Source organism: Rattus norvegicus, chromosome 2 (genome assembly GCF_036323735.1).
Source record: "Rattus norvegicus strain BN/NHsdMcwi chromosome 2, GRCr8, whole genome shotgun sequence".
Lineage (NCBI taxonomy): Eukaryota > Metazoa > Chordata > Mammalia > Rodentia > Muridae > Rattus > Rattus norvegicus.
In genome coordinates this window covers 227099660-227676375 of record NC_086020.1, presented here as the reverse complement: position 1 = coordinate 227676375, position 576716 = coordinate 227099660, and the positions used below count along the sequence as shown (strand labels likewise).

At 39.2% G+C, this 576716-nt stretch overlaps 2 protein-coding genes across 6 annotated transcripts; one reads left to right on the top strand and one right to left on the bottom strand.

Annotated features, from left to right (window-relative positions):
• Positions 1 to 187427: 187427 nt before the first annotated feature.
• Rpl29l8 (ribosomal protein L29 like 8) lies at positions 187428 to 187736 on the bottom strand. The gene has a single exon (XM_039103948.1). The coding sequence runs from the start codon at positions 187734 to 187736 to the stop codon at positions 187428 to 187430; it is 309 nt and encodes a 102-aa protein (XP_038959876.1).
• Positions 187737 to 202367: 14631 nt separating this feature from the next.
• Bank1 (B-cell scaffold protein with ankyrin repeats 1) lies at positions 202368 to 472378 on the top strand. 5 transcript variants are annotated; one of them, XM_017591004.3, is made up of 17 exons: positions 202368 to 202730; positions 241659 to 242057; positions 271056 to 271207; positions 278391 to 278529; positions 284333 to 284472; positions 292839 to 292944; positions 312881 to 313077; positions 419962 to 420040; positions 422966 to 423274; positions 428283 to 428588; positions 437632 to 437703; positions 457965 to 458143; positions 460281 to 460344; positions 466264 to 466293; positions 469846 to 469898; positions 471270 to 471334; positions 471615 to 472378. In XM_017591004.3, exons 1-16 carry the CDS (start codon positions 202661 to 202663, stop codon positions 471327 to 471329), a joined length of 2355 nt encoding a protein of 784 aa, XP_017446493.1. In that variant the 5' UTR covers positions 202368 to 202660; the 3' UTR covers positions 471330 to 471334; positions 471615 to 472378. The 5 variants fall into 5 exon arrangements, with proteins under 5 accessions (XP_017446493.1, XP_038958732.1, XP_038958734.1 ...); XM_039102804.2 differs by having other exon boundaries at positions 428280 to 428588; XM_039102806.2 differs by having other exon boundaries at positions 202449 to 202730; positions 422969 to 423274; positions 428280 to 428588.
• Positions 472379 to 576716: the final 104338 nt, after the last annotated feature.

Below are 576716 nucleotides of genomic sequence, written 5' to 3'. Positions count from 1 at the left end.
TCTCTTATGAGCCAATGATCTTTATGACAGGTTAGCTGGAATGTTGGTCAGGAAAGGTATACAGGACAATTGTGCTGCAAAACGTCTTTTGACAAATTAAGTGATCTTACAAAGAAGGAATCTGTGTCTTATTGCACTTTGTATTTCTTGTTCCTGCCAGCTGACATATCACCCCAGATGACCACACAGTACCTGGCACGATGGCAGGAATTGATCTCTTCCCGTCCTGGAGGCTGCAAAGTTCAGGATAAAGGAGCTCTCACCTGCCACACTCCTCTGTTGACTTCTATAGCTACCTCCCAGCTATGGTTTCACAGGGTGGATGGAGACAGGGAGTCTACTGGTCTCTTTCTACACATGACAGCAATCTCCCCAGGAGACTTTCCAACCTGCTAAATTCATGGATTACCTCCCAAAGTCTTCCTGTCCCACTGCTTCACTCTATAGGTCAGGAGTTTCATATGAATTTCAGGGGTCATTAGTAGTCCCTGAAGTGGACATTTTCACATTCATTTCTTAGGTCAGGAAAGTAAGGCTTAAAGAAATTGAACTATTGCTTCACAGCTTAATGTATCACTGTTTTCCCTTTTGCGGCTAAGTTTCACCTGGTTACTGCTCAGTGTTTAATCGCTTCTCTGAGGAGATAATGTTTCCTTCCATGCTTATTCAATACGGACAGCCATGTAGAGTGTACAGATATGCCTGTGCTTGTGCATGATCGCATGGGACTGTGGGAGAACTCTACTTGCAAGTGACAAAGTAACTAGATCACGAGGAAATAGTAAGATTGGCAAGCAGAAGGGCAGGTTTGCCCAGAATGCAGTGTTGCTCCAGAAACTTTGGTAGAGGCATCAGTCTTTGCTCTGGGGACCTTGGCAGGAGAGGCTCCTTAATTTCTCATTAGACTTGTAATCCTTTCTACTTCCTTTGGAAGTTTCATTTCCGATAATAAGATAGTTTTGAGGGTCTCAGTCATTTTCCATGAAGATCACACAGGTGACAGCAGGCTGAAGAGCTAGTGTGAGCGACACTGGGAAGGCAAATGAGAGGAGTATATAATTTTTTTTGGCTGATTTGAGCAAAGAAAGAGATATAGACTCAGAGAAAAGGAAACCTGGAATTCTCTCTGCAGTTTGCAGGCAGCTGGGCACATTGTAGTTCCTTATCTTTCCAGTTATTGTTTACTATGACCTGGGTTGGGGGTCTTTGTGATTCTTCTAAGTTTCAGCTTTCAGCATTCCCAGACATGGGATGCTTGCTTATTTACTGAGTCTCCCCTGGGGACAGAATATTTCACATTAGAGGAAACTACCACATATTACTTCTTTGTGTATATATGTAATGATGTATGATCATAACTGTACAGATATAACTTTACATACATAATCATATAATAGATTTTAAAAAATGATAAAAGACTTCATTGTCATGATTTGCTTTTTTTTTTCTTACTTCAGATCTCGGAGAAACAACTGATCATAGCTTCTAGAAAAGAAGAGAGAAGCAGAATGTATACTGTGAAGACCAACTAGCCACATGGCAGGAAAGACCACATTTAATGATCTCACCACCATTCCCCAAAGTGCTGAAGTGGCCATTTCTTTTGTTGTATGTAGGAATTGTATGAACCAATGAAAAAAATCAAAGCAAAAAGGAAAAAGAAAAGAAAACGAATTTTCTCCAAAAGCAAATCATGAGTTGACAGCAAGAAAGGAGTGAGATGCCGTTAATGTTAATGTTCATTAGCTTTCCCTGGGTTCGGGTAGGAGATGGGATCCTGGGATCTTATGGAGGGATCTTCCTTATCTCCTAGGGACTATCACTGCTCATTTGAGATCTGAGAAGAGAAATGACAAATAATTGATTTTTCTTTGTATTCCTGCATGTGTTTGTGTCTTTCTGTCTGTCTGTCTGTAGTGTATGCATGTCAGTATAGGTTTCATGGATATTTTCAAGGAAATTCTAAAAAGAAAGTAAGTAAGCATTATGATGAATCGATTTCATGTTAATAGCCAGATATTGTGATATACAGCTGCAATCCTAGACCTTGGAATGAAGTGGTAGGAGAATCATGAATCGAGGGACAATGGAGCTCTGAAATTCAGGTCCAATCTTAGCTGCAAAGTGAGACCCTGACTCAAAAATATCATGTTAAGAAAACAAAGACAGATTTTTGTGAATAAGAAAATTTTACCCAGAATACTAGCAAATGCCTAGACCTTACCCAAAAGTTTTCTGACTAGATCTCTCTTCTCTTTCTTGTACTTCCAATACTGGGAAATCACAAGAGAGGAGGAGGCCAAGCACAGGGTAGCAAGTCTTGTAGGTGCCTACTTCCTAGAGGTTCACTTGAATTTCTAGCAAGTGTTTTTGATAAAAAAAGCTTTTATATTTTCTGAGTCTATTAAGAAGTAAAATTACTAGTCAATACTAACTTTGATGTTCAAACTTAATTTTCAATTGATTTCTGAGAGTCCTGTGGGTTGCATGGATCTGTGTATGGAGGATAAGAGAGGAGGTGGGTAATTTCTTTAGATAAGTTTCATGTCATTACGTGGGAGTTGCTAGAATTGTCAAAGTCGGTGACAGCAGCTATCTGTAAACTGTGTTTTGAGTAGGCGAAGACTTATCTGTTTCCATGAAGAAAAATGGAGGAACAGATCTATATCATTCTGTCTCAGTAGAAACTGAAAAATATTCAGAAATCCAGGGACTTTCCACTTGATGTACTCGTGCCAAGAATGTTGGTCCAGGACGATGCTACCTTCCCAGGCAATATTCTCATTAGGATTGCTGCTCTTGCAAATGACTTAGCATCCTGTTTCAGCAAGTATATACCAGATAGGTCTCCATTCTATGCAGGTTACACACATGTATTCTTCCAGATGGATATGACATCTTATATAAAGCCCCAATATAAAAATAATGAATTTATGCTGGCTCTTCAGATGTTAAGGATCAGGGTAAAATAGTGTTAGACTCAGAAGAACATTTGTTTCTTGAGAAATGGGTTTTCTGCTCTGAAGAATGGAGGGTATCTCTCAATGTGTTATTATGTAGTTACGTTAAAGTAGGGGAGAAATGATATAAATGAATCCAAAACAGATGAGACAACTATGCCAATACACATAGGAGAATATATATGTTAAAATTTCATGAATTTCTTCTAATAAAGACTGGGCTACTCTTTACTAACGAGCTGTGCAAACTTAGCCAATTATTTAAATCTTAGTTTTGCATACATAAAGATTACCAGCACTGTGTGTCCCAAACTTCTGAAAATCTGATATAAATAAAACAGCCATATGTCTAGTTTACAGTGATGTTAGCTAGATTATTATTGTATATTAAATCTAATACACTACTATATTCGTTAGCTTTATTATACCCAAACATATTATTTTTATGTGTACTAAACAACACTATCATTTCTATTGTTTAAATGAGCTGTTTTACCACAATCACCATTTATTCAGCTACAGTACAAAATTTTCTCTGGTTTCAATTGAGCATATAATAAGAATGTTTTATGAATTAGCTTCCAGTCCTATTGATTTCTGTCTTAGAAATCATGGATCATTGTTTGGCGGAGACAAAAATCTATACGAAAATTGATTTGCTACTGACACTGTTGTTAATTTTAAAACTCTAGATATATATTGTGGGTCATGCTAGCTCTTTGTGAAGCCCCAGCATATTGAATATTACAACTTCTCATAAAGGAAAGGAGGACAATTGCTATCTCTGTAAGAGTAGTAGTGGTAGTTAACAGAGTTGTTAACAAAATAAGAATGGAAAACCAAATTACTAATATTAAGCCCTCAGCATAAGTAGATTTTTTTCATACCCTAAGGACATGGTCACCCCTTGGTCAGTTAGTTCTCTGTCACTGTGACAAAATACTTTATATGAACAACTTAAAGGAGGGAGGACTTATTTTGGTTCATAGTTTCAAAGACATCACTCCATAGTCCTTTGCTCTGCTGATTCTTGGTTCATGGCATGGCAGAACATTTAGGTCAGGAAACTGTCACTAACGCTACTCACCACATGGCAAAGATTAAGAATAGAAAGTGACATCGAGGCTTCAGTAACAAAACAGGATCCTCAAAGTTGTTGCCTGTAGTTACCTGATACATATAGCTTGACTATACCAAAGGTTTTCAGAATCTTTCAAAAATAGTTCCACCAACTTGGAACCTTTTCAAGGCTTATATACAAATTACAGCATTCTGCTCTTAATCCCCAAAGGTTCATATTCATTTCCTAATGCAAAATCTCTCTCCCATGCATAGAAGTTTCCAGAACTTTAACAGTTCAAGAACTATTCATCCTGTCACATTTAATGACTCTTCTACAATTCACATTAAACTCTTAGTTGTGAGTCCTTAGGAAACAAAAGGAAATCACACACTCTGAAGATACAGTGTTGCAACATAAATATCCCAAACCTCGAATAAGTTAGAATAAAGACAGAAGGGAGGAGCTGGACCCAAGCAAGATCTAAACTCAGAAGAAAAAGTGTTAAATCCTTGTAGCTCTCTCTGACATTTGAGCCATGCAGCAGTATAATAGGAGTGAGAAAGAACATAGGGTTATTTATGGATTCTAGATATATTTTTCTGTTAGATGGATCACTGACAAAAATTTTTAGCCCTTTTGTAGGCTGTCTCTTCATTCTCTTTGTTTCCATTGATATGTGTGTGTGTGCATATATATATATACATATATATATATCATATTTTATGAAGTCTTGCTTAATGTTGTTTTTATTTCCTCAGTTATTAGAGTTGAGGGAATCATTGCCTGTCCCAATAGATTGACGTATGTCCCTTACATTTTGCTCTATAGTTTCAGTTTGGCTTCTTACACAAAGACCTTTGATCAGTTTTGAGTTGGCATTTGTCTAAAGTGGGAACCAAATATCATTCATCTGTACTTTGATATCTAGTTTTCTCAGAATCATTGGTTGAAGATATTGTCCTTTGGCTAACAGTGTTTAGTATCATGTGGCTATAATTGTGGGCTTATGTTGTGGTTTGCCCTGGAGTTATCTGTATTTTGATGCTAATTCCACTGACCCAAGGAAGGCTGCCTAGTCATGTACTCAGGACTCAAGTGACTTCGCCAGAGCCTTCTCCCCATTTAAATTGTAAAATACAGGTGAGGGCTGGTACAAGATAGAATGAGGCCTGTCATTGGACTAGAAGGAAGGATGGGTGGGAGAAAAGATTGAGGGAAGGGGAAGAGACTAGGGCAGAAAGGACAGGACGACAGAGGGGAGGAGAGTAGTCACAGGACAATGTGGAAGCTGACTTTAAGATTCTGTGCTGTACCTTTACAGGTTATGATGAATGTTCTTAAGGGATGGATGTGTATAGGGCTTTATATGTTTAGGTGGGCAATTAAATCTTATCAATTGGATCAGAGGTTATTGTGTGTTCTTTCATGTAGTGATTAAAGTGTAAGAAAGTGTGCAGTGGCTAGAGACACTGGGCTGCCACAGAATTGGGATGTGTACTTCTAGCAAGATATCTGGCAGATATCTTAGGGCACTGCAGTGCCAGGTCCTAGCAGGGTAAAAGAAAGCCACTTAATATAATTTTACAACAACAGGTTTAGTTTGTTTACTATACTCTCTCTAGGTGGTCTATGTGTCTGTTTTGTACCATGCTGGTTTTGTTACTATAGCTCTGTAGTATAATTTGAGCTCAGATATTGTCGTGTCTCTATCATTGCTCTTTCTGCTCAAGAAAACTTTGGCTATTTGGGCTTCTGTACTTCTATAAAATTTTAGGATGTTCCCTCTATTTTTTATTGGATATTTTATTTATTTACATTTCAAATGTTACCCTCTTTCCCAGTTTTCCCTCCAGAAATCCCTAATTCCACCCGCCTACCCCCCTGCTTTTTGAGTGTGCTGCCTTCCACCCACCCACTCCTGCCTCTCGGCCCTTGTATTCCCCTACACTGGGGCATTGAGCCTTTCCAGGACAAAGGGCCTCTCCTCCTATTCATGTCAAACAAGGCCATCTTCTGCCATGTATTGGCTGGAGCCATGGGTCCCTCCATGTGTACTCTTTGGTTGGTGGTTTAGTCCCTGGGAGCTCTGGGTGGTCTGGTTGGTTGATAATTGTTTTTTTCCTATGTGTTGTAAACCCATTTAGCTTCTTCAGTCCCTTCTCTAACTCCTTCTTTGGGGACCCTGTGATGGGTCCAATGTTGGTTGTAAGCATCTGCCTCTGTATTTGCCAGGCTCTAGCAGAGCCTCTCGAGAGACAGCTATATCAGGCTCCTATCAACAAGCACTTAGCATCAGCAATAGTGTCAGGGTGTAGTGTCTGAATATGAGATGAATACCTGTGTCGTGCAGTCTCTGGATGGCATTTCCTTCAGTCTCAGTTCCACACATTGACTCCCTATTTTCTCCCTTGAATATTTTGCTTCCCCTTCTAAAAAGAACGGAAGCATCTACATTTTGGTCTTACTTCTTCTTGATTTTCATATAGTCTATGAATTGTATCTTGGCTATTCCGAGATTTTGGGCTAATATCCACTTATCAGTAAGTACATACCATATGTGTTCTTTTATGACTGGGTTACCACACTCAGGATGACATTTTCTAGCTCTATCCACTTGCCTAAGAATTTCATGAAGTCATTATTTTTAATAGTTGAATAGTAAGTACTCCATTGTGTAAATGTGCCACATTTTCTGAATCTTCCTTTCCAGTTTGTATCACTTTGACTGCCTTTTGCTGTATAATTACTCTGGCTAGGACTTTGGGTACTATACTGAATAGGTAGAGAGAGTGGACAGCCTTAGACAAGGCTGATTTAAGTGGGATTGCTTCAAGTTTCTCAATATTTAGTTGATGTTGGTTATTAATTTGCTGTATATTTCTCTTACTATGTTTAGGTATGGGCTTTGAGTTCCTTATCTTTCCAAGACTTTTATCCTGAAGGGATATTGAATTTTGTCAAATGCTTTCTCAGCATCTAATGAGATAATCATGTGTTTTTTCTTTGAGTTTGTTTATATAGTGGATTATTTTGATGGATTTCCTTATATTGAACATCCCTGCATCACTGAGATGAAACCTACTTGATCATGATGGATAATTGTTTTGATGTGTCCTTGAATTTGGTTTGTGAGAATTTTATTGAGTATTTTTGCCTCCATATTCATAAGAGAAATTGTTGTGAAGTTCTTTTTCTTTGTTGGATCTTTGTGTGGTTTATGTATAAGCATAATTGTGGCTTCATAGAAATTGGTAGTGTTACCTCTGTTTCTATTTTGTGGATTAGTTTGAAGACTATTGGTATAAGGTTTTCTTTGAAGTTCTGATAGAATTCTGCACTAAACCCATCTGGTCTTAGGCTCTCTTTTTTTTTGGTTGGGAGACTGCTTCTTTTTTTAGGGGTTATGGGGCTGTTTAGATGGTGTATCTGATTCTGTTTTAACTTTGGTACATGGTATCTGTCTAGAAAAATTGTCAATTTCATCCAGATTTTAAAGTTTGGTTGAATATAGGCTTTTGTAGTTGGATTTGATGATTTTTTTTGAATTTCCTCAGTTTCTGTTGTTATGTCTCCTTTTTCATTTCTGATTTTGCTAATTTGGATACCTTCTCTGTGCCCTCTGGTTAGTCTGGCTAAGGGTTTATCTATCTTGTTGATGTTCTCAAAGACCCAGCTCCTGGTTTTGTCGATTCTTTGTATAGTTCTTTTTGTTTCTATTTGCTTCCTTTTTTTTTTTTTTTAGAGCTTTCAGGTGTGCTATTGAGCTGCTAGTGTATGCACTTTGCAGTTTCTTTTTGAAGGCACTCAGAACTACTGGGTTTCCTCTTAGAACTTCTTCCATTGTGTCCCATAAGTTTGCGTATGCTAGGATTTTATTTTCCTTAATTTCTTTTTTTTTCTTTTTTTCAGAGCTGGGGACCGAACCCAGGGCCTTGCGTTTGCTAGTCAAGCGCTCTACCACTGACTAAATCCCCAACCCCTCATTAATTTCTTAAAAGTCTTTAATTTCCTTATTTCTTCTTTGACCAAGTTATCATTTAATAGAGCATTGTTCAGCTTCCATATGTATGTGGACTTTCTGTTGTTTTTGTTGTTATTGAAGACCAACCTTGGTCCATGGTGATCTGATAGGATGCATGGGATTATTTCAATCTTCTTGTATCTGTTGAGGCCTGTTTTGTGACCGACTATATGGTCAATTTTGGAGAAGGTACCATGAGGTGCTGAGAAGAAGGTATAGTCTTTTGTTTTAGGATGAAATGTTCTATAGATATCTGTTAAATCCATTTGGTTCATAACTTCTGTTGGTTTCACTGTGACTCTGTTTAGTTTCCATTTCTATGATCTGTGCATTGATGAGAGTGGGTGTCAAAGTCTCCCACTATTATTGTGTGGGGGCAATGTGTGCTTTGAGCTTTAATAAAGTTTCTTTTATGAAATGGGTGCCCTTTCATCTGGAGAATAGATGTTCAGAATTGAGAGTTCATCTTGGTAGATTTTTTTTTCTTTGATGAGTATGAAGTGTACTTGCTTTTCTTTTTTGATAACTTTTAATTGAAAATCAATTTTATTCAATATTAGTATGGCTACTTCAATTTGTTTCTTGGAACCACTTGTTTGGAAAATTTTTCCAGCCTTTTACTTTGAAGTAGTGTCTGTCATTTTCACTGAGGTAAATTTCCTATATCCAGCAAAATGCTGGGTCCTGTGTACATATCCAGTCAGTTAGTCTATGTCTTTTTATTGGGGGGAACTGAGTCCATTGATATTAAGAGATATTAAGGAAAGTCATTGTTGCTTCCTGTTACTTTTGCTGTTAGAGGTGGAATTATGTCTGCTTGGCTGTCTTCTTTTGGGTTTGTTGAAAAAGATTACTTCCTTCCTCTTCCAGGGTCTAGCTTCCCTCATTTTGTCTATTATCTTTTGTAGGGCTGGATTTGTGGAAAGATGATGTTGAGACCTGCTTTTGTCATGGAATATCTTGATTTCTCCATCTATAGCAATTGAGAGTTTTACTGGGTATTATAGCCTGGACTGGCATTTGTATTCTCTTAGAGTCTGTACGACATCTGCCTCAGATCTTCTGGGGTTTAGAGTCTCTGGTTAGAAGTCTGGTGTAATTCTGAGAAGTCTGCCTTTATATGTTACTTGATCTTTTCCCTTACCGTTTTTTTTTAATATTCTTTCTTTGTTTTATGCATTTGGTGTTTGACTATTATGTGATGGGAGAAATTCTTTTTCTGGTTCAATCTATTTGGAGTTCTATAGGCTTCTTGTATGTTTATGGTCATCGTTTTCTTTAGGTTAGTGAAGTTTTCTTCTATAATTTTGTTGAAGATATTTACTGGTTATTTACCTTGGGAATCTTCTCTCTCTTCTATACCGATTATCCTTAAGTTTGGTCTTCTTGGTGTTTCCTGGATTTCCTGGATGTTTTGCCTTAGGAGGTTTTTGCATTTTGCATTTTCTTTGACTGTTGTGTCAATGTTTTCTATGTTATCTTCTGCCCCTGAGATTCTCTCTTCTATCTTTTGTATTCTGTTGGTGATATGGCATTTATGACTCCAGATCTCTTTCCTAGGTTTTCTATATCAAGGGTTGTGTCCCTTTGTGATTTCCTTATTGTTTCTATTTCTGTTTTTAGATCCTTTGTGGTTTTCTCCAATTCTTTCACCTGTTTTGTTGTGTTTTCCTGTAATTCTTTAAGGCATTTTTGTATTTCCTCTTTAGGGGCTTCTACGTGTTTACCTGTGTTTTCCCATATTTCTTTAAGGGAGTTATTTATGTCCTTATTAAAGTCCTCAATCATCATCATGAGATGTGATTTTAAATCTGAATCTTGCTTTTCTAGTGTGTTCATGTAGCCAGGACTTTCTGTGGTGAGAGAACTGGATTCTGATGATGCGAAGTAGCCTTGGTTTCTGTTGCTTAAGTTCTTGCTCTTTCCTCTTTTCATCAGGTTATCCCTGGTGTTAGTTGGTCTTGCTGTCTCTGACTGGAGCCTGTGCCTCCTGTGAGCCTGTGAGCCTGTGAATTTAGGAGTGACAGAGCTTCTGGGAAACCAGCTTATTCTGGCCGGGATTTGAATCTCCACAACCATGTCAGAGGGTTAACTCTGGAGCACAGATGGAGACTTGAAATCTTCTCTCTATTTTTTGTGAAATATGCTATTTTTTATAGAGCTTGCATTAAATATGTATATTCTTTTTGTAGTTTTACCATTTTTATAATACTAATTTTTCTCACCTCATAAAAATAAGATATCTTTGTATAAATCTCTTCTTTTAGTGTTATGTAATTTTTTTTATTGTAGCAGATTTTCAATTACTTGATTAGGTATTTCCCTAGGATTCCTTCTTTTTTTATGTTTTTAGACTATGAGGTTGTTTTCTTAAACTCTTTCTCAACAACTTCATTACTAGCATATAGAACGTTTCTGATATTTTTTTATATGCTGAATTTGTATCCATTTATTTTACTTCTTTTATCAACTTTGAAATACAATATCTTAAAATTATATATGTGTATACATACACAGTGAAATAATATTAGATAACTCTGTATCCTCATATAGGTCTCCATGCACTCTCAAAAACCCTCTCTCCTAACTTAGTGTCTTCTTTCTGTCTTTGATATCCAAGTAAGTTTTGTAATCCTTTTAGATACAGGAGTCCATCAACTGCAAACAGTTCATTTGACTTCATACTTTCTGACCTGTACTTCTCTTTCTTTTTGCCATCTGACTGTGAAGACATTAACCAGTATATTGAAAAGGGGCAATGAGCATGAACACTCTTGTTTCACTTTTGATTTTAGAGAAAATGGTTTTAGTTTTCTCCATTGGAAAAATGTTGTTAATGTATGTAACTACAATAATATGAAAACATTAATCTTTAGTACTTACAATCATCAGAATTTTTATCCTAAAGGCATGTTCCCTTTTATTTAAGACTTTTTTCCTGCACCTGTTGAAATGACTGTATTATTTTTACCCTTGTTTATATTTTTGTGCTATCAAACATTTATTAATGTGTATTTGTTGAACCATAATCCATCCCTAAATAAAACCATGTTGTGTGCATTATACTACATTTTCAGTGTGTTATTAACTTTGGTTTGTCATTAGTTTATTGAATATTTTCTCATCGGGCATAGTGTCCTATAGTTTTCTTTTCTACATTTTAGTGTGTTCTTATCAAGTTTTGGCATCTTGGTAATACTGGCTTTGTAGAGTGAGCTTGGAAAGAATACTTTCCTTTCTATTCCACGGAGTATGTTGAAGAAAATTGATGTGAGTTCTTTTAAAGTAAAAAAATTCAGCTCTGAATTCATTGAGAGTCAGGCTATCTACTGTTGGGAAACAACTTTTTATTACCATCCCAATCTTATTCTGATTCTATATCCTATTGTTAAATTTTGTAAACAGTGTTTCATTTGTGTGTGTATATTGTGTCATTTAAAGTGTTTTATAGTATTTTTTCAATGTCATTAACGATTTTCAGTATCTCAAGGTATCTGTTTTTGCATTTAACTTTCCATCTCTTATCTTATGATCTCCCTAGGATCTCTTCCTCCCTGTCCTCCTGTGTGTGTGTGTGTGTGTGTGTGTTTGTAGGGGTTAGTTTAGCTAAAAATTTGTTAATTTTGCTTATCATTTCAATTTACTCTTTCATCAATCTTTTTGGCCTTGGATTGAATTTTTTACTGTTCTTTCGCCAGTTGGGTTGATTTTGTTTGTTTTCCTTTGTTAAGCCCTTGAGTTGTGTTATCAGGTAATTACCAAGGATTGCGCTGGGTCTGAGATGGAGCACTCACATTAAATGTAGCACTTACAGATCAGCACATTACCCTTACGGCTACTTTCATCATTCTCACCGTGTGCTCTTGTGTGTTATATCTCCATCTTATTACGAGAACTTTTATATCTCTCCTCATCAGAAAAGAAATAATTTATATTGCTCGGTTACATTTTCTATATCAGATCAGAACGTATCTTTGTCTAAACTCACACCATAAATCAATAAAGAAAATATAATCCTAAAGAAAAGAAAAGAGCTACCTAGAGAGGAAACAGGCAGAACTATTCACGTAATCTTATCTATGGAGCCTGAGGCATATGGGTTCATGTAGGAGAGTAAAGTTGAAGTGATAAACATATTAAAAGAGTAAATTAATACCAGAAATATGTACTTGTGTAGTTAGGGATGCAATAAAATTGTTAAATTGCATTTGCTTGCTTTTTCGTTTCCATAACGGATAGAAATTAGAATGTGGTGGGATTTGTGGGACATGATTAGGAATTGTTTGAACAGTAAGGTAATGGCCCGTGACCATAATAACCAATTTCAACAGAGAAATAATGTAAGTGATTACTTTTTTGGATTCGTATCAGCTAATAACTGCCTGGCCATGCTGATAGCAGCCTACCATTGTTAAAAGAGAAGTCATTGGCTTGCTATTTGCATGCAGAAGACACATGGTGGTACACTGTCAAGAGCACCACATAGGAACTCCTGGAGAGAATGCATGTTAATAAATTTATATTTCAGACAAGACTTCAATTATAAGTAACAATGTTGTATGTTAATTGGATTTTAAACACCATAACAAAGACACAAGGTCATCAACTTTCAAAGAGAGAATGTTTTTATTCATTCACTGCTTTAGAGGTTTTGGATGCTGGGTCCCATTTCCAAGCTTGGCTCAGGCTGCCCATCAGAGCAGGAGCAGTTAGGAAAACAGATCTCCATGTGACAGAGAAGAATCAAAATAGGTAGAAGGTTCTGCAAGTACCTTTGCCAGCAATGCTCTCCCCTTGCCTCAATAACTTAAAACCCTCATGTTGAGCCCCAGCTCTTGAGGTTTCTCTCTCCTTTCAAAATCACAAGGCTTAGAAATGAGCCCTTTAATACACAGGACTTTGGAGGACACTTATCATTGTGATTGTTGCAAATATTATTTTAATGGAAAAATATAATTCTATCGACCCTAGAGAATTGTAGTCTATTTTTTGGAGAATTTTTCCAGATACTAATTACTAACACCTATGATTTGTTTTATCTAAGGTTTGACAAACTCATTCTTTCATTTGTTTAAACCAAAAGGAGCCATCATCAAGTTCTATTTTGTCTTTTTCCTGAGTCCCTCATAATCATAATCTATATTCCAGTACTGTAAAATCTTTTTGATATCAAACTTTGAAACTACTGTGGAGCCTGGTTGCTTCTCTCTAGCACTGAGGCTCTAGTCACTAATTCTTTGTGGAATCTTGTGGATTCTTGAGTCTATTTTCCTGTTCTTTCACTGATCTAAGAATTCTAAAAAGATCAGGTTCTTTTTGTTCAATATTTTGTAATGTTTCCTCATTTTGCCTTTGGGAAAATCTCAAATCCTTAACTCTGACTAGGGTGACGACGATTGCTCATATCACCAAGTTTCCTTCTTACTCATCTCCTGGCCCACTCATATTTCTAAACACATTATCTATCCGCACTTCCCTGTTCCTGTACCAGGTAGACAAGACCCCAAACCACTCCTTACACTCTTTTCTTTCAATGCTCTTTAAGAAACTCTCTCAATCTCAATCTCTCTCTCTCTCTCTCTCTCTCTCTGCCCCCACCGTGTGTGTGTGTGTGTGTGTGTGTGTGTGTGTGTGTGTGTGTGTGTGTTTGTATACATTTTGGTGTAGGTATCAGGTCTGTCTATGTACTACATGTGATCTTGGTACCCTCAAGGCCAGAAAAGCATTTTCCTGTAGAATTACAGACTTCTATGAGCTGTGACATACAAAGGTGCTGGGAATGGAACTCATGCCCTTTAAAAGAACAGCCAATGATCTTGAGTCCCATTCAGTGTTCTCTTTCTTTTTTTGATGTTGTTTAAAAGGGAGACATAACAACAGATTCAGAGGAAATTCAAAAAAGCATCAGATCTTACTACAAAAACCTATATTCAACAAAACTTGAAAATCTTCAGGAAATGGACAATTTCCTAGACAGATACCAGGTACCGAAGTTAAATCAGGAACAGATAAACCAGTTAAACAACCCCATAACTCCTAAGGAAATAGAAGCAGTCATTAAAGGTCTCCCAACCAAAAAGAGCCCAGGTCCAGACGGGTTTAGTGCAGAATTCTATCAAACCTTCATAGAAGACCTCATACCAATATTATCCAAACTATTCCACAAAATTGAAACAAATGGATCACTACCGAATACCTTCTACGAAGCCACAATTACTCTTATACCTAAACCACACAAAGACACAACAAAGAAAGAGAACTTCAGACCAATTTCCCTTATGAATATCGACGCAAAAATACTCAACAAAATTCTGGCAAACCGAATCCAAGAGCACATCAAAACAATCATCCACCATGATCAAGTAGGCTTCATCCCAGGCATGCAGGGATGGTTTAATATACGGAAAACCATCAACGTGATCCATTATATAAACAAACTGAAAGAACAAAACCACATGATTATTTCATTAGATGCTGAGAAAGCATTTGACAAAATTCAACACCCCTTCATGATAAAAGTCCTGGAAAGAATAGGAATTCAAGGCCCATACCTGAACATGGTAAAAGCCATATACAGCAAACCAGTTGCTAACATTAAACTAAACGGAGAGAAACTTGAAGCAATCCCACTAAAATCAGGGACTAGACAAGGCTGCCCACTCTCTCCCTACTTATTCAATATAGTTCTTGAAGTTCTAGCCAGAGCAATCAGACAACAAAAGGATGTCAAGGGGATACAGATCGGAAAAGAAGAAGTCAAAATATCACTATTTGCAGATGATATGATAGTATATTTAAGTGATCCCAAAAGTTCCACCAGAGAACTACTAAAGCTGATAAACAACTTCAGCAAAGTGGCTGGGTATAAAATTAACTCAAATAAATCAGTTGCCTTCCTCTATACAAAAGAGAAACAAGCCGAGAAAGAAATTAGGGAAATGACACCCTTCATAATAGACCCAAATAATATAAAGTAGCTCGGAGTGACTTTAACAAAGCAAGTAAAAGATCTGTACAATAAGAACTTCAAGACACTGAAGAAGGAAATTGAAGAAGACCTCAGAAGATGGAAAGATCTCCCATGCTCATGGATTGGCAGGATTAATATAGTAAAAATGGCCATTTTACCAAAAGCAATCTACAGATTCAATGCAATCCCCATCAAAATACCAATCCAATTCTTCAAAGAGTTAGACAGAACAATTTGCAAATTCATCTGGAATAACAAAAAACCCAGGATAGCTAAAGCTATCCTCAACAATGAAAGGACTTCAGGGGGAATCACTATCCCTGAACTCAAGCAGTATTACAGAGCAATAGTGATAAAAACTGCATGGTATTGGTACAGAGACAGACAGATAGACCAATGGAATAGAATTGAAGACCCAGAAATGAACCCACACACATATGGTCACTTGATTTTTGACAAAGGAGCCAAAACCATCCAATGGAAAAAAGATAGCATTTTCAGCAAATGGTGCTGGTTCAACTGGAGGTCAACATGTAGAAGAATGCAGATCGATCCATGCTTATCACCCTGTACAAAGCTTAAGTCCAAGTGGATCAAGGACCTCCACATCAAAGCAGACACACTCAAACTAATAGAAGAAAAACTAGGGAAGCATCTGGAACACATGGGCACTGGAAAAAATTTCCTGAACAAAACACCAATGGCTTACGCTCTAAGATCAAGAATTGACAAATGGGATCTCATAAAACTGCAAAGCTTCTGTAAGGCAAAGGACACTGTGGTTAGGACAAAATGGCAACCAACAGATTGGGAAAAGATCTTTACCAATCCTACAACAGATAGAGGCCTTATATCCAAAATATACAAAGAACTCAAGAAGTTAGACCACAGGGAAACAAATAACCCTATTAAAAAATGGGGCTCAGAGCTAAACAAAGAATTCACAGCTGAGGAATGCCGAATGGCTGAGAAACACCTAAAGAAATGTTCAACATCTTTAGTCATAAGGGAAATGCAAATCAAAACAACCCTGAGATTTCACCTCACACCAGTGAGAATGGCTAAGATCAAAAACTCAGGGGACAACAGATGCTGGCGAGGATGTGGAGAAAGAGGAACACTCCTCCATTGTTGGTGGGATTGCAAACTGGTACAACCATTCTGGAAATCAGTCTGGAGGATCCTCAGAAAATTGGACATTGAACTGCCTGAGGATCCACCTATACCTCTCTTGGGCATATACCCAAAAGATGCCCCAACATATAAAAAAGACACGTGCTCCACTATGTTCATTGCAGCCTTATTTATAATAGCCAGAAGCTGGAAAGAACCCAGATGCCCTTCAACAGAGGAATGGATACAGAAAATGTGGTACATCTACACAATGGAATATTACTCAGCTATCAAAAACGACTTTATGAAATTCGTAGGCAAATGGCTGGAACTGGAAAATATCATCCTGAGTGAGCTAACCCAATCACAGAAAGACATACATGGTATGCACTCATTGATAAGTGGCTATTAGCCCAAATGCTTGAATTACCCTAAATGCCTAGAACAAATGAAACTCAAGACAGATGATCAAAATGTGAATGGTTCACTCCTTCTTTAAAAGGGGAACAAGAATACCCTTGGCAGGGAAGAGAGAGGCAAAGATTAAAACAGAGACTGAAGGAACACCCATTCAGAGTCTGCCCCACATGTGGCCCATGCATATACAGCCATCCAATTAGACAAGATGGATGAAGCAAAGAAGTGCAGACCGACAGGAGCCGGATGTAGATCGCTCCTGAGAGACACAGCCAGAATACAGCAAATACAGAGGCGAATACCAGCAGCAAACCACTGAACTGAGAATAGGACCCCCGTTGAAGGAATCAGAGAAAGAACTGGAAGAGCTTGAAGGGGCTCGAGACCCCATATGTACAACAATGCCAAGCAACCAGAGCTTCCAGGGACTAAGCCACTACCTAAAGACTATACATGGACTGACCCTGGACTCTGACCTCATAGGTAGCAATGAATATCCTAGTAAGAGCACCAGTGGAAGGGGAAGCCCTGGGTCCTGCTAAGACTGAACCCACAGTGAACTAGACTGTTGGGGGGAGGGGGACAGTGGGGGGAGGGTGGGGAGGGGAACACCGATAAGAAAGGGGAGGGGGGAGGGGGATGTTTGCCCGGAAACTGGGAAAGGGAATAACACTCGAAATGTATATAAGAAATACTCAAGTTAATAATAATAAAAAAAAAGAACTCAAAAAAAAAAGGAATGAACAAAGAATAAAGATGGCATCCAAAAATAATCTTGAGAGAGACAGGGGATGGGGCAGGGGGTGGGATGGGGGTAGTACAGGGTCTTACCCCACGGGAAGGCATTGCAAGTGATAGACATGTCACATTGGACTCTAATGGAACTGGTTCCAGATCCTAAGCCTACTGAAACAGGAAAGATGAAACAAGCTGTCTGCAATGAGAGGGATGACTTGGCACACACAGGGAAACATACAGCTGTTTCCAACAAGGCCCCCACAGAAGGTACCAAAATATATAGCCTATTATGTCTCATTAAAAGCAATGAGTCAGAAGAAAATTCTCAACCTCCCCCCATTTTTGTATCATTTTTGATTGCCTCAGAGGGTTATCTATTAATATTCATCAAACACAATAAAGGAATTGTAATATATAGTTCATCTGTATCTGGTGTAATTTGCAAATTTACATGAGAACAGAAAGTACTATAGCATGTCTTTCCATAGGCCAGTGATGTTTTGCTTAAATCAGGCTTCTGGATTTTTTATTTATTTTATCAATTAATTTTCTGAGAGAAAAATAACAGATAAAGTTTTCTGTTAGCTGATATATTGTATATTCTTTCATATGGTGGATTAATGAAACTTCCCCTGTGTCTTTTGAGTTACATATAGAATGACTGGCATTTTATGAGGGTGTATTATTAATAAGACAATACCTGTAATGGGGGGAAAAGTCACCAAAACAGCATGGTCTCAGCTTCTAAATATGTATGTGCTGTATACATATATGTAGAAATGTATCTATGAGTATGTTTTGATTTCTTTTTTTTAAGTAAGGTGTTGTGTGGCTCAGTGTAGAGCATTTGTCAATTTTGTATAATGCTCTGGTTTTTTGTTTGTATAATGCTCTGGTTTTAATCAATGTAACTATAAAAAATAAAATTGACAAACAAAAAAAAAAACAAAACAAAAAAAAGAATTTTATATACAACATACGTTCTATATCTATATAATTTTTCCCTTTTTCTCCCCACTTTACCTCCCATACTCTCCAACTCTCTTCATAACATATTCTTCCTTCTGTCATTATTATTGTTTCTCTCTCTCTTTCTCTCTCTCTCTCTCTCTCTCTCTCTCTCTCTCTCTCACCAACCCCTCCTCAAAAAACAATCTTAAAAAAAGCAAAACCTACTGAGTCCACTGAATGCTACTTTTACATACTTATATTTAGCACTGCCCACTTGAGACTAAATAACCTATCAGAGGGCTCATCTATGAGAGAGATGGAATCTCCGCCTCCCATCTGCAATTGTTTGCCCGTGGCCCTTTATCTAGGCATGGTGACCAGTGAACTTATGCACAGCTGCATTTCAACTGCTGGTCCTATCATGCAGGTCATGTTTAGGCAAACATATTGTAAAGATTTTGTGGGTACAGCATCTCTGTTATGCTTAGAGGATAGGATCTTGCAGCAGATGTCCTGGTCCTCTGGCTCTTAAAATAGTCTCACCTATCTTATTTGATAGTCACTGACTGCCAGGTGTAGGGATTGAATTGTAGATGTACAAATTGGGACTGGGGACTAGGCACTGCTCATGTATCTCATGTTGACCCGTTGTAACTCTCTATAGCAGCCTCTATCTGCTGGAAAAGAAAGCTTCTTTGATAAGTGGTGAAAATTACACCTGTCTTCAATTATGAATGTTTATAATACAGTGAGATATTTTATTGGTTTAGGACAATAGTAAGGGTAGGTTTTCCATTAGGGTTTATGGCATCTCCAGCCATATGTAAAACCAAACACAACACCCAGCCACTATCAAGTGAAATATTCCAGTCTGGCCTTCTTACTGTATGACAAACCTACTATGTGCATTTTAGGTTTTTTTCCCCTCACATTCAAGCACACACTTATAAATACTAACTTTATAAAATTCTAAATGTTCTTATTCATTGTTTTAACCTTTCTCTGCCTGCTAGATATTTACCTTGGCCTCTTGTGTTCATCACTGTGTAACAAACAGTTACAGCCTTGCCTGATAAAGCAGACATTCAACAGAGGAAGTAAGGTTTTTACTAGAGTATCGCCTCTCCAATCGGAGATCAGGAAAGGCAGGTACTGTAGTAGATCCTACAAGTGGGAACATTACTTTATAAATAAGGAATTAAGACATTTCCATAATGAGCATCCACAGCATCACTTCCATACCATCAACTCCCTTTGGCAGAGCCCTCCAGGAGTAGAAGTTGGAAACTTAAGTCTTCAAATTTCAATGCCACTAGCTATTATCCCAATGACCTGGGGGAGGTAAGCCTTTTAAAATTATTTCCTCTTCTCTGAAATGGATATGACATTAATTCAGTTCTCCTCATAAAGTGGTTGTAGAAAATAAATGTGGAAATAAATGTGACTTGCTGAATGCTGGACAACGTGTTTATACATAAATGCAGTTAGGAAACTTTCTAGGATAGGCACCAGGAAGGGACATAATTTTCTATTACTATATTTATAGTTTTATAGCTCAGTAAGGTTTTCCAGGTAAAGCAAAGATAATATTGATAACATGTCTCACTTACCAAGACATTTCAAACACCAACGTATACATTTGTATTAAGAACTCTTAGACATCAAACCCACATTCAAGAGAAAGTATGAAATACACAATCAAGTATAAAGGATATAAATTCACTATTTTTTCCACTGCTACTGACAATCAAGAAAGCACAACCTCCTCATATCTCTAAGTCAATTTCTTTCTTTAAATTGATTTTTTTCTTTAAACTGATTTCAAGTGTATGATGAGCTATTTTATGGCTTTATCTTTCAAACCAGACTTTATTATTTCAGAACATTTTAAAAGTTTTTTAACCAAGAGTTTCTCTTTCAAAGACCATCTGGGCTCTCTCAGTTTAATTTTAAAAATTTGGTATTTCCAATTAGCTTTAATTTGTCAGTTACACATCAGAATTAAATGGTTGCATTAGATTTTAATCACTTTGGGGAACAAATATTTGCATAATTGATTATCAGCTCTTGAGACTGTAGTTATTTCTTCAAGAACATTCTTTCATTAAATGTGGAGCTTTAACCCAATTGAAAATGATCTTTTTTCGTTACATAAATCTGGCTTTCAATTTTTGAACCCATTACCTTAATGTTCAATGGCATTTCCCATCTTGAAAACTCATTTTGTGTGCAAGTATTGGAAATGATCAGAGATATTACCAAGAAAATGACCAACAAGCCATAAAGCTGCTCAACTCATTTTTAGTACCATTTATTTGTTACTGGGAAAGTCTGGTTCCAAATAATTCTGGAAGGCACTATGAACCCATAAGTGGCAGTTCTCTGGATAGAAGGATATGCTTTCCTACATGTTTTATTTACAATTTGTTCTCTAGCTATTAAACACCCATGGAATGAAAACCATTGTGGCTTTAAAAATGTTCTAGGAGAATATGAACTTTAAATGGAATCAGAAAGAGAAGTGTGCCCCAAAGATAAGTCCTCTCCAGATTTCATTGGAAGTCAACTAGATGAAGATATTTCAATTTTGACCATCTTCACCAGCATATGGAGCACTGTGGGGAAATACCAAACTGCCTTCTACAAAATGGTGTCTTCAAACTGGATACCTATTAAATCTATACCATGTCTCAGAAGTTAGTTATGAACAGGAGCTGGAGAATGGTTAAGAGCACCTATTACTCTTTGAGAGGATTCAGTTTAGATCAAAGCAACCATATATAGGCCAACAACCTATATAACTCCAGTTCCAGAGCATCTCCTGAGGGCAGTGCTCTCCTGTTGGTCATCAACATACATGCAAGCATAATACACATAGGCATTAAATCTAACAAATGTCTTTAAATGGACGTTATGCTGAATTGGTGCAATTTAAATATGAACTTGAATTTTCTTCATTCTTCAATACTTAGGTTATCAGTTATATAAACTGTAGCTAAAATTTTCTTTATGAATCATTTTTCTCAACTTGTTAAAGGCAACCCAGATTCAAGAGACCGTGGTGGCCTGCAACTCTCACATTGCTGAAGCAGAAGGCACAGGAAAGTTGCCTCTATGTCCCTAGAAGTCTCTAGATAAACACTTGGACAGGCTCAGGCCTACTTCAAAACCCCTTTACTTTTTGCCTCTGTTGAAAGTGGAGTGATGGCCTGGCCTATTTTTCTTTGGCTTTCAGTGGGATTAAGAGCTCTTCTTGAAGGTTTCAGTGGTGCTTTTGAGAAGCTTATCAGATAAATAAGAATATACCAATGCTTACTTAGTTGTCTTTTCTAAGCACTAAAAGCTCCCTGGACTAAAGGGGCACTTGATCGAAAATGTTTTCAGTTGTTAAGATGGAGAGTGTGTTCCCAGCTCAAGAGTTCTTAGTTTTTAAATCAGGGCATTACTACTGTTTACAGTGAGTAGAGCAAAGGGCAAAAATTTATGAGGAACAGACACTCTCAAAGGTTTGGAGATGGAAACAATGGGGCATTGAATAATCTGATCCTAAATTACTGATAGTCCCTCCTCTGTGCCCATAAGACCATGTACTATGCACTATTGGACATCATGTGTGAAAAGCTGTTAAAGAATTCAAGGGTAAAGCTCTCAACTAATGAATCCCATCTCAAAGAAGGCATGGAAGTAGTCTATCTCCATCTTCATACTGTTACGGAGCAAGTAGAAACACATCTAGGTGTCTCTCCATAGAATTAGTTTGAACCTTTAACCTCAATTGGTAAATTTTCTTCCTGATAAAGTTGATAGGATACACTCCTTTTCTTCATGGAAAAGTATATTCAAGTATATATAATAAGAAATAAGACATCTAGTAATTTAGGGCTTGATGGTAGAGAGCCTGTCTAGCATGTGTAAGGCCTTGGCTCCCTTACCCAGTAATACAACAGAAGGAAGACAGAATGTCAAGATCACAGAGAAGAGAAACACAGAAGTTTAACACCACTGCAGAAAGCCAGAGAAAGAACATTTTTCCAAAGCTGGTGTCAGATTTGCTTGGAAACATATATGATATGAGGGTCTAGAGTTAAGAAGAAAGAGTTTGTAGAAACAACAGACATATGTCACTGTGGTAACTTGTAGATTTTGGCAGTAAACTGTTATGTCCTATCTATAAATTAGGATATTAGGCTGATAAACTAACTCAGAAACATGTAAGGGAAGTCAGGAGGGTAACACACACAGAGCTTAAGCAATGACAGGCATGTAAGTGCCCATCTTTGTGTTCCTGGCATCACTGATGAGTTGTGAGCAGTGAGCAAGCATGTGTGGAATCCCAAAGCTGACGTTTTGTGAGGAATTGACATGCAAGCACCAATGGAAAAGAGAACCACAGTAAACAAGAGGATTATCAGACTCAGGAAGAAAAACAACACAGAGGATTTGGGAGGTTAAACGTTGTTGGGGCTGGAGAGGTGGTTCAGTGGTTAAGATCACGCACTACTCTTCCAGAGGACCGGTCCTGTTCCAGCATGCATATTGGGTGACTCAACAATCCCTGTGACTCTAGTTCCAGAGGAGCTGATGTGTCTGGCTTTCTGGGGCACTTGTACTCATGCACATGTACTAACATACAGACACAGATGCAGGTGATTTGAAAAATAGTAAAAGTCAAAATTAAGATTAAATATAATTTTCTTCAAAATCAATATAGGATTAATATTGGATATTTAAACATACACAGTGGATTGCAGATAGTTCTTATTTTATTTCAAAGTAACTTTTAGTTTATTTTTAGTCCTTATTTTTTCATTTGTTTAGAAATAATTAGACGTTCTTATCTGTAAGCTTGTGCCTAGCTTTTTAATCTGTTTATTAGATTTGGGTTGGAAGAAAAGAAGAGGTAAAAAGAACTATTCCTTTGTAGGAATCCTGCCTTCTAAACCCTTCCTTTGTTCTGCAAAGTTAGCTTTATGTGCATGCATTTGTATTGGACTGATTGTGCTATCTTAAATATGGCTAAATGTTATTGTAAGCTCTCTCATAAGCATTCATTCAACATCCTGGTCTCCCTGGAAACAAAAGGAAAACATTCCCTTTTGTGCACAGCTCTCTTCTAATCAGAACAAGTGGAAAAAGATATGCTGGGTTTGTTTCCTTTAGACCACTTTTTGGCTAAAGAACTATCTTTAATGGAGGCAACTTTCTTGGATCAGTCAGGTTTGGCAGGGAAAGGGGAAGCCACCTTAGGTATATTTGGTGGAAAATATTGATATGAAGAATGTGAGGCTTATATATCCATCGGAAAAACTGCAAAAGCAAAGATCAGAAAGGCCTCTTGCAGGAAATTTGGAGGTGCAAGTATTTCACGGCAGCCAGAAGGATTTCACAGAACCAGCTAGTTGCCAGCAGAGTAGAAACAAGAGGAAAAGAAAAACTCTTTGAAGTGAACCTCGTCTCTTTCTTTCCAAACTTGCCTTTATTCTCCATTTCCCTGTCTTCTGGTCATGGACACTCACCATCTGGTTTGCATTGTTGGTCTACCCTAGTCTATAGCTTCTATCCAATTCTGTCCGCTGAGGAGTCTCCATAGGATATGAGGGGCAAGAGAAGCAGGGTAGTTCTGCCTCTCCTTTTCCCTCTTCACGGTTACCTCAGGAAGACTGTCCTGGGATTGCAGGCATTCAAGTCAGTCATTTCTCGCACATGAGTATGTGCACATGTATGTAGACATATGTAGGGGCCAGAGGTGAAAAATGTGTGCTGCTGCCACGCATTTACATGACTTCTGAAGATCTGAACTCAGCTAATTATTTTTACACAGCAGATACTTTTACCAGCTGGGTGTTCTCCCTGGCCATTCTTTCCAGATTTGAAGAGCTGGCCCTAACCCATCATCTTCTCAGAGCTGAGGGGACATAACTGCTGACACTAGGTCTGGCAGTGTCCATTACACTGTCCCAGCACATCCTGTACCATCTTGTAAATACTACTTAGTGTGCATGTACCCCTTTAGTCATTCTACCACGGCATGCTTACTGTCCTATGGTGAAGCTCTGTTGGCAATAGTCCAGCTAAGTGGGATATGCGATTATTTTCTGAGTCCTAGGAGACATACGTCAAAGCTAGTAGAATTCCTGATCCACGGGATGAGGGTTAAATAGCAGCAAAAACCAAGCATCAGTCACTCAAATGATTCTGGCAGTGGAAATAATAAAATGAAACTACGACTTCTATTCTTCATGGAACTGCAGAGACTGATGTCGTCATCAAATATCTGAGAGAGAATGGTGGTGATTCCTACAGTGTCCTTATTTAAACTTAGTCATCTGGCTAGTCAAATCAGATGGGCCAATAAAGTGACAGCTAATTACCCCAAACTTCCTCAGTGATGATGCTGATTGCAGCTGCAGCTCCAGATGTGCCACTCACACTGGGGCAAACAGACACAGCGCAGTGCAGTGATTGATCGGCAACCCTTTCTTGCTCATTCCAATCGGAGAGGGCAATCATATGCAATTTGCATTTCATAGAAGGAGGAGCAGCATATGTGTCCCGCGTGCAGCACTCCCACTCTGTGCCAGACTATGTCAACCCTTCTGCTCTCCTCCACACAACATCTTCAAGAAGCTCCATCATTTGATAATAGGACGTCTTGCTGATCTATGACACTGGTGACAGGTAACTAACTGACTTTGCTGAGGAGAAAAGAGCGAGGCTTTAAACATCTTAGATAGATCTGGGCCAGAATGGGAAAGAAATATCAAAGGCTCATCACATTGGTGGAGTCTTTGAGAGTCTATATCTAGGGTCATGTTGAGTTAGTTTTTTGTCTATTGTGTTTTGATGCTAATTAAAAAAGGGACGTCTTGGTGAGATTCAATTTAGAAGAGACAACTCATGTATATTCTTCAACTTACAAAGTCTGAGCTGTTATTTTGTTTTTCAAGTCTATAAGATACAGAGAATGAGGAGATCTATTCCTTGGGCATGCAGCCAGTAAAAAGGCAACTGTCTCTGTGCTTGGATCTCCCTTAGCTCTGCCACAAATAGATTAATATATATATGTAAATTCATATATATATGTAAATTTATATATATGCAAATATATATTTACATATATATGTATAGCGATAGATAGATACATAAAGATATCTATATCTATATCTATGGATTTTCTTACTTACAAAAAGGTTTTCATCAGCACAATTTTTCCTTATCTCAATCTAACTAACCTATAATATTACCTCCAATCAGGAAGAGCCATTTAAAGGAAGGGTATTACCTCAATTAGGGTTTCTATTGCTGTAATAAAACATCATGCCCAAAGGCAACCTGGGAGGTAAGGCGGTATTTCGTCTTGTACTTCTAGGTAACAGTCTATCACGGAGGACACCAGAGTGGGTTCTTTCTTCTTTCGTTCTTTCACTGGGCCCATTGTAGCTGAGACTCACTTCATTTTTAGAGCAATGCTCCTGCCCCACTTTACTAAATCCTGGTACTACATTAATGGAGCAACACACAGGGCTACAGTCTGTCTTGGACTTGATAACTAAGACACATCCCTCTTTTCCAAGTACTGTAGCAGTGACTTCGCAGTAACTGCTAAAACTAGCTGATTTTGTTTTAAGGTATTCAGCAGCTTAATGTCAGCAGTCCATGTCACAAACACTCATTACACACTCTTTACTTAGTTAGAGCCTTTCAATACCTTCTCAGTAGCAGCCAAACTCTGGAGCAGAGTTAACTGTCCACCTCATCAATAATTGCTTTCTCAGGCCGCTCACCCTCATTCTATCCTGGAAGAATGTCAAAATCAGTTACATTAGATAAGGGAGTTACTGTGCCCTGCATAACACTTTTAGTCAGGGTCCCTGGCATAAGTGTCACTTCCTTTGTCATTGTAGACCTTCATTTTGTGTATTTATATTTACTTTGAACATTTTATTGTTTTTAAAATTGTGTGTGTGTGCTTACATGTATGTTTGTACATGTGCGGCACGTGTGTGTGCATGTGTCTGTGCACACACATGTGTGTGTGTATGCCTATCAATCATGAGTGTATGTGCCTGAGACCAGATAATAGAGTTGGATGCCAGAAGTTGGAGGAACAGACATTGTGAGACACGACTTTAGGTTCTGAGCGTCAAACTCGGATTCTTTTTTGCATGACCTGCGGGCACTTGTAACTGCTGAGCCATCTCTTCCTCTGGATGTTAGTTCTGAATAATAAAATATGAATGATTGCAAGTCGGCGACTCAATTGTTGCATAGATGCATCGATAAAACTTAAGTTCTTTATATAATTAAATCAACTCTGAAGGCAAGAATTCTCTATTGCATAGAGCAGTTGAATGAGAAAAAACAAAAGACCAGAACATTTATTGTGATAGGAGATACATGATATGGAGTTAGCGAGTCCATGGCTTTGAAACGCTTAGAATACAGAAAGTTTCTGGCCACCTTAAGCTTCTTAGATAATTGACAAAAAAATGAAATAACTTGATCCTCCATGCTGTTACCTAAGGAACTGCCACACAGAACTGGACTTTTACCCAAAGTATTTCATACTAACCACAGTTACAGAAGTAAAGCAGCCAAACCAACTTAGTGGAATTTTTCATGGGCTTCTTTTGGATATTTCCAGGTCATAGGCTACCTATCAGAAACACAATTTTGTAAGCCTATAAAAATAAGAAATGAAGAGGAATGTCAATCCCAAAATACTCATTTTACTACCATCAAATTAGATATGGGTAAGATCTATTCTTTGGAATTCTTTGGATAGTTTTTGGCTTTGTCTTGATGGAAAGCTTTGATTATGCAGTGTACAAAAATACAATTCTTCTTATAAAAAATGTTCCCATCTTAGGCGATTCCAATCTCCTTGTCTAGTAATAGGGACACTAATTTCTCCATTGCTACTTTTTAAAGGAATTTATCAATAGTGAAGATTTGAAATCCTATCTTTTTTTAACCCCAAACTTTAGGAGGATAAAAGGAACTATAGAAATTCTGAAACTCTGACAATCTGAGGATCCTCAAGTTATCAATATCCAAAAGTAAGTTTTGATGACAGTATAACCAATACTTTCTGCCGTCCACACACTATTTCTTTTAATCCAGTTATTCACTGGCATCTCTTCCGTCCTTGAGAATTACTTCCAGTCCTAGATTCTACTCTATGAAACACCGATATTAGTTACCACAGGCAGATCAAACAGTACTGTCTTAGAGAGGTTCCTTATGGTTGCAAACAAGTGACTGACGGCCAGTGACTTCAGAGAGAAAAGTTTTCTTTTTGGCTTACAGTTTGAAGAGAACAGGGCGTCATGTCAGGAAGTCGCAGCTGCAAGAGTGCGAGGTCACATCGTTACACCTGCAGTCGGGAAACAGAGAGAGATGAATGCTGGTGCTCAGCTCTCATTTGTATGGGATCTAAGACCCTGGCAAGGGAAGTAGGGCCACATCTATTCAGGTTTGGCCTTCCTGTTCAGTGAAACCTTTCTGAACACACCTGGTTGCCATACCTAGAGATGTGTTTCTATTGTGATCTAATTCTAGTGAGGTTGACAGTAAAGATTAACTTTCATAGCTGCTTCTAGCTTACCAACTGGTAGCAGTTAGACAGTCCAATGCCTGCCTAGGTGACTTTTATGTGACCTAAATTTAGGCTATTGATCTCTGAGAATTTATCAGAAAAGAATATTTTATAATCATAAAAAACCTGATGAGGTACTCTTAATAGCTGGCAATTCACACCAAGGTATGAATCTTTGAATTCATGTTTCCCTAATTAAAACACAAGTACAATTCTCGAGAAGTAGACAAGTTCTGTGCAACACAATGGGTACCCCTGACTTCAAGAGTACATAGGTTTTGCACACAAAGAGGGAGCATGGCTACTTTTCTGGCCTTTCAGCATGGTTTCCCTTTTGATCATGAACCTTGTCTACTTACTGTTAATTTCTTCTGCCTACTCTATGATGTAATTATAGGATCTCAATTCAGTCTCCCTTATTCTCACCCTTACATTTGAGTTCTTTTCTGGTACTTATATATGCTTTATATGTTATTAGCCATTCTGGTAAAAATAAGGCTTTTACTTCATGTCAAAGAAAATGTTTCTGCTTAGTTGTTATGGTCTTCTCAGTGAAAGCAACTTTCTTGGTGGTGGGATGTAAGTGAGGAGCATCCCTTCCTCACAGTTTGTTCTCTGAGACTCATTATGATGTGTCTGGCAGGATCTTTTCATCCTTTCTCAAGGAGCAATACCTGTTTTACATGCTATGTTAAATGGGATCTGTATTCCCATTAAGTGGGAACACCTCTGAATTGTTGCAGCTTGTACAACATCATGATCAGCCCTCCCCACTACCCACAAATATATCCTGTGTTTGTGATATAACTGTTAGACATTATCAAATACTTAAACTATTGACTTCTAGGAGATCAGAAAGAAAAAAATGTAAGTTTCCCTCAAGAAGCAAACACAACCTTCTTAAGAAGACTCTCTTTGTGCCTAGACTAGGACAGTATGATTGGAAGAGGTATTCTGGTTATGGAAAAACATTACAAACAGCACAAATTCTGTCTGGATGCCTAAAAGACCATTTTAAATTTAATTTTATTACTTAGAATTATGATTAATCACATAGGCCTATGAGCCAAGGGACAGTGTCTGACAGCAATCGCCTCCCTGGAGCCTGTTACAGAGCAGGTCGATAGTATAATGCAAGACTAGCTGAAAAAAAATCCACCTAATGCCTCTTAAAACTGATCCAGCTGGAGTTTGAGACACAGTTTCATGTTTTATATTCTGGTTTCTATAATTTTTCCCTTATACTGATGTTTCTTCTACAAGAAGAAGTATTAGATTTTCTTTTTCTTTTCAGAAGAAATTAATGTACCTGTAACTGGCTGCATAAGCCATACCTAATCCAACTTTGTTAAGAAACAAAGAACTGCTGATCAGTAGAGTTTAGTAAATATTTATAGATAAATAGTACTGATGCTCAGTGACACTGGTTTGAAAAGTTATTGGACACACTCAGGAATACCATAAAAACTTAAACCCAGAAACCATAATATATATGCAAAGGACTTATAGAGATAAAAGTGAAAAAGAAAAGAAGAAATAAAAGCTAGATACATAGTATAAAATTAATAAAAAGAAAATTAAAAGCCATGCATGACACGACAGTATAAAAAAAGCAATCTCCAAAGATACCATTGTGCTTGTTTTGGACTAGGATCTACTGCTAGGCACAAGCCCTGTCCCCAAGTCCCCAAGAGTTGTCTGTATCCCAGGTGAGACTCCCTTGGAGAAAATTAAATTTTCATTTGCAAGTGGTTATCAACTGGAGATCTGGTTCTGGATTAGGGATGTGTGGTGTTGATTTGAATTTAAGAGCTAGTTGCCAGAAATCAATGATCCCGCCTAGGGAGAATTCCAGACAGCAAAGTAATGATTTTATTCAAGATTATTGGAATATGACAGAGAGATTTGACCAGGAGGGAGGACAGTGTTTAAGAGCCGAAGCAAGGGCTGGAAATGGATCTCAGCAGTAGAGCGCATGCATAGAATGGGAGCTCCTGGGGATAGGGGTGGGACGTCCTGTAGGAAGAACTAGTAGGAAATAACAGGATGATGGAGGGACATTGGCAAGCGGAGAGGGTGAGTACAAGGAGCTTTTCTGAGTTTGCAAATGTTTCCTTTGTGGTCTGCAATCTATGTTTGCTGATTGGCAACAAGTTTGGAGACTGTCTTCCGCTGGGTGATACTGGAAAACGAGGACCTAAGAGTAATGACTGTATTTCAAGAGAATTGTTGTTCTAAGGCCTTTGAGGGTTGTAAAAGTGGAAAGGGGCTAAGAGTTTATGCAAATTTCAAAGAGTTTATGCAAATTTTAAAGTAAGAAGATACAATGTCACTGAAGATTTCTAAATTAAATTATCAGAACTGGAAGCACAGAAGCTTATGGTCAAGAAGTGTCTCTAAAGCTCACTCAATTTGAGAAGCAGTCTAAGGGCATTTTGGTTAGACCTAAGATTAGGAAATGTTGGTTTGAAAGTACTTATTATAGAAGGTCCAGAGTGCTAAAACCAAAGGCCACGAGTTTTAGCTCTGGCTTTTCTATAGCTAGTCAGCTCCTAAGCAGATCACACATGACCAGAACTTTTAGAATAAAGATTTAAATTACAATTTTGGAGGCTATCTGTTAGATTTATCTTCAGCCACAAAGAATTAAAAAGGTATCAGAATAGAGGGTTATGATGAATCATATGCTATAATAGAAAGGGTCAAACAATTTATTTTCTCATCAGAATATAGGAAGCACCATTATCCCAAATCTTATGCTGATTTATAATACAATTATGGTAGTATTAGTCACAGTGTGATTTACTCTTTTACAGTGTCTTTATATAACAAAAAAAGCACTTGATTACTTTACAAAGAGTTTCATCTCTCTGTCTTTTTTTTTTTTTTTCTTTTTCTTGGAGCTGGGGACCGAACCCAGGGCCTTGCGCTTACTAGGCAAGCGCTCTACCACTGAGCTAAATCCCCAACCCCCTCTCTGTCTTTTTGTCTCTGTCCTTGACTGTCTCTGTCTTTCTCTTACACACACACACACACACACACAGAGAGAGAGAGAGAGAGAGAGAGAGAGAGAGAGAGAGAGAAAGAGAGAGAGGGGGGGGCGGAGAGGGAGAAAAAGAGAGGGAGAGAGGGAGAGAGAGAGGTAGAGGTAGAGGGAGAAAGGGAGAGAGGGAGAGAGGGAGAGAGAGAGGTAGAGGGAGAGAGGGAGAGAGGGAGAGAGGGAGAGAGAGAGGTAGAGATAGAGGGAGAGGGAGAGGGAGAGGGATCTTTTCTCAGCCTCTTGAAGGTTTTACAACCTAAACAAATGGCCATTGCAATTTAAACAATTCTATCCTCAAATAATTTTATATGCTTCTGCATATTTTTTCAGACATGTGCCTATATGGGGATAAATTATTAGAAATTGATTTAGCAACAGATAATGACCAAAAATCCCATTAAAAGAGTTAATCTTACAACCCTAACAATCTCTTATGCTTGTCAGGAAATTTATGTTGCTTCTCTGTGAGTTAATGATGTGGGGAATTTTAAAGTATGGATGAAGCACAGTAGCAGATCATTTCTAATCTAATTAAAATAAGGATTTGGACACAACCTCTGTATTTTTCCTGGCCTTCCTCGACTCTTCTAAAGTCAAGCATCTTCATTTGTTGCTTACTACAAAGAACTCAGGTTATAGTGACTCTGGAAGACCCAGATTTGAATTTGACCAGAATAAGAATTTAAGGATCATATTTGAGGCTGTGATTGCTCCCCTGTTTTTTTTTTTCTGAAAAAACCATAAAGGCACTTCTGAGAAACTTCCAGAAAAAATGACCGCAAGAGGGTAGATGACTAGAACTCCTTTCAATATTCTGGAAATACAGGATTAAGTTTCTCCTGGTTTTGCAGGTATCTGCTTTTTATTCTGGTTGGGGCAAAGAAGACATTACCTATGCCAAGATCTCTGGTAGAAGAAGTGAAGGTTAAATCCCAACACAATACTTCTAGCTAAGGACAAACAGAAAAACAAGAACAACAACGTGACATCCAAACCATCACATGGGTCCTTCAGCCTGAGTCAACAGAAAGAGGTCCTACCTATGTATCCACAAATCCATGCTATGGTGTGCACTCCACATTCAAGGAAGATATTTTGTTCTTGGTCTTTTTGTCATCACCCTTTAAAAATTATGTATGGGGGAGGTTGTACCTGATATGTTAGCTGGGTTCACTGTAAGGAATTTTTCTAACCTGTTTTTAGATTTGCTATCTCCTGTTTTCAGATTTGTCCACATATCCTCCCCCTTTGTGACTGTCACTGTCTTTAGTAGTAAGTTTATTTGTGACTGGGACAAGTGCTCACTGAGCATATGGAATGCTACTTTCAGTACCTTATTGGTTGTCCTTTCCTTGAAGCCTGTGTCAGAGAAGCTCATCTCTATAATCCTCAAACTCATTCCTTAGTAAAAGATATGTTCAGAGGCACGATGTTGAGCTTTGGATGGACTTAAAGTCATTACAATTCTATTTTGCTATGTTTTTATGTTCTACATTTTCATGTGAGGGAGGACCTTTAAAACTTTGCCTACAGACAGGACATGGATAATGAATATAAAGAATCCCTTTCTCAGCCATCCTATTTAGACTTTAATATTCTTTACCTACTTATATCCAAACCTCTTTTTAGTTGGGAAATAATATTATTGTTCTTAATAAAAGATAAAACATTACCTTGTTGCCGAGTTAATTTCACCTCTTGTTCCTTCCTTCTCAAGATCTGGGATGACAAGTGCTTCAATTTTCACAGTAAAAAGATTTTTTTTAAATCTCTCTTTTTCCTCTCTAGTGACAAGAATAGCAAAAGGATGATAAAAGTGGCTTTTAGTCTAAGATGTGAGGGGTTGTCATCTGTAAAGGGAACGAGGCACTGGGAAAGCTTAGTGGTTTGTATCATGTGACACACTTCTTAAGACATTGGTTCCCTATCACTCCCAGGGGTTACCTTTGGCAACAGTGGGCTCAGGTCAAGAGAGCACCTGATGCCACATTTCTCCTTTTCTCATTATGTATTCTCTCCCCACCTCTCTGACTCTGTCACCTACACCTTCCATGGTATCCTAGCCTTTGGAGGTGATAGAAAAGAAAACTAAGAGAAAAAAATAACAAATAACAACTTCATTTAGTGGGTCCATAAAATTCTATTTCCATAAAAGTTATTCTACCATGCCGGGCAAGGTTTAATTCAGAGTTTTTATTCAATGAATATAACCCCCCCACATATTATTATGAGAAAATTTTAAAGCAGCAAAGTTATCGTCATGCTAAAAGTGACAAAATGCCCCACGACAAACTAGCAGTGTAATTAGCTCTTCTTCTAGGGCTGTTTTCTGTCTGAGTGACCCCAGGAACTAGAACCATTTTTTTCAAATTATGTGATTTAAAAGATTACTCATTGTAAATTATACTGAACTTTTGTTCAAATAACTCAGTGTCTTAGCTAGATATTTTGGATTATTTTTTAGACACAACTGCTGAATCCAAAAATTGCTAGACCAGTAGCAGCAAAATGTCTGTGGAAGTCAAGTATTTGCCATTACTCTATGCTTTTGTGTGCATTTAAGTGTGTACCATCATCTTACAAATTTATTGCTTTTTAAAATTATAATTTTGTTCAATTTATTCAATTTCATGCATGTATTCAATGCATTCTGGTTCCTCTCAACATATCCCCACCTGCTCCTGTTTCCCTGTCACTCCCGTCAAACTTTCTTCTTCCCTGAAAGTCCCCTTTTCACATTGATGACAGTTTTTTTTTTTTTAAAAATGACTCCCTGAGTTTAACTAGGGCTGCCTGTGTGAACATGGTTTTGAAGCTGCCCATTGTAGCTCATAGCTGGAGATAATTATAGCCCTTACACAGAATGCACAATAGTTCACGGGGGAGACCACTCTTCTATAACCTCCTCCCCAGTCTATGATTGTTCAATGGCAGTCCTAGTCGTGTGCAAACTCAGTGGAGGCCACCTCAGTTGCTATGAGGTCCTGATTGCAAAAGCAGTGTTGTGCCCAGAACAACATATTTTCAGCCCTTCTCCCTAACTTATGGCTCCTGTGTTCTCTCAGTCTTCTCTTCTGTGGTGGTCCCCGAGTCTTAGGGTGGGCACTGGAAACATCTTGTCCAGGGAAGAGTACTCAGCTATGGTTTATTCTCAATACCGGAGCAGCCACAAGTCTCTACATTCAACTGACAGACTTTGCAAAGGACTTTTTTCTGATTACGGCCATGTGGAACGTTTTGTCTCTGGATATATTATTTATGAGACAGTTTAGGGCCATGCCAATTTAGCTACCTAATAATAGCAAGATCACTTCTAGGCCCCAAGATCTCCTCAGACATTTTGTTTGTTTGCTATTGCTCTCCCAGGCACAAATTCATTGTGTAATGGGTCTCAAAACAAATCAGAGATCAACTGGCTACTCCAGTGTGAGTCACGTTACTCTTATACTAATGGCAATATCTTGCTAATAGATTGGCATTGTAGTTTGGGAGTTCAGGATCTTTAAGATCACTGATAACTTTGCTCCCCCAGCAGGCTTCATGGTACCTTTCAACATTATGAAAACTATCTAGCAGGTAGGAAGATTAATTAATTCTACCTTGATTTCTTTTATTGTAACCTATGGTTTCTTTATCAATGGGGTTTTATCACAAAACATAGTTTTTATGAGAAAATAAGAGAAATTGAAAGAACATGTATTGTTTGGGGGGATGGTCTCTGGTACCTTCCTAACCAACAACTCATAAGTAGATACCCCTTATACCCAATACTGTTTGCTTCTTTAATGATCTTTGAGTTATAAAAATAGCATTATCTGTCCATGGAAGCTATCTTTTCTCCCCTCCTCTCACACTCTACCTGCCTGCCCCCCTCCCCCCTTCCCTCCCTCCCTGTGTATGTGTATGTATGTATTTCTCTTTGAATATATGTATTTGACGAAGTGCATGGCACACATTTAGGGGTGCTTCAGAAGCTGGAAGATGGTGTTAAAACTCCTAGAGTTGATGTTACAGATGGCTGTGAGCTGGCCAATTTAGTGATATTGAGAACTGAACTTGTGCCCTCTGTAAAAGCAGCCAGAGCTTTCTTTTAACTAAGGGCTCATCTCTTCAGGCCCTTCTAGTATTTTAAATTTGTATTCTTTTAATTGATCCATGAAGTCATAGGTTTCACATAGGATTTTCAACAGCATTTTGCTTTATTATTCTCTGGCTATGAGCCATTTTAGGAAAGAGGCCATGTCTGTCCTGTTTGTTACTATATGCCTGTGTTCCAGAATGGCTGGTTAAATTCTGGTAAATGATAAAGTTCAACACATACATATCCAAATATATACTCACACACCCCCTCATCATATGTACACATTCATTTACCCACACAATAACACACTCACTTGAACATTATTTACATTCATATACTGTAATTTCACATTTAAATTTTCCTTTGAGAGAAGCATATTTATGTCTTAATGAGAGAATATAAATGTCATATTTAAATCTGAAGATATGAAATAGGTCAAGGATCTCTATTGCATGTTCAGAGAATATGCATGCATATTCTACAATCTTACTGTAAGAAGTAATTTATTATATTTTAAATTTTATGTCTTTGTTTGGAAAATTGGCAAAAGGAGGCAGCCATTCTTTCCCTGGTTCAGGAAAAAGAAAGGAGACAGCTGACTTGCTTCTTTAGGCCTAAATCCGATGACAGCATCCTTGACAGTATAGAAACCTGTGATGAGAGAGAGCCTGCTTAGGCATTGACGGTTAGTTTAGAATCAAAAACATAGATGTCAAATGCATTTTAAGACAACAGCCAAAATTATTAACATTAATAAATACCATAAAAAATCAAGTCAGAATCCTGAAGTCGTGTAGTATATGTAGCTATGAGGTAAAACACTTGTAACATTTATTCATAAATAAGGAACCACAGTTTATATGATTGTGACCTTTCTGGGGTGGATTTTCTTGTCTGTCTTTATGAAAGTGTTTTGGATTTTGTTGAAGTCGGCAGTCTAGTTGCTTACACATTTAGTAAGATTTTTCTCATAAACAGAGGCTTGATGGACTGTGTGTTCCTTGGATGTCCCCCTGTGAAAAGAGTAAAATCTGACAAAGTTTAATATTCATACTTAAAGGAACATTGCATAAATGTGCACTATAAATAATGCAATCGTATTTCTTGTTGCTTATATGTGACCCTCTTTGATACTAATAACATTCTTGGGAATCAGTATAGTCTGTGGAGAAATTGACCACAGGCTGTAGGCAGGTAAATAAAGCTAATGACATGGAAATAAACAAAACTAATCAAGGTCTTTGTGGACTGATTTTATGTCAATTTGACAAAAGCCTAAGTCATCTGAGGGGATGCAACCTCAACTGAAAAATATTCCTTCATAGTATCAGGTTGTAGGCATGTCTGTGAGGTTTTTTTTCCTAATTAGTGATTGATGGTAGAATGTCCAGTCCATTATGGGTGGTACTAGTCCTGGGCTCTATTAGAAAGTGGGCTGAGGAAGCTGTAAGAGCAAGCAAGTGAGCGGCATTCCTCCATGGCCTCTGCGTCAGTTCCTGCTTCCAGTTTCCTGCTTGGTTTTGTTTCCTACTTTGTCTTCATTCGGTGATCTGTTACCCCATTGAACCAAATAAGTCCATTCTTAACCAAGTTGTTTGGTTATGGTATTTCAGCACAATAATAATAACCCTAACTAAGATAGGATCCATGTTAGAAGTCGATATACTTATACAGATATTTGGTTACACAATGGAATCTAATTTGCATGAGGTAAAGCATAGTATAGTGATGGCTGACTCAGCTCAAAATTTACCATCACTGAAGTTGTTTTGAGTGTTTTGTTCTTGTTTTTTTTTAAAAGGCATTGTATTCAAAAAGGAAATGTTATCTTTCCTTTGTTTTTCATCTTGGAATACGAAACTGAAATCATAAAAAAAAGAAAAGAAAATTGGAAAATAGCTGTCTAATTATCCCCATTTTCTCTTAGAGGTGAAGACAACTCATTTACCTGTAACAAAAAAGAAGAGAGGAACAAGCGTTCATAGCATACACAGATTATCCTTCCCTCTCCCACACACTAGCCAGGTGGAAAAGAAAACGAACAGGCTTAGGAGGCAGACCCAGATAGAGACTGTCTAGAATATACGTTCTATCTGACAACTCGGATCTAATAAGTCTTAACTTTAGCTTCTTTACCAGATGATGATATCCATCCCCAGGGATGTGGAGGGATTAAGTAGGTTGCAGGAAAGGCAACAAGCATGATTCATCCCGTACGGTGAAAAGTCGATAATTATTCCCTTTGTCTTTGTCATCCTTATTAAGGAGGAAGTAGCTTTAAGATAGATTTAGTTACATTGTTCATAATTCCTGATGGGTCTTTGAAAATAGAGGGTCTCTATATTTAGCTACTATCTAGTATCCTCATTGAAGATTCTGTATTGGAACGGTCCACTTAAGGACTGATTAGTGGTCTCCAGTGTCCAGAGCCACTCTGTATCCCAGCACCGCTGTGCTTTGCAATTAATGACTATTCACTAAATACTTTTTAAACAAAGGCATTATTGAAGAGAATGTGGAGGCTGTAAATGCTCTGAGACACATCCTCAGGAAATTACCTCGCTTCCTACACAGAGTTTACCATACTTACCTGTATGCCACAATGACCTGGGGGAAGTTCTGAAGACTAGAAGGATCACAATACCTGCAGTTAACAAAACTGGCAGAATATCAACTTCAGAGACATGGAGCCAAAGGATTTGTACTCATAACAATGTCCTGATAATTCTAATATCTCTCAGGCTTCAAAAGTGTCATTCAGTGACTGGCATTATCAGAAGACGATCTTTATAATGACTAAATGCCCTGAAACCATTGGAGCAGACACAGAGTGCTTTGTGAGGCACAGATTTCCCAAGAAGAGACCCACCATCTCTAGGACAAGCTCCCAGCTTAGCATTGTCTTTCTAATATCTAAAGCACACAAGCACACAAGCACACAAAGAAACCTATGCACCTGAATAATCAGAAAAGCTCAGAACTCCTCAAAATTGAGAACTAGAAGTAAGCCATGATTAGTATTTCGCTGGGTGAGAAATATATTGAGAAGTTTTTTTTTTTTTAATAACCATCACTTCCTGAATTTTGTTTATATGCTCAACAGATATCCATCCCTAACCTGCCCTGTTCCTCCTTAGGAGCCAGTTGCTTTGAGAAACTCAATAGTCACTGGGAATAGCATATGACATGTTCTTTTGAAGGTTTGGTCTTTCCACTAATAGTTCATTTGCTAAAGAATTATTTTTTTTATATTCAGCTTTTAACTGGTATGAAATGGTATGAATCAATAGTAAAAATTCTGTTAACTAACATTTTGCACCATCGAAATAGACTTTTCAATAAGGAGCTGCACAAAGGATATCTCCACTGATTGATTCAAGAAGGATTTACACTATATACACACACACATACACACACACACACACACACACACACACACACACACACACACACACACACACACACTCTCTACTGGATTCTTTCTGTTGTTCTTGTGTATTCTGTTAGCGAGGAATGTGCTGGCTGGCTTTGCCATGGAAAGTGTCCAAACTGCAATGGAGCAACCGTACATGCTGGGCACTGACTTACTACACCAGGAAAGAGACGCTTCTGTTTCCCAATTGTTCTCCGACGCTGACACTTCTATCTCCCGCTTTCACTGGCAAAGACTCTTGTGATTATGTGGGCCTCTGAAATAACCTGGGGGTAATCTTGTTCTTTCAACATTCTTAATGATATCACAACGACAAAATCTCAGTGACAGGGCCATATAATCTAATATCTTGTGCAGATATTCAGGGAAGGGGCATCATTCTGGTTATTCTGTAATGGAACTTTTGTGAGTCTGGTATTAGTTTTTCTAGTATCTTCTTTCTATTTAATTTTATTTTTCTTGAATAGTTTATGTATTTACATTTCAAATGTGACCTCATTTCTCCCCTCTCTCATACTCCCTCCCCATCCCCCTGCTTCTATGAGGGTGCTCCCACTCCCACTCCCACTCACGCACTCCCACCTCAACACCCCTACATTGGAGAAACGAGCCATCACAGGACCAAGGGTTTTTCCTCCTATTGATGCTGGACAATGCCATCCTCTGCTACATGTGTGGCTGGAGCCCCTCCATGTGTAGGTGGTTTCATACCTGGCAGATCTGGTGGGGTCTGGTTGAATGATACTGATGTTCTTCTTATGGTGTTGCAAACCCCTTCAGCTTCTTCAGTCTTTTCTCTAACTCCCCCCATTGCTGTCCCCTTCTTCACTTCAATGGTTAGCTGCAACCATCTTCAACTGTATCAGTAGGGCTCTGGCAGAGTCTCTCAGAGGACACCCATATCTGGCTCCTGTCAGCGAACACTTCTTGATATCAGGAATAGTGATTGGGTTTAGTGGCTGCATATGGGATGGATACCTAGGTGGGGCAGTCTCTCGATGACATTTTCTTCAGTGCCTGCTCCACTCTTTGTCCCTGTTTTTCCTCTCATGTGTATTTTGTTCTTCCTTCTAAGAAGGAATAAAACATTGAAATTTTAGTCTTCCTTCTTCTTGAGCTTCATAAATCTGTGAATTTTTTCTTAGGTATTCCAAGCCTTTGGGCTAATTAATATCCACTTATCAGTGAGTACATACCATGTGTATTCTTTTGTGATTGGGTTACCTCATTCAGGTTGATATTTCTAGTTCCATCCATTTGTCTAAGAATTTCATGTAGTCATTGTTTATAATAGCTGAGTAGTGCTCCATTTGTGTAAATGTCCCACATTTTCTGTATCCATTCCTTTGTTGAAGGACATCTAGGTCCTTTCCAGCTTCTGGCTATTATAAATAAGGTTGGTATGAACATAGTGGAACATGTGTCCTTGTAAAATGTTGGAGCATCTTTTAGATGTATGTCCAGGAATGGTATAGCTGGGTCCTCAGGTAGTACTGTGTTCAATTTTCTTAGAGAACACCAGGCTGATCTCCAGAGTGTTTATAACAAATTGAAATCCCACCAACAATGGAGGAGTGTTCCTATTTCTCCACACCTTGCCAGCATCTGCTGTCACCTTAGTTTTAGATCTTATCCATTCTGACTGGTGTGAGGTGGAATCTCAGGGTTGTTTTGATGTGCATTTCCCTGATGTCTAACCGTATTGAGAATTTCTTTAGGTGCTTCTCAGCCATTTAATATTCCTCAGTTGAGAATTCTTTGTTTAACTCTGTACCCCATTTTTAATAGGATTATTTGATTCTCTGGAGACTACCTTCTTGAGTTCTTTGTATATATTAGATATTAACCCTCTATTGGATATAGGGTTGGTAAAGACCTTGTCCCAGTCTGTTGGTTGCCATTTTGTCCTATTGACAGTGTCCTTTGGCTTACAGAAGCTTTGCAATTTTATGAGGCCATCTAGTATTTTCTATGGCTTTTCATTTCCATTTCTTTGCTAATGGCACACTTTCTTCCTTAGGATAAGTGTGTAAGCTTTAACATTTGATAAATATCTTTTCCTATATTATTCTTACATTTCTCTTTGAATTAATCATTTCAGTGAAAAGGCAACCAAGGAAATAATAAGAAAAGTGTTTATGAACTATACATTTTACGTAGGGTTAGTGTCTGGAATATACAAAGAATTCAAACAACCATCAAGAAACTAAGAACCTACACAGAATACAGAGCTTGCCAGAGAATTCTCAAAAGATGAAGTACAAATACTTGAGAAATATTTTTTTTTAAATGTTCAACATCCTTTGCCATCAGGAAAATGCAAAGGAAAACTACTTTGAAATTATGTCTTACCTCAATCAGAATGGCTAGGATTAAAAAATTTAAAAAACAAGGCAAAGTAAAACAAGTGACTACAAATGCTAGCATGGGTGTTGGTAAATGGAATACTTTTTGTTCTGTTTTGTGAATAAAAACTGCTTTAGAAACAAGTGTGGCGAGTCCTCAAAGGATGGAGATGTGCCTACTGGAAGATTCAGCTGCACCACTCTTGGGCAAATTTCCCAAAGACTCCATACATTACAGTGATGACTACCCCTTGTCCATTGCTGCTCTAGTCACAGTATCTAGGAAGTGCAGATGGCCTAGATGTTCTTCCGCAGATAAATGAATAAAGTATATTTGTACAATAGAATCTTTATTCAGCTATTAAGAAAAATGATACTATAAAATCCACAGATAAATAAATGGAGCTTGAAACAATTATTTTGAGTGTGGTAACCCAGGCCCAGAAAGATAAATGTCACCAACCCACTTCATTTTGGATGATAGCTTTGGAAAAAATATATAGATTTTTTTTACTTACCTTTAAAAATATGTATTTTTCTATGGTGTTTGTGTGTAAGTATGTACATGTGAACACAGTTGCCTACCAGATTCCCAGGCAGTTTGAAGCTGCCTAACATAGGACCTGGTAACCACACAAGTTCTCCTGAAGAGCAGAATGTACTCTTAACCACTGATTTATCTCTCCAGCATTATGGCTTTGAGTCTTTACATATGTGTATTTCATTTGGAATGCTCACAAAGGTCAGGAAATTAATAAGGGCTTATGGGAAGCGTGCATAAGGAGAGTGGATAGAACACAGTAATACAAAGAGGGTAGTAAGAATAATGGAACGGGAGGAGTTTAATCAGGTGGTGGAAATGAGGATGCAATGGGGTGGGGGGTAGATAACAGATATTAAAGAACCTGTGTAAAAAGCAATAAAAGAATGAACAAACATAGAAAATTCCTAAAATATAAATATATGCATAGCTTAAAAAAACTTAAATGGAATTCACCTATAACAGAAATGCAATGTCCATATACGATACCATAGATGATCAAATCTTAAGATCAATGCAAGAAATTAGTTGGTTTACTGGGCTTCTTGTCCAGGAATTACCATGTACTACCTCCCCCTAAAATATTCCAGTTATTGTCATTGCTTTTGCTTATTCCTCACAACTTGATAGTATAATATTATGGATGCAGATGTCCCATATTTCCGTCATAGAACACAGAGAAATCAAACTGGCACTGAAGTAGAGTGTTTATTCCTTGTGGCTTCACAGTGGGAGGAGTCGCTATGCACAGTCCTAGAGAGGAAAAGAAACTGTCAGTCTTATTCAATGAAGAATATGGTAAACTATAATGACTATATACATAGTATATATATATATATATATATATCACACACACACACACACACACACACACACATGCAACAATAATGAAATAAAAAGAGCCCACCAACTTGATAGGGGTTTAAGAGGGACTTACAGGAGGACAGCTTGGAAGGCTGGAGGGAAAAGAGAGAAGGGGAAGTGATATAATTTTATTTTAAATAAATCATTTTGCTGAGTTAATGATAGAAATTGTATAAAATTTGTATCAACCTCTAGAGGTACTGACATCTTTACACTGGAGATTAAAAGCCATGAACTGTGTGTTTTTCTCTATTTTAAATCATTTTTATTTCATTACATCAGCATCTCACAGATTAGCATTCAAGAGCTTATGTGTTTTCTTAGGCTTATGCTAAACTAATACATTCTTTTGAGCAACTATAAATGTTATTTTTTTAAATTCTTGATTCTTGTGTATACACTACTGTATAGAAATAGGAATCATGTGCTCATGTATCCCATGACCTTGTAAGACATGTTTGCCAGCTTCAGAAGTTATTGTCCTCTTCAGACAGGAACTTTCGTTTTAAAACTTATAAATTCTTCATTTCTTTTTCTTGGATTTTTGCATCAGGCACTCCAGCTGGTTACAGCATGAAGGCGAATTTCCCTGCCATCATGATTTTAAGGACTATAATCTCCCCTTTTCACAATTTTATGAATTTTAAAAAAATTGCATGTCACACTTTCATCCTGAGTCATAGACAAGTTTTATCACTTATTATGAATTTTGTAAAATCCATTTTCTGAATCACACGATATGAGTGGTAATTTGTCTTCCCTAGCCATTAATATGATGAAGGACAGTAAGGTTGAGTTTTCTAACTGTTGTATTCATGTAGAGTTAAGAATTATCTCTTTCATCTAGATAGGAGTGTGTGCGTGTGTGTGTGTATGTGTGTGTTTGTGTGTGTGTATGTGTTTGTGTGTGTGTATGTGTTTGTGTGTGTGTGTGCGTGTGTGTGCGTGTGTGTGTGTTTGTGTGTGTGTATGTGTGTGTATGTGTATGTGTTTGTGTGTGTTTGTGTGTGTGTATGTGTGTGTTTGTGTGTGTGTATGTGTGTGTTTGTGTGTGTATGTGTGCATATGTGTGTATGTGTGTGTGTTTGTGTGTGTGTATGTGTGTATGTGTGTATGTGTGTGTATGTGTGTTTGTGTGTGTGTGTTTGTGTGTGTGTATGTGTGTGTATGTGTGTATGTGTGTGCGTGTGTGTTTGTGCGTGTGTGTTTGTGTGTTTGTTTGTGTGTGTGTGTTTGTGTGTGTATGTGTGTGTGTGTGCGTGTGTGTGTGTGCGTGTGTGTGTGCGTGTGTGTGCGTGTGTGTGTGTGGTTGCTTTCAGTATTCTTCTATATTCTCACTTCACAGAGCTACTAGTGATGCTGGGTTCCTCTGCTGTAAGCATCCTTTCAGAGTCACTGAAATATGGTTAAGGTGAAAATTGTCAGATTCACATCACGGGAGCACTTAGTAATGAGGAAATAAAAGGTCACTTTAGCTTATTTTTGGTCTAGACCATCAGATATGACAATTTTCCTAAATAAATCTTGACAGCTAGAAGCACATTTTAGAGACTTACTAGACGACATTTACGTCCTTTATGTAAAAAAAATAGATTTATTCTGTCACATATACATCTGCTTTTCTGCCTTTTATTTCAAATATCCCAAATAAATCAATTCAATGTTTTGTTGCAAAAGTCACAGTTCTTCATACTAAAGATGGGTATATAGTTAGTATTAAAATAATTCATAATAGCAATGTATTTTAGATTCTATAAGAAATTCCATTTCATAGCAAGTCATAGGCTGACACGATTTTATATTCTGTCAAATTTCTTATCAATTACAATATAAAATAACAAGATTATTACCAGATTTCTTATTACCATTTATAACTATCCATAGTCTTTCCTAAGGTAAGGCAGTTCCTTAGTGGTGAAAAGAATATACACTCTCATTCTATGCCAGGAAAGTTGAAATTCTTTTAGCTTTGTACGTTCCCATTTGCATGAATGTTTTGGGATAAAAGATGCCAGATATTAGGGTTCCCAGCCTCTAGTGATACACCTATAAGGGCATCATAAACCAATTAGGAAAATGTAATCATTTTTTTTAGACAGGGTCTCATTTAGCCCAGGTTATCCTCAAAGTTCACCATGAACTTCTGGCTCTCTTGCCTCCAGATTTTGAGTGTTGGTGTTACAGGCTTGCACCACCAAATGCTATTATGCAGTTTTTGGGATGGAAAGCATGCAGGACAAGTGCATGACCAATACATGTTAAATATATGTAAATAAATATATGACAAACATGTTAAATATAATCTTTTAGGCAATGTAACAGGCGATGAAGCTCCCTAGCTTTGTGTATTATGGGTATTGTATGAGAAAAATTATTATAAAATAAAATAAGTACATAGTAGCCAACTGAGACTTATAGCTGGTCATCCAGAGGAAACATTTTAAAAGTTAATGGAAATAGGATATTATATTAAAATGTATGCATTCAAAATTATGTAGTAGTCTGAAAACAGAGAAATTTTGTAACAGCTATTAAGTTTATAGCTGCACAACATGAGTCAGCATTCTACTACTGTGGCTAAAATCCTAAGATATTCTACTTAAGTAAGAGAAAAGTTTGACTCCTGGCTCTGGAGATTTTGGTCCATAGTTAAACAGACACATTGTTTTTTAAGGGAGAATCTTTATGATGGGGACTACATGGTAGCGCAAACTGTCCACTTCATGGCCCAGACATGCAAGGAAGAACGTGACTAGCTCCTACAGAATGTCTCCGGTGATCTGAACCCCTACCACATCCCACACCTTAAACGCGTCTGTGACCTTTCAGCAGTATGAAGCTGAGGAACAAGCTGTTAACATATAGGCATTTGTAGGTATTACCGATAACAGCCACAATACCGACTGTACAGAAATATGTCAAAAGTCGGGTATTGCCAATTCCCAAATTATGTGTTTCTCCATGTTTCAAAAATTGATTTTCTTCCCTCCCTAAACTATATAAATAATGTAATACATTTTTGTAATTAAATTCCAAGAAGCTGTATTATTTAATAGGCTAGTGTGGCATCCATCTCATTTACTGACTCCACACATAATAACTGCCGGCTCCTGTTCTCCGCTATGAGTGGGGCTAAAGGAGAAAAGAAAGCTCTTGTTCTGTTTCCATGGAGGAAGATCCCAGACCAGCAGCCAGCAGGAAACCTGTGTGCAATCCTTTCACATGGCCTTGTGGAGCTGCCTGAAGAAGGATGGCTTTCTAGAAAAAAAAAATCTGGTGACCAATCTAGTGCCTGCTCAGGGCTGTATCTACACATTTTCTTTTTCTTTTTTTCCATCTTTATTAACTTGAGTATTTCTTATTTACATTTCGATTGTTATTCCCCTTTCCCGGTTTCCGGGCCAACATCCCCCTAACCCCTCCCCTTCCCATTCTCTATGGGTATTCCCCTTCCCAGCCTCGCCCCATTACCTCCCTCCCCCCAATAATCCCGTTCAAGGGCTTCCCCTTCCACTGGTGCTCTTACTATTGCTACCTATGAGGTTGGAGCCCAGGGTCAGTCCATGTATAGTCTTTGGGTAGTGGCTTAGTCCCTGGAAGCTCTGGTTGCTTGGCATTGTTGTTCATATGGGGTCTCGAGCCCCTTCAAGCTCTTCCAGTTCTTTCTCTGATTCCTTCAACGGGTGTCCGGTTCTCAGTTCAGTGGTTTGCTGCTGGCATTCGCCTATGTATTTGCCATATTCTGGCTGTGTCTCTCAGGAGAGATCCACACCCAGTTCCTGTCAGCCTGCACTTTTTTGCTCAACATTTGCTTTTGAAAAGATAGGTGAACAGTACAAAGAAGCACATTTTGTGAAAGCTGGTAATGAGTCCTCTATGCAAACAGAGATGGACATGTAGTTCATAGACTTGAAAGCAAAATAAAAACATGACAGCCCCCACCCCGTCTAAAACAAAAAGAATAAAAAGAGGAGGGAGGAGGAGGGGGCCGAAGAGGAGAAGGAGGAGGAGGATGGGGAGAAAGGAGAATTCAGTGCCACTGAAATGTCTAGTGTTCGCCTTTTATTCTAAGATCTTGATTTGTCATGATTTTTCCCATTTCCAATTTAATACTGTCAGATAATAAGCAAATTAAAACTTCAAGCTGCCAGCATGAATGTGCTATTCATTTGTATATGCATTAGAGGTTTAGATGCAAAAATGAAAACCTGTAAATATGATACTATCAAGATTAGGCAGTGTTTTCTCACATAGTTGTATATAGGTGTGTGGATACATATTCCAGTCTTAGCAGTCACTAGAAAGATGGTCCAGGTGTCTTTACTCTCCTGCCATGTGTATTAGCCAACAATATTTTCATGGCTTTAACCCTCTCTTTTTACCTTCCTTCCTCCTTTGGAATTTCAGTTTTTGAGACGGTTTTACAAAGCCCACACTAGCTTTAAACTCACTCTTTTCCTGCCACAGTATTTCAAGGACTGATACCCCAGGCATGGATCATCCACATTCACTTACTGATGTTTCTTTTAAGAACAAATTGCCTTTTTCCCTGTGTTTAAAGAAAGGCCTTTTTTTTTAACAGAAATGCTATTTCTTGGGGGGTGCCAGTACCCCTGCGACTCAGCTCTAGGTGTCACATGCTCACCTTGAACTCATACTGGGTCATGCTCAACTCCCACAGACCAGAGGCTCACCGCAGCCCTGTGCTCATGGATAATCGCAATGCCTGTGAATGGAACTGACAGAAGCCTTCACGCATGTCTTCTGCTCATTGTGTGATCTGCCATCACATCGGAATTGATTTCCAAAACTCAGTCAGAACGATAAGGAAATTAAATGATGTGGAGAGGTCACAGGTTAGGATAATGGGATGGGGAAATGTGAGCATGGTACATGTGTGTGTGAGAGTCAAACTGAAAATCATTACTTCATTCAACAACTCATGATCACAGAAAAGATGATAAATGTGCAAAACTGACAGTTGAACTTCAAAAGGAAAATAAATCAATTGGCATAGTATTTATCAAACAATAAAGTACTATTATTATAGCAAATAAAAGAGGTTTTCAAAATGGTAGCAAAAACCCATGAAATCTAGCCCAGCCCTGGAGAGCCAGGCTCTCCCATGTGGTCAGTTGGATCTCACCTGTATAAAATTGGTTCAATAGGTGGTTCAAGGTCTTTTGTAAGGTCTTTGAGACTTGGTACTTTTAAGAGTGAGAAGGGAGACCCCTGAAGGTTGAGGCCTTGGGAAAGAAATGGCAGCATGTGGATCAGAAGAAAGAAAAAAGAGAGAAAGAAGTCTTTGTGCCTCAGGGGAAGAGCTCAGCTTTGTATTTGAACTTTGGTGGAAAATTGTTACAGCTCATCTATATCACCTATAGCCATAATAGAATGAGCTGAATGATTCGCTTTTTACAATCCTGGCCTGCGAAATGCTGTGGTGCAGATTTCCTTTGGCCAAATGTCAGCTAGCAATTCACTTCTGCTCTAACGATATTAAGAAGTGAAGCTTCCTGTCAAATCCTATGGGGGTAACCAAGAACATTGGCAACAGCCTGTAATGTTTGAGGATCTATAAGATCTCAGTGGTCAACAACTCCAAAGGAAGTAACCCATTCGTGACACTCCAAACTTGAGTCATAGAACATGGACAAATCAAGCTAGATGCTTCACCCCTAATGGTTGCCATGCTTTAAGACTGCGGCATGTGGGAAGAACTGTGCATGGTATAAGAGAAAAGTGATCATGAATCTTGCAGGACTACAAAGATACAGTAAGGACAAACATATCCAGACGTGTTCACTGAAGCAATAGAGCACAAGTATTGTAGGAGTTAAACATCAGTATCTGTTTGGACTTAAGGTGCACTATACACATACAAGATTTTCATGGTTATCAGGGCTAAGAAGCCGTGCTTAGATGGGTCATAGGCCCCCAGGGGAGAACCTAACACTGTTATTCCCCTAAATGTACATAGTATTTAACCGACTTCTTTTTTCTCTCTTTTTAAAAATTGGATATTTTTATTAACATTTCAAGTGTTATCCTTTTTCCTGGTTTCCCCTCCAGAAACACACTATCTTCCCCTGCTTTTACAAGGGTACTCCCGCACCCGTCCATTCCCTCCCACCTCCCCACTCTGACATTTCCCTACACTGGGGGGTCTAGACTTGGCAGAACCAAGGGTCTTTCCTCCCAGTGATGCCCACAAGGCATCCTCTGCTATATATTCGGATAAAGCCATAGGTCCAACCTGGGATGGTGGTTTAGCCCCTGGAGCTCGGGGCAGGGGATCTGGTTGGTTAATATTTTTGTTCTTCTTATGGGGTTGCAAACTCCTTCATCTCCTTCAGTCCCTTCTCTAACTCCTCAACTGGGGACCCCATTTTCAGTTCAGTGGTTGGCTGTGAGCTCTGGCAGAGCCTATCAGGAGACAGCTGTATCAGGCTCCTGTCACTTGAATCTCCTATATTAATCTGGCAAACATGCCATGGATGAGCTCTCAAAGGTCCTTCCCCTTTGTCACTGATATACCACATACCCCACCTCTTGCCTTTTCAAAGACAAACTAGTATGTATCCCAGACTGGATTCAACTAGCGACTCTGTTGCTCCCTCCCCAAAATGCTGTCATTATAGTCCTGAGCCACCATATCTGAACTTTCCCCTTTTGGATCTGCTTTTCACAACACATTTAACTGGCTAAATACCACTTGTTCCATATGGTTTAGAAGGAGGGCACAGTCAGAACAACATTACCCTGTCTCCATTACTAGCACCTTGAACTCTGGTTACTGACACTTCGCATCGATTTGCTCAGGACAGCCAGGATTCATGGGGATGAACAGGGCAGAACTATGTAACGTGTCATACTGTGCACCATTTCTGATAGTCTTCATATTGGAAATTTACTTTGCTACCAGGAAAGAAGAAGTAAAGGAATGAAGAAGTGGGGGTGTCCTGTCCGACAATGGTTGTTCTTGAGTGTCTCTTTCACTCCAGAACTTCCCAAACCCTGTTTTAAAATCTGTAGCATCTATGTAAGATATATGGCTCATATTCTCATTTTAAAGATTACAGTAAGATCATACAGTCAGTAAATTTTATATTTGGGAATCAAATTGGCATGATAAAGTTTACCCTCTTTCTTTTTTAAAGTGTGGGATTTCCACACCAAGCTTTAGTATGTGAAGGCTTTCTCTTCACACCCTAAATATCCGTTTGCTTTAGGTTTCTTACTAGATCATTAGACTGTTGCATTCATAAAATGATTAATATGCACATAGGACGATGAAGGCATAAGAATGTCAGCTGACAAGACCATTGTCATGTAGTAAAAGCAATTAGCTATGCAATAAACTAAGTAGTTTAACAATGTTACATGTAAATTATTTGGTAAAGTTTGCAATTTGCCTTAGGTAGCCAGTAGTGAGATGTTTAATAGATCTAAGGGTGGGTGGAAGGTTCAATTCTATGTTGCAGGCTGGGTGTGGTGGCACATATGTACTTCTATCTCTTGAGAGGCTGGTGTAGAAGGATCATGATTCAAGGGCAGTCGAGGGTACATAGGAAAGCCTAGTCTTAAACTAAGTCTCCCAAACCAGACACAAAGTTCATATTGCATAGTGCAAATGAATACAGATACACACAACCAATTACAGTTGAATTTGAATTGTGGTGTGCCTTCTATTCAGCATAACCACATCTTGGAATAAATGCAATTTGGCCTCATTATCTAGGAACAGTCACCAGAGTCTAATCTTATTATATTTGTTTTCAAATACAGTCAAATATCAGAAATTTCAGATTGCACATGCAAAAGGTCTTTTCTTTTTTGACATAAAACCCAAAAATCACCATAAAAGCCTGCTATAAGACTTGCTACACCAACATGACAGGTAAGTCAGGAGGCTTCAGCAAAGCAGACAGAGATGTGGGTTTCCTCCAGAACTTCTGAGAGCAGGGTTAAGAAGTCACATGGATGAGGGCATTCCCATGAAGCTACATCTTGACCTACAAAAGAACATATTTATTTCGTGGAGAGAAGTTAAAAATTATCATTCCCTCCATTTAAATATCGCCACAGATATTTGAGACCTGGATAATTTGTTAGCACTGCTCTAATTCTTTGTAAGCTTTGGCTATATGCCATACAGGTAGTGAACTACTTGGTTAGACAATTAAGGAGCAGCATCAATATTTTGCAGCATCATGAAATGTACCCAGAGACAAAGTAGCCAGAAGCAGCAAAATGATAATGCAGCTTATGTAAAAGACACCAATAATTTGTCCAGCTCTTAATTGGGAAAATCTACTTTAACAGGAATGATAGTGTTTTACACAGAATGCCAGACAGGGATGGAACATCCTGTCACGGCGCCTGGTCTCCATGCCAAGGGAACTGTAGAGGACTGAAGGGCTTTACCATTGGAAGAGAAAAACGAGCTATGCTCTTCGGTGAATATATATTGTGTACAGTAGATATACCATTCCACAAAGAGACATATAACTGACACACCCGAGACTTCCACTAAAATCTCCAAATACACAATTAACCAACAAGTTTACCTCCATAATCTGCACGCTCATAGCTGTGATGAGTCCAATGGGGAACAAGCATGGTTTGTGGATGCTTTCTATCTTCGAGTAGCATCCCCCGCAGTCACAAATAAAACATGCTGCAATGGGATGCTATAGGCTTTCGGATGATGCCGATGATCGGTAATGTTTCTCCACAGGAGAACAAATGTGACTTTAAGAGCGACGTTGCAGTCAGCTGCGCCCAAAGTAGCCATTTTGGAAAGTGCTTTGACAGATGTCTAGAGAACATTTTGTAGATGTGATTGGGCAAACACTTGAGTTCTCTCAGCTTTGCACATGTCAAATGCAGATAACAGCAGCTCTTGTCGGGAGCTTTAGAAAAAGCTGCATGTGAAAATTTAGATTTTTATTCTCAAGAAGCAGTCATTGTAGTTATTTGTATCACAGGCCCCCTTTTTTTGTAGAAATGTTGATAGCCAGTTGACATGCAATAAACATTTTCCTCAGTTTATTGTAGCAGAATTTGTTCTGAAGGAAGATTGTGACTGTTTTCATAATTTAACAGAAAGTATCGTTCCTGGCCTTGAATTTTTATCTACCTTCAATTTTTCTTAAAATCTTTCCCTATTTTCATACAATTCAGCCCAACAATCACTGGACATGAGAATATGCCAGTCAGGGTGGTAATTATGGATGCATGAGGGGAATAGGGAAATTAAAATCTAGACTATGTTAGAAGATTTTAGAGACTACTAAGGGATTCTAACAAGTAAAGACATTCACAAAAATGTGGTTATCACTGATCTGGGTGCTATGGGAACAGACCGGCAGGAGGCTGGTCCTTCTGGGAGTCCATGGGCAGCATCTGATCTTCCTTCTGGGAGGACTGCATGTCTATACTGAACTTCCAAAGACAGAGGCTGCAAGAGTAAAGCAAGGCAAGGAGGCTTGCACACACACACACACACACACACACACTGTATTCTGAGGGAACTGGAAGTGGTTCTAAGTGTCTAATGTCTGTATGGGTGATCTGGAAGGAGCTGTCGCACATTTCAATAGGATCTGGTCCTGAAGAGCTTTGATAAGACTAGAAAGGGCTAGTCTGGATTTGATGATCAGTGAGAAGTAGTACTCAGAACTGAAATGCTTTCCTTCAGTCACCGCCTCAGCAGCAAATTGGTCATGTCAAGAGCACATGATAAAGTGGCGGCATTTGGTCACACATGAAACCACACTCTGCTGTCAGTGAGGAGTCTACAGAAACAAACAAAAACCAAATGGCATCCACCGGGGAAACTGTGGAAGATGTAAGCCTCAAGTCCATAGAGAAACAGCCCAAGGATTCCTTCATGTCCGTGAAAAGCAGTGCGGCCTGAAGCACAATTGTGTTCCTGGGGGATTTATTCTTTTTTAATGAGTTTTTAAAAATATATTTTTAGATTTGTGTATGTCTGTATGTCTGTATGTCTGCCTGTCTAACCACTGAACCATTTCTTTTTTTTTTTTTTTGGTTCTTTTTTTCGGAGCTGGGAACCGAACCCAGGGCCTTGCGCTTCCTAGGTAAGCGCTCTACCACTGAGCTAAATCCCCAGCCCCAACCATTTCTTCAATCCCCCTTTTTGCTGTTAATGAATTCTGAGGGATTGAGAAAGTCTGGTGTTTCCCTTTATAAAGAGAAAATGATAGATTCCCCTTCATCATAGGGTAGTCAAAACACTAGTAATTCAGCGTTAGAGAACAAAAGAAAGGGGTATTAGAATATTAGGATAAACACTTCTCCAGAGACTGTGGTATAAGCGTGATTTGCTTTTTTGGACCTGTCTTAATATGGATCTTCCAATTTTCCCTATGCAAGCATCTCTCTGATCTTCCACCCTTGTCTTTTGTGTGGGTCCAACAAACGCCTGTGTCCCAACACAAATTACTTGTCTATGAGAAAGGAAGGAGATAGAACTTCTGAACTGGCCATTCACATCTCTATATCATACACTTAATTAAAATGGTGTTCTCAACACCCATGTCTGTAAAACCAAATGATTAGAAAATCACTTAAAGTAGTGATTAACTGAAAAATGTTGAGGTATTGTTTCTTAATGGCATGGCATATCAAAACAATTTAGCCCAAACTAAACTATTTATGTAAAAATTAATAAGCTCATCCATCTCATTACTTTGATTTGCTCTCATCTTCAGTCAAAATATATGAATACCAAAGAATTGGTTTAAAAATAAAAGTTCTTATGGTTTACTATCAGTTAATGTTTAGCTCATATGCCTAGTTATGTCCCTTATGTCTTGAATCACAAAGGGTTGTAAGTTTAAAAGCCCTAATCTAAGGCAGACATTGTTCCCCAACCTTTCTTACTTTCTCAGTGCCTTGTGTATGATGGACTCTGTAGTGTTGTTGTATGACTATGGCACACTTGTCATAGGGAATCACTATACTGGGTAACAGAAGTTATTGCCGAAAGACATACATACATACATACATACATACATACATACATACATACATACAGATAGAAAGACAGACAGACAGGCAGGCAGACAGGCAGGCAGGCAGACAAAAAGAAAATAAGACAATAGTATTTCACTAACCCAAAGAATAGGAGGTTTAGACATCTGGGAAAGAATAGGTTAGTGAATGGCTCAAATTCGCTAAGGACTGAGACTTAGATCCCGATATGGTAGCACACATCAGAACTTGCAAGGTTGATGCAGGAGGGTCACAAGCTCATGCCCAGCCTGGGCTACCGAGGAAAAGCCCAGTCTCAAAACAAAGGAAGGGCTAGACCCGTATGAAAAACCTTCAGGGAAGGTTAGGAGTACATGTGAAGAAAAAGAGAATGGACAGATAGACTCTGTTTGAAATTTTACTTTAATTGCATAACTAATAAGTTAAAGTGTGATAAATTTGGCACACACACACACACACACACACACACATATATATATATAATGTATTCAAATCAGAGTGCCAGCATTTCCATCTCATTAAATATATGAAATATTACTTAGCATATCATAACTCTGCATATCCAGGGACACAATATGATATTTTAATGCAGGTACTCAAGCATCTCAATAAAATCTGAATCCTCCTTCTATCTTGCTATGGTCTCTCTACAGACTTTTCTGATTGCATTGTGTCATAGAATATCTGTGGAGGTGAGAGGGAAGCTTGCAGGTGTCACTGTCTCTTTCTATTATGTGGATTCTGAGAATCAAACTCAGGTCATCAGGGGTTGTGCTAGGTCTTTTTCCCCACTAAGTCATCTCTCTGGCCTCTCTGCCCAAACTTCACTGGGCTACATACAGGAGAGGAACGATCTTTTTATGAAGCAGTTGGCTCCAGTGGAGGGGCTTTTACTGTGGAAAAGTCTTTGGATTAGATTACACCAGGTTCAAAGTCTGGAAAAATTTCCCTGACCCCGTCCTAGAGGAGCTCTGATACAGCCTGGAAAGGTAGTTGTCTCAGGCTTCTCATCTCCAGTGTCAGCTGAGACAGTTAGGAGGTATAGTTGTTCTAATCAGCCATTTTCTCTAAAATCACAAGGCTCAGACCTTCTCCTGAGGAAGGGATGACATTATTTTTCTTGTGACAATTCAAATCGTAACAAGGAGGCAGATTTGCCACTGGCTTAACTGAGCTGCTTTCATTTTTGTTAGGACAGCATTGGTCCTCAGTTTATTAAGTAGTGCTTTCAAACGGATTATGTGAGAACGATAACAAAACAAACAAACAAAAAACTCCCTTTCAGTTTGTGTGTATGCATTGTCTATGTGTGAGTGTGTGCAGATGCCTGCAGAAGCCAGAGAGAGTATCAGATCTGTTCTTTGCAAAACTATCAAGAACTCTTAGCTCCTGAGCCATCTCTCCAGCTTAAGAGTCTTTAAGATAAAACAGTGATTAGGATTCTTCTTATCCATAAGGCCTCAGGAGGCAAACTTGGTTAATCAAGACGTCATTGTTACCACAGAATTTTTAGACTAGAAATGCTGCATTTTTAACACTGGGAACCTTCACCCTCCCTTGGTCTTTTCCGTTGCCTATCTTTAAGTAAATATCCATTAGCACACTTTGCTAGTTTAATCGTTTGACAAGCATCAGCCGGAACAGGGTCTAGAAAGGGACCACCTCCACCCACCTTCATGGTTACTGTTATCATTGAGTTAAGCCATGTCATACCCTCTCAATACTTCAAAAGTCTCAGCTGCTCTCCTTTCCCTACACTGGTCCTTTCTGCTGTTCCCTTCTCCATGTTACAGATATAATAATAGTAACAACAAAACAATAATATCATTGATATAATTGATTAAATGTAATTAATAGTTATTATCATTGTCGTTGTTGTCGTCATCATCATCGTCATCATCACCACCACCACCACCACCACCACCACCACCATCTTTATCCATGGCCCTATCTTTGCACTCTTACTCTGAAAACTGCTTTCCATTTTTGTAATCAGCGGATTTGCATAAATTTGTTTGCCACTAATATTTACTACTATAGCATGCCTGGAATTTAATAATAGTTTACAATGCATATTTTTTGTGAATGGATGTTTAATATAGTCTGCATGCCCATACTAAAAGATTCAAGTTTTGCACAGTAATATTTAAAAAGAAGGAGTACATGGCCCTTACTTATCACAGTAGTTAGAACAAGAGAATTGCCAAGAAAGACAGAAGTCATGTACGATTTTCTTTTTTTTTTTTTTTTTTTTGCTCTGTGACAAATTACCTTTCTTCCCTTTGGTCTCTAATGAGATGGACCATATAAACTGACAATGCTTAGGCCATCTATAGCAGACTGACAATGGCTACATTATCTGTAGGAAGAACACTTAGAGCCACACCTCTGGTAACTGTCCCAGAAACCAAAACCCTCATCTAGTCTGACTAACTCGGGGAAAGCAACCCGCTGTGAGTCACACTTGCAGAAAGTCAGATTGCTATCTCAGATGATGACCAGGTGGCTAAACAGTGACTCCTACGGTGATGACAGTTCTGTCCCCCCCCCCCCGCTTCCAAATTAGGACTGACCAGGAAAAGCCACAAGTGTACCTGAGTCATATTCAGGATGCCTCACTCTATTTGTCTTACAGCTGTAAGTTCCTAGGCCAAAAGCATCCAGCAGGATCTGCCAGCGGCTTCTCCTGTGTCCTCTATGGAGTCTTACTACTACAGCGCCCACCTTTCTGTCTCATTCAAGACAAACCCACCTCTATCCCAAGCTCTGAACAAAGGCTTTGTCTCGCCTATCGCTGGGTTTATATCTTCAGTATGGTATACAGAACATTCAGAACAAGACATAGCACATAGTAGGTACCCACTAAACAGTGATTGAAAGAATAAATGCATGGAGAGCTACCACCAAGGATCATTTTAGTTAATGAGATGGCATTTGAAACATTTGCCTTAAAAGGAAATTATAAATCTCTGCTCCTAAGTACTTCTTTACTAAGGTTATTCAAGGCCAACTCTTTTCTATCTCTGAGAAAGACAAGAATTGGTAACAGAAAATGAAGACACCTTGATGTACCTTGATAAAGGGTGGTAAAAGACGTCGTGTGTACAAGTCTTTCTTTGTATTTTGCACATGGATTTCTTGTTAGTATTTTGAACTTGAAAGATCCCATGCAGTGTTTATGGTTGAAAAGGAACCTCTCTATCCCTTATCCCACCTCTGAGGAGTCTTCACAGTGCATCCGTGGTCTCTATCAGCTCTCCACAAGGAGGAATTAGAGCCCTAATTGTAGTTAGTAATGAAGTATGGTTAGTGGCATGATCTTACTACCAACCACAAAAGGATGTAGGAAGGCTGTTTGTGGCCACAGAGTGTGGCTGGTACGAAGTTCAAAGACTTGGCTGAATTGGGGTTTGTTTCCTTTTGGTTTTGCTTTGCTCTGATAGCTGCTGTTCTTAATAAGAGTCATGCACGTAAGTTTAAGGCTTTATAGAAAGATGGTGTTGAATGGATGTTGTGAACTGGTAAATTACCTGGCCAGTATATCCCGATTGTTTCAAAGGGAGTTTAATATCACTGCTGTTTTAGGGTTCACGGAATCCAGTTCTTTGGAGATAGTACAGCACAATGATATTTTAGGAAGCATGATCTTGTAGTCTGAGTATCTGCTTTACACTCATAAACATATTGTGAAATTAAATAGAATAAGGGGTGTGGCCTCAGTTTAATTGATCTCAACTACCATGTAACTGATTTGGATTAAAAGTAGGTAGAGAATCTTCTGATTTTAAAGAAGAAAGATGTGACTGTTATTTTCAGCAATGATGGTCTCCTGAGGCATCGGAGGTCTAGCCTGCTCTATGCTGCAGTACAGAGAGCATTTTGGTAACATATCCTCACCAGAAAGCAAAGAGGGATGGGCTTTCATGTAATGCACAAAGTGGTAGGTGCTGTGTGTGTGCACATGTGCATGTGCGTGTGGGTATAAGAGATGGACAGAAAGCGAAAGAGGGAGACAGAGACAAAGACAGGGAGAGAGACACAGAGAGACAGAGACAGAAACAAAGAGAGACAGATGAGTTTCAGATTTGAGAAAAAAATCATACCAATCCTATCCTTTTTATGAAATTTAATAAATGCATGTTGAGGCCTTAATATTAAGACACCTGCTACTGTCAAGGGACAAAGAACTTCCTAAGTGACTTAAATATCCATTTGCATTGAACTTGGAGTTGACCAGAAAGATGACTTTCTTCTCATAGATGGTGATTAACAGCTCTACTTACCAGCACACCAGACACCTTCTTGATGGTTCTTTTTGGAGACACTGTTGAAAGGAGGACTATTAATTAACTGTAGTTGAGATTTCTCTAGTGAATTGCAACGTTGAACTTTTGGACTCCTCAGAATCAAAGCAGGAAACAAATAACAGCTTTCTCAGTCTGAAAAACCAGCAGCTTTTCTTTGGTGAGAAGGGAACTGAGGAGTCATTTCTCATCACACATGGTCAGCCTCAAGCATGGGTATTAGTGATGTCCATATTTACAGTATTGTATGAGTCTCCTGGGAAAGGTGTCACATCAGCATTCCCACTGGAAGAGATATTGTTGTTCTATCATCTGTTTTATTTTTACTTCAGAATTGATGCTACTTATCTCTGAGAACTTTGTCATCCAAAGAAATTAGTAAAATGCAAGCCACCTTGTACAGCTGCTGGTGACCAAGATGCCGTCATCTCTGCGTTCTGAGGCGTTTGTCCCTCCAGTCTGCCACAGTGCTGGGCTTAAAGTGAGACAATGCTTTGAAGTTTTCATGTAGCGCCTGGTACTAACACACTATTAGCAAACACTGAATGAGTATAGAAAAGCTGTACAGAGATTGCATCAGAAAAATCAGATCTCGTGTTGTAAAATCTAATGGACTGCATATTCTCTTACGTCATAACTGCATTTGCTGAGGCCACATAGGAATCACAAGGTGGAGTTCATAATGTCTGATATTCTTGGGTTCAAATTCATCAACAGTTCTACCAAATGATTAGACAATAAATAATCTTTTAATGGAAAACTAAATTATGTTTTCTGAAATATTTGGTTAAATTCTTTTTGTCACAGCCTAGATCAACAGGGTTATGTATACGGAATTTTCAAATTGGATAAAACCTTAAAAATAAAGAGAGGCATCAGTTAGATAATTGAAGAGAATAGAAAATATTTTGTATTAGCATTGATATTCTTAATATACCTTTGCAAATGTCAAAGCCACAGATATGGATTGGTATGAGTCAGTTAGGTATTATATCAGTAATATTGTGCGCCTCGCAGTAGATTAAAGAGTAGATACAGATTGTCATGTTCATATGTCAATATGCAGCCGCAAGTTGTTTGAGTGACGTAAATCATCAGATATGGGACTTGGGTGGTAAAACCTAGGCTCCGTGACGCAAAGGTTTGTGCTCTGGGGTAAAGATTGAAGGCGCCTAGATCAGACAGTAGATTACTGGAGTGTCCAAAAACGTATGCAGCCTGGAGTGAACATTTTAAGCCTTTGTTCAACTCTTCTGCATTAATCGACAGCATATCCAAAGCTAACGCCTGGTAAAGAGGAGCCACACTTCACCAGTCAAGCAACTGCTATAGCATGTGTGTGAAATTGCATTTCAGCTGAGCAGTGAAGGGTTGGCACCGAGGGTTGTTGTCACCCACACATAACCTTTTTGCTTGCAGGGTGAATACCAGATGATTCACAGGTTACTCCCACGTAAGTATTGCTTGTGACAGATGTTTGCGACTTTACTTAAGAATGGAGACTCATATTATTGGTTGAGACTCATGTTAAGTCCAGCAGTTACAAAGAAATATAGGTGTGTATGGAGGTTAAAAGACTTGGCTATTGCTAGAAGGGGGAAAGAGAAGGTAAGGAAAATGTGTGCTAATGTGTAAAGGACAGTGACCTGTGACAGAATGAGTCCCTAGAGTAAGTTTAGACCTTCTTCAGGTGATAGGAGCTGTGTGTGTGTGTGTGTGTGTGTGTGTGTGTGTGTGTGTGTGTGTGTGTATGTGTGTGTGTGTGTAGTCTGCGCATGCCTGTGTTTTTGTGTGTGTGTGTAATGTGTGTATATAGTGTGTGTATAGTGTACATGTGCATGTGTGTGTGTGTATATAGTGTGTGTGTGTGTGCGCCTGTGTGTGTGTATAGCCATGAATGCAGGTATGCATACAATATCTACAGTAGTGGCTTTGGAAATGGAAATGAATTTAATTTTAAGAAAGTTGACTCAGTGTTGACAAGCCTGTGTTTGAGGGAGTTTGGGCTTTTCCTGATGCTGTGAAGTGGCTTCTCTCCTCCTAGGGATTCCCCTGTCACTTATATTACTCACCCACTCTTATTGACTGTCTTAATCCTGGCTATATCTTCACAAACATTTCTCTCATTTATTTCCGTACAGTTTAAACCCTATTGAGGGTAACATCTGTTTCCTGCTGGGACTGTGAGTGATTCATAATTATCTCTTTATTCGTTTTGGTTTCACATTGGTACCTTTTAGTGTTTTCGTGTGACTTTGTACCTGTACCTGTGGTTTAGTCTGGGAAGGAACCCTTGACGTGGTCCCTTAAGGTGTCTTCTTTTCAAACATAAGAAGATTTATATTTTCAGTCATTTTTCTAGAACACATGGCTATGTCTTAGAAAGCTTTCTAATCTAGATACTCATTCATGGAGCAGAAATAAACTATACTTTTTCATGTATAAGCAAATGAAATTTGCCTACTTACCTTATAATTTATGCCTTTTAATTAGTTAGTTTTAGGTGTGAGTGTGTGTATAAGTGTATGTATGTGTGAGTGTGTCTGTGAATGTATGTGTGTATATGTGTGTGTGTATGTATGTGTGTGTGTGAGACTGTGTGTCTGTTTCTGAGCGTGTGTATATATGTGCATGAATGTATGTGTGTGAGTGTGTGTCAATGCATGTGTGTGGGTGTATATTTGTGTATATAGGTGAGGGTGTGTTTTTGTGTATGTATGTGAGTGTGTGTTTCTGTGTATGTGTGTTCCTCTGTGTGAGTAACTGTGTGTAAGTATTTATGTGTGTGACTGTGTTTGTGTAAGTGTATGTGTGTGTGAATGTACATGCGTGAGTGTGTGAGTGCATGCATATGTGTTTCTGTGTATGTGTGTATCTCTGCATATGTGTATATATGTGTTTCTGTGTATGTGTGTGTTCCTGTGTATGTGAATGGAGGTAGAAGTAAGAGGACAACTCTTTGGAGTTGGATGGAAGGATGAGACTCACCATGTTAGGACTATACACAATCTCCTCTCCTTGCTGAAGTATCCTATAATGTCTCAATAAATGTTTGCTATTGAACTCTTATCTGTTTCCCAGTGCTCTAATCCAAGCTTTGTGTGGAAAGGTAGTCCATGGAGATATTCTGAGCCATAGGAAAAGAGATAGCTGCTGTTTGTGTTCATAGCCTCGGGCATTTGGGCAGCGGCTCCCAGATGCAAAGCCAATATTTTGGCTTTAGTGTATATGATGAAAAGAAATAGATCTAATTTTGGGGGGAGTTGTTTTGATTGACATTCAATGTGCCTTTTAGAGACTGGAAAAAAAGGAATCCTTAAGGCAACAGAAATGTTCTCAAAAATTATTCCTATCTGCTGTTCCAAAACTTGAAGAGCTAATGCAATGGCTATTTTACACATTAAAAGTGAATGTGGTCATATGCAGACAAATTGTTCTAATGCAAGATGAACACATCATTTAGCTTTTCCCTCCATGTGTTCTTTGTAGACCAGTGTCTGCCTTTACCAAGTATGTCGTGTCACGTGTTAAAGCTTTACCGAGGAGCACTAGTTTCAAACCTCACATTTTACAGTTTTTATTAGAAGGAGAATTCTCTCCCAGGGATGAGGTTAAATATGAGGGTGTTGGATTTCCAATGCAGCGTGATCAGCCTTGAAACTGGGTACGCATAAACAACAAAAGTAGATCCGGAGGTTTGAATTTGTGAACATACAGGCCAACGAATACAATACATGAAAAAGAAGCTCACAATCTCAGTGTAGGGAGAACTTGGGGAGCAGCTGGGAGCAGCAAGAAGAATAAAAGAGTAGACGAAAGTGATGTAATTGGGTTTTTTTTTTGGTGAAAAGTTTAAACACGTGCGTGTGTGTGTGTGTGTGTGTGTGTGTGTGTGTGTGTGTGTGTGTGTAAACATCTAAAGAAAAGGAATCCCCCGTGTAATGATGATCTCCCGCTCTTCCTTATCTTGTACTGCACAGAAGCCAGGAACAAGTAACTTGACTTTCATTTTAGCTTCAGTTCATCTTTTACTTTGAATTTCCAACAGTCTCCCACCTACCACAGGCCTCATACATGCTATATAGTCCAGGATGAGCAGAGACTTCTAATCCTCCTGACTTTATTTCACAAAGGCATAGACTACAGACAAGCATCAATATTTCCTTCATGTTGTGCCAGGAATTAAACGAGGGCATTATCAACTGAGCTTTGCTACAAACGCTGATTTCTTTTCTCCCCTCTCAATCTCTTCCTTCCCTCCACCTCCCTTGTTCTCCCCTTCCCCCTTCCTCTCCATGTTTATTCTTACCTCCTTCTTCACTCACTCTGTGTTTTTTAGATAGGGCTCGCTCTGTTACCATAGCTGAATCAGTATGTCCCGTGCACACAACAAATTGCCTGTTGAAAAGAGGAACGTGATAGAAATAATTAGTACTATTTTTGCTATTATTAGTGATATTTGAATGATATCATTAAAACAATAAGAGTAAGGGTGTTAAGGAATGTTGTTCAGAAACATTCATAACCTACCTGACTCCAGACATACTTAGGAAACAAAATAATGCATTTTGCCCGAGTATAGGTAGACTTGGTTTTAAGGATTTACTATGTAAGTTTAAAAGAGAGTTTGTCCAGAGAAAACCACAAGTTTGTGAATTGTAGGTCCCAAAGTGCCCAAGGGCTAGCTTGTGGTAGAATGTGAAAGGGAAAGGAATTTTATGTAGATAATGTGCATTGTGCTTATTTTCCTAGTGCTTGGGATAACAGAAGTTCAATATTTATCTATCTCATAAAGACACTGACCAAATAAATTAGTTTTCCTTTCTGCAAATGTATATTGAAAATACAAACTCTTAAGATAATTTAATAAGAAAAAATTCAACCTCTTTTTCTAGAAACAGAATCAGAAAGGTTTCCCTGAGTTCCCTGACAGTGATTTGAAGGTTTTCATGAATTTTGAAAGCTTATGAATAAAGAAAAGTGTGCAATACCAGAAGTGAGTGGGGAGTGGATGATGAAGGCTGACATATGGATGGGTGTCAGCGAGTATCAGGAACATTCAGGCAGCGATAAGGGGCGGCATCATGTGGGAGGAGCTGCTTCAGCTGTCAGGGTACCAGAGCCGGAGCCTCCTAAGAGAGAGGCTGCTCTCTGCGTGCCTACATGCACTTGTCATATAGTAACCGTGATCAAAATTCCCATCGGAATTTTAATTTAGAAATACTTTTTAATCTTCTAAATTGAATTTTCCCCTTCAGGTGGATTTCAATAGCGTTCTAGATAATTACACAGGAACAAACAACAACCAAAATTAACAACCCCAACTGCTGCAGGCCCTGACATCCTGTGCCAGGCCCTAGCCATTTCACAGAGTACACTAGCAGCCTAGAAGAAGGGTGTTATCATTCAACTCATCCATGTGTGAAAATGGAGACTTGTGGAAGCTATCCAGTCTGCTATTGTCAAAGAGGAAGGAGAGAGATAGGATTCCAGTCTGGATGTGCTTCCTTTTAAATATAATTTTTTTCATGCTACAATTCCTATGTTGTAGAGTGATAGGTTCATTAGAACTTTGCTGGTTTAGCCTGTTAGAATATTGTTTGGTACACTACAAGCATAAAAGTTGGCAGGGAGTTTATTCCTGAGGTGAAGAATAAAACTTGAGTCAGTACTGCCTTTGCAGGTACTGGGTCAAAACCTCCAGAGTTCACTGACCTCAGGATTTACTTTTCTTACACATTTACACATAGGAAAACTTTTGGAATGTGTTTCCAGATGACAATAATCACAACAAAGCCTGAGGTATAACTCATAGAAACTCCCCAGCAAGGTAGAAAAGCACCTATGATGTTTACAGGCTGGATAGATGGCTCAGTGGTTAAGAGCACTGATTGCTCTTCCAGAGGTCCTGGGTTCAAATCCCACCAACCACATGGTGGCTCACAACCATCTGTAATGAGATCTGATGCCCTCTTCTGGTGTGTCTGAAGACAGCAACAGTGTTCTTATATATAATAAATAAATAAGTCTTAAAAATTGGGTTCTATTGGCTGATGTGATGTTTTGCATATGCTCAGCCCAAGAAGTGGCACTATTAGAAGGTATGGCCTTGTTGGAGAAAGTGTGTCACTGTAGGATGAGCTTGGAGTCCCTCCTCCTAGCTGCCTGAAGATGTTCAGTCTGTTCCTGGCTTCCTTCAGATGAAGATGTAGAACTCTCAGCTCCTCCTGCACCATGCCTGCCTGGATGCCGCCATGCTCCTGCCTTGATGATACTGGACTGAACCTCTGAACGTGTAAGCCAGCCCCAATTAAATGTTGGCCTTTATAGAACTTGCCTTGGTCATGGTGTCTGTTCATAGCAGTAAAACCCTTAGTAAGACAGAGCTCTGGTAAGCAGAGCTCGGGGTTAGGATCCAGAGGAAGTATCAGTGATAAGCATAGGATAGATTTGGTTAGTAGAGGATGCAAAGCTCATGGGGCCTTTTCTATTATAGTTGGGTTCTATTTGCTGAGAAACAAAACCCAGCATCAGAGCCTAAACAATGCCCTGGATACTGGAGGATTCAGGTGGAGGCTGGCTCCTAACAGAATAGCAAAGGGCCGCCATGTTGTTTGACAGCCCTCACTCTGTCCTTCCACGTAACTGGATGCTGTTCATTTCCTTACAGTAAGGAGACTAGGCTCGCATGATTGACACTCCTGATGTCTCCAATGCTTACTCTAAGCTGTGGTCCCTACACAAAGTGTTCCACAAAAATCCACCAACCAAGCCACATTGTAAAGGAAGTAATTCATACACTGCATATTGTAACCTAAAGTGATTACAAAGAATTCTCTTATGTATACCCAGGCTGTGGTGACACAAGCCATTAATCCCTGGACTCTGGAGGCAGAGGCAAGGAGATCTCTGAGTTCAAGACCAGCTTGGTCTATAGAGCGAGTTTTAGTACAGCTAGGGCTACACAGAGAAACCCTGTCCTGAAAAACAAGAAACAAAACAAGACCAAAACCAAAATAACAACAATAAATTTTCTTTCATAGTAAAAAAAATCCAAGCTCTTTAGACAGTGCATTGTATAAACATCTTTATAAAATCTTTATTTTTAATCTTTTCCAAACTGATACTGAAATCCTTGTACCATTAAATACAAGGTAGACCAGATGCCAACATGACATACATAGGCTAAATTAATGACTTTTCTTTTTTATTCTTTTCTGGCTTCTTTTCCTTGTAGTCTCAAAAAAGGCTTGCTTTTACTTTCTGGTTTAGACATTTGCTTTCTAAAATACTTGGAACTGGGACATCATTTGGGAAAAGGGAGGCTGGGGGAGGCGAGACACTTAGTTCAGAGCCTTGAATATGGCAAGTATGTACAAAAGGCGTAACTGTGGTGAGCGAGAGGGTTCCATAAATATTTATGGTGGAAGAGGCCTCAGCCTCAGAAATCCTTCCTAGTTGAGTGAACAGCTAAACTGCAGAAAGAATTAAGACTTACACTCAGGGAGCTGCGAGAGCCTCTCGCTGAGATCAGTTCATCCTTAACTGAAACTTTACATCAGAGAGAGGATAATTTTGGCTCATACATTTTAATTTTATTCATTAATATTCAATATTAGCATGATGCCCATAACTAGGCTGTATAGTAACTTGTCTTATAAAGAACTGTTCATAAAAGTATTCAAGCAATTGTTTTATATAAAATTTCTTCCCAAGTCTCTAGAGAGTTTGTTTCTTACCCCTGGATATTTGGTTTCTACTAAAAAAAGAAAATGAGTCATCTAAAGGAAGTTTAACAAGTTTCTCGCTTTTATTTTATTATTGAGCTATTGTATGAAACTGCCTCCATCTGCAAGCAAAATAGATCATACACTGAAACGTCAATCACATGATAGGCTGCCCTTCAAATGGGTTTTACAGCATTGAATCACATGAGTAACATGGGTTTTTGTGGTTCTGGCAATGATAAACTCCTACCAGGTAGCAAACAAGTGTGGGTTAAACCATAATGCAACTCATATTGTGCTTGTCGGCATCCATAGAGAAGCTGAGATCCTCGCTGAGCACACCCATTCCAAAAAAAATGCCTTGTTTTAATGAGCATTTTCCTTCCAGATCATTTTCTATTAAAAATCCACAGGTATACACAAGAACATCAATTTTAATGCCAAGTCTAGTTAGTGGTTGCCCAGTCACATAAGGGAAAGAGAAATGTGGCATGAGATAATTTAGGGGACAATGGAGCCTTATTATGGTGACAGTTTATGGACATGTGTCTCAAATATTATCTTTAAATCTAGGTGGAATATTTGTATACAGATTATTTCAATAAAGTAGTAAAGCAAACACAAAATAAGCAAACATATTCACTCTTAACTAAAGTAATAGAAAAGGTAGAGGTTAAATATTCTTGATTCCAGCCTGGGTCAGAAAAGTCTTTAAATACATTTTTATACTGAGTATTCTGGTTTGACTAGGGAAGACACCAGAAGCCTCATGCTTTGAGCAATCCATCTCCAGCTTGGGGTGCTTTAAAAGGCAGAGGCTGGCTGGTAGTGATGGGTTACTAAGATTAAGGTGTCTGAAGGTGATACCTACCTCAAATTAAGGCCACTTTCTCCTCTCTGTCCTGGTACATGTGAAACCAGGGCGTCATGTTAGTATCAACTTGTCTTCCAAGTTCTGTGTTCCATGAACTAAAATTTCATTATGAACGGATAGTCTAAATAAAGTCTCCTGTTTGTGTCACGTATGTGAGCTAGTGATACAGAAACGACAAATGCACAGGAGTTCGGAGGGCTAGTGGCCAGCAGCAGTGGTCAGCTTGATAGAACAGCACTGTAACTGGTTATCCTTTGTCCTTGACCCCTTTGTTACTACCTTCTGTTTCTGTTTTTCTGGGGAGTAAACTACGAATACATGAGCCTTTGTATGAAGGGTGTGCTCACTGCTGGGTACCCAGGGTAAAAAGCCAATCTTCCCTCAAAACCTCTCTACACTCTAAATATAGCTGGTACTATAAATGGCGAAGGTCTGCTAAAGATCTTTTGGTATAGAAGATATTTTTGACGATGCCTTCAGGAAAGGAATATTAGTCTTCTGCAGATTTTTGCATGCATTCAATTGAATTATTCATCTGAAACTTTTTATGTCCCTGACTTTATTTTATGTAAATCTATCATGATGTTACAAGAAATATTCCAAGCCTATCGGAGTGAAAGTACTCACTTGAGGTCCTGGGTTGAATAAGATTTTGCAAACTTGCAACCTACTTTAGCGGCAAGTGAAATGGAGATGTGTTTTGTGTGATTCATTTAGGATATTAGCTTGCACTTTTATTTCCCCAAGGCCAAAACAAATGGGTACTGTGTATCTTTTCATCCAAATAGGAAAATGTTCCTGTGCAAAGCTTTGGTTTGGTTTGATATTAAGGGATCGTTTGAAAGCCATAAAGGATGCTTTCCAAGTCGTTTGAAAACAAACCCTAGATCTAGAAAATAGAGTCAGAAGTGTTCTGTAGCCCATTCGCACCAATTCTCAAGAGCCAAAGACGCATCTTGCTTCAGAACTTTGTATTTAATAACATCAAATTGAATATGGCAACGGTTAAAGTATCTGCACCATGGGAACTGGCAAATATTGCAAGTCATGGCTTCTTTCCTGCTGAATTTCCCAGGGAAACGCTGCCGGGCTGTAACCAGTCCCAGGTTATTTCCTCCAAATGGCCAATCCCTGTGATGCTTACAGATAGTAAACATAATTTAGTGATAGGAGAAAACGGAGACTGCACTTACAATTTTCCCACCTTGCAAATGAGAAAATGAGTATCTGGAGAGGTTAAATGGTTTTCTTAACAGCACACAATTATTTGAAAGGCTTAGGTAATAATCTTCCCACTTAAGCCTTACCATAACTACTTGGTGAGAAAGCAATTTTCCATTAATGGTAAGTCAACACTAACATGGGACTTAATGTGATCTTGAGATCCTGTTTTACACTGGTGCATTCTGAAGTGGATTTTGTGTATCAGTACACCGGTTGGTGTATAGTTGCTTTATTTACCAAATCTTTGTCACTCCGTTTTCATCCTTGGTGTTATTATAAATTGCTTGTATTTGTCTGAGTTCTCCAGAGCAACAGAACTTGTAGGATTGATCCATACTTATGTATAGAAAAGATGCATTATACAAGGCTGGTGCAGAGAAATGTAAGTATTCAGAAGTTCTGCTGTCCCCTCTATGTCAGCCAGCATCCCAGGAACACCAATGGTCTCATTCCAACCCAAACTATAGTTCCATGAGTGAGCGACTACACAGTCTAAACCTTGGTTGAAATCTGAACCTTAAGAACTGAGATCTCTGATAAACAAGAATGAAGGAGTTAGGTGTGTGTCCCAGAACAGAGAACAGACTGTCTTCTTTTACATTTGTCTTCTTATGGGACCTTTGATAGATTCAGTGATGCCTATTCACTGGGTAGATCTTTACCCAGTCTAATTTCTTCTGGAAACATCACAAACATATTTAGAAATAGTGTTTCCTTCCTATTTGGGCATCCTCTCATCTAGACAAGTTGACACAAGATTAACCACCATGTTGTTCAAAATTCTCTATAGAACATTTATATCTCCCATCTGCAGCTGACTTTGGCAAAAAAAAAAATAGATACACAACTAAAGACGGGAGGCATCTGTTGTATGTAAGGATAAAATGGCCTGTACGTTTTCGTAACCAGTCTGTGAAATAAATAGAGATCTTTCTTGAAGTGGCCCGTTTTCCTTTGACTACTGAGACTTCCATTCTGTGTTTTACGAGTGAGATGCGTGTCCACAGCTTTCCAACATTCATTCAAAGGCTTCTGTCTGCACACAAAAAATAAGTAAAACACACATTTCAGCTTGGCATGACGTTTTCATCAGTTGCGCTGATGAGGAAGCAGGTGGTAACAGTAAAGCAAAGCCTGACTGTGATTGTGGCAGGCCTGACTCAACTGTGAAATACCAGGGAGCGATGTCTGAATGGCAGGGAAGGACAGGAAGGATGGAATAATTTCATATCTCAACAGAAAAGATGTCCGAGGAGTCTTTCCTATTCAAAAGAGGAAACATGACCTTATGTCTGGGCTCATAAAGAAATCTGCTCAACATTTTTTTCATTGTGTAGATTCTTTTCTACACTGACAAACACATATACCAGGGGCTCAGCAGAAACCACAATGTTCAGACCTGACAATATCTTAATCTCTCACCAACATGTCCGAAAGAACTGGAGGTCTTATGACTGCACTCCTGGTACTGAAGACTTTTCCACGAGCATGCAGAAAAGCATCTGGTGATTTCAGAAAAAACATATGTGTGCTGAGTGAGATATGAGAGCAGACATGAGTGTGTCACATGTCTGTAAGACAAAGGGTAGACATAGATACACGTGATGGATTTGGGCCTCATCTCAGAAGGTGAGCGTACTAAATACTTTGTGATTCTTAAGTGCCTTCTTGATGAACCTACTCTGTAGGAAAAGATTTGGTTCTGTGACCTTTACATTAATTTAATTAATCCAGAGATTCACTACATGTTATCATCAGTACGAAGGAATTTCTTGTATGGTAAGGCATTAACCCGTGTTTGGAGTGAGAAATGGCTGAGGTAAAATGTAGTTTTGCAGCTCGCTAGATGTGAAATTTTGGCTGAGTTCAGTATCTTGGAAGTTGTGTATATGTGTGTCCTAGTTTTCTCCTGGATAAGATTAGAACTGGAACATCAGTTGCCTTTTAAAGTTACTTTATAGGACCATGATAACTGACGAATGGAAAGTTCTTAGTATAAGATCTCATATCTAGTAGCAATCTGCGATTCAGTGTTTGCCACTGTGGCCTGTTGGCGGCAGGAATTGTCACACTGGGGACTGTCCTAGCTTTGCCAGCATCACTGCCAAGTTGTCAAGGCAGTTTACCCCCTGGACTTCAAGAATCTCATTTACACAGTGAAAAGCTTAATTGGCTATAGCTCATACTATACATAATAAGAGGCCTTTAATAAATTGTAGAATAATAACTTACATATTTTGAATACTGTTTAAAAACAACTATACCAAACTCATTTAATTTTTACAAAATCTACTACCAAATAAGGGCCAATCTAAGGTTCATTTGAAAATGAGCAGACTAAGACAGAGCAGTGATATTGTAACAGTGCTCTTCTTTCTCTATGTACATTAAATTATCTCACCATTACTTATAATACATGATACTAGTAAATGCTATCTATGTAAATGGTTGCTATATTATATTATTTAGGTGTTAGCTAAATGAATCTATGCATTTTCAGTATAGTTGAAACACTTCCCCTAATACATTGTATTCAAAGATGGTGTTTTAATTCACAGATATTGAGGACCACTTGTACATCCTTTGGGTTCGTTTGTTTTGCTTACATTTCAAAACTGTCTATAGGATAAAGGCAGTTCAACAAGAAACTAAAAATATACTATGCCCAAACTTTTAGATTACAGTAGGTGAATTCATTGGTTCTTCCTGAGAATGATGTAAGATTTTAGCCTATCCAGGAAGCAGAGTGGCAGATCTCTTCAGTACAAAGATGTCCTTACCCCCAACATCTGTCTCTGGGAGACTCTGGGGACAAAGGTTTCTATGGTGTGTCACTGGTCACCTACACTACTGGGGTCAGAACTGCTATCATGGAACAATTGGGACTCTCGTGACATCATTAGAAGCTAATGCTAGTCTTTCTCTGTGTGGGTTTCCAGTGTGACAGAAAGTGACTAGAGTGGTGGGTATAGACAGTTCCCATGGTGCATTTATAGGAGTCAGAATTTGGAACACAACTTCTTTCCCTCCCTGTGAATAGCAAAGTATACTGTTGAGATTTAAGATCCCAAAGACATTTTGAAGAATGGTTGTAATGCAGGGCAAGATCCATAGCATAGAAGGAAAGAGAGAAGACTCAGATATACTATGTCCTTTCTCTTGACTCAAACGTGGGGTGCCAAAGGTCAGAGATGAAATCCTCGTCAGCAATGTCATTGAAAGGATGGAATGAGTGTGTGCCTGGCAAGACAGGTTTGCTTCAGATTCTAGGGAGTGGACAACAGAGAGAAGCGTTTGATAAATGCTCTGGTAATAATAAACCGTAGCAGAACAAACCCGGCTAACTTTGACTTGGGCTTTGATAAGTGATTCATGCACATTTTGTAGGAAAATACTGAGCTCACGTTCAACTCTCCTGTCCTTTCAGCTCTGAGGACAGCTCTGTGCCCAAGTGGTTGAACAGAGCAGTTGGGAGAGGGAGGGGAGGAAGGGCAAAGGAAGCAGTGCCAGAGACGGGGCAGGGAGAGTACAGGGAGAGGACAGGGTGAGAGACAGGGAGAGGGAGAGAAAGAATCATAACACCCCAATCCTGCCAGAGTTCAGGGAGAATACATTTGATGCTATTTAAATAGAGGTTAGGGAGTCAATGGACAATTAAAGAAATGTAGACTTGCTCTGTGGTTGTATCACTGGTTTCATAACAGATCCAGATCCCAATGCTAGAACATCAGGGTTGTTGCAGTTTCAGTGTGGAATGTACTCCACCCCATGTGCTTAAGCGCTCGCTTCCCAGATGACAGAGCAGTTCAGAGACTATGGAATCTTTAGCAGCTGAGGCCTACCTGGAAGACTGGATCCCTGCGGTTGGTTCTTAGACCACTACCCTGATCCTGGCTCCATCCTTTACTGAAATGTGAGGTGTTCCAGCCGCCTGTTTGCTTTGCCATGAACCCTAACGTACTCTTCCTGCCTCAATGGGTGTCATAAGAAACCTAAGTTGCATCTTCTCGGGTATTTGCTCATGGGAAAGGGAAAAACAAAAGTAAAAGTTGCATAATCACCCTGAGGTCACTACTGCTGGTTGCTAGCAACTCTTTGGCACTGCCTAATTGAGGACACAATTTGAAAAAATAATAATGTTTTTGAAAGAAACTTTACATATTTTATTTTATTTTTAATTTTTTTCCTTTTTACCAAAAATATATTCTTTTCTCATACACTATATTTTAATTACAGTTTTCTCTTCATGTGCTCCTCCCAGTTTCTCCAAACCTGCCCTCCCATCCAAATTTACTCCCTTTCCCTTGTTAGAATAAAGCAAGTCCCTACCACCTGATTCCAATCAGTTGCAGAATTCCATTGATTCTCATAGCTATCTGGCCATCTCTCTTATCCCTCCCCATATCTCACCCTGATTCTCTTTGTTCTCCTCCCCATCACCTCTCCCACCCAGTTCCTTCTCTCAATCTGTCTCTTCTGACTATTTTATTCCCCCTTCAAAGTGAGATTCAAGCATCTTTGCTTGTGCCCTCCTTTTTGTTTAGCGTCTTTGGGTGTGTGGAGTATAGCTTGGGCATCCTGTATTTTATGGCTAATATCAACTTGTTAGTGACTAAGTACCATGCATATGCTTTTTGGTCTGGGTTACCTCAGTCAGAATGATATTCTCAAATTTTATCCATTTGCCTTCAAAATCCATGATGTCTTTGTTTTGACTAGCTGGATAGTATTGTATTGTGTAGAGGAAACATATTTTCTTTATCCAGACTTCAGTCGATGTGCATCTAGGTTGTTTCTAGTTTCTTTATTCTGAATAAAGCTGCTATGAACAGAGTTGAGCTAGTGTCCTTGTGAAATAGTGGAATATCTTTTGGATAGATGCCCAGAGTAGTATAGCTGTGTTTTGAGGTAGAAGTACTCCCAGTTTTCTGAGAAACTGCCAAGTTGATTGCCAAGGTGGTTGTATAAGTTTGCACTTCACCAGCAAGGAAGGAGTATTCCCCTTGTACCACATCCAGCATGTGCTGTCACTTGGGTTTTTTATCTTAGCCATTGTGATGGGTGTAAGTTGGAACCTTATAATTGTTTTTGATTTGCATTTCCCTGATGACTAAGGACTTTGAACATTTCTTTAAAACTTCTTGGTGTTTTGAGATTCCTCAGCTGAGTATTCTGTTTAGCTTTGTACACCATTTCTCAAATTGGGTTATTTGGCTGTTGGTGTCTAACTTATTGAGTTCTTTATAAATTTTGGATATTTGCTCTCTGTCAGATGTAGGGGTGATGAAGATCCTTTCCAATCCGTAGGCTGCCATTTTTGTCCTATTGACAGTGTGTGCTTTGCCTTATAGAAGCTTTTCAGTTTCATTGAGTTCCATTTGTCAATTGTTGATCTTAGAGTCTAAGCTTGCATCTCCAAGATGTGACAGAGACAAGGGATAAGGTAGGTACCCAAAAAGCTATGGGCGTGACCTTAGCTGGGACTCACAGAATTAGGGATGTGGAACCTGAAGAGGTTACCTGTAGACAGGAAAGAACCTCAGTGGAGCAATAAGGACACCAAACTTTTGACACCAAAACTTTTGATCCAACTTTCATCTTGTCTAAAAGAAATGTGGGGACAGGGGATGGAGAAAAGACTGAAGGAATGGCCAACCAATAACTGACCCAACATGAGACCTATCCCATCAGCAAGCACCAATTACTGACACTATTAATAATAAAAACTCTGTTAGCTTACAAACAGAGGTCTACCATGCTGTCCTCTGAGAGGATCTACTCAGCTGCTGACTCAGACAGACAGATGAAACACCAACAGCCTAACAGTAGATAGAGTTTGGGGATTCTTATGGAAGAATAGGGGGAAGGATTTTAGCCATGAAGGGGATAGAAATTCCATAGGAAAAGCAACAGAGTCAACTAGCACAGACCTTGGGGGCTCTTAGAGACTAAATCACCAACCAAAGAGCATACTCCAGCTGGACCTAGGCTTCTCAGCACACATGTAGCAGATGTGCAGCTTGGTCTTCAAGTGGGTCCCAAACAACTGGAGCAGGGACTAGCCCAAAAGCTGTTGCCTGTCTTTGGCATATGTTCTTCTACCCGGGCTGCTTTGTTTGGCCTCAGTGGGAAAAAATGTGCCTAGCCCTGCAGAGACTTGATGTGCCAGGGTCGGGAGATACCCAGGGTAGGGCCCAATCTACTCAGAGGAGAAGGGTAAGAGGAATGGGGCAAGGATTGTAAGAGGGGTGAGCAGGAGGAAGGCAATAAACAGGATGTGAAGTGAATTAAAAAACTTCCAATAACCATTTAAACAGAGAGAGAGAGAGAGAGAGAGAGAGAGAGAGAGAGAGAGAGAGAGGAGAGAGGAGAGAAAGAAACAAAAAAGGAACAACTTTCTAAGAGATAATAACAAAAATAATAATATATAATATATATTTCAGGTTACTCTTCTGATTGTATAAATCTTTTGATTTTTAGTTTTTGGAAACTTTAATGGAATATTTCTATCATTCATTTACTCTAACTTATAACCACATGGGATATTAAAGATTTAAAAGAATCTGCTAAGCGGAGGCTACAAGGAGACAAGGGTAGCAAGAGGCTAGGGAGCTGGGGACAGAAGGAGAAGCACGAAGCACATTTGTTCAAAAAGGTCATGTGTTCTAACATCATATATGTTGATTGGACTCAGGATTTTGGTTTTGTTCATTTTTGTTTGTTTTGTTGTTGTTTTATGAGACAGGTTCCTATGTGTGACCCTGGCTGTCTTAGAACTCTCTGCGTAGGTCGGACTGGCCCCTAGCTCTGACGTCCACCTGCATCTGTCTCCCGAGTTCCGGAATTAAATATGTGCACTACTACCACCTGGGCTGGACTCAAAAGATTTAAAAATAAGAATAAAAGGAGGGACATGTGGCTGAGAGGAAGATGAGGTAGAAACACTAGGCAGAGCTGGACAGAGGTAGTGGTAGAAGGATATGATGAAGATACATTGTTAAAATATATGGAAACTGCAAAGAATAAATTAAGACTATTTTTAAAAGACCAGGTAAAACAGATAATATGAACTGTCAAAATTATTTATTTTTATTGCCTGTATGTTAAAAAATCAGTTTTATCTAATAAAATATAAGAGAAAAATGACATGAGTATATCATAAAAGATGGAGAAAGGTATCTTTTCTTCATTATAAATAATTTTACTGCTCCCTGTTTTTAGTGTGTGCAATTGCTTTCTGTCTGACTAGTGAAAGAGAGACTTTAGCCAGCTTTCACAATGGAAGACACTCGAAGTCTCGGCCGTTCTCAGGCACCTGTTATTGGCTGAAGATGATTGTGGTTTTCTTCAAAGAAACTGAGAAATTCACAGATTAAAACCGATGTCCCAGACGGGATGTTACACAGTTGGTGCACAAAGTAAGATTAATGAAACCATGTAGTTGGTGATGACAGGGTCATGCTGAGCAGTCACTGGAGATTAGATCGTCACCATCTGCTTTCCATGTGATGTCTTAATAAACACCACCATCTACACAGAGGTGTTACTCCTGGATGTGTGGAGGTCAGAGCACTCCTGTACAAGAATGGGACTGTTTATTCCTGGGTTAGCACATGGGATGTTTATGGTCTACCTTGGGAAAGTGACCCCGCTTTTAGGCTTTCTGTTTCTTCTTTCTCTTTGGGGTTATGAGGGACATTTGGAGAAACAACTACAGTCTTGACAAAGTCTGACTGGGGAATTAAGAGGGGAGGAGAGTTCAGAAAAAGTAGCAAACAGAAGAAAAGATACTTTCAGTCTTTGTCAAGAAGGAAGAAAGTAGAATATGTTCCAGGACTACATCAGGCAAGCAACAGGAGAGAAGTTTTGATTACCCTTTATGAAAGCTCCCTACATAGGCTAAGAGTGTGTGTGTGTATTTACACATATAAAGTCAGTGTGATGTGCATTTATAGCACAAATATTCACAGGTACCTTCTGCAATGTCCACCCAGTAAAATACTTTCTTCTATTAAAATATGTCTGATCTATCTATTGATCTTGGGATGTAGCTCAGTGGACAGGTGCTTGCCTCCCATGCATGAGCCCCTGGGTTTAATATCCGGGTACTATACAAAACCACATACAACAGTATAGGGATATGATCCTAGAAGTTGGGAAGTAGATACAGAATGATCAGAAGAATAAGATTATTCTTGGCTACACAGCAAGTTCAAGGCCAGCCTGTGCTATAAGAGACCTCATCTCAAACAGCAGCTGTCCAGATCATAGATCTATTCTTGATTTTTAAAGAATTCTGCACAGTGATTTCCATAGTGGCTGTACCAAGAGTGAATGAGCATACTGTTTTCTTCTCAGCATTTGTTGGTACTTGTTTTGTTGGTCTTGGCTGTTCTGACTGGTATGACAGGAGTTTTAATTTATGTTTCCCTGTTTTCTTAGATGTTGAGTAAATTTAAAGATATTTTTTAGCCATCTTCATATCTTCTGTCATGACATGTAAGATGCATAACCTACTCCCTAAGTGGGCTGGGGTTTCTGGTTTGGTTTTGATTTTTTGTTTGTTTGTTTTTTGTTTTGTTTTGTTTTGTTTTTGTTTCTTGAGTTCTTTGTATTTTCTGAATATGAATCCTTTATCAGATACATGACTGGCAAAAAAGTTCTTTCCCTGCACAGGCTTCCTGTTTACCTCATTATTTCTTTGCTCACATAATCTTCTCAGTTATGAGGTTCATTTGTCAATTGTTGACCTTAATTGCTAAACAAATGGGGTCAACTTTGGGAAGCCCGTTCCAACACCTCTATCTTACCCACAGCATGCTACTACCACATTTCTTCTGTCACTTTCAGTGTTTTGGGTTTTACTTTGAGATCTCTGGTCTATGTTGACTTTTGTGGATGGTGACCGATATGAGTCTAATTAAATCCATATCCACTACTTACACCACTAACTGACACATACTCAAAGAGCTTAATATGCTACTACTGAGAGATACTTCCTCAGCCAACACCCCCTCAGATTAGAACAAAACAAAAAACTACAGGGCCTATTAAAATCTTCTATAACCAAATCTCACCAAAATGTCACATGGACTCTCAACTTCCCCTGCTCCTGCCCAAATCCTTACACCACAGGACTCCATTACAAAGGTGGACGTACCATCACAACAGGTTGTGGTCTCTTCTACCCGGTTCCCCTCGCCTTTGTAGCACAGGATGCCTTTACCAACCCAGGGGAATCACCAAGCCAACTCATGGCTTATCCCTGCCCTCCTTCCTCTGCCAAAGTGGAGAGAGAGCTCCCTGCTTTTCTTTCCTCTGACCCACATAGCTACCCTTTCTAAGAACTTGCCAAGAAAATAGAGGAAGAGCCTCATACCCTACTGGCCTCCTCCACCCAGGCAAGAGCAGATAGGTCATCTGTTGGTCCCTTAACTAGCTCTGTCTTCTTCCCCATCTGCTTATGATTCCTAGACATTTTCAGTTGATGATCATCACACCAGGGCTGGATCCTCACAAAGTCAAATTGCCATTTTAAATAGTTTTCTTTCCACAAACCAGTCTGCAAGATGCTTTAGCCAAGCACTGTGCTGGCTTTGGGGCTTTGGACTTGGGACAGAGTTGCCCTGCCCTCAGGCTAACAAGTCATACCCCACTTGTACACCCCGTCACCCACCTGGACAGTGGAGTGCTACCTCGTCCCTCTCCATTTCTACTTTTCAGGGGTCAAAGGGACAGGGTTGCACCCTTCCTTCTGCCACCTGCCAAACTATGGTGGTGCATGACCAATAGACAATGCCCAACCAATATGCACACGTGCACATGTAGGGAAGAGGACCTGGCTGGCAGGCACCTGCACCACTGCAGCTGGAACAGGTGGTTGGCCAGAAGCACAGCAAACTCTTCTTCCAGTCCCAGTGTTTAAACAGAAAGGAACCCAGGGACCCATCAGACAAACCAAACTGTTGGCCTAGTCAGAAGCACACTGCCAAGTTGAATCCTCAGGGCTGACTACATGTGCTAGCCATCACAGAGTTACAAGACCCAAATTACAGGAATGACAAGCAGCATTTCACTGTTACAATTTGAGATGACATGGCTAGGTTTTTGGGTTGTGGCCCACCCAAACCATAAAATGTCTGTGCTTCTTTGTCTAAGTTTTGTTTAAATGCTTGTTCCTCCCTAATAACAGGAATACCTAAGAGGATATTCATGTTTTTAACCCAAAATTGTTTACAGATTACAATGATAATACTGACATATCTAAAATTTATCTTTTTGTAAACTTGAAAATTCTTTTTATTTATTTATTGATTGGTTCATTCATTTATTCTTTAATGTTTTTTACAGTCCAGACTTTGTCCCTCTCCTGGTCCACCCTCTGACTGTTGCACATCTGAAACCTCCTCCCCCAGTTTCCAGGAGGTTATTCCCACCCCTCCACCTCCACCCCACCAGATCTCCTCACTCCCTGGGGCCTCAAGTCTCTTGAGGGTTAGGTGCATCTCTGACTGAAACCAGACCTGGCAGTCTTCTGCTGTACATGTGTTGGGGACCTCATATCAGCTGATATATGCTGCCTGGTGGGTGGCCTAGATCTAAGAGATCTTGGGTGTCCAGGTTAGTTGAGACTGCTGATCCTTCTACAGGCTCACCCTCCTCCTCAGCTTCTTCCAGCTTTTTGACCACAAGGGTCAGCAGCTTCTGTCCACTGGTTGGCTATGAATATCTGCATCTGACTCTTTCAGCTGCTTGTTAGGCCTTTCGGAGGGCAATCATGATAGACCCCTGTTTGTAAGCACACCATAGCATCAGTAGTAGTGTCAGGCTTTGGGGCCTCCCCTTGAGTTAGATGCCTATTTGGGCCAGTCACTGAACCTCCTTTTTCTCAAGCTCTTCTCCTTTTCCATCCCTATAGTTCTTTCAAATAGGAACAAATATGGGTCAGAGATGTTGATTGTGGAAGTCCATCCCTTCACTTGATGCCCTGCCTTTCTATTGGAGGAGTACTCTACAAGTACCCTCTCCCCACTGTAGGGCATTTTATCTAAGGTCCCTCCCTTTGAGTTCTGGTAAATTCTCCAGGTCTCTGGTACATTCTAGAGGGTCCCCCAACCTCTTACCTCCTGAGGTTGCCTGTTTCTCTTTCTGCAGGTCCCCAGGGCTTTAGTCCTGTTCCCCCCAACCTGATCATGTTCCCTTCTTCCCATTCCTGTCCCTTTTCCCCTTCAGAGAATCATCCTGCTTCAGAGAATCATCTGGATCTTTCTCCCACAGGTAAAAAGATGTTAACAACTATTATTTAGTATTTAATTAATTAAAATAAGACCATCTACTTCACCCAGTTTATTTTTCACAGGCTGTTATTTCCTATTCCAAATATATATATATATATATATATATATATATATATATATATATATAGGCATTTCCTAAAATTGCTTTCCTTACTGTAACACAAGTCCAAATTACCTGACTTCCCACTTAAAGAATGCCAACCCAGGATTAAGATTACTTTAACAATTACTCCCTTGCCTTTTTCCTGGGCTTATACCAACAGACCACTGATGTGCTGCCAATCAAAGTATTATAGGCTTAATGTATATATCACCCTCACACTTCTTTTGGTATAAGGAAAATAAAATAACCTCCTGGGCAGACATCCACCTGCCAGGATTTTGCATTCCTGTTGTGACTAGTCTATAGGTTTGTCTTTATGAGGGAAGGAAGGCAGAGCTTCTGCTGTAGTCCAGATGAAGACAAGAGATATTCCTTCCTTTACTGGAAGGAATAGCACCCACCATCTTCCTTGGATCTCCTGGATCCATGACAACTCCCTTCATCCAAACACACCAGCTTACTGGAGACTGCCAGGGCAAACTTGATCAGACAATGGCTTCCAATGCAGACAGTTTCAAGTCCTTTCAACTACAGAAAAACTCCCTAGCATGGGTTGCTCTCCCAAACCAAAGAGGTCTGTAGTTGATGACTTGCATTATGTTGGGGAAGGAATGCAGTAAACGAATCTGGGCTGGTGGAAGAAGACATACAAAGCTCAAAGATCTCTACCAGGATCTCCACTGGGATCTCTGAGCATGCTGTGTGCCTGATACCCCAACCCCATGGTACTCAAACCTCTTGTGGCTTGGCTTCTTCCTCTTCTTAGCCCTGTACTAGCTATTAGAACCCCATTCCTCCTGGCACCCTGCCTCATCCAGATTTTAAGGCTGCCGATAAGTAACACTGCAAAAATTAATGTCTGGTGATTTGAATATGCTTGACCTATGGGAAGTGGCACTATTAAGAGGCATTGCTTTGTTGGAATAGGTGTGGCCTTGTTGGAGAAATTGTGTCACAGTGTAGATAAGCTTTGAGGGCTCCTAATGCTCAAGCTCCACACAGTACAGAAGACAGCCTCTTCCTTGCTGCCTGCAGAAGAGTCTCCTAGCTGCCCTCCAATCAAGATGTAGAACTCTCGGTTCTTTCTCCAGCACTGTGTCTTCCTGGATGCTGTCATGCTTTCTGCCATGATGATAACGGGTCAAGACTCTGAACCTGTAAGCCAGCCCCAATTAAATGTTGTCCTTTATAAGCGTTACCTTGGTCATAGTGTCTCTTTGCAGCAAAGAAACCTTAACTAAGGCATACAACCAATCAGGTTCTAGATCAATACCGAACCATTCCCAACATAGAGGCTGAGTACTTTTGATGAGACCTCTCTGTTAGAAAAATAAAACAGGCAAAGATGTTTCACCTTGATACTTAGGTTGTAGTCTACCATATCTGAATAGCTCCTTTGAACTTGGCACATAATGGAGGACTCCCTTTTCTTAACTGGGCTTTTTCTTCTCTGCCTGATCTGGGGAGCACAACCCACAAGTTCAACTGTCTCTTTCCAAATAAGAATCTCCAGCCAATGAAACTTCACCCTAAGAAGAACCCCTTTACATTCTCCATGGTTCATATATAGGCTTGGTTCACCCAGATTAAAGTATAAGGATACAAGTCCATGCCAAATAAAGGTTTGTGCATAAGATAAGATCACTGAAGAGAGCTATTCCATTGAAATTCTTGGAGATCTTCTTCTCCCTCAATGAAATAGAGGACATGGAACCACAGGAGGAACTCCAGCACACATACAAGAGTTGGCGCCCAATATGGGGCCAGAGCTAGAGCAAGTGCACACATGGACCATAGCTGATGCCCATATGGATACAACAGGACCTCTAGTTGAAGCAAAAGAAAAGTGGGGTTTGGGGGTTGAGAATGGCCCCAAGTAGCCATGCCCTGACTTTTGGCATCAGCCCAAAGTTCCTAGCCTCCACACTCTGAGAGCAGACAACTCATTTCTTTCTTTCTTTGTTTTCAGTAGGAGCCATTGCATGGATTCAGATATGTTGAAAGGACATCTGACACCTTCTGTTCAGAGGACTCTGTTGTTGGCATAAGGTCCTAAACCTCTGACTGAAACCTGACATCCCACACAAGTGTTGACAAAGACCTCTTAGAAACAAAAGTAAAAACCATTCATGGACTGGCCTTTAAATACCATTTAGGATAGTTGCTGGGACTCTTAAAAAAAAAACTTAATCATTTTATACACCTACATTTCAAATGTTATCCCCTTTCCTGGTCTATATTCCTTGAACCCCCCATTCCATCCCCTCCCCTTTGTCTCTAAGTGTGTGCTTCATCACCTACCCTTCCCTTCCTACCTTACCCCTCTAGCATCCTCCTTCTCTGGGGAGTCAAGCCTCCACAGTATCAAGCACTTCCCCTGCCACTGATGCCAGATAAGGCAGTCCTCTACTACACAAAAAGGAGGAGTCATGAACCCACCTGTGTATGCTCTTTGGTTGGGGTTTAGTCCCTGGGAGCTCTGAGGCATCCAATTAGTTAATACTGTTGTTCTTCCGATGGGGTTGCAATCTCCAGCTCCTTCAGTCCTTCCCCTAACTCTTCCACCGGAGTTCCCAGGCTCAGTTCAATGGTTCACTGTATCTGTATCTGTCTTAGTCAGGTGCTGGCATAGCCTCTCAAGGGCAGCCATAGTAGGTTTCTGACTGTAAGTACATTTTGGTATCAGCAATAATGTCTGGGTTTGGTGTCTGCGGATGAAAGGGATCACACAGTGTGGCAGACTCTGGATGACCTTTCCTTCAGTCTCTGATCCATTTCTGCACCTGCACTTCCTTTAGACAGGACAAATCTGGGTTAAAATTTTTGATATGGGTGGGTGGCCCCATCCCTCCACTAGGGGCCATGCCTATCTATGGGAGCTGGTCTCTTCAGCTTCCACCTCTCTGCCGTTGGGTATTTCAGTTGGAATTCTTAAAATTTGTGGGGAGGCTTATTATTTCAGACCTCTGTGGAATCCCCTGGAGCCTAAAAGCTGAAGGAACACCCCCATTGGACAAGGCAAAAACACCACCACAACAAAAGAATCTCCATACATATATAAGTATGTGCATAATTAGATATATATACATACATACATATATATACATATATATATATATTGTTCTAGCTTTGATGAGAAGCAAATTGAAAGAGGAGTAAGTAAAATTTGAGAGGCATCTGACCAATGACAGAGAGAAATATTACTAACATGTCACAATAAATGAAAGCATATCAATGTGGTCCATTTAATTCAGTCATAATAACCTTACTCACCTCAGCAGCACCAAAGGTAATCTTAGTTTTCTGATACTATATCATGATTGATATTTTAAGCATTGAATTTTAGTCATGCACTAAGGGAACAATCATTTTAGAAATATCTTCAAGTAAAATTTAGAAGAAAATTAAAAGTTTACTCAAAATTATTGATGAAATTTACTCATTAAAAAATATTGGACTGGAAAGGACATGGATTTGGTTCTCCTCATTCCAGATCACAACTACCTATAATCATGGGCATACCAACCCTCCGGCCTCCATGGAGACACACACACACACACACACACACACACAGACTACAGAGTTATCTTTCTCTCCCAAGCACACACACACCACAGAGTTATCTCTCTCTCACAAGCACACACACACACACACACACACACACACACACACACACCACACACCACACACCATACACCACACTAGAAAGAAATTAAAATTAACAAAGTACTCTTTAAAAAATCTAAAATTATCATTAATCTGTACAAATTAAGTGAGTTTTTCCTGTGCAATAACCATTAACAATAAACTAACCCTGAACGTGTGTGTGTGTGTGTGTGTGTGTGTGTGTGTGTGTGTGCGTGTGTGTGTGTGTGACTTGTTTTCAGCCATCCAGATTTGGTGGCTTTGAAGCATCTCAGGTTCAGATGTGCTCCTGGCACACAACTTTCATATGGAGTAAACAGGATGTATCTCCTCACAGAGGCGGTAGGAAGCCATCACGTGGTTGTGAGGTCCTGAGTCTCAGCAGTGAAAACCTCACACCAGCTGAGCATCAGCAATGACCACAGCAGATCCACAAACCCATTCGAAATAGAGGCAACAAGAGCAAGTGAGAGAAGCAGAGATGTTCTTGTTTCATGACCCAGAGTTACAAAGGTCCTATTAGCTCTTGGAAATCATCCTACCCTTTGACACCTTATGTTTGTACTCTGCCTTGTTATTTTCCTGACCAATTTAATTGATTTGGCTCTTGTTCTGACCAAATTCTATGTTCTTATAAATACTCTAAGTACACTGTCTTCAAGACCACGGGGTTTTCTATCCAAATTTAAAAAAATGCTGTTTCTTTTGCCTTTTGGTGCCATGCCTTAAATTTTTTTTATAGGCAACAATGAGGCCTTAGATCATGCAGTTTACTTAGGGGACAGAGAACAAGATTTCTGCTGAACTGTTGACTAATTATGACTCATCACACGTGGAAGGAAATGGCCACTGTTTAAACCTTTGCAGACTCTAAAGAATCTCTCTATCTGAAAAACATCTCAGCCAAATTTCAGGAAAGCACCACTTCGATTTGATAGAACTGTGATGAATGTAAACATCGAATGACAGACACAAAATGGAACCAAGCAAATTTAAGTGGAAAATCAGTTGCTTTCTGGAGACACAGGTAAGCTAATGAAAGCCCACAAGCAATGCATGCTATAGAAAAGAAAAGAAAATCAGGAAATTTCAAACTCCTGAGTTTCTTTTTTTTTAATATTCAATTTACATTCCTGGTTGATGAGAGGAATGAAATTTCGTGCATGTGCTGTTCTTCAGTGCATACCCCCTCTGCCTCTTTTTTGCATATATTTCTTTCAGGAACCTGGAAGTAAAGTAGTTTGTTTTCTGTTAGTGTTGCACATGACTGCTTTCATTGGGAGGAAAGTCATGGTTTCTAGTGGGAAGGGATCTAGTCATGCTACTGACGTTTATAAAGAGGTCTCTGTGAAGGCCTGAGTAGCAGGCCTCCATCTTTGCTAAGATTCTGACTCTGGTCATTATTCTCACCCTATTCTGCTTGAGTACAATTCTGATACTTATAGAACAAAATGAGAATACAATCATATGACACTTCCTGTAAAGAAAGGGACCTAATCTTTCAAAAAGTTTTCTCTAAGTCAGAACATGACATGTTATTTACCATAATTTGTATGGATTTATTTTAATTAAGTTAATATAAATTAAATTAAATCATTAAAAATTTTTAAGAGAAGGCTAAAAAGTCTGGATTGCTTAGACATTTTATGAAATAAAGAAGTGGAAGCCACAATTCTATATTGCATTTAAAGGTTTTAAATATACAGGAGAAAAGATAACATCATCAACAAATGGAACTGAGAAAATTCTCCAAAGTTTACAGATATGAACCTACAATCTGTACTAACTCCAGACATCTGGAAAGTTAAATGGCGCCATGTAAGTGCCAGGCGAGGGGGTTATAGAAGGTAATGGGGCCCATGAGTGCTATGACTGGAGAAAGGAGAAAGGGGGAGAGGTTTAAACTGGAAAGGAGAACAGGATGTCAATTCAGAAGGAGAGGAAGAAGAAGGAAAAAAACATACTGAGGATTTGGAAAAGCCATGTGAATCAGACTTTTACTTTTGGCTAATGCTATATATAATACATACAAGTGCCTATATGTATATGCTTACATATAGAGCTTAAATGCTGTTATGTCATTTAGGCTGATAACCATCCCCCAAGAGTCATAGAGTAACTAAAAAACCATTCCAGTACCAGACATGAGAATTGCCCCTTCTAGTTGCTGATTACTGGGCCTAAGAGACTCCCAAAACAATGCTGTCTTTTGCTGTTGCCTTTGTTTGCCTCTCGGGAGTTGAAGATAAGTCCTTATTGCTGAAAGCACCATGTAGTTCAGACACAGGACCTAGAGGATGCAAGCTGGACTTGACTTAAAACCCCCTGGAGGACTAGATTTCATAGTACTGAAAGGTGCTATGAAGGCTGCTAGGGGAAGGAAACACATGATAATCCTCCTAAGCTCTGAATCATCTACAGCAATGACTAGCATGGCGAGATACCCCTAAGAGTCCAGTAGTGACACTCCTCTCTTAGCAGTAATCAATAGCTGTCTGATTAGTTATAAGGCATGGTCCACAGGAGGAAAAGTATAACTAGTACTGGAAACCTAACCAAATATCTGTGGCTAGTGACATCGTGGATCAAAGAACTGAGTGTGAGCACTTTACTAAACCAGAGCAATCCTGAAGTGCATTCTAAATACATATCAGATGAATGCAGCTCTCAACCTTAATAAACAACAACACACCTTCTCCTTTCTAAAGACACATCCTTACAGAAAACTATAACTGCTTAAAATGTAGAGAACAGCTAATGGTGGGGGTCTTAGCCCCAGTTGGTGCATTTACAACACATCACACCTGTTCCTAAGTTTTAAGGTATATTTTAGAAGAGCACAGGAAGATCATCAGAGTCAGAGGAGCAGGGAATCTGTTCTGAGGTTGTTTCTTCTAAAAAATGTTAGGAAAGGGGAAGTGAACTGATATCATCCCACAGTTCCCTACACCCAAATCCCTTGGGGAAGGGAGTGGACCACCAAGGAGTGCAGACATCCTGGGGCCACAGGACAGACTACCACCTCTGCACACCTCGGCCCACATCTCTGGTCCAACTGCATGGTGCCTCTGGACACAGGCATATAGGAACAGACAGCTGCCGGTACCCATGGTTCTGGTCTGCGCCTAGGACCAAACTGATCTGGCCAAACAACTCCGTGCACTCAAATCCCATGGGGGAGAGAGCTGGAACCTCAGAAGTGTGGATACTCTTGAGAAGTCAGAGGAGAATACCCTCTGCCCACAGTCCAGACCCAAGAGGAAATTGCACAGTGCCAACTGTGCCTGATGGGTGCAAGGATCTACATGAGCAATCAGGGGGAGGACCCTTTGATTTTTGCCTGGGCCTAGAGCTGGAAGACAGTCTCCAGGAGTGCCACCACAGCTCAGAGCAGAGCACCTGTTCTCAGGAAAGGCTGAAAGAAAACAGGAAGACAGATCTACAGGGGTGCTGACACAGAGGCCTACAGCAGGGTCAAGTCACTCCAGAAACAGCAAGACAAGCAAAGACCAGAGACAACCCAATGGCTAGAGCCAAGCACAGGAACCTAATCAACAGAAGCCAAGACTACTTGGCATGATCAGTACCCAGTTCTCCCACCAAAGAAAATCATGGATATCCAAATATACCAGAAAGACAAGATTTAGATTTGAAATCACGTTTTTTATAATGATGGAGGACTTTAAGAAAGACATAAAGAACTCCCTTAAAGAAATGCAGGAAAACACAAGTAAACAAGTGGAAGCCCTTAGAGAGAAAAGACAAAAATTCCTGAAAGAATTATAGGAAAACACAACTAAACAGGTGAAGGAATTAAAAATGGAAATAGAAACAATAAAGAAAAAACAAAGGGAGACAACTCTGGATATAGAAAACCAAAGGAAGAGACAAGGAGCCATAGACACAAGCATCACCAACATAATACAAGAGATAGAAGAGAGAATCTCAGGGGCAGAAGATACCATAGAAATCATTGACATAGAGTTGACCATGACAAAACCAAATTTATGCAATATCTTTCTACAAATCCAGCCCTACAAAGGATAATAGATGGAAAATTCCAACACAAGGAGAGGAACTATACCGTACAGAAAGCAAGAACATAATTTCCTTGCAATGAAACCAAAAGAGAGACAAACAAAAATAATCCCACCTCTAACAATGAAAATAACAGGAAGCAACAATCACTATTCTTTAGTATCTGTCAACATCAAAGGACTCAATCTCCCAATTAAAAAACATAGACTAACAGACTGGATATGTAAAGAGGATCCATAATTTTGCTGCATGCAGGAAACATACCTCAGAGACAAAGACAGACACTACGTCAGAGTAAATGGCTGGAAACCAACTTTCCCAGCAAATGGCCCGAAGAAACAAACTGGAGTTGCCTTTCTAATATCAAATAAAATTGACTTTCAACCAAAAGTCATTAAAAAAGATAAGGAAGGACACTTCATATTCATCAATGGAAAGATCCACCAAGATGAACTTTCAATCCTAAATATCTATGCTCCAAATGCAAGGGCTCCTACATACATAAAAGAAACCTTATTAAAGCTCAAAGCACACATTGCACCTCACATGATAATAGTAGGAGATTTCACTCTCATCACTGGACAGATCAGGGAAAAAGAAATTAAACAGAGACATAGAGAAACTAACAGAAGTTATGAACCAAGTGGATTTAACAGATATTTATAGAACGTTCCATCCTAAAACAAAAGGATATACCTTCTCAGCACCTCATGGAACTTTGTCCAAAATTGACCATATAATTGGTCACAAAACAGGCCTCAACAGATACAGTAAGATAGAAATAATCCTGTGCATCCTATCAGATCACCATGCACTAAGACTGGTCTTCAATAAGAACAATAATGACAGAAAGCCCACATATACATGGAAGTTGAACAATGCTCTACTCAATGACAACTTGGTCAAGGAAGAAATAAAGAAAGAAATTAAAGACATTCCCAAACTTCTGGGGCACAATAGAAGCGGTACTAAGAGGAAAACTCATAGCTCTGAGTGCCTGCAAAAAGAAACAGGAGAGAGCATATGTCAGCAGCTTGACAGCATACCTTAAAGCTCTAGAACAAAAGGAAAAAAATAAACCCAAGAGAAGAAGGTGGCAGGAAATAATCAAACTCAGAGCTGAAATCAACCAAGTAGAAACAAAACGGACTATACACAGAATCAAGAAAACCAGGAGCTGATTCTTTGAGAAAACGAACAAAATAGATAAACCCTTAGTCAGACTAACCAGAGGTCACAAAGTGTTTATCCAAATTAAGAAAATCAGAAATGAAAAGTGAGACATAACAACAGAATCTGAAGAAACTAAAAAAATCAACAGATCCTACTACAAAAGTCTATATTCAACAAAACTGGAAAATCTGTAGGAAATGAACAATTTTCTATACAGATACCAGGTACCAAAATTAAATCAGGAACAAATAAACCATCTAAACAACCCCATAACCCCTAAGGAAATAGAAGCACTCATTAAAGGTCTCCCAACCAAAAAGAGCCCAGGTCCAGATGGGTTCAGTGCAGAATTCTATCAGACCTTCATAGAAGACCTCATACCAATACAATCCAAACTATTCCACAAAATTGAAACAGATGGAGCACTACCGAATTCCTTCTATGAAGCCACAAATACTCTTATACCAAAACCACACAAAGACCCAACAAAGAAAGAGAACTTCAGACCAATTTCCCTTATGAATATTGATGCAAAAATGCTCAATAAAAGTCTTGCTAACTGAATCCAAGAACACATCAGAATGATCATCCATCATGATCAAGTAGGCTTCATCCGAGGGATGCAGGGATGGTTTAATATACGAAAATCCATCAATGTAATCCACTATATAAACAAACTCAAAGATAAGAACCACATGGTCATTTCATTAGATGCTGAGAAAGCATTTGACAAAATTCACCACCCCTTCATGATAAAAGTCCGGGAAAGATCAGGAATTCAAGGCCCATATCTAAATGCAGTAAAAGCAATAAACAGCAAACCAGTAGTTAACATCAAACTAAATGGAGAGAAACTTGAAGCAATCCCACTAATATCAGGGACTAGACAAGGCTGCCCACTCTCTCCCTACTTATTCAATATAGTTCTCAAAGTCCTAGCCAGAGCAATCAGACAGTGAAAGGAGGTCAAAGGGATACAAATTGGAAGGGAAGAAATCAAAATATCACTATTTGCAGATGATATGATAGTGTACTTAAGTGATCCCAAAAGTTCCACCAGAGAACTACTTAACCTGATAAACAACTTCAGCAAAGTGTTGGGGTATAAAATTACTCAAATCAGTAGCTTCCTCTACTCAAAGGATAAACAGGCTGAGAAAGAAATTAAAGAAATGACACCCTTCACAATAGTCCCAAATAACATAAAATATCTTGGTGTGACTTTAACCAAGCAAGTGAAAGATCTGTATGATAAGTACTTCAAATTTCTGAAGAAAGAAACTGAGGAAGATCTCAGAAGATGGAAAGATCTTCCATGTTCATGGATTGGCAGGATTAATATAGTAAAGATGGCCATTTTGCCAAAAGCAATCTACAGATTCAATGCAATCCCCATCAAAATTCCTACTCATTTCTTTATAAAGATAGAAAGAGAAATTTGCAAATTCATTTGGAATAATGAACAACCCAGGATAGCAAAAACTATACTCAACAATAAAAGAACTTCTAGGGGGAATCACCATCCCTGACTTCAAGAAGTATTACAGAGCAATAGTGATAAAAGCTGTATGGTATTGGTACAGAGACAGGCAGGTAGATCAATGGAATAGAACTGAAGACCCAGAAATGAACCCACACACCTATAACCACTTGATCTTTGACAAAGGAGCTAAAACCATCCAGTGGATGAAAGATAGCATTTTCAGCAACTGGTGCTGGTTCAACTGGAGGTCAGCATGTAGAAGAATGCAAATCAACCCATTCTTATCACCCTGTACAAAGCTTAAGTCCAAGTAGATCAAGGACACCCACATCAAACCAGATACACTCAAACTAATAGAAGAAAAGGTGGGGAAGAGTCTCAAACACAGGGGTACTGGGGGAAATTTCTTGAACAAAAAACCAATGGCTTATGCTCTAAGATCAAGAATCGACAAATGGGATCTCATAAAACTGCAATACTTTTGTAAGGCAAAGGACACTGTCCTTAGGACAAAATGGCAACCAACAGATTGGGAAAAGATCTTTACCAATCCTACAACAGATAGAGCACTAGTATCCATATATACAAAGAACTCAGGAAGTTAGACTCCAGAGAGCCAAATCACCCTATTAAAAAATGGGGTACAGAGCTAAACAAAACATTCTCAGCTGAGGATTATTAAATGGCCAAAATTCACCTAAAGAAATGTTCAACATCCTTAGTTATCAGGGAAATGAAAATCAAAACAACCCTGAGATTCCATCTCACACCAGTGAGAATGGCTAAGATCAAAAACTCAGGTGACAGCAGATGCTGGCGAGGATGTGGGGAAAGAGGAAGACTTCTCCATTGTTGGTGGGATTGCAAACTGGTACAATCCCTCTGGAAATCAGTCTGGAGGTTCCTCAGAAAATTGGACATTGCACTACCTGAGGACCCAGCTATACTACTCCTGGGCATATACCCAAAAGATGCTTCAACATACAACAAACACACAGGCTGCACTATGTTCACAGTACCCTTATTTATATAGCCAGAAGCTGGAAAGAACCCAGATGCCTTTCAACAGAGCAATGAATTAAAAAATGTGGTACATCTGCACAATAGAGTACTACTCAGCTATCCAAAACAACGACTTCATGACATTCATAGGCAAATGGAATGAACTAGAAAATATCATCCTGAGTGAGGTTACTCAGTCACAGAAAAACACATTTGGTATGAACTCACTGATAAGTGGCTATTAGCCAAAAAAGCTCAAATTACCCAAGATGCAAACCACAGACCACAGGAAGCTCAAGAAGAAGGATGACCAAAATGCAAATGCTCCCACTTCTTCTTAAAAGGGGGAAAATATCCATAGGAGGGGATATGGAAGCAAAGTTTAGAGCAGCGACCCAAGGAATGGCCATTCAGAGCCTGATCCACATGGTGGTCCATATATATACAGCCACCAAACTAGATAAGATTGACGAAGCTCAAAAATGTATGCTGAAAGGTACTGGATATAGAACTCTTCTGAGAGACACATCCAGAGCATGTCCAATACAGAGGTCAATGCTAGCAGCAAACCACTGAACTGAGAACAGGACCCCCTTAGGAGGAATTAGAGGAAGTATTGAAAGAGTTGAAGGAGCTTGCAACCCCATTAAAAACAACAATGCCAACCAACCAGAGCTTTCAGGGACTAAACCACTACTGAAAGACTATATATGGACTGACCCAGGGCTCTAACTGCATATGTAGCAGAGAATAGTCTTGTTGGGGCATCAGTGGAAAGGAAGTCCCTTGGTCTTGCCAAAGTTGGACCCCCCAGTGCAGGGGAATATGAGCGTGGGGAATGAAGGGGATGTATAGGGGGAATATCCGTATGGGGGAGGGGCAGAAATGGGGGCTTATGGACAGGAAACCTGGAAGGGGAATAACCTTTGACATGTAAGTAAAGAATTACATCTAATAAAATTTTTTTTTAAAAATGTTAGGAAAGCTTCACCCATGATATGTCAAAAATATTGATGCTTAAACAAGACCAGAACAGGTACAATAGCTAAAGACATGTAACACAAAATGGGGAAATCTCACAAGGCCCTACTAAGAGGATCTTACTATGTAGCTGAGGTTGGTTTTGTGTTCCCAGTCTTCCTGCTTAAGCCTTGCCAGTGGCAGGACAATAGGTCTGTGCCACTGCAGTCTCCTCTAGTTTCAGTATGTGCTAGTGAGATGGCCAAATGGGTAAAGATGCTTGCTACCAAGCCCATCAACCTTAATTGAATCCCTACACTTCGCATGGTAATAGATGAGAATAGATTCTGATCTCCACACACGGGTCATGACATTCACACATATATTCTGGGACACACACACACACACACCATACCACCACCACCACCACCACCACCACCACCACCACCACCACCAACACATCATATACATAAATGTAAAAAATTTAAATGTTCTGAACTTCAGCAAGGTTCATTTTATTGGTTTGTAATCTGAGAATTTGGTAAGAAATATTAATGCCATTGACCCAATGGATAATTATTTGTCTAAATGTTTTCAAGGCTGATTGACCCCAGAATTGAAATGTTTGCCCCTTTCTTATACTGTTCAACAAAAAAAGCCAGTCAGTTTTTAATTTTTGTATTGAAATAGTAAAAATGCATATCTGTTTGTTGAGTTAACTCATAAGGGCATTTAAGGGAGAGTGTATTTATAGGAATTTAAATAAAATGTAAGTTAAAAGAAGATAACTAGGTTAGTTACAAAATGATTAATGCTATCCAGGAACTTCATAATTAATCATATTTGTATTTGTTGGTAAATAGCAAATTAATAAAGGTGTATTAAGCCTAGATAAATAATATCTTTTCTTAGAGTCTAAAAAATGTCCCAGGATGACATAGAGAGGGCATGTTGCCTGATATTTGGCTTTTTTAATTTTAGTGAGCTTAAAAATAACTGATGTGTCATTGCAAAATAAACCAACCCCTTCACTTATTATCATCTCCAGAGAGTCAAAGGCTAATCTTAGTTATGGAGTCACACAAGGTACATGCTCAAGAGATTCCTACTGAATTGCCTTTCTCTCACCCAGCAACTGATGGAAGCAGATGCAGAAACCCACAGCCAATGTCAGGCAAAGCTTGGGAAACCCCAAGGAACAGGAGAACGAAGGACTGTGGGAGCCAGAGGGGTCAAGGGCAAGAAGAAGGACAAGAAGAGAACATAGCCTACAAAATCGACTAAGCAGGGTTCATAGTAGCTCACAGATAAAGAAGTGACAATCACAGAGCCTGCCTGGGTCTATGCTAAGTCCTTGACATACATGCTGTGGTTGTTTAGCTTGGAGCAAGTGTTCGAGGGACTCCTAATAGTAGGAAAGGGGATGTTTCTGACTCTTTTGCACGCACTTGGGACCCTTTTCCTCCCACTGGATTGCCTGGTCCAGCCTTAATATGAGGGGAGGTGCCTAATCTCACAGTAGCTTGTTATGCTCAGTTATGTTATGTTTGGTAGATATGCCTGGGAGGACTGATCTCTTCTGAGGGAAAAGGGAGGAGGAGGAGTGGATCTGGGAAGAGGGGAGGAAGGGGAACTGGGAGAAGTATGTGTGGGGACTGATGTCAGAATGTATTGTATGAAAAGAGAATTAAAAAAATGTCTAACTGCAGGCTCTTAAGTTCCACAGTGTTATGTACGTGAAGCCCCGTAGACTCTGTAATTTATTATTTTAGATATTTCCTATCAATTGTCCCATTTTAGGTTTTGCTTGTGTTTATTCCCTGTTATTTTGTTATAACTCAGTGCTTTAGCATGAACAAGTCCCAAATAGAGATGAATAAGTGTTTAAACACAGTCATTTTCAGAAAATAAATTTTAATAACTAAAGTAAAAAAATTTAAATAGTGAATCTGGCAAATAATGTGACTAGTGATGTTTTAACTGGGAAGGAAAATCCACAGTCCTATTACTTGGAGGAATTTAACCCTGGTCTGGATACCAGAGTGTACGGTTACACTTAGCAGCTCTTAGAATGTGCTGAGATTGAAACAATGGAGGCAAAATGGTTTTAGAAGGAAACATTTTAACATCCCAAGGTATAATTTCAGTATAATTAAAACATTCATGAAAACTTGAAAACAACGACAACATAGAGCCTGGGATGTTTGCATTCATGGGTGATGGCTGGGGAATTGTAAACAAAAGTTAAAGAAGCAGTAAGTAAACAACAAGAGAAAAAAATTGCTTCAAAATGATCGAATTTGGAGATGTGCCTAAAGCCAGTTTTTTTGTAAACTCTAAGTCTCTAAGTCAGAATAAGAAATTTTATTTTATTTTTTTTAAGCGTTGGAAGTCTGTTGTGTATCAAACAGTGTTCAGTCAGGATGTAGATGAAAGAGGGTCCTGAAGCCAGGACAATAATTCTGAGAGGAAGCTGAGAGTATGGATAAAAATGGAAGGACCTGTCTTAGATATTTCAATAGATATATTTACTAGATATCTAATTGTATTCAAGAAATGAAAGGAAGTTAAGAAGCAAAGATCAACTTAAGATGTTTAGAAGCAGCCCCTAAAGTAAGAAACTAAACATAGAGATCACAGTGAGGCTTGTGTCTGTATCGCCCGTGAAGAAGTAGAAGCACATTCATCTGAGGAAAGTTGCCCTTAGTCTAAAAAGTCTTTCATGTGAATATCTCAACTACAGATTGTGTTTTGACAGACTAAGATTGAGGTTCTTCTCCAGTGTGTACAAGCCACATGACTTTATATGAACTACTCAAACTCAGAGAGCTTCAACTGGACAGATCTCTGTCAGGGATTTTCTTGCAACCAATTCGGGTAGAAGACACACCTCCATTCCTGGCTCACTGTGCTAAAGCCATAGATGTCATAACTCCTGTGGTAGTTACCCCTGATTCTAATGCCATCCAAATTGTCTCCTTTTCTAAATTTATATATTATTGATAACTTATAAATTTGGCAATTAGATAATAACGCAATGATTTACGGTTGAGATATCACAATGCGCCACATCTGATTTTGTACAACAGATCAGCACTAGAGGAATTTATGTATAATCAACTTGAGATGAGTCTTCATGAATCCTCATCAAAAGATCGTTCTTTGCCAGTTTGTGCATGTGCAGCTTAGGGTATTTTTTATTTTTTATCCATTGGCCGATGCGAGGACTTGTGACTTGATGTTGCAACCATTATTGAGAAGGGAAACGGAGCGGAGGAACTAAGTTCCCAGTGCAGTGAAAGCTTGTGTGTACGCAGGATGTTGCTTGTCCACACACATCAGTTCAAATGCATCTTAATCAAAGGTTGAGTCAATCTGTGAGGGGTGGAACCAGGAGTTCTCGTTTCTACTTCGTTTGACTGAGCACAGCACATTGATAGTATTTAATTCAGGATTGTTATAGACACAGTATCTCTAATGTCTGTAAATTTCTGAAAGTGGAAATCTCATTTTACAATGGTAGAAGCTAGAGCCTCGAAAAATTAAACACTACACTGAAATATAAATGAACAGAGATTTAACTTAGACAATTTAGAAACTTGGACCTGATCTATTTCAAAGTATAATTCTCTCTAGTTAATTATACTTTCTCTTTGGAATTTATATCCTATCAATCTGTATTCTATCAAGGCCTGTTCTACATCCTTTCTTTTGCCTAGACTATTAAATTGACCTAAAATACCTAATGACTTTTGATTATATTAATTGAATATTATCTACATAGTTGGTTGTCCATTTATTTCTAATTTCTATAGGCAGTGAGATTTAGAAACTTGTCTGCAATGAATCTCCCCCCCCCCCCCCGGAGATTTTGTACATGTATTTATTTACTTATTTATTTATTTATTTATGTACTTATTTATTTATTTATTAACTTGAGTATTTCTTATTTACATGTCAAATGTTATTCCCTTTCCCGGTTTCTGGGCAAACATCCCCCTAGCCCCTCCCCCCCCTCTATATGGGTGTTCCCCTCCCCATCCTCCCCCCATTACCGCCCTCCCCCCAACAATTACATTCCCTCGGGGTTCAGTCTTGGCAGGACCCAGGGCTTCCCCTTCCACTGGTGCTCTTACTAGGATATTCATTACTACCTATGAGGTCAGAGTCCAGGGTCAGTCCATGTATAGTCTTTAGGTAGTGGCTTAGTCCCTGGAAGCTCTGGTTGCTTGGCATTGTTGTACATATGGGGTCTTGAGCCCCTTCAAGCTCTTCCAGTTCTTTCTCTGATTCCTTCAACGGGGGTCCTATTCTCAGTTCAGTGGTTTGCTGCTGGCATTCGCCTCTGTATTTGCTGTATTCTTGCTGCGTCTCTCAGGAGAGATCTACATCCGGCTCCTGTCGGCCTGCACTTCTTTGCTTCATCCATCTTGTCTAATTGGATGGCTGTATATGTATGGGCCACATGTGGGACAGGTCCTGAATGGGTGTTCCTTCTGCCTCTGTTTTAATCTTTGCCTCCCTATTCCCTGCCAAGGGTATTCTTGTTTCCCTTCTAAAGAAGGAGTGAAGCATTCGCATTTTGATCATCCGTCTTGAGTTTCATGTGTTCTAGGCATCTAGGGTAATTCAAGCATTTGGGCTAATAGCCACTTATCAATAAGTGCATACCATGTGTGTCTTTCTGTGATTGGGTTACCTCACTCAGGATGATATTTTCCAGTTCCCTCCATTTGCCTATGAATTACATAAAGTCATTGTTTTTGATAGCTGAGTAATATTCCATTGTGTAGATGTACCACATTTTCTGTATCCATTCCTCTGTTGAAGGGCATCTGGGTTCTTTCCAGTTTCTGGCTATTATAAATAAGGCTGCTATGAACATAGTGGATCACGTGTCTTTTTTATATGTTGGAGCATCTTTTGGGTATATGCCTAAGAGAGGTATAGCTGGGTCCTCAGGTAGTTCAATGTCCAATTTTCTGAGGAAACTCCAGACTGATTTCCAGAATGGTTGAACCAGTCTGCAATCCCACTAACAATGGAGGAGTGTTCCTCTTTCTCCACATCCTCGCCAGCATTTGCTGTCAGTCTGCAATGAATCTTAGTTGGAGGCGGCTCACATACATGGGACAAGTTTCCTTCTTTCCCATTTTCATTAGCATTTATTAATTTACAAAATAATGTTTCCATATGGCACTGTATGAATATATATAGTATACTTTGGTCACCTTCATTACCGTATTACCATACCCTGCCCCAACCTCTCTTCTTTCTTCACCTCCAAGGCCCCTTCTACTTTCATGTATTGTCTGTATTGCATTTCTTTCTTCATCTATCTTTCTTTCCTTCCCTTTCCTTCCCTTTCCTTCCCTTTCCTCCCTTTTCCTCCCCTTTCCTTTCCTTTCCCTTCCTTTCCTTTCCTTTCCTTTCCTTTCCTTTCCTTTCCTTTCCTTTCCTTTCCTTTTGAGGAACTTATTCTGTAGACCAGACTGGCCTTAATATCACAAAGATCCCCCTGCCTTTGCCTCCTGAGTGCTGGGAGTAAAGGCCTGTGCCATCACCACCTGACTGGCTATTTTTTTCCTTCCTTTCTTTTTTTAAAGCTATAATTACTATTGTTATATGTGTTCATAAATGTAAATATGTAAATTCAACCTGTTGTGTTCATTTAATGTTGGTTCTATGTATATGTTTTTAGAGCTGACCACTTCATGTTGGATGACCAATAAAGGAGCTTGTCCCGAGGGAAGACTGAGTCCCCCTCTCTCACAGTCATTAATTTCCTGCAGTTCTTCATCTAGACATGGGCCCTTGTGAGATTTTCCCATCCCTATTGACATTTCAGTTTGTAAATCCTTGTTCAGGTCTTGCTTGCTTGGATAATCATATTGTTGAGATTTTATTCGTGAAGATTCCCTGTCCTCGATTGACAACACCGTCTCTCACCACCTGCTCTGATTCTCTGGCTCATATAATCTTTCTACATGGGGAAAATTTTTAATAGGTGTTCATAGACCTAACAGAACATTAGTCTGATTTCTAAATATAAGTTTCAGGAAGAAAAGTATGTTAAAAATAATGTTGAGTGACTTTCCTTAATTTCACAGAGAACACATTTTTTGATGTCTTATAGAAAATGAATAAAAGATAACTGTACAGATTTGAGGAAGTATTTTGAAAACCTGATAAGAAATCTGTTCATGTGGGGTTGGGGATTTAGCTCAGTGGTAGAGCGCTTGCCTAGCAAGTGCCAGGTCCCAGGTTCGATCCTCTGATCTTGGGGGAAAAAAGAAATCTGTTCATTTTCTTACCCTTTCTCTCATAAAGTTTGCTAATTCTAAGCTTTGCTATCACGTGTAGTTGTGGGGGTGGGCAGTAGTCTTGAATAGCTATTAAAACAAACTTGCACTGTAAACACAGTTTTGAATGAAATGAGAATGGGTGTATCATTTCTTTTAAAAAACGCAATTGATCTTGAACCAGGTAACTTGAGCATGCACATAGGTGGTCAGGGACTAGGGGCTGGAGAGAAGCTTGAAGAGACAGGACATGGTGTAAATCAAGTGTCAGCTATCCCTGTGGGACTTCAGATAAATTCCTTCTACCTGCCGAAGGATGTTCTTTATCTGTAGAGTGAGCACATCATTTTCATATTTATGAAATGTCAAGATGAACCTTGAAGACATATGCTTCTTTTCTATTGCTGTATTCTTTTCTATGACTAGAAAAAAAGCAACCCAAGGTGAGAGGGTTTGTTTGCTTCATATTTCCTGTTGAGGGTACATCACTTGGAGACCTCATGCGACTGGAACTAGAAACAACTGATCTCACTACATCCACAGTTAAGAAGTTGAGAGTGATGAATGCAGCTTCTCTCCTCTCTTTTCTAACCCATTCAGATTTTTCACCTCACAGAATAATGCTACTCTCACGTAGGGAGCGTTTTCCATATAAATTCCTAAAATCTAAGGTTTCCCTCATGAGAATGTCAGAGGGTTGTTTTTACGCTGATTGCAAAGCCCATCAAGTTGACAATGGGGGTTAACCATCATAGCATCTTAGTGTGATAGACTGGTCTGCAAAGCACTTCTGATTATTGTATAGTAGTGATTATCATCTATTAGTATGTCATTCAGAGCTGTATTGAAAACTGTATTATAATTTATCAAGATTATACAGAAATTGAGAAATTCAAGTACCTTTCAAAATATATACTTCTTGGCATTGTTATTTGCAAATCTTGATTAGAAATTTCTTTTACTAACCACTCTGTGTGTGCATGTGCATGTATGTACGTTTGTGTGTATGTGTGTGTGTGTGTGTGTGTGTGTGTGTGTGTGTGTGTATGTTCCTTCCTCGTGGTGAATTATTTTTGTTTGAATAGACCTTACATCTTTTCTCTTCTTTATCAAGTACCAAGAAGCCCCACTGAACTTCATGATACTTATTTAAAAAATGCCAGATCCTGATTCCTCATGCCAATCTCTTGGCTCCTTTTCCTTGGAAAGTAAATGTCAGTCATCGAGTGTTCTCACCTTAGCTTCAACTTCTTTGGTTAGAGATTTGCATATGATAGGGAAATTCACTGCCACTAGTTCATTTTGTCAAATCCCTTCATTGTGGGGATAGAAATGAAAAGCTAAGCCTGAGAGGTGCTGTCTAGCTCCCTGGATCAGTTGGTGGCAGAGCTGAGGTACAGAGTAGGCTTTCAGACTGTCAATGAAGCACAGTTCCTGTTAGCCTCCTGCCTACTCTCTGCTGGTTTTGCTGGACTTGCCCTGTTCCGGATTCAGTCTTGGTACAGTTTTATATTAAAATGAAATAGGCCAAAGCCTAAGTATTTGTTTCATTCATGCGAAATAATCCTCCCGTATTTCCCTCTTCCTGTATCCCTGTCTCTGACTAAAAAAGAACATGCGTTGAGATGTGAGTCTTGAACTACAAGAAGTTAATTTTCTGAAACCTGTGAACAGATTTAAAGATAAAAATGCCCAGACTTGATGGCCCCAAAGATGTAGGTCATTGGCTAAGCTCTTTTCCGTTTCTGGTGGCAATGTTTAGAGTGTTTAGCTGTTCCTTTTCTTTAAAAGAAACTTTATTATCTTTATTCAGGACAGACTTCCAAGCTTACCAATTAGTTAAAGAAAATCGATATTTGTATATTTAGAATAAATGGGAAGTGTTGACATTCAAAATTTATTATTGGTCTTTGTATCAAAGTATATATCTGTATACATTTGAACATACAATCAGATATGAAAAGAGAAAAAGAGTGAGAGATGGGAGAGAGAGAGAGAGAGAGAGAGAGAGAGAGAGAGAGAGAGAGTCACTATCTAGCTATATTACTGTGATGGGCTCTCAGCTCTCCTGCTTCTGCCTCCCAAGTGCTGGAATGTCAGCCGTGAGCCATCAATCTTGGCCAAGACATATTTTTGAAAGGATTTAAGTTGTCATAGAATTAACTTGTTTTTTGTGAGAACTTTTAAAAGAAATTTCAGTTCTCTACATTTGTGGTGTGTGTATGCATACCTGCGCACGTGCTATGTGTATGTAGAAATTTCTTAGGGAAACCAAATTGCTCAATGCAACTAAAACACTGAAGCCACCTTTGAAATGTTGGTCTGGGCCCTTGAAATTTTCTAAGTCAAATATCTGCATGAAGGGAATCATTTCCCAGTCCTGGTTTATGAAATGTTAATAATGTTCTCCATCATAGGTGAGCTACCCAAATGGGAAGAAGAACGGAGAATGGAAAAGAAGACTAGATGATTCATTACCACAGACCCACAGCAGAATAATCCCTTCACACAGCTCTGGTTTTCTGGGCTGCCATCTTCTGATGAGTCACTGCTGTGTACTGTTTGGGGAGGCTTACATTTCATTACCTCGAGAAAGAAATCTTGTCTCAAAGTTGGTTTCTTGAGGGAGAAAGCCAATGTGCTCTGCGACACACTCTGGTTGAAAACCTCTTCTAGCAGACAACACTGCATTCACTTTCTAGGTTTGCCAAGGCCAACCTTCTCTTTGGGGAAGTGTTCATTCCAGAAGGGTCTTCTTAGGGTAACCTAAGAATGCCAAGCAAATCATGCTGACTAACACTGGCTGACTCATATGTTAGTGGTTTGTACATAAGGGAGATGCACTGCTTTGAATAGAGTCCCTTGAGAATGTCAGTTATGCTTTCACTTTCCAAAAAGTTCCAGGCTAAAAGTCATCTCTTTCCCTAGTTAGCATTGGGTTGCCCATCCAGGCTTCTGACATTGATTCTAAAACTAGCCAAATAAAATAAAAGCCATCTTAACCCTTGAGATATCATATGTAGCCTAGAAATGTTTTGTTCAGAAATGCCTCGCCTCATTGTTTTGTCCCTTATGGTTGTATGACAAGCCATTTAAAGCTTCATGCCAGGTCTATTAAAGTCTCTCTACCTTAAAGTGTCATGAAAGTAACACACACTTCATAGGTTCCTGGTAATTTACACCACAACTGCCTCACTAGATCTTTCTAGGAAGGGGCCAACTTAGCATCATTTGGACATTTGACTATTATCCCTGCTTGACTTACGATAGCACTGATTCCTCTCCTTTATGCGATGGTACTTGAGAGGAGGATACAGTGTCTTCTGAAGCATTGCTGGCAGAGTGGATAGCAGTATGAATCAGAGGTTAAAGTGTTTCCTGGGTAATCATAGGTAAGGTAGTTTGGATTCCTAGCACCAGTGCAGAAGCTCACGTGTCCTAGTGGCCCACATGTCTGGTTACGTTTCTGCAACACAGGCTCTGGGGAGACAGGTGGATTCAGTTACAACTGAGCTGAAATGTCAAGCTCCAGGTTGCTGAGAGACCCTATCTCAAAACGTAAGATGTGGAGTAGGAGAGGAAAATAACAAATGCTTACCTCTGGCCAATCCTCCTGCATTCATAGGCGGATATGACCAAATGCAAGTCAATAGAAAGATACAAAACATATGAATGCACACACAGCACTTCTTGAAAATATAAAATAGCACAGATGGCATGCTTCTCAGATGATGGCGGAGCAGCTGTGTCACCCCAGAATCCTGGCTTCTTCACTCACACAACCAGCAGAAAAAACTCCCTCAGAGAGAGGCACCACCAATTTGGATATGAAAAAGGGGATACAATACAATGAAATTGTTGGAGAGGAAGCAGAAGCTCAAAGAGTCTTTTTTAGGTTAAGGACATTCGTTTTATGAACAAGTGGAGAATGGGTACTAGACATATTGTTTTAGCTATTATGACGATGTTACTTAAAACCCACTTTGGATACTATTGTATTTCAAGAGAGCTAGAATGGAAATCAATTAACTCACCATAGAGGTAAAACTAAAGTTCATGAATGAGCATCTGGTAGGATTTTATCATTTCCTGAAATATTCAGAGCATTATAAAACTTCTACTATGCCTACCTCTTCTGAGGACTGGGATATGATGCTTATGGGGCTACATTTTTAGGAAAATGGTCTTGCAAAACAGATGTTGTCAGAATGCATTCGTATGAAAGATACCAATGTCACCAACACTTGGTAGCTAACACATAGTCCATTATGGTGACAGAATATATTCTTCATTCATATTTCTTGGAGTGGCCCATTATTTCAGAGAGCAGTGGTAGAAATAGCAGAAAAGATTGAATTATTGACTTGTTACCATGGAGCTATTGTGCTCTAGTTTATTCCTATGGACTGGTGCTTCAGGCTGGATTTTTATAGTTCTTGTTCATGGGGAACCAGCAATAGAACAGTGGATTATCTCAAATTTCTATAGCTTCTTAAGCCATTCACTCATCATATGGTCTGTTAGGAACTGATATGAAAAAAATATTTAAAGTTATTTATTATTCTAATATGTATGAAAAGTCAGCTGCACTGTGTCTGTGGTTTACTTCGGGACAATATGTGCTGCTTGTGTAGTGTGGGTCTGACTTTTAAATGAATTTAATAGATCATAGAATAGAATAGAATAGAAATAGATTTTTAACAAATGAAATTCTGCCCTGTGCTCATTCATGAGCTTTAGTTTTACCTCTGCAGTGAGTTAATGTACTGCTGAACACATGGCCTGTGTCTGCTGATTTATGAACATTTGTGAATCTCCATGTTCCTTATGAACTTATTAGAGGACTGAAGCAAGTGATGAGAGAGGCTTTGGGGTCTTCAGAATTGATGAGTTTGTGGAGGTTGTAGTAGCTCAAACCGTTTCTGAAATATGTTTCTCAACCAATGAGCATTTTAATTTTTAGAGCAAGAAATACTTCTTTTGTGTCTGAGTTCCATGTTTCTTTGCAAGTGGGGAGAGCACACTGTATCGTGGCGTGTGACCACACCTGGTATATAAAGCGACCAGTAGTAGTGGACAGAGACATGCTCTATGGAAGACATCTATTCATGTTATTTCTCTAATGTTCTTAGGAGGACCACAGTCATCTAAAAATACTGAAATTTTCAAGGATATCCTCAAAGTTTTGATTTTCCTGAAAGTCTTTTGGCTTATTGAGTCACATTATAAATGATCCATGGGAGCAGAAAGGACCTTGGGTTTAGCCCAAATCCTTACAAAACAAAGGAAGGTGGCCATTTCCAGAATTCTTTTGGATACACGTTTGTAAAACAAGAATATCCTGGTAAGCAGATGAAATGCTTGGAGCTGAGCTTCTCTTGGTGACTCTGAAGCAGCCATACTGCTACCAAATGGCCAAGTACAAAGTCATTGCCACTTGTCCCTAAAGAATAATGCTTCGTTTTTTCATTTTAGAACCACTTACTGTATTAATACTAGCTTCCAAGCATTATTCTGAGTGTTTAAAGTACTGGCGGACAGAGACAACTGTAAAAATCCCTGTCTTTCATGGAACTTACAAAGCTGCAGTGCAGTCAGTTAAAAGCCTAAGAGTTCTGTGCAGAAGAAGCACTTGTTAAGTAGAGGAGTTAATCTGGAATGGGAGTGAGAGACGGGGCTGTGACATTGAATGATTGTCAGCGAGGTAAGCATCAGCTACTATGTCTCCTTTGAGCCAATGTTGAAGCAGAAAAGGGAGTCCCCAGGGTTGAAGACAGAGAGTAAAGCAAGATGAGAACAAAGGAAGAGGTTGGGAGAGAAAGTGGAGCCCATAGGACTTTACAGAGCATCATAATGACATTTATTCCCATTTATACATTGCATTGGAAGGTAGAGTTGATGAGCTCTACCTTATTATGCTCTAATATTGGGTTGTCTTCCTCTTGCACAATGGTACAAGAATAATTTTGAGAGGAATTCCTACTGGAATTAAGAGAAAAGTATGGAAATCTCTATATGAAATTACTTCCACAGAAGAAATTGCCATTCAACAGAGCCAGACTAGCTTACTAGACTATCACAGGCCCAGCACCCTACAAATCCCATGTCAGGGGTATCCAATATGTTGGAACTAGAGAATTATGCATAAGAAACATTGAAGATTAAAGTTAGATTCTTGGGATCCATTCTGTCAGGAATCTTGAAGGAAGACGCTGAGCAGCTAGGGAAGTCCAGCTTCCAGTGGCTGAAGTGACTTCAGAGAGCAGAGCAATAGTCTTCTGAAATAAGAGCAGGGTCCCTGGAAGGGGGTGGGAGTGGCTACCTAAAGGCTGGGAAAAGAAATATGGCTGTGCCCTTGGGTTGTTTGGAAGACAGCGCTGAACATCAGGAAGCTTAGCTTAGTGTCGAACTTGGTTGCGTGTGTGTGGATGCCTTAGAGTAAATGGGAAGGGATTCTGGCAAGAGAATGTTTTCTAACATTGATAAGTAATTCCAGTTTCTGTACTGGGTCGATTGTATTGATTGATTTAGTAGTATTGATTGATTTAGTGAAGAATCGATATTATATTATCAGTTCAGTAAAGGCATGTTACACAGATGTTCAGAATTTCAAATCCCTCCACTCAGAAGAATTCACTGGAAGTGACATTGTTCTATTGGCTTTCTGATGACACAAGGCTTCAGGTGTGCCACATGGAGGACAAAAGCAAGCAGGAAAGGTCTTGGCTGTGGGAATCTGAGAAAGGGAGATCCTGGCCCTAGTCAAGGCCACCTGGGATGCAGCCCAGCCCAGAGCCCTGGGAAATTTTGGTGTATGTGGTAGCAGAGAGTTTGTGAGCTTCTTTTGGTACATAAAGCCCAAAAGGATGAGACTCCTGAGGGGAAAGTCTCGAGTGGGTTGTGTAAGCAAGTATGTCTGAGAGAAAGTTCTCCACATTAGAGCACAAAACTGTGGCAGAATGTGTCTGCTGCCAAGATGGGAAGACATGCTGAGGCAGAGACAGACAAAGGTAAGAGAGACAGACTCCACGAGAGGCTGGGCAGAGTGGCCTGCTAAGGGCTATTAGCCTGACTAGGTCTCTCATATGGGGCTGACTTAGGAATGTTCATGCAATGCAAGGGAGAGAGTCACTGAGGTCAATGAAAGCTAGGGGGCAAAACAAAATGTGGAAATTAATGGTCTGATGCCTCCCTAACTATTTAACTACCCCTAGTCTTACAATCAGCACCTCCCCTATGCACAAATTAATTGTGTGTGTGTGTGTGTGTGTGTGTGTGTGTGTGGTGTGTGTGTTGTTTTCTTTCTATTCTTAGATTAAAGGGCTTGACCTAGATCCTCTTTTTGAGGGTATAATTTATGTTTGAATTAATATTTGAGTTTTGAAATATATTTGTGTAGCCCTCTGACATTTTAATCCTCAGGTTTAATAACTAGGAAAATGGGACGTTTCCTTTCTGGGTGGTTTGTACCTACTCCACAGAAGCCTGGACACATCACACTACTAAGAAGAACCAAACAACAAACTTGTGGGCTGCTTTGGGCAGAAATTTCTTACTATAATTAGGGCCTGCATATTTCTTTTTTTTTCTTTTTTTTCTTTTCCCAGCTGGGCAAAAATGTTTACCCCATGGAAAGAAAGTGTGTCTGTGTTAAACGTAAGGAGCACACATGCATGGGAAGATTGGGGGCTGCACTGAGGAAGCATGAAGCCAGGGCGCTGAGTGTTCTGAAGAGGGAGGTGCTGGCCTAGCAAGAATTAGATCTGGTGGAGTGAGGAGAGTAAGTGAGGGGCTTTATGACAAATGTACCCTCTGTCTTAGGTACAGTAGGAATCAAGTGTTATACTGAGACTTTGGTAGAATAGAGAGAAGTGATTCCAGGGGAGGGGGAGAAGGCTGTGAGGAAGGCTGGAGTCTCCACAATTGTCAACATAAGGAGTTGTGCCATCAGGAGGAGGGAAGACTTTACCAACCGGCAGTTGAAAGCTGAAAGTCTATAGCATGAATTTATAACACGTTGGGGGGATGCTGCTCTTCTTATCACTTCACTCATCTCTTGTTTCTCAAACTGCAATTTAACCCCTTCTCTGCTCCACGCAGGAACTCTTGGTTGACTTGATTTTGCTTTCCAAATACAATGTTCTTGTCCTGAAGATCTTAAATAACACATTACTGGCTCTCATTTGTTAAAAGAGCACAGAGTAAGTCTTAGGCACTTCTCATGTTTTGAGGAAAGTTTTCATGTATAACATATAAGCGGGGGTCAGTTTCATTCTTTACAAAACCATTTGGCATGTTATCCAAGGGAATGAATCCATCTATGGATGTGGATCTATCTGTGGAAACGGATCTGAGAAAGCTGGAGAGTAGACAGAAAGAAGAGCTTTTAGAGTTGAGAAGATGTGATCCTATCAGTCACACTCTTTCAATAAAGAGTTATTATTACTATTTGGGGGGTTATTTTTGAAACAGGGTTTCTCTGTATAATCCTTGCTGACCTGGAGGTTCGTCTCAAACTTTGAGATCCGTGTGCCTCTGCCTCCCAATTACTGGGATTAAAGATGTGTGCCACCACCATGTGGGCATTGTTACTATTTTCTTTTTCAGTTCAACAAGGGCTTGGTTCTTAGATGCGTTCTTGCGTAGGAGAAGTTGATACTAAGATGACCCCTGGGGAGAAGGGGTTCTATTCTGGGTGGCCTAGGTACCTTCCTGACATGTCAGAACTGGTCACATATTATAAAAGGTAAATGCAGAAGCAATAGTCACAGAGTGGGGACAGAATGGCCGCTGAGTGCTCAGATCGATAGCAGGTATAATAATGAAAATGGAATTTCTGGTTCATGGGCTTTTCTCACAAGGAAAGTTTTTGTTAAAAGAAAGATCGAACTGGAAGAGCTTGAAGGGGCTCGAGACCCCATATGTACAACAATGCCAAGCAACCAGAGCTTCCAGGGACTAAGCCACTACCTAAAGACTATACATGGACTGACCCTGGGCTCCAACCTCATAGGTAGCAATGAATAGCCTAGTAAGAGCACCAGTGGAAGGGGAAGCCCTGGGTTCTGCTAAGACTGAACCCCCAGTGAACTAGATTGTTGGGGGGAGGGCGGCAATGGGGGGAGAGTGGGGAGGGGAACACCCATAAAGAAGGGGAGGGGGGAGGGGGATGTTTGCCCGGAAACCGGGAAAGGGAATAACATTCGAAGTGTAAATAAGAAATACTCAAGTTAATAATAAAAAAAAAAGAAAAAAAAAAGAAAGATCGAATGAGAGAAAAACAGCGGGTGAAGCTCCTTCTTGCTTCCTGCGTTCTTTTTTCTCCTACTTCTACCTTTTCTCTGCTATATTCACATGGTCCACATGTACCACAGATTTCAATGCTTCATCTTCTTTCCAAGTGCACTCATGTGTATGTTCTTGTGTGTGTGCATGCATCTGTATGTGGGTGCACATGTGTGCAGAAGCCAGAGAACAACCTAGGCTCTCGTTCCTTAGGCACTGTCCACATTGGTTTATGAGACAGTGTCTCTTGCTCACGGGGACTCTCCAGTTTGGCTAGGCTGGCTAGCCAGCCAACCTAAAGGTTTTATCTGTCTCTGTTTCCCACGCACTGGAATTACAAGCTCATAGTATCACACCAAGATTCTTCTGTGGACTTGGGAGATCAAACTCTGGCAAGGCACTTACTTGCTCTGTCCTAGCCACATCCACACTTGTTAATGATGGTCTATTGATGATATGAAAATCCCCAATTTTTGTGTTGTAACAATGTATTTTTGGAGAGTTCTTGCTAGCAGGTTAAACTGGTTTTCTGTCTTGTCCTGGCATGTAGCTCTTTGGTCTTCTCTGAATCATCATTTAGAAAAAATTAGCTTATCTTATCCATAGTTTTAAGAACTGAAAAAGAAAGCTTTAATATCAACGAGAGCACCCTTCTCAAATTTCATTGATAGGAAGTTCCTAGAAAGAGTTTTTTGCTTCTTTTCTCTGTTTTTTCTTGCCTCTCTGCACACTTCCCTGGGATCCCAAGTTTTAGATACGTAGCCTTTTATTACAGGCAAATAGATACTACAGCCTTTAATAACTCACACAGAAGAGACCTTTGGCCTAGGAAACCCATTACTCTGCATAAAAACCCACCAAAACCTCATCATGGAAGATTGTTAGCTGCTAAGAGGTTGACTGGGAACAAATTTTCACTACAGCCTTTGCCAGTTTTTGAAGAGAAGTTGAAAAAATACAGGAGCACACCCTAATGTCTAAGAGGTGAATAAATGATCAAGAGTCAGTTCTCCACAAGGGCTCTTAGCTTCTCTGGGATTCAATAAAAGCTGCATCATTCTTTTTCTGGGCAGAAGAATGATCTGCCCTGGAAAATCTCCAGGTAAAATGGTTTGCGATTGTGGGAAAGGCTCTTGTAGCATTGATACTGACTCTCATTAAACTCAGGATAGGTTTATTTCCCGATGCCTTTAATTGGCTACTTTAGCTTTCGTCTAGAAATATGTTTAATTCATTTATCTAACTAAAACATTTGTGATATGGTAGGTAAAAGGAAAATAAATTATAATTAATGCCAGATCACAACTATTCAAAATCCATCATGACTTAGACAATTATTCGGAGGAGGCTCGCCAAGTGCCCTGGTTGCAGAAGGCTTTCACTGAGCACTGATGAGGTAGCTCTTAATGTAATGAGAAAAAAATCAAATAATGTATTATCAGTGTGATAGAGCTGATAAAATTGGACAATTTCCCTGTGATATTATGTTTATAAAATAAATTCTTAAAAAAACAATTAGCTGTGTGAAGTTATTATTGAAATCCTTTTTATAACGTCACCCATTTTCAGCACATAATTTCCTGTTTCTCTTGTTATTCAGTGAAGCCACAGTCACAAGTTTTATTACATACGTTGATTCTACACTGGTCAGTAGAAAGCCAAATGAAGACATTATGTGAAAATATTTCAAAGAATTTTGGTTTTGAAAATGAAAAAATGAACACTGATATTTCCTGGAGGTGGAAGGAAGACTGGAGCACAGGAGGGACAACCAGTTGCTGCTTGTCAGGTTCTGCCAAGAGTGGGTTTAATAACTGACTTTTAAATGAGCTTCTGGAAGCTTAATTCAAAAATGTGATCAGGGAGTTCTTCTCTCCCTCCCCACCCCACCACACAAATATTCCAACTGTTCAAGTTGCTCTTATATGATAGTAGATTAGACACATCTATAAACTATAATGGAACCATTATTGTGTTTTAAATAACATGTGCTAATCAAAATCTTAAGAAATGCTTAGAGTCCCTGCTAAGAGTGACTCTTTTAAAGCCTTCCAACATGGCCTTTTCAATGGGGAAGAGCAGATAATGTAGTGTCATTTTCTGCATCCCTTTGGAAGCACCTCCTTTACTCTATCCCTTTGCTTGGTTCACTTGGTAAGATCATCTCCTCATGAAGCTGTCTAAGTTATTCTCGCCAAGAACTTCCTTAAGGTCCCTCATCTTAAAAATACTCCTGGGATAAACAGGTTAGCAATGCCTTGTTCCCACCTTGCCAAAGGCTATAACTTATCACATGCCAGCCGAAGCCTTATTTTGTCCTAGCATGCACCTGGCAAAGGAGATAAGAAAGTACGTTTGTGAGTGGGTTTATTTTTTAATGGTAGTAATTATCCAAAGCCTCATCAGTTTGCAGCAATAAATACTGACTGTGTTGTATTGTCTGAGGTCAGGAACCCCAGGCATCCTTGGCTGTGCGCTTGTGGTTGAGGTCCCTTTTGGTCAGCTTGGCTACTGTCTCTGGAACAGGACAGGAGGATCTGCCTGAAGTATCTCTGAGTGCCTATTTGCCTGCTATGGGACCTCTCCAGAGTGCTGCCGATGCACTAATTTTCTGGAGTAAGTAGTCCAAGAAAAATAGGAAAAGTACAGAAGACAATTGCCAGGAAGAAAGCCGGTCCACTTTCTACAGGAACCTCACATTTGAGATACTACCTCTGCCTTCTTCAGTGGTCCGCACAGGCCAATCCTGTTACAGCAGAGGATCGGACTAAATAGCATTGTTACTACCAGCAAGAGAAGCCTTGTTGCTTCCAACTTAAGTGTGGGCGTGAGCTCAACTGTTGAAGCTTCCTCCTCAGCCCATGGAGCTCGTGGAGAGTGCTGGGGCCTTTAGGATGTGAGGCAGACTAGAAGCTTGGTCACCGAGTGTGCCAGTGAAAACATGACAAGAACCTTGGCACAATGCCACACATTTCTCACCATGATGGTTGCTTGTTTATTTGACACAGGGTCTTAATACGTAAACCAGGCTAGCTTCAAAGTCATCATCCTCCTGCTTCATGTTCCAGATTTCTAGGATTACAGAGGTACGCCCACATGCCTGGCTTCCCCTATGTTGTTTTGCCATGTGCCATGAGCAGACAGAGCATTGTTCCTAAAGTGTGGACCAAAGTAAGTCCTCATTCCTTTAAATTATAGGGAACATCAAAGAGAAATGATAAGAGGGTCTCGCAGGGTGATGAAGTGACTACATTCTGTATGGCACATAATATGAACAGAATCTTTTTTTTTTTTTTTGGTTCTTTTTTTCGGAGCTGGGGACCGAACCCAGGACCTTGCGATTCCTAGGCAAGCGCTCTACCACTGAGCTAAATCCCCAACCCCGAACAGAATCTTTTTAAAAAGTGTTATCAATCACCCCATTTAGGGACATCTTGTTTTTTTCCAAATGTTGGCAAATACAAACAATGTTGCTCTCAGCACTGCACATAAATCGTATATGAACACAGGCTGTTAATCGCGAGGGTAAACAGAAACTATTAATCGTGAGGGCAAACAGAAACACGCAGAATGGTGACTTTGGAACCACACAGAGTATGTTTACCTCAGACGTTTTGTCACTTTGAAAGACGTGTGACTAGCATGAGAAGCTGAAGAACAGGCACAGTGTCTGGCTGCTTCAGACAGGTAGGTGATACCCTTAACATCAACCTATTAATAGTGTGCATGAGATTAGTTACTCATACTCAGAGACTCTTTAAAGTCCTAATTGAAACAGCAGTTGCCAGAACAGTTGGCGCAACACCCTATGCTCTGAGGTATCACCATGAAGGCATGGTGTGGAAGGTATGTGACAGAACCCTGCACTGCCTTCTTGTGAAACATGGAGCTGGAGAAAATATGGTTATACCACACAGCCCCAGAAATGTAAAAGTTCTGAATCAGAACCTGAAACTCTTTGTTACCCTGTGGTACTTAGTCACCTAATAAATAACCTGAGTGGATTGGGAGAGAAAGTATTTTAATTCCCTACCTTCTTGGGATGCCTGTCATTTCTCTTTAATCAAATAGCTCTAGTGGCAGAGGATTGTCCCCTACAGTTTTGGAGACGCTCTGGCACCTCCCAGAAGGCTGGAGAGGTAATTAGGCTGCCCTAGTTATTCTTTTGGATGATGAGTTCTTTTGGATCATGAAAGTGGAAATTAAGAATTAAAGGAATAAGAAAATCGAGTCCCATTACTTTCAAACAAGAGAACTTGAATTTCAAAATACCAATGAAGAAAAGATCTAAAAATATTTTATTCATCAGAAATAAGTTATTTATTTATTAGACATACATAAATGAATTTAGTAAAACCTTGAGTTTAGCACTTACTTTATTTCTACCTATAGTTTTCATAAGAAATACTAGCTGTAAAGGATTTTTAACATTATATAATATATATTACATAGTATATATGAGTGTGTTTATAATAGTTCTAGAATTATAGAATCTAGAAATTTTTTTTTTTTAGAAAATTTTTTGTTAGTGCTCAAAAATGATTTTTGGTTCTGCTCCATACGACATTGGAAGACTGGCGACTTCCCTGTGGTTGGTAGCTACTCTCAGGCTGTATGAAGCCTATTCTAAGCCCTGCCTCAGCATGACCAGCATCACTGCTGCAGCCACCATTCGTGGAGAGGGCTCACTGTCTATCTACAGCTGTTCTATCTTCTAGCCAGGCTCATTAACCTTTTATGGTTTTCAACAAACCAGACACATATTGACATACTATTTTATTATTTTGTGCTATAACTAGAGTAGGAGCTACTGCCCTAAGACTTTATTAATCCAAGTAAAATTATGACAAGCGGGCACATTAGTTAGTGGTAATCAAATTTACATGGGCATTGTTTATACGTTTTAAATAACCTCTTTTAATAGTCATGACAGATATAAGTGAAGGACTTTTAATTGTTAGTTCTATTAGGGACTGAAGGCCCAGGTAGAACACTCGTTCAACTCCACAAAATAAATTTCTGGCCATTTGCTTCATCAGTTTGACTTCAGCTTTGCCTCCTCAATAGTAGAAACCAGTTGTGTTAGCTACGCTTTCTTTTGATAAAACAGCTGGACTCAAAGTAACTTGGAAGGAAATGATTTATTTTATCTCAGAGCTTCTAGTCCATGGTACAGGGAAGTTAGGTCAGGAACTCAAGGCAGAAACCTGGTGGCAAGAACTGATACAGAGACCATGGAGGAGTGATGCTTACTGGCTTGCTCCCTTGGCTTCTGCCTACTTTCTTTGAGTATTCATACCCAGCAGTCCAAAGGTGGCACCGCCCACCGTGAGCTGGGCCTTCCCACATCAATTATCGATCAGGAAAATGCCCCACATGCTTGCCCACAGGACAATCTAATGAGGGCATTTTCTTAATTGAGATTCCCTCTTACCAAATGACTCTAGCTTGAGTTAAGTATACACAAAACCAGCACACCAGAATTTAGCCAAATTTACCATTAACCAGAAATCCTGCAGCGACAGGGGCTTCTGTAATTATTGCCATTTTCATGTTACTTTTAGAAAATGTTTCTTCAGTTTTAAGAATTACTAATTACACCATAACATCCATGAAGATAATAACACCAGCTACAGGCACAGGTACCACTGAACAGCATTAATTACAGCTGTACTTTTACTCTTAGCTTATCTAATACTAGGACCTAGCTAGCGTCATCATGCTGTACACAACAATACTCTTAACATCTCTTTCTTCAATCCAGCGTGAGAAAATCCCACTGCTAGATCAATCATGATTCTTATCTTTTGGGATCCAGAAACACACGTTATCATCTGATCCTGACTAGGAATGATCTTGCATAGTGTGACAACTATTCTTGATCCAAAGAGTCAATGGTTACATGGGGTATCTGAGCCAGGATAGCGGTTGGTTTGTATGGCTTTCCTGCATGGGTCTACCATATTTTCGCAGTGGCACATTCCCATTATCCTCATTCATAGGCATGATCTTCTCCATTGTAGATTTCTTTCACTGATTTCCACTCTTTTGAGGTGATGCTCTATGAAAACTAAACAAAAAATCATTTTACAATTAAATTTGTAGGTGTTATCCGTTTAAATTTTCTGGCTAATCAATAATTTCACATTCTCTTGCTATTCTTAACAGTCATAGCCCATAAAATCTCAACTCATTGACAAATTCATTTATTAAACTAACAGTAGTAGTGCTAACTCTGTTAGTAGTGCTAATTCTTCATAACTTTCAGTGTTTATGCTTTAAAATAGGAAGTCTCAGCAGAACATTCAACCACAAATCTTAAATGATTTTATTTCTAGCCACCAGACATTCAAAGAACTTTCTCACGGAAAAACTTAAATGAGAAACAAGATTAAACCCCTATAGGCTTCAAGTCAGTCCCATAAGCATCGTTATTTATCCATAAGTTATGCATTAGAAATAGTATTATGTTACTTGGTCAGCATTAATTATAGTTATAAATCATTTTAGTCTTCTTGGATATATCCATTCCAATTAGAATTTTAAGATTTCATATCATCTAGTAAAAAATTTCCCAGGCTTGCATGAGAACATATTAATAAATGTAATTTAATAACTCTCTAGTCTGTTATGTTATTCTGTTGGTACCAATAACAAAATCAACTTACAAAGTACTACAGATATCTAATAGAGATAATTTTTTACTATTATTATTTCTAGAATATTTTATTTAAACGTTATGCATATATACAGTGTATTTTGATCATATTAATCCCCAAACGTCTTCCCTTACCTCATCCGTGATCTATCACCTTTCTTTATTGCTTCCTAACTTGTGTTTCCCTTTCAATTAGAGCCAACAGGTTCAAATCTGTGCTGCCTATTTGTTTCTGAGTGTGGAGCCACCCATGGAAGCATGGCGTCTACTGTATTCCACCCCCTTAAAGAAATTGATATTCCTTCCCCTAGTAGTCATCAATTCTGTGTTCCTTACATAGCAGCAGAAGATCATAAACCTCCTCCCCTTTCTTGCTAAAATGTTGACTGGTTTGATCTTGTGAAGGTATTTTATAGGCACGAGCAGCTACTTTGTGTCTATGAGTGTAGCTCTTTTATCATTTGCAGCAGATATTATTTGTCCACTCTCTTCCTTGACCTCTAGTTTCTACAGTCTTTCCTCTTCTGTAGTGGTAACTGCAAATGCCATGGGTATGATATAGATGACCACTGATGTTGATACATAGCTGCACTTTTTTCAGTTATGAGTTTTGCCTTGACAGTTACCCACCAAACAAAGAAAATTCTCTAAGAGGTTTTACAGTTGCACTGATCTATGAGTAGAGAGATTCCTAAACTTAGGAGGCAGTTTGATACTAGTCTATTTAACAAAATAATGGTAACAAGTTTACCTTTGAGGTGCATGAGTTACTCAGCCATGGGTTCTTAGCCTGAATGGCAATACCAGGCATTTGTTTTCTCCTGTAGAGAGGGCTTTAATTCAATCAGAAATAGATTGGTTATTCTTTTAACATTTATGCCATTGCTGCATTCATGGACATGTCATTTCTCATCACACTGTTTTTTATGGTTGAGCACAGAATTCACAAAAAATGATTGATTGCCTTCCAAAACTTGATGGTTAGACTCTTTTGAAATTAGCTTTACCTTTTTAAATTATTTTTACACTCCTGATTTTATTCCCCTCCAGGCCCACCCCCTGACTACTCCACATCCCATAGCTCCTCCCCACTACCTACTTCCAGTCACCATAAAGATTCTTAATTGATTCTTTTCTGTAAATGCTATACATGATGTATGAAATTAATAATTCTTTAATAAACTAAAAACTTCAAGCTATCTATAGTACTAAAGTCATGAATATATAGAATATTGACCTATCTATTTATTTCTATGTAATTCCTATAATTGAACTTAACTCAGAAAAGCTAGAGCTGCTAAAAATGAAGAATTACGTAATAAAACCTATATAGATCTTCATATATTTATCTTATAAGTGTCTCTCCAGAGCTTTCATCTTTGGGCCTACTAAAAGCAAGTATAATTCCAGGACAGATGCAACTCTAATATCCACAAGACTAGATATGTGATGCCAACAATAATCAGAAATTTAAGGATGTAACTACAGCCTTATATAGGTTATACTTAAATTAATTCCAATTAAGTAGCTTGAGATTGAATTAGTATCAATAGTACAATGTTATTCTAAGTTTAACACCATTGACCTTTAAGTAATAATGAGTAAAATATTTCATAATTTCAATCTGATCTATTAGTACTATTGTAATATCTGTAGCACTATTTCTCTTATTCAATTAACAATCCCAAAGTATATTTATTCTAATTTTTCATCAAAGAATATCAGAGCATCAGAACACAAGTCTCAATGAGAAAAAAGATGGCTGAAATTTTCTTTAGCTATAGCACAATCTCAGTGATAAAAGTACTAACTACAGTTGTTTTAATCACCTCATTTTCTACCTCTTTTCACCTAAACAAAAATTAATTAACCTTTATTCAATGATTATGCCATTAATGCTAAAACAAATAGCAACAATAAAGGCCAGACTTCATTTCTAATATTAACTTCCTTCCTCTTATTAGGTAAGCAAACTCACTATGATTATTACCATATTCACTTATGTCAACTTTCCAATTATCAATAAACTAGGTGTGGCTCCTCCAGTTGAGCGGAAATAGTCATTATTAGCTTCTGACTGAAATGAGAGCCCCATCAGACCATTTTCTGCTACAAGAAACACTCATTCCATTTCTCCCCATGTCACTAACTATTCCTGTTTAATCCACATCCCTGTCTGTATGATTATCAGGCAATACTGTGGCAGGCCACAAACTGTTCATCCTTCATTGGCAGAGTCACATTAGTTTTAGCATCCATTAATTATTTGCAGGCCTTCATCAAATGGATTATCTCAATATTACCTTTCTTTTCAATTTGCTTTCATGCTTAGCCTTTTACCTACAGGATAGTACTTCAAGGCCTCCCTGAATGACACCTATTATATTGTAGTCAATTCTTGTCCCCAAACACTTACAGAACCATTCCCAGCCAGCAAGGTTCACGACATCCAGTTTTGATAATATGATTCCACTTTTACTCCATTGTTTTTAGTAAAACAATACTAAACTAATAATGTTTAGTATTGATGCCTAGCAGAATCTTAACAATATATCAGTTAGGTTGGGATGCAACCCAGGAAGCTATATTTCAAGACCGAAAGTAGATTGGTCATTAAACAAACCAAGGAGGAGAAAAACCCTCTGTCCTAGTTTAATTTCTATTGCTGCGATAAAAACCATGGGCAAAAGCAAAGTGGGGAGGAAAGGGTTTTGCTTACCCAGCCCATCATTGTGGGTAGTCAGGGCAAAAACTCAAGCAGGAGCAGAGGCAGGAACCACTGAGAAATACTATTATTGGCTTCTTCTGGGCTTCTTCAGTTTGCTTTCTTATGCAACCCAGGACCACCTGCCCAAGGTTGGGCAGTGGGTGGGGCCTTCCCACATCAATCAGCAATGGAGAAATTTTCTCAAAGATGTCCATATAGGCAACATAAAAGTGGCATTTTTCTCAACCAACGTTTTCTCTTTCCAGATAATCCTACCTTTTGTGAAGCTGACAAAAATCTAACTACCCTCTAGAAATGAATGTTATAATTATCTTTATTTTATTAACAAGTTTCCTCTTTCAGGCCTCATCTGAACCTTTTCTCATTGAAGCCTAGCTCTAAATCAAGAATTAGGCGGCTGCTGAACCGCAAAGTATTAGTATCCCTGGTGTCAGGAGTACCAATATCTGTGTCCACTATAATGAAGTAGAGGCAATAGCAAACATATGCGGACTTTTCATTACAGTCTTATTATATGCTTCTATAATTGCAATGAATCTAGTTTTCCTATATTAGTCAGGATAACTCACTTCTAGTCAGCTTTGCTGCTCGGTTTAAAAGAAAAAATAATTAACTCCATACCGACAATGGATGTTTCTGCTGCCACCGCTTACCATCATTGCTTCCTGTTATATTTATGAGAAAAAGGGGCCATCGAATATGAATTTTATACCATAGGATCTGTCCACCTGCCATTTTCCATAAACGTTTCCATAATGCCTAACATATTCTTGCTATTTAATTTAAAAGAATCAGGGGCTGGAAAGATGACTCAGTGGGATTCAATTCCCAGCACCCAATGGTGGCTCTCTTTCACATGGAATTTATCCCAAGTCACTCTACACCCTCTTCTGGCCTAGATTGGCAGAACTCCTGTATTCATAACAAATTAATTAATTTGCTGAACAAGTCATGGGGGAGCAGGCCAGGAAGTCGTGTTCTTCTCCAACCACTGCGGTGAGCATCTCAAATTAATGCTCACTCTAGCAACAATTTTAATCTTTATTTTACTATATATGGTGACTGGATTTAATTAAAACAGACATCGCTCTGGCTGGCAGTGCTGCTATTTAAATTCTAAGGTGAGACACTTTTGCCCTCCCTGTGAGAGTGCCACCATTCTTTGCTTTGCAAAGTTAGTGGGGTTAAGCAGGCATTCAGGAGCCCATACTTGAAGCTGAGCTCTAAGGAAAAAACAGAGTCACTTTTGCCTTTGCTCATCAAAGAAAACAGACCAAGAGCCCTGCTGGGTATGAGAATGGCTAGGGGAGGAATCTCCCTCCAACACCCCCCACCATTCAATAATAACCACTGAGATTCTCTTTGGAAAATCTTAGTGATGAAATCTCTACTCTGTTTTCCTAAGGCGAGTCTTGGAGAAACAACTGTCTTCTCTACCTAAATAAAAAAAAGATAAAGTGAATGATTCCAACTCATTAGATTTTAATATTTAATAACTCCCAATGTGTATTTGGTTTGTTTTAACAATATTCTAGCTTATATAACATGCTTAATAGGACAATATCAGTCACACCTATTAAGTTCACTACATTTAGAAGGCATAATATTGCTTATTGGAGGAATGTTTATGCTTTTAAATACCTATTTTAACTTATTCACCTCAATACCAGTCCTTTTATTAGTTTTATAGCCTGCAAGGCTTTCAACTATAATAATGGTATCTAGTACACATGTCCTGGACTATGTGCACCATGTAAACTTTCTCAAATATTATTAAACTAGTATCTGCAAGAAGACACTGTTAAAATTCATTCAAACAACTATATGGTGTTCTACAAAAGTATGTCTGGAAGATGCAGAAAAAGATGTAGATTATAAAACAACTTAGAGCAAGCAAAGACAAATAATTTATTGAAATATACTGCTCTCTTCTAATACTGAAGCCCTGATTACTTTCCTTAATAATCACAACAAGTCAGTGCCCTTTTCCAAAGATTCAAATACACAAAAATACTGATACGTGTCAGTATTAACTGTCCAGATTCATAATGATTGCATTTTCCTTCATATAGAAAATGCTATTTTATCTTTTTATTCAAAAAAAACCCTACCAATCTCAGCTTTAATTATTACCTAATGAGGTATTCAAACAGAATGATTAAAAGCAGGATTTCCTATTCTATGTACTGAGTGGCCATTATATCTCCTGTAGCAGTTAGTTATATCATGTATACTACTGGCTCACTACACTCTTAACGATGTTCAACTAAATTAAAATACTGTCATATTCCCAGTCAAACAGGATGAAGAATCCACATTAAGATGTCTCTTACTGGGGTTGGGGATTTAGCTCAGTGGTAGAGTGCTTGCCTAGGAAGCGCAAGGCCCTGGGTTCGGTCTCCAGCTCCAAAAAAAAAAAAAAAAAAAAAAAAAAAGAACCAAAAAAAAAAAAAAAGATGTCTCTTACTGCCTCTACCAAACCACAAGTAGGAATGAGTTGTCCTTGCAGTCACAGTGTAAACCTGGATGTGATGTAATTTTAAATCTACTCACAGGACATACAATGTACTCATCGTCTATTGGCCCCATTAAGAATACTTGCGACAAAGATTAAAACAGAGACTGAAGGAACACCCATTCAGAGCCTGCCCCACATGTGGCCCATACATATACAGCCACCCAATTAGACAAGATGGATGAAGCAAAGAAGTGCAGACAGACAGGAGCCGGATGTAGATCGCTCCTGAGAGACACAGCCAGAATACAGCAAACACAGAGGCGTATGCCAGCAGCAAACCACTGAACTGAGAATAGGACCCCCATTGAAGGAATCAGAGAAAGAACTGGAAGAGCTTGAAGGGGCTTGAGACCCCATATGTACAACAATGCCAAGCAACCAGAGCTTCCAGGGACTAAGCCACTACCTAAAGACTATACATGGACTGACCCTGGACTCTGACCTCATAGGTAGCAATGAATATCCTAGTAAGAGCACCAGTGGAAGGGGAAGCCCTGGGTCCTGCTAAGACTGAACCCCCAGTGAACTAGACTGTTGGGGGGAGGGCGGCAATGGGGGAGGGTTGGGAGGGGAACACCCATAAGGAAGGGGAGGGGGGAGGGGGATGTTTGCCCGGAAACCGGGAAAGGCAATAACACTCGAAATGTATATAAGAAATACTCAAGTTAATAAAAAAAAAAGACACAGAATAAAAAAAAAAGAATACTTGCGACAAATCATTTACAGAAGACAGAGACAAACAGTTAGGAAATGCCAGGAATCTATGAGTTCTACTTGAACACCACGGAGTCCCACAGGCTCGCAGCCCTGATGAGTGCCCATGGTCTCAAGGTATAAACAGCTGTCTGCCTTACAGTCTCCAACTAAACCTGAATTCATATCCAACTACGTTGTTACCTTGCAGGTAACAACCATTACTGTCTTCGATAACGTGCTAAGTGTGGGCTAGCAATCTAGCCTTTACTGTCAGATACCACCTTCTTAGGGAATATTTGTGTTTACAACTCGTTTTCATGATTTAGTTTTACCCTCATTATGGCAGGATTTACCAGACCAATTAAAACCGTCTACTAGCTCTGCAGAATCATCGCAAGGCAATGAGGAAAACTTATATTCCACATTAACAGTACCAACCTCTTCTGCATTTGGAAAAATGACTCTTCTCTTCCCACTCTGTGGTTCTATCACAGTACCTCAGTTTTGTGTTGGCACGTGTGTGTGTGTGTGTGTGTGTGTGTGTGTGTGTGTGTGTATGATGTATGTATGTGTGTATAATATATTTTATGTTAACCATTACATTGTTTCTAATAACAGAAAATTACAGCTTGTTCCCTGAGACATGTGAAAGACATACTGATTCACAGCCCCCCATGTGTGACAATCTTAAGTTTGAACAGGTAAAAGTAATTTACTACTTTGAAGGGCAAAACTTTGGTCTGACTCCAAATAGAAGTAATTAATTTGCTACCTCTATCATATTTTTTTATACTGAATGTTAATTTCCCCAGTCACTGTAATTATTACTAAAGTGACAGTAACATCCTACTTTGTAAAATTCTTTTTTCACATGTTATGTTGCCATCATCTCACCCACACACACACAGATGTGTGTGTGTGTGTGTGTATACACACATTGTATTTATGTATATGATGTATATACACAAGTATATGTATATATATATCTGCTACTGGTATAAATATTATTGAGTGTATACATAGGTTATTACTATATGTTATATATTATACATCATATTATACTATGACATATATTATAAATATTATGTAATATAGATATATTAAACTCAATAATACTTATACCAGTGGCATTTCCCATCTGTGACCAATCACTGAATTTCAAAAATACTGTAAATACTCCAATAGAAACACTACTTGATATTCAGAACTGCCCTAGAATTAACTATAGCCAATCATTTCTTCCACCTGTTTTCAGGTGTGGTGCAGTGGTAATATCATTTGTCTCTGGATGATGGTGTTGATAAACGTAAATATAGTTCCTTATATTTAAATATAAATAAATATAATTTTAGGAGTTTTTATATCTATATATAGATGTCTTCCAGAAAATTTTATTTAATTATATTAGAGACCTTGTATATGTATTAAGATTTTATAATTTCTTTCCTTTTACTATTTTAATTTTTTATTTTTGAGATATATATTTACCCCCTTCTCTTTCTTCCTTCCCATGTACCCACTCCTCTATTTTTTCAAATTTATGCCCTTGTTTCTTTAATTGTTTACTATTAGAATAGATTTGACTAGACACTCCTTCTGAAACAATTCTCATTGCTGACAGCTTATCTCCAAAAAGGACTTCTGGAATTATATTGCATCTTTCCAGCCAGCTCCCTTCCAGCTAACTTCACTAAAACAAACTCTTGCCCCTCAAAAAGTATCCAGGTTGATAAAAGCCAGCAATATTCTCCATCCACATCCAGAACACCATCCAATAACCCACATTACAAATCATAAATAATGATGTCAGTAAGGCTAATTAAAAAATTCTAGAACCTTGGTGTATTCCTCAGTAGCTGTTTAATGTGAAATATCTGTCTACTACCGGGTGTCCCCTTGACAGATTAAGGTCACTATGAAAGCTAAAGAAGAAGAGAAGAATCAGCATCAAGGGATGCTATGAATGATGAGGAAGAGCCACCACAATTAACTAACATTCCATAGCTAACAGCAGTAAGCGGTAAGATAATGTACACAGGGGTTTGAAGAACATCCTACCAAACCTACTTAATGTAAGAGTATTTCATAATTTCCACATAGACTGTAACTGGGAATAATGACACAAAACATCACCACTGTGTACTTTGCCTGTTAGAATATGAACAACCGATACTCCAAAATTCCACTTTTTAACAAAAATTAACAATCATTTGTTCATTGATCTACCAGACTGGTAAAACATTTCCGCATGATGAGAGCCTGGATCTGTGGTGGGGAATCTGCCAGGCTCTCATCATAGCCCAGGACTATCCATCACATATAATAATGGCACTCTCTTACCCAAATTTGTCAAGTTGCATCAGCTGTTTCTATGTGAATAGAACACAAACATTCTTTACCTGCCTGTTAATCCATGAAAGTTGAAGGTCATGTGAATTGCATGTTTTTCTATAAATCTGGTTAAAAACACTAGGATTTGCTTATTACTCCCTGATAGCTACAGCATATCTGGCCCATATGTTATTGTAAGGACAAATGGCTTTCTGAGTTCCAACAGTAGTCACAAACTCACTGGCAATGATTCCACATATCATTTCACTAATTTTATAGAGTGTTCTGTGGTGGGCATGAGATGACAGAATGCCTCACTTGTTTTCTCATCATAAAATTTATTTTTTTATTCATCCCTAGTTATTCTGGTCCCCTGTCTCTCTGTGAGACAAGATACAGGAATCCACAGAGTCTCATTTGACTGGGGCAAAATCCTGGATCATTTTTGGTGTATAATTAAGCTATCTGGGATGTCTTCTAGGTTTGCTTGTAGTACCCAGTGCTATTCTCCTCCAACTTCTTATGATACAGAGACAATCCCATACCAGACAACCCACTTGATATCTTATCTCAATCAAGTCAAATAGAAACTTTGTCTGCCTATGCAAACTTGGCCCCACAGTTTTAATCTTAACTACAGCTGAGTAGTTCCTGTAGCTAAAAATGAAGCACAGTATTCTGACCCTTTGACCCTTCCACTGACTTATTTTAAATCCTAGTAGCTGACCCTCATGCTCATATGAATCTGAATTTTAAGAGTAGTAACTTTTATTAATTTTATAAATATTATCCATCCTGTATATTCCCATGCTAATGCAATTTTTAAGCTTAATGGGGGAGCTTCCTAAGTGAAGAATTCTTGGAGCATATTAAACTACTTTGGCTTTGGAAACCCCAAAATGGAGAACAGTTCTCTCTAGAGTACTCAATCAAGATGCCATTTCTTCCATCACTACCCAACACTGAAATTTTATATGGAATAATTTGTATTTTTTTCTAACAGACAGAAAACAGACCTTTTAAAAGTACTAGGTCCAAATTTCCACTTACCAGTGAGTACATACCATGTGTGTTCATTTGTGACTGTGTTAACTCCCTCGGGATATTTTCTAGTTCCATCCATTTGCCTGAGAATTTCATGAAGTAATTTTTTTAATGGCTGAGTAGTACTCCATTGTGTAGATGTACCACATTTTCTGCATCCATTCCTTCGTTGAGGGACATCTGGGATCTTTCCAGCTTCTGGCTATTATAAATAAGGCTGCTATGAACATAGTAGAGCATGTGTCCTTGTTGTATGTTGGAGCATCTTTGGGTGTATGCCCAGGAGATGTATAGATTGGTCCTCAGTTCATACTATGTTCAATTTTCTGAGGAATCATCAGACTGATTTCCAGAATGGTTGTACCAGTCTGCAATCCCACAAACAATGGGGGAGTGTTCCTCTTTCTCCACATCCTCGCCAGCATCTGCTGTCACCTGAGTTTTTGATCATAGCTATTCTGACTGGTGTGAGGTGGAATCCCAGGGTTGTTTAGATTTGCATTTTCCTGATGACTAAAGATGTTGAACATTTCTTTAGGTGCTTCTCGGCCATGAGAAATTCATCAGTTGGAATTCTTTGTTTAGTTTTGTATCCCATTTTTAATAGGGTTATTTGTGTGCTCACTGGTAAATGGGTATTAAGACAAAAGCTCAGAACACCCATGATACAACTTACAGACCATGTGACGCTCAAGAAGAAGGAAGACCAAGCTGTGGATGCTTCAGTCCTACTTAGAAGGGAGAACAAAATAATCACAGGAAGTAGAGGGTTGAAGGGACTTACAGGATCAGGTGTGGGAGGAGAGACAGAGGTGAGGGTTAGAAAATTGAGCAAAGCTATGTAGCAAGGGAGGATGGGAAACTGGGAGTAGCCAACAGAACGTCCCAGATACCAGGAATGCAAGAGGCTCCTAGGACCCAACAGGGGTGACGTTAGCTGAAATATCCAACAAAGTGGAGAGAAAACATCTAAAGACTATATCCAGAGGGTAGGCATAGCTCCTAAGGGATGGGGACACCCACCCTTCTCAAATTTTTAACCTAGAATTGACCTATCTAAAGGAAATACAGGGACAAATAGTGAAGCAAAGACTGAAAGAAAGACCATCCAGAGACTGCCCCAACTGGGATCCATCCCATATGCAGCCACCAAACCCAGACACTATTGCTGATGCCAAGAAGTGATTGCTAACAGGAGCCTAATATAGATGTCTCCTGAGAGGCTCTGCAAGAGTCTGACACATACAGATGCAGATGCTTGAAGTCAACCCTGTGACTGAGCACAGGGACCCCAGTGGAGGAGGTAGGGGAAGGACTGAAGGAGCTGAAGGGGTTGGCAATCCCATAGGAAGAACAACAATATCAACCAACCAGATCGCCCAGAGCACTCAGGGACTAAATCACCAACCAAAGAGTGCATCTGGAGGAATCCATGGCTCCTGCTGCATATGTAGCAGAGGATGGCATTGTTGGGCATCAGTGGGAGGAGAAGCCCTTTGTCCTGTGAAGACATGATGCCCCAGTGTGGAAGAATACTGGTGTGGTGAGGTGGGAATAGGAGGATGAGTGGGAAAGCACCCTCATAGAAGCAGAGGGGTGGGGTAGGGGGTTTTCAGAGGGGAAAACAGGAAGGGGGATAACATTTGAAATGTAAACAAATAAAATAACCAATAAAAACTGTTTTAAACTCCACAGGATTTTGAAGGTACTTATTATAACCAAGTTTTCTTTTCCCATTCCCAAAAGAGTTTGATCCAGGGTGTATTCAAACATATGGTCCAGTAGAAGACTCTGTACACTATTGTAGTGAGCAGTTCCAATCATAGTGTGGGATTATAAAGGTTTTCTTTAATATAAAAAACTGTTTTAAAAATGTACTATGTCAGTACTAAGAAAGGAGTAAACTCTGATGTACATTGGCCTCCATGTGCCTTTCCCATTTATAATGTATGAGGATTGTGTAGGTTTGATTGAGCATGTGTATAAATTTTAAATTGTGCAGTCAATATAATCCCAATGAATAAAGGCATACATTAAATCATATGAAGTATATAACACATTGATTGCTTACCCATTTAAATGACCCAATCATACAAATATCCAAAACATTCAATCTTTCCTCCAACATAGGCTGTACAGTTATCAATCATACACACTGTGTTAACTCAAGCAGTCCTCTAAAGCATGCTAATAACCATCAATAGAGTTTCTTATCTATGAAGCTTTGAGAAATTAATAACTTTCTTGTAAGGTTTATTAACCATGGATCAATGAAATTTAGGGAGTTCTATAGTAGCATTTGCTCTTTCCAGGTAAGGATTTAAAATTGCTCACTGTTTTTTTTTCTCTTAAATAAGATGCCTTGATTGATTGACCAATTTGCCTGTGAGAACTCTTAACTATGATATTATGTACTTGGCAGATTTTTAAAAAGGAACTCTGACATTCAACATGGTCAAAAGACCATCACACAATTGTGCACATTGTAGCTGAACCAGTTAAAGTCATGGAAGATATAGGCTGCAAGACCTTCTGTGTCATTCCCCCAAAGCACCCAGGAGATACCTTATGCAGTATGGAGTTTCGTGGTCATTGCTCAGGGGAGGTGGTGGGATAGAAGCTATTGAAGAAGTTATGTTCTATCACAGAGTAGAGAAAACATCATAAAACAGTAAAAGATTCTAAAAGGATTCCTGACTCTCTACCACACTTCCAACAATGTTGTTTGGCCAACTTTCTGCATCCATTGATTCCTTTTGCTTGTGTCTCACTATTGATTTTGTGTTCTACTAGACTCTCCATCCACTTTCGAATCTTGGAACCCATTTTCCTTTTCTTTTATATGTGCTCTCCTTTAGAACAACTCATTGGAGGTTTCTCTTATAACCAAAGCATCACTAAAATATTGTCCTAAAGAATTGCCAATTCTTTAATCATGAGCTATATCATTTCACACTATCTGAAATTCACCATAGCCATTCTCACAGAACAACATCTTTTCATATCCAGATGCAAGAGAGAAGATGTGAAACTATGATTAAAAATATTAAGATTGCCTATTATTTAAATCTCTATTATCTCTGACATTGTTACCTAAATAGTATAAATTTTAATCAGTTACGATGCTTTTAAACCACTCATGTTCTATGGAGGTATACATCCTTTGGCTATGTTACCAGTCTTACTTGACAGAAATAAGCTTTTCCAACAATTGATAACAAATAAAATTACAGGTACCTGATAATGTATTCCCACTTTGAATAATCATGTGTTATTACCTTAAGTTGGGTATAAAAGCATATAAAAGGAGGCAATTGGGAATGAAATGGTACATCTTTCTGTTTGTTAAAATAATTCTCTTAAATGTGCAGTCTTCGCTAATCTGTAGCATTTATTTCATACATTTCATTTTCAATATACTTCATCCATATGCAATAACGAATCTTCAAAAGCACTGCGGGAAGTAAATGATAAACCTTTGTCATACGATCCAAGTGGGAAGATGAGACAGAGAAACTGTTGTCTAACATTGTATGGAGCATTAGCTAAATGATATGAGCAGAATGTCCTAGTGCTATCCGAGAGACTGAGGTGGGGATGCTCGAGAGGACAAGATTTTCTTTCTAAATAAGAGATACTGAGTCAGGAAAGTAGGGACTTTCAGAGACAATAATGAAAACATTTTGGACTCTATTTTTTTTATCTTTTTGCTGTATCAGTCATCACTTTAATTGCCTTTACTAAGAGTGGGACAGTTTTGTAGACTCATGTTAAGATATTTGAAGAAAAACACTAAAAATGCTGTTCCAATGTTTTAATCTCCTTCCTTCCCTTCTTATTCCTTTTCTTTTCTTTCTTTTCTTCCTTCCTTCCTTTATAGACTCCTTAAATCTCTTCCTCCCTCTCTCCCTCCCTCTCTCCTACTTTCCTTTTTAGACATGGTCATATGCATTTTCTAGCTGCCCTCAAAATTACTATATTGATATGAATGATTTTCAACTCTTGATCCTTCTGCCTCTGCCCCCTAAGAGCTTAGACTACAGGTATGTACCACCACACTCACTGTACTGGGGCTCCAACCCAGGGTCTTGTGGATGTGCGGCATCATTCAACCAATTAAGGTATAAGCCCTGCCTCATCTTCCAGTGTTAAACATTGAAAAGCATGGTAGGAAATTTCTCATACATCGTGGTGAAGTCATCAAATAAGAAAGTCCTAATCAGATTTAGGAATTCTGTTGAACATGACTGTAGCCATCTGCAATTGTATCCACCATGATGATTCCTGAATATCCCTGGTCGGTTTCCTTGGCTTAGTTTCCCCAGGGAATATACATTAACAAGTTTATTAGGATAAAACATGGAGCTTTATGAACCCGAGCTTGGTTCTATCAGCACCTGGAATGTACCTAAAACCTTCCGTGTTAGCCAGGTATAGTATGGCTTGCACAGAGCCATCATTGTCCTGAACATTTATAAAAAATTTATGGCTGATCCAAATTACCAGGGTACACCTTGTTTTGTTACTTCCTAGGAAGATCTGTCAGTAAATCCCAAAGAGAATGGTTCAACAAAACCTGAGCTTTTTCAGGTCTATTTCTTTGGTTTCATGGCGTCCTGGAGCCAGTTCTTATGTACTGGATCCAGTTCATCCAGAACATCAGGTGATGTTGAGGTCTAGCCTTTCATTGATATCTGGTAGAACTTACTTTCCATCATTTGAATGCTCTCTTCATTTTAATTTTGGTCTTTCTACAACTACCAAAACTGAATTTTCATTGTACAAGTGACCAGTTGGCAGGAATGGCTATTAACCTTTGGCTCAGGTAACTCCCAGTTGAGGATTGCTTTGAACATTTGTAATAGTTTTCGCATTTAATCAGGGTCATCTTCTTAAGAAGTGCTAGAACTTTACAAAGAAAGAGCTGTGCACTTATCCCGGCTTATAATGAACTGGACAGCTCTGACCTTGACTCTTTTATAGCAGTCTCTCAGGTTACTTCATCCTGCTGCAAAAACGGGGAGGGCATCACTCATTTGATGTGGTTTGAATGTGAAGTCTTCAGAGGGCTCACATATATGAATACTTGGTCCCAAGCTCATGGTGCTACTTGAGAAGGTTGTGGAACTTTTAAGAAATGGATCCTCAATGGAGGGAATGTGTTACTGGAGTCAGGCCTTAAAGTGTAATAGCTGGCCTCACTTTCTGATCATTCTTGGCTTCCTGGGTGGCTATGTAATATCACCAGTAGCCTGTTTTTCTGCTACAATGTCTCCCTTGCCTGAATTCTTGTGGTTCTTCTGGAACTATAATCCAAAAATAAATTACTGCTTCCTTATGCTATTTTTATTGGACTTTTTAATATACATCCCCTTTCCCCACCCAAACACTGACCCCTTCTTGACTTCCCGCCCTGACATTCCCCTACATGGGGAGGAGGTGTCCAACCTTGGCAGGACCAAGGGCTTCTCCTCCCATTGGCGCCCAAACAAGGCCATCCTCTGCGACATATACAGCTGGAGCCATGGGTCTGTCCATGTGTACTCTTTGGATGGTGGTTTAGTCCCTTGGAGAACTGGTTGATTGGCATTGTTCTTATTGGGTTGCAAGCCCCTTCCGCTCCTTCAATTCTTTCTCTCACTCTTCCAATGAGGACCCTGTTCTCAGTTTAATGACTGGCTGTGAGTGTTTGCCTCTGTATTCATCATTCTATGGCAGACATTATATCAGGCTCCTGTCAGCATGCACTTCTTGGCATCAGCAATATTTTCTGGGTTTCGTGGCTGTATGCATATGGACTGGATCCCCAGGTAGGGCAGGCTCTGAATGGCCATTCCTTCAGTGCCTGCTCCAAACTTTGTCTCCATATCTCCTCCTATGGATATTTTTGTTTCCCCTTCTAAGAAGGAGGAAGCATCTGCACTTTGGTTGTCCTTCTTGAGCTACTTTTAAGAAATTGTAATGAAGACACCCTTCTAGTTCTCCTTTAGGGTCTGTGTAGTTGTTTCTATGTTGATTGTCCAGAAACTGTCTGGTTTGGGAGTGCTGTAAAAAATCTCAAAACTCATCTTGCATTTTTTAAAAAAGTCTTGTTCCTTGACACAAAGTGCTAAGAATGTCACACTCCCACTAAGTGCTAAGAATGTCACTGTGTTTTGATATCTGACTGTAAGGGTATGGACTCCTACTGTGTACATGCACTTTCCTCTTTATCTCATCATATTATGTCCTGGGAGTAGAAAACTCAAGAGTGGCATTCCACAGAATATCGCTACAAGATCAGATAGCCAGTCTTCACCTGGGGTGAAGGTAATGATCCCCATCATTATTGAGGGCTTTGACTGGATTTCTAGTTAATCTTCACAGTGAAAATGCAAAGTTCATCAGATCTTTTTCCAATGTCTATTTCTTTTCTTTTGAGGTACTTTTCACATATTATTTACATAGTGAGCACATAACAATCAGAGGTTCTTCTGCTGTTCTTCCCTGATCTAACATCTGTAATAAAAATCCGATTTCCTTTAAAAAATGCTTTTACCCAAGGGACTTACGGAGATAAATTTTATGTATGATTACAAATCCAAGTGTTCCTAGGTGAAACAGTTTGGAACAGTGTTAAGACACTTGAATAAGGAGTTAATCAGAATGTTTGCCTCTAGATGTAAGCTTGTGTTCTGTCAATATGCTGGCATAAATTTATCATGTCCCGAAAATGTGAATTTAATGTGATAAAAATAGGACTATCAATTACCACAGTGTTCTAACTACACAACACATGGTCCGTGGGCAAATGAGTAGCACAGGCACTTGTAAAAGTCAAGGATGTGATAGCAATGGATCTTTTCTCTTCCCCTGAGTCTCTAGGGATGCCTTAGTGAAAACACTCCAAGTAGCGTAATGTGTCCTGCCCTTTCCTTGAAAAGGCTGCTATTACAGACCCATTAGTGCCACCGGCACTTATCCTCTGCTTTCAAAGATGGCTCAGGAGAGGTGTGCCAGGAGTTCCATGAGTGCAGTTCAACCAGGCAGTATCTTCCAGCATGTTTGAGGCTGTCAGTTGTGATGTGACAGATTTAATATCCAGCAAAGTTGAAGTCCTTCCTCATCAATGAGGCCTTCTGAAGCATGGTCAGATTTCATATGGAGTTAGATTCTAAGGTTTGCACCCTGAGAATGAGAAGGAAACACCAATGACGCCAATCAGCAGTTGAAGAAGTTACTACTAACCCATCTACCACAAAAAAGTCTTCTTGGCTGTTGCTTTTCCATTGGCATTTTAATTATATTGTGGACATGAAAGTTACCTGGAATGAGGAAGATGCATTCAGATAGCTGGAGCCCATTGTTGCTGTTCCCGAGGAATGTAAACATGGAAATATGTTTTCTATTGGGTCAGGCAAAAAGTTATTGGGTCAGGCAAAAATTATACCATGAATCTATGTTCTATAATTCATAGGTTACAAACAAAACAAAATTGCCTGAGTTGACAGAGAATAGTATTTGCAAAGACGGTAATGGTCACCACATTCTTCCTTTTTGTTCCTAACAGGAAAACCTGATATCCTTTAATAAATATTTTGTTTAGTAATACTGCCTAGTTATACTTTGTAAAGATACTTGCTTCATCAAGCAAAATGAAACAGATACAACAATGAAGTTAACACCAGATGCTTAAAGTCTGACAAGATTTCTGCCACTGCAAAACATAAGAAGGTATCGCTCTGGCTGAGTGCTAGCTCTAAGTCACGAGGTCTGTCTTGGAGCTCAGACTGTGCCATTATGGAGTCCACAGAGAAGAGATGACAGGATATTACCATCTAGGGAGCTGAACTGGAGCAGTTTGTCCACAGTTTCAATGGGAGAGAATGAGTAAGGATGAGTTGGTGCACACCAGATTAGAGTCCAGAAATATGACAGAGAAGAATAGCAGAGCAAAGAGTTCAGGAAAACTGTAGGCATGCTCTGTGTTAACTTCTTATAACTTAAGAGGTATGCTCATGAAGGCAAAAAGTTGGTGTAAACACACAGAACTTGGTTTATACTACACACACACACACACACGCACACACACACACACACACCACCACCACCACCAGATCACAACACATCATATCACAAGATAAATTAAATAATAAACAATAAAGTACCCTTTTAATCAAAGATCCACTATAGTTGATGAATTAAATACTTTTTATATATGTAGCATAGATCTTTTCCTTTTTATTAGAGCACGTGATAAAACTACTCTGAAATAAATGTTTCTCTAATGTTGACAGTCTTTCAATTCTGGAATAAATAATTTTATCAGAACACTTTCTATATTTTATATAAAGTTCTGAGTTGGTTTTACTCATACGATTATAATATTATTCTATAACTTTTCTTATACTGTCCTCCAGTGTGCGTATCTCCACTCTTGTGGATCATTGGCCAATACAGTCCATGAGGGCAGAGGGAGTAGAGACTTCAAACAGGGTGTTCAGAAGCCCTTTGAATACCTACAGGGAAAGAGCACACAGGGGCCAGCTGTCAGTAAGCAGATCAACTTTACCAGGGTGGTTGAAGACCTATTTTGTTTTGGAGGCTGAGGGTTGAGATATCCAGGATGGACAAGGGTCATTGGTTGGGAGCTTAGGGTACCTGGAATGCTTCCTTAGCATGGGGAATGATGTCAGGAATCCCAGGTGCTAGCTGAACAGGCTTTGTGAGGAGAAAGGAAATTGACCCTATAGATTGAGTCTATATGTCATTCCTCAGGTAGAGTTAAATATGGGGGCTTAAAACTCCCTGGACAAGTCAGAGAAGAAATTCTGCTAATGAACAGAGTCCTCTATTACACTCAGAGCTCCAAAAGGCTATCCGATCAATGACAGATGTCAAGCTTAATTACCAGAGTTTCCCCACACTCCAGGGATTTTATTTTTGTTTATGTTTATAGCGTGTGTAAGTACTTATGTTTACGTGCATGTAATTCAGGCCCACATGCATATGAGTGGGAAGACCATTTGACTCATGTCAAATGTCTTTCTCTATCACTCTCCACTTTGGAGTTTTAGATAAGCTCTTTCTCTGAATCCAGAAATCACAGATTAGCTTGAGTGACTGACTACACCTCTCTGTACCCCAGCCCTGGGTTTAGAGTTGTGTGAGCCTCTGTGCCTGGCAGTTTTTTTTTACATGGGTGCTAGGGCTCCCAACTTTAGTCCTCATACTTATGTGTCAGGTACCTCGCTGATTGAGCCATCTTCTTAATCCTTGTGTTATAGCCTTTGAATAACATGCTTGTTTGCCTAAATAAATAATGCAATGACTTCCTTTCCTTAAAATTTTAAGAAAAACTTGAAACTATAATTTTCTTGAATGTGTGAGAGAATATATGTGTAAAGGCCATTTGAACCCACTGTTTCTTTTACAAAAAAAATTCTAAAATACTGATTCAGAATCTTTGAAGGTTATTCAGGTTTTCTCTCTACTTTTTGCTACTTTATACCAAACCATTTTTCTAGGTATCTGTCTACATTTTGCTTGTTTTCAAATCACCTCACTATAATATTTTTATTTTTAATCTTTAGTGCATTTGTAACATCTTTAGTTTGTTTGCATGTTAGTATCACTAACGTCAACCTCCAAAATACTTACTAATGTCTTTTCCTGTGAAATGTGAGGTTTCATCTATGTGGAAGCACTTTATGCTTTACTTCAGTACATACAAAATGTCAGTGTCGCTATCTGATTGGATGTACAAATGGCTGCAGGGTTGCTCCATTTCCTTCTTTTTCAAGAATAAGTCCACGTTAGCTAAGAACATTTATGAGGAGGGTTCCATTCCCTGTATATACTCTTTACACCTTTGAGAAAAATTGTGCATGCATAGGTTAACCTTTGTTAAATGTGTTTATGGAGCTGTTTTAAGTGGTGGGACCGTACTGCTTTAATTCCTATAATTTGGGCATGCAGTTTGAAACCAAGCAATGTGATGATTCTAACTTTATTATTTTGCTTGCAGCCAGCTTGACTACTATTTTACCCTCTCATTGGTTCCACATGGATTTTCGAATTGTCTTTTATATTTCTATGAATACATTCCTGTAGGAAATAAAACTGGGATCTGAATAAGAGTTTTACTGAATCTATGAATTGCTTTAAGGAATCCATTGATTTCTATCTTTACATTCTTTTATCACTCTTTGATGATATTTAATATATAGAACTACTTCCTTAGCTAATTTATTCCTAAATATGTTGTTTTCTATTGCTATGGCAAATAGAAGATTTGCATTATTCAACTTGTACATTGTTAGCATATTTAAATATTAACTAATTTTCTATGTTGAAATTTCGTCCTGCGGCTTTACTGTATGCATCAGTTATTAATAGTATTTGGTACTAATTACTCTGCCAGTAAGGAGAAGTAATTTAACTTCTTCCTATTCCCTACTTTTACCTTTATCTTGCCTAATCCCTCTGATAAGAATACTCAATATTGATTTGAGTGTGGGACTCTTCATCCATATTATAAAGGAAAACCTTGAAATATTCCTTGAAGTATTTTACAATTGGATCAAAAAACGGACACAAGCCACTCATATGTAGTCTTTCCTGTGCATTGCTTCTATACCCAATGAATAAAAAAAACCAGCCAGGCTTTTTTAATGAGAGAATGTTGAATTTTTAAAAATACTTTTCTGCATCTCATGGGTTGACAAGATGGCCTTACTTCTTTATTTTGTTAATGTGAGGACCTACATTTCCTTATTTGCCCATATTGAAGCACGCTTTTGACTCAGTAATAAAACTTGCATGATCACGGGGAGTGGACTTTTCAATCTGTTGCTGACTGAAGCTTTTTTTAAGTATTATGTTGAAGAGTTTTATGTATATGCTCATCAAGAATGTTCATGTGTATTTTCTTTCCTGGTAATGCATTTGTCTGCCTTTGTTATTAGAGAATCCCAGTCTTATTAAAATCATATGAATCATTTTCCTTATACATGATATCAATTGATATTAGTTATTTGAATGGTTAGTGTGGCCCCATCTCTGCATTATTGAATCCTGGCCTTCTCTTTGAAGGGAGACATTCTTTCATTTCATATTCAATATTGTTTCTTGTTATTGATCTATTTAGATTTTCTTTTCCTTCATGATTCAGTTTTGGTTTTCTGGGAATTTGGAAGGTTTGGATTAAGTGTATGATAACTACAGAGACTATTGTGTTTAATATTTACATGCTACTTAGAATGCTTTGTACATTTGGGACACCTTGTCATATTTCTTTGAAGTAGGTCATGGAGGTATTATAATTTCAGATCTACAATTACTACACGACAACTAACTTCCATGTTAAAAAGTAAAGAACTCTTCAACCACTGTATTCCATCATCTTGTACAAAAGAGGTCAATATCTACAGATAAATTTCTTCTGAGTTTCCGTGACAGTCAATTTTTTTCTAAGGTAAGCATGTGCGAGGAATAGATTGTATGTATGTGTACCATGTTGATGTGGTTTGGCAAGGCCTCCCTGGAACTTGCACTGCAGACAGCTGAGAATCTCCCAATGAAGGGGCTGGGAATGGAACCAGGTGCTCTGCAAAGCAGCCAGTGCACTTCGCTGCTGAGCGTCTCCCCGTCCTCCCTAACTACTTTCCTTTGCCTTCTTTTTTTTTTTTTTTTCGGAGCTGAGGACCGAACCCAGGGCCTTGCGTATGCTAGTCAAGCGCTCTACCACTGAGCTAAATCCCCAACCCCCTTTGCCTTCTTATTATGTCACAGAGATGGCAATTTTGGAGCCTCTAGAGTTTATGGGTAGGTCCTCAACAAAGTACCCCTCCACTTTATTCCATATATCTATGTTAGAGCTTACTTCCTCTCCAGACTGATGGTTCTCTTTGATATTTTGCCATTGAGAAGAACATAAGTGTGTGTGAGTGTGTGTGTGTGTGTGTCTGCAATTGTGCATGCTTATGTGCATATGCATATATATTGAATATACATATATAACTATACACATAAATACATATATTCATATACATATATGTGTAAGTTTGTTTTTAGATGACAATATATGTAAATATCCATGCAATTTAAACCTAGGTTTGTGCATTTTTTCCTATATTGAAACCGACGCACTTCATAATTCAAATATGTAAACTGAATAACTACTGAGAATACTGCATAATAATTTGGGAGAATGTTCATTACTTCTTCTTCCTAAACTCTCATGTACCAAGTTATTGTTTCTTTCTACAACACCCACATACACATGCACATTTACATGTGCATACATACATACTTGCACATACGTGTGTAGACACATACAAACAAACCCACACATATACACACAGATGTATGCTCTCTCGTTATGCTTTGAGTGAGAGTACTTAGTTCTCCTATTACAATTGTACAGCTATGCATATATTGCACAAGCGTGATGTTTTGACATCCCCAAATTTTTGTTTGCTTAGGTTGTAGTTTGTCGATAGGATGTTTACCTTGCATGTGTTCATTTCTTGATTCAATCTTCATTATGACAGGGAAAACTGCAAAGTCTCAGTTTTAATATTAGCATTGGAAAGCATTATGGTAGGAGTAGATGGCACTCCCTACTGAACTAAAACCAGTCACTTGCTGTACATGCTTAAAACCATCTTAAATTCTGCTCTGCTATACTTCACTGTCTCTTTCGATCTCGATTTGTTCCGTAGATTTTGATGTCTTCTGGAGGCCATCTGTGGGTTTCTGTTTTAAAAGCAACAGCACTGAAGGGGCTCGAGACCCCAAAAGTACAACAATGCCAAGCAACCAGAGCTTCCAGGGACTAAGCCACTACCTAAATACTATACATGGACTGACCCTGGACTCTGACCCCATAGGTAGCAATGAATATCCTAGTAAGAGCACCAGTGGAAGGGGAAGCCCTGGGTCCTGCTAAGACTGAACCCCCAGTGAACTAGTCTATGGGGGGAGGGCGGCAATGGGGGGAGGGTTGGGAGGGGTACACCCATAAGGAAGGGGAGGGGGGAGGGGGAGGTTTGCCCGGAAACCGGGAAAGGGAATAACACTTGAAATGTATATAAGAAATACTCAAGTTAATAAAAAAAAAAAAAGCAACAGCACAAGATAGAAACCTATTGGAGGCAAAGCGATGTTACCTAATATAGAAATAATTCAATAAATGTGTTCAAGACTTATAAAATATTTTAAGAATAGCACAGACAATATTTTCAACGCGAAGAAGTAATATCCTTTAAAATCTGGATTTTGTATATTTTTAGAAATGCCAGCACACTAACTGACTACTTGGTACTTGTGGGTGTTACAGACAGTCAGCAGTGTTGATCTCTTGTCTCTCTCCTGGCACTGCTAAACTTTACTTCCTGTTATGATGGTTAATTTCCAATGTCAACTTGATTCAATTCAGAAATGCCCAGCGTAATCAACAAGACACATTTGGGGTTTTTGTATTATGGTATTTTCAGAGAGGATTAATTAAGGAAAGAAACCCTGCCTTAAATGTGAATGACACTATGCCCTGGGCTTCTTGACTAAATAAAAAGGGGGCAAGGAGACAGCCAGATGGGCATTGGCTTGACTCATTCTCTGTTGTTTGGTCAAGATCTGCACAAAGCTGCACCCACCACTAGGCCTACTCTGCAATGGAAGGCTGCACTCTCCTAAACTGTGAGCCAAAGTAAATATTTCCCCTTTAAGTGGCAGTTTTGTATGGTGCTTGGTCACAGCAAAGACAAAAATAACTAATATATTTATTTTTTAAATGTAGATAAGTCAGTGCAACTTGGCTTTTGCAAGCAAAATTTGAACAGTAAGAGAGTGTTTCCTGGTGGAACCATTTGAGTGCTAATGTCCTTTGCCCCTCCTCTCTCTCCCTATAGCAGGGATCAAGAAGGACGGGATCATTAATAATGCCAGGGTACATGGGATGGGTCTCAAGTTGAACTAGTCATTGGTTGGCCATGCCTCTGCTCCACCTCTGTCCCTGCACATCTTGTAGCTAGGACACATTTCAGGTCCTTAACTCTCCACTGGGAATCCAGCCTAGATACGGAGGTATCCACTTCAAACTCCACATCCTTCAGTGCTAGGAGTCTCAGCTATTCTCAGCCTCATAGAATCCCTAGAGCCTCTCCCCATCCCGGGTCTCTGCCATATTCTAGAGTTGTCCCCTACACACACACACACACACACACACACACACACACACATACACACTACCTGCTGCCAATTTCCCTGTACCTGATTCCTCCACCCTGTACCCCTCCTTTTCCCCTCTCCCATGCAGTTCCCTCCTTCCATCCACCTCTGATGAATAATTTATTTACCTTTCTGAGTAAGAGTTAAGCATCCTCTCTTGTGCCCTCCTTGTTATTTGACTTCTTTTGTTCTATGGGTTGTAGCATGGTTATTCTATACTTTATGGTTAATACCCTTGGCACTATTAATAATCCTCTATTATGCTTGCAGACAGGTGCCTAGCATGGTTGTCATCTAAGAGCTCCCTCCAGCAGCCAACAGAAATAGACGCAAAGACTCATAGCCAAACATTAGAGGGCCCTCAGGGAGTCTTGTAGAACACTTGGGGGAAAGATTAAGAGACCCAAAGGGGATAGGAATGCCACAAGAAGACCAACAGAGTCAACTAAACTGAACCCATAGGGGCTCCCAGAGACAGAACCACTAACCAAAAAAATCAAGTCCACGCTAGACTTTACTCCCCACCCTCCCCATATGTTGCATATGTGCATCTTGGTCTTCATGCTGGTCCTCCAACAACTGGAGTGGGGGCTGTTCCTGAATCTGATGCCTGCCTGTAGAGTCAGTTCAATCCCCTAATTTTTTCTGGCCTTCGTGGGAGAGGATATGCCTAGTCCTGGCGTGACTTGATATGAAAGGATGAAGGTGATACAGGGAGCTCCCCCTTCTCAGAGAGGGGTAGGGGAGGGTCTGAGTGAGGGGAAACTGGAAGAGGGACAGTGATTGGGATGTTAAGTAAATAAATAATTAAACTAATAAAAAACAGAACAACATCAATAACAAGAAAAACCACATGTCCTCAGCATGAGCACATGAGAATCGTGCTTAGGAAAGGTATTTACTATGGACTGAATTTTCCTGAATGGAAAGATGTAGCAAGGTTAGATGTCTTTTGTGGTTGTTGTGATTTTTTTAGGTCTTTGCTATGTCTACATTGTCTTTTCTTCATTAATAAATAGTATAATTATTTGGCTGTTTTCCTTGTCATTTATAAAGAAGACCCAAGCATGAATATCTATAAAGTCTTCATAAACAATGTTTGGAGTGAAGATAAGTAAATAAAATGATTAAATTAATCAGAAAATAAAGACAAAAAAGAAGGGGCATAGTGATACTATGGGCCTTTTAGGAGTCAATAGAATATGGACCCAGTGTAGATGGATAGTTACTGAGATTTGATTCTCTACAGAAAATCATGGAATTAATTTCTTAACATGAGCACTTATAATTGATGTTACAATTATAGCATGACTTAGATTAATTTGACTAAAACCAGGTGGAAGATATAAATTACTTTACACAATGCAAAATGAACAATTCAGGAATGCAAGTAAGGAGAGAACAATTGAAACATTTTGTTTCTAATCATCATTCATATTTTAAAACAATCCAAGATGTCAGATGAGCAGGTTGCTCACATGTCTCTTAAGGCCAATTAAAATTTAATTTATCCTATTTGTTCAATTCAATAAATTTAACTTTTTATATATTGTAATGTTTTGTTCTGAGTTAAGCTACATGGATGTGTAGAAAGGTTATTGTATGTTAAAATTCTCTGCTAGTCATAATAATTAATCATCTAATACAATAACTCTGATCTGCTACTTTGTCGTGTCCTTCTCATCCCAAGATTTACTTTAGAATAAACTTCACTATGCAGAGCTCTTTAGAGGGACAGAATGGAAGGAAGTGTGTGTGTGTGTGTGTGTGTGTGTGTGTGTGTGTTCAAAGGAGAGTCTTAGATCGCCTTATAAAATGAGATAGATTGTCAGACAACAGCTGTCTACATGCTAGAAAGGCTATGAAGTCTGTAACTGCTCAGTGTTTAAAGTTGGATGACTCAGTTGTCCAAATGTTGTGCAGAAGATCTCGAAGATTCCTGAAAAGTTGCTGGTTTTCAATGTATATGGGAAGACCTAAGAAGTCAGAGACTGATGTCAGTGGAAAATGACATCAGGAACAAGAGGCACAGCAAGAGGAGGAGGGGGAGGGGGAGGAGGAGGAGGGAGGGGGAGGAGGAGGGGGAGGAGGAGGGGGAGGAGGAGGGGGAGGAGGAGGGGGAGGAGGGGGAGGAGGAGGGGGAGGAGGGGGAGGAGGAGGGGGAGGAGGAGGAAGGTGACAACAATGAAGAGCAGTAGTAGTACTAACAAAAGCAAAAGCAGCAAGCATGCTTATCTGAGAGAAGGAAAGCTTGGTAGATAGACGACATTGCTTTTCCTTTATCCCACTTCATATTTTTGTAGCCCTGCCCGCTCAGAAAGATGTGGTCTGTTAATCCTTTGTAGAAATTACTCTACAGACCCACTCACAGGCAGGTCCATTAGTTAATTCCTGTTAAGTTCATAATCAAAACTAATCATCCCAAGAGCTACATGGGTAACAGGAAGACTTTATTATAATGGACGTTTTGTTTCACTTTGCTTTGATTGGGCCATCCATAGTTCCTTGACTGCTCACCATCTGAATTCCTAATTCATGGTGGGACCTTCCTCGCCCTCCCTGTTTTGCCTGAAGTAACTCCTTTCAGGTTTGACACAGGGACATCTAATGACTGGCAGCTGACATTGGAGCAAGAGACCTGTCTGCAAACCACAGGCACTGTTCTTCACCTTTCTCTCTTACCTTCTGTTTGCCACATGATCTTTCAGTCTTGTTCTCTAGCCAAGAAAACAGATTTTGAAAGTCGCTTTGCCAATAATTCCCAATAATTCATCTTATCCTTAAATTGATCTGTCATTTTCTGTCTCTATGAACATTCTCTGATCTAATCTGCCACTCAGAATCTCTGTCAATTCCACACTGGTATTTTACTGAGAGTTTGGAGTTTGTCATACTGGTACTGAGCAAATAGAGCTTTGGCTTGTAGACTTCTGTGTCTGGTAGCACATATGCTATACTCCTGTGTTTTAGTTTATCATATGGATGCTGTATTAGTCAGGCCTTTCTACAATAACAGAATTTATAGAAGGTACATATATATGCGGGTGTGAATGCTAATATATTTTATAATACTAGTATATATTATAACATGTTTATATTTTCTATTATATATAAATATATAAAATATTTATATAAAATATAATGTAATATATAATATACTGTTGCATGTAGTTTTAAAGGCATGCTTCCTCTTTATGCCTGGCTCTGTGACCCATGCTCTGGGCTCTCCCTGGTCCCTTTTGTTCCTCCCAGCTTAGCTCCAGGATCAGCGATGCCATCACTGACCTGACTTCTTTTTCCTACCTGTCTTTGCTCCTGGAGGGGTCACATTACCAGTCCACTCCTGAGATCATTGAATCTGCAGATAAAATCTATACACACATGCCTCAGTTACCTCTAAGCATACACACTCCTTGCCTCTAGGCACAATTGCTGGGCGCTGATACATCCTACCTGGAAATGCATACCCTTATTAATTTATTATCTTCATCTCTCCCTCTGCCCTAAATTTAGAGGCTTGTATAAGTTAGCCCCCACCAACATCCTCTCATAGCAGAGGCTATAGATTCTAGCCCCAAGAACTTACATGACTGCTGCTTTCTCTTAATCCCAAAGACAGAAAAGCCCCTCTCTTCTTCCCTGTGTCTCCTTTTCCTCTTGGGGTCCAAAAGTTCTACCTGTACCTTCTGTCCAGTAATTGGGCCTGGTTTTCTTTATTGACAAGTCAAGAACCAATTGGGGAACATCACCTTAGTGACAGACCCTCCCCTTACATAATACTATATATAATAATGTAATATATATATATATTCTAATAAACTTCATTTTTGTTAGAATGACTTACAGACTGTGCTCCAGCTAATCCAATAATGGCTATCTATGTACAGAAGATCCAAAATCCAGTAAATGCTATGTTCATGAGGCTATATGTCTCAGCTGACCTTTAGAATACACCAGAATCCTGAAGAAATAGGCTATAATACCAGTGAAGAAGACATAATAGCAAAGGTGGGAGGAAACAGGAAAAATAAGCAAACTTCCTTCTTCCATGTCCTTTATATAGGCTTCTAACAAAAGGTATGGCACAAATTAGAGGTGTATCTTCCCACCTCAGAAGTCTGGAATAGAGGTGCATCTTCCCACCTCGAATATCCAGATTAGAGGTGCATCTTCCCACCTCAGAAGTCTGGAATAGAGGTGCATCTTTCCACATCAAATATCCAGATTAGAGGTGCATCTTCCCACCTCAAATGATCCAATTATGCAAAAAGTCCCTACCAGGTGGGCCCAGTCATTTTTGAGTTTTAGTTAATTCCAGACGTGGTCAAGATGACAACCAAGAATAGTCATCACAGATGTCTAATATCACACACTCAGACATAAATACAAGCATACATGCACACACGCACAGAGACCTGTGAAGGATGCATGGATAGTGAATGGAGCAAATTCTCTATATTTTTCACATGTATATAGGTATATTTAGTATATGTTCTTCAATGTTAAAATTGTATAGTATCTCTATTAAATGACTATGTATGTGGAACTTCATATAAATCTCTTAGAAAATAGCTAAGATTGGAAGACAACAGAAACATTGAATCAGATTATGGTCTATTTATGAAAGTTAGTATGAATATTAACAGAGTAGAGCTTTGGGATTTTACATCGATTTGAGTTTTGAATTCATGTTACAAGGACAATAAAAGTGTAGAAAAATCACCATGTGTAAAAGGATGCAATTTCATTGCAGAAACATTTAGTGTTATCCATTGCACAGAAGGCACTCTTCTCGGCACTTTGTTAATGAGAAGGAAGCAATCCCTGTCCTCCAACAATATGATGTTCAATTGCATAAGCCATTGGCCTTGCATGAGCCAAGTACAACTTAGTGGAAATACAAATAAGCCCAGAGTAGCGCTGCTCTCATCATTCAATCTAAACAGCATCCTCTGTATGCGCAACTTAGAGCTTTGCTTGCAGAAGGAAATTCCTAACTTTTATCCTAGCTATAAACGAGTCTCATGGACCGATCATTAAAGCAGTGATAAAACACAACTTTTAAAGATGTAACTTGAGATCTTACATACCTGTGCTGGCTAGGATTATGCGAACTTGATAAACAAATTAGAGGTATCTGAAAGAAGAGATTCTTCATTGGAAAAAAAATGTCTTCATAAGATCTGGCTTTAGGGTATCTTCTTCATTTGTTACTGAAATGGGGAGGGCACAGCCCATGGTGAGTGGTACCATCCCTGGGCTGGTAGCTCTTGGTTCTGTAAGAAAGTAAGTTGAGCAAGCCATAAGAAGCAAGCCAATAGGTAACACTCCTTTGTGGCTTCCGCATCGGTTTCTGCCTCCAGGATAATGCCTTGTTTGAGTTTCTGTCCTGATTCACTTCAATGATGGATGCTCTTATGGAAGTTATACACTGGATAAACCTTTTTATACTCAATTTGCTTTTTGACCATGGTCTTGTGTTGTAGTCATAGATACCCTCAGCAGAACCCATTTAAAGAAACCTGTAACGTTCCCTTGAGAAACCCACACTTGCCCTCTTTGGTATGCTTCACGCTTGTGGAGAGCCTTTCTTTCTCCTTTTAGTAAATCCAATTTTACTTCATACTGGTTCTCCCTGAAATTCATTTCTTCATCATAGCCATAAATCCCAGTTTTGCCTGGTGGGGATCCCCAAGGACAAAAGGAAATTTTTAGAGCTTTGGAGTCAAGATAGAACTCTAATTCTGGGTCTGTTGGTGGTGACACACTGAAAATGTTTTCCTTCTCTTCTTGTACCTGGTAAATTTCTTGTTATCTCTCATATAGCAGTGAGAGAAAACCTTCCCACCAGTTCAGTATATCCTGTAAACTTTGCCCATAGCATTCACACTCTCCCTCTCATCTTGTAGCCTATTTTCCCTGTTCATACATAGTCTTGCATGTCATTATATGCTCCCTACACAACAATGTTGTTCAGTTTTCGGTGTTCAAATATTTTTGATCAGGGAATGAAGGCAATAGATATGGGGTAATGAATACTGCATTTGGAGTAAGTCCTGGGAGCTGTGAACTCACATACTCAGGTCATATAAACCTAGAGGCTAGAGTATGTCAACACAGGTTCAAGCTATATTTAACCCAATGGGGCAATGGGGACTTCAAGAAAGGACATGGCAGTTCTAGTAAAGGAAAGCATTCTGAAAGTCCAGAAAGATACTCAGAACTTCTAAATATGGCACAAACCCACCATATCCTGTCATCTAAAGGTCTGGCTTTGAGCACAAACTCATAAAGAGCAGCCGAAGATGTCCCTATCCATCACAGAGACACATTCAGTCCTGGAATGGCATAACAAAATTGCACAACAGCCCCAGAAAAGTACCTGTGGCTGCTTGTGATTGTAGGGGTTTTTTTCCTTACTCCTCTCTTTATCCTACATGAAGGCTGAGCTGTGACCAAAAGTGCAACTTGTCTAGTCCTCTACCTAGTGAGAGAGCCTTGCAATTGCTTCTTTTGCTTTGGAAGACATGATAGCAAATACCTCACAGTTTTGATCCTTCAGCTTTCCCTTGTTTTCATGGTCAGTTATGAAGCCTCATATTTATACCACACATGAACAATGGTTGCTCTTGGACACCTGTCACTTTTTACTGCTGATGGGAATTCTGGGATTCTTCAGTTTAGTTTATTTTATGTTATGAATCGCAGCATTACTTCTGGGTTCTAGGGTTACAGGCGTACACTACTGGGCCCTGCTTATGCATTGCTGGAGAATAAGCCCAGGGCTTACTATGTGAGTCAAGCATTCTACTAACCTCTATCAGTGCTTATGGGTCGAATTTTAATTTTCATCTTTTATGTCATATGCAATTTAGTATATGAGATATGTGGTACTTAGAGTTTGGTTTTTATTTGAATATGCACTTCAGATATCAGCGTGTTAACCATAACCCATGTCTCTGTGGCTTGTCGGTGAACATATCACGGTCTCAGGCTGTGCTGGCAGTGATTCAGTCAAGAAAAAAGGCAGCTGGACATTCAGTGTGGGTAAGCAAGGTCTTTACTTACTTGGTTCTGAAGTTCAGCAGTGTGTGTTCTATGTATACATTGACTATTTTGTCTTATTCTGCATGCAGCAGGCACCATTTGGGGGATAGCCTGAGTGTCAAAGAGACCTGAAATTTTACTATTGATATAACCTTTGCAAAAGCTGAGCAACTAGGAATTTCAATTGCTATGCCTGCACAAGAAACTATCAAGCCTGAACGTGGGTGTTGTAAGCATTCAATGATATTAATTTAAAGCCCTGCATCCTATGCATAGAGGGCGTAGAATTAACTTGGTGCTTTATTTATCTTAGTTATTATTAACATATCGATTAATTTACATACAGAGTTTACTAACATGCACATTAATTTATGTCAGAAACTTTGATAAGTTCACTGTGCAATACATTTCCAGACTTTCTCATGTGGTCGTAAAGTTTCTTAGGCTTACATAGACACTCATAGTTTAAAAATAGGTCGAGACCCAGTTTCCATGCTGCTGAAGTTCTGCTGCATTAAATATTATAGGTAGACTTACATTTAGATATTATATGTAGACTTACATTCTTGCTCTTCATGTGGACACAGTTTCTAGAAACCACTCCCAGATCTTTAGAAATAAAATTCCCAGAGATGAAGTATATATGTCTATTTCACATTTAACATAATTTCTTTAAGTCTGATTCTTTTTGGCAAATACACATGATAGTTAGAAGGCACCATCTCCTCAAGGAAGGAAACATCACTCTTATTACTTTTTTTTTAAACAAGTGAGAGCACATGCAGGACGTTTGAGGTTAGAAGACCTGAGCTTGGGATCCACCTTTCTTTATTGTCTCTAGATCCATGGACACAGCTCTATCCTTCTCTGCAGAGTTAGTACCCACACTTTTTAAAAAAATTTATTTTTTTATTCACTTTACATTTCAATATCAGCCCCCTCCTCTTAGTACTCCTTCACACAGATTCTTCCCCATTTCTCTTTAATTTTCACCTTTGAGAAGGGAGAGTCGCATTGTGTGTCACCCCACCCTTTCACATCAAATCAAGACAAGATTGGGTGCATTCTCTTCCACTGAGGCCAGACCAGGCTGCCAAGGTAGGGAAACAGGATGCACAGGCAGGCAGGTGACAGATTCCGGGACAGCCCCCACGTCAGGTGATAGGGGACCCACACGAAGACCACGCTGATACATGTGTGCAGGGGCCTGGGTGTGACTGGGCTCTTTGGTGGGTGCTTAAGTCTCTGGGAGCCACCATAGGTCCATAATACCTGACTCCATTGGTTTCCCTGTAGAGTCCCTGTCTTCTTTAAGTCCCTCAATTCTTCCCTCCACACCATTTAAAAAAATAATTTCTATCCCAACTTTAAATCTGGAAATAACTGCCTAAATGTAATGATTCTTAAAAGAATTATGTTGGGCAAAATGAAAGAAGGGGAAAAAGCTAGCTGGTTAGTTTCTAATAAAAATAATTAACAGCTAGAATTCAAAGTCAACCCCACTAAGACACTTATAATTAAATTGGCATTTTCTTTATTTCTATTTTATTTAACTTTAATAAAATCTAGATACTCTTTTACCTGGAAACAAAGACATTCTCACAACCTCTAGAAGGAAGATCAAGTTTGTGACTACTACCTTCAATGATAAATTCTTTATAGCTTTATCTGTCTGTCAATGCCTATAGATGTACACCTATAGGTATAACTTTGACATTCAGAAGTGGTCCTTCTGTCATTTATTTTGACAAAAAAAAATAAAGTTCCTTCCTCGCCCCATATCCAATCAAAAGTTTTATTTCTACTGACACTGAAGAGCCATGCTAGTCTTTTAGTCCATTTGAAACAGAGAAGGGGGCATACCATTTTCCAAAGCATAGGACAGGCATCAATATTGCAAAGCATGATTAAAATCTGTTAACATCATTATTAGCGTCAATGATGGGCTCTTTAAGTTCCTATTGTACATTCATTTTAATTAAATTTTTGATAAAGAAACAAAGATGTTTATGGAAGGGGAATTTGGCTCCTGAGAAAGCAACGGTAGGACTCTCTTTTGCTGCTCTGCTTTATAGAGACAAAGGACCATTGGTCAAACAGCCCGTGGGAAACCCTCATGCCGGCATGAGCATGTTTCGAGCAGTCCAGAGACTCTTTAAGGAAACCATACAGCTATCACAGCTGCTGTTTCCGTCTTCTGAAGGCATAACTTCAGTCGCAACTACTTGAAACTGTTTAGTCTTTTTGCTCTCCTGTGCCTCTGTGAACTATAGATGAACCCAATGCCACATAAACTGAAGGGGAGCATTTCACTAGATGGGAGGACTTCACTGAATAGCAAGGCAAAGGGACAGCTGTGTCTGATGCTAAAGAACAGAGCTTCTGATTGGTGTATTCACAAGCATCCATGGCTACAACTGTTGCTGAAGAGTAGAGGCTGTGACTGGGCTATCACCTCTTTTCTCTGGCTACATTTAACAGGCTACTCAGGCTCCCAGAATTCAGCTGGCAGACACTCTCCTATACTGCATCCCATGGCACTGAAGCATTAGACCCAGTAAGAAATATTTCTCCATATTCTGTTTCTTGTCTACTTGCTCATTTCTTCTTAGAAATATAGACTGTGCTGATAATAAAGAGAAAAGAGAAGTTGAGATGACAGTGTAGCGGCCAAGGAAGAGACAACGAGACACCAGCTGTAGCAACATCTGAACACGTAGCAGGATGGCTATGAAACACAAGAGAGCCTGACAGGCAAGGCAACGGCAGAGGTTGAATGGTTTTAGAGTAGTCAGGGCAGAAGAAAGAAGACAGGAAAAGTAGAGATATAAAAGGACTTGAATTTCCTGGTCCACAGAAGAGTTTCAGAAAACCATCAAGTCTACAGGGCCTACATATTCAGCCTGCAGCCTAAGAACTTTAATGCTGACTGCTGTTAAGAGCTATGGAATCCCAAAGTCCTAGTCATTCACAAAAGCTATATCAGGCTACAAAATCTAGATCTCTAGGCCCATCTGCATGCAGTAACACTAGTTGCATCAGAGATCCCTAAAGCTTATGTGATGAAGGATTCAATTCATAGGGCTTGCACGGAGTTGTAACATAGGTGTAACACTTACTGTGTCTGTGATTTGGATTCTTCCGTACCCCTTTGCTGTGGCCAATTTAAAACATTAGGGCAAAACAAAGGACCTTGCCAAGGACCAGGATTTCAAGGCTTCTTTATGCCTACACACAGCTTCTATGAAGCTAGAACAAAAATGACTACAACTTCTCTTGAACCTTCCCTCCTTTCATATCTCCTCACTAATTTCCCTGAATTGATACCCAAACACCCAAAAGTACAAATGTAGCATAGCACAAATTCTACTAGTTTTTGTTCTTGTTGCTGATTCTTAGTAAAGACATAAAATTATGTGGGTAGGAAAGAGAGGAGGATTTGGGAGCAGTCAGGATAGATGTAAATACGATCAAAATTTGTGATAGGAAATTCTCAAGAAATTACTTAAAAAGAAGTGTTCTCTTATAAGAACAAAGAATGCTTGGAAAGGAAATAGTTTAATATATTTGGAGAAATATTTTTATCATCTATAGGGTGTTTTATAAGATCTCAAGAAGTTTATGGTATATAAACCTTTCTTTAATGATGTGAGTGTAAAAGAAGACTCCAGGGGCCAGAGAGGTGGCTCAGCATATAATAGTGGTTGGTGTTTATCTAGAGGTCCGGAGATTAGTTTCCAATAACTATGTTGTTGGGCTCAGAACTGCCCGTTACTCCTGGTCCAGGCATTGGATCCATTGTCAATCTTCTGACCTTCATCTTCTAGCCTCCATCTTCTGACCTCCATCTTCTGAGCTCCATGGACACCCATACTCATATGTGTATATACAGACATACATAAATAAATCTTTGAAAGATGATATCAAGACTGTCTTCAACATTGATCATCTGGGGTATATTCATTAGTTAGGCCATTTAACAGAAATGTCTTCATTAGTAGTGCCTAGTAGAACACTAACGTAAATCACTCCTGAATATTGGAGTTAATGGACACTTGTTGCAGAAAAAAAAAAAGGCAGGACCGGTTCCAGCATGAACTGCTCTGTGCTTCTCTCCAGGGCTCTCTCTGACCCTGGTGGTCGCTCTCCAGCTAGTTCCGGCTCCATCGGGCCATAGGAACTAATGAGCTAATTTATCTCAGTGGCTCTACTCTAGCCCCCAGGTACTCTCTGATTCAGGCAGTCCAGGGGGCTCTTCCAGCATGGCACCTTGCCACTTTGGGCCCTGGAGTTAGTTCTGGAACCCGTGGGGCCATATGGAACTAACCATTATTCATCTCTCTTTAGTGTCTCGCCCAGCAGGCCTCTGATAGCCTGGAACTCTCTGGTTCCAGCTACCTGGTAAAATCAGGGCTCTAGAAGTCCAGCATGGGCTGGCCTATCATGGCCACAGACTCTGCTCACAGCCCCAACAACCCAGTGAAATCATGACTCAATAAACTGTAATTTATCAATCAGATTTATATGTTAAATTCTCAATCCACAATATATCCACACAATAAGCTCACAACCAAGTGATAAGGATATAAACCGCTCACCTAGATAAGATAAATTTGCCCACAGAAATCCATTCCTTAAGAAACATACCGGGATCTGGGTCATCCTTCCCATCTCCATCTTCATTCTCCCTCTTTTCTTCCCTTTCTCTCCCACCTTACAAAAGCTTTGACCCTGCCTTATTTGTTTACCAAAACGGAGGCTAATCTCAGAAATATGAGAACTGTGAACTGTTCATGTCACGTTAGAGAGTGGTGGCTGTTATTTAGAGAAGTATCATGCTGACACACAGCAAAGTAGAGGTTACTTCTTTACAGAGGACTCCAGACAATAATGTGGGCAGGTATTTTGAAACAACAAGAATTTACATAGGGTAATTGGTTGAGAAAGTTTAGTATGCACAGAGAGGTGAGTAAAGCAAAATACAGAAAATATCAATTGAATAGTGAGATACATTTTATTTTACATGACAAGCATAAAGTGGGAAAATCCAAATAAGATAAGCCAGCACTTACAGGGGTCAGATTGTAAAGACCCTTAAACATCAGACGATGATCCGCAGGAGTACAGTAAAATAATACAGAGCCCTGGACAGAGGCATAGCTGATCTCGATTCTGCTTTATTCTTTTACTACTTGAGAGTGGATCAAACGACTAAACAAAACCTAATAGTAAAAATGTGGACCAATACTTCTGAGCAAAAATCCAATTCTAAATTGATAAATTTAGGCAAATAGGAAAGAGATAACTAGTATTGGCATCTGAAATACAAAGGCTAATGCTATATCTTAATTTGTAGGTACTGTTTTCTCAATTGTCACTAATTATATTAGTTTTGATAGTAATTAAGAGATAGTCAGACTAAAGGTGCAATTTCCAATATCCCCCACCCAGAACTTTCTGTAGAACCTTTTATATGTATAACTGAGATCCTCTCATGCCTGAAGCGTTCTTAAAGTTACAGTAGGATTTATTTACTGGCATGCCTGTGAAGGTTCAGATGATGGGTTGCTGTCCTCAGTTTGATGCATCATACATAAACATTTTCTAAGTTCTGGAAGAGCAACTTAGGCAACCCTGAGTATCATGACCCACATTTCATAGGGTTACCCGGAGTAGAGATAAGAGTAGTCTATCTGATCACTTACTCATGTGACCTTGAAAATGAATGACTTCCTAGTTTGCTAAAGCAACAGCAACACCTCACCTTATGGCGGTTTGGATGAGTGTACCCCTACAGGCTAATAAATTTGAGTGTTTGGTTCCAAGCTGGTAGAATGGTTTGAAGTAGATTAGAGGGTATGGCCTGTTGGATGAACTATGTCACTGAAGCTGGTTTTGCGGTTCCAATGCATGTATCATGCTAAGTTAGTGCTCCCCCAACCCACACCTCATGCTTTGGATCAGACGTGAACTTTCAGCTGTTACTCTGCCTTCCTTCTCAGCACAATGTCTGCCTTGCTGAAGCTATGCATCCTGGCATGGTGGTCATTGGCTCACCCTCTCAAACTATAAGAAAGCCCGAGTAAGCTCTTTCTTCCATAACTTTCCTTGGTCATGAATCTCTTCACAAAAATGGAAAAGTAACTAAGACACCTTCCGGGATTTGTCAAGGATCCTTCCACACCCATGCTCACACCAGGTTTCATCGTGGGATTGTCCATCTTCAGCTCTTCTAGTCTCGTAATGTTTCCAAGCAGGGTGCTAGGACCATGTTAGGCTGAAAAGGCTGTGTTTTCAGGAACTAGGCATCAAGAGTTTTCACAGGCTTCTTCACTTATTTTAAGAATAAAACTTGGTTTCCTGTTTATTTTCCTTTAAGGAGCTCTCATATATGTGGTTATAGTCCCAATTTTTACCTTTTATACAAAGCAATTACAGATTGTGTGAGCCAAAAATTCCTAAGAGACAGAGACCAAAAGGAAGCCAGTCTCTGAATGCATTTCAGGGGATCCTGGTTCTTCTCCATCATTCCTAATGTTCTTACTTTCCCATTCCTTTACAGTGTAGGATCTGGCTAACTTCTTTACAATGGCTTCTGTAAAACACAGAGACCAACTACTAACTCATTTTTGCTTCTTTGAAATATTCTTCCTGGCACTCTAAATTTTCTTTTCTGATACTTATACCTAGCTCTATTCCCTTAACAAAAGCTAAATAATTCACTTCATCTCGATTTCAACCTTGTTAAAACATCTATAAAATATAACCTGCTATTCAAATCCCAGTTTTCTCAACTTCTAACCACACTGTGCATTTAGGGACTTCAATCTTCTCTTATATCTCTGATCATGTTTTATCCATGACCTTGTTGCTGGTACTACCTGCAGTACGGAAAGCCCTCTCCAAATTGAAATGCTTTTGAGCCACTGTTGCCAAGGCGATTACTTCTATTCTATCTTGGTTTTAGTTAAAATGTGCAGTCCACTATGAAATGCGTTTTATGATATTTTGTTATTCTTTGAAAATTCTACAATGTAGACAGTCTATCTTGATTATATCCACCCTTCACTCTCAAATTCACCCCCATAAACAACTGTCCCTTCTCCCTTCCAACTTCATTTCTTCCCTTTTAAATTATTTGCTTGCTTGTTTAACACATGGAGTCTAACTAGTGCTTCCCATGTGCACATGGATATGAGGTCATCCACTGGGACATGAGTAACCTACCAGTAGACACATTCCCCAAACCAATGACTGTCGTACTCCCTCTGCCATTGATGACAACAATAACTTGTCATCTAAGAATGAGATGTTGGAGCCCCTACCCTGGTCATACTGGATCTTTTATCTAGCTTAACATGTGAGTTAATGTATACAACAGGCTGTTCACATACTTAGGACAGCATTTTCTCATATACCTCACCATCCCCCTCTAGCTGGCCCCTATTCTGCAACTTTCCCTCAGTCTTGGGAGGGAGGTGATTGATGTACCACTTGTATAGAGTACTCTTAGTCACTTCCCATCAGTATTTTGTACAGTATTGAGTCTCTGCTTCAACCATTACACAGAGATAAGGAGTTTCTCTGACCAACGTTGCGTGGAGCACAGATTTCTGTATATAATCAGAAATATTTAGAAGGCAGTTTGATAACATGACCATTTTAAGAAAACATACCAAACCGTGTCTTCTAGGGCCTATGACTTCCCTGGTCTTGGGTTTTGACTATGCTTACAGGACCAGGGATGAATTTCCTTCTTTATTTCTTTTTTTTTCTTTTTTCTTTTTTTCGGAGCTGGGGACCAAACCCAGGGCCTTGTGCTTTCTAGGCAAGCGCTCTACCACTGAGCTAAATCCCCAACCCCGATGAATTTCTTTTTATAAGCTAGTGAAAAATATAGTTTAAAATGGGAGTTTGAGTAGATGTATTATTCGCATATTACTGAACAATTATGTTCCCAAAAGACATGGTATTAAATAAAAGTATCAGGGAGAAGGCATGGATTATGTCCCGTGACTTATTGATCTGGGAGGCCTCAGTTGTACCCCAAACAAGACAGACTATTACCATTGCTCTTGGTTGCCTTCCATAAGGATTTGAATAGACTATATTGCTGTAGATGCCACATGATTTGCTGTTAGAACTCAGAGAAAACTGTCTGAAATTGACAAGGGACCTCCCTGCTGGCTAGCTTTCATAGTCCTAGAAGGTGCTGTGAAGATGCCTCTGTGAATGTGGGAGAGAGGGCCATCCATGATATTGTCTAACACAGAACCCCAACCTTCCAGTAAATATGTACCTATTGGTAATTTACATAATTATATTTTATAAACTAGCAGTGGTTAGAAAGACATTCTGTGATAGCTGATGTTAATTTCTGAATTATTGAATTATTTAAAAAAAATTTAACCTTACAAACAGCATTGAACTTTTACTTTATGATATAGCCTCTCTCATCAAACGATGTTCTGCAAGGAAAACTCTTTCTTTGTTAGCAAAGAAAAAAATCTCAAGAATTCATGTTTGCCATTGCTGGATATCAGAAACATTTATCCAAAACTACAGAAATGTTTTACAACTATATCTTTGCATATTTATCTTTAGATAAACCACTTGTCCATTTAAAGTGTTTTATAACACTGAGTTTGGAATCAATTCAGTGATCTGATCAAATGATATCCATAGTTCCATCAAATCCACAGACCAATATTTGAGAAATCCACAATGGATTAACCATCTGAAGGGGATAAATAGCTGTGGATGCAGTGTCTTCAGAGGACCTTGCTACTATCTTTAGCCTGTAGCTAGCTTTTTAGCATATCTATCTGTCTCAAACTGCCAGAGGCAGACAGATTAAACACAAATAAGACAAACCTTCTCTAGTTATCATCACTACGCTGGAATAGCCAGCTATTCCCCACGGACAGGTGACGTCTCTCTAGGGGAAATATGGCTCCCACGTTCCCATCATACTTCCCACCTGGGAAGTGTTGTTCTTGTTAACAGGTGCATGTGCACCACCTGCGAGAGTATATTTTTGCTCTTAGCGTCTATTTTTCTTCGGTACAGATGCTTATTTCAGTAAACCAGCAGGTCCTTGAGGAAGCTGTGAAAGAGCTGCTCCAGTCCATTTCGTTCCTGCTTTGACTCACACGTGATGCGTCCACCCACCTTCTTAAAACACCGGCTTCGCTACCACCCCACCTGCCCCAGTCAAGAGGAGGCAGCTAGTTTTCTTGTCAGATGCTCACAACACACAATCAAAGCTCCCCAGGGAATTCACCCGAATTTAAACATTTACTTTGCGGTTGCAGAGAACTCCATTTTCACGAAGTGCTTTCTTAGGACTGTACCATGGATTCTCTTGCGTCATTAACATACCAGTGAGGCAAAAAGATGGTTTATCTGTCTTTTTAGAAGATAGACACCGATATAAATATTTTCCCTCCCTACCCTCCCTCCTTGAATGTATAATTACTTTGTGAGAGTACGCAGCCTTGGTTTACATTTTTTTCTGCTTTCTGAGGCTACCCTGAGGTGAATAATGTTCCGTTTCTGCTCCTGGTGTAGGGACTACTTGCCAGGCAATTCCCAGCCTCCGATGATGTAATTGTTTGCTGACCATAACCTGTGAGCTGATAACAGCCACAGAAATGCATGCCAGTGTGTGGAAAAAAGGTCCTTTGTTGTTTTTAACATTTTTTTAAAGGAAAAGAAACCTTCTCTTCATAATGATTATATGCTAATTGTACAAAACACTGGGTCTCATTATGACATTTATAATATACTTTGATTATATTCACCCTGCTCTGTAAATGTTTTAATCTTCCTTGCCTTCATTTTCTGATAGGCTCCAGCCCTGCCCTCTGGTATTTCATCTTTATGCAACATACACTCGGAAGGATTTGTTTTGGGCACTGAACTGAGCACCAGCAAGCATTAAGACAAAAAGTAAAAAAGATAGTTTGGTCTGCATCCTTGTGGAACTGATGATACAGTGGGGACGTGACTAGTACGTACCATGTGCTCTGGGGACACAGTGTAAACTGGAAGGTTGCGCTGTGTAACACGAAAGGAGTCGTGGGCCATGAGCTAGAGTGACCCAGGCAAAGGTGCAAGGGACAGGCCCAGAGACGATGAAGATGATACTACGGAGAATGACAAATGCTTGGAATGCGTGACAGAGCAAGCTGGAAGGATGTAAAAGTATCTTCCTAGGACCAAGATTTGGACAACGAGTCCAGAAACGGAGACTTCTGCATGTGTTTTTGATAATCAAATTCAAGGCTGTCTCACCTTGAGAGAATGGCAATGCTGAGATATGAATTGTCATGTGTAATATGCACAGTAGGTGGAAATGTTGGGAAATAAAGCTCTGAAAGAAAAATATTTTATCTACGGTTGATATATTAATGTAATACTATTTAGAATAACTGTTCATATGTTGTTTCTGATTTTAATAGAATATGTACATTAGAAATCATACAGATAGGAAAAGAGTCTCATGATCCAATTTCTCATTTTATAGACAGAAACAAATACGAGGCTCGATGTTTATCAGTGACATTTTCCAGATTGACCTGCAAATCAATCTCTAATGAAATACAATCTCATCCTGCTCGAAATGACCAATACATAAACGCAGACTGGTGAAGGCATGGAGGACAAAGAACTTTTCTAGACTCTTGGGGGAATTGTAAATCAGCACAGCCAGAAGAGATACAGTATATAGATGGTTCGAACAGGAAAACCAAAGCAAAGCAAACCTAAGACAGATCTACCACATAATCCAGCTATCTTGATTATGGGTATATTCACAAAGAAAATGAAGCTAGCATACAGAAACAAACAGACAAAACAAAACAAGACAAAAAGAGGAAGCCTGCATGGCCTATATTGTGGTAGCAGTCACGGTAGATGAGAGTTGGGATTACCTTAGTGCCAATCAACTGACGGATGCAGATGTGCCTGTGTGCACTATGGTAAGTTACTTGGCCACCGAGGAGAAGGAAATCCTGTAATTTGCTAGTTGCAGCAAAATCCATGCAACAGGAGCGCCTTGTGTTAGGAGAAACAGGCAAATGCACACATATATACACATATGCACATGTGTTCACACACACACAAATATGGTGTGCTCTGTTGCATATATGGAAGCAAAAACGCAAACAGACATTTGTAAACTGGGAGTAGTGATTGCCAGAAATTAGAAATAAAAAAAAAAAGGGCAGGCAGATTATCTGATCAGTTTACGGAACATACCTGGATAGACATGTCATTCTGAATCCCATATGTGTGTGCATTTTATACAGTGTTTTCAAACCTTACTTTGCTGATGGTTCTGTGCAATTACAATGACAATTATAAGCTGTACTTTGCCTTTTTTTTTTTTAAGAAGTGAGATATACTCACCCATCTGCCATCCTCATCTGTTTCTTTGATTCACCTGAAGTGTTTGTTCATTACTTTTGCTATAGGAATCATGACTATAGAAATGATCTCGTTTGGTTATGCCCTCCTATTTGAATGTATGGATTTGGAACATTGAAAAATAATATACCAAGTTGTCAGCTTAGCTAGAGATTCTGTGAGGTCAAAATGGATATGTGGAAGCACAGGGCAGAGAACACCCACATAATTCAGTTGCAAGAGCAGTTGGTTGGTGGACAGCTTTGTGGTGATGAAAGCCAGCATTTGGATGAAGCATTATTGCTGGCTGATGTACTGCAGTGTGTTTCAAATAGGACTTGTTCTAATCAAGAATAAGATTAACCATTTATTGAAATACTAAGCACAGCACTGTAGCAAGAGTAAATGGGAGTAAATAGAAACCTCAAGAGAGACCATAAATGGGTATTAGCCCAGCTGGTAGTGCAGTTTAATCCTTCCCCCTTTGCAGTCCCCGGATGCAATTGGTTTTAAGGGGACTCCTAATCTCCTCTGCACCTGTTCTTGGAAGCCTGCGTGAGGTAGAGAGCTCACAGTGGAGCTGTCATCTGGACAGGCTCACAAACACAACTCCAGTGCTACAATTGATCCAACTAATTCTGAAGTTTGATCTTCATTTCCTCCGTTTGTGGAGTTTGTTTTCTTGAGATGTGTGGTGTCAGGAATGAATAGGCTACAGCAGGAACTGCTATGCTTCCAGTCAGCGTTTACTGGAAATCAAGGAAGAGAGACACACCGAGCCTGAGATACAGAACACCTGAATTCAGGATCACTGATTGCCCTGCTGGACTAGCTACAATGTGGAGTCGCAGCATTTTTTTTTTTTTTGAGCTTGTGAAGCCAAGGTGAAAGGTACCAAGACCAGAGCTAACCTAAAACATTCCACTGGAGGACGGGTCCTTAACCTGAACCAATTTAATTTGCCAAAACGCAAGCGTTGACCACATGGTTGCTTCTTTTTGCTTCCTTTAACAGGACACTAAATTCCTTCAAATTGGTTTCTTTGTGTCTCTCCTAAGCTCAAATTTCCCACCCCAACTGTAAAGAAAAGATGGACTAGAAACAGAAAATGCAGAGAAAGGGAGAAGCTCTAAGAAGTGTATGTATAGAAACTGGGACGGAGCCAAGAGGACTTATCTCAAGCCTTCTCTCCTTTCACAGAGCTGCAACTCTCTCTTACAGGGATGACAATTCAAGTAGACAGAAACTAGCACTTGTTCTCACCCAGCCTGACTCACATCTGTAGCCCCGAGCCATGACTGTAGCCGGAGACCCCTTCATTACTCTGCTTTGACGATTATTAGAATTCAAGACAGGGTTAGCCATCTAAGAAGTAATGCTTATCAAATCTCACTTCAGTGTTGTTGCATCATAAGCTAGGTCTGCTTCAAGTCTCTAACACTGGCTAGCATCTGGTGTGGGGGCCTAGGGAGCAATTTTCCCCGCCTACATAGTTCTGAAATTAGAATCGAAGGTTCCCAGTATGTCGTGAGTTGGAAGGAACCCTAGATGGTAGTTTGACTTATTAAACACTGGAGTCCTTTTCTCTCCACTCTTTTAACTTGATCCCTGTTCCTCCCAGGGTATCTCTTGATGAGTTCGTGATTAGAGGAATGATGGAAGGAAGAGTGCTTACTTGTGGCTAGGTAGAAGGCTCTGTGATCAACAGCTACACCATTTAAATTACAGCAGTGCTCTGAGTTACTGTAGTATTTATTGGGGATCTAAGTGCATGTTTCAACTTGCAAAGGAGTAAAAGCATATGTGTTTATATAGGGGATAAAACATTCTTTCTGGACACCCATATTCCTTTTATATATAGAAAAAATTCACATGAATTCAAGACATGCCAAGATTACTTGACATGTTTAAATGAACTATAAAAGTATGTTAAATGATATTAAAGCAATGTGTTCAAATGAGATGATTAATTTTGAGTGTCTGTTTGTGTGTGTTTGTGTTTGTGTGTGTATATGTGTGTGTATGTGTGAGTATGTAAATCCATCAACTGGTTATTAAATATTGGGCCCTATTTTAAAGGTTTTAACACTGTTATTACATTTAGTACCCATAATAACATGTCCTCTGATCATGAAACTGCAGACACACAGGTAAATTAACTTTCCTAGATTTACCCAGTAGTTAGGTGGGAAAGTGATTTTCAACCTAGATTGTGTGGCTGGACTCGAAATTCTTAGTCCTTCCGTGTACTGCTTCTACAGATGGTACTTTGTGTTTCACTTGCTTCTCTACCACAGAGAAACTGATCTTCTTTATGAGCTCTAAGGCTCAAGGCAATTCCAGAGCACATCTTAAACATTAGGAAATACCAATGTAATCAACATTACTTACCTAGGGCAGCACAGACTGTTGATTCTTGTGTCATATTCTGTTAAGTAGTTGACCACTTTGGGTACTAATAATTGCCTTTTGAAAAATATATGTAGCTAGCATTTAAAAAATATTTACTGTAGTGGTAATTGAGAGAAGCAGATATTTTTCTAGTTGCCTATTCTTTCGCCAGTGATTAAGAACTTTCAATTTTAATGAGTGTAAAGGCAAGCAAGTTGGAACTTCTCAAGATTACTAATAAGGCCTGAGCTATTGCTCAGTGGTGGAGCACTCGCATAGTATGCATGAAGCCTTGGATTCAATTAACATCACAAATAAAAGAGAAAACGAAAAGAAAGGAAACTGAAATAAACTCATGTTGTCAAGCCAAAAGATAAACTCTTCATTTATGTAATTCAAAGACAACTATTTCTAATTTACTTTCATTTTAAAAGATGATGATCTTTGTTATAGTGACATTCGTTAAGTTTTTATGAAACAAAATGTAATTAAAAATTGCTTTTAGATAATTCATGAAGTAGCTAGAAACCTCTGTTTGGCAAATGGAGAAAAAATAAAAGATTTCCTTTACTTTCTCAAACAAAAATGATTCTCCTTGCAGAGACTCATCAAAGACAGGTCAAATGGGGAGAGAAGCACTTCTCAGTTGCCAGAAGGAGCCATTAGGTGACTAGTGACACAGGAAATTAGCCCAACCACGGCTAAGACTGGCGTAGCCTGGAATCAGGGGCATCAGTGCGCTCTAGATGTGTACTTGCGGTTTCCATGAGACTTGATGGTAAATCCTTTTGGGGGGCTTTGTTGGTGGTGATGGTAGTGGCTATTTTTTTTTCACTTTTGAAGTTTAGGATTGTAAAGGAGGGATTCTGCATATAAATGATGGTGAAACCCATAAATTCAATTGCAAGAATTATGAGAAGCATGGAAAGAAAAATGAAAATCAGACTTCAGAAGAAATGTATATTAGATTTTATGCTCTCATATGGAGCAATTGACAAGTAATAATACACATAGAAGGTAGGTAACCACAGAGTCCTGTGCTAGTTTGCCACTCATACACCATAAGTGTGTTACATGGTTCTATTTTTCCTAATAAAATACGCTAATGAAAGAAAACACATGGGTACTTATCCTCATATCCAACAAATAGAAGACCTTAATAGGACTGATTCCGTTATAGTTACATGTACACATACATGTACTATATACATGCATAATAAGCACACATATATGTATTATAGACAAACACACAGAATCAAAATAAAACCAAGGTCTATTTACATAAACCACGAACAGGAAGTATGACTTTAAAAAAATTCCATGAAGACTAGACTGCAATGAGACAAAAGAAAGAGGAAACCTTAATGTATTTTTACTTTTCTATACTAATCATAAAATATTAAAATAGCAGAACGCTAGCTTCAGTCTAGTCTGAGCTTAACGCCTCAGCCAGAATGACTCTTCGAAGGAAAGAGAAATTGGGTCACCTCCTCTTCCTCCCCTCCTCAATTCCTTTGGTGGCTTTTCTTGCTTCTTCAAAAGTAGACATCAAAGTCCTCCATCTGGACTCTACCCCGCCTCACTGGCTTCCCATTACTGCGCTGCCTTCCTTCCTGCCTCTACTTCTTATGCAATGCACCCGCTCTAGCCAAGCGGCTGGTGGGCTGCCCCTTCTGAAGTGCCAGGTGTGTTTTTGCCTGAGGGCTTTCTCCCCAGCTGCTCTCTCTGGATGGCACTCCTCCTCTGCAATCTAAATGATGGCCTCACTCTGTTCCAGCACCACCCTATACATGAGTCAGCAGAAGGCCCAACCGAACACACTACTTAACATAATCTCTCTTCCCCCGTTTGCCTCCATCTTGGATTTCCCTCAGCTCATTTGCCCTTTTGCCCATATCACTTACAGTATTCCAGAAAATCAGGAGTTGGCAATTCTAACATAGGCATCTATTTTATGAACAACCAAAATCAAAGGAAGACACCAATCTGATCATTACACTCTATCAGTTATTAGATACATATAATTATATAGTTGTGAAAATGTGAAAAATAAATCCATTTAGAACTTAGGGAAAGGCATCTTGATCTTGTCTAGATTTGTGTTCATCTCTGTCTTCCCATGCCAGGATGTAAATTCTTAATAGTATAGGTATTTGCATACATTCTCTGCTGGCCTAGCCCAGGTTAGAGTAACTCCCTGAAGGTAAGACCTTCTTCCTTATGGGTTTTTTTTTTTTTTTAGACAGGTTCTACTGTATCTCAAGTTGGCCTCTAACTCAGTAGCTTGGGCTGGCTTTGAACTAATCCTCCCATGAATTAGGATTACAGGCACAGAATGCTATGCTCACATCGGGGCAGGTTCATCATAAACATTGGCTAAATAAGTTGATGACCTAGAGAAGTCACATAGGCTTCCTAAGTAAAGATCAAGCCAGAGAAAGAATGGCCGTCACTCAGAGGTTATAATTCGGAAGCAAAGTGGACACAAAGTACCATATTTGAATGAACAAGTAGTTATTGGTTTTGTGAGGCTTTGGATGAGGACATTTGCATATTAAAGACCCCACAGGAAGGGTGTGGGTTCTGTATCAGTAATTTATTGCTGCAACTCAACACTATACACACCTGCTATTCCATAGCTCTTGTGATACACAAATTATAAAATTATAGAAATCATACCAAGGAGTCAGTGTCAGAAGTCACGTTATCATCACAGTAAGTGAAGAAAAGCCTTTTAACAGAGTCTGAAATGCTTCGTGATCAAAGCCCTGAGCTAAACAGGGAAAGAAGGAATCTCTCTCAATGTAATAAACAGTATGTACAATAAATCCAGAGTCAGCGTTATGTGGGAGAAAAACTCACAGTATTTCCTCTAAAATAAGTGGCACCCTGCTCTTACATAACGTACTTGTTGAAGTCTTAAAGGACAGCACGTAAGACGAGAGGAAGCATAACCTTAAAAATACAGATAGGCAAGTGTATTAGCTCCTTTCCTGTGGCTGTAATAAAATAACATGACGAGGTCGAGTTCCAGAATGAAGAGCTTGGAGGTTCCAGAGGAATAAGAGCCCAGCGTGGCAGGGAAGCGTGGCATTGGGTCCCAGGCCTGGTGGCAGGAGTCGGAAGCTGAGGGCTCACAGCTTCAACTTCAAACGTTAGGCAAAGAGAGCAAAGTAGAAGTGCTATGGGTCTTTAACTAGTCAAAGTCCACGCCACAGTGATACACTTCCTCCAGGAAGGACAGGCTTTCTAAACCTACAAAACCAGTGCCACCAACTTGTGACTGGGTGTTCAAATGCCAGACACCATAGAGGACATTTGTCCTTCACACCAGAACAGAGAGAAAGAAGGCAAGCTCTGCCTTTGCCTACACTGTCCAAGAAACACTTCGCACGCCCTGCAGATGCCATTGGAAAGCCGTTTGAACTGAAAAACAAAGCAAAACAAAATACAAAAACCACTTTCATCAAAGCCTCAATACACAAAATCAAAATGCAAATATCAGTGGCTTTCTTATGTAGCAGTGACAAGCATGCTAACAAAGAAAATAGTAAGTTTCACTCACAATAGTGCCAAAAAGCTACTGTGTATAAAACTAAGCAAGTCAGTTAAGAGACCTCTAAACCAAAGTTCAAAATAATGAAGAAAGAAATTGAAAAGGGTATTGGAAGATGAAAAGATGCCTCCTATACTCACTAGTAGGAAGAATTAATACCATAAAAATATCTATACACTTGTAATGGCTATTCTTGGTTGTCAACTTGAGCATATCCGGAATGAATTTCAATCCAGAAATGGAGGGCACACCTGAAAGAGATTTTCTGCTTGATTAGAAGTAGGTGAATCTATGCCTAATCTGGACCTTTGAGGTAGGAAGACACACACCATAGATTCAGATCTTAAGGCTAAAGGACACAGGACTTTAATCCAAATCTTGAGGCAGGAAGACATACCTTTAATATGGGTCACATCTCCTCAGAAGAAGGAGGCTTTTGCTCTTTGCTGGATTGTCCTTGCCTTGCTGGCACACCCATTCCTTCAACGGCATTGGATGAAACTTATTTCCTCAGGATTCCAGGATGTACAGAAGACCACTTGAGACACACCAGTTGATTTGTGGGACTGAACAACTATGTATATGAATATGATGTGTATATATATATGTATGTATATATGTATATATACATATATTTGTGTGTATGTATGTATGTGTATGTGTATATGAATGTGATGTATATGTATATATATATTATATGTGTACATATTTATATGTGTATATGAATATGGTATATATGTATATGTGTGTATATATGTATATATATATATACATATATATATATATATATATATACATATATATATATAGTGTGTGTGTGTGTGTGTCATATGGATGCCACACAGACCTAAATAACCTAGGCATTTATAAGCAAAAGAATAAAGCTCAAGCTATCACACTGCCTGATTTCAACTTCAACTACACAGCCTTAGTAACAACAACGACACTTTGCTCTCAACAACAGAATAGATAGATGAGTCCAAGTAAACCCTTACAGTTACAGTAAGGCAAAAACATGCATTAAAGAAGGGACACCATCTTTAACAAATGTTGCAGGGAAAACTACACATTCACGTGTAGGGGGATAAAATAGCTCCCTATATCTCATCATATATAAAACTCAGTTGCAAATGGATCAAAGTCTATCATATTGTAGTACTCAAATCTCTGAAACCATTAAAGGAGGCACGCACAGAGACAGCATAGACTGCTAGAACAATGTGCTAATATCTCTGAAAAGAATTCCCAGACAAACGGAATTACATACAATTAACAAGCTTCTACACGTCTAATGAAGTAATTAACCAAATACAGAAGGAAGAAATATTTTGTTAGCAAAACATCTGACAGATGATTAGTGTATGAACCATACGAGGAATTAAATAAAAGCTCTAAATACTAAAGAAGATAACCCAATCAACAAATGGAATAATGGAATCGACTCTTCTCAAATTGATTGTAAGCATAGAAAGAATGCTCATCATTGTGGAAATGCCAATAAAAAAGACATTGACAGTCCATTCTCTCCACTTGGAATAGTTATCAATGAGAAAGCAAATAACAACAAATGTTAAGGAGAATATGGGCCAAAGGGAGCCATTCGACACTGCTGGGGGTGGGGTGGTGAGGAAATCCAGCCACTGTGGAAATCAGTATGGATGTTTCCCCCAAAGTAACACTTGAGCTCCTATGCAATCCAGCTATAATGGTCCTCAGAGCATACCTCAAGGATTCTGATTCTGAGTACTATAGAGGCACCTGTATCAGCATAGTAATTACAGCACCATTCACAATAGCCTAAGCACCTGTCAGTAGAGGAAAGAATAAAGAAAGTCTAACTCCTATACACAAATAAGTATGATTAGCCATAAGGACTAATATCATTATGTCACTTACAAGAAAATATGTAAGACCAGAGGACATCATATAAAAGGAACTAGGTCACACTCAGAAAAGCAAACAGTACATGTTTTCTTTCATATGTCAATAGAGAGATAGAGGGAGGAGGTCATGGGTATAGGTGACAACATGGTGACACACACACATGAAAATCTGTCTACAAAATTCATCATTGTGTTTAAGGACTAAGTGGGAATAAAAATGAACGAACATTTATTTTAGAACAGCTATCGACTGCGCTGTGTTATCTCAATGTAAGAAAGAACTCCTCAGGGTTGGGGATTTAGCTCAGTGGTAGAGCTCTTGCCTAGCAAGCACAAAGCCCTGGGTTCGGTCCCCAGCTCCGAAAAAAAGAGAAGAGAGAGAGAGAGAGAGAGAGAGAGAGAGAGAGAGAGAGAGAGAGAGAGAGGAGAGAGAGAGAACTCCTCTAGAAGCAGCAAGCTGTACTCTCACTAAGTTGTATGAATCAAGAAAGCAATTAATGGACTCTTTGTTAAGAGGGACATTACGAACTTGTGATCTCATTATGGAAGCCGCATACCCACCTTTGTTGGGCTCCTAGAAGCCAACAGTTTCTGCCTAGGTTCTAGGATAAGAACAGAGCCTTTGTGCCAGGTATGGGCAGCATTATGGACCGTCTTGAGCAACAGTTGTATAGCATTAGGTGAGTTCATCCCAGGAACTGCTAGTGCTGAGAGCAGAATGCATTTGCTCATTGGGGAATGTGTTTGTTGGGGAATGTGTTGACTCATTCTAGTCTGTATGAATGATCTTCTGAGTGACACCCTCTCTTCATACTCTACCCATTCTCATTCTGATTATAGTTCTTAGGACACTTAGTCATACACAGAATTTTATTAATTTATTTACTTGTAGTTCTGGGGATTAAAATCAAAGTGTCATGTGTAATAAGCATATGCTGTACCATTGAGCTATAACCGCAGTTTCTCCATATATTTTGAATTCAGTGGCAAACTCCACCCTACTACAGCTTTAAGAGGCAATCTAATTGAGAGAACTTTGTACCCATTATTCTCTGTCGCATGCGATGAGAAACTACCCCCTGCAAAAATAAAAGTCTGATGAGGAGAGAGGGAACAAAGATGTTTTGAGAAATCCAGACCTAAAGTAGAGATGTTTTTATTCACATTTTCCAGCCATTTATGGGAAAAGGTTTATGGAGTGGTGAGAGGGATATGAATGTGTGTGTAAGTGTGTGTGTGTGTGTGTGTGTGTGTGTGTGTGTGTGTGTGTCTCACAGGTTTAATCAGTGGTTTGAATTGAAACTTGCTAGCTAATGAGCCCCAGATATTTTCCTGTGTCGACCTCCTAAGTGTTAAGAATTGCAAGCTTACACCCACATACATAGTTTTATAAAACAATGGTTTTATCAGTTCTTTGAAAATTTAATACAGTGTATTTTGAACACATTCATCTCACTCTCTCTATGATCACCCCAGATACTTCATGTACTCTCTTTCTCTCAGTGCATGCACACACACAAACACACACACACACACACACACACACACACACACACACACACACACACACACACACACAGTTCCTCAGGTCTAGTTTGAATTGGCCTACTTGTGAGCATGGAGCCTGTCCTGGAGTGTGGTGTATGCTGGGCGGTATTCTACTGAACAAACTGACTTGTGCTCTTCCAGCAGCAATAAAGTATCAAAGTTCCTCAGCTGGGGAGCATACCCATCCCCCCTCCTCCACACTGGTATTTTACCTAGCTTGAGTTTGTGTAGATTTGTCTCCTGGGTATTGTCACTGTTGCTATGAGTTCATATGCATATCTCCCATGTTGTGTCTGGAAAATGTTTCCACATAGCTGTGCACCACCTTTGACTCTTAGCAATCTTTCTGCTCTCATTTCAACATCAATCCATGAGCTTTGAGGGCTGGGAACTGTTATAGACACCCCGTTTATAGCTGGACACTCCTAAGTCTTGTGTTATTTGCTGTAGACTGCAAGACGATGTTTTTTTTTATAAAAGCTGAATGATGGTTGATGCTTTATGAGTATAATAATGTGTCATTAGGAGCCTTTTTATTAAGAGATCCCTTTAGCAGAATAATAGTAGTAGACCCTCTCTTAATGGACCTTTCTAGAAAGGTACTCGGCCTCACTGATACTATCAAGGATGTGTTCCCTTTCATAGATCAGGCCTTAATCCGCTATCTTCAGAAGTAGTTGGTGTCTTTCATAACATGTATGCCACTATTGCACCCAGGGACACGCATTACCAGGTGGGTCATTACTGTAGCTTGCAGGGCCCATGGCCATGTGACATTGATGATCTCTTTTCTGGTAACATGCTAGCTTCTGCTGTCATTATGAACAACACGCAGAAGGGATAGAGTACCAGGTAGATTTCTCCACTTTTTTTTTTTATTTCTTTACAGATCCTTTGTGTATGTATTAAGGCTTCCAGTTTTATGTTTTGATAGGACTCCTGTGTGTGTGAATGGCAGTGCCACTGTATCTGTATGCATGTCTTGGGTTTTTCCATGACTCTTTGTTGTTGGATGTTTGGTCCTAGTCCTATTTTTTTTATCTTATTTTATTACTATTCTTTATATGCCCATTTGTTTTCTGACACAGAAAGGATGCGAATGTGGAAAAGAAATGGGGAGGAACTGGGAGCAATAAGGGGAAGGGGGACTATAACCAGAATATATTGCCTGAAATAAAATCTATTTTCAATAAAATCATTATTGTTTCCTTACTTCAGCCCTCACAACATTTGAGACAGATCACTAGGAGTGGGAGCAGGTTTGAAAGAACCCCTACGAGATTAAATAAGCAGGAGTTTGAACCGTGAAATTGTCTCAGGACATGTCTAAACTATGATAGATTCTGTCTAGTCATCTAATATTCCTTAAAAACAAACAAGGAGAGCCGAGCGTTCCTCAAGATTAGCCTCAATTCTGTAACTGATGTTACTATGGCTCGGCGTAAATTGTATTTTGTAGTTGTAATTTTATAAAGCGTTTTTTGGATGTTTTCAAATGCAGGGAAAAAAATTCACAATGTTTTAGGCATCTGAAAACACTTAGACTGTAGGAGAATGAGTAATAATGCTTGTGGTGTCTGCCTCGTGGCTCCTCCTTTTAGACTGACGGATCTGTCTCTAGTCTTTCCCCAAAACTTCATTAAGCACCAAGTCACATTTAAAGCAATACTGAGCTGACGGACACGCTTGGAGCCTTCACCAGGAAGTGTCAATTATGTCGCTTCAGTCTTGTGTGGACAGTTCATACTTTGTGCTCTCTTTCCGTACTGTGACTATGGCGTGTACGCATCCAATCCCCCACCCCCACGTCATCAGCAGTGTGGGATACACTGACTGTCAGCGGAGCTGCGTTGATTCCCTTTTATATTGTTGACTCAAAGGAGACCTAGACAGAGGAAAACATTTTTAAAGAAATAAAAGAAAAAGTGCTCTTAGAACCTAGTTGAATATATTACAGAGTGTTTCTGTTGCGCCTACTCTCTTCAAGGAGAAAGTAGCAGTCCTCAGAACCGAGAGTCGAAGCTTTGCTGAGAGATTTTACACTTACTGTGTGTTTCTGAGCAAGTTACTTCGGGACAAAGGTTTCATAATAAAATCCCTGGGCTTTATTCACCGATGATGAAAATAATCATTCTGTGGGGGGAAATTGGCCATCTGTGAGAGGCATCCGCTGGGATGCAGGGGTGTAAGTGGGTTGCCCACGAGCCTCCTGGGTGAGTTTCAGCCAAGCTGTCCTCAGCTCAGGGGCTAATTAAGATGAGAAACTGCCACACGATATTGAAATATAGCCACTGGTGGAACAGAAAACATTCCTGGCTTTGTCATCAATCTGAACCACAGCAAACCATGGCAATACCACTTCAGCACAGCAATATGAAGACACAGCAGATGAAGAAACTGCTCTGGTTCCCAATTTCTCTCATGCAGTGCCATCCTCTCAGATGTCCCTGTGACTGAGCATAACTCCTGTGTCTGGTGTCTCTATCCCATTTTGCAAGTTTCTGTCAGATCATTCTATATTTATGGACAGTATTTCTTATTTGCAACCCACAGTTTACTCCACAGCATAACAGTGGTACCCCAGGAGCTCCATAGAACACCCTACTTCCTCAAACTTCCCAGCTCCAGTGGCATCCTCCTCCCCGCATTGCCTTTTCCCATCCCCCATTGAATCTCTTCTCTTCTTTCCTTCCTTTTCTTTGTTGAGAGAGGTCATACCTTGTAGCCCAGGCTAGTCTTGAATTCACAAGTCTCTTTACTCTTCCAAGTGAAGGTGTTATGGGTGTATCTCATAAAGCCTAGATCCTTTATAGTTGTTTATCATCATCCCCACCACCATCATCATCATCACTATCATCACCACCATCACCATCACCATCATTGCCATCACCACCACCACCATCACCACATCACACCACCACCACCACTGCCACCACTGCCACCACCACCTTCACCTCCACCATCACCACCACCATCATCATCACCACCACCACCATCATCATCACCATCACCACCATCACCACCACCACCATCACCACCACCATCATCACCATCACCACCACCACCACAACCACCATCACCACCATCACCACCACCACCACTGCCACTACTGCCACCACCACCTTCACCTCCACCATCACCACCACCACAATCATCACCACCACCATCATCATCACCATCACCACCATCACCACCACCACCACCACCATCACCACCACCACCATCATCACCATCATCACCACCATCACCATCACCATCATCATCATCAGCACCATCACCATCATCATCACTATCATCATCACCACCTCCACCACCACCACCACCACCATCACCACCATCACCATCATCACCATCATCATCACCATCATCACCATCATCACCATCATCATCACCACCATCACCATCATCACCATCACCATCATCACCATCATCATCACCACCACCTCCACCACCACCACCATCACCACCACTATCACCACCACCACCACCACCACCATTACCCTTTTTCTTTAAACACATTGTCTTTTGCTTTAAAATTCAAAACCCCAAAATTTGGAAAATGTTAAAAAACAAGACCAACATAATTTTTAAGTAAATGATTTTGAAGTCAAAGTCACTACACTGATGTAGTCTTCTCTTCAATATGAAAAGCCATGTTTTGTTTGTCTTGAGCAGTACCAGGTTGTTTTTCTTTCTGAAATACTGTCTTTGGTGTATTGCCTTTGAACTTCACATACGGCTTCTGAGATAAACACATCTTACTATCTTTATAAAATATGGAGAAAACCTTCTGAGGTATGAAATATCCATACCAGAGAATTTGGGCATAAATATTTGATCTATACAGATTTTATTATCGCCACTTTTTCTTGTATTGACAATTCCCTCTTTCCCATATTACATCCCCCATTGAAAAGCCCCTATCCATTTTGAGAATAATAAAATTTCTCCATAAACATAAAGGAGAACCACCGATAATCTCCCAGTATCTGGACAAAGCAACAGGAGACCAAACCTAATAAACTTAGAGACGACAGAGAAAACTTTTGGAGGTATGACCTGAGTTTATGGCACAGAAAATCATTGTAACTGGTTTGCTGGGTCTTCATTTCCAAACTGTACTAAATGCAAATGCATGACCTCTCATATGTAACCAAGATCTCAATAAAATGTTCTAAACATAAGTACAAAGGCCAAACTGACTCTTTCTCATTCTCTGGTCTTTTCCAAGCAGAAGGACTCTCAGAAGCCAGCTTTCCTGTTTCTCCATGGTTAGAGGATGCTGTTCGTACTGTGATATAAATCAGTATTTATAACAGCAAATTATATTTTGACTTGATTTTACATCATGACCTTCCTTTGAGCTTAGGCGTGATACGTCTTCATACATTCCTTTATTTTCATGTCCTCTCACAAATGAACAACATATCTTGCACAAACAGCGTGACACATATTTCTATCCTGTGAGAACAGATTCCAAAGGGAAACTGCTTAGTCAGTGGTTAAGTGCTTTCAGAAGTTAGTTTAGGATACATTTCAAAAGGTTACATCAATTAGCATCCACTGATTGATTTCTAGTTCTCAAAGAGAAAGTAAAGGGCCCACAGTTTTGCCAGCATGCAGCCTTGCAGCTCCTCCCTCACCCATCACCCTGGAGCAAGGTGCCCAGTGCCTGTTTGTGCTTGTACTTTCTGATCTCAACTACAGGAGATCACATCCCCATCTGCTTCTGCTACTCTTCCTCTTTCACCAATTTCTGTTTTGCTATTCGTAGAACGCTCTGGCTGCTTTTTCTTCCCAACTTGAAGAGAATGGTGTGAGGTTTCAGCCCCCTCCCATCTTTGTGCAAAGGTTTCCAGTTTTAAGGATTGGTTTTAATTTCTCTTCTGAAAATATCTTATGCTTTCCTTCATATACCATTTTCGTCTGGCAGAGTCAAATCTCTCTATTTCTCCTTCTTAGTAACATTTTCCACTTACCTGAGAAGGCTACGTCTGTTTAGACATTCTGTAATTGTTTTCTTATACTTCATTCAGATATCTTTTAAATTTTATTTGTAAAATTTAGGCCTTTAACTTACTGTGAAATTTTCTTTATAGGATTTACTGGTTTCTTTCTTAAAGCGTCTTAAAATGAAGTTCCAGCATTTTCCAGCTTTCTACTCAGTTACCCAGTCAATCGTGTACATGGAATGTCCCAAAAGTCCTTCACAATTGGATGTCCCAAATTAGTCTTCATTAGAACTATTGTGTAGGCTACAGTGAATGAATCGAACATCTAGGTAAAATCTTAGGGCACATCACCATACCCATGACATTCCATTTCCTCGATGTAGGGCTATTCTTAGAACATACCCAAACCAAATCATTAATTTACTAGTTGAAAAAGTATAGCAAATAACATATCCCCTAAGGGAAAGTGTGGTTGAGCTTTGACTGTTGATAAAGCAACATGATTACAATAAGACAATTGACATGCACTATCGACTTTCCCCAAAAGCAGGACTGTGATTTACAGTGACATGTGAAACAGGAACGAAGGCAGACACTGAAACCTCCTGAAAGACAAACGAAACACCAGCATGGAGGCAAAGAAACAGGATGATAATGAACTTTGAGAGCCTATGCACAACCTAAATTAGGCCTAAAATCAATCCCTATTTCTCTGAGCCTTACAGAAAGAGACCTCATGGTTTACACGAAAGCATTACCTTTCGGGGGCAGGAACAGATATCTGTTCTTGCTCCTAACAACAGGCTAAGATTTCTCTTGAGGTTCATCATGAAAGGTCAGAGTTTATGTAATAAATAGTACCCTAAGTGGTCTACTTAAAATAGACGCAGGAACAAGAATTCTGGAGGAATAGGTTCCTTGCATTGCTCCACAGGGCAGCACGGTAAACGCAGGTCTGTGGCTAGATCTTGGAGAGCAAATCTCGTAACTGACTTGTTCGCTGCAGACATAGAGGGGTTGAAGGAGCAGATCTAGGCCATGTAGCTGGTATGAAATATGGCTCTACATACCTGAATGAGCGAAGGCCTTTGTGTACTTCATTTAGTGTACCCTGAATCGCTACCTCACAATAAGACTTTTAGATAATTTTTAGACAATTCTGGCCAGAATGGCCAATATTAATACAACAAATGATGGCTTGTGCTGATGAGAATGTGAGAAAAAGAGAGCATTCATGCATTCATCTATTGAGGATGGGAGTGCAAACTTGTACAGTCATATATATATATATATATATATATATCCATATATATATACACATATATATTATGTGTGTGTATATACACACATATGTATATATATGTATATATGTGTATAGATGTGTGTATAAATGTATATATGTATACACATACACACACATACACACACACACACACACACAAACACACACACGCGTGCGCGGGAGTTTGAGATAATAAAGATAGAGCTATACCACCCGTGGCACATACTGAACGACCAAATTCTGAGACTTATTTATCAATGTTCATTGCTGCTCTACCCCTAATAACCCAAAATTGGAAACAGACTATATGTCCATCAACAGATGAATGGATTAGGCAAGCATGTTATATTTATATAACGTTATTTGCTTATTGGTTGCTCCTTACAAACTTAGGATAAGGCCCTATTGCTGAAGGCGACACTTTCAGATCTCATGCAGCACAGAGAATTTGAGCTGGTACCGTATTAAAGCTCTCATCCCTACTGAGTAGTGTCCGGTGTTCCGTTCATGTATACTGTACTCACCACACTATCGGAGGAGAAATGTAGACATTAATTCAAGGATAACTGCTTGCAAAGAAAAATATTCAAGTTTTTTTCCCAATGTTGTCTCACTTTATAAACCACACGTAAAGGTAGAACCCCATGTCTGGCAACACAGAACAAACAGAGCAGTGAGCAGTGTTTTTTGTAAATTTTTTTGTCTCATATTACTTTGTTTTGGCATCTTTTGTCTCACTAGTCTTTTGTACATACATGATTGCTTCCTGGTTTGTGTTTTATGGGTCCTCCTTTGTGTGTGTGTGTGTGTGTGTGTGTGTGTGTGTGTGTGTGTGTGTGTATAGGTTCTGTGCTTTTGTTTTTGTTTTTTTAAAACACACACATATATACATATACACATATGTGCATGCCTCAAATTATGAAATTAGTCTCTCATTTGAAGAGCATCAAAAAATGCACGCAGACCTCTCTGCTTCTGGCAGAAGCTTTTCCTTATAATCCCTGGGTGTTCTTCATCCTTCTCTGGAGTTTCTCAGCAAGGGTACTTAGGAAACATGCTTTGCTCTTACATGAATCCCATTCTTCCAAAACAAAATCTTAAACATTTTTCTCTCACAGAAAAGCTATGAGAGCCCACCCTTCTGCACTATCTTTTCCACAGCACAAATATTCTTGTGTTCTCACAGAAACAGCGCTCTATAGAGCATTATGTTTGCTAATATATTTTCACTTCTACATGTATGTATGAATGAATGCATGAATGCACATATGTAAGCTTATTACTGTTAGCTGTGAGGCTGTTTATTCAAATCAACACACACCATTATTAAAGGCAGACTCTCTTAGTTTGTGGCTTTTGAACATATCCATTTGTGGCTATATGTTCAATAATATTCATTTTTACTTTGATAACACTTTTTAGATATCCAGGTCACTCTTAAAACATAATAAAACAATTTTAGTTTGATCAGATGGTATGACATTTTGCAGTGTGTTTATCTCCAAAAAAAGAAAAAACAAACTATAAAATTTCTTTTCTATAAAGCATGACTTTAACTTGATTTGAATGATACTATATCCTGGATTGTGCACCAAGATAACTGTTTGTGAAACAGACATCAGCATAATTAGATGAAAAAATGTGGTTATGGAATTTTCCTGGGTCTGTTGCTTGCTAACATTTTGACCTTGTGCAATTTAATTACCCTCCCTGCCCCAGTTCCTCATTTGAAAAAAAACCAAGAATAATACTTCCCACCTCAGAACCTTCCTGCAAAACAAAATGAGCGAATGCATGGAAATGTCATGACCTACAAGTTATATACAGCCCTTAGCAAGTACTGATTAGGCATATATCCAAGTATCAGCTACATATATATCTATATGTTCTGACTGCTGAAAAAGTGTCACTTATTTGGTTCTGTACCATAACTCACAGCTAAGAAAGATATGCAACTGAGTTCACATCTGATCTCAGAAAGGTAACATGTGTCCATAATTGACATATTCTATGGAAATTCATCATATATCATTCCTTTTTCTTGGAAAAATGTCTGTCCTTAGGAGGTTATTCAAATTTTTATTCACTCATCTTTATGTGGCAAGAGAGATTCTCACAGGAAAATGGTTGAGGATTTATGAAACTTGGGTTTCATTGTTGTGGTTTACATGACCTGTGCCCATCAGGTGTTGATAACATCAGTAGTCTGTGCATCCTGCCATTTTATTGCTCAGATCAGGGCATTTTGCATGATGACATCAGTCTACTTTTACTGCTAATCAACTGGTTACACTCATGTCTCCATTGCAATATGAGCATCACTAAGTCTTTGCCTTTTCTCCTCCAATAAGCACATTCATATTTAAAATAGTTACCACTGATTTTGTTTTTAAGAAAATTAGAACTGTAAAAAGTTCATGCTTGTCAGATTTTGCTTTAAGTGCTAAAGACTTCTTTCAAATCAAATCAGTCAGTGGGACTGACTTTTCTCAATGACAAGCTGAATTGGGAGTATGTCTTGTGTGTGTGTGTGTGTGTGTGTGTGTGTGTGTGTGTGTGTGTGTTGTGTATAACATATGGTACAGGCATGTGTTTGTGTGTATGTGTAGTCTGTATGTGATGTGCATAGTGTGTGTGATGGGTATATGATGTGTGTGTGTGTGTGTTGTGTATAACATATGGTACAGGTATGTGTTTGTGTGTATGTGTAGTCTGTATGTGATGTGCATAGTGTGTGTGATGGGTATATGATGTGTGTGTGTGTGTGTGTGTGTGTGTGTGTGTGTGTGTGTGTGTGCATTTTTGGACTATGGGGAGGATGTAATTTAAAACACAATTGTTGTTTCATTATTCTCTGTTCCCACTATCTCTTCCCTTATCCATCTAGGTCCCTCCTTCCCTCTGCCCTCTGCTTTCTTTTACCTCCCAAGTGAGATTGTGGCATCCTTACTTGGGACCTTCGGCTTGTTAGCCTTCTTGAGTTCTGTGGATTGTATCCAGGATATTCCACACTTTTTTGGCTAACGTCTACTTATTAGTGAGTACATACCATGCATGTCCTTTTGGTTCTAGGATACTTCACTCAGGATGACATTTTCTAGTTCCATCCATTTGCCTGCAAAACTCACGATGTCCTCGTTCTTAATAGCTGAATAGTATTCCATTGTGTAAATGAGCCACCTTTTCTGTACCCATTCTTCCATTGTGACATATCTGGGTTGTTTCCAGCTTCTGGCTATTACAAATAAGGATGCCATGAACATAGTGGAATGCATACCCCTATGGGATGGTGGGGCATCCTTTGGGTATATGCCCAGAAGTGGTATAGCTGGGTCTTCAGGTAGATCAATTTCTAATTTTCTGGTTATTCAAAAAAAACTCATGATGGTAAAATGGTAAGCACCAGTGACTTGATTAAGCATATAACATTATATTCTAATGGTTCAAACTTCAGATCTGCAAAACTGGAAGATTCTGGGATGTGAACCAATAGTGGTCAAATGCCGATCTGTGTTGGTCTAGAAGTTAATAGTAATTCCTCCTCTTTTCTTTCCTGGTACTGCTCTAAGTGTTGAAATGTGAATGGAATGGATTCTGTCCCATGAAATGTATAATTTTGAGACTTTTGGGAGATTTTCTTTACTCTTCAAAAGGAACTAAGAGAGTTATCTCTTGTGCTCTAGACTTTACAAATCACTGTGCAAAGAACTGCCTCGCAAGCAGGAAGGAATGAGGCATTCCCTTCGAGAAGAGCAGAGAGGCCATGCTATGGTGCCTATGGTGATTCCAAAAGTGACGGGCAGCTGCCTTACCCTGGATGTCAGCTGGTGTTCAGCTATAGTAATATTGTCTTCGGCTTTCTCTAGTTAAGACAGCTCCCTTTAAATAACAGAAGAGGAACAAAATAGCTGTGCTTGATAGTATCTAGAGGAACCCAAACCGAGTGGGCAATGTGGCAGGTTTTTAAATTAGCATAAATTGTACATTCTGAAATTAAAAATATATAGCATGCTGATATGTTAATGGACCAGGAACATCTTTAATAAATATTGACGCCTGTGACCCAGGATGGAAAGAAATTTTGACATGTGAAGCAGAATGTCACTATTACTCTTTATCATACTTTAAAACGCCTATTGATCTTCAAGACCCATGAGAACAAAATGCTGACAATATACGTTTTTCAGATCTCACATTTCTGGTGCTTAAGTCCAGCTTCGACCCATTTAATGTCGAAATGTGGACTTTTTCCCTACGATTATTCCACACAATTAGAATTTGGAAAAACAATTTCTTAGAGTCTGACTCTAATGTCAGATAAAATGAGCATAAGTTCCTGTTTCCTTGCATCCCCAACAGAGAGCTTGGGGTGTGTGTAGGAGTAAGCCAGCTAGCTGTGGCTTTGTCTTACTTTTTTCTCTTTTGGTAATATTTTTATTTTTGAGATTATAAATAATTATGCCCGCAGCCCTTCCCTTTCTTCCTTTCCGACGCTCCCCTGCACTCTCTCCTTGCTATCTTTCAAATCCATGGCCCCTTTTTTCATTAATTGTCATTACTAGCTTTTAATATTACTTTATAAAACCCAGATATACCAATATTCCTAATAACTTTTATATTTGCTTACAACATTTCATAATGTTTTTCATCCAAAGCTTCCACCCCATATTTGACAAAAGCACCATTTTTACCTTAAGCAGGGGGCTTGTCCATAGTTTTAAATGATACTACTTCCTTTTCCAGCACAGCTATTCATTTGTCTATTAATTCATTCTATTTAAAACTTGATGGAAATCTGCGTTATGAATGGTGTAGGGAGGAGCCGAATGACACCTCAGTGTTTTAGGACCAATTGCTACTATTCCAGGGAATTGCATTTTGTTCCCAGCATCCACATCAGGATGCTCACAATTACCTAGAATTCTTGCTCCAGGAGCTCTCCTACCCTCTTTTGAAACCTAGTTAATACCCAGATCTGCACACACAGATGCATACACATGTAAAAAAGTAAATAGAATATTTTATACATAGCAAGGTATAGTGGTAGAGGGAGATAAAGCCCTGTGAGTTTAAAGCAAGTCAGATCAAGATAGGGAGTTCTGGTTTAGCCAGATCACTATATAGTTGAGACTCTTTCAAATAAATAAATAAATAAATAAATAAATAAATAAATAAATAAATAAATAAAGCGTATTGGCAGAGCTAGTTGAGCGTGGAGCAAAGACAAATGAATTCCAGGCTTCACTGAGAGATTCTGTATTTTAAAAAATAAGGTGTAAAACAACATAGGATATATGGAAGGACTCCTGATGATATCTACTTCTGACCTTCACTTGTGTTCTTACACAGATAAGCGTGTACACATGCCCCTCCCTACCCCTGCCCCCCATAAGCATGTTACAGTCACGTAACTAGAACTGTGGAGCAGGTAACACAGTCTATGCTGCAGTCATAGAGGGTCATGCAGTGGGAGCACTTTGATCAGGGACCAAAAAAATAAACCAAAAAACAAACAAACAAACAAACAAAAAACCAGCAGAACTGGGATCTGTAACACACACTGCTCTCCTGGCTTAGAACCCTTGAGGAGTGGTGCACAGTATGAGAAACAGCATGCTATGCAATGGCTGATCTTGGCTGTCAACTTGCCCACATTTAGTATCAACTGAAATCCAAACACCCAGTTCCTCCTCCAAGTGATTTTCTTGATCAGATTATTTGAATCTCTCCTAAGAGAGAGAGAGAGAGAGAGAGAGCCAGAACATGTCAAATACAGAGGCAAATGCTAGCAGCAAACCACTGAACTGAGAATGGGACCCCCATTGGAGGATTTTGAGGAAGGATTGAAAGAACTTAAGGGGCTTACGACCCCATAAGAACAACAATGGCAACCAACCAGAGCTTCCAGGAACTAAACCACTACCCACCCAAAGACTGACCCATGGCTCCAACTGCATATGTAGCAGAGGATGGCCTTGCTGGGCACCAATGGAAGGAGAAACCCTTGGTCTTGCCAAGGTTGGACCCCACAGTGTAGGTGATTGTGGGAGGGGCAGTAAGAAGGGGTGGATAGGGAGGGGGAACACCCATAGAAGAGGAGGTGGAGGGGTTAGGGGACTTATGGACAGGACCGGGAAAGGGAATAACATTTGAAATGTAAATAAGAAGTACCCAATTAAAACAAAATCCCATTAAATTTAAGCAGTGCCTTCTGGTGGCAACCCAGATGAAACAACATAGAGAAATGAAGCTTTGAGTTTTGCCTGCTTGTCCTCAGTCTTGCTGGCGAGCCCATCTCTCGTGTGGCTATGGAATCTTCACTATATTCCAACCAACTTCTTCCGGTTTCTTTCAGAGACAGAAGACCAGTAGCTCTCTAAGAATCCTCCAGGCTTTTTGCACCAGATTGGGACTGCTGAAACATTCAGCTTCATGGATTAAGCAACTCCCAAACTCTCAGACATTCTACCTGAACCATATTTAATGTAGCCAGTTTAATATGGAAATGTATATTCAGGTCTGTTCCCTTAGTCAATCCTGTGTAATCCAACTTGAGGTCCTACAAGTGGTTCTAGAGAAACAGAATTTTAAGAATAAATTTCTTCAGTGGACTTGGTGGTATCTGGAGCTGGGTTCTCTACGTCAAAGATATCTATAATTACTAAAGGCTCCCCCTGACAACAAGGGAGTGCTGAAAGTCCATGTTGGGAGTTATTTAAAAAACTTACTGAGGTAAACACATTTAAAGATCCTCATTTACTACTTGTGAGGTGGCGAATGAACTTTGGACAGTATGTGGAAAAACAAGGAAGATAATGATGCTGGCTGGTTGCTTCTAGTATCTTCTGTCGTGGAAGGTACTAGACTTTGAACTCTGTCCTTCTGAAGGGTTTATTTCACCTAAGGAAGTCCCCCATCATCTTAGCAGCGGATGCATCCCCTCCAGAAAGAGTGATGACCATTGGTGGATTCCATTAGCGAACCCAGGCATCTCCATTCCTGTTAGTTCTAGGAAAAATAGGAAAATATCTTTTAACAAAAGCATTTTCTTCAGCTTTTAAAGATCAATGAGACAGCATGTCAATAATAGAAGTTGGACCCTTTCTCTACCACGGATGGCGGCCACAGCTCTTAAGACATGGCCACGAGCAGAACTGTCGGTGGTACCTTTATTTTCTACTTTCTTTCATCTCCATGTTGTTCATTTCAGTGTTCTCCCTTACAAAGCCACACAGGCATTTATTTCATGCCCAGCCACATGGATTTCAACATTTTGGTCTGAGAGCAAATCCATCTTTTATGTAGGACTATGGATAAAATCATTCATGCAAGTTACTCTCGTGGTTCCATTGGTGCTCTGGGGGAGATCAGACAAACTTTAGCAATGCACCCCCTATCCTAGATGTACCTGCACAATATGACATAACTGCAAGAGAGGAGAAGGCCATGGCTATTGTTCCTATTACTAGAATATATCATTTAAAAATAACATGCTGAAACGGAGAGAAAGTAAGAACAAAACTACTTGTAACCAGGGAAAATTAAAATAATGGCTTCCCAGAGATCTTCCTCATACCTGGCAAATATGCCTTTTTAATTAACTGGCTTTTCAGCTTCTCAGGATCTCAGCACAGAAAGAATGGGGCATCTGACGTCATATAAAGCCCTGGGCTTAAAACTACCAAATACAGAAGCCTCCATTAGAAAGTGATCATTGTTTTAATTAGCACAGAGAAGCAACTGTCAAGTAGACAAGAAAGAATGAGTTGTCTGTCAGACAGCACTAGAGGAGTGTAATGAACAGTAATAATAATTAATTAAAATTATTAATAAAACATTATGTTCCAAGCAGTAATTGATTGATGTGCTTTAGAAAGGTTATATATGTCATTTTCAACTCTTTAATTTAAATTCAATCATTCCTTCTTTCCTCTATAAATAAGGAAATAAAAGCAGAGATATATCAACAAATATGACCTTGGCCATGCAGCTACTAAACTGAATGATTATGCCCACTCAGATAACACCTTAGTAGATGAGTTTCTTTGTACAAAAAGCTGTGTATTATTTGTATACTCTCTCTCTTTTTTTAGTGTTGGGAATTGAAGCAAGGGTTGTGAACATAGCTAGATATTCATTCTACCCCATAAACTAGCTTCTGAGCCACTGTCTACACATTTAACACTTCGCAGTTGGTACAATGCAGCAGTCATCATCCAGGAGACACTTTGTTTCCCAGTGAATGCTTGACAGCTAAAAGCAGTAGATAAATTCAGCCTGGAAGAGAAAGCTTCTGAGGATATTCAGAAGCTAGTGACCCCAAGCATTGTTTAGCATCTGACTGTGTACTAGAGATCACCGGCAGTTATCATCTCTTGTAGTCTGTCAGCTGAGGATGAGAAACCCTGGCCCAGAATAACAAGACTTCCACTTGGCTCCCCAGTGAGGCTCATCTCCCATCAGGATAGACATGATTAGCTAGGCCTAGGGTACCCACTCAGCACAGTGCTTGAACATTCACTCTTAATTTGCCTTGAATTCTTGTGTTTTTCCTCATTAGAGTATGGTTATCTATTACTTCAGTCAACAGTTTATTTCATTTGCCTGATCAACAGTAGTGACCTCTCCATTCTTTTCCTATAGACGTAAATCTTAGTTGCCAACTTGACTATACAAACCACACGTGGAATATGGCAAAGCACATTTTAGGTCTGTTTGTGTGGGCATTTACAGAGTTTGGCATGCAGGTTAATGACTTAAGGGAGAGAATATAGAAGGTACACACAACTCATGTGGCTGGGGGACCAGATGGAGCAAATTTTGGAGCAAGGGGAAATCATCAGATGTATATGTCTCGGTTTTAATCATTGGTTATTCACAACTCTAATAATGCAATAATCAAATTCAGCTCTAGAAACAAAAGAATGCATTGCTAGGCAAATAAAGCCATAGTATACTTTTTCAGAAGAAAATCATTTTTGCATTAGGATATGAAGGGCAAAAGTGCAAGGAAAGTGCATGACAACTGACCTAGGATGTTTCGGTCATGTAACCCATACACTGCAGGGATTTTCTCCTCCTGGATGCAAGGCCTTGTTTCTTCACTCTGTCACATGTCCAGATGTCCAGTGTTGTTGTATGTACAAGTGAGCTCCTCAACCCCATGGCACTAAGAGGGCCTCATCAGTCTGGCTTACTGTGCTTTCAAATTATGGCAAATCCATGAGATCAATTTCCACAAAATTGATAACTTTTTATTTAGAACATAAAGGCATGCCAAATTGATTTCAAACACATATAATGCAAAAACTCAAATCCAAATATATGTTTTTCAGAATTCCTTTTGCTAACTCTTTCATTGTATTTTCTGGCCATGTGCAGTCATTTACTTTCCTTACAGGTAAAACCTATGACTCTGTGATGAAATATAAACACAATGGGATTTGGCTGTGTGTGTAAGATAGGAAATTCAAGCCTACTTCATGTTCTAGAAAGATAAACAAAGAACTGGAAAGATAAATGAAGAGAGGAACTTAGCAGCTATGGTGAGTGGTTGGTGCAAGTAGGTTTTATTTAAAAAGTTTGTGAGAAGTGACAAATTGGAAATCCCAAACAACCCATGGGTGAGAGAAACCCATGGACAGAGTGGTGGCCATGCTCATGGATGAGGGGAGAAGAGTTACCCAGTGAAGATGCAGGTCCCACAGGGTCAGAAGTGCTACCTTGATGCCTGTAGGAAGTTTTTCTCACTTCTAGTGACCAAGTGTATCATGGGCACTGATTATGATGCTCAGATAACTTCACAGGGCCTGTGGCTTCACAAAAATATTCTTCTATGTCTTGGAAAACATAGGATTTATTTCTCCAGAAGTAGACGTAAAATCCTTGGGTGAGCTTCAGTCCCCTCTTTGGTGTCGTGTGGCTTGACTTTGAGTCTCACTTAAGGTTTCAGCTTATTGTAGGAATATTATAAGACATGGTGAGTTGAATGTTATCAGAAATTGCAAACATTGAGAGAGTTCATATATATATATATATGTGTGTGTGTGTGTGTGTGTGTGTGTGTGTGTGTGTGAACGCAAAAAGCAATGTAATATTCAAAGACTTTGAGCCTTCATGAATATGACAAAGGCCACTTCATTGCCCATAAAATTTAATCCCTGCTGTTAAGAGATATTGAAGACTAGACACCATGATACATTTTCGGTGTAGATCTGATCTTTATTTTTTAATTAATAATACATGGCAGAAATATCTGAGAGCTGATCTATTATTTATTATCTCTTTGAAAGAGCTATTCATGCATTATATATTCAGACAGAAAATTCATCTTATTTTATTTGAAGTTACTTTTCAATAGAAATTACACTAAGATGTTATCATGTAAGGGAAAAATAGGTGTGCTGAAATCCACAGTTCTGGATTCTTGCGTGTTCTGCATGCTGAAAGAGGACAGCAATCAAGTTGTTCAAAGTGAACTTTCATATTGTTGAAAGTCCTTAGTGAAAAGAGAGTGTTCTCTGTGTCCATTTGGAGTTAGAAGCAAAGACTACATTTAGAGAAACTGCAGACAGATTTCTAAAAAAAATTATAATCATAAGTATTTCATGTAATTTCCCATTGAAGACTAATGTAATTACCTAATTATCATGTGCTTAAAAACAAAGCTTTATCAGGACAGTCAATGCCAATTCAATTCAGATCATGTCCTCCAACATTCAAAGGCTAAAGTACTTATTCAGTTTTGTCAATACTCAGAACAAGCATCTGCCAGGTCCTTTAATAACTTACAACTTTCCTTTAAATAATAAACATGTAGTACTGATATTAATTTCTTAGTGAAACTCCTAATTAGAAATTATTATTTAAGTCTGGAGCAAATATAACTCTGAATGGCATGGACAAAGTGTGGGGATAGGATGTTGAGAGATGAGTGTATAATTCAAGCCGGCACTAATCTATACATGACTGAATGACCTCATTTCCCTCTATTATGACTCCACCCTAGACAAGTTACTCGTCCAGGCACTTAAGATTTAACTTTGTATTTTACACTTAGAGGCTCGTGAAAATGATTAGAGGTGAAGTTTTATGGGACGTCTTGTCACAATACTATCAAGTACGCAAAATTTAGGTAATTATTATCCTTTCTTTAGCCCTAGCTCTTTAAACTCCTTGCATCAAATTTAAAGCGTGAACTGTCCGTTAGTAATTCAGTTATTTCTAATCAAATACGAGAGTAGTAAAGTCACATGTTATATCGCATTCATTCAGTGATTAACATATATGACAATGATCCTGTAAGTTTCTAATTGAGTTGAAATGTTCTTAGTGTCTAGAGACATTGCCATATACTCTTCATTGCTTTGGTGGTTTGAATAAAAATGGCTCCCGTAGGCTCATACGTCTCCGGCTGGTGAATCAGTTTAAGAAGGATTTGGAGGCATGACCTTGTTAAAGGAGGTGTGTCACTGGGGGTGCATGGCTTAGAGGTTTCAAAATCCCACACCACTCTCAGTTGTCTCCTTTTGTTTCTCATGCTTGTGTATCCGATGTGAGCTCTCAACTACTGCTGTGACACCATGCCTCCCTGTCTACTGCCATGTTTCCAGCTATACTGGACAAAGACTCGAACCCTGTAGAACTGTGAGCTTCCAAATTAAATGCTTTTGTTTGTAAGTCGCCTTGGTCACAGTGGTCTGTTATGGTAATAGAAAAGTAACTACTGTAGTGTTTGGAGTGATGCTGGAGCAAACACACTTACCGTGGTGTTGTCACGTGAGTCACCACAGCACCTTTACACACTTACCGTGGTGTTGTCACTTGAGTCACCACAGCACCTTTGGTTGTGTGGTGTATTTCACCTGACAGTAAATGACCCTGTATTCTCCTATGTGTTTCTCTATTACAATTATTTTAGAGTTTACTTCTGCTTATTAAAACTAAAGTTAAATTTAAAACAGTCTTGAAGAGGTCCTTCAGGAACTATCTCTGACAATCTGCTCTTGGATGGTGACAGCTCCTGAAGAAACATGTGGCAGTGAAAGACTTAGCTACTCATGGCTGTCCTTATTGAGTAGACTGAAGGTAAGATGTATACTTATGCATAAGTCTGTCATACACAAAGCAAACATTAGAGGGTAGGAGAAAAATTAGGACCAGAAAAAGGATATAAAAATATATTTGTACAGTAGTACCAATGTGTGCTTGATGCTTTGTCTTACTATAAAAGAGTCAAAATTAAAAGCTTCTAAATTTTCATAATGTAAAAAAGCTATAGTATTATAAGGTTAACTTATGATTTAAAGAATTTGTTTAAGTTCATTGTAGCCCAAGTGCAACATGGTTTTATAAATTGTGCAGCAATGTAAGGTTGGGTCTTGATTTTACTCCTCTTGTCTCACCCACTGACCTACCCAGAAAAGATCTCTTTCCTGCAAGCTTCATTTATAGCAACTGCTATATAGGCATGCTGTACCCTCCACGTGCCCACATCGGCTATGTTATTTTTTAATTTTTGCAATTAATTTTAGCAGGAAGTTAAACATAAGACATAAGACATAAGTTAGACATAAGAGAGTGATGCCACGTACCAGTTGTAGCATCCTGCCAAGCTGCAGAGCAGAATAACCTACCAAAGCAGGATCAAGAGCAATCCATCACCTCCAGGATGCCCCGTGCTTTGCTGTCACACTCACACCTCCCTCCCTTCCTCCTCCTCTGACCCCTCCCATAACCTCTCCCACCTCCTTTTCCTCCTTACATAGTAGTAGCCACGAATACATCATCTGTTTTTATAATTTTGTCATTTTAAGAACACTGTGTAACTAGAATCACACAGCGTATGACCTTCTGGGTATTTTTGGTTTTACCACATGTATTCATTGGAAATTCATCCAAGTAATTGCTTGTCCAGATAACTGGCCCCTCTTGCTACGGACTACGACTCTTGCTATGGCACTGCTATCCTTTGATTAAGCATGCAGACTGTGTGTGAGCAACGTTGCTCTGAGCATTTCTAGGCTTGCGGGGAGCAAATGACACAACCCATTACTCTTTCTTTGTGTTTACTCTAGGTTTATTTTGCTTTCGCTTTTCCAGGTTCTTGAGATGATAGCTCAGATTACTGATTGAAGGCTTTTCCTCTAACCCCATGCTCCTAACAGTACACATTTTCCTCCTTGGTATTATATTTTCACTGTACCTGTTCTGTATGGAGACACATGGATACATAACTAAACACCCCTGCATTGCAGTTGCCTACAATAGCTGCTTGGCAGCATCTATGTAGATTTGTCTGCTAAGAGCAGTAGGCTGTGTATGTGGTCTCATCTGGATCAGGCAGGTTTCCTGAAGAAAGACACTTGCAATGTTTAATATGCCGCCGTCATTCTTAACATTCGTGACACTTTTTCTGCAGGAATTAGCATGAATTTAATGAATTCAATCAAAATGGCACCTCTCATCTACTAGTGAAATAATATGTACCACCCTCCCCACTAACAATAATTACCAAAAAACACAGTACTGAATAGAAATCTCTGTGGTGCCTTTTATAGGTGCTGTTAGACTTTTGTGTGCCTTTGCCCTGTGACATACACACAGACTCAAGCGCACTTGCGTGTGTGTGTGTGTGTGTGTGTGTGAGTGTGTGTGTGTGTGTGTGTATGTGTTGTGTGTTGTGTTTGTGTTGTGTGTGTGCGTGTTGTGTGGTGTGTGTGTGTGTGTGTGTGTGTGTGTGTGTGTGTGTGTGTGTGTAGTATATAATAGACTATTGCAAAGGTTTTCTAAGCTCTTAGTTATCCAATCCTCTAGTGCACCCTTGGAAGAAACAGAAGTCAAGAGGAGGCAATTCTGAACTCCGACATCTGTTTAGTTGTTTTGCATATTTTACATGTTACTACTTTACCTCTCCTCTCCCATGATGATAATCTCATCCTGTGGACTGGCTTCATGTTTCTTCTAAATTCCACCAACCTCACCACCTTCTCTGAGACCATGCACCAACATCCATTAATGAATTTGTGTTTGACCAACTTGGTGATATTGCCTGGCAAAATAGATTTTCTAATATAGTCATCCTACCCCTGGCATAATCTTTACAAACATTCCATTGCCTCCAGGGTAATTCATGTTCTGTGTCTATTTTCATCCCCTTGCGAGTAATCTATCAGTTTTACAAGATTTTTTTTTCTGCGGGGAACTTCTCAAATCGGAGAAGTTTCTGTTCTGTAATTTTGTTTTTACTTCATTGATTTCCTCTGCTATCACCATTTTTTCTTCATTTCCGACATGTTTGTGGTTCATTTTTTTTTTTTACTTCTTACTTTTTTTGTAACTTTATAAATTTATTTTTCTATTGGATTTTTTTATTTACATTTCAAATATTATTCCCTTTCGTGGTTCTTGAGGTTGCCTCTTCGCAGCTGGATGGCCTTCTTCTGACTCTGGTGAAGTTTCCATTCTTCTCTACCATCTTCGACTCATTCTACCTTCATTGATATGTCAAGATTTACTCTTATTTTTTTATTTTATGCTTTGCCACATGTTTTTAAATGCTGTTTTTTTAGACTTTCACTCTGCAGTCAATTTCTATTTTATTTTCAAAATGAGAACATTTATTCAGGACTCTAAGTTTATATAATGTTTTTATGAATGTGCATTATACTGCCATTGAACCATTAACAAGGGTGAAAATTTCATGTCCCCTCTTTCTTTTGTTTTTCTCCCTAGTCTAGAAGTCTATTACATTATATTTTTAAATATCTGTACTATTAAATTTACAGTCTTAAGTGAACTGTCAGTGATATCGCTTGAATCCTAGGTCCCATAAATCAAGACATTTTGCAAGTTCATGCACATCTGCGATGACACCTTTCAGCTCTACAATGCTGCTGCTGTTGCCCTGACCACATCTGCTGTGCACTCCTTGTTTACCCGTATCTCTCCAGCAAGGACATGTTACCTTAGGCCCGAAGGCTGTTTTTCTGATTTGTTGGCAAAGAACAGCTGCCAGCTGTTTTGGGAAACAAGTCCCTAGCAATAGTCCCAAATGGGTGGTGGTGAATAAGAGCACCTGCTCTTCTAATCCTTGCTAAAGATGATCAAGTGCTTGCTCTGCACCCTCCCAGGGCAGCCTAGAGGATTGAGCCCCAGGTGCTTGCCAAGTAGCGACATAGCTTTAATGACAATTTACTTAACTTCTTCCAGTCCTCAGTGTCTTCCAGGGTGTCTTGGGATCAGCCATGTGCAAAATAAGAAATTACTTGGTCTAGAGTCGGGGTCCAATGTCAGAGTCGACTTTATGGGAATCCAGTTTTAAGTCATATACCCTATACCTGACGCTGGGGACACTTCAGCTTGCACTTCTTAATAAAACTCATCCATATGGCATGGAGCCTACTGAAGGAAAAATGGTAACAGAATCACATGGCCAAGTAGGTTCTGTTCTAGAAAGTTCTCCATGAAATATCCAGGTGTCCTGATTTGGCCCACAGCGCTCAACATAGCTTGTGCACTGAGAATGAACGTATGATACCTGAATCCACTGTTGTCACTGCACCTTTCCCTACCCTTGTGATTTCTGCTACCACCGATGCTAAGAAGGAACGAATCACAGAGCCTACTATCAAACAGAAATTAGATATTTGAGATACAACATGCACAGCATCCCAGGGACCCATACTGCTTCCCAGACTAGTGTCTCGTACCTCATGGAGTTCCCAGCTGATGCTGAAGAGGCTGCACTGTCTCTCAATAGTATATTAACAGGCCTGTTCTGAGGAAAATATTGGTGAAAAAAGTGACCTAGTTTATTACTAATTGGCCAAACTAAAAGACAATAGAATGCACCGAACAATGGCTTCTGTTGCCAAAAGTCAGTCAGTCAGTCCATCTGTCTGTCTGTTTTTCACAGCACTGGCAGGAAATAAATGGAAATTATAGTGTCCTCTGTCTGTAGGGATGATATGTAAAGAAGCATTAGCACAATGACAAGTCACAATCTACATCACTCATACAGATAGGCAATCCAAAGACTCTTACCAAACAGAATGGTTGGAAAGAATAAGAAAGGACAATTAGTAGTAGAGAGTAGAGTAGTGATTGATGGTGACCCAGTAGCTCATATGTCATATGCAACCATGGGTAGATGACCATGACCAACTAGAAGAGGTAGAAGCCAAAGATGCTGTACCCATTGACACTTTCGCCAAACAATGAAAGGAAGAATATAAGGTAACCAAGTCATACTTTTGTGGCTTAGCTCTAATGTACAACAGGAAAATATCACATATAACTAATGCCATATAGTTCATGCTTTAAATATCATTTTCTTAATAGATTTTGCCTCAAGTTTATTTGTAAAAGCATCAGAGGACCCTGGTCATCTGCAAATAGTGTGTAGGTAGGTGTGTCACGGTTGTCCATCGGTCTTCACATTGGCAGGAACCTTTTCTACGAGGCCTTCACAGGGTCCTGGGCACCTCTGGGAACCTGATCTGGGGCTGAAGTCTGGTCCTTAGCTGAATCTGAGGTCTCTGCCTTGGTTTGAACCTTGGGCTTTGGGTAGCAGCACCTACAACCATTGGCTACGTAACTTCAAATCCACTTCCAAAGCTTGTGGTAAATGATGAAAGCAAGACAGATGAGTTTGTGTCTAGGGCCCTTTGGCATTTTGGGCTTAACCACCTTTGGCTTCCCACAGGCCTTGATGATCTCTGTGAGTGTGCTCACTGCTATTTGCATTGTTGACTTGTACTTCTTCAGGCCTTCTACATCCTTGTTCCTCAGGAACTTGGGATCAACCCCCTTAAGCGATTTGTATCTTTGTGACCAGGGTTTCTTGATGTCATTTTTGTGCCATTTGCAGGACTGGTTGTGTATGGTGTGGTTCTTGGACTTGGCCATGTCTGCAGAGTAACCCGCAGCTCCCACAGTGCCTGGGACTAGAAGAGAAAAGAGTGTGTAGCCAAGTTGGCCTTGAACTCATCATCTTCTTGCCTGTGTCTCCTTCAGCAAATTCTACCAACAGGTATCACCACAACCGGCTAAATAACATTTCATAGAGGTCAATGCATACTAATTTTTTGGGAGGGACTATTGGTCTATTGCACAGCAATGCACATTATATTGGTAAAGTCTTATATAATGTTTAAACATTATGAAAGCAGACTCTGGGAGCAAGGAAGACTCTTCTGCCCCAGACTCCAACAGTTTATTTCCAGTCCCCCAAGACCCATTGCCAGAGGCCCCTGATTCTGTAACCAGAAGGAAGGACCATAAAATAGCCCAAGATTTACAATACTGCTATATCAGGTACACAGTTTCCAACCAAGGTTACTATCGTCTATCCCATAGTATAAAAGTGCCTTCAGTAGGAAAGAGAATGCTCTAGCAAATACTCTTGATGGGAACTCTAGAATGATGCTCTCCTCAGGGATTCCTTAGTAATTGCTGCTGGATGATTTTAAGTGCCCCCATTTGATCATATTTTTATCATTCTTACTTGTTTTTTTATTTGAAAGCCTCACCTGAGGGAATGTTCTGCTCCGCCCAAGACTCTAAATCAGGACCTTCTGCCAGCATCCCCAGTGGGAATTCGAGTCATATTTTACTGGGTGTTTATAAGCCCACGACTTGATCCCATCATTCCTTTGCAGTCTGTTAGGCTATTTCAGTATCGCTGTTGTATGGTGATGCTTAACTACCTGTTGCTTCTGTTTACTATCTCCTACTCAATATTCTTTAACTTTTTCTTGACATATATTTAACAAACTCATTCATTCAAAATTGAAACTCTGGCTATCATAGGTAATTCTCTGTACTGTACAGAACACGTGTAGACTCTGGAACCACTCTCTTCACCATGGAGAAGCTTTGTTACTATATATTGGATCATGTAGATATCATTTAATCAGAACAAGACATTCCCTTCATTGTGAAGTCCACTCAAGAATAGGCAACAGCCTAAAGCAGTAAGTAAATATAGGAAACCTACATTACCATGAGCCCAATAGAAAGTAGGTAATGCCAATTGAAATAACAGTAATCCCAACTAGGAACTACTGCAGAACACTTTAAACACTCATTATGAAGAATGGTGTCAACAAAACATTTGTTTTTTAGTATCAGTAGTGAAGGACCAGATCCTACCCACACTCACTCTCTTCACTTTTTTCCTGTATTCCCTCTGAAATCAAAAGGAAGCCTATAATTCTTTTGTGTCCACCCTGCAGAACACCATGCAGTCAATTGTAGCTAATCTAGAATTTATGTTTCTTGAAAGAACCTCTCAAGAGTATCTCCACATCATAAGAAAGGACCTACAGATGGAGGGATTTAAGGCATCCCTCATCAGAGGTGCTAAAGGAACTGACACTGTGGGAGCAGTTACAGGATTATCGTCAGGGTAACCACTCAGTGGGTCTCTATGATCATGATGTAATATGAAGGTATGCACAGAAGCAAGTGGAAACTCAAATTAATTATCACATGAACACAGAACTAAACAGCCAGAAAGTACAGAATACCTAGGATACCCCTAAGACTACAGAGTCCAGAAAGAATTTGTGAAACTTTAGTAGATGAGTCCCCCAAACCTGCCGTGTGTGTGTGTGTGTGTGTGTGTGTGTGTGTGTGTGTGTGTGTATGTGTGTGTGTGTGTCCTTTGTCCTCCAGCACCTCTCTAGGAGGTATGTATAATGGAACACTGCAGCAGTTAACATCACTAGGGGAGCTATCTGATGAGCTTTTGATTTTGTTTCTTGAGACAAAAATAGTGAGGGCCAAGACTTGCATTGTCCCAGTATGACGTACTTTCAACCTTATCAGAACTTCCCTGCTACAAATGGCTCCACAACATGGGATCCCTGTCTTATGAATCTGATCACCACTATCTTAGTTTGCTTTCTTTTGCTGTGATAAATACCATGACCAAATATGATTTTCAGAGGAAAGGGTTTATTCATCATACCTTAGAGCTCATCGCTGAGGGAAGTTGAGGCAGGAGTTCAAGGCAGGAACTGAAGCCAATGCATGGAAGCATGCTGCTTACTGACTTGTTCAGCTTGCTTGCTTATACCACGCAGGACTGCTTGTCTACCAGTGGCACCATCCACAAAGGGCTGAGCCCTCCACATAAATCATTAATCAATAAAATGTCCCTACAGACTTGCCCATCAGCCAATCTGATGGAGGTAATTCTTCAGCTGAGATTCCCTCTTGCCAGGTAACTCTAGTTTGCGTAAATTCAGAAAAACTACCCCTCACAACTGCTAAGCACCCCAGCAATAGTATCTTTTCATGCGAAAGACCTTAAACACTGCCAAAGCTTCATGAAAACTGTCTTAATTAGGGTTTCTATTTCTGTGAAGAGACAGCATGATCACCATGATCACAGCACCTCTTATAAAGGAAAATATTGAATTGGGGCTGGCTTACCATTTCAGAGGTTTTAGACCATTATCATCACGGAAGGAAACATGGTTGACGTGCGAGCAGACATGAGGCAGAAGAAGAAGCTGAGTGAGCTCTGCAGCTGGATCTTCAGGCAGCAGGAAGGGAACGCCACAATGGGCATGGCTTGAGTTTCTGAGGCACTGGAGCCCACCCACTGGTGACACACCTCCCCCAAGAAAGCCATCCCCTCTCCAACAATGGCCACATCTTCTAATAGTGCCACTCCCTATGGTCAAGCATTCAAATACGTGAGCCTGTTCTTTTTTTTTTATTAGATATATTTCTTTACTTACATTTTAAATGTTACTCCCTTTCCCGGTTTCCTGTCCATAAGCCCCCATTCCCCTCCCCCAATCTATCCTCCTTACCACCCCCGCCCGACAGTCCCTTGCACTGGGGATCCAACCTTGGAAGGACCAAGGACTTCCTCTTCCACTGGTGCCACAACAAGGCTATTCTTTGCTACATATGCAGTTGGAGCCCTGGGTCAGTCCATGTATAGTCTTTGGGTATCGGTTTAGTCCGTGGTAGCTCTGGTTGGTTGGCATTGTTGTTCATATGGAGTTTACCAGCTCCCTCAGCTCTTTCGATCCTTCTTCTAATTCCCCCTAAAGGGGTCCTATTCTCAGTTCAGTGATTTGCTGCTAGCATTGACCTCTGTATTGGACATGTTCTGGATGTGTCTCTCAGGAGAGATCTATATCCAGTCCCTTTCAGCATGCACGTTTTAGCTTCATCAATCTTATCTAGTTTTGGTGGCTGTATACATATGGCCCACATGTGGGACAGGCTCTGAATGGCCATTCCTTCAGTCACTGCTCTAAACTTTGCTTCCATATCCCTTCCTATGGGTATTTTTCTCCCCCTTTGAGAAGGAGTAGGAACATCTGCATTTTGGTCATCCTTCTTCTTGAGCTTCCTGTGGTCTATGGATTGCATCTTGGGTAATTTGAGCTTTTTGGCTAATATCCACTTATCAATGAGTGCATACCAAGTGTGTTTTTCTGTAATTGGGTTACCTCACTCAGGATGACATTTTCCAGTTCCATCCATTTGCCTATGAATTTCATAAACTCATTGTTTTTGATAGTGAATAATATTCCATTGTGTAGATGTACCACATTTTCTGTATCCATTCCTCTGTTGAGGGGCATCTGGGTTCTTTCCAGCTTCTGGCAATTACAAATAAGGCTGCTATAAACATAGTGGAGCACGTGTCTTTGTTGTATGTTGGAGCATCTTTTGGGCATATGCCCAGGAGAGGTATAACAGGGTCCTCAGGTAGTGTAATGTCCAATTTTCTGAGGAACCTCCAGACTGATTTCCAGAATGGTTGCACCAGTCTGCAATCCCATCAACAATGGAGGAGTGTTCCTCTTTCTCCACATCCTTGCCAGCACCTGCTGTCATCTGAATTTTTGATCTTAACCATTCTAACTGTTGTGAGGTGGAATCTCAGGGTTGTTTTGATTTGCATTTCCCTGATGACTAAGGATGTTGAACATTTCTTTAGGTGCTTTTTGGCCATTAGATATTCCTCAGCTGAGGATGTTTTGTTTAGCTCTGTACCCCATTTTTAATAGGGTTATTTGGCTCTCTGGAGTCTAAGTTCTTGAATTCTTCATATATTTTGGATATTAGCCCTCTATCAGATGTAGGATTGGTAAAGATCTTTTCCCAATCTGTTGGCTGCCGTTTTGTCCTAATGACAGTGTCTTTCGCATTACAGAAGCTTTGCAGTTTTATGAGGTCCCATTTGTCGATTCTTGATCTTAGAGCATAAGCCATTGGTGTTTTGCTCAGGAAATTTTCCACAGTGCCCATGTGTTCGAGACTTTTCCCCAATTTTGGGCTGGAGAGATGGCTCAGCCATTAAAGTCTCACAGCCAAAAATATGAGTTCGGTTCCCAGAGCCTATCCTTTCAAACTGCCACAAAGAACAACACTGCATATGTTTCTATGCATACAAATCTGTGTTGACCACAAAATGTTTTCCCTCACAATAGGAAATTATTTAGAAGTTTGGAGGCTCTAGGACTTTATATGTAATCCTTAGTGAATAGTGCCTGGGTTGCTTTGTCTGGGTGTCCTGAATATCTATCCACCACAAGGGACAGTAGGCATCTGATCCTATTTTGTTATATGTTGGCATGCTCTCTAGATAGTTGTCCATGTCCTGAAGTCTCTGATATACTGAACTAGAGTAGCTAGTAGTAGTAGTAGCTGAATCAACCCAGCAACAAGCAGACTCAGGAAACAGCCAGGTCATTGCTGCAGATTCTTCCTAGTTGATCAAAGCAGAGTTCGTCTCAGCTAACCTACCCCATCTTCCCAGCTTCCAGATACACTTTTCTGAGTTATATCCCTACTAAATGTCTTTTTTGTTCTACAAGGTGTCTATTCCTTTAACATTGAGAATGACTTTATAGGGATGCCTCATTCTTTAGCTGGGATAGAGTGAATAGATGGGAATATAAAGACATTTTCATAATTCATGTGGCCTGTCCAGATGCTATACCTCTGTAAGTAGCAGTAAGTCCATGTCCCAAGAGAGAGTTAAAAGTGAGAACCTCAATATCCGAGTCTTTGTGAAAACTCTGCTTTCTGTGGCACTTCTGTCTGTGCCATTGGTTAAATTTAGGGACAGATGCATTTTCCTTGATACAGAGCTCTGTGCTCTAAAAGTCAAGTTATGTGTCCCCTACCTTCCTCTACAACCCAACATTCAGAAATCATATACAAGCAGAGTCTTACACCTGTGACGAGCACCAGCCTGTGTTCACAGTAGTTCTGAACCATGCTGGGACACATATCCGAGGTCTGCTTCTTCTGACGTATAAGATCAAATCTACTCTTGTATCCAAGGAAATCCTGTCTTCCGTATGCACATCCATCACATTTAATTTGAAGTTGACAAAATGCCCAGGAATTTCAGTATACAAAGCCTTTACAATTGGTCACAGGACAATTTTGGTAAAGGGTTAAACAAATCACGACCATGTATACCTGATGTGACAAAGCTGCTTCTTTCTGCTGGGGAATCTTCTTAAGACTGTAGGGTTCAGTCTTATCTTGAAAATAGCTAAGATTTAAACATGAGTTTCATGTTGCAGAGTAGGACCATATGCAGATTGGACTGTTTCTTCTGTTAGCCGTCTAGTAATCCTGTGCTAAGCACTGTGCTTTCATTTCCCATCATCCACAGCTATATCTATACAATGTCTCATTTGCTATCATGCCAATGTTGGCCTTAGTTAGAACTATCGTGGCTTAAGGGGTGGGTTGATTATGTTGGATCTCATTTCCTTTGATGTCCAGGATCTTGTTATAGAAAGCCCTGGCTTTTAAACTACCCAAGCTTCTGAATCCTGATTGTCTTCTCACTATTACAGGCTGTCACACTGATAAACAGAGCATTCTCTAGGCTTCCTATTGCATTCAAAAAGATTTAATTTGGTAGGCCTTACTGCAAAGTTAATAATATGCCTTGAGATCGTTTAAGACTACAGACTTAACCTGCTATCCTACTGTGATGGCTAATCTTATGTTAACTGGACATAAGGTATAGTCATGTGAGAGGGAAAACCTCAATTGAAAAGATGCCTTGGTAAGACGTATCTGTGTGCAAGCCTTCAAGCATTTTCTTCATTAGTGATTGATGTGGATGGGCACAACTCAGAGTTGGTGTTGCTGCCCCTGGCTTGGTGGTCCTGGATTCTATAAGAAGGTTGACAAGTCATAAGGAGCAAGCTAATAAGCATAACCTCTTCATCAGCTCCTGCCTCTAGGATCTTGTGTTACTGAGTTCCTGTCTTGACTTTATTCAATGTACTAACCCTGAGACTACTGCTATAAATGTAGACTGTTGATATTTAACCTGCTTTAAGAGAACAATCCTACAGAGCCTTGGATTTCTCATGCATCCTTTACAACTTAAGTTAATATATAACTTTAAATTTAATTTATGTACTTTCTCACGCACATGACTCAAAATAATTTTATTTATGTCTATGTGCTGTAGTAATCATTATCTAAAAGCAGCCAACAGGTTAGAAGTAATATTAAGACAAATATCCACTATAAATTTTCCAAACATGGAAAAACGTTCAGCACTGAGTGTTAATTTTGACTCATTTGGGGTCAGTAATATTTCTTTTCTTGTAAAAGTCTGTTAAAGTATTCTATCCTTATCTCTAACTCTTTTCCTTACCTGTGCCATGGTTTCTATACTAAGAGAATAGCCCCTTGTTACAGACCACAAGAGGGACAGGCATAACTGATATGGCACAGATTCAAGCAACAGAATGGCCACAGACAGGCTACTGACCAGTCTACAGAAAAACTAAAGATAACAGAGACAGAATTTTAAAAAATGCAAAATTCTTGGTCAAATTAATACAAAAGGCAGGTGTGTATTTTCAGTCCTCAATGCATGACTCTCCTTTTGATGATGTCTTCTAATGATGCAGCTTCTCATAAACTTCAGCTACCTTATTAGTTTTCATCTTCTGTGAAAGCCCATCGAAACTTTCTGTCTTCTTATATTATTATTCAGCACAATAGCTCTGCTTTGTGTAAAAAGGGACTTCGACTTTTCTAGGCGTCAGGATAGAGCATTCCTATGGAATGGCACTGTTTTCATCTCCAGATATAGTGTGTCCTAGGAAAGCCACCAGTTGGATAAACCCTCTCTTGTCCAACTTTTTTTTCTCTTAATGTGAGCCATTTCTCTCAAAACATATTTTCACCTAATACTTTTCCAGAGCTTATGGAATATGCTGACTAGGCTTTTTTGCTTCTTCAATTTATAGAACCCTTTCCTTAAGGTCACCTGGCTCTTCATTTCCTGGCCATACTGAAGCTAGAAGGGATTGGACACCAGGGAGAGACAGAATCACTCATTCTGAGAAGAAACAGCATATGACTCCTTGCCCAAGAGTTGAAAATAAGGAGGCATATGGCAAAAGTAAAATTTTAATTGTAAAATCGTCATTAAGATTTTGAAATTTCATTTTCCAAATTTAAATAGCAGAAATGTTTAAAGCATAAAGCCAGTTGGTAACAGAACAGTATCTCTTATAGGCCCTGTGATTGTTTCTTTACTGAATCTCCGCATTCACCACCCTTAGAAGAACTGAGTGAGTGGTATCAAATCATGATTTTTGAAGATGACACTCAGGAGGGACCCACCGTGCCCCAATAAATCATCTGTGAGATTTCAGGATAGAGGGTTCTTTATTCCTTACTTCCTTGCTACAATGAAAGGCTTGAATCTATACCAAGACAAGGACTGTTTGGCACAAGGTTTAATATGTAGTTTTAGAGGGTCAAATCTTGAATAGCACAGGTCCAGCTCTGGCAAGAGTATACTTTTCTGTATGCCATTATGAAGGATCAAATCATGGTGAGAGCATGCATAAAAAGAAGTTCAAATTCTAAGGCACAGTCAGAACAAGAAACATGAAAATGTCAAAAAATCTCTTAGCAGGCAACAGTCCTGTGACCTAAGACCCTGGCAGCAGGCCTTTTAAAGGCCCTGCTACCTCTTGACATCCCCACCCCGGAAATCAAGCTGCCAGTACATTAGACCTGGTGCTTCCACTAAAAACATAGCAAACTCTCAATTGCTCAGGCTCTAAATCCATGGCAAATGTAAGGTACAGTTCATTGGCCCTGAGTCTTTGCAGAATATTGAGAAATCTCAGGCCAGTAGTAATAGAAAAAATTTTTTTTTTAATTTATGAGGTTCCCTTGGCTGGAGGATAGCATGTATGTTCTTGAATAAAAGAGAACACATTACTGAAAGGCAATTTCTTTATGGGTCTAAAACAAACACATAGGAGGAAAAGAAGTTTAAAATTGTATTGAAGAGTAACTAAGTGTTTATTTAACACATACATGTATGTACCTCATACATACTTGCTCTAATATTTACACAAACTTGGGTCTTGGAACTTTATTGATAAGAGAGTAAGGATACCAGGTAAATATGAAATATAGCAGAAAGAAAGGATGTGGGGAATTCATCTGATGTCTACAAATATGAATAGGAAGCTCTTTTAAAAAATGTTTTACTTGGCAATGAAATTCGTGGATGTCAATGGAAATACTTTATATAAATTTTAGTACACTTATTTACTACTGACAAAATTTGGAGAAAGATTAAAAGCAGTATTGATAGATAATAATAATAAATCTCCTGAGACTGTATCAAGAGGATTGAAGGCCTATGAACTTCGGATGTTTCTTCACTGCTTCCTTTTTTTTTTTTAATTGGGTATTTTATTTATTTACATTTCAAATGTTATATCCTTCCCTGGTTTCCCCTTCCCAAACTCCCTATCTCATTCCCCTTACCCTGCTTCTAGGAGGGTGTTCCCCCACCCACCCACCCTCACAGTCTCACCGCCCTAGCATTCCTCTACATGGGGGCATCAAGCCTTCACAGGACCAAGGGCCTCCCCTCCCACTGATGCTGAATAAGGCCCCTTCAGCTCCTTCAGCCCTCCCTTAACTCCTCCACTGGGGACCCCATGATCAGTCCAATAGCTGACTTTGAGCATTTGCATCTGTATTGGTCAGGAGATAGCTGTATCGGGAGCCTGTCATCAAGCACTTCTTGGCATCAGCAACCCTCCGCTCCTCTAAGTATTCTTTCTGGTCTTTGAGGTGAACAGTCACTTTGGTCCCTAAGCCAATGTGTCCCCATGGTCTGCACAATCTGTGACAGATCCCCCAGCAGAAGACGCCCAGGCATCCTGCTCATCATCATTGTACACTGTGATCCCAGCCACTCTCTCTGCCACTCGCTAGGCTGAATAGAACCCAACACCAAACTGCCAATCATAGAGATGCCTGGACCAGCATGGAGGGCCTCCATGAATGCTCTTGTACTAGAGTTAGAAGTGGTTCCTGCTTTCTGTATGAGGTCAGCCTTGGTCATGCCAGTGACTGTGTCTATCAAGGTCAGCATGTACTCCTGAGGGTTTGGGATAATGTCAATTTTCAGCTTTAACCCTGTCTAACTTGGACAGGGTCTGTGAGGCTCTCAAAGCAAATCTTGTAGAAGGCATCAGAAGCATTAGAGATCAACCCTGGAAGGGACTTTTCCTTGCTTGAATAGAAATTATGAATGATAGGGTACATGATTTGAGCAACTTCTGCCTGAAAGGCAAAGGTCTCCACCTCTTCCTCTATGTGGCATCTTAACAGGAAAGACAAGTATTAGTTCAGAGCAGGGCGGACCTGGACCACATCTGATGGGCATGCCAAGCCTAGGCGGGGCAGGGATGACTCAAGAGAGGTACTCCCTTCCTTTTCTTGGCTCATGTCAAGGGTCACGGTCACGAGTACAGGAAGTGCCACACACCCCTGCATGCACACACACACACACACACACACACACACACACACACACACACACACACTCATAACTAGTTACACCACTGACCAAAGCATATTATCTTTGCTTTGCTTCCTGTTGAAGCTCTTGCCCAGTCACTTCTCCTTCTTCAAACATTCTCAAGTTCAGCGTTTCTTTATTCTTAATTATTTATAATCAAATCTTCTTTGTCAGCTACATTGCGCGCAAGAAAATTCTGAAACATGCTAGTCATATCAAAATATGTTTCATAACATGCAATCATTTAATATTTTTTGAACAGAATTCTCCACAAAAAACCGAAAGAGAATAAATGAAAAATACCTTTGTGGGGAGGGAGTAAAAGTCATACCTTTCCACATGAACTTCTATTATGTCTCGCATATAGTAAACGCTCCAAATTAATTGATAAATAACGACAGCAAGGTTTTGATTGTCAGTATTATGAACAACTAAACCTAATATGTTCCAATAATAAGAAACCCATTTCTGTTTGCAGTATCACAGTTGAAGGGGAGAAGGGTGTTGCAGAAGCACTGACTTTGATTAAAGATAGGCTTGACACTGAGAAATAAAAGCAACAGATGTTTTCCTGAAGTATAAATTTGTGGAAAAGTCTACATTCATGTAAGGCTTATATCCCCTACCCATGTGTGTGTGTGTGTGTGTGTGTGTGTGTGTGTGTGTGTGTGTAATTTATTGAATAAATCATGTTCAAATTATGATGAGTTACAACACTCCATGCTTATTTAAAATGATGAGGAAAACATCATCTGCTTGCTATAGGGACTGGGACTGAAAGTCTAATTTAATTAGTAATTTGGGGAATAAAGTGTAAGCAATTACCACAGCTCACAGATCAAACCAAAAGAACCCTAGGAGAGCTGGGGAATTCTCGACATCCAAATATTTAATTGATTGATAAGACTTTGTTCTACTTATCAAGTATCGTTCCGGCAATCTTACCGTCACTCAGTGTCTAGTCCAGGGTGGGAGTTGATGGGCAGAAGAGGTGGTAGGTGCCAGAGTAAAAGCAAAAACATGGTTGTTCCACAAGCCATCCGTGGTGTATTTGAAAAGAGAAGGCTAGCGCTGTGTCCACTGGAGCACAGTGCAAGACAAACACAGATGACCCATAGGGTGTTAACAAATTAACCACCAAGGAAACTGGACGTGTGAACATATGCTTATTTGGAAAAAAAATTGTAGGCAGATTTTTCTTATTAATGCATCTCCCCAACCATTGATTCATTGTCATCGTTGTGGATTCTGTATCTGCTGTAGAAATTACCTTATGTGGTCGCCCAAAGCCAACATGGATTATTTTAAAGCTTATATCTGGGGATTACAATAGAAAATCAGTCCCATTGAACTAGAAGTCAAAGTGGTATGGGGAGAGACTTGTTCCTTCAGGAAGCTGGGAACTATTTGCATTTCTGCCTTTTCTAGGTCACCCGTGTTCTCTAACTTAGGTCTGCTTCTTCCCTCTTCAGACTGTATCACTCCAGTCGGTTTCTCAACTGCATCTCCTGACTCTGCCTCTCATGGTCGATTACATTCTACCTGCTCAATCCTGGCTTTTATTCCTATTTTGCATGGCTAATTTTAATTCTACATTCTATGGAAGCCATATCTATATAACATCAGGCATTTTACACAGGATATATTTGGGGGTTATTACTCAGATTAGTATTACAAGCCTCTGTTGAATACGAGAAAACTTAAGGAAGGAAGAAAACAACTCCCTAATAATGCTGCTGTTAGAAAATTTCTCCACTTTCCTCACAGTCTAGTTTTGACCCAGGTAACAAGCTAGACAATGGTGCTCAGATGAATAATCTAATTTAAGGCCTCAAAGTCCAGACTTGTTCCTGAAGTTCTACAATGAATGAACAGCCAGGAAGAGACAAAGGATTTCACTTTTCCGACAAGCTGTTGCTTTAAGAAGGAACTGGCTCTGTGTTAAGTGCAGGGAATGTGCAAGTAGAAATAAACTCAACAGCGTGAGCAAATGCATCCATTCTGTAAAGGGCACGGGGAATGAGCCATGGCAACTGCTACAGGGCAACTGTGAACAGCTCTAGCCATCCAATCGCTGTATCGCAGTGTCAGTGAGAGGCTTGTAATCTCCAGGGATGGGGGGGTGATGATACTGAGGCCGTCTATTTGCTGCTAGAGGAAAAAAAAATTGCTGCAAGGGAAGAAGTCAATGGATCCAGGCGTTTGATATATTGAGAAACACGGAACCAACCGCGCAGAGCACTTTTGTCATTGTACAGCAGAGGTAAAAATCAGAAACTTGCAATTACACACGGCTGGTGGCATTCTCACTGAAAAGGCCTCTAACTGTGACAGTTACTAAGTGCCTCTTCCCTGAGAATAAATGGGAACCAAGTGATAAGCCAACCTTTCAGGCACTTGTCTTTCGTTAAGGAAACAGTGTTGGGGGTGGAGTGGGTATCATCTTTGATGACCTGGATATAAGACCAGAAGGTGTGAAAGCATTCTTACCCTGTAAATATATGGGAAAGTTTCTGTAAATATATTGGGAAAGTTAGAATGCAGATGAGACTCTGTGTATGTGTGTGTGTGAATGCGTGCATGTGTGTGTGTGTGTGTGTGTGTGTGTGTGTGTGTGTGTGTCTATCCTCAGTAAAACAGTGCCAGAACTAAAGGAATTGTAAGTTTTGGGGGACTAAATCTTTGCAGGGAAATGGATAGAAAACATGAGCAGGTTTAAAATACATTGGTCCTCCCTTCCTACAGTTTTTTTTCTCTCCCTAGGCTCATTGGCACATAGAAAATATCACAAGAAAAATATATTATTATAGTCCTTCTATATAATTACTAGTAGTTGTTATTAATAATTTATGAGCCTAATTTATGGAGGTAGGTATAGATACAACGTATAGTAGATACATAATGTGGTATTCTCCATGGTTTTGATAGAGGTTTTATAGTTTATTTTCATGGATAAGAAGGGGCTACTATTATATTCAGTGATATCGTATATATTTGTACATAGTGCCTATGCAGTCTTCAAAAATGGCCTTCAGTGATCTTCGGAGAAAAGACTGAATACCACCTTGGTCCTTCAAGAGATTGAAAACCCAAATTCCTCATCCGTTCAATGGGGTTAAAGCACCACTGTTTTGAGAGCAATTGCCGTGAACATGGTTGAATTTTCATAAAGTGATTAGCATATGGGATTTTTTTTAATGATGATGTCACCATCAACAACCAAAAACTGACCCATCAGCAGCGGCCCTAGAAATAAGACTTTAATTATTTAAACTAGTGAGGTCTGCATTGGGTTACACAGGCATAAATGCACTCGGTTGAAGGCTCAGACACTTAATTATACAGAAACAACTAGAGCTTTAAGTTGGACGAAGTTGCAGTTAGACATGCATACAGTATAGCACGTGTACCCCTGAAGATGATCTTCCCAGTGAGCTCACTTAAGAAAAATTTCGTGGTGATTCTCTTGTGAGATACCTACACCCAGGCCTAAATACGATGGTCCTTTCACGCTCCACTTCCTCCCTCCTTCCAACACCATTGCTTAAACATACACTAAGCTTCCTTTTTATATACCACACCCATCCTTTCTGCCCTATGAAGACTTAATCTTTCCTAAGTATTGTATCTCTGAAAATATTGAGCAAAGAATTACATCGGTGTTCATGTAAACTCTGTTGAAGTTCCTGGGTAAGCAACCCTTCGTAAGCAGCCACACACTCGTCAGCATATTACTTCATTTTATTTTTTATTAATCCTTCCATTAGTTTACATCTCAAATGATATCCCACTTCCCGGTTACCCCTCCACCAACCCCCTCAGAGCCCAACATCTGCCCTCCCTCTCCCCTTTCCCTGTGTGACAATGCTAGTATTTCATGCACTGGCTGAAATCGTCTGCTTCACTGTTTCAAATTTGGAAGAGTTACTCGAAATGATGAAGTAGGAGTGTATCATGTAGGAGATAAATGAATCTAATGCTTTTCACAACTTTCTCACATTTCACTTCATGAATTTTGTCCAGCATGTGGGGAAAGTTAATGACTTTTCTGTGACATTTGATAGTCGTAGTATTCCAAAAACACTGTAAAGTAGAACTTTCTGGTTCTTTTCGAAGAAAGGAAAACGTAACGTGGGAATTGTGTGTTATTCCCACACTTTCAATGTGATAGTCAAGTTATCTCTTGGTAAGGTTGTAGTCTAGTGGTTTTTGATATTTGCTTATTGTTAGGCTCTGGGATAACTCTTTTGGTATTTCTCATTCTTGAAAACAAGCAAGAACACAGCCATAATTCATGTTTGAGGAGAAGGGCACAGGCTATTTAGAGACCTGTGTAAGCTCTCTCTGACTTGGCCCATTTCAAAATTAGAGCAGAACTAGGGGGAAAAAAAACTTTTCATGTGTGAATGAAAATCACTCCACAACACAGGGACTTAGCCTGGAGCCTGGGTAAGATGGAGTATTAAAGCCCTATAGCTTTACGTCTCTGTCCCTGTGTCTCTATAACCCCTCTGCCAAGTAATTCCTTTAATAGAAGTCTACTTTCCGTGTCCCAGTCTTTCCGAAGGAAGGGTTAGTTTAGCAGAGAAACATAGAATAGAATAGAATAGAATAGAATAGAATAGAATAGAATAGAATAGAATAGAATAGAATAGAATAGAATAGAATAAGAAAGGCTACAAGCACCAGACCACCTGAGCTTAAAGATAGTCTGGGAGAAGAGGGCATCCTATGAGAACCCAAGACTCTGAAACTAAACAAGAGCAAGCCCTGGAACAATTTCACTTCCCCCAGCAAAGCCTAGCCCTACCCTTGCGGCCTGAGCCCAGGGGCTGCATTTCCGGCAACCTCAGGCCGCAGTCCCCAGGGTAGGAAGCAAGCTGCAGGGCCACCGACCAGCAGAGCTGAAGGTCTGCAGGGGAAGTTGCAGGCAGGGCTGGCCACTGCAGTTCCCAGGCTCCAACCTCCCGCAATGCTTCCTGTGGCTTCTGGCACTGGGGGCAGCAGCCCAGATCTCTTCCAGGTTGGCCTAGCGCCTCCAGGTGGGTGGTCTCATGTTTGTCAGGGCTTTGGGCGGAGGGTACAAGATGACCCGGGAGTCTTTCTGATACCAAGGACCACCACTAGATAGTTTGTCCTGGGAGTCACTAAGTCCAGGGTGTCTTTAAATGGGGTTTCTCTACATTCCCCACTACTGCAAAACTGAAGGACTCTGCAGGCACGTTTTGTTCCGATGAGTCCTTTACTCAACGGGTGGGAGCTCATTTCCTAGTCCAGCTGCTTCCAACCCAGGTCTGTGCAAGGTCAGCAGACCTAGAACCTTCCCTGAGTGCTCCAAGAAGTGAACAGGCCTTTCAAAAATCACTTTGCATGCAGCTTTAATGCTAGATATCATCTAAAATGTTTATAAGCAGAGCAAAATGCCTCATTTGTACGTAGATGCTTGCCTGTTCTCCAGCCCCAGGCCGGTCCGTATAGAGCTACCTGCCTACCTCCCTGCATCCAGGAACTCCTAAAGGAGAAAAAGTTAACTTGGTTGACTATGCGAATGAGTTTATGTTTTTTCAAATGACTGTTAATGGTGGTTGCTTTGAGTTCCTTTCGGTTTTATTTTCAAATGCGTTTATGGGTCCTAGAAAAAGCATTAAAAACTGTTAGCTTTTATAAAGAAATTTTGCCAGAATATTAATATTATTATAGTTGTTCCTGATGAGATATGCAGCAAGAAATTATAGCCTGAAATTATTTTAATTTGCTAATCAGAATTAAGTTTCTCGTAGCATTTTATTTTTATTTTATTAATTCATCTATTTATTTTAGGAAGGGTCATTTTAACTTTAGTTGTTTTAGGATCTGATGCACAGATGTGAACAGCTGTTTTTCAGGTAAAATGGGAGATGTATTTATTACAATGGAGGATGGCCTGAGATGCTCTGGGACCAGTGATGTGGCAACTCTGTTCCGTTTTAAATGCTGGGCATTGGCATTCATTCGGTATCACTGTGTAGCTCAGGGTCTGGGGCAAATTAGCCTTTGCCAGCAAACAGGCAGAAACAAGCCATCTTTTGGAGCTTGAACAAGGGACCTCTTTTGTAATTTCTGCTTAACAATTGAGTTAAATAGAATATGTTGGAAGATGCCTTTTGTTTCCCTGAACCTCATGTTAGTGTCTGGAGACGGTGATTATTTTGAGCAACATGGGGAAAGTGAGGAAACTTCCATGTCTTGCTGAGTGTTCTTGCTCCTCTGTGCATTTCTCCTCATCTCTTTGGTCCTTCTTAATACAGCATTTAGCACTTTCTTCAGTTGTTTCCTTATGGACAGGAAAGTCCTCCCCTCCCCCAAAGGGCAGAGGGTACTATTTTGACTTAACTTAGGCCCAATTCATTAATGCAAGTAGTCTTCTGAGTAAACCAGTTCTCTTTGTATTAGTTAAATTTGTTGTTCTACAGTTTTGTAAGTGTATACAACACATAGGGCCCAGTCTCATCCTCCGCCCACCCCACCCCCATCTTTCTTTCCCCACACCCCCAATCTCGATTCTGTGTTCATGTCTACTGATTTCATTTTGTGACACTCAGAGATTAATCTGGTCCCACGTAACCATGAGTTTAAAACTATCTTTGGTGGCTGGTCACTCAGTATTAGGTACCCAATTCAAGAAGGTGACTCTTGTCTCCCAGACGGAGGAAGGGCTCACAGGGCCTCCTAACCTCTTGGTCCTGTTTATGAAGTGGAGATGCTGTGAGGCATTATTCTCAGCACAGGGTTGACTTTAGCTCAATGTGCTGCAGGGAGGGAGGGAGGGGCTCACTTAGGTCAGCAGCATCCCTTCTGAGAAGAGAAGACTGGGGCTATCTCTCTCACAAGCAGGATCAGAGGAAGGCCATTCACTCATCCATTACACAGCCGCCATGTGTCTCCTCACTAGAGCCGTGTGTCAAAAGGTATGAATGGCAAATATGCTTTGACACCCATGAAGAAGTGAGCCAGCAGTGAACACATCTACACATCTTGTCATCAGAGTCATAGTCACCATTATGTATCTAGTTAGCCCTTCAGTGGCAGATGGTAAGGTTTAATAATCAAGACTAAAGCGACAGTCTGACCAGTAGACAAAATGTGCAGTGAATGGGACTTGGGTTTTAGAATGTATCTTTTGATTTATATTTAACTAGATATGGTCAAATAATGTCTTGAAAAGGGATCCTGTCTCTGTTTCATCCTGAAGCAAATGCTTTTAAATTTTTTTTGTAAAACAAAAATGCTAATGCCAGGAGTGGTGGTACACTTTGAGTTTAAGGCCAGCCTGGTCTACAGAGCGAGTTCCAGGACAACTATGGCTGCACAAAGAAACACTGTCTTGAAAACCAAACAAACAAACAGAAAAACAATACAACAAACCAAAACCAAACCAAATCAAACCAATATCCAACCAAAACAAAAGACCAAAAACCTTCTACCTTCCTTCAGAGCTATCAATTAAAGTCCAAATTATTTGTCCCATACCTTAAAAAGTTGGCATTATTCATTATTTGACCACGTGAAAGCAGAAAACATTAAAGATTAGAAGCACTGTGTATCTCTACCCACAGTGTGCTCTGTGCGTAGCCACAACCTTTGTGGAACACAGCGGCCTCAGTGTGTCCCTCTACATTCAGAGGATTTACAGCTCTTTCACTAACTATAATCTGGGTTTATCCTCCTAAGCGAACCCCTGACTCCACTCTGGTGTCAGGCAAAACTTTACTTGGAATAAGGTACCAATTAGGTCACTTGGTCTGAGAATTAAACAAGGAAACTCCTTCAGACAGTTTTCACTCAGGCGTGAATAATTCAGTAATGTGTAAACACTAAAGAGGTGAGGCCCAAGCATCAGAGGTGTTAGGGTGACCCTGGAGTAGCAGAGGGACTTTTCTTCTGCACACACTTTAATGAGCACTGCCTACCTCTGATGCCTCCAGACACAGACTGTCTCAGACCCAGCTTCTGACTTAGCTTCACTGTGATCACGGGCAACCCTTGTCAGTAGCTTATGAAAAAGTAAAATGCAGAGAAACAGTAACACACGTTTGGAAGTTGTCTTTGAGAAATAAAAGAGAGCATGCAGGTGACATCCCCATTAGGGCGCCATAGATGTTTCTTTAGTTCTTAGATCATTCTGTAATAGGCTGTGTTTACCTATTTGAAAGATAAGTTCTTGCTGGGCATCAGGGTTTAGGCTGTTAGTACCCAGGAATGGTAGGCTGAGGTGAGGGGTGAGCCTGGGCTACATAAAGATTTCAGGGCACCTGAGCTGATGATGAAACCGGGTCTCAAACAAATAGAGAAGCAAAGAGTTTACATTAAGAAACGTTCCCGTCTGGTTTGGTCGACAACTCAATGACGAAGCAACTTGAGAGCGGGGAAATTTAGAAGGCACGACTTCCTGTGTGAGGTGCTGCCATGTCTGTGGGAAAGTGCGTGGTTAGCACTTCTAGGAAAAGAAGCAGAGGTATCCACAGTGAGAAGAACCAAGAGCAGATGGATCCAAAGAGTATGAAAATGGAGCAGTTTTCACAAAATTAAAACAGGAATTTAATAGGTCAAAGTGAGCGCACGATCTACTTTCCCTCCTCACAGAGTACCAGTTGTGACCCAGTTTGACTCATATATAATATAGGTGAAAGTACGTTTCAAAACACTGGAATATTTTTAAATGGTTTGAAGAGGAATAGCCTGCTTTCTCAAAATATTTACTGCAGGTATAAAAATAAAAACTTCCAGTCTAATCCAGGAATGGTAGCATACATAGGCCTTTTGATCCCAACAGGAGGGAGACAGAGGCAGGAAGGTCAATTTGAATTCATGGCCAGCCTGGTCAACTTAGTGAGATCCGGGACAGCTAGGGCTACACAGTGAGACTCGTGTCTTTTAAGAAAACCCTATCTAAAGTAAGGAGCATGTTATATATCCTGGGGGAAGGGAGGGCGGTTCAGTGCCTCAGTGGGTAAAGCCATTTACCGACAAACCTACTGACCTTGGCAATATCTAGAACCCATATGGTAGAAGGAGAGAGCCGACTCCAGCAGTTATCCTCTGTCCCTTATACACATACACCATTCCACATACATACAGTGTACACGTGTTGAGACACAGTATACGTCCAAAGAAATTGAAAGTAAAGACCGTCGTCATTCTGGCCAAATATACGTTGTATATGTTACAAATGCTAACAGCTCTCTTGGTTGTTAACTAATTCTCTCAGTGCACTTGCTATTTTATTACATTATTTTTTGGTTGTAAAGTATCTCACAATGATTTTAGAAACAGCTTTGTATTTAACGTCTAAATATATAAAATGGCACCTATGTCTTACTGCAAGCATTCAGATGATCCAAGTGCTGAAAACTGTCGGATACTGTCTGGGATTAGCTGCGTCCCCCAGAGAACAACAATAAGCACATTAGACTTCCACACTACGGGGACTTCTATGTTTGTTTCAAGCATTGTGTGCTGAGTTCTTCCAGAAAAACAAACAGACAAACAAATAAACAAACAAACAACGAAAACTGAAAACCTTCCACAGTTTTGACTAGTAATTCCTCAGACCTTGTGGCTGTCCTTGAGTTTTGTTTTGCATCTAGATTGTTGAGTAAGTAATGCCTTTAATACTGTGTATTAGAGCTTCCTTTCTTTTAAGCTTCCCTGCCACGTTTGTTTGCACACTGGCAGATCTCACTGCTTCGTTTTTTATGTTCTGAGCCAAAAAGTACAAGAGTTGTTCCTGAGCAGTGAGTCTGTCCATCCTAGTCCCCTTCCTCTTCCTTCCCTCCTCCTCTTCTCCTCCCTATTCTTCTTCTCATTGTCCTCTTTTTCCCCTCCCCCATTTTTCTCTTCTTCCTTCTTTTTGGTTTGATACGTTGCTCTGAAGACAAAGCTGTTTTATACAGTTCTGGAAGTGTACACAACTACCTGGTCTATCTTACCCCCTCCACAAAAATCTCACTTTCATGTTCATGTCTACTGCTTTCATTTTGTGACCCACAGAGGTTAATCAGGTCCCATGTAACCATGAGTTTGGAGATATTCCTGGTGGCTGGTAACTTAGCAGTGGGTACCCAATTTAAGATAGTGATACCCCATCTCCCAGAGCAAGGTCCAGGGTCTCTTTACCTTTTGATCCTGTTTATTAAATGCTGATCATTTGTGTGAGACATTTCATAGATGCACTAATTGATTTTCAGTGTCAAACACTTATCCATTAAAAAATAAATACAAGTAACATTATAGTGATAGAACAGGTTATATTTAGGAATATGTATGTACACACACACACACACACACACACACACACACACACACACACACATGCTTATGTAATAACAGTGGAGAAAATTGCCATGAATTTGGAAGAGAGAAAGGTGGATATATAAGGAAGGTTTGGAAGAAGAAGAGGAGGCAGAAATGTTGTAATTAGGTTATAATCTCCAAAGTCCCACAAATGGACAGGAAAAAAAAATGTGATGTGAGCTTTGTGAACTTGTCACAACCTGGAATCCACTGGGAAGACTCTCCGTAAGATCTTATGTAAATTGTGACCTGGCCAGTAGGAGATTGCCTGAAACTGATGTGGCATCCCCTGTGTGACCCTAGTCTGAGGTTCTCTACACTATAAGAGCAGAGAGAACAAGCTGAGCACCAGAGAACATGTGTACATATCTCTCCTCTTGCAATGAGATCATTTGAAGCCCACACCTTGACTTTTCCAATGATGGACTGTGACCTGAAATTACAAACTAAATAACCTCTTTTCATCTCCAACTTGCCTTTTATTGGGTATTTTAAGATAGAAGCAAAACCAAAATGATAACAAGACAATTTCTAAGGCTCATGGAGTGGGAAACTGAAGGGAAACCAAAAGTGTAGAAAAGACCAACATGGCAGATATGAGGAAACTTCAAGACTGAAGCCTGAGCAATACTTAAGTTGAGATGTCAAGCAATTGGTTTCATATTAAGATCACAGATAGAGACAAAAAATTATGAAAATGCCATATTTGTGTTTGTTAACTTGTAATCACTGTGGCAAATATTGAGGAGAGAAAATGTCAAAGGAGAAAAGATTTATTTTGACCCATAGTTCCAGAGGCTCCATCCATACATGGTTGGATCCTCTGCCTATACCCTGTAGTGCACTCCTGACTTCTTCCTCTGGTAATTTCAGAGTTTCAAGTCTTATGTTGAGTTCCTTGACCCATTTAGAATTCTTTTCTTTTTTCAGCCAAGAGATAAGGATCTAGTTTCCATTCCTCTTCATATAGCTATCCAATATTCTCAGCATCATGTGTTGAAGAGGCTGTCTTTTCTCGAGTATGGGTGCTTGTTTCTTTGTTTGGTCATCTTCATCAAAACTGAGGTGGCTACATGGCACAGGATGTCACAGGCCATGTAAGGGAATCGACTGCTGAAGTTTTGCTAAATGAGCAGGTCGTTAGACTTCCTTCTAAATGCATACATTTATACTCATAGACGCATACAGTTCTTAGCCCTAGAAATGCCTTTCTTGGGGGTGAGTAGTAACCAGAGCAAAGAATCATTACAAATGGTGAGAATAAGAGTCCTACATGCAGCATCAGAATCCTCCACTCCAAAACCTGGGGGCTTGGCAGAGGACACGATGGGAAGCTGACGTAACGGACAGGGAAGAACAAATGCTATGAATACGTCATTCTCTTCTAGATATTGCGTGGCTGTTGCCATCATGAACACACAGCAGTTGTGACTGTCTCCTGTGAAAGGAGGAAGAATAAGAGGCAGGAAAGGGTCAGAGGGTTGGGCTGGGGGCAAGAGAAGACATGTATGAGGAAATCGTGATGGCAATGCACTGTTTGCAAGTGAGAAACTATCAGAAAAATTTAAACACTGATAAAAATGAAAGGGAAGTAAAGGAGATGGTCCATAGTGTTGGTATGGCTTAAAACTAACAGTTTAAGCCTAAGACCACATCTAGTGATTTAGGGGACGTTGGCAAGAAATCAAACAGTGATGCTTCAGTGCTGTCGGAATAGAAGGTTGAAGAATAAACTGTAGATGAGAAAGCAGCAGTGGCCAATAAGGGCTGCTTTTATAATACAGGGAAAGGCTCAAGAAATGGCTTAAGGAAGGGCATGGACATCAGAAAAATATCTTCTGTTAACATTGCAACGTCCTCAGAGTAGTTTTCTGTAGTTAATTTGTATTTATTTTAAATGGCTGAATTGAGATATAAAAATAACACGAGAAACTATTTGATCAGCTACTACTAGTCCATTCAAGGCTAGAATTTGAGTGTGGTTATCACTCCAATATCCCTCTCAATAAATCCAGAGGTTTGAAAATTTTTAAAAATATTTTGTTTGTATCTTTAAAGTCAGTGTGGCTCCAGCACTCAAATGCTGTTGGGATTTGCCAAAGGGGATCTTCCCCTGTGGAAAATTTCAGAAAGAATTCTGTTCATTCCACAAGGAGTCTCTTTTGGTGACTAGACTCTCTCATACGCCTAAGTATTCCTATTCCCCTGCTGACCTTCCTCCTCTCTTGTGTTCTTCCCTGATTCTGGAACTCAGGTGTGTATGGCTGCATGTATAACCGTGTGTGTGTGTGTGTGTGTGTGTGTGTGTGTGTGCGTATGACTGTCTATATGAATGTGTCTGACTGTGTATAGTGTATGGCTGCATGTATGACTATGTGTATGAATGGGTGTGTGTGAATGTATGTGTATGAGTGGGTATGTGTGACTAGGCGAGTGTATATGTATCTATGTGTGTGGCTGTGTGTGACTGTATTTATATGTGAGTGATGTCTATATGAGTGAGATTGTGTGTGTATAAGAGAGAGACTGTGTGTATAAGTGTGTGTGTGATTGTGTGTGTAATATGTGTGTATGTATATGTGTATGTGAGACTGTGTGACTGTGTATGTATTTGTGTGGCTGTATGTGTGACTGTCTATGTATGCATGTGTGAGTGTGTGTGCATGTCTGTATTGTGTGTGCATGTGCAAGTATTCATGTATAAGTGTGTGTGTGTGTGTGTGTGTGTGTGTGGTGTGTGTGGTGTATATGTGTGTGAATGTGGGGGGTGGGCCTTACTAGGGCAAACTGTTAAATTGTCCCAAGCTGCTTTTTTTATAGATAATCTCTTTTTATCCAGATTGGAGTGCTTGCATCATCATTTTTATCTCCCTGTCTCACAGGCTTCATCAACACTTCTCTTCTATCACAATCACTTGATCAGATCTTCATTTCTGAATAAATCCATCCAACTACACTCAGTCATTGTGTCTGAATCCAAGAGGTGGATAGTGTTGCCTAAAACCCAATATGGTGAAGTCAGTGATTATGTGTTTAGGTAAATCTTGTTACATGCTTGGTAAGAGATGATAATAAAAGGGAGAACAAAATTGTATTTCTTCAGAAGGAACTATAGTGCCATTTTCCTGTGGCTCAAAATGATATATTCTTATGCACGCCATACCTACTGGATACAAACCTCTCTGCTGTGTGGCTCAACACCATAATCACTATACTCGGAGCCATGAAGAACTTGAAATGTTGGTTTTCTTAAGCTAAAATATGCCATAAATATTAAATAAAAGCTTTCAAAGACAATATAAAAATAAAAGGTGTACTCTCCCACCAACTTTAACATGTTAAAATCACATGGTGAATTGATTGGTTTAAATAAATATCTCTGGAGATCAAGCCTTGGAGCATAGGTGGCACTGTGTAATTGATATGGCTGTGACTAGGTGAGTATGTAGACAGCCATGTGGAACATTCCAATGGATGACCAATAATTTCCTCTTTGATGGTGGAGGCCGGAAGCATTGGAACTCAGATTTACTGGGTTTTATTCCTTCAGGACTCTGTCCTTGAAACTGTGTTCTGTAACAGATATGTTTCCTATAATAAGCATGCTGTGGTGTACTAAGTCTTAAACACATGCATGTTAGGACACTGTCATCGAAGAAATTCTGTGACTAACAATTCTTCTATAGTTTGCTCTAACACAGTGCATCAGAATCATATTTGATTTTAGATACATTGTTACTCCCCTCTGGTATAGAAATACATTATTTTCTGCACAGTTATCATCTTTGTTAAAGGCAAATAGTTCTTCAGTGGAGGCTTCCTTTTGCTACAAATCTAGGCTCTTCTGTTGTTTTCTTCAGCACTGTGCCCAAGATGATGTCAGTACAGTTCTGAGTCCTTCTTGTCTGTCGCATTTTGAGTGAGAGGGAAGGAAGGTTAAAATAGAAATGAAAGCCAGAGTGATGCTGGGATGGGGGAGCATGTTGACTGGCTGGGTAGGGCACACACACTATTTTAGGTCTAAGTCCTTAGTGACAAGGTCCAACAACTTGGGGTAGCAGTGGGATGTACTACAGACAGAAAGGAGACTCAGAAGACAATGGCGTGTTAAGGAAAATGAGGTCTGAGAATGAAAGGAAACGAGATCCTGAGTATGAAAAACATTTGGGTATATATGTTTTCGCAGGTCGTGTTTAAACAGCGGACACATACCTAAACCCCATCGTGAAATGGACTTTGAAGGGATTTTCACATTAAACTGTAAAAACCTGCAACCGTGTCCTTAGTTATATAAGATCTGTAGCATATCATCATTTAAAAATGTGATGTCATTCCCTAAAACATTCTAGAATTAAGGACAATCTGATTAGAGTAGCCACAGGCAGCGTGTTTCCTCATTAGACATGTTCATCTCTAAACCACATGTGTGAGGAGAATATACCAACCGTGAAGTGCCACTCAAATCTATTATTCTTGCAATCTTTTCCTACCTAAAATAGTTGCAACTAATCACTGCAATAAATTTAAGGAGATAATACATTTTATGTTTTGTAGGATAACTTAACAGGCCACGTAGAAGCAACATAATACCACAATAACTTTTGTTACTTCAAATAAATAGAGAGGATGTTCCTTCAAGGAGAGAGAGGATCTGGCTCCAGTTCTGTCAGGATAACCACAGTCAGGATGCTGGTTCAGCCAGGAGGAGTGACAGAGCTAATTACATTCTTGAAAACGGATACAGTTGGAGTCATTTTCTGAACCTCTTTTTTTGTGGGGGGGTTGTTTGTATTTTGAGTTCCACATTTCTGAATATTCTCAGAATACTGGTATTTCCTCATTTGACTTGTCTTTTTTTTTTTTTTTTTGGTTCTTTTTTTCGGAGCTGGGGACCGAACCCAGGGCCTTGCGCTTCCTAGGCAAATGCTCTACCACTGAGCTAAATCCCCAACCCCAGACTTGTCTTTTTTAAAGTGTTTCCTTATACCCAAAACCTTCCTTTCATTAGGCAAAGAACGTAGAAGAAAGAAAGGAAGAATACCACAATGCCTTTAGTAGCAAGATAATTTAAGCCATTTCTCAATAGTAAATTAACACTAATTTGATAATAATACTTTAGTTATTTTTACTGAGATATGCATAACCTTTTAATATAACACAATTTTTATCAATTGGGGACATGTTCCAGTCTAAATAAATAACCAAAAGGATAGACTTGAAAGGCAGATGCAGGGGCTGGGGATTTAGCTCAGTGCTAGAGCGCTTACCTAGGAAGCGCAAGGCCCTGGGTTCGGTCCCCAGCTCCGAAAAAAAAAAAAAAAGAACCAAAAAAAAAAAAAAAAAGAAAGGCAGATGCAATCTAGTCACCTGTGTTATTTAGAATGTTAGCACATATTGCTTTTATTTTTCTGAAATATATAAAACAAGAACATGACAGAAAACATGTAATCACAAGGTATGTTATGAAACACTCATAGTCTCTGTTGTCTAGGTTTTAATTTTTATGTCTTTTTATCAATTTAAATGATGTGTTTATTGTACTGGTCCTGTAAAAAAATTAGAACCTTGCTTATGCTAGGCACATACTGTAATGTTGAGTTAAATCTCAGCCTCTCTTGTTTGTTTCAGTAGGCTCATCTTTGTAGCTTTAATCTAATTAGTACTTGTTTGCTTTGTGTGGCTACTTGGTGAATTATCATCCAAGAGCTGAAAATCCACAACAACTTACCCCTTCCCCCAAAACAATAAGCCACCCCTTCATTTAAAATTAGGATTCATTAATCTAATGATGGAATCCTGATTACTATAGGAAATATGTTTGGTGTTTGATCAGGACTTACTCTGTCACTGACTGACCATAACCTCTTGCAAGCAGCAGTCCTCTCTGATTCCAACGAGGGCATATGGAGGATCACATCCGTTGTTCATGATGATGATTGATTCAAATTAGTGACGGAATTGATACTCTTACCAGAAGAAGGGGATAGAGTGAAAGGAGCTTTAGTAGATGAGAACAAGTGCACTAAAGACTACACGGCCTCATATGGGATACTTATGTGTTTCTTATTTATTCTTCAAGGATCCTTTTTTTTCCACCTTCTTTGTTGGACTGTGATCGTCATGTGCTATTATGTGCTATTCTTACGTGAAACAAGAACGGGGCAATGTAAGCAGATCTGGTGCAGAGAGGTCCGAATTACTCACTGGTGAGAACTAGTTAGTAGGGGCAAATAGCAGCTGAGTGTTTTCTCCTATGCCCAGGCATGACTTCTTATGCATGGCTGCTCTTCCGAGAAAGTCACCACTCCTTTCTAAGGGCAGCTACCAGCACCCACCATTCCCTGAGGGCCATACTTCACCAGCCGCACTCATTTTCACGACTCCTACTCTAGATTTGACTTCATCAGTCCTTTTCTTCTTAGTCATACACTTTCTGTTTAAGAAGAAGAGCATCTGTGAGATGGTTAAATGGATAAAGGAACTTGTAACCAAGGCTGATGACCTTGGTTTAACATCTGATGACCTGAATTTGATCCCTGGGTCTCACATTGTGGAGGAAAAGAAGAACCTCTTGCTAGTCGCCCTTGACTTCCACATGCGTACCTCTGTCCAAGAAAAAGGAAAAAAAGCAAAGAGTAATGAGTAATATCCATCAATTGATTTAAATTTTTACACACACACACACACACACACACACACATATATATATATATATTTCTTATATGCAATGCTATATGATAAGGCTATTTTCACATAAGTACATATTGCCCATTGAACAACCTCCCACTACCCCATTTGCTTTCTCTTTCCTCTTCCCCTCCAATGAGTTCCTTTGCTCCCTAAATTGGTTTCACTTCTATTTCCGTGCTATACTTACACATACATGGTTTTATGTGTCTATTTAGAATCCAGAACTACATACAAGAGAAAGCACTAGATAATGTCTTCTGAGACTAGTTGAACATAATAATTATTATAACCAGTTGCGTCTGTTTGCCCCAAAATGAATACCTTCATGTTTGAAGCATTCCAGTGTACAGATGGGAAATCAAATGCAGTTGAAAGCATTGTGGCTAAGGAGGCTGTGAGTGTGTTAGCTGTCTCTTTCCTTGGTGGCACTGGAGTTCTTACAGTCACAGGAGAATGTCTAGATCACAGATGGTCCCTGTAGTGATCCAGGTAGGAGATATACTCTGAGGCAATGGACTCTCCTCTTCTATTACTCCCTGTCACTGTGTCTCCAGACCTTTGTACGTCATACAGAAATGGTTTTTTGGTGTTTTTGTGTGTTTTGGGTTTTTTGACATCTTTTCTTGTATTGGATATGTTTTATTTACATTTCAAATGTTATCCCCTTTCCCGTTTTCCCATCCAGAAACCCACTGTCTCCCCCTGCTTCTATGAGGGTGTTCCCCAACCCACCCACCCATGCAGAACTTCTGGAGAAATCACACCTCATCTCCAGTTGCATTACAGAGCAATAGTGATTTAAAAAAAAAAACCTGTATGGTATTGGTGCAGAGAGGCAGGTACATCAGTGGAACAGAATTGAAGACCCAGAAATGAACCCACACACCTATGATCACTTGATTTTTGACAAAGGAGCCAAAATCATCCAATGGAGAAAAGACAAATGGTGCTGGATCAACTGGCAGTCAGCATGTGGAAGGGTGCAAATCGATCCGTCCATTCTTATCACCTTGTACAAAGCTCAAGTCCAAGTGGATCAAGGACCTCCACATAAAACCACAAATGTTTTCCAAAGGCGATTTCCCTCTCCAGAGAATCAAGATGTGTCCTCAGTTACTGCCTACACATGTCACACACACACACACACACACACACACACACACACACACACACACACACACACACACACACACTGATGCTCTAATGGTTTAACTCTTCAAGGTCTTACAGTTATGCAATTTTGTAGGTGAGGGATTTAGGTACAGGATTTAGGTACAGGATTTAGGTACAGGATTTAGGTACAGGATTTAGGTACAGGAGGGCCATTGTTTGCTTCATGTCAATATAAGCTTGTGATGATAAAACTGTCAAAGAATCTGGGAAGCCTGAATCCAAGACCTTGACCCGATTTTCAGTTTGTCTCTGAAAGATACTTATTTCATTCTCACACAACTACTTAACCCCTGCCCATACCAGGAAGTTACCCAACCCATCTGGACTTCTCATTTTTTTTTTTTAGCAGTTAGTACTTGCTGTAATAGGAAAGTTTTTTGTTTTATAAGATGATACTGTTAACTAAATGAACATTATCACAGGGACACTCTTTACAAGAACCAATAAACATAGCTTCCAAATGATTATTGCAGAAAGGAAAGTTTTGTTTTCTCAAAGTGCTTGTAAGTGAATGAGGTAGCAGAAAGAACTACGATGCGATGCTAGAAAAACGTGTTTTTAATGACGGCCATTGGGGTATTTAAAATCATCAGAGCTGTAATACAGATGTGATTAAAACACGCTGTAAAATGTTAGCAATAAAGAGTCCTTTAGAAACCCACTGTTTCTAATTTGCATCTGCCTAATGTTTGGCATCCTCAAAGGAATTTCCAAACCCCTACTAATTGACTCTTAGAAAATCCTTCTAATGTATCATTTGCTTTGACTCAATGCGAAAACTAAACAATGATCATTTAAGCTATTTAATCAGCGTTCTCCGACAAACACGGAAGAGCAGCAGCAAGCCGCCGCATATGTGTCTGTTTTAGTCAGAAGGCTTCAGGATAGGGGCAGAAGGAACTAGAGCTAAAGAAGTTTTCAGATCGTGTGCTAGACAGGGATCCCTCAAATACAATGGTAGAGAATTCCCTTCCTGGTCCTGTGAATATGTCAGGTCAAGTGTGGAAGAAAGATCGAGGCTGTGGATGGAGGGAAGAAGGGCAATAGCTGCCTTTGAGCTGGAGACCTCTCGGGCACGGTCTAGAAGGGGCCAGCGCAATCGCAGTGTCCTAAGGTGAATACAACAGAACCAGAGGACCGGCTGCCCGGGAAGGGCTTGAGAAATGTCTCTGGCTTGAAGGCTGAAGTTGGGGCCCAGAGCCACAAACGGTGATGTCTTCTAGAAGGCAGGAAATGAGATTAAGTGGATTCTTTTCTAAGGCCACCAGAATGAACTTAACCTTGTCCATGGCTGAAAATAGGCCACACGGCCCCCTTTCACCTAGTAAACTAGCTTTAAACATTTGTGTTACTGCTCCATATTTAGAAGTTGGTGTGGCAGCAATGGGAAACAAACAAATCTCTCCACAGCCTTGAACTCTACAAAGAGGGTGTACCTAGTATGACTCACAAACGCAACCTGGCCATCAGGCATTCACGTTCTAGTCTGGCTGCAAAACTGAAGCAAGAAGATAGAAGCATTGATAAAATATAAAGAACAGATCAATGAAACTCTTAGAGTCTCTTTGGCAATGTTCGTTATGGGGAGATTTTTTTATGAAATTCACAGTATCTTAATGTTCAGAGAAAAGAAAGGCTTATCCTGGCTGGCTCATAATATATAAAACCACATGATAAAGCTTTTTGTGTTATATAATAGAAGTATCATATGTATGTAAGGGTATAATATACCAGAGTCATTCACTCTAAATAATTATTGATATCACTTGTCATGAATTTTAAGAATAAATATGTTCATGTGTGTGTATATATATATATTCTTTTATATATATTCTTATATATGATATATCGTGTTTATGGTCCTTCAATCTTCAATTTACACTTTAACTATATTTTCAAAGTAATTTTGTCAACATTTAAAAGCATAGGGATATTTGTCAAAAATAGTATTTATAACATTTAAACATTTTTGTTTGGGCAGTCGGTCAATTCAGACTTTTTGATATGTGAGGACTTAACAATCTCTTTGCTCCCAAGACAACTTTACACTAAGGGTAGGTAGAGTAAGGGGAGAAAGTTCCTTAGCCACAGGTTTTTCTCCTCCTTTCACTTTTGAGAAGAGTTCCCACTGCATGCCCTAGGTTTCCCTTCAGTTTGTAGTCTCTCTGCCTCAGATTCCAGAGCGCTGATTATAGGCATTGAACATGACTCCCGTTTCCCTCAGATTCATGTCTTTATGGATTAAATGAACTATTGCAGTATAGTATGCATATTAGCTTGTTTCTTTTTCATAATATATAGCTCCCCTTAAATAGTATTTTATTTATAAATTTTATAAATAGTACTTATAAAATAAATACTATTTTATTATCTCTTAAGTCTGAAAATGGTCTTTTTATAAGTAAATTAAATATTGAATTAAACCATAAATTGAATTGATAAATATTTTATCATTACAGTACCTATGGACAATTATAATAATTTACTCTGCTTCATTGCAAAACACTTGATCTGAAAATCCAGATGAGAAACAAGGAGCATTACAGTGTTAGAGTGCTAAGGGCAAGGGCTAGGGAAAGAGAGGAAGAAAAATTAGACACCTAAGTATGACTGTGTGAAGAATTTCACTGTTCAGTAAAAAAACATTGTGTTGTTTGATTCTTTACATTTCCAGATAATCATATATAGCTTTTAAAATATTTTATCTTAATTACTTATATGTGTGCTCATGTGTGTGTGCATATGTGTGTGTTTGTCTGTGTGTCTGTGTGCGTGCATGCATGCACATGTGTGCGTGTGTATTGCTGTAGGTCTCATTCTCTACCGTGGCTGTTTTATAAATTACAATGTAGCCCAAGATGGCCCAAAACTAATAGATTTTCCTCACTTTTAGTTTATTGATGATATTTAACTTTGATTAGAACTGCAAACTATATTAATGTATGGAATTTTAGGTGATTAAATACTAAATTATCTTATCCTTCTGAACTAAAATATAAATGTATACCTAGGAAAATATTCTATATTGTACTTAGATAGCTGTTTATGTTGTATTGAAATATTATTAATTAGACAATCATACTCAATAACTAAAGTAGATTGTTAAAATCACCTATAAATTAATCTAGTAATGACTTAGTGGCACACACATCTGTCATCCCAGCACTTAGGGTTGGTGGAGAAAGGAAGATTGTTGTTTTCAGACTATCTTGGACTACAAGGAAGCAAGCCAAAATTAACTTGAAAACATTTATTTTCACATATTTGTAGAGCTCTGTCCTGAAAGTTTTTATAGCGAGAATGCTTACATAGTTGATGGGCATCATCCTATATGCTTTAGTAGAAAGAAATATTTGTAATATTTCTGATTCTTCCTATTGTAAAATATTTCTTTGTCTGGACGTTCACTTTTTAAATAAGTATACATAGATCTCATGATATTATAAACACGCACATGTCAGATACGTATGAAAATAGGCCCATCAGGATTTTCCAATGCTTGATCATTTTAGTACTGACAAGTTTAGCATCAAATGTCATGTACAAAATAATACCCAAAAGAACAACTTTAGTTCTTACACTGTAGGTTGTGACCAGGTTCGTTATCATTAATTTTGTTATGAGATGCATGGAGGGTGGTTATTTGTAGTAGAGAAAATAAATCTTTACAGATGTTGGTCTGAGGTCATCCATTTGAATGATCCAGGTCATTGAATCACGTATTGACTGGACCCTAACATCTTTTCTCCTCACTCACCATCTCTCTTACCTTTTATAGCTTTTGATAAACACTGTAAATACACACTAGGCACTCGAGAACTCTGATCTAGATGTTTAACTGCACAGTTTCAGACTTGATACCTTATGCAAGTAGGTGATTTGCTCTTCATTGGACAAAAGCAAGTTATTGAAGAGAGGTAGAGTTTGAGTGAAGAAAATGATTTAATGAACTGAATAGAATATGCACTGAATCTCCTAATGTATAATATAAGCTATATGAATTTCTCTGTTTCATATAGTAAAGGCTAAGATTTTTTTCTTTCTTCTGTCAACAACATTTGGGGAATTAAGAACCATATGTGAAGTCATCCAACATGGTACATGGCATGAGAAATATTATATTAAATTATCTAGAGTTCTTCTTATACCTCACCGGACTTAGAATTAGCCAGGTGTTTGCTTTCATTCTTTTCTGGGCTCTCTTCCTGTAAAATTCAGGTCTTAAGTGGCTTTCAAAAGTCAGTCTATGCTTCTAATGCCTGAGTCGTTAGTATTCCATTGTGTAAATGAACCACATTTTCTTTATCCATTCTTCAGCTGAGGGACATCTCGGTGGTTTCCAGTTTCTGGATGTTGTGAATAAAGTGGCCATGAACATAGTTGAACAACTGTGCTTGTGGTATAATGTGGGGCATTTGTGTTTTGAGCTAGAACTATTGCCCCCACCCACCCACCCACTCCCTTTTTTTTTTGGCGAAAACACCAAAATTATTTCCAAGGTGGTTATACAAGATTGCCCCCTCACCAGCAATGGAGGAGTGTTCCCCTTGCTCCACTTCCTAGCCAGCATGTGCTATCACTGATTTTTTTTATTTTAGCCATTCTGGCAGCCGTAAGATGGGGTAGTTTTGATTTTGCATTTACCTGATGCCTGCGGGTATTGAACATTTCTTTAGGTACTTCTTGCCATTCGAGATTCCTCTGTTAAGAATTCTCTATTTGACTCTGTACCCCCATATTTTAAATTGTATTATTTTGTTTGTTGGTGTCTAATTTCTTGAGTTCTTTATATATTTTGGATATTAGTCCTCTTTTCAGATATAGGGTTGGTGAAGATCTTTTCCCTGCTGTTTTTTTTCTATTGAGCATGTCCTTAGCCTTGTAAAAACCTTTTCAATTTTATGAGGTCCCATTTGTTAACTGTTGATCTTAGTGCCTGAGCTTTGGTGTCCTATTTAGAAAGTTTCTCCCTGTGCCAGTCCATTCAAGGCAGTCTCCCACTTTCTCTTCTGTTAGATTTAGCATGTTCAGTTTTACTTTGAGGTTTTTGATCCACTTGGAGTTGAATTTTATGCAGGGTAATACATATGGGTCTATTGGCCTTCTTGTTCATAAGTCATCCATTTAGACCAGAACCATTTGTTGAAGATGCTTTCATTTTTTTCATTGTATGGTCTTGGCTTCTTTGTCAAATATCAAGTGTCCATAGGTGTATATGTGTTTTATTCCTCTGGGTCTTAGATTCTATTCCATTGATCAACCTGTATGTTTTTATAACAATATCATATAGTTTTTATTATTACTTCTCTGTAGTATAGTTTGAAATCAGTGAGAGTGATAACTCTAGAAGTTCTTGTTTTATTGGACATGATTGTTTTAGCTATCCTGCGTTTTTGAAGGATTTTTCCCCCGTATATTTAGAAGAGAATAGGCTTTAAAGTGGCACTAAAGTAGTTGCTGTCAACTGCTGTCCCATGTGAAAAGGGTTTCTAGAATTTTTTTAGTATTTGGATCTGATGCTTCCCAGATGTCTTGTTTACTGTGAACATGAACCCCAGGGGACTCTTAGGGAAATTCTGTGGGTAGCAGGAGACACACTTTGCTGCTTTGCCATTTCTCTTCTGGTTAAAAATGATGAAGAGTTTCAGATATTAGACGTTCTCATCTGCTGGCTCTGCATGCATTAAATGCATAGATGTTCATCCACACTTTGTTTCCTCATGAACTTGCTTTCTAGTATGTATCTTTCCAAAGTATTCACCAGTCTTCACCATCGACTTAAATCTCTGATTTACATAATTGGAGATTAATTTTTTTCAGAAGGCTTGTGAAGGGTTTGTTCTTGATCCACAATGTATTTATAATATGTTACATGCAATTCTTCACATATCAAAACTCTTGAAAGATGTCACTATCAAAGCAGTAAGTGAACGTTTGCTTATAAAATTTCAAGCTCTTTTTGAGTTTCAGGTCATGTGAAGGGGATTACATGTTAGCCAAGGAAGGCTTAGTTTGCACACATTGTTTTACATGCTAGATACACCAAGTTCACAATAGGATTTCAGGAAGGAAGAAAAATTATTCGGTTCTTGTTCTGAAGTCATGATTAGCCTTCCCCCCTCTCCTAGTTCCCATTATTTTCACTCTCCTGTGCTTGAAAAAACGACTGAATGAATTGAAGATGAAGGGAAAGTAAAGAAAGATTCAGCCAACAGTTTTCTCTAGCTCAGAAATAACATTGCAGACACGAAATTAGCGGTGAGCCTGGATTTGTTCTTTTTAATTTCAGCAAATGATCCTGTGCTGCTGTCTGTTGGGATCATGCCACGGAAAGAACTGAAGTTTTCTTTCAGTTTATATTAACATTGCTTCGCACTGTTCTTTGGTAGCTGGACCATTGTTAGACGCTAGAATATTTAAGATTAATGATCTCTTCTTCGTGTGGCCTTGGATGTGGGTCTTAAGGTTTCTTGGCTTATTTATTTTCAAGTTTAAAATTTTATGTTTGAGTCAAAAACCTGTAATACCTGACTACCCTGAGACCATACCATAATGTTCATGTAGACTAACATTACATATTATGGTCACCGAGTAAATATCAATGTAGTCATTTTGAAATGTGGCTCATTTACAACAACATGCTAAGACTTTCTCACTGAATGAACTCAGACGACTCCCGGGGTGACAAGGGTCAGATGTCGCAAGACTTATATCGGGTTAATGAGCAACATTAAGAAATAAGATAAAATAATAAGGTAGGAAAGGAAAACAAATATATATTGGTTTACATTCATATTTCAAAAAATGGAATCTATGGCAGGCCTTAAAATTGGACAGAAATAACTATGTATCATAGGGACTTTAGATCACAGGCCAATGACTATCATGAACATAAGCCTACATCTGCTACTGAAATATAATAAGACAACTAGAGTAGGAATAGGATCCTGTTTGGAACACTTTGATGTGTTTTTCTCATTGGTTTGGAGAAAATATGACCTGACTGGATCATGATGTATTTTCCATAGCTTTATCAGCATAGTAAAACTAACAGTAAGTTGTCTGAACTACAGAATAAAGCAGTAATTGTAAAATTATAAGGATATAGGATCCTTACCAGGCATCAATATAAGGCCCAGGTACTCGGCTCTACATTGATCAGTAGTCAGACTTTTCAGTTGGAATTTCCAAGTAGTGATTTTTGATTTTTTCAATTATACAAGTCAATATATACTAAAACATTTAAAGGAAATTCAATTATCTGATGTCAAGTTCATACTTTATGGACATATAGTAGGATAATATGGATACGTAAAACTTAATAGTATGTAAGTACACTTTATAGTTTCTTATTAAGGGTTGTATTGGAACCACTAAAGATGGATTTTTTAAAAAAATCTTATGTTTTCTATTAATTTTTGTAAGACTTGGTTTTATAGCTAAAAGTGTTGGAGTATAATCTTTACAAATAAAATCAACTCTACTGTGTATTATAAAGAGCGCTTTAGAAATTTGTATGTTTGCAAACTAGTAGTCACATAATAGTTTTGATCATATTTCTGTTAAATGTCTTCAGAACATCATCCCTAAATTCTGTGTAGAGGTAGGCTTTTCTTAAAATCAATTTTTTTGATTATGGGATGGACTTTCCCAAGAGCAAGGACTTAGTGAGATGAATTTTTCTAGGACCATCTAAAACCTAGGTAACTTCGATCTCATTGCAGCGTTCACTGTAACTCTAACAAACTTTCAGGAAGCATTTGCTGAACAACAGCGTGGTCACAGGCTTGTGCAGGCTCAGTTACTCACAAAAGGAACTAGGAAACATGAGTTCGCATCAAATCTGCCTTTCTATAACCCGCAAAGCACATAAGAAAGCCATTATATAGAATAATGTAATGTAAAGGCTTATGTTTCTCGGCGTGTTTCTGATTTAGTAACTTAGTTTTGGGTATTTAATTCCGAGTTAAATAGGTATATCCTAACCACTCTTTCCCTTCCTTGTGTTCAGTGGAGATCCATAGCTCAAACCAGGCCATATTTTCTTCAAAGCAAAGAGAATAAATAGATCAAAGCATACAAAATGTTGTTAACTAAACTATTTTCCTTCCACCGTTCTCTTTCAGAGGCATTATGGGTAGGTGTATAATGTAGGGGGGATACTCACTTTTTCATTTTTCTCCAGAAACTAAGGTCAAGCATTAATTGGCTTCTTTGCTTATAAAATGTACCAATTGAAGCCAAATCAGACACATAAAGGCAAGTTTATTAAGTAGCAGCTTTCTGGTGAGTTTACTGATCTCACAGGTAGAGGTCAGTGAATTCATACCCTCAGGGCTAAAGCAAGGGGGATTTATGGGTTTTGGCCATGGGGTGATGAAATGTGAGCTAGAAGCTGGGATCATGCCCATATAAGGTAAAAAAGCTGAGCCCTACGCTGGCACTCATGGGTGGGTAGCCAGAAAGGCTGAGACCTGGAGAGATCACCTGTGAGCCTGGAATTTTCTTCCTTGCTGGCAGGATTGGAAAAATGGCAAACAGGGTTTCATAAATTATGCAGGGGATTCCACCCCACCAAACATCTCCTTTTCCCCTTTTTACAGGTTACATAATCCTTTCAAGCGAGGCTATAGACATACATTGAAGAATGGTTTAGAGGTAGAAAGGATTAATGTCATGCGAATGTAAACTAACCCATCCATGAAACAAACTTTTCCCCATCAAGATTGCCCACATTTTATTATATTCTATTTTGCAATAAAATATAATTATTCATAACTAAATCAATTATTTTGTTTCTCTGGTGAGTAGCTGCTATATTGCATAAGTCCTGGAGTTACAACTTTATGAGTACTCAATAGGAACTTATATATTAGTTTTAAAAAGGAAAGAGGTCATCAGGAAAATAAGGCATGTGTTCCTTTAGAATCTGAGGGATAACTGTTGCAGAACCCCAGGTAAAAGTTGCTGAAAACTTTATGAAGCATTGTTGGAAGAAGCAGTCCCACATTACCCAGTGATGGGTTAGTTTGTAATATGGTCTGAATGTGTAGTCGAGTCCTTGACTACAGGTCTTATTCCCAACTGCTAAGCTTATGTGGCCATCTGACACACTGTCTTTCAGCATACTAGTCTACTTATTAAACTTCTGGCTTCTAGAAGGCTTTCTCATATGATATGATATGATATGATATGATATGATATGATATGATATGGTATGGTATAAGGCTTCCTGATATGGAGGAACTGCAAATTTCAACATGGTTTACGCTTCTGTTGGGGCATAAATGTGTTGTATATCATGGTATCTCAGGAGCTAGCTCTATAATTATGCTTGTGTATACTTAATTTTGTCAATTATATGTTTTGTATCATATATAAAATGATGTATGTATTAATATGATTATGACATATTAATATAGTTGATATTTGCATAGATTTTATGTATGTAATTGCTTCCCATGTAATTGAAAACTTACTATTTTATTACTTTAGCTAATTGACATCATAAAATATAATTATTTGAGTGTATTTGTTACATACCATGAATGAGGCCTTAAGTTCTATTCCTAGAAAAAAAAGTAAATTGAAATACTCATGGGACATCTTCATGGGCCCCAATGGAGTCATTATTAGATAGCAATAGGGAAGATGTCATTGATCATTAAGAGGGATTCCACACATTCTCATTCCTAGCACTGTGATATTTTGTGTCGGTTGGAGCCACAGAGCAATTATCAGTAATGTTTACGGGAATTTTACTGAGGGCATTCCTTCCACTGTGTACATGATGCCAGTCAGTATGGGAAGGCTAGTGGCTGCTCAGGAGATCCACAGGTAGAAAGAATGGTGCTTTGCCAAAGCGGCATGACCTTTCATCAGTTAACGCCCACTGAGTCTAAACAATGGTTTGAGGGTCTCTGGAGGGTGGAGAGATGACAGTGGCTTTGAATGTCTGCTGCTCTTCTACAAGTCTCTAAAATTCCTTTCAGTAACTCTAGGCATTTTGTTTTCTATACTCAAATCTAGAATTGTTTTATTTATGAAGATGAAATAGAAACTTTATGGGCAGATACAATCTTTTTCATTTTATAGACCACAATAATTTAATATTAATATAATATTGATTTATTATTCATAATTTAAATCACCACAATAATCATTGGGGGTAAGAAACTTTGATATTCAGCCTCTAATTATTAATAGCGGATTTTTTTCTTTATAAGGTAGAGTTCCTTATTCCCTACACACACCAAAAGTTCCATACAAGGGTCTAATCATAACCTTTGTATTTGTGATCCAGAGGACAAACAGTATAGGACTTTCATGGATGGACATCTTTTTTTTTTAAATTTATTTAATACTTAATAATAATTCTTTGGTTTCCGGGCAAACATCCCCCTCCCCCCTCCCCTTCCTTATGGGTGTTCCCCTCCCAACCCTCCCCCCATTGCCGCCCTCCCCCCAACAGTCTAGTTCTACCACTGAGCTAAATCCCCAACCCCTGGATGGACATCTTAATGCTCTGTGAAGAGAGAGTTAGAACATTCTAGACAGGAGGTTGGCTAACTACAGGCAAAGATACTGATCAACCAGTGTCTTGCTTGTGTTTCACTTATGAGCTAAGAATTCTTTTTACACCTTTAAAGTGTTAAACAGAGGAAGGGTAGAAGGAAGAATGGGAAAAGAAGAGAGAAGAGATTCGACAAGGTTCACAAAGTCCAAAGTATTTACCATCTAACCCTTTACAGGAAGTCTGCCTGCTGATTACTGTGCCTGTCATAACAGGAAACTTCTGGCATTTCAGATTCGGTGGTGCTAGCGGGCTGTTCATGCCATCTGTGTACTTGAAATGACACATTAGCTCTTGAATACTGTATGAGTACAACGCTATTGATAAATCCAGAGATTTGGGTTTGTACAATGCATTTTTATTCTAATAACACTTTAAAAAGTCACCCCCAGAGTACTTTTCAGGCTCTCACATTGTAAAAGCTGGAGCAATTTCTGAGTATCCGGTCATTTTTGTGGCATAGCCTCCATGTGAGCAGGTGCACAGCATCAGAGAAAGTCCCAGAGCTGCAAAAGAAGAAGGGAGAAATGATATTCTAAAGAACTAAAAGCTAATGGCTGTATCTAGTAGTCCAGAGAAATGTGAGATATACATACATGCAGGCATACACACATGTATACATACATACATACATACATACATACATACATACATACATATGGTTTGTGTGTAGTGTTGACTGTGTAGGCTTATACAAATTATATAAGAAACATGAGGCCCTTTTGCCTCTGTGAATAATTGATCCAAACCATTTGTCTTGGAGGAGAAATATGAGCAGGAGTTTCAGCATCTAAATGCCATTAGAAAGTCCCAGCTTTTGTCTCTTTTTATACAAAAAATGTCTTCACAGAGTTGAAATATAAAATTGATTCAGCAGTATTATGGATTCAACTGTTTGTATTAGTGAATGACTGAAATAAAGGTATGTGTGCAGCTACTGAACTTCCCAGAAAAACAAAACAAACAAACAAACAAACAAACAAACAAACAAAAAACCACACCCGTGTTGTAGAAGGCTGATTGATTAGAATTTCACGGTTGTATAAAGCTGCCATGTTACAGATTCAGGGACAAAATTTTCATCAGCCTCCTTTAGAGCCATTCATAGTCAACTTCTCTTTAAAAGTGTGTGTGTATGTGTGCATGCTTCTGGTCTATGTGATATGTGTATATGGTGTGTGTGTGTGTGTGTGTGTGTGTGTGTGTAATGTTTTTGTGTGTAACTATGTTTGTGGTATGTGGTATGTGATATATATATATATATATATATATTGTGTGTGTATGCATGTGTATGGTGTGTGTGTAATGTTTTTGTGTGTAACTGCATGTTTGTGGTATGTGTGTGTTTGTGTGATATATATGTATATATATATATATATATAGTGTGTGTGTACACATATGTATGTGTATGTTCTGATCAGAGGACTAGGCTTAGGAGTTAGCTTACCCCGGTACCTTGTAGAGTCCTGAGATAAGCATCAGTGCACCCCAGGGCCTCTACACACTCTTGAATACATTCTCAGTAGATTATCAGTGTTCACTAACCCTAACCCTGAAATCCTGAGCAGATAGCTGCAAGCTGTGACTTTTCTGCTTTACTGTAACCTGCCTACCTGCTGCCTGCAAATGTACTTAGTCATTTCCTTGCCTTACCACGTTTTTCCCCTTCAGTGATGACAAAACACTCTATAATTAAGTGCTTCTTTGTTGGAACATGTCACTCATGCAACCTGAATCTGTGTTCTCAGGTCCTGGTACTTCATATTTCACTCAGAACAAACTCCCTCTTATACTCTTAAAAATGAGAGCTGTGTTTTGCATTATTGTGTATGATTATAACTAGATGAAGCATCATGACTATAACTTTTATTTTGATCATTTTCTAAATTTTTCAGGGATCTAAAAGGACCTTGTTCATGTCTTTCGAACACTAAGCAATATCTAGACCTTCTATTTTCCCTCTTTTTTTGTCAATAAAAAAGTATAGTTTGGGGAATTAAAATCTTGCAATATTTTCCTATTATGTATAATAAAATCTTGGGTTAAGATTGAATCTTAAATAGGAAAAAACTGCTCATTTGAAGCTCAGAGTCTAGAAAAGAATTTTGATTTGTGTTTAGCCGTGTTGTTTTGAAAATATGCATAATTTTCTGTATATAAATGATTGTCACTATAAATTATTGATACAACGTTCCTTTCAAATTAAAAATTCATTATAGTACTTTATAAGACAAATGAGACATTATGAAAGAATAAGTAAAAAAACAGTTAATACAACTTTATTTTATTCTGAAAAAACCATTTGTGAGGATAAAGAAACAGTCCAGGCAGGAGTATCACATGGCTTTTATCCACCATGCAGTACAGGTTGTAACAGTGAGATCACTGGATCCCTTAGTAATGGCAGAAATAAACTAGGCAGTGACGGCTCGGTATAAGGTGCTATGAATTAGCCTTGTTCCATTTCCTAGTAGGCAAAAAAAGATAAAGAGTCTTAGCATGTTCACCTGAGATTCACTAGTCAATCCCCTACTTAGAGTTGCTCCAGATGGCGGGTGGTGCTGTTGTATATAAAAAGTGGAAGCTTGTCTAAAGGAGGGACTCTAAGCACAACAACGCTGGGGCCACTGTCATGGGGCTCTGTGGTGATGCAACTGACCTGGAGTCATGATTTCCCTGTAAGCAACAGCTCGCCCATGCTCTTTATGACCATGCAATCACCCATAAGTCACTGGTTCACTAAACTAGGTTCAGATGGACCGTTACTATTATCTTTTATCTGTGCCCTGCTTTCCGCTATCCTATAGACGTGTTCGTAACGCGCCAGCAATTTATGCGACACTCATGCTCAATTTTCCATTACATTCACATCGTTAGATTTAAGACATACGTTTTGAATAACCAATTTGTGACTTTAATTGTGTCTTCAGTAGTAATGTGCTTATTGTGTTATTTCCAGAAATGAAATTTTATGTTTCTATGAACTAGGTTTTCATTTATTATTCAACTTCCCAACTAATAAAAGTTGGCTGATCTCCACAATGCCACCCTTCCTTAAATAGGGAAAATACATGATTTAGTTCAAATGTGTTAAAAGAAGTACATTACCTCCAGACTGCTCTGGATAACTCAGGGACAGTTCCTGTAGAATTTGCAGCCTATATGTTACTGTAGTGCACACTTCTCTGTTTTAGGACAAAGAACAAGAGTGTCATAGATATGAATACAGCTACTACTAACTTTTGGTTTTGGACTCAACTCAGTTTCTTATGAAGAGAATCAAAGGCAATGCAAAGGTCCCTGATTACCTTTGTGGCTCTGACAAGCTCCCCTGAGAGAGATTATCGGTGAGTGAAAAAGACCATCTCTCTCACCTTGTGAGTTAAATGAATGAGTTCCGGAGCTAGTTCAGTGTCAGCAGGCTTGGAGGATACTGGAACTTAACCCCTCCCTCAATAGCCTGGAAACCCAGGGTTGACACCCATCAATCTATGCAGATCTGTCTGTGAGAGCTGGGACTTGAAGACCTTAAAGAATGGGACTAATGTTTAATGTTGTAGCCAGCTTCGGTTTCCATGTATTTATATACATTGATGTAACAAAGAAAGCAATGATCCTACGAGAGTTTTTTGAGTTCAGAAAAACATGTAAATTAACACCAGTAAACACCTACTAAATATTAACAGAGCAGCCCTTTCACAGAATTTTCTCAGAACAGACCAACTTGAACACAACGGCATGGCACATACTATAGATTCTATCTGGGAAAGCACCAGAGTAGGAAGAGCAGCACTCAGCATATCCTTTCTCCAGATTGGCTTTCTATGGCCATGTTCCAACATTCAACAAGAATAAACATGTTTTAGAAATTAAATGTAAATGTTTAACACAGGAGGCATGATAGCATATCCAAGAACAATCCAGGGGACAAAATGCACTTGAGGTAAAAGGCCCTCTGCCTTTTTATCCCCCTAGAACATCTCTCACAGTTCTCCAAGGCATGGTTCACCATGGGTCATTATTTGGACTCTGTCTGGCAAACCAGGAACTGGTCCTTTGGGTGGTCATTACTGGTCTGAAGAATGATTCTTATCTGTGGCTGTATTCAGGCTTCCTGGATTGTACAGGTCATTCTTAAATAGCTACCTAGTCTGGTTTTAAGAGCACTGAACACTGTCCACCAGGAAGCTTTATACAACTGTCCCCATCCTACAGACACATTTCAAATAGGTCTATAAATCACCAGGAACGAGTTTCTCAGGAGTAGCTGCTTGTTCTAGAGACTTTAAAAATTGCACCAAGCCTGACTAAACTGGTGAGTGGAACAATAACATTTTGTGCCATCATCCACTCTTACCCTTTGAGTGTCTTAACTACAGTAAAGTATATTTGGTCTGACTTGTCTGAATTATTTCCACAGAGATCATAGGGCATCCCAAAGGAGACCTGGTGACAGTAGGGGATGATATTGAGTGGCATACTGAGGACTCCAAAACTCTCAATAAATAGTGACTGAGAAAATTAAAGACCAAATGACTTGCTGGACTTCCTCTATGAGGAAGAAAGAATTGATACTTACTGCTAATCTTCAGTCTTTTGAAAATTAGCATAAAGACGTTATTGACAGAGGACAAATTAAACCTAAGCGAATATGCTGGCTCAGCTTTCACCATGACTAAAAGAGGTTCAGATTATTGAAAAAGAGTAAAAAAGATTGCATCAATTTTTGGGTAAAATATTAATCACTAAGTTTAGATAACATATTATTAAAGATGAGCTTAGTGCTTACCTTCTCAGCTTCAGCGATGAAGCTTTAACTTTATTTCATTCAAGTTCCTCGGTTTATTTACTTTTTATTTTCTTATTCAGTGTGGCATTTTGGATAGCACTTAGACCTTGGCATCCCACTCTGGCTTCTTGCTAGCTGTAGGCCAATGGTGTAGTCCTAATGCCTTCAGTATTGGTCTGAGTTCTACAGTGACATGCATTCAACTCACCTCTGTCCTTTATCTACTTCCTGCATTGCCATGTCCTCTCTTTGGATGTGCTGCATTTGAGCAGCATTTTTGTCTGTCACTGGTTTTGGTTTCCTTTGTGTCTCGTGTTGAACAGTGGCAGGCTGTGTACCCTGATACCCAGCAGTAACTTTTCCTTTGTGTTCCTAACACCGGTCCTTCCCTTAGGAACTGAAGAACCAGAATCCCTTCAGATATTTCTTCGTTCAATTCCATACTTGTGCTATTTATTTATCAATCACTTTTTTTAATCTTTATTAACTTGGGTATTTCTTATTTACATTTCGATTGTTATTCCCTTTCCCGGTTTCCGAACCAACATCCCCCTAACCCCCCCTTCCCCTTCTCTGTGGGTGTTCCCCTCCCCATCCTCCCCCCATTACCGCCCTCCCCCAACAATCCCATTCACTGGGGGTTCAGTCTTGGCAGGACCAAGGGCTCCCCCTTCCACTGGTGCTTTTACTGGGCTATTCATTGTATCAGTCACTTTTTAATTAGAAATATTTTTGATAGATATAGGAAAGATTGAATTGCCTGTATGGCTTATGCATGTGTTGTGTGTGATAAATATTGTTATTTATGCATTTTGATGTTAGCTATTATTTGCTGGCATCCCTCTACTGGGATGCTATGCATGAATTTATATCACTTAGTGCATCTTACTTATGCTCTAGGATAGCTTAACATCAACTTTCAATTAAGACTAATCAATTTTCACATTGTTATGATATTATATATCAACAGCATTCGCCCAAGTGACATATAATTATCCCACTTTCTTTTATAACATGTTTTGTTTTGTGTCTATGAAATTATTTTTACTTAACTTTTTATTATATGTGCAAAATCTTATAAAGCATCTGCCTTTCAGATCCACCATGTTTCTATGGTTTGTATTCACTCTTCTGTTTTTAAGTATCAGTGGTATAATCATCATAATTTATGTGCATCCTGTCCCCCAAACCCACCTGCTGTAAGCTTGGTCAGTCTCAGAGACTACCCAGTAGCTCCATCCCCAAGCTTCCTTTGGCTACACTTCTTTAATTTCCATGTTCATTACACTTTAGCTTATATGCATTCTAAAACAGGACATCTTAAAAATTTCTGCTTGTGATCACTTTTGCCTAAAATTTCTTCCTATCTCCCCATCTACACAGTATAAGGTCTATAAAACAGTGTACAAGTCAAACATTTGTTGATTATAAATCATAAGAACATTTATTTTAAATATATACATATAGATAGATATGCTTTTGTATCATTTATTAAAGACAATCTAATCTGCATGCTAATCCATGTGTTTAATTTCAGCTAAAGAATTCAATATCAGCTGAATATTTGATACTTGAGACACAAAGCATCATCATGTTTTATCAACTTTGTTAATGCTCTATAATGACCAATCTTGAAAACATCACAGAAAAAAATGACAAAATAATATTTATAGAAATTTTTAAAGAACGGAAATCTTGTTCTAGTGACAAGCTAAAATTTACCAAGTGACATTTCATGAAATTGAAGTGATCATTTCAAATTGTAATTTTTAAAAAAATTAATCATCCTATTGCAGTACAATTCAAAGGCACATTAATTTGATGCCCACACTGAGGAATAGCAGTGTTAAATATTAAAAGGTTGATTCATATAATTAAACCCTGTTTCTGTTGGAGCAGAGAACTTTGTGTGGACAGTTCATAGCATGCTTTAGTTTGGAATCTGAACTGTAGTGTTTCAAGTAGTATGCATTGGCTTTGCATGTACAACAATGTGCACAGTGCAAAATATGCCTGTCTTATGTTCAGAATCAAGTCTGTAGTGAGGCTGCACAGTGTAAGCTTAGGAACACAACGTCCAGAAACACCTAAGCTTCAGTGTGCATTTGATGTGGAATTGAATTATGGTTGCCAGGAGTTCAGAAATCTTTTTTTATTGGATATATTTCTTTATTTACATTTCAAATGTTATTCCCTTTCCTAGTTTCCTGTCCATAAGCCCCCTATCCCCTCCCCATAAAGGTGCTCCCCCCCATTCACCCCCCATTACCACCCCCCGACATTCCCGCAACCTTATCAGGACCAAGGGCTTCCCCTTCCACTGGTAACTAACTAGGCTATTCTCTGCTACACATGCAGTTGGAGCACAGGGTCAGCCCCTGCATAGTCTTTGGGAAAGTGGTTTAGTCTCTGGAAGCTCTGGTTGGTTGGCATTGTTGTTCTTATGAGGTTGCAGCTCTTTCAATCCTCTCTCTAATTCCCCCAAAGGGAGTCCCGTTCTCAGTTCAGTGGTTTGCTGCTAACATTGACCTCTGTATTTGACACGTTCTGGTTGTGTCTCTCAGGAGAGATCTATATCCAATTATCCAATTCCTGTCAGCATGTGCTTCTTAACATCATTCATCTTATCTAGTTTTGGTGGATATATATATATATATATATATATATATATATATATATATATATATATATATATAAAATCATGTGGGGCAGGGTCTGAAATGGTTGTTCCTTCAGTCTCTACTCTAAACTTTGCTTCCATAACCTCTCCTAGGAATATTTTTGTTCCCCCTTTTAAGGACGAGTGAAGCATCCATGCTTTGGTCGTCCTTCTTCTTGAGCTTCATGTGGTCCCTGGATTGCATCTTGGGTAATTCGAGCTTTTGTGCTAATGTCCACTTATCAGTGAGTGCATGCCATGTATGTTTTTCTGTGACTGGGTTAGGTACCTCACTCAGGATGATATTTTCTAGTTCATTCCATTTGCCTATGAATTTCATGAAGTCATTGTTTTTGATAGCTGAGTAGTACTCCATTGTGTAGATGTACCACATTTTCTGAATCCATTCCTCTGTTGAAGGGCATCTGGGTTCTTTCCAACTTTTGGCTATTATAAATAAAGCTGCTATGAACATAGTGGAGCATGGTTTTTTGTTGTATGTTGGAGCATCATTTGAGTATATGACCAAGAGAGGTATAGCTGGGTCCTTAGGTAGTGCAATGTCCAATTTTCTGAGGAACCTCCAGACTGATTTTCAGAATGGTTGTACCAGTCTGCAATCCCACCAACAATGGAGGAGTGTTCCTCTTTCTCCACATCCTTGCCAGCATCTGCTGTCACCTGAGTTTTTATCTTAGCCATTCTCACTGGTGTGAGGTGAAATCTCAGGGTTGTTTTGATTCTCATTTCCCTGATGACTAAGGATATTGAACATTTCTTTAGGTGCTTTTTGGCCATTTGATAATCCTCAGCCGAGAATGCTTTGTTTAGCTCTGTACCCCATTTTTAATAGGGTTATTTGGCTCTCTGGAATCAAACTTCTTGAGTTCTTTGTATATTTTGGATATTAGCCTTGTATCAAATGTAAGATTGGTAAAGATCTTTTCCCAATCCATTGGTTGCCATTTTGTCCTAACCACAGTGCCCTTTGCCTTACAGAAGGTTTGCAGTTTTATGAGGCCCCACTTGTCAATTCTTGATCTTAGCGCATAAGCCATTTCTTAAATCTTACCTCATGGGTCCTGACCCAGAGTTTAAAGAGCTGGAGTCAAATGTATACAGATGAGTACATTTCTCTGTATGTATATATTTATGTAACCCCTACCCAGACCAAGATAGACAGTAATTCCTGAGCGGTAGCAGGCTGCCTCAGCCTGACCAACTAACCCTTGTCTCAAACATCCTTATCTGTGTCTAGTGGATTCCATACTTCTGCTCTGTGTGCTTGTTCATTTCGCTCACTGTTACCTTTTGATTTATCCACATCAATGTAGCCACAGCCACATCATTGCTGCACAGTACAGCGTTTTATAATATCAGAACTCTAGGGGAATTTGCCTTTTGAGAACTAACCTATAGTTCACTGTAATCTGTTGAAATTGCTCTGAAGAAATGTTCTGTTTCCCCTTGTGGTTGACTTAATTTTTTTCTTTCTTGGTACAGAAAGTTTTATAATAACCATTAAACTAAGGTCACTGTAATCAAGGTTTGGGTACTTTAAATTTTTTTTTCCAGTTGCATCCTCATTGATTCACAAAGCTGGTACCTCATATTCATTATTCCAAGAGTTAAAAAAAAGATTAAAAATCTTGGGTTGGTAATATGGCTCAATGGGTAAAAATTTTTTCCACATAGGACCAACAACCTAAGTTTGATCCAAAAATCCCAAATCTCTGGTAGAACAAGAGAACTGACTTCTGAAAGTTGTCTTCTCATTGCCATGTGATGGGTATGCGGCCTACCTATTATATGCCACATACCCATACATACAACACATACACATACATATGTACATACATACATACATACATATATACATACCATACACACATAAATAAGTTTATTTTTATTAGAATTTTTAAATTTATATTTCAAATGTTATTCCCTTTCCCAGTTTCCTGTCCATAAGCCCCCTATTCCCTCCCCCCTCCCCTTCTTCTGTAGGGTGTTCCCCTCCCCATCCACCCCCTTTCCCACCCCCAACATTCCCTTACCTTAGTAGGATCAAGGGATTCTCCTTCCTTTGGTGCCCAACAAGGCCATCCTCTGCTACATATGCAGCTGGAGCCATGGGTCAGTCCATGTATAGTCTTTGGGTAGTGGTTTAGTCTCTGGGAGCTCTGGTTGGTTGGCATTGTTGTTTTTGTGGGGTTGAAAGCCCCTTCAGCTCTTTCAATCCTTTCTTTAATTCCTCCAACAGGGGTCCCATTCTCAGTTCAATGGTTTGCTGCTAGCATTCGCCTCTGTATATGACATGCTCTAGCTGTGTCTGTCAGGAGACATCTATATCCGGTTCCTGTCAGCATGCACTTCTTAGCTTCATCAATCTTATCTAGTTTTTGTGACTGTATATATGGGCCACATGTGGGAAAGGCTCTGAATGGCCATTCCTTCAGTCTCTGCTCCATACTTTGCCCCCATATCCCCTCCTAGGAATATTTTTGTTCCCCCTTTTAAGGAGGAGTGAAGCATCCATGCTTTGGTCATCCTTCTTCTTGAGCTTCATGTGGTCCCTGGATTGTATCTTGGGTAATTCGAGCTTTTGGGCTAATATCCATGTATTGGTGAGTGCATACCATGTGCGTTTTTCTGTGATCAGGTTACCTCACTCAGGATGATATTTTCTAGTTGACTCTATTTGCCTATGAATTTCATGAAGTCATTGTTTTTGATTGCTGAGTAGTACTCCATTGTGTAAATGTACCATATTTTCTGTGTCCATTTCTCCATTGAAGGGCATCTGGATTCTTTCCAGCTTCTGGCTATTATAAATAAAACTATCTTTATAGCTGTTATTAGCATGTATTAGGTAATAATGGGGTTTCATTATAAAAGGTTTATGAAGTATGTAGATACTTTGATTCCATTCACCCTCATTTCCCACTTCTTTTCCCCTCCCATTACCCCTTTTTCCTCAGCAACTAGATCATTTCTCCTTCAGAATATTGTATTTGTATTCACATGTGGTGTAAGCACAGATTAGTGTAATGTGTTCACATGTTCCTATAGATACATTCACATACGCATACAGGTTTGTTTGCTTACACATATATGCATATGTGTGAGGAGGTCAGAGGTTTATGTAAGATGCTTTTCTCTATAGCTTTCCATCTTACAGGGTCTCTTACTAAACCTGAAGCTCACAGTCTTAGCTAGATTGGCTAGCCCATGAGTTCCAGAGAGCTATTTGTCTCCAGTCCTGCATTGTACGAGTTAAAAATGCTACATCCAACTTCTTTTTTCCTTCTTCCCTTCCTCCTTCTCTCCCTCATTTATTTATTTATTTATTTATTTATTTATTTATTTATTTATGTATTTATGTATTTATTTATTTATTTCCGTGAGTTTTGGAGCTCAGGCCTCATGCTAGTACAGCAGGCTCTTTATCAACTGACCCCATTCTGAAATCCCTCTACAGGGATTCAGTGAAGCCTTTTCTCATTTGACCTCAAGATTTTGTGTTATTCATGCTATCCATGTTATTCATTATTATTGCTTTTTATTTTAAGCCACTCGATCATATTTTCCTACATTGCTTTCATTTCATCCTTTTTAAACATCTGCTTTGAAGCACCCAGCTTTGTTTCAGATTGAAAATGAAAATATTTCCATTTTCTCTTATTTGGGTAGAGTTACCCCAATATATTTTTAATTATCTGTGGCTATTGTGAAGGGAGTGGTTTCCCTAATTTCTTTCTCAGCCTGATTATCATTTGTATAAAGGAAAGCTAGAGAAAGATCTTTATGATAAGAACTTCAAGTCTCTGAAGAAAGAAATCAAAGAAGATCTCAGAAAATAGAGATATCTCTCATGCTCATGGATTGGCAGAATTAACATAATGACCATCCTACCAAAGGCAATCTACAGATTCAATGCAATTCCTATCAAAATCCCAACACAATTATTCAAAGACATGGAAAGAGCAATTCTTAAATTCATCTGGAAAGGCAAGAAACCCAGAATAATGAAAACAATTCTTAATAATAAAAGAACAGCTGGGGGAATCACCATCCCTGACTCAAAGTCTACTACAGAGCAATAGTGGTAAAGAGAAAGACAGGTTGATCAATGGCATAGAAATGAAGACCCAGAAATAAAATCACATACTTACATACACTTGATCATTGACAAAGAAGCCAAAAATATACAATGAAAAAAAGAAAGCATCTTCAATAAATGGTGCTGGTCTAACAGGCTGTATGTATGTAGAAAAATGAAAATAGTCCCATATTTGTCACCATACACAAAGCTCAAGTCCAAGTGGATCAAAGACCTCAACATAAAACCAGACACCTTGAATCTAATAGAAGAGAAAGTGGGAAAGACCCCTGAATTCATTGGCACAGGGGGAAATTTCCTAAACAGAACTCCAATGGCTCATGCTGTAAGATCAAGAATTGATAAATGGGACCTCATGAAACTAGAAAGCTTCTGTAAGGCAAAGGACATAGTCAGTAAGACAAATCAAATCAGTAAACTACAGATTGGGAAAAAAATCTTCACTAATCCCACATACAATAGAGGGCTAATATCCAAAATATATGAAGAACTCAAGAAGCTAACCCCCCAAGAAAACCAAACAACCCAATCAAAAAATGGGTATAGAACTAAACCCAAAAATTCACAACAGAGGAACCTTAAATGGCTGAGAAGCACATAAAGAAATGTTCAAAGTCCTTAGTGATCAGAGAAATGCAAATCAAAACAACCCTGAGATTCCACCTTTTACCAGTAAGAATGGCTAAGATCAAAACCTCAGGTGAAAACACATGTTTGTGAAGATGTAGAAAAAGAGGAACACTCATCCTCCATTGCTGGTGGGATTGTGAACTAGTACAACCACACTGGAAATCGATTTGGGAGTTTCTCAGAAAATTGGAAATAGAACTACCTAAAGACCTAGAAATACCACTCTTGGGAATATACCCAAAAAATGCCATACAATACCACAGGAATACATGTTCCACTATGTTCACCTTATTTGTGATAGCCAGAAGCTGGAAACAACCCAGGGGTCCCACAACAGAAGAATGGACACAGAGAAATGTGGTTCATTTACACAATGGAGTACTACTCATCTCTTAAGAATGAGGACATCCTGAGTTTTGCAGGCAAATGGATGGAACGATAAAATGTCATACTGAGTGATGTAACTCAGACACAAAATAACATGCATGATATATTCTCACTAAAAGGGGATATTAGCAAAAAAAAAGTACAGAATACCCAACAAACAGTCCACAGAACTCAAAAAGGTCAACAAACTGAAGGGCCCAAATAAGGAGGCCTCAGTCCCACTTGAAAAGAAGAAGAGAGCAACCGCAAGGGGAGAGGGAACGACATGGAAGGGAGAGTTAGTAGAGACGGGAACATGATCTGGTATTAGGCGGGGGGTGGGGGGAGGACTGAAGCCTTGAGGACCAGGACAAAGAATAGAAATAGGTGACCATGGGAGGAAGGAGGTTGGGAGGACCTACAGAATGTACCAGAGACCGGGAAAGTGAAAGACTCTCAGGACTCAAAGTGGGGGGACCCTAGATGAAATGCCCTACAGTGATGAGAGGGAACATGTTGACCCCACCTCTACCAGAAAGAAAGGGTATCAAGTGAGGGATGGGGGTTATTATCCCACAGTCAAAACTCTAATCCATAATCCTCCTGTCTGAAAGAAATGCAGGGATGGAAATGGAGAAGAGGCTGAGGACAAAGAGGTCCAACAACAGGTCCAAAGTGGGATCCAGCTTAAGGGGAGGCCCAAAGACATGACACCATTACTGAGGCAATGGGGTGTTCACAAAGAGGGACCTATCATGACTGCCCTCAAAAGACCCAACAAGCAGCTGAAAAAGTCAGAGGCAGATATGTGCACCCAACCAGTGAACAGAAGCTGCTGACCCCTCTGGTTGAATTAGAGAAAAGCTGAAGGAAGCTGAGGAGGAGGGCAACCCTGTAGGAGGACCCCAAGATTTCTCAGACACTGGAGCACCAACCAGGCAGCAGCATACAGCAGCTGAGATGAGGCTCCCAACACATAACGAACTGAGGACTCCCAGGTCTGGATTCAGTCAGAGGAGATGCACCCGACCCTCAAGAGGCTGAAGGCCCCAGGGAGTTTGGAGGTTTGGTTGGGAGTGAGGAGGAGGTATGGGATGTGGAACAGTCTGAGGAGGGGAATAAAATCTTAGTGTAAAAATAAATAAATAATAAAAAGAAAGAAAGAGTTGTTAATCGTATTCTATTGTCAAGATAACTTTGAAAAATATTACTCATTAATTAAAAACCCCAAATGTCTGCAAATGTGGGTTTTATTTGTTTTGCATATGTTGTATAAGGAAAATCAATCAGAACATAATCAGTTCCTCAAAAAATATTCCCAATTTCTAATCTAGTTATTACTTTTAAAACTCTACCTGGAAGATGTAGACTTTTTTTTTTTAAAGAAAAAAAGGTTAAATTGTCTTTAACACTTGTTCTGCTCAACCTCCAGTAGATTTTATACTCTGAAGGCCTGTCAGTTTCTCCCTTAATTATTTTCGCTAGTCCTTATATGCGGAGTTGTATTTTTATTGTCATGATCACTGTTATTTTTATAATCATTAGTATGGTCCCATCAGATAAAAAAAAAAGAACAATTGGTACTTCTAATGTTTACTCTGCTCATATTTGTGTAAATGGATGTTAGACTTTCTGTTTTCATATGGGCAGGAAAATATCCCTATTTGTTTTCTCCTTTGTTGTATTTGGTGCTGGTAAAAGGCTGATTTCCCATGCTTGCTCATATAAACTGAAGGAGAAGGGAAGGACAAGGGTAGTTTGTGAACTTCTGCAGTTTGGTCTTGGATGGTCCTTGAAGTGTCTTCTAAAAAGTCCTCCCCTCTATTCTGATGGAGAGGTTGAATTTGTGCACTTGACTTATTTCTGACACTCAGCTTCAAGCCTGCCTTACAGGATCTTGACACAGATGCTCTGTGATGCAGTATCAGGTAGGATTTGAGGATCCTAAGATTTTCTTGGCTCTTATTTCCCATCAATCTTGGTTCTGAGTGGGAGACAGACTTTAGTTCTGTATTTTTTCTATAAGAACTTCCTGTGTATTTCAGTAATAACCTTTCATTACTTTAAATTTTAATAAATTTTTATTGTATATGGAGAGGTGTAGAGGTGCATAGGCAACAGCAAATGTATGGAAGTCAGAGAACAACATACGGGACTCAGTTCTCTCCTTGCAGGATGTTGGGGATAGAGATTGAACTAGGATGCTCGGGTTGACAGCAGGCATTTTACCCACTAAGCAGTCTAGCTAGTCCACAACTTGTTAACCTACGACGTCATTAACCAGTCTAGGCAGTCCACAACTTGTTAACCTACGACGTCATTAACCTACATCCTGTTTGGTTTTCACTGTTGAGTTCCTTCATGTAAATTCATTTTATTTTGTTGGCTTGTGCGAAGTCACATTTGTGCAATGAGTACAGAGAAGGCTCTTGCAAGGTGTGGACTGTGTTATAGCTTACTAGTTTTATAATCTGCATGATTACAATACGGATAGTACTGTTCTACAATATTGGTATCTGTTATAGGCAAATTACCGTGTTTCCCAAATTCTGTTTTGCAAGTTTTGAGTGTAATAACCTGCTGTTAGCTTTTCAACTATGAGAAAATTGAAACCTCTTTTCACTCCCTCCTTTTCTAGGAAATGCAAAAGATATCCTACTGCTCCATGAAGAAGATGCCAAGGAATGGGCTCTATACTTGAGAGAAATATTTATACATGTTGTAGAAAGAGAAGAAATCCTGTTATACCCGCTGCACAGTTTTTCTTTTTCACATTTGGAATCGCTACACTTAAATGCTTACAGATGTAAACTTCTGATATTATCTAATAATCTACTTAAAGACCTGACGCCAAAGAAGTGTCAGTTTCTGGAGAAGATACTTCACTCTATGGGAAGTGTTGTGACTCTGCTTTGTGGGATGGAGAGTTCAGATCCTTTCTATCGCTTACTAAATATCCCGAGAAAGAGCTGGGAGATCTCAACAGAGCAGGAGCCCGATGACTACCTGTCTGTCATCAGACAGATCTTAGACCAAGGTAGGGATGCCAAACCTTTTTTGACTGGTTTCAAATGTTAATTTGCTTATAGTTTCCAATTTAATGGCTGGAGACATAGCCCAGGGCTTAAGAACAGTGGCTACTTGCTTTTCTAAAGGACTCAAGTTCAATCCCCAACACCCACATGGCAATAATTCCAATTTCAGGGGATCAAACACCCTCTCCTGGTCTCCCTGGGCACCAGGAACACTCATGGTAGAGTTACACATGCAGGCGAAATACCTATGTACAGAAAATAACCATCTTTCTTAAGTTTGGCAGTTTAAAAATTTAAAGTTTCCTTTGAGCCTATAAACAGCTGGTGTCAAGATAAGGTAAGAACATAGATGCTAACTTCACTTAACAATGTTCTGTTTTGTCCAAAAAAAAATTGCATTACTCTTCTTCATTTTTAACTTCGTTCCAGTCAATGCTTACCATTGGTTCTAAAAATGGTTGGTGCATACATATATTCCTCAGGCAACTTGGATGCCGCTATCATGGCACAAGAAAGCTCTGCTGTTCTGTGTGCCAGTTCGTTTCTAAAAGATAACATCTGGAATAACTGGTGAAGCCCAAACATCTGCCATCTACACTTGTGTTGATACCAGCCCACAGTCCAAAGTCTGAAGGCTTGAGTTAGAGTCATAAAGCTTCTGACAGTCCTAACATTGCATGGTGTTTACTGTTATGGAATGAAATGCTGTTGTTTTCATTGACTTTAAATGGCGAATTTGATTTTGAGCATCGAGTCCTGGTAGAAATAACAGAACACAAGTTCTTGTTCATCAGATGGTGGCATTCCTGTGCAAAAGTCAGGTTCTTCCAACAATGTCATAAGGGGCTCCCTCTGCAGGTTTCTGTTGTCACAGGGTGTGCCAGGCTCAGTTCCAACCTTGGTTTCTCAACTAACATGTAGCCTTCTACTCTCAGCTCTGTGGCTATGGTTTTACCTCTCACAGGGGAAGGGTACAGTTAGTATTTCATATTGGCCATATCAGATGCCCAGGTTGGATCTTTGTCTTGGAACATACATCTGCATTCTCTAGAGAAGCCCTCATTGTTCACTTTAGTTCTTTAATGAGATAAATGTCTGTTCTTTAGCATATAATGATTTGTCCAGCTCACATAGATTCCTACTCTTTATAGTTAGGGATCTGTGGAGTTTCTCGGGTCTCTCAGAAAAGGCCCAGACTGGCTGTTTCTCCCAATTGTCCAACGCCTGCCTGTAAACTCATCGTTCACCCCTTGTCCACACACACCATGACTGTCATCCGTTCCTGCTGTGCATTTAGTGACATTTATCATCAGACCAGCAGTGCAACCACAACCTGTTGTCTTTAGCTCTTCCAGACGTGGGTCCAGCACATGTGGGAATTCTGTAAATGCAGGGAACACACCTCCATCCCTTTTGCTTATCCTCAACATGATGATTATCTGCCACTGCTGAACCGGTACCACAGAATCTTAAACAGAACAAAGGAAAATAAAAATTTCCATTTTCTACTACTCTGGTCTTTACAAATTCAATATATTTTTGTGTTTATACCTGTAGAGTGAGCACGTGTTTGTGTAGGTCATATGCACATATATGTGCAGGCTAGATATCAACATAGTGTTTTTCTCTATCATGCTTAACCTTATTTTTTTCAGACACTATGTCTCATTAAGCCAAAAATTTATCAATTTAGCTTGTTAACCAGTGGTCTGCCTGGTTCTGCCCACACCTCCAGGGATGGGGATAACTAATCTATCCTCCTGTGTACAAGTTTTATGTCTGTGCTGGGAGTCCAAACTTCAATTGAGACTCGGGCACATTATCAACGAAGCCACTTCCCTGCCCTCAAATTCAGTATCTTCCAGGCCTGTTTTAGTTATCTGTTATTTTACAGCAACTTTCTGTAAAACTTAGCTATTTAAAACCATAAAAGAGGATTGCAAACCAGTTAGTAAGTTCCAGGAAGTAAGGTTATGTTATAAGGATAAAGTCACGGTGTCCAGAGCTGTAAACATCTGAAGACTCCCATGCATGTATGCTTGCTTATGTATGTATGTATGTATGTATGTATGTATGTATGTATGTATATATATGTATATGTTTGACTATATGGATGTGTTTGTATGTATTCATTTATTTTTGTGTATATAAATGTGTCTGGGTATATATGTTTGAGTGTATAAGTGTATTCATATGTTTCTGTTAGTAAATGCATGTGAATGTGTGCATAAATGTATGTTTACCTATGCGTGTGTATGTATGTATGTATGTATGTGTATATGTGTATGTATGACTATATGTTTATATGGGTTTTTGTATAACATGAATGTGTTTGTTTTTGTATATATGCATCTATCTGTGTATACATGTGTTAGTGTGTATAGATATGTACATATATGTTTCTCTGTGTATGTGTGTGAATGTGTGTGTACAAGTGTATGTTTGTGCATATGTGTGTGTGTGTGCCTGTGTGTGTGTGTGGTTATGTATATATAAGCTCAGGTGTGTCCATACACGTGTGCGTGTGTGCATGTGGTGTATGTTTATATGCATGTATGTAAGTATGTAAGCTAGAATGGAACTTTAACAGTTGGTGTTTCTCTTTGTTATTTTATCATCTGTTGATTGGCTAAAATTTACCCATATTAGACTAATGAAAAGGCCCCTTGGAAGCAATATTTTCAAATTCTACCATGCTCAAAACCTTTATCTCTTGCCTTGCACTTGAAGTACAGTTTGTCTAGGACAGTATTCCTCACACTATTCTTTATTCCACCGTTATAAATTGTTAAGATTTTGTTATTTGTGTGCTGAGCAAAGGCTCCTTTACTAATAGATCACCTCAGTGGTCCCTTGGGTGGCGCTCCATTACTCCTTGCTCTGGATTACTAACCCTAAGAACGTGCTTTCTCGGTTGCTTTTTCACTATTTACTCAAATTTTATTTCAGAAGTAGTTTTTGAGTCAAAAATTAAATTTTTATTTTATCTTTGATTATGGTTTTATTTTTCAAGAAATAATTGTAAGCATTTATGGGGTTGACTTGGACTGTGATGTACTCCTCTTTTCTCTCTAATTCTTTCTGACTTCATAGTATCCATTTATTTAATTTGTATCTTTGAGAGCTATCACTTCCCTTTTAGGAGTCTCACTTTCTCCTTATTTCTTTAAAGTTTCTTTTACTTTTTACCATACTTTTTCTTTGCTCATTCATTTGGCTCGAACACAATCATCTCTTGATCTTGTCTTGATTATGTCTTCTTGACACCTTTCACTTCCTGAAACCAATTTTAAAACAATGTTATTCAGTGCACAATAAAACACTCTCAGTGAAGGCTTTGACCACAGTATTCCAACTAGATCTCCTCACCCTCTTTCTCTTCTTTTCTCTCTCTTCTAACACATTACTTTTTTTAATTTTGTAGAAAAATATTATAATTGGAAAGTTATGAGGAAATAAAAATAAAGTGCTTGGAAATTATGAATATTGAAAGATTCTCCTTCCCTTGAGGCAGAGCAATAAAGATTGATGGCAAATTATAAGTGATTTCTCATACCCGTAATTTCCACTTTTTCTGAATAACTCACATTGGGCCGTGTGTTTGTGTGTGTGTGTGTGTGTGTGTGTGTGTGTGTGTGTGTGTGTGTGCGCGCGTGTGCGCGCGCGCACGTGTAAGAGAGAGAGAGACAGAGACTGAGACAGAGACAGAGACAGAGACAGAGAGATAGACAAAGACAGAGAGAGACAGAGAGACAGAGAGGCTGTCTATCTGTCTGTCCATCTGTCTGCCTGTCTGTGTAGGTCCATGAATACTATGGTGAGTATACAGAGGTCAGAGGACAATTTTTGGGAGTTGAAATTAAGTTATTTATATTTATAGGGTAAAATCCTCTACTTACATTAACACATCAATAATTTGAAGCTACTGTTAATACTGATTTTCCTACATTCAAGTTTTAGACTTCAAATTTTTTTTAAAGTAATATGGATATACCAAATGGAAATGTTGGAAAATGTGTGGGAAATATGGAAGTTGCTCTGTTGAGAAGGCTATTGAACCATTCTCAGTTGATAGTTTCTGAGGAAGGAAGACTCAACCTTTCAAGGTGTGGTCTAACTGGACTGGCCATACCATCACACATCGGATCAGACTGGTCAGTTAAAACAAAGAAGAAAAACATGAAAAGATGAGAAGTGATTGGGGTGGCTATGAGAGGAAGTAGTGGGAGAAGTGGGAAAAAATAATCAAGATACATTGTATATACACATGACATCCTCAAAGAATTTCATGTATTTAAAATGCTATTGAAATATGTATTCCTCTGAGATATGGGGATCAGACCAGAGAGTTGGGCAGTTTTGGGCATCCACAATCATTAAGCAACAGACTGTTATACTAATTACTATGGGCTACCTAATGACTCATTTGCTTTGCCAGAATTCTTCAGTGGTCCACTACATTGTTTTATGATTTCTATTGCCATTCACCTTAAATATGTAAAGCCTAGTTTTCAAAACATAAACAGTAAAAAATGGAAACAGCAGGGCAGAGATGTGGAACTCAATTCTTCTTAGCCGTTTTCACCTCTCCTCACCCAATGGAGAAATTACACAAGTGTGAGAAAGAACCTTTTATTCGGAAACATGCTGTGATAAAGAGGATAATAAAAATGCCAAGGAAGTCATGAAAATAATTAAATGTTTAATATATTCACACAGACAAAGAAAAATCACAGGAAATTTTTACAAAATTTAATGAAAGAGAAAGATATTTAATAATTACAATACTCAGGCAAAGTTTATGATATTAAAAAGTTAAGTAGTGATTCATGTTTCATCTGAGTATTTTATTTCCTTTTAAGAAATTAAGAAAACTAAATTTCCTGTCTCCCTAATTCTCAAAAGAAGACTAACACAAACCCATGTGATCTCTCTCCCGCTGCTGCTTTACTGCACTCATGGATAGCATTTTGCCCTTCCTGTTCATTTCTTCATTTGACTTTGGCTCTAGATATAATAGTTTAGTATTTCCATATAACTTTCCTACAACTCTGTATATATATACATATAGATAGATAGATAGATGTATGTACATATATATGTGTGTATACATATATTATATATACACATTTACCTCAAAATTATACCAATTATTCAACATTCTTTTCATTTATACTCTTAATTTTGAGAATTTCACATGAATACTCTATTTACAAAATTTCTATCCCTAGTCCTCTCGCCAACTCTTCCTGTGCTCCCATCTCTTGCTCTGAAATTAACGACCTGTTCTTTAATTAGTATTTTTTTCACACACACTCACGCATACAGATATATATTCACATACTAATACAACCTGCTCCATCCATTTAAGTATTGCTTATATAAGCACAAAACCCTACACATACATTTGTCCATATGCATACACTTGTGTCTATTGCATATGTGTTCTTAAATGAAATGTGTTTAGTGCTAACTACTTAGGATTAGATAAACTATCAGGGAACTTGCTCCGGAGAAGAGTCAGTCTGCTGCTTTCACAGTCAATTGCTTCATCTAGGGGTGGTTCTTTGTGGAGTTCCCTCATTCACATTTGCATATCAATGGTGCTGTCATTGTGCTGATCTTGTGTAGGCTACCAGCTTGTTGACATTTTATTTGTGTTGTTTCCTATCATTGGTAGAAAACACTATCTCATACAGAGCTCTTGGTTTTCTAGCTCTTAGAGTCTTTCTAGACCCCATCCATGGTACTCCCTGAGACTTAAGTCTATACACTCTCTTTGTAGATGAAAGGCTTGCGGTTGGGCACCCCATGGTCAATTGCTCTTTGCATTTTGACTCCTTGAATTCTTTAATGGTATCCAATCTGTAAGAAAAGGAAGCTTTTTAGATGAGGGGTAAGAGCTGCATTTACCTGTGGGCATAAGGACATGTATTTAAAATGCAGTTAGAAATGATATTGTCTTAGGAAGTTGGCAATAATAGCTCTTTTCCTGTAGTTAGTATCCAGAAACTCCACGGCCATGACTAGATTTGCCATACCAAGCATGAATTCATGCTACTTCAGTGAACCATAAGTCTAATTAGACAGCTGTTTATTGCTCATAAGATATATGTGTCACCATGTCTTTCTCATTTGGGTGGTTTGTAGCTGGGTAGGTCTATTGATTCTCTTTCTTCCCTTAACAGCTTGCAAAGCACCTTCAGATACTACGAGTCCTAGCCCTCAGGGAAGAGCCCTCCCTGGATATTTCAGCTCAATTCCTTTAAACCCTGTATTGGAGAAACATATTGTATTCAAGAATGTGGTCTTGTAAAACTAACTTTAATTCTCTTGACATAATTCTTGTATCAGAGACTTACTGCCTCCATCTGATAAGCTAAACCTATTCCTAAAAGCTTTTAGCCTCCAGTATGATCTAGGCCTAGAATGTATTCAACCTCTGGGAATTAACTCCTCAATAAGCTTACTCTTTCTACGTCTTTCTGAACTCCGACTGCCTAGTCAACTCAGCTGTTCTGGCTGAAAATTCCTATCCAGCTGACCCATTCAAACTGACTTCTTTCAGCTTTTGTCTGAATTGCTCTGCTTGGCCTCCTCCTGCCTTTGGCAATATGTTCTAATCTTCTGGCTCCTTCTCATTCTCTGGTTCATTCTGTTTCCAAATAGAAACAGGGTTTTCTAGTAAACAACACACTCTCAGGGTTCATAGTATGATTGAAAATCCTGCAGCAGTGTCTTACCTTCTTCCTGTCTTCTAATGTCTTCCTCAGTCTTTTTCTACAGAGAAGAAAAGTTTCCATTTATAAACTTTCACCTCTTTGGTTAGGTTTATTCCTAGATATCTTTAAAGGTTATTGTTAATGGGAGTGGATCCATTGTTGGCATTTAGAAAAGCTACTGTTTTTGTAAATTGATTTTATATCGTACCATATTGCTCAAAATGTTGATCATGTCTAGAAGCTTTCTAGTGGAATTTTTATATAATAAAAATTCTTCTATATAATAGCGTCTACAAATAGGTATAATTTGACTTCTTTTCCTGTTTTGATCTCTTTGATTCTTTCTCTTCCTCTAACTAGTCCTTATATTGAAGATGGGTGGAGATGGCAGACAGTACTGGTCATTCCTGATTTTAATGGGATCACTTCAAGTTTTTCTCCATTGAAAAAAAAGAATCTGTGAATTTACACAGTATGTTAAGGTCTGTTTATTTCAGTTTTCTAGCTCTTTTATCATGAAAGCATGTCAGACTTTGTCAAATGCCTATTGAGATGGTCATGTGATCTTATAAAGTTTATCTATATGAGTTATTACACTTGCTGCATTGATTTGCCTTTGCATCTTCAAGGCAAAGCCAACTTGATCATCCTGAATAACCTTTGTGGTATGCGATTGTATTTTGTTTGAAAGTATTTTACTCAGGATTTTTGAATCTATGCACCTCAGGGATTTTCCTGAGTAGCTTACTCTTCTGTTGTTGTGTTTTTACCTACTCTTGGCATTAGACTATTGCTGCCTTTATAGAAAGAGTTCTGAAACACTACTTCTATTTTTATTTTTTAAAATAATTTAAGAAGCAGGGTGGTAGTGGTGCATGCCTTTAAGAGGCTAGTAGATCCCTATGAGTTGAAGACCAGCCTGGTCTACAGAGTGAGTTTTAGGACAGGCAAGGCTACACAGAGAAACCCTGTCTCAAAATTATGATTGTTAATAATAATGATTACTAATAGTAATAATTTAAGTAGTGTTGATTACATATCTTCTTTAAAAGTATTATAGAATTCCACAGTGACACAGTTTGGAACTGGCTTTATTAGACAGAGCCTTTTATTATTGCTTCAATCCTTTTATCTGTCAAGGGCCTGTTTAAGTTGTTGATGTGTTCTTGGTTTAACTTTAGTGGTTTTACATAAATAAAAATATATCCTTTTTTAAATTTTCTAACACAATGGAGTAGAGATTGAATAAAAATTTCTTATACTCCCCTGAATTTCTTTGGCAGTTATTGTAATGTTTCTCTCTTCAGATATATTTCTGTTAATTTGGGTAATGACTTTAATTCTTTTGATTGGTTAAGCCAAGTGTGCCAATTGACATTTTCTTTCCAAAGAATCTCTATTTAGATTCATTGATTTTTCTATATCATTTTCTTTGTTTCTATTTCATTAATTTTTGCGCTGACTTTTATTATTTGTTGCTGTCTGCTGGATTTGATTCTGATCTGTTAATATTTTCAAGTTTTTGAGTCTTGTCTTTCTGATCTTTTGATGCAGGGACTTAGATGTACAAATTTCCCTCTTGCTGCTTGCAGCTTTTAATGTGTTACAGCTGTATTTATTGTATTGTTTATTTGTTTGCTCCTAGGAATTTTTAAAATTTCATTCTTAATTTCTTCTTTGATTCATTCGTCATTACCTAGTCTATTGCTTAATCTCCTGAGTCTGTGTAGTTTCTAGAGATGGATTTGCTGTTGATTACATGCTTATTCTAGCAACGTGGATAAATAGAATATATAGTTATTTAAAATTCTCTGTTAAAATTTATTTTGTGCCCTAGTGTGTGCCCTGGGTTAGAGAAGGAAGCATCACTAAATATATTAACTTAATACCAATTTTACCAAAAAAATGTGAATTTTTCACTGTTTGGGCAAAATATTCTATAGATATCCCTTAGGTACATTTGATAGGTCATTTAAATATAGAATTTTTGTCAAGAAGATTTGTCTGCTGAAGAAAGTGGGGCATTGTAATTACCTACTGTTACTGAATTAGGGTTATTCTGTATTTTTAAGTTCAGTAGAGTTCCTTTTATGAAATTGCCTGTGCCATAGTTTGGTGCACAATGCTTATGATAGTAATGTCTTCGGCAATTGTTCTGATGATAATGTGGAGTCCTTCCTTATTTCTGATTAGTTTGTTTTTGAAGTCTTGTGGCAGCTCTTAATGAGAATTGACCCTGCTTACTTCCTAGTCTCCTAGTCCTGTTTGCCTGGAGTACATTTTCCATCTTGAATTTGAGGTGGTGTCTGTCTTTTTAGGTAAAAGGAGTTTCTTGTAGACAACAGCAAGAGAATTTCGTTTCTTAATCCTTTAAAGTAGCCCATGTCTTTTGTATGTGGAGTTGAGGCCATTGATATTTAATGCTATTATTGAAACACGCATACTAGTTGCCATTATCTTTGTTTATGTTTTACTGCTTGTATTCCTAGTCCTAATTTGTATTTCTGCAATTGTTTCAGTTATGTAGTCTCTTGTCTATGTTCATTTTTCTATTCAGTCTAAACTCTTGCATCCTGAATTCTCTGTGGTGCCTTTTTACTTGTTTATGTCATGGAAAGTTTATCTTTCCCCTTCCATGATTGCAGATAGTTTTGCTAGGCAGGGCAGTCTACAGTAGTCATGGTCTTTTAGAATTTGAAGTATACTGATTTAGAATACACACACACACACACACACACACACACATAAACTTGTACACACACACACACACACACACACACACACACACACACTGTATTAACTATGGTAATGCCATGGGGAAGTTTCTCTTTGATACTGTTTCTTTGGTGGTCTGTAGACATCTTGAATCTTTGTCTCTCCTTAATTTGGAAAAGTTTTCTTCTATGATTTTGTTGAAGATCTTCTCTACACATGGCATTCTTCTCTATCTATACCTATAACATGCACATTGGTGTTTTCATGGTGTCCCATAATTCCTATGCATTACTGTTTTAGGCTTTTAAAAATGAGAAAACCATAGTTTACTCCAGTGAACTCTTACTGAGTATACAAACCATACGATAGGGCAGGCCCCATCCCCAGCAGAAAATGGTCAACACAAAGAAAACAAATTGGTATTTTTGAAGGGATTTTTGTGTGTGTCTCCAATTTTTAAAACATTAGAGGTGTCTTTAGCTTACAAAGATGTTTCCAAATTTCTTTCTTGAATAGTTCAGTTTCTCTGCTTTACTTTCATCTCCTCATATCTTCTACTTGATCCACTTTACATATAAAACAATCCCTCTGGGTTTTCTAATTGTGGCTTTTTTGGTTTTTTGTTTGCTTTGGTTTCATTGTTTTTGTTTTAGTTTTTCAATTGCATTTTTATTTAGTCTTGTGTTTCCTGCATTACTTCTATCATGTTTCTGAATTAAGTTTAGGAATTGTGGATTGTCTTCCTCTTTCCCTGCATTATTTGTGTTTCCTTGAACATCACTGAGGCATTTATTTCAATTCTATTTAAGTTCTTTGAGCTGCTTTTCATCTCTTTGAAGTCCTTGAATTCTCTGATGAAGTTTACGGTTGTTCTTTTAAATTTGAGGCCCTTGAATTCACTAGGCAATTTCTATTAAAATAACATTTCTATAGGACTACTTGGAGTTTGAGTTTTGGGTTGCCCTTCTTTACCATTTGTGTTTTCATGACATGACATTTTTCCCCCTAGTGTCTGTCTAATATTTGATTTCAGAATATCTCAGGCTTTTTCTCTGTTTATGAGCTTGTCTTGCCTTCTCTGGGGTGGGGGATTTTTCACTTATGATCTTGTTGAAGATCTATTCTATGCCATTCACCTGCATACTTCTCCTTCATGAAGTATGCTTATACTGTGAAGGTGTGTTTCTTTTTCTGGAGCTGCGCTGGAGTTAGTCATTGCAGTGTGAGGACAGTAAGGGATTGATTCTGAAGGGAATTAACAGGAAAAGCCAGTATAGGAGCTGGGTGAGTTGAGCTAAGCTTCTGAGTGTCTGGCTAGTATTCTTGGTTACACCTTGAAAGGTGTGTTACTTCTTTTCAGGGATAATGATGTTATCTACTCCTTCTCTTTGTTCTTCATTTTGAAAACTTTGGCTTCTGAATGGTTTGCTCTTAACAGTGGCAGATCTCTTAATCATTGGTTTTATTAGGTTGTCTTCATGTCAAGTGATAGGAGGGAATCCTAATATTTCCATGAAGAAAGTGAAGATTGAAGTTTTACCTTCCTATTTTCAAACCCATATTTCAGCTTATGATTTCAAAGATTTAGCTTAACATGATAGGTAGCAGTGTAGTGTAGCACTGCATTTACTGGGGATATGAAAATTTTTAAAAAATGATGGCACAGGAACAATCCCTGTAGAAACAGAGTTCCTTCTCTTAGTCTGTGTATTACAATTAGAGACCTGGGTTCTGAGCCTCCTGAGAAGTGGGTAGAGGCTTGGAGAGGCCTCCTGGCTTGTCTGATAATTATAGTAAGTCCATTCCATATATGATACAATTTTTGACCTTCTATTTTGTTTTACCCCTTCGAATATTTCTCAAGATTTCTTGGAAGTATTCATGTTTTCTACTTAGGTTATTTTTTATTCATTTAATTTTCTGAGTGCTTGTTTGCTTTATTAACCTACTGTCATAAAATTGATATGAATTACTTTCTACTCAGAATGAAATATTAAGCCCCTTCATTTTGCCTTTCTCCTTTACAAAAAAAAACCCTATTATTTGTCTTGGATGTTTGTTAACCTCATTTATTTTCTCAAGTAATGACCTTTTGAAGATTTGAAAAATCATATATTTTAACATCTTAATTTTGATACCTTGTTTAATATATTTCCCTCTTTAGGCCTTGAATTTTAAATGCTTGATGCTTAGAAACATAATCACACTATTTCCCTTTATACAATAAGTATTTAATACTATAATTTCTTTATAAGCACCCCATCTGAAAGTTAGCATTCCTTTTCAGTTTTAAAAATTGACTATTTCTTCATAATAAATAAGGAGAAGCATGGGATTTAGCTTGTCTTTTGGTTGTTACTTAAATTTTGTTTGATTTTGGTATATACTATTCAGTTAGTCTGAAACTGATAGTTTTTTAATGGTTTGATATTTTATCATTAGTAAGTGGTCTATGTCTTCTTCAAAATGATAGTTATTCTCCTTCTTGTTCACTGTGTATGAATCTTCATGCTTATGTCACTAAACTTTTGTTTACCATATTTCCTTTTTCATCATCTTTATAGACTTTATTTTTAACTCTACCTTATAAATGACTGATAGCTTGATTTTTAAGAATTTATGAAGATGTTAGTATTTTGCATATGTCATTTAACCAACTTATACTGACTGTGAGACTTATAAATGTATGTTTGAATCCATGAAACATTTTTATTGATTTCTATATGTTCTGTTTACTGTATTATTAGGGAGGATATGAGGTGGTGTGGGGGAGGAGTCTTCATTTGAATTATGACTACATTTGCATCCTTTTAATTTTTTCAGTGACAATTTAGAATTATGTATTAAGTTCAACAATTTCACCTTTATTGTTGGTATCTTACTTTCTTCTGAAAATTATAAAGGTCCGATTTTGCTTTAACTCATAACTTCCTTTTCCTACTTTATAAGACAACTATTCCGTCTTCTCGACTTCCTGTGTTGGTTAAATACAGAAGCAATATTTGCTCAGCTTAAACATTGCTTATAGTTTTCTTGGATCTCAAATCTTTCTCTTAGGATTCTTCCCCTTCTCTAGCAAATTTCATTGATAGCAAACTTTCTGTATCCACTTTGATAGATGTAACGTGTCGGTATTTGCAATGATATTGAAAAATAGCTATGCTGTTAGTAAGTCTGGCTTTAATCCTCAGACCTTGAAAACATTCCATTGTCTTCTCACATGCTGTTACTAATGATAAGAAGTATGTTCATGGGCTGGAGAGATGGCTCAGCCGTTAAAGGCTAGGCTCACAACCAAATATATAAGAAGTATGTTCATGAGCAGTCCTCTACACGCTACCCAGTTCCTCTGTCCTGTGGCCTTTGGGTTTCTGAAATATTGGAATTGTATGTCTAGTACTAGTATCTGGATTCACCCACTATATGATTATTTGATTTTATCTCTGAGGAATCGTAACTTTTGATGACCTTAAAATTTGTCATTACACTTACTGTGGTCTGGTCCTCTTGTCCTGGCTTCTTTTGTGTCAACTTGAAACAAGCTAGAGTCATTTGAAAAGACATACTATCAACTGGTAAGTCCATATAGTTTGCCCAAGCTTATAGGGCAGTGGTTCTCAACCTTCCTAATGCTATGATCCTTCTGTACCCTTTCTCATGTTGTGGCGATCCCCAGTGATAAAGTTATTTTTGTTGCCACTTGGTAACAAGTCATGTTGCTACTGTTATGGCTACTGTTAAAGGATTTCTGGTTATAGAGGTTTACCAAAGACATCTAGATGCAGTTTAGACACAAGAGAGGGGATTCTGCATCCAGGTCCCTTCCTCAAATTCCTGCCCTGATTTTCTTTGAGGATAGACTGTGGTATGAAAGTATACACAATTAAAACCCCTTCCTCCCCAAGTTGCTTTTAGTCACAGTGTCTTATTACAGCAATAGAACCATAAGACCCTCCCCTTCAGTAATGATTTGATCAGCGATAGTCTCCTTCCCTCCTTTATACTGTTGACCCTTTTATACTGGTCTTTCATGTTCTGTTCAGTCACTGCACTTAATCTCTTGAATGACAGACATAGTTGTTTCCCATCTGCTATTGAATGTCACTGTTTCTAATCCCACTTATCAAGTGCTACCTCACTGTTTATCCCTAAGAGTTCCCTCTGGATGCTCTATCAAAGGCCCATCCTTGATTTCATCACATCCTGATATTCTCCTCTAATTTCTCAATGAACTTAGCACTAAATTGCAGTCTTTTTTCTAGAAGTAGCAAATGTAGATTGCTGACATGGCTCTCTGAGGATTGTTTCTGGTTGTTTTAGTATTTTCCACTGTAATCAATGTAACAGGAAACAATCAGAGGAAAGACCCAGAGGCCTAATTTCAACGTGTTTGCTAAAGAAACCATTTAAGTCTTTCTTTGCAAGAAATTGAATTTACACCTGAGATCACTTAAAACTCTGTTTGGGTTTGCACTTTGGGATTGTATATTTGTTCGAGTCTACCCAGATCCTAAACCTTTATGGATCTCACCTCTAGGGAATCCAATGATAGAGTAGGAATGCTAGATGGAAAAAAGGAAAAGAAAAGAAAGAAAAGAAAAGGAGAGGAAAGAAAAGGTAAAACATTGTTTTTTTTTCAACTTTAGTGCCCAGGATATCCAGGATATGTAGGAAAAGTTTTTACGCAAGTGCCAAGTCTCTCTGTACTCAGGAACTCCATCAGTCCTACATACTGGAATGTCAGCCAAGAGTCAAGAGCTAGTATTCAGTCAAGGATGTACACTGATCAGCAGGGTTGGGGAGTGATGATTTCTTATATGGGTCAAGGAGAAATTTTCCTTCTTTTAGCTCATTCATGTGTAAAGGTATTGTTATAATTGATATTATTACTAATACCTTGGTTTTGACATCAACAAACTAGATGACCTAAGTCTCTACTTTGTCACATTTCTGTAAATTCATTGTTGGAAAACCTACATGAAGCCAAGAAACAGTTCTTTTCCAGTCCGGAATGTGCCAGGACTTTAAATAATTATACATTTCAACTAATCAAGATCGCCAAAACACTGCATGACAGGTCTTTTGTGAGTCTTTATGCTACACAACAAACCCTGCTTTTCCCTTTGTTTCATCTCTCCATGATTCATTTTTTTCCTGCCACAACCTTTTTATGAAACAGCATCTCAAATGGCCAAGTACACAATCTTTAGACATTCTACTTTAAAAAAGAAAAATGTTTTGAAGCAACTTTTACATGTTTTAAATAAATAATGAATATGAATATTGAAATACTGAAAGAAAGCATGTTATACCTAGGTTGATAAGGAAGGGTTACTCCTTAGCCATTGAGATTTTGCCGCTTATTAATAGTAAACCATCTGTGGCTCTTTAAAGATCTAGTTAAAGATATGCAGCCTGCATTTTACCTTTTTGTCCTTCATAAGTTATCAAAGATAATAATACCTCATTTCATTGTAGGCAAGATGTGAAATAATTAGTATTCATATTCTATTGGTATATATATATATATCAACAAGATAGGCTCAAAAGCAGGTCAAAAATATTTTCAGCAGTGAAAGTATAAGAACACTTATTGATTTATTTGTATTATAATGTGAGATTTGAATAACATGCAGTGTGGGACATTAATAAAATTATAACAGTAACATCATGGCTGCCCCACAGATTGTCCTTCTGAGAGCATCTTGGGAGGCCCCCATTAGTGTGAAGTGCAGCAGTCTGTGTCCCCACTAAGGAACAGTTGGGTGTGTTGTCCACTGACTGCTCTAAACCTGTGCCCAGGATATTGCTTGGATGATCTGAGAGATGACTGCAGCATCAAAGAGATTTTAAAAAACTGCAATAACTTTAAATTTATTTATAAATTAATTAACAACAAAAATCTTTATTACCACAGCCCATTAAGACTTATGTCCAATTTTCAGGCAATTGCAGTAAGCAGAAATCCTCTAATTTGAAGCCTTCATAGGAATAAAAAGGTGTTTTCCAACAATGTAAAACATTCTCTTTAGATCATTCTTGGCCAATTATATTGAAACACAATTATTTATCAAATTGGAAGGAAATTTTCTAGTACTTTTAGTAATTATTATGTGGTTACATGTTAGTAAAGCCTGCTACTTAGACACATGTAGTGATTAAAAATTATCTAAGATACAGAGAGGTGGCTCAATGGGTAAGGGCACTTTCCAGGCAACTAGAAACCTGAGTACAATCTTTACAAAACTCCCATACACATGGACAGAGAGAACAGACTCCAAAAGTTGTTCTTTGACTCCTACTTTGTCTCATAATGCACATGTCCACATATATCATACATATACACACTCCCAAACAAATTATATATATATGTGTGTGTGTGTGTGTATGTGTGTGTGTGTGTATGTGTGTGTGTGTGTGTGTGTGTGTGTGTGTGTATTGTATATATATGAAATTTTCTTGATGGAATTATTTGTTTTTATATCTTTCAATTACTTAATTTTGAAGTGTGGTAGGAATGAACATGTTGTGTGTGGTATGTAGTTTTGAAGACAACAATGTAAGATTTACACGTGGATTTTTTTTATTTAAAAGGGACCAGAGAGTTCCACTGTGGTAGGTGGAAGTCTGAAACACTTTTCTCTGTGGAGTTTGAATTTTACCTAAGCATTACTCAATTCACTGTCCTTTCAAATGTGAATAAAACATTACCAGGTGTAATTACTCTACCACTGTGATATATAGATCACTGCTACAGTGCCTGGGGAGAATTAGGTGTTATATTGACTTGGGAGACATGACATGGACCTCAATGAAAGCATTAACAAGATAAATTATGAATGACATATTAGAAAATTGTTGAGAGGACAAAAGGGAGTCCTGTTTCTGAATGAAGGTCTTGTGCAATGTATAGTTTAAGTCATCTCTATGCTGACAAATGCTGGATGGACTATTTTAGCCTAGCGATTCTCAAATATTTTGTTCTAAGCATGACTTTCTAAAGAATGAGATCCTCAAGAAGCTCATTTTAATGTGAGTGAAATGTGTTGTTTGAAGTGCTGATGAGATGGCTGAGGGGATAAAGGTACTTACTTCCGAACATGGATCTCCTTTCTAGAAGGAAAGAACCAACTCACTCAAGCTGTCCTTTGATTTCCACACAAGTTTGCATTTGTCTGCATACACAGTATGTGTAGAAATGAACATACATACATACATACATACACACACACACACACACACACTAAGTAAAATATATTGGTTTTATGTCACAAATGATATATTTTATTGTGGTATATGATGGTTTATATATGCTTGGCCCAGGGAGTGGCACTGTTTAGCGGTGTGACCTTATTGGAGTAGGTGTGTCACTGTGGGTGTGGGCTTTAAGACCCTCACCTTAGCTGCCCAGAAGTGCGTCTTCCACTAGCAGCCTTCAGATGAAGATGTAGAACTCTCAGCTCCTCCTGCACCATGCTTATCTGGATGCTTCCGTGCTCCTGCCTTAATGATACTGGACTGAACCTCTGAACCGGTAAGCTAGTCCCAATTAAATGTTGTCCTTGTAAGGGTTGCCTTGGTCATCAGGGAAATGCAAATAAAAAATTAGCTAAGATCAAAAACTCAGGTGACAGCAGATACTGGAGAAGATGTAGAGAAAGAGGAACACTCCTACATTGTTGGGATTGCAAGCTTGTACAATCACTTTGGAAATCAGTCCGGTGGTTCCTCATAAAACTGGACATAGTATTACCTGAGGACCCAGCCATACCACTCCTGAGCATATACCCAAAAGATGCTCCAACATATAACAAGGACATATGTTCCACTATGTCCATAGAAGCCTTATTTATAATGGCCAAAAACTGGAAAGAACCCAGATATCCTTCAACAGAGGAATGAATACAGAAAATGTGGTGCATTTACACAGTGGAGTACTACTCAGCTTTAAAAACAATGACTACATGAAATTCTTAGGCAAATGGATGGAACTAGAAAATATCATCCTGAGTGAGGTAACCCAGTCACAAAAGAACACACTTGGTATGCACTTTCTCATAAATGGATATTGGCCCAAAAGCTTGGAATACCCAAGATACAATTTACAGACCATATGAAGCTCAAGAAGAAAGAGAAAAGTGTGGTTGCTTCAGTACTTCTTAGAAGGGGGAACAAAATATTCACAGGAGGAAATACAGAGACAAAATGTGGAGAAGAGACTAAAGGAAAGGCCATCCAGAGATTGCCACATGCAGTCACCAAACCCAGTTACTACTGGGGAGGCCAAGAGATGCATGTTGAAAAGAACCTGATATAGCTGTCTCCTGAGAGGCTCTGCCAGAGCCTGACAAATACAGAGGCAGATGTTCACAGCCAACCATGGAATTGAGAACGGGGTCCCCAAAGGAGGAGTTAGAGAAAGGACTGAGGTAACTGAAGGGGTTTGCAAGCCCATAGGAAGAACAACAATATCAACCAACCAGACAACCCAGAGCTCCCAGGGACTAAACTACCAACCAAAGAGTACACATGGAGTAACCCATGGCTCCAGATGCATATGTAGCAGAGGATGGGCCTTGTCGGATGTGAGTGGGAGGAGAGACGCGTGTTTCTGTGAAAGCTTGATGCCCTGGTATAGGGGAATGTCAAGGCAGGGTGGCGTGAGGGAGTTGGTTGGTGGGTGAGGGAGCACTCTCATGGAGGTAGGTGGTGAGAGGATGGGACGGAGGGTTTGGGAGGGAATATCAGAAAAGGGGCTAACATTTGAAATGTAAATAAAGAAAATATCCAATAAAAGAAAAGAAAAAACAAGGAAAAAAGAGTTGCTTTGGTCATGGGGTAGCTGTTCACAGCAGTAAAACCCTAAGACATGGTGTTTTTAATATGCAAGGATTTATATATTTAAATACATATATATTTATGTACACATATGTATACACACATATATAAAATTGTGACTTATTTGTGTGTATGTGCGCTATTTGTTCTCATTCATTTTAGTCTTTCATTGATATTTTTTTCAATCAGCCACATTAAATTTTTATTATTTGCCTTAGGACAAATAACCAAACATGAAAATTTAAAACTATTAATTCCCAGTAAAGTTTAAAATACATGTTACCAGAACTTCCATGTTTTCAAAGACAAATCTCAGTGGGAAAATGGCATGTTCTTCCGTTTTTTCAAATGTCTTCAATGTTCAGTTTAATGGAAGTCGTTCAGCTTCTTCTGCTTGGTTGAGCAGTATGTTGTGAACAGATAATGTCCTTTCTTACCCCAGTCACCCGTTAGTAAGAGGGGAAGGGTCCTCAGAGCCACACTCAGCGTCTACACGCGGCATCTCTAAAATCTCAGAATCTTACTATCGCAGCGTCTTTGACTTTGGGCTGACCTTGCTCTTGCATTCATGGTGCCATACAGTGGCCACTTAGAAAATTCTGGTATAACAAATTACACCAATCTTCTAAATACTGACATGCTGCCTCACACAGCACCCCAAAATCACATTAATGATTTTTTTTATTACTCTAGTCAGGAAAGTCTTTGGAAGCTTTCCAGTTCATAGTCAGCATGTGCTTCTTCCAAAACCCCATCTTTTCACGCCAAGTGCAAGATTTCTCAATAGCAATGAAAATTATTAGTTTTAGTTAAAATGACAAATGCAACTTTAATCTTTCTCAAGAAAATCCCTGTCACGACTCAAGTCTGACTGACCGCAGATGTGCTTGCCCACTGTTCAGTCGAATAAGTCGTGAAACCAGCCTGGTTTCAAACTATTAACCTTAAATGGTAAGCACAGGTCGTGCATGCTGACACACAGAATATGAAACGGTCACATGGGACTTCTGTTTACCAAGTTGGAGTAATTAGATCCAACAGAACTTGACAGATAGGAAGCAACAGTGTTAAAATGCTGGACATCTGGCAGTTTAAGGATGTCATCCTTAAGATGGTGACAATGGTTGGATTAATGTCGAAGCAGCTACCATTGCCACCTGCAAACGGAAGCTTCCCAAGCCTCAGCTGGAAAGAGAGTGAAAGTGGACCAGTGGCTTCACAGAGTTTAAGTGAGGGCATGGATTCTCAAGAAGGCTAAGGTAATTGGAGTTTGGAGGGCAGTGGCAGAAAGAAGCCAGCAGAATGCACTAAAGGAGGATTCTGTCTGTAAAGTTCATTGATGTGAGTGAAGAATCTACTTAAAACCAATGAACCCCCCTAAGAATCCAACAAACACATGGGTTCACTCAAGGCAGAGTGTCGTTTGTGTCTCTTCCAGCAAGAATGGTAAAACTTCATTACCTTCAGAACATCAGGTATCTGGGTACTTGAAGCAAAATCATCCCTGTGTAGTGAACTATACTGGTTCTTCTGCACAAATTTAATAGTGAGTTTTAAGATGAATCAAGCTGTTTCCCTATAATAAAGCTTCATCTCCAAGAAAACCTAAGAATAACTATAGAATAAACACGTAATTCAAAGTTCACATCTGGCAGCACATTAAAAATGACCTAGCATGCATAGAAGAAACTTTCCCTTCATAAACAGGAGGAACATCCGTTGTAAAAGATGTGAATCCAGTAGACGTAGATATCCGGAAAGCACAGGAAACATTCAAATTATATAACTAAAATTTTCAGCGAGATCTTTAAATAGATATGTCATCAAGCAAAATATCTAGCATGCAAGAAAGCAAGGAATCATTATCAATGCTATGATTAACCAGGGAAATAAAAATTAAAACCATTGTAAGCCATACATAGCCACTTTAAGGGCTGAAATGAACAAGGCTGCTGTTTAGCAGCTGGAATTCCTATTACCGCTTGTGGACATCTATTATGGTACAGCCAAGTTTGGAAAAGTTTTGTAATTTCTTAGCTGCTTGAACACAAACCTCCCTATTTTCCAACTGTTTACCTAAGACGAATGAATGCCTTTGTCTACGCAAATATTCATAGGAGCTTTATTACACAGATAAATTGGACATATATACCCATGGAAAGATAAGCAGATATACACATAGATGTATAAATTCTCATATGTTGTATGTATATATACTCACTATAGATAGATAAAAGATAGATTAATAGATAGATAGATAGATTAAACTTTTATCAATAATTATTTGTGAAGCTGTACAAAATTTCAAGGAAAGAAATTTAATGACATGATATTTACTATATCATGAGGGGCAGTCTTGAATAGAGTTTATACTGTTTTAAAATGTAGTTGCATTATGACTAGTGCTTGGTTCCCCTGACTTTGTGCATGCTGAATGACGGCTGCTTTATTTCCCATTGTTTTTGTACCATAGTACAATTATCTGTAGCATGGTGTGTTGGGAAAATTGTCTTACCCTTATAGAACCCTTGGTCACTGTTCTAATGCACACTTTCCCTACCAGGCCTCTTTCCCATCTCAAGATCTGCTGATTCATTGTTTTCTCCTCTCTTGCTTCTATAAAAAGAAATGAGTCCAATTCCTATGCTCCATTTTAAAGACTGTACCAGTGTGCCATGACTCTAAGCTATCACAGAGACTTTTCTCTCTCCCATTTCACCATATCTCTGCCACGTAAATGTCTGCCCTCTTATCTGATTTGCAAAGATCATCATCTATCCTTTCAGGGCATGTATTTCCTAGTCAGTGGCCTTTGTCTCTCTCCCCCTCACTCACTAGGTTAAGGGATTCTGCACTGCCTGTAAAATATACTGAAAATCCTCTGGCTCCGTAAGAAAAGTCCTCTCAGCATCTAATTCTACATGAATATTTTTTAATTACCAATAGGATTCAGAGACCATATTGGTAGTTTGAATATGCTTGGCCCAAAGAGTGGCACTATTAGGAGATGTGACCTTCTTGGAGGCTTGTTGGAGGAAGTGGGTGTGGCTTTAAGACCCACATCCTAGCTTCCTGAAAGCTAACCTTCTCCTAGCTGCCTTTGGAACAAGAGGTAGAGCTCTCAGCTCCTCCAGTGCCATGCCTGCCTAGAGGCTGCCGTATGTCCTACCGTAATGATATTGGACTGAACCTCTGAACCTGTAAGTCAGCCCCAATTACATGTTGTCTTTTATAAGAGCTGCTGTTGCCTTGGTACCTCTTCACAGCAATGAAAACCCTAAGATACCCTACATTGAGTTTTCCCCCCTAATTTAAACAATTATTAGTTGATTCCAACAGTAAAGGTATATATAATACATTTAAGAGAAAGGCCATTAGTACTGTTATGAACCTTTTAGAATTTATTAAATCCTGAAAAATTATTATGTGACACCTTTAACATTTAGGAATTGGATATCTGCCTTTTTCTTTCTCTAAGAAACTAATGGTTCATTATTACTTCAGAATTCCAATTAAAATGATGGATTGTTTGAAATGTATATTACTCGAATAGTCTGAATTATGAATGTGAGTTCAGGTATCTGATACTTTACACAGGGATTTCTTTTGTCCTGAAGTACTTCTCTGCTTTGCATAATTTATTAAATTGGTGAGTTTTTTCTGAGGCAGTAGAGGCTCGGGTTTCAAGGTCCTGAGTTTATGACGCCTATTCTAAGTCTTCTAAAGACTTTTATGAATCTTGATGAATTCTTGTTCAGGTTTATTCTATTGTCTACATTTGTTTCTTTATTCCTTTTTTTGGTCATTCTTCTGCGTATTTAAAATGAAGCAGTCATCTGCTGTAGTAAAGGCTCACTCTCAGGCTTGCCTGAGCATCAGCTTTAACATCAAAGTGAAGAAACTGAAGATGCAGAGCCTGATACCTGCAGGGAGTTGACTCCAGAATGCCAGGTTCACCATAACCAAAGATCTCTACACCCCCTATGTAATGATACAGCATCTGCGTATGTCCTATGCACATATACCCAAGTTCTTTCAGTCTTTAAATTACTTGCACTTAATGCAATATAATATTGTAAGTACTGTATTATTTAGGAAATAGTGGTGACAGAAATGTCTGTATTTGTCTAGTACAGGCATAGTTTTATAAACTACTTTCAATCAATGTTTGATTGGATCTGTAGATTCGAAACTCACAGCAGCAGAGGGCCACTTGCCTGGAGCCCATGAAAAGGTGGACTTTTAATCTCTGTTAACTCAGTATAATACAAAGCTTCAAACTGTATACCAAGAGTTGAACCTTGAGGTGCACAGAACTGTAAAGCAGGGCTAAAAGGATCATTTATGATGACCAAGGCATCAGAATCAAATGTTTACTCATGATCTATGATCTATATTTTATTTAAGCATGTTCTGCTCTAGCTAGTAATCAGCCACTTCTCGCTAATCACAATAATTACTTTCCTGGAAAGACATTTGAACAGTATTTTCTAAATATTACTAATATTTACTCCACCTACCAATTTGTTTTATAAGATAAAGGACCATAACAAAGCTAAAAGCTAGGTACCAAAGAATGTACTGGGGACTGAATTATTATGCTTTTATACTTCATATGTAGAGCAAAGAAGTGGCTAGGATTGTTTTACTTTATTGTTCATTTAGGAACATACTAGGTATTTTAATCTAAAAAATGAATATTTTTGAAATTAAACATTTTATGATACCACTAAATGGGAGTTCATCTATAACGAATTTTTTTTACCGATAATTATTGATTGCCTATCAAGTTCAACATGGAACAAAATAGTAAATATTTTATTATTTTAGAGAATGGAGAAAGAAGCAGTGAGAAAATTTATACAATTACTATTGTGATTTTTCTCTTCCAGTCACTGTTCTGTTGAGAAAGCCAATCTGGAATCTAATACTCTATGAGATTCATTATAAAAGATATACTCATATTTGAGAAGTATGTATATTTATAATGGAATTCTTAAGATACTATACATTTTTATTTATATACATAATTTAGGTATATTATATTCATACTTATATCTGTAGAAGATAACTTGAATAAATATATATTTATATATACACTATATGCACAAATCACATTATAATATATATACTAGGCAAATTATATACAACAGTTTGTGTTTACATGCCAAAAGATTATATTTTTGTAAATATCCCCTAGGAATGTAAAGTTTATATGGAAGCAAATAAACAAGACCATTCCTAAGATTTATTGAAGTTTTACTTTCCTTCTTAGTGAAGAAAAATCCATAATTTTTTTTATTTACTTTGTAAAAGTTAAGATTTTCCTGTTATGTACTACTTATGGCTTTAGGCTAATTGTATCTGCTTCTTTGAATCTTAACATCATAGCTAAAAGTTTTCTTTCCTTTAGAGTTTTAAAAAGCTTTAGGAAAAAGAACTTTCTGTTTGTCTCAACAATTTATGGAGGAGGATGTTTTTAACTCATACAATTAAAAATTATCTACAATTCACTCTGAAATTCAATAAGCCCGCATTGAATAGGGATTAGGGTTGTGTATGTTAAAAATAACATTCACTGTGTCTTGATAAACTGAAAAGAACAGAATGTATGAAGTATCAGTGTAAAGGAGTTATATAGCCCACACTGTCCTTGTCCTCACTATGTAGCCACGGGTGGTCTTGAACTCCTGATTCTCCCAAGTCTATCAGTTCCCACACCTGATTGAGTTAGTACTGGAGCTAGAACCCAGAGCTTTGTGTATTCTAGTCAAGCATTCTTTGAATCAAGCTATTTTAAGTATTTATCTGGGATATTTTGTCACATTGATGGAAACTTAACTAACAGAATGACTAACATTTTTTTCTGAAATATTCCATTAAATAAAACTAATTTCGCCAGTGTTGATGTTCTTCGTATTGATTTTGTTGACTCTTATGTGATAGATTATTGGTCCAGGGAGTGATTAGTTTTAGTGAGAGACAATGCTTTTCTTGGAAACTATTGTCAACTGTCAGTTGCTATTGCAGCTTTTATGAGCACACTGGTTTGAACACACAGGCGTCACACAGCCATGCTCTCCCACTCACTTAAGCTATGGAGACGCACTGGCCCTTCCTATCTTTCTCTGCTAACTTTGACACATTAGAATATATCCAGCTCCCCATGTTACCTTATCCAGGCCCAGCATTTTTGTCTAGTATATTTGGTCTAGAAAAAGTATAAGTTTCATTCAGACAAAGGCAAAATGGTTTTTTTTCCAAAAAAATAGTTGCAGCTGGGAAAGTCTGACTTGTTACCGCTTTGATTTTAGTATTTTGCCATGAACGTTGATTTCCTAAGGCCTTTCCTGGTCTGATTTGTTTGTCTCAGGAGCCCCGGTTCACTGGTGTTTTGAATCTGGGGTTTCTTAATTTTTGGAAAGTAATTTGCTTTGGAAAGCCAACCTTATATTTGAAATTGTATTTTCCAATCATGTTTTAGTCTCTGTTTGCTCTGCTTGGGCATCTGTGTTCATCTAACTGCTGATTAACATGGGGCTTTCAGAACTGTTCAGTGTTTGCTCTAACTCTGTGGAACCTGCCAATAGCTAGTGTTCTAAAGCAATTATTTTCGTAAACAATCTATGTCTTACTTGCATATTGTAGGAGATACATATACTTAGCCTGAGGTCACGATCAATTCATTACTTGGTTTGAAATAAATTCATATATCTTATTCTATAAATTATTCTGTAAAATACATTTCACTGTAGAGAAACCATGATTGCATAAACAATTGATGATATATATACATATATATGTGTATACATACACATACATATCATATATGATATATATATATATCAGGGATGATAGATTTGATAGATGATAGATAAATAAGACTGATACTCTCCAACTTCTTTATTAATAAGGCCATGATATTCGCATATCTATGATAAAATTTAGAATCTAGAGATAGTTACTCCAATGATTTTGATATAGAAATGGTTAGTCTGTTCTCAATCATTCATCATACCATACATGCATACACACACATACATACACACACACATATATATAAATATATACATACATATATGCATAAACCTTTAAGTTGACAGTTTTTTTAGCTTGATTTTTCAAGCTATGCTGCAAAAGTATTTCTCAATGTTAAATATTATCTGATAGAACTTAATTAGTTTTTTATCTTACAGCATATCTCGTTTGTTTTTCTGTTGTATATTTAGTTTCCAGTTTTCTGTTTGCAATCACAAAGATCTCTTTTTGTTGTATCCTTAAGATAAAAAATATTTCTTTATAACCCAACATTACAGAGAAATTATTTTCCAAGAAAACACCGCTTTGATACTGCTGTGGTAGAATGCCTTGTTTTATGCTATATTAAGTAAAACCTGCCTCTTACCTTTTTCATCAGTGAAAAAATATAGTTTCATGCAATGTTGAATCTGGGGAGGAGGGACACAAAGGCAGAATAAGACTGCTCACAAAACAGTTTTAGATTTCTAGGGAAATAAAGTCTCCTTTTCGTCTGTTGTAAACAAGAGCAGAATTAGGAGAAATCTGGAAATGTGGGGTGCTTTGTGCCCTAGTTCTTCAATTTTCACAACACAGAAATGAAGGAAAACAAAATGAAATTGCTCTTCCAAGTGGCTGGAGTCTGCCCCACTGCGTCCTCTTGAGGCTCCTCCGATCTTCATTCTCCTTTTGGAGCTGGTGACTTACTGCCTTGTCTGGACATGATAGATATCAAACTTCAGAGTGGTTCTAGGCTCTCATGTCCCCAAATAAAGAGATGAGTCAAGACACACAGCTGGAGCAGAAATAGACATTATTTTCTTACAGCGAAGGAAAAATTGGAGGGAGGCAGTGAGCCGGAGCACGGAGAAAGTTTAGCTTCCTAAAGGATCTGGGTTCTTTTCCTCATTGCTACAGCACAGGCTTTTCTGTGTACGTTCTCCCTGTTGTATGTTCTATCATGTGTTACATGTGTCATGAGTATTTTAGGTTTCTACCAAGGCTAGGTGTTAGTATTATAACTGTTGGGGGAGAATAAGATTGATTTTTGCACAAAGAAAACCATGAACAGATTGAAAGTGCATTCTTTCTGTAAAGAGGGTGTGCCAGAAACCAGAAAGGACCAGCAAGCACATTGGACCATTGGAAAACACAGATATTTACATAACAATCCATAACAGAAGCAGAATTATAGCTATGTAGTAGCAATGAAAATGATTTTATGGTTGGGAGTCACCATACCATGCAGAACTGTATTCCAGGATTGCAGCATTAAGAAGACTGAAAACCGCTGATTTAGGAGGGGATTGGAATGATTACTTATCATTCCATTGCTGGAGATAAGAGTGACATCAGTGTATAAATGAGAAGCATCCAAACTATCTCCTAAGAGTAGCAAACAGGCTACTAATGCAGCAAGTGAAGAGCCAGGATACACCTGTGCTCAGCCTATAATCCCACCAACCATGACAAGCCTTTCACTTTAATCATCACCGATGCTATACCAGTCACAAGCCTCATGTAGGCTTAACCTTCTCTCCGGTTTTTCTGTTTGCTGACTCACTAAGGTACTCTCCATCTTTCTTACCTAACTAGGGCATGTCGTGCTATGACATGATCCAGAACAGCTAGGGCCAGGAAACATTGGAGCAGCTGCAGATGACATCATCTAGTGGTCAACAGATCTTGTCGAGCATAAAGATAAGCTTTCTATCTGTTGAACCCTGGAGTATTTATGGATGACTGATGCCATGTCCTTTGCTAAGGGGCATCGGCATTTGAGGTTCCAGTGTTCCTGGAGCGACATGTGCTCCCTCGAGCCATCATTGAAATGTTCAAAGCAGCCAGGTAACCATAGTGACCATATATCACATCACCTAGAGATGGATAGTTTAGTTGAAAGCTTCATTTTCATAGCAACCAACATAAGAGAAAGTTCTGCTAGCCGCCATTCAAGGTGCCAGATGCCTGCTGGAGAGGCTTTTGGTAATCCCTGGAAGAGTGTTCCTTAAGGGTGCCTGCAATGAGTGATACCATCAGCAACGCCATTCCTAACAATATCTAGAAGTGTTTAATTCTCTGCTAAAGACCTATGAGAAGAGTTGGGTCCCTCTAAGGTGTCACAGGTTAATTTTATGATTTTGTATATTAATTTTACTTAGAAGGAAGACAACTCTTTCAGTTTGCTCAGACTGAGGTGTGATACAGGGTTTCCTGACACCCTGACATCACTGAAGCCAGAAAACTCTTAAGCAAACTGAAAAGAGTGGCCAATCCTAACTGAAGGCAGGAGAAAGGACACTAATGCTGGGGTAGTAAAGAAATAGCAGCCACTCATACCAGCCAGGATTGGGGGTGGTTGGGCACCTTTAACGAGTGAATACTGTTCATGTCTGCAACTTGCCTTTAAAATGGCATAATAGCCCTGTCTGGTGACATGGAAGCATTCCTATTCCTCCGCCCAACAGCAAGAGCCCGTCCTGGAAAGGCAAACTCAATTGACATGCCCAGGCCAGCTTTTGTAGAAATTCCTAAAAATTACAGATGTGATGTCATTCTGAAAAACCCTAATTTAAGCTGTATGGTCTGAATAAACACACTTTGGGTTTTTTGACACTGAGTAGCTTTTTAAAATAGGTTTATTATTCATAACATTTTTTTTATTTTTTCCTTCAACTGCGAACAGTTTGGATAATTGAGATTAATGCTCCTGTTACATGTTAAACAATGCAAACACCCGTCCCTTAACCCATCTCTAAGCTCTGAAATGCATAGTGATATATTTCATTGTTCCTAGAATTGCCATTTGAATGGAATCACTTATTTTCATAGAACACTTATATATTTTGATTAGTATACATATTTTATTATTTGTATTTCTATATGTGCATATTTATCTAGGTAAGTATATGCATCTATGTGTGAGTGTCTAAGGAGGCTGGGAAGCTAGAGTCAAAGGCAGTTGGGAGCTGCCTGATATGGGTGCTGGACCTGAACTACTTGGGTCTTCTGGAAAAGCACTAAGGGCTCTGAACTGCTAGGTCACCTACCCGTCATGAGTCTCACTGTTAAACTTAGTGAGTAGCGTTATTTTACTTAATAGTTGTTTAATATTTATGCTTTAGCCCAATGTTCTGGAACGCATTATGTAACCCACACTGGACTTGAACTTTTAGCACAGCTATCTTTTCCCGCTTGCAATTCTGGAGTTGGCAGGTGTAACAACCATTCCCGGCTTATAATTAGTACTTAAAAATTAGAATATCTATGTATGTGTGTGTATATACACACACACACACACACACACACACACACACACACACATATATATATATATATATATATATATATATATATATATATATATATTAGTACTTCGGCTTCAGTGTACTAACTGAACTTTTTTACAGTTGTCACATGAAGTGAATTTTCTAATATTGCACTAGCTTATTAATAGCAATGGAAAACCGTGATATTTGAAAGTTTTGTGAAGATTTGACAAGCAGATGAACATATAATCACATAACCAGTGAGGCTTAGTCATAAGTATTATAATAGTATTCAATCAAGACATTATTTTAATGATAAAGATTATTATTTCAACTGTCCAAGACTCACTCTCTGTACTGATGAAATTTGTTCCCCAGCAATTGGTCTTTTAGTAGTGGATGGGATGATAATAACTTGTATTCGCGTAATTTATTACAGGTCCTGAAGACTACCTTGAGGTCAGCCTTCCGACAGACTCAAGAGCAAAATACTCTGAGGACCTACGTGGACAGAAGGGAACTGATGACCTAGCAGCTTTGCGACCATCTGTGCCTAGGGTACTAGTGCTTCCTGGGGAAATTTCATGTGAGGTCAGTGCTGGCGGCCTTTAAGTGCCCTGTTGTTTTCATAAACACTACATTTTACCACAATGTGATTTCACTTTGCTCTCTTTCCCAACCCTGTCCCAGAACCTAGAATACTAAGTAGTGCCTAGTGGGCATTTAATACAAATGCTTGACTTTTATAAAACATGACTTGACACTTTAAAAAAGATACACATGCTGTATATATATTTATGTATATATATATGTATGTATAAATACATATACATATATAAATATATGTATAAATACATATAGAAATACATATATATATAAAGCTACTTTTAATAACTTGATTTCACAACAAGCAGATTAAATATTTTATTTTCCTAAAGGGATATTCACTGTTGAATGGTACTTAAAATCACTTATTTTTATCACCATTTAAAAATTGTAAATGTGTTATGGGATGGTGATACCATGCAAGGTAGAAGAATTAATCTCTCAGGAATAAGAATACAGTTAGAGGGAGGGCTTGGAGAAAGTAGCAATATAAAAGCATATTTGACGTTTCTTCCCCTATGCCTGTCTTGGATTGAATGAGTAAACTAAACCATGGGAAGAGTTTGGATCTTGGTGCTGAATCTCAATAGCTATGGTGTCCTTGGGTGAAAAGGACCCCAAAAGAACCTTATGGGAGATTCTCGAAAAGGTCCGTCTAGAAGAGGCTGGTGGCTTTCCATGACCTGACATCAGGAGGTCTCTGATGCTTTCCCTCAATGCTGTGGTCAGCAAAGCTGAATGTTCTGTAGGGTTACTGAAGTTTGAACTCCTTACTTTCACCCAGCATGCTGTTCTGACAGAATTGTTCCTTTAAGTCACTTTCCTGTCTGTGCTTGAGGAACTAGAACCACTTGGACACTACCACAGACATGCTGGAAATTTGAACTGTGTACTTTCCAGATAGCAGACATAGACGCATAGGCAAGTTGCCACATGGGTAACAGAATGGGTAGCTTACGTTGGGGAGAAAGGGGCTAAGTAGCCAAAGATGGCAGCTCCCATGGAGTCGGAAACAATGGAAGGAACAGGAAAGAAAGGTAATAAAAGCAATGTGATCTAGTCTCAGATAGATGAAATCAAAGTAGGAAATAAAATGACACTTGGAGTAAAAATAGTTCCCCAGGAGTTATGCAATGAGTCTAAAGAGCTGATTTAAAAACTATCTGCGGCTGTATAATTTGAGTATTATAAAACCCTCCCTGTATTAGTCACAGGAAAATTGAAACTCAGTAGCAGGCTTCAGTCGTCTTCAAGCCGACATTTCTTCTGCCGCTGACTCGTCCGGGGTCCTTTCAATAGATCATCGTGGGCTTTTCTTCTTTTTTATGGCTATAGATAGAATTCTTTCAGGCCTGATAAAGTTAGGTTATTTCAATATCAAATCTGTCTTGAGAACCCTACTTTTGAAGAGAAACCCTAGAAGTCAAGAGATCATAGAAGACATTTTAAACTCAGCATTATGCTCCAAATTTTCAAGATAATCTCATCCTTTGGACCAAAAATAGTTACCCCAGACAAATCTTGGGCTCTCGGTAAGTAGTTCTTAGCATAACTTGAAGCACCACAGAAAAGGCCATTTGGTTCCAACTGAGTGAAAACTGTGTTTCTGGTTTCCCTGAAGAATGTTCAGTGTACGTCAATTATCTGGAGTGACAACCTTTGAACTTCACCTTCTTTCTGAGAAGTCTTCTAGGTAGTGTGTCGGCTGAGACCCGAGACCAATGCCTCTTCTTAAAAGGGACAACAGAGATTTCTCTGGGATCCTAACACTTCCAGAACCTACCAGCGCTATCGCTGACAGTTTCTAGGCAATTGGGAGTGAGCCTCATTCATACCTAGCATGGTTAAAACCCATTGCGTGGTTCTGTGTTTCCAACATGCTGATGTGACCATGTCTGATAAGGGCACAGACTTCCTTCCTTGTGAAGAGAATTGGTTATTTGGTGTCCCTCCTCCCCACCATGTTCTCCAGCACCACTCCTGCCCTGTTGCTGCTGGCTGTACAGAAACTGGGTCTATGGACCTGCCTCTTACAGTGTTTCAGCTCACCGTCCACTCTTGCTCTTCAGAGATGGTTTTTATAAACTGCTAACTGAGGTAGAGCTTTAAGCTGTTCACTGCCTGTGATCGCACGAGCTGGGGAACATCGAGCCTTCTGCTGTGTAACCTTTCCCAGAACCTTTCTTTTTACACGTTATCAATTCCATGAGCCTTGACGATCTTGTTCCCCTTCCAAAACAGGAGAAAAATGTGATTTTTCTCTTTAGTATTGATCCATTGTTCTACTTATAAGGGTTATTCCCTTACTCCTTGAGAAATAAATAAGTAGGTGTATTCTGTGTACAGAATTATATTTTATTTTTTATTAATTAACTATTTTATTTTTTTACATTCCAAATGTTGCTCCCCTCCTGGTTCCCCTTCACAGAGTTCTTCCTCCATCCTCTCTCCCACTCTGAGAGAGTGTCCCCCTCCACATCCCCACACTCTGGGGCATCAAGTCTCTAAGGGGTAAGGCTCATCGTCTCCTACTGAGGCCAGACAGGACAGTCCTCTGCTGCATATGTGCTAGGAGTCTCTGACCAGCCTGTGTATGCTCTTTGGTTGGTGGATAGAGCCTTTCTTTACGTTTCTATAGGACTGCATACTTTGTTCTGTCTTAGCATAGAGCCTTTTCATGTGTTTATTGCTCAGGACATTTGGCTTTGTAGCACATTACTCTGGATTTTGTATTGCAGGGTAACAGTTATAAGGAATTTGGTGTTACTTAGGTCTGCCTAAAGTATCCATTGCTCAGATAACACACCCATTTTCACCTTTCTGATGGAATCCACATGGAAGGAGTTTGTGGATGATATTTAGAGCAGCAACCTTTGTTCACACTGTCCAAGGCTTCACTGATGTGACTCTATAGTGGTTCTCCACTGGGAAGAGTTTTCCCTTCCTTTTATAGGGGTAGACGCTGAGTAAAACTGCAAGCATCTCTGATTATCACAATTGCTCCTGACGTCTAGTTGATAGGAACCAGAAGATGCAAAATATTACATAATGCACAAGGCGCACTCATGACAGTAGCTTATCTTATCCAAAGTAGCAATCCTACTAAAGTTAAGTTCTGTCTCCTGGTGTACACCCACAACAAATGAGTCATCATCTCTGCTGCCTAATGGTGGCACTAAGAACTCATGCTCCAGCCTGAGGCTCAGTGAAGCTGGCATAGTTGTCCTGTGCTCACTTACTTTGTGAGACGTGTCAGCTCCTTCGTGATTCTGTTAACATCTTCCACACATCTTACATAAAGCTTTCAGAAGTACTCTTCTCAGAACCCTCGCCTCTCCTGCTCTTTCTGTGAGTCCCCATCAAAGATGATGTAAGGAAGTCTCTCTCACCTCCACAGAAGCATAGCAGTTGAAAGCAAGCTTTTTCCCTTCGTCTTGTTTTTTTCTGTGTGGAAGATCCTTCACGTATCCCTACCCCTTCCTTCTAATTCTTTTTCTACTGGCATGGGGCAAATTGGTGTTGACTGCAGAAGCCCATGCAGTAAGTTCACCAAATCCCATGAGCCTATCTTCTTTGAGGTGTAATCTTTTAACATAAAGTAGTCATGAATGTGTGAAAAGGCCATTGGTCACTGTGTAAAAGCCTTAGTGAGCTGACAGTAATCTATTGGGCTCTCCATCTTCTACCTTTGTTTAAATTTCAGCCCAAACACCCAAGCAAAACTGCACTACATAACTTATTTTATTATAGACTAAATCACCATCTTTTTTATGAATGTTAAGTTTTCTGAATAGTCAGCTACCTTTAGAGTTTATAAGTAGCAATGATCATAACCCATTATTTCTGTGAATTCTTGGATCCCCCAATAAAGGACTCAAGCTTGGGGTCAAAAAGACTAAATGGCAGCTTCAAAATTGATAAAAATAAATTCATGATATCTGAACATCATAAAGCTTTTTTTCTTGGATCAAATGTAGCCATGAAACTAAAGCCAGAGCTTCTGTCCTGGATTAAGCACTTCACTTCAGGGAGATGTAGATGGATGTAAGGCCCCCACATGGAGGGTGGTTAGTGACAGTGCCTAACATATTCACCTCAAAACTGTCATATTTTCAGACATATTGTATTTTTAGAGGATTCGCTAAATCCATAATGCTCAGAGGATATTAAAAGGATATATCAGAGTATTGTGGATAAAAATGCTATCAGAGCATTTTGGATGAGGAGACCTAACAACGGATAAAAAGGTTGACTTAGTAATGGCCGAGTACAGATGTAGATGTGAACGTGTTAGTGCTCGCTTGAGAGTTTTTAAGTTCTCGCAGGCTAAAGTTAGAGGGAGGGTACTATAAAATATGAGTGGGACTTTGGTAGAAAGCATAGCTGTGAGGAACCAGAGCAAGGAACCAGAGCTGATCAACAAGGCAGCATCAGCTTTAAAGAGTTCCAGCTACTTAACTTGCAGAATGAAAATGCAAAGCCCTGTGTTCAAATTTAGTTTGCATTTCAGGGCAATGGCAGCAAACTATTAAACCAATGGTTTTTAAAGCCCCTTTGAGTCCCGTGTGCCTCTGAGGGTCTTGGATGCAAGAAAGCAGACCATGGTGCAAACGAAGATGCGGGTGCTTCCCTTAGGGCGTCTTCTACTTGCAACTTTTTGCTGGAATGGTTGGGTGGGTGTTGGGTGGGGGAAAGGGGATAAAATTTGAAATGTAAATAAGAAATATCCAGTAAAACACTTAAATGTTAAAAATCAAGGTGGCATCCTGCCCTGTATTATGGTGGGACCCCGGTGCATAAGTAGCATCATATGTAGGGCTTCTCAGAAATGAGAGTGACAGGCCTTAGAGAATAAAGAGTTTGGAGAGCACACCTGAGCTTAGCAGTTCCAGAATCAAGCAAGGAGTGACATAGGCATTGAAAAGAACACTGAAGAGTGTTCAACAATGGCTAGTGAGAGCTAGAGCCAAAATGAAACGTGAAGTCATTGGGGTTGAGTGAGAGATGCGAGGACATTGAACGTATGAAGTGCAGATATGACTATGTTCCTTAGAAGCCGTCATGTTACCTGTCAGGGACAGGAGCAGAAGCTGCAATGATGGCAGGTCCTGTGAGGTGGGTTCTGTTCTCTCATGTAAAGAGAAACTTAAACCAGACTTGGATAAATATTTGGAATGTGACTACTACTAAGAATGCCTGAAGTGGACCTGAGCGATTGGTGGCGTTACAGAGCGGTTGTAGGAAGGCCGGGGTGTTCCCCACTAAGATGGGATTTTTACTGGTGTGTGACTTTGCTTAAAGCAATAACACAAGAGTAAGAAACATTTGAGTTGGTGGCTTTTTAATAAATGTGTCTTGCAAGTGTACCTCTGAGGTTCCTATTGACTCTTAGGATGATTTTACAATGACAAGGACTTTTGGCAGATGATATCTGAGAAAATCACTAAATAGTTTACTTTTCACAGCATCAGATAACATAATATAAGAATAATGTGGATCTGCAAGTTTGATAATTCTTAACAGGTTTTATAATATAATATTAAATTGTATTACTTGTCTTCTCCATTTCAGAACTAACTAGGGTGTGTCTGTGTATGTGTGTGTCTCTGTGCGTGAGTGTGCGTGAGTGTGTGTGTGCATGTGTATACATGCAGTGCATGCATACATGTGTGTATATAAATTGTGTGTTTTGTGTGCACATGTGTGTGCATGTACATGTTTATCTGAGTTTCAGTTTGTGTTTGAGATGATACCCTTATATAAACAATGTATGTCATAATTTCTATAAAGTAGATAGACATCTAAAATGCTTATCCATTTCCAATCTCTATATTAACTTCATTCTTCTTGGTTATTATATACTATTCTAGATTTAGTACCCCCAAAAAACAGTCTCTATATTTTTACCTCTGTTCACAGCTCAAACTTCTCCAACATAATTAAATCTTGAAATTTTCAGTTGTGTAACTTTAGTCATGTCAGAAACCATCATAGGCCCTTATATAAGAACTTCTACTACACAAACTGTGGAACTTTGTAATATTAATATTTTCATTGTGTTTTAATGTAAGAGGTTCGAAACTTAAATTTGTTAAGTTTATGCAGACATAGACAGAGAGAGGGGGAGAGGGGGAGGGGAGCGGGAGAGACAGGGACAGGGACAGGGACAGGGGGATGGAGACAGAGATAAACGGAGTAATGAATTGTTGAAATGTCAAAAAAACACACGTGAGAAAGGACTTGACTGAACTGTTGCTGTGTGTGCAATGGTCTGAGTTCTGAGACCCTGCAGTGCAAAGCGATCGATGTTCAGGAAGAAGGGAGGGTAAAGGATGTAATTGTGTTCTCACTGATCTCAGTTGTAAAGCGTGGTTGGGGATGGAATCGAATTTGATAGCTATTAAAGTAATTAATTTAAAATGCAGTGAGTCGTGAACTTATGTATATCTGAACATGGTTGAAAATACAATAGGACAGACGGATTGACTGACAGTTTAGCAGTGGAGCAGAGACTAAAGGAAAGGTCACCCAGAGAGGCCACCTGGGGATCCATCCCATATGTAACCACCAAACCCAGTCACTATTATTAATGCCAAGAAGAGCTTGCTGACAGGAGCCTGATATTGATGTCTCCTGAGAGGCTCTGCTAGAGCCTTACTGATACAGATTAAGATGCTTTCAAGCAACCATCAGACTGAGCACAGGGACCCCTGTGGAGGAGTTAGAGAAAGGACTGAGGGAGCTGAAGGGGTTTGCAACCCCATAGGAAGACCAACAATATCAACCAACCAGAACCCCCAGGGCTCCCAGAGACTAAACCACCAACCAAAGAATACACTTGGGGGGACCCATGGTTCCAGCCACATGTGTAGCATAGGATGGCCTTGTCTAGCATCAATAGGAGAAGAAGCCCTTGGTCCTGTGAAGGGTCATTTCCCCAATATAGGGGAATGCCAGGGTGGTGAGGTGGGAGTGGGTGGGTGGGAGGGGAGAGCATCCTCATAAGGGGGAGGGGAGGAGGAAGAGGGGGAAACCTGAAAAGGGGATAACATTTGTAATGTAAATACATAAACTATTCAACAAAAAAGAGTTTGACCACTGATGAATGCTGCAGGCACTTTGGTGAGGGACCACTCTTTGAAGTGCTTGATGTATTGTATCTTTACAGAGTCCCGGTGAGATATCCATTCTGTTGAAAGACGAACTAACTGGTGAAATTCTGGAAGTTGAATTTGCGTCGACCAGCAAGCGCCTCCGAGCTCGGCCCGCACGCTGGAGTAAGAGTGTCTGGCGTATGAAAGCTGCAGGTGAGAAATTTCGTGTTTTAATAAGAATAAAACCTCTCCCTGAGTTCCCTTCCTGTGATTTATGATACATGGTTTCACTTCCCTGCAGAAACTGAGTCTGCTCTGCAGGTGCTTCCTGTGTTAATTCATACATGTTCAACGTTGTTATTATTAATCTGATTTGCAAAAGGGAGATTGTGTAAATCCTCCGAACTTCGTTTGTATACCGTTTAGGGGAACAGCAGCCAGTAACATCAAACATTACTAAGTATGTCAGTGAGAAGACGTTGATATATAGTAGCTGTTAAATATGGAACTAAATTTATTTCCTTTATGTAGCGTGAGGATTCACATATATTTAATTTTATTAAAGAACTTTCTGTTTCCTTTTTTTCTGTCTTCAGTCCTAGCCTTGGAAAATTCTTGGCTGTTTTATAAAGCCTAATTCTTTTTCAATATTTTCTTTTTTTTAATTGGATTTTTTTTATTTATTTACATTTCACATGTTATCCCCTTTCTTTGTTTCCCCTCTGCAAACCCCCTATCACATTCCCCATTACCCTGCTTCTATGAGGATACATCTAGCCTTCACAGGATCAAGGGCCTCCCCTCCCATTGATGCCAGATAAGGCACCTTTAGCTCCTTCACTGCTTCCCCTAACTCCTCCACTGGGGTCCCTGTGATCAGTCCTATGGTTGGCTTTGAGCATCCCCATCTGTATTGGTCAGGATCTGGCAGAGTCTCTCAGGAGACATTCATATCAGACTCTTGTCAGCAAGCACTTCTTGGCATCAGCAATAGTGACTGGGTTTGGTGTCTGCATATAGGATGGATCCCCAGGTGGAGCAGTCTCTGGATGGTCTTTCCTTCAGTCTCTATCCCAATATTTGTCCCTGTATTTCCTTTAGACAGGAACAATTCTGTGTTAACATTTTGGAGATGGGTGGGTGGCCCCATCCCTCAACCAGGAACCATGCCTAAACTCTGGATATGGTCTTGACAGGTTCTCCCTCCTCTTTGCGGGGTATTTCAGTTAATGTCAACCCTGTGGAGTCCTAGGAGGCACTTGCTTTCCTAGCATCTGGGACTTTCTGGTTGGTACCGCCACTTTCCCATCCCCCATTGCTACACACCTCTGTTCAATTCCATGACCCTCTGTACATCTCCCCCATCTGCTCCCATACATGATTCTGCCCCTCTTTTTCCCCTCCCCCTCCTCTCCTCCTCCTAAGTCCCTCCCACCCACTACTACCCTTGATTATTTTGTTCCCCCTTCTAAGTAGAACTGAAGAATCCACTATTTGGTCTTCCTTCCTCTTGAGCTTCATGTGGTCTGTGAGTTGTATCATGGTGCTTGAGAATAGAGATTTTTATGACTGAGTTACCTCACTCAGGATGATAGCTTTCTAGATCTGTCCATTTGCCTGTGAATTTCATGAAGTCATTGTTTTTAATAGCTGAATAGTATTCCATTGTGTAGATGTACCACATTTTTGGTATCCGTTCTGTTGAAGGACATCTGGGTTGCTTCCAGTTTCTGCCTATTATAAATAAGGCTGCTATGAACATAGTGGAGCATGTGTCCTTGTTATATGTTAGAGCATCTTTTGGGTGTCTGCCCAGGACCACATCTACATTATTGTTCTCGTCCTATTCTATCTCATTTGTGAAGCTAATCATTTGATTATTCATTTTTCCTTGCTCCATGCTAAACTGTGTTAGACTCTAAATTTAAGACAGACTAAGCATACTTCCTCATAATACAATCTGCTTGTCCTGAAACAAAAATTAGCTTATCAATTCTGGAAAGTTTTTACATAAATGGAAGAATATTTTGTGCTGGAGAAATGGTTGGACAGTTAAAAGTACATATTGCTCTTACAGAAACCCAAGGTTGATTCCCAATACCTACAGTTGTAAGATGAGCTTCCCCCAACTTTCTATATTTCTAGCTCCTGGGGATTTGACACTCACTCTGGTTTCCACCGGCATCTATTTTCACATACATGTACCCATACATAGATATACATAAAAAATTAAAAATAGTGAAAATAAATATTTTTAAATGTAAGACTACTTATTTTATGGCATTTTTTTAAATTGAGCACACAATTATAAAACTTCAGAAATATGAACTTTATAAATATCTTATATAAAACCGTATTTACTCTTACGGATATGGAAATATAAAATACTCATAATTGCAAAATATGCAAATTAAATAAATTAAGTAAGAAGCTAGGGATTATTCACTGTATTTATATTTCTAAGCAAGTATTGTTTATTAAATTTCTCTGTGGATCTCTCACCCAGCTGGCAGTGAAGTTGAGTTCTCAGAAGCAGAGTCTTTATTCCAGTGATTTACAAACATTCAGACATAGTTTCCTATTATAGAGAAACACGTAGAAATGTGGAGGGAAGATTCTCTCTCTCTCTCTCTCTCTCTCTCTCTCTCTCTCTCTCTCTCTCTCTCTCCTTTTATTTTCTTCTTCCTAGTCCCTACTACCCTTGTCAGGTTTTTAAATGACTAAGTGAATGGCAATTTCTAAGTAATTCGTACTAGGGATCAAAGTAAATGTAGTTAAAATAAATCAATACAGAAATGTCAATATCACAAATTAAGAAGCACTTAAATAATATTTCTCAAGTATCGGATCAAGTTGTCCAATAAAAGTAGTCAAATTACCTAAGATTTGTGCTTGGTATACTGAATGCCCAGAGTAGTGGAACGAATAAAATACAGCAAAGTTACTGAAACAATCAGAAGAAAACATTTTTCAAACATCTTAACACTAAGACTAAACTTTCATAAGATACTTTAAAGAATAAGAAAGAAATATAATAATAGACAAGTAGAATTTTATTAAAATAAAAATTAAAACAAACAAAAAACCCAAAATACACACACACACACACACACACACACACACACACACACACACACACAAGAAAAACCTACAGCACAGCAAAGGAAATGATTGACAGAGTTAAGAGACAGCCAACGAATGGGAGAAAGTATTTACGAACTCTTTGATAAGAGATTAATGCCCAGAAAATATATGAAATTCAACACCAGCAGAGTAGTCCTATTATTTCATGTGTGTGCGTGTGCGTGTGCGTGTGTGTGTGTGTGTGTGTGTGTGTGTGTATTTGTGTGTTTTGCTGTTTTTTAATTTGGTTTGCTTGTTTGTTTCCTTCTTTGCTTGTTTGTTTCCTAAAGAGAGAGAGAGTTGGATAGATGAGGAAGAAAGAGAGAGATGGGAGGAGGTGGGAAGGAGCAAAGCTTGATCCGAGTATCATGTGTAAATTTTCAGTTACAAAAGAATAGGAAATCATATACATAGACACGTAAAAGAAGTGACCAACACATATGAGGTAAAATGCTCAAGATCCCTAATCATCAGGAGAAAAAAGGACAACCAGGAGGGATGACCACCTCACTACATCAGAATGGCTATTATCAAAGGACACAAAGTAACAAGCCCCAGAGAGGATGGGGGAAGAGAATCTCTAACCTGTTGCTGAGAATGGAACAATGCAACATTATGGAAAGAAGTTGAATATACCATTATCATCTGACTCCATAGGTCCAATCAGAAGTATACCCTGAGGGAAAAAAATCATCTTATGTGCAGAGCACCCTGCACTGCCATGTTGATTGCAAGAATTGTCCACAGTAGCCACGGAGTGAAATTCCCATCCATACTCATTAATAGAGAAATAGACAAAACAATATCTGTACTTTATGTGCACTTGTATGAATATTATTCAACCATATCAAAGATAAAGCTGTATACTAATAACAAGTTGAAGGAAAATAAAAAACACTAAGGGGAAACAAGCCATTTAGAGAAAGACAGATATCACTAAGTGTCACTCACTTGTGGAACTTGAACTGAGCTTAATCTTAGAAACTGAATCTGTAATTTTTGAAATTTTGAATTTTTTATAAGAGATAACACCGGTGCCACGTGTTTTTTCAGCTGGTAACAATGCAAGAAAAATCCAATACCGTATTCAGTGATGCTCGGATGGAAGGAAATTCTTAGACTCCTTTCTTCCCCTTTGACCTATTTCACCTTTGCCCTCAGTTTTTTACCTGAGAGAATGCATCTGGTTAGGGGCCTACCCACCCTACCAGCTCAATAATTGGATGTTTCTCTAATCACTTGATTTTCCCAGGGACCTAATTTTTCCTATGGCTAAAGCAATTTGAAATTACTATAGTTTCAGCTTCGAGCTAAGTCTTAAGAACATGGTAAAGTTTTCAACTAGAAATATTAACTAATTTCTAAGCAGAAGAAACAAAGTATTCCTCCGATACCAACAACATCACGAGGAAACAAACCTAACAGCGCGGGGGGGGGGGATCTAATTAAAAGTTGAAAGAAATATGTAATGCATGAACAAAAGCATTGAATTTTTATTAATTATGAAACTGTGCTCTAGATAATATAAATTATATCTTCTTATCTCATGCAAAGGGTAGTGTTGGGAGAACTTGCTTACTGTGCTGAACTTTTATGTGAAAGAAACAATTGATCAGTAAATTTATGTTCAGTGTGTGGTTTCTAGGTATTTTTCTGGAAAAGAATTTTAAAATGTTTTAATCTGAAACCATACATTAAGCTGAAGCCAGTTACATAAAGTCTATTGAAACCAATTTTATTCAGTTCTAGCAACACCAACTTCCTCTCAACCACACACTCCCCACATTAGCTCAGAACATGCATGTTATAACGTTGACTCTGATGTTATTTCTCTCATTCTCATTGGATGTCTATTTGGGGGGAAAACTGTGATATATTCTGGTGCATAGCATTTTATAAAACAAGTAAAATGTCTCTTCAAGAATGAGAAGATAGAAATTTTAGTTTCTTGATCCTGTTTGGTTTCAGATTCCTCTTGTTGGCTTTCCATTTACCTGAGCTAAATGACAGGGTGTGCTTATTTCTTCACAAGGTGACATGTGAAGAATTTTTAAGAAAGTTAAGCATTCATAGCTTAAGATGCTGGTCTTTTCATGAGACTTCTGAACTCCAGAGTTTGCATGACATTTCCAGGAGAATTTGAATAATCTCTCAATGACAGAGTAAAAGCTGTTCAAATTTATCCTTTGAGTAGTTCCAAAGGCAAACTTTGCTTAAACTTGTTACACTAAAACATTATTTTTAAATTAAAATAATTGTTTATTTTTTATTTTTTAATGAAAGGCCCCAGGTTTTTAATGTAATTTTAATTCTGTTGGTATATTACAGTAGAATCCAAAGTACAGTTTGTCAGTCATTTGAACAACTTGTTTACAGAAAGGCTTCAGACGGACAGGTGGATGACTTGGATGGATGGATGGATGGATGGATGGATGGATGGATGGATGGATAGATGGATGGATGGGTGGGTGGATGGATGGGTGGATGGATGGATAAAAGATTGACTAGATGGAAAGATGTATAAATGTAGGGAGGGAGAGATGGGAGGGAAAGAAGGAGGGAAAAAAGGAGAGAGGGAGGAAGGGAGGGAGGAAGGACTGGAGGGAGCAAGGAGGGAGGGAAGGAGGGAGGGAGGGAGGGAGGGAGGGAGGGAGCAAGTGGGAAGGGAGGGATAACCCAGAAAGAATCCTGAAGATTCTGGATACATTTGCTTTCCCCCGGATCTCTCATTCTAATCAGTTGCTACATTTTTCTAAATTTCAATCAACCTTACCTCAACATAAAATTTCTAGAAACATTCATGTAATTAATTGTATTTCTTCTTCCTAAAATTGAAACAAACACCCTGATAAGCATTATACTCTGCTATTAACTCTTCCTTGTGTTTTGTAAGATTTTCCAGCTGGTTTGGTCACTGTCAATATCTATTGTGATGGAATGATCAAGGCCACAACAGAGATCAAATACTATTCAGCAGCAAAAGCAACAGAAAGTCCATTTAGAGTGTCAGACCCGGACAAGGGTTTGTGCCAGGTAAGATGATCTGTCTAGAAGCAAATCAAGTGTGTGCTAGAGGGCTGATGTGGGGAGAGAGGAGCCTTGATTTGGTGCATGGTTTAGAGAATGTGAATGGATGGATGATCCACATGAAGGGAGGAAGCCACCCTCTGAGGCGCAGAGATACAGACCCATTACTTTGCTTCAGTCAAGTCACTCCTGATAATGCCAGCCAGAGACAGCTTGTCCATTACAACGTGGCTATCGGGACAGTTCTATTTAAAGCAATTACAGAGCAGATAGATAAGAGAAGAGAGAGAATCAAAGAGCACCATTGAGAAATGAATTTCTTTACATAGAAGGGGACAGCACAAAACAGAAGAAAATCAGACTGTGGATCTGATGCTTTAAGGCTCTGTCAGATGACCCCAGCTACCACCAAACAGGGAGAACTTGGAAAGAATCTTGTATCTGCATTCACGTGGACATTTTTAGATTGTTCTGACTTTCATTCCTTACTGTTACCTGATAGTCAAAATTATTGAATCAGACATGTTCATTAAGAATTCTAGATAGGTCAGGCGGTTGGAGCACACTCAAGAGGTAGAGACAGGTAGATCTCCATGAGTTCAGAGGATAGCCTGGTCTACTGAGCAAGTTCCAGGACAGCCACGGCTACACAGGAAAAAAACAACAAACAAGCAATCAGATAAATTGTGGCATGAGGAAGAGTCCCCAGATCTTTCCTCTCACGTGACAAAATGTTGCTTAGAGATGGGGATTTCATGATGGATGACCCATCCTTGACATGTTTTCTTGTGTAGGTTATATGAAAGATTTTTCAGAAAGCTTAAGGTATTAGTTTGGTTTCTGCATTAAAAAAAACTTTTAATAGGAAGAAATCGGGTTTTATATGAAAATATATCACTTATACGTTTGTTCCAAGGAGTTTCAAAATGAAATAAATATTTTAATGTGAAATAGAAATTGTATAAGATTTGATGCTATAAAGGAAGTAGGAAAGTGTGGGGATTATTGTTCTTTCTGTTTGTTTGGTTGGTTGATTAGTTTTCTTTCTTTATACTTACAGTTAGAATTATAAACATGGCTTAATTGTCTGGCTGGGAGAGCAGGTCAGGAGGGGGTAGAAGAGAAGGGAGGTTTGGTTCAAACAGTGTGATCTTCGCATTTACCTTTGAAATCTGTAGCAAAACTGTCCAGGACAGTGATGTCGACAGGCTGGCAAGATCCTTTTGTGACTGACAGGGGAGGCTTGACTTACTTTGTGCCACACTTCAGCATTCTTCTCTGTGAGTGGTACATTTTAGGACAATGGAAAAGCCAAATGTCTTAGGAAAGAATGGAGAGTGAAATGCCATTTGTCAGACTGGAAAGTCTGGAGACGTTTGACAAGTCATCTATATTGCAGTAGCAAAACAAGGGCAAACATAATAGCTTGAAGTCCATTACTTCCTTTTCTTGTGTCAAGTCTACCTTACCTTGTCTTGTATTAAAAATTCTATTCATAACTAAAACTTAATAAAGGGAATAGAAAGTATTCTCTGTCTATGGTTGGTGCAGAAGTAGTTTCCAAATACATGACTGTAGCACTGGGTTTAATGCCAAGGGGCAGTTAGTACATAGTGAAAATTTCAGGTAGGGCTTCTGGACATAGTTCTTTTTTAGGATAAAATTATGTGCAAGTTATGATTTCTACTGTAGCTTGAAGTAAATGTGCAGATTTTAGGAATCTAGAAAAAACGCTAATTTATTTTGACCCCATGTCTGAAATGGGAGGTGAGAAAAGACTGTGGCTATGCTATAATTTTTCCCTCCCCAAGGCCCAGGAGCCTGTACAGGGAAGACGGACTGGATTGCAGTTTTGCTATTAGGATCAGCATGCACACTGAGTCTCCAAAGTCAGAGCTAGTCTAGCCTGTGGACAGCAAATTTCCTACTGGCAAAGAGAGACATTAGAGTTAAGGTTAAAGTACCTGAATGGGGAGACATGTGAGGATTTTGCTACTGACCTGACCTCAGGGCCTAGGGATTATTGGGGGATTAAGGGAAGCACAGTGGGGTCTTGGCAAGTACACTGGGCCCTAGGCCAACTCGAATGTTCTATCATAGGCTGGAATGAGTAGCCTTGCTTTAGTTCCACACCATAGAGCATAGATTGCAGTGGACTGGGGATCCTCTAAATCTGCACAGTTATCTAAATTCACCGTAAGGAAGATCCTATATTTGACAGAGGAAGAACTACAGAAATATTTCCTTGGTGTGTTTTAAGGTCAGTCATGTACAAATTACTCTTGTGAGTTCAGATAGAAAACTACAGTGATTATTTCCTTTTTATGACACTAAATCCAATAATTTGTATACTTTGCAAATGGCCCATTGAATACCTCTACTCAAAACGCAACACACATTGTGATCATACTCACCATAATTATTGTTTATTTGTAAGAAAATGTGCAGCAAGTTATGAGTTTGTCAACACCCTGCCTGCCTGGCTGAAATGGCAGACTGTAAAATCTGCTGTGAAGTTCGCACACGGTTCAAGGGCAGATATGATTTCAGTAAGTCTGAAATTACTGACAGGATTCTTCTATAGCCGCGTAAATGCTGCTGGGCATGTAATAGTCTAAACCCAGTGTGAGTTTGAGGAAAGAGTAATTAATGAGAAATCTGTGCATTTTGTTCCTCGGTTTTCCCAGAACTCACAACAAGAGACTTTACATGGTATTTAAAAGCTATTGAACAACAGGGCAACATGATCATTCTATGAGTTTTAATAAAGAATTAATGGAAGAACTAATTTTGTTTTGTTTTAGCCATGTCCATTAAGGTTTAGAACACTTTAACTCAATTAACTTAACGATCTATTTCTTCATCATTCCTTTTTTTTCCCGGAATGGTAAACTCTAAAATCCCAATCCTAATAAAGTCTCGATCCATAGTGCCATACTTAAAACAGACAGCTCTTCCTGTGAAAAAATATCTAAACTTTGTTTTGGTGGGGGGGGGCGGGGATAATTAAGATTCAAATACTGGAGTTAGAAATACTGCAATTTCTCTCTCACAAAGATAATTAAAACCTGTGAGGCTTTCATCCTATTTACACAAGTGTCTTGGGGACAGCAAAGTGTTATCTTTTTTCAAGAAATGACTATAGTGAAACTAGGTCAACTACTAAAAGAATATAGTAATTCTTAGTCATCTTGTTCTTTAAAAGAACTTTATGTTATTGGATGTCCCCTTGTGAGGACAGATTTTGTTCTAAGACCCTGCTTTTCTCTCTCCCCTTCTTCTCAGCTGCCAAGGGGAGTCACTTCCCTCTGCCTACACTTCTTGCCCAGTGACTCTGCCTTGGTACAGGCCTAAGAATGGTAATGCCAGCTGACCATGAACTGAAACCCCTGAAAATATGATCCAGCATCAATGTTTCCCCACTTGTCATAGCTCTCAGGCATTTTTTTCAGTGATGGAGGCCTCCCCAACACTAAAGTCAGAGGGGTTGGAATGAGGAAAGGTACTGGCTTGGGAACCTAACACAGTACAAGTGTGCCCAGTGTGTTCTAACACTATTAATGTCCTTAAGGGGAATTTCTTCACCCAGTTAAACTTGTGCTCAGAATAGTTTCTTTTGAAGATTCTCTTCTGGGAACCCCTTCTCTTTCTAGTAATTTTCTAAAATTTCCACTAGGCCCTTATCCGTGTCAAAATGTTGGTGCCAACCTTCCAATTTTCACCACCCCCTTTTGATGCAAGTGAAAATGCAGGGAGGGGCAATGGTGTTAGCTGGAGTGTGCAGTCGACTTTCTGTTCTCAAAGGACAGGAATATTCAACCTCATTTCTATGCCTGTGATAAAGGCTCTCAAACCTTTTCCAGAACCATCTCTTATCAGTGCATCCCTCCATGTTTCTTCAGTACGTCATTGTTCACCTTAGTATTCTTTTGAGGCTACTATGTGCTCATATCATGCAAAAATATATTACAGCACTGTTCTTCCTGCCCCCCAACACACTTGGTAAAAAGATGGATTTTTTTTCATCTTCATAAAGCCACCATCTTTCCCACAGTTACTTCCTTGTGTCTGGGTCACAGCTAGCATTTTATTACTTCAGAACATGAGGAAAACTCACTGACACCTTCTTTTCTAAGATTATTTGAATAACTTAGTGAAACTCTGTCAACCCAGTATGCAAAGGAGGTAGTGAGAGAAGTGAAAGCATCCCCTAAAAATACTTTGTGGTTCATATAGAGAATAACCCACAGTTCATGCAATCTCCACCTCTCAGAAGTGTGTTAGACCAGGCGATGAGGAACGGTGTTCTAATTCTTCGTCATGTTTCACTATTGCAATGGACCACAAGTTAGTGCACTTTGCCATTGACTGAGCAACTCCAGAGATCGGGGTAGATCATGAGCATAAGCTGTAATTCCTTATTAAAATGACAACCACTTAGTTTGCGAGAGCTGGGTTTCTTTCACACTAAAGGACTTTTTTGGGTGTCTAGTGAGGGATCTAGAATGCTTACTCTCCGTGGTTGCTTCAGACTCAAATAATCTGTAAGTTTATGTTCGAAAGTGCTGCGTTCAGTTACTGCATTATAACAGATATGTGGAGGTTTTCTATGTCTTTTTAAATTTAAAGTTAATAATTACGCACATTGGCTGGCATGATGTGGTCTTCCAGCATGTTCGGAGCCTACTGATAAGATGCGGGTGATGAGTATTCTCTCCTCCGGATCATTTCTCGTCTGCACACTACTGGCTCCTCTCCTCCTGTCCTTGACAGTACGGAGTAGGTTATGCCTAGCTGTGGCCACTGCACTGCGTTCTGATTTTAGAACTTACCTCTGCAGGGAATGTTTTTGTGTACTCAGCCTCCTATGGCTGCCACCTTCACACTTCCCATTTCTCTGGTAGCCACTGTCCCGTGTTCATATTGAGCTCTTCTACCATCTACAGATGAAAGAAAGAAAGGGTGGAGTTTGCCAAGTTGATGAGCTCCAGATTCAGTGAGAGACCCTTTCTGAAGAAGATGGGTGGGTGGTGCTCAATGGAGCAAGGAAACCAGTGTTGGACCCTGGCTTCCATGTGCACACAGCCATATTAGGTACAAATGTACTCAACTTATATACATAAAGAATGTTTAATAAGAGCAATATAGCTTTACAGATACTGACCCTATTTTTCTGCATAAGTTAATCTCACTCCTCTTTTTCCTCTACCTATCAGGTATAATGCTATTTTGTTTCTCAAACTAGTTTCTGTAGTCTGCCACAGGGCCTTTGCACATCTCTTTTACACAATCTTCTCTTTTCCCTCACTGACCTCACTTAGTTCATTATAACTCGCCCAGAACATTTTAATTCCAGTGTGTTTTGTTTAGTGATATTCTCCTGTGATATCCTAATGTATCTCTTCATAATATCGATGACTTCTAACTTGATGTACACCTAGATGTACACTATTTCTCAAATTAAGGTCTGTCATTACATTCAAGGTCCTGAAGCACAAAATTCCCTATTCGTGTTTCTGTTTCATCATCAGAAGCACAGATATTGGTTCTCTGATGCTAGGCATGCGATTGCTTGATATGTACTTTGAATGGAACGGTACACACTCAGTCTCAAATCACCAAATAATTAGAGCTCTGTGTTCCAACAGCCATTATAACACAGGCACAGACTTCTTGGGAGTTAGTGGAGCATAGCTGAAATATTAATGCGTCTGATAGAAGCAGAAATTGAAAGGACTTGGAGGAATATGGTTAAAGATAATGACTGTAAGAATTGTAGTAATGAGTCCAATGCTGCTACACAATTGGAAAATGGTTCTCCAAACAAACCAAGAGAAAAACACCAAAACTCCTTTAGGAAGGAACCATGCCATCCGTTTATAAGATATTTTCAAAAGATACCCCTTTGAATATGTTAGTGTTATAGTTGTTTAAAGTCTTGTCTTGTGATGCATACTTAGCAATAAGTTGTTACAAATTATTGATAATAGATACAGGTGAGCTAGTCAGTGTCTCTTTAGGCTTTCGTTTAGGATTATGATAAAATGGTCTCTATTCTCATGACTATCATTAATTATATTATGATACAACATTCTTAGCCAACCGGACAAATATTACAGTTTCTTCTCTGCAGCCAGCAAATAGTCATATGTCTAAGTAAAACTCAATGGCATGGTGTATCCATGACAGCCAGATGCAAATTTAGAAGAATTCATATCAGCTGGCCATGCTTTCCTGGCACTCTCTGTTCTATTGATTGTCTGAAAGACCAACATAGGAGCAATAGACAAGCAATAGATCACAGGAGCATCATCAACTGAAAGACAATGGAAAGCAGTTAATCCTCCTAGCACAAGCCTAGATCCTTAGTCCCAGGGAGATATGCATTAACCCTGGTCTACAGTTGCTGGTTTCCTACGTTTAAAAGGCACAGGCCTCTGCACTGTTTAAGCCATTGTCCATTTGCATCTCTGTATTATAGTAGCAAAACTTACATTCCAAATACCTTAAAAGCTATGTGTTTTCAGTTTACATACTTTGAAGTGAAAGCAGATTGATGACGCACTTGTTCAAGCAGAGAAAAGCCGCCATGAGAGACTCCACAGAGGGCTGTTCTTCTGTCTGTGTTAGGGTGACTCCACTTCATTGTTGTCTAAGAACTCCATCAAAGACTGTGGAGAAAAACAAATAATAGTTACTGGATATTTCACACAGTTACTCACTAGTGTTGATGTATGATATATCAGTAATATGTTTCTTAGACTCAGAAATCAGACCTGGATAAATAAGATTTCAAAACATATTTTTCCTGTCATATTATTTGAAATCAGTTAAGGGAGGATTCTACACATGTCTAGTTGGCAACACATGCAAAATTTGAAATAAATCTTTAGTTGCCTTGAACTTTAATAATTATTTTAGTATTCATGGTTCCAATGCTAAGAAATGACTCATTCAAAAGTTAAAAAAATTAAGTTGACTAAGAGTATATTGTCTTTACTGAAAACCTATCCATTTAAATAATGCTTTTTAAATTAACTTAATAACTTCTTGGGGGTGGAGAGAGAGAGAGAGAGAGAGAGAGAGAGAGAGAGAGAGAGAGAGAGAGACTGAGACATTGCCTAACTGTTTAAAGTAGTGGTTCTCAACCTTCCTAAGGCTGTGACCCTTTAATACAGTTCCTCATGTTGTGGTTCCCTCCTCTCTGTGTCAAGCTGACCCAAACTGGGCAGCACAGGACGTAATATTCATGCCCCATTTAGGACTGAGAAGTTCCCAGTCTGTTATGCTCTGTACATTGACCAGTGGAGATTCTCCACGTTAATTACCATCTACTGCAATAAGAGGCTCCTTTGGTGAAGACTGGGATGGACTGTTCCACAAGACAGGTTCTAACTCATCTTATCACTAAATGTAGTTGGGTGAGAGTTTTAGACATGAAATATATGAAGGCAGATCTGGAGCTCTTGCTTTCCTGAATACAAGTGAGTCAGTGTGGTGGTGGATAGTACCCATCAACACCCTAAGTTACCCACTATCCCACTTGTCTCCCCCTTTCTATAGTCACATGAGTGGCTTCTTGGCTGAAAAATGATAATCCATCCTGCAACAACTGTTAACTGCCAGTAATCTATCATGGAGAAGTGGGACCTCATGGACCCCTTCCCCATCCAGGATGAGATGTTGACTTGGTCCATCTTGTGCAGATCCCCACAGCTGCAATGGCTTCCTGAGGGCAGTCATGACGTATCCAGAAAGCATCTTTTGAGGGGTTGGGGATTTAGCTCAGTGGTAGAGCGCTTGCCTAGGAAGCACAAGGCCCTGGGTTCGGTCCCCAGCTCCGAAAAAAAGAATCAAAAAAAAAGAAAGCATCTTTTGGCTGCCTATCTTCCAGGCTTCTGCCTCTTACTCTGTGGTGTTTCTGAGCCTTGGACTGGGCATACAGCTGTTTCACGTAGGGCCCAGCTTTCTAGCGTCCCTTTTTCTCAATACTTTGGCCAGTTATGGGTCTCTGTACTGACTGTTCCCCACGGCACCAAGAGGCACCACTCACGGAGGTCAGCTGCATCACTAATCTATGGTTCTAAATAGAAGAGAATAGACTTGGAATCGTCATGCTACCAACTCCCAAACTCTCCCATCTTGGGTAGATGCCAATTTTTCCATTGTCTTTTCCTGTTCTTGTGTATGTATATGGTAGAATATGATCACATATGCTGTCCAATATGTCCCATTCCTAACATCATGTCTTTCTTGTTTATAACCCATTAAGTCTAGTTAGCACTACCCCTATGTGCATTCGTGAAGGGCCATTCACTGGAACACGGGCATCCTACTGGCTAATTTTAAATTTCCTTTTCTTTTGAAAACAGAAAAGCATCGATGAGCTTGATAATGCTCTTGCATTTGTATTCAAGCATGAAATTCCATATTATGAATTCAAACATCTCCAAACTGAAACTCACCTTCAAAAAGAACGTGAGTATTTTTCAAGGTTTTCATTTAATTATATTCTAATCTCTTCAACCACTTAAGAAATGATATAGCCAAGAAGCAGCTTATAGTTTCCTATAACTCCTTACTCTTGAGGGGCATACTAAAGTAGAACAAAATTTAAATGTCTTATTAGTATATAGTTCCGTATGCACAGTCATGCACATTCATGCATGAACGATGTCTATATGTGAATGTAAACATGAGTACACAAGCAGGAGGGAGAAGACAACTTTGAGCAGTCAGGTCTCACCATCAACCTTTACAGAGGGGATTGAACACATCAGGAGGTTTGCCTAGGAATCTCTTTATCTGCTGATCTATTGTGTCAACCCCAGTAGTTCAAACATTTATGGTTCCCTGTACTTATCACATGTTCAACAACTGTGTGTAGTTCCTAAAACTAGTAGTCTTTACCTCGCGATTTTTATCCTAAGGATATTTTTAAGTAAGGACTGTAATGAATTTTATTTATCACCTCATTGTTTATAATTGCCCAAAACTTAAATAACTTAATATTCCAAGGCCAATGGTTATGTAAATTTTGATGCTTTTACCTGATGTTTGTAGGGGTTATGTGTGAATTGTAAGATTTAAGTAATTGTGGGGTTTTTTTATTTCACAGAATGGGAGTTTCCTTGTTTAAAAACATTTCTAAATCTTACTTATGCATGAGTATGGGTGCGATGTGTGGAAATCAGATGACAACTTGTGGGTGTCAATTTTCTTCTCCTCTATTGGATCTCAAGAAAGGCACTGAGGTTTTGAGGCTCACTGATGAGTGACACTAGTTTCTGAGCCATCACTGGCCTCTGAATGAACATATTTTCTATAATTATTAGTTATTGTTTGTATGATACAAAATATAAAAATATGAAGAAGATATATAAGAGCTACCTATTAAAGTTATATAGTCAAATACTACTGTGTCTTTATAGTCTATTTTAGAAACACGTTTTTTCCCGCTTAGTGTAATGAAAGAATGTTTCTAAGTAACTTGCTACCCAACATCTGTAAACACTGAGATAGATGCGGTGGTGACTGAGATAGGCACCGAGCTAAGCAATAGGAGAAGTCTACTATTTGCACATTAACGTGTGAAGGTTAAGACATTTTCTGGCTGATGTCTATGCTCCTTAAGCAGATTTAGTATGAGCTATTCAGGCTTCAAGGCTGCAGAAAGGAAGAATCCCAGCTGATTGTGAGGCAGCTAAATGTGTGAATGGCTGAATAATCATGGGGGTCTATTACGTGGGAGCACCAGACACATGCAGTCTTTTAAAAAGTTAGAGTAGTGAAAAAGATTAATTATGTAATTCACTTACAAAATAAGGTACCGAATTAGGACAGAAAAGGAATAATATAGCCTGATTTTTTTTATTCATGATACTTACAATTTCATCAAGGAAACAAGATAATATGCAGGCGATAATCTAAACACTGTGAGCACCCTTTTTGGCCTATGGAGTTATCAGAAAAAAATGTACATTGATTTTCATTGTCTGCTTCAGAGATAGGACTTTAGGCAATAAACGATGAGTTCCAGTGATGGGGGAGAAAGGACAAAAGAATTCTGGCTGAGATATGAAGCACAGGTCTGAAGATGGAACTGCGGTGCAGTTTTTATAAACTCTTTCAGCATTATCCTTGTTTAAATTTATGAAATTGGAGTTGGAGAGTTGGAAAAGATGGAATGGCTTAGGCCGTTCATTCCGTAGGAGAATTCTGAACAACTCTAAAACAATGAGAATTTTTGAGGGCATGTGTGTAAGGTCACATGTGTTCCAGTTTGAATCTGACTCTTCAGGCATCTATGGCTAAAGCCTTAGCTCCCAGTCTCTCTGATGTTGAGAGGTGGCGGAGTCTTTGCAGATCAGGCCTAGGAGTAGGTTTTAGGTCAAGTGCTACACCTGCTTCAGTTGGAGTGGAGAATCACAGTCGTTTCCTGTCTTTTTAAAACCATGGTCAGGGGTTGGGGATTTAGCTCAGCAGAAGAGTGCTTGCCTAGGGAGCGCAAGGCCCTGGGTTCAGTCCCCAGCTCAGGACAAAAAGGAAAAAAAAATAAACAAACCATGGTCAACCTGAACCTTTCTTCCTTTTGTCATTGAGGTTATTTCTTTAATAAATACAGACAACCTGATTAGTGAGAAGGGTGCAATTGTATTACTCTTAAAGTTCTTAGATGGTGAATATTAGATGGATTGAATCATAACCTTTGAATGTGTCACTCTGATGTAGTAAGGCAGTCTTAAATAAAGATATTTATTTAAAATTGATTTATTAAAATTTATTCATTAAATAAAGATATTTATCTAATAAACACAGATAAAGAGGATGCAAATAACTCTTGGGCCTCACTTGAGTATCAAGAGTTGAATATTTTAATCACCTTTTGTTATGAAACAGGCCTAAGCCATGCTCAACACAAATTAGTGAGGACATAGGGCATCATCGGTGGTTCCATTCACAGGTGATCCTCAATGACAGACGCGTTTACCTTCCTTAAGGTATTTAAAAGCATATCAGCAAAGCAATCTATCCTCACACTTGATCATGACAAAGGAAATTTGTTAGTCTGTCTTTGAAAAAGTTATAAAAATGTTGGTTAATGCAAGTTGTGAACCAATACTAGAATTTGATGAAAATGTTTTAATTAAAATATTTAATTAGAATGAAACTTTTCATAAAGTAACTTTTTTTAAAAAAGTTGAAAAAAGATGACAATTGGTTACATAATTCATCCATGTTTATTGCTGTGTATACTTAGGAAATTAGATGCTATAAAACTTATGACACAAGAATTCTCCTGTGAAATACAAAAGAACACAGTAAAATACCAAGATAGATGTGAATGTGATTCAGTTCAGGTACCGCTGAGTTTTTCTGAACTTGACATAAAATAGAATCACCTGAAAAGAAGGAACCTTTGCAATCCCATAGGAAGAACAACAATATCAATCAATCAGAACCCCCAGAGCTCTTGGGGACTAAACCACCAACCAAAGAGTACACATGGAGGAACCCATGACTCCAGTCTCCTATGTAGCAGAGAATGGCCTTGTCAGGCATCAGTGGGAGGAGAGGCCCTTGGTCCTGTGAAGGCTTGGTGTCCCAGTGCAGGGAAAGCCAGGGTGGTGAGGAGGGAGGGAATAGATGGATAGGTGTAGGAGCACCCTCATAGAAGTAGGGGGAGGGGATGGGATAGGGGTTTGCTGGAGGGGAAATCAGGAAAATGGATGACATTTATAGTGTAAATAAAGATTATATCCTATAAAGGAAAAAAATAAAAAGAAGTTGCCTCCACCGGATTAGTCTGTAGACAAGCCTATGAGGCTGTTGCTTGATTCATGTGGGGGGTGCCACCTGGGCAGGTGGTCTTAGGTTGCATAAAAAGCCAAGTTGTGTGTTCCAAGGAGCAAGCCTGCAGGCAGCATTTCTGCATGGTCTCTGCTTCAGTTCCTGCTTGAGTTTCTACCGTGGTTTCCCTTGACTGTGGACTAAACTGTAAGTTAAACCAAATCCTTTTTCCTAAACATTCCTGGGATATGGTGTTTAGCAACAAAACAACTTATCTTCCTGTCTCCGGAGTTCTATTGCAATGCTATCTTTAAAATGCCTTCTCTTAAAAACCCCACACCTGTTTCTCATCATGTTCATGTTGAATTAATGAAAAGGTTTGAGATGCCCTTGTGTCTTACTCAAAACCTTACCAAGAATACCAAAGGGAAAACAAGTTTTGAGTAAGACACTAAACATATTTGGACATTAGGCAAACCAAACAGTGAAGCAGGTAGAAACCAAAGTGTCTTTCCCAGAACAAATCGCCAACTCATTGGTGAAATATTTTGTTATTAAAGATATATTGTTTGTTTCTTTATATTTTAGCTTAAATGAATAGAAGATAAGGGCATTGTGAAGAGAATGTACCCATGGGGAACTGAAAATGTATTCAATACTGACATATCTATACGATAAGTCCTGGGAGGACCCATAGACATCTGTGTTTATTTCAAAGCAAGAACTATGTTTCTGATGATTCTTTCCTATGCAGTCTTCTTTCAAAGGGGCATTTCAGGAAATTCTAGGTTCGGTTCCCCGATTCTTCTTTTATGATAAGTAAAATACTATTTCGAGCCAATCTTAGTTATTTCACCATTGTCTAGACAACCTGCTTCCTCACTCGGCATTCATTTTTATGCTACTCTCAGTAGACAAAGTTGTAGATGGGTAAGGATAAGATACAGAAGAGGTTAAATCTGCTTCAACCTTCTCTTACTTTGTAATGCTCTTCTGTTGACTTATAAATGATTTTTCTCCTGGATGAAACATGCCAAATGGAAACAGTTCTCTCTTGGAGGAGAACAAGAAACATCCAAACAAATTTGGGAGAGTCCTGGGTTTATGTGTGACTTGCTAAGCATGTGGATCACTGTGACCTGGGAAGCCGGTGGAAGGGTGCACTGAGCAGTTTTGCTGGTCTACAAGGTACTAAAGCCAAGACTCTCAAAGACCAGCACTAGGAGGAGTCAGGATCCCTCTCAGCCTCTGCTACTTTAGTTTTGGTTTATATATGAACACACGTGGTTTGTCCATCATCGGAAAGTCTGGAAGCAGCTGTGACGTTGGGCAGGCGGGGTGTGTGTAATTGCTGTAACCGTTCTCAGCTCTCTGCTCTTGGACTTTCAAACCACTTCCACTAGTTCACAATTCCTTCATCCCCTTGTCTTCTTCACAGTCCTGCTAAAGTCTGTTTAATATAGGTTATTCCGTGTCATGGGCAGGAAGAAATATAATTTAGCTGATTGTCAAAGTGGGAGTTAGTTTAGGAAGGAACTACATTATTTTGCCCAGTCTGACAGACCCACCAAGAAATGTGAGCTGGCTCAGTTAAGCCCAGTAAGTGGCAACCTTCTCTCTCCCTTTCAGAAGAGGAAAAGAGAGGAAAAGAGAAACAAAACCACAAGAATAAATGCTATTCCTATCTGCAGCTAGCTCCTGTGACTTGTGTTTAACTGCACCAAACAGGAGATGAAATGCCTTATATATGTTAACTGAATTCCTCACAGGGCTCCTGTGCTACCATTTAATTGTTACCTTACAGAAATGATGTTGGGATACCAGATGGCAAATCACTAACAAGAAGCCCCCTTTTTTTAGGGGGCATTATTTTAAGTATTTATTATTTATTAATTTATTTTTACAGTCCAGTCATTGCCGCACCCCCAAGTCTGCCCTTGCACATTTCCTCATTCCATTCCTCCTCCTCCTGTCTTCAAGATATCTCTCCCCCTGCCAGACCTCCCAATTCCCTGGGGCCTCAAGTCTCTCAAGGATTAGCTCCATCCTCTCTCACTGAGGCCAGACCAGGCAGTCCTCTGCTGTATATGTGTTGGGGGCTTCATATCAGTTGCTGTATGCTACCCAGTTGGTGCTTCAATGTCTGAGAGATCTCAAGAGTCTGGGTATGTTGAGACTGCTGGTCTTCCTATGGGATCACCCTCCTGTTCACATCTTCCAACCTTTCTCTAATTCAACTACAGGGGTTCCTGACTGCAGTCCAATGGTTGGATGTAAGTATCTGCTTCTGTCCTTCCCTCCCCTCCCCCGGGCTGTATATTTCCATTCATTCCATTCAGCTGCTATGCTAGGCTCCTGTCTGTAAGCACACCATAGCATCAGTAATAATGTCGGGCTTTGGAATCTCCCCTTGAGATGGGTCTCAATTTGGGCCAGTCACTGAACCACCTTTCCCTCAGTCTCTTCTTCATTTTTGTCCCTGAAGTTCTTTAAGGCAGGAGCAATTCTGGGTCAGAAGTTCTTACTGTGGGATGGCAACCCCATCCCTCCACTTGATGCCGTCTTTCTACTGGAGGTGGACTTTTATGAGCTCCCTCTCCCTACTTTGGCCATTTAATCTAAGGTTCCTCCTTTTGAATCTTGAGAGTCTCTCACCTCCCAGGTCGCTGTTACTTTCTAGAGCGTCCCCCCATCTTACACCTCCCCCCAGAGTTGTATATTTCCATTCATTCTGTTGACTCTTGGGGCTTCTCTCCCATTCTTCCCCCCATACTTGATCATGTTCCCCTTTTCCCTAATTCTTCAAAGAACATTAGTTATTTAAATTGGGTTCAGATATGCTTAAATTTATCAAAAATCTGATCCCTAATCCCCTTGAGAAGAAAGCTACTAGTGTGGTGTTCTTCATCATATTTGGACACCTTACCTTGTTGTAAATATTTCCAGGTGGCCTTTCTGTGTAAATTCTGTGACACTGCTGTCTGCAGTGCAACCTGCTGGCCTCTGGTTCACAGAGACAAGCTAGAGTCTGTGGCTGTCATCAGCGGAGTCCTCCCTCCAATGCACATCTCTCCATCACTCCAGTGCACGTGTCGTTTTTCTGCCTAGAGTTTGAAGAACTGAGAGTGGCTGGCATAAAGCTTGAGCCAATGATGATCTTGCCACATGTGGCCAGAGACAATACAGTAATGCTGAAAAACCTCTGTGCAGTCCTGTTAGTGTCGTAAAGAACCTAAAAGCTGGGACCAGAAAAATCCAAGAAGTTCTCTTGCCTTAACTTCTGAAAACTGTTTGTTCATTCATTCGTTTGTTTGTTCGTTTTAGAAAAGGGGAGAAAAGGAAAACAACAGGGGAGGAGCCTAAATTCTGAGACCAAATGTGGAAGTCAAATTTGGCAGTTCTCAAGGGCAATGGGAAACTCTCAAGGGGAGGGATGAAGACAGTAGGGTGGTCACAGATGCTGTCTCTTGTTGTCTTCTATTATATTTGTGCTTTAATTGAACAGTTTAAGATACTACTTTCATTTGCAGGTAACTTAAAATCATTTTTTGGTTATTCCCTTTTTCCTGTTTCATAATTCATCCATGGAATGACCACTTATTAAAAATATGCTTCTCAATGATCTTTCTAAAAGTTTGTCAGTATCTAAAGTTTCTCATTTTTCTCATAAGCTAGTATGACTGAAATCACTGTTTGGAGTCTTGTCTCCGAGATGCTTTCCAGCGGCAGGCATGACATCTTGATTTCCTCATTATCCATTCTTGATTTTAAGTGAAAATCCAGAGTAGAGTTAGGTACCCGTTCCAAAAGAGAAACTTCATCCAAAAGACTCTGATCCTGAATGGGAGCTGCACTGTTACCTTCTTCTCTTCTGTCCTTGGTTTCATGTAACAAACGTAGACTTTCTATGTGGCTCTTTTCCTTGAAGCTGAACTGTTGTCAATGCTGGGTCTCTTCCTGGCAAGTATAGGAACAGTGGTGGCCAAGCCAAATTTTGATGAAAGAATGACCTTTTCCAAAGCCTCACTATTCCCAAGTACTGTTGGCTTTTAAGCTCAGAAATGACTCTTCTTTCTATAGTTCAGACTTCTTTCATTTCTCAGGACATGACCCCAGCTCCCCAAGCCACAAGTATTAGGAAGACTTCTGCCGAAGGGGTGGCCATGCCTTACCGCAAGTAGACATGTGTGTCTTTTTCTTTTTAACTTGTTTCATATTTAATAGTTTAAATAACCTGCAGAGATTTCACATTATCTCCACTAAAGTGTGTCTCGATGAGCACTGAACTCTGAAGCATTGTGTAATATAATATAAACAGACCATATAGAAGTGAATACTAGCGCATATTTTAAAATTTTGTAATAGCTTAAGAATGTATCTGAGAATTAATGATGTGGAGAAAAAGATTTGGTATCATTTTTAAACTAGAAGCCTTCCTGATGTTCTTCATGGCCTTAGAGAAGAGAAGACGATGAGGCCACCACCACAGGAGAACTGTCTGGTGTGATCTTTTCATCAGGTCTCCTTCTTAGGTCTGGTGGCTCAGGAAGGTAGCTTCAGGAGTGAGATGTTTACATCATGGTACTTACCGGGACACTTGGGCTTCTCCTTGGAAAAGTTACTCTGTGAGCAGCTATTTTTCTGGGTTACTCATCAGCACATCCTGAGAGGTGGCTTTAGAGGGACTTTGCACACTTGAACCTTTGGTTAGCATTAGTATCACCTGCCACTCCTTCCTTTCAACAGGGAAATGATCCATTTCAACATTTATCTTATTTCCGTCATGGTCTATGCCACTTCAATATTGTACTCCAGGATGCAGGGCATCATATCAACACATTGACTTTTGCTGCTATGAAGGTCAGGCTTTTCTGTAGGCATATATATATATATATATATATATATATATATATATATATACATACATACATATATATACACACACATATATACATATATACATAAATATATACACATATATAGACATATATAGACATATATATAGACATACATATATATACATATATATATATACATATATACACTGTGTTGTGTCCTTATACATCTACTGCTCTTCTAACCCTTATTGCACCCTAATCCCTTCTAACACCCCAGGGAAGAGAGAAAGAAGGTTAGTGAGGAAAGGGAATTTTGAGGTTTTTTTTTTAGACTACATCCTGCTGATTAGGGGCATTGAGTTCCTTGGGTCAAGTCCAATCTTTGTCTCATCAAGACATCTCCAACTTCTTCCTGTCTCTTTTCTCTCAACCACTTGACAAACCAGCAGGAGCAGGAACCAGTAGGAGGAAGAACCACACTTCCTTTCTTGAGGCTCTCATCTTTTTATATCCTCTCTAGAGTCCCTAGAATTAAACTTCCTTCATGTGGCAGAACCACACCCCCTGACAGAGCACCCAGGAGGCAAATAGTCTGCCACCATGGATAATCTGAAGTATCCCCATATCCTATACCTGAGATTAAAACAAACATATATTTACATAACAGAACTGTGTTTCATAGGACACCAAAATACTCACTACACCTCTCCAGTGACCTCCTTTGTCTTAGAAGGTCCCCTGCAGCCCTCCTTTGTCTTAGAAGGTCCCCTGCAGCCTTGCTCTCAGGCACAACTTGGCTAGCAGACAAAAGTGTTCCAAATTTTTAAGAGTGACATTTAGAAGAAAGTACAGAAAATGATTTAACAGGACTCTCAATTACAGGACAACTCATATAATTCAAGTGATATGACTCCTTTCACTGAAATGTGATTGGAATTTGAAATAGAAGCTTCATTTTGATTTAAGCCATGTTCTTTACTACAGTCTGTTAGTGAATCTCTAAAGCTCATTGTAATTTATTTGGTTCTTGCTGTGCCAATATTGCATTTGCTGTATCTTGAGCTGTAGAGGCTTCTGGCTTTAAAGGGTTCCATCAAAACTGAGTGTTAGGAAAGCGTTGTCACTAGGACTCATGGACACAACTTGATAGGTCTTCAGATGAGACTGTTCAAGTCATCTGCTCTGTCCTCTGAGTAGTGGTTGACCCAGTCACTTTCCTTGATGTGTAGACACCATTGGCTACACAACTTTTTTCTCTTTGTCCAATATTTTCTTTCCAGAAGTCTGCCTTTGGCCAGATTGTGTTGCTTGAAGAAAATTCCCACTATCAGTAGCATTAGTAATCTGTCTCCTTGGCACGGTCACATGGGTCCTATTAATTAACTCTTGTGTGAGAGTTTTCCAGCCTTCATAGGTCGTTACCAAAGTCCAGAACACCTGTCTTTTCTGTTTCTACCTCAGTAACAGGAGTTTCAATGACGGCAGTGAGACCGACTCTGCTTCTAGAGCTCTTACTTGCACTATTGTATCAGTATCTGCTGAAAACAGCCAAGAAGCAATACTGAACTTACATCTGAAAGACCAAGAATTTGCAAGTATAAGAACTTTTATCTCTTCCGTGGCATGAGGTCTTGTAACAGCTTTTTTTTTTTGAAAGCTAAACAGGTATATTTTGAAAGATTCACTCTTTCATTGTTCACACAAATATTGAGAACTCTAATTGCTCACTTGTTGCCAATAGTGAGTTGGATTAAGGACAATAAAGAGAGTCTGTGAAGCAATACCTCACGCAAGCAAGCATGAGGGCACCTCAATTCCTTCATATCCTGGCATTCCCAAATTCAGATATCATCCCTGAGTCCGTGGTTCAGTTTCACAGTTTGTAGCAACAGACTACACAGGAAAGGGCTTTGCTGTACTCAGTAGGTTCTGGCATTCAGCAGTAGAAAATATGTTATAAAGAGAAGGGGGAGCCATCAATCCAGAAACAATGGTTGGTCCTAAAAACATCCTGGAAGCTACATGTTTCAGTAAAAGAAGATAAGAGAATATCCTGAAATCACATAGAGCTGTATGCCTCTATGGTCCTGAGGCAAAGCGGCATTCCCAGATGAGGAAACTGGTACTAAATCCTGCAGGGCCACAAGCACTGTGTATAATGTCCAGTCCAGAGTACAGGCACACCACTGGCCAGTTCTGCACAGCAGCAGCAAAGGTAATGTGACCATGTACACTGTGGAAGATGCCTCCAGAATGTTAGGAGTCACAACAGCAAAGAGGAGAGAGAAAAGAAGAGAGTGCACTGAAACTAAAGAGAGGAGATATGGGGAATTGCTCCCACATTTGAAGGAAAATATTAGAGCAAGGTAACAATGTTGACTAAATTATACACACCATTTTACTATGTAATATATTTGAAATAACTTTGTGTGCATTTTACTGTATCTTCCAATTTGACAAAATGGTGATTTTCATTTCATTTAGCATAATTGTCTTCAAAGCACCCATTTCATCCTATGGCCAATACCACCCTTTAGGACAAACCTCTGTGCCCCCGAAATTTCTAGTACTTAGTACAAATTCACTAGATTTATTCATTTATTAGAGGCAACAGAAAACTACAAATTATCACCTATAGATATAGATGGAAATACAGTTGAGCTTCAAATATACAAGCAGATTTTTATTTTGTTGAAATAAAGCAAATACTTAGATCTTATGATTCTTGCCTTTTATATTCTTCCTCTTCTCTTGGCATCTGCAAGAACAGAGGGAAGCTCTAGCCCTCATGCCTTCTGAGGATGCTGCAGTGACCTCCCTGTGTGGAGTCTCTCTCTTCTGCTTCTAAAACCCAGCACCAAAATTATAGGCTTATTAGGGTTGTCAAAAGTAGTAAGCATCTATGTGTATGTCAGAGTCAGGAAAGGAAACATAAACACCAGCTATTAGCAGTAGCTAATAGGAAATAAACTCTCTACTATCCATTTTGATAAGGAAAATGCATGCTTAGGCTAGCCTCAATTAGACACACTGAAGCAAACGCAAACATACAATGGAAACACACATGTCCTGCATAAGCTAATAAGTAAAAAACCCTCCTCATTTATAGTTGTGAGGCAATATATATTGCTTAGACCTAAATTTCTTTTAAAAATTCTGGCATGCTGAGACAATTATGTTTACCACTTTGTTAATAATTCACCCCTTGAACACCTCCCTTCACTTCTTGAAAAGATGCACTGTTCTCAGAGTTCTGCTTTTACTATCCTGTTTTAAAAGATCTAAAATACTGAACACTCAAACTGCTTTATTCTAATAAGAAAGAGGCATAAAGTCATAGAAGAACTCGTCTTTTATCTCATTCTGATAGGTAATGATTTGCAAAGTACCACGGTCACCTTCCTTTCTGTGGTAGACCTTACTTCCTTAGATAGACAGATGAATGGATGGGCAGGTAGGTGGATAATAGATAGGTAATAGGTAAAGAGATACATGAGAGATAGATTATATATTAATGATAAATGATATATAAATATATGGATGATAAGTAGATGGTAGGTTGATAGATAGCAGATAGATGATAGGTAAATAGATTGATGACAGATAAATATGTGGATGATAGATAGATAGATAGATAGATAGATAGATAGATAGATAGATAGATAGATAGACAGACAGACAGACAGGTATAAGTATATATAAGTAACTTTTATTTGCCAGATTTAATTGTCATTTCGGAGGCTTACTACTAAATAGGCTCACCCTTTCTAGTTCTTTCTGAACTCTGAATGGCTGGTTACTTGGCTCTTTTGGCTCAAACTCCTCCCCAAACTGACTGATTCAACTGGCTTTTCTTAGCTTCTCACTGAATCAATCTGCTTGGTCTCAAACTCACTCTCTTAGTTGGTTCTAATCTTCTGGCTCCTTATTCTCTGGATTTAATGACCTTTGCTAACCTATACTGTACACACTACACAAACTCTGCTCAACTGAACTCTACTACGTTGCCTGACTTCAAAGAAACTGCACTCACTGAACGCTCTCCATACCTGATTCACTCTCGGATGCTCTTTGATTGCCTCTTCCCTATTTGTTTCATAAGAATTGGCTGTATCTTATCTCTCATGCATCCTGTCAAATCTTTCTCTGATTTGTGATTCTGACTGACCCTCAACTAAGCATCACTTTCAAACATGACTGCTTCCTTCTACAAACTAACTTTATTTCATTGTTTGAGATCAAAGGTGTGTACTAAAGGCACATCTGTATTCCAGCCAGAGGAATTAAAGGGGTGTCTGTATTCCAGCCAGATCACAGAGACCTAGAAGGTCTTTGGATGTGAACCCTTGCCAGAGAGCCAATGTTGCTGGATTAAAATTCCTCTACATAGATAGAGACTAGATCTATGTATAATACATAATAAATATAAACTCTATATATTAATGGACATACATTTATGAAATACACTTTTTAAATTTTTGATATATGTGATGTGTCGGAATGATGATGATGATGATGATGATGATGATGATGATGATGATGATGATGTGTGTGTGTGTGTGTGTGTGTGTGCGCACACACATGCCTGCAAATGTGAGCTCAGACTTTCTATGGTATGTGAGTAGATGTTTCAGAACAACCCTGGCTATCTCCTTCATCTTCTACCTCGTTGGTGATAGGTCTCTTTGTTGTCCATCACTATATACACTGGGTCAGCTGGTCACAGGATTCCCAAGTTTTCTTTTCTCTGCCTCCCATTTCACTGTAAGGGTGCGGTGCTAGGCCTATGGATGTGCTCTTAATCCTGCAGGCCAGCCCATCCTTAGATGTTTCATGATCATTCTCATGTTACATTTTCATTTAGTCTCAGTACTGTTTATGATTCTTCTCCTGAAAGCCATGTCAAACTCTTCCCTTTGATACCTTTAAAACCCTTTAGTACCTTTAATGTGTCAAAGATTGTCCAGATTTCTTCATGGCCTTCTTTATTTTTACTATATTAGTCATTTATTATTCTAAGTATATCTCAGGTTCTAGGCAACAAAAGACTTGAAATAAATACTAAACACTCCTTGTTAGTGACCTCGAGCACCCCAGCCTTAGACATCCAGTCCCTGCTTCATGCTACACATTACTTGGACTTCTGTGATATCCGTGTTGGGGACTAAGCATAGCAATCCCCCCGTAAGGCATGGTCCTTAGAGGTGATGGATGATCCCAGCCTTCATGTCTGTTTCGGACTTCCATTGTTCCTGGTCCTCCTGTGTTTTATTCTTTAATCGTAAACACACTGTAGATACACAGTTGGAAGCTGACAAATCATTTTTATTGTTTAGCCTACATTTTATCATCATTCATTTCACACGTGGATGTTTTTGAATCCCCCCATTATTATATCCCACGTGCCCTTCGCATGATTTCCATCCCTCTACCTCCAGATCCTCCTATTTCATGCATTTGCTATTGTTTCCTTTTGAGTATTATTATTACATGTATGTTATACTTAAACATGTCCATTTAACATTGATCCTATATTTTTAAGGCATATTCCTTAGTACTTTATAACAAATCAGGGAGCTAACTATCTCAGCAGTCATTCATTTCCTATAGTTCTTGAGCTTATGAAATTTCCAAGTCTACTTCGGTATGTCAGCTGATATCATTGTTCATGTCTTGTTTGTGCTACACGATTGGATAATGGCATTTCCCTATTCTACATAGAAGAGAAACTCTTGCAGTAGACATCCTGGTCCTCTGCCTATTACACACTCTCTGCCATATCCTCCCTGAAGTCTCTTGAGACTTTCAGTGTGAAAATTGTGGTGTGTATTATATCAGCCAGAGAAGAACACTCCATGACCAGATAGTCCTTGGATTCTGAGAAGTTGTGGGTTGCTGTGCAAAGGAGTTTCATTGATGGGAAGTGAGAATTGTACTTAACTGTAGGTATACGGATAAGTATTCAGAATGTAGTGATACTTGAATGTTCAGCACTAAACAGGCAAATTTTACCAGGCATACTAGGGAGAGGCAATGTGCACACAACTTTTATGTTTTCCTTTAAATATTTGACAGAGCACTGTCATAGTGATAATTCAATTGCAGCAAGCATAGCATACACACACACATACACACACACACACACACACACACAGAGAGAGAGAGAGAGAGAGAGAGAGAGAGAGAGAGCGCACAAACACATTGAAAAGTTGATGGAGCTTACTCATTGGCTGGACTAGCTAGCTAGCAAGTTCCAGTCATTCTCTTATCCCGCATCTTACCCATGCTCCAGGGCTTGTTTTGTTTGGCAGTGGTGGTGGTAACAATGGTGTGTGTGTGTGTGTGTGTGTGTGTGTGCACGCGCGCGTGCTCAGGCGCATTGATGGTGGTGGGGGTGTTTTCTTTTGTTTTCTATTTTTTATTTTTTGCTTTTGAATGGGCTAGAGAACTCATGTTCTCATTCCTCTGTGGCAAATACTTTACCAACTCTACCATCTCCCAAGCTCCTTTCCCTACTTCTTTGTATTTAACATCCAGGGAAAACTCCCTGCCCCAGCATGTTTGGCATAAGCAGAATAATATTAGAGCTATTGTAATCCTCACTTCTAACCCCCCACTTTTAGAAATAGAAAGGCTGAGGTATAGAGGGTTGAAGGAAATGTTTTAAGAGGCAACGATTTACTGGTTGAGCTGGGATTAAAATGTGCCTCGCCTGTCTTTTAATCTCTTCTTCATGTGACTCACCGCTTTGTCCCAAAGTGGCCACCAGGCCTCTCCCTCTGTATGAATGAAAGCTTAATATCCAAGAGAGTAATTTGTGAGAACAAACGGCTTATGTGTCTTGCATTGCCAGTTCTCATACTCTCCTCACTGTCAAATTCTAAATTAATTCTTGTATTTTATACCTGGACACGTTCCATCCCATTTTTCATTCTATTAGGTTAGGTTAAGCTTTTAAAAGCCCTGGTTTGAATATGCCAATCTCATTCTTGGCTATTATTTTTAGGGATTATCTTAGACAGTTTAAGCACCCTGGAAAGAACGTCCATGACTCAATTTCCTCCTCTGTTTACTTTAACTTGTAAAAAGACATGTCTGATTAAATGGTCTTTTCAAAGATTCCCCCCCAGACATTTTAGTCTCCTATTCTTAAATTTCTACTTGGCAAACATTGGCTGATAGATCTAAAAGATGATCGTTCTCTAGTTGGGGTAGATGGGACCCAGTGATTTTGCCATATCTCACTGTGACTGGTAGCTTTTTAAATTTATTCCTTGATAATAACACACACACACAAGAAATCTTGATTAATTACAATGATTGTGTGGCATAGCAGTACATACAAGTAACCCTAGCACTACATGAGACCCTATTTTAGAAATAAAACTGAAGAAAAATTTACATATTGAAAACTAACCATACTTTAGTAGGTTCTTGTGGTTTGGGGGGAAATCTATTACTTTTATCTAATAATATTATACATTGTCCACTGATTACATGCTGTTAGTTTAAGAAAATGACTAAGAACAAAGACTAATAGAACCCTTCCCCCAATTAGGATGTACAACTTTCCTCTTAATGATCCCATACTGAGACAAGAATACGCAATTGAAAGTTCACAGTTTTTTTAATTGTGGGTATTGTCATTAGTTTTGTGTTTTAAGACAGGGTCTCATGTGGTAGAGGCTGGTCTCCAATTCCATATATAGTGAAGGAGGACCTTGATTTCCTGTTCCTCATACATTTACTTCCCATGTGCTTAGAGTATGAGTGTATACCTCACAAATTTTTTATAATTGTTTTTTTTTAACATGCCAGTCATTATCCCCCTCTCAGCACACACTCCAAGAGGATGTTGCCTTCCCTCCCTTATCAGACCTCTCCACTCCTTGGAGCCTTAAGACTCTCAAGAGTTAGGTGCTTCTTCTCTTTCACTAAGGTCAGACCTGGTAGTCCTCTGCTGTATATGTGTCAGGTCTCAGACCAGCTTGTGCATTCTGCCTGGTTTGAGAGATCTTGGGGGTTCAGGTTAATTGAGACTGCTGGTCTTCCTATGGGGTTGCGCTCTTCCTTAGCTTCTTCCAGCCTTTCACTAATTCAACCACAGCAGTCCCTGACTACAGTCCAATGGTTGGGTCTAAGTATCTGCTTCTGTCTCAGTCAGCTGCTTGTTGGGCCTCTCAGAGGACAGCCATGCTAGGCTCCTGTCTATAAGCACAATGGACCCTTAAAAAGGTGCTGTGACATTTATAAAAGCCACTGAAGAAGAATGGCGAATGACCCTCATAGGCTCATAGATTTGAATGTTTGGTCACTAGAGATTATTACAATTAGAAAGTGGGGGCCTGTTGGAGTAGGAGTGGCCTTGTTGTAAGAAGTGTCATTGGGAGTAGGTTTTGATGTTTCAAAATGCTCAAACCAGGTCAAGTGTCTCAGTCTCTTGCTGCAGCCGGCTGATCCGGATGTAGACCTCTCAGCCACCTTTCCAGCACATGCCTGCCAGAAACACACCATGTTTTCCACCATGATATTAAAGGACTAAACCTCTGAGACTGTACACCAGCCCCGATTAAATGTTTTCCTTTATAAGTTGTCATGATGATGGTGTCTCTTTACCACAACAGAATATTTACTAAGACAGTTGCAGACACAAATCTTGCGAAAATCTTTGGCTGAATCAAAATTAACAGCAGCCAAAATGTACAGACAGAGCACATGAACGCTGGGAAAAAGCAATCCCAAGCTATAATGGCTTGAGTTATGCATGTTGTCTGAGTGCCTTGCAAAGGTCTGAAAGAGATTTGGGTGGGAAGGAATCCCAGGGCAAATCACAAACTTAAAAGAGCCAAGCAGTGACCATTGAAAAGCTGATAGCTCACCAGGGCTTAGCCTTCACTCTTTGCTGAAGATGAAGCTATGATCTGACCATCAATATATTTGAAGTCATTGATCATGTGAGCCTAAGTAAAGCCCTGACACATAAAAGCATCCTCTTTTCTAGGGATGTGTGCCCTACCCTACAGGATAAATACTGGTTATTTCAGTCCTTTTGTACCATGGGAATATTGCAATACAGTAATATTACAAGATGCATGAGAAGGAAGAATGGGAGGGTTCCTTAGTCATGGGAGGAGCAACCCAAAAAAGCAGTCATGGAAATGCTCCTAATGCTGAATATGTCAGTTATGGGTGTTTAAATAACTACAGTGATCACCTATTCAGTTACGGGTGTTTAAATAACTACAGTGATCATTCTACAGAACCTACTGAGAGGGTTGATGTAGAAGCATAAAAAGAGAAATGTTATTAGTGAAATGGAAAATACAGTAAAGGAAAACTCTCAAAGAACACTGCTTAAAATTAAATGGACTGTCCGACATGGTAACACATAACTTTAATTTCAAAAATTGAGATTCAGAGTCAGGGGACTCTACATGAGTTTGAGGTTAGCCTAGTCTACATGGTGAGTTCCAATTTAGCCAGGACTATGTAGTACAACACTGAATGAATCAATGGGTGGGTGGGTAGATGGATGGATGGATGGATGGATGGATGGATGGATCAATAAATAGACAGATACATACATAGATAGAGAGAGATAGATTTAGATAGGATTAGTAATTGAAACAACAGAGTAAAGAAGGAATCAATGAATTTTAAAATAGGTCAGTATACATTTTTCAACTAAAAGAACAAAGCACATTCTTTGAATCTATATAAAACTATAGAAAGACTAAACCCACCTCTCCTGTGTACTCATTTGCCTTAGCCTTGCTTCAAGCTTCAGCTCATCTTATCGAGTTAGTTTAGCATTTATGTGCCCAGTTTCCCAGTGAAGGTGAGAAAGATTGAGACAGGAAAACTTAGAAACCCAAAGTGATCCTAAACTGATGAATGGAAACAAACATCAAATTCAGTAATCTTGTAAAACCCAAGAAAAAAATTAATGAAAACATAATGTGTAAAAACACTAAAAAGAAGTTTTAATGGAGTAGTCTTTAGAGATAGGGAATTGAGAAATGTTGGGAAAATATATTCTATCCAGGAAAATGATTGAAGGACAGAAATAGAAGACTTTGTTGCATAAGAGTTCAGAAAGTATAACTCACATGAGATACAAAATACCTTGTTTATTTTTTATAAAAATTAGGATATACCTGCCTCTAATATTGGAGATTGCTGGACTGGTACATGAGGGCACTTCTGTGATGATAAATGTTCTCATATGGTGTAGGCGATTGTTACAGCTCTGCCTAATTGTCCAAATTCATTGAATGTGATCATTTCTGCTTTAAATATAAATGATGCATCTATTAAAAATGATAGAAATAGAGACATAGGCACCTTTAAGCAACAATATTTACTGATTATGTGATCTATGGTTGAATCTTCAAAATGACTGCCTTAGTTAGGATTAAAACTTCTGTGATGAAACATCATGACCAAAGCAACTTGGAGAAGAAAAGATGTATTTGGATTACACTTCTGTGTCGCTATTATTCATCAGAGGAAGTTAGGATTGGAACTCAGGACAGGAACCTGGAAACAGGAGCTGATGCAGAGGCCATGGAGGGTGCTGATTACTGAATTTGATGTTTGTTTCCATTCATCAGTTTAGGATCACTTTGGGTTTCTAAGTTTTCCTGTCTCAATCTTTCTCACCTTCACTGGGAAACTGGGCACATAAATGCTAAACTAACTCGATAAGATGAGCTGAAGCTTGAAGCAAGGCTAAGGCAAATGAGTACACAGGAGAGGTGGGTTTAGTCTTCCCATAGCTTGCTCAGCTTGATTTCTTGTAGAAAGCAGATCAACTAATCCAAGGGTCGTCCCATCCACAATTGGAGGCACATTCCCACATCAATCACTGATTTAAAAAAAAAAATCACACAGGCTTGCTTACGGCCTGATCTAATAGAGGCATTTTCCCAACAGAGCTTCCCTCCCTTTTAATGAGTATAGCCTGTATCAAGTTGGCATAAAACTAACCAGGACAATAATGATAGAGAAAAGGCCCATAATACAATGGAGTCATGGGTACAAAACCTAAAAAACTTGCTTTCTTTAATACTGGATACATGTTCATGATACAGGAAAGAGCATTAGACAATGGTGGCCATTCCTAATGCTGTGTGGAAATAGATTCTCAAGGAAGTTCTTTTTGGGGGGTGCACCATGGTACACTAACTTGGAGATACTGAGAAAAATTGTTGATGTTAAAAATGTGTGCATTCCTTTAGTAAATAAATGTTTATTTAGTAAAATGCCTAAACTGAATTAATAGGGACTTCACCTACCTGAAAGGCAGGATGCAGGAACCATGGTAAGGCATGGACTCAAAGGAAATGGCACTGTTAGTAGATTTTCTACTGTAGCAAAGGATGAGTTGATGAAGGTATAAGAGGATTGATTAACCTTGACCTATTTTAATCAGGGATTGCCCATAAAGCTCTTACCTTGTAAAATGTTTGTCAGACTTTGCCTCATTTCTTATCATAAAGTGACCTCCAGTACACATTTTGAAATGTGAAAGGTAAAAATCTTATAGTAATTTTAGACGGCTCCACAATTAAGATTGAGGCATAAATGCTGGAGAGTCATTTGTATTTATTTGAAGAAAGTAGGGAAGAGAGTCTACATCGCAACAACCACTGGTGTTTGCTTGCATTTACTGAAGTTCTGCTCAGCTTTCTGAGTGAGACTTTCAAGAACAGACTGTGTACAACTGTTTCATGTCAATGCAGATATAAGGAAATAGTCAACCATGGTATTTTGTGTGTCTCCAGATACTTACACCACAGAGCTCCCAACCCTCCTCCACTGTGCAGCAAAGTTCGGCTTACAGAATCTGGCTCTTCATCTTCTGCAGTGTTCAGGAGCAACCTGGGCAGCTAGGACGAAGTCTACAGATGGTTCAGACCTGCTGCATATTGCTGAAAGGCATGGTCATGAAGAACTCAAGAAAATCTTTGAAGACTTTCTCGTAAGTTTTTCCCTCTCATTGTAGATCTGCAGCTGGTGCTTTATATGTGCACATACATATACACGAATACACTGCTATTTTGGAAACTGAGACCTTCCAAAACTAGAAACATTGTGTAGGATGAAAGCTTCTATTGATTTGCTCATCTGAAAATCCCGAGGAGGAAAACAAGTTTCCCAACTATCAAATTAAATCAAACTTTATTTAATACTGGTCAGGAAAATGGACACTAATCAGGTTTATTCCTGGGATTCCTGGAGAAACGACCCCAAATTAGGTCACTAGGGTACTCAAAAAGTAACCCCTGATGGTGCTAAGGTACTTTCCACCATCAACCAATTGGGGATAAGCATACATCCTGATGTCCTTCCTGCCTATGTGTGACCAAGTCCATGTGGTACAGTTGGGTCCACAAAACGCGTTTTGATGGGTGAAAACATGTGGCTTGTTGTATGAAAAATAGCTTCCAGCAACTCAGAATATATCTATCTGTCCTTAGACAGTGGGGCTTACAGCTTAACTTTATTTTAGCCTTTACAGGTTCTGACTTGTCCGTGGTCTTAAAAGAACATTTTATAAGATTAGTGAACTATATCAACCCATTCTGACTAACCCATACTCATCTGTCATTGAATCCAATTTGTTCTTCTGGCATCTAAGGAATTGATTCAGTATTGGAGAAGAGATGGCAAAAAGGCAAAGAAACTATTTACCTTCATTTCTTTAAGAATCTAGATTCTGTTAAGTACATGCAGACAGGTCAGTAACTGCTGGCTTAAAGGGAAACCAGCAATCATGCAGAAAAACCTGATCGATAGCAAGTGAATTCATATTGTTGGAACTTATTTCTCTCATGTGATTCTTCCTATCTCACTGTTGACTTTCCCTCCTATTGTTTCTATATAAACCCCAAACTTCAGAACATTCTAGACAGATAATTTAATGAGAAGGCGCCAAGTGAAAGATTTTAGAAGGGAATATTATTGCAGCAAATAAAGCTTGCACACTCTGTTCTCATAATCAAGTTTAGAAGCGCCAGTGCTTTGTAATAAGAAAAGTATACATTTTTGCCTCAGAAAATGAATTATACTTGTGAAGGTACTGGGGAAAGTTGAATGTGACACTCATTATGCCAGGAAATATGTCAAAATTTATCTTTGGATTTTCACAACTAATATAATTGTATCGCCAATAAGCAGTTAACGTAGAAAGATAGAACACTGTAAACGGATTCTGACTCCTTTAGCTTTTAACTGATTATCACAGATATTCAATCAAATATTGGACTTACAAATAGAGTGGTCAATCATAGTTCCCAAAGAATAAGGTGACAAAAACCAATGCAGCACTGTTCTCCATTTCCCAGGAGTATCAACATCTTACGGGAACATGTACATGCCACCCATGCTCTGAAGCGGCCACAGAATGTATTTTGCACATATTTAAAATAAACATAGAGCCTACAGTCTAGTAATGAAGTTAATGAAGCACAATTTCCCAGTCTAAACCCTTCAAGGAGAAGCTTGCCTCACCTGAGTCCCGGTGCACTATGGGTAGTGACTGTCACACGTGCTGATAAGTGCATTCATTTTACTGCATGCCCTCTCTATGAGGTCCTTGATCAGAGGATATGGTGTGCATGTTGGGTCAGTGAGTCTTATCATCTTTATATTACCTGTCACATGTTCGTTTGGTTTTCTTTGGTCCTCAAGGCTCCAAAACTCTGTCCTCTAATTTCAGTCTCTGGTGAACTCTGGTTAAATCTTCATCAGCTACGATTACTTTCCAAGATAATCCCCAACATTCAGAGTTATAATTCTACTTCTTTTTCCTTGGAGGCTTAGCTTTTCTCTTAGAAGCTCTGTGAGAACTGCATGTGCCCGCTAGATACCACTGTAGAGCATCCTGGTGACTGTCCTTACGAAGGGCAGTATAGAGCTACAGCAAGAACACTGACAGGCACAAGACACAGTGGGACTTTTTTGCTTTGTTTTGTTTTGTATTCTTTTGGTATCTATGTCTCTGTTTCTATATGTATGTCATGGATTCAAAGTGTTTACTCTTCTGGTCTCTAGGTAACTTCACTTTACGGTACTAGCTTATTACTAACTTTATGGGTTCAGTTTGATCACTATTGCATGAAATTTGTGAAGCGATTTTAATATACTATTTGTAAGTTATCCTTTAGCCAGCTGTTTCTAGAAGATTTTATCATTATAGATTAGATGGATATCAATTTATGCTCATCCTGCCGTGACTGAGAATGTGGCTATGGCTGTGGCCGTGACTGTGGCTCTGGCTGTGGCTGCACTAATGGATGGTGGGGCTGTCAATGCATTTTGATGATCATGGATAACTAAACTTTAATAAATTTACAAGCAATCAAATTTCCTCTTATGGTTAAGAAACTGTAAATATCTGCAGGATGTGGTTACACTTTTGGAAACTGTTTCTTATAATTTACAGGTTGCATAAATTATTTCTCTAGTTGTAAATTTTGTATAAAGAAATTAGTCAGGCTATGCAAGATAAGCTCCCATATTGAAGCTATATATTCCAAATTATTTTATCTGTGTCTTTATGTGTGTATCTAAACTGAGTAGCAAAAAATAGATTCTCATTATGTTACTAAAATATCTTATTGTTTCTTAAATATTTCTGTAACTGTAGTATTGAGTCTTATTCTAATCTATCACATGTATTCAGACACATCCTCAAAATTTTCTCAAACTATTTTTCCCAAAAATTTGGAAGCAAGCACTGTTCAAATTTGAAGCTTATAGTCCACCAACAGATCATTTAGCTTACTGGAAAGAGAATACTTCTCACTACAATGTAGCCTTGGCCAGTTTGCTGATTTATTCAATTCTTCTTAGTCTTTCTTCAGTGGACATAGTTGATTTACAGGGAGCTGTATTTAGTTTATTGGGCCATAGTAAGTGAGGGGAAAATAAGATCATTATTTCAGAATAATATAGACAAAAGACACTATATAGTATTCATAAACCCTGATATACCCTCATTATTATGATGTTAATTATATAGAAACACAGAAGAAGGATCAAGAGAAATTCTTTTTTTTCTTTTTCTTATTAATCATTTTATTCATTGACATTTCTAATGATATCCCCCTTCCGGTTAACCATCTACAAGCCCCCATCTAATCCCCCTTCTCCACCCCTTCCCATTTAGCTCTATGAAGATGCTTCTCCTCCTACTCACCCACTCCTGCCTCACCCCTCTAGTGTCCCCCTATGCTGGGGCATCAATCCTCCCTCCCCTCCCATTCATGTCAGATAAAGCTAACCTCTGCTACATATGTAGCTGGAACCATGGATCCTTCCATGTTTACTCTTTGGTTGGTGGTTTAGTCCCTGGGAGCTCTTGGTGGTTCAGTTAGCTCATATTGATCTTCATATGGGGTTGCAATTCCCTTCAGCTCTTTCAGTTCTTCCTCTAGCTCTTACATTGTGGTCCCTGGGCTTAGTATGATGGTTGGCTACGAGTATCTACATCTGTATTGGTCAGGTGCTAATAGAACCTCTTAGGGAACAGCCATATCAGGGTCCTGTCAGGAACACTTCTTGGCATCAGCAACGGCATTTACAGTTGGATAGTACTCAGCTATTAAAAAGAACAACATCATGAAAGTCACAGGCATATGGATGGAATTAGAAATTATCATGCTGAGTGAGGTAACACAGACACAAAAGAACACACATGGCATGTATTCGCTGATAAGTAGGTATTGGCCCAAAAGTTCAGAATACCCATGATATAACCCACAAACCATATGGACCTTAAAAAGAAGGAAGATCAAACTGTGGATGCCTCAATCCTACATAGAATGGGGAACAAAATAACCCCAGGCCAGGCAATAGAAAGACAGGGGGACCTGGGAGGGAGAGAGGAGGGGGAGGAAAGGGGGTACAGGAACAGGTATTAGAGGGAACAGAAGAGAAGAACAGAGGGTCAGAAAATTGAATAGAAACATGTAGCAGTGGGGGATGGAGAACTGGGGGTAGCCACTGGAAAGTCCTAGATTCCAGGGAAACAAGAGGCTCTCAGGATCCAATGGCAATGATTTTAGCTGAAATGCCCAACATAGGGGAGATACAAGCTATGGAGACAACCTCCAATAGATAGGCATGGCCCCCAGTTCAAGGATGGAGCCATTGATGTAGATCAAAAATTTTAACCCAGAAATGTTCCTGTCCAAAAGAAAGATAGAGGCAAAACTTGGGGCAGACTGAAGGAAAGGCCATCCAGAGGCCGCCCTACCTAGGGATCCATCCCATCTGCAGACACCAAACCCCCACACTATTGCTGATGCCAAGAAGTAAGAGAAATTCTTAAATCATCATCTTATTTTTTATTACTTTTTCCTATGAGAATTAAGCAATTTATACTTAGTTTATGAACAGAGATTTTTTTCGTTGTAAGTAGTTTTGGGATATTGATAAAAATCTTGGATACTTTCCTTGTCACCATAATGCATTATCTAACAAGAAGCATCTTAGGAGGAGAGATTGTTTTTGACTCACAACTTGAGGTTATCAGTCTGTCCTGATGGAGTGACCATGGCAGTAGGTAGCCCTGTGGTGGCAGGAGTGTGAAGCAATTGTTCAGTCACATTTCAGTGCTACGGGAAGGAGAGAACGGAGAATTCAAGTGCCCCACTGTCTTTCTCTCTTCTTTCTCATTCAGTCTGAGAGCCCAGCTCATGGGATAGCGACCGCTCATTAAGAGGCATTTCCCTCTCTATTAATTTTTTCTGGGAAAGTCCTTATAATCACATCATCTAGTCATGTTCACAGGCAAAATTAACAATCACAGCTGTCTAACAGTGGAATTTCTCTCAGGTTGGTGCTATGTCTAAATGACTTTCACAGGCTCTGGGAATACCCATGCACATGCACTTATAGGCAGCACTAATGGAAATAGGTCGGCTACCAAATAAATAATATGTGGAGTTATGAATGGGAATTGTTAGGGAAATAAGGGCAGAGCTGGAAGAGGGCAGTATGTGATCATATTTGATTGTATACATGTATGAAAATTAAGACAAATAAAAGCCATACCTTTCTATAAATTACAGAAGATTTTAAATAGCGATGTTTTTGTTTCTGACAATGTGTACTCTGGGAATTACTTTAAAAATTGGATGGACAAAAAAAGGGGGGGCACATAGATATGAAGCAGAGCTTGCTTAACAGAATTCTTGAGGAAGGCCTCAACTATTGAAATAGCAAATGGAAACACTAAGGTTAGTTTAAGGCTGTAAAAATGTAATTAAAATAATAAAGAGGAAACAAGGAAAGGGGATAACATTTGAAATGTAAATAAAAAATGCCCAATAAAAAATAAAATAGATAATTGGAAGGATAGTGAAATACATGAGATCAAAAAGAAAAAAAAAGAAATTAAAAGAAAAACTTGAAGCTGGCACCAAAGTGGAGAGAGCTTTGAGATTTAAAATAAAGCATGCAGCAAATGTGTATAAAGCAAAAATAATATCAGTAATATATCCTTGCAATATTTTGTCACCAAAAAATTCTCACTTGCTAAAAGCCTTTAATAAATGGCTTCATTAAAGTCCCAATAAACAAAGAAAATAGATCGTCTGTTGAAGGCTGGCTAAAAGCTGGAAAAGCAACAGATAGTTATTTTAGGAATAACTTTCAGAAAATATCTTTCTTCAACTATAATGCTTGTTAATGTTGTTTGGTATAAAAATTAAAAAGCACTGAATTGTAAGATTCTTTAAGACATTTTATGAAATGGGAAAGTTGACATGCATTGTCACCAGGACTTTGCTGGTGAGGTTCTTGTGACATTTTACTTACTAGTCATCCAACCTTGTGGACTGAGTGTTTAAATGTATGGGTATAAAGGTGGTAGGTGTTTCAGAATGGCCTGAAAGGAAGAGAAATTCTGTTGTACCCAATGTCTACCTAATGGACCTACTCTTTTCTTCACTGTCAAGGGCCAGAATAAAGTGTGGAAAGGTGGTTGTGGAGGCTCTTTGCAGAACCGTCAGTGTAAGCTATCATTTGCTGACTAGAAACCGTCCCTCTCAGTGGTCAGGCTTTGTGCTTGAGCTTGTGACAGTCACTCTTCCTGAGCCTTCACTCTGTCATTCTAAGCACGGGAAACTTAGCACTTCAGATGTTCTATTTGCTCTCTCACAGATGGTTCCATTTGATTTAGTAAACATTGGTATTCTATGTATTTACATTGAAGCATATCCTACTTGGCCTGTGTATTTTTTTGTGTCATATATCTGGAGGCTCACTGTGAGAAACAGCTGCCTTCTCACAGGCAGGTGAAGCAGCCTAGATTTACCCACTGATGATCATTTAACAACTTCATAAAATCTTTAATCATGTTGCAATTAATTAACTGGTCATCGTGTCTAGAATTTTTTAAACTCTGGCATGGAATACGACTCTGCATGTGTGTGTTCATGTGTGTAAGTATAAGTGTGCAGGTTGGAGGTTGACATTAGGTGTCTTCCTCAATTGCTTTTCACTTTCTTACCTGAGGCAGGGTATTTCTCTGTACATGGAGCTTGGGTTTAGCTACACTAGCTAGCCAGTCCCCACCCCACCACCACACCCCTGGGGATCTTGTCTCAGCTTCATGAATGCTAGGATTACAGGTAGCTACCCTATTTACCTGGATTATCTTATTGCAGATATGGATCCAAACTTGGTTCTCACACTATTGTAGCAAATGATTTATCCACTGAGCCATCTCCCCACTGAAACCATAATTTTAAAGAATCCCTTAAAACATAGCCCAACTATTATCTGTAGTTTGCTGTTTCAATAGACCAGACTACAGTGAATTTTAAAACTCTGACTTTAGCTGTCACTCAGATGCAAACAATAACCTATATTGTTTTAGGGAGTCTATTGGACTCTCCTAACAAACAACTCAAAATGGAGTTTCTTTTGCCTGATACTAGGAGTTTTATTAGATAGTCTGGATCTATAGGCTACAGTTTTAGCCCTTAGTGGCATAGCATCATTTAAACTATATATAAGCATTTGCATATATTCACATTTATTGCATATTTTAGATAAATAAAAATAATGCTGTGTAGCTTGTTCAAATATTGTTAGTATTATTTTTGCTCTACCCTCCATCTCCTGTACTGACCTCTATCCTTTGTCGTGAGTTAAAGTCCTCCAAGTTTTACCCATTTTCCTCTTCATATCACTTGTATTTCATGGTTTTTTACACTGTTACACATCTCAGTTGTTTTCAAAGGAGAAGACTATTGATATATGTTTTTTTGTTACTTATGTTTTGATAACATTTTATCTATAAGATAATACTCTATCTATATCTATAAGTTTAAAGTCAGAATATATGTAAAGTATAATTATAAACAGTAAAATCAAAGAGCTGAAACAGAAAACAAGCCTATCTCTACATGCATAAAAACCATTTGTTAAACCAGGAAGTGCGTTTATACTGTGACTTCTGAGACTTTTCACTCACATTATTTTCTTTTCTTAATGTCTGAGTGTAAAAGTACATGATGTGCTGGAGAGATGGCTCCATGGTTAAGAGTACTTGACTGCTCTTCCAGAAGTCCTGAGTTCAATTCCCAGCAGCTGTATTGTCGCTCTACACCACCTGTAATGGGATCTTCTGGTATGTCTGAAGATAGCTACAGTGTACTCACATATATAAAATAAATAAATAAAATTTGAAAAGAATACAAAATAAAACAAAATGAGTACACAATGTGTGTAAGTATAGGCAAGTAGGTGCCACAGAGCACGTGGGGAGGTCATAAGACAACTACTTGGACCCAGTTCTCTCCCTTTACATTTACTTGAGTTCCAGGGATGTAAAGAAAGTCATGAGGCCAGTGTAACAAGCACTTTTACTGGCCAAGCCATCTGGTTGACCTCCTCCTTGGGTTTTTTGTTTGTTTATTTTGTGTTTTGGTTCCCTGCAGTTTTATGTGTGAGACATTTTAACACAGTCGTATGGGAAACAGGTTTGCATTTTTACTATTACTTTGTTACAGTTTGCTGAAACAGTCTAACAGGAAAGCATCTAGCCATTTCTGACAGGACTTGGTGAATTTCTCTGAGGAAAGGGGTTATAGGATTTTATAGTAAAGCATATGGATCCAATGTTTGTCTATAATAAAATATGTGCTCAATCAAATAGGGTAATTCTGCATAAAAGGAAAAGTAGAATTTTTTTGAAAATTGTGAATGCAGAAAGCTCCAGTCCCCACAACAGCTCAGTGACAAAAGAACATCTCTTTGGTGCTTGACCTTCTTGACTCTTGGTGGAGATAGCTAATGTCCAAATATGATTTGAAATATGAATAAAAAAGTCTACACATCCACATAAGATTTTAAATACCCCAAATTGTAGGTATCATAATGAAAACAACAGAAATCATGTGAAATTTGTGTAAAAAATAGATAAGTCACAAATAAAATATCAAATATTAGTATTAAGGAAATACATCTGAGATAAGAATGGAAATAGTTGCTGGAAGAAGGCAGAGTTTATGTGAGCTTTAATTTCATGAGTTCATAGTCATTTTGGTAACTGATTACTCTTCAAGCATACATGTGAGCTTTAACTTTCTTACAGTAAGGATATAGAAGAAAGACAATATGTCTATTAAAAATCTTTAAATTTCACTAAGATTTTCATTTAATGTCTATCAAGAATTGTTTGCAGAGCCCAAGCAACCTCAATCTCTTCATAATAGTAGATATTTGAAAATCTAGGTTTGTAGGTTGTCTATCTTGCAAATACTGTATTTTGTTTTTCATAATCATTTCACAAGTTAATATGCTTAATGCAACATGTTTGAGACATAGTTGAATTCAAACCAGAGAAGCTGTAACAGTGATTTCACCAAAGGTGTTTTGTTAATTGTCAGAAACCAATTAAGAAGACTGTTCATAGACTGTACCTCATCTGAATGGCCATTAAGAAAGACATTTCTCATGGCTATTAATACCAGTATGTGAGGCAGTTTACAATAATCTCTGAAGTAGTGTGGGTGTGGTTTACCAAAGCGAAGCAAAAACATATGTACTTCCCAGTAAAACCTACCCACAGGAGCCACAGTGATTGTTTTCGCAGCGTATAGCTATGAACATAAAGGATCCCTGTGCTCAGAGTTTCTAGTATAGCAGCATCTGTGTATTCTCTCCTTACCTGTTTACAGGATAGAGTTTTGTTTTGTTTTGTTTTGTTTTAATTTTCCCTAATGACCCATTACTGTGCTTCCCTGTGGGGAATGAGCAGTGCCACTGGTTAGGAAGATAAAAGTTCATCTCTGTCACAGCACAGTTCATTTTAGGGGAAACTAAAGGTGAGGAAAACATCCGAGTAGACCTCAAGTATTGTTTCAGTTCCGACAAGTAAACATACCTTAGTTAGGGTTACTATTGCTATTATGAAACACCATGTCCAAAAGAAATTTGGGAAGGAGAGGAAAGTTTATTTGACTTATACTTCTTCCTCCATCATTGCTCATCATCAAAGGAAGTCAGTACAGAAAATCAGTTTAGAAATGTGGAGGCAGGAGCTGATGTAGGGGACCATGCAAGAGCACTGCTTACTGGCTTGTCCTTTCCCTAGCCTGGTTTGTTTAGCCTGCTTTCTTGTAGAACCCAGAATGACCAGCCCAGGAGTGACTCCACCTACAATGACCTGAACATTTCCAAATTGATCACTAATAAATAAAATGCCCTACAGGCTTGCCCATAGCTCAGTCTTATGGAAGCATTTTCTCAACTGAGGTTCCAAGCTCTCAAATGATTCTAGCATTTTGACAAGTTGACACAAAACTGTCTAGCAGAAAACTCATTGTAGCATTTATTTCCCAAGTGAAATCAGCCCTTAATCCCAACAATCCAGATATCCTGTAATATTAATACGACACAATTCAGATTTTTTGGGGGTCTGATGAATTGTCTTTATAAATGTGAATTTTAATATATCAAAAATACTACTTTATACAAATTATATATGTGTGTGTGTGTGTGTATCTTATAATATCACTGTTTCTGCATTTGTATCAATTTCCCCTAAATGTATGATCAGTACTTTGTTAAGAATTGTTGGAAGATTAATGACTCTTGACAGAATTGCCAGTCTTTCCTAGCAACAGGAGGATGCTCATTATCCTGAGTGAAAGGAAATACACACTTTGAGAACAAGGTCCTGATGCCAAATCAAAATGAGATTCAGCTCACAATATTTGCATGTCTCTTTTGCCTCACCTTTTGGTGGCTATTGTTTTGAGCAGGATGAGCCCCCCTCAGTGTTAGTTTAAGCCACTCCCCACTTTCCTCCTGCCAGAGGAGAGCTGAGTGTCACATGAGGTCACTGGCAAATGGGAAATGCAGACAGCTCTGATCCTCATTGTGTTGAACGTCATTGTTGCTCCTAGGAATGCAGCCATGAGCTCAAATGACAAGCAACAATATGATTTTGATTACCTCTTGGCTCACTGGGTAGTGATTCCAATGCTTGCTACATTCAAGTTAATTGGGTAACATAGATAACATACGTCCATCGTGGGAGTAACAGCAAGAGATAATATTCATGTTCTTTCAGTTCTTGTCCAGTACAGATGTTAAATATTTGTCAAGGTTGAAACAGTGCCTCATTATACACAGGCACTTCGTTATCTCTGACATATTTGCTTCAGATCGCAGCAGTTCCAGCATCATACTAAGAACTACATTCCCGACTATGGTGGCTAAATGATCATTAACTTCCCTTGGGTAATTCTCAGATTCCTAACTTCTCACGAACTTCCTAAACTTCAGTTCTCCCTCTTTCCCCCCTGGCTTCTTTCTACCAACTAACTCATGTAGAACTGACTGTGTCTGGAAGTGCCATTTAATGGACATGTAATTCCTATCTGCAAAAGAAGTCACAAATCATAATTAAAGTGATGACTCTTGATACTAGAGGGTTGGAGAATAGACCTCGTGAAATAAGCACAGTGTTTTTTAATCCTTTAAAAGAGAGGTAGGCCACTACCAACTTTTCAAATTTTATTGGTAAAGTATGCATCTTGCATTTTTTTTATTCATTGGGTTTGTGTTTCTGTCTTGTTTTGTGAAGACAGAAATGTGTTCTGTAATCCTCTGTAGACTGAATATATACTTTCTATCAATACTAAAGCATGATTACTTCTTTAAATTGACATAAAGGTCTCTCTGAATTCATATTAAAAGCATATACCTTAATATTAAAATGGAAGGAATATAATCAAATAGCAAAGCCCATACCCTGTACTGTGGCTCTCATCTTCTTTTGATACCACAGCACCTTCTCTGTGGTACATTTGGATATGAGATAGTTAACATTATGATTGACTTACAATTTCCCTAAAAATGTTGTATAAAAGAAAAGTAAATGGTCCCAATAAAGTCTAAAATTTGGGATTCCTTTTACATAAATTAGCTCTTACTTTAGCTTCAAACCAAGAGCATCCCTAACTTTCATCACAGGTCACTTTTATTTACTGACTGATTCAAGCAATATGGCTGAGTAAATATGAGATACCAAGCACACTTGAAATCCAAAAGAAGCCAAATCTTCAGCCTAATAGGCCAGAGTCTTGGGGTTTTTATTTCCATGGTGAAAAAATATGACCAAAATTTGATAGGGAGAAAAGGGTTGATTTCACTCCAAGTTCCATATATCAGTTTATCATCAAAGGCTATAAAGGTGAGAACTCACTCAGAGCATGAACCTGAAGGCAGGAGATCATACAGAGGCCATGGAGTAGTGTTATTTACTGGTTCAATCATCATGGCTTGCTCAGTTTGCTTTTGTATAGAACTCAGAAATTCTAGCCCAGGGGTCGTACCACCACCAATGGTCTGGGATTGCCTACATCAATAACTAATTAAGAAAACACTCTACAGACCTCCCTACAACCAAATTTTATAGAGGCATTTTCTTAATTGAGGTTTTCTCCTGAGATGACTTTAGTTTGTGTCAAGCTGACAAAAGACAAATATCCAGCACAGAGGGTAAAACAAAAACAAGGAAATTATATTTTATGGGATGTATCTGATGAGAACTAGTGTTTAAGGCCAGGATGACGTAAGTCTCCACCTTGTATAGAATAGCACTTAAGAAAATTTGGAGTGGGTATTATTTTGAAATAGATAGTTGAAGGAACTAATCCTTGAGAAACAGCGTAAGAAAAATTTATTAGTTATAATTGAATTTTCCAAGAAGAAATAATAGTGCACAATAATACATTATGGTTCTATTCAGATACAAATTTCATAAAATAAAGTTGAAAATTCAGTATGAAAATTTAGGAGAGATGATTGTATTTAATATCTGCCTGCCTGCCAGTCCTTCTGCCCCCCCCCGTGTGTGTGTGTGTGTGTGTGTGTGTGTGTGTGTGTGTGTGAGAGAGAGAGAGAGAGAGAGAGAGAGAGAGAGAGAGAGAGAGAAGCATTTTTATCAGTTAGACATAAATGTTTATTACCACTCACAAGCAGTAAGCTGAGATTCTTGATTTGAGCCTGTGGCTGAGATTTCAGCCTAAGCACACACACATTTCTTCCATTATTAGTGTTTAATTTTCTTTTCTCCGTTCTGCCGAGTCCACTTATTCAAATCTGGCTCTCAGTAAAACATCAGTAAGCCAATTAATCCATTTCCTTAATGAGAACTCTCTCTTACAAGAATGGGTAACTGCACAGACTTATATTGAACACATCAATCTTGTATTTGGAGGAGAGAATGCCAATTATCTTAGCAATCTGGTTCATTACTGCCATATTGGCCACATTGCTAAACAAGCCTACAGCACAATTCAATTGCTCTGGAAGGGTTAAGCACTTGGGGGTTGAAATTTCTGGAGAGCCTATTATGTGCTGGCCTAGGTTAGAAATTTATGCATCCTCCATCATTCTGTGTTTTCACTGTCCTTTAAAGAATGTGTATTTAGTTTATATTGTAAGGGGAAAAACACTTGGCAAGTTAGTGAACAATGGGACAACAAGTCCTCCCAAGATAGATAGCTACACCCTATAGTAAGATCCTACATACGTATGATGTATCATGAACTTGTTAGTGACTGGGATTCTTTCCAATGTCAGAATAGTTTCAAAGCATGAAAGAGAAAGGGAGTGGAATTTGAATTAGGACAAAAGGAAACATGTGCATACACACACACACACACACACACACACACACTCACACCATTTTTTATTCCCATCTAAAATCTGCTTGAAGTAGTATCAGATTGCTAAAAAAGTCAAATTGTGTACATAAAAGGTCTTTGGATTTTATCAAGTCTTAGCATCACAAGTTCCTTATTATAACCCTTAATATTTTATTTGCTTTCTGAGTGAATTATATTCATAGTTAGTCTTTTCTAGTTAAAAGGTCAACTATTTGACTTGTAAACATCCGATATTTTATTTTTCCTTTCCTGTTTAGTCTACCTCCTGAACTGAAGATAGAAAATAATTATGATCATTTTTCCCTTAGATAGGTTAATCTAGAGCTTCCTTTCAAACAGGGAGGCATATGAGTGCTACATTTTGTTTTAATGTATCTTTATTAAATGAATTCTTTCAATCCACAACATTTGTCTTAAATCCCCATAATCAAGACAGCCTGGGATTCTATTCACCATGTCCTTTCCTGGCTACATTCTTGTTGATTATAGGAAAATAGTTTTAAAAAATATTAAATAAGTAAGGGAGATTCAGTGCTAAATGCTGTGAATACTCTTTTAAATTTTTAATTAAAGCCTACTTACGAGAAATAATAATGAATTCCTCACACCATGCTCAATACCGCATATTGTGTCAGTAAAACCCTATTCCGTGTGCAGCATTTTCACAGCGTACCCGAAGCAAGTGCTTATGTAACTAATGCACTAATAAATTCAAGTCTCCAAGCTGGTTCCTTCACCAGACTATGAATTTAATGAGACTCTGTCTGCCTGTGGATATATATTAGTGTTTAGACATTGGTTTAATATTTTTCTACAAAACTGTACATATATATTTTCGTCCTTCCATGCTCCACACTCAATGACAGTCTCGGGGGAGATACTCTCTACTCTCTCTCTCTCTCTCTCTCTCTCTCTCTCTCTCTCTCTCTCTCTCTCTCTGTCCTTCCCTCCCTCCGTCCCTCTCTCTTTCTCTATCTCTTTCTTTTTCTCATCCCTTCTGTCTGTCTCTCTCGCATACACACACACACACACACACACACACACACACACAGTAGTGTCACAGTCATAGTGATGTTAAATCACTACTCTTATGAGCTCACAATTTGTTGTCCTGTTTTTCATAGTCTGTAGCTGTTGTTTGACATAGGGCTGTATCTAACCTGTTACACAACTGAGGATGACTTTGAACTCTTGGTTGTCCTGTGGCTTCCAACTCTTAAGTGCTTGGATTATGGGCCAGTGGCCCCATTACCTGTTTATTGTTTGTTTTTCAAGACAAGGTCTTTCTGAACATCCCCCTTGTTCTAGATTACAGGCATGTACCACCTCTGCTCTCTGCTCACATTTACATGCAGAGATACCCTCACACCCAATCTTTGGTAAGAGAATCAAGTGGTAAAATCTTTAGCCATTATAGAAGAGTCTGAAATAATAGATTCAGCAGTAAGTTGCAAAGGACTTCTGGAGTATTAGTATCTGTTATGTTATGATAACAGCTCTCTACTCTACTATAATCCTCAATCTGTGAATGAAGAAACTGAAGCACAGAATGGTGAATCGACTGTTTCCATAAGGGTAAGAAATAGAATTGAGTTACATAAATATATATTTTATATAATGTCTATGACTACATAGGATAATATTATAATATATATTAAAATATATAACTTACATAATAGATATAAATACATAACTTTAAGGTCAAATATATTAAAGAGTTCAATTCAGAACTGAGTCTAACTCGGGCGTTTCTGTGTACTATGTAGTGTCTCTATAATCATAGGACAAGAAACTTGGATTGATGTACACACCAATAATCCCAGCAGTCACGATGCTGATATAGGACGAGAAGAGCGAAAGCCTGAGCTACATACTGAGAGCCAGTCTCAATAAACAAAACATTAAAAAAAACTAAATAAAATATAAATGTAACTCACCAAAAGAGCTATAAAATAAAAAAATATCCACCAGTTTTGATTTTGTAGATTAAATCAAATAATGATTCTCATCAGTATAATTTCCCACTGATATCTTTAGCTCTGTTCCATGCCCCAGTTTATTGCTACAGTTTCACTGGCTGTTAAAAGTGTTGTTAGAGTTAATATCATGGATATCCCTGACTTCACCACTGGGTGTCCTGACACTTGGGAAAACTTTACTGGAGTTACTTCTGTGGTAGTTGACTTCAGGTGAATCTTCCTCAGTAGATGAAATGGAGAGGGTTGCCCTGCCTGATCTGGAAGAGTCTCATCCAACAACCAGAAGCTTGAAAAGGGATGCCCTTCCTTTTATTAGGACTTCTGCCTTTCTACTTCGACAGAAGCCCTGGCCTTTCTTGTACCAGTAATCTGACAGACTCTGGGCTAGACTACCCTGTCAGCAGCCCTGGTGCCAGGCCTTGGGAACAGAGAAGAACACACGACCATATTTTAGATTGTTTACTGCTTTATGACGACAATCCTCTACTAATATGCCAAGTAACAAATGAGGAAATTGAAGCCCTTTGAGTCTCCAAATTGCGAACTAGAACCAGTTCTTAATTAATCTTATAATTCCCTGTGGGTTCTGTTTCTTTGATTAACTCTGACCAATGTATTAATTTGATTTAAAATGTCTTGCTGCCAATTTTGATCATAATTGCCCCATGGTACAAATCTACCGTGTAAGGAAACATCTGATTATAGATTAATCATGCCACCTTATATAGTTGCAGTTGAATCTATAATCAAATGTTAAACCTATCACCTGGGGAGAAAAGGAAGGTGTGCTAGACATAAAATTAATGACATGGAGTTCCAGATGATCAAAAAGAGAAGCTGAGAGATAGACCACATACAAACTAGTAAAAATCTGTAGCAACTTTTGGCCACTGATACGACATCCAGGCTAGAAAAGATAGAAACATCAGTCCCATATGAGCCATTGGCAGGTATCAGAAGCACGAAAGAGGCTAGGACAATGCCAGTGGCATGGATTACCAAAGCATCAGCTTAGACGTATCATTCAGGTTACTTTGAGAAATTTTCATTAGCAATTGCCCCAGCTAGTCTAAATGTAGAAAATAACAGACCATAGGGTACCCAACTACAATGGAACCTCTATACCTAAGGATCAGGCGAGACCCGTTATCAAGGAGGGAGTCAAAAAATTGTAAGTGCCAGAGGACAAGGGCATGTGCTGAAATAATCTTCTGTATGTGACAGGAAAGCTACACCCATAAAGTCTCAACAATGTGATTATAACAATGATAATATCAGTAAAAAGCTTAACACAGAGGGAGGAAGTATCATAAGGCCCACTTCTAGATTAGGAACTCCAAGCAATTAATGGCTGTTGAGAAAGAAAGAGAGGGAGAGGGAGAGGAAAAAGAGAGAGAGAATATTAATCAGTCTGTCTAGGCACCAGCTTCTTGACAGGTTATCCAAAACCAAGTGATCAGTCTAAACATATATACATGTAATCTATGCTAAATGGATTCAGCAAGCTACACTTAAATATACTATGGTTATGCATATATATGTATGTATTGATAATAGTGTATATGTATACATGTATGTAATTCTGTATCAATATTAGAAAGAGGTCATGAATTTGAGAGTGTTTTGAAGGAGACATAAAAGGAGTTACAGAATGGAGGGTAGACTGAAAATTATATAAATATAGTATGCATGTGGAAATTCTTTTTAAAAAATATTTTTAATTAAAAAGAGAAGAACACAAGCTCCTATTTACCTGAATTCTCTGTGCCTGAATTAATTTTGTGTTGTAGGTTAATGAACAGACTGAGGTAAATATAACAGAACAAGACTGGGGCCTCTTACAGTGTTGATGAGAGACATAGGACCAGGTACTTCAGAAGTCCCTAAACAGGCTCTCGTTATGCAAAACAAAAGAGTAGAAAATATTGGAAGCCACAAACCACCTAGAAGGTTATTAAACACTAGCAAATTATTTTCCTTGGTGATCTGAGGGTAGTTCTTTTGGTGGCGTCTCTACATCCCTGCACGTATGCTGGGAACCTAACACGCCCTGAGAACATCAGGCATACCTAGGCTCTGCTGATTTCCTGAAGTGCACAGCAGACAAAGAGCCTCAAGCACCTCAGAAGAATTGGCCAGTAAACCATTTCATTTATAAAATGAGAGTGATACCTATTGATGATTGGCGTACATTAAGTTCCTTAAGTTCAGTCTTCCTCTGAACTCTACAATAAACACAGAAGAATACTGTTAACTGTTCTTGTGGCTGAAAAGATAAGCTTAGTCTCAATGGGACAATTGCATAATTTTGAGAGGAGATATGGAGATCGAGGAAGTGCTTCATTCTTGAGACTAAGATTCCCACACCTACCATCCTCATCCATGACTAGAACCTACAAGTTCACTACTGGTGTTGGGTCATTTAAATACAACTTAGGGGTGTTCACATGCATATATGCATGTGCATGTGTGTCAGTGGTGTGTATATCTCAAAGTGGATTTTAAGTCTTGTTATGAAGTGCAAAGATGTAGTAATGACATGTAATAATACTCCTTTGAGGCTTAGACATCTTCTTGAGGTTTAGCGCATGTTTGCTTTGTAAGGTTTGTGTCTGTTACAGAACCAGGAACAAAGATTCTTTATAGATAACAGATCTTAGGGTGCATTATAGTTTATTACTATTGAAAATTTTTGCAATGATTGATTGTGTGTCTATGTGTGTGTGTGTGTGTGTGTGTGTGAATACACAATGGTATACATGTTCTCTAGCATGAATATATAGATCAAAAGACAACTTGTTGGAGTCATGTGTTTTCTTCCATCAGAATGGCTCTAGAGCTTGAACTCAGAGAGCCGCGTTTGATGACAAAGGCCTTTATATGTTGAGCCAAAGAGTATCATTGGATCTACATGACTTTTAGAGTCATTGACATTTTGGAATTATTTGAAATAAAACCAAAAACCAAATTAAAAAAAAACCAAATGAACAAAGAAACCCACCATCACCATCACCACCAATAATAACAACGAACCTTAGAATTCTAAATCTCTAAGCCAGGAAAAATTATAAGGGCACTAAGGAGACATGCTCTGGATACATGTGAGCATTTGTGGGCAGGGAGCAAAGGTTTTTCTGCCACAATTGTCTACTGTAACTATTCCTAGGCAATGTTTAGATTAAATGCATAGAAGCACAGTGAGAAATTTGTGTGGATAGACTTAGATCAAGCTTGGAAGACACTGCAAGGAGCTAGGAACATTATTCGGTTGGGCAGTCTTTTACCTCAACCATTTGCATTTGAACCTTCATTATCTGATGAAGAAAGGGAAAACGTAGGCTCTCCATTAACATCTTTAAATGACGTCTAGTCTGGAGCCAATGCCAAGGATGCAAAAGGCAAGCAGTGTTAGGGAATTAAGAAGCTCCCTATTTTATTTCTGCCACAACATATGTGAATTTTCAGTTTATCTAAACATAGCAGGCAACAATGCCTATTTAATCATTGTGCGGATCAATGAGCTAGAGAGCATATACCTTTGTATTTGACATTCATTACCTATGGTATAAGTGTAGGATATTCATAGAGCCCAAAAGGAGTTAACCTCCCTCATATCTTTGGCATTGACAAAGTGGTCCAAACTGAGGGAAGAGTAAAATGATAAATTTTAGAAAACCAACTTAACAGTTATTTGTTCATATTGCAGTGTTGGGAACTGAATCTAGAAAGACTAAGACAAGGCAGTCTAACACTAAGTGGTGTTCCAGTTTGGAAAGTTTAAGTGATAGAAGTGCTATGGTAGGGGATGAACCTGAAGATAAGGACTCCTCTGGCCAGGCTAGTGAGCGGTTGGATGAAGCCTCTAGAAGATGGGAATGATGCTGGAAATCAGGTAGAATTTGGAGGGCACAGAGTACTGGATATGAGTTACAGGAATAGGTGGAACAGTAGAAAATGGGCTGAACTAGATGAGTTAGAACTAGAAGCATAGAGTATTCCAGGAGTCAAGCACTAGCCTTTTCACCAATATGGTCTCAGGATTCACTGCTGGCTTCCACCCTTTCTTTGGGACAGCAAACTATCCACAAACAGGATACAAGAGGGAGTACTCCATGTGAATCTTAAAAGGAACAGTAATTAGATGCACTGAATGCAGAAGCCACTGTATCACCATTGGTACTAAATGATGACCACAGAAGCTGTCCTACCCGTTGATACAGGAAAGGTAGTTGCTGGTCTGAAATGCTTTGTTCAGTTTTCCCCAAATACAGCTAAGAGCTTGATAGAGGCCTAGTTTGTAATCTCACCCAATTCCATCCTCCAAATAAAGAAATAAGAAAATTAGATGTGCGTTTTGAGATAAAAGTGATTTGCAAAAGTGGTCCTCCAAACCCACCAAATTGAGCAAATTTAAATGATCAGTTCAAGTACATGTACTAATTCCTTTTGGGTAGCTAGCCCAAGAGTAGGAGGCCTTGGGGAATAGAGCCAGCAAAATCATTCTTGTCTGGTGGCAGATGACAGCCTCTACCTGCAATAAATTGGAAGAGGCTACGGAGCTGTCCAAAGTGCCAAAATAAATAAGAGTCAGACCATTTTCAGCTAATCACAGTCCAGCTTCAGTAAATAGAACTCTACCTTTTTCCATTTTCTCTTTATGTCCCTTACCTTTTGAGTAGCATGAACAGTAAATATCATTGAAGCAATGACTTTATACATGTGGGTATGAATATATTTCTATTTATAGCCTTTCTCTATTAGCTTACAGTTTGGATTTTAGTAAAATATCTTTAAATTTGTATATGATTTTTCCGTATGTAATTCTATTTCTTTAAACAATTACACATATGTGTGTGTGTAGCATCAGAAAAATCAGTGACTACAGTTTGCCAGACACACTATCACTACCATTTCCAGAGCATATAGACGATGTGCTTCTAAAAGTAAAACTGGAGACAAAATTTCAATTTATGTGTTTAGGTCATCAAACAAAACAAAAATTTGTGTTTTCTCTAATGTGATGTCTTACCTCCTCGATAGCACAAGACTATTATCTTTTGGGGGAAATATGCACATATCCTATGCGGCATCAGTTTATTAAAAAGCAAAATTAAAAGCATTAGATTCTGTGGGTGAGCAAGACATGATAAAACTAAGAAGAGCTATCTGGTAAGAATAAAACAAATCCATTAAACGTTCTGAAAATCTCTGTGTAGGTTCACTATTTATTGTAGATTTTTAATCTTTTAAGTTATAAGACATATATGGAAATTTTATACTATATTGTCTCAACTATTGATGGTCTGCATTAATTATACTGTAATCTCTGTTCCATTTCAAATACACGTATAAGTTGTAGGTGAACTAATGCAAGGAATAATTGTTAAATGGATTCTATGGAAGTTTCCAAAACAACTGTCTGTTGTGGGGACAGGAATGACTACAAGAATGATTTAGAAAACTAATGGAAATAATATTTAGAGTCTCGGCTCTGTTGGAGTAACAGGTAACATATTTAACACCCAGAGGAAAGTCAGGAATGCTCCACTGAGGGAAATTTTAGAATGTATTTGGATGTTTGGGTTTGTGTGGTTTTGTAATTGTTGATGCTTTGCAGAAGAACAAATCCATGGGGGAAAGTACACTAAAGGAATGAACAGTGAGTGACTCCACCATTGCTTCCTGTGTTCAACCCAAAATTAATATTAGGCTGACTCTGTAGCATAATACAGGTGAGTGTCCTCTGAGACTCTAGTCCTCCTGTTACATGGTACTCTCTTTACAAGCATATCATCATATATCCTAAATAAAATTTAGTGTATATGTGATTATGTAGTGATTATGTAAAATACATCAATGCTAATTATAATAACAGAGTGTTAAACCAACTAGAAAATATAACTACATAAAAGAATAAATAAATAAAAACTAAGAAAGGAGCATAACATGAATTCGAAGAGTAAAAATCGTGTCTCCTATTCTAGTTTAAAAGCAGTAGACATTTGTACCCAGGTCACATTGTTATAGTGTGGAAAAACTAACAGACAGCCATATGACCGTGAGTGAATTAATTGAATTCGTGAGAAATAGATCATCCAGGTTTCCTTATAATCACTTCTGGCTTGTTCTAGGTGATCTGAGTCTTTTGGACCATTAGTTTCCTCTTTAAAGAAAAATTGAAACCCAGTGTCTTAATATGTGACTCATTTGAACCACCATAAATATATTGTATACTATGCTTTGAGTCTAAATGTTACCAGCAAAGCTGTCAGTGTGTGGAGTCAATACACCTGAGATGGGACATCTCACGTCTAGAGAAGGAAAAGGCATGTATTAGTAAGAACTGGGATGGGCCTGTGGACTGCTCACAAGCAGCCTTCAGAAGGTTAAACAGCTCTAAACATCTTTGCATTCAAGAGTGACTGTGGTCTGACCACTTATATGAAATAGCTCTTCTATTTTTCTATCCTTTTTTCTGTCTATCTTTTGACCCCTATGTTACCTAGATGAATGGGTTCCTGACTGTGCACATGAAATGCTAAGAGACTACCCTGGAGATTAGACACACGTGAGGGCCCATCACAATCACTGAAGGGAAACCATGCATTCCACTGATGGGACTGAAAAAACAATTATGAGACTCATCATCACATGCATTCCTAAGTCGTTTCAGAAGCCAGAGGCAACCTTTGCTTTAGGTTTGTAAAGAAGTTGTTTTGTTTTTGATCTGTTTTTTGCAAAGCAAGCCATCAGGTCTGGGTTGTGGTTTGATGATAAGTAAAGGCCCATCATATATAAGGTCCTAGGTTCAGTCTCTAGGACTGAAGGAAAAATTAAGATTGGTGAGGTTGGTGTAGCCAGTGGCTTTGTCACCATAACTTAAAAATCTTTCTAATTTCTATGTCATTAGACTAATTCATACACAAATCATAGATTCCCTGGATAGCCCTCTAACGAACACTGCTGTGTCTATACTGATGGTCTAATGCCCGTTTAAAACCACACTGATAGGTAGACTTCTTGGGAATTTTCACCTAGGCCATGGTCTACATGTACACTCACTTCATGGGAGGCGCTCAGCTGCCTTTCTCCTAGTGGAACCATGGGGAGCTCCTGTGTGAAAGAGCCACATTCTCTCTGTAGTTTCCTCTTAACCACTCTATTCAAATTACTAGCCTTGACCCATAAGTCACTTGTAATTCGAATTTCCCTTTACTTTGCACAGCTTTCTCTTCACCTATGGAACTTATCTTTTTTTCTGGAATATTCATTGTAATGGAATACCTGTGATTTTTCTTTTGTCCATCCCTACACTATCCACTCAAGAATCTAAGTGCATGAGACAGCGATGGTTGGTTTGCTCTTGTTTTGAAATTCTCTCTAGGGTTGATAGGAGCAGACAATGTAAATTACCATGGTGAAAGAGAACACCTGTGCCGTGATTTAAAGAGCAGAGCAATGGAAGCCATAAGAAAAATTCTTAAGGAGTCAATTAGGAAAACATCCACACCAGCAAATTGATTTGTGGATGTAAATAGAAATGTAAGTCTTTCTGTGCATTGTTAATTTTCTGAAAAAAAAATCCTTGGCTCATTAGTGGCCCCCAGGACTGCTCATTAGCTGTGTGGAAAGAAATATACCATTAACACCTTAACCCAGGGCTCATAATCAACTTTTTGAGAAGCTATTTATATTAATTTTTGAAAACTCTATGACATTTAAAGATAGGGGCAGAAAAAAGAAATCATCTTTGAATTTACCACGATTATTATTCGATAAATCACCAACTGTTACTGGAAGCCTTATTTTAAGTGGCATCAGAGTTGATAGACCCTACCATCCTATTCCCATGTAATTAGTGTAAGGGAGTCCCCAGGGAATCTATGAATTATGGAACAAACCCTCTCACTACACCCACATTAAGTTTAATAATCAAGAACTTAAAAAAATAAAAACTTGACACCACATAGATGAGCCATTATTCTATGACTGACACAGAACTCCTACAGAATCTCACTCTGTGCCCTGGGATGCTAGCAGCTGATGGCATTGGACCCCATGGTACTCTACACCATCTTGGTCTGATGGTATAGACCATCAGTATTTTGAATTGATTCTTAGATCTGTAAGATTAATTTTGCTCCCTAAATATGTCTGTCTCTCTTTGAATTCTGTTTACCTGCTCTGCTGTAAGTTACATGTTTCCATTAAATCCTATATTGATTAAAATACTTGATTTAGGATCCTATACCAGCAAATGCTACCAGAATCTTAAAGGCTAATTCTAACTACCTAAAACAACATACATTAAAGAGCCATTTTAATTTCTTAAAATTTGTGCAAATTCCCTCAGTAGTTTTGGAATATCTGTCACCAAACTGACATTGGTTCACCTAAAACATATTTGTATTCAAAGCAGAACAAAAATTACAGTGTAACTGAATCACACCATTAAAGATGGGGACAATAATATCGCTTTGGGTGATGTGAGTCTATTTTCCATTCTCATTTCTGTCTAAAAATATTGAAAACTACTGTCTTAAAGTATGACTCATTTGAACCACTATATATACTGAAAATTGTGCTTAGGGCCTAGATGTTACTAGCAAGGCTATCAGTGTGAGGAGTGAAAAGACAGGACATGTCACTCCTACAAAGACAGAAAGGCATTCATTCGGAAGAGCTGTGATGGGCTTTGTGGATTGATCACTAATTACCAGCCTTAAGTTCAGTAGGTTAAACCTCTCTGAACATCTTTGTATTCAATGGTGACTGTGGTTCAAGCAGTTGTTTAAAACAACTCTTCCAATATCTTTTGACCCCAAAGTTACCTAGATGAATAGGTCCCTATCTGTGAACATGAGATGTTAAGAGACTCCAATGGAGAAGATACACATGTGAGGAGACAAGGGGAAATGTTTGTGGTAATCACTGAAGGGAAATCATGCATCCCTTTGAGGGGATTGAAAAGCCAATTATGAGATCCATCATCACTTGCATCCAAAGTGATTTTAGAAGCCAAAGGCAAACTTAGCTTTAGGTTTGTGAAGAAAGTTTTTGTTTGTTAATGGTTTGTTGGTTTTGATTTTTTTTAATGTCAAAGCAAGCCAATCAGGTGAAGTCTTGGGTGTCGTTTACTGATAAGTAATTACTTACCACATATAAGGTCCTAGATTAATCTCTTGCATAGAAGGAAAAAATTATGATTGATGACATTGGTGTCATCAGTGACTTTGTGGCCATAACTTAAAAAACAAATAGCAAAAAATAAAGCCAAAAAACCCTCCAGTTTACTTTTTATAGTTTAGACCACCAGGTCTCAACCTGTTATCCATAACCCCTTTGGAATGTCACATATTCGATATCCTGCATATCAGATATTTGCAGTAAAATTCATAACAATAGTAAAATTACAATTATGAAATATCAAGGGAACAATTTTGTGTGTGGGGTTCACAACAACTTGAAGAACTATGCTAAAGGGTTGCAGCATTAGGAAGGTTGAGAACCACTTCTGTGCCCTAATTGATACATGAAACAGAGATTCCCTGTACAGTCCCCTAATCGACAGTGTGACTGACTATACTGGCAGTCTAGTGTCCTTTAAAACCATGTTCTTAGCAGGACTCCTGAGAGATTTTTACCAGTGCCATAGCTTTACATGTGCACTCCCTCATAGGCAGTACTTATTGCCCTTGTCATAGCAGGACCAGCGGGAACTCCCATAAGGAAGCCCCACCTTCACCAAATGGTTTATTCTTGCCATTATTCAGATTGCTATTCTTGGCCCAAGTCGCCTGGAATTCCAATTCTCCCATACTTTTCTCAGCGTTTTCTTTTTGCCCTGCAAAGTATTCTGCACTATTTAACCTAAAATATCCACAATCATTCATTGTCTACCCTAACGCTACTTCAACCCAACAACATCAAAGGCACGAGGACAGTGGCCTTTGTTTTGTCTTAATCATTTTAAAATTCCCTTTTTTAAGGTTTAAGGTACACCTTTACATGCATCCCTGAGGAAACTTTTAGGAGAAAAAATATATATATATGTATATATATTCACACTAATAAAAGTTGGAAAGTTTGAATTTATCAAGCATCATTTTTCATCTTTGACAGTTAAATTAGTAAAGCTATTACTACTACTTCAGGGTTTCTTTTGAGCTGCATTTCTTCTTTGTTTTTAGTTTGAGTTTTGTAACTGACTCTGATAATCAGCCGCCTTTAACTGCTTCTCAATTCTTAAAAGAGAGCAGCGCGGTACAGTTCCTACGTCACTATTTTGAACTTCTCCAGTAATTAGAACTTAGTGGTGAGAATAAGAAGAATCTTTCTGTCAGAAGGTAAGCCCGAGAACCAACGTGGAGAGCAAGAGTAAGCAGGGATGTGTCAGTCAGCAGTGCTAAAACATCTGGGAACCCACCAGACTCAGCATCTTTACTTTTCTGCTATTTCTAAACTTGGCAACTGGGGACTCTATTCATCCTTAATTGATTCTGCAGCTGCATCATCCAGTCATTCTGTAAAAATTTTCTCACTCCACAGCCTCAGAGCATGTTTTAATGCATGATGAAAGTCCAGGGCCACCAGGCAGACTTTTTCATTACCCAAGTAGAAAGCGCCCCTAATAAACCACACAAGATCGCAAAGCCTGAGGCTGGCATCACGAGGCTGCTCTTTCTGTGAGAACTCTCTAGAGGCTGGAATTTCTCTGTAGGCTGTTATATGCTAAGAGCTGGACCAGAGAGATAGAATTAGAAAATAATATGAATAAATGGAAGAGCTGCACACACGGCTTGACATTGTTCTCTTATGAAAAAATAAATAGGCAGGCAAGTGAAAAGGCAATCCAAAATTGCGATGTATTCCCAAGTTCAGTCACTATGTAGAGAAAATTGTGTCATTTCTCTTCAAAGGATATCCTGAAGAACCTATTATTTTCAGGCTTATAATGTCATACTTTGGTGTTCATCTAAGGTCAGACATGGAACGCAAAATAGAGAGCTAAAGGAGAGAAAATTGGAAACATAAAAGAAATGATTGTAAGCATTTAAAGATGTGTTCATAAAACTGAAACACTTTCATTTGGTCCATATATAATAAGCATCAGTTGCATGCTGGGCACTGTTTTTATGTCCCTTGAGGTCATAAGTGACAGTGAGCTAGACTCTACATTAAATGATATGCACATGTAGTGAGATTATCATTAATATACCCCATCTATGGTGAATTCCTGAGTCAGTAGGAGCAAGAGGAAAAGGAGCAAACAGTAGACCTGACAGGTGCAGGCAGTCAGTGCACAGATGCCACCTGAGAAACTCAAGTGGCTGTAATAGCGTTAAGGTAAATGTGTGGCAAGTGACAGGAGGATTTGTACAAAATGAGGCCACAGGAAGAAGCTTGAAGATACATTACCAAAGTTAATGCTTCTCCCTGAGGAAAATAAGAATACTATGCCAGGGTGTGTGCTCTGGAATGACTCAATACTCAAGACTTAGTTCTAGTCACAGACTGCAGAGACCAGAAGAGGCAAAATGACCTACCATGGGGCTACTGGTGGACAGCTGAATAGAGATAGTGCCGGGGAGAAGGCAAGCTATGTGGCTTGGAAGGTGCCCTGTGTGATCGAACAAAAGGTTATGATAAATAAACTAACACTGGGGTTATAGAGGCAGACGGGGTCCAGCTTAAGTGCTCAGTAGAGAAATGCAGAGCTCTTGAGACAGCAAATGGAGATGAGAAGAGAGCTCTGTGGGAGAGTTTTGTGCTTAATTAGGGGGAGAGTCTGAGTTGAAATGATTACAGTATATATAACACAGATGCGAATAAGCAATTTTCTACTAAATCTAGCACTGGGACAAAGGATGTAGACTGGACAGCAGATGGTGGAGCTTGTATGGGAGCGTGGCCTTCACAAGAGTTTAGCTGAATATTATCAGCACAAAAAATTTTTCATGGAATTCTATATTTGTGGTGTCTTCATCCTCATGCTGTATAGCTATGCTATTCTCTTCTGGGTTTGATTAGATATTAATTTTTATTTTACAGAAAGTTATTTAGACCTTATCATCCTCATTGAAATAATAATCGTTGAAAGAGTTTAAAAAGTTAAGTAGGACATAGAATTTGTAGTATTTATGGATACCCCGTGTGTGGGGGCGGGGTATGAGTGGGTGTATGTTGGACCTATCTGATTTAATGCTACTTAATATACCAGTTTTCCTTTAAATCAATGTGTCAATCAGATTTCAGTTGTGAAATGTTGGAAAAGCCATGCAACGAACAGAAGACGAAGACGGACCCATTTGAGACCCAGTCCCCATTGTGATAAAAGAACAGTTTCTCCTTCCACAGCTCCTTCCACATCTAAGCTATGTAGGCTTCATTAACTGTGGCAATGCCCTCCCTATCAGTTTCTTTCCTTGAGTGGCGTTCGCACCTATTTCCTAAAACTTCACCAACTCTCAACTTGTCTAGCTTAGAGTATTCACTTCTCAACTTAGGCACTGTTAGCCCTGATTCCTGACTAGATTGGGTCTCTTATAACAATTCCCAAATATCTTGACTCCTTCAATGGACTTCAGGTTTCCATAGTTGTGTGGAACTCTAGAAGCCTGCATGGTGATATACTCCTGGAAGTTTCAAAAACTTGACATTGAGTCTGTAAACTCAAGAACAGAATAATCAGCCTGTTAAGAACTTATCTCAAAGAGAGAAATGGGAGTGGAGAAAGAAGAGGATGAGGAAGAAGGAGAAGGAAGGAGGAGGAAAAGGGAGAAAACTGGAACGATGATGGGAATAGGTAGTGGAGAACAGGAGATAAACAAGGAAAGGTAAATGTAGAGAAGGAACAGAGAACCCTGAGAACAGGAAAGAAAGATGAAAGACAGAGGCACAGGAAATACCATGTACCCCCTGTGCATGTTTATACATATATGCATAAAAACACAAACACATGCATATACACAGACACAGAGACTAGGAGATACACACACACACACACACACACACATGCATGCACACACATATACATGATGGCGAACCATTAAAGGCAGTTTTCTGAGATTAGAGAAGTGGTTAATTGATGCAAATGGATGTGGAAGGGCAAAATTCCAATAAATAGCACTGGTTTTCATTGTAGACATGTACTGAAAACTAAGCACCCTTTCTGACAAGCGAGACCACATGTCCTATGTAGTAACGTACCTCACAAACTGAGCATTTGTACCCAGACACTAGAATTGCTATGTGTATTACCATAGTAGCAATTGAGAGCCAAAAATAAAAAATGGACATAAATAGCAGTGCTCAGTCCTTGAGCATAATCAAAAAGGATATCCTGTTCTTTAAAGAATGTAGCAAATACATAGAGTGAATGATGCTTTCAAGTACTCAGAAACCCGTTTGATGACCTCTCCTCTGACTTTGGGGGTTGGTTTTGTGTATTCTTAACCTCTCTCAAATCAATTAACCCTAAAGATGTTCCTTTTGCAAAATGCATTATAATATGGTGGCTGGTGACTCAATTTGCCTCGTTCACTCATGGTTAAAATCGGTCTTTATTGTGACCTGATAGACTGCACTCAAATTGGTACTGGGAAAAGAATATGTGTCATCAATCGCCATTATCTTATTGTCTCTCTCACTGTTCACTGTATGGCTGCAGACTCCAAGGTGCTGGGGACAGGAATGGCAAATATTTACAACCCTGCTACATCTGGGTGTCGTTCCTTGCACCGAGTACACAGCACTCAGTTACTTTCCACAGCAGCCCGATGAGGTAGCACAGTCTTCATTTTAGAAAGATGAAACTTGGTTCTTTACTTAAATGATATATATCATAAACACTAGAAAGATTATTTCTTCCATGTTAAAAAAAATGGCTAGATGAGCCGCGAGTCCCCAAAAGTCTATAAATCCACAGGAGAAAGGAAAATAAAACACCAAACTGAGTGGTGTGCACTTCATGTTTATGTGCCTCTCAAAAGATTGCAGTGATGGGATGCAGTGCCTGCCATCCGTCTGTCTCTCCTCTAGCACTGTTTGTGTAAACCAAGGAAGGCTTGCTTGGTGATGAGCATTGGATCCTCTGTATCCTTCAAAGAGCAGACTTGCTTTCTTGGCTTACTACACTATAGCACATTTCTCAGCCACTAGGGAGAAATGAAATACGTCAGACTGAGAGCGAAGTCCTTAGAGCAGGCTCCCAGTGACAACACAGAACTACCTTAATTCCCCATTTGTAGGAAGAGATGAACTAGAAAAGTCAAGAGCAAACACTTATGGAGAAGAGTGGGACAGGTTCTGAATAGATCTGGACAGTAATGTAAGGAGCCAGCCACCTCACCTTTCTTTCTTCCACTTCTCTCTCTTTTCCTCCTCTCTCAGCTCCACCTCATGAACTAGTCCTCTTGTACTCATCTAGACTTTATTTCTGTTGTGACCTGGCAGACAGTTGTCCAAGTGTGGTATAGAAGCCATCAGCAGTGATAATGACTTCTTGTAAAGAATGCCCACTCGGAGAGACCCCAGTAGCCTTAGGAACAAGTCACATGGTCACAGGGTTGGGTAATGGTTTAAACAGTTTTAGCCCCAAACACAGGGATATGCCTCAGGAAGTATACACAAAGCAAATATCTTGGTTTGCCAAAACTGAGAATCAAATTTGTGCACCATGCCTTGCATGGAAAGGCTAAGCGTTTGGTAATTATAAAAATAAGTCATGAAATAAATAACTATCTTTCAGTTTGCCAATTTCCCTTAAAATTTCAAACATTCAACCTGTGTTACACAGAAATGGTAATAACACACACACAAACACACACACACACACACACACTTGCACACAAAGAGAGATGGAGTACAAATGGTCTCTTAATAAAATTTAACTTCAGCTGAAGTTATGCATGGCTTCTGTGCTTTGGGATAGATTTCCAACCTCTTTTCCACAGTGCTTTTTTTTTTCAGGGAAATAAAGGGAAGACTGGACCCATCCTGCATAGGACAGATTTGTAATTCCTCCCCACCTGGGGACTAAGCAATATTCCAATCTGCTCTTAATTTGGTGAATAATTTTCATTGGAGAAATCTGTGCCAAATTCAAGATCTTAGTAACTATTGAATATTCATTAGAATTTTATCATTCTTCCACATGTAGATGTTTTTGGATGGCAAAACCACACAAAAAATTTAAGAACTTGTTCTAAGAACAATGAGAGGAGTGTGAGTTTTAAAAACTTATAGTGTATGGCATGTATATGACATGTATATGTATATGACATGTGTGTATGACACACACACACACACATACATACACACCCATATTTTATCAGATCCAGAAGTGACACCTTCCATTTATGTATGATATATGTGTGAACCCCAGGCACTCATGGAAACCTAACAGAAGCATATACAACTGAACTAAATTTATGAAGGAAGGAGGGCTGTTCAAGGAAGAAGTATAAATGCTTCCAGTCTGAATTACAAAAGCGGCATGGGGCTTAATTTTATAGTACATTTCATGTACATGTTAGACTCGGTGTTTGCAATTTGTCACCAAAGATTCATTAATTCAAACCATGAACCAAGAAAATGTAAGGTACAAAGTTTAATCCATTAATAGCTGAAGACTTATAATAGCTTACTAGATCATAGATGCCATTCTGAATGATTGCATGCAAGTGTTTGCATCTTATCAGCTTTCAGAACTGACTAAAGAGAATCAGACAAGAATTCCAGATGTGCTATATTTAGTCACTATTTTCTTTCACAAGATCAAAAGGTTCAGTAATATGAAATAAGAAATAAGGACACATTTTAAGGCCTTAATTTTTACTTTTTTTTCTCCAAGATTTTGGAAATCACTGAAATTGCATATTAAATTCACAGCCAGTTTTTTCTTTCCAGTTATATAGTTTCTTCCTTTGTGGGATTAGCTTCTTACTTCAAATGCTAATCTGTGCTTAACATATGCTATATATGGAAAATACCTTGCTGTACAGGGATATGCACTGAAGAATGAAATGTGCACTTAGTATGTATTACTTTGATAAATTTAGTTTTCAAGTGTTCCTGATACCAGTATTTTACAAAGAAAACAGCTAGTTGGGTAGCCTATAAAGAGAAATAACAAAACATTATCAAACCATAGTAATATGATGGTCTCCTGCCAATTTAACCAGCAAACCTTCTAGAATTTATACAGTGAGGATGCCATGTGCCCCAGATACTGACTCTTGACTTATTTACTTTCTCCACAGAACTACCCCTCAGAGTAGGGACTTAGTTTCCCTACAATCTATGTTAGCATGATACATCTTGAAAAGTTTCCTAACTGACTCACAGATGTGAAAATAAAGTATTTGGTTTTGGTTTTTAGCTTCATTATGACCTCAATTCATAATGAATGAGACAAAAATGGTTGACCATAATCTAATAAATTCAGTGAATGATCCAAAATTCAAAAGAATCGCGTTAAATATTATTTATACTGGGTGATTCGATTCTCATATGTGTTTACTAGCCCTTTATTTCCACCTTACCTGGCATGCCAGTATTGTGGAGGCACAAAACTTTGGTTGTGATCTCGTGACAGTATTTTGGTAACCAGCACAGGGCTGTTAACCTTGTGACAGGAGAGACAGCCTGTAGCTTTGGATCAAGAAATTTCCCTGTATTCTCTTGAAATTAATCTCTCTTGATCAGTGCTATTGATTAGTTATGCAAGACACATCCCCAAATGTTGAAAGTAAACATACTGGTTAATTTTCATAAGCCCTCAACTAGCTGAGTTGTTTTCCTGAATTGCTCTGTGACATGCTACAATAAAAGAAAAAAATCACCAGTATTGGCTGTGTTATTGTATGATTTAAGTTTTATACATTTTGATCATTGTGAATTTTTATATTAATATCTGCGTTTCAACTACAGCATGAAATAATATTTAGTGTTATTTGTGAGATTTTAGAATTTTCTTAAGTTTTATACCCAACAGAAATACCCTCTTGCCCATCCTTAACCCTGACCCTAGAGATGAGTGAGGGCTCTGTGGTCAGCTGGCAGGTCAGCCAGGAAATGGAACTGGTTTGTTTTGTTTTGAGGACAGTATTGACCAGTGTGCCTTAGCTCTACTCCATATAGTCTGTGATGTGCATGTATGTCTTGTATCCACAGAAATTTATAGCGACCATATTCTTGTCCTGACTTGGGCACCACCCTTTGATGACTACAGTAAGACAAGTGTGAAAGGGGAGTTGCTTACACCAAGTTGGGTGGCTCTGCACGGATAGAATTCCCTGGGACGGAGCGGTCTTCACCATTTGGACTGCAACTCTCATTTTGGTTGTTTGACAAGGAAGGGGACCATTCTTTTTATGCAGAAACTCTTTAGTTCTTTCCTTGACAATCAGGTATTTCTAAATTTGCTTTAACACTTGTACTTGAAGAAGAAATCATATCAAATTCAAGTATTTGTTTTATTTTGCGTGGTTTATATATTCACTAGAGTATGGCCAAATTGCTAGTGGCCAGCTCCCCAAGGGAGGATGAATCTTTCTCTGCCTGTAGCTGGGCCAGAAGGCATCAGCTGAGGAGAGCTGTGAGGTAGACCGCAACCACCTGTGTACTATAGCGCCGAGGGAGGACTGCAGAGCGACTCAGGTATTTTTTTTCTTTTCTTTTTTTTCCGGAGCTGGGGGCCGAACCCAGGGCCTTGCGCTTGCTAGGCAAGCGCTCTACCACTGACCTAAATCCCCAACCCCGACTCAGGTATTTTTTAAAGTGACAAATCATTCTAAAGTTTTACTGAGAGCTTCAATTTATTTATTTATTTATTTATTTATTTATTTATTTATTTATTTATTTATTCTAAGAATACAGAGAACAAAAGGAGGATGGTGGGGCGGGGCACCTTCAGTATGGAAAACACTGGAACACACTCCCTCAGGTTAGAGCTCAAGGATAACATTAGAGGTGGTGACTGCTACTTGGTAGAATGTAACAGGGGTGGGATGGGGTGGAGTGGGGAGGGGTGGGAGGGGGTAGGCTGAGGCAAGTTGGGGCAGGGTAGGGTGGGAATGCTGGCTCACCTCTGTTTCATTCTCCACATCATAATGCAGTTTAACCATGTGAAAAACCTCATTAGACAACTGATTCTATAACATGTCCAACCACCCCGTGCTGTTAATGCTACCAGAGTCATTAAAGACAAGGAAATGCAGAGCCTCTCAGGAGACAGGCTCTGTTAGAGCATGACAAATACAGAGGTGGATGCTTGCAGCCAACCACTGAACTGAGAACAGGGTCCCCAATGGAGGAGTTAGAGAAAAGATTAAAGGAGCTGAAGGGGTTTGCAACCCCATAAGAACAACAATACCAACCAGAGCTCCCAGGGACTAAACCACCATCCAAAGAGTACACATGGACAGACCCATGGCTCCAGCTGCATATGTAGCAGAGGACGGCCTTGTTGGGCACCAATGGAAGGAGAAGCCCTTGGTCCTGCCAAGGCTTGATGCCCCAATTTCAGGGTGGAAAGGCAGGAAGTGGTGGTTGGGTGGACGGGAACACCCTCATAGAAATGGGGAGGGGGGATGGGATAGTGTGTTTATGGACAGGAAACCAGGAAAGGGGATAACATTTGAAGTATAAATTTAACAATATCCAAAAATAAAACAAATAAAATAAAACCAACAAACAAGGCAGTAAATAGTACCTCCCCCCCAAAAAAAGAAAAAAAAAAAAAAAGAAATGCTGAGAAACCCATGGGGGAAAGGAACTCCAGGAGGCATGATGCCTGATGCATGAATACAATGTAGTATTCAGTATCCAGAGCTTTGAAACAGAGGAAAAAGCATAGGATGTGAAAACAATGAGAGCATCAACAGAGATCTTAGATAATCATAACATATGAGCTCATTCATTGACATGTTAGCGTAAGGTGCCAGTTCACAGGGTTTGTAAAATCATTATAAAAGTAATCCAATTCTAAAATGAAATTGTTATTTTGAAAAAAAACTTAATTTACAATTTTGTTAAGAATATATAGTTTTTGAATGTTTCCACAAAACTGTGACTTGTTAGTTTTCTATTCATTAAGGGCAATTTTCATAAACATTAGCCCAAAACTAGTTCATAAAGTGACAGATGGCGAATATCTGCTTTCCTGGTTACAATCTTGAACTATAATTGATTATAATTGCATTGGTTTTCTACCAAACCTTAAATGAATCTGAAACATTTTTATTTTCATCATTTCCAATTCAAATGGCATCTTCTTCGAGTATCTCTTAGAAACACAAATCCTTAGATTAACTGACCTATATTATGCAGACATTTGGGAACTGTAGCAAGAAATCAAGGAAAAACATAAAGCTAGTCTTGAATTTTAAAGATACACACACACACACACACACACACAGAGTACACAATAATTGTTACCATTCTCAGGATAATTGGTGCATTGCATGTGAATCAACATAGAAAAATAGGACTGGGAATATTTTCTTTTAAATTATATAATTGTCAATACAGTTTTGTCTTTTAATCTCTGCTTTTTATGCATGTGACCCGTTTGTATTTATAAAACAAACATTAGGAATGTATGTTTAAAAGTACTCATAACCAAAATGATATGAAGCATCTACAGGAGCTCAGCTATGGCAGTTGAAGACCACATGCTGTTACAGAGGCAGTTCCTGTAGAGAGAAGGAGTTACCTGAGAGGTGCTTTTAAAAACTCTCCTGTTACTAAGGCCCCATAATCAAGCTTTCACTTCTCTCTGAAATAAGTAAACTGTCCCAACATCTGGGAGGGCATTGTGTCTAAGAATACATGCACCGTATGCTTAGTAGTCATTTTAAATAACTGTATCCATGTTTATCTCATAAGTAAGGTCGCTGAAGACAAAACCTGGGTAAAACATGCAACCCATCTGTATTTTAAATAAGAAAAAAAGACTTGAGCAAAATCTTGCTATGTTTGGTTGGTCTATATAGTAGTTAAAATGAAAATATCAATAGCAGTAAAAATATGTATCATTGAGTATAGAATGATGATTTGATAATGCATCCATTTTTGGCTCTATGAAGACAGAAATTCAACTTTGAATCTTGTCACGTTATCAGCAGTCGATAAGTGTTTGTGATAAGTAAATGTTTTTGCAGATAAGCAGTGCAAAAGGAGCTTTGTATTTATTTCTAACTGTTGTTTGAGAACTCCAGACATGCATGTAGCATAGCTGAGGGGTTGGTAGCAGTTGATGGCTGCTGCAGAAGGGAGCATTGTTCAAGGGTACAGCTACTGATAGGCCACCCATGTTTCAGCTCGTAGCCCTACACCCACGTGTACACTGTCAGCACCAAAATGACTCAGTGGGTTAAAAAAAAAGTGTCTTGTTTATAAGAATGTTTGGGGGAAGCTGGACTGAGAGAGTAGAGACTGGGTTTTAGCAAAAGAGAGTTTAAATCTAATACTTGACTCATAAGCCAATGTTCTTTGTGTACACACTAAGAGATTTGTTCATAGAATTAAAGAATTTAGCAGTGTTATTCTGTTTTGAAAATAAAGGAGAGGGAACAATGAAAAGACTCCTTACATAATGTTAGTGGAGAGTAAGAAGGCAAGGTGGACCTGTCCACTTCTGAACAAATAGATGGCATTCCCACTGGCTTTCCAGGTAGGACGTAGAGACTGAGGGTGAGTCAAGGTTAATACTTATTCTGAGGCTCAAATGGCTGGAGTGAAGTGAGACACGATGTTGAATTACCTGAAGTTTTGCTATGCGCAAGAGCCCGAGAGCACCATCATAGCGCTTTCATCTATAAAGGTGATGTTATTTATCTCAGAACAAAGGTAGCATAAATAATAAGTAACTAGAGATTGAAATGTTCCCATCTGTCCTTCTCCATCTCTTGTCATATTTATAGGCAATGCCTTGTGCAGAACACTTAATCTTGAAACAATAAACAAGGAGCCGCCTTCCCTCACCGAGGCATTTCTGTTCTTACTCAGTAAATATCAAGATCACAATATGGCAAAGGTTTATAGAGACAGTATGAAAGATTAGAAAGGATTTGTGTTAAAATGATTACAGTGCTTAGAAATTTATCAGACTTGGCCTGGTGCATTATTCCTAGTTTTCTGGATCCATTCTGCAGAGATAACCAGGTATGCTGAAGCAGAGGTTCTAGGCATTAGGACTTCAGCCTCCTTCTGAGGAAAACCAACCCTACTCTTCAAATCTTCCTCATGAAATTTCAATGCAATCCCCATCACAATTCCTACTTAATTCTTTGTAGAGAGAGAAAGAGCAGTTTGCAAATTCATTTGGAGTAACAAAAAACCCAGGATAGCAAAAACTATATACTCAACAATAAAAGAAATTCTGGGGGAAATCACTGTCCCTGAACTCAAGCAGTATTACAGAGCAATAGTCATAAAAATATTGTATGGTATTGGTACAGATACAGACAGGTAGATGAGTGGGACAGAATTGAAGACCCACAAATGAACTCACACACCTATAGTCACTTGATCTTTGACAAAGGCGCTAAAACCATCCAATGGAAGAAAGATAGCATTTTCAACAAATGGTGCTGATTCAAGTGGAGGTCAGCATGTAGAAGAATGCAGATCGATCCAAGCTTATCACCCTGTACAAAGCTTAAGTCCAAGTGGATCAAGGACCTCCACACCAAACCAGACACACTCAAACTAATAGAAGAAAAAGTGGGGAAAGGTCTCAAACACATGGGCACTGGGGAAAATTTCCTGAACAAAACACCAATGGCTTATGCTCTAAGATCAAGAATCGACAAATGGGATCTCATAAAACTGTAAATCTTCTGTAGGGCAAAAGACAATGTCATTAGGACAAAACGGCAGCCAACAGATTGGGAAAAGATCTTTACCAAACCTACAACAGATAGAGGCCTTATATCCAAAATATACAAAGAACTCAAGAAGTTAGACTCCAGAGAGCCAAGTAACCCTATTAAAAATGGGGTACAGAGTTAACAAAATATTTTCAGCTGAGGATTATTGAATGGCCAAAAAGCACCTAAAGAAATGTTCAGCATCCTTAATCATCAGGGAAATGTAAATCAAAACAATCCTGAGATTCCACCTCATACCATTCAGAATGGCTAAAATAAAAAACTCAGGTGACAGCAGATGCTGGCAAGTATGTGGAGAAAGAGGAACACTCCTCCATTGTTAGTGGGATGGCAAACTGGTATAACCACTCTGGAAATCAGTCTGGAGGTTCCTCAGAAAATTGGACATTACACTACCTGAGGACCCAGCTATAACTCTCTTGGGCATATACCCAAAAGATGTTCAAACATACAACAAAGACACATGCTCCACTATGTTCATAGCAGCCTTATTTATAATAGCCAGAAACTGGAAAGAACCCAGATGCCCTTCAACAGAGGAATGGATTCAAAAATTGTGGTACATCTACACAATGGAGTACTACTCAGCTATCAAAAACAATGACTTCATGAAAGTCATAGGCAAATGGAATGAACTAGAAAATATCATCCTGAGTGAGATTACTCAATCACAGAAAAACACACTTGGTATGCACTCATTGATAAGTGGATATTAGCCAAAAAGCTCAAATTACCCAAGATGCAATCCACAGACCACAGGAAGCTCAAGAAGAAGGATGAACAAAATGCAGATGCTCCCACTCCTTATTAAAAGGGGGAAAATATTTATAGGAGGGGATATGGAAGCAAAGTTTAGAGCAGTGACTCAAGGAATGGCCATTCAGAGCCTACCCCACATGTGACCCATATATATATATATATATATATATATATATATATATATATATATATATATATATATCCACCAAAACTACATAAGATTGATGAAGCTTAAAAATGCATGTAGAAAGGGACTGGATATAGATCTCTCCTGAGATACACATACAGAGCATGTCCAATACAGAGGTCAGTGCTAGCAGCAAACCACTGAACTGAGAATAGGACACTCTTGGGGGGATTAGAGGAAGGATATAAATAGTTGAAGGAGCTTGAAACCCCATAAAAACAACAATGCCAACCAACCAGAGCTTCTAGGGACAAACCACTACCGAAAAACTATCATGGACTGACCCTGGGCTCCAACTGCATATGTAGCAGAGAATAGCCTTGTTGGGGCACCAGTGGAAGGGGAATTCCTTGGTCCTGCCAAGGTTGGACCCCCAGTGCAGGGGAATATGGGGGAGGGTAATAAGGGGGATGTATATGAGGAATACCCGTTTGGGGGAAGGGAAGTGGAGGGGATGGGGGCTTATGGACAGGAAACCAGGAAGGGGAATAACCTTTGAAACGTAAGTAAAGAAATATATAATAAAAATTTTTAAAAAAAGAAAGCTTACTTGGGGAAAACTATGAAGGATGGAGGGTGAAGTGGTGGTTACATTTTGGCAAACTATTCTTATTTGTGGGCTCTCCTCTTAGTTCCACACACTGAGATGAAGTCCAAACCAGGTCTAAATATCATTATGCCAGGAACAGAGAGTGATGAATGCTGTCACTCGGGAACTCTTTTGTCAACTAGCCAGGCAATGGATTGGTTAGACTGAGAGTGATGAAGGACCTGGCCAGTCCTTTGGAAGACTGGTATGTTGAAAGAGGAAATGCCAGGATGACAGAAAAAGTAACCGTGGACTTTGCATACATAGAAATTTTCCAAATAGATTGTCATCATTGTTAACTATGCATATAATCCATTTTCAGAATAGAATTATCAAGAGATGCATTCAATTACGTGAAATATAATAGAAACAACTTCTTCCAACACACACACACATGCACATACACACATACCCATAAACACACACACACATGCACAGACACACACACATATACACACTCACACACACACACCCATACACATACATACACACCCATACACACACACATACACACAACCATACTCACACACATATACACACATTCATGCACACACACACCCATACACACATATACACACATACACACACCCATATATACACACACAAGCATGCACACACACACATCCACACACCCATACACACATACCCATACACACACACACACACATACACACACACACACACACACACACACACACACACACACACACACACACTAAATTCACAAAGCAAAGGAATTTGTCCTGATAGAAAGGACTTTCCAACTGTTGATTGTTAGATGAAGGGGCAATTTGGAGTATCAGAGGGACATTTTCTAAATTTTTATTTGTTTTCACAGAGAAATGCCACAGTAATTTTTACAGCCAGACAGTGGAAGTAGAAAGGTCAATGATAATGAGTTGAATTAGTCAATAGAAACAAAAGGCTTTTCTTTATTGGTGAAGTAATTATATTGAGACTTTAGCTGTGTGGATGCGTGTGGTTAGTGTGCATTTACAACTCTTAGAGCTGCCATCGTGGTACCATGGATAAGAGGATGAGGAATGAGTTACTTGACTTGCCTGCAGGGATACGGCAGGGAAAGCCTATTAAGGCAATGCAGAAACAGCAATGAGATCACGGCCAACAGACCGCATCATAGCACCGGAGCGGCCTTCTGTAGCACTGTCCTTTGATTGGGGAGCCGTACATTCAGATTGTTCAAGAGAGTTATACTGGATTTAGAGGTGGAAAAAAGAAGTTTATTAGGTCTGGGATGGGATCTTTCTGGTTTCTCAGAGTTTCTGATTTTCTCTTTCTGGTACAAATCTATATCGTGTCTTCTTTCCCAACCCTAGAGCTGTCATTTTCTCCTGTCCTTCATTCACACCATGAATTTCGTCAGTGAAGTTATTATCCCATCATTTAAAATGAGGCAAACATTACTCATTTAACATATGGTTCTAGCTAGGGATCCATGGGAAATGATGCTGCTCGGTTATGTGATATGAACTTGAAACTAAGCCACGTGTGTTCAGGAAAAAGCTGCCTGCACACTGTTCTCCTGCCTTGGTCAGAGTTGGAGCAGATCTCTGACATAGTTTCGAGTTATACAATGGGCCCCTCCCCTTTTATGTGACATGGTAAGACACTCAAAAATTAACTGGGAGATGATTTCCTCACAGCTTTGAGAATCAAGTCTTTGTGGATATCCCAGTTCCACAGATCACCCATATGTATTTCTTAAGGAAGAACTCCTTAATAAACACGTTTTTCATGCATAGCTGGTGTGATGATTAAATGGAGATAATTGTTGTAAAATGATTACTATGATATTTGTATGGTGAGTGCTTAATAACCCTCAAAATATTTCCAAATGATCTGCATTTTGAAATTGAGCACTTATGAAAAGACTTCTTCAGGACTTTTTAACACCACTATCCATTTATTTAAACCAAGATACTATAAAATATAGTTTTCCATGTGATATTTTTAGAATATTTTAAAATACTGTTCCCATATGTAACAGTTTTATCATTTGACGTCAAAATAAGAATGGCAGTCCCTTGAATACATTGCTTGTCACTAAGGCAGAGCAAGGCTTGCCCTGGAGGACTCTGTAAGGCAGGAGATGGGAATAAATGACTTTCACTTTTCCTCAGGGTTCCATCCTGTATTTCCATGGAAACCAGGTACATAATTTTGATTCTGGTCATCATCTCTGCCCTCAGAACCTTTCAGCTGAAAGGTATTCAGGCAATGGTAAAAGTATCTTCTTTTCTGGTTTGTTTTTACTCTTTGTAATTACAGTTAGAGCTCAAGCAGAGAGCTGAAATGAACGATCCCTGCTTCCTTGGAAGTCCTCGAGATCATCGGCTTTAGGCAAGCTTGGTTACTCCCCGCAAACTAAAAGCATATCAAATTGTTAACAGAACTTGAACGCAGCCCTTGAAGATGCTCTGCAGACCTGGCGAGTGGCCTGGGTAATCCCAAGGGCTGTTCTAGCTCCTCTGTACGAGGACTTAAAGCTCTATCAGCACCCATCCCTTGCTCCACAGCCAGGTCTTGCTCTGCCATCAGCAATAAAAGATAAACTATGGCAACACTAGGTGACATCTCAACCTGGGCAGGGAAATCTCACAAGGCTCCACCCTAGGTGAAGAGCTGTAGGAAATAAATAGCAGCTAAGAGAAGTGGAAGTTAGTCTTCTCCAGAGACAAATTCCCTGATATTGATTCGATCAATCTCAAGGGGTCCACTCTGCACACACATATATATGGGAGCAACACTAAGTGGATTAAGAAAGGAATTGTATAGAGAATGAGAAGAAGGGAGATGTAACTATAATATTTAAAATTATTCAATTAAATTAAATGAAAACAATAAAGGTCATGAATTTGAGAGGGGGCATGGGAAGAGTTAGAAGTGGAGAAGATGGGATTTAATGATGTAAATATAATAGCCACATATGAAATCTTCAATAAATTTTTAAAGTGAAAAATGCTCATTTTGTTTCCAGGGAAACCAAGTGATCATTTTTGTATGTTGTCCATTGTTACCTTCCAAAGGCCCCTTGACACATTTTTTTCTTCTCCTATGACAATATTGCTGGCAAGTCCATTTTTCCTCATCATCTATAATCTTCACTACACTACAAAACAAATTTACCAATAGGAGAATAAATGTGCATTTTTATCTTAATTGTGCTCCTAATAATCAACTCAGCTAGGTTGTGTCACACATGACTTTCTAAGTTGGGTGTCACCAGTTTATTCTCTCTGCTCCAATAGGTCTCCAGTCTCTGGAAATTGCAGAGAGTGGAAGGATTACTACTTTGAAATTAGTCCTTTTCCTGTAACCAGTTCTTGAGACAGACGTTATTTCTTAAGGTAAACCGCACTCTTGTGATTACTCATGGTCCAGTCTGGGATGAAGCCACTGTCTGCGACGTGTAGTCCTTTCTCGGCAGAGTTCTGGTGTGGGAGCCTCCCATGACTCACCAAGTTCAGAGCAGCTTATCCATCATCAAGAAAACACTGTCTGAACTCGACTTGGAAACAAAACAGAAAACTCTGTGGACGTTCTGGGGATTTCAAGGTTACGTGGAAACTTTGAAAGTTTGCCATTTGGGCTAGAAGTATTTCTTGTATTTTTCTGGGTTGTTCAGTCTTCCTCTTGAAGCACAAGACTTGAAGCTGAAACTCCTTTCTCCAGGGGGTGCCTGTACCCACTCTCTTCACAATTATTGTTAGATGTCAGTGTTTGTTTCTAATTGACCATTTATTTACTTACTGTCTGGCAGGTACTAAATCCAAGTTAATTTTAGAAACTTACAGATATCAATTGATACTCAACGTTGCTAAGATGTTTCTCGAGGTAAGCTAGTTAATTACATTGCTAGGCTTTGAAAGCAAGCGTGAGATTAAAATCTATCCTGGCCTTACTAAGTTTGAATGTCTCCTCCAAAAGTGACATTGATGTTTATTCAGCCCTGTTTCAGCCCTGGGAGGTGGGCCCTTTAAGACGTGCCAGAGCAGTGCTGACACCGTTCTCCCAGATCAGTGCCACCACTGCAGGTGTGTATTTTACAAACAAGAGCGAGTTCGTCCTGATCCCCTGTCTGTCTAGAATACATGGGCTGCTGCCCATTTGTCAGACTGCTGGTGCCCACAGGACTTTGCAGCACCCACAACTGTGTGCCCAGCAATCATCTACTGTTTAGAAATTATCCGGTCAGTGGCATTCTGCTCGGCTGTGTGAGCTGGAATAAGACACTAAGTCATGTTGAGGAAACGGCTACTGCCTTTTCTGGTTGCTTTGCATCAGGCAGCCCCGGTGATTTGCTTTCTTTATTTTTTTTTCTCCCTTAAAATAATCCTTGCTGTTTCTGGTAGTCGTATGCCAACGGGGCCCATCTGGTGCTATTTTTCTAGACTCTCACAGGACTGCTTTCCTATTCAAAGATACGCTTTCACGTGTCCTTAAAGCTTGTCTCTCGTCTTCAACCTTGCAGTGGTCACTCTACTGTAATCAGTTTGCCAGAAACTGGATTCCAGTGAGAGATGGGGTATGGGGATGGCAGAAGGATCCCTAGAAGCTGTGTGGATAATGGAGACAGACAGAAGCCCTATACTCATGCTCAGTTCTGCAGAGTACCTCACATAGCAGGAACTGCCTTGCTGCCAGCTATGGCTGCACTCCAGCACTCTGGTGGTAGGCTGAATGGCAATGCAGGTATTTTGGGAAACACTACCATCTCGAATAGCTGAGAGCATATATAACCAAAAACCCTGGAGAGGACAGTGTGAAAGCTTTGGGTATGTTGATAATTTCACGTCGATGTAGAAACTCTCAGATGGTCTTGTGAAATCAACTTTCTATTGAGAAGTCATAATCATGGAACCAAAGTCAAGGGCATGGATGTAGCAGTGAAATCCTATGTCCAGCTTGAGGTGTTTCCTCTCAGTCTTGAAGCCTGTTAAGATGCTTCCTAGAGAGTAGATTTCCGATGATATAATCTGTACAGGTAAGGACCGTTGATATATACTGCCAAAATGTGAAAATGTTCAATCATAGCATGAAAATGCCCACAATGTCAAAGCAAGTTATCAACATTTAGGTGGACGGACATCTTCAAAGATTAATCTCTCACGGGACATTTGTGCACTATTCCCCCTCATTATCTGTGGGCATTAACAGAAAAGGCAGCCTCACCAGATAACTCATCAATATAGTCTCCCATCCTCAGATTAGTAGTAATGCTTGTTTCCATACAACTTCTTTGATCAAGGCTGAATGAACAGACATCTTACCTATCAAGAGTAAAGTCTATAGTGTTAAATAATAAAAAAGGCTTACAGTCTCACACTACACCGGGCACCAGCGGGCAACATGGCACCAGCGGGGTGTTCTTATCTTGGCAGACTCTCTGATTTTTTTGTTCTGAAAGTTCTCCACCCCACTCATTAAGTTCCCTTGGCAGATTGCTGCCATGCCAGCCCCATGAAATGACTATATCTTGTGTGGTTAACCGTCACAAACCTCTGTAACCCAGTAAAATCAAAACTCTAGAGGCTTGTAATTTATCAATCAGATTCATATCAGTAAATTTTCACCCCACAAAACATCCACACAATAAACTCAGAGCCAACTGATGTTGATATAAATTGCCCACCTAGATAAGATAAATTTCCTGTAATTATCCATCCCTTATAAGATATTCATAGCTACCTGTGGCTATTTAAAGCCACACAGATCTACGTCATCCTTCTCTTCCTCCACCTCCTTCCTTCTCTCTCTGTTCTCTCTGTCCCATCTCTAAAATTTTCAGCCCACCATTCTTTGTCACTGACCAATCACAGGCCTTGCCTTATCTTGTGCCTGTTCTCACCTGCATGTAGAATCAATCCACAAAAGTCTATAAGAAAACCCACATGATGAAACTGCTGCCCTCATTGTGAAGGCAACAAATGAATTCTGACTTAGGTTGCCAGAGATGCTGAGGGTCAGAATTCTACCTCATCCTCCTGGCACTCAGGTGATTTATCAGATTATCAGAAAGGTCAACACTTTGCCTGAATGAACACATCATCAAGAGTGAGAATTCTGCTGCTGGCTGATTGGCATGAGAACAAAATGGGGCCTTACCCTTGACTAGATGCTTCCCCAAAGGCCAGGTATTTGCGTTCATGGATGAGGGTGCTCTCTCAAAGGGACCATAGCCTTCCCTTACATATGCTGGATGCTTTCTCATGAGCATGTTTGTTGTGTCGTGTTGTCAGGGGCCTACTTTCATATGGATTGGGGCATTCCCACATATTGATTTTAGTATTTCTTCTCACAGGAATGAGTGTGCTCCCTCACATCAGCCAGAGTGTTCCTTCACATAGCTTGGATGCTCCCTCACATAGATAAGAATGAGGTCCCTATCTCATGTTATCCCACTCCCATACTGGTGTGTGCACTCGCCACATGAATCTTACATACCTCCTCATAGGAGTTGAGTGTTTCCCCACAAGGATTAGAGTATTTCTTCAGAGATCAGGATATACCTTCAGAGGCCATGGTGCTCCCTCATAGGTTCCAAGGCAAGTGCTCCTCACAGGAGACTTGGTGCCCCTTTGACATGGGTGAAAGCACAATGGTCAGAACAATTCTGACCAGATTTAAGTCCTCTACTCTTCATTCATTCCTTCTTTCATGAACTAAACTAGAAAGACATTTTTACCTAAAACCTCTGAATAATACTATTCAAAATGCAAAAGGAATTCATTAAGGGGCCTCAGAGTATACAGCACCCATGAGATTTGTAAGGAAGACACATAAAGAACATACAACTTCTCTGTCCTTAATTTTCACTCTAGGTTACACAGGCTATTTACATGGTCATATGCAAGAAAGAACAAAATAACCAGGTAGTCAAAAGACATAAGTGTAGTAAGAACAGATAACATTTTGTCATTTGTCAAAAGAGTGTTGTACATTACACCAGATTCAACTTCTCTGTGAGATTCTAGCATAGTCTTATGAAGAACAGTTATATGGATAAGTCATTGATCCAGTTTTCTCTCTGTTGATCTGATAAAACACTATTCAAACCAGTTTGGGCAGGAAAGGGTTTATTTGATCGTGCAAACAGATCAGGTCACAGTTCAGAACTTGGGAAGTCAGGCAGGAATGTAGAGGCAGGGAGGGAGATAGAAATACTACTGACTGTCTAGCTTCTGAAGCTCGTGTTCAGCTACATTTCTCATGGAGCCACGGTTCTCACCTTCCAAGGATGGGAGTGCCCACAGTGGGCTAGGCTGTCCCAGATCAATTATCTGCCAAGTATATGCCCGATAGATGTGCCCATTCGCCTCTGTGGTGTCAATTCCACCTTTAAGGTTCCTTCTTCAAGTCATGTCAAGTTGACAGTCATTTAGTTGACAGTAGAGAATGAACAAGATCCAAGGTAGGCACATGGCTAAGATGAGGTGTAATGGGGACAAGAGTCAGTCAGAGGAATGGGAAATTCATTTCTACCCATGGTGAAAGAAAATAGAGATAGAGTGAAGCAAATGGAGAATCTCGTTGGGATTCTACCCCTCATTGAGCTCTGCTCATGAATCAACAGAAGTTTGGACAGCATATCTCTGCATCCTTTAAACTCATCAAGCTTGATAACTTTCCAATTGATCGTACCCATTAGGCAGCAGGAATGCTCTTTAGTTTGCTCCTTGCCCAAGCTTCACAGACCCCAGGAAGACCTTCTCTGAAGATTTGACCTGTCAATAATAAAAGTAATTAATTAGGTGGTCACTGATGCCTCTCAAACTTTCACATCCTTTCTGTTTCTACAGAGAAGAATGAATTAATATTGGTCAGATGCTGAAAATATATATAAGGGAAAAATAATTTTCCTTCTACAATAATTTCCCCCAAATTTTGGCCCTTTATAAGAATCAAATTAAAAAACAGAAAATGCCAATAAATACACTGAGTGGACAATATTCAGACATGAAGCTAAATTCTTCCACTATTTGGCTTAAATTCCTCATCCATCATCAATACACAGTATTTGGTGGTTTTGCTTGGATGGATATTATATTAAATAAAGCAGTAATGATGGTACTGCCAGACCCTCATGTTGCTGCCCCACCCTGTTCTGGATACTTTAACTCCTTCATCCCCCAGAGACATTAGACTTTTACAGGGACACTAGCATTCAGCTGTCAAGTCAGAATCAAAGTACTTTTCCCAGAGAGTGAAAACATCGTCATGGTGACTCTTAGTCAACTTTGAGGGTCTCTACTCTGCTTTGGATCTTCATAATCTGCTAGTTTTCCTCTTTTATCATGTTATGCTTAGCATCAAAAAATATTTTGAAGTAGTTTATTTTTGAGGAAATACCAAAACTAATCAATCCTTTTCTTAAGTGTGGGTTTATTTTAGGTTAAGAAAAGGAAGCTGATGACTGTAGATAGATGATAAGAGAATGTGACTTACATGGTCTATATTCTTTATTAAAGAAAAGAAGGTAAATATATATCTTGCAGTGTCATTTGAAGTATTGTTATCCTCAGTCTTAGCAGGCTTCTCTAAATTCTATTCATTTGGGTCCCTTAGATTAGGAAGCCATGTTCTCTGTTTGAATGTTACACTCAGCTGTCTGTTGAATAAGACTGAAATGTCAATAGGAAATGCCTACCAGTGCTCTGTTATGTAAGCTCAGTCACATGGTGTCCTTCTACAGCCATTGCTGTTCCATTCCCTTAATTCCAGTTTATGCCTGATTCCTACCTGAAGAAATCATGAGAAAGGTTATAGAGCAGGTGGAGAAATAAGTCATATGCATAATCTCTACCACCTACTCCCTTGCCATCTGCTTACCCTTCTCATGAATTCTCCAAAATGGTGCTCTCAAGGGTTGTTAGTAACTTGCGTGTCAATAATGTGGCCTGGTTTGCGTCTCATGGGGTTTCAAAGTCTTCATGTGATTCACAAGAAGGCTCGCCCTCCTCGGACCTTGACATCACACGAGCTATGTTTTGTACCCCTCCCCCCTCTCAGTTTTTGTATTTGCTTATTAGTGTTACTTATGTTCCTGTGTGCCTGTGCCACCGATACCACATGGCTCGTTCTCTCCATCTGTCTGAGACAGGGTTTCATGGCTGTGAAGAGACACCACGACGGCAACAACACTTATGAAGCATGGGCTGGCTGACAGTTCAGAGGTTTAGGGACTTGTCCTCACGGCAGGAAGCAAGGCAGTGTGCAAGTAGACGTGGTGCTAGAGTTAGCCAAGGGGTCTACATCTGGATCCAAAGGCAGCAGAAGGTGCCACTAGAACTTGATTCATACTACTTCTGTGAAAAGGCCACAGCTACTCCAACCAGGCCACACCCAATAATGCCACTCCCTATGAGACGATTGGTGCCATTTTCATTAAAACCACCACACCATCTTTCTGGGTCTCATGATTAGACTCAGGTCTCCTGGCCCATGCACAAATGCCTCAGCCCATTGAGCCATCTCAGTGGCCCACGTCCATTTTATTATTCTGTGCTGTTCCTGCCCCTCTCTGTTTTACCTAAACACCAGTCCTGTCAGATGTTCTGCTCTTGGCTGATATTTCTCTTCTGATTTTCTTACCTGCTATAACCTTTCCACTACAACCTAACTTTTGTCTCTATGTAGAAAGGTCCACTCTGCTCCCCACAGAGTGTCCACTGGTCGTAAACCCTTTCTCCCAATTACGGCCCAAACACACTCTGAAGCTGCAGACAGAGCTTCAACATCTGTACCAAACCAGCTCATGTCTGTCCTCGGCCTGCCCACCTTCCTTCCTTTGCTCTTTCCCTCTTTCTCACTTGCCTGTTTTCCTTCCTTCTCTCTTGCTTTCTTTCTTCATTCTGTAGTTTTACCTTTCCCGTGCTATCTAAATTTTGGTTTTCTCAAATGCTCTTTGATATTTAAATGTCTTTTAATTTCTGCACACCAGCTTCACCTAATTAAACTCTTATTGAAAACAGTGTTCTGCAATGTGCCTTTTACAACTGGACTATATTGTCAGTGTTTTCTCTTTAATGGCTATGTACTCTCTTGGGATCCATAGTTTTTATATTAATGATATATGTTCAGACTGCTCTCAGTCTTTCTATAGTAAGAGCTGTCATCATTGATTAACTTCTCAAATTCTTTTCAGTAATCAGTCTTTTCAATTTCAATATTAAGTCATCATTGATCAACCTCTTAAATTCTTTTCAGCTTTCATTATTCTATTTCTGTATTATTTTATTGTTAATATGTGATTTAATGCCTTTTTAGTTATAGAGAAATTTTTAGACCATTCATCTCCATTCCTTCCTATAGTATATCTATCTACATGGCTGATGCTGGGCTGATCCCTTCAAGTCATTCTGCCCCTCCACCTGTACCGTACTGACCTCTGGCACCCTTTCCTTCTTGCCCACAAACAGCCTACCCTTGAAAAATCTCTCCTTTTAAGAAAGTCTCTTCCTTATAATGTAGTTATTGCTGCCTTTTCTCCTCAGAGTCCTGCTTATATTTCAATAGCTTTCATAGCAAGTGGTTTGAGCATAAACTAGCATCATCAGGAGAGCATCAGCGATGTGCTAGTGGCAAGGACTATAATGATGTCACTCCTCAGTCTTCTGCAGCATCTCGTGCTGTCTGTATATGTTGTCAGAGAAATCAGTATGTGATTTCCCCCAGCTTAACATCTCAACTGACTGTAGCCTAGACCCTTAGTCAAGACATCCTTTCTGAAATTTATCCCACTGACATAACTGATCACATTTGCTCTCAACATGGGGTTGTCATCCACTGCTGTAATTGTGTAACAGCAATTACATGAAGAGGTCAACCGAACAGTGAGAGACTGAGTTTCACATTCGCTCATAAAAACACTATCTCATTCCTTCCTGATGAATTAAACTTCTACTTTACCTTTTAAATGCACCATCACATAGCCTCATAAAAACAATGTGTTTCTGAGAAATTTAATTACTTTCTCTCCTAGCAGTTAGAATGTTCTACTTTGGAAAAAAATGTCAATTTTATTTTTATAATTCAATTTTGTATTTTATAGGTACATAATGTTATATTATATTGTAATTTTAACTAGTATGTACTTTGGAGTTCAATTATAAAACTTACAAAATCCATTTATATTAAAAGCTATAACAGAGAATAATTTCCACCAAGGTTCTGCATTTAATTGCTCCTTCACTGAAACTTTTTTTTAAATCTATCTTGGGGATGAGAAGCTAAGTTATTTTTTTCTATTGTGGATGATATTATGTTAAAATAAATGAAAGAAACATATTTGAATGAAGGAATAGATACACAAAATAGGGATTTAGTCTTATGAATATTATTTGAATTTGTACTTTGGCTCAGAAACAGAACGCAAGTTTGATTATGTCCAGATTCAAGTTTGATTATGTCCAGATTGAAGCCAACGAGACAAACAGGCTTGTGTGTCCTGCGTGGTAGTCAGCCTTCTGTCTCCTTATTTAAAGGGAGAACACCTCCAGCATAAAAGGAGTTTGTTTTGCTGTGATTTTAGGTCTAAAGAGGATTTCACACAGACTTTATTTATGCCCATCCTTCATTTAGAATGGCCTCCTGGCTAACTCACCATAAGCTTCAGTCATATTTGTCTCCACAGAGACACCCAAAACCTGTAAAGTGGGTCACAGTGCATAATCCCCAGTCCCAGATCATGGTTTCTATACCATTACATATCCTCAAGTAGATGGAGTCCCCTGAGAGTGGACTTGATGTTGATGCTGGCCAGGCATCAAGTTTTCTAATTATTAGACAATGTTGTCAGGTAAGTTCCAGTAATTCCAAGTTGCTACACTGATATGATCTCTCTTCAGATGTTTTATTTAAACTGTATGATGCATGCTTGGAAAGAGACGTTGAGCTCCCCAGTGCCTTTCATATTCAGGACCATTTGGTGACCTTCTTCCTCAAAGGCCAGAATCTAATTATCTTGGGGTTTTTCTTAATCAAACCCACATGGAGTTATCAAAACAAGGACTTCCATTAATAAAAGTTTAGAAGTTTATTTCCCTCACACATCGTTCTGTTGTTTACTCTAATGGCAAAAACCTGTATGACACAATTTAAAAAAAATAAGTGTATTTTGACCAACCCCTCTAGGAAGCCGTGGTGCTACAGCATCTGTAACCATTGCTGATCCTAACTCATTCTCTAATGAATGCTCCCTTCTTCTGCCCCCTCTTCCTTCTTAGGTAGTAAAACGGACGTCCCATTTTTTAAGAGGCTTTAGCATATATACTTTAATTTTGCTTTAAGAGTTTTATAAGATGGAGTTGTGGTACACATTTTTAATCCCAGCACTTGGGAGACAGAGGCAGGTAGATCTCTGAGTTCTATGTCAGTCTGGTCTACAGAAGGAATTCCAAGACAGCCAATTGAGAGAGAGAGAGAGAGAGAGAGAGAGAGAGAGAGAGAGAGACTGTTATAAGCTCCCTTTTTAATGCCAGGAAACAAGGCAAAACTTTGTTGTGTAGGATAGTGTTGTTGTTGTTGTTGTTGTTGTTGTTGTTGTTGTTGTTGTTGTTGTTAAGAGATTGACTTTCTGGTCATAGACATTATATGTAGAGTAGCCAATGAGAAGGGGCTGTAGTTAAGTTCTCCAAGTTTCTGAAGAGACGGAGAAAGAGCAAAGCTAATCATTTCCATTTATCCAAAGGGCGTCATTTCTCTGAAGGTCTCTCCCATTTGTTTTCCTTTGTTTGTTTGTTTGTTTGTTTGCTTGTTTTGTTTTGATTTTACTCAAAGTCATCTAGTCAGCCTTTGATCTACAAATAAATTGGAACGTCTGGGGTTTTTTTCTCACTCGCATTTCAAACTACTAACCACAGACTAATCATACATACTTCATTTTATAGGTGATAAAATATCATGTGAAAACAACTTCAAGGATAACAAATATTAACCATTTTTTCAGGAACCTTCATAAAACAAAATAAAACAAAAAATTCTAGGTGTATTTCTCAATTAGCTCCAATTCCTCAAACATTAATTTAACACTAATTTTATTGGAGGTGATATGCTCCCTGCTAAAGAAAAATTGTTTCATGAAACCAAAGTGCTGCTGCCACTGGGGTCAAAATTCAATGGAGGCGTAAACTCAGCAGCTTGTATCTCACACTCTAATTCTTTACAAGCATCAAGTGTTTTATTTAATAATAGTCATATAATGTCAAGACCATCGGGATTCTCACATTAGAGGACAAGGAACTGAGATGAAGTCTAAGGAAAAATCAATGAAGATTCAAGGATTTTTAAATTTTTTATTGGATATTTGATGTATTTACATTTCAACTGTTATCCCCCTTTCCTCCTTCCATCCCCCTCCCCCTGCTTCCATGAAGATGCACCCACTCCCACCCACCCACTCCACCCTCAAGGTCCTGGCATTCCCCTACACTGGGGAAACCAGCCTTCACAGGACCAAGGGCTCCTCCTCCTATTGATGCCGGACAATGCCATCCTCTGTTGCAAATGCAGCTGGAGCCATGGGTCCCTCTATGTGTATTCTTTGGTTGGTGGTTTAGTCCCTGGGAGCTCTGGGGTAGGCTTAGGGGGCTGGTTGGTTGATATTGTTGTTCTTCCTAGAATTTCGAGCAGAAGTTATCCAATACTAAATGGACTCAATGTAAGGGTAAGGAGGAGAGAGAGAAAGAAAGGAGTAGAGTGGGGGACAAACAGAACAAGCAAGAAGTTGGAAGGAGAAAAACTGTAGAGCTAGAGAAAGAATTAGAAGGGAATAATGGGTAAGTCTGAACCAAAATAATTATATATGTGTGTGAGTACTAAACAAAATATTTACTTATTTATGATTTACTTATTTATGTATTTAATCTACATGAGTACATTGTAGCTGTCTTCAGACACACCAGAAGAGGGCATCAGATCCCATTACAGATGGTTGTGAGCCATCACATGGGTGCTCAGAATTGAACTCAGGACCTTTGGAAGAGCAGCCAGTGCTCTTAACCTCTGATCTACCACTCCAGACCTAAATAAAATATTTTAAAGGAATGTCCTCTTCTGGTGTGTATGAAGACAGCTATAGTGTAATCATGTAGATTAAATACATAAATAAATACGTGACTAAATTTTTTGAGCTATAAACATCAGTGAAGCAGCATTAGAGAAAACAAGAGATAGTAGGCAAAGCTACCAGGACTTACTTGGCAGAAAAGGAAAGAAAATGTCCAGTAAGCAAGGGTAGAAATGAGCTTCTGAAGGAGAAAAGAAAAATACACGAGAGTGAAACCATGATTTCTTGTCAGTGAAATATCTACAGGTGGGAAGCAGTGTCTGCCTGAGAGGCTATGTGAGGGAGGAGGGGACACCGATAGCTCATTGGCTATTGTGTCAGAAATGTATTTACTGCAACTCAAATTGCTGAGACATAATTTGGTTTTAGCCTACTGAAACGAAATATGTGACAGATGTTAAAATAAACACACAGGAAAGCCACAAAATTGCCGGGAGGCATTTGCAGAGAAACTTAAACCACCACAGGATGAAAGTGATGTATTCAGTTCAGGCACTGAACACAAAGAGCAAAGCAAGCCTGTCTCCTGCAATTGCTGCTGAATGTCACAAACATGCCAATCAATGTTTGGGTCAAACATCATTAGTAAAAATCTCAGGAAAAGGGGAAGAAGTAATAGGGGAGGAGCTATGGGCGGTAGGAGGGGGAGGAGGAAGGGGCAGATATTGGAATGCAAAGTAAATAGATAAACGAGTTAATGGAAAAAGAAAAGGGGAAAATATTCCCGTGTCGACAAAGAATTGTACAGAAGACTTGCTTTCTGTAACAGACTGTGGTCTCCCATAATGACTTCGGAGTATCCCAGTGGATGGGAATGAATTTCAAAGTCTCCAGGGTCCTGTTTTTGTAGTGATAAAACAAAGCCGGATAGGATGCTAATTGAAGTTGATGAGAGGACCAGGGAAGTCGAGAGGAAACTGGGAAAGGAACTTCCCAGAGAGTAAAAATGTCTGCTGCTGCTGCTACTGCATTGGGGTGCTACAGGTGGTACCCATTAAGACATAAGGGTGATGGGGCCAGCTGTACAAGGTGACTGAAAGTTAGTCAATTGCTTGGTGAAATAATGATCCAAATAGCCAAGAATGACCTCAAGCGAGAAGCAAGAGAGATAAAATAAATTAACTGTGGAAAAGCTTAAGAAATAAGCAATTCCCAATCCGTGTCATTCTTTCTCCTAGTAGAGCCACTGGGTTTGAGGCAGAGAAACAACAGCGCCCAAGCAAACCAAACCTCTTACTACAACACAGGATGCCTCATTTAGGATGAGGCTTGGCTTTGATAGAATCCTGTGAGCCTTTGCAGATTACATTATAGTCTATTAGAAAATGAGATAGAAAAGGGTAACTGTGAGTGTGTTCACTGGCTGCCTGGCCAGTCTCTGGCATCTCAATTGAGAATTCTTGCCTCTTCTGGGTAGAATCCACAATGAACTGGAAACTAACAGAATCTGGAATGAGATAAGAGAGACACAGTTTTCTTAGGTTTTGTCTATTTTAAAAGTTTCCCTGTGTAGTAGCTCTCTATCCATTTAACTGCAAGTTACTACCCATACCGTGTCAGCTTTCAGGGGTAAAGTGAGGTGTCATGGATGTGCTTCAGATCATGAATGACCACACAGAATGTTGACATGCACTTTCAGACAATGCGATAGCACTGTGGGCTAAGAAGAAAAATTGGCAAAGAAAAAGAAAGAAATGAGAAGAAAAAAACCACCATATATATGTATATACTTATTATTTGTGTAAATATGTTATATATGTATATATGTATATATTTGTTATGTGTGTATATTGTATATGTATATTTAATATACATATGTCAGTACAAACTTGTCTTAATTTATTTCAATTAATGTGATAAAACACTGATGAAAAGCTTACAATTCTTATCACAGCCCATCATGAGGGGACATCAGGGCAGAATCAGAGGCCATGGGGGAATACTGCTTACAGACTTGTACCTTCTGGCTTGCTCAACCTCTGTTTTTATACAATCCAAGATTTGCAGCCCAGGGGTGGCACTGCCCATGGCAGACTGGGCCTTCAGATATCAGTCATGAATCAAAAACATGGCCCCACAGATTGGACTTCAGTCAACCTGATAGAGACATTTCCTCAGATGAGGTTCCCTCTTCCCAGATAGATAGATAATAGATAGGTAGATGATAGATAGATAGATAGATAGATAGATAGATAGATAGATAGATAGAAGATAGATAGGTAGATGATAGATACATAGATAGATAGATACATAGATACATTGATACATGGATGGATGGATGGATGGACGGACAGACAGAAGATACAAAGTAAATATACATACAAGCTGAACTATAGAGTAAGACCATGCCCTCAAAAGAAAAATTCTTCATGTCATTCATTACAACTACAGAAAGGTTATAAGAGCTGGAGGAACAGCAAGTTTGCTAGAAATGTCAGAGAAAATACATCCTTATATGCTCCTCTAATTTTCCCACTGCAGATTTTGTGCTTATACGTTACAGAAATCCTGCCAATTTTTGAGCACAATGACTTTTAACTGTGACAGCTTCATCTTCAGACCTTTGTGAAATGGACACATTCTGGTATCGTGTGCTCATCAGAGTCCAGTAGACTTAAAATATAAACCTTTCCATTTAATTGTCTCACATAAAACAACTTCGCTGTGTAATTGGTGGGGCTTGTGCTTTATCTCAATCTCATTTTCGGAGATGTCAAAGGGAAAATTCTTCAAAGAAATGAGCACCGGTTCCCTTAACATGTCCAAGCACCGACTCTATAATGATGTCAGGGCTGATCTAAGGTTGTTATGGAGGTAATTTTGCAGGTTCAGAGTCTTAAAGAATGTGTTTAGCTAAATATTTCCTTTATCCAGATAGAGAGCAAAGGGTATACGACATTTAATGCCATCAGAACAAATACTAATGATGAGATTCCCCACGAGAATCTGGAGCACCGTAAAAGGCGTGCTATTTTCTACACACTCTCTGACCAGCCACAGCATCTATTCGAAGGATAGAAGAACGTAGTGGCCGGAGCACAGGCACGAAGGCAGGCTTCTTCTGTTCAGACCTGGCCCAGACTCTTACTAGTTATTTGCTCATGCCGTTCTCTGGGCCACTCTTCTCACTTCGCTGCCTATGCTAACCGAAGGACCTGGGTCCAAAGTTCATGGTGAGAAATAAAGGAGCACATTCAAATTGCTTTCATTGATTCCTGGCGATGATACACGCTGTCAGCTCAAAGTATTATCGTTTGTTTCATTTCGCTGGCTCCTCTGATGGGCCGTGTCGGCTATGAACATGGTTCTCTGTTTCCGTCCTTTATCCTGTAAGAAGCGCCGGCTTAGGACATGGCAAGTGATTAATCACTATCTATATCTGAATAAATAGGTGACTGAAAAATGCACCGTGCCTTTCCCTGTGAGAATGGACCCGGTAACAGATCTTAGCCGCAAGTGCTGCTTGGTAATTTTTATAATCTTTTCTCCCAATTTCCCATTTACCAGAGTTCCCTCCCCAACCCAATAAGGTCTCCCCTCAAAGACTTTTTTCCACAATAAATCTCTTCCAAACAAAGGGCAAGGATCTTCCCAGATCCTTGTAAGTCATTAAGTAACTAATTTTCAGCACCTCCCTGTGTATAATGAACACCAAAGAGCAATTACAGCAGCTTCCCTGGTCCTTCGTTTGCCCAGGCTTCCAAAGCGCGAACGGACAGAGGCAGTGGACTGGGGATACTGTTCTTTGCTGCCTCTTTTCAGTATTCTAAATACAGCCTGGATGCCTTCTGGATCTATACTTCAGTGCCACAAGGAAAATCGATAGTAATAACACGAGATGGTGAGAGCCAGGGTCAGGTTACTCCAATTTCTAAACTAATCTTCGAAGTCTGAGCCATTGCTGTGAGCTCAGAAAATAGTGAACTGTACTGGATTTGGCTTAATGCTGGTAGAGAACATAGAAAAAGAATATACCAAAGATAGCCTAAAGACCTCATTTTAGTCATTTTTAGTGAAACATTCAACATGGTAAGTACATGTAGTTGGCAGCTGATGGTGTGGCAATTTTCTATATTACGATTGATATATCCGTAATGAAAGATTGAGGGAGTGAAGAGTCCAGGTTTGCTCCCCTCACATGACAAATCGTGGTCACAGTTTCATTGTCAATTATTAAGTTAATTCTACTCTCACTGGAATGACATATGGTTTGTTATATCATGAAATTTTGCTCTGAGTCTATTCGGTTTCACTGCTAAAGAATCTTCAAAGTACGTTCTTCAGGGTAATGACGTTAATAAATCAAATGACCTGCAGGCAATAGAACATGCATTTTCTATGGGTTGTGAATTTTATAAGATTGATAGGACCAGAGATTTTTTTATGCAAATTGATCAGTGTACATTGGAACATTTCGGAATAGAATACATATGGGATAGAATTACATACAGTGCGTATCATTCAATTTGTTTGTTTTACAATAAAGGCAATCATAATATGCATCAGAAGGTAAAATGACAATGCTGTAAAAGCTGTCTGAATTTTATGCACTTAGCCATGGTTGATATGTACAGCCAAGGTAAGAGCAAAGGTATGGATTGCAGTCAAGATTGCCCTACTAACACCAGTCAGAACACCATCAAACTCCAGTAAGCTTAAATTTCATTCATTTCCCTGCTTCATGAATGCAGATGAGCCTTGGCCTCTACCCATTGAAGAGCCTAAGGCCGGCAGACTCCATTCCACATCATAATGACCGTCTTCTTGAGGCAGGATGAAGGAAAGTTGATGACTCATGCCCTAGGTTTCCAACATTCTGTCAAAGCCAACCTCCTGGCCAAGCCAAGAGTCAAGAGAAACAGAGTAGTTTGACCTCATGGTACACCCAAAAGAAGACCACCAGGATATCCCTCTCAACACAAACTAGTCCCAAATGCCTCTTGCCACTGCTATTACAAATCAGCGAACATTACATACATTGAATTGCTTGGGCCATTCTTCTACCTTATTCATTGTTAAGTTAATTTCAGGATTAGAATGATAGTTCCTAAGAATCTAATTTCCAAACCCATAAGGCAACAAAGTCCCTCTAATTCTTTTTCATGTATTTTCTGACTTTATGTGAATAAGACCTCATGAATTATCATACTGAGTCAGACTCGTGGTCGTTCCAGCCAAAAATCTTACCCTTGGCAAAACTTTAAAAAGTCACTTCTATTATTTCCCCATTGTTCATAGAGAAAAATGATAGAACTATTATAAGAATTGCTACTTCAAAAATAGATTCCTCTATTCAATAGTATAAAAGCAGACATGTTCTCTCCAAAAATTATGTATCTCTTTTTCTAAACTTCAACAAATCCTAATAAAAATACAATATAGTAAACTTGAGTTTCAGTGGGCGATTTCTAAATATTTTTAAAAGTTGTAATGAAAAGAGGAGGCAATTTTTATCTAAAGCAAGACAGAGAATCTCAAATAGCTCCATCTTCTCAGTTTTGAAATACAAATTGGGGGAAAGTCCAAATTGTTAACGATCCCAGTGTTTAACTCTCCGAAGGCCATGCAACTCCTCCTAATCACTCACAGATGAGAAAACCAAGGTCCAAGAGACGAGTGGGGGGAAGAAGCAATTCCTGCTTTCATATTAAATTTTGTGAGGACATGGCATCAAACTACAAATTTGATTTAGTTGAAATAAAGTATGTGCCTCATCTGGGCTACAGCTCTCCTCCAGAGGCAGTGAGCATCACATGCATCTGAGCTCGAGAATAGGCCTTTCTGCCACGATTTCCACCACTTGATTCACAAGTCTTCTTTCTACAGACATGTAGCTCTCGACCAAATACTTGCAGATTATAGAGCTTTTAAAACAGATTTAGAAGATTTCTTGGTGATATTTTAAAATACACAAGAGAACTTAGAAACTAGAAATGTTTTGTGATATTTTTTCTAGTGAAAAGAAAAATAATTGTATGATCACAAAAGACATTGTTTCATCTTGTTTGATGACAGAATTTTGCTCAAAATTTCCCCATTTATAGATTGACTTGGACGCACAGCACTTGTGGCACTCAACTGACATCACCATTTTCTTTAGATAAGACATGGAAGCTCTTGTCTCATTTTATCAATTCCATGGAAGCTAAGGTTTTGTTCTACTATTTAAATGAGGAACCAGAAGATGCCACTTGGCAGGGTCTCGCTGATGACTACGTCTGGGCTACGGCATGCTTTACAACATGCTTTTGTAACCTGTCATATTTTTATGGGTCCTCAAAACACAGAGGGTATGCAAAAGAAGTGGCAACACATATGTTAGATGTGAACTTTTATGTCAGCTAGGCAATAGCAGATGCAACATTCTACACCCTGAGAAGAATGATGCCATTCTTCTATTCCACTGCGGTAAAGAGGTTTTTTTTCACAGCAAAATAAAAGACCATCTCTGGTAACATCTAAAATTGTATATGATTGGCTTCTGACCACATAAAATTAATTTGTATGAGTGATTTCAAAGGAAACCAAGAAATTTATGGATATAATCCAGAAAGGGAAATATCAGTAAACAACCATCTATTGTTCTGAATAGGAAAAATACCTGATTCTTACTGAAATACCACAAATGACTCACAATGCTATTAAAGGCTTATTTCTACAGTTTCAGCATTTAAAATACATTTTAGGAGAAATAATAAGCTGTGAAAACCACAATAAAGGGCTCCATAAATGATTTACAAATTTTCATTTTAGCTAGATAATTAAAACAAAATTTTATTTTTCTATCTGTGTATATACATATATATTTATATATACATGACTTATAGATAGATAGATAGATAGATAGATAGATAGATAGATAGATAGGACATATATCTCTGTTATAATTTTGATTACCATATTCTTTGGGATTAGCAATTTGCAAATTCCTGAATACCTATATTATACAAGGATTTATATAAATATTTTAATTAATATATACTTGTATGTTTTGACAGGGACTGTAAAATTGCAATCCATAATATGGTAAAACAACTTATGCTCTTATAAATTAATAAAGACTGTTGCCTGATTTCTATGCTGTGAATTATCAAACTTCAGCATTCTGCTACTTTAATAGGCGAAAGTGTGATCTCACTTCTATCATGAGATCAAGCATTTTTTTTCTTATGTTGTCAAACTATTTGGCACTTTCTGTAAACAGTCAGGATCTTTTGCTCATTTTCACTGATGCTATGCTATTGGTCTTTTCTCTTTCCAACTGAATGAGCTCGCTAATATTTTATGCAGCCATCACTTACTACATACAATTTTTGTATTTCTGAATTTACTGTTGTCTTCTGAGTTTACTTGCAATAGTCTTTATCTTGTGAAAATTATCATCTTTGTGTTGCCAATTTATTAGCTGTTTATTTCAATAACATACACTTTTGAGTAAACATTGCAAAGGTATAGAAAATATTACAAAGAATCCTGTGGTGAGTCTTTCATTACTTTTAATTTCATTTTTAATTTAAAGCACTTAGTCTTTCAGAATCCATCCTAGTTTAATTAGTGCAAATTAAGACTTTCTGTTCACAAAAGTGTATCTAAATGACCATCCATGTTGTGTTTTTTTTCTCTTCTGATTTGATATTCAATTTTCAAGCAGAAAATTTCCATATAAAATGTTGGGTTGATTTCTCAATTCTTTCTTGGCCCGTTCCATGTCTGTTTTATTTTTTCTTATGGATGGGTCATTGGAGTGTTTGAATCTGCTCCGTCCACGTTAATCAATTTTACTGCCACTTCGATAAATTCCCTAGAAAATGTTCTTAAGATAAAGAAAGGACATATTTTGGCTCAGCATTTAAGTCTGTTGACTGCCATCACAGCAGTGGACCTGTAGCACAGCTGTACACCATGACACGTATCTATGAGGGATCAGAGAGGCATGTCTTACGTCAGCTAGGAAGCAGGGAGAAGCCACAAGGGACAGGACAAAACTTGTCCTTTATATTCTCCAGGGACCCATTTCTTCCAATAGCCTACATTCCATATTTCTTCCAGTTCCCAATTCTATTCATGTTCTGATCAATTAATCTGATCAATCCATCTGATCCATCAATGGATCAGTGCATGGATGATGACAGAGCCTTCACGATCCAACCAACTTTCAAAGCCTCACCTTGGAATATATTTGCATGGGTGACCAAGTCTCATTTTTCACTGATAAATATAACAAAATAAATTAATACATCTGATAACATTGACTTACTATGATATTTATGGAGTAAATATCTCCTTGGTCATGATCTATTTTTCTTGTACTGTACCAATGGATTCTAATGGATGAACCATATACTTTAGTGTTAAGGTACGTGAGTAGTAATGTTTTGAAGGGCATGTTTCTAAAATCATTATTGCTTTGTTGGTCATGATGTGTATAGCGTTTGGAAAAATTGCTCTGGCTTACTTCAGTAATACTGGGATCACATCTGTAAACACTTGTCCTGATCTGTAGCAAAACATTCCTTCTGAGTGCTCCATCCCCTATTAGATATTTGGACTTCTCGTCACGTTCTTTAATTTTCTTTCCTGGATTATTGTATCAGTTCTGTGGTTGACCCCTGACCTTCTACAAGTCAGGTTTCTCCACACAGCAGACATACCCATGGTTGTTAGGTTAATAGGCTATCTATAGGCTAGTCAGGTTTCACCTGTAAGAAAATAAGATAGCTTCCTGAAAACACGACTGTGCTATGTCCTTTTGGGGGTAACCAACTCTCTGCTTCTTTTCTGAGCTAAGCTTTGAGGCACAGTCAGGCCTGGATTGCACATTGTTTCCCATCTGTTTCTCCCTGTACCTCCCAATCAAGGCATTAGCCATCTGCATAGTCCTCTCATTGTCAGGAAATGGGAGGAGCTCACTGCCCTGGACTCACCACTGAGGACTTGGAAGATAACCTAGTGCTTTTGGGTAGCCATTTATATTCCTGGATTTCTTCCTCTTCTGCTTCAAGAACAAGATTTGTGGTTTCATTTTCTGTTTCTAAGATGACTTTGAAACGTAGAGGAAAAAATGATGTCACACTGTTGTGAATCAGAGGGAAACTGATGTCACGCCATTGTGAATCCGATCTTAGCTTTTTGATGACAGTACTTTGGTGGGCTGTGTAAGCTGTCAGCCACTCTGTGGCTTTTATCATGTAGCAATAAAATGGTCATGGCTGTTAGTTACCTGGAATTCCATGCTGACATCTAGTAAGCAACCTGTCTTTCCATTTACTGCTGTTCATAACACCAAAGGAATGCATTAGCCAAATCAGCACACTTTTTATTTGCAGTAAACAAATATGATTAATTTAAATATAGTAATCCCCTTATCATAAATTGAGAATGATCAATGATTCTTCAAAGCATGTTTTCATTTTATAAAAGTACTAACAGCAATATCCACAAAATATAGTTATATACTCAAACCATTTTTACTGCTTATATTACTAATATTTTAATAATATGTCATTTCTGAATAAAAGAGGGACCAGTCACTATATTTCATTCAGCTAACATCATTCAATGAAAACAATTAAGTGTGATTTCAACTAGTTTTGTATATTCAATAATCACATTTTATGACTATTCATATATTTAGGCAAGGAATTCCATGTGATGTAGTGGCTTTTTCTAAAATTTATCCTTACATAATGAAAATATGGCATTGGAAACTTTTCTGTTTGTAAAATTATGTAGACCTTGTTTATATATACATTTTATCTTATTCCAAAGGACACTGAGAATTCTGAAAGTGGAAGTGATTTTTTTTTAATGTTAAAGTAGTATTTTACGACTTAGATCACAGTGTGGTATTAACATTCAGCTTTGATAAAGTTATATTAAAAACTAAATAAAATACATGCACATCTTTTACAAGTTATTGAAAGTTTAGTAAACTATTCAGAAAGCCAGAGTCCAGAGATCGGCTGCATGGATCCCATTACTGTCCTTAATACTTAGTACTTTTGTGTTTAGGAAAACGGTTAAACTACTGTGCCGTCATTTCTTCATCTTTAGAATATTACCTCCCAGCATTTACTCAAAGGAAATGTTATGGAGAGGAAGTTAAAATCCATGAAGTGTTGATGATGGTTTCTGGATCAGGGTGGCAACTATTCCAATCTCAGAACACTCATCTCTGAAATCTAAAGGTCTCCTCTTGATGGACAAACATACAATCGACTTGCAGCGTGGCACAGTCACTGCAGACCTCTAAAAATTAATCAAGAGTAAAATAACTTGAGGAAATTCTTTATACCAAAAAGCAATTTTTGGAAGAAGGAGAAAAGCCTCTTAATATTTAATACAGAAGGAAATTACTTAGCTTAAAGCATTTGATTTGTCAGTGTCCCCGTCTCCCCAAATTAGCTTACTCACTTTCAATATTATTTCAAATTGTTGCCAAAATGTAATCCAAATATCATACCGGGCAGTAATGTTCTGGCGAAGGAGTAATGGAGAGTAATGGGACTCAGAGGACCACAGAAAACCCTGAAGTGCTTGACAAATAAAATTCCATAATAATAATCTTCTCCCTGTATTAAATCACAGTTCCACTTGTAAATGAAATTGAATCTGTAGCTACTTTAGAACACACTGGCTACTAGGTATAAAACAACTGGCTTAGGTGAGAAGTTTATTTGTATTGTAAGAAATTAATTTTTGCCATAGTTTTACCTCATGAAGTTGTCACACTTCCAGAAAGACATAAAAGACCCGAGAAAGCTTGAAAATGAACAAAGTGAAACAACCCCATGGAAAGGAAATCCTAGAAGGAAATTAAGGTTTCTAATACTGAGCCTTAAGAGGTAAAAGCCAAGACCATTGTCATCATTGAAATAAATCTACAGTAGAGTTAAAAGAATAATAGTGGGAAACCGTTCTTTACATTTGAAAGGGACCGTGTTCCAGGTTTAAAGCCACTCGGTTGGCAGAGAAAGCTTCTAACTTTGACAAAGTTTCTCCCTCCAGAAACAAAGAACACATTGACTTCACCTTTGATATCAGTGTGCTATTGACATACCATGTAATTCCAAAGCTAGACACGAGCCATTTAAATTAACTAAAGAGAAAATTGTATATCTTAGTAGAGACTGATCCTGTTATATGTAAATTCACCTGCATATTCCTTGTGTATATATGACCTTTTGGGTATGTATGTATGTATGTATGTATGTATGTATGTATGTATGTATGTATTTATCGGAGACAATAGGACAATGTTACATAGGGGGTTAGGTATATACTGCTGGAGTCTTCCTGAAGTGGGTGGCTGTTATAGGCCTTATTCTTTTTCTAATACTCGCCTCTTCAGACTGTGTTCCCCATCACATGATCTCATAATTGTAAAGATATTCAAAGGATCTGTCCCACACATCCCTTTTCAAAGAGATACCTTACAGAACTCCCTACAGTCATATTAAGTTGCCTCCTGTCTGAATTTTAAGGTCTGAGAGAATAGATGACATTTATTTCTTTACACTGAATCTCATTTTTTATGTTTATCATTGATAATCAATAAGCTTGTTCTTACTTATAATCAGAATTATGTGTAATCTCCATATTCTGGACATAACAGAAGATCCAGGGTTCTGACCCTAATAACACCATCAGTCTCTAACAAGATATGGGTCTTCGTATATTCTATACACCTATTAAAGTAGGAGTTGGAGCATCCTCATAGAAGCAAGGGTATGGGAAAGGGGATAACATTCAAAATGTAAATACATAAAATATCCAAGAAAAATAAAATTAAAAAATAGAAAAAAAGATTTCTATCTTTTGAGATATCAAAGGACTTGACAGAGATTTCTGATTATCAAGAAATCACTATAATAGCATATCTAAATGTATCAATTCACTCACTTCTATATTTGCTTGCCAATCAACAAATATTCATTTATATTCTACCTGTCAGTGTAATAGAAGCTTTAAAATATGAAGGTGACTAAACCATGGTTCTTCTAGAGACTCTCTTGTCTTAGAGACTCATAAACAATTAATTTAAAGTGCTCCAATCACGTATGTATAAAGCTAGTGTATATGAAATCTGTTCTGGTAGCTGTAGCTTAAATTGCTGTGGGGCCCTGAGACATATGCTTCAGGCATTCAGGGAACATAGATTGTTTCTAGGGATTTCAGGTTGAGATAATAGAAACACATGGTTTTAATACAGCAAAAAAAAAGTCTTTATATTATATTCCTGTAACTCCCTAAATATACCAAACAGCCCGGGCAAACCAAGTCATTGGCTGTTCCTGACCCTACCACTTACTTTCCTGTCTCAATACAGTAAATGCAAAACAAAACCAATGGCTTCTGGTTAAGGTAAGACAGAATTCAAAGTACCTGGAGCTTGCTGACCCTCGGTTTCTGCATTTTTACCATGTGTCAGGTAAACTTTCATCTCTCGTTTTGTGTGATGAGAACATGAGATGAAGGTGAATCTTACTTTGGGATTTTAAGCATCCAGTGAATGTTAAAACAATTTTTACTGTCTAACCTTGAATACATTTCACCATACTCTTTGGATACAGTTCTAACTTTACAATCTGTATTTCATATCAAAGGTGTTTCTCACTCATGAATTCATCTAATGAGATGACTTCTCTGATACATAGTAAGGGTCTTAATTATATGCATGGCAGAATCCCTAGTAAATGTATTTTAAGGTCACCTATCCTAGAAAGAGAAAAGAGAGCAACAAGGGACAGTGAGACGATCCATCATATAACCAGTTAAAGGCAGAGGTGGGACTAAAGCCAGCTTGCTGGTATTCAATCTAAATGACTTTGTGTCTTAGAAAATATGGCTATTTATCCTCTCAGGCAAAAATCTACCCTTAATTGTTTCCTTACCCAAGCTCTGTAGGAAATCAGTCAAAGGAATGATCAATCTAGTTTATTATATCAAATTAATATGTGTGTATATGTGTGTGTATGTGTATATGTATTTGTATGTGTGTTATATACATGTGTGTGTGTGCATGTGCATGTGTGTGTATGTGTGTGTATGTTTGTGTATGTGTGTTAGGTACGTGTGTGTGCGTGTGCATGTGCGTGTGTGCGTGCGTGTGTGCGTGCGTGTGTGTGTGTGTGTGTGTGTGTGTGTGTGTGTGTGTGTGTACTCATTTCATCTTCTTCCTAAAACCATATAGGTATGGTTTGGCATTAATACTAAATGTTCACATATATGGGAAGAAACTGAGTAAGAAAGAGGATAAATTATTTCTCAAGATCACACTACACATAAGTGACAGCATCATAATTTAAACCCAGTACTGTGAGTTTAACCATCAAGTATACTGCTTCTAAGTTTATATATTATCTTACACAATCATTTCAAGTATGCAGAAACCAAAAAAATCACATAATAATGAAGTTGGTCTCATTAAAAATTACTTGGGGAATGTCTCTTCACAATTGGCCCTTGTCAATCTTTAACTAATTCTTGAAACTTTGTGAGTGTGGGGGCTGGAGACAAGACTGAGCAGGTAAAAGAGCTGTTCTGGAATAGCACCTCTTCATTCTCAGTACCTACCATGTGCAACTCCATTTCTCGATGACGCAGCGTTCTCTTCCAGCCTCCTCAGATACCAGGCACGCATATGGTATGTGTATATTTATGCAGACAAAACACTTGCATACACAAAATAAATAAGTCTAAATTTTAAATATATGTAAGTTAAAAAAAAAAGTCTTGTGAATTTTCTTCTTGACACAAAGGGCCATGTTGAGAAACCTGCTCCCTGATGTCTCAGATACAGGGAGCAAGAGCCGGTCTGGCCCAGGAAATGAGTGAGGAGTGAGTGGGAGTCACATGCGCTGCTGGTGCGTGGCCCTCCAAACTGCTTCCAGGCATAGGTGATCAGAGAAGAGCTGACGGGAAAAACCAGGTTCCAGAACAACTGTAGAGCGAGGAGCTTGGCAGCTCTCAGTGAAGCTGTCCCCAGGTAAAGCCATGTATGTATTGAGGCTTCCTGCCAAAACTTATCTGGATGCTTACGGTTCAATTATTAGGGACCTTATATCGCTAATATGTTTAAGTATAATAATTCAGCTTTATTGAACTTAGCAAATTATATGATAGACTCCGGTTGCCTGCTTATTAATTTTTGGAACATAGGTCTTCTCTAACTATAAAAAGAGCATTTTCCTGAGGTTTATTCTTCAGTTTCTGAATATGTTCACTTTCATGGATGTTCCCTGGGCAATCAAGACTCATTCACCTAGGAGAGGATCATTTCTGTTCTCTATTTTGGCTATTTTTTGAGGCACTTTTGATGTTTGTCTTCTCTAATTTGTACATCACTGGTAAGGGGGCACCAACAAGGGACCATCCAGGACTGTTGACAGAACTCTTTATAAACGATCTACTTAAGGCCTTCCCATTTTACAGCTGTTGACTAGTGGGGCAGATCCCGAGTGTGAGTTCACACAGCTATTTGTACAATATATTTTGTTTATTCATAAAATGTGTTTTGATGGAGGTTTTGGAAGCTCTTTCAAAGTCTACATCATAATGGTTTTTGAGTCATTCCAGTCTGGACCATTCTTGAATTTCATTTTTATAATGAAATTGTTTTTGATTACTCAACCTTGCCACGGGGAATGATGCTAAACATCAATTCAAAGCTGGGACTGATGTGAAAGACACCACTACTGGGCTCTGAAGACCATAAAGTTTCACTGAAACAGCATCTCTGGTAGCTCCCTGACTTCCTTGGAAGCTTTCAAACTTTTTTTTTTCTCCATCTTTATTAACTTGGGTATTTCTTATTTACATTTCTATTGTTATTCCCTTTCCTAGTTGGTTTCCAGGCTAACATCCCCCTAACCTTCCACCTCCCCTTCTCTATCTGTGTTCCCCTCCCCATCCTCCCCCCATTACTGCCTTCCCCCCAACAATCACGTTCACTGGGGGTTCAGTCTTGGCAGGACCCAGGGCTTCCCCTTCCACTGGTGCTCTTACTAGGATATTCATTGCTACCTATGAGGTCAGAGTCCAGGGTCAGTCCATGTATAGTCTTTAGGTAGTGGCTTAGTCCCTGGAAGCTCTGGTTGCTTGGCATTGTTGTTCATATGGGGTCTCGAGCCCCTTCAAGCTCTTCCAGTTCTTTCTCTGATTCCTTCAACGGGGGTCCTGTTCTCAGTTCAGTGGTTTGCTGCTGGCATTCGCCTCTGTATTTGCTGTATTCTGGCTGTGTCTCTCAGGAGAGATCTACATCCCGCTCCTGTTGGCCTGCACTTCTTTGCTTCAGCCATCTTATCTAGTTTGGTGGCTGTATATGTATGGGCCACATGTGGGGCAGGCTCTGAATGGGTGTTCCTTCTGTGTCTGCTTTAATCTTTGCCTCTCTATTCCCTGCCAAGGGTATTCTTGTTCCCATTTTAAAGAAGGAGTGAAGCATTCACATTTTGGTCTTCCTTCTTGAGTTTCATGTGTCCGTGCATTTAGGGTAATTCGAGCATTTGGAAAACTTTCAAACTTCTTAAGCTGTTTCCTTACTTCCGTAGTGCCCTGTCAGTGGAGGCAGACTGCCCTAGAAGAGAAGGCTACTTCCCTCTCACACATGTCATCCCAAATCATCTCCAGGCCCTGTGGCTGGTGTGTGACTGCCTGACCCCTCTCGTGTGTGTATAACCTACATCTCATAGAGACACCAGTTTTCCAGGTCTTATTTTTTTCCTATTCTGTTTTCAGTTCATTCGTTTTGGTTCTAAATTCAGGAAATTATTACGTTTCTTTCAAGTTAATCTTGACTTGGGACAGTGTATTAAATGTTCACCTCTCTTCTTTTGATTTACATTGTTTTACACTATGTGGTAGGATGGCTTGGTTATGTCAGCTTTTAATAAAAGCATATCAGAAGAGTATTATATGGCTTTCTTGATGCAGAGGTTTTCTTTCCACTTTACTTAAAAAAAAAATTGAGTCATGTGGGCAACTTCCAAAGAGTAGATTACTGGGCCCCACATCCAGATGTTTAAGTAAATTTGTTTAAGATGCTCCCTGGAAATCTATAGTTTTAAATTCCCCTCAGACAATTCCCACATGTATCCAAGGTTAGAAACCTTGGCTTATAATCACTCACGAGACAGAATTGCTCACACCTCACCCTCACTCAGAAGTATCATGGGTCATCACACTCTTTCAGCTTGCTAGGATTCTGATTCCACCCCCTTTGTCATGCAGCCGATCACCTGCCTCCTGGCCTTTTGCCTGATGATTTTATGGAGGCATTAGGTAGTCCTCCATCAAACCATTAAAATTACAAAATATAGCTCTGCCATCCACGATTGCTCTGAAATAGAAAATTAACGACTGACAAGGCTCATTGATTAGCCAAAGGCCCTGTAAACGCATCCGCAAGTAGCAGACTTAAATGTGTCACTGGGAAACTGTGTGTCATAACTGTGGGGCAGGGTCTCGAGGGAATCTAGGGAGATGACATGGTGAAGGTATGAGAGTCCTGACGGCGCAAATGGCTCAGAACACGCAAACAAGGGGGTTGATCAGACATATTGCAGTCTTAGTTTAGGGGAAAAGGGAACCCATCTCTGAGGCTTTACCATTTGTAGTTTCATCATAAGACAGAAACATAAGTGAACTGATGTTAAAATATTTAGAAAACAGATTCAGCTGTTCATGATAACGACGATGGCTTTGCTATAGTCTATGCATCCGAAGGCTCGGTTCTTCTATCATACTATGGCTCCTATTTTGAGTGTGCCTGTTTTCCTCCCTTATAAGATGCAGACGTTTCTATCCTCAATGGAGTAATTTTCATCTATCTGTAGCAATAAATGTGATATATATTCTAGTTAAAAATAAAAGCATGAGTCATACAAAATCTTAGTTGGGTTTTTTTACTGTGTTTTTTATATTAAATAGCTTTACTATTTGTGCAAAACTCATAAATCTTACCTTGCTATTTCTAACTGTAGAATGTTGATAGGAAGACTTTCTGAGGATAATCAGAGTTGATAATTGCCATTCTCATAAAGCACAGAAAAATGTTATCAGGCTAATGCCTCCCACACTGGGTTGGTTTTCGTTCTAATTTATCTCACATTGCAGAGAAATTATTGAAGTTGAGAGAAATGTACTATTAATTAATTAATTTTAAGGTTTTTTGGAAAACCAGGAAAGATAACTCAGGCTTTATCTTTACACTAAAACCAATGAGCCAGACTTTAGTTATATGCTTTGATGAAAATCTGCCCACAACTTACGATAATGTAATATTCTAACAAACGGATCATAAATTGAAAACTGGAGCTGTGAAAACACACCTAAAAGATGTAATCTATCAAACCTCGGAGGAAACAGCTTGCTGTCCTCATGACCGTGGACTGCTCAAAGCTGTGGGTCTCTGTCAATTATTTCATGAGAGTAGCAGACAGCACATTACCGGCTTATACAATGACTGAAATTCAAACTTCAAAGGACAGATTCTTCCAAAGGCTATCAGTGTGTAGCATCATTATCAAGCCACATTTTATCACCTGACAATCATAATCAGGTATTGTCTGCAACTGGTTAGGAACAATTTCTTACTAAAAACAGTAAGCCTAGTGTTAAGTCTACTAGCAGAATATTTTTAAAGTGTTTAAAAGTAGAATATTGTGGGCTGGAGAGATGGCTCAGTGGTTAAGAGCTCTGACTGCTCTTCCAAAGGTCCTGAGTTCAAATCCCAGCAACCACATGGTGGCTCACAACCATCTGTAATGGGATCTGATGCCCTCTTCTGTCTGGTGTGTCTGAAGACAGCTACAGCGTACTTATATATAATAAATAAAATAAATCCTTAAAAAAAGTAGAATATTGTAAAAATACATGAAATTGTGTGTGTGTATGTGTGTGTGTGTGTGTATGTGTGTGTGTGTGTGTGTGTGTGTGTGTGTGTGTGTGTGTGTGTTTGTGTTTATATTCTTAGATACAAAAGCCATGGCATGAAAAGTCCTGGGAAGAATCTTGGGTAGGGTAATACTTTCTACTAAGTGATTCAGAACTTGGCAAATTCCCTGTGGTTTAGGTTCATTTATTTTGTTGCTAAAATATTTAGTCTGAAACATTTTTTAACTTACGAAAAGTTATATATTAAAATACTGCATATGGCCTAGCTATGCCATGTCTGGGCGTCTACCCAAAGGACTCCGTATCCTACCACTGTGAGATTTGCTCATCCATGTTTATTGTTGCTTTATGCACAAGAGCAATGGAAAGGAATCAGCCTAGATTTTTATTAGTAGATGGGAGCATAATGAACATGTGGTGCATATACACTGTGGAATTTTATTCAGCCATAAAGAAAATGGAACTCTGTGATTTGCAAACAAAATAGGAGAAACTGAAAAACATGATTTCGGTGAGGTCACCTAGGCCCAGCAAGACAACACTGAATGTTTTCTTTTTCTCACGTGCAGATCTCTATCTCCAGCATCAGATTGTCATACATGCATAGCTACATTGGAATGAGAGAAAATAGATAACAGAAAACTAGAAATGGGCCCATAACAAGGGGAAAGTTATTTGGGGCAGAAAAAATGCCTTTTTATTGTCTCGGGAGATGACAACCTTATGCCGTGATGCTAAACTCGGGTATGCCTGGATAGACGTGGTCTAAAGTTGTCTTAGGTACTTTATCCTGTGGCATCTATGGGACTTTCTTAAAATACTGCTTTAAAATACATCCTTGCTCCTACAGAAGCATTATGGCAGTGTGAAATAAGGGGTGACTGGAGATGCCTCCAATCTGGAAGCTTAAGCATTCAGAACAAAACTGGGATTACACCTCTTCCTAGCCATTTCATTAATGAAAAATAAAGAATATTTCACTCTGGGCAACATGAAAATTTACAGTAGATGACTCCCATTGACTAAGCCTCTGTCCTTTTGATTTCTCCACTCTAACAGCCCATTCCTATTCTCAATTCAATCTTCAATCTTGAATAATTAAAGGAAAGTGCCTTGAAAGCAAAACCACTTAGAATCTAATATACATTTGGCAGTGCAAACTGATGAACTCAGATCTGGTACTTGGATAACTTGAGCATGACTAAGCTTGAGCCAAGGTTCACAGAGGCCAGAGCAATGATCTTACACCTTTCCAATGGGCAATAAATGGCTCCATGGCCAATTGCAACTAGGATACGACCTGACAAGTGGAAAACAGTCTGCTTTGTAACTATGAAGCTAGGAATGCCTACCCTACAGGGACCACAACAGACCTGAACACTGTTGAAGGCAAGGACAAGGTGACAGAAAACTTATATTTGGCATCAGATGGGGAGACAGAATCAGTGTTTCTCTGCCTGATTAATAATGGGAAGCCCATCAGAATTTGTCCATCATCTTCATATAAATAATTTTTTAGATAATATATTTGCTGTTAAAGTATTTGTATGATTTTATTTAGTCTTTTTAAGTAACAATGAATAATATTTACTTTATTAATGTTTTATATGATACTCTCATGACTCCTTCTGAGTTCTGAAAAGCACTATATGAGTTACATCCTGTACCCCATTTAAGAAAATGAAGCAGAGTCTTAGAATATGAGAATTTTTGCCCAGAACCATAGCAATCTCATCTCAATATCAGTGGTTTTCATCACATAATAAAATTGGAAGACACTGAAATAGTTTACTTTTCAGCTATCCAGATTTTAAAAGTGCTGAGAAGAGTTGTAATGAGAGAGATTAGTTTACTGTTGTAGTGGCCAAAACACCATGTCCAACTTATGAAGAAATGGTTTATTTGAGCTTACAGTTCTGAAGAGAGAAGAGTCCATGGTAGCAGAATGGAGGCACAGTAGCTAATGCTACAACCTGGGACCTTACATCTTAGTTCATTATCAGGCAGCAGAAAAAAAATCCTGAAATGGCATGAATCTTTAAATAGTCAAACCCCAGCTCTGTCTTGGTTTGGATTTTACTGCTGTGAACAAACACCATGACCAAGGCATGTCTTATAAAGGATAACATTTAACTGGGGCTGGCTTACAGGTTCAGCGCTCGGTCCGTTATCATCAAGGTGGGAACAGGGCAGCATCCAGGCAGGCATGGCACAGGAGTTGCTGAGAGTTCTGCATCTTCATCTAAAGGCTACTAGTGGAAAACTGACATCCAGGCAGCTAGGATGAGGGTCTTAAAGTCCATGCCCACAGTGATAAACCTAGTCCAACAAGGCCACATCTTCTAATAGTACCATTCCCTGAGCCAAACATATTCAAACCACGACACCCACCTTCAAAAATATACTTTCTCCAACAAGGTCATATGTCTTAAACATTCCAATTAACACTACCAACTAGAGAGCTATTGTTCAAATGCCCACAACTATGGGGCATATGTCCTTCAAACTAACATAGCCAATGGTAGGTGAAAGAAAATGTGTTCTGAAACCATGATGTTTTGGCTTGGAAAGCAAAGGTGTGTTGTATGCTTGTCATGAAGATAATAGTGAAATGATGGGTAGAAAGAGACCCAAAGACATAATAAAATATGTGTGTGCATTAATAAAATTATATATGGAAACTTAAACACAAAACAGTACAATATGTCAGCCAAATTCTTCCATTTTCCTAAGGACATAAAGCTATTCATAATGTCATCCACATATACCAACCAAGGGTCTACCAGTCGGAGAAGTTCATCTATCCCACATTTATCATGGAGGCTTATATCTATTATGTAATCTTCCATTTATTGGTGTTTCTAAAACTGATCACATTCATGTATGTCCATTAATTACAGTAAAACAAAACCCCTGTACATTTCTGTATTTTTAATAATGCTATTGGAAGAATCATAGGTCAGTTTCCTACCTATAACATCCCTTGTTACGCTAGAGCTTCGGGACAGGTATTAATTGTACCTCACAAGTTCTCAAGACATGGAGTTTTCCCCAGGATACCAATTAACCTACATAATATTGTCCTGTTTAAACCTAGTGGGTGCAAAACAAAGGTAGGCTCTTAGTCACAATTGGAAAGAGGCAAAAAACATAGATGAACTAAAGGCTTTCTGATTCCTATGGGTAAGATATAAAAATCTAAAAAGTCAAAGTGTAGGTGTTGTTTGTTGGATCCAAATCTAACCCAGAACTAGCTGTCAAATCTAATCTGCACTGGAATTACAAACAGATTAAGATCCCCAGTCTCAAATTTGTATTGATAAGCTAATTTTGGGAAACAAAAGAGGTGACGTCACCTGATGATGTTACCAGAAAGGAACATATTTAGGGCAACTTTTGCTTCTAGTGCACACCTTGAAGCCTATCTTAAAAGCTGCAAAAGGAAGCAATCACATCTGTAGGAAATTGCTGAATGGTTGAAGAGATACAAGGAAGACAAGGAGAGTGGCTTTAAGCTACTTTAAAAAGTAAGAAGCAATTGTTAGTGGATTCTAGATTGTTTCGTGGTTATTAATGAGACCTTCATGAAGTCAATGAGAGACAAAAAAAAAGCAACTGATAAATTATGTGGTTGAGTGAAGCAAGGTGGGTTCAGGACAGAGAAAAAGAGTAAGAAATAAATACAAAATACATTTTTAAATGGTATTTCGGAGTTTAAAATGAGGGATGGGGAAGGAGAAGATGGGCAGAGATGGGAGAAAAGATATGATTAAACAAGGTATTAGTAGGAATTTAGTATATTGGCATTATTGATCAATTGCCCCAAGTCCCACAATGCCATATTCAAATTAACCTCTTCTGCAGAACAATTGTTTTACATTTAGAACCAGCAGATCCTGAAAAGCATGACACGCTCTCTACTACTGCTCTCTTAGAGTTTGGTCAATGTGTTCCAATCACAAGTTCTACTGAATGCTCACAGAGCAGAATCATGTGCACCTCAGCCCAAACCAATTAATGACTGAATTAGAACAAAGGCACAGTGTTAGCCTATGTCTTTAGATACTTCAGATCCAAGAGAACTAGAGTGTCCTCAGAATAGCTTGCATTTATAAAACATGTATTTTTTTTCTTGTCCAGCTCACAGGATCGACAATCTTGTCAGCTTTGTCTGGGGAATGAACACAAATGACTCGTGATATTTTTTTTCCTTTCTAGGGACTTTCTATTTGGATGCTCCTTAAGTAGTTTAAATTTTCAGAAAACTCTTTAAATAGGACATTTGCCCACTAGACTCAGAGAGATCCCACTCCTGATGTTTACCATGTTTATGTTGACGTTTGCTGCTCTGTTGTGTTCCTCACAGAGCCAGCACATTTGCCTACATTGCGTGGGAAGAATTTTCAGTCCAAACTGTTTTGACATGAGAAAGATTGACTACATTTTGAAGCGGTTCTATTTAGACTTAAGAGAGTCGTGGAACGTCAGAGAGAAGGTATAGCTGCAAGAAAGCAAGGAAAACCTACAGTTCCTAAACCTCCATCTTCACTCTGGCTACGTCACTCCTCAGTGTCTCTTATAGGCTCCATTAGCTTTCAGAGAATAGTGAATGGCAAGGTAAAATATATTTTTGAAACGTAAGATTGTCAGAGCGATGCCGTCTACAGGGGGATTCAGGCAGTGGTTTAATGTGCTTTTCCCTCCATTTTGTCTTCCGCAAAATTGAGATGATGACGGCATTTAGCTTGAGCGGTTGTGATCCTGTAGTAGGAAATCATAGAAGTGCTGTGAATCGTGCTGCCATGTAGGACTAGAAGGTTATTTTGAAATGTTGTCTCTCCTCCTGGCTTCCAATGGTTGAACATGCGACCCAGGACATAATGCTAGGAGTTTTCATATAGCAGAGTGCAGACATTATCAAGAGCATGACACAAACAGTGTGGCTTCATTTTGTATGTGCTCCCACAGGGCTGGTAGGTGGGAACTGATCTGAAAGTCCTGCCAGACACACTCCAAAGCCACGTCTCTTAAACAGCTCTGTTGTACTGCCCTCCTTAGGTCTATGTAATGATGGGAACATTTATATTGGCTTCTTGCAGTTAAACACACTTGATTGTGATAGTTCTGCAACCGACAACTTTATATGTGAACCATTTGTATGACACACACTATTGGAGGGCAGGCCCATGTACACGGTCTCAAGTAACTCTTTTTCTGAGTGACCTAATGTTTGGCTTTTGTTTGCTTTTTATTTTGTGCATCTGTGGATCTCTTTATCAAAGGTTAAAGGGAGACAGGAAGGAACTGAAAAGGCTTCTAGTATAGTCCAGGTGTCCACTCTGTTTTTGATATTTTGATGTTTAAAAATATCTCAGAAAATGACCACAAACAAGTGAGCATTATAGACTTGTAATTCATACAGGCCACAGTCAGACTCTGTATGAAGACCCTATGAGCCTTTCTTAATATTTTATGTGATGATAAAAACAAATTCTGCACTTACCTAAGGAGAACATGAAATACATTTTCCAAAGAAGAACAAAGCCAGTGTATGTGCTCGTGTACATATCTGCACACACATGAGTATGCATGCACAAAATATCAAGTTGGCTTATTTCTTTATTTTCTTTTCTTTCTTTTCTTCTCCCTTTCTATCTTTTTACCTGAATCCATTCTTTAAAGGATACCAAAATAATAAACGGAATGCCTCCACCAACAAGTTCTCTTCAAATTCTTTTAGAATCCTGAAGCAAATAACAAGGCTCTTGCAGAAGTGTCTTCAATCCTTTTCAAGGAAATCCTTTAATTTATAGATCAAAAATGCCAAGTTCAGAGCTACATAGGCACTTTCAAGTTATGTGGCTAGCAGGTGGCCAACCTAAGGATTTTACACATACTTTTACCATTCTTTGCTAAATTTTATCCATTTTGGTCTATGGGAATAATAACACATGACTTTAGAAAAAATGTCAAGAGAAAATATTTGGCTATCATGACTAGAAGACCAGGTACAAAAGTCATTCTCCAAACAAATTGACTGTGTGGAAAAGACGGGGCTTCAAAAATACACCTTATTAGTGGATCCCATTAACCAAAACTATGGCCAAAGCATTTATTTTCATTGCACTAAGAACCTCTTAGTTTCTTTGCTTTTGATCCCAACTGCTTTCACCACTATCTTCTCATTTTCTGATAGAGACTGTTAGTAGGCGAGTATGCTGGTCCCAGCTCCCCACAGAAGCTAACTCAGAGCAGAGTCTGGAACTCTGAGGATTACTTTTTCTTTCCAGCTGGCCTCTCTCTTAAGGATAGCTCTCTGCACGCCATTCCTCCCCACCACACTGCTGCTGAAATCTTTAAGTGGCAAATAAGTAAAGAGTACCATGGTATATTTCTCCATCTCCAAAACATGTAGAAGATGGCTTGGTTCACATCAAAAATTTATGGACATAAATGCCAGTTTCCTGATATTCGAATATGGATTATACATTTATGAGTCCCCCTCAGTACATGAAGATCTAAAACCCCATTGCAACAGTGAAATCACCATTCCTGTTTACAAGGAACATAAGGTGTTTATTAAAGTTCATCAGCCTAAGGGATTATCAGTCCAACTCTGTGTCAGCTATATGTGCCCATGCCCTCTGGAGAACTGTCATTTGTCCTCTGGGCAGCTCTAATGACCAATCTTTAAAGGGCAATCTGTTATCAGTCTCTGGACTATTCCCCCTTTTCTTTCTTTCTATATCACAATTTTTAGTTAACTGCTTACTTTGAAACTGATTTGTAAATGATATGAGCATTTAAGTAGGTTTTAATATCTATGTCTGTAGTAGTCTTCCTTCTGTAAGAATAAGAAAGAAAAGGGAACTGAAACAAGGCAGACAGACACATGGAGACAATTTGCGTGTGTGTGTGTGTGTGTGTGTGTGTGTGTGTGTGTGTGTGTGTGACAGAGAGAGAGAGAGACAGAGACAGACAGAGACAGAGAGAGACAGAGACCAAGAGAAAGAGACAGAGACACAGAGACAGTTTTGTTGATTAGGTTCTCACCAGAAGTAGCGATTATTCTTTCTAGAGGATAATTAAGTGCATTCTCTCTTTAAACGCTAGTCTACAAATCTCCACAAAAACCTTTCAGTTTTCAGTCTAGAGCTCTCATTTCAGAGAGCGTCGAGAGGGGGATCAGTGGGCTGAGGGGAGTGACCACAGTCACTTCAGACACAGGATTGTGCAGACTCGGAGGTTTGTGCCAAAGCTGACAGAGCGTGTTTCCTGTGCAGCATGAATAATTACTTGGCAATAAAGAAGCACCTGCTGATGGAGCATTTTATCGTATTGTATTTTATTAGCTCTGTCTTGGAAAATGGTGGCCACTGATTATCTAATAGAGAGGAGAAACTTGCCTCATTAATTTCTTATAGCCCTGAACTCTAGACAGGGTATCTGTTTGCAGGGAATGGCACACAGTAAATGCAGCAATGCTTTGGGTAAACACTCTTTGATCAGTCTCTTCTAGAAAAGCATGGAGAACTTGCCCTCCAGATTTTTCTGTCCTGATCCAGTTTCTCTGGATTCATTTTTTACTTTGACTTTATGATTATTATTACCCTGTCACTGTTCTATTGCTGTAAGGAGGTAGCATGCTCTCTCATGATACCAAGAGATTCCAAGGCAACTTCTTTAAAGGAAACCATTTGACTGGGGACTGGCTTACAACTTGAGAGGTTTAGTCCATCATCATGACAGGGAGCCTGGCAGCGTGTAGAAACAGACATGGTGCTGGAGAAGGAGGTGAGAGTTCTGCATTCTGATCCAGCAGGCAAAGAGAGAAAGATTGGGTTTGACATGAGCTTCGGTAACATGAAATTTCTCTCTCTTAGTGACACATTTCCTCCAACAAGGTCACTCCTCGTAATTCTCTCCAAATAGTTTAACAGGGAACTGACCATGTAAATATGTGAAATATGTAAATATGTCATTCAAACAACCATAGTAACAAATTCACCTGGCTGTATTAGACAGTTTTCCCTTCCCAGCCTAGTTCTAAGGTCAGAGGCTCAGGCCCTGGCCCTGGCAGTGCTGTTAATAACTGTGCCTGTGACTTTAGCATGGCCTTTGGTCACACCTGGCTCCTGCTTCTGTGTCTTGGAAAGATGAGTGAAGTCGCCTTTAGCCATTGTACATTATAGTTGATGTTTAGATTCAAAGTTGGATGTAAGTATGAAAGAATGTTTCTGTTTCGTGTTTAAAAAAGGATACATTTGTTAAGTTTCTAGAAAAAAATTCACTCTTTGATTTGGTATTTTGTTTGCTGCAAAGAAAAACGTTCATTGTCGTTCATTGTATTGACCGTTCCCAATGGAGGTCATCTGGGGGATTTCCACAAATGAGCCTCACTCAGAAAGAAAGCATTTGCTTCTGGATATGGCTGTAACTGCCCTGCTTGCCTGACTTAGTAAGAATTTTACCATCTGTCTAATGTTAGCAGTTATTTGTTTTCCTCATTAATTGATAAAATCTATGGGGGTTCTGGATGCTTTGTGTCAATTACAATCTTCAAAAGGGTGTGTGCTAGGCTCTGTAGTACTTAGTGCATGGCAGTGGAAACAGAAACACAGCAAGTAAGACTGGCAGGGGGTTGGTTCTGAGATCCCTTAGTCCAACTCCTGCATTTACCAACAAGGAGTGCAGCAGAGAGCCTGTATCTCCTCAACTCTGTTGTCTGAGTATGTTACCAGCAAATTACAGCTTTCTCATTCCCAGAAGTGTGTTTCCTCTGATATTTTTAAATGCCTTTGATTTCGAAAATGAAAGGAGGCTAAAAGACACAAGGTCTTTAAATTTCTTTTGAATTAGTAAATTTCTTGTGGGGGCATTAAAAAGTCACTCAACGAGGCTTGTGACAATATCAACAACAGAAAATAGATGTTATCCCCCCTCCCCACCCCGCTCATCACCCTTGTCATTCTCATAGTCCATGGTCATTCCTTTGGCTGTTCGTACTCTTCACTTGCACATTTCCAAACAAGAACTTGATTCCATCAGCTCCTGGCCATGAATTGTGTATGTCATTTTTTAGATACCACCACTGATGGCTACTGGGTTATGTGAATATTTCTATTTTGATTTAGCTCTTCTCATAGGTGTTTACATCCTCCATCTTGCCAAATGTTATAGCATTCCTTTTGTTAAGATTAATATTTTATTTCTGTATTTTTATAAGTAAATGAATATTATCTCCACAGACCGACTCTAAGGCATTGCACGTTTCGTCTCACTGAGTCCCACTTCAGCATGATGAATTCTGGTGCAACTTGCTTTCTGTCCTGCTTACTGTCAATAACACGCATCTAAATTCCGAGACACAAATGTAATCAACTCAGGAATTCCAAAATCATCTGTTTCACCTTTTACCGGAGCTCCTCTCTTCCATTAACTATGGACAGCTTCCTGGACATATTTCAGTCACTTACTGCCTCTCTTGCATTTGAGCTCAGTTTCCTGACTTCTGACCACCTTGCTTCTTCACTTCTGAATTTGAAAGACCACGTTCATTAGGAGAGACCTGGTGATGGTACAGGGAATGTTCTAAGAACTATAGGGTAGAAAATGTCAGTATCCGTCTTGCTTAACCATCTGGACATGAATAAAGACCTTGTTTGGAGTCGCAGTCTCCTGGGAACTGTAAAGCACTGCCCACAGCCTCTCAGCTTCCAGCACTGCTCTCGAGTCCCTTCTGCTGCTCCTTCGATTTGGCTTTTCCCATCACCAGTGCACAACAGACATTGAAACCTTCTCACAACTTACACCCATGCCTCCACTGGTGGATACTTCAAAACACTGCTTTCTGGAATTTTTCTCCACCTCTCACATACCTGGCAGAGATGAAATAGTAGAAATAGACTGGGCACAGCCATTTTAAGCTCGCAGGGTTTGTTCCGCTGCAGCAAATCACAGCCGAATGACAGAACAATGTAGATTATATTCTTGTCCCTCGGGGGTCAGAAATCTGCCCTTGGTTTCACTGTGCCGAAGTCAACATGTGGGTCGGTTTCACAACCAAAGCTGTGGTAAATATTGAAAAAGCAAATCCCCCTCTCCTCGTTCCATCCCTGACAAACAACTTTTAGAGAGTCACTGTATGGATGTGACTATTTCGATTCCTCATGGCAAGGGAGTAATGCACCATTGTTTGTCTTGTGGCTTAGTTCACTTAGCATAATGTCCCCTAAATTTGTCCGTACTGTCATAAACAGCAGAATCTGTTTCCTTTCTTAGGGCTAATATTTCATTGTGTGTCTATTCCACATTTTCCTTTATCCCTTTTATCTATCAATGTATGCTCAAGTTCTTTTTTTTATATACTTTTTTAGTTATCCAAGAATCTACAAATAAAAGAGGAATAAAGTCTAAATATTAATAACAGGAATTTCTGAACCTCTAACTTAAAGTAGTTTTGTGATTGCTTGCTTAAATGTATAAGTTTCCCCTAAATTTTATTATCATAAAAGAGAAAAGCAATTATTACATGCTGCAATATTCTTCTCTTTTATTTGATGTCAAACTTTTTTTTATTAACTTGAGTATTTCTTATTTACATTTCGAGTGTTATTCCCTTTCCCGGTTTCCGGGCAAACATCCCCCTAATCCCTCCCCTTCTCCTTCTTTATGGGTGTTCCTCTCCCCATACTCCCCCCATTGCTGCCCTCCCCCCAACAATCTCGTTCACTGGGGGTTCAGTCTTGGCAGGACCAAGGGTCTCCCCTTCCACTGGTGCTCTTACTAGGATATTCACTGCTACCTATGAGGTTGGAGCCCAGGGTCAGTCTATGTATAGTCTTTGGGTAGTGGCTTAGTCCCTGGAAGCTCTCATTGGTTGGCGTTGTTGTTCATATGGGGTCTCAAGCCCCTTCAAACTCTTTCAGTTCTTTCTCTGATTCCTTCAATGGGGGTCCTATTCTCAGTTCAGTGGTTTGCTACTGGCATTCACCTCTGTATTTGCTGTATTCTGGCTGTGTCTCTCAGGAGAGATGGTTCTTTCAAAAACCTTGACTACTGTGAATTATTATTCAATGAACATGAAGGCAAATTATCTCAAGACATGTATTACAAGGTTCAGCAGTTAAGAGCACTGGCTGCTCTTCCACGGGACAGCTCATAACTGTCTGCGACTCCACTGCCATACATGCAGGCAAAACACCAATGTACAAAAAAATAAAAATAAATAATAAAAATCATTTTTAAGAAGAACATTTATTGCAGTAATCACAATGGGAAGGGAAATATAACAAAAGTAATATGCGGCTCAGCAGTCTTACTACTGGGTAAACATACAAAAGAACTGCAACGAGTACCTTTACAAAATAATAGTCATTAATAGATGTGAATGATATATGTTACAGTCTTTGCTATATAACTCCCTGCTGGTTTGAAATGATGGATTCCTTTTCGCATACTTACTGGGCATTTGTGTTCCCCTCTGAAGAAATGTTTGTAAAGATATGTTTGCAACATGGTACCCAGAGATAACAGTATGGTGCCATACACTTATCATGTGTTATAAGCATAGATTGTTAGCTGTGATTAGTAAAATACACACAAAGACATTAGAGGTTTGGAAGGTGACGTACATGCTTGCTTGGCTTTGTTTATGCAAACTCAAGAAAAGGATTTGATTTCTTGCCTTTCCAGTGTGTACTCTTCAGTTGGGAACTTTGGATCCTTTCTCCCTCAAGACCAGAAGAGTAGAGCTTTCAATTCTCTGCTTCTGTCTTTGAATATCCTCCCCTCTCATGAGAACATGTATGTTTCAATGAGACCTGTCCTATAAGACAATCTTTATGTGCACTAATGACGCTAAACACACTATCAATCCTAGTGATCTTTTTCTTACCTTATTCCATTGACTGACATCACTAGTGTGGGTTAGAATGGAAACAATAGTGGCAAGAAGACTTATTTCCCGTGACTGTGTTTCTAGCAAGTACACACACGCCAGAAAGTTTTGTTAGTGTTCACATCTCCATGAGTTTATGATCCATCCTGTCTATGCCTAGATTGCTAAGCAAAGTGTCTATTTTCAGACTAGTTTCATTCAATAATCAAAACTGCATATACATGTATGAAAATGTGTACTTATCTGATGGCAAAATGTATTTCTTAAAAAATGTGTAGGCTCTTGATGTGTTACTAAAATATGCATCTTTTGAGGTCTATGCAATTTTGTTTCAAATCACAATCTTCCAAGAATTTATCTGAATCATTCACTAAATGTTCTCTATAACTAAAAACGGACCCAAAATAGATTAACTGTGCCTGCTGTTGACAACTATGAAATGACTACTTCTAATAATATCCTTAGTCATTTACCAACTAAAAAGAGCAACAACATGATTTTAAAAAATATCTTGGAATTCTCTGATTCTCTGTAGGATATTCCCAGCAGCCACCTGTCAGGGAGAAGTTTCCTAAGCTAACCAAGTCAATGAAGAAAACAGTGAATAGGCTGCAGTAGAGATTTTGCAAGGAGAAAAACAACCTTATTTAACTTAAGCAGGCATATCTTTCAAAGATGTTTATCATATCAACATGCATGAATCAAGAAACAGAGCTGAGGTAATGGACCAGTAGCTGGAGTGCATGCTCTGTAAGAGGAGTGATGTTTGAAACACCTGTGGCCACTGTGACCAGCCTCAACTGTGCTGCTTGGAAGAAACTTGAACTGTGTTAAGCATAGGTTTTTTTTTTTTAAACATTGACAGTATATTAATCATGTTTTCTCACTGCCGTAATCAAATACATGGCAGGAAGTAACTTAGGAGAAGACAGATTACGTTTGCTTCTAGTTTGAGGACACAGTCCATCCTGGCAGAGAAAGCATGACTGGGAAAAACTGTTAGTTCTGATGGCAGGAGCAGGCCCCCATGGGGGCTATTTGTCCCCATGTGATTAGGTCAGGAAGCAGAAAGAAAGGAATGTTGGTCTTAGCTTCTGTCCTCCCTTTCCCCCTTCTTACTCTCCCCAGGACTGTAACTCATGGTTTTGTGCCAAACACATTCAAGGCAACTCTTCTTTTATCAATTAAACCTCCTAGACACACCTTCAAAGACACACATAAAAGTTGACCTCACTGATATCCTTTGTTTTTCTTAATTCGATTGAGATGGTAATTAAAATTAATAATAATAAGTGCTCAAGATTCTTTTCTTCAGAATATCAGACTAAGCCCTGTTGATCTGAGCTGCCTGCACGAATGGCTGTATTCAATGCTAGAACACAGTGCTGGACAGGATAACCCACTGGGTAGTCTAGAAAGCCCATAAATACTTCAGAAATCAAGTATGCAGTTAGACCAAAGGAATGTATAGATTGTCCTTTTCCCAGACGTGGATAAAGGAAATTCCAGGTAATTTGTGCAAAATCATAGACCAGTTTATTGAAGACCTATAAGACTTGTTTGTCAGATGGGGTTTTTGTTTGGTTTGAGATTTTGTTTTTGGTTTGTTTTGTCTTATATTGTCAATTTTTGGTCAGTTCTTCTTTGAAAAGCAGTTAGTAATATGAAGTTGCAAGATGAAACGCCAGGCCTCAAGAAACCATAGCAACAGGAAAGAATTAGAGATCAGAGGGAGCCAACCATGGTCTACCTGTGGTCATTTGGAACATTAGGAAGCTTTGGGAGATGCTAGGTTAATGATCACAAACAGAAGAGCTGAGACTAGAGTGGCTTACGAGGTAGGACCTGAGAAGGCAAGAGAATTCAATGGAAATGGAAATTTAGCAACAACAGCATGAACTCAGGCTAGGAGACTGCCATGACTGAGTTCATCCCCAAACCCTAGAAACAAAAGTAGTAATTAAGACTGTTTCCTTTACTGGTAGTTGGGGAGGTATCACGTGCATCATTACGCCCATGACAAGAGTCTCTGCTTCTTGTCCAATATCCAGCTAACTCTCTGAAGCAAACAAAGCACATCCATTTTTGTCTGCTTCTTACTGTGTGGGGGGCTGGAAGGGTGGTTCCAGTGGCCCCTGGGCTCTCCAGAATTCTGTCCCATTTTGTTTTCTATAGAACTGTAGATTTGTCCTCCCATATGGGCAATACCACGCTGCCACATTGTTCACCTGCATACCTTCAGCACTTTATTTTGTCCCCATGCATGACGTGTTGCAGAGTGGTTAAGAGACCTGACACATCTGGCATAAAGGACATGGTCCCTGAATTCCTCTTGAATAATTCATGGTTGATCTGGAGCAAGTTACTCACTATCTTTGTACGTCTACAGCTCCCTCTGTGCGTGCGTTTGAACATAAAATGATGATGTGTAAGATGATCCTTCAGGGCTGTGAATAACAATTATTATCATTGCTATTGTTAGCTTTGCTAGCATTACCACAATCTTATGTTAATAGACAGTGCAAATACACACACACACACACACACACACACACACACACACACACACAAATAGGTGTATAACACACATATGCTTCCCCCCAATCCACATGCAATAGGACTTAGATAAATGACCTTTCCAAGGTCCTTAAATTAGAAGGCTTTAACAATAAGGCTAAAGCCTAGTGTCTCAGTGGGCAAAAACTACCAGAAACTGATCTCAGAAATCATAGAAAATATCAGACTTCGGAAGTCAGTCTTCCAGGTGGGATCCTACTAAAATGAGCCACACTGCAGCTCTTTGAGGCTAAGGGAGAGACCCTGTGATCCTATTCTCAAGATACCCATGTTGGCTTGAAGCTGTTTCCTTTGCCATTTTATCCTGAAAATTAGAAGCAGCACACTCAAATGGAGATTTCACCAGATGAGTTATGCATATCTGGATGCACCAGCCTGCCTGTTTATGATTGATTCATAAACCATCATGGAATTCTGTATGTTAATCTATCATAGTACTAATTTTGCTCATAAGCATGTTCGTATCTTGCTTGTTTATCTTTGCTCTAGGTGACTTCAGATACAGTAGCCCAAAGGGGAGATGGGAGATAGAATTCCAAAACTAGATGACTTGAATGATGAAGTTTGGGTTGAATTCAGCTGATAATAAGCTGGCAACTCTGTTCTTTATAAAGGCAAAATTCTTTCATGGTCTCTGTGGTCAAGTCTGAAGAGGAGCATTCTCTGAGAAGGACAGAGAAGCAAATCTGTTACTTCCATTAAATGTATATACAAATCTCACAGAGGTAAGTATGCTTAGTCTTGAGTAAAGGCCATGAAGTATAAAACTCAAGTGGAGGAAACATGAGCCCTTCTTAGTTGTGAGGAGTCTGGAAGTACTCGAAGAACCCATGGAATGGTGAATACATGTACAAAAATATGTATATAATTGCACATTTCATGCAAATTGTATCTTTTAATATAAACATATATAAATACATATTCCATAGTCATTTACATGTTTATATAAACTGCTCGAGCTATGTAAATGAAAACTAAACTCTAGTGGCATCCAATTTTATTTTACTTATACTTTATAACCATTTGTCCTATCGTTTATTGATTTTTATATTATCAGTTTCTCATTCACTAGAGCAAAGCTGCACATAGATCCTGGATCACTTCCTGACACATAGTGTGTATCGTATTTATGGAATGAATGAATTCATCCATGCATGGATGTAATCGCCAGTGTACGGGACCATAAACTCACCAGTGCAGTTGGGGGCTCTTAGACTGAATGTTGAGATAGCAGATGCATGACAGTTCATGGAACTGTCTTCTGTATATCACAGACTTCACACATGACAAAGGCTGTCATCTAAACTCCTGTGTTTCAGTCCCACAGACAATGTTATTCTACAACCACCTTTCCTCTCTATTTTACTTCACTTCCAGTGGCCTTTGCTCAAAGCTTCTTTTTTTCCTTCCACAAGATGGAATTCGTGAAGCCTCATAAAATCACAGTTAATAAGCTTCCTGCTTTGCCTTGAGGTCTCTCCGGTAGTTCATAACAGCGCTTATTTTGGAAAGCGTGAGAACTGTGGTTCACAAATATCTTCTGGCATATTAAGAGTCAAGTAAAAATGATGAGAAAAGACTCTGTTTGCCTTTAGAAAAATTAAAGCCCTGAAAGCCTTAAAAGCAATAAAAGTACATGCTTTTGTCAGACAGGAGGGATGTTGTAATGAATGTCTATGCCGGGCTCCTCCAAACCTTTATTGGTAAACACCTTCTCTTGAATGCTGAGTGTCTTATCTACTCACACCCTTAACACTATTGTCTCAGATCCTCCATACACATGGAGGTTCTAAGGAAATGCTTTTCATTCCAAATGGAAAGAAGCAACTTGAAAATTCATGAACTATACAGTTTTTATAGTACAGCAGTTAAAAATGTCTTAAGTCTTGGTTGCAGTTAAAAAATAACAATATAACACGTTAAATTTTACTAGTTAGCACTCTTTGGAGGAAGTCAAGATTTCATCAAAATAATTCTGTTAAAGCACATGATCCATTGCATCATTGAGACCTGCAAAATAACCTCACTTCATGAACTTTTCTAATTCTTTAAAAATGCACCATGAGCTAAGACCACACATAACCTGGTGACATACAGTTAAAATATGCCTAACATGAACACATGAGCAAAAACTTGACTTATTCACCACCCCTTGGGCATGCTCCTCCAGATCATTGTTAGAATGTTAGTGATCATTTCAATCATTGCAGAAATCCTGTGAACCAATAAGTGAAGCATGACGCTTGGAATTAAAAGTTGTGTTGGTCACTCTTGGCTCTAGAGAACGTGATGCATGGACACGGGAAGGATAAGGGGAAGTACTAGGTGGTCCAGTATTCAGTGTTCCACTCATTGACCATGAGCACAGACTGCAGGGCTGGAGCTCAGTGCCACCACCGTTATTATTGTAATTACTGGGACAGACAACTATTACTGCTCTTCAGTGTGCAAGGAACACCTTAAACTCTTTACTGAGTGTAACTCTTTAAGAGTTTCCTAATCACATAATTCTTTAGAGAAATGCACTATTGTCCTTCAATTTAATATTTGACAGTTGAATAAACTGGGAAACAGAAAAGTTAAATATTTGATGGTGCCACAAATTTCAGGGTGCAATCTGAAATGAGACTAGAACTTGACCTTTCACCCGCATTGCAATGCTTCTTCAGGAAGGTGTAACTGCCTATATAGAAAGATTCAAAACTCTGACTTAGGAAGTGAGACAGTACTGGAACTTTGGATTGTACCACACACTTCAGTATAACATCTGCGTATGTAGCAGAGGATGACTTTGTCGAGCATCAATGGGAGGAGAGGCCTTTGGTCCTATCAAAGCTCGATGTCCCAGTGTAGGGGATTGTCAGGGCAGGGAGGTGGGAGGCAATGGGTGGGTAGGTGAGGCAGCCCCCTCATAGAAGCAGGGGATAGCAGGTTTCTGGAGGGGAAGCCAGGAAATGGAATAACTTTTAAAATGTAAATAAAAAGATGCAATTTAAAAAAAGAACCACAGTTCATCTTCAGAGACTAAAACATGCTGGCATGCTTCATCTATGCATAGCCTTTCCTTGTGGCACAATGGTAGCCATTCTCAGTGTGTATCAAAAATGAGCCAAAATGGTGGCACTTGGTTTAATGAAATAAATTTGTTGAGAAAAATTAAATAACAAAACCAAACAATCATGGATCTGGGAAAGGAATTTGTCAGGATAAGGATAGGTGGACAATGATACAAATGAGAGGTGGTAAGAGAGGACGGGCTTGGGAGAGCAACCCGGACACTGTAGGCACATGTTTGAAACTAACAGAGCACGAAATTCATTTTAAATTTGCATAACTTGTTTGTGTCAGCATGTAGCCGTCACTTTGAGGTTATCTGATTCCAAACCTTGTGGTTATTCTTCCTGAACACATAGTAGAATGAGCAACAGAGTCACTAACGAAACATAGACCAATGGCAGAGCCCAGCTCTACCAAATCTAACCCAGTTTAACAGCCTCAGGTGGGAACTAGGCCAAGGTCCAATGTGCAGACACTGCTCGGTCAAGTCAAAGCACATTACATGCCTAACACGATCTCTCACTTGGTGTGTAAAAGCTCATCTTCCTCTTGTCTATATGTATTTCATGTAAAAGTGAAATCAAAAGGAAGTGTCCTAATGAGCAAGTCTGACAATGTTATCATACAGGTGAGAAAGATCCAGTCCCTGAGACAGAACTCCTGAAGTCTGCATCACAGTGTGCTGGGTACTGAGTAACATTGAAGTGCAAATTTAGTTAGATCTTACTGGACCGGATGAAAATAATGAGGAAAAACAAGAGCAGAGCAAAAACCTGGTTAAGCAAAGAACCCCTCATTAGGCTTTGAGCTATCGGAGCTGAGGATGGTTTTAAAGTCACTCAGACTCTGATGGAGATAGATGTCCTGTCTCTCAGGATGAAGCAGGATGGAAAGCCTCAGCACTTTAATTTTAATTTGAACTTTTAGCTAAAGATTAACAAAATAAGAATAAAAATATCAATATAAAGTTGTCTATGGTGATAAGTGTCAAGGAATCTAAATAGTCTTCAATCACAATTTAAAATTAATTTGAACGTTCTCATAGCATTTAAACACACACACACACACACACACACACGTTAGAATTTTTCTTTTCCCATTTTCTGTCTTACAATATAGGTAGAGCCTTTACTAAAATGTTTTCTCTGAACTGAATAACAGTGTATTTTTGGTAAATTAGAAGGAGAATGTAGACTTTTCTAACATTATTGGGGATATCCAGAGTCATCTTTTAATGTACAAAGTGGTGGTGGCCGTACCTCATTCTAAGTGTAGCACACGAGTCTATATCTGATTGAATTAATTTCATGTTTTCCTACTTATTTACATTCTTTAGAACCTCATATCATTGACCAAAGAGAGCACTTGGATCTCAAAGTCATTTAACTAGCAACATAGATTTTAAAAATTTCATCCTTACGTATAAAATGAAAGAATTTTGAGCTATGGTCAACCGTGATGCTGCCATTGAATAATAAGTTTCATTTCCCAGTGTCTTGTCACCTGCCCACAGGACAGATGAGTTAGACAGGAAAAGAGGTAGATTCTAGTACTAGACTTGGGTCCATTTGAGTTCTTACCCAAAAGCACTGGCTTAGTCTGGGTTTCCTTTCCTGCTTGGTAAGAAAGCTGAAAACTCCTCCTCTTACTGTTACCATGGACTCTCCTGCCGAGCTTATGGGACTGATGCAAAGACTGGGATATATATAAACACTTCAAGAACACAGTATTTTATATACAGCAAGAAACAAAATCCAGATCATTTTATTTTGATATTTCAAATCAATACTCTACTAAATAGCTAAAGATGGGATTTCAACTCGATACATAGCACAGGCTAGCCTCCAGTGCCTGGCCTTCCTACCTCCACTTTTTTAGTACTGGAGTCACAGACATGGCTGTCAAGCAGTACCTGCTCCTCTAAGCATTTATGACTCTGGTAACAGAACTCTGGACATTTGACATGTTGTTACTTTGTATTGATTTGCTTTTTTTCCCTCCTAATGCAATCCCAGTTTGATTGGAAGACAGAGAAGTTAGGGAGTCTGCATACATAGCTTATATTCCCACATGAGGAGTGGTGGAGAACACTGAGCATAAGATACTCAGTTCATCCAGGGGCTGTAAACAAGCATTCAGGGAACCTGCTAGGCTCCCGTTCCCATTTCTGACACGATGAGAGCAATACACAGCTGTTTACATTGTTAGAGAAAGGTTTGGAAGGTCGAGCCACGCTTAAGTTAGTTCTATGCTACTAGGGAGATGAAGTCTTTTATAAGCTGCATACTTGTAACAGTCTCACCTTGTAACATTTTGTTGTTGTTACTGTTGTTGTTGTTGTTGTCATAGTCGATTACATAATGTATCGCCATTCACCTCATTTTTTTTAACTTCTAAGAACATAAGATACTTTCTCAAAGCATGTATCCAAGCCAAATGTGTTTGTGTATGTTTTCTCAAAAAATACCTAGCTGTTGTCATTAAGGAAAACAAAACAAACAACCCTCACCCCACCCCACCCTAAAAAAAACAAAATAAGAAAAATGCTCCTGGAAGGTAGGTCCTCACTGCTCTGGCCCTGGTCTTTCCATTGCATTCCATAGCTGGCATCCACACTATCTGATTCTTTGATATTGTTTTTCTGCTTTAAATTGCCTTTATCACAATGGTGCCCATCTCTTCTTTACTAAGTAACAATGAGCCTTCTGTTTCTATGGAAGTTTGTCAGTAGCCCAGAATATTTATCTTATGTATTCTTTCTGGGCGGATCTCAGCCGCTGACCTGAATGGTGGGATGTGATTAGGGAACAGAAAGAACTGAACAGGTGGAGTTCCCTGAGTCCCATACACAGATACCTGACCCTGTGTCTGAGCCAGGTAGTCCCTGTCCCTCAAATAAAGCCTATGGTCCCTTCTATTCCTTTAGCTGTTTCGATTATGTTCTTTACTGCCCATGGGGATATGCCTTGCTCTTATCTCTTTTCAATATTTTATGATCCTGACTAGAAGTCTTAGATGCCATCAACCCGAGGCTTGTTTCTTGCAAAACTCTTGAACTATCTCTTCGGTAACATTTGTGACTTGGTTTATAGAGTCAGATCACTTGGCATGTAAATTAGATGAACTCTGGTATTTATTTTCTTTTTTTAATCCCATTGTGTGGGACTGCTGGTAAGAATACTAACTGTATAGCATTGGGCAAGTTATTTAAGACATCCTGCTTATTTTTCATCCATTTAATGAGAATCATAATAACCTAACTCAAAAAAAAGGTGCTTTGAAAATCAAATAGGTTAGCCCGAATGTAAAGCTTGTAGCATTTCTGAAATAAATGAATAGTAATAAATAATAAAGAGTAAATAAAAAGTTCTTCATACAAACTATTAATAATAAGATTATTACAGCTACCATGCACATTATAAGTATAGGTTTTACTAAAAGAAATGATTTAATTCGGTCTCCTTTCTTCTCCTAGTTTCTGATATTTAGCAAGGTTTGAATAAGTGTTTTAATAAAACTAAGTAAAAATTATCATCTTCAACATTATTGTATTCCTTTACTGTCTGGACTTTGCTTCTGTTGAGTTGATGTTGTTCCTGATTTGTTTTAAAGACAGTTTGACTTTTTAATGAGTTGTAAATTTTTATAAAACTGGGTTTGTCATGGGGCAGACTGCTTAATCTTTTATTCATTCACTTTGCTCACAAGTTAATAAATGCAAATCCCAGGTAAGATAAAGAAATCCTTACCTTAGTGTTATAATTCTGCATTCCGTAATGATACAAAATTAATCAAATAAATAGAAAATAGATTAACATGTATGCTGGAAAGTGAGCTGAGCCAGGGTTTTACTAACCCTTTGTGCTAGGCCACTATCAGTCTGCACAGACACATGAAGTGAATACCATGAACCTTTCCCTGTTTCCACATGGATCTTTGGGAGGGGGTATTTTATTATTTACATCACAAATGTTATCCAGTTTCCAGGGTTCACCTCCGGAAAACTCCTACCCTGTCCCCCCACCCACCTACCCACCCATTCCTGTCTCCTCATCCTGTCATTCCCCTACACTGGGACATCAAGCCTTCACAGGACCAAGGGTCTCTCCTCCCATTGATTCCAGATAATGCCATCCTCTGCTATCCATGTTACCTCATGCCATCCATGGTTACCACCACATATACCCTTTGGTTGGTGGTTTAGTCCCTGGGAGCCCTGGGAGGTCTGGTAGATTGATGCTGTTCTTCCTATAGGTTACAAACCCCCTTTAGCTCCTTCAGTCCTTTCTCTAACTCCTCTATAGGAGTCCCCATGTTTAGTCTGATGTTTAGCTACAAGCATCCACATCTGTCTTTGTCAGGCTCTGGCAGAGCCTCTCAGGAGACTGCTATATCAGGCTCCTGTCAGCAAGCACACCTTGGCATTCACCAGAGTGTCTAGGTTTGGTGACTGTGTATGTAATAGATCCCCAGGTGGGGCAGTCTCTAGATGCCCTTTCCTTCAGTCTCTGCTCCACATTTTGTCTACATATTTCTTCTCTTGAGTATTTTGTTCCCTTTTCAAAGGACTGAAGCATCTACACATTGGTCTTCTTTCTTCTTGAGCTTCGAGTGGTCTGTGAATTATATCTTGGGTATTCTGAGCTTTTGGGCTAATATGCCCTTATCAGTGAGTACATACCATGTATGTTCTTTTGTGACTGAATTACCTCACCCAGGATGATATTTTCTAATTCTGTCCACTTGCCTAAGAATTTCATGAAGTCATTGTTTTTAACAGCTGAGTAGTACTCCATTGTGTAAATGTACCACATTTTCTGGATCCATTCTTCTATTGAAGGGCATCTGGAGTCTTTCCAGCTTCTAGCCAGGAGTAGCATAGCTGGGTCCTCAGGTAGTACTATGGCCAATTTTCTGAGAAAACACCAGACTGATTCCCACAATGATTGTATGAGCTTGCGATTGCACCAACAATGGAGGAATATTCCTCTTTCTCAACATCTGCCATCACCTGAGTTTTTATCATAGCATTCTGTTGGTTGGCTCAGGGTTGTTTTGATTTGAATTTCCCTGATGACTAAGGATGTCAAACATTTCTGTAGTTGCTTCTCAGCCATTCAGTATTCCTCAGCTGAGAATTCTTTGTTTCGCTCTGAACCAATTTTTAATAGGGTAATTTGGTTCTCTGGAGTCTAGCTTCTTGAGTTCCTTGTATATATTGGATATTAGCACTCTAACAGATCTAGGCTTGTAAAGATATTTTCCCAATCTGATGGTTGCTGTTTTGTCCTAATGACAGTGTCCTTTGCCTTACAGAATCTTTTCAATTTTATGAAGTCTCATTTCTCGATTGTTGATCTTAGAGCAAAAGCCATTAGTATTCTATTCAGGAAATATTCCCCTGTGCCCACATGTTCAAGGTGCTTCCCCACTTTTTCTTCTAAAAGTTTCAGTGTATTCAGTTTTATGTGGAGGTCCTGGATCCACTTGGACTTGAACTTTTTACAAGGAGATAAGAATAGGTCAATTTGCATTCTTCTACATGCTGACTTCCAATTGAACCAGGACCATTTGTTGAAAATGCTATCTTTTTTCCACTGGCTGGTTTTAGCTCCATCGTCAAAGAACAAGTGTCATAGCGGAGTGGGTTTATTTCTGGGTCTTCAAGTCTACTCCATTGATCTACCTGCCTCTCTCAGTACCAACACTATTCTGTTTTTTATCACAACTGCTCCATAATACAGCTTGAAGTCAGGGATGGTGATTCCCCCAGAAGTTCTTTTATTGTTGAAAATAGTTTTCACTATCCTGGGTTTTTTTGTAATTTCAAATGAATTCTCAAATTGCTCTAACTCTATGAAGAATTGAGTTTGAATTTTGATGAGGATTGCATTGAATCTGAAGATTGATTTTGGCAATTTGGCCATTTTTACTATATTAATCCTGCCAATCCATAAGCATGGGAGATCTTTCCATGTTCTGAGTTCTTCTTTGATTTCTTTCTTCAGAGATTTGAAGTTCTTGTCATACAGATCTTTCACTTCCTTGGTTAGAGTCACAGCAAGATATTTTATATTATTTGTGACTATTGTGAAGGGTGTCATATCCCTAATTTCCTTCTCAATCTGTTTATCCTTTGAGTAGAGGAAGACTATTGATTTGTTTGAGTTAATTTTATATCTAGACACTTTGCTGAAGTTGTTGATCATGTGTAGTTCTCTAGTGGAAGTTTTTGGTGTTACTGAAGTATACTATCTTATCATCTGCAAATAGTGATATTTTGATTTCTTCCTTTTCAAGTTATATCTCTTTGGCTTCCTTTTGTTGTCTAATTGGTCCTGCCAGGACTTCGAGTACTATATTGAATAAATAGGGAGACAGTGGGCAGCCTTATCTAGTCCCTGATTTTACTGGGATTGTTTCAAGTCTCTCTCCATTTGGTTTGATGTTGGCTACTGGTTTGCTGTATAATGTTTTTCCTATCTTTAGGTATAGGCCTTGAATTCCTGATTTTTCCAAGATTTTTATCATGAAGGGGTGTTGAATTTTGTCAAATGCTTTCTTAGCATCTAATGAAATTATCATGTAAGGTTTTATTTTTAGTTTGCTTATATAGTAGTTTACATTGGTGGATTTCCTTATATTGATCAATCCCTGCATCCATGGTATAAATCCACATTATCATGATAGATGATCTTTTGGATGTGATCTTAGATTTCATTTGCGAGAATTTTATTGAGTATTTTTGCGTCAACATTCATAAGGGAAATTGGTTTGAAGTTCTCTTTCTTTGTTGGGTCTTTGTGTGGTTTAGGTATAAGCATAATTGTGGCTTCAAAGAACAAATTGGGAAGGGTTCCTTCTGTTTCTATTTTGTAGAATAGTTTGAAAAATATTGGGTCTTCGTTGAAGGTCTGACAGAATTCTGAACTAAACCCATCTGGTCCTAGGCTTATTTTGGTTGGGAGACTTTTTATGACTACTTTTATTTCTGTAGGGGTTATGGGACTGTTTAGATGGCTTATTGTTCCTGGTTTAACCTTTGGCACCTGGTATCTGTCTAGAAAATTGTTCATTTCATCAAGTTTTTCCAGTTTTGTTGGTATAGGCTTTTGTAGTAGGATCTGATGATGTTTTTGGATTTCCTTGGTTTCTGTTGTTATGTCTCCCTTCTCATTTCTGATTTTGTTAATTTGCATACTGCCTCTATACCCTCTGTTAGTCTGGCTAAGGGTTTATCTTGTTGATCTTCTCAAAGACCCAGCTCCTGGTTTTCTTGATTCTTTGTATAGTCCTTTTTGTTTCTATTTGGTTGATTTCAGCCCTAAGTTTGAGTATTTCCTGCTGTCTACTCCTCTTGAGTGTATTTGCTTCTAGAGCTTTTAGGTGTGCTGTCAGGCTTCTAGTGTATGCTCTTTCCAGTTTCTTCTTGGAGGTACTCAGAAGTATGAGTTTTCCTTTCAGCACCGCTTTCATTCTGTCCCATAGGTTTTGGTATATTGTGTGTTCATTTTCATTAAATTCTAAAAAGTCTTTAATTTCTTTCTTTATTTCTTCCTTGACAAAGTTATCATCAAGTAGAGCATTGTTCATCTTCCATGTATATGTGGACTTTCTGTTGTTTTTATTGTTATTAAAGCCCAGCCCTAGTCCATGGTGATTTGATAGGATATATAGGATTATTTTAATCTTCTTGTATCTCTTGAGACCTGTTTTGTGACCAATTATATGGTCTATTTTGGAGAAGGTTCTATGAGGTGGTGAGTACAAGGTATATTCTTTTGTTTTAGGATGGAATTTTCTGTAAATATCTGTTAAATCAATTGGAATCATACCTTCTGTTAGTTTCACTGTATCTCTGTTTAGTTTCCGTTTCCATGACCTGTCCATTGAGGAGAGTGGAGTGTTGAAGTCTACCACTATTTTTGTGTGAGGTGTAATGTGTACTTTGAGCTTTAGTAAAGTTTCTTTTACAAATTATATGGGTACCCTTGCATTTGGAGCATAGATGTTCAGAATTGAGAGTTTATCTTGGTAGATTTTTCCTTTGACTAGTATGAAGTGTCTGTCCTTTTTTTTTTTTTTTTTGCTAACTTGTTGTTGAAAGTCGATTTTATTTGATATTAGAATGGCTACTTCAGCTTGTTTCTTCAGACCATTTTCTTGGAACATTATTTTCCAGTCTTTTACTCTGAGGTAGTATCTGTCTTTGTCACTGAAGTATATTTTCTGTATACAACAAAATGCTCAGTCCTATTTATGTATGCAGTCTGTAACTATGTCTTTTCATTGGGGGAACTGAGTCCATTGACGTTAAGAAATATTAAGGAAAAGTGAGTGTTGTTTCCTGTTATTTTTGTTGTTAGAGGGAAAATTATGCTCGTGTGGCTTTCTTTTTTTGGGTTTGTTGAGAAATTTCTTTTTTTGCTTTTCTAGGGTGTAGTTCTCCTCCTTATATTAGAGTTTTTCATTCTATTATCTTTTGAAGGGCTGGATTAGTGTAAAGATATTGTGTAAATTTGATTTTGTCGTGTAATATCTTGATTTCTCCATCTATAGTTACTGAGAGTTTTGCTGGATATATTAGCCTGGGCTGGCATTTGTGTTCTCTTAGGGTCTGTATGGCATCTGTCCATGATCTTCTGGCTTTCATAGTCTCTAGTGAGAAGTCTGGTGTGATTCTGATAGTCTGCCTTTATATGTTACTTGACCTTTTTCCCTTACTGCTTTTAGTGTTCTCTTTGTTTTGTGCATTTGGTGTTTTGATTATTATGTGAAGGAAGGAATTCAATCTATTTTCAGTTCTGTAGGCTTCTCGTATGTTCATGAACATCTCTTTCTTTAGGTTAAGGAAGTTTTCTTCTATGATTTTGTTGATATTTACTGGCCCTTTAAGTTGGGAATCTTTGCTCTCTCTTTTACCTTTTATTATCTTTAGGTTTGGTCTTCTCATTATCCTGGATTTCCTGGATGTTTTGGGTTAGGAGCTTTTTTGAGGTTTTTGTTTGTTTGTTTTACTGTTGTGTCGGTGTTTTCTATGGTATCTTCTGCACCTGAGATTCTCTTTTCTATCTCTTATGTTCTGTTGGTGACTAAGACTCTTGCCTGATATCTTTCTGGGTTTTCTATCTCCAGGATTGTCTCCCTTTGTGATTTCTTTATTGTTTCTATTTTAGGTCCTAGATGGTTTTGTTCAATTCCTTCCCCTGGTTGGTTGTATTTTCCTGTAATTCTTTACAAGGTTTTGCTGTTTCCTTTTTAAAGGCTTCTACCTGCTTACCTGTGTTCTCCCCTATTTTTTTAAGGGAGTCATTTATGTCCTTCTTAAAGTCCTCTATCATCATCACAAGATGTGATTTTAAATCCCAGTCTTGCTTTTCTAGTGTTTGGAGGTATTTAGGCTTGCTGTAATGGGAATGTTGGGTTCTGATGATGCCAAGTAACCTTGATTTCTGTTGCTTAGGTTCTTGAGCTCGCCTCTCACCATCTGGTTATCTCTGGTGTTAGCTGGTCTTGCTGTCTCTGACTGGAGCCTCTCTCCTGTGAGCCTATGATCTTAGGTGTGTCAGCACTCCTGGGAGACCAGCTCTCTCCAGGTGGGTTCAGAGAGCTGTGACTCAAGGTTAACTCCTGGGCGCAGAGGAAGACAGGAAGAATCCTGTTCCCAGTTGTTCTGTGGTTCCTGAGCCCTATGGTCTCCTGGTGGGTCCTTCTTTGGTCAGTTATTGGAGCAAAGTGTTCGTCTGACCTGTGAACTTAGGAGTAACAGCACTCCTGAAAGACCATCAATTTCCGGGTGGGATTTAGGTACAGAGAACTGTGCCACAGGCTTAACTCCAGAATGCAGATCCATATGGAGACTGGCCATATGGATTTTTTTAAAAAGACTTTTTGGGTATTCACATATTCTGGCTTGAAACTATCCTACTCATCAAATACTTAGTTCAGCCTTTAAGCAATAAGCGGTGGTCACCATTTATAAACCAGAAAATGCTTTCTCTTAAACAGCTGAAGCAGACATGATGACTTATGCCTCTACACTATGAAGAGCGCTGCTCCCAGATTTAAATGGGTGATAGCTGACCTCTGGCTGCCTTTAGATTAGCTGTGACTCCTTTCAGGCCATGTCTGTGAAGATTAGGAATTCTTGTCACCCCTGGATAAAGTCTGTGTAGTAAATCCCTTGTGGCTTTAAAATGCTAAGTTCACAACAAGCAACTCATAATGCTTAGTGGCAGAACAAAGTGGTGGGCTTATTGTACAATAGTTAGTCGTAAAATACACAGTGACTATCTCAGTGTCTTGGCATTGGACTCCAAAAACTAAAATTTATTTCGTTACTACAAATTTTAAAAAAATGAACCTGGACTAAAGAAAATGATGTTTTTCTGACAATGTGAGCTTATTGTTTTTACTGATTCTCTCTAAATTTGGTTTTATATGCCTATATGGGCAAAATAAACTTCTTTAATAGCAATGCTTTTCCTTATAACAGGAAAGGTTTCTGTTTGACATTACCTTAAATACATTCAATTACAGAAAATCCACTTTTAAGAAATTTGTGCTATTATCAACTTATTACTACAATCTCTGGCTCCTTTGGGATGCACCAAGTATGTCTCTTATGCAGAAGTGATATTCCTTCAACAAAAATCTGGGTATGCATGCTGCCAGTGCACTCACCAGAGTGAAATAGGATAGAAACTGCCTCCTGCTAGCTGAAGCGAATAGAACCTGACAACTGAGACAAAGTGACTGTGATGGGTTTAATAAGAAAATTATTCATCAGAGATATGTATAGATATTGCAAGGGTTTTTTCTTTTTCTTTCTAATAAAACACTCTTACCAATGATCATTTGAGCCTTGAGAACAGAAATGTTATTTAGCCTCCCACCACATCTTCAATGAATGAGTGTTTCACCTATTCTTGCTGTCAATCTTCCAGGTCTCAAATACTTTGATCAATAGGATTCAGCTCCCTCATTCCAAATTTGGAAACTGAGATGATCCCAGCCACATGAATACTGAGAGTAGATTTGCAGCAACAGAGGCACTAAGGATTGTTCTGTCTAATTTGTCAAATAACACTTATTTGTTCATCGTAATAGTATAAAATTAAACAGCCCTTTGTTTCATTTGTCAAATAACACTTATTATCTAACAACTGAAGAGTATAATTTTTGTAGGAAATTGCTAAGTGTCTAACTGGCATTTTACGTCTGCTTCTAGCTTGCATTCAGAAACCACTCATACCTCTTATTTTAGATGAATAGAGTATCCTCCCAGGGGAAGGATGGCAATGCAGCCCTTTATTGCTCTGCTATTTTGACCATTTGCTTCTTTAACCCCCACTCAAACTATTAAAGACTTGGAAGCAGTCAACACCAGGCTTTAGGAAATGGCCAGCACGGATGTAAATAAACCTGGCCATTTGCCTTCACTAACTTCAGTCTGCCAATTTGAAGCCATGTGTGTCCGCTCTCTACCTTCTACTAGGCGTTCCTTCCTATGATCTCATTTTAAAGCTTGATGTCATTAGAATATTCTAAACAAGTTAATGATTTATATCCTCATCATGGTGGTTGGTGCCTGGCGTGTCCTCTATTGACCTTTATTAACTAGATTTAAATTTGAAGCGAAAACCAATGTCTAGACTTTGAAATGCTCAGGAGTGAACTTTGTGTGTGCCCCTGTTCTTGCCATGAACAGAGAACTAGAGTGACTGATGTTCTAGGTGTGACAATGCACACGCTTAGTCAAGATCTTTTGTCGGCTCCTCGCTGCTCACATACAAACTCTGCACCCCATCCATGCCAATGTCTAGACCCTTCCCTTCGCATTCCTGTTATGAAATGCCTTATGGGTGGGTGTCGTGTGTCCCACCTTCTATAATTTTGTGTTAGAAGAAAGGAAGTTAATTTTAAAACTAACCTAAACAAGTATTTGTAGCATTGGTGTTGTAAAAGTATAACAATGTGTAGGATGATTTGAGGTTCCCTCGGCCTGCATTCTGGGCCCTCTGGGGCTTTACAAATGAAGCTGTATAGATGGAATCCCAAGCACCTTTGCGTGCATAACCTGCACACCATTCCCTGGTACCCTGCGTAATGCCTATGTGTATAAAGAGGTACCATATGAAGCTATAATAAAGTTTCTGTTGCAAGTCCCTGTACCTAAATTAGGCATAGTTTTAAAAGATTTTGAGCTATGAATAAAAGTGTCCAGATTTAATATTTTATAATTTTGGACTCTTTAGTTTTATTCTTTATATTCTACTTGGAATACAACTCATTTTTATTCAATCTTGTAACTGAATATAAATATTGACATAAACATGACTATATGAGAACTATGGCAACATAAAATGTAATTCTATAGTAAAACACTCTTAAAATAATACAGATACCTCAGTTGCAGAGTGTTTCCATTCATCAAGTACTTGATATCACTTATACTTTTTCTGTAATTCTGTTAGGTGAGCTCTCTTGGCATCTAAAGAAGCCAAGGCAGAGAGGAACTTGCTGAGCTAAATTAAGTAATAATGGGAGAGAACTATCTGAAACCAGGTCTATATGATGGCTTCCCATTCTCAGAACTCATAACCTAGGGAATCTGTACCTGTTCCAAAGGGTGCTGAGAAGCAAAACAGGCGGCCAATCAGCAGCAGCTGAACTACAGGGCTCTGCAACTAAGCTATGATAAAAAAAAAAAAAAGTAGTGCCTTTAGGCTTCCTGTCACAATTCACATCTGACAAAATGCTACCTGCTGTTTGGATGACATGGCTATCTCATCACATGAACCGCCCAGCCTTTCCTTTGCTTTTCTTTACTAGAACACCAACATTTGTTCTTCTTTCTCCAAATCATCTGCTGCCCCTCCATCCATTAGATCAGTGAACATCCATCAGCTTCTACAGTTGGATTCGCGATGAGTCTCGCAAACCCTTTCCATCCTTCAAAGCCCAGTCCTACCTATGATATAAAGAATGTTTCACTGGTATCTTATACCGAAATATGTAATTATGCAAAAGGCAAAATTATAATTTCTAAAAGTATATCTTATATTGATTTTTTCCCAAGCTAAATATTCAGCATCTTTGGGGAATGTCATATTACCTCTCCATGTCTTAAAAACTTGCCATTTATTGTGACGTTACACACAGAGAAAAATCCTGAAGAAATGTCAGCTGCCTGATTGCTCCATGTTGGTAATAAAGATCATGCTTAAAGATATTACACGTGGATAGGATGCTAAGAACTTCCCAGGATGTCATTGTTGAGTATTTTGTGTAAAGTTGCCTAAGCCAGAAATGCTTGTTTGTGTAAGATGTCTCAGTTCAGCTCTGAATATCATTCTAAAATCAGCATTAGTTAATTAATCTCTCTTAGTTTATACTGCTGGGTGTGGAGTTAAACCTGTCTTGTATCTCTGCCTTTTTTTCCATCCCTGTACTTATTCACTAAAGCCTCCTTCCCGTTGTTTTTTTTTTCCCATCCAGCTTCATCTCTACAATATAGACACAGCTCTGGTTTTCATCTTCAGTGTACTGTCCAGATATTTGTAGTACCAAACTTATCTAGTTAGTATCACCAGCTTGTCATTGTATATTTTGGAAACAAATGAGACAGTGGTCGAACAAGTATGCCTTATAGTTGATGCACAGTAGCCCATATCTAACTGCTCTTCTGAACTCTTCATATCATGACTTTGACTATGTACTTGAAATTCAGTTCTGTTAGCCTGATTTTTCAGTTATGTCTTAACTAATCAGATCACTCTAGTTTATCTGTCCACTATAAAACTTCTCTTTGTTTCAGAGATTGGAAGACCACTTCATAGTCATGCGTCTACTCCAGTGTACTTTGAAGTGTTCCTAGATCCAAGACAAAGGGTAGTTAAGTGGAACATATTCTTCTTAGTCCCCTAGATTAGTTCCAAGTTGCACTGAAAATATATTGTTAAGGTAAAATTATGAGAAGGCAGAGGATTCTCCAAAGGAGTGATCTTTGAAAGAAGGCTTTATAGAATGAGAGCTGGCCACCAAATACTCAGGGAGTAGAAACTTTCATGGTAATATTTAACTCTCTTCCTCCAGCCTTTGGCATCAGAGTTCTTAAACATCCTGTCTACACCACATCCTGTCTACACCCTCTCTGAACACCTTGACTGTAATGAGGCACTCTCACTTGCTCTGATGTCAGTTTGTACATTAAAAACCAAATCCTGAGTATAGTTACCCTCTGACCCTTCTTCACATAGTTTTTGGAAGGAAATCTTGTATATGATGTATTTCATTCTTTGCCCACACTTAGCTATTTAAGATTACTCTGACTGATGAATCCACACAATTCTATTATGCTTCTCCTCACCAGGGTTACCAGCAACTGTCCTGAAAGCTAGATAAACTGGTTTACACAGCTTTATTCTGAACTTTGGTGAAGCCTTTAACTTTGGGATACATTTTCAGTCCTCTCCCCTGGTTTTTCTGGGGTATCTCTCTCCAGACATCCCCTTTTGTTTTTCCCTTCCATGATTCATCTATGAGACCTAGAATCTAACTTCAGGTTTGGATGATTTCTGGTTGACCCATCTGTTGATAGAACTGGCGTACTAAAATCAGCCACCATCACTCTATTGGGTCAATTTAATCTTCTATTTTATTTCTCTATTTTATCTGTAATGGAGCTCTATTAAAATAAATAAAATAGTATATTTTGTTTCCCTTTAACTTCCAGGAGCAATATGATAATTTTGACTTTATTTTTTAACTTTCTTCCTTTGATAACAGTGTATGTATAATATAGAAACTTGACTGAACATTTAACAAATGTACGAATAAATTCAGACAGAGGAAAAGAAACCATGCTTCCTTAAAAGTATTTATAAGAAGAAAATCTATCAAGTCCACATTATTCTCTTTAAGCCTTCATAAAATAGGGGTCATGGATAACACTACCCACATTTCACAGGGTAGAAAATTAAGCTTTAAAGTTTTTTGCCTGACATCATATAGCTGATGAATTACTCAGTTGTGATTTCTCTTTAAGTTAACATACAGCACATACTGTTCACTAGGACACACAGCCAAGCATTAGTATCTACATATCAGACTAGAGTGAGACTTGTCTTTGATACCATCATTGGTTTTACATAAGTTATTATATTGTTGTGTTATTGAATCACACATATTTTTTTAATTAACTTGAGTATTTCTTATATACATTTCGAGTGTTATTCCCTTTCCCGGTTTCCAGGCAAACATTCCCCTCCCCCCTCCCCTTCCTTATGGGTGTTCCCCTCCCCACCCTCCCCCCATTGCCACCCTCCCCCCAACAGACTAGTTCACTGGGGGTTCAGTCTTAGCAGGACCCATGGCTTCCCCTTCCACTGGTGCTCTTACTAGGATATTCATTGCTACCTATGAGGTCAGAGTCCAAGGTCAGTCCATGTAGAGTCTTTAGGTAGTGGCTTAGTCCCTGGAAGCTCTGGTTGCTTGGTATTGTTGTACATATGGGGTCTCAAGCCCCTTCAAGCTCTTCCAGTTCTTTCTCTGATTCCTTCAACGGGGGTCCTATTCTCAGTTCAGTGGTTTGCTGCTGGCATTCGCCTCTGTATTTGCTGTATTCTGGCTGTGTCTCTCAGGAGCGATCTACATCCGGCTCCTGTCAGCCTGCACTTCTTTGCTTCATCCATCTTGTCTAATTGGGTGGCTGTATATGTATGGGCCACATGTGGTGCAGGCTCTGAAGGTGTTCCTTCAGTCTCTGTTTTAATCTTTGCCTCTCTATTCCCTCAAAAGGGTATTCTTGTTCCCCTTTTAAAGAAGGAGTGAAGCATTCACATTTTGATCATCCGTCTTGAGTTTCATTTGTTCTAGGCATCTAGGGTAATTCAAGCATTTGGGCTAATAGCCACTTATCAATGAGTGCATACCATGTGTGTTATTCTGTGATTGGGTTACCTCACTCAGGATGATATTTTCCAGTTCCAACCATTTGCCTACGAATTTCATAAACTCATTGTTTTTGATAGCTGAGTAATATTCCATTGTGTAGATGTACCACATTTTCTGTATCCATTCCTCTGTTGAAGGGCATCTGGGTTCTTTCCAGCTTCTGGCCATTATAAATAAGGCTGCGATGAACATAGTGGAGCACGTGTCTTTTTTATATGTTGGGGGATCTTTTGGGTATATGCCCAAGAGAGGTATAGCTGGATCCTCAGGCAGTTCAATGTCCAGTTTTCTGAGGAACCTCCAGACTGATTTCCAGAATGGTTGTATCAGTCTGCAACCCCACCAACAATGGAGGAGTGTTCCTCTTTCTCCACATCCTCTCCAGCATCTGCTGTCACCTGAGTTTTTGATCTTAGCCATTCTCACTGGTGTGAGGTGAAATCTCAGGGTTGTTTTGATTTGCATTTCCCTTATGACTAAAGATGTTGAACATTTCTTTAGGTGTTTCTCGGCCATTTGGCATTCCTCAGCTGTGAATTCTTTGTTTAGCTCTGAGCCCCATTTTTTAATAGGGTTATTTGTCTCCCTGCACTCTAACTTCTTGAGTTCTTTGTATATTTTGGATATAAGGCCTCTATCTGTTGTAGGATTGGTAAAGATCTTTTCCCAATCTGTTGGTTGCCGTTTTGTCCTAACCACAGAGTCCTTTGCCTTACAGAAGCTTTGCAGTTTTATGAGATCCCATTTGTCGATTCTTGATCTTAGAGCATAAGCCATTGGGAATCACACATATTTTAAAAATACAAATGCAAGGCGCTTGAAAAGGAAACATTTGGTTTTCTGGTATGAATATTTAAGAATAATTTCAGATTATTCTGATTTAAATGCCAGAAAAGAATTAGTTGTATAGCATTAAATATATAAAATATTAATTGCACAGAACTTGAGCTAGGATAAAATTTAGAAGGGGGTTCCTTTGGAATATTCTTTGGTTAAGGCTATTTACAAATACTACCTGGCTTAAACCATGACATGAAATTTACTCCAATAGACTTTAATTTCTTTACACTAATATCTAGGCACTTGCCCACTAGCTCTTAATGTATAGTATTTTTCATAATTCTTAAGGCCTTTGGAAATTATTTCTAACAGGTACTAAAATTCTTTATATAATTTTGAGGGTACTATAGACTTCTAAACTGTATTCTTGATCCACATTATAAAATGTCAGGTTATTCTAATTAGAAACCAAAGATATCTATATTAAACAATGATTTTATAATACTAATACTTGCAAACATTATCTAACACATCAATGTTATCAATTTGCACATTACAATTAGGAAAAAGAACTGAGGTTTAAAATAAGCTATTAACTCAATGAAGAACCAAGGTACTATTTTTTATGATTCCCAGGGGAATTAAAGTCGTGATTCTTATTCAATAAGAAATAAGTCCATTCCATTGGGTTTTCACTGGCCAATGTAGATGGTAGATAAAATTGATGAGGTCAGGGTACAGATCAAATACCTGAGCAAACCATGGCTGAGTATACCAATGTCGATGCTTCTAGCATAGAATAAATGGTCTCATCATTTCTGTCAATTCTGTTAAAAACAAAACTGTATTTTTAAATAAGCCATTTGAAATGTGTGTTTAAAACTTGTGGTCACTGGGAAATAAAGTCATATTCTATCTTTTTCTCTATGCAATTTTGACAAACACAGTTGCTACTGCTTGGCTGTCTATGTTCCACAATTATAGGAACACAATCTCCCCAGAGAGTTTAAATAAAACTAGCTCTTCCAGAGATAATAGGATTGTGTCCTCTCTCAGTAATTCTTTCTTCTAAATACAGTAGTACCTGGCGTATAGAACCCAGGTTCTATTCATTCAGTGGTGCAATGAAAACGTAGCATGTGGGAGACCCTGTACTGATGTTCCCCTGCTGCTAAATAAATAAGTTAGTAAGTAAATAAGTAAGTCAGAAATAAATAAATTAATAAATACTACAACTGACTTAAAATTGAAAAATAAGTAGAAATAAGTGATCTTACTTTCTTCCTTATAAAGATATGGAATGAACATTTTATTACTTTCATTCTAACATAATACACCTAGTAGAAATTCACATCTCTAAATAATAAAGGCAACAGAGTTTTTTGGGATTTATTTTTTTATTTTTTGGATATTTTATTTACATTTCGAATGTTATCCCTTTTCCCAGTTTCTCCTCCAGAAACCCCCATTCCGTTCCCCTCCCCCTTCTCCTATAAGGATGCTCTCCTACCCACAGACCCACTCCCACCTCACTCCTCCCGTTGATGCCAGACAAGGCCATCCTCTGCTATATATGCAGCTGGAGCCACGGGTCCCTCCATGTGTACTCTGGTTGGTGGTTTAGTCCCTGGGAGCTCTGGGGGGGTCTGGTTGGTTGACATTGTTGTTCTTCCTGTGGGATTGCAAATCTCTTAAGCTCCTTCAATCCTTTCCCTAACTCAATTCAGTGTGGTGGAGGTATTTACCACATCTAAACTCACTGATTTTCTTCACGTGTTAAAAACAGTAGTTATGTTTCTGGTTTCAAATCAATTTATTAGTCAAGATGGGTGACTTATTTTCTCATTTGTCCTTTTAATATCATGTATCATTGATTGCATGTAGATGGCATTAACCAAAATTGGTAATGAAGAAATGTAAGTATTTAATAAAACTTTAACAGCATTTCTTTCCCTCTAGGTAAGATTAAAACGTATTATTAAAACTCACCTTCCTTCCTTTCAGAGCCAAAACATTAGCAGAAATAACGAGCAAGAAAATGACTATGAAGAAGATGGGGTCCCTTTTTCCACATATTCACCCTGTAAGTTTTCCTCTACTCCATGAATACGTATAGTTTTGTAGTGTGGTGTATGAAACTCAAAAATAAGACTGAACAAAATGTAGAAAGATATTTCATCCACCACAGAATTTTTAAATAATATTGAAGTAAAGATGTGTACCTACATTTGATAAGTTAAATGCCTTTAAGAAGGTCAAGATTAAATAATGAAATATGAGTTGTCCTACCCAGAAAAATTATAGGAGTCACTTTGATATTCTTTTCTGAGTATTTGAAGCCTGTGTTTCCAACTTGATTTTTCAAGACTACATCACATTTTTTAGTGGAGCTGAGTTCTCTCAGCTGTGAAGTACGAAGCTGAGGCTAGGATGTTTCATAAGATTATAATTCTAATGCCATAGCACATGCAATGCTATGTCTAACACTTGAAGATGAATTCTGTGTTCCTGCAGGTTCAGGCCAGCTCTTATTAACATATAGTGGCTTGCTTACCGTCTTCACCAGCATTTATGATGGGCATCTCACCTTCCTGCTCCTCCAGAGTACCCCACTCTGTATGACAATGATGAAGGGGTACCCAATGTCTCTACCTGCTGACTTCCTTCCTCAGGCAGCAAAAATGCCGCCTTCTTCTTTTAAGTTAGTTTAAAAAATGTTGATGTCATTTTGAACTTCTGTTCTTTCTCTCCCACTCTATATCCAGTCCAACATAATACTATTGACTGTACCTTCAAAATATTGCCAGCGTTCAACCAGTCGTCATTGTTCATTGTTATCTAACCTAGAAAGAGAACGCACATTCCTGGGCTACAGAATGTATGCACTTTCTGTTCCCTTCACATGCTCTACGTCCCTGGGACATCCTAACTTCCTGCCTTGTTTCATCCACAGGTCATGACTCCTTTTTCCCTTTTTTAATTTGTTTTTGTAATTTCCCTTTTGCCTGTACCCTTTCCCACTGGCATCATGAAGTATTATAATTCACTTATCTTTCTGGTCCTTCATTTTCAATGTCTAACCTAGGAGATTAGGATTGTTTTGCTCATGTCCATATGGCCTATACCAGTACATCATCAATGCCCAGTTATACACTACTGACTACTGACCACAAGCTTCTCAAAAGTCAGGCCAACATGCAAATCAGATAAAATTCAATACAATGCTTACCAAGTTTATTTTGATAAAATCCTTCAAACTTTATCACAATACACATGAGAATACCATGTATTAAAATAATGAACTGATTAAAATGGCTATAGGTTACATATTTTATCACTTTAATAATTAAAGGTCATGATAAAGTTTATTACTAATACTGCCCACACATCTATCATAATATTTCGCCCTCTGAAGAACTGCCAATAACAAGAGAACATTATTGCAGTCTCGTAATGAAAAATCTCATCTCTGCAGCTGAAACAGAGTTTTCTCACCCATGCGACTGTGACTGGGCTCAGCCCCCAGTTTTCAAGGGACTAGAGGAAGGTCAGAGCACCCCACTCTGTATCACAATGATGATGGCGTACCCTAAAACCATTTGCCTACTAACTCTACCTTGCCAGAGCTGGACTCCAGATCTGGACACCTCTGACAAGCACCTGAAACATCTGTTCCTTGTTAGTGCCAAATGCAGACTCTACAACTGAAGTGCTGTGTGCAATTTCCTGTACTTTGACTATATAGACAAAATAGTCAAACATCAAACATTTTCTTGTACTCTTGGATTAACAATACCTTCCTTTTGGTCTCTGCATCATCTCCATTATAAAAAAGAAAAGGACTAGGGATTACTTTACATTAGGTGTGATTGGCAGGAAAATGAATGAGACCGCTAGAAAAATACACACACACACACACACACACACACACACACACACACACACACACATACACACACACACACATACACACACACATATGCACACACACACACACACACACACACACACACACACACACACACACCTGCCTGTTCTTCCCAGTCCAGTATTAATAGAATCCAAGTTCAGTTCTAGAAGCAAAAGCCATGTCTTTCTTCTTTTTCTCTTTCTTCTTCCTCGTGTGAAAGAAAAGATTACACAGGGCCCTTCTGCAGGCCTAAGGTTTCTCTCCCTGCTGAAAGTTTTCTACCAAGTAACTTCATTGTTTGAAACAAAAAAGCCTTCCCCCCACCACTGTTTTGATATTTAAAGTTATATTTTACTTTAGCAACATTTAAAAACAATTCTTTTTCATTGAAAATGATAAAACGGATTTCCATGTCTGTTTGAAAGATCAAAAAGACGATGTCTTTCATTTTCACTTTCAAAAAGAGAACATTATGTAAGTTGTTTTACAGCTGTGAGAAGTCATCGTTGCCCACTGTTTCTGTGCTGCTCCTGGGATATTAGAGTATTATTGTTTAACATACAAGTTAATGTGCTGTGCTTCTTAGTATAGGGACATTGAATTGACTATTTAGTTAAATTTTAGAACAAAATGCATTTTATCAATAGGAATGCTTTCTCCTGAAAAGAAAAAAAAAGATTTTTTTTACCAAGTAATGTTTTACAAAATTAATGAAATACCCATAGTGAAATTAATTATACAAATTATTACAATAACTACACTAAGTAATACACACACACATATATATGTGTGTGTATATATATATATATAAATATATATATATATATATTTATGAAATGCTGAGTAGAGACACGGATTCATTTCCTATAGTTACTCCTAGAGTATCAAAATATCACAATCTGACCCAATGAGGCTGGGTCAGGTACCTGTAAAGCAAGAGTAGATGGGGCTTTGATATCCACTAAAGAGGAGCAGTGCAGTGGCAGCTTTTTAGTTTATAAATGATAAAAGGGAATTAACTTCTACTGCTTCTGTGAAAATTCTCGAAACACCTCCCGACAGAGTGTGTAAGTAAAACTGTTCAATCTTCATCATAAGCAGCTACGCAGTCTCCAGCGTCTCATCGTGAACCCAGGAAGACACACAGGTGGAGCACAGACAGCTCTGAGGAGCCTGTGTCAGTGGACACAAAGGACGAATCAGCAAGTGCTGAGGCAAGACACGGCCTGCCGGAGGTCAGCAGGGAAAGCTCGGAGAACCAGTATGATGATCTCTATGTGTTCATCCCCGGATGTGACACCGAAGGCCACACTAAAGAGCCTCTCCCACACTGCAGGCCACCTCTGCCCCCACCACGTCCAGGGGCTGCTGCCTCCCAACTAGAAAGACCTCACTTTACCTCACAAGGTAAGTTCCCAGCTAAAAATGCAGAGAAACAATTTGTTCCAAGGCTTCTACACAACATATGGTACAAGGGTGGATCTGTGGACACATGATCAGATTTTAAAACCAAGGGTGACTCTCTGATCTTTTTTTTCCTTTTCTTTTCTTGGATATTTTCTTTATTTACATTTCAAATGCTATCCCCTTTCCTGGTTTCCCTTCCAGAATCCCTCTATCCCATCCCCCCCATGCTTTTATGAGGGTGCTTCCTCACCCAGCCACCCACTCCCTCCTGTCTCCCTACCCTGACATTCCCCTACACTGGGACATCCAGCCTTTACAGGATCAAAGGTCTCTCCTACCGTTGATGCCCAACAAGACCATCCCTTGCTACATATGGGTCTGGAGCTATGGGAATTCTGAGCTTTTGGGCTAATATCCACTTATCAGCGAGTGCATACCATGTGTGTTCTTTTTTTTTTTTTTTTTTTTTTTGTGATTGGGTTACCTCACTCAGGATGATAGTTTCTAGATCAATTTATTTGCCTAAGAATTTCACAAAGTTACTGTTTTTAATAGCTGAGTAGTGGAATATTCCATTGTGTAGATGTACCACATTTTCTGTATCCATTCCTCTGTTGATGGACATCTGGGTTCTTTCCAGCTTCTGGCTATTATAAATAAGGCTGCTATGAACATAGTGGAGCATGTGTCCTTTTTAGAGGTTGGAGCATCTTTTGGGTATATGCCCAAGAGAGGTATAGCTGGGTCCTCAGGTGGTACTATGTCCAATTTTCTGAGGAGCTGCCAGACTGATTTTCAGAATGGTTTTACCAATTTGCAATCCCCTCAACAATGGAGGAGGAGTGTTTCTCTTTCTCCACATCCTCTTCAGCATCTGCTGTTACCAGAGTGTTTTTTGTTTGTTTATTTGTTTTTTGTTTTATCTTAACCATTATGACTGTTGTGAGGTGGAATCTCAGAGTTGTTTTGATTTTTATTTCTCTGATGACTAAGGATGTTGAACATTTCTGTAGTTGCTTCTCAGCCATTCAATATTCCTCAGCTGAGAATTCTTTGTTTAGCTTTGTACCCAATTTTTAATAGGGTTATTTGATTCTCTGGAGTCTAACTTCTTGAGTTCTTTGTATATATTGAATATTAGCCCTCTATCAAATGTAGGATTGGTAAAGATCTTTTCCCAATCTGTTGGTTGCTGTTTTGTCCTAAAGACTTTGCCTTACAGAAGCTTTGCAATTTTATGAGGCCCCATTTATTGATTCTTGATCTTAGAGCATAAGCCATTGGTGTTATGTTCAGGAAATTTGCTCCTGTGCTCATGTGTTTGAGGCTCTTCCCCCTTTTTCTTCTACTAGTTGGAGTGTATCTGGTTTTATATGGAAGCCCTTGGTCCACTTGGACTTGAGCTTTGTACAAGGGGATAAGAATGGATTAATTTTTCCACTGGATGGTTTTAACTCCTGAAGTTAAGGGAAGAAAACAAGATATGAGTTATCTACCTTCTTTCTCTGCCACCCTCCCTCCCCAAACAAAGTGCTTAGGAAAGTAAGTATAATTAATCATCATCATCATCATCATCATCATCATCATCTAATTTGGAAGGACTCCGTAGTGATGTACATAAATTGAGCATGGTGCATTGTGTGGGAAAGTTCAATTCTCTGGCCAGAAGGAAGGCTGTCAGAGAAGACTGGGAGATGATTTTCCTTCCTTTAGGGCTCAACTGCTTGGAGTTTTCCATAACCTTGAACACTCCCAGCTCCAGGGTCTTTCATCATCATCCCCCACTTTATTCACCTATTTTGTGTTTAACCTCTCAAGTTATAAACTGTTCTCACCACAAAAATTTCATAACAAAGACTAAAATGGCACTCTTTATTCATCTATGTCATAAATAATATATTTTAGTCATCAGATCCCAGAAGACTATCAAATGTATGAATGTGTCCCTAAAAGGTGAAATTTGAAGGGGCTGGAGAGATGGCTCAGCCATTAAGAGCACTTGCTGCTCTTGCAGAGGACCTGAGTTCTTTTCCCAGAACCTATGTGGTGGCTCGCAATGGCTTTGATTGTTTATTCCAAGAGATCTGTCTACTCTTCTAGCTTCCTTGGGCCCTGCATACACTTAGTATGCATGCATGCAAGCAAATACTTATATACATGAAATAAAAATGTTCAAGTGAATGTTTGAAAACATAAAATTGAGCATTACAGCCTGTAAGGTACTATCTCTGGAAAGGCTCCTCCTGTTTGGTAATATAAGCTGCACTATGATGCCACACTGTGTCAGAAAACCAAACCTGGGAGACAGCTTTTTGACCATTCAACCTGTATTAATTGATCACCTACTATGTGCCAAGCTTCTGAATACTCTTGAGAGATAACAATGCAGTCGGTACATAAAACTCTGTAGAAGAAGGCAGTAGAAGAAGGCAACAGGTTAGCAACAAACTAGTCACAAAATTATACTGTATTTTTTATATTTGAAATTTTTAAATAATGAAGATTATAAAATGAAACTATTATCTTGTTTCAGATTGAATATCTATGAGATATTATATCATATCTTTGTATTGTAAGTCTTCATATACAATATGTAGATTAAGAAACCTAATATCATTCTTTCATAAGTTCAACCAGATATCTATGGTCAAAATTATAATTATAACCAATATATCTCCTAAAAACTAACACACATAAGAGGCATATGCCCCCAAAAATAGTTTTTTATTTAAAAACTCATATTGTTGCATTCACTTGCTAATATTTTTAATTTTGCCTATAACATTTGCAAATGGGTTTTATTATAATAGACATTATATATAATATATTTTTATCATATTCATTATCCCCTACCTCCTTGCCTCCTCACTGGTTGCCTTCCTCTCGCCAATTGATCCCTTTTCTACTTTTATATCTTTTCTCATCAATTCATCTTTTCACCACAGCCCTGAAAAGTGAGCAGAAAAGAAAAATGGCACTATTCATCAGCATATTTTTATACATTCTCTTTTTAGATTTATTCCCTTTTACTTTATGTGTATGAATGTTGGTTGGCCTGAACATATGCATGTGTACTATTAATGTGTGTGCCTGTTGGATCCCATGGGGCTGGAATTACAAATGTGTTAGCCACTACATGGCTGCTGGTAATTAAAGTCAGGTCCCCTACAAGAGCAATAAGAGCTCTTGACCACTGAGTTCATTTGTCCTTAAATTATAGACAACAGGCATCAAATTCCATGCGTGAGTTTTGCAGACATATTTTTGATAAACTACTAAAACATACTACTATAGAATAGTAGTTCTTTTTACCTTCATAACAATCAAGAAACTGGACTATCGATATAACTCATCTGCCACAGAGAGCCTACAACTAGAAATGTTAAATGCTTATTTTCAAGGTTCTTATCTTTTCCATATACTTGTGCCCTATTATTTTTCCAATTGAAGTGATTTGTTCATGATAGAGATTCACTTATTATTTATGAGTATACAACATGGAATAAAGAAATTGGGCCCAACTCCTAACAAAAAGTATAATCTGACACTTTGGAAGACAAGAAGTAAAATGTAAGATTCCTAGTATGAGTCCAACTTTAGAACGAGTTGGAAAGAGCGGTGGGTGGAGAACAAAGGGAGTTAACAGCTCAGGAAATGGGTTCATAAAAATGAGACAGTTGACACATTTTGCTAAAAATGAAGTGCTGTAAAAGTCTTTCCCACACACTTAATCAGGTTTCACCCAGAGGCTGTCAAGGAAACAGAAGTCATGGAGTCAAAATCCCAAAGCCGTATTATTCATGCAGAAAGAAGCAAGGTACAGTGATTTTAAAGCTGGTGCCAGGCACAGAGGTATTTAACACGTCTTGGGTGAAACTATCCAGAAGAATAAAGTTTAAGATGCTTTGGAAAGCTGTCATAGTGGCCTTTCCCAGAACTACCAAAAGCAATTCCTGAATATTCTTGTAAAAAAAAAATACCCTTTTGTGTGGTTCTATTAGTTGTGCTTTCTCTGAGCATCTAAGATTTTCCACTTAAAATCCCAATGATAATAATTATTATCAGACTCATGTAATCCAAACAAAGGCAAAGAGAAAAGAGTAAACAGTGATATTCATAGTGAAAGACCTTCTTGTTGGCCTAGTAGAGAGCTACAGGTTCTTCTTTAACTTACTAACCACAGAATGCTTCAAATGCTCGTCTGTTTCACAACTGCTACTCAATTATCAGAGCATGTTCTTACAAAGTAGGCAAATGTTTTACTGAATATGGACCCCTAAAGGCTCCAAATATGTGACTGCCTTCTAACCATACAACCAAGCCTTAAGCCAGTGACTGCCCACACTCCCTGGTATGTCCAGACTTCCACTTTGGTGCCATGTTTCTGGATAAGGTTCATGTTCACCCGTGAAAACCAAGAGTCCATCATCATAGCAGGGAAACACTCGTTAGGACAGACAGTGGCAGTATGTCTGGCTGTTCCCTCAAATCACTTTCAGGGAAGTTAGATTTTAGGTGAAATATTCAGTACAAGCAGTAGAAAGGGAGGATGACTTACTAACTAAAGAAATGTCTAGGGGTTGGGGATTTAGCTCAGTGGTAGAGCACTTGCCTAGCAAGCACAAGGCCCTGGGTTTGGTCCCCAGCTCCAAAAAAAAAAAAAGGAAAAAAAAAAGAAATGTCTATACATTGTATGTTTTAAAACACCCCCTTTCAAAGCATTTGGAGTTGATACAAAAATTTATGTCTCAGTTTTCAGATAATAAATACATACCTAAAATCATGTTTGAGGAATAATATTTTGAAACACATACTAAAGTATTTTCTCACACAGTTAGCATTCCTTTTTGTCATAGTATAAAAACATTTTACTAGAGTCAGGGCTTTTTTTCACATTGTTTTCAATGACACTTGAGTGAACTTACTTGAGATGATATAGGAAATTAAAGACAGCAAGAATATTGCATAAAATATAAGCGTAAAGCCAAACTAAATGTTTCCTAAGCAGGGAAAGTGTTGGAAGACCAAATGGAAAAAAGTCAAAACTGGAATGATCTCGGTGCAAGACAAGAGACAAGAGAGGAACCCAGCAGAGAAGAAAAGAAGGAAGAAGTACAGAAGGAGGAGGAGGAGGAGGAAAACCCATACACGTTTGCAGAGACCGAAGACAATGAGTATGACCAGATTCTGGCCAGTAAGAGTATAAAGAAAAGAAGTGGAAATTGGTCTTTCATTGTAAACAGACCACCTGCCCCCACGCCCCGGCCTACTCACATCCCTCTCAAAGAAGAAACAACACCTTACATAGCTCAAGGTAATGTTTTGTTGTTTGTGGATTTTTTCTCAATGTTTAAATTGTATGTACATTGATACTTTGCCTCTGTATGTATGTCTTTGTAATACATGTATACTGGTACCCATGGAGGCCAGGAGAGGGCATCAGATATTCTGAAGCTAGGATTGCAGAGCATTGTAAGCTACTATGAGGGTGTTAGGGATTGAACCTGGATCTTTTGAAAGAGCTGCCAGTAAGTTCAACCACTGAGCCATGTCAAGAGCCCCTGCTTGTCGATGCTTTTGTCCCTTGGTTTATGAAAGACTTGGGGATAGAGGGTAGGGTAGAAAGTGAGGCAATTAGAGATTTAAAATTATAAAGGCTGTGAGCCTATTTTCAAGTCACAAAGAAGCTACTTTGAGGTAATTTTTAATATTTTGTTAATTCTTTATGGGTTTCATGCATGCATACAATATCATAATCACCCTGCTCCTTCAGATCCACCTCTGCCTCACAACTTTCTGTCTTTTTTATTTTTAATAATCTACCTTGTCCAATTTTATGCTGCCTACATACTCATGTGTACAAACTAGAACAATGTTTACTAACAAGGAGCCTATAACCTTGAACAAAACTGACTCACTCCCAGAGGCCACTGTCAATGGCTCCTTCTTGAGGTGTGCGGTCATCAGAGTCCTTCCTCTGTCCATGCTGGAAAGATGTGCTGTTTTTCAGGTCTTACACAGGCAGCCCAGGCTGCTGTGAGATCATGAATACCTCAGTCTTGTTCTGTCCAGAAAATACTTTTTTACTCCAGTTTTCTTGCTGCTCCTATTATCTTCCTGTTCCTTCTCCACCATGGTATCTGGGCCTTGGAGATATGAAGGTGATGTAAATATCCCATTTGTGGGTCAGCACTCCACAGCGACTTAGTCTCTGCATTTTGTCCAGTTGTGAGTTTCTATGTTAACTATACTATCCTCTGTACCAATAAACCTCTCTGATGAAGTCTCAGATCTATACTAATCTGAGTAGAGAAATAAGAACCCACATGGTAGTTTGATATTGTACCCATTTAGCAAAATAGTAGTATGTTCATTCCTGGGACCTGTAATCTCTCTAGCCATATGTTCTTGGTCAGATTTACTCTTGGGAAGTGAACCTTAAATACAAGCAGTTGGTTACCTCTATAACATGTATACCATTATGGTACCCAAGACTATAGCTTGAGATGACCATCATTATTGTAGTTGAAAGGTCGCATAGCTGGGTGAAATTCACTACCTTCCTCTACTATGAAATTAGAAAGCAGATAGTTAGCGTCTTAGTGCAAGTTGGATTTCTCTGTGTTCTATGCCCCAAGAGTGAGCTGTCTTCAGCAATAACAGGTCCTCAGCTCTTATACTGTGCAACTAAGAGCATTTAGCAATAACATGGAGTGTCTCTGGCATATTCCTAGCTAATAACTCATAGTAATATCTCATAATCTGTCAATGGGCTTTTTATTTATAAACTATGATTCTTGGGAGAAGATAATACTCTATTTAGGGTAACAGCAGCTAAAGTTTTCTATTATGTATGTTTCCATATGGCTTTTGCAAGTATTCTTTGTATCAGTTATCCCCCCTATAACCTACCCTTCCATTCTTCTCCCCACTTAAATTCCCTCTCCATTATTCCTACCATTTCTTTTTAAATTTTGGAAATTAATGAATAAAGGAGTGGTGGTGACTGTATAAATGAATTACTCATATATTAAGCTCTCAAAAGAAATGAAAATGTAAAGTAAAAGAGAATGAGTAGAGAAAAATTTTAATTGTGATCATGCTTTCTAAGTCTTCATTAACAAGGTTGGATTTAGATTGATAGTTCTTACTTAATTCTACAAAAGTCAATTAAACTTTTGGATAAAATATTCAGAATAAGCAATGAGGCCTGGGGAGATAACGTCGATGCAAGCATGAGGATCTGAGTGTAAATCGCAGTGAAAAGTCAAGCACAGATGTGCACACCCATACCCCCAGCCTTAGAAGACTGTTCCACATCTTTCCTAGTCCTCACACTCAAGTGCATCTATAAAGGAAAATGTCCATCATTTCCCAGAAAGTCATCCATTCTATCCATTCATGAGAAGGACATCAATTTACTCTGTCCTTGGTTCTGGCCAGAACACAGAGTGGCAGCAGGATGTAGTACCTGTAGTGTAAAATAGCCAAAGAGGAATCTGTAAAGTATAGAATAAAAGAAGAAAGCAGAATAAAGAATGTAAGTATGTCATTTCGGAGACTAAGCAAAGAAAAAGGCAGAGGGATGGAGGAAACCATTGCAGAAATACCTTTGTTCAGGATCTGAGCAGAGAATGGCTTTGGTACACTAATTCTAACATGGGAAAGGGTTCTATGCATTTCTTGGGTTCTAGTAGAATCAGACATTAGGGAAACTAGATAATGAAGTACAGTGTCTGTGGCCAACTGAGATATGTGGGCTTCATATGACACTCAGGATAGCAATAGAGGCAACTTCACGTGCGAGCCCTGTGTGGTTTACATTGCCAACCTCATTCCAGAGATAAGTGGACTGATGCTAAGAGTTTCAGTGTGCTGCGGAAATGATGACACTAGAAAGCCGCATCCGCAGCATTCCTGTCATTTTTTCTCCCCACACCTGTGAAGGGTGAGCCCTGAGCTCCTTCTGCCTCACTTTCATACGTTCATATTTCTTTTCCCCCTCTAACCTTAACAGTGGAAGAGATCAGCCTCCTCTGAATAGTCCTTCCCATCATGAGATCCTTGTTGAATGCAGAATTCATAAACCAAGAGAATTTGATAAATATTAGCTGATGAACGAACAGATGGTGGAAGAGGCAGGGTCTCCATCCACGTGACGACGGAATGGAAGACAGTACAAAGATTATGTCAGCATCTTGAATTTCTCCTGCTCCAAAACAGCCAATGTTTGCAGCACTACTGATTTTCAGGGCAGAGCACAGACAAAACAGAACAAAGCTCCAAGACATCCGCAGACAGCTCTACCTGCTGCAGAGCTCATATGGAAGCATAGCTGTGCCCTGCCTGTAGCCTTTCACCATTTTCCACCCCCAGAAATGTAACTTAATTCAAAGCTGAACATGCGTCCATCCATTTTCTCAGGAGACATTTCCCTGTTCTGACTGTTGTGCGAAACACACCCTAAGATTAGGAATTGCAACAAAAATTTATTCATTCTCTAAAAACTCTTTTCTTATGTGGTCTCCCTGTTTACTGGATCCACATCCATCTGTTTAATCAGGAGACATGTTCCTGATTCAGATTATTGTGTGAAATACAGCCTAAGATTAAGAACTGCAGCAAGAATTGTTCATTTTTTAAAAAGCATCTTTTTCGTATATGATCTCCCTGTTCTCAGAGCTCATGCTCTTTACACTTTACTCTTCCTCTTATATGGGACAAGGTTGTGCTTATGGGCATCAAAAATATAGAGATTTCTATAGATTTATATCTTTTAGTGACCAAATTCTTTATTTAAAGCAAATAAAGGAAAGAAAGTGATAATCAGTATGGCATAGATGGACAGGTAGTTCAACTCCATCCTAGATCATGCAGAAATGTAAAACTCCTACTAGGGAGAGTTTTTCCCATCAAGGAACCATTTTTCATTCTCCTGTCATACAGTTCATAGAACAAAGATAGGGCTGCATCCATGTGGCTGACTTGGGGCAGAATACAATTCCCCCTTCAGTTTGCAGTTGCTCTGGGGGTATCATTGGCATTTTTTTCAGTGCAAGAAAGTTGCATATGACCTTCTTGAGGGAGTCTCTGCTGAGAAGAGCCTAAAATGTCAAGTATGATTCCTTTGCCTTCAGAGAATTTCCACTTACAGTTCACTTGTACTTGGAACTGATTACATACAGTGAATGGGGTGGGGCTCTTATAAAACCTGAAGAAAATTAATCCCTATGATTGTAAGAGTGGCATAGTAGAATGGCTTCTGTCTCCATTAGTAAAGAAATATATTCAAGTTGGTTAAAGTAGGTCCTAGAGCCAAGGCCTTGCATCCCAGTGTCTGCCTATGTGACGTCATCCAAACCAGTTATCTTCAGCATACCATATGCATGTTACAGGTCCTGTCAGAAGAGAGTGACATAGTCATCCTTCAGTTCGTCAGGTTAGGGTTCCTGCCTTTCCAGGGGAAGTTCTTTATCTTTCTGGAACTGGTCCGGTTCCACAAAGGAGCTATCATTATGACTGAGTATGTACTGTTCATTGAACAGAAGCAATATGGCTGTTTAATGAATTGTTGTCCTTGTCCTCAGAGAAGACCTGTTAGAGCACCTATCCAAGGATGAATCTTATTGGTTTTGAGGATTCAGTTCCATGCTCCTGTAAAGTGGAAATGAGGCCAAATTCGCTTTGGCGTGAATTGACAGATTTGCACACGTGAGCAAACGATGGGCGTGTCGTCAGACACCTTTTTTTTTTCAATTGCACGATTTACCCTTAATATGTCATGTTGAATGTGGGGAAAGACCTAATAGTTTTTTTTGTAAGTCTAATAGTTTTAAAGGCTTCCAATGGCTTCTTGACGACTCAAGTCATTTCCCTTTGAAATAAGAATAAAAGATTTTGGTTATTACTCAATTAGTATTTACTCTCTCATAACATTTTCTAACTGACTAGAAATGACCAAATTCCAGCCAACCTCCAGCTGGGTAAGGAGCAAATGTTCCTTATATGTTGCTCGCCTGAAGGAGGCTCTGCCTACCCTGGGATGCGTGGAGCCTTAGCTGATACAAACTCATTGTAATGGCCTTAAGCTGCCAGTCCCATAAAACAACCTCTCTTCTTCCAGAATGTACTCACTTCCTACATAGGACACATTTCTAAAATAGATATAGTCTTGTTTGTATAAACTGAATATTCAAAGAAAAAGTTTGCTTTCTACCCCTCCTCCCCCTAAACTAAGTTGCTTACAATTAGAGGAAATAACGGATTGTGAGACTTCCTGTGTGGAAAGAGGATTTTCAGAGTAACTTACTGATAAAGCCCACATTTCTGTTATGAATTGGAAAGAAAATGAATGTTTTTCTCCTTAGGAAGCTAAGCATCTGTGAATATCACCCTTGCCTTTCATTTCCATGTCATTTACCTCCAAGTCATTATGTGCTTTCCACTCTTCTGTCACTGCCAATCTATAAAGGAGAATGTTCTATCATTACTGACTGTGCATGTGTGCATATGTCCATGTGTGCTGGCTGGTGAGTAGACACACATATTCCCTAGACACCGAAGCATAGTTTCCATTTGCCTAAGTCTGTATGCCAGGCAAAAAAGATCCTCAAATTACATGGCAGATATGACTATATCTGCATTCTTGACCTGTGTTTGATAAACATTCCCGATAACGAGATGGAACTAATGTCAGAATGTCAGTACGATGAAATAAGTTTCAAACTACCAAAGTGTTTGTACTTTCTCTCCCCCCCTCTTTCTCTCTCTCTCTGTGTGTGTGTGTGTGTGTGTGTGTGTGTGTGTGTGTGTGTGTGTGTACTTTCTTATAAAGGTTACATATCTTCCCTAAGCTCAGATGAGCCATTGGGACCACCTATAGGGTGATAGCATTTTCCTCCTGCAGAAAAGGGTTGTTGCTTTCGCTTTCTTTTTTCCCCTTTCTGCCTTTGGTGGTTAGCTCTCATACAGCACATAGTGGGGAGACAGATGAGAAAAACGAGACTACAAGGACTGAGTGTTGACTCTTGTCCTTCCTGACTATGTCACCTCTGTCCTATCTCATCAGTGGTCACTAGTAGTGTGCTTGACCTCTATCTAAATGAACACAGCAAAGTGTAGGAAGGTTTGGGAACTGATAGATCTGTGCACCCCAGGACCTTGTTTGTAGAGTGCTGGGCTAGTAGTTTGCAATCTAATGAATAATAAAGAAGTCCCATCTAAGAGCCCATCACTTGCAAACTCAGGACACAGTATAGAATATATGTTTTCACTTCTCACACTGATGGGCACAGAGTATTATGGGGTTTGTGCCTTCTATTTGGAATCCTCATGAATGACATTTGCTATGCCCTGGAGTTTTACCAGCTTGCCACACAGACAACAATGCTGACGGTGCTTTGTCTGTTTTTCCGGGAAGAGGCACTCTCCATGACTTCTTTTGCTCTGAGGGGACAATAAACGAGGGTGGCATGAGTAGTGTTCCTGCAGAACAGCCTGGAAAGACAAACTGTGCAAGTGAACTTGTTCCATTCACTCTCTCCTCCTCTGCTACTTCTGCTTTGCCTAACATTTTTGAATATTTAATACTATGCTAATTTTTCCATTCCATGTCATTTCTATTCTGGGGAAACTTTTACAGATACCATTTCTCCAATATTTAACACAAATGAGGGTGTCATTTGGACACTTGTAATGTTTAAGATTATTTTAAACCCCAAAGCTTGTTTGTTGGGGTTTTATCCCTCTATTGGTTTCTTGTGTTTAAAGGTAAGGACAAGGTATGTACTGTGTTCATAATTTTCCTTTTCAAATTCTAACCATAGGTAGCAAGAGAAACAAGATTACTCTGGGTAAAGGTTATCCAAATTGACATGTCAGAAGTTGCACTGGTCCATTCCTTGAACACTGACTGGGTAAAATGCATTTGGAATGATGCTTACCAAGAATTCAGCATATAGGGTCACCATTGTCAGTACCGTTCTAAGAACCGTTCTGCTCTGTGACTTAACTTTCTCTTTTTCCTATTAGTCCGAGCCTTCTGATCACAAATAATAGGTCTTTCCTCATAGCTCTGTTGTGTTTGAAAATGCCTCTAAACTTCAAATCACTGAGAAGACCATTGGCTGAGTCTAAATCTCTATAAGGATGTAAAACCTATCAGTAAGCTCAGGGGGAAGGAAGGGCTCATGGGTGCAGTGCAGGTGAGGCACGGAACTCTCTGTCAGATTAAACATTAATGGGACTTAGCACTGCAACCTACTTCCTCCCTCCACCCACAGCTCTGTTGTCTCCTCACACATCAACCATCCCAGCAGTTGGCCTGCTCTTGACTCCAGATTGACCCTGGTTCAACTCTAGAGAAATACCACTAATGCACAGTACCCGAAGGTCAGGGTCAGCGGGTCAGCATTAACTTTTCATCTCATGGGCCAAACATTTGCTGCCAGCAGAAAGTATTCAAAAAAAAAAAAAAAGGATCCAGGGTAAAGGGTAAATGGGTAAATTGGATTTAAAGTGAACTTCACACCAAAGAAGCTGGGAGGAGAAGTCTGCTTGCAAACGCTCTGCAGCTTCAAACCTCAGCAGAATCCATGAACGCTTAAATAACCCGCTGTTTAATTGGACAAATTACTGTTTGCATTCGCCTTTGAGTTCAAGTCGCTTTCCCCATTAGTGATGCCAAACTTCAGTGTTCCAGTCTTAGGCACTTCTCCATTTCATCTTAACAGTATCAGCAAAAACACGGGCTGCCTGTCATCACTCTATGCCATGGCAACTAGAACTAGCTGAAGAAAAGAGCAGATAGGACTTCCAGGGGAAATCTACTATTCTAAAGAACACTCACATCCCAGATACCCACATTGTACTTTATTAAGGAAAAACACAACAAACCCAGAATGTGCAAAGAAAACCGATTTTCAACCAGAGATGTTACTTTAGAGTGTATAAGTTTTCTCAAATGCCTCATATTTGACATTATATTCATGTCTCCTGAGGACCTGGGGAGGAATAATCTTTCTCTTGACATCATCTCAGACATTAAGTGTTTAATAAATGTCGATTTGATTCGGGACATTTGTTTTTAAAAAGTTAAAAGTATGTATTCTCGATTAATCCCATATATGACCTTGATATTAGAGTGGTTTAAGTCAGAGCAGAACCACGGCAGAACTCCCTGATCATCATGGACCTGTTTCTCCAGGTAACGGCGGCCATGTGCCAGGCAGCTGTCTCCTTGCCCCCGAGGGCCTCCGTTCATTTTATAGGAAGATCCTGCTGAGATGCCAGGAACAAGAGTGAGGCCATGCTCCTGTTGCTCCTCCCAGCCTCCTCCCCAAACTTTAAAAGGGAACAGTTACTAAGTAGGGTAGAAGCAAGAGACTGAAGGCCAAAGCTTAAGGGTCTAAATCATTTCTCTGCTAACAACTCTGGGATCATTTCAAAATTCACTTAGCCCTTTTACAAGCTGGTTACTTCCTTGTCTATAAACATATGAGGCTGGACTAAATCTCCCAGGCCTCTTGGAGTTCCCAAACCCCATAATTCAGACTGCCCATAAAAAAATAAATGTAACTCCGGATGCTCATTTTCCAAAAAGTAGAGTAGTAAAGGAATCTGGCCTGTTTCATTAACAAATGCTCGAAAGTATCCAGAACTTTGTGGGTGCTTAATAAATATTAAACACTGAGTTTTACCTTTCATCTGCAAAACAGGGTGAGTAATGCTGACTTAATTCCCAGAATTTCATGTGCGAAATAATAAATGAGAACAAAGCACTTTTCAGATAATGAAGTAATTCAAGCAAGCTGCTTTCATAGGTCTGAGGTCAGGGTAGATGACGCAAGAATAGAGTGCCTCTTTTATTATCTGTGGAACACAACAGGCTTCTCTTTGGTTTAAGAAGAAACAATTATGCTTGCTGATCAACCCCGAGCCTGAAGGAGTAGTCCCGATGCGAGCGGAACCACCACGTGGGTTTTAGCATATATCACTTCGAACAAAATGGATCTTTCGTCTTTATCTGATATCAAGAAGGAATCGGCTTGGTTTTACCAGCTCAGGAAAGCTGGTAACGTCAACATTGACAGACTCTGTCCAAAGAAAACGCTTTCCAAAATTGCTGATAAGCTGCACAGATGAGAAAATTACAGATTTAATAGTCCTTACACTCAAAATTGAATACAGTTCGGATATTGTTACAAAGGAAATCCTTACACTGGGAAATAAATATAAATCATATACTGTTATTAAGGAAAATGATACATTGCACTCGGTCTTCATGGAGGTTCCCACGGTGTGTTTTATCTTCTTAAATGCCTTTGTCTAATAAACTTTATGTACTATGCTTTTTACAGTGTTCCAACAAAAGGCAGCCAGAAGACAATCTGATGGTGGTGATAAGTGCTACAGTCTCCCTAAGAAACCAGGTATCGATGCTAACTTCAGTCTACTTACCCGCCTAAGTCAGATTTCAAGAAATCATGGAACTCTGCAGAAAGCCTCTTAGGTCAGATACAAACGACTGAGTTTGATCGATCTTACTTTGCAGTTTGTATCTTACCCCAAAACAACCACGCACAATAAAAACAATTATTTTCATCAGCAGAGGCAGGGAAAGCCCCTCATCGTCTTGCCTGTGGTGATGTTGTTATCAGGGCACCAGGAAGGACAAATAAGGCAAAGTCCATTGCTTGCATCCGAGGTCCCCTTTAGAGATCTGTAAAGTGGCAAGTACAAGACTAGCTTGGGTGTTTCTATAGTGAGCTGTGGATATCAGTGAAAGGTGGGACCATTTTCCTAGTATGTTCTTGCCTTCAGTATTCAATGCAACACCTTGCAAACAATCATTTATCGTGCAGGGTAGAACTTAAGGCCACTATAGTCCCACAAACATCTCAAATGAGTGGGACAGTTTTTACTTCTAGTGTTCACTTGGACTTTTGTCCTTTCCAAGGAGAGACTCTACAGCCTAATTAGACCCAGTAGCCTAATATGTACTAACTGTAACCTACTGGCAGGCAGTTTAGTACAATGCTTTTTGCAACAGTCAGGACTAAATAAATATAAAATATAAAAACCAGAAAAGTCAGTTGACACAGGGCTTATGGTAACCTATGAGCAGATGCATAACTGCAGTCCTAAATCATGTCACCTTAAGAAAGACACATTGAACTAAAGAAGGCACAGAAGCTTCTCTCTCTCTCTCTCTCTCTCTCTCTCTCTCTCTCTCTCTCTCTCCCTCCACCCCTCCCTCCCTCTCTCTCTCTCTTTCTCTCTCTCTATCTCTCTCTCTCTCATACACACACACACACACACACACACACACACACACACACACACACACACACATGCTCGCTCTCCTTTTGCGCCATTTTGAAGAGGCTAGGCACAGGCTGTCCCCACTTCTGACACTCGCTGAACAATATTCTGCACAGAAACTCAATGGACCTGCTCTTGGGATCCTATGAGTTGTTGTTCAAAGAAGGCTGTATTGTCAGTGATTATCACTCAGCACTTCAGTAGCTTTCCTCACTGCAGCTAAGTTGTACTTAGAAGGTACTCATGATTAGTGGCATGGCACTTGGACACAATACACGAGGAAGCTGAACCTTGACTCTTCCATGAATTACTGAGGTACACGGCTGCAAGTCTATATGCAAAATAGCCACTGTCTTTAAATGGCAATTATCCATGTTTAACATTAACCCTGTGCTTTATCCATGCCATGGTTTAGATGTTAGGGGTTCCCTATGCTTTAACACTGTAGCTTTTTGTGCAGAGGCTACAGAACAGAGTGAGCCCTGGCTGGTGGAAGTGAGTCACATGAGTGAACCTTGAGGTTTGTAACAAGCCCTATATTTGATACAAACTCTCCCTACTTCTTGGTTTTCTGAGATGAAGCAAACTCCCATAGCCCCAAACCCATCTGCTTCGGCATCTGAGCTTTTCTCACTATGGGGGTCCTACCCTCCCAAACTATGAGCAAACGATGAATACTTTCTCCCTTAACTTACTTCTGTTGGGCACTTTGAACAAGAAAGGTAATTAACACCAAAAGTTGGTGGTGTAAGTAGAGGGTAGCGCTAATAAACCTGACCATATAGTTCATTAGAACAAGAAGTGTGGAGGAGTTTACAGCTGAAATTCGGAGAAGCCCTGGAGTGCTAGAGAGGGAGATTAATGAGCCTTTCTGGTGGGAGTATGGCAGATCATAATGTTGATAGAAATACAGACAGAAAGACCAGGCTCACAAGGTTTTAAGCAGGAGCAAATAATGGAACAAAGTGCCACTGATGAAACATTCTGGCAAAGCAGCTATTCATGTCCTGAAGACGTCAGTAAGCCAGAATTGAAAAACAATGAACTAAGTTGCTTGGCAGATGAATTTAAGGCAGCGAAGTATACATCTTTACTCACTGCCTTTAGCTGGGTTTACAGTAACAGGGCAGAAAGGTTTATAGAAATCCCTAGCATAAATAGTGGGTGTCAACTCTGTACTAATACAGTAGAAGCAACACCTTAATGTAAGACCCCAGCCGTCAAAGGCTTCAGAGTTTGAAACTGAAACCTAATTTTAAAAATACTCATTTTGAAGGAGAACATCTGGAGGGAGAAAAAAGGAGATCCTGAATAGGGCATGTCTCTAAAGGAATTCCCTTGAAAATATCCACCTAGGAAAATTCAATCACACATGCACTTCGCAACTATCGTCATGATCCAAGTGGGCCAGGCAATAGCTCGACCTAGAAGCAAAACTCAGTATTGTCATCTACATAGAGCTGTTGGTGTGGCAGGCAGCCAGGTTGTAAGAGTTAGAGTCATAGAAATTTGTATTGAAGTTTCAGAAAGGCACTGAAGTTAGGCAATGTGTAGCAGAATCAGAGTCCCTTCATAGAGCCCCTGTGTGTGACAACATGAAGGTGAAGTCTAGGTTGAGATGGAGAACCAAGGGTGTTGGATGTACAGAAAGTATAGAACATCTTCCAAAAAGAACCTGTAGCCAACGAAGGATCTATCCCAAGAGAGAGGCCATGTATGCTAAGAGCAGTCATCAATAGGAACGAGTCACAGCAAGCTCCCCGTGGAGCTCTTTGTGGAGATGGGTAGTGATTTTCCTACTGGGTTTCAGTATTGACCTAAACTTTCCCTGTTGTCTTCCCTGTCCTCCTTTTAAAATCAAGTGCCATTGTATGTCAGACATAAGCAACCTTCCTTTTGACTTTTACAAATGCTCATAGCTGAACTTGCCTCGAGTCTCAGAAGAGACTCAGGACTTTTGAACAATACTGATACAACTTTTGAAGTTGAATCCATTGCAATCTGCATAATGCAATAGTGACAAGCCTCTTGGGGACTAGGACAGAATCCATATTAGGGGTTGGGTATAGAATGTTCCCCTGAAGGTCCCTAAACTGAGGAAATTATAGAAGCTTTTAAAAGACACAGTGTGGATGGTACAGGAAAGTCTGTATGGTCTTTGACAGTTCAACACAGCCCCACTCCCAGGTAAGTGTTCTCTGCTTTGTGGTTATAATCCAATTCTGTTAGCACTGAAGGTGAGATTTTGAAATTTCAGGATTTGTCCTCTTTCACAGAAGATCAAAGATAGTAAAAATTTGGGGAAAGTCTGTTCTCAGAAGCTGAATATCTGTCCCACAGAAAGCCATTTAAGAAGAGCTGAGAGTTTCCAATAAGCCTAGAAGGATTGATTAATATTCCTCGATGTATGTCGAAAAAATAATTTTCACCTGTGTTGGGATAAAAGGCTAGAGAGAGTGGTGAAAGGAAACAAGTCATATAATGAACCTTATCAATAATGCCATGTTTTATTGATTGTGTACACCTACCTAGTTATAGACTCTTGACTAATTTGCTCCATAAAAGTCAATTTTCATTAAACATATCTTAGAGGCCTCTGGGGACTGAAAAAATGTCACATGTTATTTGATGTCTTTTTATTTTGATTCTTAAATCCAACGTATTTGTAGCATTTTAAATTAGTCACAGTAGGATATTTCTTTACTCTTAGACATTAAGAATTTACCAGAAAAGAACAAAATACTGTGCTATTTCTAAAAGTAAGGGAGCATTAGAACTTAAAAACAATTTTTTTTCAGAATCTCCTTGATGGCTATAACCTTCAGGAAAGTTAGTTTTCAGCATGAGGAAAAATAATAATAATTAATAATAATATAAGGATCTTTATGAAAGTATTGAGCATTTACATGGCTTTTATGTCAGGCAGGATGTTCTTGACTGTAACAAAAAAACCTGAGCAGCCAACCTGAGAGCAGGCTTTCTTCTGGCTCATGGTTTCAGAGGTCTCATTTCTTCATGTGCCAAGGGTGGCATAGCAGAGTAGTTTATGTCATGGCTGCCAGGAAGCAGAGAGAGTGGCCTGCTCCCTGCTGCCTCTGGAGTTTCTGTACTTTGTAAAGTTGGAATCCCCTCCCAAAATAGCACCATCACCTGGGAGCAAGCAAACAAGGCATGAGCCTGGGAGGGACATTTGGCATTAAATTGTCCGCCGTGCTTCTTGAAGCTGTTTTGGTATTATGGTCATCCAGATCCTGGAAAAACACTGCTTCTGACAGGTTCCAGGGTGTTTGTCAACTCTCCTGGGACTCCATTACGTAGTAAGAATGAGAGTAGACACTTCGCCAGGGCTGATGCCTTTGGAGAGAAGGGGGGGCTGGTGTTTGTGAAATGTTCATGAGTTAAGAGTTTCTAAGGGACCTAGACAGGTTACCTGAAAAGGGGTTAAATAATGTATTTCTCCTACTGTGTCCTGGAAGAAAAAGGACTCAGAAGAGCCAATTATTTCCCCCACGGAAACTGAAAGCACTTCAGAATCTCTTAAGTTCAAAACTGCCAAGGGGTTGCCAGGAAGTGACATTATTGCTGAGCCAAGGAATTTTCCTGAGGAACAGGAAAAAAAATTAATTGGCACCATTTCTGTGGGAACTCAAAGGAATTCTTTGACTAGAATTTTACATCTTGAAGAGGAGAAAGTGCTAAGGACTGGGGATCGCAGATAAATTTTTTTCACCAAAATTCAGTTTTAAAGTCAAGATTCCCAAGTTGGTTGTGAAATCAGAAAATGCCGAAGAATGACGTCACAGATATAGTAATGCTCTTCTGTTCTGCTCCATTTCTGAACCCTGAGCCAGGAAGAAGCCAAAGGCATGTTCATTGCCACAAACCAGGGGAATAGAGCCTGTCAGCATATTTGAAGTGAGCCAGGGTTCTGGAATCAGAGATCTCTGAAGGCTGATGAATTCATAAAATTCTCACTGAGGGAAGAGCTTCTGCACCATTTGGGTGTTTGCTAAATATCAAGCATCCTATAAAATAGGTTGGCAGTTATCAGGCCATTAGACCATGATCTAGACATCATCAGAACTCACGAGAAGTTCATGAAGAACCTTCCTCAAGGACATGAACTTTACAAAACTATATTATATTCTCAGCTTCCAGATTGCCCATGGTTCCTGTGTTGTTTCTCTTGGGCTTTTTCTACCAAGACCAACTCCACTTTACTCACTCTCCCCACGGTCCTCTTTGACTGCAAGGAAGAAACACAGCACCCAAAGAACTAAAACATTACCAAACAGCCTCCCTGGTCATGGCGCTCACCCATCATCTGTTCATCTCAATTAAAGGCTCAAATGAAGGATTTCCGGTTGCTGTTACTCAGGGCAAACCATAATTTACAGGGATATGCCCATTCTAATCAAATATCTACAACAAGCACCCCCAGATCTAGATGAAGCATAAGATTTATTTATAGAACTTCCAAATTTTGTTTGCCATTCACAGCCTGTATGTAAATGTAGAAGTTCTATGTAAATTTTCCATAGATAACTTTACATTATTATTCATTATAGGTGGATTTCTTATGTTTGGAATACATTTCCCTTAAGTCAAAATTCTTTCTAAAGTATAAAATAAAAACATATCAAGAATCATTTTATCATTACTAAAGATCTGAAAGAACATATTTGTTTGTGATAATGACAGCTATTTTGGTATATTGAATAACCACTCACTAAAACTTTGCTTTGTAAATTAGTGTTTGGCCCCCTTGGGCTTATAAATTTGTTATAACCCCTGGCAAAGTCTGCCCAATGCTTCAGTCCAAACTATAGAATTTCTATAGGCTTGTCTTTTGACAGGGTTTGCACGCCCATGGGAAAGGTTTAGTCAGGGAGCACAGTGTTGTGTTCTCAGAGTACACAGTGCTGGTCAGTTTGATAAATGTTAAATAATAAAATTGTCTCTAAGCAGGAGACCTGGAGAAACGTGGAAGGTTTTAATCTTATGTGGGGGAAAGCGATTTCTTAGCCCTGTGGTATTTCAGTCAGGCTGTGCTTGCCAATTCTGGAAATATTAAATAGAAAAGAGGGAAAATTGTCAAAATGTGATCATTTGTACTCCATAAAAGAATAATGGCTTCAGCTGCTTTTTCCAGTATAACTTATATTTCCATTCGTCATATTGCTCACAAAGGGTATTTTTTGTTAAAGTTATACCTGAAATTTTTTTGTATGCTTTCTCATTTCTTTCCTTAAAATGGGACTGTGCTAACATGCACCATGTAACTTCTGCCAGAAATGAAGGCAAAACCCAAGAGATACAAACTTTCTAATAATAAAGACAGAAATTTAAAAAAAAAAATGAGTTTGGAAGAAGCTAGGGCTAGTCCCAATTTTTTTTAAGGTGACTGATTAGACCAATGTCAACAGTATACCCCTGCAGTCTATGAAATGAGGCTTCCATGTTCCCACAGAGAAGGAAGCCATCCAATCCCTCCTTCACTATGAAACCCCACCCCAGTTTATTCCTCTTTTCAAAGGCTTCTTCTCCTCTTCAACTTTTATGTCTACACATAGAGAAAGTGACCTCCAGTAGACAGTGAGGAAGTGTGAGAATGTGGTTTCTTTGATAGTTCCGTGGAGCTCTCCGGTAAGCTACATGATGGGGAGAAGGGATAAGCAAGTATCCCACAGGTCCCATGTGCCCAGGCAGGAATGTAGGCCCAGCAAATCTTGTCCCTTTCTACATGGAAAAGTTGCTATTCCTGAGGTCCTAATTTCTATGCTGCTTCTATCAAAACCCACTGCATTCCTAGGCCTGACAATAAAGTATGACCTGAACAAGACATAGAACCAAAGGACAGAAAAACACTAAGTCTCTTGGTGAACAATGAGAGATGTTTTACACACCTGCAATCCTGGCAATTGGAAGACCAAGGCAGGTGAATGGGTTCAGGATCAACCTGGATAGCATAGCCAAGTTCCAGCCTGTGCTACACGGGGACACCATGTCTCACAGAACAACAACCTGACAAGGCAGAGGAGGAGGCAGAGGAAAGAGAAAATAAGAATCAGTAAGAATAGAGAAGAGAAAGGGGAGGTGTGTCAGAAATGGAGAAGTCATACGCAGATTGAATAGATAGCAACAACAGAGTCCTGGATTAAGTTGAGATGGAAACAAAATGGATTAACAGCATTTTAAGGGAAGGACAGACAGAGAGTAATCATGACTTTAAAGAAAGGAGAGGGTTGTGGATTTAGCTCAGTGGTAGAGCGCTTGCCTAGCAAGCGCAAGGCCCTGGGTTCAGTCCCCAGCTCCAGAAAAAAAAAAAAGAAAGAAAGAAAAAAGAAAAAAAGGCATTGTGTGATGAGAACAAATTATAAAACATTAAAAAGCTGGTATTTCAATAGAAAGCCAAACTCTGTGTTGCTCACAACAAAGGGACTGAACCTGAAAACTCCATTGTTTAGTAGAGAATGTACTAAGAAAGTTTTTTTTTTTTTCACAATAGAAACTAAGAAGAAAACATGAAAAAGAAAGATCTGACCTGTGTATGATGGGTGTTTTCTAGGTAGGCTAAAATGCATAACCACTGACTTACATGATGTGGCAGGAAGGAGACTCAAATGGCTTGTACTGCTGTGATTTAGGGAAAGCATCTAGCTTTAGACACATCACAGCAAATCTTTTAACTATGAAGATAAAGAGTAGCCCCGGGATATTTGAGAAAGATTTTACATAGATCTTTTTATAATGCTTTGTAAAGGAAAAACAAAACAAGACAGACATGACAGAGGGATGGAGTGCCACCAGACTGGATAATGTACAAAATTTCCAAGGATCATTTAAAAAAGAAAGATTATACACAATCTGCACCAGGTCCTCTGCATATACATTGTACCTTTCAACTTAGTATTTTTATGGGACTTCTGAGTGCATGAACGAGTGTGTTTGATTCTTAGGCCTACTCTTGGGGCTCTTTTCTTTCCGTTGGGTTGTCTTGTCCAACTTTGAAGTGATGATTTCTCTTTTATTTTGTCATGTTTGGTTGTGATCTTCTGTTCACAACCTGTGCTTTTCTAATGAGACACAGAAAGGAAGTAGAACCACAGGGCTGGGGAGATGGAGAGGGACTGGGAGGAGTACAGGGGGGAACTGTAATTAAGATACATGGTATGAGAAAAGAATCAGTCTTCACTAAATGGGGAAAATCAAAATAAGTTTTAAAAGTTAGAAATCTCAGTACTAGAAATTGGATACAATGGAATACGACTTGGGGAGGGAACTGCAAGTTAAGTAACTTGTATTTAGTTAGGTGTTCAGCTCATAAGAAATACAAAACATTTTTATATTTTCGCTTGTCTAAGATTTTAGAAAAGATAGCAATTCAATGTTACTATGAAATCATTGCCTCAAATATATTCTATATGAATAATTAGTTAAACTGAAGAGCTTTAAAATAGATTTTAGTATCAAAAAATTGATAACAGATAGTGAATCTATTAAATCTATAAAACACTTGAGTCTGAGCATGAGAACCAGTTCAGTATGATCACACCTATAATCCCAGAGCTGAGAAATTAGAGGCAAGTGGACCTCTTAAGCTCAATGGTGAGTGACTAGCCAATCCTGGAAGTTCAAGGTTTAGAGAGAGACAAACCTACAGTGGAGAGCAATCAAGAAAGACATCAGACATCTTTTGTATATTTTATTAGGGTTTTTTTTTGAGAATTTCATACATGTTTTGATCATATTCACCCTCCCTCTCCCAACTCATCCCATATAGAACCTGTACTTCCATACTCACCTGACTTTGTATCATTTTCCCCCCATTTCCCAGAAAAATTTGTGCTACCCAAATATTCTTGAGCGTGTGGCTTTCCACTGGAACCTGGTTGACTTCTAGGGCTTTACTGTTACAGAGAGCTAGCACCACCTCCCTGGTGAAGCTTGGTCTGCTTGGGCTTGCACAGGTTTGTACATGCTGTCATAATTAACCTTGTGCGGCTGTCCTGCTGGTTCCGGAAGAAAGTGTGGTATCTTCAGTAATAGGGTCTTACCATCAAGTATTGGAGGGTAATCAAGAATATCAGTGATGGCCTGCAATGTTTTTGGCTATTCAACAAAAGAAGAGACCCATTCATGATACTAGAATTTTGTGTGTGTGTGAGTGTTAGCCGTAGATACCTACTAGGGGTCTATTTCATCATTATAAAATAACTCCATTTGAATTTTTATGTGTTCATACATAGTTTAGGGAGCTTTTATGGTACTAGGTTTCCTTGTGACTTTTTCGAAAAGTGTTCAGTATTATTTATCTGTCCCATTGTTCCTTCTTCTACCCTGTATTCTCCAAACCAGAATTCAACCCCTTTTAATCCATAATAAAATTATTATAAAAGTATCAAAAATATTTTAATAAAATCTAGCAACACAAAAAAGACAAATAATCATAGTCATATAAAGTTTTAAATTCTGTGAATATTCAATAAGGACACTTTTTAAAAAGTCAAAAAAGACAGAAATAGATAAAAATTAGGATAATATAAGACTGAGTTTTATAAATTCTGTTTCTAATATTCTCTATGTGCTTACTAACAAAATCGTCAATAAAGGTATGATTCAGTATTTAGCTATTTTGTTATCCGCAAAATATTTTTAAATGAATAACATGGGTATAAATGAAAGCAACTGAAGAAAATTTTGACATTTGTATTTAAGACAAAGAAAAAAAATAAAATACAACTGAATACTTAGAAATCACACATATTACATATGTCTATGAACAAAGCTAGTTACACAGTCTCAAAAATCTTTCACTCTTAAAAAACTCGATATTCAACTATAAAAGCATGAAATTGGATGAAAGCTAATGAACTAAGAGTAAAAGTTGAAAATGAAAGGTAGAATTTGAAAGAGTAAGAGCCAAAGGATGTGTGTGACAACAAGGAAGCAGTGCCTTGGGGACACAGCAGGACAACTGTACTTATGAACTCCTGGCAGTCGTGACTGCAACACAAAAGTTAGGCAAGCCAGAGCCAACCAACTCCCAGTATGGAGAGGGGAGGAGAGAGTGCAGTCCCACTCATAGTGGGGAGCTATTGACAACTGTTAGGCGCTTGGAGCAGGAAAGAGTGTTTTCTCTAAGAACGGAGCCCCTGGTAGGTTGACCACACTCAGATGAAAGGCCACATAATGAAGAATAACTTGACAACACATAATGGTCTTATAGGTTTAACAAAAAAAAAGATATGAAGTTGACTGGGATCTGGAAAGGGTTGGGGGTATAAATAGATCAAAACATAATGTCCAAAACTCTGGAATAACTAATTTGAAGGGGGAAAAAATCAGTATTTGCAAATATACAAAATGTCCCAGTTTCATTTCTGTTGCTATGTTAAAATATCTTAGAAAAAAAAAAGCATCCTAGGGAGACTGTTTTTTGGTTGTTTTTTGTTTTTGTTTTGTTTGTTTGTTTTTGTTTTTTAGCTCAGAATTCCTAGTGACACTCCATCAATGTAGTGAAGTCTAGAAGCAGGAAGTTACAGCAGGTAACTCCACCACATTCACAATCAAAAGCAGAAGAAACCAAGCCATGCCTATCTCCTGGCACTCAGCATCCCCTGTACAGTCTGTGATGCCACGCTTAGGGAAAGGTGCTACCCACAGTATGTGGAGGTCTTCCCACGTCAATCAACAATCAAGACCTAGCCCCCACAGACACCCCTACCGGCCAACCTGATCTAGATCCCTCCCTGATAGGCTTCCCAGGTGACTGTAGGTTGTGCTGAGTTGACAATTAAAGTTAATTGTCACATACAGTGTGTGTGTGTGTTCACTTTTTAAAGGCAATTAGCAAAGCCTATGGCAAATACAATGGAGAGGAGACATCAGCAAGGAAATCATAGAAAAAAGAAGGAAGAGAGAGAGGGAACAGAAGAATGAAAGAAAAAGAAAAAGAGAAAGGAAGGAAGAGAGAGAGACAGAAAACAAGTTGCAAAACAGGAGAATGTAATAATGTACTATCGGGGAGATTCTTTCCATATAAAAACATAGCACTATCTTAGGAAAAATACATTAAGAAAATTACATCAAATGAGGTATTAAAATAAAAATTTAGATACTACTGGACAATTAGGAAATGTTAATGTTGTGTAATGTTATAGGATAAATTTTAGCAGTTACTAATTTCAACTCTAAGTAAAAGAGTTCTATAACATTCCATACAGAAATACTAATATATCAGTTATTTCATTAAGAAATACATAACAATCTTGGTTGATGACACACATATACCTTTATTATTTTAACATGTATGCTTTTGATATTTATAAAAAATGAATAATAATTTCTCAAAAATAAATGGAAATAAATTTCTAGTTTCCTGCTGAGGTTAGTTAGGAATAAAATAAAGAGGCTCATTATCAGCATCCCCTCTTTGTTATGGAAAATTCTAGTTATTCTCATAGCATATCAATTAAAATAAAATTTCTATTGAGAATTAGAAAAGGAGAAGCCTCCCACGGATATCAACCAGTCTTGTCTTACTGAGTTGCAGTTAAGACTATGCGTATCTTCTTCCTTTTTTTTCCCATCTTTATTAACTTGGGTATTTCTTATTTACATTTCGATTGTTATTCCCTTTCCCGGTTTCCGGGCCAACATCCCCCTAACCTCTCCCCCTCCCCTTCTATCTGGGTGTTCCCCTCCCCATCCTCCCCCCATTACCGCCCTGCTCCCAACAATCATGTTCACTGGGAGTTCAGTCTTAGCAGGACCCAGGGCTTCCCCTTCCACTGGTGCTCTTACTAGGCTATTCATTGCTACCTATGAGATCAGAGTCCAGGGTCAGTCCATGTATAGTCTTTAGGTAGTGGCTTAGTCCCTGGAAGCTCTGGTTGCTTGGCATTGTTGTTCATAAGGGGTCTCAAGCCCCTTCAAGCTCTTTCAGTCCTTTCTCTGATTCCTTCAACGGGGGTCCCATTCTCAGTTCAGTGGTCTGCTGCTGGCATTCGCCTCTGTATTTGCTGTATTTTGGCTGTGTCTCTCAGGAGAGATCTACATCTGGTTCCTGTTAGCCTGCACAGATCAAAAACTCAGGTGACAGCAGATGCTGGAGAGGATGTGGAGAAAGAGGAACACTCCTCCATTGTTGGTGGGATTGCAGACTGGTACAACCATTCTGGAAAACAGTCAGGAGATTCCTCAGAAAATTAGACATTGAACTACCTGAGAACCCAGCTATACCTCTCTTGGGCATATACCCAAAAGATGCCCCAACATATAACAAAGACACATGCTCCACTATGTTCATAGCAGCCTTATTTATAATAACCAGAAGCTGGAAAGAACCCAGATGCCCTTCAACAGAGGAATGGATACATAACATGTGGTACATCTACACAATGGAATATTACTCAGCTATCAAAAACAATGACTTTATGAAATTCGTAGGCAAATGGTTGGAACTGGAAAATATCATCCTGAGTGAGGTAACCCAATCACAGAAAGACACACATGGTATGCACTTATTGATAAGTGGCTATTAGCCCAAATGCTTGAATTACCCTAGATGCACAGAACAAATGAAACTCAAGAGGGATGACCAAAATGCGGATGCTTCACTCCTTCTTTAAAAGGGGAACAAGAATATCCTTGGCAGGGAATAGGGAGGCAAAGTTTAGAACAGAGGCAGAAGGAACCTAGTTGGGTAAAAGGGATCCAAAGAAGGCAATGTAGTCAGAGATAGTGGCTGCTCCCACTTTTGGAGTCCCTAATGAAGACCTAGTTTCACAACTGTTACATATGTGCAGGGGGACTAGGTCTATCCCGTGCACACTCTCTGGTTGGCAGTTCAATTTCTATGAACCCCTATGGGCCCAGGTTATTTGATACTGTAGTTTTAATATGGTGTCCTTGATCCCTCTGGCTTCTTCAATCCTTTCTCCCCATCTTCCACAAGATTCCCCAAGCTCCACTTAATGTTCAACTGTGGGTCTCAACATCAATTTCCATTGGTTGTTGGGTGAAACCTCTTGGGTGACAGTTATGCTAGGCTCCTGTCTGCAAGTATAGCAGAATATCACTAATAGTGCCAGGGTTGGCTCCCTCTTATGGGATGGGTTTCAAGCTGGGCCTGTCAATGGCTGGACCTTTTCTCATTTCTGCTCCATATTTTTACCATTGCATATCTTTTAGGCAGGACAAAATGTGGGTCTAAGGTTTTGTGGCTGGATTGGTGCCCAGTCCCTTCATTGGAAGAAGACTTGCCTGGTTCCAAGAGATGGCCTGTTCAGGCTCCACAGCCCCCATTCCTAGGGGTAGTATATAGGTTTGACTACCCTACTTAAGCTCCAGGTAGACTGTACTACCAGCCACCGCCTTGGTTCCCCTGGATCCATGAATGCAGTACACATACACATTAGCTTATTTTAAGATGCTTTTTAGCTCAATAGCTGAGCATTTCTAAGCCTCCCACAGCCAGTGTGCCCTTCCCTCCAGTACTCCTGGCTAAATACTTCTAAAGCTGCCCTCAGCTTAGTTGTGTTTCTAATCTCCCACCTGCTACCCCAGACCCAGTCTGAGAAGCAGCCAATGATCACTCCACCTGAGATCTCATATGGCTGGTGTTTCTCTCTCCCTTCAAAGCAAGGTGATATCCCTTTCCACCTCCTGAATCTAGTAGCCTGCCTGTGGGAACCTGGAATTCCCACCTCTTCTTCCCATCCATTGGCTGCTAACATCTTTATTGATCGATGAAGAACCAATTGGGGAATAGATCTTCAGTGTTCACACACAATTTCTCAATCAAAGCTAGGAGTCTTATCGAGGGTCACCCAAATAGACTCCTGGGAATTTCCATTGCCCCTGGTTTGTAGTTCCTCCCATAAGTGCACCACCCCCAAATCCATGTTTTTTCTCTCAGTACTCTCTCCCAAAATCCTCCTCCAGTTCATCCCCTCTGTACACATCCTTAGTCCCTTCCCCACTCATTTCCCTCCATCCTTCAACTTTCCCAGTGTCTAATCTATTTATCCTTCTCAGGGAGATGTGTTCATAGCAGCTTTGTTAGTAATAGCCACAAACTGGAAACAACCTACGTGTCCCTCAACTGAAGAATGAATTTTTAAAAATGTAGTAGTTCTACAATGGAGTATTACTCAGTCATTAAAAACAAGACATGATGAAATGCTGGTAAATGGATGGAACTAGGAAAGATCATCCTGAGTGAGGTAACCAAGACCCAGAAAGACAAACATGGTATGTACTCACTTATGAATGGATATGAGGCATAAAGTACCGGGTAACCATGCTACAAACCACAGACCCAAAGAGGCCTAGTAACAAGGAGGGCCCAGGGGGTGTTCTTGTTTTGTTTTTTCTTTTGTTTTAAATTAAGCAATATAATACAGTCAAAAGTATAACAGGAAAGGCACTTCCACACTGCTAAGAGTGACATAACAGTTCCAGGAAAATGTGAGTGGCAGAAAGGATTCAGAGCTTTAAGCATGTTTATACTCAGAAATCATATGCTCTGAATCTGTCACTACAAAATAAACAACAGTGCAGGCAAGGAGACCTATGGGAACAGTGCTGGTGACGCATGATTGTACAAACAGAAAACAAATAGCACCCGAGAGTAGAATGGATAGATACCTCGCTGACTACTTAGACTTTGGGACTGAGTGCTGTCATTAAATATGTTTGCAGAACAACAACATAAGATTCTTGGGTTGTGAGACAAAGAGAAAAGAACAGTATGTACACATGAGTATAATCCTAAATCGAGAAAACAGCAGAGGGAATGAACACTAAACATGAAGAAGCTCCGAGACACTCACAGTACTTATCTTGGAGGGGTCTACTAGTAAATCAGAATCATGTCAGTTCCTAGTGCTCTTGTGTTTTCCAGGTACTAGGAGAAAATGGAACTTAAAGCCAATAGACAAATGAAGTGATACCAAATATATATGCAGCCCTTAAGTTAAGGAGATCTGAAGATTCTATTTAGAGTTTATAAATAAGTCTCTAGTCCAGATGTCACTCAACTTGCCCTGTGGATCATGGTCTAGTTGCCTACCAGTTCTCAGGTTCATTAACAAAACACAGCCAGGTTTACATCTATCCACTGATTAAGTCCTATTACCAAGGAGTTCTTTCCAATGTTACAGAGTAATTTGCTGTGAACATATTATACAACATGCTTTAATCTTTTTACTATGAAAAGAAATGGCTATGGAAATTGCTTGGTTGGTGTTTTGCTTATTTTGAGTATTGATGCCTGACACACATGTAAAAGGCAGGATAGAGAAGCTCATCTGTGATACCAGGGCTAGGGGTAGAGCTAAGGGCACAGAGACAGGCAGATCCATGGGGCTTGCTAGCCAGATGATCTAAGCCAAATAGAGAATTCTAGATCCAGCAAGAGACACTACTTCAAAAAATAAGGTATAGAATGATTGAGAAAGAGACCTGAGCAATTGGCCTCTGGCCTTCACATGTATGAGATCTGGTGTATATACACATGCACAGAAAAGAAAGAAAGGAAGGGGAAGAGAAAATAAGATGAGGAGAGAAAGACAAAAGGGGAAAGGGGAAGGGGAACATGGAACAGGAGAGAAAAGAATAGATAAAAATGAACTGGAATGGTCTTTACAGTGTGGGGTATAGTTCCTACTCTAGTGCAATCCTACAAGGACAAAGATAGTAACATGTTCCATGGTGGAAGCCGAGTTGGAAAAACAGTATTTTTTATTGTAAAATCAGTATAGTATCTTTCTAGAAAGTTGTAGGTTGAGAGAAAAAAATCTCTTCCCCATACTCATCTTTTAATTTGTATTAATTTTCCCTTCTGTGCTTACTTTTTATCCTGCATTATTTGTCTCTGAAGTGTAAGCTCTTGCGTGGGGCAGTCATCCCTTTTATTATGTTCTTTGTAACTGCATGGTATTTATCAAGCAAATCGTTCACATTGGCCTTGTTATATAATAGCAAGCCTTATTCAGTTTTTTTTTCATTCCAAAGTTTTAGTCAAACATATTCTAGCCAGTCACTCATCAACAGAATTTCAACTCAATGCTTTCTGACATCTTCTGCACATTCAAATATTTACATAATAGATTATTTGTTGCTTCTGTGAACAGCATTCAAATCAAATGAAAGGATACTAAAAGGAGAAATTAAAAGGAACTAAGCCATTAGTCCGTCTTTGGGCTTTTACATCGTATGACCAAGGGTTTCAAACATGCAGCTAGTAGGGTGACAATCTTCTTGATGAAAATTACATAACGAGAATACTAACTTTCTCAAAGTAAACAGAAACATAAAGGTGGGAGGGAAGGAAAAGCTGCCATTACCACCTCTGTTAAGTGGGAAGCTGGGTGTGACGAAACCTACCTGCCAGCATTGCCAAAATTTATAGGCCCTACATTTAGAATCATGAGCCTGCCTTGAAGGAGGAGGTAGTGAAGTTTCCAGGTGGCTTTTGTTTGGAGTTTGTCCCACCTAATAATAATTTATCAGGGCAGGTGCTCATGAGAAGAGAAAGCAGAGAAAGCAGGCATGTGGGGAATTAGCTTGTCCACAGTGGCTCACCACTAGGACTTGAAATTGGAATCCCTCTCCCTCTCCCTCTCCCTCTCCCTCTCCCTCTCCCCCTCCCCCTCCCCCTCCCCCTCCCCCTCCCCCTCCCTCTCCCTCCTCCCCCTCCCCCTCCTCCCTCCTCCCTCCTCCCCCTCCTCCCCCCTCTCCCTCTCCCTCTCCCTCTCCCTCTCCCTCTCTTCCCTCCTCCCTCCTCCCCCTCCCCCTCCCTCTCTCCATTTGAGTCTTTCTGTTGTGTTTATGTAATTATGAAGGAACAATACATGCTTCTTTCTAACCTGAAAGTCATCTTGTTTACAATTTAAAAGTGAAGAATTTGAAATTGGGTAGGGTACTTGAAACAAAACGTACTAAGAAGGATTCAGTTCTTTACTAAGTTGTATGGATTGGAGGAGTGGCATAGTGGTAGGAGCGCCAAGTGTAGCCAGAGGACAACTCTGCAGAGTCCATTGTCTCAGGACCAGATTCCTGTCTCAAGGCTTGGTAGTAGGCACCTTTACCCAGTGGGTCATCTTAACACCTGCCAGATGCAGTATGTAATTCAGTGAAGCCTACATATGAAGCGAATTTTCAGTTGGCTCTTCTCTGGGGATAGTTTGCTGGAGGTTCCTTCACGGATACAGAAAATTAGCTGCATGGGTTACTTGAGATAAAAATGGGTTCTGGGCTAGGATGTCAGAAGTAAAGCAATGGTTAAGCGGTATAGCTTCTAAGGACGATGCTGCCCTCCTGCTCTAGCAGGGTGGCTCTGAGCACTCCAGGAAACTGCACCTCAGGAGCTGAGCTTGTGAGGAAGCTGATAAATATCAAGTAGTAGAAGAAACAAGATCTCAAAGGCTCTTTGTGCTTTTGGCTGCTCAACCAGTCAGCCCTCAGGCTGGCTTTCAGTCTCCATTTCTCCTGGGATTCTAACCTGATGACATCTTGTTAGTTCTGGAGCAGTAAACTTCTGAAAAGTCAAGGAACTCCTTCCAGGAAGCCAGAATGTCTGCCATGGACACTGTTTAGATGCAAGGAAACCTTCCAGAAAAAAGTCTTCCAGTGTCTCTGGTCCTGGACTTACTGAGAGAGGCTTCCTCAGAACTGAAATGGACATTAGTGGTCAGTCCACACAACTAGGGTTAGCACCCTTCAGACAACTAAAGGTAGTACCTAGAGCTTAAAATACCTTCCTTCCAGAGAAATCATTTTGAATTCCATCAGTTCCCACAATATAGACAAGAGCACCCCTCTGCCATCTCTCAATCTTTTATGTTATGATTTCATGTTTGTCCAGTTTCTTCCTTTCTTGACAAAGATCCCCTCCACCCAGGGCTAGGTAACCAAATTCTAGCTGAACCAAAGTAGTTTTCATCCTTCTGCACTGGGCATATTCTGAAGTAACAACCTGTTAAGAACATGCTTCCCCTGAGACATTACAATGAGTATATTAGATTAAATAGAAGTACCTAAACAAGAATGTCTAAGCTCAGATGAGGGGTAAGGCCAGGCAGGTTGCACAAGTGTGTTGTTACTTGGTGACAGGGATTGAGGTGGTCTGGAGTTGCCCTAGTCTCCTCAAAGACATGCGAGTCTACTTATGTCTTTGAATACCACAGTGGGCAAATGAATTTGCCTGTGTTGTGCCAGTCGGCTCCCTACTCCACCTGCCTTTTCTCATACCAGCTTCCAGTGTTCCATTAGCAATCACGTAGGACCCAGGGCCTTCCTGTTCTGTGGAACACAAAGGATACATAATAACCTCCTAATAAAACATTTCAAAAGGAAGCATTTCATTACAAAATGAAAAGGTATTTATTTTCATCTTCTGGAGATAAGGTTTCAAATGACCCCAAGTCTTTGATGACATTTAGACTTTTTAACTGTGATCTCTTTTCTCAAAACCAGAGATGGTGTTTCTTCAACAAATGTTTAATATTAATAGCATCAATATTTTTACATGTGGCAGATCCTAGACTAAGTCATTGGTCCACATAATGTCTTTATCATAATTTGTTTTGTTTCCTTTAGAAATTTATGTGGAAACAGTATGAGGATTAGATAGATAGATAGATAGATAGATAGATAGATAGATAGATAGATATGGATATAGATATAGATATAGATATAGATATATAGAGATAGAGAGATAGCTCATTATGGTGCAAAGAAAGTAGTTACTTCTCCTTAAATACTTAGAGTAAATATTTAGAGTTGTTTTTGGAACAGTGTGATATTTCAGTGTGTGTATATACTATGTTCTGACCAAACCAGGGGAATTAATGTTTCTGTTTCGTTATTGCTTTGTGTGGAAACTTCATCCTCCTCTCCTTCTGCTGTTCATAAAGTACATAATAGGTTATTGTATGCTATATTCATGCCTGTACTGTTCTGTAGAACACTAGGATTTGTTACTTCTCTCTATCTATACACCCATTCATCAACCTCCTCTTGTCCCTCCTCTCTCCATTATTTCCCAGCAGATAGTTCTGTGAATTCTATCTTCCAAAAAATTTTCATGTAGGGGGGAACATACAGATGTTTTTCCATGCTATGCCTTAGTTTATTTAACATGATGACTTCCAATTGTGCTTTGGAGTCTGCTTTTATATGAATTTTAGCATTTTCTTCTAGTTCTGGGTGGGATGGTGACTCTATTGAACCTGAAGATTGTTCTGATTTTATGGGTATTCTCTCTTCCAATCCATGAACAATCATGGATTTTTCTATGCTGTAATGTTTTCTCTGTGATTTATATTGGAAGTTTTGTAATTTTCATTTGCATGGGTCTCGTAGCTCCTTAAATGTATTCCTAGATATCCTCCCCTCCCCTACTTTGTAGTTCTTGTGGTATAATTTGTCTCCTGACAAATGTGCAAAAACAGTGCAAGAGCTGTGCTCCAGAGGCACCTGTGCTCTGCTGAGCCATTTTGGGTCTACGAGGCTTTACTATTGTGGTAGATATCTGCTGTGGGGTGTCAGATATTGGGATCTGCATAGGTCTTTGACCCCTAGAGGTTAAATATAATTCAGACAATAGCTTCCTTCACACGATAACATTATGTCACTGCAGCGTGGGCTCTTGGGGTTGATGGGGTGATAGGAGTTCTTCCTCTGGAGAAAAGCTACTATACCTACACGCAGTCTTAGGTTGCTTTCTTAAATGGTCTGCATGCTGATGATCACAGGGGAACTTTCCATTAGCTGAGTTCACTGGTATCTGTGCTAATGAACTTTGCTGGGACACAGGTCCCTGACAGTCACTTAACTCAAAGTGCAACTACTGTCTTGTGCTTTGGTTCCCTTTGGGAAAAGGAGTCAAGCCCATGGAATCCCCACCCACAGGATCTCATTTTAATCCTCACACACACACACAAAATGGGGTGAGGAAATGACATTCCCTATAAAAGCACATCACTTTTACTTAGCCCTAATCTTTTACAGTGATAAAATTATTCTTGTACCCATAATACAGTTGGAATACATTGCAAGTTTTGTACTGTCTAAGCCTGTCACAGACCTGAGATCTCAGGAGGTTGGAAGCTGAGGCAGGAAGATCTTCAGTACGTGGTCATCTTGGATTACACAGTGAAAACTTCTCTCAAAAATAGTGAAACAAAAATTTCACACTAGCTTATGATTTGACTGTATCATTTAAGAGCAAGAAAATCTAATGATGTATCATGTGGAATGATTTTGGTCACGGTAGTTCAAATGTTAATGTCCTACTAAAACATTCTCTTTTTTAACAACAACAACAAAAATACCATTCCATTCTCTTCTTGTATCTTAGACAAAACTCGGATGGAAGGCCCAACCTTCCCTACTGCAAGGGGCTACCTGACCACTGGACAGGAAGAACTTATCCTCCTGCAGGAGAGAGTCAAGAATGGGGAAATGTCTGTGGATGAAGCTCTAGAGAAGTTTAAACACTGGCAGATGGGAAAGAGTGGACTGGAAATGATTCAGCAGGTAATACGATCTTCTGGAACTTTCCTTCACTTACGGATTCCTCTAGACTCTTTAAACGATTAGTCTTCATGAAAAGTATAGACAACTCTTTTGTTGTTAACTAGCCACTATAATGATCTTTGCAACAATCAGCTGAAACCTTGAGGATAATATCCAAAATCTATGCTGATGAGTCAATTCATATGGAGTCAATCTTGGAATCCATACATCGAAGCAAACACCAAATCAGTTTATAATCCCTGCCCTGAGTACAGAGAAAACTTGTTTTGAGCTCATTGCTGAAATTAAGATAGAGCATCCTTACAAGGTCTCAGTATTCTAAAAGCTATGACAAGACTAGAATTAAAGAGAACAAAAAATGATGTCACAAGGTCTCAGTATTCTAAAATTTATAGCAAGACTAGAATTAAAGTGAACAAAAAAGAATGATGTCACACCCGCATTTAGCCCTAAATATGTCCAATTTAAACTTCTTTCTTCTTATTAAATATGTCACTTATGCCACCTTGATGGTTCTCAGTTAAGAGATGCTCATTAATATTCTACTTATCCCATGGGTTTTCTCAATCCCAAAATATTTTAAGGTTCTATTGTTTCCACATCAGGAAGCCTCCTTGCCTCAGAACCCAGTTCTCATGTATCTGCTTGATTAAACATATTTAATAAGCCAATTTAGGACAAAATACAGAGAGCTAATATTAGCTGAATATGCCACCCCTACCAAGAGACCATCTTTATTTTAAAAGACAATGTAGTTTCTTAACAATAGAAAAATGAGTCACTGTGATGAAATTTCAAATAATATGGCATCTTGGCCAAAGCAGTGTAGGTGTTAGGACTTTCTAAACATCTGAGATCATAGCTTTTCAGACACCACCTACCTAGAAGGGCAGCTCTAGCTGCCAGTCGATGGCTGAAAGCAGTGTAAGTTTCACAATACTAATCAAAGACAGTTATCTTTTCACAATACTAATCAAAGACAGTTATCTTTTCAGGCTAATGCTAAAGAAAAAGGAGGGTAGAATTTTTGCACCTGTGCATTCCTCATGACATTATCTCTCCATCCTTACCAATACCATCACCTTGACAGTCACTAATCCTAACATGGGTAAAATGTATTCAAGTACAAACTCATGCATCTCACTTTGCTCTCAGGAATTACATATACTTTATCCTTCTCAACCCTTTATAAAAATAAAGATTTCAATTCGGTGTTATTGTAATATAGCTTCCTAGAAATTACTTTCCTAATCCTTTCTTGAAATGCTTGTTTACGTTTTGCGTGTATGTTCATATTCATGTGGACATATTTAAGGCAGTTCATACACACATGTGCACATACTCCCCATACTTCATATTATTCCTCTTCTAGCTGCAAGTGTTTTTATTCGGATCCTGGAAATGAATTGATCAGTGTTGATTGTGGCATGGCTGGCGGAGGATTGCTCTGGGGGAAATGGCTCATTTTCATGTGTGTAAATGAAAGAATTTGAAGGGCAGGGAAGAGTCACATACAGTCCCCATCCCTGAAGGTGAGGTGGTGACCTTTCACCCACCCCTCATTGCCATGCCCAAGGCATAAAGCTCCACTCAGCAGACATCTGCAATGCCATGGAAATAAGCCCCTAGGAGAGGGGCATTCCTGAGGACAAACAACTACTCTTAGGTCACACATATTCTGAGAAAAGGAATACATTTTCACAGTATTCTCCCTTAGGACCTTAATGTTTTTTTAGAACTAGAGTATCAGGAAAGCATATACCTCGTGGAGGCTGGAGATGGGCTGAAAGCAGCATCCAGCCATCTGGTGCAGCAGGTTGGACTATCAGAGACATAGGTATGAAGCTAAGCTCTGTTTCCAATCCTGACTTATAACTGTGATTTAGAGAAGGGAGCCTCCTTACACTTCAGTTCCATCTCTATAAAACAGGATGCGACCATTTTACATCTACTTCACGAAGAATAAGGTTATGTATAGACTGCCAAAGACGGTTTGGACATCTCAAAAGTAGCAACTTATCCCTACGTAGTGATTTTGGACAGTGGTAGTAGTGATAAGTGCTTTCATTTTTGCTCCATTAAAGATTTTAAATCTTGATATCTGTGTCCTGGTTCTATATTCTGTGCTTCCGTTAAGGAAAAGCTACGCCAACTGCGAGACAACATTATTGGGAAAAGGCCAGAAGATGAAAACGCCTATGGTGAGTACAAGTTGCCTGCTCTTCAAAAGATGAGAATGAGATTGAGTAGAAATGAAGGAACTGGAAATTCAGGTCAAATCATTACTTCCCACTCTTTGAGCTGGGGACTTAATCTCTCTGGTTCCTTCTCTGCAAAGCAGGGTTACTCACATGTCCCTCGGGAGTGCTCTACTGACCCAGACTGAGCAGTGCTCTACTGACCCAGACTGAGCAGGCAAAGCTCACCACTTCCATGTGTTTTCTATGTCACTTCCAAATAAGATTATCTTGTTCCTATGTTGTTTGTTTGTTTGTTTGTTTTTTGGGGTCACTATATGGAGAATCAAATAGGTGGCTCACTCCTAGACAATTAAGTCTCACAATTTATCCACATATGGATCATTTAACCTACCATTTACCGGGTTGGTCTCCCTCGAAGTCCTATGGTTCTTGACAGTGCAGGTTTATAGGGAAACACTGGTGTTAAGAGACTCGATATCTTTAAGATGGCAAATCTCCTCCAGACATGAATAACACACTCCATAATTGCAAGTAAGCTATGCCATCAATATGTGGCCACTCCTTCACCAAACCTCCCATCTTGCCAGAACTAATTTAAAACAACTACTAAGGACAAGCACTTAAAAATTCTCATCCATCCACTACATATACATGTTGCATAACTTTTAGGCTGTACATCATGTGGAGAGCCACTGTGTGGAATTCACTCTCCATATGTTATTGTATTGATATTTGTTTTCCCTGGAGAGAAAAATTTAAGCCTTTCTATAAATGGTTTCTAAACTAGAAGTGCACTTTGTAAAATAATTAACATCATAAGCAAGAGGTTCATTTATATAAAACTGAGATCTACAAACTTATATTACTATGTGAAAAAAAACCTCTTAACAACGAATAAACTTACAAATTTTATAAATAATTTTATAAAATATGTAAAATATTAGCTATCATATCTAAAAGCACATATTGAATACTAGTATTTCTTACAATATTCATACTAGATAGCTTTTGTTTATATCTATAAGTAAGGAAATAGATTTGAGAAACTGGAAAAAAACAGACAGATCAGAATCTTTCATACAGTTTTTGTTTGAATTAAAAAATCAACACCAATGTCTTAGCAAAGAATCAGTTCTCTTATCAGCCACAGTGGAACAAACAGCACCAGGCAGACACTCCCATTTTATAAAATGCTAATCGTTATGAAAGACAAACAAGTGATTCTAAGAGGTGAGCAATAAGCAGGTGAAGCTATATTGTCGAACCAGTGCCCACGTCCCTGCCAAAGGAGCATTAACGGACTGTGTGAGAGCAAGGCATGTCAGTCCTGTGACTTTGGGAATGTGGAGAGATCAGAGTTGTGACAACTGGGTTTCCTGGGGTGTGCACTGAACTGAACAAGAGTGGGACACACACACACACACACACACACACACACACAGAAGGGAGAGAGAGAAAGAGAGAGAGAGAGAGAGAGAGAGAGAGAGAGAGCGCATATCCAGAGGGAGATTGAATGGAGCTAGACAGAAGCTCCTGGGAAAAGCCTTTTTTCCTGACTTATCAGAGTGGCCCCATCTTAACGCTTCCCTGAAACCTCCAAGACCTACTGTACTAGGACTGTGACATAGAGTAACCTCTATTAAAGATATGCCCGACAACCCCGAAACCCAACTATATAATCCACAGAAGCACAGTCCTCAGGCCTTATGAGATACTTAGGGGTTTCTCTTGGTGGATATTGAAAAAAAAAAGCCAAAAATAAAATCAAACCTGTAGAGAAGCTGTATACTAAAACAAGATTCCACAGAGAACCCAAGGATATAAGACACATAATATTCAAAATTCCACCAAAATAACTAAAAGTTATTTAGCAATAAATAGCAATCCATACTAAAATCACAGAATGTCCTCCATAGTAAGAAACCGATAGTCCTATATTGACCTTTGTATAAAAGGTCATAAAACCTCTTATAAGCATGCAAATGATGACTTTAAAAGGGGATAAACATAAAATAACATGAAATGTTTTTAATTATTAAGATAGCCAAGTGAAAAATTATAGAAATCAAAAAATTGTAGAAAGCAACATTAAAATATAAGAAACCTTTTCTAGATGAAATCAGTATATCATATATAAGTAACCATTATTGAACATGAAGATGGATTAATATAATTTGCCCAATGTTAGAAAAAATATAAATTATATATAGAGGAAAATCTTAAGAATACTAACTAATATCTTGTCAGAATCAATGAAGAATTAAAGACCATATTGTAGTATCTTCAAAAACTGACAAAAGAAAAGTAGAGAGAAAAGAGAAGAGAAGGAAGGAAGGAAGGAAGGAAGGAAGGAAGGAAGAAAAGAAAAGACAGACTTCCACAGAAAATATCCTTGAACTTTTGGTGAAATAATAATGTTTGTAGATAAATGTAATTGCCAGGATCTACAGAAAAAATACAATGTAATAAATATTAAAGAATTTCATATAGGTAGAAAGAAATAGTAACAGAAATAAATTCAGATTCACATTAAGGGAATAAAAACATTAAAAATCATACAAATAAGGTATTTATAAACTTATGTTTTCTGTCTTTTGGTAAATTTTTTAATGACAACAATTTAAGGGAAAATTTACATATAAGTTGTAGGTTAGAATATGTCAAGGTTGAAGATATTTCAATAGTACCACAGAGTATAGATACAGCTAAATGGAATTATGTGAAATTTTATACATGATAAAGTATAAAGTATATAGACTGGGAAAAATCAATTAAAACACAAGATGAAGGGGGTAAAATAGGAACTGTGAGGGGGTGTAAGGCAGGAAACAAAAGGGGGCTCTGTTATCTCAGAGTAGCTTAAAAATTTGAACCAAACAACAATTTAAAAACAAAAGTAAGAGACTAGAGATGAGGTTCATCAGTAAGAAGCACTCGCTGCTCCTGCAGTGGACTGCAAGCCACCCACATGGCTTCCCAGCACCCACGTGACTTCCCAGCACCCACATGGCTTCCCAGCACCCACGTGACTTCCCAGCACCCACGTGGCTTCCCAGCACCCACATGGTGGTTCACAACCGTCTCTTCTCAGGGTTCGGTCTCCCTCTTCTGCTCTGCATGAGAACTGCTTGCATTTATCACACATTAGGGCAAACACTCACACACATAAAAAATAACAAAGAAGCAAACCTAGGAAATCAGTGAAGGAAGTTAATTGGGATACTAAGAAGCATTTAATTCTGAAGAATCATGAACATTGCAAAATTGGTACATAACCAAGTGGATAGCAAAAATGCAAGAATAATAATAGTGGTAGTATATTAAGTCAATCGATATCAATAATTGTGCTCAATCGAAATGGATTAAACACTTCGTTTTAAAAGAATGTGTTTATGTTACACACAAAAAGAATATCTAAATATAGACGGTATAAAAAAAAACATATATTTTGAATGAAGGCTTGATACCTAAAAGGTGAAGTCTACCACCACACTAACAGATAAGAAAGCCTGAATGGCCATGTTAAGTCAGGACAAGATAATCTGAAGATAAACCCCATGGCAAGAGATAAAAGAATACATGGAATAAGAATAAAGTGTAACAGGCGAGATATTTCTATCTTCTTTGTTACAGGTATGCTTATAAATTTTATCACAGCCAATGGAGCAAAATTTGGCAATACTCAGAAATGTTCTCACGTTTTCTCAGTAGTTAACTGATTATCTGACAGAAATCAATAAGGAGACAGAGACGTGAATCACAACTAATTCAACCAATTTGGCCTTTACTGAAGAAGGCATAAACACACTGAGCTCGCACATTGGCTTAAGGTGTGCTTGCACGTGTCCTTCTCAGCATGCAGCCCGTGCTGAGTCCTCAAAAGCTGCAGTACCTTCAGGAAGATCAAAGCGTTAGAGAATGTTTTCTACGTATTGCAGATTTATTCTAAGTATGTAAGAATCAAAACAATGTCTCAAAAATGACCTTTTGTCAAATCAAAATTATAGAAAATTAAAAACTGTAGAGTGAAGCAAACGGCAGTTAACAGTTCAACGAGGGAAATTCATGGTCACAAAAGCAAAAAGCGTATACTTCTTTCTGTGTGGCTTTTTTAAGGGATTACTAATATCTTATATAATTAAGGAACACTGATTGATTAGGGAACTGGAAGAAGAGGAAATGTAAACAGAGTTAAAGAAAGTGGAGTTACAAAGATTGTAAGAAGAGAATATATAAACAGGGAGTTTTGTAATACACACACACAGAAAAAAAAATGATGGAGAAAAGTGTGCTTCACTTTAGATTCGTCTCTCCACACGGCTGTAGTATAACAATTTCAAAGCTTCATGTAGTATAGGATTGGTCCAACGAATAAATATACTACAGATAATGGCAGGTTCCTGTGGTCAGAGATAGGAGAATAAGCTGTGTTAAAAGGAGGCTGATAGGAATCTCATGAAGGACCATCAGATTCAGAGGCAAAAGACAGCACATTATGGCTGCTCACGTACACATTTCAGATGGGTAAGTATAGAAGTAAACACACACGCACACAAAAATACACATGCACACACACACACAATCATATATTCACATATACATCTCTCTGCTAAGAGGATCTAAGAAGACTCAAAACCTAGCTCTTACGAACACACCTAACCCCCAGATCTTAATTTACAAAAGCAAGCAGCCAGCACCTGCATAAAAGCTGTGTGACATCATTAATGTGCAAGAAAAGACAAGGGAGCATCAATGAGAGGCCAGTGAACAGCTGTCTGTCAGGCTTGCAGAGGCGGCCAGACCACCCTAAGTATGGGTTAGATTTGGAACCGGATATGCGCGATTGCTGATGGAAGGTCAAAGTGCATAATGACTTTGAAAAAGTCAGATACATGCTTAGTGTGTGGTCTGGTGATTCCAGCCCTGGATATTTTTCTAATACAAGTAAAACCTTGTATTAACCAAAAAAAACAAAAAAACAAAAAAAATTATTCAGAAAATCTATGGGAGTTTGATTCATCATACCTAGAAACAACCAGAATGTCAACAGCAACATACATTAGTACATTGTGCCTGTATTTATGTTGTGGTACTACCTAAACAATGAGAATGAATCATGTGCTCTTCTCTCTCTGCTGTGCCCTTCCTTTCTCTGTCTCTTCCTCCCCATCTCCTTCTTGCCCCATGGTGACTTCCCTGGCTTTGGTCCTTGGAGCCACTGAACTCACCCACCTAATAGTAGCTTCCCAATAAACCTTCCCTCAATATAATATAAAATAAAAAAGAATGAATGTTTCTACAACACACAACCTAAGTGAACCCCAACCTGTGTACTACTGAGTGAAAGACACCAGACATAAGGCAGGGCATGCTGTAAGGTTCAAACTTGCCTCCTTTCTAGATTAAACTAGTCTAAGGGACACTAATCTGTAGAAGTGAATAGCAGAGCTGAGGCTGGGAGGAATAACATTCTTGTGAGGATTAATAAGGGACTCTGAGTCTATATTCCATGCCTAGGAAACCTATTGGACCAGTAGGCACATCGTTATGGATTTGTTTTAAAGATCATGAGTTTGTACACTTAGAAATGGCTAAAATGTATAATATGCAGGCATCTTAAAAATGTAGATTTCTATAACAAATGGTGTATTTCAGAACTAAAGGAATATCAATGCATAGAAAGCAGGGTTCCATCAGTGGTCGAACAAGATAAAAAAACACCTCAGGACAAGTGTCAGAAAAATAAGTAATGAGAGGCTTGGTTTCTCTCAGTATTCAGAGGTAAGATTAGTCTTCTCAGCTTGTTGTAAATTTAAATCACCACAAGGACATAAAGCCATCGAACATTAAAAATGGTCTCTTGGGGGTAACTATTAAACAAACCTCACAGAATATGTTTTGTTTTGTCTTGTCTTGTAGATAAACTGACCATTGTGCACCATCCGAGTGGTAAGTGTTAAGTATTAAATGAAGGATTTAAACTAAAGCAAAGTACACCTTAAATGTTTTTAATTGATTTGAACCTAGTAGTTCTATGTCGATGTACAGCTTTGCAGAGATGGCATATTTATGTGTAGAACCATCTGACATAAAAAAAAATAAAAGCGTGCTGTCTCTACAGCAAAGAGGGGCTTTGTGATTTGACCAATTGTGTCCTTTGGCACATAACTTAAGCTCTTCATCTTTATCTGGTATTATTCTTTAATTACCAAAGTATTAGGTCTGGCATTTTCAAACTTGATTTGTGTTTGTTGATCTTTCTCCCCTCTTTTGTCCTATCCTACTGTCTGCCCCACTTACACAGCACCACTCTCCCTAGCCTTCTTTCCAGTTTCTTAGTCCACTTGTTCAACTCTTCTCTCTCTCTCTCTCTCTCTCTCTCTCTCTCTCTCTCTCTCTCTCTCTCTCTCCCTCCCTCCCTCCCTCCCTCCCTCCCTCCCTCCCTTTTTCAGCACCTCTTGTTCCCTCTCACGGTCCTGTCACTGCCTACCTGCATGCCCACAGCCTACCTACATGTATATATACAACTAGAATCATACAAGATAGCACACAAAGTTTTCCATTGGGCTCCTAGAAGGAAATTTTTCATTATAGATCCTTTCATGTCTTCAGTTTATTCCTACCTATGGTTTGGTTGTTTGAGATGTTGTGAAAGGAATATTTTCTCCAAATTTCTTTCTTAGAAAAATTGTCATTGGAATATATGAAAGCTGATGGCTTCTCTCTTTTGGTTTTCAATCCTGCAACATTTTGCCACATGTTTATTAGATCTCAGTTTTCTTGTGGAGGTAGCAGGGTCTTTTGATTATAAAATCATGTTGTAAATAAGACTAATTTAACTTCTTATCCTATTTTTAACCTTTTTATGCCTTTATCCTCTCTAGTTGTTCTAGTACTTTCAACACCATATTAAAAAGTAGTGGAGTGAGTACTAATGCCATACCTCAGATTTTAGAATGAATGCTTTCAGATTGTTCATATGAGGTATAATATTGGCTATAACTTTGATATATATATGTTTTATTCTTTAATTAGAAATTATTAGATATGGCACTTTCAAACATGATTTGTCTCTATTGATATATATCAACAAAAATATATATGAAAGCAATAGTTATATATACAAACACATGTATGTATATATGCATATATTTACATGAATATATATATAGTCTTTATTATTTTGAAGAACTTCTTTCTAATTTTTCTAGAATGGATATCATGTGAACTTTGATACATGCCATTTCCGCATCTCTTGAGTTGATCATGTAGCTTCTGTCCTCAATTTTATTTACATATCATACCTAGTGATTTGAATATGTGTGACTGAAAGGACAACCTACTTGGTCATGGTGATTGATTTTTCTCCATCAATTCAATTTTATTTGCAAGATTTTTCTTTTTTTTTTTTTTTTTTGGTTCTTTTTTCTTTTTTTCGGAGCTGGGGACTGAACCCAGGGCCTTGTGCTTCCTAGGTAAGCGCTCTACCACTGAGCTAAATCCCCAGCCCCAAGATTTTTCTTAAATTCATGTCTTCTCATGAATGAATCAGTCTTAAACTTTTCTTAATTTTTCTTTTCCATATAAATTCATCAAGGAAATGAGTCTGAAGTTTTCTTTTTACCATGGCCATGTCCTGTTCTGGCGTTAGGTTGATAATGGCTTCATAGAGTGAGTCTGAGCCTTTGCCTTTACTCTGTCTTCCTTGGAACATCGTGAGAAATATCGGTGTCAAGTCCTTCTGAAATGTGTGGCTGAATTCAACAGTGAATCTTTTCAGTTGTGGCTTTCCTTTGTAGAGATTTTTCTCAACCTTGTTCGATGTCTCAAAGAGTGACTCTTCTTTATTCGATGTGTTTTCCCTTGATCATGTCCCTGTTATTTTTTCCTCTACTCTTTATTCCTGCCATCTATTGTGTTTAATTTAGGTTTGGCTTGTGTTCAAGAGACTTTGGAAATATCATTATGGTATTTATTTGACATTTCTCTTATTTTTTTACTACCACGACGCATAGCTATAAACTTTCTTTTAGGGCTGTCTTAGCTGAATTTAGAGGAATGTGGAAAGGCACACCACTGAATTTTGTTGGTGGTGGTTTTGTTTTTGTTGTTTTGTGTCATTTCTGAATTTTTTCTAGGTGGTTGTTTATATTTTTATTCCATTGTAGCCTGGTAAGATACAAGGAATCATCCCAATAGAGTAATTTTTTATTTAATAATAACTTTGTCATAGGATGTGATCAATATAAAGATCTATATCATTAGAATTGAATAGTCTACTACTATTATTGTGGTGGTGCCTATTTGATCTCTTATGCTTTTAGTGTTTGTTGTATAACATACAATATGCAGTTCATACATGCATATTTATAGTTGTTAAATCTGCATAATAAATATTTTTGTTAATATGTAAGGTCCCTCCTTATTTCTTCTGACTAGTTTTGGTCTGATGTCTGCTTTAGCAAGCATGGTAATTGCTATGCTTGCATACTCATGGCTCCCTTTGATTGGTTTTACATCCTTTTACACTCAGTTTTTGGATGCCTTTGCTGGGTGAGTGAACTTTTGGAGGCAAAAGATAATTGAACCTCGTTTTTAAATCCAGTCAGCTAGCCTGTGACTTGTTAGAAAGTTGGGAACATTTAAATTTACTGACGATATAGGTTTGCTATTTCCCATTGTTGTGGTTGGCTGCATTAGTGTCTTTTCTTTTTGCTGTATTATTGTTTGAGGTCTGCTGGTTAGCTAGCTGTGAGGGACTGAATCGACCCCTTACTACCTCTTACTAGTGTGTTCACCTCATGGCATGAAGTCATTCCTGTGTTCTCATGAATGAATCAGTCTCAGTTTTTTATCTGCAAAATATAAATGAGAAATGTACACAGGAATTTGTTATAAAGGACAATAATCATTTATGGAACCAGATTCTGATGGTTGACAAATGGAAGTCACTGATAGAAGAAATTAAATTTGTGCAATTCTCAACATAATGATTCATATGAATGTGATGAGACAAGAAATATATAAAAAAATTGGGAGGAAAAAGAAAAGTTAGAAGCCGCCAGATAAAGAGCTGTTGAACAACCAGCCTAAACCAGTAACTGGGAGAAGGAGAAGCAGTAGAACTGTACCCTGTGGCTAGGCTGGAAATGGGGCGCTCATGGTAACACTATGGACACATCATGAGCTACCAGTGCAGAGCCTAAAAACTGTGCTTTGTAACTGGCCAGTCCTGTCAAATACTGAGAAAGAAATAAAAGGATTTAGTGACGTAGAGGTTGTTACTTCTAAGATTTGAAAATTTACAATATACAGCTCAAGTAAGTCTATATGGAAATAATGTTCAGTTCACCAAGAGTACTTACTCCTTTAATTATTATCTGTCGAATAATTTTTCCATTTAATACTCATATCCAGGTCTCTGTGTTACTGTAATTTATGAAGAAATCAGTTAAGGTATATGTTATTAATGGCATAAATAGTAAAAGTCTGTATTTATAGGTAATACTGCCCACAATGAAAAAATGCTGTACAACAGCCCCTTCAACAGTAAGGTAGGTTGTGTTAACTTTATTCTTTTAATGCAAAGGAAGACTTTCTCTGTTAAGTAACATAAATTTTTCCATCGTGCCTATTCTTTGAACCAATATGATTCAGACAAGTTAGATATACATTCAATTTAATAGCCATGAGTACTAATTTAGGGAAATTTTTTAGAAAAAATAAAGACAGAATTCTTAGGAGGAAAAGCCCAGTGTGTCCATGAAAAATAAATGTTAGAGGAATTAAATTTATCAGTTCTAAAAATATAAATAGAAAGAGAATTTTATTTGGGAAGTAGAGTCATTATGGACAACTTATACGAAATGTGCCCCAAAAAAATAGTGATTTTGCAAATTTCAGCATTTCATATCATAAATAAGAAATTGCTAAGAGCATAAGAAGAACATTAAGCCATGAGAGCATGACTGGAAAACAAGATACTTCAAGACAATGTAGTGTCCTGCCTGCAGATTCTTTATGAAAAGCACAGTGTTGCTCCAGTTGGCACATGTGACACCAGAAATGAGCATGGTTGTCCAGAGTGACGTTGCCCTCGGATTTCTTGCTAAAGTGCAAGATTAAAAGTCCCTGGCAAACTTCCTAAAGAAAGCATTTTAGTTTTTCAAATTAGAACTAACCCTTTTAGCTATTTTGTTTCAAATAAATAATATTTTCCATAAAATTCATTCATACTTGAAAATAAATTGAAGTGTTTACATTTCTGTATTTCATGAACCACTATAGAATATGTCAACTATTTACTCACTGGAGTGGAGAAATGGAAACTTCAGTGAAGTGCAAGAGTTTATAAAATGGTTTTCCAAAGAGCTTTGTTAAAATCTGAAGGAATATATATTTTAATATATATACTTATATATATATATATATATACACACACACACAATCATATATACATATACATGTGTGTATATACATATGCGTTTTAACCTATACTTTTATACTTAAAATGTATATATTTACTTTTCAAAATCTATTTATTAAAACATAAAAATTTTGGATGAGATAGCATCTAAGTTCCCAATGTTTAATGACACACATTTAAAATTAAAATTAAAACAAACTTTGAGCCACACACATTGCTTTGGCCTGTAATCCCAGCACTGGGCTTGCCGAGGGATGCAGGGAGCAAATGCCTGGTCAGCCTAGATGACACAGGGAGGTCATGTGATAAAACAGATTAAACCCTAAGATTCTGGTGCAGCTGAACTTTGCTCTGATTGATTCCTTTTAAGATAGAGGGTTGTCTACAAGTTATCTTATAAAGATGTTCTTCCCAGAACTGTGAATGGTAGCATGTTTCCTTGTTGACCCTTAAAATGAAAAAGCCTGGGTGTTTTGTCATTTCTATTATTACTTTTTAGTTTCCTGCTCGAATCCAAGTTGAAAAGGAATTTGGTTTCTGCTGCAAAAAAGATCATTAAAAAAGGTAACATAGTAACATCATTTCTTAAGAAACCTAAACTGGGGGTGTTAGGATTTCAATCAATAATTTAAGAATCAAGAGTCTTTAAATATTTTATTTTCTCTGGAGAGAATAAACGTGTGATTTTGTTTTGTTCTGTTTTTGCTTTGGGGTATTTTTTTAACTAAAGAAAAATGTTCCTTAAGAAAGATTTATAAATGGGCTGACTTTATACTAAGTAATAAATGTCCAGTGATGGGTGATTCACCATTCCCTAATCCATCTCTTGTGATCTTGTTTTCAGACTATTATAATCAAACTCAAGAATCTGCAAACATTTTGTATCTAAGTGATTCTGGAATATCTGGTCTCCAGGGCTAATCCATGTGTACAAGGACACAAGCATGCCTTTGGATTTCAGGATGTGTTAGCACCACAATTTATTGGTACTATACCAATTCACATGGATAGCAAAAGATGGAGATTTATAGCTTTCTCTGAAAATCCATTCATTTTTTACAACTTTTGCCACTGACACCCCTAGTTTTCTCATCTTGAAAATTAAAGGAAAAATTCAGCAACATTAAATGCAGTCGAGCAAAATTATGGAACCAAATGGTATAGATTATTCTTCCCATTCTTCCTTTCTTTCAACTAAGAACTTACTATATATTTGCCTTTTAAATGACAATCTGCTGTCTGCCTTTCTCACATTTGGGGCCATAATGTTCTTGTGATATCATGTTTTTAGATATTTTATTTAGTGCCTACTTGCATGTACTTTTGAAATGTACTTTGATTCACATTTTTCCTTAATTGATGATGTTTTGTGTTTGATGCTAAGAAAGTGCTCTGCCAGTGAACCAGTCTTCAGGCCTCTGCATTGTTTTCTGAAATCATGCTAGTTTTATTAGTTAATGGTGTGCACGTGGGTATTTCACAACATGGATGCATCACACATTGGCTGTGTTCATCCTCTACTCTTCTAGAAGGCCTTTTCCCACTCGGTTCTGTCCCCATGTCCTCACTAAATGTCTTTCTCTAAAATTAAAATATATTTTTTGAAAATTGTGTTTTTTTATTATCAAGACCCTGTGACTTTGTCTGCCTATTTCATAGAAACAGTTTGCCAACTTAGAGTACAGTTCAAGTTTATCACACTGATTTTCGTGTAAAATGCTACCAATCAGTTGAATGTTTAAAACTATTTCTGATTCTCCAAAATAAGTTTTTCAGGATTAAGCACTAAATTTTCCTCTTTGTCATCTTAAAGTATCAAACAAACAAACAAAATAATATGGTTAATTTCAGGAATGATGTATTAGAACAAATACGAGTGATTGTTTATCTAGTTTCCAAATAGTGATGGGAATATCTACCTAAAGACTGTATTATGTTTCTCAGGTCTATTAACATTTCCAAATAATTTGGTTTATAGAAACACCTCCTAATATAAGATGCTTCTGACTGTGACATATAGAAATTCAATCCAGTTTCACATTCAGCATTTCAGAAATGCCAGAGGTTGCACATACATTTCCATAGGTTGTCTCTGTCTCATCCAAAGAATTGGGGAAACCAATAGAAAAATTGATATATTTTCCAGATCCTTCAACAATCTGTGACCAAAGCCAATGGTTAAAAACATTGACTTTATTTTTATTTAAAATTTGAAATTCGATGCTGCATAAAGTGGCAACTTTAATAATTGTAGCATGTTCATTTTCTTCTCTGAGATTCAATCATATATGAGTGAGAGAGAAAGCCTGGATTTTATTCAAGTCTTAATGCCAAGACCTAATGTTAGACCTCCCCCCCAGTTCTACCCTTTTGAACTGGGATGGCATAAACTAAAGATTGCCAGAGTGGTGTCTTTTCAGGCACTCTGTGGCAGTTGGAATATGACTACTTCATCAAGACAAAGAGGCATGACAAAGGTAAGCTAGGAATAACTCACACTCTCCATAAAGTCCCTTCATTTACTATGGCTCCTATCCTTGACCCAGCAGCCTTTGCCCAATAGGGAAATGGTTTGAGAAGGTTGAAGAGAGGGGAGTAGTGGATTGTTCTCTTCCCACGTGTTGCAAGAAAGTAACAGATAAAAATGAAGACGAGATGAAGGGAGGGTAAGGATACACTAACAGTGGGGATGACCTGGCTGTAAGTGCCAGGATAAAGAGTACACAGAATGGGAGAATTACATTCCACAAACCCTTTCACTTAGTAGGGAAGGAAAGGAATTTAAGAAGAAATGCAAACAAATCCATGTGCTCCTGAAACCATCACTATCCTTCCCTCAGAGCTGTCCTGAGATGGGACTGACACCTAATAAGTCTCCAAACAAATCAAAATGTTTAACAGAGCAAATAAAGTGGGCAGAGTGCAGTCCCTTCAGGATATAGGTGGCTAAATATAGAAGACATCTAACACAAGGGTTCTGTGCTTGCTGTTCCAGACTGCACTTCTTCAGATGCCTCGACTTCTTACTTAGTATAAAATACTTAAGGTGCAAGGTGGTTAAGGGAAGTAAATAAGATTGAAGCCCACTGCATACATGTATGATGATATCAGAATGCAAACTGGGGAGGAGGCTCATCAATGTAATGTTACTGCAAGGCATGAGGACTCAAGTTCCAAGAAAAGCCAGGTGCCATGGCACTTTCTGGGCATGCAGGGGGAGGGGACCCTTGGAGCTCGCTGGCTAGCTAAGCTTACCAAATTAGTGAGCTACAGCTCACTAAGAGACCCTATTGCAGGAAGAAAGGTAGAAAATTACAGAAGAAGATATGTGACATCAACCTCTGGCCTGCACAGACACACAGTCCCTGCATATATACACACCTGTCCAAATACAGTGAATAAATATAATAAAACCCATAACTTTGGACAATTAACATATGCTGATTTTCAAAAGAATTCTCTCAATATATACTAGGGTTTTGAAGGTTAATCATTTCCTATTTCTCTCTTTCTAAATTTGTTTAAAACCCATGTTGTTTATAATGTATCCATCTAATAACTTCTCCCATTGATAGACACCAGTGAACTCACTGTGTCTATGACTCATCATTTCCATCATTCTATGGCCTTCTTTCAATCCCCTGTCATTTGATAGCCTTACATGAGCTGAACATAGTCTTCAAATCTTTATTAAATTTGTTCTTTGACAATTCTGTATATGTATATAAAACATTCTGGTGACACTTATTTTCTATCCTATCCCTCTTTCTTACTAATAAATCCCTTCCTCATTGTGTTCATTCCATTATCCACTAAATTTAGCTACGGCCCTCTGTGTGACCACAGGCTATCCATTAGAGCCTAATAGACCTACTGGGAGGTACACAATTGAACTATAAATGCCCCTCCCCCAGAATCCACCAGCAGTCAATAGCATAGCAGAGAGGGGTTCTCTCCAAGAGCCCCTCCCCATTCCATGGCATTCCCACTCCTATGAGAGCCAATATCTATCCACACAATTTCAACAGCTGGATTAGTCATACCTTGGAGACAGCATTGTACAATCCTATCTTCACTCCCTTTCTTCACTTACATTCCTTCTGTACATTCTTTCTGCCTCCCATTCCATGATGTTCCCTGAGCTTTAGAACGGATTGTATCAATGTCTTGTTTGTGGCTTAGCCATCAATGTGATCATTAACCTTGGTTGTCAATTTGATTGACTTGAGAGATGCCTGAGAGATTAGAGAAATACATCTGTAGGTATATCTTAGGGTTTTATTGATATGAAGAGACACCTTGACCACGGCAATTCTTATAAAGGGACTGGCTTACAGTTTTAGAGGCTCAGTCATTATTATCATGATGGGAAACACAGAAGCCTATAGGCAGACATGGTGCTAGAGAAGGAGCTGAATATTCTACATCTTGAGTCACAGGCAGCATGGAAAGACTGTTCCATATTGCAGTATCTTGAACTTAGAAGACCTCAAAGCCCACCCCCACACTGACACACTTCCTCCAATAAGACCACATCTCTTAATAGTGCCACTCCCTGTGGGCCAAGCATTCAAAAACAAAAGTCTATAGAGCCTTTCCTATTCAAACCAGCACAGGGTGTGTGTGAGACCATGATTCCATAGATGATCAGATCATGACAGTTTTGACCTCATCTATGGTTTAATCCACTGAGTAGTCTATAGGTTATACACTGTGGAGTTTAATATGTTTCCAGGGGCAAATCCTTTCATGTAGCCCTTGGCTTAGTAAGCACCATGAGGCAAATAGCATGCTTTTTCCCCTGCACACCCTTCTTCTATGGTGTTCTGCCTCACCACAGGCACAAACACACAGAAACCAGTGACTATCCACTTCAGCTTCTGAAACTGTCAGCCAATAACCCTTCCTCCCTTAAGCTGTTTTTCTTAGATACTTGCCACAGCAAGAAGAGTGGCCAAACACACTTACCTTCTCAGGCAGGCCTCTCCTAACATCTCTACCTAACGCCCTTTCCCAGTCCAGCTTTTCCATAGCATGTATCATTGTCTGTCTATCATTATTTTCTATCGTCTCCATCAAAAGAATAAAGCCACATTTTTTTCACAGTTTGCCCTAGACTTAAATTGGTGAGTGGAGTGTGTGAAAAATAAAATGAACAATTTAATAAAAAATAGTGAACAAGGCAGCAGCTCTCTGCTCCCAAACCCCGTGGGAGAGAGACCTCACCGCCTGGTCAGGTGGGCACTCCTGAGGCTGCAGAGCAGAGGAGACCACCAACATTGCCCACCCCTGCCCACATCCCTGGCCCAAGAGGCAACTGTATAAGGCCTCTGGGTTCCCGTAGGGGAGGGCCCAGGAGCGGCAGGACCCCTGCGCCTGAGACACCGCTGGAACCTGAAGGAAACAGACCGGATAAACAGTTCTCTGCACCCAAATCCCGTGGGAGGGAGAGCTAAACCTTCAGAGAGGCAGACACGCCTGGGAAACCAGAAGAGACTGCACTCTGCGCACATCCAGATGCCAGAGGAAAACACCAAACGCCATCTGGAACCCTGGTGCACGGAGGCTCCTGGAAAGAGCGGCGCAGATCTTCCCGGTTGCTGCCGCCGGGGAGAGGACTTAGGCAGTACCCCACGAGCAAACTTGAGCCTTGGAACCACAGGTAGGACCAACTTTTCCCCTGCAAGAAACCTGCCTGGTGAACTCAGGACACACAGAGGCAAAATTCCTCTAGGACCAGGCACTTCCTGTGTTTACTGGAAGTCCCACACCCGCGGACCCCGGCCCGCAGAAGCTCTCTGCTCCCAAACACCGTGGGAGAGAGACCTCACTGCCTGGTCAGGTGGGCACTCCTAAGGCTGCAGAGCGGAAGAGACCACCAACACTGCCCACCCCTGCCCACATCCCTGGCCCAAGAGGAAACGGTATAAGGCCTCTGGGCTCCCGTGGGGGAGGGCCCAGGAGCGGCAGGACCCCTGCCTGAGACACCGCCAGAACCTGAAGGAAACAGACCGGATAAACAGTTCTCTGCACCCAAATCCCGTGGGAGGGAGAGCTGAACCTACAGAGAGGCCGACACGCCTGGGAAACCAGAAGAGACTGCACTCTGCACACACATCTCTGACGCCAGAGGAAAACACCAAATGCCATCTGGAACCCTAGTGCACAGAAGCTCCCGGAAAGGGCGGCGCATATCTTCCTGGTTGCTGCCGCCGCAGAGAGCTCCTGGGCAGCACCCCGCGAGCAAAATTGAGCCTCGGGACCACAGGTAAGACCAACTTTTCTGCTGCAAGTGCCCTGCCTGGTGAACTCAAGACACAGGACCACAGGAACAGCTGAAGACCTGTAGAGAGGAAAAACTACATGCCCGAAAGCAGAACACTCTGTCCCCATAACTGGCTGAAAGAAAACAGGAAAACAGGTCTACAGCACTCCTGACACACAGGCTTATAGGACAGTCTAGCCACTGTCAGAAATAGCAGAACAAAGTAACACTAGAAATAATCTGATGGCGAGAGGCAAGTGCAGGAACCCAAGCAACAGAAACCAAGACTACATGGCATCATCGGAGCCCAATTCTCCCACCAAAATAAACATGGAATATCCAAACACACCAGAAAAGCAAGATCTAGTTTCAAAATCATATTTGATCATGATGCTAGAGGACTTCAAGAAAGACGTGGAGAACTCCCTTAGAGAACAAGTAGAAGCCTACAGAGAGGAATCACAAAAATGCCTGAAAGAATTCCAGGAAAACATAAATAAACAAGTAGAAACCCATAGAGAGGAGATACAAAAATCCCTGAAAGAATTCCAGGAAAACACAATCAAACAGTTGAAGGAATTAAAAATGGAAATAGAAGCAATCAAGAAAGAACACATGGAAACAACCCTGGACATAGAAAATCAAAAGAAGAGACAAGGAGCTGTAGATACAAGCTTCACCAACAGAATACAAGAGATGGAAGAGAGAATCTCGGGAGCAGAAGATTCCATAGAAATCATTGATTCAACTGTCAAAGATAATGTAAAGCGGAAAAAGCTACTGGTCCAAAACATACAGGAAATCCAGGACTTAATGAGAAGACCAAACCTAAGGATAATAGGTATAGAAGAGAGTGAAGACTCCCAGCTCAAAGGACCAGTAAATATCTTCAACAAAATCATAGAAGAAAACTTCCCTAACCTAAAAAAAGAGATACCCATAGGCATACAAGAAGCCTACAGAACTCCAAATAGATTGGACCAGAAAAGAAACACCTCCCGTCACATAATAGTCAAAACACCAAATGCACAAAATAAAGAAAGAATATTAAAAGCAGTAAGGGAAAAAGGTCAAGTAACATATAAAGGCAGACCTATCAGAATCACACCAGACTTCTCGCCAGAAACTATGAAGGCCAGAAGATCCTGGACAGATGTCATACAGACCCTAAGAGAACACAAATGCCAGCCCAGGTTACTGTATCCTGCAAAACTCTCAATTAACATAGATGGAGAAACCAAGATATTCCATGACAAAACCAAATTTACACAATATCTTTCTACAAATCCAGCACTACAAAGGATAATAAATGGTAAAGCCCAACATAAGGAGGCAAGCTATACCCTAGAAGAAGCAAGAAACTAATCGTCTTGGCAACAAAACAAAGAGAAGAAAAGCACACAAACATAACCTCACATCCAAATATGAATATAACAGGAAGCAATAATCACTATTCCTTAATATCTCTCAACATCAATGGCCTCAACTCCCCAATAAAAAGACATAGATTAACAAACTGGATACGCAACGAGGACCCTGCATTCTGCTGCCTACAGGAAACACACCTCAGAGACAAAGACAGATACTCCTCAGAGTGCAAGGCTGGAAAACAACTTTCCAAGCAAATGGTCAAAAGAAGCAAGCTGGAGTAGCCATTCTAATATCAAATAAAATCAATTTTAAAAACCCAGATGCCCTTCAACAGAGGAATGGATACAGAAAATGTGGTACATCTACACAATGGAATATTACTCAGCTATCAAAAACAACGGCTTTATGAAATTCGTAGGCAAATGGTTGGAACTGAAAAATATCATCCTGAGTGACCTAACCCAATCACAGAAAGACATACATGGTATGCACTCACTGATAAGTGGCTATTAGCCCAAATGCTTGAATTACCCTAGATCCCTAGAACAAACGAAACTCAAGACGGATGATCAAAATGTGAATGCTTCACTCCTTCTTTAAATGAGGAAAAAGAATACCCTTGGCAGGGAAGGGAGAGACAAAGATTAAAACAGAGACTGAAGGAACACCCATTCAGAGCCTGCCCCACATGTGGCCCATACATATACAGCCACCCAATTAGACAAGATGGATGAAGCAAAGAAGTGCAGACCGACAGGAGCCAAATGTAGATCACTCCTGAGAGACACAGCCAGAATACAGCAAATACAGAGGCGAATGCCAGCAGCAAACCACTGAACTGAGAATAGGTCCCCCGTTGAAGGAATCAGAGAAAGAACTGGAAGAGCTTGAAGGGGCTCGAGACCCCATATGTACAACAATACCAAGCAACCAGAGCTTCCAGGGACTAAGCCACTACCTAAAGACTATACATGGACTGACCCTGGACTCTGACCCCATAGGTAGCAATGAGTATCCTAGTAAGAGCACCAGTGGAAGGGGAAGCCCTGGGTCCTGCTAAGACTGAACCCCCAGTGAACTAGACTATGGGGGGAGGGCGGCAATGGGGGGAGGGTTGGGAGGGGAACACCCATAAGGAAGGGGAGGGGGGAGGGGGATGTTTGCCCGGAAACCAAAGAATTATTATTAAGTATTAAATAAATTTAAAAAAAAAGAATGAGCAAAAAAAATAGTGAACAAAAATATGCATTTTATAATCATAAACATTTTCAAAATTAAAATATGTGATATGATCTTTAGAACTATATTAACTCTGATGGAAGAGTGAAATCTGTGCAAATATTGATCAAAAGGTTTTAGACATTAATCAACCCCTTAATTCAACAGATGATTTTATGGTAAGCATTTCTACATGCCTTACTGTATTTAATTTGTTTAAGTGGAAGAGGCAGATATTAAAGAACTCTTTATACCACTATCCCAGATGCTAATCCTACAATAACAAAACCAGTAAATATTAGAGCGTATGACTCAACCCAACTACATTAGGCAACATATGAAGACAGCATTCATAATTCGTGTGACATATAACACAACATAATGATACAAACATCTAATAAGTCTGTTGACAATCATGGTAGCCTGAAAATGCAGATAGCAAACTATGGGAATTTTAATTCTTCAAGTGTTTCATTTTTGCATCATTTATCCATTAGGGAAAAAAAAAGAACAAAACAGACAAGAATAATCTGGAACACAAGATTCCTAATGAGGACTTTTGGAGAGATACGTATTGTTGATGCTGTCCCCTGGCAGAGCTGCAGGCACATTACTCCAAGTTGCATACACATTTTGGGTACACTGCAACTTTGAGCTGAAGATACCTTTTCTTACACCACTGGACTCCCCTTCCCTTGTGTTTTTATCTTATTTCTCTTTAGACTATCTAGATTTCTGAGCAGAAACAAAAATATTCAACCCTATGAAAAATAAACAGTTCTACAATCCACCATTCATGTATGCTTAAGGTCATTTGTTATAATGCCTATGTTTTATATTTTAATACCAAAGTTTCCTTTGCATTCATTTGCTGAAGTTTTGAGAAGTTATGCAAATTAAAATCCCTATGAAAGTGACACTTTTACCCAGCTTTCAAAAATTAATGGTTATCGTTTCTAGATTGTCTTCCTTCCAGTACCAGTGTCAATAGTTAACTTGGAACGAAGGAAAAATCCAATCTAGCTTACATAAGAATTTGGAGATTTATACCCAAAAATTATCTATTGACATTTGGTGATACAGATATTATCCTGGAGCACTTGGCCAAATTGGACACATGTCTGGGTTTCTCTTGCTCTTTTTCTACTGTCTCTGCCGTCATCCTTTTTGAGAATCTTGTCCACTAGGTCTAGCAGTGGTGCGTGGCCTGCAACTCTTTAATACATTTTTTATGTGTGATGAGCCTCTACCAAAACATTATTTCATTGCTACTTCATAGCTATAATTTTGCTACTGTTATAAAGTATAGTGTAAATATCTGATAGGCAAGAGATCTTATATGTGACTCCATGTGGAGGGTTTATTTGACCCCCAAAAGGGATCATGACCTACAGGGTGAGAATCACTATAGTTTTGAAAAAGCCAAGATATACAAGTTAACTTACTCCCACATCAAAAATTAAAGAAGAGGAATCCTTCTTTAAATGATTCCCATCAGAACCAGGTCCATAACAGGCAACAGAGGCTCACTTCTGAGCCTATAATCAATAACTGAGAAAGGGTGTATCTCTTTGCAAGAGCAGAGGTTCAACCGGCTATTTCTTTGGAGAGCCTGAGAAACAATTTTGTCTATTCAGACCCCAGAACATTCCTATTTCCTGTGCCTTTATCTGAGTCTTCTATCCTTTCAGGGTATGCCAAGATAATTTCAGTCTGTGCCCCCACCAGTTTTAATTCCTAGAACCTGCTGTGAAGGTGTTATTTTCAGCAATGAACATTTTGAAGGCTACCAAGATGAAATGAGGTCATCCTGGAGTGGGTAGTCCTATAATCCAGGATGTTGCATGTCTTCCTGGGGAGATAAGAGAAAAGCAATCAGGAATTCAAAAACCACATAAAGTCAGACAAATGAACCAAAACTACCAGAGTAGTGTTGACCTCTATTCTCAAGAGAGCCAAGGTGCTAGAAGGTAGGATGATTCCCTGTATGCTCTTCAGAGGAAGCAAGGATCTAACAGGACTTGGGTATTATGAGTCTTTCAACCAAGTCAGCATCCATTAACATACAAATGAATATAAAGCCCTCCTATGGGCGACTGCCCTAAAAATATTAAGTATTTTCCAATGATTGTCACCTTTTTACTCATTTTTATATATCAACAAGATGCCCCTTATATCATTGTCTATACCATTTTCTGAAAATCATATATTCACAAACTAAGAAATAGATGTTATAGAGTAACACAAATTTTTCAGAGCGCCTATATTTCCACTACAATGCTGTCACAACTCTGAAGACTATGTAAATAAAGAGAACAGTCATAGCATTTTGTCAGCTCTAATCACACTTGATGGATTATAAAGGTTTAAAAAATTCAAGTCAGTAAAAAGAGAATATGCAGAACAGCCTTACACACTTGGTGTCTGGTTTGCACAGGCATTGTCCCTTCCAGGAATACATGTTGAGTGCTCGATCTCTGACTGGTGGTTCTGTCTTAGGAGGTTCTGAAGACTCTGGGATATGGAACCTAGCTGGAGGGAGTAGGTCCCTGGGGGTGTACCTAGTCTTAGGTCCCTTCCTCTTACTATACTTCCTGTCAGCTAGGAGTTCAAGTATGATCTTCACATCACACTCTTGCTAGCTTCATGTTCTGACTCACCACTAGCCTGGAATCATGGGAGCCAAGGACTATAGAGATTATCTCTGAAACTTCAAGCAAGATAAATCTTTCCTCCCCGCTACTGTTGTCACAGGTATTCAGTCACAGCTATAATAGAGCTAACACAGCACACAGTTTTCTTTTTAGGTGACCAGACATCCATCAATATAGTTAAAGTGAACAATGATTAGATTTTTGGACTGCCTTTTGGTTCTGTTATATTTTATTTAGCCAAGTCAAATTGGACTGCAGGATATTGCAGGGAAGAGTTAGAGGCATTTTTGCTGGTGTTTTCATCTTCTACTGGGACTTTCATTACAAATTAACTACTCAGTCATTTCATTTTTTAACATTTATTTCTGGTACTGCCACTCAACTTAGCAACTGGGTGGAAAACAGCTAAAAACATCTCTTGGCCTTCATATTAGAATTGGCCATAACAAATGTTCATGCAAGAATATAGATTGATCCCACACACTTTCTGTAGCATCTGGGCCCTGTTTGTTTCTGTAGGGCAGAGGAGAGGGAGGGAGGGATTCTTATGTTGGTAAACTAGAAATCTAAGAAGGACACTTCCCATCTGGGATTGCTTTGATGAAAACACTGGCATATCCCTCTCTATTAATTACTAAAATGTAGTGTCATCATGTGGTGACAACGATCTCCATGATTTAGACTTTAAACCAGTGAGAATAAACACTTTCATATAAATAGGGTTATATTTATTTACTATGACATTCAGCAAACTTCTAGAGTTTATAGAAGAAAATGCATTTATACATTTAGCCCATACAAGCACAAAGCCGTTACATAAACCCAACATAATTAAAGCAATTTATATAGGACATAAACTTTATGACATTTATAGTCAACTCACAAGTAAAGGAGGCAGCTAACAGAAATAACTTGTAGGAAAAAAAACACTTCTGTGGTTTGCACAGTTCCAAAATACCAGTCTTTAAATATGCACCATTCCACCACGGTGCCAAGAGGAGACTTGAAGACGACATAGAAAATATGGCCTCAATTTAGAGATTTGGTAAGAATGTAAAACAAAGACCTACTTTTGCCATGGCTTCTGTCAAGAATCAGCTCAATATTGCCAACATTATATTGTCATTAACTCCATTAGAGGCTACCATTTCACATAAGCAGTGTCTTCACATAGCTCTACTGGAAAACCGACCTGTGGTGTTAAAGCTTCCAAGTGCAAGAAGTGCTCAGGCTTTCCCACTGTACCATATGGAAGTGGTGTATCTTTAATGCCATTGGACAACTAAACAGAAGACCGTGTGGTTACCTAAGGTCACAATCAAGAATAGAGCCTGGGAAGTGGCACTTTTATGGAGTAACACTAAACCCAGTTTCTTCCTAACATCCAACAATCCAGATAAACCTTAGCACATTAGCCCGTACTCCCAGCCCACTACTGAGGAGTTGTCCATCACTGTGTACCTAATGATGTCATCTTCTAAGCTTGCTCTTGATGGAATTGTTCTAATGAACACTGGCCCTCAGCGACAACTAAACAGGAGTCTCTGACAAGGAGATTCCCTCATGCAGTGAAAAGAATAAACGGATAGTGATCTTGACCTGCAGACTTGGTGGTGACCTGATTTAGTAACATGTGGATACAAAGCAGCAGCAGCGACAGTGCAATGAAATAAATAATTCTGTGCTCCCAAACAAAGTTACCATATATACTTTGGAATCAGGTCTCAAGGTATGTTTTGAGAAAGAGTGACCTCTCTTAAGCCATCTTTTAACATTAAGTTGATCATTTGAGAATTTTATACATGTATCTAACACATCCTGGTAACTCTCTCCACCACCACTGTCTGATTCTCCCTTCCACAACCATCAATTTCCGTCTCACTTCCTGCCCCTTTCTCAGACTCATGGTTGTTGTTTTGTGACCAATTTAGTACAAAAAGGAAGATCTCAAACCATTGGATTGAGACTGTCCATTATGTACTCAGTGGATACATAACTGAACCTACTGACTTCCCCTTTCTCTGAAACTATAATGGGTCACTAGTATAGGACTCCTTGAGCTCCTCTTCAGTCCTTGCCTGGCTGTTGATGGGCCCAGTACAATCATCTCAATTCTTAAGAGTTCTTAGTCACAATGGCTGTGTATTGCCCAAATGTGGAGGTTTTCAGCTCTTCTTCCTATCTTCCAGCTTTGACAATACTTCCACACTTTCTTCCTCAGTATTCCTTAAGCCACAGAGAGGGTATGGTACAAACGTTATGGTTATGGTTTAAGGTTTGGAGCTCAACCATCCCTTATTCTTAATACCTTATAGAGCCATAAATTTCTGCATTTGTCAGGATTCGCTAGAAAGAGTGGCATCTCTAATTAAGGCTGAGAACGTACTTTGTTTATGGATATAAGCACTTATTTAGAAGGAAGTTCAACACTGTGCCAATTTAGCTAAACAGCAGATTTAAGCTCCTCCATGAGCTTTGGGTTTTCAGTATCAGATACAGATTCTTTCCAGTGAGCTGGGCCTCAAATTCAATTACTGGTCAATTGGTTATTCCCAGAGCAACTATGCCACTATTGCGAGAGTGGGCAAACATCTTGCCTGGCAAGCCAATCCTATAGTTCAGAGCTCACAGCTTGGGCCGACCCTTGGTACCTTTTCTTTCCCAGCCATCATCATAGCATTCTGCAGCACTATGAAAGCTAGCCAGCAAGGAAGAGGCTTCTAGTTCTTTCCAGCTTTTTCTCTATATTGTGCAACCAAGATATATGGTTTCGTCAACATAGGGTCTTTCAGTCTGACCAATAACCTGTAGTGATATGTATAGTAAAGATTTTAGGTCTGCCTTTGGGTGAAATGTTTCAGCAAAGCCTTTTCCATGTTTGGACCAATCAGTAGAGGCTGAGAAATTGTTACGAGACCGTGGGAACCTTGAAGAAATGTTGCTTCTCTGGAAAGTCTGCATTGAATGCTACATGAGAACATGCAGCTACATTAATCTTGGACCTAAACCACTCATGGCAGGGCTGGAGTTCTTTCTTTTGATCATGACTAGCCATGGTCAAAAAGGATTAAGATTTGTGTGTGTGGTCTACTCTCATGGGCAGCAAGGGCAAGATAAGTTTGGTAGCTAGAACCTTCCTCAGCCCCAATTAACCTTGTATGATATTTGAATAAAGTAGCTTGAGTGAGCTAGCTCAGTGTCAGTCTTCCCTGAGAGGCTGTACCCCTCTGCTCCTTCAAAAAGTGAAGACTTAGCATCTTGGTGAGCCTTTCTCTCTCTACTGCAGTACCTATAACAAACATTAATCAATAATAACCCATATGATTTCATCTAACACCTATCATTGGATTCATAGCTTTAAGAATCATCTTCCAACCCTGAAGGACATGTCACTTCCAAATCTGTTTGCTCGTTTCGTTTTGGTTTTGTTCGACTATACGATTATATAAGTGTGTTTTCTCATTCTCCTGTCATTTTGGTTAACTCTTCTTCCCTCCCCCATCTCCCTTTCCTCTACCCTATCAGTTTTTAAACCTTCCCACTTGCTCTGAACCTCCCTTTCTACTTATATAATCATGGCATTCACTATCCCCTCTGTTAAGACAACCTCTCTTCAGAGGCCCCTTTCCAGTTTCTTCTTCTGCAAGATTCCTAGTTACACATGCAAACTTATGTATTCAAGCTGGGACCCACATATGAGAGAGAACACTTCGTGTTTAATTTTCCGTGCCTTTTGTTACCTCACTCAACTCCAGTACAAATTGTAAGGAAATTTAAATGACTGTAATGTTCACGATCATTTCTTTTAACCTATGCATTTTCATCTTTTGGAAGCAATCTTATCTCTACAGAAGAGAGCATTGAACTCCTGTTTTTAAGAAAATTCTAAGAAAAGTGTCTAGACAAATTAAGTGTACCCAGATTTGATTCTGAGACAAAGGATGGAAGGGTGGCTCAAGTGGACAAGAGACAGTGCTCAGCCTTGGGTAGAGCTCATTCAAAGCAGTTTAAAGTCGGTCTCTTTCATCATTTTTTCTTAAAACTGTTCCTAGTGTACAATCTTTAATTCTTAGAAAGATGTCTTGGTAATACTTGAACTACTTTCCCAAAGCCTTCTCCTAGTTTTTTAATTTTAAAGTGAAAACATGCTGTCCCCATGAGTCCTAATTGGAGGAAGGAACAGAGCCGAAGAGTCAGTTCAGGTCAACTTATCTCAGCCTTGCACTCCAAGCTTTCTGATCTGCCATTTTTTAGCAGCAGATGAAACTTGTGGGTGTCTTCTGGCTGAGCAGCCCCCTCAGGCATGTGGCCCAGGGTGTGCTCAGATGGAAAGTGGATCCTGTGAGCCTTCAGACACTTCTTCCAGATGGGATGTGATTGGAACTGGTGCATTCTATCATATTTCTTGGGAGGACAACCAATCCTCTTCCTACTCAGGACTGATAGTTGATCTCTTGCCCACCCAAGGTCCTTTGAAATAGACTGGATTTTGGACACATTCTAACTGCCCCCTTATTGTAGAAATATGAAATGATGCACTACATTGTAGGCAGCATATGCATGGCATACTTTGAGGCAAAGCTTTAATAAACACATTAGGGAGAATAAATTATAAATAGCACACATTTTGCACCACCTGAGCTGTGGGACAGTAACTACCCACAATTCTCAGGCAAATTTCTTCAAATCACTTATGGAAAGGGCTGAGTAAATGAGCAGAGTGATTTGGGTGTATATGCTGGTTACAGAATTATAAATGGATGAAGCTTAAAGAAATATTTGCTAAAATCTTCAGACTTCAATATAGAAACAAAAGCAAACATCTGCGAACCTTCCTGACAAAGGATGTTGCCAGAATTCACACAATAGTTGCTGTGCTCAGAGTAGTGGCCTGCCAGTCCCAAACTTCATACATTGACATCTTCACCCTAAAGGTGATGGCACTAACACATAAAAATCTAGAGTCACCATTTATTCAGAAGAGCATAGCCATCACCAATGGGAACAGACAGACACTTTGCCCATTAATACAAATGGAACACAGCAAGACAGCCCAACAAGAAAACTGGAGCCCCATTACAGACTGAATGTATATTGATTGATCTTCAACATCTTAACCTCACAAAGCAATGAGGAGTAATTTCTTGTTGTTTATAGTAGGTGATGTCTATATGCTGGTGAGGGATGGCATAAGATAAGGCAAGGCCTGTGATTGGGCAGTGAAAAGGTAAAGCAAGGAGAGAGTTTTTGTAAGGTGGGAGAAAGGAAAAGAAAGAAGAAGATGGAGGAAGAGAAGGATGACCCAGACCTGTGTAGCCTTAAATGGCCACAGTTGGTTCTGAAGGGTATTTTATAAGGGATGGATTTTGATAGAACAATTTAACAATTTATCTCATCTAGCTGGGCAGTTTATATCATTATCAATTGGTCATGAGTTTATTGTGTGGATGTTTTGTGGATTGAGAATTTAAGATATAAATCTGATTGTTCAACTATAAGCTTATTGAGTTTTGATTTTAATAGGTTACTGGACTTGAGACTATAACCATAGAGGGCACATGCTGGGAATGTGAACAGAGGCCACAGCAGGAGAGTTGCAAGAGGGTGGCTGCTGCTGGGCTTAGAGAGTCGCCGTCAGCAGAGTGGGATGGTGTATCTTTTTTAAGTATTTATTGCAACAGTTTATGAACCAGTCTGATTATTTAATTCTATTTATAGTAATTTTAACCAGCATAGATGTTAAGACATGAGAGGCATGGGGAGGAACTACCTAGATTGACCTTTCCATAGGGGTGGCCAGCTTCAGAAAAGGTAATGAATGAGCTTCAATCCACATCACTTACACTAAAGCTCTGCCTTCTTGTTGCTCCCAACCAAGAACAAGCACAGTGCGGGGGCTGCACCCAGGTTACTCCCTCCCAGTGTGCGATTCCTTCAAAGGGTAAGCTTTGCTCTGAGTAGCTGAGTAGTCTCAGGACCTCATCAAGACCTCAAGACAGGCACTGATTCTCCGTCTCTTCCAGACTTACCATTCTTCCTTGAGCCTCTTTTCGTAGGTGCCAGGTATGCAGTGCAATCTAGACCCCACCCCTGTCAACCTGTGTCTACCTCTGCTGTGCACAGATGTCCCATCCAGTAAGACCCCTGCATTTCTCACTTTGTCACCTCCAGGAAGCCCTAAACTGATGTCAACACACTTCAGTGTCATCCTAGCCCATCTTCCTGGTAGAAAACAAATAATAGCTAGACATTGTAAAATCGATATTGACTGTGAACAGCAGAGTAATAACCTTCTGCTTTCTCTTCTACAACAAAGCATTCACCATTTCCAATATTTAATTTCCTGTTTGAAATCCTGGTGCTTCCCCGCTAGCTATTTCAAATAGAGGATCACTTTTCTTGGCCTTCTTTCTGTAGCCGCACCCATGGCTTTCTTTAGCCCAAAGCCATCTTTATTGACGCTGACACGAAGTTATCTGGATAGAACATGAACAGGCTCCTAACAGATGTAACCATTTTCCAAGAACAGGAGTCTCTTAATTAATCCTGAACTTCCATGCTTTGCATGGCTTTTGTATCTTAAAGGAAAAGTTTAAGTGTGCATTTTGAAGTTAATTTCATATAGCTGTAGCTTCAGAAAGTAGTGATACTCAAATCTTAAGTCATGTCATCCTAGCTATTGGCTGAAGTCCACACTGAGACTTGCCCACTATTATGAACTCATTCTAGAGCCTGTGCAAAGCAATCTTCCTTCCTAAGCTACCATTTGCTAAGCAACGGTACCAACAGATTCCAGGGTTCCCTTCCTCACTCACCTTCCTCTTGCAAGGTTCTTGGCTCAAAATCACCCTCTAGTATCACCTTCATGACATGCTTTCCTTTTGAACAGTAAACGGACCTACAGTTTGGACAGATGTTGAGGGGAAAATTTCTTTAGAGAGCAGAATGGAAGCAGAGATATTAAAGGAAGTGACGGTTCTATGGTGAGCTCCTCCTACCTTTGAGAGCATCGAGGACATCCAAGCAGGAATCACAGTACCCCCATAGCAGCCCCCACAGCTTCACAACACTGTGAACAGGGGCAGGAAAGCACAGTGAAAGTGGCACTTGCTGGGAACCTGCAAAGATCACAGCCTGAATTGACACTAAAGGAACCAGAAGGTGAGACTCATTTCAAACCAGCTTGTAACTCCTTCAGCTTAAATGAGACTTTTGCTTTTTTTTTAAAGCCCCACCCTCTAAAAACAACAGCAACAAAACAAAAAACAACAACAGCCAACAAACACTAATTCCCAATCTGCTCAGATATTCATCTCCCTTGTCTGATCAACAAAGCCAAAACTATCCCTGAAATTCTCCATAAAAAATATGCAGGGCTTCTTTTGAGTTTCTTTGTATTTTTGGTTGTGAGCCTAGCCTTTAAGGGCTGAGCCATCTCTCCAGCCCTTGAGTTTCTTTGTAAATCTGCATTTTAGACAGAAGGAGCTGGCCCCAACCTTTAAGGAGGGAGAGGGGGTGGGGCAGTACTTACAGGTGATGAGATGAAGCCTATTCTTCCTGACGTAACCTAGGAGAGGCACCAGTGACAGAAGGGAGGAGCCTTAGAGATACTGATGTGACAGAGGTGAAGGGGCAGAGGAAGGAGGAAGAGCAATGAAGTGAGGATGCAAGGAAGGGAGCTAGGAAAAGATAGAATGAGACACAGTGATGAGAAAAAGTGTACTGGGAAAGTTATTCACATCCCTGCTCGCTTAGACCTCACAATGTAACTATGAGGTTCTAAGGAAATTAAAAAAAAAAAAACTATAAAACAACAAAATAGGTCAAAGAGCAAATGAGTCACATGCCCTATTTAAAGACAAACACACTCAGATACAGAACAATTAAAACTGTGGGAAAGTGTCTATTGTCCAATTAAAGAGCAAGAATTTTGAAAAAGTGGAGGTGACTAGAAATTTCTTACTTTATAATTTTTATGCTCCACTGGACTGGTACATTTTGCTCAGGGAGCAGCATGTCTTTGAAAAGCTGCAACGCCCTCACTTCCAAGGCTCTCCAAGAAACATCTTCCATGATTATTAGCCTGGAAGGTGACGGAGCTACTTCAGAATATGCTGCTCCTTTAGACTCTTCTCCCTGCCTCTGGAGGGTCTAGGTAATTGTATGCAATTTTCCTTTTACTCAGGGGATCTTTTTTACCCTTTATTTTCAAATACTATGTTGCTAGGTAAATTCTTAAGTCATTTCTCCATCTTCAGACATCAGCGAGGACATTTGCTGCTAACTAAGTTGGCGGAAAGGAACTTAGGAAATGTTTCACACTGACATTACTCCAGCCCAAAGTACAGCTGCCTCACTCTGAAGACCTCGGACTGTCAGCGACTTTGAATCAACTTTCCAAGACTGTGTGCCGATGGGGATCTCCGTGTAGCTCTGACATCTCACCTGTGGTGTCTTTGCATGAATCGTGAAGAGAGTCTAGATAAATAAGGAGAGATCATACATGTCACTGCTACAAATCCAGTAACCATAGCAATGGCAGGAGTTCACTGCCACTGCTAAGTCCCTTCAGATCCAGCTCCAATGGTGTCAACCAGACCCAGAATCAACTGTAAGGATCCAGAGTTGTTTAGGCCCTACGACAAGGAACGTTCTGAAGACTGATGTTCAGACTTAGCCCAGGGCTACGGGTACCCACTTCCATGTTTTAGATCATTTTTACAAACAGAACAGCTAAACAAATCTGCTATCCATTAGAACAGCCTAACTAGGAGCCATCTAAAAAACATGTTTTGGTAGAACCTATGGTAGCACAATTCCTTAGGATAATACTTATTCTTTAATTACATGTGGGTCCAATGGATTAAATGGCCATCACACTTAGCAGTATTATTTTCCAAATGCATCCTAAGTCAGACCTTCTCTCTTGAGCATGTCACCTTTGATCCCATCCAACCACTGCAGCACTCAGAAGAGTCCAAGAGCTTTTCATTTGAGAAACGTTAACAATAATTCAGGAAAAATAGCAGATATATTCAAAAGTGCACAGAGAACAATAATGAACTAAAAAAAAAAATTCTGGAAAAGCTGAGTTGACAGAGTGGGTAAGGATGCTTGCCAGAAACCCTGAAAACCTGAGTTTGATTCCTGCAGACAACATGCTAGAAAGAATGAATTCCTGCAAGAAGCCCTCTGACCTCACACATGCATGTGAAGTGAGGGTCTGCACATATAACAAGCAAATAAAAAAAAAACCTAAAGCAATACTTATCACTATATAGTTTTGCTAAGAGAAATTAAGGAAGAGTTAGGTAAGTTGAGATGTGTACAATCAGTTAATAGCTAATTTATCCATATACTTAAGGCAATTCCTATCAAGGAAATTGCAGAGTTTTAAATTGAAAATGAGGAGATGAATTAAAAAACAATACAAATTATCCAAATATTATCTTTAAAACAGAGCAAATAGTAGTCCTTACATTGCCTGATTTAAAGATTTACTACATAAATAAAACAGTAATGTATTCTTCGACTACCACCATCAAAGAAATATCAGAACAAACTGTCTATTGCTGGTGGTGACTTATGCCAAGAGTGCCAGCCTATGCCATAGACTACAACTCATCCATGAAAAGGAATGGATTGCCAGTATTGGTAACTACGAGATGAATCCCTGAGACACTACACTAAATGGATATAGATATGAAAACACATTTATGTATTTTATAATCTAGAATAAAAGCTAAAATAAAAGAACAGAAATAACCAGTTGTCTCTCATTATTAGAGAGTAGTGAGAAGAGATTGACTGTGAGAATCTGTAGGAGAACTAACGTAGGTGAGAAAATTGTTGTGGACCTTATTTCTGACAGAGATTGAGTGCATACACTCACTAATATCCACCAGTGTGTACAATTAAGTTGATTAGTTGATTACATTACATCACTCTTCCGCACAGAGCATGAAAAATAAAACAGCAAGACGTTCTTTGGAGGATTGCAGTCAAACTCAAGAGCTAACAGAAAACTGTGTCACGTTTGCTTGTGACAATTAAAGGAATAAACTATGCAGTTAAAATTAACCTCTCGTCCAAACATCAGGAATTCAAATGTATTCAAGGGCAAGGTCAATAATTTAATGAGGAAAATAAGCTAAGAAAAGCAGTGTTCCTGGGTGATAACCAGCAATCAACTCAAACGGTGACAATGTGGGAAATGCTGGTCACCAAGTGAGGTTCAAAGAGCAAGTCTAGCTGGACCAGATTTTCAACATTTAGAGAAACCATGGAGTAGAATTTTATATGCAAGACCTGTCAGATTAACTACATTCTAATTTTTTCTGAAAATCAACATGTGGGTGCCAAGTACAGGAATTCGCACTAGAGTCTAGCTGCAGGCTTCAGCCTGAGGTCTCTGCAACAATGAAAGAAAAGTAAGACAGCGCTTCACTCTGTTGAGAAGCCCACGTCCATATCTGGCAGTGGACAACTGCCATCTTCTTAAATATTCTGGTGCTGGAAAAATAAGGTTTCTTGTTTAAATCTAAAGTGAAAGCAAACATAGAAAATTGTATAGAAAACATAAAAATTCAGCCTTAAAGTTGATGAAAGCTACAGAGACCTGATACATAGGAATAAAATCAATACGTAATATGATATATGATATTGATATATGATGTTGATATAACATCAATTCGTATTTATCAAAAAGGAAAAGCGGAAAGTATAAAACTGCAAGAAAGCAGTAAAACCAAATAGCTATAAGAGCTGATGTCCACATGTCACATAGCCTCATTGACGTCAAAGAAAATTAAAGTGGCTCAAAATGAACGCAAACAAAATGCCTTATTCCAAAAGTCTCATTTCAGTCAACTCTAAAAGTTATAATCAAATTATGGTCAAAAGTTAAAAAATAAAAATATTACCAGTAAAGAGGTTTGTTTCCTGATTATATGATTATGAAATAATTATAAAAGCAAGGGCACTCTTGGAGCTATAAAAATAATTTCAGGAAAGCTAAAATATGAATCACACAACAATGCATGTAAGGAAGGTATTTTAAATCTATAAAATTTAAAGTTAAAAATGAAAATATAATCATCGAAATTAAATGAAAGACACAACGTTCAATTAAAAAAAAGGGATACCAAGAAAATAGGTATCTTTTTATAAGAGTTGAAAAAAATCTTAAATTATGTCACATGTTAAATTTATAAAAGAGAAATTAAAAGATTATAAAATGAAAGATATAGCTGGTACATAAACTATGAAAATCCATGTGGAAGTTCCTCATAAATCTCGAAGCAGATCTAGCACATGGTCCAACCATACCACTTTGGGGCATATCTCTCTCTCCTACTGTAGAGACACCTGGTCATCTGTGTTCATTGCTCTCTATTAGCAATCACTGGAAGGTAGAAGCAGCCTAGATGCTTCATTATCCAACTAATGGATGGATAATGAAAACATGGTACATTTTCACAACGAAATTTTATTCAGATGCCAAGAAAATGAAATTATAAAATTTGCAGGTAAAGTGATAGAGCTAGAAACAATCATTCTGAGTGAGGTCATCCAGAACCAAAACCATAAATTTTGCATTTTTTCTCTCAATAGTGGATGTTCACTCTTAGTTTTCAAACATGGGTGTTCCCTTGGAGGTCAAAAAATAAGGAACCGTGGAGGTGGGTCCTTTAAAGAAGGAGGGATTAAATCCAGTGATGTGAAGGGCTAAGGGAAATAAGTGGATGGAGATTGAACTGGGCTGGGGGTGGGACCATAGAATGTAGGAGGGAATATAGAAATAGATAAGGAACATGTAGACCTTTAAAATAAAGTATTAAATCCCTATTGAATAAGCTTCCTGAAATACATGTGTGAGTATAAATAGTCTAAATGCAGTTACCTTGTAACAGGGCAACAACATAACTTCTACACCATGGATTGACAAAAATCTCAGCATCAGAAATAGGTTACCTCTTTTGGAATTGTTGGCCAATGAGAGCTCATATTCTCCCAAATATTAAAAGCTATAGCCAATATTTTGGTGATGCCCCTACCCCCCCAGAACTTGATGGTTTGATGCTCTTTTAATCAAGCTGGTACCCTCACCTAGAGGCATCATTCCTACTGGCTTGTTTTCATAGTGCTAGTACCAGAAAAGAAAATTAATCATCAGTTTTACCCAGCGATGAACCCTGGGAGTTATAATAATAACTGACCTGGAAAGACATGCCACTGTTGCTACATCAGTGGCATGACTCTCATGGGAGTAAACAACTGCTCTCTAATAGGAATTGAGACCTATTCCAAAGGATGAAACCATGGCACCACCGTCAGGCCAATAACGTGTGACTAGGAAGAACCTGCCATTATTATTCTGCCGGTTGGACATAGTATTAAACTGACTCCTAATGGCTTATCATTATACTGATAGATTCTCGCATCTCCTAGCCCATAACAGGGAAGCCACCATCTTATGTAGATGGTGATTAACACAAACACACACAAGTGGTCAAGGTGCCAAGAAGAAGAGACTTGAGATTGTTCAGCCATATACAGGACATCTATACCACACTACTTTATTGATCCAAGGTTCAAGGATTGATCACTGCAGAGGAGGGGACAGAATGGTTCTAAGAGGCAGAGATGACTGCAAGACAACAGTGTTCGTGAGATATAGCAAGACGGTTAGACATATGAGCTCATAGCAGTTATAAGAGCATGCGCAAGACCTGCCTAAGGTCAAACCAGACCCAATCCCAACACGGAGGGGGAAGGTGGATAAGAAATCCTACCACTTGCTAAAGAGTTAATGACATCCAATAACTTCTAAAGAGAGGGAGAATCAGTTTTCTTTAAGAATGTGATTCCTGGTAGGTGGATCGCCCTCCAGTGGAAGCCTTATATACACAGCATAAATGAGTTAAGAAAGTGGGGCAAAAAAGAAGATGAAAAGTTGGGTGGTTAAGGAACTAGGGTGTAGATCTGGGTAGAGTTAGGGGACATGGATATGATCGAGAGAAATCGAATTTCTCAAACAACTGATAACAATGAAACATAAATAATAATGATAGCAGAAATAAAAATTAAAAGCAGAATTTTCTTTACAGAAAAGTAAAGTACAGACAAAATTGAAAATGGAACTGTAACATCACAGACCTGTTAACATCTTTAAATTTTTAAATAGCCGCCCTTAAATTTGAAAGAAAATGAGAAAGGTCCAATAAAATACATTTAAAAAATAAAAAGCTGATATCAAATGTAACTGCATTTAACAAGGATAAAATATTAAAACAAACAAAAAGATGCCCATGTCAGGGGCCTCATAAAATTTTTCTTATAAAAATGCATGCTTCATGTCTAAAAAGAGATACAGAAACTGTTAACTAAAGTTACAGGTTGACACAGAACTATGTTTTGTTTTGTTTTTTTTTTTTCGGAGCTGGAGACCGAACCCAGGGCCTTGCACTTGCTAGGCAAGCGCTCTACCGCTGAGCTAAATCCCCAACCCACTATGATCTTTTTTAACACTGTGCATTCTATATGCACCACTGTGTCTACACTCCCTCATTACCTCATAGATGAAAACTAACCACTATTTGTAGAATAAGATCTAGTTTATGGACAAAAAAATTAATATGGTGAGTTAAACAACCAAAGCTTCAACTTTACCTGTACCAGCAAATTGTGCTACACTCTCAATGCACTGAGGATATTTTTAACTCTATCAAAGCAGCATGCAGAAATACAACCATCACACTACATCTTACAATAGTGGAACCTCAGAAATAACAGCACACTGAAAAAGTAAGTGGGCATCAGGTTGGTGTATTCATACTGAAAATTATGGTTGAAAAAACTATGTAAATATGTTATAATTTTAATAACCAATTTTTAAAACCATAATGTAATAAGATTCTTATTCTTACCAGTGAAGGTTTTAGGGATTATCTCAAGTGGATGCCATAATATTCTACTCCTCTAGTCTCCCAGATTATTGACTTTCACTGCCTAAGATCCTACATAAACTATGAAACTAGTAGAATATAGTCAGACTGTGATTTCCAAACATAAAACCATCATTCTCTGCCCTCATTCATCTGCTGCAGAAAGTTCCACTAACAACATTAAATGTACATGAACTATAATAACACACCAGCAGAGAATGAAGAATCTCATTTGCACAAATTACTTAAACACAGGCTTTCAATATGAAAAATAAAAATTTGCTCCATGCATCATACACCCCATAAGCTGAAATTGAAAGATGAGCCTAAGGCCACTAATTTCCCATCTGATTCAGAAGCAAACACATCGTTTTAAAACAACTTCATCTGCTAACAATAATGTTTGCCAATTTGCTAGTATAAATATCTAACCACTTTAATAATGGTCCTTTTTGCTGGTCTATAATCTGCATAAACTAAGTCCCTAGTACATAAGTGACATCAAAGTTGATAGCAATGTCTTCTCTATTGTGGATAATCTGAGTCAAGAAGTATTGTGAGAGGGCTTTGGTTACAATCACAAGGCTACCCCACCAGCATTTTATACATTCCACATGCTGTTCATTGGGCCACATTTCTCCTCTGGGTGTAGTCTCACAGACTGGAGGACCAAATCATCCACAAGTGCATTTCCTGGCTTCCCCTCATCCCTGGTCTCATCAGAACAATTATTACCTGACTCAAAACAGACGTTTGGTGGAAAGTAATTTATCGGCTTGTCAAATGTCATCTGTAATCTCCCTAGTGCCTTGGACAGAGGCTCGGGAGGTATATAAGTACAAGACTGAAAGCCTGAGAGATATCTTGAACCCTATAATTGAGTCTGTGGCCTTAAAGTTAAGGCATTCTATATATCCCGTTATTGGCAAACAGGTCTGCTTTTAATTTCTCTCTCAGTTTTTCTGCCATTCAAGATGGCAACATTATGACATGCAATGTCTTCAGAGAAAATCTATTGTAATTTTGCTTGACTGACAACATCTCTTCACTACATAAGTTGATGGTGAAGAATACAGTCGTGAAAGGAGATTTCTGGTTTACAACACTGTGCAATAGAATTTAGAAGTTGCTACTTCAACTGACAAGTAAGAAACAAGAGAATCTGTAAACTGAATACTTTCTCTAGGTTCTCTAAGAGAAGAGAGAACACAGACCAAATTACTACCTGCTGGACTAGACACAGTCAGGCAAATACAGAGGGCCATTGCTCGTTAGAGCAGAAGTAAGACAGGTGGGAGAACCAACTGCAGGGGATGCATTGTTCAGTGTGTTACTTAGAGCTTCTATTGCTGTAATGAAGCACCATAACCAAAAATCAAGTTGGAGAGGAAAGGTTTACTCAACTCACATTTCCACATGGCTGTTTGTCACCAAAGGAAGTCACAACAGGAACCCAAATAAGGCAGGTTCCAGAGGATGAAGTTGATGCAGAGGCTATGGAAGGGTGCTGCTTACTGGCTTCCTTTGTATGGTTTGCTTGTCCTGCTTTGTTATAGAACACAGGGTCACTAAGCTGGAAAGGCATCGTCCACCATGGGGGTAGGCCCTCCCAAATTAATTACTAAGAAAATGCCTTGCAGCTGGATCTTATAGATTCATTTTCTCAATTTTTAGCTTCTTCCTCTCTGATGAGATGACTCTAGCTTATGTCAAGTTGACATAAAATCACAGAGTAACTCAGTGTTAACAACTGAGAGCTACAAACTCCAGCCAGTACCCGTCACTCATCTCTACAAAGGAGAAACAAATAATAGAATTCCAGCCCATACTAGCCTCCACCAAAGTGTGTGTGGTATGTGTGTGACAAGTAAACATTTGTAAAGCTTACTTTCTAGTCTGAGACTGAATTATAACACCACAGAGCACATTACTAAATGCTATTCATAACCATTCATTTACCTGGTCCATCAGCTAGCAAGTAAAATGGAAAAGTCATACAAATGATGAAAAACATGATTTGAAGATGTGTGGCAAGTATCAGAATAAGATATTGCAGAACTGTTTGAATGAGAAGTCCAGGAAGTAAAGTCACTTTGATTCCTGTGCTAAAAATTCTGTTGGATAAAGTAGACAGAAGACATGGGCTGTAAAAACATGGAAATCCAAAGGAAAAAGGCCGGGTGCTAAAGTAAAGTACTTTCTAACAGAAATGGACAGTGGTTTCAGTGCACTAACTTGTGGACTGAGCACTGCTGAGGAGAAAATCAGTGAGCTTGAGTACATGATGGCCAGCACCTCAAACAATGGAAATCAAGGAGAACAGAGATAGAAAACACAGCAGAAAACAGCTAAGAACCTGGGTAACCAGAGAAGGTATAGCATACCTGTAAAGAAGATGGAGGAGGAATAGAAGGAGTATTTGAAACAATGTGACTAAAGTATCTCATAAGTTGATGTCAGGTGCCCAATCACAGGTCCTTCCATCCCAGCCAGTAGCAAACTATTATTATGAACACCCGATAGAAATGCTCCTATAAGTGTGTCACTTCCAATCACAGAAAGTCAAAGTTAAGGAAAATCACTGAAGAAGCCAAAGGGGAAAACATTATTTGTGGAACAATGTCTATCTACCCACCTTCTCACACAGCATTCAAACAAGAAGCCAATGCAACAAAACACTTAGAGTACAGAGAGAGCAAAACCACCCAAAAGAAGTTGGAAGCCCATGACTTAATCTCTCTCAAATACAAGGGGAAAACAGACACCTTCTCAGTGGTCAAAAGTTGACAGGCTTTGTTGGTAGGCTTGCCTTGCACGAAATGTTCAAAATGCTTCAGAGAGAAGAAAATCTAAGACAGAAACTAGAAACCTGGATCTATGTAAAGAGAGGTAAAGCCAAGCTGTGGTTCTAATGGGATTGGGGTGGAGTCCCTGAGAAGCATTGTAGAATCACAGTCACAAAGACTAGGTCCTGAATCATCAACTAGTCTAGAGTAAAAAGAACAAAGGTTCTATAGGGAGGATTTTTCCTAAGGACAGGGAACAAGAAAGCGTGCCACAAGAGACCCAAGCCTGGTCTCTCTACTGGCTCCTACTGCTCCCCTATGTTTTCATGGTGGCTCCTCAAAATGCTATTAAAACAAGATGTCAAGCTAGCGATGGTTCAACAACAGGTAAAAGCACTTGTGTAGCAGACTGACAATGAAAGTACATTTCCTGCCAGCATGTCTATTCCCTGCCTGGCTCACTTCAGTCATATCAGAAGTTCACCAAACAGCTCAAGTATAGCCCTACTTTGGTGCTTCTGAACTTCCTATTTTCTTGGCCTCAAAAACTCTCCCTTGTATCATTATAAGGCTTTAGTGTTTTCCTCTATTTGCTGTTTGTTTTAATTTGCAGCAACCACACATTGAAAAACAAATGTATAGTATTGAATACATATATTAGAAGTAATGTCAGGCTAGCAGTATGGTTCACCAACAGATAAAGACACTTGATGTGGAAGCCTGACAATGAAAGTGCAATATTCTTTTTTTTTTTTCATGACTGCTTAGCTCCTTTATTGGGGCTTGTGTTAGATATAACATCATATCATGGAGGGCATTACTCAGCAAAGCTGATTACTTTGTGGCATTTAGAATAAGAGACAAAGATAGAGACAGAGAAACAGGAAGGTACCAAGGACAAGACATACCTCTCTCAGACTTACCCCCATAATCTAATAATCTAATGTGATTAGGTCCCAGGGATCAAAGTCTACATTTGTTTTTACAAAAAACTAAGTTCTACTTTGTTCCTACTGTTTTTTTTTATTTACTTTGTCCATCATATTCTTAGCTCCTTTAAGCTTTTCATTGTTTTTAATCTTTTCACTTTTTTTTTTTTGCAGAAACACATCAATACATCATCCATCTTAGTCCAGTAGATTTCATTCAAGACATGAAGGGATGATTCAATATGTGGAAATCCATTGATATAATTCAGTATATAAAAACTGAAAAAAGTCACATGATTATATCATTAGATGCTGAAAAATATCGGGAAAATTCCATCATTTCTTTTTTTTTTAAGACACCTTCACACTCTTTACTCCCTTTACCTAATGCGTCCTTAATGAAAGTGCAATATTCTAAACCCACATAAAGGTGGAAGGCAAAAACCAAATAGAAATGTTAGAAATAGAAAATGAAATATAAAGTAAAAGATGTAAGTTTTCCACATTAAAACACTGAGGGAGAACAAATCAAGTTTGGGAGGGGGCAGATAGCAAGCCTAAGGTTAGAAGTCAAGGAACTTGAAAAGAGGGCAATGAACACACCAATTACTATGAATTTGGTAACTTAGAAATTTTTTGACAGATATAGTTTAGCAAAAATATATACAAGCAGCGTCAACCAACCTAAATAGCTCAGTATCCATTAGAGGAGTGGAGTCATGACTAATAATGTTCCAGAACAGACACGGCATCGCCAGATGGGACCACTGGCAAATTCTACCAAATATTTAGAGAATAGATTGTGATAATTATTCATAATCTCCTTCATGGGACAGATGCAGAATAAATACTGCATCACTCATCGTATGAAACCAGTCCCAGCCTAACATTAAAGATAACACAAGAACCAGCAACTACACACCATGACCCAAGAGTATAGACCCAAAGGTCCTTACGAAAATAGTAGTTAACGTTTCCTCTATCTGTGATAAGATACCTGACAAAGGGGACTTAAAGAAGGAGGGGTTCCTTGTGGCTCATAGTTCATTCAAAGGTACAGTGAGCATGGCTGGGAAGGCAGGGCTGTGAGTACAGCTCTAGCTACGGCAGCAAGAGCTACAGTGAGGCAGCTGCTCACACTGAGTCCTCAATCAGGATGAAAATAGAATTCGATGATACATCAAAATGCTATTTATCCCAACAAATGGGACTTATCCCAGGTTTGCAAGGCTTGTCCACTCAGGTGTCAATCAAACACTCCATCTATCAACAGTGGAAACATTGCACGTCTTATAATCATAAAGCTAAATCTCAAAGTTTGTATTGGCTTTTAACCTAGTAAAAGATGAGAATGCTTTTCAAAGTGTCCAGTATCCATCATAGCTGCAGAATTGAATCACTTAGTCGGGAAAGACATCTGTGTGCGTGCAGCACATTCACTGGTCCAGAATTCCATGCCAGTGATGGAGTAACATAGTTCAGCCACATCGCAATTGCTTTCAGATCTCCTGTAAACAAAGACTTTTCTAGCTGATATTTCTGGAGTACCTTGGGATACAGAAGGTCCTCTTAATAATACAGAATCTGTAGGAATACAATACACTGTGAGCTGTCCAAAAGTTCAGGAAAGAAACGGCTTTCTTCTCCTTCTCTGTCACACACTGTCAGGTAGTATAGGCAAAGCTTCTTAGATTGGGTTTAAAAATACAGACATTCCTTGGATTTTTCTTACATCTCCCTAACTTGATACACTCCTTCTAAATCATAGCTTACTATATCTAAAAAGCAAAGGGAAGCATACCTTCTGTCCCCATGTTCCTAACAAGGCTTAGAACATTTCCTACCATGTAGGAAAGGAGGACAAGACATGTCCAATTTTCTATTCTACCTACTGCCACTGATCTATATTTGGTTTAAATGTGTTTTTTCCTTAATTTGTTTCATTTTTTCATACATTACTGGCAAATGGAACAAACTACAGAAAAGGGATGTTTAGTTGTATGTTTTAGTAAGGGAAAAGAATAATGCATATGAAGGAATAATATGATGATCCTAGAGTATAAACAAACTATTTTCCATCCAGTTCCATAAAGCTAATAGTTCATAGAAAAGGTAAGATCATATACATAGGTAGTGAAAAAAACCTACTCTCATAAGGTACTTTTGAAAAACAATTGGCAGATCAATTTTCTGGAGTGCCCCATCTTTTCTTCTCTTGTACCATCTGGAATAACTGCTTATAATTTAGATGTTAACAAGCTTCCCATTGGTATGACAAAATACCTGAAACAATTTATCAGAAAAGAGAAAAAATTGTTTCAGCTCGTGGTTTCAGAGGAGTTAGTTCACAATTAACTTGGATTGTGCCCATAAGAAGGAAAGTCCTTTGACAGGAACCATGTAACAGCAAAACTGCCCAGCTCAGAGTGGTCAGGAAGCAGACAAGCATTCACTTCAATAACCAAGTAGCTTCCACAAGAGTCAACAAATACTGAACTCCCCAAGAGCCCCATACCCACCACTGCTGCCTTAGGAATAAAACATTCAGTATCTGAGCTTTGGATGATATAAAAGCTATAAACAACAGAATGGTGAATCTAACACTTTCTCAGTCTTGATATCTAATTTAAGATTGCTATATACTGCACCAGAACCATACTATACACATTCTCAATTGAGACTGGCTTCCAGAGTCACACATGCAAAAGCTGAGGATATAACCTTCGACTTTGGCTTCATAATCCTCTCCCATCATAGCTCTCTGGCTAATAGGAGAGAGACTTAAGGCAGCTCCCATTCATCTTGGACTCAGATCTTCTCATTCTGTCCTATTGCTATACTTCACTAACTCAAAACTGTTTGTCCATGTCAAAGCAGATGTGAGCTCCAAATCTACACCACTAGCCAAGCTCATCCTATAGAAGTCAGGGGATGTGGAAGAAAACTATGAAACAATGTCAAGATTGAAATTAATAGGTGGTGGACCTGCGTAAGCAATATTGTAAGATTTGACTATACATGGGCTGACCCTGGGCTCCAACCTCATAGGTAGCAATGAACAGCCTGGTAAGGGCACCAGTGGAAGGGGAAGCCCTTGGTCCTGCCAAGACTGAAACCCAGTGAACGGGATTGTCGGAAATGGGAGGAGGATGGGGAGGGGAAGACCCATAAAGAAGAGGAGGGGGAAGGGTTAGGGAGATGTTTGCCAGGAAACCGGGAAAAGTAATAACAATTGAAATGTAAATAAGAAATACCCAATTTAATAAAGATGGAGGGAAAAAACGATTTGAGAACTTTCTGAACTTGGCGATAGTTCAATGTTTGGAGATAACTGGTGGGTGACAGAACAGTTGGGATTGCTGTAAGAAGAGGAAATAGAATCATCATATGAGAAGCCTGGCAGCAAGAATGGATGACTGTTTAGCTGCCAAGATGGGACTGTATAGGCAAACGTGTCCCATCTCCAAAGAGCTTACTGTATTGTGACATTAAACATAATATCATGGAGGACTAATGGTGGTATATAATGGTTGCTGGTGAAGGGAAGACATGTTCCTCAGTAACAAAGCCTGTGATATGTTGCCTGTGTTCCTAAGTAAACCCACACCCAGGTTTAAGTAAGAAACCCTAATTAAACAACGATTATGATTTCTTTAAAGACATGAGAGTAGGAGAGAGACTTGTTGAGGAAGGGGGCTACAGAGAAACTGGAGAAAGGTCAGTGAGGTAATAGGGTGAATATGATCTAAATATATTAGATAGCTCTATGAAAATGTCACTTAACTAATTCATTAAAAATACATCTTAAGCCAGAGGAATGTCTCAGAGACAGCATGCTTACCAATAGGCACAAGAAATTATCAAGTTATATACATATTTATATTAAGACTTTTGTTAACTAAACGTTTATGACAGTCAAAAAGACACTTGTCTAGCATAAATGAAGACAAAAACTGAGCAAAGTGAAGCTCCAGAGTCCAACACAAAATCAATTCCAGGGCACACTAACAGACATGGGTCAGTGGATGCAGCCCTGGGCAAAGAAGAATTGAGTGTGACAGCCATATGGTGGCTTAGATACAGAAAATAGCGTTCACAGAACAACCACCTATTTCTCTAGCTTAATTATATGGGTCTTTCATCTTTTTACTAAATGAGCATATGAAAGGGCAACTATCATCAAATCAATAGTAAAAACATAGTCAAAAGCAAGTTTAATTCTGTTCTACAGTGCAAACAAAGAATCTCAGGGTTCTGTACCCTAGACTCTGTCATCACAGTCATGAAGTGTGTGGCTCTGTTGTTGCCACCACCACTATAAATGTGTCGCCTGTGTAGAACTGCATACTAAACATGTGAGATCTGAGAAGGCACCATGAGCTAAGATTTTCTGAAATCAGGAGCACTGCTTTGTTTATACGTGTTAACCTGGCCCCTTCTTGTCTTTCTCATACATACAAAGGATGAGTGCTTGTGTGTGTGTGTGTGTGTGTGTGTGTGTGTGTGTGTGTGTGTGTGCTTTGTTTGTATTAATTTTCAGCCACTCTCAAATTTTTTCCTTGATTTTTCTCAAGAAGAGAAGTTAAATGCTTTGAGAAAACATACAGAGCAACTATCTTTTCTTTCAAAAGTCTCTTTCATCTAGAAGAAGCATCCCACCAGAATTTGACATTCACCCAGTCTATATCAGAGACAAATGAACTTGACAGTGCAATTAGACACTGGCTTCATTTCTTTCCTGATGATAGGCAGCTTTGGGCCTTAGAGTCTGGACAATTGTCATATCTTCATTAAAACACTGTTTGATGAGTTGTTTTATTTAAAAAAAAATAATACTCACTCGACCAGATGCCACCCAGACGCCAAACACCATCATTTCTGAGCTTCTCTCAATTTGTTAATTCCCTTGGTTCTTTGCTCATGAAACACTGAATAAGTAAGTATCTACTGAGCCTCTGTGAGACAATCTGTGCTATGGGACCTAATAATAAACAAAGCCAGAATACTGTCTGTCTCCAACAGATATTTAAGAAGGCAGCATCACATGACGTGTTATGCTATCCAGTGTGGTCTATGTTGTAACCATTCCTATGGAACACAGAAACAAATGGTTCATATTACATTTAACAGAAATTTCTGAAAAGATGACATCATCCCTCTGCTTTACTGTATAATGCCATACCCACTAACATGTGTGGCTATTAAACACTTGAAATGGAATTAATGGGTCTGGAGAGATGGCTCACCAGTTAAGAACACTGGTTTCTTTCTCTTCAGGAGGAGCAATATTCAATTCCATGCTGTCACATGGCAGCTCACAACCATCTGTAACTCCAGTTATCAGGGATCCAACCCTTTTCTGATCTCAGTGCACATGAGGTTACCCAGGTAGTAAATATAGCTATATCAGAGTGAGGAGTCAAGAAGCTCTGTCTACTGTGCTCATAATCCTATCACCTCACCTCTACTCTGTCAACCACACTGAGAATCCAACACAGAGGAAAAGACTTATAAAATATAAATATATAAATAACTAAGTAGTCTCTGTACCCAAGTCTCATGGGGGAGAGAGCTATAATCTCAGAAATGCAGATAATCCTGAGAGTTCAGGGGAGACTGCCATTTCTGTTCACATTCCGGGCCCAAGAGGAACCTTCCAGTTTCTGCCTGTGCCTAGAACTGCACAAGTCCCACAACTCTTTGTATATAAATCCCATGAGGGAGAGAGCTAGACTAGTAGAAATGCAGACAATCCTGACAGTTCAGAGGAGACAAATACTTCTGCCCACATTCTTGACCAAAGAAGAACCTGCCTAGTGCCCTCTGTGCCCTCTGGGCATAGGAACCTAGAAGCAGTCAAGGGCAGGACCCTTCTGGTTTCTGCTTGTGCCAAAAGCCAGTGGCCAGGAGCACTCACACACCTGAGAACAGAGGTGAGACCAACTCTTCTGCTCCAAGCAACCAGCCTGGAGGCTTCAGGAAACAAACCCAGGAATAGCTCTCTGTTCCCAGATCCAGCTGAAAGAAAACAGGTCTACAGGAGTGCTGACACACAGGTTTAGAGGAGAGTCAAACCACTGTCAGAGACAGCAGGTCAAGCTAACACCACAGACAACCTGATGGCGAGAAGTAAGCACAGTAACTAAGCAACAGAAACCAAGACTTCTTGGCATCATCACAACCCAGTTCTCCCACCAAAGCAAATACTGGATATCCAAATGCACTGGAAAAGCAAGATTTAGATTTAAAAAGACATCTTATGATGATGAAAGAGGACATTAAGAAGGACATAAATAACTTCCTTATTGAAATAAAGGCTAACCAAGGTAAAAAAAAAAACCTTAAGTTACAGGAAAACATAGAAACAGGTGAAGCAATTGAGAAACTCCATCCAGGATTTAAGAATGGAAATAAAACAATAAAGAAATCACAAAGGGAGACAACCCTGGAGATAGAAAAAGTAGGAAAAAGAACAGGAGTCATAGATGCAAGCATCACCAAGAGAATACAAGAGATAGAAGAGAGAAAGTTGGGGGCACAAGATCCCATATAAAACATTAACAAAATGATCGAAGCTAATGTAAAATACAAAAAGCTCCTAGTACAAAACATCAAGGAAGTCCAGGATACAATGAAAAGATCAAACCTAAGGATAATAGGTATAGAAAAGAGAGAAGAATCCCAACTTAAAGGGACATGAAATATCTTCAACAAAATTATAAAAGAAAAGTTCCCTAACCTAAAGAAAGAGATGCCCATTAACATACAAGAAGCCTACAGAACTCCAAATAGACTGGACCAGAAAAGAAATTCCTCCTGTAACATAATAGTCAAAACACCAAATGCATAAAACAAAGAAAGAATATTAAAGGAAGTAAGCGGGGAAAGTCAAGTAACATATAAAGGCAGACCTATCAGAATTACATCAGACTTCTCACCAGAGACTATTAAAGCCATAAAATCCTGGGAAGATGTCATATATACACTAAGAGAACAAAAATGCCAGCCCAGGCTACTATATTCAGCAAAATTCTAAATTAACATAGATCAAGAAGCCAAAATATTCCATTCCAAATTCACACAATATCTTTCAACAAATCCAGCCCTACAAAGGTTAATAGACAAAAACTCCAACACAAGGAGGGAAAATACACTCTAGAAAAAGCAAGAAAGTAATCTCCTTGCATGTAAAACCAAAAGAAGAGAGACACACAAACATAATCATACCTCTAACAACAAAAATAACAGGAAGCAACAATCACTATTTCTTAATATCTCTTAACATCAATGGATTCAATTCCCAAATAAAAAGATATAGATTAACAGACTGGATACATAAAGAGGACCTGGCATTTTGCTACATAGAGGAAACACACCTCAGAGACAAAGACAGACACTACCCAGAGTAAAAGACTGGAAAACAAATTTCCAAGCAAATGGTCCAAAGAAACAAGCTGGAGTAGCCATTCTAATATAGAATAAAATCGACTTTCAACCAAAAGTTATCAAAAAAGATAAGTAAGGACACTTCATATTCATCAAAGGAAAAATATACGAAGATGAAATTTCAATCCTAAATATCTATGCTCCAAATGCAAGAGCACCTACATGAAAACTTCCTAAAGCTTGAATCAAACATTGCATCTCACATAATAATAGTAGAAGATTTCTACACCCCACTTTCATCAATGGACAGATCATGGAAACAGAAATTAAACAGAGACATAGAGAAACTAACAGAAGTTATGAATCAGATGGATTTAACAGATATCTATAGAACACTCCACCCTAAAACAAAAGAATATACCTTCTTCTCAGCACCTCAGGGCACCTTCTCCAACATTGACCATATAATCAGTCACAAAACAGGCCTCACCAGTTACAAGAAGATTGAAATAATTCCATGCATCCTATCAGATCACCAAAGACTAAGGCTGCCCTTTAATAACAACAAAAACAACAGAAAGCCCACATAGGCATGGAAGGGGAACAATGCTTTGTTCAAGAATAACTTGATAAAGGAAGAAACTTGATCAAAGAAAAAAATTAAAGACTTTTGAGAAATTAATGGAAATGAAGGCACAACATACCCAAACCTATGGTACACAATGAAAGCAGTGCTGAGAGGAAAACTCATAGCTCTGAGTGCCTCCAAAGAGAAACAGGAGAGAGCATACATCAGCAGCTTGACAGCACACCTAAAAGCTCTAGAACAAAAAGAAGCAAATACACACAAGAGGAGTAGAAGGCAGGAAATAATCAAACTCAGGGCTGAAGTAATTCATAGAAGACCTCATAACAATACTGTCCAAACTATTCCACAAAATAGAAATAAATGGAGCACCACCAAATTCCCTCTATGAAGCCACAATTATGCTTATACCTAAACTGCACAAAGACCCAATAAAGAAAGAGAACTTCAGACCAATTTCCCTTATGAATGTTGACTCAAAAATACTCAAGAAAATTCTTGCAAACTGAATCTAAGGACACAGAAAAATGATCATCCATCATGATCAGGTAGGCTTCATCCCATGGATGCAGGGATGTTTCAATATATGGAAATCCATCAACATAATCCACTGCATAAACTCAAAAACAAAAAAACACATGATCATTTCATTAGATGCTATGAACGCATTTGACAAAATTCAACACCCCTTCATGATAAAAGTCCTGGAAAGATCAGGAATTCAAGGCCCATATCTAAATATAGTAAAAGCCATATACAGCAAACCAGTTGCCAACATTAAAGTAAATGGAGAGAAACTTGAAGCAATCCCACTAAAATCAGGGACTAGACAAGACTGCCCACTCTCTCCCTACTTATTCAATGTAGTACTTGAAGTCCTAGCCAAAGCAATCAGACAGCGAAAGAAGGTCAAAAGGATACAAATTGGAAAGGAGTAAAAAATATTACTATTTGTAGATGATACGATACTATATTTAAGTGACCCCAAAAATTCAACTGGAGAACTACTAAGCCTGATAAACAACTTCAGCAAAGTGGCTGTGTATAAAATTAACTCACACAAATCAGTAGCCTTCCTCTATTCAAAGGACAGATAGGCTGAGACAGAAATTAGAAAATGACACCCTTCACAAAAGTAACAAATAACATAATATACCTCAGTGTGACTCTAAACAAGCAAGTGAAAGATCTGTGTGACAAGAATTTCAGATCTCTGAAGAAAGAAATTAAAGAAGATCTCAGAAGATGGAAAGACCTCCCATGCTCATGGACTGGCAGGATTAATATAGTAAAAATGGCCATTTTGCCAAAAACAATCTGCAGACTCAATGCAAACCCTATCAAAATTCCAACTCAATTCTTCATAGAGTTAGAAAGAGCAATTTGCAAATTCATTTGAAATAACAAAATACTCAGAGTACTGAAATTTATCCTCAACAACAAAAGAACTTCTGGGGAATCACCATCCCTGACCTCAAGCAGTATTGCAGAGCAATAGTGATAAAAACTGTATGGTATTGGTACAGACACAGGCAGGTAGATCCGTGGAATAGAATTAAAGAACCAGAAATTAGCCCACATACCTATGGTCACTTGATCTTTGACAAAAGAGCTAAAACCATCCAATGGACAAAAGATAGAATTTTCAACAACTTGTGCTGGTTCAACTGGAGGTCAGCATGTAGAAGAATGCAAATTGATCCATTCTTATTGCCCTATACAAAGCTTAAGTCCAAGTGGATCAAGCACCTCCACATAAAACCAGACACACTCAAACTAATAGAAGAAAAAGTGGAGAAGAGCCTCGATCACATGGGCACTAGGGAAAATTTCCTTAACAAAACACCAATGGCTTATGCTCTAAGATCAAGAATCAACAAATGGGACCTCATAAAACTGCAAAGCTTCTGTAAGACAAAGGACACTGTCATTAGGACAAATGGCAACCAACAGACTTGGAAAAGATCTTTACCAATCCTACATCTGATAGAGGGCTAATATCCAAAATATACAAAGAACTAAAGAAGTTAGACTCCAGAGAGCCAAATAACCCTATTTAAAAATGGTGTGCAGAGCTAAACAAAGAATTCTCAGATGAGGATTATCAAATGGCTGAGAAGCACCTAAAGAAATGCTCAACATCCTTAGTCATCAGGAAAATGCAAATCAAAACAACCCTGAGATTTCACCTCAGACCAGTCAGAATGGCTAAGACCAAAAACTCAGGTGACAGCAGTTGCTGGCGAGGATGTGGAGAAAGAGGAACACTCCTCCATTGTTGGTGGGATTGCAGACTGGTACAACCTCTGTGGAAATCAGTCTGGAGGTTCCTCAGAAAATTGGACACTGCACTACTGAGGACCCAGCACCTCCTGGGCATATACCCAAAAGATGCTCCAACATACAACAAAGATCCATGCTCCACTATGTTCATAGCAGCCTTATTTATAATAGCCAGAAGCTGGAAAGATCCCAGATGCTCTTCAACAGAGGAATGGATACAGAAAATGTAGTAGTATATCTACACAATGGAGTATTACTCAACCATCAAAAACATTGATTTCATGAAATTCATAGACAAAAGGATGGAACTAGAAAATGTCATCCTGAGTCAGTTAACCCAATCACAGACAAGTACACATGGTATGCACTCACAGATAGGTGGATATTAGCGCAAAAGCTCAATTTACCTATGATACAATCCACAGACCACATGAAGGTCAAAAGAAGGATGACCAAAGTGCAGATGCTTCAGTCCTTCTTACCAGGGGGAACAAAAATATTTGTAGAAGGAGATATGGAGACAAATTTTAGAGCAGAGACTGAAGATATGACCATTCAGAGCCTGCCCCATCTGGGGATCCAACCGTTATAAATACAACCCCCAAAACTAGACAATACTGATGAAGCCGAGAAGTGCATGCTGACAGGAGTCTGATAGAGCCGTCTCCTGGGAGGCTCAGCCAGAGCATGACAAATACAGAGGCAAATGCTAGCAGCAAATCATTGAACTGAGATTGGAGTCCCCATTGGAGGAGTTAGAGAAAGGATTTAAGGAGCTGAAGGGGCTTGCAACCCCATAAGAAAAACAATAACAACCAACCAGAATTCCCAGGGACTAAACCACCATCCAAAGAGTACACATGGACAGACTCATGGCTCCTGCTTCATATATAGTAGAGGATGGCCTTGCTGGGCACCAATGGAAGGAGAAGCCCTTGGTCCTTCCAAGGCTGGACACCCCAGTGTAGGGGAATGTCAGGATGGGGAGGCAGGAAGGGACAGTGGTTGGGGAGGGGGAACATCCTCATAGAAGAAGGGGAAGGAAGAAGGGATATGGCGCTTATGGACAGAAATCCGGGAAAGGGAATAACATTTGAAATGTAAATAAAAAATATCCAATAAAAAATGTAAAAAATAAATAAATAATTTTAATTGAGCTAGTGTGGCAGAAAACATTCTTTTTTGTTTTATCTTTATTAATTGAAATGGGACTATGAGTAGTCTCTTATAATGAGTAACTGCTGGATGAAGCCCAAATAGACAGGCATCCCTATGCAACTAACACAGTTAGCTGAGTCAGCAATAAGCCTTTTACCTGAGGAAACTCCTGAGAATCAATGAGAGCAGCCATGATGTAATGTTAGGTGAGAAAATTCATCCAATAGTCCAGCTAGCTCTAAGCCAGCCTCCTACCTGAGTTAAATGTATAAATCTGGTAGCAATACATTGTTATATGGAACAAAGACATAACTCTTCTTGTTAAAGCATTTAGACGTAAATAAGTGAGCTTTATGCTTTTTTGATAATTTAACACCAGTCCGCTGTTAGCCTGATCGTAATTCAAATCTACTCAAGGTTATTGAGCAGAGATATTGGGTGTTTTATTGTGATCTGAACTTACAAACAGGTTTCAGTCCTGTGCTTCAACAATGAAATTACTCATAACTTACTAATAACATGCTATCAATCAGGAAAGTTCAAAGGAACTTCAATAGCAGCAAGGGATTGTCACCAGAAAGATAAAGTACTGATGGATGACTCTGAGTGTGGGTAGCAGCACGGAGATGATGGAACAGTGCTATGAGCACAGCAGGTGGAGCTTCTTGACTCCTCACTCTGACACGGACAGCTGAGCAAATTTGGGAAACGGGCTCTAGATCTTTCATCTTCAAAGTGACAATAACATTAGCCATGCACATTATCAACAGGGACATAAACAGTGTGTTGCAAATTGCTGGTACATCTCAGTAATTGATAGTTACTATTAATGTTACAAGTAAAATTATAAGGGTTTCACTCACAACTAGTATTATTTGGGACAAATCAAGCCATCATTTACCTCTGGAAGACTAGAACCTCTTTTTCAGTAGTGAACATTATTAGTTAGGTTGACGTAGGATGTGAGAATTTGTAAACAAGTAAGTTTACAGATAACAGAACTAAGCGGCTGTAGAAGAAATGGAGACCTTATCTCTGAGCTTTATCTGGTACAGTCAAGATTGGTTTTGCCCACATGAATTCTCTTCCAAAATCATTAAAGAGTTACAGATACATAAGGGGAAGATGTTAAACACCAATGAAAATTCAAAACACTGACACGGCAATTGGTTATGTTGGAAGCCCCAACCTTAAGTAATCTAAGGAGAGGGGAATTTCAGAGACTGAGTCTAGGACAATGATGATTCTCAACTCAAGGTTTAAATTATTTCCATCGCTACTCTGGCATCTCTACTAAATCTTATCCATTTGGTTATGATATTATATCCTACCTTTCTACTTAGGTTACAAGAAACAGACATGGTGGAACAAGGTTGGAAAAGAATTAGCATATGGATGACAAACAAACTCTGTGCTGGTGATCGATGGCTTGTGGAAGAAGTTTACTACATGTCTGCCTCTCTTAGTTGGCAATATTTCCTCTTCCAAGTGCACATCTATTTGTGTTACCAATAATTTTTTTCTGTACTAATCATTGGATTATTTGTGGGAGACATGAACAATAAGCAAATACTGTCTTTGAAACATTTAATTTGATAGTCATTCTCTTCTATAATAAGATTAGTTATCATCATAATTGCACAAAATTATTGGGATATTCTCAAGATGATTTACATCAAATCCTTTCTCCCTTCATATAAATATAAATAATTATATGATTTGTAATCCGAGATAAAATTCCTTCTTAAGCCACAAATTACTAGTCAAGTCCAAATACATTCAAAGACTTACAAACTGGGACAGATATGAGAGAAAGCTCCAGGGAAAACACTTAGGTTCTAATGGAATCTCTGTCTATCATTTCTTAGATCAGTGATCTTGGAAAAGTAGCAGGCTTTAGGCTCACTATTCACATCATCAAAATATTAAAAGTGCTATGTATTTCATGAAGTTGCTCAGGAACTAAGAAACAATGTGCATAAAGTTCCACACAAAGACTAGCACAGTGAGAACCAGCAAATGGTAGCTTAGGTGTATGGAGAAGTGATTTTCCTGCACATAGATGGATGTGGAAAATACTTGAGTTAGTAAATGTATTGGGTATTATGTGTCTATAGCCAAACACATCTTGTATTTTTCCGCTGCTGAAACAAAGAGTGCCAAATAGAATCAATAAGAAAAATCTACATCTAAACGCATTATCATAAATTACATGGACATCAAAAACAGAGCAAAAATTCCATATGCTGTCAACCAGAGAGAAAGAACAAACAACTCACAGAAGAACAATAATGAAACTGACGTCACATATTTCAATGGGGACACCAGAAGGAAAAATACAGTGAAATAATGCTTCTTGCCCTTAGAAGGAATGGGGTATTTGAGTGTAGGATGTATCCCTAACATGTATACTTCGAAGGAAAATCAAAGTAAGGAGACGATGCGACATTGGAGACCTCATAAAATTTACCATACAAAAATGCAGTAACAAAATATTCCAAAAAGACGCACTCTTAGTGCTCAGGCCTAAATGGGACATCTCTAGCATGACCCTCCTCCCAGGGCTCAGGGATCATGAGAGAAGAGGCAAAAAGACTGTAAGGGCCATGGGAAGTGTCTCCGTGACAGGTGCACACAGGAACTCAGAGTGACTTTGACTATATACACAGACCTTTCACAAGATCTTGTGGAGAAAGGAAAAGTCACAGTCTCATCCTTATTTGAGAAACTGTTAGCAAGAGATGGCTTCTGGAAGAGAGGAAGAGTCAGTTTTATTCAACAACGTAGCTTACCCATGGTCCAATTGGACCCTTTCACATCCTGGCAGCACTGATAGGACTCAAATAGGAGCATGAAATTGGAAGGATATACTGATAGAAGAATGGAGAATGGAGAAAAAATTAAATGAATGAACAAGGAGTGGACCCGAACAAAACATTGTATTTGTGTGCATGTGTGAAAATCTTAAACATTGTTTAAAGGAAAAGAAAGTCACTCCTGGGGGGATAGGAGGAGAAAGTAAGAGAAGCTAAAAATATAAAATGCAATAAAGTGTGGGTTAACAGCTAACTGAAACAAAGGTGGGGGACAGTAAGCACCCAAATAACCACACAAAACCCAAAGTGATGACAACATTCACATTGGAGATAAAGGCAGCAGAGCATTTCTTCCCTTACAGGGAAATCAACATGTGCATTGTTCCTAACACAGTAAAGAGAGTTGCTAAATGAGTATTCTGACTATGCAACCTTCAACTGGCATAAAAATCTACCTCTGAAATGAAACATAGGAAAACAGAAAGACGAATATACTCCCAGCAAATAAGATGTCAAAAGTAGCTAACGAAATTGATTTAACTTAAATGGAGTAGGCCCACGAACTAAATAATGGCATCCAAAATAGGCTGACAGAAAAAAACAAGGACTGCCTTTCAGATGTGCACCTAAAAACGAGGGGATGCTGAAAATTTTTAAAGTGAAAGATGAATGAATGTATCGAGGCAAAAGCACAGCTGTGATAGCAAATACTAAAACACTGGCCACGCCAAATGAACGATGAACAGCATCAGGAAGATGCTACACACATGAGGAAGAGGAGAACGCAAGGAGGAGCACTTGATTACAGGGCTGTTCCCGCAGATAGCAGCATGTAAATATTATGCACACAAAGGTAATGCAGTCAGAACCAGAGGAAGAGATCACAGGAATTCACTTGAGCAGTGGTCCTGCTGGATGGCATAATCCATCCCCTTCCTGTGAATTATCCCCATTGGCTGAAAGCATCTCTAAGTGCCTCGTCACCTTAAGCTGCCTCTCCTCTCAGTTTGCGGTTGCAGGAAAACTCCTCAATAGAGCCAGCAAAAGCTTTTCATCCACTCTCTTGCATTTCCTTTACAACCTTTTCTGCCTGTATCTCCCCAAGTACTCCATGTGAACTACTCCTTCCAAGGTCCCCAGTTGTTTCTAGAGTCCTGTCATGATCTACTGTACATCCTTAAGTTTGGTCCAAGTTGATCAAGGCCCATACCTAAACATAGTAAAAGCCATATACAGCAAACCAGTTGCCAACATTAAAGTAAATGGAGAGAAATTTGAAGCAATCCCACTAAAATCAGGGACTAGACAAGGCTGCCCACTCTCTCCCTACTTATTCAATATAATTCTTGAAGTTCTAGCCAGAGCAATCAGACAACAGAAGGAAATCAAGGGGATTCAGATTGGTAAAGAAGAAGTCAAAATATCACTATTTGCAGATGATATGATAGTATATTTAAGTGATCCCAAAAGTTCCACCAGAGACCTACTAAAGCTGATAAACAACTTCAGCAAAGTGGCTGGGTATAAAATTAACTCAAATAAATCAGTAGCCTTCCTCTACACAAAAGAGAAACAAGCCGAGAAAGAAATTAGGGAAACGACACCCTTCATAATAGACCCAAATAATATAAAGTACCTCGGTGTGACTTTAACCAAGCAAGTAAAAGATTTGTACAATAAGAACTTCAAGGGGAGGGAGAGCTAAACCTTCAGAGAGGCAGACAAGCCTGGGAAACCAGAAGAGACTGCTCTCTGCACACACATCTCGGACGCCAGAGGAAAAAGCCAAAGACCATCTGGAACCCTGCTGCACTGAGGCTCCCGGAAGGGGCGGCACAGGTCTTCCTGGTTGCTGCCGCTGCAGAGAGCCCGTGGGCAGCACCCCACGAGCGAACTTGAGCCTCGGGACCACAGGTAAGACCAACTTTTCTGCTGCAAGAAAGCTGCCTGGGGAGCTTGGGATACACGGAAGCAGAATTCCTCTAGGACCAGGCACGTTCTGTGTTTACCTGAAGTCCCACACCCGCGGATCCCGGCCCGCAGCAGCTCTCTGCTCCCAGACCCCGTGAGAGAGAGACCTCACCGCCTGGTCAGGTGGGCACTCCTGAGGCTGCAGAGCGGAAGAGACCACCAACACTGCTCACCCCTGCCCACATCCCTGGCCCAAGAGGAAACTGTATAAGGCCTCTGGGCTCCCGTGGGGGAGGGCCCAGGAGCAGCAGGACCCCTGCCTGAGACACCACCGGAACCTGAAAGAAACAGACCGGATAAACAGTTCTCTGCACCCAAATCCCGTGGGAGGGAGAGCTAAACCTTCAGAGAGGCAGACAAGCCTGGGAAACCAGAAGAGACTGCTCCCTGCACACACATCTCAGACACCAGAGGAAAAAGCCAAAGACCATCTGGAACCCTGGTGCACTGAAGCTCCCGGAAGGGGCGGCACAGGTCTTCCTGGTTGCTGCCGCTGCAGAGAGCCCGTGGGCAGCACCCCACGAGCGAACTTGAGCCTCAAGACCACAGGTAAGACCAAATTTTCTGCTGCAAGAAAGCTGCCTGGTGAACTCAAGACACAGGCCCACAGGAACAGCTGAAGACCTGTAGAGAGGAAAAACTACATGCCCGAAAGCAGAACACTCTGTCCCCATAACTGACTGAAAGAGAGGAAAACAGGTCTATAGCACCTCTGACACACAGGCTTATAGGACAGTCTAGCCACTGTCAGAAATAGCAGAACAAAGTAACACGAGAGATAATCTGATGGCGAGAGGCAAGCGCAGGAACACAAGCAACAGAAACCAAGACTACATGGCACCATCGGAGCCCAATTCTCCCATCAAAACAAACATGGAATATCCAAACACACCAGAAAAGCAAGATCTAGTTTCAAAATCATTTTTGATCATGATGCTGGAGGACTTCAAGAAAGACGTGAAGAACTCCCTTAGAGAACAAGTAGAAGCCTACAGAGAGGAATCACAAAAATGCCTGAAAGAATTCCAGGAAAACATAAATAAACAAGCAGAAGCCCATAGAGAGGAGACACAAAAATCCCTGAAAGAATTCCAGGAAAACACAATCAAACAGTTGAAGGAATTGAGGATGGAAATAGAAGCAATCAAGAAAGAACACAGGGAAACAGCCCTGGATATAGAAAACCAAAAGAAGAGACAAGGAGCTGTAGATACAACCTTCACCAACAGAATACAAGAGATGGAAGAGAGAATCTCAGGAGCAGAAGATTCTATAGAGATCATTGACTCAACTGTCAAGGATAATGTAAAGCGGAAAAAGCTACTGGTCCAAAACATACAGGAAATCCAGGACTCAATGAGAAGATCAAACCTAAGGATAATAGGTATAGAAGAGAGTGAAGACTCCCAGCTCAAAGGACCAGTAAATATCTTCAACAAAATCATAGAAGAAAACTTCCCTAACCTAAAAAAAGAGATACCCATAGACATACAGGAAGCCTACAGAACTCCAAATAGATTGGACCAGAAAAGAAACACCTCCCGTCACATAATTGTCAAAACACCAAACGCACAAAATAAAGAAAGAATATTAAAAGCAGTAAGGGAAAAAGGTCAAGTAACATATAAAGGCAGACCTATCAGAATCACACCAGACTTCTCGCCAGAAACTATAAAGGCCAGAAGATCCTGGACTGATGTCATACAGACCCTAAGAGAACACAAATGCCAGCCCAGGTTACTGTATCCTGCAAAACTCTCAATTAACATTGATGGAGAAACCAAGATATTCCATGACAAAACCAAATTTACACAATAACTTTCTACAAATCCAGCACTACAAAGGATAATAAATGGTAAAGCCCAACATAAGGAGGCAAGCTATACCCTAGAAGAAGCAAGAAACTAATCGTCTTGGCAACAAAACAAAGAGAATGAAAGCACACAAACATAACCTTACATCCAAATATGAATATAACGGGAAGCAATAATCACTATTCCTTAATATCTCTCAATATCAATGGCCTCAACTCCCCAATAAAAAGACATAGATTAACAAACTGGATATGCAACGAGGACCCTGCATTCTGCTGCCTACAGGAAACACACCTCAGACACAAAGACAGACACTACATCAGAGTGAAAGGCTGGAAAACAACTTTCCAAGCAAATGGTCAGAAGAAGCAAGCTTGAGTAGCCATTCTAATATCAAATAAAATCAATTTCCAACTAAAAGTCATCAAAAAAGATAAGGAAGGACACTTCATATTCATCAAAGGAAAAATCCACCAAGATGAACTCTCAATCCTAAATATCTATGCCCCAAATACAAGGGCACCTACATACGTAAAAGAAACCTTACTAAAGCTCAAAACACACATTGCACCTCACACAATAATAGCGGGAGATTTCAACACCCCACTCTCATCAATGGACAGATCATGGAAACAGAAATTAAACAGTGACGTAGACAGACTAAGAGAAGTCATGAGCCAAATGGACTTAACAGATATTTATAGAACATTCTATCCTAAAGCAAAAGGATATACCTTCTTCTCAGCTCTTCATGGCACTTTCTCCAAAATTGACCATATAATTGGTCAAAAAATGGGCCTCAACAGGTACAGAAAGATAGAAATAATCCCATGCGTGCTATCGGACCACCACGGCCTAAAACTGGTCTTCAATAACAATAAGGGAAGAATGCCCACATATACGTGGAAATTGAACAATGCTCTACTCAATGATAACCTGGTCAAGGAAGAAACAAAGAAAGAAATTAAAAACTTTTTAGAATTTAATGAAAATTAAGGTACAACATACCCAAACTTATGGGACACAATGAAAGCTGTGCTAAGAGGAAAATTCATAGCGTTGAGTGCCTGCAGAAAGAAACAGGAAAGAGCATATGTCAGCAGCTTGACAGCACACCTAAAAGCTCTAGAACAAAAAGAAGCAAATACACCCAGGAGGAGTAGAAGGCAGGAAATAATCAAACTCAGAGCTGAAATCAACCAAGTAGAAACAAAAAGGACCATAGAAAGAATCAACAGAACCAAAAGTTGGTTCTTTGAGAAAATCAACAAGATAGATAAACCCTTAGCCAGACTAACGAGAGGACACAGAGAGTGCATCCAAATTAACAAAATCAGAAATGAAAAGGGAGACATAACTACAGATTCAGAGGAAATTCAAAAAATCATCAGATCTTACTATAAAAACCTATATTCAACAAAACTTGAAAATCTTCAGGAAATGGACAATTTCCTAGACAGATACCAGGTATCGAAGTTAAATCAGGAACAGATAAACCAGTTAAACAACCCCATTATTCCTAAGGAAATAGAAGCAGTCATTAAAGGTCTCCCAACCAAAAAGAGCCCAGGTCCAGACGGGTTTAGTGCAGAATTCTATCAAACCTTCATAGAAGACCTCATACCAATATTATCCAAACTATTCCACAAAATTGAAACAGATGGAGCACTACCGAATACCTTCTACGAAGCCACAATTACTCTTATACCTAAACCACACAAAGACACAACAAAGAAAGAGAACTTCAGACCAATTTCCCTTATGAATATCGACGCAAAAATACTCAATAAAATTCTGGCAAACCGAATTCAAGAGCACATCAAAACAATCATCCACCATGATCAAGTAGGCTTCATCCCAGGCATGCAGGGATGGTTTAATATACGGAAAACCATCAACGTGATCCATCATATAAACAAACTGAAAGAACAGAACCACATGATCATTTCATTAGATGCTGAGAAAGCATTTGACAAAATTCAACACCCCTTCATGATAAAAGTCCTGGAAAGAATAGGAATTCAAGGCCCATACCTAAACATAGTAAAAGCCATATACAGCAAACCAGTTGCCAACATTAAAGTAAATGGAGAGAAATTTGAAGCAATCCCACTAAAATCAGGGACTAGACAAGGCTGCCCACTCTCTCCCTACTTATTCAATATAATTCTTGAAGTTCTAGCCAGAGCAATCAGACAACAGAAGGAAATCAAGGGGATTCAGATTGGTAAAGAAGAAGTCAAAATATCACTATTTGCAGATGATATGATAGTATATTTAAGTGATCCCAAAAGTTCCACCAGAGACCTACTAAAGCTGATAAACAACTTCAGCAAAGTGGCTGGGTATAAAATTAACTCAAATAAATCAGTAGCCTTCCTCTACACAAAAGAGAAACAAGCCGAGAAAGAAATTAGGGAAACGACACCCTTCATAATAGACCCAAATAATATAAAGTACCTCGGTGTGACTTTAACCAAGCAAGTAAAAGATTTGTACAATAAGAACTTCAAGGGGAGGGAGAGCTAAACCTTCAGAGAGGCAGACAAGCCTGGGAAACCAGAAGAGACTGCTCTCTGCACACACATCTCGGACGCCAGAGGAAAAAGCCAAAGACCATCTGGAACCCTGCTGCACTGAGGCTCCCGGAAGGGGCGGCACAGGTCTTCCTGGTTGCTGCCGCTGCAGAGAGCCCGTGGGCAGCACCCCACGAGCGAACTTGAGCCTCGGGACCACAGGTAAGACCAACTTTTCTGCTGCAAGAAAGCTGCCTGGGGAGCTTGGGATACACGGAAGCAGAATTCCTCTAGGACCAGGCACGTTCTGTGTTTACCTGAAGTCCCACACCCGCGGATCCCGGCCCGCAGCAGCTCTCTGCTCCCAGACCCCGTGAGAGAGAGACCTCACCGCCTGGTCAGGTGGGCACTCCTGAGGCTGCAGAGCGGAAGAGACCACCAACACTGCTCACCCCTGCCCACATCCCTGGCCCAAGAGGAAACTGTATAAGGCCTCTGGGCTCCCGTGGGGGAGGGCCCAGGAGCAGCAGGACCCCTGCCTGAGACACCACCGGAACCTGAAAGAAACAGACCGGATAAACAGTTCTCTGCACCCAAATCCCGTGGGAGGGAGAGCTAAACCTTCAGAGAGGCAGACAAGCCTGGGAAACCAGAAGAGACTGCTCCCTGCACACACATCTCAGACACCAGAGGAAAAAGCCAAAGACCATCTGGAACCCTGGTGCACTGAAGCTCCCGGAAGGGGCGGCACAGGTCTTCCTGGTTGCTGCCGCTGCAGAGAGCCCGTGGGCAGCACCCCACGAGCGAACTTGAGCCTCAAGACCACAGGTAAGACCAAATTTTCTGCTGCAAGAAAGCTGCCTGGTGAACTCAAGACACAGGCCCACAGGAACAGCTGAAGACCTGTAGAGAGGAAAAACTACATGCCCGAAAGCAGAACACTCTGTCCCCATAACTGACTGAAAGAGAGGAAAACAGGTCTATAGCACCTCTGACACACAGGCTTATAGGACAGTCTAGCCACTGTCAGAAATAGCAGAACAAAGTAACACGAGAGATAATCTGATGGCGAGAGGCAAGCGCAGGAACACAAGCAACAGAAACCAAGACTACATGGCACCATCGGAGCCCAATTCTCCCATCAAAACAAACATGGAATATCCAAACACACCAGAAAAGCAAGATCTAGTTTCAAAATCATTTTTGATCATGATGCTGGAGGACTTCAAGAAAGACGTGAAGAACTCCCTTAGAGAACAAGTAGAAGCCTACAGAGAGGAATCACAAAAATGCCTGAAAGAATTCCAGGAAAACATAAATAAACAAGCAGAAGCCCATAGAGAGGAGACACAAAAATCCCTGAAAGAATTCCAGGAAAACACAATCAAACAGTTGAAGGAATTGAGGATGGAAATAGAAGCAATCAAGAAAGAACACAGGGAAACAGCCCTGGATATAGAAAACCAAAAGAAGAGACAAGGAGCTGTAGATACAACCTTCACCAACAGAATACAAGAGATGGAAGAGAGAATCTCAGGAGCAGAAGATTCTATAGAGATCATTGACTCAACTGTCAAGGATAATGTAAAGCGGAAAAAGCTACTGGTCCAAAACATACAGGAAATCCAGGACTCAATGAGAAGATCAAACCTAAGGATAATAGGTATAGAAGAGAGTGAAGACTCCCAGCTCAAAGGACCAGTAAATATCTTCAACAAAATCATAGAAGAAAACTTCCCTAACCTAAAAAAAGAGATACCCATAGACATACAGGAAGCCTACAGAACTCCAAATAGATTGGACCAGAAAAGAAACACCTCCCGTCACATAATTGTCAAAACACCAAACGCACAAAATAAAGAAAGAATATTAAAAGCAGTAAGGGAAAAAGGTCAAGTAACATATAAAGGCAGACCTATCAGAATCACACCAGACTTCTCGCCAGAAACTATAAAGGCCAGAAGATCCTGGACTGATGTCATACAGACCCTAAGAGAACACAAATGCCAGCCCAGGTTACTGTATCCTGCAAAACTCTCAATTAACATTGATGGAGAAACCAAGATATTCCATGACAAAACCAAATTTACACAATAACTTTCTACAAATCCAGCACTACAAAGGATAATAAATGGTAAAGCCCAACATAAGGAGGCAAGCTATACCCTAGAAGAAGCAAGAAACTAATCGTCTTGGCAACAAAACAAAGAGAATGAAAGCACACAAACATAACCTTACATCCAAATATGAATATAACGGGAAGCAATAATCACTATTCCTTAATATCTCTCAATATCAATGGCCTCAACTCCCCAATAAAAAGACATAGATTAACAAACTGGATATGCAACGAGGACCCTGCATTCTGCTGCCTACAGGAAACACACCTCAGACACAAAGACAGACACTACATCAGAGTGAAAGGCTGGAAAACAACTTTCCAAGCAAATGGTCAGAAGAAGCAAGCTTGAGTAGCCATTCTAATATCAAATAAAATCAATTTCCAACTAAAAGTCATCAAAAAAGATAAGGAAGGACACTTCATATTCATCAAAGGAAAAATCCACCAAGATGAACTCTCAATCCTAAATATCTATGCCCCAAATACAAGGGCACCTACATACGTAAAAGAAACCTTACTAAAGCTCAAAACACACATTGCACCTCACACAATAATAGCGGGAGATTTCAACACCCCACTCTCATCAATGGACAGATCATGGAAACAGAAATTAAACAGTGACGTAGACAGACTAAGAGAAGTCATGAGCCAAATGGACTTAACAGATATTTATAGAACATTCTATCCTAAAGCAAAAGGATATACCTTCTTCTCAGCTCTTCATGGCACTTTCTCCAAAATTGACCATATAATTGGTCAAAAAATGGGCCTCAACAGGTACAGAAAGATAGAAATAATCCCATGCGTGCTATCGGACCACCACGGCCTAAAACTGGTCTTCAATAACAATAAGGGAAGAATGCCCACATATACGTGGAAATTGAACAATGCTCTACTCAATGATAACCTGGTCAAGGAAGAAACAAAGAAAGAAATTAAAAACTTTTTAGAATTTAATGAAAATTAAGGTACAACATACCCAAACTTATGGGACACAATGAAAGCTGTGCTAAGAGGAAAATTCATAGCGTTGAGTGCCTGCAGAAAGAAACAGGAAAGAGCATATGTCAGCAGCTTGACAGCACACCTAAAAGCTCTAGAACAAAAAGAAGCAAATACACCCAGGAGGAGTAGAAGGCAGGAAATAATCAAACTCAGAGCTGAAATCAACCAAGTAGAAACAAAAAGGACCATAGAAAGAATCAACAGAACCAAAAGTTGGTTCTTTGAGAAAATCAACAAGATAGATAAACCCTTAGCCAGACTAACGAGAGGACACAGAGAGTGCATCCAAATTAACAAAATCAGAAATGAAAAGGGAGACATAACTACAGATTCAGAGGAAATTCAAAAAATCATCAGATCTTACTATAAAAACCTATATTCAACAAAACTTGAAAATCTTCAGGAAATGGACAATTTCCTAGACAGATACCAGGTATCGAAGTTAAATCAGGAACAGATAAACCAGTTAAACAACCCCATTATTCCTAAGGAAATAGAAGCAGTCATTAAAGGTCTCCCAACCAAAAAGAGCCCAGGTCCAGACGGGTTTAGTGCAGAATTCTATCAAACCTTCATAGAAGACCTCATACCAATATTATCCAAACTATTCCACAAAATTGAAACAGATGGAGCACTACCGAATACCTTCTACGAAGCCACAATTACTCTTATACCTAAACCACACAAAGACACAACAAAGAAAGAGAACTTCAGACCAATTTCCCTTATGAATATCGACGCAAAAATACTCAATAAAATTCTGGCAAACCGAATTCAAGAGCACATCAAAACAATCATCCACCATGATCAAGTAGGCTTCATCCCAGGCATGCAGGGATGGTTTAATATACGGAAAACCATCAACGTGATCCATCATATAAACAAACTGAAAGAACAGAACCACATGATCATTTCATTAGATGCTGAGAAAGCATTTGACAAAATTCAACACCCCTTCATGATAAAAGTCCTGGAAAGAATAGGAATTCAAGGCCCATACCTAAACATAGTAAAAGCCATATACAGCAAACCAGTTGCCAACATTAAAGTAAATGGAGAGAAATTTGAAGCAATCCCACTAAAATCAGGGACTAGACAAGGCTGCCCACTCTCTCCCTACTTATTCAATATAATTCTTGAAGTTCTAGCCAGAGCAATCAGACAACAGAAGGAAATCAAGGGGATTCAGATTGGTAAAGAAGAAGTCAAAATATCACTATTTGCAGATGATATGATAGTATATTTAAGTGATCCCAAAAGTTCCACCAGAGACCTACTAAAGCTGATAAACAACTTCAGCAAAGTGGCTGGGTATAAAATTAACTCAAATAAATCAGTAGCCTTCCTCTACACAAAAGAGAAACAAGCCGAGAAAGAAATTAGGGAAACGACACCCTTCATAATAGACCCAAATAATATAAAGTACCTCGGTGTGACTTTAACCAAGCAAGTAAAAGATTTGTACAATAAGAACTTCAAGGGGAGGGAGAGCTAAACCTTCAGAGAGGCAGACAAGCCTGGGAAACCAGAAGAGACTGCTCTCTGCACACACATCTCGGACGCCAGAGGAAAAAGCCAAAGACCATCTGGAACCCTGCTGCACTGAGGCTCCCGGAAGGGGCGGCACAGGTCTTCCTGGTTGCTGCCGCTGCAGAGAGCCCGTGGGCAGCACCCCACGAGCGAACTTGAGCCTCGGGACCACAGGTAAGACCAACTTTTCTGCTGCAAGAAAGCTGCCTGGGGAGCTTGGGATACACGGAAGCAGAATTCCTCTAGGACCAGGCACGTTCTGTGTTTACCTGAAGTCCCACACCCGCGGATCCCGGCCCGCAGCAGCTCTCTGCTCCCAGACCCCGTGAGAGAGAGACCTCACCGCCTGGTCAGGTGGGCACTCCTGAGGCTGCAGAGCGGAAGAGACCACCAACACTGCTCACCCCTGCCCACATCCCTGGCCCAAGAGGAAACTGTATAAGGCCTCTGGGCTCCCGTGGGGGAGGGCCCAGGAGCAGCAGGACCCCTGCCTGAGACACCACCGGAACCTGAAAGAAACAGACCGGATAAACAGTTCTCTGCACCCAAATCCCGTGGGAGGGAGAGCTAAACCTTCAGAGAGGCAGACAAGCCTGGGAAACCAGAAGAGACTGCTCCCTGCACACACATCTCAGACACCAGAGGAAAAAGCCAAAGACCATCTGGAACCCTGGTGCACTGAAGCTCCCGGAAGGGGCGGCACAGGTCTTCCTGGTTGCTGCCGCTGCAGAGAGCCCGTGGGCAGCACCCCACGAGCGAACTTGAGCCTCAAGACCACAGGTAAGACCAAATTTTCTGCTGCAAGAAAGCTGCCTGGTGAACTCAAGACACAGGCCCACAGGAACAGCTGAAGACCTGTAGAGAGGAAAAACTACATGCCCGAAAGCAGAACACTCTGTCCCCATAACTGACTGAAAGAGAGGAAAACAGGTCTATAGCACCTCTGACACACAGGCTTATAGGACAGTCTAGCCACTGTCAGAAATAGCAGAACAAAGTAACACGAGAGATAATCTGATGGCGAGAGGCAAGCGCAGGAACACAAGCAACAGAAACCAAGACTACATGGCACCATCGGAGCCCAATTCTCCCATCAAAACAAACATGGAATATCCAAACACACCAGAAAAGCAAGATCTAGTTTCAAAATCATTTTTGATCATGATGCTGGAGGACTTCAAGAAAGACGTGAAGAACTCCCTTAGAGAACAAGTAGAAGCCTACAGAGAGGAATCACAAAAATGCCTGAAAGAATTCCAGGAAAACATAAATAAACAAGCAGAAGCCCATAGAGAGGAGACACAAAAATCCCTGAAAGAATTCCAGGAAAACACAATCAAACAGTTGAAGGAATTGAGGATGGAAATAGAAGCAATCAAGAAAGAACACAGGGAAACAGCCCTGGATATAGAAAACCAAAAGAAGAGACAAGGAGCTGTAGATACAACCTTCACCAACAGAATACAAGAGATGGAAGAGAGAATCTCAGGAGCAGAAGATTCTATAGAGATCATTGACTCAACTGTCAAGGATAATGTAAAGCGGAAAAAGCTACTGGTCCAAAACATACAGGAAATCCAGGACTCAATGAGAAGATCAAACCTAAGGATAATAGGTATAGAAGAGAGTGAAGACTCCCAGCTCAAAGGACCAGTAAATATCTTCAACAAAATCATAGAAGAAAACTTCCCTAACCTAAAAAAAGAGATACCCATAGACATACAGGAAGCCTACAGAACTCCAAATAGATTGGACCAGAAAAGAAACACCTCCCGTCACATAATTGTCAAAACACCAAACGCACAAAATAAAGAAAGAATATTAAAAGCAGTAAGGGAAAAAGGTCAAGTAACATATAAAGGCAGACCTATCAGAATCACACCAGACTTCTCGCCAGAAACTATAAAGGCCAGAAGATCCTGGACTGATGTCATACAGACCCTAAGAGAACACAAATGCCAGCCCAGGTTACTGTATCCTGCAAAACTCTCAATTAACATTGATGGAGAAACCAAGATATTCCATGACAAAACCAAATTTACACAATAACTTTCTACAAATCCAGCACTACAAAGGATAATAAATGGTAAAGCCCAACATAAGGAGGCAAGCTATACCCTAGAAGAAGCAAGAAACTAATCGTCTTGGCAACAAAACAAAGAGAATGAAAGCACACAAACATAACCTTACATCCAAATATGAATATAACGGGAAGCAATAATCACTATTCCTTAATATCTCTCAATATCAATGGCCTCAACTCCCCAATAAAAAGACATAGATTAACAAACTGGATATGCAACGAGGACCCTGCATTCTGCTGCCTACAGGAAACACACCTCAGACACAAAGACAGACACTACATCAGAGTGAAAGGCTGGAAAACAACTTTCCAAGCAAATGGTCAGAAGAAGCAAGCTTGAGTAGCCATTCTAATATCAAATAAAATCAATTTCCAACTAAAAGTCATCAAAAAAGATAAGGAAGGACACTTCATATTCATCAAAGGAAAAATCCACCAAGATGAACTCTCAATCCTAAATATCTATGCCCCAAATACAAGGGCACCTACATACGTAAAAGAAACCTTACTAAAGCTCAAAACACACATTGCACCTCACACAATAATAGCGGGAGATTTCAACACCCCACTCTCATCAATGGACAGATCATGGAAACAGAAATTAAACAGTGACGTAGACAGACTAAGAGAAGTCATGAGCCAAATGGACTTAACAGATATTTATAGAACATTCTATCCTAAAGCAAAAGGATATACCTTCTTCTCAGCTCTTCATGGCACTTTCTCCAAAATTGACCATATAATTGGTCAAAAAATGGGCCTCAACAGGTACAGAAAGATAGAAATAATCCCATGCGTGCTATCGGACCACCACGGCCTAAAACTGGTCTTCAATAACAATAAGGGAAGAATGCCCACATATACGTGGAAATTGAACAATGCTCTACTCAATGATAACCTGGTCAAGGAAGAAACAAAGAAAGAAATTAAAAACTTTTTAGAATTTAATGAAAATTAAGGTACAACATACCCAAACTTATGGGACACAATGAAAGCTGTGCTAAGAGGAAAATTCATAGCGTTGAGTGCCTGCAGAAAGAAACAGGAAAGAGCATATGTCAGCAGCTTGACAGCACACCTAAAAGCTCTAGAACAAAAAGAAGCAAATACACCCAGGAGGAGTAGAAGGCAGGAAATAATCAAACTCAGAGCTGAAATCAACCAAGTAGAAACAAAAAGGACCATAGAAAGAATCAACAGAACCAAAAGTTGGTTCTTTGAGAAAATCAACAAGATAGATAAACCCTTAGCCAGACTAACGAGAGGACACAGAGAGTGCATCCAAATTAACAAAATCAGAAATGAAAAGGGAGACATAACTACAGATTCAGAGGAAATTCAAAAAATCATCAGATCTTACTATAAAAACCTATATTCAACAAAACTTGAAAATCTTCAGGAAATGGACAATTTCCTAGACAGATACCAGGTATCGAAGTTAAATCAGGAACAGATAAACCAGTTAAACAACCCCATTATTCCTAAGGAAATAGAAGCAGTCATTAAAGGTCTCCCAACCAAAAAGAGCCCAGGTCCAGACGGGTTTAGTGCAGAATTCTATCAAACCTTCATAGAAGACCTCATACCAATATTATCCAAACTATTCCACAAAATTGAAACAGATGGAGCACTACCGAATACCTTCTACGAAGCCACAATTACTCTTATACCTAAACCACACAAAGACACAACAAAGAAAGAGAACTTCAGACCAATTTCCCTTATGAATATCGACGCAAAAATACTCAATAAAATTCTGGCAAACCGAATTCAAGAGCACATCAAAACAATCATCCACCATGATCAAGTAGGCTTCATCCCAGGCATGCAGGGATGGTTTAATATACGGAAAACCATCAACGTGATCCATCATATAAACAAACTGAAAGAACAGAACCACATGATCATTTCATTAGATGCTGAGAAAGCATTTGACAAAATTCAACACCCCTTCATGATAAAAGTCCTGGAAAGAATAGGAATTCAAGGCCCATACCTAAACATAGTAAAAGCCATATACAGCAAACCAGTTGCTAACATTAAACTAAATGGAGAGAAACTTGAAGCAATCTCACTAAAATCAGGGACTAGACAAGGCTGCCCACTCTCTTCCTACTTATTCAATATAGTTCTTGAAGTTCTAGCCAGAGCAATCAGACAACAAAAGGAGATCAAGGGGATACAGATCGGAAAAGAAGAGGTCAAAATATCACTATTTGCAGACGACATGATAGTATATTTAAGTGATCCCAAAAGTTCCACCAGAGAACTAATAAAGCTGATAAACAACTTCAGCAAAGTGGCTGGGTATAAAATTAACTCAAATAAATCAGTTGCCTTCCTCTATACAAAAGAGAAACAAGCCGAGAAAGAAATTAGGGAAACGACACCCTTCATAATAGACCCAAATAATATAAAGTACCTCGGTGTGACTTTAACCAAGCAAGTAAAAGATCTGTACAATAAGAACTTCAAGACACTGAGGAAAAAAATTGAAGAAGACCTCAGAAAATGGAAAGATCTCCCATGCTCATGGATTGGCAGGGTTAATATAGTAAAAAATGGCTATTTTACCAAAAGCGATCTACAGATTCAATGCAATCCCCATCAAAATACCAATCCAATTCTTCAAAGAGTTAGACAGAACAATTTGCAAATTCATCTGGAATAACAAAAAACCCAGGATAGCTAAAGCTATCCTCAACAATAAAAGGACTTCAGGGGGAATCACTATCCCTGAACTCAAGCAGTATTACAGAGCAATAGTGATAAAAACTGCATGGTATTGGTACAGAGACAGACAGATAGACCAATGGAATAGAATTGAAGACCCAGAAATGAACCCACACACCTATGGTCACTTGATTTTTGACAAAGGAGCCAAAACCATCCAATGGAAAAAAGATAGCATTTTCAGCAAATGGTGCTGGTTCAACTGGAGGGCAACATGTAGAAGAATGCAGATCGATCCATGCTTATCACCCTGTAGAAAGCTTAAGTCCAAGTGGATCAAGGACCTCCACATCAAACCAGACACACTCAAACTAATAGAAGAAAAACTAGGGAAGCATCTGGAACACATGGGCACTGGAAAAAATTTCCTGAACAAAACACCAATGGCGTACGCTCTAAGATCAAGAATCGACAAATGAGATCTCATAAAACTGCAAAGCTTCTGTAAGGCAAAGGACATGGTGGTTAGGACAAAACGGCAACCAACAGATTGGGAAAAGATCTTTACCAATCCTACAACAGATAGAGGCCTTATATCCAAAATATACAAAGAACTCAAGAAGTTAGACCGCAGGGAAACAAATAACCCTATTAAAAAATGGGGTTCAGAGCTAAACAAAGAATTCACAGCTGAGGAATGCCGAATGGCTGAGAAACACCTAAAGAAATGTTCAACATCTTTAGTCATAAGGGAAATGCAAATCAAAACAACCCTGAGATTTCACCTCACACCAGTGAGAATGGCTAAGATCAAAAACTCAGGTGACAGCAGATGCTGGCGAGGATGTGGAGAAAGAGGAACACTCCTCCATTGTTGGTGGGATTGCAGACTGGTAAAACCATTCTGGAAATCAGTCTGGAGGTTCAGAAAATTGGACATTGAACTGCCTGAGGATCCAGCTATACCTCTCTTGGGCATATACCCAAAAATTCCTCAACATACAAAAGAGACACGTGCTCCACTATGTTCATCGCAGCCTTATTTATAATAGCCAGAAACTGGAAAGAACCCAGATCCCCTTCAACAGAGGAATGGATACAGAAAATGTGGTACATCTACACAATGGAATATTACTCAGCTATCAAAAACAACGAGTTTATGAAATTCGTAGGCAAATGGTTGGAACTGGAAAATATCATCCTGAGTGAGCTAACCCAATCACAGAAAGACATACATGGTATGCACTCATTGATAAGTGGCTATTAGCCCAAATGCTTGAATTACCCTAGATACCTAGAACAAACGAAACTCAAGACGGATGATCAAAATGTGAATGCTTCACTCCTTCTTTAAATGAGGAAAAAGAATACCCTTGGCAGGGAAGGGAGAGGCAAAGATTAAAACAGAGACTAAAGGAACACCCATTCAGAGCCTGCCCCACATGTGGCCCATAAATATACAGCCACCCAATTAGACAAGATGGATGAAGCAAAGAAGTGCAGACCGACAGGAGCCGGATGTAGATCGCTCCTGAGAGACACAGCCAGAATACAGCAAATACAGAGGCGAATGCCAGCAGCAAACCACTGAACTGAGAATAGGTCCCCCGTTGAAGGAATCAGAGAAAGAACTGGAAGAGCTTGAAGGTGCTCGAGACCCCAAAAGTACAACAATGTCAAGCAACCAGAGCTTCCAGGGACTAAGCCACTACCTAAAGACTATACATGGACTGACCCTGGACTCTGACCCCATAGGTAGCAATGAATATCCTAGTAAGAGCACCAGTGGAAGGGGAAGCCCTGGGTCCTGCCAAGACTGAACCCCGAGTGAATGTAATGGTTGGGGGGAGGGCGGTAATGGGGGGGAGGATGGGGAGGGGAACACCCATAAGGAAGGGGAGGGGGGAGGGGGATGTTTGTCCGGAAACCGGGAAAGGGAATAACACTTGAAATGTATATAAGAAATACTCAAGTTAATAAAAAAAGAACTTCAAGACTTTAGGTGTTTCTCAGCCATTCGGCATTCCTCAGCTGTGAATTCTTTGTTTAGCTCTGAACCCCATTTTTTTTATTAACTTGAGTATTTCTTATATACATTTCGAGTGTTATTCCCTTTCCCGGTTTCCGGGCAAACATCCCCCCCCTCCCCTTCCTTATGGGTGTTCCCCTCCCAACCCTCCCCCCATTGCCGCCCTCCCCCCATAGTCTAGTTCACTGGGGGTTCAGTCTTAGCAGGACCCAGGGCTTCCCCTTCCACTGGTGCTCTTACTAGGATATTCATTGCTACCTATGGGGTCAGAGTCCAGGGTCAGTCCATGTATAGTCTTTAGGTAGTGGCTTAGTCCCTGGAAGCTCTGGTTGCTTGACATTGTTGTACTTTTGGGGTCTCGAGCACCTTCAAGCTCTTCCAGTTCTTTCTCTGATTCCTTCAACGGGGGACCTATTCTCAGTTCAGTGGTTTGCTGCTGGCATTCGCCTCTGTATTTGCTGTATTCTGGCTGTGTCTCTCAGGAGCGATCTACATCCGGCTCCTGTCGGTCTGTACTTCTTTGCTTCATCCATCTTGTCTAATTGGGTGGCTGTATATTTATGGGCCACATGTGGGGCAGGCTCTGAATGGGTGTTCCTTTAGTCTCTGTTTTAATCTTTGCCTCTCCCTTCCCTGCCAAGGGTATTCTTTTTCCTCATTTAAAGAAGGAGTGAAGCATTCACATTTTGATCATCCGTCTTGAGTTTCGTTTGTTCTAGGGATCTAGGGTAATTCAAGCATTTGGGCTAATAGCCACTTATCAATGAGTGCATACCATGTATGTCTTTCTGTGATTGGGTTAGCTCACTCAGGATGATATTTTCCAGTTCCAACCATTTGCCTACGAATTTCATAAACTCGTTGTTTTTGATAGCTGAGTAATATTCCATTGTGTAGATGTACCACATTTTCTGTATCCATTCCTCTGTTGAAGGGGATCTGGGTTCTTTCCAGTTTCTGGCTATTATAAATAAGGCTGCGATGAACATAGTGGAGCACGTGTCTCTTTTGTATGTTGAGGAATTTTTGGGTATATGCCCAAGAGAGGTATAGCTGGATCCTCAGGCAGTTCAATGTCCAATTTTCTGAGGAACCTCCAGACTGATTTCCAGAATGGTTTTACCAGTCTGCAATCCCACCAACAATGGAAGAGTGTTCCTCTTTCTCCACATCCTCGCCAGCATCTGCTGTCACCTGAGTTTTTGATCTTAGCCATTCTCACTGGTGTGAGGTGAAATCTCAGGGTTGTTTTGATTTGCATTTCCCTTATGACTAAAGATGTTGAACATTTCTTTAGGTGTTTCTCAGCCATTCGGCATTCCTCAGCTGTGAATTCTTTGTTTAGCTCTGAACCCCATTTTTTAATAGGGTTATTTGTTTCCCTGCGGTCTAACTTCTTGAGTTCTTTGTATATTTTGGATATAAGGCCTCTATCTGTTGTAGGATTGGTAAAGATCTTTTCCCAATCTGTTGTGAACCCCATTTTTAATAGGGTTATTTGTCTCCCTGCGGTCTAACTTCTTGAGTTCTTTGTATATTTTGGATATAAGGCCTCTATCTGTTGTAGGAGTGGTAAAGATCTTTTCCGAATCTGTTGGTTGCCATTTTGTCCTAACCACAGTGTTGGACATTGAACTGCCTGAGGATCCTGCTCTAAACTTTGCTTCCATTATCCCCTCCTATGGAATTTTCCCCCTTTTAAGAAGGAGTTGGAGCATCTGAACTTTGGTACCGCCAGACTGATTTCCAGAGTGGTTGTACCAGTTTGCAATCCCACCAGCAATGGAGGAGTGTTCCTCTTTCTACACATCCTTGCCAGCATCTACTGTCACCTGAGTTTTTGATCTTAGCCATTCTGCCTGGTGTGAGGTGGAATCTCAGGGTTGTTTTGATTTGCATTTCCCTGATGACTAAAGATGTTGAACATTTCTTTAGGTGCTTCTCAACCATTCAATATTCCTCAGCTGTGAATTATTTGTTTAGCTCTGAACCCCATTTTTAATAGGGTTATTTGTCTCCCTGCAGTCTAACTTCTTGAGTTCTTTGTATATTTTGGATATAAGCCCTCTCTCAGTTGTAGGATTGGTAAAGATCTTTTCCCAATCTGTTGGTTGCCATTTTGTCCTAATGACAGTGTCCTTTGCCTGACAGAGCTTTATAGCTTTATGAGATCCCGTTTGTCAATTCTTGATCTTAGAGCATGAGCCATTGGTGTTTTGTTCAGGAAATTTTCTCCAGTGCCCATGTGTTCAAGATTCTTCCCCACTTTTTCTTCTATTAGTTTGAGTGTATCTGGTTTGATGTGGAGGTCCTTAATCCACTTGGATTTAAGCTTTGTACAGGGCGATAAGAATGAATCTATCTGCAATCTTCTACATGCTGACCTCCAGTTGAACCAGCACCATTTGCTGAAAACGCTATCTTTTTTCCATCTGATGGTTTTGGCTCCTTTGTCAAAGATCAAGTGACCATAGGTGTGTGGGTTCATTTCTGGGTCTTCAATTCTATTCCACTGGTCTATCTGCATGTCTCTGTACCAATATCATACAGTTTTTATCATTATTGCTGAAGGGGCTTGAGACCCCATAAGAACAACAATACCAACAAACCAGAGCTTCCAGGGACTAAGCCACTACCCAAAGACTATACATGGACTGACCCTGGGCTCCTACTGCATTGGTAGCAATGAATAGCCTAGTAATGGCACCAGTGGAAGGGGAAGCCCTTGGTTCTGACAAGGCTAGACCCCCAGTGAACAGGATTCTTGGGGGGAGGGTGGTAATGGGGGGAGGATGGGGAGGGGAACACCAATATAGAAGGGGAGAGGTTAGAGGGATGTTGGCCTGGAAACCAGGAAAGGGAATAACATTTGAAATGTAAATAAGAAATACCCAATTTAATAAAGATGGGGAAAAAGGTGCAGATGAGGGCATTTATCAGAGCCTTTGATTCTAAGGATAGATGACTATAAAATGCAAGTCAAAAAAAATAAATAAAAGAATGGCAAGGCAACTGCAGCTTGTTCCTTTGGGCCATTTGCTTGGAAAATTGTTTTCCAGACATTTACTCTGAGGTAGTGTCTGTCTTTGTCTCTGAGGTGTGTTTCCTGCGTGCAGCAAATGCTGGGTCCTCTTTACATATCCAGTCTGTTAGTCTATGTCTTTTTATTGGGAAATTGAGTCCGTTGATGTTGAGAGATATTAAGGAATAGTGATTGTCGCTTCCTGTTATTTTCGTTGTTAGAGGTGGAATTATGTTTGTCTCTCTTTTGGTTTCATTGCAAGGAAATTATATTCTTGCTTTCTGTATGGTGTAGTTTCTTTCCTTGTGTTGGAGTTTTCCATCTATTATCCTTTGTAGGGCTGGATTTGTAGAAAGATATTGCATAAATTTTGTTTTGTCATGACATATCTTGGTTTCTCCATCCATGTTAATTGAAAGTTTTGCTAGATACAATAACCTGGGCTGGCATTTGTATTCTCTTAGGGTCTGTATGACATCTGTCCAAGATCTTCTGGCTTTCATAGTCTCTGGTGAGAAGTCTGGTATAATTCTGATAGGTCTGCAATTATATGTCACTTGACCTTTTTCCCTTACTTCTTCTAATAATCTTTCTTTGTTTTGTGCATTTGGTGTTTTAACGATTATGTGACGGGAGGAATTTCTTTTCTGGTCCAATCTACTTGGAGTTCTGTAGGCTTCTTGTCTGTTTATGGGGATCTCTTTCTTTAGGTTAGGGAAATTTTCTACTATAATTTTGTTGAATATATTTACTGGCCCCTTAAGTTGGGAGTCTTCACTTTCTTCTATACCTATTATCCTTAGGTTTGATCGTCTCACTGTGTCCTGGATTTCCTGTATGGTTTTGGTTAGGAGATTTTTGCATTTTACATTATCTTTGACAGTTGTGTTGATGTTTTCTATGATATCTTTTGCCTCTGAGATTCTCTCTTCTATCTCTTGTATTCTGTTGGTGATGCTTGTGTCTATGGTTCCTTGTCTCTTCCTTTGGTTTTCTATATCCAGGGTTGTCTCCCTTTGTACTTTCTTTGTTGTTTCTATTTCCATTTTCAATTTCTTCACCTGTTTGGTTGTGTTTTCCTGTAATTCTTTCAGTGGTTTTTTTGTGTTTCCTCTCTAAGGGCTTCTACTTGTTTACTTGTGCTTTCCTGCATTTCTCTTAAGGGAGTTCTTTATGTCTTTCTTAAAGTTCTCCATCATTATCAAAAGAACATGATTTCAAATCTAAATCTTGCTTTTCTGGTGTGTTTGGGTATCCAGTATTTTCTTTGGTAGGAGTACTGGGCTCTGATTATGCCAAGTGGTCTTGGTTTCTGTTGATTAGGTTCCTGCGCTTGCCTCTAGCCATTGGGTTGTCTCTGGTGTTTGCTTGTCTTGCTGTTTCTTGGAGTGACTTGGCCCTGCAGCAGGCCTCTGTGTCAGCACTCCTGTAGAACTGTTTTCCTGTTTTCTTTCAGCCTTTCCTGAGAACAGGTGCTCTGCTCTCAGCTGTGGCAGCACTCCTGGAGACTGTCTTTCAGCTCTAGATGCAGGCAGGAATCAAAGGGTCATGCCCCTGATTGCACCTGTATGTTCTTGCACCCAGCAGGCACAGTTGGCACTATGTGATTCCCTCTTGGGTCTGGACTGTGGCCAGAGGGACATCTCCTCTGACTTCTCAGGAGTATCCACACTTCTGAGATTCCAGCTCTCCCCCCATGGGATTTGGATGCAGGAATCTGTTTGGCCAGATCTGTTCCGTCCTGGGTGCAGACCAGAACCGTGGGTAGCAGAGGCTGTCTATTCCTATATCCCTCTGTCCAGAGGCACTGTGCAGTTTCCCCTGCAAGGGTGCCCCAAGGTGGCAAGTCTGTCCTGTGGCTTGGGATATCTGCACTCCTAGGTGGTCTGCTCCCTTCCCCATGGGATTTGGGTGCAGGGAACTGTGGGGATGGTTTCAGTTCACTTCCAGGCAGAGCCTAAATCAATTTCTTGTCTTGAGAAACAGAAATGTTCTTAGCCTACAACCTAAATAGAGCCCTATAAACATGTCAGAGTTAGCTTTTAACTGTCTACATAATGCAGCCTAGAGTCACCTGAGGAGGAGCTCTAGTGGAGGGATTTCTCACATCCAGTTGGCCACACACCATTGCTTTAGAGCAGTGAACTGACTTCACAGAGAAGAGAGAGCAATAATGGTCTCATACTCATGAGATCCACTGTTCTTACCATGTTCCCCACTCTCCCAAGGCTTGAGGGAATACTGGAACAACCTTTCAAAGACACACAGGGTATGCCAGTTGGGTAGCACTAGCCTGAAGGGCTCTGTTAGAGTTCCTCAGAAGGCTGCATTTGCTTCAAAGCAGTGTCCACTATATAGTACTTTTTCTCCTACACCCAGGATTCATGGTGTGATTGAAGGAGAGAATCACAGTGCTTGTTTTTTTACTGTCAGCTTGCCACAACTTAGAATTACATGGGCAAAGAACTTCAACTGAGGAAATGACTATATGAGGTTGGCCTTTTGGATTTGTCTGTGGGGAACTGTCTTGGTTGTTAGCTGGAGTTGTTAGTTGGGCTGGAGGAAGACCCAGTCCACCCCACTATAGGTGACCCTCGACTATATAAGCAAGCTAGCTAAGTGTGGGCCTGTGAGTGACCTACCAAGCAGTGCTTCTCAGTGGTTTCTGCTGTTCATCTTTGGCTTGAGTCCCCTGCTTAGATAGGCTTTGTGGAAAAGTCAATAAGCCTTCCTTAAGGTTATTATTTGACTTATTGTCACAACTTTCCTCAAAGATAGATAATCTATAAAGTTAAATAAACGTATTCCCTAAGTTGTCTTTGGTTGCTGTTTTCAGTCACAGGAATGGAAAAGGAAACGAGATCAACACTCGCTGGTAGCCTTTCCTTCTGAGACACTGAGCCTTTGTCAGCACGGCGGTCCACATTGCTGCAATGGCTCGTGTTGTTTTATTATTTATCACTGAGTCATCCGGTAATATTTTGGAGATCTTGACAAAGGGCTAGATATTGCTTATTTCATGAAAGTTTTTCCAAAAAGAAAGAAAAGCTGGAAAGTTAGGCCAGGCACCTCAAGTCCATACCTTTAATCCAAACTCTCAGGGGGCAGAGTCAGGAGGATCGCTATGAGTTCTCATCCAGCCTGATCAACGTAGCAAGTTATAGGCAGGGCACAGGAATACCTAGTGAAAACAGTTTCAAGAAAAAAAAAAGTTGTAGACCCATCCATCCATGTAAAAGTTCACTGTTGATTCTATAACCAAATAAGTCTACTTGAAAATAAATAAATTATGTATTACTGAACGTGATACATAATTGCTAAACAAAATGTTACCTAAGAATATCCACACTGAAGATATGCACCAAAGAGTGCACATGGAGGGACTCATGGTTCCAGTAGCAGAGGATAGCATTGCCTGGCATCAATAGGAAAAGAAGCCCTTGGTCCTGTGAAAGCTTCTTTCCCCAGTTTAGGGGACTGCCAGAGTGTTGAGATGGGAATGGGTGGATGGAAGTGGGATCCTCTTAGAAGCAGGGGGAAGAGGGGGGATGGGAGGGGGAAAGGGGATAATATTTTAAATGTAAATACAAAAAACATTCAAACAAATAAATGAGTAAATAAATAACACCTTCCCCCAAAGGCCAGGAGGAAGTAGCTCTCCCTGGGAAAGCACTCTGAACCTGTTAGGCAGCCTCAGGAACAGTCATCCATGTTGAAGCTAGTGAGAGTCCAACTGGGTGACTTCCAAAACCAATTATTTCTTTAATTCACTTATAAGCAGGTGGCACTGCAAGGGCTGTTTAGGATGTTCCCTCTGCAACAGTATTACAGTTGAGTGAGGAAAAGTGACGTCATCATTACTGGAAAACATCATCATCTATAACAAAGGCCAAACAACCCAAACTACTAGATACGGTAGAGAGTGATCAATAAAGTTATTAGGTAAATAATCAGCTTTTAAAACGAACATTTGTTTACACCACCAATAACCACAACGACAAAGTGATTTGAAAAGCCTTTCAAATGGGATACTTCTTAAGTTTACCTGAAATCTACAGCCAATGTTTTATGAAGAAAATCAAATGCTTCAACTAAGAAATATGTTTTTAATTTTGGATAAAATGGATCATAGATGAAATAGTAGTGTAAGAGGCAGCATTATCCTAATTTGTCTTCAAAGGCATTGCAGGTGGAGTTAAAATTCCAGCAGAATGTTTTGTAATTAATTAATTACTGAGAATAATGTTGATTCTGAAATTTAATGAGAAGAATAAAGATCTACAGACCCGTGGTGGGCTCAAACAGCCTTGATTTTATAACTTGCTTATGCTCGAGGTTTCTTTTTTAAAATCTAATTAAGAGCTTCAAAACTATTTTTAAGCAAGACCAAAGAAAAGATGTGTACGGCTTTCAGATCATAAGATTTGGAACTCGGGCTTGAATTCGCTTACTTGCTTTGTGATTCATAAAAAGGAAGGCTGAAAAAAAGAAAACCTTGTTTCTCCTTTCATTAAAGATAAGGTTGTCTGACCCATCGCTTCTTTCTACTCTTAAAAGTACAATCTCCGATAGTAACAAACAGTTCAAAATATTTCTCAATTCAAATATATCAAATAAATAAAGGGGAAAAGAGAAAGCACAGTTTCTAGGGAATGAGGAGGTGGCTGGCTCTGTGGGTAAAGTGACTCTTGTACAAACACTCAAATCTGAATTCCAACTCTGAGCACACCATAAGCAGCCTCCTGCAACCCCCGCACTCAAGCCAGAGAAATAGGCTCCGTAAGGCTCCTTGGCCAGACAGTCTAGCTCAAAGGTTCTCTTCCTGTATGTTGAGACCTGTGGGTTACGATACCTTTGGGGGTCGAATGACCCTTTCACAAGGGTTGCCTAACACCATCAGAAAACACAGAGTTACATTACAATTCATACCAATAGCAAAATTACAGTTATAAAGTATAGCAATGAAACTAATTTTAAGGTTGGGGGACACCACAACTTAAGGAACTGTATTAAAGCGGTACAGCAGGAGAAAGGTTGAGAACTGCTGGTTTAGCTGAATCAACAGCAAGTTCCAGGGGCAGTGAGAAACCCTGCCTCAAAAGCTGAGTGGAGAATGAGCTCTACATACACATGCGCATGCGCATGCGCGTGTGTGCATGCATACTTGTATACACGCAAACGCATACATACACACACACACACACACACACACACACACACACTCACATGTACATCCAAAGTATAACCTCCAAAGAGGCAACCACTTAAAAAATAAGACATGCAAACAGACTTGCTGATTTGGGGTGATGAATGCCAGAAACATGGTAATCCACACATTAATCTGCTCCTCTTAGGGTCTGATGATCTTCTTTTCAGTAGAGACCACACAAATCATTTCTATAGGAAAATTAAATTAGGCTTAGGAACACACTGGAAAGCTTGAGCCCTGAGAACTTGCTAACACATCCACAGCAAGTTTTTCTCGCCTTTAATTTTCCCTATCCATGAGATAAGAATAACAATTTTTGCCTTCCTGACAGAGCCTTTTAGGAGATTGATGAAGAATTTGTAACATAAATGCTTAAAGCAGAGACAAATGGTGGTCGGAACAAAAATCTGGCAGAATTCCCAGTGCTCTCTGAGGATAAACGCATTGCATACAGAAACGTTATCATCTGTGCTGTGAAGAATACCACCACTCGGAAAAAGAAGCTCGTGATGTTCTGCCCCTCTCACCGCTCCTGCCCCTGCCACCACCCCCACCACCCCCACCCCCGCCACTGCCATCTAGGTCATTGGGAGGTTTGAACAGCTCCACCTGTCATCACCAGCTGATAATGCTTCAAGTTGTAACTTTTCCCAGCTTGCAGGTTTTCCAGAAGAAAATCCAAGTATTCCCCCTAAAAATAGGAATTATATGGAAACAAGTGGATCCCCTTCTGCTGAAAAGTAAAGGCTGGAAGGAGAGAAATGGGAGGTGCTTATCTGAGTAGCCCCCAGGCATGGTGGAAATTAAGCAACATTTCCAGCTTGATCTTGTTTTGTGGTTTCCTTCACAGCCCACGCTTCGAGAGGTCTCCTGGGTTTGTGTATGATTGGAAAGTGCTGGCAGAGGGCTTGGAAGGTACAGGAAGGCAGGGCTCAGACCTTACTTCACCTTTGAGGCTGATTCTGACATTCCGTTAACATTAACATTAGGCATGCAGTGTTCTCGGGCCGGTTGTTCCATTTGGGTTTTCGTGCTGAGGTAACAAGCTGGAAGAGTGCATGCCGTGCAGAGAATAGAGCAAGCAAGAAGTATAGAGAACAACGGAAAATAAAGACTTTAACCGAAAGCAATGAAAAAAGTAGGGAGCATCAACCTCTATGAGGGCAAATCCAGTCATTGGAGGGTTCGGGGGTATGGATTTTCAGAAGGGAAAAACTGGTTAGGAACTGGAGTGCTGCTCTTCCGTGCTCTGGAGGTTCTGTCAGCCTTAGCAGTGCTGGTAAGGCATGTCCTCCATGAGAGCACTCGCTGTTCTGCCCCAGCCCCAGCCCCAGCCCCAGCCCCAGCCCCAGCCCCAGCCCCAGCCCCAGCCCCAGCCCCAGCCCCAGCCCCAGCCCGGGTCCCAGACCCAGACCTGGACCCAGCCCCCAGCCTCAGCCCCTGTTCTGTCACTCTGTTCTCACTTCTACTTCCACTTGGAATTGCCCTTCACACTGTCTCTGGATCCTTCCATTTTCCTGCTCATTACTCTTTTAGCAACTTAAACAGTAGGCTCTGGGAAGTGTTCTCTTGTTTACCCTCTGAGCAGGTCTGCAGCAAGCTCAGCATCTCTTTGTGGAGGGCTTGTCATTCTTGTCACTCTGTGACCTTTTCAGACAGTCTCTCTGCCAGATGATCTGCATACTCTAAGAGCCCGAAACTGTTCTTCTAATATATTCACCAGCGCTTCCTTTATGGTGCCCCAGAATTAACTGCTGATCGCTGAATGCTGCTCACTCAGTATTCGACATCGCTGTTTGTGTTAAAATCCTGACTTAATTCAAGATATTGCTCTTCTCTGTAAAATATGGCACAAAGGTGTTCTACACTTGTGGTGGGTATGATTGGAAAATAGTATATGTGACGTATATTGCCTACTCATGGTGACTAATGCACGATATAGAAGATTATAGTTGTGTTTATGGTAATATTGTTAGAGGTAGCTAAAATTTCATCTGTTTCGTAAGCAGTATCATATAAAGCCTAAATCGATGAGGTCATCATAAATGTATTGGCCTGATTAAAATTACTCTTAAATGAATAACTTTCATAGGTTTGGTACTTACCACAGAAATCCATACTTGGGTTTCAGTCAGCTACATCAAACTAAAAGATGTCCTGTTTAAATTTAAAAAAACTATGTAATATATAGAGTTAATGTAGGAGGATCAGGAAAAAATAGATTCATTGGTTGGGAGAAGAAAAAAATTAATAGCAAAGCATTTTTCATGCTTTGTCCATGCTCACAGTAGCAGAAATCTCCAAAGTCCTTTTCAAAATTCAAAGAGACCATTTTTTCCAATGTGACATTTTCTTAGCTGCTGAGTACCAGTTTCCTCCAAGACTGAAACATTCCACTCTGCAGGTAAGCTTTTTAAGCAGGAAGGTAAACAAGTCAAAAACAGCATTAGAAAGTACCTGAAACTGACCAGGTTCACAAGGACCCTCCCTGTCAGAATAAGCAATAAAAGCTGAGAAGTCAAGATACAAAAACTCTTGAGATCAGACCTACTACCAGGAGAAACGGAAAGCACATGAGCTGCCTAGAAGAGGTTTAAAGCAGAGTTTCTTGGAAGGGACATTCTGCAACCTGTTGAGCAGCCTGCAAGCTGTTCAGCTTGCTCCAGTTTTCCCAGTTTGTATGAGCTGTCCTAGGGTAGGGTGCATCTTGATAATGCAGCTGTCATTGAGTCACTTCTGCTTCTAGAAGTGAACACTCATCCATAATCTGGTAAGTAACCTCAATAAAGCTCATCGGTTCAACAAGTTGTACGTTGGTGGTATCTGGACAGAAAGAACAGAGACACAGAAACAGAGACACAGACAGAGACAGAGAGAGCAAGAGTAGCATCTCCCCAGGAAAAGTCTTGTCATACACCATTATCCTAGAATTTAAATTTAAATTTAGAAATGATGGAAGTGTGTAACAAGACAGCAGTTCCAAAGGACACCCTCAAGCAAGGTCAATGTGGCAATCACAAGTCATTTTCTGCAAGCTACAGCAATTATTACCTGACTTGGAATCTTTTCCTCCACTGATATTCAAGAAAAATATTCTTTTCAAGAATAAGCTTTCTGATAAGCTGTTTAAAATGTATAATGGGGCTTATAGTTTGAAATTACTTTGGGGAATTTTGTTTAAATATAATGCTGTTTCTGTTTTCTTATTGTTGTGTTTTTGTTAAATAAAAGGGCTCATTCCTGTGTCCCATGCATTGTAAACTTTATTTACCATAAAGGCTCCAAGTGTAGCAAGTTGGTAAGTATATCTTGTATAATTATAGCAGTGCTGGCCCAGTTCAGTGGCAGCAACAGAAACAGTTAATTTTCATAAGACTAATTTTTTTTAATTTTTTCTACTACAGTGCTTAGTATGCTACTGGCCCAAAGAATAGAGTATAAACTGTAAATATATACGTGGTTGTCTTCTCATTTATATACATGTTCCACATGCAAGAGATTATGTAGCCTTGGCTTGTGAGCTCCACCAAGCCAAATATTGGCTAGCTTTTACTCACTGTAGTAAAATCCTTGAGAAAGGAAACAACTCAAAAGGAGAGACCTCTAGTTTCTACGGTATCAGTCTGTCTTTACTTGGTTCCCTTGTTTCTGGGCCATGGTGTGGCAGAAGGACACAGCAGGAATACTGTGGTGGAGAGAAGCTGTGTGTTTCATAGCAGCTAGGAAGTGGCCAGATATGGAATATATTCTTCAAAAATATGCCATACAGTGACTCACTTCCTGCCACTAGGCCATACGTTCTAACATCTCATTCAGACTTCAACTCCAGAGTCCATGGATTAATCTGCCAATGAATCTTGTGTTCTCATGAGCAAATCCGCTGCCAATGCTACCCCCAAATGCCTTTAACATGGGAGCCTCGTCAGGAGAGGTTTTATTGCAAGCCAAAATAGGCTACATTTGTCTTATTCCCAGCTGAATTCCCTATTTATGGCTTACAAGTGATCCTCTACACATGCCTAGAATTGACCTGAAGTGAAATAAGTTGATCTGATGTTCAACCTGACTCTTCAACTTGCTAAAAGGCAGGTGCAAGTTTCCCTGAGGCTGGTTCTTATGGGCAAAACAGAATAATATCATTTGCCCTGCCACACCTCAGTGACCATTAAGATAAGATGGTATGTAAAATGATTAACTGTAGTGCAAATAGTGTTGGGGCTATTTTTGACTTTATCTTTTCTTAAGAACTGGGCCCATTTTTCTGAATGATTAGAGTAACAAAAGTGAAATACGTTAATAGTTCCATATGTAGTCATATCATCCAATCAGCTGAAATAGATAAAATATAAAATTAAAAGTACAAAGGTAAGCCTATACTTTCTATGGCAATTATAACATTTCTTACTTACTTTTCTGTTGCTGTGCTAAGGCACCATGACCAAGGAAAGTTGTAGAAGACAGAATGTATTGAGCTTATAGTTTCAGAGAAAAAAAATCCATGGTAAATGTGACTGGGCTCATGACAGCAGAAATGGCGCTGAAACAGTAGCTGGGAGCTTATATGTTGTGGTAACAACCATAAAGCAGAGGGAGGAGAGGAGGAGGAAGAGGAGGAGGAGGAGGAAGAGGAGGAAGAGGAGGAGGAGGAGGAGAAGGAAAAGGAGGGGGAGAGAGAGAGAGAGAGAGAGAGAGAGAGAGAGAGAGAGAGAGATGGATGGCTTGGACTTATGAAACCTCAAAGGCCATCCCCCTTGTGACATCCCTCCTAATTCTTCCCAAATGGTTCCACCAGCTGGGGCCAAGTATTCAAACATATGAGCCCGTGAGAGCCATCCTCATTCAAACCACCACATAAAATTACCTAAACTTTACATAGAATCATTCTAGGAGACTTATTTCACACACTTTCAGCTCCCAACCTTCAGGAACAACAACAAAAACAAACAAAAGAACATGTCAGCAACAGAAATATCTGAAGAATGAGATGGAGCTTTGAACGAGGAAATTCAAATCCTAGCTCTTCTGATGCAATTGTTGGGTACCACTGGACAGGCTACGCTTTCAAAACCTCTGGTATTATCTTTAAGTTGAGAGTAATAATAATTCTCCAGTTTATTGAAACAACAAATGGGATAATATGTTTAATACATGTATGTAATAGACCAGCCTTTGTACCTGACCAATTATAAGTGCTCAATAAATATCCGCTATCATCATTATCAACATGAGGAAATACGGGTCAATTGGTGAGATGCTTTAACATCAGTCATATTCAGTTAACCATAAACTTAGTTTAAATTTTCCACATTTCCTTAACTGGAGGAAGGAAGAATAATAATGTAGCAAGTGAGTGTGAAGGACTTGCCATCTTGGTCTATTCCACAAAATCCTCCTGCCAGTTCAATCTTTATGATCCATAAATAGGATGGAGCCCCCTCAGACATTTGCGTATGTCCTAGAATTCTCTTCTAGAATTGGGTCAGAAGTGCACAAACAACATTCATCAAAAAGAAAGACGATATCTAAAAGTATCAATTTGCATATATATGACAGCCAATCCCAGAACATTGCTAAGAATTGTCTATATTTTCCAATAAAGTATTTTTTCCAATGATAAGACAGTCACAAAAGCTAACTGCTACCTTATAAAATTGAAGTGACAATACAAACAGAAAAGAAAACCAACATTAATGATAAGGGACCCTTTTCATTGCTTACCATCAACCTTCCCAGAATAGTGTTCCGGGGCTCACACACCTCCTCCTCAGTATATTCTTCTCCTTCACTCCATGGCCTCTACATTCTGCTGCTCTGGTGTCTGCTCAGTCAGCCTCCCTGTCTACTCTTGCTGACAGTCTGACTGCCTGGATGGTTAAGAAATGGTGCACTAACTACTTTTTGAGATTTACTCTCATATTCATGATGGCAAAATAAAGGGAAATATCTTTAAGTGAGGATATTGGGGATGAAAGCCATCACTATCACAGGGATAAGGGACTTATTTGTACATAAAGTAAGAAAACTAAAGGTCTATACAAGGAGAAATTTCAGCTCATAAAAAAAAAGTTTGGGTCTGAAGACAAAAGGCCATACTGTTTGTATGGGTGACTATTCAAAGTTGTGTATTGTCATTTGAAAACAGTTGGCATGTGATTATTTCTTAGCCATTCATACTACATAATATTTGGCTGGAAATTTTCAAAGCCATTTATTGCTCTTGGTGTTGTGTTTTTCCAAAGCCATTTCCTATTGATTCAGCACATCGGGACACCACCACCAGATATGAGTTTCCACTTTGCTGATGGGATAGCATCCAAGAGCCACATTACATTGGAGACAATAAGCACTTTGCTTTTGGAAAGAACCATTTGTGTGGGAAAGGAGAGAAGGACTCTGTCTCATAGATTTCTAGTCAGTTCTGGGAGCGAGTTGCCCCGCTCCACCCAACCCTGCAATTTAGGCTGTTGGTTGCTGACTAGACCACCTGGGAAGTCCACCTTCCTACTCTGGGCTGGATCAATATTACCTACTTTGCTTCACTACCACAAATTCACCTGAAGATTTCCTGTATCTTTAAAAACACATTGGTAAAAAAGACCAAACAACCATAAAGTTCAGAATTAGATTATCAGAGATGAGCATATAGGTACATATCACATTCAGAAAACTCTTTTGTCCAATATTTGGGCCTGGCAGGTGAATAATTACAGGTCAGAGAAACTACATCTCAAAGTAAAAGAATACACATGCACGCTCTCTCTCTCTCTCTCTCTCTCTCTCTCTCTCTCTCTCTCACACACACACACACACACACACACACACACACACAAAACTATTACACAGAGCACACAGATACAATAGGTTATTTTGTTAAGCCAATAAGCCTTCAGATATTTGGGTTTGCCGTAGGAATTTTTCTCCTGAGTACCAGAGAGTGAACAGCTGGTTTGAACTCATTCCCAGCTGGCTGCTTTCACAGGTATATAGGCCTGGCACAACTGATTGATTTTACTTCACTTTTTACAAAACCAGGTAATGGTGCTGAGTGGACAAATTAATCATACCATTGGGAAATGGCACAGGACCATATCAGTCATTTAGAAGCTCCCAGATGACAAAGCCAGCCTAATGACTCAGCCCATTTGACAACTAGCAAACAACAGGCTTGCCAAAATCAAGAGCTTGGAACATCAGAATCCAAAGTAAATCTCTGAGAAAGTTCCAAATGCAACTCCATCCATTACCAGCCACACCTGCCTGCAGGGTTGTGCTGTTGCTGTTGCCAAGAGCGCAAGGCCAAGCAAGGAAGGGTGGATTGCAGCGAACATATTCCCGGAATGAGGTGGAGTAGCTGATATTTTCCATGGCAAGTTTATCACCAGTTAGAACACATGGCTCTGTAAGTAGTTAATGCCCCATCCCAACTCAATCAATCCTATCTAAAGAAAAGAGCCCAGGTTGTCATGTGGACCCAACAGTTAAGTATGCAATTTCCACTCAACAAACTATCAAAGAGAGGCTGCGTGTGAAACACCACATATTCCTGGGATTACAAAAGTATATTAGCGTTCCTGGTTGCTGCCGCCGCAGAGAGCCCTTGGGCAGCACCCCGCGAGCAAACTTGAGCCTCAGGACCACAGGTAAGACCAACTTGTCTGCTGCAAGAGAGCTGCCTGGTGAGATCAGGACACACAGAGGCAGAGTTCATCTAGGACCGGGCACGTCCTGTGTTTGCCGGAGGTCCCACGCCTGCGGATCCCGGGCCCGCAGCAGCTCTCTGCTCCCAGACCCTGTGGGAAAGAGACCTCACCGCCTGATCAGGTGGGCACTCCTGAGGCTGCAGAGCGGAAGAGACCACCAACACTGCCCACCCCTGCCCACATCCCTGGCCCAAGAGGAAACTGTATAAGGCCTCTGGGCTCCCGTGGGGGAGGGCCCAGGAGCGGCAGAACCCCTGCCTGAGACACCGCCGGACCCTGAAGGAAACAGACCAGATAAACAGTTCTCTGCACCCAAATCCCGTGGGAGGGAGAGCTGAACCTTCAGAGGCAGACAAGCCTGGGAAACCAGAAGAGACTGCTCTCTGCACACACATCTCGGACGCCAGAGGAAAAAGCCAAAGACCATCTGGAACCCTGGTGCACTGAAGCTCCCGGAAGGGGCGGCACAGGTCTTCCTGCTTGCTACCAACGCAGAGAGCCCTTGGGCAGCACCCCGCGAGCAAACTTGAGCCTCGGGACCACAGGTAAGACCAACTTTTCTGCTGCAAGAAAGCTGCCTGGTGAACTCAAGACACAGGCCCACAGGAACAGCTGAAGACCTGTAGAGAGGAAAAACTACACGCCCGAAAGCAGAACACTCTGTCCCCATAACTGACTGAAAGAGAGGAAAAAAGGTCTACAGCACTCCTGACACACAAGCTTATAGGACAGTCTAGCCACTGTCAGAAATAGCAGAACAAAGTAACACTAGAGATAATCTGATGGCGAGAGGCAAGCGCAGGAACCCAAGCAACAGAAACCAAGACTACATGCCATCATCTGAGCCCAATTCTCCCACCAAAACAAACATGGAATATCCAAACACACCAGAAAAGCAAGATCTAGTTTCAAAATCATATTTGATCATGATGCTGGAGGACTTCAAGAAAGACATGAACACACTTAGGGAAACACAGGAAAACATTAATAAACAAGTAGAAGCCTACAGAGAGGAATCACAAAAATCCCTGAAAGAATTCCAGGAAAACACAATCAAACAGTTGAAGGAATTAAAAATGGAAATAGAAGCAATCAAGAAAGAACACATGGAAACAACCCTGGATATAGAAAACCAAAAGAAGAGACAAGGAGCTGTAGATACAAGCCTCACCAACAGAACTCAAGAGATGGAAGAGAGAATCTCAGGAGCAGAAGATTCCATAGAAATCATTGACTCAACTGTCAAAGATAATGTAAAGCGGAAAAAGCTACTGGTCCAAAACATACAGGAAATCCAGGACTCAATGAGAAGATCAAACCTCAGGATAATAGGTATAGAAGAGAGTGAAGACTCCCAGCTCAAAGGACCAGTAAATATCTTCAACAAAATCATAGAAGAAAACTTCCCTAACCTAAAAAAAGAGATACCCATAGACATACAAGATGCCTACAGAACTCCAAATAGATTGGACCAGAAAAGAAACACCTCCCGTCACATAATAGTCAAAACACCAAATGCACAAAATAAAGAAAGAATATTAAAAGCAGTAAGGGAAAAAGGTCAAGTAACATATAAAGGCAGACCTATCAGAATCACACCAGACTTCTCGCCAGAAACTATGAAGGCCAGAAGATCCTGGACTGATGTCATACAGACCCTAAGAGAACACAAATGCCAGCCCAGGTTACTGTATCCTGCAAAACTCTCAATTAACATAGATGGAGAAACCAAGATATTCCATGACAAAACCAAATTTACACAATATCTTTCTACAAATCCAGCACTACAAAGGATAATAAATGGTAAAGCCCAACATAAGGAGGCAAGCTATACCCTAGAAGAAGCAAGAAACTAATCGTCTTGGCAACAAAACAAAGAGAATGAAAGCACACAAACATAACCTCACATCCTAATATGAATATAACGGGAAGCAATAACCACTATTCCTTAATATCTCTCAACATCAATGGCCTCAACTCCGCAATAAAAAGAAATAGATTAACAAACTGGATACGCAACGAGGACCCTGCATTCTGCTGCCTACAGGAAACACACCTCAGACACAAAGACAGACACTACATCAGAGTGAAAGGCTGGAAAACAACTTTCCAAGCAAATGGTCAGAAGAAGCAAGCTGGAGTAGCCATTCTAATATCAAATAAAATCAATTTTCAACTAAAAGTCATCAAAAAAGATAAGGAAGGACACTTCATATTCATCAAAGGAAAAATCCACCAAGATGAACTCTCAATCCTAAATATCTATGCCCCAAATACAAGGGCACCTACATATGTAAAAGAAACCTTACTAAAGCTCAAAACACACATTGGACCTCACACAATAATAGTGGGAGATTTCAACACCCCACTCTCATCAATGGACAGATCATGGAAACAGAAATTAAACAGAGATGTAGACAGACTAAGAGAAGTCATGAGCCAAATGGACCTAACGGATATTTATAGAACATTCTATCCTAAAGCAAAAGGATATACCTTCTTCTCAGCTCCTCATGGTACTTTCTCCAAAATTGACCATATAATTGGTCAAAAAACGGGCCTCAACAGGTACAGAAAGATAGAAATAATCCCATGCGTGCTATCGGACCACCACGGCCTAAAACTGGTCTTCAATAACAATCAAGGAAGAATGTCCACATATACTTGGAAATTGAACAATGCTCTACTCAATGATAACCTGGTCAAGGAAGAAATAAAGAAAGAAATTAAAAACTTTTTAGAATTTAATGAAAATGAAGGTACAACATACCCAAACTTATGGGACACAATGAAAGCTGTGCTAAGAGGAAAACTCATAGCGCTGAGTGCCTGCAGAAAGAAACAGGAAAGAGCATATGTCAGCAGCTTGACAGCACACCTAAAAGATCTAGAACAAAAAGAAGCAAATACACCCAGGAGGAGTAGAAGGCAGGAAATAATCAAACTCAGAGCTGAAATCAACCAAGTAGAAACAAAAAGGACCATAGAGAGAATCAACAGAACCAAAAGTTGGTTCTTTGAGAAAATCAACAAGATAGATAAACCCTTAGCCAGACTAACGAGAGGACACAGAGAGTGCGTCCAAATTAACAAAATCAGAAATGAAAAGGGAGACATAACAACAGATTCAGAGGAAATCCAAAAAATCATCAGATCTTACTACAAAAACCTATATTCAACAAAACTTGAAAATCTTCAGGAAATGGACAATTTCCTAGACAGATACCAGGTACCGAAGTTAAATCAGGAACAGATAAACCAGTTAAACAACCCCATAACTCCTAAGGAAATAGAAGCAGTCATTAAAGGTCTCCCAACCAAAAAGAGCCCAGGTCCAGACAGGTTTAGTGCAGGATTCTATCAAACCTTCATAGAACACCTCATACCAACATTATCCAAACTATTCCACAAAATTGAAACAGATGGATCACTACCGAATACCTTCTACGAAGCCACAATTACTCTTATACCTAAACCACACAAAGACACAACAAAGAAAGAGAACTTCAGACCAATTTCCCTTATGAATATCGACGCAAAAATACTCAACAAAATTCTGGCAAACCGAATCCAAGAGCACATCAAAACAATCATCCACCATGACCAAGTAGGCTTCATCCCAGGCATGCAGGGATGGTTTAATATACGGAAAACCATCAACGTGATCCATTATATAAACAAACTGAAAGAACAAAACCACATGATCATTTCATTAGATGCTGAGAAAGCATTTGACAAAATTCAACACCCCTTCATGATAAAAGTCCTGGAAAGAATAGGAATTCAAGGCCCATACCTGAACATGGTAAAAGCCATATACAGCAAACCAGTTGCTAACATTAAACTAAATGGAGAGAAACTTGAAGCAATCCCACTAAAATCAGGGACTAGACAAGGCTGCCCACTCTCTCCCTACTTATTCAATATAGTTCTTGAAGTTCTAGCCAGAGCAATCAGACAACAAAAGGATGTCAAGGGGATACAGATCGGAAAAGAAGAAGTAAAAATATCACTATTTGCAGATGATATGATAGTATATTTAAGTGATCCCAAAAGTTCCACCAGAGAACTACTAAAGCTGATAAACAACTTCAGCAAAGTGGCTGGGTATAAAATTAACTCAAATAAATCAGTTGCCTTCCTCTATACAAAAGAGAAACAAGCCGAAAAAGAAATTAGGGAAACGACACCCTTCATAATAGACCCGAATAATATAAAGTTCCTCGGTGTGACTTTAACCAAGCAAGTAAAAGATCTGTACAATAAGAACTTCAAGACACTGAAGAAGGAAATTGAAGAAGACCTCAGAAGATGGAAAGATCTCCCATGCTCATGGATTGGCAGGATTAATATAGTAAAAATGGCCATTTTACCAAAAGCAATCTACAGATTCAATGCAATCCCCATCAAAATACCAATCCAATTCTTCAAAGAGTTAGACAGAACAATTTGCAAATTCATCTGGAATAACAAAAAACCCAGGATAGCTAAAGCTATCCTCAACAATGAAAGGACTTCAGGGGGAATCACTATCCCTGAACTCAAGCAGTATTTCAGAGCAATAGTGATAAAAACTGCATGGTATTGGTACAGAGACAGACAGATAGACCAATGGAATAGAATTGAAGACCCAGAAATGAACCCACACACCTATGGTCACTTGATTTTTGACAAAGGAGCCAAAACCATCCAATGGAAAAAAAATAGCATTTTCAGCAAATGGTGCTGGTTCAACTGGAGGTCAACATGTAGAAGAATGCAGATCGATCCATGCTTATCACCCTGTAGAAAGCTTAAGTCCAAGTGGATCAAGGACCTCCACATCAAAGCAGACACACTCAAACTAATAGAAGAAAAACTAGGGAAGCATCTGGAACACATGGGCACTGGAAAAAATTTCCTGAACAAAACACCAATGGCTTATGCTCTAAGATCAAGAATTGACAAATGGGATCTCATAAAACTGCAAAGCTTCTGTAAGGCAAAGGATACTGTGGTTAGGACAAAACGGCAACCAAGAGATTGGGAAAAGATCTTTACCAATCCTACAACAGATAGAGGCCTTATATCCAAAATATACAAAGAACTCAAGAAGTTAGACCACAGGGAAACAAATAACCCTATTATAAAATGGGGCTCAGAGCTAAACAAAGAATTCACAGCTGAGGAATGCCGAATGGCGGAGAAACACCTAAAGAAATGTTCAACATCTTTAGTCATAAGGGAAATGCAAATCAAAACAACCCTGAGATTTCACCTCACACCAGTGAGAATGGCTAAGATCAAAAACTCAGGGGACAACAGATGCTGGCGAGGATGTGGAGAAAGAGGAACACTCCTCCATTGTTGGTGGGATTGCAAACTGGTACAACCATTCTGGAAATCAGTCTGGAGGATCCTCAGAAAATTGGACATTGAACTGCCTGAGGATCCAGCTATACCTCTTTTGGGCATATACCCAAAAGATGCCCCAACATATAAAAAAGACACGTGCTCCACTATGTTCATTGCAGCCTTATTTATAATAGCCAGAAGCTGGAAAGAACCCAGATGCCCTTCAACAGAGGAATGGATACAGAAAATGTGGTACATCTACACAATGGAATATTACTCAGCTATCAAAAACAACGACTTTATGAAATTCGTAGGCAAATGGCTGGAACTGGAAAATATCATCCTGAGTGAGCTAACCCAAACACAGAAAGACATACATGGTATGCACTCACTGATAAGTGGCTATTAGCCCAAATGCTTGAATTACCCTAAATGCCTAGAACAAATGAAACTCAAGACAGATGATCAAAATGTGAATGGTTCACTCCTTCTTTAAAAGGGGAACAAGAATACCCTTGGCAGGGAAGAAAGAGGCAAAGATTAAAACAGAGACTGAAGGAACACCCATTCAGAGCCTGCCCCACATGTGGCCCATACATGTACAGCCACCCAATTAGACAAGATTGATGAAGCAAAGAAGTGCAGACTGACAGGAGCCGGATGTAGATCTCTCCTGAGAGACACAGCCAGAATACAGCAAATACAGAGGCGAATGCCAGCAGCAAACCACTGAACTGAGAATAGAACCCCCGTTGAAGGAATCAGAGAAAGAACTGGAAGAGCTTGAAGGGGCTCGAGACCCCATATGTACAACAATGCCAAGCAACCAGAGCTTACAGGGACTAAGCCACTACCTAAAGACTATACATGGACTGACCCTGGACTCTGACCTCATAGGTAGCAATGAATATCCTAGTAAGAGCACCAGTGGAAGGGGAAGCCCTGGGTCCTGCTAAGACTGAACCCCCAGTGAACTAGACTGTTGGGGGGAGGGCGGCAATGGGGGGAGGGTGGGGAGGGGAACACCGATAAGAAAGGGGAGGGGGGAGGGGGATGTTTGCCCGGAAACTGGGAAAGGGAATAACACTCGAAATGTATATAAGAAATACTCAAGTTAATAATAAAAAAAAGGAAAAAAAAAAGAAAATATATATTTGATTCTAATTTTCCCTTTGCTATAGCAGTCATATTTTAAAAGTCGATGCCTACGTATGTATCTTGAAGCTCTGATGCCATATTTTTCCCTACAAGTTTCGTGTGTTAAATTAATACCTTTCATTCATTTTGAATTGATTTTTTTACAAATGAATAAAATTGATCTACTTTAAAAAAAAAAACAAAAGTATATTAGCATCAAGTGAGGACAGTTAACTCACTTACTTAACCACCACTGTAACAGGAACCGCAGGGCTGCCTCTGTGTAAACGCTGGGGGCCGTGCAGCTGCTAAAGCATCTCCTACAGGAAGACTTAATTGAGGACTGCCTGAGAGAGCAAGCATCGCTAAGGCAAATAATGCCAGCCAATCAGGAACTGCTGGTTAGAATAGATACTTTCTTGGGACCAATGGGAGCGTGGGCGGAGGGTTTTAAAGGAGCTCGCATCAGTGCTCAGAGGAGCCAGCTGCAGCGTTTCTCACCTGCTCCCGGTCTATGTCATTCACTCTGCGCCAACTCACCCCCAAACCTCAAGGGCAGGTAGGGTCAAGCCGAGAGCTGCCCAGGGCACAGGCAACACATCACAATTATATGAAAGTCCTATGAGTTTAGAAGCCAAAGCTATGGAATTTCTTTCTCCAGGAGTGTGAAGGAAACTACAGAAACTACCACTTGAAAGCTAAGTCCTCAAAGGTGAACAAAATTATGCCCATAATTGTGCCTGCACAAGGCAAGCAAACAAGAAACTTAAATTCTGGTAGAAGGCACACAGGGCAGGAGAAAGCCTGCCATGACTAGAGAAATGAAGCAGGTAGGAAGATCAGGTGAAGGCTGGATTAACCTTACATGTGAACCAAGCCTGTCAAGTTTTCTTATAGTGTTATGGAGAGCTAGGATTCCTTCTGAAAGGACTGGGAGGGCAGTCAGAAGAATATGCGTGATAACATTTGGAAAGATCTAAAGAATCATTTTAAACCCACACAGTGTCTGTTAGAATCATTTGAAAATAAACCAGAGATTATTTGGGGATCAAGGGCCCTATGATGTGGGCAATGACTATGAATACCCTACTTCAAAATATGAAAAGAAACGTTGGTAAGCAAAACCAAGGAGAGGGTCCAGCATCTATTCAAAGGGCTGAGCTGTGGTTGAGAGGGGCAGAATGTACATGTTCAGAGGATGTGTACATACATCCTGATCTCAGAATTAGCTCATTTACAGAGGCAGCAAGAGTAAGACAGAACGAAATCATAAAAGGAAAACCCTGTGGTGCTGCACACTTTGGCAAATGGAGCGAGGAGAGGTCAACAGTGAGAAATGGAAACAAACTCCAAAGTCGTAAACAAGAGTGGGCACATCACCAAGCAGACCTTCAGTCCAACCAGGCGGGAGTCCTAGGGTCGTCATATAACAGCAGGGTTGAGAAAATTCTCTGTTCTCAGAATTCAACTATAATAATGGTAAGAAATCTTTTTGAAAACAGAGCCCTGCGGAGTTGAGAGCTATGCAGCTCTAAGGCAAGAGTCTTCCCCTGTGTGGTCCATGCTGGGAATCCAGGTGACCATCAGGGGGGCTTCTTCCCTGAGTACTTGTCTGAGAAATGCCTCTAGCTTGAGGGAGACAGCTCTCAGTCAGATCCAGGCAGTGTTTCACATAGTGGAATTCTTATTTTAGCCAAAAGAAATTGAGAAAAATCCCAAATTGGAAGAAATCATCATTTAAAAGGAAGACAATATGGTAGATACCAAAATAATTCAGAGCTATACTTTGAAACCCTACATTCCAATAGAGCCGGGAATATAAAGGAAATGGATAGGATTCTAAATATACATGTCCTACCAAAATTAAGCAAAGGGATATAAATAAATAGCAAACAATGAGGTTGAAACTGTAATAAACTGTCTCCCAGATATAAACACTGCCAGATGTTTAAAGAAGAATTAACATCGGTGTTCCTCAAACAATTCTCAAATTTTGAAAGGAGAAAAATAACTGTTACTCAACTCACTTTATCAAAATGGGTTAGAATACAACAAAAAAGAAACTCATGGGCCAAAGCCACTGATGAACATAAATGTAAAATTTTTCCCATAAGGTACTTGCAAACTGAATTAAACTACACATCGAAAGGACAATTCATCATGACCAAATAAGTTTGCTCTAAGGATGGATGCAGCCAGCAAGCAGGCACTGGACCATTAGCCAAGAGTTCACATGTTGAGACAACGACCATAAAGAAAAGCAGGCGGTTAACTATGAGTTAGTTTTGAGGTTTTAAAACCTCCAAGTCCACCCCCGGCAACAGCTCTCAACAAAGCCATGTACACTAGTCATTGCCCAAGAGTTCTACCAACTGGAAACCAAGCATCTAAACGTGTGAACCTATGGGAGGCATTCTAATTCAAGCCACCACACTAGCAAAGCAAACAGTTTCCAGGGTGAAGAGATACCCTACAGAATGGGAGAAAATCTGTGCCCACTGCCTCTCTGACAAGGGATTTGTGGGTGAATGTGAAATGTGTCTGTGTTTTGATTCTTGGCCCAGCTAGTGCTGTTTGGGGGAGGGTTACGAAACCTTACAGTGGTTTTCAACCTGGGAGTCGTGACCCCATTAGGAGTCAAATAACCTCTCACATGGGCCACCTTAAGACCATCCAAAAACATGGACATTTACATTACAATTCACAACTAGCAAAATTATGAAGTAGCAATGAAAATATTTTTCTGGTTGGGCGGTCACCACAACAGGAACTGTATTAATGGGTTGCAGCATGAGGAATGATGAAAACCATTGCTTTAGGAAGTAAAAGCTTGCTGAAGAAAGTGGGTCACTGGAAGTAGAAGACCTTGAGGTTTTATAGCCTGCTCTCAGTCTTTCACTCTCCGCTCCCTGGTTGTAGATACAACATGACCAGTTGTCTTACCTTCCTGTCACCATGTCTTCCCTATCATGATGATGTAAAAATAATAATTCTGCTTTTAATTCCCCAGCCCCTGCTGCTAGAATGACAGCTCTGAGCCTGATTATTTATTAATAAATGCCTAGGCTGTAAGCTTTAGCTCATTCCCTGATTAGCTCGTAACTTATCTAAGTCATTCAAACTATTCTGTTTATCTGTTGGTTAGTTACCCCCTTTTCACTCCTGGCCTACTTCTTTCTTGTCATCTCCCTCATCATCTCTCTCAGCATCCCTCTCAAAACTCTCCCTTTATCTCTCTAATTTCTCTTGAATCTCCCTCAACATCTCTTTATTCTCTATTTCCAAGACTCCCCTCTCTCTCTTCCTGCCAGTGTCCCAACTCCTATTTTTTGCCTCAGCTCATGGACTTTTTTTTTTTATTGACAAGTCATACTCATAAGAGATTCTCTCTACATGATGGAATGTACCACCTCCAGCTATAAGAAAATATAGCTTCCTATCTCAATGTACTTCCTGTTTTGTCAAAGAATAAGAAAAGTAACTAACATAGAAATTGACCTGAGAAGTGAGATTGTTGGTAGAATTAACCTGGCCCGATGGTTCTTAGGCCTTTGGAAGTGAATGTAGCAGGAACGACCATGGGTAAGTTGGGTAGCTCTGTAAAGTGACTGTACATTGGACTGAGAAAATTATGAGAGTGCTGTAAGCTTACTGAGCAATTCTGGTGGGAGTTTGGAAGACCACACAGCTGAGGGTATTGGCAACAATGGAGGTCTGGCTCGTGGAGCTTCTTCTGAGGGGAACAAGGATTCTATCAAGAACTGAGCTAAAGGCCAGTCAGGCTACATTCTGGCAAAGAGTCTGGCTGCATTCTGTCCACTCACGAGGCTGACTTTACAAGTAATAGATGAAGGCTTTCAGCACAGGGAATTCCAGGCAGGAGAGCACTTAACCTGTTATTATTCACCACTCATATCAGGTCTGCAGGGAAAAGAACAAGTGGTACAGAAATATATCAAAGTGCACAGTTTGTTTAAAAAGAACTCAAGTGAGCTTAAAGTTGTAGCCAAGGTATATTGCAAAAGAGCCTCTAAGTTTTAAAGGAAAACCTTCTGCTCACCACTGGGGCAATAACAAAGTTGTCTTGAGACTCAGACCTGCCGACAAAAATGTTCAAACTTGTAAAATTGCAATGTCACTTGAAAAGGGACAGCCTAAATTGTAAATGCTGCTGAGGGAGTTCCTTGCTTGACAGTATCTGTTGAGGGAAGTGTTTCCTCAGAGTTTCAGGACACAGACACTGTTGTAACTATGGTCCATGGTGGTCAAATTCCATCCTGAGCTGGCAGAACTTGTTTTCCAAGCATGAAAGATTCAGTTTTGTGAGGACTATGGCGTCCTGCACCACAGTATAATGGTTGTTAGAGCCAGGCAATGGGGAACATGGTTGGACTCCCTGCAAGCAAGTCTCAGCATGAAGGTATGAAAGAAAAGCCTGACTTACAATGGAGAACTCAGGAAGATAAAGAGCCAGAGCCATAGGATGTCTGCTGAGGAAAACTACATGCATAGCATTTAGTGGATCAAAGAAAGAACACATGTATACTTTGGACAATAGAACTGAAAAGACAGAGCTACCCAAGCTTTCTGAAGCCCTGATGATTCTATCACAAGTCCTATATCCCAGACATGGAGGAAAAGGTTTTGATATTTTCCAGGTTGAATTTCAGCCTTGCTTTGGTCTGATATGCCCCTTCTATGTCCCTATGGTTCCTTTTTGGAAGTATACACTCTATCATTGTACGTTGAAGTATATAACTTGGTTTTTTTAATGTTATAGACATTCATAATTATGAGACTGCTGAGTTTTAGAAACGATTGGGGACTTTTGAAATGTTGGAATTGTTAAACACTGTAGAGACTTTGAAAGTTGCAACAAATATATTTCCTATTACGAGATGGGCATGAGCCCTTGGAGGACAGGGGTAGAATATTGTGATTGGTCTGTGACATTTCCTGTATGGACCAGGTATTTGAACATTTGCTCTCCAGTTGGTGATATTGTTTGTTAAGACTGTAGGAGGGACCTTCATGTGGTCACAGGGAATGGGCCTTGAAGTTTTATAGGCCACCACCTCCTCTCGTTCACTCTCTCTGCTTCCTGATAGTAGATGTGATCTGTCCAGTCATTTGTTATATCTCATCCCAGTCAGATTAGCTCCCATCAGAGAATAAAACATACATTATCAATCATGTTGGAGAAAGTGAGTACTTATACATTGTTAGTAGGAATAAGTTAGTTTTACATTATGGATACTAACATGATGACATGTTAGAAAGCTAAAATTAGAACCACCACATGATCCTGCTTTAGAATTGCACAAACCTGTATAAACCAAATGGAATCAAAGTCAGTAGCATGGAGATACCAGCACAGCCATGCTCACAGCCGTGGCTCTGTTCATAACAGAAAAATTAAAAATCATGTTAGGTGTCTATCAATAAATAAACTGTAAAGTGAGGTATATGTATACCATAGATTATAGTTCAGCCATAAAGAAAAGAATGAAATAGAGTTAAAAGATTTCTCAGAGTACTGCATATGGTGCTAACTACTTTGCCTGACAACCTACATAAATCTACATGAGACAGAATTGACTCTCACATGATGTCCTATGACCTCTACATGTACAGTGTCTCTGTGTGTATCTGTGTCTATGTCTGTGTGTCTCTATCTATCTCTCCCTCTCTCTCCCTCCTCCACCCTATACACACAAACACATACTAAACAAGTTTAAAATAGTGTACATTGTGAGACCCTACCTCAAAACATGTAATGGTGTCACTTCTAAGAGAATGGATTGAACTTGAGATCGTCATTTTAAGCAAAATAAACCAGACTCAGAATGACAAATATTATGTTTGCTCTCATATGTGGGATCTAGATTTTAAAGATATACACAGACTCAAAGGGGCCCATTTGGGGGAAGTGAGAGACACTGGAGTGGGCACTAGAACAAGGATCAGTGAAGAAAGTGACCTTGGTATAAACACAGTACACACATGTGAGATCCCATGATGAAACCCGTTATTTTTGTGCAAATTGTTTATAACATTTTTATTTTAAAAATAGAAAATGATGACAACTTTTAAATTTCAATATTAAATTACTCATGTATCTATAAGCTGGACATGGGACATGGTAACGAAACTCACTAAACAATGGCTATATATCAGTAAATATATATATATATATAAATTTGGATGTGGGCTGGAGAGATGACTAGACTCACATCCAAAGCAAAAACAAAGATGTGACATGTATACACAAGATTATTTGGTCTCAAGAAAGAATGATACCGTGATATCTATAGGGGAAAAAATGGGTGAAACTGAAGGAAACTATGCCAAGTGAAATAATTCAGACACGGAAAGGCAAATCTCCAATATTCTCCCTCATATGTGGATGTCAAAAAGTAGATCTGAATGTGGAATCATGGTTACCAGAGCCTAGGAAGGTGTGGGGAAGAACAAAACAGATTGAATAATAAATATGAAAAATACAGAAATAATAAATGTAGTATCCTACAAAAGAGTGTGGCCTGTAATTCACAGTAAATGAAGAACACTTTATGAATCACTAGAAGAAAGGATCTCATAGATTCCAAACCCAGATTGGTGATAAGATATTAGTGACCTTGGCTTTATCAGTGTATTCTTTTTTTTTGTTTGTTTCTTCTTTTGTTATTTTTATTGGATATATTTTTTATTTACATTTCTTTTTTTTTTAACTTTTTTTTAATTTTTTTTATTAACTTGAGTATTTTTTATATACATTTCGAGTGTTAATCCCTTTCCCGGTTTCCGGGCAAAAGTCCACCTCCCCCCTCTCCCCTCCCCTTCCTTATGGGTATTCCCCTCCCGACCCTCCCCCCATTGCCGCCCTCCCCCCAACAGTCTAGTTCACTGGGGGTTCAGTCTTAGCAGGACCCAGCACTTCCCCTTCCACTGGTGCTCTTACTAGGATATTCATTGCTACCTATGGGGTCAGAGTCCAGGGTCAGTCCATGTATAGTCTTTAGGTAGTGGCTTAGTCCCTGGAAGCTCTGGTTGCTTGGCATTGTTGTACATATGGGGTCTCGAGCCCCTTCAAGCTCTTCCAGTTCTTTCTCTGATTCCTTCAACGGGGGTTCTATTCTCAGTTCAGTGGTTTGCTGCTGGCATTCGCCTCTGTATTTGCTGTATTCTGGCTGTGTCTCTCAGGAGAGATCTACATCCGGCTCCTGTCGGCCTGCACTTCTTTGCTTCATCCATCTTATCTAATTGGGTGGCTGTATATGTATGGGCCACATGTGGGGGCAGGCTCTGAATGGGTGTTCCTTCAGTCTCTGTTTTAATCTTTGCCTCTCTCTTCCCTGCCAAGGGTATTCTTGTTCCCCTTTTAAAGAAGGCATGAAACATTCACATTTTGATCATCCGTCTTGAGTTTCATTTGTTCTAGGCATCTAGGGTAATTCAAGCATTTGGGCTAATAGCCACTTATCAATGAGTGCATACCATGTATGTCTTTCTGTGATTGGGTTAGCTCACTCAGAATGATATTTTCGAGTTCCAACCATTTGCCTACAAATTTCATAAAGCCGTTGTTTTTGATAGCTGAGAAATATTCCATTGTGTAGATGTACCACATTTTCTGCATCCATTCCTCTGTTGAAGGGCATCTGGGTTCTTTCCAGCTTCTGGCTATTATAAATAAGGCTGCGATGAACATAGTGGAGCACGTGTCTTTTTTATATGTTGGGGCATCTTTTGGGTCTATGCCCAAAAGAGGTATAGCTGGATCCTCAGGCAGTTCAATGTCCAATTTTCTGAGGAACCTCCAGACTGATTTCCAGAATGGTTGTACCAGTCTGCAATCCCACCAACAATGGAGGAGTGTTCCTCTTTCTCCGCATCCTCGCCAGCATCTGCTGTCACCTGAGTTTTTGATCTTAGCCATTCTCACTGGTGTGAGGTGAAATCTCAGGGTTGTTTTGATTTGCATTTCCCTTATGACTAAAGATGTTGAACATTTCTTTAGGTGTTTCTCAGCCATTCGGCATTCCTCAGCTGTGAATTGTTTGTTTAGCTCTGAACCCCATTTTTTAATATGGTTATTTGTCTCCCTGCGGTCTAACTTCTTGAGTTCTTTGTATATTTTGGATATAAGGCCTCTATCTGTTGTAGGATTGGTAAAGATCTTTTCCCAATTTGTTGGTTGCCATTTTGTCCTAACCACAGTGTCCTTTGCCTTACAGAAGCTTTGCTATGAGATCCCATTTGTTGATTCTTGATCTTAGAGCATAAGCCATTGGTGTTTTGTTCAGGAAATTTTTTCCAATGCACGTGTGTTCCAGATGCTTCCCTAGTTATTCTTCTATTAGTTTGAGTGTGTCCGGTTTGATGTGGAGGTCCTTGATCCACTTGGACTTAAGCTTTGTACAGGGTGATAAGCATGGATCGATCTACATTCTTCTACATATTGACCTCCAGTTGAACCAGCACCATTTGCTGAAAATGCTATCTTTTTTCCATTGGATGGTTTTGGCTCCTTTGTCAAAAATCAAGTGACCATAGGTGTGTGGGTTCATTTCTGGGTCTTCAATTCTATTCCATTGGTCTATCTGTCTGTCTCTGTACCAATACCATGCAGTTTTTATCACTATTGCTCTGTAATACTGCTTGAGTTCAGGGATAGTGATTCCCCCTGAAGTCCTTTTATTGTTGAGGATAGTTTTAGCTATCCTGGGTTTTTTGTTATTCCAGATGAATTTGCAAATTGTTCTGTCTAACTCTTTGAAGAATTGGATTGGTATTTTGATGGGGATTGCATTGAATCTGTAGATCGCTTTTGGTAAAATGGCCATTTTTACTATATTGATCCTGCCAATCCATGAGCATGGGAGATCTTTCCATCTTCCAAGGTCTTCTTCAATTTCTTTCTTCAGTGTCTTGAAGGTTCTTATTGTACAAATCTTTTACTTGCTTGGTTAAAGTCACACCGAGGTACTTTATATTATTTGGGTCTATTATGAAGGGTGTCGTTTCCCTAATTTCGTTCTCTGCTTGTTTCTCTTTTGTGTAGAGGAAGGCTACTGATTTATTTGAGTTAATTTTATACCCAGCCACTTTGCTGAAGTTGTTTATCAGCTTTAGTAGTTCTCTGGTGGAACTTTTGGGATCACTTAAAGATACTATCATATCATCTGCAAATAGTGATATTTTGACTTCTTCTTTTCCGATCTGTATCCCCTTGATCTCCTTTTGTTGTCTGATTGCTCTGGCTAGAACTTCAAGAACTATATTGAATAAGTAGGGAGAGAGTGGGCAGCCTTGCCTAGTCCCTGATTTTAGTGGGATTGCTTCAAGTTTCACTCCATTTAGTTTAATGTTAGCAACTCGTTTGCTGTATATGGCTTTTACTATGTTTAGGTATGGGCCTTGAATTCCTATTCTTTCCAGGACTTTTATCATGAAGGGGTGTTGAATTTTGTCAAATGCTTTCTCAGCATCTAATGAAATGATCATGTGGTTCTGTTCTTTCAGTTTGTTTATATAATGGATCACGTTGATGGTTTTCCGTATATTAAACCATCCCTGCATGCCTGGGATGAAGCCTACTTGATCATGGTGGATGATTGTTTTGATGTGCTCTTGGATTCGGTTTGCCAGAATTTTATTGAGTATTTTTGCGTCGTTACTCATAAGGGAAATTGGTCTGAAGTTCTCTTTCTTTGTTGTGTCTTTGTGTGGTTTAGGTATAAGAGTAATTGTGGCTTCGTAGAAGGTATTCGGTAGTGATCCATCTGTTTCAATTTTGTGGAATAGTTTGGATAATATTGGTATGAGGTCTTCTATGAAGGTCTGATAGAATTCTGCACTAAACCCGTCTGGACCTGGGCTCTTTTTGGTTGGGAGACCTTTAATGACTGCTTCTATTTCCTTAGGAGTTATGGGGTTGTTTAACTGGTTTATCTGTTCCTGATTTAACTTCGGTACCTGGTATCTGTCTAGGAAATTGTCCATTTCCTGCAGATTTTCAAGTTTTGTTGAATATAGGCTTTTATAGTAAGATCTGATGATTTTTTGAATTTCCTCTGAATCTGTAGTTATGTCTCCCTTTTCATTTCTGATTTTATTAATTTGGACACACTCTCTGTGTCCTCTCGTTAGTCTGGCTAAGGGTTTATCTATCTTGTTGATTTTCTCAAAGAACCAACTTTTGGTTCTGTTGATTCTTTCTATGGTCCTTTTTGTTTCTACTTGGTTGATTTCAGCTCTGAGTTTGATTATTTCCTGCCTTCTACTCCTCCTGGGTGTATTTGCTTCTTTTTGTTCTAGAGCTTTTAGGTGTGCTGTCAAGCTGCTGACATATGCTCTTTCCTGTTTCTTTCTGCAGGCACTCAGCGCTATGAATTTTCCTCTTAGCACAGCTTTCATTGTGTCCCATAAGTTTGGGTATGTTGTACCTTCATTTTCATTAAATTCTAAAAAAGTCTTTAATTTCTTTCTTTATTTCTTCCTTGACCAGGTTATCATTGAGTAGAGCATTGTTCAGTTTCCACGTATATGTGGGCATTCTTCCCTTATTGTTATTGAAGACCAGTTTTAGGCCGTGGTGGTCTGATAGCACGCATGGGATTATTTCTATCTTTCTGTACCTGTTGAGGCCCGTTTTTTGACCAATTATATGGTCAATTTTGGAGAAAGTACCATGAGGAGCTGAGAAGAAGGTATATCCTTTTGCTTTAGGATAGAATGTTCTATAAATATCCGTTAAGTCCATTTGGCTCATGACTTCTCTTAGTCTGTCTACATCTCTGTTTAATTTCTGTTTCCATGATCTGTCCATTGATGAGAGTGGGGTGTTGAAATCTCCTACTATTATTGTATGAGGTGCAATGTGTGTTTTGAGCTTTAGTAAGGTTTCTGTTACGTATGTAGGTTCCCTTGTATTTGGGGCATAGATATTTAGGATTGAGAGTTCATCTTAGTGGATTTTTCCTTTGATGAATATGAAGTGTCCTTCCTTATCCTTTTTGATGACTTTTAGTTGAAAATTGATTTTATCTGATATTAGAATGGCAACTCCAGCTTGCTTCTTCCGACCATTTGCTTGGAAAGTTGTTTTCCAGCCTTTCACTCTGATGTAGTGTCTGTCTTTGTCTCTGAGGTGTGTTTCCTGTAGGCAGCAGAATGCAGGGTCCTCGTTGCGTATCCAGTTTCTTAATCTATGTCTCTTTATTGGGGAGTTGAGGCCATTGATGTTGAGAGATATTAAGGAATAGTGATTATTGCTTCCTGTCGTATTCATATTTGGATGTGAGGTTATGTTTGTGTGCTTTTCTTCTCTTTGTTTTGTTGCCAAGATGATTAGTTTCTTGCTTCTTCTAGGGTATAGCTTGCCTCCTTACGTTGGGCTTTACCATTTATTATCCTTTGTAGTGCTGGATTTGTGGAAAGATATTGTGTCAATTTGGTTTTGTCATGGAATATCTTGGTTTCTCCATCTATGTTAATTGAGAGTTTTGCAGGATACAGTAACCTGGGCTGGCATTTGTGTTCTCTTAGGGTCTGTATGACATGTGTCCAGGATCTTCTGGCCTTCATAGTTTCTGGTGAGAAGTCTGATAGGTCTGCCTTTATATGTTACTTGACCTTTTTCCCTTACTGCTTTTAATATTCTTTATTTTGTGTGTTTGGTGTTTTGACTATTATGTGTCGGGAGGTGTTTCTTTTCTGGTCCAATCTATTTGGAGTTCTGTAGGCTTCTTGTATGCCTATGGGTATCTCTTTTTTTAGGTTAGGGAAGTTTTCTTCTATGATTTTGTTGAAGATATTTACTGGTCCTTTGAGCTGGGAGTCTTCACTCTCTTCTATACCTATTATCCTTAGGTTTGATCTTCTCATTGAGTCCTGGATTTCCTGTATGTTTTGGACCAGTAGCTTTTTCCGCTTTACATTATCTTTGACAGTTGAGTCAATGATTTCTATGGAATCTTCTGCTCCTGAGATTCTCTTTTCCATCTCTTGTATTCTGTTGGTGAAGCTTGTATCTACAGCTCCTTGTCTCTTCTTTTGGTTTTCTATATCCAGGGTTGTTTCCATGTGTTCTTTCTTGATTGCTTCTATTTCCATTTTTAATTCCTTCAACTGTTTGATTGTGTTTTCCTGGAATTTTTTCAGGGATTTTTGTGACTCCTCTCTATGGGCTTCTACTTGTTTATTTATGATTTCCTGGAATTCTTTCAGGCATTTTTGTGATTCCTCTCTGTAGGCTTCTACTTGTTCTCTAAGGGAGTTCTTCACGTCTTTCTTGAAGTCCTCCAGCATCATGATCAAATATGATTTTGAAACTAGATCTTGCTTTTCTGGTGTGTTTGGATATTCCATGTTTGTTTTGGTGGGAGAATTGGGCTCCGATGGTGCCATGTAGTCTTGGTTTCTGTTGCTTGGGTTCCTGCGCTTACCTCTCGCCATCAGATTATCTCTAGTGTTACTTTGTTCTGCTATTTCTGACAGTGGCTAGACTGCCCTATAAGCCTGTGTGTCAGGAGTGCTGTAGACCTGTTTTCCTGTTTTCTTTCAGCCTGTTATGGCGACAGAGTGTTCTGCTTTCGGGCGTGTAGTTTTCCCTCTCTACAGGTCTTCAGCTGTTCCTGTGGGCCTGTGTCTTGAGTTTGCAGCAGAAAAGTTGGTCTTACCTGTGGTCCCAAGGCTCAATTTTGCTCGCGGGGTGCTGCCCAAGAGCTCTCCGCGGCAGCAGCAACCAGGAAGATCTGTGCCGCCGTTTCCTGGAGCTTCAGTGCACCAGGGTTCCAGATGGCGTTTGGTGTTTTCCTCTGGCGTCCGAGATGTGTATGCAGAGTGCAGTCTCTTCTGGTTTCCCAGGCGTGTCTGCCTCTCTGAGGGTTTAGGTCTCCCTCCCTTATCAGTGTATTCTTAAACGACACACTGTACGTTATAAATGTGCACAACTGTCCCAATTCAAAGGCATTTAAGGAGCTAGAAATACAGTTGGATCATTGCACTCTGTGTTCATCTAATCAACACACTATGACTCATAATTCATAAATATTCATGATTAAAATAGCTAACTTAAAACTCATCACTGCTGAAATCTAGCATCCCTGTCCAGTGTATATCATCATACTGCCAGTCAGAAAAAAATAACATATTTTTGAAATATTCAAATCATATTACATTATGTATGAAAGAGGATTAAAACACCCATTCCTGATCTTAGATTTGTTTCTTGGTGAGTTTAATCCTGTAATTATTCAAACATAAAATAAGTAAAGAAAGCTCTCTTCTCCCTCAGGAGACAATGAGCTGTTTCCTACTGGAGGTTGGCCCCTGGATGGCTTTCTCCATGATTACAATAAGAGGACAAGTGAAAGACTGGGGTCACAAAGCTCAGGGACATCATGCGGAATACAGCCTGGCTGACGATACTTCAATTCAGCTTCTCAAGCATGGGTGAATTTGAGCAACTTGAATCTGAGGACAAATGAAATCCACAAACAGACCAAACTCAAAAGACGAAAACAAGCAAAAGGTGATGGAGTTAGAGAAATTGGGGTTATTCAGATAAATTGGATATGTTCTCGTGAGTGTAATAGTATTCTGATATGTGATTTTTAGAAATAACCTCACAACAGCCACAAAATAACAGAAGGTGCATTATTCTATTAATGGCACATTGGCCCTGTATTTATCAAGGTAATTCCTGCTCATCGTATCTAGGTCATGAGGAATTGCAATTCGAGGAAATTAACATCCACAAGCTATCATTTCTTGACTGTGAATCTGCAGCTTTTTAAAAATGTTCAACACGGGAACAATCAATAAACAATCCAACTATGTAACCCCAGCAGCCAAGTTTGAATGGCTGAGTACTGGTCACGTTGTGGATACGGAGGTAAAGAAGCATCCGTGCTTAGGAACTATTCTCGGGAGCAGAAATGACACCACTGTCTAGTCAAGAAATGTGCAAGAGCTGCTAGCATTTCACTATTCACATCAAGAAGAGAATCTGAACCCAAAAACTACACAAAAGCAAGAATTGTCCTTGATCAGTTTCAGAGTATGACAACTCACATCTCCACTGCACTTTAAAATGGCAATGTCACTGAGGAGGATGTACTAGCTGTCATTTGAATATAGAATTAGGGGGACCTTATCAGACTCCATAGTGCTGCCTGAGTACAGTTACAGAAAACCATTTCATTTACTCCTGCCTTTCTGGTCCCACTCAGATTTAAATGAGTGCTCCCCATAGATTTGTCAGTCATCAAAATAGCTTGGTTCCACTCTTCACTCTGTGTAAGGTATCTTTTGTTCCCCACACGTCCTACCCATTTACCTAGGACTGTCACCTGGCATTAGCACCCTGGAAGGAAGGCAATGACAAGAGTAATCACTGACCTTTCATGCTTCCTTTGAATCAAAAGCAATTTCAATTTCCTTCAGGTATTAACTTACACTTCACAAAAGTCATGTGAGATACACTAATGACTGTATTACCTTTTATCAAGAAACACAGGGATTTGCCAGGGGCATGAAAGAAAGTTCGTAAATGACTTAGCAACTGTTTTAAATCTGATAGTTCTCTCTTAGCTACAACATAGAGTAACATCTTGATGAAGTCACCTGGGAGGAAGTACATTCAAATAAATATATGGTAAGTACTTTCACTAGAATGAAGAGGAAATATAGTCTGAAAATTGGCGAATATGGGAAATTACCATGAGGAACCCTATATGATGCCTTAGATTGTCTATCTGTTTATCTACCGATCTGTCTGTTTATCTCCCTCTCTCCCTTTCCCTTTCTTCTTCTCTTCTTCCCTCCATCTTTCTCTTCCTAGAAGAATGTTCTATTACCTCTCACTTTTTCCTAACCCCATTCAGTAACAGAAGCCTAGAAATGGGCAGACATAAGTTTGCATGAAGACTTATTTTGTGCCTGTTTAAACATGAACTGAACAAAGACAATGACAAAGGACAGGCTAACATGGAAAGGGGACAGCCCAAGAAGCCTCAATCCTACACAAGAACTGCAGATAACTAAGGAATGCTGAGAGCAGGAGAAATGAAAGTCTCACCCTGGAAAAAGCATGCCAATGTTAAATGGTCAGCCTTGAAAACATATATATTCAAGTAACATTATACAAACTGAACAGACTGCATTTTTATATGCATACATTTAGGGTAAAATTATATATTTAAGAATATGTGTGTATACACACATATGCACAGATATACATACATATATACATGTGTGTGTGTGTGTGTATTACAACACTTAAGGAAAGAAAAGGCTATGAATTTGAAAGGGAACAAAGAAAGATCTATGGAAGATTTAGAGGAAGAAAGGGGAAGGATGGGATGATGTAGTTATAACATCAAAAAGTAAAATACATTATTTTGTGGGACTAACCTTTAAAAGCCATACTTCTCAAGAGATATAAAATTGCCACATATACACATGAAAAGCCTACTCTATAGTAAGAAAGGAGTGATGTTTTATAAGTAGAATTAAGGCAAGGAAAAAAATCACACTTGCAAATGAAAACATACAGGCAGTGAAATGATCAAATAGAGAGGTTGCCTTGTCCAAAACTCCAAGTGCCTGACCCATTGCAGATGCTCAATAATATACATTTTTTAAATAAATCTGTGGTTAATTGGATTTAGACTCAACAAGAAGCTGATTAAAGACCCACACTTGAGTTAATGCCTTATAGTATCTCCAGTTTGAGGACCCTCTTAAGGTCTGACCCTCTGTCCCAAATTCCAGTAACTTATAAATGCAATCTGAGAAGATACTGCTATTTCTGAACTCATGAGAATGGTTATTTACAGCATTCCTCACCATAGAATGGCTGTTAGTGGCGAGAATGTCACTTTTTCTAATGAAACTTGGAACCATTAACCTTTCTCTTGACAAATCAGTTTTATTTCCTAGTCAAATGTAGTATATCTCCTTAATAGCAGAAAGACTGTGTGATCCTTCTGAATTTGGGCATGTTTGTATTTCATTCCTACCCTGATTTCCAGTGTTTGACAGCTTCATGCCAAATTGTCTCTACAAAAGGCTCAAACATTATAACTAAACTCTATTTTATAATTCCAAACCAAAGACACACTTCTAAGTGATTTACCTAAGAGCCCATGTTTGCACAGTGTGATACATAAATCCCCAGCCTTTTGAGCCTCTTACATTATCAAAGCTTTCTAAGAGAAGGTAATCACAGGGTTTTGTTATAAATGGTAAGAAGAGGGTATCCTACTGGCTCTGTTTCTAATTGTAAAATAAATTATAGGTGCCTTTTACTCTCTTTCTCTCCTTCCCTCCCTCCCTTCCTCCCTCTCTCTCCCTTTCCCTTTCACCCTCTGACTTGATTCCAGGACAAGGAAGCCTTCCCCCAAAGATTCAAGGTACTCCAGTTGCTTCTTCAATGTATCATTTGAAAGGATTTGAAGTGCAAGCCTGTGTCTTAGGTGTGCAAATGTTGGGGGAGTGGGGAGGATGTGAAGCTGCACTCCCCATCCCCACTGATGCCCTGATAGGGATTAGAAACAGACACAAAAGCAAAACCCTGAGTGGAGCTTCTGGCTTCTCCTGCACAAAGCCGCCAGACTTCTTTCACTAGGTTTCACTAAATCTTTAAAATCAGATTCCATGAAGACTCAGGTCATCCCACATCCTGGGCAGCAGCATTAACATAGATAGACAAACTCCAGCAGATACTCAGAGATTCCAACTGGGGCTCCAAGGCCACCTTGCTCTGGTTACTGCTCTGCCTGAGATGAGACTGAATCAGCAGCTCTGCGAGTTGAAGGCTGCACTGTGTCTGCTGCTGCCTGCCAATGCTCCTGGTTTTATCTCCTGACTTAAAGCTGCTCCACTATTCCAGGCAAAGGTGTAGCTTCAGGTTATCATGCACAGAACAATGCCAACTTCATCCTCTGTGAGATTTTAACAACAACAAAAAAAAAGAGCAGTTGAGGAAATGGTAGGGAGGAGTGAAGAATTATAACTAATCAGAAGCATCAATAAAAATTTTCTGAGGGAACTTTGACCAAGACCGTGGTTTATAGAAGCAAAGACACAGAAAGCTATGGTTGCTATAGCAACAAGCCAACGTTTACTTTCTAGGAAAAGATTTAACGGTTTAATAAGCTTGGAAATAACTATTAGACCTGGAAGTTAAAGGTTAAGGTTAAAAGAGATTGAAAGTTAATACTACTGAGGGATTTAATGATGCTATACTCAGAAGTCTTTTGACGACCAATTTGATACCCAAAGCACCAGTCAATAAAATAAGACTCAATTCCATGAGGTGCGGATAGGGGCCATTGAGAAAGTATCTTTCAGATACCTGAGGTCCATCCCAAGCATAACCCACACGAAGGGCATGGGAAGAACACACTAAAACAGAGGAAGCTAAAACAGATGTCCACAGGGTAGAACACCCTTTGTCCTAATGCAAAGGTAAAGCCCCTAAGACTGATGGCTGTCATAAATTTTCCAAACATTTTCAAAACCCAATAAACAGGAGACGACGCTGCCATGGTGCTGCAACGGCTGGTGCACTGCAGGAAGCTGGCAAAGGACTCCTGTAATCCTCTCCAACGACGAGACGCCTTAATTTATAACTTGGGAACCAAGCAAAGGATACACACACAGAAAGAAGCAGCTGTGCATACATCTTGCAATGACACTGTAGGATGATGCCATCAGGGGAAACCACACAGAAGCAAGACAGCACCTTTTCATTGCAGAGACATAAAATAACTACTTAGCAGTTAATGCCCAGTGTGTACTAACCACTAACCACCCTTACCCTTGTCATCTTCACAACAGTGAGTAGGATGGCAATTCAGAAATGAAGCTTGCACATGCTCACAAGTCAAGTGGTGGGACATGAAAATGTAAGGAGCTCTTTCTGACTGTAGGGTTATTATTCTTCCCATAATTCAATGTAATCTAAATCAGCACACAAGTCATTTGAATGTAGGTCAATTGTGTATATCCTGCTCATTCATTTTCTCAATTCTACACGGTATCAATATCTGATTACAAACAGTCAGCTTCAGGCTCCCAGTGGTCAAACTCAGTGACTCTCAGAGAAAAGGAATACAGTGTGCTCAGACAGGAGGAGGCCCTAAAGACCATTACTCCAGTGACATTGTGCTGATCAAAAGATAACACAGGAATGCAGTGTGGAGAGTGGACAGGACCTGAGCTAGAGGAACCTGAAGTTTGCTGAACACACACACACACACACACACACACACACACACACACACACACACACATTGCTCAGTGGGCTTTGTTAGTAATAAAATCAGAAGTCATTCAGTTCTGTGATCAGCTTTGGTCTCCACTTGCATCACCACCCAGAACTGGACAGGATGGTCAGTCACATTCCCATCCCCTGGAATGCACATGTATAAGTAAGAAACTACGTGCAATTTTTAAAAGCTTTTTTCAAGGTTTGGAAAGCATAGGGGGATGAGGTGGGAGTGAGTGGGGGTTCTCACTCTTATAGAAGAAGGGGGACAGGAATAGGGGCTTGCAGAGTGCAAACCAGAAAGAGGTACAACAATTGAAATGTAAACAAATAAAATAGCCTATAATATAGATAGATAGATAGATAGATAGATAGATAGATAGATAGATACATACATACATACATACATACATACATACATACATACATAGATATATACATAGATACATAGATAGATGATAGACAGACAGACAGACAGAGATAGTTTGGAAACACAGATATATACATAGATAGATGATAGACAGACAGACAGACAGACAGACAGAGATAGTTTGGAAACACAGATATATACATAGATACATAGATGATAGACAGACAGACAGACAGACAGACAGAGATAGTTTGGAAACACAGAATCTCACAGTTCCTCTAGAATCAGGACATTATGTGAACTTAGAGATGGAGCTTTTATTCCTTTCCTTCATCTCCTAGGTTCACTAATCAATGCCTCTGCACTAATTGGAATTAATAAGTACAGTACTAATAGACTCAACATTCTATGCAAACGCTCTCACTGATTATGAAATTCCAGTGCCTTGAGACTGTCCCCATGACACTCTCAAGCTCAGTCTGTTGTCTTTTAAAATGGGGAAAGTGTCCTTATTTAGTCTGAGAAATGGTAATAGTCTCGCTCTCTCCATGAAAATTCTAAACGGAGGGAATGGCTATTCTACCCCTCCGCATACATGGACAAATGAATGCACGAAAAGGCACTGCCATGTTGATTCCATTTTGCACTGTCAATTATTCTGCTTACATTCTATTAAGAGTGAGGACCTGCCAGCCTACAGGAGCATAAGCATGTATATTTAAGGTAATAGTCACGGGCCATTGAGAACAAGTTTCTTCCTCTGCATTTTTATGAAGCTTAAATACTTACTTTGATTGTGATTAATGCTCCCTCTGTAATTAAGTAAAAACTAACTATTCAGCCCCTGTGTCTCCCCACTTACCAAGCCACACTTGACTTACTCCAAGCTTTGCATGAACATGTTGACAAATTATCTTTTAAACTGAGATCGCACATGTATAGGGCTTTTAAGTGTATTTTCTGCTTAATATTTATTATCTCGTATGAATTATACGTTGATGAAACTTTATTGATCTTACCTGGAATGACCTCATGCACAAAGGACTATTATAAGGACAATTTTTGTATATAACAAGTAATAAAATAGAAAACATCTAAAATAGGTAGGTAGAACATGGTTTTTGGTGATGATGGTGTTGATTTGGGGGGGTTGTGCTTTCTAATTTTAAAGTACTAGTGATTAAGTCCAGGACCTCATACATGCTAACAAGCACAATTATTAACATAATTAATATAAGATGTCTTTTAACAGATCACCAAATGTAGCTTCCCACTCTGAATATCTAGTTTCAATGTTATTTAAATAAACACATCGATGCTTACATACAGGCTTTGCTGACTGGCATCAACATGAAGCAAAAAAGGGAAAAGCACTTTATACTTGAGAAACAGTAACTTTGGCCACTGAACTAAGAGTCTAGTTGTCCTGGAGAGCGAAGAGAACCACTGTGCCAATGGAATATGATAAGCAAAGAGCTCAGATTTTGGCAGAATCTCACTACACACTCCCGATCTCTTCTTCAGATGATTTCCCTAAGCAGCTCCAAAACTAAGAAAAGATAAGTGTGTCCAGCGTCTAAGAGTTGGCCAGCTCAGCCTGGTGGGCTCTAGGAACACAAATAAAGTTGTCCCAAATTGGAACAAATAAGTTATCTCGGAATAAAAGGTATGATTGATAAGGATGTTTAAAAAGTAATACAAACCCTGGCAGTGGTGGCCCACGCCTTTAATCCCAGCACTGGAAGGCAGAGGCAGGCAGAGCTCTGTGAGTTCAAGGCCAGCCTGCTCTACAGAACAGGTTCCATCAGGACAGCCAGAGCTACACAGAGAGACCCTGTCTCAAACAAACAAACAAGCAAAACCCTCAAGCTCTATTGCGATAAGAAGACTAAGATCCTTATAAATTAATAAATGCCATCTAGAGGCAAAACTGGGTAGCAAAAAAAAAAAAAACCATAATTAAAAATATCAAGAAAAGTAGGTATTCTGATGAAGGACTGAGAAGAAATGCAGTCGAAGTTGCTGCTCAAGGAAGGAAATCTAACTGCAAAAGAAGAGGAAACTCAACTTTGTACAAACTGTAGGTTACAGTCTCAAAACAGTGCAAACCAAGCACTTGTCCATCCAGATCTGCTGCATCCAACCTTTCTATGGAGTCAGCGTTTAGCCTCCAGTCATAAGTTGACCTCGCCTTTCCTTTGATTGGACCCAGAACCCGTAGGAGGTGGATGAGCCATGTAGATGCAAAGCCCAGCCTTGGGTGGGGGAACAACTCATAGAAGCAGGGATGGGGGATGGGGATGGGGGATAGGATGGGGTTGCCGGAGGGGAAACCAGGAAAGGGGATAACATTTTAAATGTAAAGAAAATATCCAATAAAAGAAAAAAATAGAAGAATAGATTAGGGTTCCCCCCACCCCCCCCCAATAATTGTCAAACTCAAAGAAAAAAAAAACAACACAGCCTTCTGAAACAAAATGGATGATCACGGCCCAGGAACACAGATTCAAGTTACTCTGTATGGTGATTTGAATGAGATACATTATCCTATAAGCTTAGGCATTTGAACATTTGTCCCCAGTTGGTGACACTGTTTATGGACGTTTATAGTATGTAATGAGTATTTTGGTTTGTTTAAAAACCCAGTTATGTTATGTGAATATGATTTTCATTTTAATCCCAGGGATTGGATATAGGCTGCTTCAGATTGTCTACAGCAGTTAAATATGGTTTCTCTTGTACTCTGGCAGGGGTGTGATTCTGCTAGATGAAGAGAGTTTACATGTGGAATTCTGGGGACTCTTGAGAGGTTATAAAAATGTCAGAGCCCCAAGGGTCTGTGCCAGATGCCACTTCTGCTCTCGTGGCTGATCTCTGCTGTTGCTGGTTAGAGAGAACCTGATGATGAAGGAAGACTGGACTTGCCTCAAGGAACTCAACACCCCAACCTACAGGAAGTGGTCGAACGAAATTGAAACCCCTTTTCCCCCTCCAACCTTCTTTCTTTCCTACCTGGTGTTGGCAGGAATGTGGGTGGAGTAGGATGGTGGGGGAAAGAACCCAATAAAGTAGCCAAAAAGTACAGCTGTCTCACTGGAATCAGGCTTTGAGAGTGCATAGCTTCACCCTACTCCCAGTTTGCTGTCTCTAATTCCTATTTGGGGTTAAAATGTGGTCTTCCAGCTTCCTGCTCCAGCCACCATGCCTGTCCCTGGCTACCTACCATGCCTCCCTTCCATGATGGACTATTTCAGCTCTGAAATGGTGAGCCAATATAAACTCTTTCCTAAATTGCTTAGGGTCATAGTATTTTATCACAGCAACAGAAAAAGCAGCTAATGTACTTGTCATATTAATGACATCACAATGGTATACTGTATCACAGAAGTCACAATAACTTCCTTAGCCACGGGACAGAAAGAAGTTGTAAGGGAATTTATGGGTCAAATACTTTAGCAGAGAAAATAGGGAGCTGGGTTGCCTTTCCATAAGGATCCAGTAGAACATGGGAAATCCTTTCTGTAAGTGGCAGAACTTCTGTAACATTGTAAGCTTCGTGACTGCTGGAAGGTCTGCTAAAATCAACAATACATCCCAAAGTCTTATCTAATAGTCGTAGAGAGTTTGGTCAGATGCAGAGGTTGGTAGTAAATTAGTAAAGGACTAAAGATGACATAAGATCATTTGCATGTCAGTTTGTAGCATTCTGTCTCCTGCTCATGAATACCTAGTTCAGTGGTTCTCAACCTGTGG

Coding starts and splice junctions, on each gene's coding strand:
- Bank1 (XM_039102804.2), top strand. CDS start 202,661: ATGCTTCCTGTGGCTTCTGGCACTGGGGGCAGCAGCCCAGATCTCTTC. Junction 278,530..284,332: donor CTGGCGTATGAAAGCTGCAG/GTGAGAAATTTC, acceptor GTGTTTTGTAAG/ATTTTCCAGCTGGTTTGGTC. Junction 466,294..469,845: donor CATTGTGCACCATCCGAGTG/GTAAGTGTTAAG, acceptor CTGTATTTATAG/GTAATACTGCCCACAATGAA.
- Rpl29l8 (XM_039103948.1), bottom strand. CDS start 187,736: ATGGCCAAGTCCAAGAACCACACCATACACAACCAGTCCTGCAAATGG.